This window comes from Pteropus medius, unplaced genomic scaffold, assembly GCF_902729225.1.
Source record: "Pteropus medius unplaced genomic scaffold, Ma_sr-lr_union100, whole genome shotgun sequence".
Classification (NCBI taxonomy): Eukaryota; Metazoa; Chordata; class Mammalia; order Chiroptera; family Pteropodidae; genus Pteropus; species Pteropus medius.
In genome coordinates, this window is record NW_024354875.1 from 17236147 (window position 1) to 17702503 (window position 466357).

The 466357-nt window shown below is 37.5% G+C and overlaps 4 protein-coding genes, 1 long non-coding RNA gene, 1 other non-coding gene and 5 pseudogenes across 13 annotated transcripts in view; 3 read left to right on the forward strand and 8 right to left on the reverse strand.

Moving 5' to 3' along the window:
- Positions 1-6623: 6623 nt before the first annotated feature.
- On the reverse strand, positions 6624-12025 carry LOC120597024 (uncharacterized). Its single transcript, XR_005651310.1, has 2 exons — positions 10680-12025; positions 6624-9714 (listed from the first exon to the last, which is right to left on the reverse strand). It is a non-coding gene; the product is annotated as an uncharacterized LOC120597024 (long non-coding RNA).
- A 4503-nt stretch (positions 12026-16528) lies between these two features.
- ARL5A (ARF like GTPase 5A) lies at positions 16529-41073 on the reverse strand. Of its 2 annotated transcripts, none has more exons than XM_039855933.1 (6): positions 41009-41073; positions 32933-32993; positions 32325-32472; positions 30520-30603; positions 25659-25810; positions 16529-22771 (listed from the first exon to the last, which is right to left on the reverse strand). In XM_039855933.1, the coding sequence occupies exons 3-6, from the start codon at positions 32466-32468 to the stop codon at positions 22723-22725; spliced, it is 429 nt and encodes a 142-aa protein (XP_039711867.1). In that variant the 5' UTR covers positions 32469-32472; positions 32933-32993; positions 41009-41073; the 3' UTR covers positions 16529-22722. The 2 variants fall into 2 exon arrangements, with proteins under 2 accessions (XP_039711867.1, XP_039711866.1); XM_039855932.1 differs by having other exon boundaries at positions 40751-41027.
- Positions 41074-50118: 9045 nt separating this feature from the next.
- CACNB4 (calcium voltage-gated channel auxiliary subunit beta 4) lies at positions 50119-262835 on the reverse strand. 5 transcript variants are annotated; one of them, XM_039855370.1, is made up of 14 exons: positions 262425-262835; positions 261847-261930; positions 97585-97704; positions 95619-95741; positions 88539-88669; positions 86304-86380; positions 84809-84828; positions 84504-84584; positions 83132-83190; positions 75723-75832; positions 70782-70933; positions 68977-69072; positions 56759-56944; positions 50119-54535 (listed from the first exon to the last, which is right to left on the reverse strand). In XM_039855370.1, the coding sequence occupies exons 1-14, from the start codon at positions 262482-262484 to the stop codon at positions 54275-54277; spliced, it is 1560 nt and encodes a 519-aa protein (XP_039711304.1). In that variant the 5' UTR covers positions 262485-262835; the 3' UTR covers positions 50119-54274. The 5 variants fall into 5 exon arrangements, with proteins under 5 accessions (XP_039711304.1, XP_039711305.1, XP_039711307.1 ...); XM_039855371.1 differs by having other exon boundaries at positions 262157-262834; XM_039855373.1 differs by lacking the exons at positions 261847-261930; positions 262425-262835 and adding exons at positions 165609-165768; positions 167716-168032.
- LOC120597491 (uncharacterized) lies at positions 59777-59895 on the reverse strand (annotated as a pseudogene).
- On the reverse strand, positions 109983-110101 carry LOC120597261 (uncharacterized; annotated as a pseudogene).
- LOC120597400 (uncharacterized) lies at positions 158652-158775 on the reverse strand (annotated as a pseudogene).
- On the forward strand, positions 180827-180945 carry LOC120597260 (5S ribosomal RNA). Its single transcript, XR_005651363.1, has one exon. It is a non-coding gene; the product is annotated as a 5S ribosomal RNA (ribosomal RNA).
- On the reverse strand, positions 216966-217084 carry LOC120597355 (uncharacterized; annotated as a pseudogene).
- Positions 262836-276327: 13492 nt separating the features above from the next.
- On the reverse strand, positions 276328-314501 carry STAM2 (signal transducing adaptor molecule 2). 3 transcript variants are annotated; one of them, XM_039856023.1, is made up of 15 exons: positions 314307-314446; positions 303208-303327; positions 299104-299188; positions 298206-298281; positions 297992-298090; positions 296938-297084; positions 295320-295389; positions 294554-294740; positions 288595-288689; positions 286569-286651; positions 286340-286427; positions 285147-285201; positions 282905-283055; positions 280487-280656; positions 276328-279074 (listed from the first exon to the last, which is right to left on the reverse strand). In XM_039856023.1, the coding sequence occupies exons 3-15, from the start codon at positions 299139-299141 to the stop codon at positions 278846-278848; spliced, it is 1488 nt and encodes a 495-aa protein (XP_039711957.1). In that variant the 5' UTR covers positions 299142-299188; positions 303208-303327; positions 314307-314446; the 3' UTR covers positions 276328-278845. The 3 variants fall into 3 exon arrangements, with proteins under 3 accessions (XP_039711957.1, XP_039711956.1, XP_039711955.1); XM_039856022.1 differs by lacking the exon at positions 303208-303327 and having other exon boundaries at positions 286569-286648; positions 314307-314501; XM_039856021.1 differs by lacking the exon at positions 303208-303327 and having other exon boundaries at positions 314307-314501.
- A 96674-nt stretch (positions 314502-411175) lies between these two features.
- The window catches only part of FMNL2 (formin like 2), a 255979-nt gene continuing 200797 nt past the window's right edge, over positions 411176-466357 (forward strand). The window contains 1 exon segment of the mRNA XM_039855892.1: positions 411176-411292. Within this exon segment, the coding sequence (XP_039711826.1) occupies positions 411176-411292 (117 nt within the window).
- On the forward strand, positions 453238-453320 carry LOC120597500 (uncharacterized; annotated as a pseudogene).

The following is a 466357-nucleotide window of genomic DNA, read 5'->3' on the forward strand; positions in this document are numbered from 1 at the left end:
GTGTGTGTGTGTGTTGAGGGGTACCCAACCCCCGAGTCACATGTCTCCAATCTGTTTTATTTCCAGAGGGCCACATGGGTTCAAATTGCAGCCAAGACAGAAGACTCTCCTACAATAAATGCAAGTAACTATAGACCATGCAAGTAACTATAGACCATTCTGAAAGACTCCAAAAAATGACTCCAACTTCCTACCACTTTAAAGTTTACTGAAAAGTGGAAGGAACTCTAATGTCTTCGAACCCAATCTCCCTATCCTCCACACGATATTTCTGTCAGATAAATTTTAGTGCCCACTTGAACCATTCCAAGGTCTGGGATTCCTCAATTTTGTGAAACAGTGTTTTGTTTTTTGTTTTTGTTTTGTTTTTTAGCAATACCTTACATTGGTTCTGTAATTGTCCAATAGGAAATCTTCGAGTGACAAAGGCTAGAGTAAGAAAGAGAAGTAAGAAAGAATCAAATTCTGCAGGGTCTGGTAACTTAAAATACCATAAACAAAGTCAAAAGAAACTAGTGAAAAAAAAAGTTGCAATGCATAGGAGAAAGTGGTTAGTTTCCTAACATACAAAAGCACTTATATAGCAATTTGAAAAAGAAATCCAATTGTAAAAATTGAGAAAAGAAAAAAATAAAGGACTAATAAACAAAAGTTTTTATCTCACACATAAAGAAATGCAAATTCGAACAATAAAATGCCATTTTCACTAATGATTGACTAATGATCAATCATTTGATAATACCGAGAATATGGGAAAACAGACATTCTTGTACTTTTTGAAGAGCAATGTAGTTATACCTATTAAAATTTAAAATGAACACACCCTTTGAAATCTAATTCATAGATATATTTTTATGAGTGCACAGAAATTTCTCCAGCAATATTCGTAGCAGAGGAACACTTGCAATAGGGAAAAGTGAACAACTTAAATGCTCATCATTAAGACACTGAAATAACAAATTAAGGCACATCTAACATGGAATAACTGAATGAGGCAGATCTATATATGTGAATATAAAAAGTTATCTATGATACAGTAAGTGAAAAACAAGGTGTAGAAATGTGCATATAGTACGAGCTTATTTATGTAAAAAAATGCTTGTATATTCATAGAAATTTCTGCAAGAAGACGTAAACTACTAGCAGTGGTTACCATTTATTTAAAGTTTAAAATATGCAAAGACAATACTGTATTTCATTTATGGATATATATATGTATCAAGTAAAAAATATGCATGGAACTAATACGTAATAACATAGTTTAAGTTTAGGGGGAAAGAGACATAAAATTGGCGAAGGGCCCATAAAAATCTTTAAACATATTTTAATGTTTTATTTCATTAAGTATATATCTACAACATTCTTTTCAAATATTCAAAAGGGTAAAAAAGAAATAAAAAAGACTCATTTGACTCTAACACCCTTTAACCTTTATAGAATCTCTTAAAATAATCAGTGATACAATGATGACTCATTTTTTTTTTAATGTGAAAGCCTGGAGTGAGTAGGGATTAACATTTCCTTAGAGAAATTGGATCTACTTGGTAGAACATTCTTGTACTAATCTTTCTTGTTTACCAGATTTTTCTATTAATACAGTCTGAAAGGAACAGTTGTGCTTTCATGGTGAGTTTCTGTTCGTTGTCAAACAGCAGCTGATATTTTATCAAGTTATCAGACTTTGTAGTGCTGGGAAAACTCCCTTATCTTCCTCACCCCAGCCTTGGAAATCAACTGCCAAAATTACTGGACTTTTGGTAAGTCATGGATCTCCAACAAAATATTACTGACAAATTGTCTTTGAAACTTGGTGGCGGGGGCAGGGGAGGTCTTCATTTTCTGGAGAAGTCAAAATGTAAAGCTGGGTTCTCAGATCCGCACAGCAGAATTCTTCTTTAAATACTCTAAACTCTCTCCTGCTTACAGACCCCCACTGACATCTCTGGGGACTCTGCGCTAGATGATTCAGAATCCACTGCCCAGATTGCTCCTCAAGAGCAAAGAGAAGGGCTTGGTGACTTGGCATTAATTACCCTTTGTCCGTCTGATTCAGGAACTCATGGTGACAAGAGATAATGGCATTGAGCAGTGAAATGCAATCAGTAGTCAAGTGTGGTTAGGAGATCGATCTTGCTTTGGATACCAGAGTAAGTGGCTTATCGCTTTGCACTACACAGATGTTACTCACACAGTATTAAAACTGAGTTTTAAATATACACAATGGATTTTTCTTCCAAGCACTGTGTCATGGATATGATGGTGAATATTATCTAGTGAGTGGCTCACATCTAAAAGTCACTTTTTACAAGTCAATTTCCTAAACAGAAACCTGGGTAAAACTCTTTGCTAGACAGCCTAGTTGACTTGTTCCAGCCTCCCAACTGGAAGCATGCTGGCCACAAGTTAGCTGAAGGAAGTTTTATAGAAAGAAAGAAAAAAATCCACATGGCATACTGTGCCACCAACAAACCCCAGTAACAGTATGTTTCTGTAAGAATGCTGATGGTGTCTAGATTGATTCCATTCTGGGATACTCTGCTGGCAGAGGCCTTTCCGGCCTGTCTCTTCCCACTCGTGCAACAAGCCTAGTGATCTTTGGATGTCCTCCACACTCTACTTTCTCTATGGGTATCTGGAAGGCAAGGGTTTTTGCACAGATGTCCACCTCACTCCCGGTCCGATGGCCTTACTTATCCATCCAGGGCACTCGAGGTGTTGCTGCTGTACCAAATCCTAGCAGGTGAATGAAGACTCATCCCGTGGACTTGGCCAGAGAGTATGGCTCTTCCCCACAGCTCTCAAAATAAGCCTTTCTTCCTCTGAAACTTCGCATGATTTTTATTATCTAACAATTAACATATATTGAGCACTAGTATGCTCCAGATCTACACTGTCCAGTACAGGCGCCACTAGCCACATGTGGCACTTGAAATGGGTCTAGTTTAAATTGAGATGTTCTGTAACAAAACGGATTTTAAAGACCTAGTACAAAAGAAAAAGTAACATACCTCATTAAAAATTTAACCCTTCAAATAATTATTTGAGGGCCTACTAGGGTTCGGGCACTAAAGCAGGTGCTAGATGTATGGGGTTTGTGAAATAATTAAGGCCTTTTTCCACAAGGCGACAGATAGTAAATAAGGCAGCAAAAAGATGAATAATCACAAGACTAGACAAGCGCGATAAAGAAACAGCCAGGGTGTTGCAATTAATAATAAGGGCCAGAAGGTGAAACCTATATAACTAGAGTGGCCAGGGAAGGTCCACCAAGAAGGTGGCATTGGCCCTGAGACCTCAAAGTGGGATGAGCCAGACATGTAAAGAACAGGAGGAGGAGGACTTCAGGAGGGGAAAGGGTATGGACAGACCTTGAGGGTCCTGGAGCACTGTCAGTGAGGGGGCTTTGGGGTAGGTACCATGTGAGGTCACTCACGGAAGCAGGGCAGATAGGTCGGGATAAGGAGCTGGAATTTTATTCAAGGCGAAATGGGAAGTCAACGAAGAGATTTGAGAAGGGTGGTGACTGATCCATTTTATGCTTAAAATATGTTCTTCTGGCAATTGTTAAGAATGGATTGGCAGGGACAAATGCAGATGCAGAGAAACTAGTTAAGAAGCAATGTGGTCATCAGGCTAGGAGTATTAGCAGCTTGTTCTAAGGTGGTGGCAGCAGAAAGTGCTCAGTGGAAAGTGTATTTTACTTGTCCCTAAGTCCTCCAGCTTTCAGAGCTCAAAGGAATACAGAGACAATGAAATGCAAATAAATTAATAACTAGGAGAGTCCCCTTCCTCCTTAATATTTCTGAGGAGCGCTCAAGAGGAAGTTGCATTTTCCTGGAGGTTCCTCTCACCACTTGCTCCTGCTCCCTAATCTAGACTCAGTACTTGATCCTCTATCACAGTCCTGTGGGCTGCCCCAGCGAGCTGTGAACACGACTTCCCCTGATTCCCCAAGGCAGTGCTAACACAAGCCCAAGGAAGGTGTAAAGCTTCCCCGAAGACACGGGAAAGGGAAACAAAAACCAGAGCGCCTCAGGAAAAGCAATCTTCACTTTATCATCCAATACGCCTGTTGCAAAACAGCAAACTGGGCTTGTTCCCCCAGCTCTTTTCCCTCTAGTTCCAGGGTCCAAACTCCCATTCTTTGGCCTCAAGGAGAAAATTTAAAAGTCCCAATACTTCATTACTCCAGTTACCTTTACTACCCACTTTATCTCAACCGCTCCCATGCAGATGCATATGGGGCTTTGTTTCTCAGAAGTAGATGGCCCATCAACATCTTTCCCTAAATAAATGGATAATTTTCCTTTGTTGAGACCCTTTCATGTGGAAGTATTGGAAAAGAGATATTTAAAATCACACTTTCTTTCCCATTTGTATGACCTCATTTAATTCTCATATTAAGATGTTATTTATTGCCTTTGAGCAAAGATAAAATAGGTGGCTAAGAGAATACTTTGCTCCAATCATAAAACCAGTAAGGAAAGAGTGGAGAGGCAATTCAAAACTGAATCCAGCTTAAACACTGGCAGGCCACCATCAGCCTATACTACCTCCCCTGCAAAGACCAAACCCAAGGGCAAGGTCTTATTTCTCACAGCACCATTTTCCCCTCCCTTTTGGAAATCCACTTTTTACCTAGATGACTAGAGATTTAAGAACAAATTGTGTAGAATCTCTATGTCCAAAATACATTCTAATTTAGCGCCATTTTTCCTCCTGAGAATAAGCGGTTTTTCTTTTTTTTTCTCTAAAGGAAAAATTCTCTGTGCCTAGGAGCTTGTAAACCATTCAAATTTAGTCCATTTAACTTTAAATACAAATCAATAGTTTCCTATGGAGATCCCAAGTGAAATTATGCCAGATGGCAATTCTTTATATTCTCCTAAGTGAGCTTAAAGGAGAATGGTCAGAATTCAGAATACTTCTTTTAATTAAGCAGAGCTATACTCACATCTTAATGGGAAGTAGAAAGCAAAAATACTAGCAAAGGCTGTGGTAGTATTGATCGTAGTAGTAACAGGAGGACAAGGAGGAGGTGGAGGAGTAGTAGTCAACATTTATTATTACTTTGTAGCATGCACTGGGCCAATCTCTTTATATGCATTGATTCGTTTAATCCTCACACCAACTCTATTAAGCTAATGCTATTATTATCCCCATTTTACTGCTGAAGGAATTGAGCCTCAGAGAAATGATCAAACTTGCCCAAGATTACAGAGTCTGTATTTTCTATTTTGAAAATATGTGGACTTCTGAAGCTTTTTAGTAAGATGAGCTAGACAGAAACCTCTGTGAAAGTCAGTCCCTAAAGCCTCTTCCAGATTCCATTTCACTTGGGATCTCCATCTAGAAAACAAGCATCACTGGATGTTATTAAGGGTTGGCACATGAAGCAGACGCCTGTCACACCTACTAATAAATTAAGGCGAAAATCAAGTTGTATTTGGGTTGCACCATTTAATCATTGAAGCTTTATTCATCACAATTGAATAAATCTGCTTCATTCATTTACTCGTTTATGCATTCATTGATTGGCTGACAGATGTCAAGTATTGCAAGGCATTGAGGATACAAAGATTAATTAAAGTCCTCTGTCTTCAAGTGGCTCAGAGCCTACAATGGGACAATAGGCTTTAAAGGATGGGTCTTCTCCATTCTCCCCTGCCCCGCCCTCTCAAGCCTGGTACCTCTAAGGCTAAGGTAATAGAAGGGGTTCTTCTGTCCTGCGACAGAGACAGACATTCTCAGCACAAAAAAAAGGTTTTGTGTCAGTAGAAGTGTAACTTTCCCAGTTTGTTTTTCAGATTTTCTGTTCTCAAGTCAAACTCATGTGGTAGCTTTCTCTTCCTCCTTTTCCAGTTGTAGGATCAGAAGCTCTCATTTTCCCTTATCTAACAGGAGAGCTCTGGGGAACAGAAAATGACTGGCGACTGATGCCTAAGGCTGAGAAACAAGTAAAGCTGGAGAGTTGTGGGGTGAAGTGGCTGTGAGGATGTAGAAGGGAAAGACCATCCAGGAGGGCAGATAAGACTTGAGGCAAAGTGCATTCTGTGCTAGGTAATGGGGGTGGTTGGGTAGCTCAGAGAAAGATTCTGCACCTACAAATGTTGTTTTCAGCAAAATAACATTGTCTACATCTTGCTGAATTAGTGTTGCTTATTTGAATGGTATTGAATTTGTAGTTTTTAAATTTTGATTTGTAATCGTATTTTGCTTTAAATATATAAGTAATAAACATGATTTATAAATAATATACTTGATTTTATATGTATGCTATTGTGTGGAATTTAAAAAAAACAATACTGATGTTCATAGAATCATTTAATGTTTCTATTTCAAAATTTAAGGCATAATTTATATACAGTAAAATTAACTCTTTAGTGTACAGTCCTATGAATTTTGACAAATGCATATAGTTATATAGCCATCACTACAATCAAAATATAAAACGGTCTATAATTCCAAAAGTGTCCCCCATTCTACTTTATGGCTAACCCTCCTACCATCCCTAGTTAGCTCCTGGAAACCACTGATATGTTTTCTGTCCCTATATATGTGCTTTTGCAAGAACGTCATATTAATGGAATTGAACGATCTGTAGCCTTAAAAAAAAAAAAAATCTTTGGTTGAGATATAATTGACATATAATACATTGCACAAATTTAAGGATACAATTTGTTAAGTTTTGGCTTATGTATATATTCATGAAACCATCATCATTATAAGAGAAAAAATGAGCATATCTATCATCCCAAAATGTTTCCTCATAACACTTTGTAATCCTACCTCCCATGCCTCCCAGTCCATCCCCAAGAAACCACTGATCTGCTGTCACTCTAGATTAGTTTGCATTTTCTAGAATTCTACATAAATGGAATCATACAGTATGCAATCTTCTTCATCTGACTTATAGTCAGCATAATTCTGAGATCCATGCATATTGTTGTGTATAAGTAGTTCATTCCTTTTTATTGCTGAGTAGTATTCCATTGTTTAGTAGTATTCCATTCCAAGTAGTATTCCTTGTTTCAGTCAGTCTTTTAAATGAGAATTGCTTATGGTTTTAATCTGCATTTTTTTTAATGGCCAATGCTGATGAGCATCTTTTCATGTGATTATTTGTCATCTGTCTATCTACTTTGGTGAAATGTCTGTTCAGACCTTTTGCCCATTTTTTTAATCCAGTTGTTTATTTCCTTGTTGTTGGGTTTTGAACTCTTAGTACATTCTGGATATAAATTCTTTATAAGATATGCGATTTGGAAATATTTTGTCCCAATGCATGGCTTATCCTTTTATTCTCTTATCAGTGTCTCCTGAAGTTCTTAATTTTAATAAGCCCAATGTGTCAACTTTTTTCTTTTATGGCTCATATTTTGGTAACATATCCCAAGGTCACAAAGATTTTCTTCCATGTTTTCCAATGAAGTTTTATAGTTTTAAGTTTTATGATTAGGTCTATATCCCATTTAGAGTTTATTTGTGTATAGAGTGCAAGATATTGATCAAGGTTCTTTAAAAATAGTTCATGTGAACTCATTTTAGAAACACTGTAATAGGTTTTCTCTTTTCACAAGGGAAGAGATAAGTAGTATGAAGAAGGGAACATACAGTCGAGACTTTCCATCTTTTTCTATTTTTTTTTAATAGGTAGAGAATTGGATGTGGTTTTAGGTTGTAGAGATAGAGCCACTCAAAAGAGATTGAAAATCCAATAAGGAAGATTCTTTTTGATAGAATGGAAGCTCCACCTTGACCATCTTAATTATCACAGCTATATTCCCAGCATCAAGCCCAATGGCCTGCACATAGTAGGAGCTCAATAAAATGTTTTTGAAGGAAGCAAACAATTAAGGAATTAGTACAAGAGGAAACAGAACCAAGAGTACAGTTATGGAAGGAGACTTGAATCAGCTTCAGTGACTGGAGGGAACTAATTCCCAGAAAACGGTCAGAGGGAAATAAACGTGTAGATAAGAGAGTAGGAAAATCAAGAAGTTCACATCCTATAGCCTTGTTTGTTTGTTTGTTTGTTTGTTTTAATTATGAAGCAATGCCTGCTGAGGATGGGGAAAGGAAAGTAGAGCAGGAGGCCTGAATTGTGGGTAAGGAGGAGGAGCACCTTCTGTGTACAGATGGGACACTTGTCTTTCGGTTTTTAATGCATCTGCCCTATCAGGGTACATGCATTTTCACTGTCCTCTAAGAGATTTAAGTCTTGCCCCAAACATCAGAAAGGACATTTTAGTACCAAGCATTTTGGAAAGTTTCTGGGGTTAGTGATGGGTTATGGGGAGTCATTTTGAATAGGAAACCCTCTCAGAAATGCCTCATATCCCATCCTACAGGAAACTGTGTCAAAGTTTGTTCTGAGACTTTCCCTTTTCCTAAAACCATTCCTTTGGTCGAATGAAGGCATTTTTGAAAAGTACATTTTCAGATTAATATGTACCAGATTCTTATTTAGAAGTAGTTTTCTAATTTACAATTTTCTTGAACTTCTCTTGAATGCTTCCCAGAATCCTCTGCATGGGGTTGTTGGGCCAGCACCTTTCATAGACTCCAAGAGGATCAGGGCACAGCATTCAGGGGAAATGATGCCATTATCTTACTTACATGACAGGAAAACTTTCTGTGGGGACCTCCCCCAACACTGAATCTTGACTCAGCTTTTACAAAACCATACCCCAAATGTTCATTTTTAAAAAACTATGATGAGCAACATTTGGCATTGTTTTTTCCCATTCCTTTCTCTCTCTATACCTGTTGTCTTTCTCTATTCCTGTTGCATATGAACTTGTTTTTCTCACCATGAGACAATTGAGAGTATTAATTCAAATAAACATCTCAATTTCACTCTAAAATAATGAGTTCCATATGAGTACACTACATTGGCATGTACCATTTAGAAAATGTAATATTCAGGGAAGTGGAGTCAGAATATACTTGTTGTGATTGAATAAATCTTATGTGTCCTTAATCTAGTCTTATTGCAGAATGATGTCACTCTCCTGCTTAAAATTGTCTAACTTTCCACTGGACTTAGAATAAAATCCAAAATTTCCACCACAGTTTAAAAGGCCCTGCATGATGAGGCCTCTCACTGCCTCATCTCAGACCTCATCTCCTCCCATAAGCCAAATCTTTTGGCTTATCATGGCTCCAAAATACATTGCACTACTTTTGTCCCCCAACAGACCATATTCTTTCACATTTCCTTCCCTTTTGCATGTTTTCTCTGCCTAAAATCTTGTCCTTTTTCAAAACTTGATTAGCTTACACTCTTCAAGACACAGTTCAAATGCCACCTCTTCCCCAAAGCCTTTCTTGATCTGTCCCTCAGTCTGAGTTAACTGAGTTAAATGTGCTCCTGACTGTGGGGTTGTAATTATTTAACTTGTCCAAACACTTGCTCTACACAGCAGAGCGCAGTTGCCAAGCCCCACTCTTCCCATCAGTTGTGATATGCTCTTGCAGGAATGTAAGCAGAAGTGAGGCATGCCACTTCCAGGGCCGAAGCCTTTAAGAAGCAGACATACCTCCTCCATGCTCTGACCTCTTCTTCAGGCTTGATGCCGAGGACAGCAAGGCCTTGGAATTGGTGGAGCCAGAAGATGGAAGGATCAGGCCATCAAACTGGAATGGCTGCCCTGAACAATTATGGGAGAATTAAACAACTTCAAGGAATCTCCAACTTATTTTGGTGTAAAACTGTTAAGAAGAATATAAAAATAAAAGTATTGGTTTATAGGTAAATAGATAAATCAGTAGAAAGTTAGCCAAATTCAGCAGCATGTGATCCTTTAGGGTATTTTGGTTCTTGTATACTGAAAGATTCAATAGGCTTATTTATATGGTTCCAGTAATTGAATGAAGAAAAAATAAAGGTCTGGACTAGAAAATCTCTACATACATGTCAAAGTTCAAATCAGAGCTGTTTGTATCCACTTATTTTTCAAACAGTACATTAGAATTAATTTTAATATCATTAATGTTGAGTAGACATGGAATTTAAGAAATGTGAATGTGAAACATTGTTAATTTAAATATGTAATTATTAGCAAACATCTGCTTGAAATAATGTTGCTGTTCTGCTAAAACTGTCTTTTAAAAATATTTGGTATATCGGTTTTGTAAAAAAATGTAACTGATTAGTATTAAATAATTTGAGCAGTAATTTTGAAACAGGCTTAAGGAAGAAACAGTTTTGACTTTTAACCAGGAGAACCTTTCAAAGTTTTTTGTTTGAGGTTTGAAAGAAGGAAAGAAACATTGATACTGGTCATAAAGGTGAAAGGGAGAGAGGAAGGGGAAAAAGGAGAGGCCATTCTGTTTTAGGAGATTGTTACTTTGCAGGGCCAAGAAATCAGTGGTACTGACATTTGGGGAACTGAGAAGGAAGCAAGAGGTGGGTAGGGAGGATAAATTCTTTCTGAATACACACCACATTTCAGTCATCATCTAAACAATGACTTGGGCAACATGAATCTGTACATGACATGAACCTGAAAAGAAGAGCAAAAGGTCAGGGATGGAGGAGGTATGGTAAAATTCCAAATGACTTGGAGTAGCAGAGTGATGGTGTCTCTTGAGCAATGCCCACGATACAGGGGTAAAAGAGAAGTCAGTAGAAGCATGAATATAAAAAAAATATCCCAATAAAAAACGAAACTTACAACTGATAAGTAATAAAACGGAGAGATGCTCTGGCATAGATTTACTTCTTACAGCTCTTTGGGCCATTCCAAGAGTAGACAGGTCAGAATGTTATGCCTGAAAGCAGAAATACTTGCATCTGTTATGTTTCTAACACTGCACAATCTATTTGCCCATACATCTTTCCCACCAGATTAAGCAACCTGGGAACATACATGGCTTCATTCTCTACATTCCTGATCTTTTAGCAGTTTCTGAGTATTGGTAAGTACTCGGGTATGTTGAATTTTATTTTGCTGTTGTACATAGGAAGCCAAAGGACATTTTGGGACACTAGAAAAGGGGAGTGAGGAGATACATACAGTATCAAAAAATCATTGATAAAATCAGCAGATAAAATGTTGTCCTAAGAAAACTAAATATGAACTTAGTGGATTCTTGGCCAGCTTACTGGTCCATTGAATGCTACTCACTTTGTGTTTCCTTTGAGCCAAGGAAGGTGGGAATTCTGACTCTGCTTTCATGCCACTGAGATTCGTGTACGTACATGCTTGTCACTGACACTGTGAGGGAACAGATAACTAATAAATATCTCTGAAACACATTTCTTAAATGTTTTAAATGAAATTAGCAATATAGGTTTAAATTCCAGATATATATATATCTATAGATATATATTTTTCCCCGAGGTCTCTTTTCAAAGAACTTTTTCAAAATGCAAAATTCTTAATTAACAGTCACCTTTTCCTGAATTTTTAACAAGCTAAACAAGCTGGTATGGTTGTATTTTGAAGAAACAAAAATATTAAAAGAAAAAAAAAACCCAAAGGTTTCCTTTGACTTTAATGAGCAGACTTCCAGCTCATTTCCTTTAAAATATAGCCCCTGAATTGCAAATTACTTCATGGTCTTTTTTTAAGTGAGCTCTCTTCCTAGACTGACAGAGCCAGCTGCAGCAGTGTACTTACTGTCTATGGAAATGATATCATCAGCACTCTGTCCTTGAATAAGACCACAATCATTACATTTGGCTCCTTTTCACATAGCAGGAACTGAATATATGCTTGTTTACAGCAACTGTATTCAGAAAGTTATCACTTTTATACTCTATCAGCTAGCAACTTAAATCATAAGAAAGTTTAGCATGAATTACTTGAATCCCAGTTTAGAGTAAAAGTTGTTTCAATCTTAATACATTATTAATGTTTAAAGTGTTAGCTTGTTTTCTAATATTCAAACAGCATGTTAACTATGATGATATTCAGTTTGACTAGAAAATAAATTATTTGCTTATATTCATAATTTGATATATACTTCTCTATTTCAATTTAATATCAAAATTTCTACTAACATACTGTTTAATTATAATTATTGATACAATAACAATTTAATAATTAAATAAAATAACAAAAATTTAATAGTTAAAACTAAGTCACTTTTATACCTAGCTTAAAAGTTAGACTCTGCAGTCCCACAATCCCATTCCCTAGAGAAAGCCACCATTAATCATTTAGTATAATTCCCTTTTATTCATATGTCAACTTTGCTTTTTCATGGATGGGCTCATATTTATTTTAAGGGGTAGCAAATTATTTCATCTTAATAAAGTGACTTTCTTATTTAATTAAATAATATAAAAATATTTTACAGCCATATTCACCATAAAAATGTATAAATTTATGTTATATCTTTTATTAAAGTAATGTTCTCATCTGGCAAATATATTAAACTACAAATAATTTTAATTTGGTTCTTATTCATAAAATACAAAACAAGCGGATGACTTTACAACATGAAAAAAGATTTTACTTTTTCTTTAAAAAATGACTATCACTCTAAAAGATCATTGAATTTTTATTAAAATAAAGCTGAAATGTTAACACCATTTAAATGTACAATAAGACCATTAAACATTTAATATTTATCATTTCTATCTAGGTAAATCGATCTTTTCCATTTTTTGTCAATTATTTTCTCACTTTTAAAAAGTGAACACACATTAAATTTAAAAATCAATGTAAAATTTTAATTAAACTTAATTTTAATTAAATTGCCATTGTGTTCACCCAGTAATATTTGGGGAACTTACAGAAAATACTCGAAAATAAAACTTTAATTTTATGTTTTTGTTTTACATACAGGTTCCACAGAACATCACTTAGGAAAAAAGGGGTCAATTGCTAAAAAGATTTTGAAAAATGAAGAAGTTGAGGTACTAAAGCATTGAAAATTTGAACAAAGCCTTGCGTACACTAATGGCAGACCTAAGTTTATAATCCAAGTGGTCTCCTAGCTGGTTTACAGTACCATCTTGCTTATACAAAGCCTTCCTGAATCCCCCGCTGGAAATACCTGTTTTCTAATTCTCACTGCATTTTGTTTATATCTGAATGGAGATTATCTAGAATCAAGAATCCTTCAAAAGTGGCAAAACGTCAAGTAATAAACTAAAAGAGTAGTCAATCTCTAGATCCACAATGACTGGTGGGAATTCTTATCAAAATCGTAAACTTGCACTGAGTTTGCAATGGTTTGCATCAGTGAATTAATTTTTCTAATCATCTAGCTCTCTCTTCATAATGCCCCCAAATGCAGTGTTAGAAGAAACAAACAATAACAACAACAAAAAACACAGCATCTTATTTATTTATAAATTAGAAACTTTTTTGTATTCTTTCCCAACCCCATTAAGGTTTTTTAAAAACAAACAAAAACAATCTAATACTATTCTCTAATTATCAACAGAATGTACTCAATGTAGGATGTTTGAAATATAGAGAAACAGGAAGAATCAGAAAAATATCAACATAATGCTCCTGCTTTACAACAATCTGTAATATATGTTATGACATATTTTATTCTTATTTTTCATTTTGTCAAGTAGAGTTGAGATCATACTAGATGTAAAAGTTTATATCCTTCTCCCCCTTAACATTTCACAATTATCAATCGTTTCCCTGTTATTAAATCTCCTTGTAAAAAAAAAAAATTAATGGTAGCATATTTCGTCTTATAATTTAACAAATTCCTTAATATTGATGATGGACATTGGATATATTTTTTAAATGAATTAACACAGACTTTCAAAATTTTTACTGTTAAACTACACTGAATGTACGGCTTAAGTAGGGTCCTGCGAAAAAGGCAAACTCTTATAAACACTTAAAATGTAGGACATATAATCCAGTAGGTTGAAAAGCCAATCAAGTCCTCTTTATTGATTCTGTCGTGCTAACTGTAAACAATTTATTGAGGGGGGAATAAACAGAAAGTCATTATTATTCACTCAGAGTACAAATAAAAATATCCTACAACCATTAGTTATTTTTCATTTTCTCCATCACAAAAAATTTGAACAAGAGGCACAAACCATAAAAAAAGCCTAATATATCCAACTAAAATTTAAAATTCTGATGAGACCAACTGAAAAGATCATAAAAAGGTAAAAATTTTAATGACACATGGAAGATTAATATTCTTTAAAAGAACTTTAACAAAGCCAGTAGCAAAAATGTACAATAGAGGTAGAAAATTTATACAATGACCAAAAATCTATAGAGATGTTCAAACTAATAAAGAATTGACCAGGATGTGGCTAATCTTTTGGGAAGACAATGGACAACATGTCAATAATTTCTTTTAAAAATCCATTCACTTTGACACCGCAATTCAACTGGTAAACTGAATGAAAAATAAATTCAAGTACTAATGCAGTATTATTTTTAATGGTGAAAAATAAAGAACAACTTAATGCACAGAATCGACAGACTAGTTCAATAAATTATGATAGTCCAAAAAGCAAATACGATACACCCATTAAAATAATGTTTTATATGTAAAAGATGTTTATAATTACAGGGCATTTTAGAATTCTACATTCAAAATATTTACTCAAATATATCCATCCCAAAAGTGTTGGTACTGGTTTACTTAGAATGGTAGGACAATGAACAATCTTAATTTTCTTTTTGCTTATTAAGTCTCTTCTCTGGTTTTCAAAGAATCATGTATTTCTTATGTAATTTTTTACATCAATAAAAACTTGTATATGCTAAAAAGATAATTATAAAAATTAAAAGGCAAACTGGGAAATCTGCAAAAACATAGCTAAGGACTAAATACTATTTAAGGAAATTAATTCATTCATAAGAAAAACGCTAGGATTTTATAAATAAGTGAACAAAGTAAAAAAATAATAAAGAGGAAAATGAAATATATAGAAAAAGTCTCGATCAAATAAGTGTAAAATAAGTCATGTTTATCTTTTCATTAAAGTGGAAAGGCTTCCTTCAAAAAAAAAAAATATATGGAATAGGCATTCTCAAATCCCATCAGACCATTTAATCCAGTAGTTTCACTTCTGGGATTCTAGCCAATTACTCCTAACTATGAAAAAATCTTTCAGTGAAAGATATCCATCAAAATCCTTCTTGACTTATGATGGAATTATGTCCTGATAAACCCAATGTAAATCAAAAATATCGTAAGTCAAAAATACACTTAAAAACATCTAACCTACCCAAAACCATAGGTTAGCCTATCCAGTTTCTACTGAATAGAGATTGCTTTCGCACCATCATAAAGCTGAAAAATTTTAAGTTGAACCACCATAAGTTCAGGACTGTCTGTACAAAAAAATAATGGAAATACAGTAGAATATTATTTGGGGATCTAACTACTAGAAGCATCCAAACATTTGAACTACTTCAACAAGATTTCACCTACTTTGATACAGAATGATTTGCTGAAACGTAAGGCATGTAATAACTGGTCACTCAGGCAGCCAAACTCGTGGAATCTCAAAAGGCTGGTAGCAGTCATAAGGAACACATTTGAAAAGATTACGAGAGGCTATTTTATGTTGTAAAAATATCATTCTTTTCATGGGACAAAGGTTATTTACTAGCAAAAAGAGGATATCCCAGATGTAAAACCTAAAAAAAAAAAAAAGGTCATAAAAGATCAAGAAAAAGATGACACAGATCTTGCCCCAAAAGAGCTGTTGTACCATTTACTATTTCAGGGTCTGCAGATGCTTACAACAAACTCTGGGACCTTCCTGACATTCCAAGATGCAGGTCCATACAGATTTCAAAGAAGTAAAATTTGTATGTATTTGTACTGCATGATGCAAAAACTAATGAGAAAAACATAATCACTTTGTATCCCTTCTGAAGCAAGGCAGAATTAAGTAAGAATTGAGATAAGAATTAAATGAGGTAGTATGCTACAAATACATAGGTAAGGAAAACGTACCTATGGTGGGAAAAGCCCACAAAAATATTAATAGTTCATTCACTCATTCATTAATTCATCAACACATATGAATTGAACACTTGTTACATACTACATACACACTATGCTCAGCACTAAGAGATATAAAATGATAAGCACAACTCATGGTGACTGGTGTTCTCAAGCTTACATTTTAGTGGAGGGAAGAAAAGACTGATATTCAAATAAACATATGCATGGGGGTGACTTCTCTCCCCCAACTTTTACTCATTTTTCTTCTGTTTACTAGCAACCATTCTTATAAATATTCAGTTTTAATAACATTCATTTAAAATGACTCGATTTTCCTCAACATTGTAAGACCAATTAACCACTTAAAACCGGTCACTATTATCAGGTTCATGTCCAATTCAAATATCCGTAAGTAAAAGATAGAATGTTCTCTATTAATTGACTAAGTGCCATAAAAAAGTTCTTAGAGAAGATCAAGACAATCTTTTTTTCCATTTTCATAATGGAAATACCTTTATAATTGCCCTGGCAGATCCCAGCCTTGGACAGTTAATAGAACTACCATCAACAAATCTGCACACATTCAGAGAATAAACCAGAATAAAAACACTGACAACACAGATGGGTGAATAATAATTATAATTAGCCCTTTCAAAAAGAAAAGGTATACGTAAATAGTACATAATAGAGTAACAACTGAAGTCTTTTTTTCTTTTTCTTTGTACTCAGTAAAGCATAAAGCAGAGACAATATTTTATCCCAGGTTAACATGCAACTTTTTTAAAAAGTTAATGTACATATTAAACATAGAAATTCACCAGTAAAATCTCATTTGTCATTTCCCCCCAAACATACTTTAACATTATTCTTTTATTTCAACATAAACAAGGTCCTATTACTGGTCACCTGACCCGATGCCTTACAATTCTGTAGCTTGACACTGTTACAAGCATAATGAAATAACACAACTGCAAAGCAGCTGACTGTACTTCTTTAACCAATGGAGAGGTCCTACCTCAGTTTGCCACTCCCTCTCAACCTGAGCACAAACAAAATTTCTCCCAGCCATCTGTGAAGCTGTCTAATCAGGAAGATCTTGACGCCTGATCTCCCTAGGTACTGAACACATCAGCACTGATGAAATACAAAAGCACCCAAGTGCTCTAACATCATCACTTTTTGGAATATTCCTTGAGTGCAAAATTTTCCTAGTATACAGAGAAACATAAGTTCATAAAACAATAAAGACAAATTTCCTACCTTTTCTTGCATACGAAGCTTGAATCAAACCATTTTATCATATTAGAAATTCGAGTACAACAAACCTAAAAATTTTCAAAAGGTAATCTAGTTTGTTGTTTTAAATGCAGTTTCGATTATGTCAATATACATAGAGCTCAACTGGGGAGAGGGAGTTACACAAAGAGACTAGTTGGAACACATTTTCATCTAGGTTTTTCTAGGAAAATACAATAAGCAAGGAAGATCAATATCTACAAGAAGAATTTGTCATATTTAAAATCGATACAATTAGTAAAATGTATTTTAAGTACAAATTAAAATTAGCATACATTTATCTCATCTCTAGGAACCAAAAAGAGCCCTCATTAGAGCTTCCTCTTCAATGTGGTATCTTGAATATTAACCCAGAAAGTATCTTTAAAAGTGCTCTGCAGATATTATCTCCTCTCAAGGAATCATACAGAGACATAATGTAAGAAAAGGTTATCTGAGTCTAAAGGATTAGTTTCAAGCAAAAATAATTAGAGGAATTCTGTATATCATCAATATATGAAGTTTTGGAAAACAGTATACATTACAATAACTTAAAATCATATACACATTTCATTTTCCATGCAGGATGATTTAAAATGATGAACACAATGTAATTGTAAGCCACTGAAAATACGGTCAAGTCTTTGCCCTAGAGTTTACAGTCACATTTTATGGTTAAAAAAATATATATATGTGAGAAACATAATAGGGTTTATCAAATATTTTGGTTTCTAAGTAGAATCTAGACAAAGAGGAAGGATTTTGGTGGGTACACACACAAAATGGCTCAAGATCTAAATAACATGTATGACTCAAAATTGCTAACCACTAAATATAAGGAAAATTAAGAGGCTATTCTTAACATAACAAACTTTTACTAAGTTTTACAACACGCAATATAATTTTCTGTATGTTAAAATTATTTTTAAAAGAAATAGGGTTCAGTTTTCTAGTCTCTTCATTAACTAACATCAGGGTCACAGAATATTTACATTAGGAAGGAGAAAAAAAATGGTTTCATGTTTCCTTAAACTGCAGTTTGTTGAGGGTTATTGTGGGTATTTTCAATTTCAAGGCTTTTTACTGAAATAAAACATAAATTGTGACCTAGGAAACCTCAGGGCTGTGTCATCAGTAAGCCAAACACAGATAATACAATATAAAACATATAATTTATTAGAGGACTTAAAAATCAACACGAATCAATTTTAGGCACTTCTTGAGTACAGACCATAGGAATTTTCTACCAAAGATCTAGCAGGCAAGACCATAAAGATTGAAGCTTTAGTGTTTAGGATATACAAGGGCTGGACAACTGATAAAAAATACTGCATAATTAACCCAACTGTATCCTGGTACAATTTCTTTACAATTCCACACACAATTTTAGGGTTTCATAGAAGTTACTTTTTAGCATCCAAAGTTTTTAAATTCTTTCTTTCCTTTACCATTATGGTTTTAAAATTATCATACATTATTTGAGGGAGCACAATATTAGAGTTTTGTTTTTATATAAATGCAACTTGAAAGTTCAAGTATTTTCTGTGACAGCAACTACAGAGTCAACATATGACAGTTGATGATTTTTATATCTTTTGAAGCCCATTTCAACAGGTTTATTTTGTAAAGATAGTCTCTTATTACTAATTCTTTTAGACATTTAATGTTTATCTTTTTTAAGTAAACACGAAGAAAAAAATGGAATGTGGCCTATTTTTAAGGATGTAAAGATGTCTCCAGGTTAAACATTATACATAAATCTGGTTTGACATCTTTTTCTCACTGAAATTATTTGTACTGGTATTCTTGAAAATGAAACCCATTTTTGGTAATGGAGAGATAATACTCAAAATTCAATCCTTTCCACATCTAACTTATTATCTCAAAGAGCTGGAAAAGTCAAGGTAGTTCTCTTATCTTTTTGAATCTACTTTCCAGCATGTAAAGCTAAAATTAAGAACCATTAAAATGTTAAATACAAAATAATTTAAGGTTTCTATTATTGCATTTATATGCTGAATACACAGCAAGCCAGTCTTTTGATGTACTCAACAATTCTGACAGTACTCTCTAATGAACAAAGTACAAATCAATGAATCAAGCCAGAGGTGGAAGGATAGCAAAAAACTGGAAAACCTGTTTAGAAACTAGAGGTTTTGGGAACAATAGATATAGACAAAGTTTAGAATACCTCCAGGACCAAGATGACATATCTTCACTGATGGTGAATAAAGATACAAGACAGCAAGGAATTGCTGAGCTACGGGAAAGCTGACCCTCAAGCAAAAAGTTCCGGATTATATTTGGGAGCAGTCAAAGTTAAGTCATGCAAAGAAACCTGGTCTCTACCTAGCCTTGAAAGATGAATTGATGCCAAGATACAACTGTGCAATTGAGAGAAGATGACCCCAAAGTCCACAGATAATCTGTGAAATGCTGCTATCCCTTACATACAAAGTAAAACACACTACAGTTATAGTCTCAAAAATGCCTGCAGAGAAAATTAGAAAATTATCTATAGTTTTTCTATTTACACTAATATAAACAGATTTTGAGGTTGTCTGTACTGTATGTGGTTGCTGTAGTCACAGCAAGAAATGTAAAGTGCCTATCAGAGAAGGTAAAATAGAATCCCATTTCTAGGCATCTTAATACTATACACTCAGACAAAAAAGAAAAGAACATCTCAGGGACTTCCTAATTTTCCTCGCGTGCCCTGCACTTCTCTGTGGTCTCATTGTAACTACCTCCTAGGCACTTCTTAAAGTCCAGAAAACAGAAACTCTCCTATTTCATGACACACTTCTAAAATTACTTTAACTACATGCATTAAAAATGCCAGTCAGTAGTGCTAAAGCACTTTTTTTTTCTTAAGGCAAAATGTCATAGTCCCCACCCACTTCGCCTTGTCCCTCAAATCGCCTGCCTTCATTATATTCTTTGCCCATTGTGAGAGCCAAAGAAGACAGAACTGAAAATTCAAAGAAGAATCTTCAATATAATATGTAAGATATACTTTATAAATACTATTATGTCAAAATTAAACATATTTAAATGCTGATAGCATATATGGTTACTTTTACCAAAATATCAAAAGAAGTCCTATGGCTTTCAAAATTAGTATCAAACACAAGATATTTAAATCCAGCCACATGTACAGAGGTATGAAGCTTTTTTCTTTTTGAAGCTGAGCACAATGACTCTAATGTTTGTTTATATCCAAAAGTAGCATATTTAAAAACCAAAACGATTGCCCTTTGTTTAATTCCACTTAAACTATATATAAATTGTCAATATGACTATTCATGAAGCTCTCCATTTTCTCTGGAAGTAATACTGTTAAAATAATTTTGATGCATTTTTGAATACCAATTAAAATTTTTTTCCCCACTGTAATTTTGGTTTTATGCACAACTATATAGATAACACCTTATTTCTAATGCTTAGCCTAGAAGGGTAGACTGTAACAAAAAAATCATGTTTTACAAATGTGGTATAAGATTTCATGCATTCTCATGATGCCATGTCAATAATCTACTACACTAAACCAACTGTAACAATGTAGTGTATGCGATAAACATCCAATTGAGAATAAGTTTTAGCCAACACCTTGATGACAAGGGATTGTGCTGGTATATATTGTTGAACTGAAATGACAGCAATCCAAGAGACTAAACCGTGATTATTCAAATTAAAAAATAGAAAGGACAACAAGTGTGAATTTGCTGGGCTACAATATAGAATACTTGTCTCTTATGAAACTACAATATTTACAAAATAGATTTGGGTTTTAAGGGAGTTTTTAATGTATAACAATGACTTCCTTATTGTGATTTGAAAAAAGTATGAGAACATATGAACAAATAAAGCTTAGTAATTTAGGATTTACTTTTGTAAAAGCAAACTGACAAGTAATAAAATGTTATACTTGCATTTTGAACATTATAATACAAATATAAAACACAAAACATCCAATGTTAAACACTGATCTCCCATGCATGACTTGGTTTTAGACAGTGAATATTTCAACTTTACAAAAAGGAATTTTCAAAGTTTTGTCAACGCTTATCGTATATACTATTATTCCTCATCAAAATCTTCATGAAATCTAAAAGGCCGGTATTAAAAGTAGTTATTTTTTTCTTGAATATTCTAAAACATGTCAGTTTTAGCCTTCGGAGTTCTGGGCAATGAAAGACATACAGAGTACCCAAGAATACGTTTTAACACATTTAGGATAAGCTTGTTTATAGCAGAAATACCTCTGACTTTCAGATATAAAATAAAAAGGTAGCGTAAGCAAACAAAATATTTTGGGCCAAGTTACTTCTTAGTAAAAATAATACGTCATGTGGATCAATTTTTAAACCAAATTCTTAAAAGTATCAAAAAATTGTATTTTATAATTGTCAAACAATGCATTCACATGGTGTAAAACTAAACTCATAGAAACAAAAAAATCTCAAACTATTTCAACTCAAGATGAATAAAAAATCTTCGAATTAAGAAATTACCTTTGTTGCTTTAATTTTCACCTCAAATTCACTTTAAATGCTTGACATGTAATTTAATACCTAAGAAGAACCTAACTAAATTATTTGATATTTATAAGGCAACACTTCTCTGGGTAGACATTTCAGACAACAGTTTTTAATTAATGCTAAAAAAATTACTCGGTAATTTTCATCACAATTGATCAATGGATTAACAATTTGCTCAGTAATTTAGATGGCATAAGGTCCAATAAAGGAAACAATTAATGTGCAACTGTGCCCATTAGAAATACGAAGCCAAGAATGTGATAGTCTACTCATTAGATTATATGTTTCCATGTGTGTGATTTGATCAACAAAAAAAATAGGTATACAATGTCAAGCTTTTTTCCTTTCTCTCTTTTTTTTAAAGCATCTCAATAATTTGGGGGGTTAGTACAATACAGAGAACACAGGAAAAAAGTACAAATTGGCACTTAACACCAATGTCAGTACTCATCTCATTATGGTTATAATTAACGATATTATTAATTTTTGTTATTCACTTTGCTTTAGAACATAAATCAAAACCATTAACTTGAACTTGAGGTACATATACAATACATACACAACCTTATGCAAAATACTTTTATAAGAAACATTACATTTTAAAATATTGGAAACAATATCCGTACTGATTTGTATTTTGATTTAATGGAACAAGAACATTCAACTAAGGAGGGTTGTACTGATAATAAAGCTCTTAAAGTTAAAAATGTCTTCCTCTCCCTTTGGACTTACCACAGCTTACACAATGTCCTGAGAGGATTCATTATGAGAAAAATGTAAATCACAGCTTTAAAACCTTGCTTTGGAAGAAACTAATGAGAAAGCAGATTGGAAGGTGAGACTTCGTCTTTGTTTTCAAATAAGTGGTCTTAATTTTTCTTCTTATAGAAAAAGTTTAAATCAGTTTATTATAAATATATCTGAACCATTAATTTTTGCAGCTTTCAGGTAAGTCCAGCACTTCGTTTATACAAAGTCTTTGAGAAGAGGTCAGCAGAGATCATCTAATCTTAAGTCGTGACATCATCCATTCAAGTCCTTGGCATAATCTATACAGAAAATAAAACTATTTGATTAAATTCTCAACTAAAAAGCTATGAACAGCAAACTAAAAGAAGGTGTCATTTTTCATTTATTAAACAATAAAGCTTAAAAAATCAGTAACAGTCAATGTTGGTGCTACTGCAGTGAAGCTGTACTCTCATACACAGTACATCTGTGATTTTTTGTTTGTTTCGTCTCTAATGCCTAGAACACTGCTTGATACATAAAAGGAGCTCAGTAATTATATAATGAATGTCCAGAGAAAGTAATTTAGCAATATGTATCGAGTATTTAAAATATCAATACTCTCTACCCCCTTTTTCTACTTCTAGAAGTCTGTCCTAAAAAAAAAAAAATCAGATATGAAAACAGATTTATAAGACTGTTCACTGAAGCATTTGATAGCAAAAAGTAAAATTTAAATGCTAGAAATATAGAAAATATTTAACAAATTATAGAACATTCATATGATAAAATAGTAAAAATTTCCTTTCAAAGACTATTTTACAATATGATAAAATGTTCATGATATAAATGAAGGAAAAATGGCAGGATATTAAACTAAATATAGAGTTGTTAAAACAAACTATGTATATAATATTATATTACATCTATATATTTAAAAATTTGAAGGAAATAAAATTTCATATCACTAACACCAGTTATTGCTGAACAATGGGTAATTGAGCATAATCCAAAATATAAAGAGATGTTCATTGTGGTAAAAGAAACTAAATGTTTCTCAAGAGGGACTGGTTGTACAGATTATGTTACAATAAAATGAAGGGCTGTTATGAAGCATTAACTATTATCTATGAGGAGTTTTTATAGATATGAGAAACTATGCTGCCATATTAAATTAAAAAAAAAAACGCTCAGATTTTTGTGTGAGTCTAATAATACAAAAGATAGAAATAGAGAAAAAAGAAAGAGCCTCTATGAGGTAAATAAATAAATGATTGTTTTGGTGTTGGTCTACACTATTCTGTTACCAGATTCCTTGCTTTTAAATTATTGATAGGAAATGGTACAAAATAATAAGAATAGGTGAATAAATTATTTGACTCCAAACTGTTAAATGATTAGTAGTTACCTAATAGCAAAATAGAAACTGTGCTAACACTTAACATCCATTATTTTAGTATTTCTTCACAACACTAAAACTAGAAACCTTCCCATATTAGAGGGAGCCCAGGCTTAGAGAGGTTAGCAAAGGACACAGATGAGAGTCAAGGGAGTCAAAATGCCAACCAATACTAAAACCAAGAATTTGGACCAAGGTGGCCAGACTACATAAGGGAAACGATATCTCCTCCAAAACCAAACATTTCCACTTGCTGACTGTTGTAAATGAAAGCCCACGTACACCAAAAATTGAAAAGATAACATCACCTATTGATTTCCTCATTTAAAAATGAAACTGCTAGAGTTCATACCTATCCTAATTAATGATATATTTTCCACACAATTTTCAAAGTATGCAAGTTGAATAGTATATCAATCTTAGATGATTTCTTTATTATCAAATTTAGTATAATCAGTGCTTTTGCTTAAAGACCTTTCACAAGGGTAACATGTATATACATATGTCTATATATATCTTGACATATATTAAACTATATGATGAAGAAATATGTAAGTTTTTTTAAATTAACATGAAATGTGGACAATTGGTATTATCTATGATTTTTTTCTTTAAGTAAATAGATTTGATTTTTTGAGGTTCTAATTATACTCTTCCAAATGTCCATAATAAAGTAATAGTGCCTTCTATTTCACTGAGTAAGAGTCAGCTTCATCTCCAATTTAATTCTTTTTTCTCTGCTTTTAAATAGTACATACACAACAGATTCTAAATAGAGGTCTTAATTTTGGGTTGAGGTTCTTCAGGTATTAGGAAAGGGCAGAAACTTGGGGCATAAACAGATGAATTATCTGAAGTGGGAGAAATTCATTTCAAGACCATGGTGAAGGATGAACCAACATAAAGAGTTTTGAAGCTACTGACCCCAAATTTAAGACCTCTAGAATTCTTCATCTCCAATTTAACTTTTCTCTGCTTTTAAACACATACAGATCCACCATATTTTGGAAAAACAACTACAACAAAAATATTATTTAGTTTCTCATCCTTTAGTTTTTAATCTTATTTATAACCTCTTCTATTTCTATCTCTCCTAATAGGACTCTCTCTCCATCCTTCAGGTCCGTGACCTTACATGTAACAATGCTGACCCCTTCCTTCTTGAAATCCTTTCATCTCTGGGCATCAGACTAGGGCAAATTTCTACTGTAGGCACCTATCTTTCTTTCCTGAATCAAGGTCCATCAGACTACACTCTCTCATTCTAACTTTTTTTAAGTGTGACAATTTCCTCCTGACAACACTGGTGGCAAAAGTGAGTACCCCCAAACTAATTTCAAACATGAATCCTTTTATATTTCCGCTTCTTTATGTGTAAAGTGTAAATTAAAAACAAATGATCTACATGATTGTCAGGAATAAATGACACACTGCATGGAAAACACTCAAGACACAATATACGCTCAGCGAGTGTTAATTCCTTTCTTACAGTGTAAGTCCCAACACGGGTAAGAACTGTTTCCTGACTTCGCTAGTTCTCCATGAAATTCCAGTTTTCTCTGAACTCCTACAGCAACTACTATCTATATGCTCACATGTGTTAGTTCAGTATGTTTATGTGTATTATATGTATGCTGTGTATTTTATCCTTTATAGAACGAAGCTAAAAACTTTCTCATTTTAGACATGGACTATGTCTTACATCTCCCCCTTACCACAACATTCTATACATGGTAACTGTAAATTTTGATTTTAAGAATACATGATTCTAAGATGAACATGTGTTATCCACGAGGAAAACTTCTCACCCCTCGCCAGTAAGAGCACAGCATGCCTGGATATGCCACTGGTGATCTTTAATAGAAGTTAGCTTCAAAAACTGGGAGATTTCTGCTACAGTCATGCATTCTTTAACATCTTGTTTATTAGCAAAAATCAGCAATCCAGCTTTCCTTAGGTCCTATAAAAGCAAACAAAATCATAAGGACCAGTGCATTTTTTTCAAAGATTTTCCAACTTAATAAATAGAATATTTTTGATCATCTTTGTAACCCAGAATTTCTCAACTACTTGACATTAAAGCATCTTACAGCTCTTATGCTGATAGAAGGAAACCTCAAACTGAACACATTTTAAATAATTCAGTCTATACTTGTATGGATATATGTATTTCTTACAGACTGAGATTACATTTATAGTCGTAATAGTCCTATACTGCTATATTTAACAAACAGTCATGTCTTCAAATATACATCTACCCATTCTTCCAACCCCAAATTATGCTTCTTTGGCTACTAAGAACTACTCTTTAGCATGGCACTCAAGAGCTTTTAAAAATTCTACTGCAATCTACACCTTAGGTATAGGTAACTACAGGCTACCTTCTAGGTACCTAGGAATAACTAATTCATTGTATACAATGTATGCCTTAGAGCCATAGGGCTTAATTCTTGGTTGAGAGGTGCTAACCTAAAACAATCCTTTTCATCATCTGAGACTTAGCACCTTTATTTTTGTCCAACAATATTTCTTAGATTTGAATATTTGATAAGGCCATTTTGGATTGAATGCATTAAACTTATCAAATTTCCCAATCAGAAAGTAAGTCCTACACTTTTATGCCTTGACTCTGAGGCAAGTTCTTTAGCCTTTCCGAATTTGTTCCTCATTACCAATATCTGAGTATCTAATCTGAGCCAGACACCCATTATACTAACCATTTTCTAAATAAAATCTCTTTAATCTCACAAGACTGCTATAAGGTAGGCTTTACTATTCCCACTTTACAGATGAGGAAACTAAGACTCAGATGTAAGTAACTTATACAAGGTCATATAGCTACTGAATAATAGGATCTGGTTTGAGCTGAGATCTTCTCATTATAGCTACGGTCCTTCATCTGTAAAATGCTGAGACTACTACCTACCTGCCCTTCCGGGGATGAGGTCTGAGTAAATAAATTACTCCATTTAAAGTATTCAGTTTAGTACCTGGCTTTTAGTGACAGCTCAACGAATGTTAGTTCACTTATTGCCCTGAATATAAGAATTACCTTTACCATTGTGCATGCCTCAAAATGGCTGGTATGATGTTTTACTCACAAAGCAGACCAAGTTTTTTAGTCTCCTTTGACTCTACTCCACCCTCCCTTCTCCCAACCATTTTTACAGCCAGGAACTTCCCTGAAGTTCTATTAAAAGTTACAGACCTTTTCCTCATAAAAATGTACTTATGTGCAAAAAAGTTTATGCACAATTTTAAGGTGTTTACAGACACCCTAAAGTCCATTCATGAATCCTGGGCTAAGAATCCATGATGGATGCACTCAGTGGATTAACCTCTCATAAAATTCTGCCTCTATAGAGGCAGAGATACGAGGTTCTGGTACTACATTTGCCAATTTTCTCAACTGATGAATGCCATCTTTCTTTTTATTAGGGATTTTAGTGGGATATTTTGGTTTCAATCATGTGTAAGTATTTGAAGCAGAAAGTCTTCAGTACGTAAAAACTGACATTGCTCCACATTATTTTACTCATTAGGATATAGTTTCATTGACTTCTTTGAATCTTTCAAATGTAAATAAAAAATATAAGTAGTAAATTTCTTATTTGGATAAAAGGCATTATGTAAAATATTTTATGTAACAATGGAGACTGACTTTTAGTACAGTGCCCTCTGCAGGATTGTAGCTATGCTACTATAGTTAATGACAGTCACCTGAATAGCATTGTCAGAAAAGGATACTCTCAAGAATGTTAACTTTTAAGATTTCATATTCAATATGTTTCACCCATGGGATGATGTTTTACTCACAAAGCAGACCAAGTTATTTAGTCTCCTTTGACTCTACTCCACCCTCCCTTCTCCCAACCATTTTTACAGCCAGGAAGTTCCCTGAAGTTCTATTAAAAGTTACAGACCTTTTCCTCATAAAAATGTACAGTTCACCTGTCTAAATAAAAGGGAAAATTTGAATGGATGGACTATGACTAGTGAATATATATTTATTTTCAAGGATACCTTGTTTCCCTCTTATCCTAAATGGAAATGGAACAATTATCAATAGTTGATATGTGGCTGAATCATTGAGTAGATAAATTTTCCATGGGATTTCATTCCTATCTTCCTGTCTTCTAGGTTTCAGTATCTCTTGCTAGTGTCTGTTGGAATCTTTTACATGAGTCAGAATTGCTAATGCTGGCATATTCAAAGAACAAGCACAAATTAGGAAATATCAGTTCATACTATTTTATTTATAAATAATCTATATTCATCACTTTTAGTGAAATTATTTAGAGAAGCCCCTGGACTAAAAATTGGAAAGCACCAAAGCCATTTATTGAAAGGTCTCAAAAAAAAAAAAACCAACCTATAATCTTTCTAGATTTCACAGGCTCTAACTTTTTTATTTGGGGTTCTTGATTTAAACAAACAAACAAACAAACAAACAAACAAACAGCTATTTTACCTGTTTTTAAATATTTAGGAAGAGAGGAAAGAAAATCTTCCTTTACTTTTTATGAAATAACCTCAAACCCAATTATGCATTATGATAATATCAGAAAAGGGTTACACTGGATTAAGGCTGTTCACTAACTCAACAAGAGATCAAATTACAAGGTATACAGTGGTGCTCTTTTATACATCGGCCATTTTAAACACTTTGAAAAACTTTCCGCTACGTATTACAGATTTCTAGTCTTAAGAGTCTAAAAATATATTTTAGTTTATTCAAGATGAATAACAGCACATGCAAGATGTATTTACTTAGTATCTTCTATATGCCCTATGTAGTTGTCAATTTGTTCCTCAGAGCTTCATTTGTGAGGATAATTCCCAGAAGTTGAGTCATTCTGAATAAAATTTCATCTGTCTTTCTGTGTTTGTAACTATTTTAAAATTCATGAGCTTCGAAGTTTTGCACTTCATTTAAAATGAAGCTTTCAGCAATATTTTAAAACATTTTATAGTTTTGTATTTAGTAATACATATAACAAATCATTATCAGTGATAAAATATAGTTGGTTATTGTGGCATGCATGACACATTTGCCTAATCCTATGTCAAAATTCGTCTTTTATTAACACATTCTTGTTCTTTGATCCACTTATCCCCGCTCCAGAACTCTATTTGACTCTTCTTGATCCTATTAAGCGACTTACCAAGTTCTCAACTTCATCTGTAATTCCTTTCTCCCTGGTAATCTCCCCATTCAGTCTTTTCACTTTCCAACTAGGCCCTATTTCTGTCTTTTTTTAACCCCCAGCAAAGAGTGTGAATGATAGGAATTCCTAAATTTAAACCTTGGCTCTTAAAAAGCTGGTCAAGTCACCTACCTCTGGGCCTCAGTAGACTCACCCATAACAGATGAGGTTAAGTGATCTGCCCAAGTTAATGAACCCCACAAGTAAAATTTAGTGGCTCTGACCCCTACTACTGGGCTCTTTGTATACTGATCTTGCTACATGACGGCCAGTTAGAGAAAGAATGCAATAAGGAGGCTACCTGTTAAAAGAGTAAAAACTATAGCCAAGAGACAAGAATATGTCTTATTTTTTTCCTCCAAAGTCTTCATAATACAATAAAACAACATCTTTGGTGTAAATTGAAGAATGCTGCATTTTAGTAAAATACAAAGGGGAAATGAAAAAAATCTTTAGTCTTCTGTCTTTTACAGCTTGTTGTTTGTTTACCAAACTAGAATTGGAATTTGTTAAATGCAAGCACAATGGCAAGATTTGTTTTTGTTTTTGTTTTTAAAAAAACCCAAGTAGTTTATCACAGCTGCCCCAAATCAGTCTAAAACAGGGGAAAGTGCATCTTGGTGTGCAAGATCTCTTTACTAGCTTTCCTTAAGTCTTGAACTGCTGCCAGAAACACACCAAAATTCTTAATGCAAATCTCAAAAGCAAATCGCTGAACCAATATTAAAATTAATAAAAAAAACTGTACTACAAAGATACCTGTTTTCTTGTTTTTATCCACTAAAATAAAAAAGTATATAACATACACCTAAATACTCATTTTTCTATTTCCACCTATAAATGAGTGGAGAAAATAATATCTGCAATCAGAGGCATACAAAAATAATCAATTGCCACTATAGTAAATATTGTATGATTTTTATAGTTACTATTATTACTATTTAGTTTGTTATTTAGTTTATTCAATTTTTAAATTACGCTATCAGTAATATTTCTCAACAACTAAGAAAATATGGATAGTCATATAGTTTTGTTTAGTCAAAGGACAATATCAGATTAACCTAAAAGCAACAATATTTAAATATTAGGCTGATAATGGAGTTACAATCAAAACTTGCTGTGTGTCTATGAGACTTTAAAATTTTATTTCCAGTATTAATCTTATGTATAATTAATCTATTCAAAATGCAAAATGAAAGCCAATTTAGGTTTTTTTGCTCAGGAAAACGTCTAGACCAAATTTATCTAGGATAAATGAAATAAAATTCTATAACTGACTCCACAAGCTTTCTGCTGCTTCCAGACACACTTCCAGTTTGGGAAGTGTCAAAATTATAAAGCAAGTATAACCAGAAGATAACTACATTTCTTAAAGATTTAAAATAGTATCCTCTTAAGACCACAGAACAAATGTGATAGAAATATCCCACCCGCACATATCTAATGCCAAAATCTTACTTACCTCATGGGCTAACATTTTATAGAGTTCTTCTCTAGTTACAGAAATCCTTTCTCTGTCTGTACTGTCCACAACAACTATTACAAACTAAAATAATTACAAAAAAAACATTAGTGATTATATAATTTGGTATTTGAAAACTTATTAAGTGCTTATTTAATTTACAGGTTACAACTATCAATAACTTAGAACTGTATGGTATGGTATTACTGGAAAACTAGAGATACTTACTATACATTGTGAAGCTTAAAGCTCTGATCCATTTCTAATTAGAATAGATTTACTAATTTTTAAAAGAAAATAGAATATGTTAACATTCTATTAGAATATTCTGTTAATATTCTAACCAATATATAACACTTTTGTTTTCTAAATTCATATCTTGAATGACAAAATGATAACTAATTTATACTATCAGTCAGCAAGAAAAAAATACATTATGGTCATAAATTTGAGTTACTTCTAGACAGATATTTATTAATATCAATTTTAAAATATAAAAGGGTAAGTGTACGGGCGTAAAGTAACATGACAGTTAAAGAGATCAGTTTTTTAAAATCAACAAATTGAAAGAATAATCTATACCTAAAGCCATGCTCTCTTCCTTATATAAACAGCACCTGCTACCAACAAGTGCAGCTGTTTCCTGAACTGATGATGAGACTAGTATCAGAAGACAAACGAAAGACTTGTAAAGGAACTGGGCAAACTGCGCTGCACTGCACCTTTTCCTAAATCCATGACCACCAAGAAGTACAAGAGAAATAAGAGCAGATATATAGTCATTTTATGATGGCATCTGTGACACCCAAATTAATTCTGACTGCCTATCATTAACATGCACTATTTACTTTTTAGAACTAGCTTTTCGTTTCCAAATAAACCACTATAATTTTCAAGGTCTTCAAATTTCATCAACTGTAAGACAGGTCAATAAGAGAACTACTATTTTACCTCTTCCCTCACTTGATACCTTACTGATATGTGGCTTTATTACTATAAGACCCATTCTATTTCAAGGCATTTTAATAAAGCTATTTATTTTTTAAGGTGTTGCCATGAATTTGCTACCTGTATCATTATGTACAGGAATAATAACCATATATACCTTTTCTTCTCCAAAAAACATAATCAAATGCATAAGGAAGTGTTACAGGATTAGGTCATTAGAAACACTTAATACTGTCTTAATGATATAATATTCATCTTTACATACATTTGGAGTTTTATTAACTTATAATCACCACTACAGAAAAAACTGTCATAGTCTTTCAGTTTTCAAGATCTAAACAAAGAAGCTCTCAAATGTCATAGGTCTGAAATTTCCTCTTGGGAAATAGCATGTAAATAAAAACATGATTATGTCTAAATAGCTTTATAACAAAAAAAAAAAAAAATCCTTAACGTGCAACTGTGTTAAATAAAACAAAATACACAAGTAAAATTTTGGCCAGGATTCAAACCACCAGAGCTCTGTCATTTAAATAGATTTCCCCTATACAAAAATAAACAGTAAAAATGATATTATAAACTGTGAGATGGGATTTATTATAAAAACAACTACTAAAGACATGTTCTGGGATAAATACACAATTCAACTAATCAATCATGAATTCTCCTTACAGAGGTTCAATGAGAATGGATATACAAAACAATGACTCTGAAACAGGGAATCAAAAATTCCACTATGTTTAAACTCTATTTATATTAACATACTGCGATATTTCAAAAAGATTAAGAGTTCATATCTAGAAGGTGCTTCCTAAGCATTCTGCTCATAGCCGTTTTAGCATATTAAGAAATATTACCTCTGTGTTAGTATAGTAAGTGTTCCAGGAAGAACGAAGAGATTCTTGGCCACCAATATCCCACATTAGAAAACGTGTATTATTAATCACTATCTCTTCTACATTACTTCCTATTGTTGGGGAGGTATGTACAACTTCATTCATAGAACTGAAAAAAAAAAAAAGAGTTCAAATATATTAGCTAGTTAGCAAGGAAGTTATATTGTTTGAATATTTTCCAGTTAAGGGATAAATCAGCATGACTTCCTTTTATATTTTATAATCAAATGTCCCTTTTCCAGTAGTTCATAAGAGTGAGCTAAGGGTTTAAACAGAGGTGGAACTAGGTAGTGGACTATCTGGAATACTCTAGATTCATTCCAGCAAACTATATAAACAAATATTTTTCCACTTTCTACAAGCAAGGCAACTGAACATGCTAAATGCCATATAAATTCCTATCTCTCTAGAAATAGTGGTTTAAGTTTAGCTCCTGTTTTAAGGTCAATCTGACTCTTACAGAATAACTTAGATTCCATGCAATTTTTTAATGCTTTCATTAATCAAATATCATCCAGGCAGAAAAAATAACTATAAACAATTACATTTTTTAAGCAGTTAATACTTACAATTGGTAAAGGATGGTAGTTTTCCCTGCATTATCCAGCCCAACAATGATAACTTTGTGCTCTGGGGGGAAAAAAAAAGTAACATATTAAAAACAAAATTTTAAAATTTCCTATTTCACCCATTCTTTCCAGCTGTGGTATAATTTAGTGCATGGCACTTTACACTTTCTTAGAACTCAAAACAAAAAAACATTCTAGCAAGACCAGCAGAAGTGTGTCTTTAGTCTTACCTTCCCTACCCACTTCTGTGGAGCAGTCTGAGATCTCTTTGGAGGGCATTCCAATGAGGAATCCATGATCCAGAGCAACTTCACCTCTTCATCCCGCCCGAACATCTAAAAGCCACGTTCATTACCAACTTCTATCCACTCCCTCCCAAGACTTGTTTATTTGAGTCCTCATGTGTTTTTACAATAAAGCACCAATGACTATTTTTAACAGCTTCTTAAGTCTAAGGTATAGCATGTGGGTCACAGTGAGAACTATAAAAATTGACATAATTGTGTAATAGGCTCAAAGATAAAGGTGCCAACTCAGTGGTGAAAAGCCAATTTATTCTCAAAAACAGAATTAGATTATTCACTTTCATATAGGCATACCTCAAAGATATTGCAGGTTTGGTTCCAGACCACCACAATAAAGTGAATGTTTTAATAAAGTGAGTCACAATTTTTTTGTTTCCTGGTGCATATAAAAGTTATATTTACACTATGCTATAGTCTATTAAGTGTGCAATAACATTTTATCTAAAAAAACTACATACGTTAATTAAAAAATACTTATTGCTAAAAAATGCTAATCATTATCTGAGCCTTCAGCAAGTGGTCATCTTTTTGCTGATGGAGGGTCTCATCTTGATTTTGATGGCTTCTGACTGATCAGGGTGGTGACTGCTGAAGGTGATGGCTGTGGCAATTTCTTAAAGTGACAACAATGAAGTCTGCCACATCAACTGACTCTTCCTTTCATGAACAATTTCTTTGTAGTATATGATGCTGTTTGATAGCATTTTACCAACAGAACTTCTTTCAAAATTGAAGTCAATCCTATCAAACCCTGCTGCTGCTTTATCAACTAAGTTTATGTAATATTCTAAGTCCTTTGCTGTTATTTCAACAATCTTCACAGCATCTTTACCAGGAGTAAATTCCATCTCAAGAAACTATGTTCTTTGCTCATCCATAAAAAGGAAATCCTCATCCATTAAAGTTTCATCATGAGGCTGCAACAATTCAGTCACGTGTTCAAGCTCCACTTCTAATTCTAATTCTCTTACTATTTCCACACCTGCAATTACTTCCTCCACTAAAATCTTGAACTCCTCAAAGTCATCCATGAAGTTTGGAATCAACATCTTCCAGACTCTACTAATGTTGACATTTTGACCACTTCCCGTGAACCATGAATGTTCTTAATGGTGCCTAGAATGATGAATCCTTTATAGAAAGTTTTCAATTGACTTTGCCCAGATCCATCAGAAAACTTACCATCTCTGGCAGCTATAACCTTACAAAATATATTCCTTAAATAAGACTTGAAAGTCAAGACTACTCCTTGATTTACGGGTTGCAGAACAGAATTTGTGTTAGCAGGCATGAAAACAACATGAATCTTACTGTACATCTCCATAAAGCTCTTGGGTGACCAGGTGCACTGTCAATGAGCAGTAATATTTTGAAAGGAATCTTTTTTTCTGAGCAGTTCTCAACAGTGGGCTTAAAACAGTCAGTAAACCACGCTGTCCAGAGAAAACAGGCAGAGTAGATTTAGCACAATTCTTAAAGGGCTCTAGGATTTTCAGAATGGTAAATAAGCATAGGCTTCAATTGAAAGTTAATTGTTAGGGACTAGTGGCATTAGTCCTTAACAAGAGTCAGCCTGTCCTTTGAAGCTTTAAAGCCAGGCATTGATTTCTCCTCTGTAGCTATGAAAGTCCCAAATGGTATTTTCTTCCAATATAAGGCCACTTTGTCTACATTGAAAACCTGTTGTTTAGTGTAGCATCATTTATTCTCTAACCCAGATCTTCTGGATAACTTGATACAACTTTGACAATAACAGTTGCTGCTTCACCTTGAACTCATGTTATGGAACCAGCTTCTTTCCTTAAACCTCATGAACTAACCTTGTCTAGCTTCAAACTTTAACAGCTTCCTCACCTCTCTCAGCCTTCAAAGAATTCAAGGGAGTTAGGGTTTTGCTCGGGATTAGGCTTTGGCTTAAGAAATTTTGTGGCTGGTTTGAAAATCTAGTCACACCACTAAAACCTTCTCTTTAGCAATAAGACTGTTTCGCTTTCTTATCATTCATATGTTCACCAGAATAGCATTTTTAATTTCCTTTAATAACTTTTCCTTTGCATTCACAATATGGCTAATTGTTTGGTGCGAGAGGCCTACTTAGCTTTCAGCCTATCTTGGCTTTCTACATGTCTTCCTCACTAAGCTTAATCATTTCTAGCTTTTGATTTAAACTGAGAGACATGTGACTCTTCACTTGAACAGTTAAGAGAACATTGTAGGGTTATTAATTGGCCAAATTTCAATATTGTTGTGTCTCAGGGAATAGGGAGACTTGAGGAGAGGAAGTGAGATGGGGAACAGCCAGTTGGTGGAGCAGTGAGAACACACACAACATTTATTAAGTTCACTGTCCTATATGAGCATTGTTCATGGCACACCAAAACAATTAAAATAGTAACATCAAAGATCACTGAACACAGATCACCATAACAAATATAATGATAATGAAAAAATCTGAAATAATGAGAAAATTACTAAAATATAATACAAGAGACACGAAGTGAGCAAATAGTGTTGGAAAAATGGCACCAACAGACTTGCTTGATGTAGGGTTAATACAGTCCTTCAATTTGTAAAAAACATGGTATCTGCTAAGTGTAATAAAATGAGGTATGCTTATACTGAATAAACTTCCTTTGACCATCCTTGAGCTTTTTCACCATCCCAGCCTATTCCTCAGATTGCCAACATGGAAAATCATTCTATGTAAAACATAAATTTGTAGCCAAAAAGTATTAAAATGCGCTTCAAAACGAATACTCCTTAGGGCCTCAAATATAACATCTATACTAAGAGCTAATGTTGTTATGGACAAACGTAATAAAATTTGTGGCTATTCCAATTCTTTGATGTATGTGGTTCATTACATGTTTACTGCTTAGTATGATTTTTCTTTTAGAATATCTATGCCACAGCATTCTTACAGTTACTCAGAAAAGCTGAAACAACTATACACTATTATAATACTTGGATGGAATTCTGAGTTATCATTTAGGCTTTAGTTTTCTAATCAGTACTTTTACTGTTTTGTCATGAAAATGCTTCTAGTTTCTCTTCTTCATTTCCTTTTGATAAACCCCAGCAACCTACCAGTTCCATTTATTGCCAGTTTCTAGGAGTCAGTATCCTTCCAACTGCCAGCCAATAAATTAAGCAAAAAAAAGTTGTCATTTGTCATCCTGGAGGCCTTCTATCTTTGGGAATCATACCAATGTCAGAAAACACAAATACTAAGGCAGATAAATTGAGTCATTCTGATTCTTTATTGTCACCTCATATCCAACTTATCACTGAGCCCTATCAATTTTCTATCTCATATACAGCAAAAAAACCATTTGTCACGTTCACTATAATTCTCTCAGGCCATAGCACAGAACCTGTAATAAAGCATGAGCTTAATAAAGTATGAATAAATAAATAAATCTAGAAGATATAAAGATTAAAGGGGAGACAATTGATGAAGTCGCTGTGTATAAAAATTCCATTTTCAAAATCAAAAAGTATTATCAATAAAAAAACAAAGTTTGAAAATAAACTTGCAATTTATAGCAATGGTAGTGAAGTTTCAGGGAAAAAAACATTTCTTTTGCATTAAGAGGTTGCTGAATAAAAAGCAATGATTACACATGGCAAAAGTAGAAATCCAATCAGGAAACAGAAACTAAACAGAAATTAAAAATAAACGTATGAAGCTTAATATAAAGAAAATAACTAACTATTACATAGGATTGGAGTAATGAGGGATTAGTGAATATTTCTTAGGATTATAGAAATGACAAATATATAGAGTATTAACTACCCCTCGGGCTGACAGAGCTTACTCCAATTCCCCAGGACGGAGCTGCAGACTTTGCTGGAGGGCTGGGCCATGGTTCACTAACTGTCAGAGAGGTAGCTGTGTGAACTTGCCAGTGGATCCTGCTGAAAATCCTCCCCGTCTAGGGTGCTGGGGAAAGCTATTCATTAGGAGATATTTCTCTGGAGAGTCTCCATTCTGAAATCAACTGAAGTGGGTGCTAGAGGAAGCCGATGGCTGCTGCTGACCACTACGCAGTGCAAGAACCACCACTGGAGGTGTTCACACTGCAAGAGCAGGACAGATCCTACTGAGAGCACATTTTATGTAGGAAATTAAAAAACCCTTTCCTACTGCAGTATCCCTCCAATGCTGTCTACTGACAAAACTTAACACTGTGCTAGCTGGCAAAAGAAAAATATTTAAAGGACTCAGCACCATATCCACAGAGCATACACAAAGGGTGAATTTGGAGCTGAAAATTTTAATAACTGACACAGTCCACTCCTTTGGCCATTCCATTTCATTACGTACTCTTCTACACGTCTGAACTCCCATACAATAAAAAACAACAACAGAAGCAGAGGTAGCTTTCCCAGCACAGTAGCTTCTCCAGAACTCATTTATTACTTACTCCTTTTCTAAGAACCAATCAGAATGATACAGGTTATCAATGAGAACTTTCTGAACTATAAAAGAAGTTATGAATAGCTCACATTAGTGTCAGAAAATTCTTCCTTTTATTTGAGTCCTCGTGCAAAGAAAATTTTATTGTTGTTTTAAGAGCACTAACTCTGCTAATTCCCCATGATTTTGGTAAAATCCCAGGTCTATCACTTTTAACTGCAGTGCCTTAAACAAGCAAGTTACCTAATGCTTCTTTGAACTGTAAAATAGGGAGAATATCTACCTCATAGGGTTGTTGTGAAGAGTAAGTCAATTAACTGAAAACTAAATCGATCTGCATAAAGCATTTAGAACCTAACCTTATATGTCAGTAAATGTTAACTGCTATTATTTTATCTATAGAGATGGAGTTAGCTTATTTCCTGTCTCCCCACACAAAAATGAACACTCCATTAGAGGCAGGGGTTTTTTTTGTTTGTTTGTTTTGTTCCCTGCCTTATCCCCACCACCTACAACAGTTCCCGGCACAAAATAGGTGCTCAAAAAGATTCATGTAATAAACAAACCAACCACTGATCACACACCTTTCTGTATTAAAAGATATTGATGGCAACTCTTCAAAGTCCTAAAGACTTATAGTTTAGTAACTGAGAAACAACGGGACAAAAAAAAGAAAAAAAAAAAACGATACTAGTCTCTTCTTTAAGAAGATAAGTATCAGCAACATGTATCTTCAGCGTTTTAATTTGCCAGCGTTTGGCATTTACCAGTTGTACGGCCTAGGAAAATCACTCCATTAGACCCTCAGTTTCTAATTTTTGGTGGAAAAGAATAAATTATTACTTCAAAGGACTGCTGAAAATTTTTAAGTGATGTATACAACAGCATGTAAAACAAAGTTTGTACTCTATTTTATTTAAATATATATCACCTAAATGCAAACTCTGATTTTTCAAGCCTCAGCAGTGAGTGAGCAACTAGCTTTCACTATACATTTAACCTATCTAAGCATAAACTGAAAAAGCTGTTCTACAGGGGTTTCAGAAAAAAAGATACAGCACAGTTTAAGTTTCATCAGCTTGGCAAATTCTGTAATCCCCCCAAGTCTTCCTTCCAAGATTTTATGTGAAAAGATTATAGGACTGTGTTCTGTATCTGCTGAAGTAAAATAAAGCGTCCAAGATATATCTAACTTACACATATCCAATTTAATAGAGAACCAAAAACTCAAATATTTTGAAAAGTGACCCTGATAAAACAACCACATCATTTAGCAGAAGAAAAAGTTTATTCACATGACTGACATCTAAATTTCTAGAACTTCATTAATTCCTATTAATTTCCTAGCACTGAAATAAATGTCTAGTCAAAAATTACAAAATATAGGTAATAAGAACATTACCATTAGTACATTTTTTAGTGGTAACAATGCACACATCCTTATTGTTTATTACTGGCAAGTAGCCATCAGCAAATCTCTAATTCATTCTTAAGTTACGGAGACAAATAATTTAATCATTGACTCAAAATAAGAAGTGGAGATATCTAATTTTCTTGCAGTATTAGACTTAATTTACAAGCAAAGTCTTTCTAAATTTCTAAATACTAGCTTTACTAAAAATAACAAAATTGTGGATGTTAAAACTAGAATAGATCTTATCTACTGTAGGTGCCACCAACTTCACAGCAATTTAAATTTCAATACTTGAGATCTGGAGATTAAGTTTTCAAGACTTGTAGGCTCCACAGTCACATAGCCAACCAAGATCCTTGGTGATTCAGGTGAGAAAACATAGACTCAAAGAGGTTAAGTGACTGGTTCCCACTCTCTCCCAAAAGAAACAGCTAGCCAAAGACAGTGCAAATTAGAAACTGTTTTCTCCAATTTATAAAAAATCCCTGTATCAGAAAAATAACTGAAATTTTGCTCTTCCACTTAATGTCATGTGATCTACATTATTACAAGTTCCAGTTCTGCTACTGTCTCGTCACATTATTATATACGTGCAGCTGAATCATGAAGGAGGAGGCGGGGTAGTGGTTGTACATAATAGATGCCATTATTCAAGTGTTGGAAAACTTTGGGATGTGACACCACCACCGGCTTGCACAAGAGAAAAACAAATTAAGTTATTGACAGCAGGAATGAATTACCCAATTTAAGTTAAAAAGAAACAAAAGTACACCACTAACTATATAGCATCTTAATGATCATGGAGTCTTTATTAAATTGTATCCTCTTTCTCCTTTTATACATTAATTTGGAATAAATTTTAATAAACCTGATGAGCATTTCAAGGCAATATCTGAATTTAGATGAACTTAATTATCTCTATGCGATACTACATTCTGTACGTAACCTGCTAGTCACCTACGGTTAACAAATGTTTCATGTGGTATAGTTTTTTAAATGCTTTCACCGAAATACTTCCAACATTTTTAACCTAAACGAAAGAAAACCACTTAAAAAAGCAACACGAGTAGGAAAATGACCTTAAGCTTCACCTTAAACACAGATGTAAATATGGCAAACGGGGAGAGGTCCGTAAGTACTCAGGATGCAGAAGTGTGTCCCCAAAGTGGGGGGAGGAGGTTAAAGAAAGGCTCATAAACCTGAGGTGTACTGGACAAGTCAAGAACGATTCCTCGTGTTTTCCGCATTCTGCCACCACCGGTCGCTTAGTGGTGCGCTGGGGATAATCTATAACCCTCATCCCAGAGAACCTCAGCATTTCTCCATGATTTGCAAACCTAACTGCAGGAGGAAAAAGGGCTGAAAAGAGAAGCCAGGCTGTGCTACTCAGGGACATCAAATCTTTTCCATTCCCAGCCCAAATCGGAGCAATGGGTGTATTTGCGGAATGAATTTCCTAGGAAAGTCCCTTAAGACAAAGGTCTGCGAGTCGGGAACCATCCCCGAGCTGGGAGTGGGACTGAACCCAGGCCTGGAGCCCCGCAGTCCCGCAGCCCGCACCCCGCGCAGAGACCGCGCGCGACCGCGCCGCAGGCACTCCGGAAGTATTCGGAGTCCCCCACCCACTCAGCCAAGACAGACCCTCTTCGCACCCAAACGCCTCGGCCTGAGCCCCTCACCCTGGTGATTGAACAGTCTCCATATCCTGGTGAAGAGAATTCCCATTCTCGGGCAGCGGACCCCCCTCCAGCCACCCGGGCCGCCTGGCCTCCCCCGGCTCAGGCTGACTAGGAGGAGAGAGACGCGCCGGAGCCTCCGCCTCTGCTGTCGCTGCTCCCGCGCTGGCCGCCGGCCCGCTTCCTAGGAACCGGAGGGAGGCCAAAGCCCAGGCCGCCTTGCCGCGCGCAAGGCCCCGCCGCTGCCGCCGCGGCACTCGCCTGGCTCGCGGACATCGCCGCCGCGTTGTCTGCGACGAGCCTCGCGGGCCACCGTCCTCCCCCAGCTCCTCTAGGGCGGCTGCGGCGGCCGCGACCACTCGGGCGGGAGGGCGCAGGCGCGCGGCCAGAGGGGCGGGGACTGGGAAAGGGCGCCCGCGGGGCCCTGGCGGAGCCAGGCGACCTGTAGGCGGCGGAAGTGAGCCCCGGGAGCCAGGCAACGTGGGCTGCTGGGCTGGGGCGGATGGAGCTCGACTGCGAGTTTTGTTTTTCTCTGCGTTTCTTCCACTGAGACTTAATGTAAACATGTTATTGAGTGCCCAGTGCTCATGCCCAACGCTTCACACACACTACACGAAAAGCCCCACATCCTGGCTCTTAAAAACATGGTGTTTCGGCAGAGTCTTTGAGAGAAGCTAAGCATCTTTCTGGAATCTCTTGTTGCCAAAAGCCAGCGGGGTGGCTTTGCGTAGGCAGTTGCATTACAGCCACCTTTGTACCTCAGGGCTCTTCCTCTCCAATCCCTCCACTTTCAGTTCAGTCTTACTCTAAGTAACAATTTTGATGAAGTCACTCCCATGTTTAAAAATTTTAGTGGCACTAAAATTTGAGCAGGAGTCCAAACACCTTAGATACTCACACTCTATAATATGGCCCCCGCTGTCTCTTTCAGCTGTAACGTCCATTATTTCAAGCTGGTTGAATAGGTGGTCAAATGTTCTCTGCTTTTCCAGTCTTCTTACCTACACACCTTAAACAACTGTGTCCTGTGCTACGCACGTGTCACACTGTTATTTAATCAACCCTCTACTGTGGGATATTTAGTTGAAAACTAGAATATAAGTGAATCATTAGGTAACTTGATATCAGAGGTCTTGTTCTGTGTGTTATTTTCTAGCTAGGCAAATCACTTAACTTCTCTAGGCCTCGATTTTCACATATATAAAATCAGAGGATTTGTCTCTGAGGTCTTTGATTCTAGGTCGTCTGATGACTGTGATAATTAGTCTCTATTCTTGCTAGAGGCAAGAGGTGGGAAAAAAGAAACAAGGTTGTTTACTTCTCTTCCACTAGCAGGAACAATCTCCATTCCTTTCTCTTCTCTTTAACTTTGGTTCAAAGGAAAAGAAAGAAAAGGGCGGGGGTGGGGGGGCGCATTCTTCAAGTGCTGAATGAAATTAAACAAAATCTATAATAAACTACACCCTTATACCTCACCTTTTCTAGCTGTACACTATCTTATCTCAACATATCGAAAAGAACAGCATGTAAATAAGACTGTGAGGCAGTCTACAGTCTTACTTAGTTGTCTAAGCTAGAAAACTTGTAACACAAAGGGCAGCACAGAGGACTAAAATGTGCCTCTTTATAAACAACAGTGCAAGAAAAAGTCGTCTTTGATTTCTTCTGGGGCTTATAGTTAAAAAGCCAAAGTTTAGAGGAGTAATATGAGGGGTAATTTTTATTATGTAAACCCATTGAGGAATAAAGAAATAAAATGGAGTAACTATAGTTGAGGTGCTAAATTGCTCAAATTAAGGAGGCTGAGGTATCAGCAAACAATTCTGTTCTTATTTTCGCTAGCTTAATAACTTAAACTTTCGAACTTTCCAGTCCTATGTCAATGCCTAGTTATACACCAAACCTCCAGATAACCCTCTAATTACCCGCTTGAAGGACTAAGAAAGAGTGTTCAGGTATCCAGACTACCTCGCTTCCATTATCCAGACCACTGGTCATCTAGAGGATATATCTGACTAATCCAAAGGCTGAGAATGCAGGACCGATTCTTCTCAAGAATCGGTCCTGCATTCTTGAGAAGAATGCAGGCAAATCACTTAACTTCTCTAGGCCTCAGCTCTCCTTTCTTCTTCAGAACACTGTGGGTATTACCTAGTTGTGTTTCTAGTTTGTGAACACTAAGATCCTTGAAGAAATCTTAATCATTTATTTCCAGGGGAAGCCTCCAGACTCTTTCTGAGTTCGTTTGACAGATATGGTGTTAACATGGGATCCAAAGAATGTTTCAGTTTCAGTGCTGTTGTTGGCTTCCAGCGAGGTAGCCGCTCAAGCCCTTTGTGCTCTGTTGTCTTCCCAACAGCTGCTGGATTCCAGTTGTGAATCCTCTCAGTTCCAAACCTCCCGCCTTCATTCTTGGGTCCTCTGATACCAGTTTTCATAGAGGGGTGCCCTATTTCCAAGTCTGTTACAGAGGGACAATCCAATTCTGGAATGCCAGCTGGATTTATGGCCCATCTTCTGCAAAGTGTTTGTCCAGATGGACTCCGATTTGAAGGACAATTTGGAATTACAGTGGTCACTCTGGGGATCTTTCAAGATTCTGAAATTAGTATATTTATGTGCACAATTAGAGAATCTTAGAAATGTTAAACAAGCTGAATGAAAAGCATATTTCAATTGGTATTTATAGGCCTCTAAGAAATTAAGATTCAAAGATAGCTTTAACATCTTTTTTGTCTTTTTGTCTGACAGTGACAGCTTTCTCTTTATCTTTAACATGGGACTTTCTAAAATGTTCCCAAGGCCTTTTGAGCCATGCTTCTCTTGCTCAGGCCCGCTTCCACTTCTGGAAGTGTACTTTCCCTTCTAATAAAACTTTTCTTTTTTTTTTTTTTAAACATTTTATTTTTTTATTTTTCCCCTTCCCCCTCCCCTCTCCCTTTGGTAACCACTAGTCCACTGTCCATGTCCATGAGTCTCTGTTTGTTTGTCTTGTTCCTTTGTTGCTTTTAGGTTTATATCCCACATACATGGTATCATGTGATTTTCAACCTTTTCTGTCTGGCTTATTTCACTTAATATGATTATTTCAAGGTCCATCCACGTTGTCGCAAATGGCAGTATTTCATCTCTTCTTATGGCTGAGTAATATTCCATTGTATATATGTACACGACTTCTTTAGCCAATCATCTATCGTAGGACACTTCAGTTGCTTCCATGTCCTGGCCACTGTGAATAATGCTGCTATGAATATCGGTGTGCAAATATCTTTTCGAATATGAGTTTTTAAGTTTTTGTGGTAAATACCCAGTAGAGGAATTGCTGGATCATATAGTAGGTCAATTCTTAGTTTTTTGAGGAACCTCCATACTGCTTTCCATAGTGGCCATACCAATTTGCAGTCCCACCAGCAGTGTATGAGGGTTCCTATTTTTCCGCATCCTCCCCAACATTTGTTATTACTTGTCCTGTTGATTATAGCCATTCTAACAGGTGTGAGATTGTATCTCACTGTGGTTTTGATTTGCATTTCTCTAATAGCTAGCGATGTTGAGCATCTTTTCATATATTTGTTGGCCATTTGTATGTCCTCTAGGGAGAAATGTCTGTTCAGATCCTCTGCCCATTTTTTGATTGGATTGTTTGGGGCTTTTTTGTTGTTGTCATTGAGTCGTATGAGTTCTTTGTATATTTTGGATATTAGGCCCTTATCAGAGGTGTTGCTTGCAAATATATTTTCCCATTCGGATGGTTGTCCCTTTACCTTGTTGACAGTTTCTTTTGCTGAGTAGAAACTTTAATAAAACTTTTCTTTTCTACTGTTAAAAAAAAAAAGTTCCCAAGAAATTTCTTCCCAGCAACTCTAGCTAGTTATATAAATAAACATTTTGGTTCCTCTTCTTGTGCTTTTTTAATAAAGTGGACCAACTTAGACAAAATAACTTAAAACTCTAATGGCTATTAAGGAGAACTTTGTTTTAGGTTCACCTCGAGGGGCCGCCCTTAAAGGGAGAATTCCAGACCTCACGGAGACAACAGAATGCACACTTTGATATACCGAAGCTTCTAAAAGACAAATTGTGTTTAAAATACAGCTCTAAAAGGAATCTAAAAGAAACTTTGGCCATCCAAGTAGATGCTTTAAAATCTCTGTTTCTCCTGAAACCTGAAAAGATACTAAAAGAGTTTAATAACTTTTTGATCAGAAAATTGGCAAAAATGGAAGCTAAAGATTCGGAGCCTGTTAAGAATGTTTTAAAGGCCTCCTTCCCTAAGCCAACGTAAGCCAGAATAGAACTAGGTACCTACAGAGAAAGAAGAAAATTAGGAAAGGAGAGGTAGATCAACCTACAATGTCACTTAAATTATAACCTAATCTGGGCGGGGTGGGGGGATTGAGAATAACTGTCCTTATTTTACTAATCTTTTTGAAACCAGAAATGGAATTCTAGAGGCAGTTCAAATTCCACCTATCTTTACCATCCTCAATTCCTAAGATTAAAGGAAAAACAATATAGGAAAGAAGGGTTTTTTAAAGCACAAACTGCTGCTCTGGCTCCAAGGCTCCTTGCCAAAGAAAAATGCAAATCATAATTGTCTTCACCACATATATTAATATGAAAAAAGCTTAGCCATCTAAACAAATAAACTTAACTTATTCCAACTGTTATAAATTAGTGGGTTTATTAGTGGGTTGGTTTGTTTGTTTGTTTTTTGTTTTACCTTATTGTACTTTTCTCAGGGCTGAAAATTTAAAAGAAAGCTATCAGGTGTCTGGTTGCATCTGTTTGTGTATGTGTATGTGTGTATACCTCTGGAGGATATTGTTGGAATTGGTTTGTAAAAAGCTCTGTTTGATTGGCTTAAAAGAATTAAGCAGTTATATTAAAATTCTCAAAAATATAATAGAAATTAACCCAAACACTCTTCAGGATCATGTGTTCTGAGAAAATATTGGATATTAAAGCTGGTTTGAGTTTGGTTTGGTTAAGTAGGCATGTCTTTAGAGTTATTACCATTAAGTATAATACTTTTATTCTACCCAAGTTTATTAGTCAAATAAGTTCATCTCTGTTGTAAAATCTGACAGTAAGAAAAATAATTTGGTGTGATAAAATTTTCATAAGTAACCTAAACATAATTATTACGAACAAGTAAAATAATTAGATGTTGATGGGATAAAAAGTTTTGGGGTGAATTTTCAGCATTATTTATCTTTTATGGTATGTCTACTTAGTTTTCCAAAATCTTTTTGTAACTTGAAACCTTAGGGTTTTGCCAAATTAAATGAAACAATGAGCGAGGTTAAATTCATTGACTAGATCATTTCTAAATAAAATACTGCAACATTAACTGTTAAATGATTATCTACTTTTGACTTCTTATTACATAGACACTAAAAGATAAATTTGGATCTGTTAATGAATGTTTTGTGCTTTACTGAGGAAAGATGTTTCTACAAATTATAAAAAGAACTTGTTTCTAGAGATTATGAAATGTATTTATAAATTTACCAATCTAAAGAATGCTAATTGCTTACTTTTTAGTTGTCATTAGAAATTGTTTCCTAAGGGTTAAGATTCTTAGTTAATATGAAAGTAAATAATGTGTTTTCAGTAAAAAATAAGGTATGCAAATGTATTTTTGAGGAAATTAAAAGAAAATGGTTTATCCTAGAATAAGTTGGTTATTTCTGAATAAATAAAAAGAGGCAAACTAAGAGGTACAGGAAAGCTGTAGACGCTGTATGAAAAGGAATTGAGGAAAAAAAGTTATGTGTGATCAAGCTGGATAAGATTGAATAAATTTGTTAGAAGCATTTTTAAAAATAAGTTTAATATCAATGGTGTAGTAACTTAAATTTTTCCATCTACTAAAAAAGACAAAGTTTTCTTGGATTATTGATCTGCTCTTGATAATATGTTATGAAAGTTTTCTGCAGAGAAATCAAAGATTCTGTTTTATCAAAATAATTTTCTGTATTTTATGTCATCTTAATCAGATTTTTCATTATTTAAGAAAACAGGAAAATGTGACTCATGACCAAAAGAAAAATCACTCTACAGAAACAGATCCAGGGACAGGGAAGTTAAGTGATTGTCCCAAGCTCATAACTAGTTAGTGCTGGATGTATACTTTGAACCCAGGCAAGGGTTAGAGCCCACAGTCTAACCACTATGCTAACCTGCATGTTGTATGACAGGACAAACAAGATGTTTCTCTCTGCTGTCTATCTCATTAGTGGAGATGTGCTGATGACGGGAGAGGTGGCTTCAGGCACATGGCCAGGTCCACAAAATGATTGCAGTGAACTGCAATTCTCTGTTTGGAGTTTTGGATTGTTGGTTGAAATGCCTTGCTTGATAATTGGGGCAAACTTACATAGTACTTTAAAAACTGGAGTACCATTCAGTCAACCACTTATTGTATTCCAGGCATTGTTTTGTATGCTTCAGATGACTACCAGCTTAAGAGCATTTAATATATGTATTTTTAGATAAAAATACTTTAAAGAGAAAAGTTACAACAAGCTTTAGTTTCCTCATTTGAAATTAGGTCAAATAATCTATGCCCTACCTATTTTCCAGGGCAATCAGATGGATTAAATGTGATAACGCTTGTGAAATAAATTGGCTGCAGTAAATCACTGTATAATTCTAATGCAGTAATAATAATGAACTGAGTACATGTTTCTTTTGAACTTCTTGTACACTGCAAGAGAGAAAAGTAAAATGGCAATCAAGTCATAGCATGGACAACTGAAAATGAGCACATGAAATTCAAGTCATAAACTATATGCCATTCATGAAATTCTTACGGGTACAGAATACCTTCAGAAAGATCTGATAATTGCTACATTAATCACTTAGGGGTTTCCTGTGAACAATGAAGTTTATCTAGTTTTATTTTTCTATATTGCAATCAATCCTATTTCACACATATATTGTAATACATTCTATTTCATGTTTGTTTAACTTACAAGTTCTTTCCTAATACTATAGTACTTCTTTGTGATCACTCATAGCACATAGCAGGGTAGTCAGGAAATAGTCATTTGACTGAATCTGTGTTTTGAGGATAAATGTTAAGCCTTTCTCTTTTCCTCTAAGAGGTATAATAATATACTTATTGATTTCCAGTATTTCTTCAACATATCTCTAGAATAATATAAAAGAGGTATAACGCTGGTTTGTGTTTTTTTTTTTCATTTATTATATAAAAGAAAAAATTAATGCAGTTGATTTGTACACATTGAAATTCCATAAAACAAATCCATAGAAATTAGGATACTATAGGCATGCACTCTGCATTTTCTTTGTTAAATGTTTGGTTCACAAAAATAACAACACATTTTTTTCCTTTAAAGCCACTAAAGCAGAGGGAGAACAAAACATGCAGCACTGTACACATTTGCATAGTATATTTTTACCCAGCATGCCTTGTAGAATGTTACACATTTACCTATATAAGAAAAATAAAAGGGGATAAATTATCAAAATAAATAACTAAAATTTAAAGAAAGGAAAAAATAACTTGACAAAGGTGATATTTTTTTCCCCACTTTGTAGCTGGAGATATAGCAATAGCTTGGGATATCAAAAACCCTCAGGACTGTAGGGGAAATCTTTTTACAGCAATTTGCCATATTTATTTTTAGTATTAGTAAGTTTATGTTTTTCCCTCCCACCACCCCTTCAGAAAAATAGCTAATGGTTTTGACTTATGTTTCAAAATTATATTCTGTACAAAACAAATTGAAGAATTCCTAATACTTTTTTGTTGTTGTTGGGACATTTTTATTTATCATTCTGACCTTAGGCTGTGAAAAATATAAAGCATTTCAAACATGTCCAAAATTCAGAGGAGCCCTAAGAACTCACTTACTGTTACTTTTTTGTAGTTGTGGTTTAAGAAGAAATAAGAACAGTAAATACAATATGAGTCTTATCACAAAATAAAATTTAATAAGTTTTATGGAAGAGAATAAAGTAAAATAAATTACATCCACAGATTGCAAGGATATGAAGCAAATTGCTGGAAAAGTATTAAGCAGCAAGTTAGAAAGATGATAAATGAAATAAATTTGATAAAACTTAGAACTAAAGCTATATACTTTTTAAAAATACAACTGCCAAATTTAACAGTGGATTTGTTGCAAGTTTGTGCTATAACAAATGTGCTTCTCTCTGCTCAATCTATTTTCATATTATTGGCAAAATATATATCTTTTATTATTTTGTACTGTACAATATATGTTTTTGCTACATTATTTTTCTACTGCTAATGCAGATTAGAAGTAACAACACAGATTTATTTTGGCAATAAAATGCTTTCATTTTAATAATGTCCCAGAAAATATTGTAAGGCATATGAAAAATAGTATGCAACAATATAGCATTAATGATCCTGCATCTTTAATACATCCCTTATGCAGACAGAATTCACAATGATTTCAGTTAAAAGTGTGTGAAAGTGGCATGCAAGTAGGGCAAGCGTGGCCCCTACATAAATGTAGACATAGCCATTTGTTGAGAAATTTAAGTGTTCAAAACACAACTAAGAACACTTACAAAGTGTTGAAAAGCTAGAGGCCAGCTTCTTTTGGTTCTTAGATAGTTCTCATTTTAACTCCTTATAATTTTCAAAAAGTAACCATCAGGGTATTCCCTAAACCACTCAAAATTCATTAGAAACATTTTTTGCCATTTTCTGCAAACATTTTACATATATCAAAAAACAAAGGAAAGTTTTGTATATAACTATTACTCCCCCAAACTCATTGCTATTCGCTATTTATACATTTTTTCATGGTAGGTGGGAGTTACAGCCCTTAGTCAAGATTATCTGATGAGATAGTTTCTAGTCTTCTCACAATGTCCCTCAATTATATGAAGTATTTGGGATTAACTCATCCACAGAGTAGACGGAGATCATTGCTATAAGAGGATGTATTTCATTTGGGAATGTTTGTTTTATGAAAAGAAGAAAGCTTTAAAAAATAATTTTCAAATGCTGTAGCTCTGTCTGTCCATATAAACCAATTTTCTTGTTTTGCCTAACTTGAGAGTTTAAGTCAACAATGAAAACGTTATCCTTGTCTGATAGCTGTTCTATTGACTGGTTTGATCATGATTGTCATTTAAAAGAGCAAGACTGTTGTCTGACCTACAGAAACAGCTTGAGTAAGTAATTAATAAGTTATAGTACTAACAATATTTAAAGGTATGAGAACCTGATGAAACAGGTTTTATTATATGGTTTCCTATAATGTTTTCATTCATAGTCATTCAAAGATGAGTTTTATATAATTAAAAAGAAAACAACATGCAACGTTGTCATGAAAGGCAAAGACAGAAATAAGAAAGAAATAATGGGTACATTCCTATTTATTTGAAACATTTTATGAAGTTTTTTCAATGGAATGGAAATTCAAAAGAATGTATATTCTTACTCGGTTCAACAAAATTGAATTTGCAAACCAGCTACACTTAAACATCAAGCCTTTGGATCGACAATCTTTCAGACTTAGAGCTAGATATATTATAACAAATTGCACACAAAGACGATTCCCTTTGCAGTTTGTTTTGTTCCCAATGATGAATGATTTATTAAATTAACCTTCCTCCTAATAAACTGTGAACGAATTCAAAGAAAACTTCACTAACATGGAAGAAATGAAAGGGTGACAAGAGCATTCTGGAAACAGTTTAAAATCTAAAGGTAAGGTATATTTTAATAATTTATGCATTTAGCTTTGCAGCAAGGTTAGCAGTAATAGTAATAAATTTGATGACTACTTATTGAATAGTGATTTTCTCTTTAAAGACAGATTGTCTTCTCTAGAGAAAGAGTAGTATAAATATCAATATATAGGGCAATTTCTATAGTGGCATCACATTTTTATTTTTAGCAAATACCAAAATAAAATTGTAAAACTAAGAAAATACACTAGCATGCAAATTAAGGTTTCCTAGAAACATTCTTAACTGACATCCTGGGTTTCAATAACATTTTATGATATGTTCATTCAAAAAGTTTAAATTTGCAAACCAGCTATTGGCATAATTTTCTTCTCTCCCTCCCTTTCACTGCCCTAGCTTCCTATTATGAATTTTAAGGCCCCCACACAAAAGACAGGTTCAAGTATGCAGGTATGAAAAGAGGTTAACATTCCAAAAATACATTTTGCAAACAACAGCAATAAAAATAAAGTAATTAACAAATTGTTTAAAGGGAACAAATAATTTTCTCAGAATTTGTTTTGTATTTAAAAAGTTCATTTCATTAAGGACTAAGTGCAATGAAACATCATCACATAAGTAATACTCTTATTAGTAAAGACTATCAGCCTAAATTGTTAATTTCAATATTCTTTCTAATAGAACTGTATAAAGATAAGAGAGAATCATCAGTCATTTATAAACATTTCTCAGTGTTGCATTAAACATTGGAGTAAACAAGATCATATTGTTGATTATAATATTGGAGTCACATTATAGCCTTGAGAATTAACATCCATATCGACAAATTGCATTCCTTTTTTTCCAGGACTACATTTCCACATTGTCAACGAGTCTACACTGTTACATGTTCGATGACTGAAATTATAGAATATGTAACTTACATATTCTGAAATTACATATACTGAAATTACAGAATATGTGGTTTATACTACAAGTTAAAACAGCCTCAAAACATTATGACTTGTTTCTCCTGCTTATCAGTTCTTATTTTTAAATGAAATCAGTTGAAAACAAAAGTATCTGTAGAATATGTATTTTCCAAAGGTGTTCGATGTGCTTGGCAAAAATAAAACTTTTCACTTAGTATATATTTGTATTTTAGTATCATTTACACAATAAACTCTAAGGCTTAAAAAAAAGGAAAATGCATATCTTTTATTCATTTGGAGAAGATAAACTTATTACAAAAGGGGAAAGAATATGCATACCAAAGTAAAATTTTAAATATATCCATCAAGAAAATATACATTATACCTTTTCCAAAATTGTTAGCTTTTGAATAAGAATGCAAAGCAAAACATATGGACACTTGATGGTAAATGACATATTGGCTTTGTGCACAGATATTGAATGGACCTCTCTATCAGCATGACATGGAAGACTTAGAAACAAGGCTTTGAGAGGCCTTTAGAAACAAGTGATTTTTAAAAGTTGAAAGAAAATGGTAATCTTGCTGACTAGGAAATATATGTAAATGCTGTTACAGCTACCTGCCATAAAATGTAAATATCTTAAAAGTAGTTAAATGACCAGATTGCTAATGCTACTACAGAAAAAGCTGAACAGCTGTCTAGTCTAAATTTATACACTGTGGTGCGTTCTCTGCAATTAAATACTTTAATGCGCACAAACAAGAAACCAGTAAAGCATCTAGAAAAATGTTTTGGCTAATGTTTTCTTTCTCATGCAAATATGTGCTGTACATGTAATAAATATATTTTTGTTTGCTGGAAAATGCTCTTCTGTGCTCTAACAAAGTATTCAATAATGGCAGGTTATATGTTTATTAAAGTGCCTAATGGATACGGCTCTTTTAAATGTCTTACCTGAAAGTTCTGTAAGCTTCACTAGATGACAAAGAATCTCATAAGCCAGCATCACATGTTAACTTTTAGAATTTACCGAGTCCATATTTTTTAATTGTACCAAATGTTTGAGATAACTTACATAATTATAGGCATCCTCATTATCAGCTAAACAGGTTCATAATGGGGTATATGCACAGTGAATGTAAGGAGAGGAAATGTGAGAGGTCACCATGGGGTTCAAGATATGTATAATTAATCAAGAACATAGAACTTATTTTCATGGTCAGGAAAATTATTTAACTGTTGCATGCTTTGAGACCCTAACTGTTGAAAGGCTTGGGGGTGGGGAGGAGAAATAAGATAATAGAAAATGAATTATTATTGTTTTCAAAAAATAAGTTTTATGACATGTACCAGTACAAAAGGATCTTTATGCATGGTCCTATTGGGGCTTTAGAAAAATGCATGCATTATGGACTTTCAGAAACAAGAGCCTTTTCCTAAAGACATTTGTGTATTGTATAAAAGGATCAATTTCAATTATTTCTTGGATCATAGTGAATCTAAGGCTTCCTTGATAATATAAGACAGAAGGTCACCAATTCCATAATTACAGCCACGGGAAAAACTGTGAAGACTTAATATGTGAAGAGGAGTGTAGATTAGAAATAAGGCAGCTCAATCTCCAAATTCTTTATAATTCTTTGCAATAAAAATGCTATAAGTTTAGTGAACAAATATATTCTGAATCTATGCATTTATTTTTTGTCGCAAGCGTTTAAATCCATCATTTGTTTTCACATTTTCAATTAATTATTTTGTACAAACACATCCTTCAATATTAAAATTGAGTGGGTCCATGTAAAACTAAAATCCTTAGCATGATTATAAAGAATTTGGTGAAGGGCTAGAACATTCAGATATTCAAAGACAGAGACTGAGTGAAACGATAGAAAGATAATTGTGCCTGGTGGGAAATATGGAACCCATGCTTGCGGCAAGTGGGATAGATAAATTCCCACCTGGACATGTTTAGCTTTGCACTAAGGAGGATCCGTGCCACCTTACTGTTTTGGTTTCAGATTCCTGGATGTGTGTAGTTGTGCTCAGATTGACTAAAGGGGAAACAACACCCTATTTTCCATTTCACACAACCAGCTATGCTTGGGCATTGCTTTACTCTTCTCTCTCACTGCTAAAGAAATTTTGAGATTTTTTTGCCAGCTTCAAACGAACTCACAGTAGTGACTAAACAAAAAGCAAAAACACTTTGAAACAACAGCTGTGCCAGGAAAGAAAGAAAAATATTAAAATCTGAGGAGACCATATAATTTCTGCATTAATTCGAGATTTTTTTTTTGGCACTATCGATCCATTTGATAAGTTTGAAAAGCCATTCTGGCAACATTAACATATATTAAAGTGTGTGTACATTCCAACTTTAAATGTAAATTTAGCTTCCAGCAAATAAATACCATAGCTGGTTTTGGCTTCTATTGGTATTGTGATATTCTCATTAATTAGTTTTTTTCTCAGATTTTTAAATTGATTGCAACATGCTTAAGTAGACTTTCTAGTCGATTCACCCAAATTCCAACAGGAATTGGTTTATAAATTGGTTCCAACTGGAACTGGTCATTTGGAATTTCCAGCATGGGAAATTATTTTATATGTGCCTTGATAAGTACCCTAAATTACAAATTGATGTGTCTAAATCTAATGAAGAAAACAAAAGGTACTGTTACGTAAATGTTGCACTTAAAAATATCTATATGATTGGGCATCTAATATCCATCTAGACTTAAGGGCATAATGTACATTTTTTTTTTTTTTTGCCCTTACTTAGCATCAAATGACAGTAGCCCATAAACACAGTAAGTACTGTGCTGTGCTTGCCAAGTTAAGATGATTGGTTTATCCTAGCAGTACTACGGCAAGTTGTCAACAGATGAAATTTTTGTTTGTTTCTGCATACTCAAAGCCTATGTCGGGAGTCATGGCTATATCCCCCAGGTGATCCTCGGTTTCTATGGGGTTTGTAAGTGTCCTGGTATGTGTCAGGGTAATCTTCTTCCACAAGAGGATAATGATCTCGGCTATGCTGGGAACTGGAAGACAAGCGGTTCCTACTCTTCCGAGCCCTTTCATTGTGATAATTTTCATCAGAGGTCATTAGACTTCGTCTTTCAATTGGAGAGTTCTCTGTGGAGTGGTTGCTGTGCCTCATACGCTGACTCTAAAAATATCAGATAGTTTATTGATTAAATGATATCAGCTTCTTCATTTCGAACACGTAAATGTATGTACAACAGTAGGACCTGTACAATAAGATGCTGAATATCTGACTTAAAGCATTTTGATGCACAAACAATCTGCTTAAAATATCTGATCTTATTTATTTGGGACATAACATGCAAAGATGCCAAAGTGCTGATAGCTTATGAATTTAATTACATGATGCTGCATGATTAGGTTTTCTATTAAAAATATGGAATTGAAAGTTAACTGCTGAATGGAACTTAATATATTTAGGAAGGCCTAATAATTCCACCTCCATTGCAAAGATGAGGATTATTTTATTATTAGGAAATAACTTAAAGTTCAGAATAGCATCTATTATTTCTCTCTTAAACTAATAAAGTCTTTCAGTCACACACTTCACCTTTAACTAGCTGAATGTTCCTCATACCTTTTAAAAATATTTTAATGCAATTATAGTTCATGCTGCCCATAAAATAGTGCATTTATATCTGCAGCCTACACAAATGTAAGACTCTCAGCGATATTCTTTCCAAAGGAGTATACAACAATTATGGAGCCAACTAATTGATACATTTGTAAATCTTGCTTCCTCAACCAAATTGCCCTGCAAAAATAATCTTCAAATATAAACTAAATTCTTCTAATACCATTAATTGAAATTAATATCTTCAGGCACTTATTTAATGGCTCAGAAACTGTTATTCAGCATTTTTCTTCAAATCACAGGAAAACACATATTATAGCTGTGTCTACCTGCTTAGGTGGGTCACCTCAGTTAAGAAACAGGATCCTGATAAAACCAAGGACCCAGATACATTTTCTCTAAAGGACACTCACCTTCACACAGAAGGTAACTCATTCAACAGTCACAGCCTGTGCCTTTAACCTCAGCCCAGGGTCTAACTATTAAATTCCATGGTTACTAGGAGAAATAGGCCACGGATAAAGGGCACTACATTGACTCAAATGGAACTAGGAGAACCACTCTAGGCAAATGTCTTCAAGATGATGAGTCAAGAGTGTGGCATTCATAAACAAAGGGCATTTCATTTGTAGGTACATTATGGAATCATATTGCTTCATGCATCCAGTCCTCATCCCACAATGTACAATTCGGAGTCAACCCAATCTAGTCAGTGGAAATTCCACATTCGGATCAGCACACAGGCAGTGAAACAAGGCAAGAAATAGACCTGGTGCATTCACGTATGTTGTATGTTGTATACAGTATATATGTATATTGTACAGTAGCACATTTTCCATGTTCATTTCCAGCCTCAAAAGCTATTCATTTATATGGCAGTTTTTCTGCTTACAAAGACGCAATTTTGTAGCAGAGTAATACAGTTACAATAACATTTCAAAGAGTGCCATTTATCTCAGAGTTAACTCTACATGATCTTCAATTATGACTATTATAACCCACTAATACAAAACTAATCATGATGCAAGAGGGCTCGATTGACTACCTGTTTCTCAGTCAGCTGGGAGTTTGGCCACATTCCAGCAGCTGTTTGATAAGTGGTAAGTAATAATTGATATAGAAAGGCATGAATCACTTTGTATTATAATGCTGCTGGCTCCCCACATCTAGCTCTGAGAACAGCACCAGAACAACAGAAGAGAGAACCTGTATTTGTCCTCAGTTTCCCTAAAGGACACTTGTCGTAGCTGCTGACCAAAATGGGCCTCCACACACACCCAAGAAAACTCAGGTATCTGTCACTTTTTCTGAACAGAGCAGCTCTACTCGTGTGCACATTCTGTATTGGGCAAGCTAGGGGACCCAGCAGCCTGGGGGCAGGATTAGTTAAGGGCAGTCAAAGGTCCATCAATCCCAAACTATCTTACTTAGCTTGCCATGGTGCCTGACACTGCCACCATTGTATAATCCTTAAGAAGTGACATGGATACTTGCACTGTTAAGTTTCCCGGCAGAGTCTACACAGAGAAATTAACTTATCTAAGTAAAAGTCATTGTAAATTAACATAGAGCAAAGTTCTAAGAAAAAGGCCACTCTCTGGATACCTTTGTCTAGGGCAGATCACGATTAAGTAATATTTTAGATTTTAAAAAATATAATGCCCACACATGTTTCCCTCTTCAGATTAAGGGCAATTCCAATCTCTATCCCAAACCAGTTCTCTATGGAATCTTAAAGGAAGGTTACAAAGCACGAGTGGAAAGTGACAATACCTGTAACCCAGAAATTGCCGTGGGATAGGGTGAGAGTGCTGTTGAGCCCAAATTCCTTCCAAGCAGCGGGGTCATGGGGGTGCTACTGGTTGTGTGGGTGGCACGCCAGTATGCCTCGAGATATTCTCCCAGGTGCTCGCATGCATCCTCCAGCTGGTTTTCATCCAATATAACATCAAACATTTCCTGCAGATGACAAGAAAAATCCATTTTATCTATACTTTATGTTTTAGGCAATGAAACCTATAATTCCACTTAATGAAGACAACGGCATTTCTAATGCCTAGCGGCAAACATCAGACCTGTGGGGCTACACTGGCATTTTCTAAAGTCAAGTGAGAGCTGTTGCAGTTAACCACATGCAGACTTGGAACTGACATGAAAATAGAGTGCTCACTCAATAGTTAGATTTTTCATTATGTGGGGAAAAGATAAGGTAAGTACAGAAGTGTTGTAAGTAGAATACAGTGAAAAGACAATGTATTCACACCTTTATCCATATATCCCTATAGAGTTGAACCATACTTACTTCAAAATATGAGAGAAGCAATTAATGATACTAGAAGAGGAGTTCTAAAAATGTTTTGGGCAATGACCGTATCATTGGAATAAGCATTTCATCTCCCCCCAAGCAACTATGTTGAAGGAAATAACATTAACTTAGATATTTTCAGAATGTTTGTGAAAATGATGTTATCCATCTCATGATAAAACAATATAGAAAGGTTTAGGATTCACAATAGAAAACCATATTACAGTGATTTCTGCTAACAGAATATCATTGTGTGAAATGTGTGTAATGGTTTAAAAAGGGCAAGAACCAGGAGTATTTAATTGTGGGAGGGAAAGGGTGTCACGCCAGAAGTATTTGGTGTCCATGTTTCTATCAGTAACAACTTCATTTGGTCTATAATCAGGAAATATTCTTCTGCCCAAAGTGGCTCCTCTCTCTAAACTGTGGTGCAGGAACACAGACAGGATATTCCTAGGACAAAGATTCCCTGAAGGGACAGCCAGAAACCATGGCACCGCACAGAAAAAAGCTATTCCTTAGGTAAGCGAAAACACACCCCCAACTATCAACAGCTGGATCCACACATTCTCTCCTTCACTACATCCACCATCACCCACTTGCTTCTGTAAACTCTTTTTTTACCAAAATAAGAACCTCCCAGTAACGAATCAAATACAGGGTTACTGCCATCAGCACTAACATGGGGGCTGGTTTGTAGGTTAATGGCAACTGGATGATTTTGAGTTTGTGGTGGGTCAGCTGACTCACTCATCAGTGTGAGGTTGTCCTGAAGCAGAAGTCACTATGGAAACAGTCTCTTCCCCAACATTTGCTATTTGAATGTTTTCATCCTATCAGTCATTACTGAGCATTTTGACCCTAATTTGCAAGGCAGTTTGAAAGTCCTTGGAGCAGTGAGAAATGTTTAGCAATTAGGAAAAGAATAAGGTGACTTCAGTCCAAAACTCAGCCAGTTCAACTCATGTAGAAACCTTTCCCCAATAAGAATGTTTATTAGTAGATTTCAGATGGTTTTCTGCATATTTTATTAATTCATTGAATATTTACTCAGTACCTTTTAGGCATTTTGACAAATAAAACAGACATCATCCTTATATTCAAGATGCCCTGCAGTCTAGTAGGAGAGACAAGTATTAAAATCCATACTTATTTACGTCACACTGGGACTTTAATTCAGAACAATAAAGAGACTGAGTCAGTTAATATTGGAGCTATAGCTTAAAGTTCTGGATTTAGAATGAGAGACATGTGAAAGTTGAATTTAGGAGGTATGAGAAATTATGAGTAAGTCAATGAAGAGACCAGATGCTTCATGAGAGATCAGGGAAAACAGCTAATTCCTACAGTTCTGTGAATATATTTCCTTTCAATAAATCCCTTTGTCCACCAAAGTAACTCAAGAGAGTTTCCTGTCTCTTGCAATTCAAAATCTGCCCCTCCCCCACATTAATGTCAAGTTTCAACAGTTACAAATATGGAATCTGAGAATTGTCCATAATGCTCTGATATAAACGTTGCATTCTCTGACAGCACGGCAGTGCTGACTTGAGTGCAACAAGAACAGCCCTATCCCAAAGAGCATCCACAGACTCAGACAGCTGACAGGGGAAGAGGAAAGAGGAAACTGGCCACCACTGAAACAAAGAACCATCTGTCAGCCACTCCAGGCTAAAATTGTTCCCAAATTCTAGACTGTATGTTGTTTGGAGTCAGCTATTTATATAATTTTATTTATATTAACTATATAATTCAATTACATAGGCCTCATTTTATAATACGAGTTCTCACCAATGTGTAGTCTCGACAAGTCATTTTCTTTCTTTCATGAAGTCTTAAATTAAAGAACTCTCCAGGGACACCTGGACAGAGGGTCCTGGCAATCACAGCCAGGATTGCAAAGCCCAGAAAGGGCAAAAACAGATGAACAGCCCCCATTAAGAATGTTATTTGTTGTGGGGTGGGGGGAGAAGAATGTTATTTGAATGAGGTTTATATTTACTTGACTGTCCCACAATTTCTCTGTTATGGCTGCAGACACAATTCAACATACACTTCATTACAAGTAATTTTAATAAAGTACTTATCTTTGCTAATGGATAGATGTATATGTATCAGCATACGGCTGTTTGCTTAAGCTTCAATCATTTCTAGGAAACTACCGCCACTGCTAAAAAGACAGCTACATGATGGAAGATGATTTGAAACTGCTTTTAGGCTTTCGAAAGCACAGGGGAAAGCAAATTTCAGCTTCTGAATGAAATACAGATATACACGACTTATTTTCAACGAAGAATTTCACAGCCAGTATATCTGTGACAATTTTTCTTTTGAACTGTTTAGGAAACAATACAGCTGATTAGACTAGAATATTTTTTGTTTTTGTTTTTGTTTTAGGCGAAGCAACCCTTGGTTGACCTCACAGATTGCAAAGACCTTGTTAGTTTACAATCCCTTATTTTTTATTTATTTATTTTTATTTTTTACGCCTACAGCACCTGGTCTTCCTAGGTGGTCTCCCATCCAAGTAGTAACCAGGCCCAACCCTGCTTAGCTTCCAAGATCAGACGGGATTGGGCTTGTTCAGGGTGGCATGGCATTAGGCATAGAGTGCTGGAAATGAATATAATGGGGAAAACATTTTTTTTAATTATACATGAACTTCAGAGAGAAGCAGCCCAGTAGATTATGTAAACCAGCTTTGCCAATTTTTCACAAATTTAAAGGTTCAAGTCTAGTTAGTTCCATACTGTGCAGTGCATGAGGCGTCTAGCGTGAGATACAGATTTGGAGAACTATCAAATCAGCAGAAGAGGGTGCGGGTAATGGGGCAGTCACAGGCTGTGAACAGTTACCCACTAAGGATATTATGCCCTTGGTGACTGCTGGAGATAAGGGTAACACTGAGCTGTGTTCAAAGCACTGCCACAGTGAATGCCTCTACGTTGAGACACTTTCTTCAGCCGAGGTGGGCAAAAATAATGCAGCTGCTGAAGTACGTTAATGGTGAACAGAGGGGTCAAAACAAACTATAAGGAAACCAACCCCTTTCTGGATAAGCTCTTTCAGGAAAATTAAAGACTAAAGCATTAGAAATATTAAGAGTGGAAAAACATGCCTCTAGCTTATCCAGTGGTTCAGAGCATGAAGATGACAGGGAAGAAAGAAAGGGAAAGAGTGAAGTTGGGGAAAAAAAAAAAATGAAAATGAAGATCTGCAATATCTTTTTAAAAAACCGGAAGTATTTAACAATCTGTCTAGTTCTCCATTCAAAGAGTATCACAAACTTTCCAAGGGAAAGCACCTGAATTAGGGCAACCAACTGGTGTGGTTTGCCCAGGACTGAGTGTTTCTGGGTGCTTGAGACTATCAGTGCCAAAATCTGGTCGGTCACCTTGGTTTTTACAGAAGATAGAGCACTTTTCAGTTCCCACATTGAGGATTGGAGCAGGTTCCGCTTATTAATTTTACATTCTTTTGGAAGGGAAGCTATAGAGAGGTAGTGGGCAAGTCTTTCTTTATGACTATAAAATAATTCTACCATAGAGGGGAAGACTCTCATTAAAATCAACATAAATATGTTTTATCATGGAAGTTGTTATTGAACATTTTAAATAAAAAGTTTATAAAACTTAGAAATTAATTTTGTAGTTTAATTTTAATTTTTTTAAAATTTGGTACATTACTGAATATTAGATAGCCAGGAAATTAAATATATAAAAACTCTCCTACAGTATATACACTGCATTACATTTATTTGTTGTACATAGATAAAATCTCATATGGGGCATCTTTCCTATTTCTAAGTGGAAACAAAGAAATAATGGGGGTGAAAATACCTTTATTTCATTGCTATTGGAAAATAAAGATCCTGAATCTGCCACCATTTAAAAAAATGACTAGCAAACATCATTCAGTTAAAAAAAAAAAAAGGCTGAATGGCAAACATGTAATGTTAATTATAAAATAACCAACCAATGTTTCTTTTATATCAAAACTGCATTCTTTATATTGTTAAAGCTTTTGAAGTCCTGAGTACTTAACTCACTGGCCAACTAGTGATAGGAAACTGGACAATAAATTAAAGAGGTTTTGTAAGATTTAAGAAGTGTTATGGGGATAAAGGAAAGCCAATCAATATTATGGAGCTCTAGCAGTTAGTCTCAGACACATTTTGCACTTTAACGAGCTACAACTGGAAAGACAATCAGAATTCTTGTCACTAATTGGTGGGGGAAAACACGAAGGCAGAGAATATCAGTGACTTTGATCCCTTCTGGTTTCTCTCTTTTAATAATCTGTGACATTCATTCTGAACTCAACCACATTTTCCTCACCACACTCCTCCATCCTGTTCATCCTTATTCCCTCCATCCTTATCCTTTAAAGGTTATAAAAAGATCTAGCAGTGTTGTTGTCTGTAGAAAAGGCACCCAGTTCTTCTAAGTTTATATGAATCAAATGCTGTAAATCAGCATTGGTGGCAGCACATCATCCCTAACTCTGCATATCCAAGTTGGGTGGCTGCAGGCCCTGTGGCAGGAGTCATCTCTTTTAGGCTGAGAAAAACCAGATCTCATGTGGCCTTGTTTCATGAAGGAAGCATCTGAAATCGCTTACTCTCTTTCAAAAGCGATAGTATGAATTCAACTACGAACATCCAGAGGCTCTGTAACAATGAATGCACCAATGGGAGCGGTCCTTCAAGTAGATGGGTGAATCCACATGATTCTAAATAATTTAAATGAAATGACAGTGGAAAAGGGCAGTGGAAAATTTCTACCGTGATAGCAATACGATCAAGGATACTGGGCACTATCATTCACTTCGGAGTTCTTATGTTTAATAGAATAAATCTGAGTCCATCTGGCAATGGAAAATAGAGGGCGATAGAAGAGAACTACTATGGTTACTGTAATGTTAGAGGTTTGCAAGACTCTGTGGAGGAAACGAGTTCCCTTTTGCAGAGAGAGGGATCAATGTCATTTTACACACACACAAGAAAAAAAGACATAGCTCAGAGAGTCTGAGGGTCAGCTTTTAGTAACACTAACCAGCTTGTAACTAAGTAGGATTAAGAATTACATTTCATTTATATATTCAATTGTCTGCCTATCTGCTTTTCTCACCATGCATTATGTAGCTCTCATTACCACAGTACTGGGGCAATCTGAACTCTGGCCTTCTTAAAATGTACTATTTTCAAATTCTCTGAAAAGGAAATGGGTACAAGTACCTGGTAGAAGCCAAATGAAATCTAATAACATAGATGTATATTATAAATACAAATTCAGGCTGGTCATATAAAAAAGCATATGTGAAATGGGCTCATGGCCCTAATCTCACAGACCCTTTTCTGTCTTCATCCCATCTTTTCTTCTGTGAATCCAGAGAGGGCAATGAAGGAAAGTCCTCCCTCTTCCAGAGCAGAGGTATTCAGGAGCCCATCCTCCCAGCTTACTTTTCTGTCTGTGGCAGATTTAAAATGGCCACAGAGTTTTTGACACTTCCTGCGTGGAGATGGAGGGTATGTCCCCCTTCCTTGAATCTGAACAGCCTCTGAGACTCCTTCTACTAGCAGAATTCTGTGGATATGGCTAAGCCCAGTATCTAAGCTCAAGAGATTGAAATACTTGTTCCTGGAACCCTGAGAGCTGTCCTGTAAGAAGCGTTGACCCCTGCTGGAGAGATGCCATGGGAAGACAAAGAGAGGGAGAAGGGCCGGCTGAGCCCAGCCTTCTGGCTCTCCATGCTAAGGGGCCAGGTCAGCCACCAGCTGAATCCCACCAACTGGGCATAGTTTGAAGTCATTAAGTTTTAGGGTAATTTTTTTGCACAGTAATAGATATCTAGAACCTTGTCCTAGAACATGGGTGGCAATTTTGGCAGGCTAGCTTTATCGAGCCTTCCTCCTACTCCAAAAACGAAGTTTGACTAGACCATTCCCATTTATTTACTCATTGGCTATGCTGCTTTTCTGCTACAAAAGCAGTGTTGAGTAGTTTTGTGAAGAAGACCAAACGGCCCACAAAGCCTAAAATATTTACTATCTGGCCCTTCACTGAAAAGTTGAAGGGCCCTCTTTTAGAAGATGCCTTACCTATGAAATTGAAGGAGAGCAGAGTTTGCCACACCAAAGTATGTCTTTTTGGCATACTTATTATTTTAAGCTGATTATTTTTAAGAAACGACAGTCTCAGGAATAACCTATGACCTTCTCCCTAACTGCCTACGAGGATTTAGATAGAGGATCTGCAGCAGGAAGGGAGCTATCATCATAGACAGCGATAGTTTAATATGAATTAGGTGTGCTGGACAAGGAGGCACCTAGCAAAGCATGGGACCCATTGTTAAAGATGGCCCAGCAAACATTTGTTTATAAACCATTGGCTTTTCCGTCTCCACGTGAATTGCCTTCCTATCCTTTGAAGTCCTAAACCACAACCTCTCTTTGTCCTAAGCTTAAAATGGCATAAACTTTAACTGCCAGATTTGTCCTTGGGTCCTATATTCTTAGGGTACCCCTGTATGTACATACATAATTAAATTTGGTTATTTTCTCCTGTGACTCTGTCTCATGTCAATTTGATTATTAGACCAGTCAGAAAAAGTAAGAGGGGAAAAAGAGGAAATTTCTTCTCCCCCACAAAACCCCTAATTCTTTCTCTAGGAGAATACACGATAACCAAACTGTTGCCATTCACTATCTACAGTCTTGCTAAAAGAGAACAGAGATTTTACGCTGGCTTTGGCGAGGGCAAATGACATTTAAAAAGCCAGTTCATCTCTCTTGGTCTCAGTTCCCTCATTTGTAAAATGAGGAGGTTCAACTGGATCAGTCTTTCCCTAGAAGTATTCCATAAAACACTACACCCATAGGATACTCTGTAGAAAAATGATTCTATCGTCAAAATTTAGGGGAAGTACTGCATACTATCTGTCCAAATGGAGATATAAAATGGTCAATATTAAGGCTTCTGCAATAAAGAAACCAGTCTACTCTTGCTTATCCATTTTCACAAACATTTTTGGTATCAGAGCTCTTTCCTTGTCACACCTGTCGACATCATATGGGGCTCGTATTAAGAAGAACATGCTCCAGGAAATACCACACCAGGTGCTCTTAAAGGTCCCTTTTTTGCTTTCACAGTCCCAGAGTCTAGGATTGATTTTTTCTGGCTAGAGAGTTATTTTTTTTTCAGTACTCTTTTAGCTTTCCTTCTCCAAAGAATGCTGCCTTTAATTTCTTAACAATGTGAGACTCTGCCAGTGTAATTTGCTGACTTTTCAGACTGGAGATGCATCGGCCAATCAAGTTGCAAATTCTCCTAGAGAAACTAAAATGACAGTGATCACCCATCTTTGGATGACAATTATAATTACCATCTTGAAATAAAGCAAGGACATATGCAGACACATTTTTAGATTACTACTAGTTTTCATAATCCACAGATTTCTTCACACATGCCAAAATAGAGTATCAAATTCCTTCTTAGCATTACAAAAACTATTCACACAATATCCAATATTTAATAACATGTTTAATATGTAAACGGTGTTTAGAAAATCCTAAATATAAGGTAACCTTGCTTATCCAGACTGTTTGTTTAAATTTCCAGGTTATCTCACCAATTATGTAAAACAAGGAATTGTTTATCCTGCTGAGAGATGATAGGGCAAGGCTGTCTTCCCAGCATGAGGCTGTCTGAAATTCCTGAAATGGGGACAAGTTCGAAGCAGCTCATAGTATTATTTGCATTTAATATATGGACCTATCTTATCTTGGTTTCAGCTATTTCAGATGTAACAAGTTGCATCATATGAACAACTACTCAGTTATCAACCCCCTTAGAAGTAAAATATGTCAATTTTAACAATAATTATTAAATTACTATTTAATAATTAGTAATTATTAACAATACATGTTAATAAAGTTGTTCTCATAAAAGGATCAAATTAACAAGAAACAAGTTCAAGTCACCAAAATGCATCTCAAGGAAATTACTGAGATGTACCAGGCCTAATGCTTAAACGATATATGCTGAATGTATTTTAATTCTTGGCAAGAGAGTTGATTGTAGGTGAACCACATAGAATTGAGACGATTAAATACTTGGAGTTTGTCTGGTATAACCACATGGAGACATAGATACCATGTCCTCAGACAGGCCCATATGTTGACCTGTAGAAGTATCTAATCTTAATGATGTTTTGAAATAATGAAGATATTATCTGACTTGATGTATCTTTTTATTGTCATACCCTCCTCTTCCCTGGGCTCCATAATCTTCATGGATTCCATAATATCTCTATGCTAATCACTTCTAAAATCTAGATAGAATCAGAGTCTTAGAGTGGAGCAGGAATCTTAGATACCATATCCATATTTTAGACAGCATATCACATCTACAGCCTTCACCAGAGGAGATTCCTTTCAAAATATCTCTGACATCTGTTCATAGAGACTGCTCCACGCCCACTTGCCACTGAATGCAGTTAGAGACAAAGAGCTCACTGCTTAGAAAGCCATCCCATTCTTTTTGGTGTTTACGTTTGGGCAGACTTATGAAATGCCTTTCTCCTAGTGGGTCAATCGGATCATTCTGTCCAATGACATTAGACCAGCCTAACTGTTCCTAAGTCCACCCAGATCCATCCCTTGAAACTCCCACTGATCTTAGCGCTACCTCTGGGTGCGCCAGTCACCCTGACAGTGTACACCTTCCTACATTTGTGAAGACAGACATGGCAAAAGCAGTTTGAGATATTAATCTGTGTTTTTCCTTTTGTGTTTTCCCCTGTTCTTGTCTACCGTTTAAGCAGGTGGCGGGGTCTGTGCTCCTTTGTCTCAGGGGCAGTTAGTGGCAGGAAACTGACAACTCTCCATTTCCCCTCCTGGGTTTTGTATCCCAAAAGCCAAAATTGGTTGGAGAGATTTTGCTAACTGCTTCTAGACAAGAAAGAAGGCGGGGATGCTTTTAGTCCAACCAAAGCAGAGAGAAAGCTCCTTTAATAGCAACAGTAGGGGAAAAGGAGATATTTTCCCTCGCTCAGCCAGAGAAGAGAGAGGGCTCCTTGCCAATGTCCCAGAGAGGAGGGGCTTGCCTCTCTGCCTTGCCAAAGATCCCTGTTCCAGATGAAGTTCCAAATGAAGTTGGAGGCAGCAGAACCTCCATTCCTAAGGACCACGTGGTCGTGGTGGATTGTTTTCCAAATTGGAACTCTCCCCTTCGCTCCCTCAACTTCTTCTCTAACCCCATCTCTAGGGCTTGGGGTCTTTGTTCTGCCCTGGATTAGGGTAAAGTCAGCTGCAAGCATGGTAAAATATCCTGCCTGTCCAGTGGGATGGAGGTCAAAGTAGAAAATGAGCTATTTCTTGCATGGCCAAATTGGGGACCAAAGATTCATCTACACTACACAGCTATGTGTAGAGGTGGAATGGCATAGTGGACAGAGGTTTGTCAGAGTCAGACAGATCTAGCATAGAATCTTGGGGTTGATTTACTAATTCCTACCTCCAATAAGTTTCTTAACCAGGAACTTAGCTTTCTCCTCTAGAAAGTAAGGGTAATGTTACCTACTACGGTGGTCACAGAGGAGCATGCTCAGATTTCTCTGAGTGAGAACCTGCTGTGAGGAGTGTAGGCAGCAGACAGCCCTGAGTGGCTGCACCTTCAGGATCCACTGCAGCATTCAAGCTGAGGCCAACGCGCTCCCAGACAATTCCTGAGCACAGCAAGAGGGAAAGAGCCTAGACACTTCTGCCTAACATGGACTCCTCTAATGGGCAATCTTTTCTCTGGGGATCCCCATCTATGTGACTGAGATTTTCTCAAGGCTGCATCATGGTCTGAGGCTCCTCCTACCAGTTTCTCCTTCCTTTCCCCTCTCCTTTCACAGGGTCAGACCTGCAGCAGGTCTGAAGGCTCTCCGTGCCAGTTCTCTTTTATCTCTCACAGGCATTTTCTCCAGGAAATATGTACTCCTACTTCCATTTAGGTCTCTGCTTCCCAGAAGAGCCAAACTGATATCATTATCTTTATTAGACTGTTCTAAAAATTGGAAACAATAACACAGTTCCTGGCTTTGGGAAGTTAGTGTCCATCAACTGAGAAGTGTTATAGAGTTAAGGGCTGGGTAATACATTTTTCTATATTTGCTCAGTGCTTTAATCATACATTCCAATGTGTAAGTGGACTTCATCAGCAGGCACTGTGAAATTAGACTTCTTAACATAGTGCTCCAGACTCCAATCTATCCAAATTATCTGCAGGCAGGTAACCAGGTGTTGGGGAGGAAGGTTGTGAAGGGAGGAAATTGGCTTTGGAGCCAGATAGATCTAAATCTAATCCTAATTTTCTATGTAACTTTAGAGAAATCATTTAACCTCTCTGTCTTCAGTTGCCTCAACTATATAATGGAAATAATATTGCTTATCTTACTAGGTAATTGCAAGGATTAGAGATAGCCTATGTAATACATCTAACACACTGTCTGACGAACTATAAGCATCTAATAAAATAATGCATTATTACTCATTTCCTCTACATCCTTTCATTCATTCACTCATTCAATAAATATTTATCGTGGGCCTACTATGATAAGAATTTGAGATACAACAGTTAACCAGACAGGCACAAATCCTTACAGAACCTGAAAGGTTAGGCGTGGTACAGCGCAAAGTACATCCAGTGATTATAACAGAAACACTTAGATGGTGCTTATTATGTGCCAGACACTGTTCTAAGAGCTCTACCACATATTCCTTCATTGAGTCTTTACACCAACTCACTGAGGTAGGCACTTGCTCAAGATTACAAAACTAGGGATATAATCCCTGGTGTGGATTTGAACCCAGGAAGTCTGGCTCCAGAGTTTATACTTTTAATAGCTATGCTGTGTTGCCTCTCTTAACATCTGAATTAGATTTTATGCTTCCACAGAGCGTAACAGTCCTTACACAAGTATATAAAAAAATCTAGTGAATCAAATCAGTGGGAAAGACAGTTTCCCTTAGAGAAACACAGGCACAGAAATTAGTAAGTTAGCTGGGCCAGTATAGACACTGATCAACCACTGGGGATCCACGTGATAGCAGTTACCACGCCCCCCACCCTCCTCCGCCCTTCACCATTTGCCTGGCTTCCAACTCAGCAGCTGTTTTCTGGAATTGGCTCTGGAAGAAAAGTTGCTATAATATGGCTTTTCATCTTACTTAATTAACTCTGACCTCTTCATCTGCTATAACCACAGTGCTCTTCCAGTTCCAATAAATTCTCAACCTTCAATGTCATAATCGTTTATGCCTATCAGAATTTTCAGGCAGAATAGTTAGGGAAAGTCAAATCAGTATGTTTTCTTTTTCTTTTCTTTTTATAAAAGTGTCCATATGACTGGAGAAAGTAGTTTGCTGAGTGTTTGCAAAGTAATCATGGTAGCGGTAACAACATCAGGCACCGGATACTAAGTTCACTTCCTGTTATATGGCAGACATCACCCAGCTCCGGATACCTGAGTGTAGTCAACACAACAGCATCAGTTTGTTCCAAGAAATTCTTTAGGTTTATTACAACATACCAATATCACCATCATTCTGGAATAAAAATGACAATGCTAATAAGAAAAAAAAAAAACACTCTCTCCTAACTAGTCAAGAATGATTAAGACAAAAAGTGATTGTACTTACTGGGGGGCATTGTGCAAGTTTATCAGCTGCCACCAGTTGCACATTTAAGTGTTTACTTTGGGACTTTCCTCTAGATTTAATCAACCGCTGTAAAACCTGATAGAAGAAGACATGAATCTGAGATACTGTCAATAAGTTGAAAGAAAACCAAATAAACCAAGATCCTTATTTATAGTCTGTTTAGCACTGAGTATTAATAGAGAGACAATACAACGTGATAAATCATATTTATAAACTCCATAATGACATCATCCACTTACACTGGCTTTCAGTTATAGTGGATTTGATATGTTCATCCTATCCTTGCTCCACGTGAGGGTCTTGGTGGGATCTTGAGCTCCCACCCTAGATTTTACCCAGAGATTTCAAAGAGAGCCCTGCAAAAGTGGAGGAACCGATCTGTACCAAGTCATTTATGTCCAAATTCAGCTGAGTAATATTTTGATTCACTATCTCAATGTCAAATAAACATCAGAGTCATTTATATATTTGGTCCTTTTTGTCACCGATAACTATTGAGGCATTCCAGTTTAATTGTACACCAATAAGATGATTTCATGATAGGAATCTAAGCAAAACATTTGTACTGGTATGTTGCCACTATGAACCAGTGATATATCTGTCTTTTAAGTACTGTTATAATTGCATTTTGCCATACACTACCCTTTGCCTTAAAACTTTTTTGTAGCTGAAACAGGGCCCTTCCTGTGAAAACAGTTCTAGTATATGAGGCTCTATGATACCTCAGCACATATGTCTTGAGAACCCTAGTTCCTCCATTTGTGAACCCCAGGATGACTGGGGCAGTGGGGAGAGAAATTGGAATCTATTCCACTGCAGTGAAGGGTGCTTGAATCTCCTTCAGTTTTGGGCAAAAGAGACTTCCAGGTGGTCAAGGCAATTTCAGTCCATCCTAATGATTCCTCAAAGGTCCTGGTTTGGTCAGAAGTCCCAAGTTCATCCTGCACAGAACCAGTGGCAGGGATGGAAGGCTGAGGACTTCGAAAGGGTTAGGGAAGGGCACAGCTTCTTTAGGCATCCACCCATGATGGGAGACATTACTGTTCTGGCTGGAAGTTTAATCAACATTTAGGGACTAGAATCCACAGTTGGAAGCACTGAAAAGCAACTGGTTATTCGTACCTTGCAAGTGTATCTGTTTCATCTTAACCTTTTAGAACATCATCGCTTTTTAAAAATGAAAGAATACCCAAATCAAAAGTGACCAATTTGAGGCTGTCTCACTTTTATTTTTCTCTTCTCTGGTGGCATGAAGTATCCCATTGTGCTTAGTCACAGAATAATTATATTCCTTGAAGAACCCAACCTAAGCACAAATGTAAGAGTCTATATATAATGTTTCCATAAGAGATTTTATACAGCAATGTTTGACTTTATATATGATAAATATAGATACCTTTCTTGAACTATGTATTCTCTCAACTGATGATACAAGAGTCAATATTACCCAAGAAATTTACCAAGATAGAACCTAAAGTCTCTGAAAAACCAGAGTTGACTTTTCCTTACCTTTCTTATATTTTTTTTAATTTCTATTAAACTCTTGCATAATTGTTTGGTGGCGGAAACACAATAGACCATGAGCTTTTGGAAGGAATGGACTGTTTTTTATTAGCTATCTCAGAATTTCTAGAATCTGTACAAACTGTGAGAATTAAAAACTGTACTTATTAAAAAGGGTCTAAAGAAGACATTCTCCTTGCCCACTAACAAAAAAGTACAAAGCACACACACACACACACAAATAGAGCTTCTAATTCTTAAGATAGAAATGAGCTAATTACCTTTGGAGAAGAGACTTTCACATGAACAATAATTGGTGCTAAAGAAGTCTTTATAAGTTGTGCTGGGTGATTGATGGTGTCCGCATCAAGAACAACCAGTTGCAAAGATCTTGCCAACTCAAAGATTCTTTCAATTTCACTTTGTACTTCCGCTAAATGAGAAATAATAAAGAACAGGTCATGGTTACTTTTATTACCTAGTTCGTATATTTTAAAAATAGTACTCCTTTCAGATATGTTTGTCTACGCTGAAAAACAGAACATTTTGAATTTACGTATTCCTATCTAACTTAAGATCTTTTCTAAAGACAGAGGGATGGATTGAGTTTTGCATAAAATCCAACAGTTGGTGAAGAAATTGAGAAAGCAATTTTGATGTGCTTCTTATATTCACCCTAATATTTAACTACGTATATAGTTATTTATTTTTTATTGTTTCTTTGTCTTAAGAATTTTTGTTTTAGCTATAGAAGCTGAAACTACATATAGGAAAAAACTGAAATACATGTGCAGAGCATCGCATGGAAAGCAAATTACATTGAAATATTCCTACCAATCATCCACTTACGTATTAATATTTTAGGGATTTTTTTTTAAATCTCACAAGTCACCTATTTTGACTGATGTGTACATTTTTATACCCATGGTTGAACATTCTGGATCTACCCTTACAACCAGCATATTGCTAAGTCTTAATTCAAATATTAGGGCCAGTGGACTTGTTCTAAGGCATAATTATCTTTAGTATTATTTTTTTATAAAACAAGACCAATTATACTAAAATGCTGCAATGCATCTGGATGCAAATCTACCTGGCTGACCATAATAGCCAAGTTACTCAAATATGCGTGAATCTGATCAAATGAAAAATCTAGTTATTGTCAATGTCTAAAATAATTCAGCTATTTTTTAAAGCAAAAATGAATTATCTATAAAAACATAATATGGCTTTCTGAAATATAAAAACAATTTTTAATATATATTTTATAAATCATCCTAATTAGATTATTTAATTTTCAGAGAGATGATCTTATTTTGTTTTATACTTATTTTTATTTCTGGCTACAGGTATGACCTAACAATGTTGTAATCTCATCCAAATTACACGGAGTAGACAAAGCTACCTAATTTAAATTACTTCAAAGATGACCTTGGAAAAGGTGATGTTGCTCTGAAAAGGGCTTGTACCAGAATCCTAATTATTATAGTGGTGGTTATTACAATAGACTGCCATTAAATTAACTTATATCCAAATTATTTGTTTTGCTTATCCAGTATAAATTCAAGTTCATGTCACCCACTGCAAAGTGCTGCCTTCCATAACCAAACAGATTGATGGGGTGTGTGGGATCATGAATGCTCAAGACTATTGCATAACTCTATTTTCTTGGGCTCTGCATAACAGCATAAAATTCTTCTTTCTCACAAAATCTCTGATGTTTAGTGCACGATCTATATTACACATGTGAATTTTAAGAATCAACATATCTATCATATCATTTTTTCATATTATTTAATCTCAATGGCCTGAAAGATTTCATGTTGCTTTAAAAAGTGACTAGTTTTCAAGATATCAATGTAAAGAATTTGGACGATTAGGCTTATTTGCAAAATTCTTCTAAAATCACATTTCACATTTGTTAGTAATAGTAACATGCCTGTGCCTCTTTTTCTCACTTGTCAAAAACAGTTTAAAAAAGATATTTTTCTTATGAGAGAAGTTTGAAAAATAAAGTTTATTTTCATTGTAGTAAATTTCAGTCTCAGGCTGTTGGGGTATAGTCCATTTGTTGTTTTCATTAAATTGTCACCAGTTTGATGTAACTCCTGGCCAGGACTATAGTAGAACAAGTTTATAATGCTTGAAGCTTCAAATCAGAACACAATATTTTTTGAAGTAGCAAAAAGGCAGTGATGCAAACTGGACTGCTCTGGTACAAAGAACCCTCGAGGCACTCTGAGTCTCTATGTAAATAATTCAGAAATACCTGGGCCATATTTACTCTGCACCAGCAATAAGTGTCGTTTTTGACAAGCCCATGCAGAAGGCACACCTACTGCTTAACCAACACAAAACTCATGGGCAGTGGGCACTCTGACATGAGCAGAGAGGTGTTTGGGCAGAGCTAGCCAGGTGGCTGCAGAGGGCCACACTATATACTAGAGTGGGTCCGATACTTGGAAAATATGTATGTAGAATGAAATATCTAAGTTATATGTATAAGGAAGAGAAATGCATATTTATCTACATAGCTTATTTTCTTAAAGAAAAACTTTAATCAAACTCAACAATCTTGACTACCCTGGCTGATTCTCAGAAGGGTTCCAGTGGAAGTTTCTTCATGATCTTATTCCACACAAATGGAGCTCTGAGAAGTCACAAACTGTGATGTTGGAGAGATCTCAACAAACACTATAACTCAACCATGACTTATCTAGACCCACCTCTCTCTAGCGCCTCCATCACCTGTGATCTCTCTTCTATCTAAATGTTTAAATTACTATTTCATTGGTTCCCTAGGGCTCAAAGCTACATTTCCCAAAGTGAGTATCCTGGAACACCAACCCCTTAATATATCCTATGAGAAGAAGGGGGTTTTCTGCAAGTGAAATGCTACATACTATAGTAGTTTCTCTTGAAATTTCAGACATGCATTATCCTTTGTATCTTAATGGCTCTAAAAAGTCTTGCAGTAAAGAAATCTGCCAATTGTTTAATACATAATATCCAAATTTTATTTGACCATGGAAAAATTCAAGATGTAACAACTATTTCATATCTTGTAAAACTAACATTTCATGGAATCTATTTTGGAGGTCTCCTTAGCAAAGCGTACTAGAGTCCTAACATACTGGTCTCAATCTGCTTTTTCAGTCTCTTTTGTTGCTCTAAACCATGCCACCACTCCCCTTTTCTAAGCATGCTCTGTACAAAATTAGTCGTTTCTCAGCCACTCGATGCTTTTTATATGCTGATGCCTTTGTACATTCCTGTCTGCCTTGAAGAACCAGCTCAAATATAACTTCTGTGATGTCTTCTCAGACACTTCTTACTCTCTACCGTTCTTTCTTTATAGCCTAGCTCTTCACATAAGTCCATTATCAAACAGTATTTTAACCATCTGTTTCTTCTTTCTGTTTGCTCCTGGGTAAAACAATTTGCCTTAGTCATTAAGTCTGGCGTACTGCATGGCACATAAGAGTTCACTAAAGATTTGCTGAAAGAATCTACAAACGTGCATTAACAAACAGGCAAACAGACATAAATGGCTCACATAGTGGTTATTAGAATAGACTGTCATTAAATTTAACTCCGATGGTTGTGGTATATGAATTTACAGAGCAAAAGGAAAAACCAGTGAACTTACATCTACCTTGTTTCCCTCTCAATATTTACACTAACTTTCCCCCACCCACTCCACTGACTGACAATAGACGACTAGACTATACAAATGACTTCAAAGAATATTCATGAACCCCTTGGTTGGTGCAACCTAGCTTATGTTTTTCAGTGTCCTTTAGCATCTCACTGCACATTGAAGGAAGAAGTGGTTAAAAGTCAAAGTCACTGTGAGGAGTGAGAGGACAGTGGAAGACAGGAGAACAGAGCACAGATGCTTGTGTGGAAAATCTTCGATCTAATTTGGCATGCTCTCACCCATGATATTTGACTTTAGTCAGTTACCTAATCTGTTCACTATCATCAACTCTGCCATCATCACTTCCTCAAGGTCAAAATACAGTGCCTTTACAAGTGTTTTACTCTGTATGTAGAAGGCACTAAATACAGGACTTAAAAACAAAACAAAACAACCTCACTGATTTCTGGGATCTTGTCGTTGCAAGTGCTGACTATTCCATTTGGGATGTTTGGCATTATTTCACAAAGCAACTATCCCACAAACATTTATTGAGTAATTCCCATGTACCAATCCCATGCCAGGAATATAAGGTGATATTCTGTAGCCTCTTTCTAACTTGTACAATTCTTGATTCAGGGTCAAGTCACAGCCTTCAGTGAATTCTTGTTGGGATGTTTGGGGGTGCAATCTATCTTGAAATATTTTTTAAGTTTTCAATCATTCGTGGAGCTCATTTCAGTAGTTTAAAAAATGTAGTGGCATAGAAGACCTCTATCTTTCCTACTCTGCCCATGAGGAAGAGGGCAGTAAAACAAGTTGCCTTCAGAATGTGAATGTAAAAGAGACTCCTAGAATGACTACGTCACTCTTGGCAATCATAGAAACCCACAAACAGGCTTTTCAGATAAATGTTGTGATTCGCCAGTAGCGTGGACTTGCTTCTATGGATAGTGATTCCACCCTCCATAGCCCTGCTCATAGATGGCTTGACAGAGCTAACCACATGTAGCATTTTTTTCTTTTCCATCATGGTGAATTTCAGGATGCCTTCTAATTGGTGCTCTGGGAAAGACATGTTTAAACTCCCTTCATGTTATTACTGGTGGTTACTATTTCCACTTAAAGGTGTGACTGTTCTGGGTACTACCAGCTAGCAGCAGAAGCAATACTAAGAACACCATGATCTAGCTTTCTTCTAAAGAGCTGAGAAGGCTGAACATCTCATTTCCTTTCATGTCAGTGTGACTCAGGTATGACACATATCATTAGCCACACTGAGAACCCTGGGCAAAGTGGAGATGAGTGGCTTCACATGGTTAGGCATAAACAGACTAGGAAAGTCCCTTGAGGGTTCTTCCCACCAGACTACTAATTGGCTAATCGACAAGAGTTGAGAGAGAGGAGGCTCTGGCCGCTGCAGGACCTCGCTTCCTTCTTCTCCGTGGGTTGCGTTCTCCCGTTAACCAGCACTGCCCCATTCAGAATGTGGAGCAAACTGGAAAAGCTGTTGACAAACACAACCCGTGCCATCCCAGTCTGAAAGCATAGCTCGGAGAAGTAGCACATTTGAACTTCTTACCTAAGCTGGACCGAGTGTTCGAACGTTCAATTATTGCTCTCTTGCTGGGATTATTTAGGACGGACCTCTTAGCAAGAGAAATGTCAGCTGTCACTCTCGTTATTGATATCCTATGAATAGGAACACAGAACAAAACAAGCCAGTAAAAATATTGTGAGGTTTCCAAGTGATTTATAACCACAGTACTTAATAACCACTTTACATACTACAGTGCAACCATAGTAAAGTAAACATTGGCCACAAGTGTTTTAAACAGACTTTGGCTAGTACTAAAATATGAGCAGAGCAGAATGGAGGAAGGTTTCGGCTATTTAACAAAAAATGATTGCAGTAAAAATGCGGCTCTTCCTCCACTATTGTCGGCCTTGCTGAAATCTCTTTAATGTATACCATACCAGGAGGGAATCAAAATATATGAATAAACCATGCTCTTTCTAGGAAGCAGCAATACAATTTCCCTACAATTCACAGCTGAGTTGCTCTTGAACAAGACCTTCAGGAGCTATTCAAATGCTCTACCCTGGCTTATTAACGCTGCTAGTCAAAGGGGGAAGTCCTCTTCATTTTGATCATCAAAGACAATTAACCAGTGGGTAGCTATGTTGCATTCCCAGTGCTCGACAATTAATTCATGATACATGGAGCATCTCTACACAGGCCCAAAGGGATTTTTTTATTTCTAAGAATATGAAAAATATGATTTCTTTTCTGCCAGCATAAGATTCTTCAGCATATTTGCATATGACTTTGAATGCATATGGTGTGCAGTCAAAAGACACTGTAATTGAGGGCAATGTGAGGATTGTGCCAGGATTTTGTTAGAAAGTATCCTACAGTCATGCAATGGAATAAAGCAGAGACATTGCGAATGAATGGAGAGACGGGTCTATTTGCATATGTTTTATCAAACGAGAATCTCTGGAATTTAGTTTTAAAATTCTTCATTTTAAACTGGGATGAACAACTTCAGATTATTAGCTACCTGTAGAATGCAAAGAATGTTTCTCTAAGCCACTTACTGCCGCCACAGACCTTTCTCCATTCTTATCTTCACAGATTGGCAGAGTTTCAGAAATGAGACAAGGAGAGTAGTGCCCCTTACCCTTTGCACTGAATTAGCTCACCTATTCTCCTCCATTTTCAAATTCCTTTGGAGGTTGGAACAGGGAAGAGGTGGAGTTATTAACAATTATTGAGTTATATGTCATCTGACGCTTGTTTTGGGACAACACTGTCAGCTCTCAGGAGACTTCACTTGACTTCAGTGACCTGAAGCCTTGGGGAGAATTAAAAATGTTCTTTTTCACAAATGGCTAGCAATTGCTTCTTTAAAGTAACAGGCTGTGCAAAAATCCTGATGCCATTTTAAAACAAAGTTACTCCTTGCTTGTATCATTGTATTTATAAGCTGTAGAGGATCAAGAGGTTTAAAATTTTTAGAATTTTGAGGCTCTAATAATTTACTTGAGGCATCTTCAAATTGTCTTCTGCAAAAACGAAGAGTTTTGTGAAATACCTCCAGGGCCACTGACAATGCTAAAGGGAGGCTGAGGGCTCCAGCTTCCCCATCCTCAATGCCAGGTGAACACCTCTGCATTTCCGTCTTCTACGGAGGGGCTTTATATGTGATTTCATTACAAAAAGTTGTTCAACTGCTAAAAGACATTGGGAAACATTGGCCAAGTAAAGTTTCTTCATTCTACGAAGAAGAAAACTGAAATACAGAAAGGAAGTCTCATACATTTAGTTAGAGGCTAAGAAGGTCTACAACACAGGCCCTGAATGCGAGGCCAGTACTTAGTCACCTGACTTATACTTCTCTTACAGTTTCAGTTTTCTTCTCCAGCAACCTCAGAGATCTCCAGAGAGGAGCCAAATTATCAAGCGCAGATGCCCAATCTTGGCCGAGTGCTGATATAGATGGTCAGGATTTATTCAGGTGGAAGTTAGGTGACCCCCATATCTGAGTCTTCATTACTCAGTTGGCTGCTGCAACTTGAGGCATAAAATCTCACAGGCAGCCCTTGCAGGTCGTAGCTCCTTTTATTTACTGAATAGGGTTTGCTTGTTTATTTTTGTTTCTGTTTTCTTTTTATTTATTTGTTTGTTGTTTTAAGAATAAAGCTGCTAGTTAGAAACATACAGTCAGAGCAACTCAGATATCTGACTGGAGGCAAGTGGGTTGGTTTAGGAACAGAATTCAACTTTCTAGAATAATTACTTTTGAAGAGCCCAAAGAGTCTATTCTGCTTAAGTGAAAATCAAAATTTTCTAGTTCCATACAAGCCAAATAGTGGCCCTAGGTTTATAAAATTTTAAGGGACTACAAATAGATGAAAACTTTTATTTTTTCTGGGTTGTAAACACTTTTACAAAGCCATTTCAGGACACGTCTAAACTTTTACCAAACACACACACACACACACACACACACACACAGAACAAGAGAGAGAGAAAAATTGCCTCATATAGTCCAAAAACAGGAAAAGGTTTGGACAATACAGAGTTCTTTTTCTCGTTTTACTTGTTAATAAAATACCAGCTAATCTGTTACTACAAGTTATTTCTTAACTAAAGTACACACATGAAAGAGCTCAAGAAAAGATAGACACAGCCATAGAAACCCTTTAATAAGACAAAGCAAGAGTTTCTAGTTTCTAGGCAAAGATGCTTACTATTGTCAACATCAGACACCAAATCCAAACTTTTTAGAAAAGGTTCCCCAGCAATGTAATTACATTCACATTGAATGCTAACTAGATACTTTTTTTTTTTCCCGAAAGTGATATCCTTTCTACTTTGTTTTCCCTTGCTATACTCACACCCTCTAATGTCTTTCAGCACTTCCACACATCCTGTTTGACATACGTCTCCAAAAAGTTCCCTTGGAAACTTTCCTGTGACATAGCGTCTGTAATTAGTAGTCGGTAGACAGGAGACTAATAGAAGTCCAGTTACTCAGGAGACTGGGTATAGCAGCCAATGTCACTGAAAACTAGCAAAAATCATTCTCTAAATCTAGCAAATCTGAGCCCCAACTGTTGCTTATTTCTGTTTTGGAATTCATCATAATTGCTGCAATACATCATGAGCTATGAGTATTAGTTTTCTGTGATTTTCTATGGAAAGATATTACTTTCAGTTACAACACATTCATTAAAAAATAATTAGTATTTCCATGTTGGTAATAGAACACTTGTAAGATCCTTCTATATGCTATCCTTGCTACAACTAATATACAACCCTGTTAGTATATTAATTTTTTTGAGTCCTAGTATTCATAGAGAAAAATGTTCCAAAGAACAGACTGTCAAGACAACAGGGATGGAAGGCAGACACAGACCTGAGTATTCTTCCTGCATCTTTCTCTTGCTAATTGCATGACCACGGACAAGTCACGCCACACTGTGAGCATCAGTACTATAATCAATATAATCGTCACAGTAGTTTTGCCAAACTATGTCACAGGATTGTCTTTAGGAGCAAACAAGGTAATATATAAAAGTGCTTTCTTAAATCATTGTTCATAGTGTCCTATGTTGATAGGCACATATATCATCTATGTAAGACAATTATTGGAGATTTGCAGACTTGAAAAAGACAGTTTCTTTATATCCTATACTCAAAAGTTAGCAGTCTACCGTGAACTCTCCCATCACCAGAGTCCGTAAAATTGATACATACTTTAAGGGTGGGCGTTCAGGTTGGACATATTGTAATCAAAATCTGCTAATTTAAATATTCATGCTTGTCATTAAAGTGTTCAATTAATTATCTCTACTGTTTGTTCACCGATGAGTCTGCATTTGAATAGAGAATGGGAGGAAGAGGTCATAAGAGAATGATATTGATTATGAAATGGAAGGCACTGTGCTGTTCTTTTTCATTTTTTGACTGCAATTACAAGTTGTTTTCATTCCTCCATGGCTTGGCTGCTTTGTGACAGCATCAATTGTTCTCATTTCCTTTCATAAACAAATACTACTTCGAGTTTACGTAAATTGTATTCTCAGTCTCTTTTCTTCAATTCTTTCTCAAACCCTCTTTTTTCCCTTTAAGTATTCCTTTATCTTCAGATGTTATCTGCATAAGTTATCTGTATAAGTTACACAATGTTAATTTAGGATTTGGGGCCATGATCATATCAGTTACAACGTCTCCAATAACTAACATACAGCTGATCTGATCAAGTTGTCAAAAAGCCTAAAGTAACAACTTTATTGAGATTTGAAATGATTAGCATAGATCAACAAATTGCAAGTAGTTTTGACTACTTGCTCTTCAGTCTATGAATGGCAGAGTCAACCAGCTGAACAAACCTCATCCCAAAGGATGACCCCCCCATATATGTTTGTGGTGTGAAATGAAGAAACTAAAGCTCTGTGCCTTTGTGCATCCACTGTGTCATCACCAGGCTGATGCCACTGTACCAGCTTGTTAGGCTCACTTAGTTTATGATCTGGGCGCAGGAACTGTCATGTCATGTGAATATCCACATCTACAAGGATCCTTCATAAACCACTTTATATTATGCTGTTCATTTTTCTTACATGTATTATAGTTTGACCCTACAAGACTAGTTATAGAAATACTATTGTATAATAAGTAGCCCTAAACTGACTCAAATAATTTCTAAGGTATCAAAAAAAGGCAAGTATATGATTCTGTAATAGTCAAACTGTTGGACTTAAATCCAATTTGTTAGATTATTTTCTAAACAAGATCTGAAAAACGGTATTGAAGAAGAAAGCCTCTTAGCCAATAGATCCTTTTTTTTTCTCTTTTTGAAAAATAATAATACTTTCTACTGACTATTTTGTCTAACCTACTGCATTCATGGACAATGAGACAATGAGTAGGTTTCTAGTAGAAAATATTGTTTATCCTATGTCACTGTGCTAAAGCCTTCTGTGTAATTATTCTCTTGTCTGGTTTCAGTAAGAGACTATTTGTTGTTTTCTCTCCTTTATTAATTGGTAAAACAAAATGTAGCAGATTGTCATAGCTCAAAACGTAAGGATAGGCATGTCAGAGTCATTGTGAAGCTACAAACAAATCTTTTCTTCCTATCAAAGTCTCCACATACACTCAACCAATGGATTTATTTTTGATTCTTCTGCTGCATGGGCCTCTTATGATTCAAAAGCAAGTCTACTCACCTACTCCCATCTTTAGTATCTACCTTTCTCCAACTGTGCTGTATATCAGATCTCTCTGAGGCTCAGTCTCTCTCTTTCTCTAGCTACTGCTTTTGCTATTTTTGGATCCTTCCTCAGATCTCTAGAACCTCTGCTGTGTCATCAGACCCCATGGCATTGATATTGTGATTCTATTTCTACTAACACCATCATCAGTAACGTGTGTAAGTGCTCGATGCAGACAGCTCTACCTAATTCAGAACAAATCTCTGCTGTTACAATTAACAGCATTTCTGGGCCTGAAGATTGAGGTAGAACCACAGATCTTTCATTCTTGAAAATAGTAATTAAATCACTCATTTCTTCTTTGCTAAATTATAATAATTCTTTTCTTTTTTCCCATTGGGCCTACATTTCAAAGATTTAACAATGTTGTTCATAAGGATGTTATGTGGGGATCAAAACAATCTAACACAAATTTTGACTGTGTTATGGGATGAAATTTGTTCAGCTCAAAGGCTTTTATCCAGTTAGAACTTCCTTAAGTAAAGGCATCACAGTTTAAAATCATGTGACTTCAAGCATAGCTGAAGGACGTGTGCATGTGCAACCAAGAACACAGAAGACTGAGCCATGTATGTCAGCTGCCTCCAATACATGGAGACCTGCAGGAGGGTAAAAGTTATGGCCCAGATCATCAGAGGGCAATTCCAAGACTAATAATGTTAAGTCAGAATCAGAGTTCAGCTGTTTCTCAGTAATGTTTCTTAAGAAGAGAATTCCCAATTGCCAAAAGTTTTCAGACAGAAGCAGATTATCCATCTGTTTGTGGTTATTGAAGAAAAGAAATTAGAATAAATTTTATATTTTCCTCCAACTTCAATATTCTGGTATTCAGTGTTATCCACTTATTTCCTTTGTAACTACCTCATTCTCTGCCTATCTTTTTTTTTTTTTTTTTAAAGGGGGGAATAGGATAAACCCATGGCTTTCTTATAGATCTTGGGTCCACTAGATGAAGGTGGTAGACACTGTTATTTGTTCTCCTCACCAGCTGATTGGAGAGACCACCCTTGGGCTGAGGGCCCCAAAAGATGGGCAGAACAAAGTTTTTGCCCAGTCCTTTCTTCCCCTCCTCTATCCCTCCCTTCTGCTCAGCTGAGGCACATCTGCCGCAGACTGTTAAATGAGCAATAATAAGCTTCCATTGTGTTTGAATCATTATACATTTTGGGGTCTATTTATTAAGACATCCTGGGCTCTATTAATGTGCTTAGCAATTCACACAATTGCAGTGAAGTATTCTGCTTTCTTGAACTAAAATCTCAATTTATTTTCTTTGTATATAGACTCAGAAATAATGAATATTTTAACACAATTATCCAGAAGGCTTTTTTTTATGAATATGTACAATTTACATTTAAAGCATTATCATGGTTTTTTTTTCCTTAAAATACCATATTTGTTAAATATTTGGCAAGTAGGATGCATTTAACCATACTTTTTAGTACACACTATTAAAATTTTCTTCATTTCTAATAAGTCTTCAGCTATTTTCAGGTGATTATTTTTACATGGTGTGTACCCTGCATTGTGAAAGAGCTTAGTACTTACTATTGAGTAAATATGAACTTTTTATCATTTCTCTGCACAATACAGAAACTCATTTGAGATATTTTTCACAAAACTTGAATGATAAATTTATCTGATAGCTAAAGACTGAGCCATATTGATAATGGTGTAGGATAAAGTAGACCAATAAAATAACAAGATAATTTCTACTAAAACAAACAGAAACTAGACATCTAAAGAAGTATTATTCCCTACAAAATTGGGAGGCTTATAATGAAAGCATTTCTTGCCCTCTTCTTTTGAGGGAGTTGATATACACATAATATGTAATTCTTCAATGATATTACCCAGCTTGACCAGTGAGCCACCATATTTATCAAAAATATTCTATATTTTAAGTTATAATTTTCATAAAACAAGTTTGGTATGAATTCACTAACAAGTAAGAAAATAAAGACAAACACATACATTTAAATAAAACAAATAATTTCCCTTTTCAAAGCCCCCTTTCCCGTGGGGATTCAATACTATACTTCATAATGTCATAGTTTCAGAGCTCTTTCATTCTATTCTCCCTGGAATATTGAGTTAACTTTTAATTAGAGATCTTTTGCAATCTCTGGAAACAGATGCACAAATCAATCTATTATACATGTTTGGTTAAAGAAAAATAAAAATGCAAAAATATCTACATCTCACCTCCCATCAAACCTGTGCTTCAGGAAATCAAAGAGGGCTTTCTGCATCATGTCTGTTACCTTTGCAGAGGTGAGAGAAAAAAGAATGAGGCAAACACACACAGAGAGAGAAAGAAGACAAAAGTGAGACAGGTGGAAGGGAAAGGCACTATGACTGACCAAAGACAGCCAGTCCTCTTCTGAGGGGTAGGTTACTGTGGAAGGTGTTTTTCATTCTTAGCCACTTGCAGTTACTAAATTCCTCCCCCACCCCACTTTAGTTCTCCTCCAGAGTGTTGAGGAATGAACCAGCAGTGTTCACTAGACCCAAGACAACCCCTCTTCTCTTATTAGGCGTTAGAACTGTCACCCAGAGACCACAATAGGCTGGCTTTGTACCCAGGTGCTGCCTGTCCTTGGCACACTTGAGTGGTGCTCGCCTCCAGTGAGGAGCAGGTAGAACCCCTCGGGCCAGCCCTGGGTTTAGCAGTCCTGCTACTCTGCATGTTGGTGGAAATTCCCTACACCCAGGGCTGGATGTCAGTAGACCACTTTCCTGCTCTTCCTCTGACATTCTCCACTGAGAGAGGGAGGGGAGGGGAGAAGGAGGGGGAAAGGGAAGGGATAAGGAGACAAAATTCTTAGATCTGCCTCAAAAAAGTTTATTGCTTTATCCAACAAATGTATACTGAGCATCTACTATGTGCCAGACATTGTCCTAGTTCAGTGGGAATGGTGGCCTGGAGGTTGCCTGCCTTTAGATTTTAATGTCCTGCAAATTATCTATGCTAGCACAAAGTCACAATGGCAACATCTGAAATGTAGTATATCTAAGTCTTTATTCTTTTCCTTCTTACATAGTTTAATCTGTGAAGATGGTCACTAATAGTTTTAGTGGAGTTTTTCTTTTTCCTTCTATATATCTCTTAAAATAAATAAGCAGAGAAATATTTGGAATATGCCATTAATTTGAGATTTGCTGGTGCTTTTAGGGTTTAGTTTTGCTGGCAGACTGCCTATATGTTCCCTCGTGCTGTTTATACTCTATTATTTCTAATAGTAAAGGCAACTGTTGAGACAGATAAAGTCTTTTTCTTTCAATTTAATGCAGAGCAAACCTTTGACCAGACCTTCCCATTGTAAATGTTTTGAGGGAGATATTTATTCCTAAACAGTGTAATACATAACCAATGAGAAGAGTGACAGAAAGGGGAGAAAGAGCCAAGAGCCACATAAGCCCCTCCCTGCACCACCTGCCTTCACATGCTGAGAGGCAGCTTTCATTGGTACTTAAAAGACCCTACAGGAAAGCAGACCCTGAAGGAGCCAGCTCCAAACTTCTGTCTCTTAGATTCCTGATCAAGAACTGAAGCATAACAAACTGGTATTTGTACCTCATAACCCTTCAGTGACGGCCCCACTAACACCACTGGACGCATGGATGGCACGACATCATAAGGAGGAATGTGCTCCGTCTGAAAGAGACGATGTGACACGTGTTACAAGGTGAGGATAAGTACACCTCCTCAACAGCCACTACGTTCATAATACTCAAGTCAAACGAAAAATGATTACCACAGGTCCCCACCGACGAGGCCCATTCCTTATTTTATAGTCATTTAGGTCACTGAAATGGAGTATCGCAGGCATAGATGGATAGAAACCTTAATGGCAAATTTAAAAAGGAATCACTACTTACCACTTTTTGCTTCTGTTTTGCTAAAAGACAACAATAAGAGCCATATCAAAATATGTAATCTCTGTAAATGATAGTACATGATTTTAAAAGATGGAAGAATGTACCAAATTGTCCTTGTAATTCTCATCATTTCACTATCGCCCACTCTGGAGAACACTGTTCTATTATTTCATTTAGGACAGGCCAATTTTGAAGACATTAAAAACAGACAACTTCCTCCCTGTACGAATGACCTTGTATCCTGATTTCATGTTGGTTGGGGTAGGTGGACTTCATAATATCGGAAGTTCTGGGCCAGCATGGGCCATAGGTTGCTCCCCACTGAACACAACATAAGGTGTGTCTGAAAACAACTTGGACATATAAAATATGATAAAAAGAAACTTAGAATAACAATTTGGGTAAAAATGATCATCGCTTCAATCACTCACTATTTTTGGATTTGTAATTTGATGAACCATGAGAAAATTTTGTGTTCTTAAGTCTTTTTGCTCACTTTCTAGGATATTGACACATTTTTCCTACCAGGCTGCTTTTAATTTCAATTGTTTATAACCAGTTGTTTCTGTTCTTTCTTGTTTGAAATAGCTGCAATACCCTAAATGTCCAACAAATGGGGATGATGCAAAATGTACTGAATATCTCATTAAAGTGGTTTTGTGGTCATCTAAGCAGGTCCAGTCCATGTAGGGGCAAATCCGATACCTGGTTTGGTTCAAAGTCACCCTAAGATAAGGAAGTATTCACAGGAAAAAGAACCCAGATACTCAGAGTTGTTCCAGAACCAGTCCAGTCTCCTGCAGGTATGGTAGGACAGAACAGACCTTGGACTTGTCATTCTGAATTAGTAATACTGGATGCCCTAATGCAGCATCAGTTCTGAGCCAGAATGAAATAAGCCTATAGAAGTCAAGGAACACAGCAGAAGAAAAATTCCTACTTGAATACCTCCACAATTTACAAATGCTCAACATCTCCTGATTGGACCACCACGGTCCCTTCATTACTATTAATTCCAGGGCTCAGCTGTCTGCTGTCTGAATAGAATTGAGGTCATCTGGGCCCAGCTTCATTCTCTGCTTCAACCCTCCCATTCTCCACAGCCTGAGCTGTAACAACGCATTTTAAGTTTCCCACGGAGACTGAAACAGACCATTTTCTTGAGAGTCTACAACTTTTTTAAAAAAATTGGCCCTCACTATCTTAAAGTCTGTTGGGTTCTTGAACAGAATAATGAATTTGCTTCAAATTGGTTTACACAATGGTGGGTAATTTTCAAAATTATATGACAAATATTTGAATTTTTTGTACCACGAGTATCCTTTAAATCAAATCTAATTACTATAGAAAGCAAATGAATAATGAAATATCAAGTAGAAAATATTTAAATTGAGCTTTTAAAATTGTTTCCAAATCAGTAAAAATACCTGCATGTATATTCAAATATTAAGTAAGGAATATATTCCATTAAAAGATTTTTTACTAAAGCCCTCACCTGTTGATGTGGGTGTTGCTCGAAATGTCCCTGATACCATTTCTCCAAGACTTGAAGAAGAATTTCCACTGGATTTCCTAGGATATGCAAAAGGAACTTAAGAGTCATTCCACAGATTCCTTGAAAATAGAACTTGAAAGTACAAAGCTTTTTTTGACCTTAATCTTACTAAATAATTCAAAACACACCAAATCGTGCTATAGAGAACTTCAAAAATCTGTCCAAATGTTTTCTTTGACCTCATTTCTCAGAAAAAGTTGGGGAACTAACTGGGACTTGGAAATATTTTGCAAAAATATCTTAATTATTCAATGCAGAAATCAGGCAGAAGAATCACTGACAGGAAAGTTCTTGTTAATGGCTTGCTTAACTAACACTGGTGACCGGGGCATCAGTGGGATGTCAACACAGTTCAAAACAAGCAGTAAGTCCTGGAAGAAGCATTTCTTCTCAGAAGCGAGTGTGTGTATGTGTGCGCGTGCACGCGCGCGCACGTGTGAGTGTGGAGGGCGGTCAGAATTAATATTATTTGTGACCCGGAACAGAAGATCATTAGCACTGGTCTCCCCATGTGACTCCGGTGGCTTCCCTGGAGCCCACAGTGGCCCTCAGGAGCCCACCTTTCTATTTCTCCAGTGTCCCTCCCTTCCAGTGCTTAAAGTATGGTCTGCAGAGTCAGAGCAATCTGATTTCTTGTGCTGGCTTTGCCACTTAATTTTCATGGCACCCTGGCACATCATATCACATCTACAGAAGGAGAAGCTATACCTCACAGGATTAGTATAAAGATAAAATAAGATCATGTCTATGGCTCTTGGCTTTACTCTTATATCTGCCACAAAGTAAGCTTTTAGTTCAAAAGAAAATAATAATCTCATAGAATAATAATAATAACAATAAACTAACAACTTTGGAAATGATGGCAATAGTTCATTTATTATTTCATTCAACAAATATTGATTGATTGAGCATCCACTGTTCTAAAAGTTAGGAATACAACAGAATGGGGGTGGGAGGCAAAATCCTTTCATATATTGAGACAGATTCTAGTGGGCGATATCAGGATCAAACAGATTTTAAAAAGTAAATATATAATATTTCTGACAGTAATCAATGCAACAGTGAAAACTAAGTCAGAAGAAAGGCAGTAAGTGGGTACAATTTTAAATATGGTGACAGGAAAGGGATCACTGAAAAGGTGATATTTAACAAAGATCTGAGGCAGATGTGGAGTGATCTGGTGGAAATGCGAAGGAAAGGGTTCCCATAAGAGGTAACAGCAAGAGCAAAGGTACTGAGGTGGAAAGATGTGTTCCTGATGTGTTTAAAGAGCAGCAAAAGAGACAGAAAGTCTAGAGAAGTGGGAACATGATGGATTAATAGTTTATAACATAATTGACATGTTATATACTAAACAAGATGGATAACTAAAAGCAGGGCTGACTGTACTTTTGTGATCTCCTATCACTATTTAAGAGGTTCCCACATGACAGAGGCAAAAAGTTCTCTAAAGAGCAAAGGAGTTTTTGAAAAGGATCCAAGAGAAAAACGAGATTGAGAATCAAGACAAAGAACTGCTTCTATTCTAGGACATTCAAAAAATGATAACATCAAATCAATGCTTCAGTGTAGCCTCATAACGTGAGCAGGTTCAGTAGGATTCCGATTTCTTTTAAATTTTGGTGTATTCCTAGGACCTTTAAATATCTGCACTCTGAGATCTATGTGGCTACTTCATTAGCTTGCTAGAGGCTGATGCATTCGAAGCTAGGCAGAGTCTTCACCCCATTACCAAGAGATGGCACATGCCACAGAAAGCCCTGGGTGGAGAAGGTGCTGCTAGTACTGAGACCTGCGTGTACCATCACATTCCATGTCGACTTACGAGAGAGTCTCAGAAAGGAAACCAAGAAGAACCATGATTACAGATCAGGTCAGGCTTCCACTTCCTGTACTGAGAAAGGATGCCCTCCATGACTCTAATGAAGGAAGGCTTAGGTTCCAAGGAGAGTTTTCTGAGGCTATGGAATTCATGTCGATTCTAGCAATGCCAGGAGTCAAGAAGAGTAAACTATCTGAAATGTTCAATTTCAGAAAAACACCTTATACACACAAAAGTATACATTATGGAAAGCATATATGATGAACCTAATGAGCAAACCTGAAAATATCGCCTAATGTTCCTACCCCCACCAAAAAGAAAATGAAAAGTTTATAGAATGGAAGAAATCTTACCCTCCATGAAAACGTCCTCTTTTTTGTTCTTGCTGAATCCGTATGTTCTCCAATCTCAGTGGACTTGGAATAAAGCCAATCTCACAGCCCTCTTTCACCAGCCTTCCTATCCACCAATCATTGTTATATTTCTGGAATGCAGAAATAAAATTGCTATCAATAGTAATTCATTTATCTTCATATTCCATTAATTAATTTCAGGGGGCTAGAAAAATGAAACACTATTCATATTATATAATATTATACTATATTATATATAAACACTATTTATATTATATTATATCTATCGATCTATCTCTATCATCCATCTGTCTATCATCTATCTATCTATCTATCTATCTATCTATCTATCTATCTATCATCTACCTACCTATCTACCTAACTACCTATTTAGGGGGTCCATAGACTAAAGCAGGGGTCTGCAAACTTTTTATGTAAAGACCCTGAGAGTAAATGTTTTAGATTTTACTGTCCATATGGTGTCTGTTGCAACTACTTGAATCTGCTCTCATAGTGAGAAAGCATCCACAGACAATATGGAAACAAGTGACTGTGGCTGTATTTCAATAAACCTTTTCTTTCCAAAAAAACACAGAGGCTAGATTCAGCCTGCGGGCCACAGTTTGCCAATCCCTAAACTAGTCAGGTCTTAACCTTTGGATTCCTTTGGTCCTTAGCAAAAAGCCTCAGCCAGTTCCTAACAAATAGATTTCATAAGGCTAAATATGCATCAGTGTCACTGGAACTCTGGAAGACAAAACAGGCAAGTCTGAAATGAAATACATTCAATAATCCGTTTTTTGTGTTTTTTTTTTTTTGTCAAAAGCTGTCAGGTAAAAATCCATGATACTGTCTGTTATCTACTCTCACTAGGGAAAAATTATAATCCTCCGAGGGGAAGCAGAATTTTCCACCCCGAAATATGCCTTTTGAGATACTGATTACTTTAAGCTGGTTATTTTTAAGAAACAAAAGACTCAGGAAAACCCTTCCCCTCTAACTGCCTAAAAGAATTTAGATGGAGGACCTGCTTCAGGAAGGAAGCTATTGTCATAGGTAACTTATACATATAGTTTAATATGAACTGAGTGTGATAGATAGGGAGAGACCTAGTAAGGCCCATTTGATCAAAATCTTCTCTGTGTCCCATTGTTAAAGACGGCCCAACAAACATTTGTTTATCAAACATCTGATTTTCCATCTCCATGTGAATTGCCTTCCCACCCTTTGAAGTGCCAAACTACAAACACACACACTTTTTCCTTAGTTCCAGACATATAAATCTTAACTGCCCAGTCTGTTCTTGGGTCTCATATTCTTAAGGAACCCCTGTATGTTCATATGTAATAAACTCGGTTATTTTCTCTTGTTAACTTGTCTCATGCCAATTTGATTACCAGACCAGCCAGAAGAATTTAGAAGGGTAGAAGGAAAATTATTTTTCCTCCCCTACACTTCCTAACATAATAATCTCCAAATGGCCTGAAGCCCAACAGGAACACAAGGATTTCCACTTAAATAAAGTTCCATGACAAGTCAACTTGAAAAACTAGCCCACACAAAGGCTTCAGTCAATATGGGGTGAGACTGTCAACGTGGCCTTATTTGATGGGTCAGTGAAACTGCATTTATAATTACAGATTTGCTGAGTCCTAGAGTAGAAGACATATTTAATCCAACCCTCCTGCCTCAAAGGAAGTTTTCAGGTAGGTGACTTCTAGATAGCAGATATCAGTCCTACTGTTTACATCCTCCAGAGATGATTCCAAAAACTTCCTTTGTTATTTTTATCAGTGTTGGGCAAGATAATTCTCTAGCTTTGATCTAATAGTACATATATATATTTTTTCAAAATGTAATAACTTTATGTAGTACACTTGCCTTAGCTCAGAGAAAAGAGGAATTTATACGTATGTAACATTGACACATTGTGATGGAAGAATGGATGGTTTCATTGAATCATCCCAGCATGAAATTCTGTGTAACTTTGAGTAATTCTCAGTATCAGCCTCATACTCAAAAGTAAAAAGATAAAGTTTAGTAATTTGGCTTTTATTATGCACACAACTCCCACACAAGGCATGCATGGGACGTAGAGTGAGTCTGCACTAAAGAAATGTGAGTTGACCCAATATAAAATCGTGAACAATCTAAGTCTCAGTTTCTCCCATCTTCCCAACTTTTATTTTAAGATAGCAAGCCAAAAATACCAGCCCTTTTTATTTTGGAAAGAACAAAAGGCAAAGGGACCCTTTTAGAATCTTTGGTGCACTGGCCTGGTATTTAAATTTTACTGTGGTAAGGACAAAACGGACTCTGAATCACAGTTTCCTAGGGTTTAAGTTATTTCCTGAAATTAAGTTAGTCCACTGGAATACTAATTCATTAAACAGTACCCAAGTGACCTGAAAGGGCTTCCTGAAATGGTTACTGCAACTTCCTAACATGTTTTAACTTAGTTCTAGGAAATAGATGAGACAGCAAGGATCTGATTCAATGTAAATGCAAGTTTTTTGAGCTACTTAGGAGAAAGTCACTACATACACTTAAGAGCTTAATCGTTTGGTGTATGTGATAAGAAGAGCTGTAGCTTTTCTCCCTGTTTAAACTTCAGTAATGAAAAAGTAGTTAAAACAGTGTATAATAGATGACTTAGGGGATGGATGAGAGGAAAAGTTACACCCTAATTATAAAATGTGTTCGTTTGTTTTGACTTTCTGGGAGTGAGTACCAGCTTTCTGGCAAGGTCACCATAGTGTTGTTCGAATCCTTCTCATTTTGATTTCCCTAAAATGATTAGTGCTTTATCTTTCTAAGATGTTTTCTTGTATGATATTTCAAGATCTGAAACAAGTGGCTTTAATCCACATAGGGATTACAAACTCAATACCATGTATCAAACTGCCAGACTGAAGAGAAAGTCACTGATCAAGGAGAATGTAGCTCAAAAAGCAACCAACAGGACAAATTAGGCGTATTGATGCGATGGAGGAAAGCAATAAAATATAGTAAGGCAGGAATGCTGGCGTGAGTGAGTACACGGAATTTATGAGAACATCTCTTACCTTTTAAAATGCTGCTTCTCCTTGGAAATAATGAGTGTTAGCAACTAATGAATATAGCTTGGCCATTTTTGATGGGAACAGTAGACAAAATTAACAACCATTCAGATGCCGAGACACATGCTTCAGGTTGAGGGTCCTTGCCCTGTAGGCAAATGTGTATATCCTAGCCTCATACACCATCGCAAAAGCACACACTGTCAAGCTGATGCTTCCTCAGCTTCCCATTACCGAGGCAGTCTGTGCCTGCACCCATCTTTTTCCTGCATGTTACAATGAATAAGTGTTCCCCTTCCTACCAAAGGGTTGTCCCTCCACTCAGGGTCTGAAGCCCACCCTTCTTGCCTACTCATAAACTTTACTCCTTTACCTCTCTCTCCTTTCCCATTCATCAATCTCTCTTTTTCTCCGTTTGTTAAAATCAGCATGCACAGGTGTTCCAATAGCTCCTGTCTTGAAAGAAAAGCTCTTTGAACTTCACATCCTTCTCAGACTACTGCCTGGTCAGTGTCAACTTCCTTGAAAGCATGGTCTACACTTGCTAAATATACTTCCTGACTCCCCTTCTCTCCTCATCCCATTTCATTTGAAGGCTTCCATCACCACGCTTTCAGACAGTGGTCTCAGTGACCTCCATGCTGCTGACCACCATATCGCTGATCCAACATCTGTTCCTTACTCATCTTAGGTGACATCTCACAACATTTGCCACAGCTCACTGCTTTCTCTTTGTAGATACATTTTTCTCTCTTGATGTCCATGCATTGCTTTACTCTGGTTTTCCTCCTCTATCTCATATTTCTCCTTTGTTAAATCTTTTCATGTACCCTACCTCTGCAGGATGGAATTCCTTTGGGTTTGATCCAGGGCTGCCTTCTTTCCTCCATCTACTCTTTCTTTAGGTGATTTCATTCATTATCATGGCTTTAAATGCCACACATAAACTAATGATCCAAATTTATATCTTTGGCCAAATCCTTTCCTCTGAGCTCCAGATTCTTATACCCGACTTCTTACTTGATATCTCCTTTGAAATGTCCACTCCCCAGCCTCCCTCTCTATCTGTCCTCTCCCCCCAAGGAAATATCCATCCCGGTTGTTCAATCTTAGTTCCTACCCTTGGTCTATCACCTGTGCTCTTCCTGAATTTCTATAATATATCTCAAATATGTCCACTTCCCTCTATCTGACTGCCAGCATGCTGGCTCAATCCCATTACCTCTCACCTAGATTGATTCTAATGGTCTCCCTGATTCCATACTTATCCAACTGTCTGTACAACAATTGGAGAACCTTTAAAAATATAAATTCATCCCACTCCTCTACTTTTAAAGTCTTCAATGGCTTCTCATTACATTTAGAATAAAACCTGAAGCCTCACCATACCTTAAGGTCCTACTTGATGGGTGCCTCGCTCACTTCTACAACTCTGTCTCCTGCTACTAGGACCCTTACTCACTGCATTCCAGTCATATAATCTTCTTCCAGTTAATCGATTGTGCCAGGCTATCTTGCTACCTCAGGGCCTTTGTAGATGCAGATTCCTCTCCATAGAAGCTCCCTCCCTTGCTCTTTTTATGGCTGGCTCCTCTTCATCCTTTGGGTCTCTGCTTAAAGGTCATATTCTCAGAAAAGCCTTCTCTTATCACCCTTATATTTAAAAGTATATAACTTCCTCATTCTTAGATTTAAAAATTTCAGCATCTGTTCATTTTTTCCCCCAAAGCATTCACAATTTGGAATTATTTACTTATTCATTATTCGTCTCCTCACTAGAATTTAAGTTCATGAGGAAAGGGACTCTGCTTTGTTTACAGCTGTTGGACATTTGCCAGGACATACCATGTGTTAAATGCTCAAGAACTATATATTGAATGAGTGAGTAAACAAATGCAGAACCTCACACAGGTCACATGGGCACAATGCAAAGATAGTGAGACATCTGTAGACATCCAGATGTTTGACCTACTTGACATCAAATAACTAAAATGTTGAAACGATGTATATGTCTTGGTGTCACAATGATTTTCAAAACTGTTATATATTTACCATGCGAGTGTCTCAGTGACATTAAGTGATATGTTTATGTTCAACACAATCTTCAGGCTACCTTATTCTCAGGTCGCACTTTATTGTTCCACCTTTACACTCTCCTTTTTCTAAAATCTAATTTCCAATGCCTCCTTCCTAGCAGAGCCAATGGAAACTGTCAAGTAGGCAAGTCCTACAATGTATGCCTCCAAACCCACTGAAAAATTCTGTGCAGAACAGAGATGTTCAAGAAAGGTTAAGACTTTTCCTTCTGATTCAGCCTAATTCTTATGCCCATTTTCCAGATGCCATCTTCTCCTCTCTACTCCAGCCCCTCACTCCATCAGCTATGCCTTTTCCTTTCAATATATTTCACTGGTTTCAATATATCAGCATGGAAAACATGCTTAAATCTTTCCCATCCTTAAAATAAAATCAAAATTCAAAAATAATCCCTCCATTCTATGCCATCTTCTCCTCTCCTGGCTAGAACCCATTCTCCTTTTCAACTTGAAGAAAGTCGAAAGGAAGAAAAAAATTGCAATTCATCTCTTCTGGTTTCCAGGTTATATAGATAAAGGTCTATTAAGTACCTTCACGGAAGTTTCACAGCACTCTAGACACAGCATACCTAAAAGCAAATTTATAACCATTTTCACCCCATAACAAGTCTTCCCCTCTCTGACTTCTTGATTTTGATAGCTGATGCTACCATCTGCCCTTTCACTTAAGCTAGAAAAACTGGCCTCCGCCCTTCATTTCTTTCTATCTCACTTTCTCCAATATCCCTACCCAAGTAAAATCTCCCAATCCTGTCTATTTGCCCCTTAACTCTCTCCCAAGCTGATCCCTTTCTCCATACTCTGCTATAGCCATTGTCCACCGCTACATGTCTCCCCAATCTCTGTAATACTACCTCAACCATCAGAGTTAAAAGGTGGTCATAGCTATCCTTTATTTTAAATTCCTCTGCAGCCCATGGCCTGGTGATGAAGTCCAGGCTTTCGCCATGGCCTAAGCAGTCCTTTTTTTTTTATTAGGCTCCTGCCTCTCTGCCCAGGATGATCCCCTGTACCAGTTTCTACTTACTGTCCTCCAGACATGATGCATTGCTCCTGGCTGTCCCTTCCACTTGATGCTACCCACCCTCACCCTCCACCCCAGCCTGAACTCCTTCAGGCTTCACCACTTCTGTAGAGCTTTTTGGGTCCCTGATTCTCCTCCTCCCAGGCCAAGTGGTCCCTCCTGCTCTTTCTTTGGGTTCCCACAACACCCATTCCATTTTATTGTAATAGAACTTGTCACCCCGTGCTGTGTACTTGTCAGTGAGCCTTCATCTCTGATTCCCCGATGCCCAGCATGATGCCAGACATGAAGTAGGATTTAAATATGCTCAATATACCTAGATGAGTAAATGAAAGTTTTGGATGGTACTATTCCATCTTTTGGGTTGAGAGGCCTCAAGTCCTCCTTGTTCTGCTCGATCTCTTAAGTTTTCTGTTTCTCAAAGTCCTTTGCCCTCTTCTTAGCTTTAACACTATAATTATTGAATTCTCTAGTGTTGGTTCCAAGCTCGAAGTCCACAGGATTATAGCCTAGATGTTTATACTTACGGCATCCCTTATAAATAGTCCTTTATGGGTAGGTGCCATGCCACCAAACTCATATTTCCCTAAGTTGGATCCACAGATCTATGGCTCTGTAGTCATGTAAGGTGATGGAAAGGTGACCAGAGGATCACAGATCTGTCCTGAATCCAGCCTATGTGACCCAAATTCATTCATTCTCATGAGATTTAGAAGCCTGCGAGCAATGCTCTGAGGCTTCTAAATCTCATGAGAATGAATGAATTTGGATGGCTCAGCAAATTAGATGAGGTAACACACTGGCAGCTCCTCAGGGCTCCTCTCCCTGTGGTTTGGCTCAGAGCTGATGTCCAGCCTTGGCTTTGTGGCAGGCTGAGGGACGCAGAGTGCCCTACATTTACCTCTTTAATGTGTAGAAAGTCCTTGGCATCGAAGGAGATGGCCGTGCTTGGAACGGGCACATCCTCATCCAGGGCACCACAGTAGCTCACGTTAGTCTTCACAGCAAAGGCTACAGGTTTGGACTGGGGACAGAATCACAGAATAAAGATGGAGGGAGGAAGACAGAGGAGTATTTTTCATATCAAAACATAGTATTATAATAAGATAATTGATAGTACCAGGCAGTAAGGAAAATCACTCTCCAAAGGGGGATCTCAAATGGGTTTCACATTCTCAGGCAGCACTGAGACATCTGCAGAGATGACGCCGCAATGATTCAGTACTATCAGCCCACACATTTTTCCCCCTCCTGTAGTACTTTCCAACATTGCAAACAAAGAATATACCTTAACATACCGGAAAGAGATGGAAAGGCAGGAGGGGCTGCCTGCTTAGTCCTCTTGTCATAAAACTTATGTTTATTTTAAGTGATAACAGATACCTCTACCTGTTGGATACAGGAAATGTGTGCTGGGTCTTAAATAAAAAGGTTGTTGTGGGGCAGGGGCAGGTGGGGGTGGCGATGTAGCTCAGATCTAAAAAAAACCCGTGCTATCCCAAGGAATACCTTGTCCTGCCAGGGAAAAGAAAGTTCAGGGGTAGACAGGAAGGGCGGAGCTGCTCACACACCGCCCTCTCCCTAGCTAACAAGAGCTAGTTCTGAAACTCTTTTTAGACAAATTCCTTCCCAATAAAGTGCTCTTGGGCTGGTGTGGCCTCACAGAGGTTAAGCAAACCAGCAGCCTACGCTAATGGTGTTGCCACTGACATTTGGGTGACCACAATGGCCACAGAACAGACTTGAAAGAAAACTAAAACAAAAATTAGCCACAAATCAGAACACGAGGTTCCTGCAATCCTGGGCTTCTTCGTCATTGGCTCATTTATTCATGATGACTGGGGAGCAACAACTGAGTTAGAGTCTCACTGATGTCCTTTCACTGGCACTACCCCAAATCCCCTTCTGCCAACCATGCACAGACACCTAGGTATCGAAGCCAACGAAGGTACCTCATTACCTGCATCATTCTTCTCTTATTGCTCTTTTAAAATTTTTACTGGAAAAATAGAAAAGGGAGCTCACTTTATTTGTGCTTCAGTTTTTCTTCTAAAAATTAGAACGACTGGATCAATATGCCTTAGGGGTCTGTCACAGAGAGTAAGGAAGGGAGGCTGGCCACGACCCCTGTTTGATATTTTACTATTGTGTATAAAATTTTATTTGACAAAAGAAGTCTGTGCTAAAAAATTTAAAAAGATAGTTTGAAAGACATAAAATGGGAGATCTATAGTGATTCTCTCGTTCTAACATTCAAAAATGCAATTTATGCCTCTGGCAGGTGCAGAGTACTATGGGTACAGGTTGCCTTTCCCTGTGGAATATCTGAAGATCTGCCTTGGCAATGCTTTTATTGCTCATCTTTGGTAAAATGCTAGTACTTATTCAAGGTTCTTGAACTTTATGATGAATTTGAGGTGGGAAATTGTAACTAAGAGGAAAGAGCAGAGAGATCGACAGGGAGGCCCACAGAGCAATAGTGCATGTGCGGCCTGTAATGAAGGCTGACGTCATAAAGAATAAGAGGGAACAGGTGGAACAAGCTGGTACCTGAGGGCGGGTCTCTGCCAATACTGGGCATGGCTAGCTTGACATTGGCCACAATTGCTAAGTTGGAAGATGACCAAAAATTCACTATCAAACCAAACACAAAAAGGTGAAAGGTAAGTGTCTCAGGCAATGGCTCCTGGGAATGTTATGAACCTCTGTCAGGGGTGAATGGATCAGGGAGCCTTGCAATCTGATATCTTATCGGAATGATCATAAAATGAGTTTTTCAGAGAAATGTGAGGCAGGGGAAGAGCAGTTCAGTTGATACCTGCTGAGCCACATTCCATTTTGAAACCAAAGAGGGGCAAGAAAGTCACCTTTGCTCTCTCAAGCTGGATAGCTGCTTGCTGCTCTCTCTCCTGCCGAATCGCTTCTCTGTCTTCTTCCAAAGAGACATCGGAGTCCGACGGCCTGCTCGTGTAGGAATCTGCTGAACCCTGGAAAGGAAAACCCAGAGTGGTTTACATGAAGTGGCTTCTTAAATTGTCACATCCATAGCAGTATCCTGAAGTGAGTTTTTTCATTTGCATAGAATTTGATGGGTACACTCTGCGCCTTATTGCAGACACAAATTTAGACAGCAGGCTATAGTTAAGCATCTGAGTAATTCCAAAGGTAATAATGTCGTGAAAAAAATATTTTGACTAGATTAAGTGCTAGGAAATAAACTTCAATGAAAATTATGCGATATTCAGCCCCAAATCTTCTTGTTTTGTGCTATCTTTATATTAAGCCCATATTCATTTGTGAAACTGAGATTCCATTCCATTCTATTTTATATAGTCCGCTAAAGGAAAAAAGAGCTTCAGCCTATTATAAGAACTAAATCCTACTAATATCTTGGGATGTCGATGACAAATTTATCTAGGATTTAACACAGCAAAACAGAATCCTGCATTAGTAAAATGATTTTCCAGGTCCAGTGTCAACACCATTGAAACTCTTTTCCTATGAAAACTTCAATCATTGCCCTGTAGTAGCCATACTTAGTCATTATGGCCACCAAGACGTGAACCTTGAGGATGAAAACAATGATGTCCTCAAAAGAAGCCCAAGCCTAGAAGGGCTATTTGAACAACATGGAAATCCAGCTTGACTGATGTGGCCAAGGAATTGAGGGCGCCCAGCATCACTTGGTGCTCATAACATCAGAGGAGATGAAAAACACAGCAGTGGTTAAAAAGTTATCCGCACTCCCCCACCCCCGCCAAAAAAAGAACTCTGGAAGTTCGCCTTCCGGTTACTAAAGGAACATCATCCTTACAATTTATTTTGCTGGCATTACAAGTTGATATTTGCATAGATGATGACATTTACACAGCAGAAGTATTGATAGGATTTGTGTATTTGGTATGTTTCATAAACCATGCACAAATTTTGAAAAATATAAACCTATCTATAGAGCTGAGAATTTGCTAGCCAATGCAAAAATAAAAAAGAATTCTCAGAATGGTTGACTGCTGAAGTGGGCCCACTGAAAGTATTTAGAAATGTTAGGGTTTGTTTGTTTATATATTATTTATGAATTTGCTGTCCATAAGAGCAGCTTTGTCTCCCAGTAAAGGGTGTCATTCTAACTGAGGTGGTTTTTCCCACTATAAAAATCCCAGCACAGGTTTTCTTGGCAGGCTAAAACAATAATTCCTGGTTAGACGTTTTATCACAGTGCCCAGTATAACCCTGGTTCCAAATTCTGCTTCTGCAACCTAATTTTGAAAACTTTATGCAAGTTACTTAGATTACTCCAGATTCGGTCTCCTAATCTAGACAGTGGGGACACTGACTACATCAAAGAATTAAATGAAATACAATATAATGAGCAGCTAATATTTATTAAGTCTCCACTATTATATAGATGCTTTGCACACCTTATGTCACTGAATCCTTGTAGCAATGTGGGATTCGAACTCAGTTTGTTCAACCTTTGAGTCAGCAGTTTCAAACCCTACACTGAGCTGCACTTGATATTTAAATATTTACTTTGGGACTTGGCATATAGTAGGCTCAAAGTAGTCATTTTTGTCCCCTTCCTGATGCTGACAGTTCAATGTTGATTAAAAGAAAGAATTCACAGATTTTCATCAATTTTCATCTCACTTTTATAAGCACAATAGCTCATCTTGCAATGTATCCATTTTTCTTATTCTATTTGCTGCAAAGGAAACACTGTGGTTTTTTCCCAGCTTTATTGAGATATAACTGACATATATCATTGTGTAAGTTTAAGGTGTACAACTTACATATTGTAAAATGATACACTATAAGTTTGATAACTGCAATGTTTCCAAATCCATGCACTTTATACAGCACTTTAAAAAGTTCCCTTTACAGAGGAAATGCATTTGTTAAATTACAGCCAAATTCTTCTGTGCAAATATACTCGGGAGAAAAATCTGGACCTACAAAATGAATAAATTCAGGGTGATTGTTTTATAGATGAGATGCATTCATTGCTTTAAAAAGCACTACCTTGAAATCCTTTAAAACAGAGTTCTCTCAGAATACATCTTTTGTCCAAATTTAGTTACACTTGCACAAAATCCAGAGTAAGAGAGAAAGGAAACAATGTATATATATAAACAATTTCGAGTTAGTTTCAGGTGATTGTGGGGGTCCAAAACGAATCACCCCAAGATGTGCCTCTGTGATATGCAGTTTTGAGCTAAAGGCAACCTTAGCTGCAGGCTCAAGAGAAACTTCTGCCCCTAACCCCTTAACTGCCTAGAAGAATTTGAATTATAGGCTTTGCCCATAAGAGATCAGAGATAATTTCTTTTGACCTATCTATAGGGCAGGGCAAACTTCTATTTACTGAAGGTCTGCTCTTCTTAATCATCCTGCAATGACCATTTGAAGCACCCAAGGTACCTTACCTCATCCCTAGCTCAGGATGTTTTATATATCTATGTTCCCTTTCTATCTCTGGACCTCTCCTCATATGGAGTCTCTGACTCTCTCATGTATGCGGGGTTCCCATACACATGTATGTATTAAATTTGGTTATTTTCTTTTGCTAATCTATCTCATGTTTATTTGATTATTAGACCAGCCAGAAGAACCTTGAGGGGAGAGAAAGTTTGTTCCTCCCTGACATGTTTTGCTGAAGCGCGATGTGTGCGGTAGACCATTTTAAGGTGTTGGACTGATAGCATGAAGATGTCTGGATGATAAAGTGGTTATGATGCAGGCAGTCAGGAAGGAGACACTTGCCTTGTTTTGGAAACATGTGCTGGGGAACGTTAATTACTACAGTTCATAAGAAAGCAGGCTGCCCACTGAAGCAGTGAGGCAAACAGCTAAAATACACAACCTACTGTTGATACTAGGAGATGGCTAATTTCCTGAAACTACCTTAATGACGTTTCAAATCCTGGCATTCAATCATCTCTGAGCATACAAGCAGTGACTCAAGGACTCCAGCAAATTAACTTTATTTTGAAATGTGAACAAGATTGTAAGAATTTAGAAATTACTTAATAAGCTCTATGATTGCCAAATATGTGAAAGCAGAAGCTTCTGTTGGCTTCCTTGTTTCTACAAATATTGGTAGAGGGAAAAAACAAAGCACGTATGATGTCCATTTCCATAATTACACTGTTATATCACTACAACAACTACTGTTTTTTTTTCGATGACATCAACATTTCTTTGAATACTAAAATCATGCTGCTGTCTCTCAAGGTCCTAGGGAAAGCAGAGGGCCAACATCACAAGCCCAAATTTGGCCCATGGGCTCTGTTGCACAATGGATAGTGCATTGGATTTCAAATCTGTCCCATGGACATTCTGATGGCTGGGCATAGCATTAGTCTCCTGTTTTTATTTATTTTGATTTTATTTTGTTTCAAAGGGTTGAAAGAGAGTATAGACATATCCCAGGAGAAAGGAAAGAAAGGAAAAGAAAAAACTCTAGGTTATTACAAAGGCTCAGAAAGAAAAAAAGAGGACCACAGAGAGGCAAGAGGAAACTGCCTGGGCTGGACTAAAGGAAGGACTCAAGAAGGGAAGGGGGCTAAAGCAGGCTTCATAAGTCTGGAGGGTTGGAGGGGCACTGCCCAGAGGTCTGGTTAATCATTTATGATCAGGAACAAGGACAAGGCATAAAGAAAATAATGCTAGATGCTAAGAGGACAGAACTGAAGATGCAAAGGTTACCAGTCCTGTCCAAACCTGGAGAATGCAGCCCCATCGGCTCTCCATTTTTCAGAATTCCATTTTATAAAATGGGCAAAAAGCAAACTATGCAACTTATAGAATGTGCCCCGGGCTGTGAACTCATGTGCAAAAGGCACGACAGAGGAGAGTGCCTCAAAATTCCTAAGCAGACACCACAGCACGTTACATCTTGCATTCTCCAATGAACCATCATCATCAGGGAAGAAATGGAAACAATTGCTGCAAGTCTCTTCACGTATATAATATTAGATATGTATATATTACATACATAAGCATATGTATAATTGAAAAAGCCATAAAATAATGCATCCTAGTGAACATCAAAAGAAACACATATCTTTCCATTAACATACGGCCCAGACTCTTTTTTTCCCTTTTATTCAATACTGAAAACAGATCCCAGAAAAACAGATCATTTTCTTGAGTACAAAATACAAATACCGACAGAAACATTGGAAAATGTTTTTACTTTCATCCTCAAAGACAGAAAGTAATCTCAAGCTGAACAATGGAAATGTTTCTTATTCCCAGAGAGAGGGGACACAATGTAGATGGAAGAGCAGTCGTGGGCTTTGGGGACACACAGAACTGGATTTGATACTTGCCAGTTTGTATTGGCTGCGGATCTTAGCTATTTATTTTAACTTTCTGAGTCTGAATTTCCTCCCACGTCAAATGAAGATAATAATACATATCTTTTAGAGTTTCCCAGAGTTTGCTTTCAGATGGAACATCATTTCTTTTACCATCATTAGAGAAATTCAGGAAATGCCAGCAGTTAATCTTTGACTCACTAATTAAAGTTTTGAAAGCTTTTCGACATTAAATTTTTGGCTGTTTTAGAGTTTTAGAATTTATATCTTGTTCTTTTTTTTTTTAACAGCTTTATTGAGCTATAATCCACATACCATAAAATTCACACATGTTAAATGTACAGTGATTTTTAATAAACTTACAAAACACAATTTATGCCACAATCTAATATTTGAATATTTCTACCACCTCAAAAGGAACCTTGTGCCCCCATCTGTAGTCATTCTCTAATCCCACTCCTAGATCCAGACATCCACTTCCTTACCTTGATCTTTTAAAACTGAAATACACTTTCTCTTTTTATAAGTAATTTTAGTATTTACATATGTCATTAAATTAGAGCAAGGAGAAGGAAGAGTTCACTAATGTTTGATTTCACAACGGATTAATACTGGAATAGAACCTTGTTACTGTTCGAACTTTTGGGCTTCATGGTCAAATAGTCCCGGGCTTCTCACTTCTAGCTTAGCCAAACATTCACTGGACACTGAACATCTGTCCAGTTCTGTAGTGGCTGCTATGTGAGCAGAGAATTGCTTAACTTTTCTGAGATTCTTTCCTCATCTGCAAAATTGAAATGAAACACTTCAGGGTTATTTTGGAAAATTAACACTATAACATAGTACAACATAGTGTACAAGCATAATAATGGCACTTCCTAACATGTGCTGTCCAAGAGAACTTTCTGCAATGATGGATATGGTCTGTATGGGTGCTGTTCAGTATGGTAGCCACCAGCCACATGTGGTGATGGAGCACTTGAAATGTAACTAGTGATACCGAAGACCTGAATTTTTAATTTAATTTTTAAATGTTTAAAATTTTATTTCACTTTAATTAATTTCAATTTAAATATCCACATGAAACTCTTGGCTACCATATTGGGCTGTGCTATAGTAGATAATCCAAATGTCAGTTTCACTTCCAGATCAGACAAGTGAATATTAAACTTGGTGTAGATTTGGTATTTTAATGGTTGTATTAAGTGGACTAAGTGATAGTGGAATGTCCAGAGAAACATATCACTCCCAATGAATGGATTTAAGCTGGTTTCTCTCCACTGAGCTTGCAATGACTTGAGGATGCACTTTTCCACACTGCAGAAGGAACGAAGCCCTTTCTTGATTACTCTGCCAGATTTCCCGGGGTGGATGGGTGAATAGCCTACTCACAAGGCTGCCCTAGGCAAAAAGGTCTCTTAGGCAACCTTTATTTTTACAAGCCAGTTCCTGGTTTTCTTGCACATGTTTTTTTTCTCTTTCACCCTACCTCCCTTCACCAGACATATCCAGAGCTCTTTGCTAGGGCACCCAGCCTAGCCTTGCTAGGCTATGTCTCTAAGCATAGAGGCCTGGGTACTGTCTGGCACACAGCAGGACCTCAAGTTCACTGAAAGAAAGATGCTCTTGCTCCTGCCAAAATCTATCTATTCTTTGTTCTATGATTTTAGTTTTTCTAAAGTGACTGTGACCAAGGTTTATGCTTACTGGGTGTGAGATGAATTGTTAGCAATCCCACCCCCATAACATGAGTTTTTTCTTTGTTTGTTTGTTTGTTTGTTTTAGAATTGTGATTTTCAATACCTTAATCCAGAGCCCTGGATAATGTGTATATTCGCAGCACTTAGGCAGAACAAGAAACTTTTGAAATTATACCTTGGAGGTAACAATTGAACTTTGCTCTGAGGTACCTTGTATTGTTTCCAATCAATAGGTTTTCAAAAATGTTGGTTGAAAGAATAAGGCAAGTTCTTCAGCCCACTTTTATTGGACAGAAGACCTAAAGTTCAACCCCAACCATTTATCAGATTAAGCTTCATTCTTAGGCTTCAAAGAACAGCCAAGGGCAGCAAAGGAGCATATTCAGAAAAGGCCGTAAAAGGAGAAAAGCATGAATGCTTACTCATCCCCTACTTTATGCGAATCACTAACCTACAGACCTTAAATTATCATATCAACGGTATAAAGCAGGTTATGATTATCTCCATTTTACAAATGAGGCATCCGAGGCTCAAGCGGACAACCTAAACTGCCCTCCATGGCACTATCCACTATCATAGGTATCACAGGAGTACAGGTAAAATCTTTTTTTTTAATTTCCTCTAAAAAATTTGATACAAAAACTTACATTAAAATGTCAAACATTTTAGTTGCCTTTGGTAAAACAAAACAACATTCTGCAATATTTTGTTAGCATTGCTCAGACGTCAAAATTTCACTAATTTGTAATGGTGGATGTAGGTCAAGAAATGGCAATCTGAAATCATGGAAAGTGAATCATAGACTGCTTTGCAAAAGACATGTTTCCTGATTCTAAATCCATATCTCCAGATTATCGAGGTTTTGGTTTGTGGATTTCTTTGAATTTCTGCTTTGATGACAGAATTTGACTCAGCATTTCAGTTATTGGTGGGAGATTCTAAGCTAGCCTTGAAAGTTTTCTTGTTCTCTTAAGTGATAAGTCCTCCAATTGTGTTTATACTGGTTACATGCAAATTATTTCTTACAATTAAATTATAATTATAATAAATGTATAGTTAAAAACAAAGTACAGGCTTTGTCTTAATTATCTCATTAGTGGAATCTAAATTAATGGATTCTATTATAACTGTTTTACATAATTTATTTTAAAGGAAATAATTCATTTTGGAATGAATATTTAGAAAACTTAGCCAACCTTACCCTTCTTGTTATGTTGACTAGTTTGGCAATTGCTGTAACTGTTTGATTTTATATAGATTTTTCTTTCCAGTCCAAGGAGACTCTCTATGAAGATACAATAACAGAAGAATTTCAATTGACCTCAAAGTACAAAGAGGGAGTTGACATTTAGATGGTGACAGATGATTGCTAGAAACAGTGAGGTGATCATATTGTAAGCTATAAAATATACCTGAAACTAATATAATTATAATATAATATTATATACCAATTACACTTTTAAAAAAAAAGAGAGAGAGGTGACAAAAAAGTCCAGATGGAGATGGAAAGAAATTTGTATCAGACATGATGATTTAGGCACTTGTGAAAAAGAAGTTGAAATGTAGGCTGACAGCAGATTTGCAAGTCAAATCAATGGTGATGGGGGTAACAGAGGCATAATCCTTTTATATCAGGTGACTATAAGAATTGCAGTTTCATATGATTCAATCTAATACATTGGAGGATGAACAAAAGACAAAGATTACTTTATATAGATGCTACCTGGCGAAAACTGCTTTGATAATCATCGCATAATACTGATGTAAGTAACAAGAATGTAAGAAGTGCTACAGCAATGACTACAATTAGCAATCAATCAAAACCCTTCTGTGAGATTAAAGGGTAACAGAAATCGAAAAAAGTTATGATCATTTTTTGCGTCCAGTAAGAACTTTATCCTAAAGGAAGGGATGGTGAGATTATGGAGCTCTCTCTCCTTCCAGGGAAGGGAAAGTGATCACCTGCTGGGAGAAAGTAGCCTCAAGCAATCAAGCTTTACTGTGTGTAGGCCAAGAAATAACCTCATGGGACACTGAGCAGCCACCCCAGGAACCAGCACTGCCTGGTCAAAATTTAGAGCTTCTGACCAATCCACGTGACACAGGTGAGTGCCTGGGTGGCTACCCCTGGCTGATCCTGACACTGGCACCCGTAAGCATTAGCCACAGCACAAGGTCTTCATTCAAGGATGGCAGCTCAAGCTGCACTAATCCGGTTTCAGCAGAAATGTTAAAAAGGTAATGACAGCATTTGCTCAGGTTATCCTGAATGTGCTGCTGGTAGATGCAGAACTGCATGCTGGAGAGGCAACTAATAGTTTCTTATAAATTGTGGTCTTCTATGACCCTTCTGTTAAAGTGATTGACTGAGAAGTGCTTCCTTCTCACATATCCCAGAGTGACTCACAAAGTAGTTTATAAAACACTACTTTTATGTTGTGGTCTATTTTCTTGAGAATCATATTAGAGATGTAATAATAGTAAATATGTTTCTTCTAAAAGTAGCTTCAGGCAATCACTTGTATCTTAAAAACAAAACAAAACAAAAACACCTTTCCCTTCTGGCATATAAAGAGAGGAATGATACAGGTTGGTTTAGAAAAGAAAAAGAAAGTAGAGAAAGACTGTATCCTGTATCACTTCTGTAGCCTCGAAAACTTTGATAAAAAATTCTCTTTAAGTTTTTGAAAATATTTTCTATTCATAAAGTTTCTCATTAAGGGAGTGAATGTTGACAGCTAAAAAGATCCAGGTGTGTCACCAAAAACAGAAATGCTTCCCCAGAGACTGCTGCAGAGATAATGGGAACCTGAGCAAAGTATTTACTTCATTTCAGGCAGAGATCATGCCTTAACAGGTTCTATTGTCCTCAGAGCACCCAGCACAAAGCTTTGCATCTTATAAGAGCTCAAAACAATTTACTGAATAAAAAAGTGAATGAAAAGGTCTCAGGAGGAAGAGAAATGTAAACAGAGCGCCGGGTAATTCTAGCACTTCTCCCAAAGGGAGTACACACTTCCTGCCTTCAGGTATTGCTGGAAATCATGTTGGAAAGAACAGTGAAAAACAAAACCAATGTTAACTTGACAACATGATATGAAAGTTGATTTGGAAAAATTAATAGTCAAAAATTTCTCAGAAAAAAATGTTTTAAAAAGAATATAGGATAATTAGGCTTTTAACAGATATTATAACATGATAAAAATCACATAAATTAAAAATGTCTGGTGCTGGCACAGATCAATGAAATAACAGAGTTCATAAGTCAACATATATATTGATAATTAGAAGATGATACAGGAAACACTTCAAATCAATGGAAAAAGAGTGACTATACAACAAACAATGTTGGGAAACTTAACTAGTCAATTGGAGAGAGAAGGATGGATCCCTATGTATTTTCTTAAACAAAAATATATGTAATGTAAATAAATATGTACTTTCTTCTAAACAAAGAGCTATATAGCTTGAAATTACCAGCATCAACTAAAATGATGATTTTGACAGGCAACATTAAATGTTAGTAATCATTATAATTTCAAAAATGACAATAACCACTACCATTTATTGAGCACGTACTATGTTCTGTGGTTAGTGTTAAACACTTTTATTAATTGTGGTCTTTGGAGAAGAATATCTTCTGTGAAAGGCCTGGGGGCTCTAACAGAGGCTAGGTTAGTGTGAGTTTTTCTCTTTGGTTTCTAGAAATATCCCATATTTGTAAAGCCTGTAGGTCTTAGGTTAAAAACATGATGACGTAACTTAACATAGTGGTTTAAATTTAGGTATAAATGCTATTTTTGAACTATGAGACAGTGATTTGAGGGTATTGGAGAGGTGTGGTGGGTACTTTACGCACACACAAAATGCTGGTACTCTAGGTAAGAGCCAGGCCTGCCCCAGTTACCCCACGGAAGAAGAAATCCTCCACAGTTTAATGTCACCGAACTTGCCTTCCAGGCCATTGTATCATTGTATTCCTTACACATTTGCTATCCCTCCTTAGCTCTTTCGGGTCTTGATAGCAGCTACATAGTGCCCAGCCCTCCCCTTCTGCGTGGACCAACCCCAATTGGAGTTTGGAGTGGTAAGAGCCCACACCCTTCCCTGTGTAGTGCCCTTCCTCCCCAGTGGGTTCAGAAGTGGAAGGAGATGAAAGCAAGCCTTGTTTTTTGACTCCCATCTGATAATTCTGTGTTAGAGCTCATTAGGATAGAGGAAAAGAACTTATTCTTAGTTCAACCTTTGAAACTAGAAAATGAGACTTTAACTGGAATAAAAGAGCACTTTATAGACATGATCTAATTTAGTCATCATAAAAATTTTAAGAGGTAGAGTTCATTATCAATACTGAAGTAATAAACAAGGCTTAGAGACATCAAATATGTCCAAGGTCATGCAAATGGTGAAATGTGAACTCTGACATAACTGACTCTGAAGCCATTGCTAACAGCTAATAACTAAGCCCAGCAGAGGTGCTGGTAGGCATTGCTGGATGAGCAGATCACTGAGACCGAAGGCATAAAAAAAAGTAGAATTTCTCTCCACCTGCCCTCTCCCCGTGCATGCGCGCGCTCTCTCTCTCTCTCTCTCTCTCTCTCTCTCTCTCTCTCTCTCTCTCTCTCTCTGCATTTAGATTGAACTGCCCATTACTGAGCATGCTATATTCTCTCCAGTATCTTAACTTGATTTCTCTCCAAAGAGCTTTTGAGATCTTACAGATAGGTCAAGCTGCCCGCCATAAGTCACCCAGCCATTAGATAGTGAAGTCAAGACTTGCATTTGAGGCAAGGGCATCATCTCATGAATGATCTTGATGATTTTTCTGAGGTCTGTTCTTAAAGATTTCTTCATAGTGCCAGGAATTAGATCTTCAAGTACTTGGTGATAGGGCATTCATTTGAACTGACATTAAAATACATACAATTGACCATTACTAAAGATGTGACTATCAAACTTGTGGATTTGCTCTCTGGTTCCTTCAGGCCTAGCCATTAAGCTCATTAATATACCCACAGCGATCAGAGAGGAAATCCACACCTGCTCATTTTTTTTTGTTAGAAACTTTTAGACCAAACAAAAAACAATGTTAAGAGATAAAATTATTGATTAGAATGAGTATGGGAGAGATACTAGGATTTAATTTATTCTAATCACCTTTACTTTTCATTAGGAAATGTAAAGAGAAAGAACGATTATTCATATGAGGTCTGGACTAGAGTAAGCAATTCAGAGTTGGACTTTGAAGCTAGATTGCCTGGGTTGCAATCCTAAGGCTGCCACTCACTCGATGTTTGCTTTTGGGCAGATAGTTAAACTTGCTATGCTCAGTTTCCTTTCTGAAAAGGAGCATATTAACTGATTAAACTGCTGTGAAAATTATGTACTCAGAACAAACAGTGTAAGCGCTCAGCAGAGGAATCGCTCAGTACTGGTTAGAAGTACACGTCACTCGATAGATTTATCCTGGCTTTTTGTTTCTTGGGTGAGCCCAATTTGCTGTTTCTAACCTCCCTCTAAAAATTGGATAAGGATATAAAGCTTAAATTAATCAAAATGAGGAAGAATTAAAGGTTTTGGTAAAAACTTTGGTTGGGCAACTAAAGGTATTGGCTAAATGAATTTTAGAAATCAAGCTGGCTTTATTCTTCCATATTTTTTCTGCCCAAAAAAGCTGTGTTTTCTCAGGAGGCATTCCGTCTTTGGGAATAACTTAAAGATGATCAGTTTTGTTTTTTTTATTTTTGTTTTGTTTTTCAGAGAGCAGCATGAATAAGACTAATATCCTTTGCCTGTGGTGCTGATATCCTTGACCCACTCTACACTCAGTTGCGTGGCAGCTCCAAATGACAGATATGGAAGCCCTCCTCTCTAAGACTTCACTGCCCAGATGAAGACGGCCAGGGTTCAGGACAGTCACTAATCACAGACCACAGTCATGCCCTCTACTATACCCCGGGTTTCAAGTCCAGCCCTGTCAACAAAATGAGCCAATCTATCAGAGACTTTTGATTCCCAAATGGGTTCAAAGAGTCACCTTTGAAACAAGACACTCTTTTCCCTTCCAAAAGCAGAATATGAGCTCTCTGGCCACAGGGTATGCCCTTCGATGAGGAAAATAAGGTAGCAGTCACTTTACTCAGCTATATTTTGCTTTTTTAATCTTCTCATTCTTTTTTAACTTCCTTGTCATATATGCTTAAAAAAGTGAAAACACTCCCATTTTATTTTACTTTATTTTTTTAACGCCTACAGCACCTGGTATTCCTAGGTGGTCTCCCATCCAAGTACTAACCAGGCCTGACCCTGTTTAGCTTCCGAGATCAGACAAGATCGGGCATGCTCAGGGTGGCATGACCATAGAAAACACTCCCATTTTAAACCTCTGCTGAATTTATTAAACATATGTCTTTTGTTATCACTCTCACTCTGCATCTTGATAGATAAGGAAAAAAATTCATGAACCCTATACTTCTGTAATTCAAATGACTGGATCTAAAATAAAATAGTAAATGTTTGAATACCATAGTCTCCATTGTTAAGTATAATGATGGTTGTAGAGCAAACGCTAAGTCCAGGTGAAGGCAAGAGCCTGAGAGGAGAAGGGGGAGTTCATATCAACACATAAGAGACATGATATCCATTCAGTGGGAAAGCTTTTTTCTAATGGGACTCATCCTGAAAGCTCTTCTCCTACCTTCAGTATTTCAGGGGATATAAAACTCCTTCCATGCTGCCATGACAAAGCTCAGAGAAACCCACAGTGCAGAAGAGGCCAACCCTGAGAACCGCAGCCAGCACGGGGCAGGCTGACATGGAGGACAGAGGCACGACGAGCTCTCCGGTGCTGCGTGCACCTACGCACCGGGTAGTGGAAATAGGAGAGACGAGTCCGAGAAATTCAGTTCAGGGAGACTCTGTACCTTAATAGGAAACTTAGAGCAAATGCAGACACAAATACTAAAAGTTCTCTGCCAAACAAGAGGCAGAAAATATAAAGCCTTCAGATGAGAAAGGAACATTCCAGTGGAAGTGGCCTGAGAAACAGGACAGCATTGAACCTGTAAATGGTGCTGCATAAGGGTGCTGGAAAGATGGGGGTGCAGAGACATTTTCCTTATGTTCCCCAGGGTGACGGTGCTACCAACACCCAGTGACAAGTGACCAGAAGTCAGTACTCAACAGCCTTGCAGAATCTGTGCAGCTTGCTGCATGCAAGGTAGTGCAATTATGCTTAATTAACTGCTTGGTCCTGACTCCACAGTTTAGTTTTAGTCACTCATACGAAGCATTTTGTTGTCCTTATAAAGGTCCAAATAAAAGTGTTGTTAAAAATATATATGTGAACCAGGTGAATCTAATGGAATCTACCAGGTTCCAGGTGTCCCAAGAGGACTGAGCTGGTAAGTGGCCCTCCATATACAAACCGTACTTATAGATGTCCAGCAATGCTAGGGCATGTCTGGTTGTCTGCCATCTACTATGGGATTCAAACTGACAAACACTTATTGAAAAATTAGTATGTATAAGTTCTGCGCTAAGTGCAACAGTAGGCACAAAAATGAATAAGACATGGCTGGTCCTTGCATAACAAGAGCTCATAATTGGATAGGGCAGGCAGTTATGAAGGAAAGCATGAGACGTGCTATTAGTAAAAATACAAATTCAATTATGAATCGGAGAGAACAGATTAATTCTGTTTGAGGGAGCACAAGATCTCTGGGAGAAAGTGGGGGTGTTGTGCAGGGCTGTCAGGAGTAGGCTGTATAGCAAAAGACATCAAAACAGGGCATTCCAGCAGGGAGGGCAGCAAGAACGATGAAGTTTGCAACTCTGTGGTCAGTGTCGGGGTGGGACTTGTGGTGGACACTAAAAATGTAAAAGTCATGTTTCTTGCCTTTAAATAGTTTACAGTCAAGTTGGGCAGATGAGATATGTGTTCACGAAACAAAGCAATTCAGTACTAGAACTATGTTATTTTTAAAAAGCAATGAGGGCCACTGCTTTTGTAGTTGCAACAAGACAGAGGTCAGTCTGAAATGGCTGAGCCTCGTGGAGAAGGCAGGGCTTGAAGTGCATCTTAAGGACTGAAGTGGGTAAGAAAAATGATAGGAGATATTTCAAGAAAAGGTTGAAGCAGTGGGAGCACAGGCATGAAAGCAGCACCTTGCTTTATGTGTTGGAGAATGAGAAGTTCAGAGGTTCGTGTTGAGCAGTGGCTGGAAATAAAAGTGTAGAGTGGAGTAAATGCAGATCACAGCAGACCAAGAAAGCCAGGGGGACATGTTTGCAGCCCTCTGGTTGTGGGGAGATGGAGGGTGCTGCACTTGAGTGGGAGTTTCAGATAGAAACGGGAGCATTAGGAAGCTCTGGCTAAAAGTGTGAGAGAGCCATCAGAGAGACTGATGGAGACAATGATAGGATAACAGCAGTGGAGAAAAGGAGGCAAAAGTAAACCAGAAACACATTTCAAAGAACATATTCTAAAAATGGTGGACAGATATAGGAGATACATACAATTTATTGACCGTTTAGTACGTGCTAGGCACTGTATGAGATGCTGACTAAAGCTGATAAAGGAGGTGGGAAAAAAATCTTTTAATTTAATCATTTTCAACTTGAAGACCAGTTGTTTTCAGTTTGTTTAGGTTTTTTAAAAAAATGTGTTAAATCTGTCAACAAACTATCAGCACTTATCTATCATCTGTTCAGCAGAGACAAGGAGAAACAGATGTCAGAGTTGATAAAGACAGAAAATGCAGTAAAGGTGGGAAAGTTTTAAAATATATAGAGTCCTTTATCTAACAAGTCCAAACAATCCTCAATATTAACTTCATATTTTATAAAAGGTTCTTCAACTTAAGTTGTGCAGGTTCAAAATGATACTATCTATAATACTGCAAAGTTAAAATTAGTAAATAATCCTCCCCACTAGAAAAGATCACAAAGGATTTAAAAAGGAATGTAGATTGAGTTTTGAACATTGTTATTGAAACATGGTCTGGTACTTGTTCCAGAAGTTGCATAAAAATTGACAATGATGGACGAACAAAATGCCTCACTGGGCAGAGGCTAAGGCTTATATAAATTTTGAGAATAAGAATTTGAGAAACAAGCTTTTCTCATTTTAAGTAATCACTGGTTTACTGAACAAATTCCAGGGAACTTGGTTTGTTTGCAAATTACAAATAGATTGCGAATCTATTACTACATTACAAAATTGGAACTGCAACAGAACCTATCACCATTTAGCACAAAATGCTCTAAAGATGTGGAATGTGAAGGAAAAGTGAAGCTCATTTTGGGAGAACACCCAAACTTTACCAGAGATCCAATTACTGCGCATGTTGTCAAAAAGCAATCCTCATGAGAATAAAGTGAATGCATCTGAAGTTGGCAACGTTCTTCTTAGCAGATAACATTATCACTTGTCTGTTAATGAAATGCCAATTTAAGCTCACATGAAAACTCTGCAGCAAAAATGCCCCCATCGATGCCCCAGCAAAGTACCCCAGTGAAACGCTCCTCAAGACATGGAAGGCTGTCCACAACCAACTTCTACCTCAGATGACTAAATGAAGAAGCGCTCTTCATAAATATTAGAATTTTGTGTTCTATATGGGTGGCTAGCAGGAACCTGAGCATACAGCGAGAGGAACTGAAAAGCCTCCTGTCTGAAAATAGAAACTATTAACAATTATTTTAACCAGACAGCAGCATCCAAAGGCTCAAACGAACTATCTGTATGTTTCTGTATACAGAGTCATCAACCGTCCTGAGATATGTTCTCCTATGGACAATTAGAAGCCTATAATTGATTGTATTTTGTTTTTGTGTTTGTTTTTGTTTTCGTTTTTTGCTCCGGCCATCAGGAAACTCAGAACTAAGTTCTAACTTTCCTCTCGGTACAGATCTCCTATCTTAATTTATATTTCCATGACCCTGATCTGTTGCTTGTTACTATCTCTTTCAGGGTTGTGTTTTGGTTTTGGTTTTGGTTTTGGCTTTATGTAGTTTTTTAAGTCACTTCAAAATCTCTGCTGGATGAAGTACGACTAGAAATAAAACAACAACAACAACAATAATTTTCACCAAACATTATCCTACCACTTGTGATAAATGACACTTTTCTCCATTTTCTTTACAGAAGTTTCTAAATAAGAGATAGAGTGGTTTAGTTGGCCTAGTTCGACCCTTGGATGCTGAGTTTGCGATTCATTCAGTATGGTTCTTTATATTAACTGAGATTGGGTATAAACATGTACTGAACCAACTCAAAATATTTGTCCTGTTACAGTACTCTTTATGGCATCATCAAGCTAGAATAAAAATAAGAAAATATCCATTTTTTTACTTTGAAAAGAACAAAACTAGGAGCAACGTTATCGATATTTTAAATTGTCCCTGCTAACATCCAGGCTGATCTTTCATCTTTCTCCTCCAACATGGTCCAGTCATATTACACATCTCATGTTTTTCCAAACATGCTTCATTCAGTGTGTGGCACATAGCAGGCATTCAGGAAATACTTGTTGAATAGAGAGAAGGAATGCTCTGACACCTCCCTGCCCTTGTATAGGGTGTTGACTCTTATTTGAAAAGCCCCCTTTCTCCTCATCAATCTGGAAAATTCCATTCTATTCATCAACCACTATGTTACAATTGTTTGCATATGTAACTATTTTATCTTTCTGACAATAAGTACTCATGGAAAGTACTGCATCTTTTTTATCTTTGTGCCCCAAACATGAGCTTGGCACATGGTAGGTGTATAATAAATATTTGTAGGTGGATAGGCAGGCAGGCAGGTATGTAGTTATGAAGAGAGGGAGGAAAGGAGAGAAGAAAGGAAGCAGAGAGGAAGGAAGAGACAAACAGTTCTTTGCATTACTCTTTTAAAAAAGAATGTATGGCATTTTACTAGACACTCAGAGTTGCATTCAATAGAGAAAAATGCTTGCCTCCAATTTTTCAAAACCACTCCCACAAAAGCAGATTGAATTTTGTGTCTCACTGAATCCATCCATTCATGATTAATTGGGTAGTTAAGCACTTCCAGTTATATGTGCAGCTGGGAATTCCTCCAGCTGTCATTAATTTTACTAAAGATTCAAATCCTCAGTATTTATCTGCTGAAATGGAGCCACTGTTACTCTTTAGCCAATCAAAACTGAGTAATAAATTGTCCCTTTATTGACAAACAACTGAGTAATTTATAAAAGCTACAAGTATCCTAACTCCAGTTGCCCGGTTGGTTACTGACATAATATGCCATTCAATTTCCTGTTTTCTTCTACTAACCAAATTTAAAAAAAAAAAAAATCCAGATATAGCCTATAAGTCATTGAACTCTGAGACACTCAACATAAAGACAGTAACAACTGGTGACATTTTAATGACTGAAATGAAAGTAAATACATTTCTTTGGCTTTTGGGTTTATTCAGCTGGGTGGGAAGAAAGGAACCACACTCGAAAGTCATGCAGTAAGTATCTGGCAATGGAACATTCTGAAATGTAATACGAACTTTCCCAAAAAGAAGAACTAGAATACTATCATTTCCCCTCATAGCCTGCAATCAAATAATGAAGTGGGAACATGATCCAGCTCATTTTGGCTGTCAGCCTCTCACCACGGTTCGAGTGCATGCCAGGATACTGGGCTATTAAAATGTAATACAGGCCTGCAGATAAACCTCAAATATGCAACCCATTCTCCAAACGAGGAGGAAACAAAAAGCTCAGCCACCATGCCCAGACATTTCCTTCCCCCAGACTGGAGTTTTCACCAATCAGTTGCTTGTCACCCATTGTCACTCCATTTGCTAATATATTATATTATCAGCGAACACTTTCTCATACGCTACAGATAATGTGAACTGAGTATTCCACCTAACACACATCTTCCATATATGCACTCATCCTTCAGGCTAAAAATCCAACTCTATCTGCAGCAGAGAACAATTTATGAGCTTATAAAGTAGATAATTTATCAAAGCCAAGCGTTTGTAGGTATTGGGTAGACAACCTGCTCTCTTTAATTTGGGTCCCTAAAGAAAGTAATAATGTGATAGAATGGCCACAGATATGTGTATTATACCTTGGAGTATAGAATGAGGATCAGGTTCAGTTTGCTCCTTTAAGTAGCAGTTGCCTTATATCAGGTCAAGGTCTTTTGCTAACAAATGGTTGTTCTTCACATCCCAGGGAAACATCACTGGCTTCAGCAAAGGAAAGATGACCAAGTGGGGCTGGGAATCTGAAGAAACCCAACAAGAGAGACCAGAGGAGAGCTAGATGTCAGGAATCATTCACTGACCAGAAATAGAAATGTATCACTTACTGCCCGAAATAATTTCCTAATGAAACTGTTCACAGGCTGAGAGAATGCTCAGCTTCTTATATCAAGTTCATATTCAACTCAGTGGGTGTAAACTCTGATATAGCCAGATCCTCTTTAAGTAAAAAGGGTGTTTGACCAAAACCCTACTTTGGTTTCCTTCCAGCTTTGCACACAGCTACTGTCACACACACACACACACACACACACACACCATGCGATCATCTACTATTTAAAAGCCTCCAGGAATTGTAAAAATTGGCTTTTCTCTACAAAAAGTTTAGGGACCCTGCATCAAAAAGAACTACTCAGGTGCCTTTTCATTCTTAGAAATCCTCAATTTAAATGAGATCAATAGTGTAAAGGCATTTAAAAAGAAGCAACTTAGTTTCTTTAAATAACTTCTCATATTTAATCACATGAGTTTTTAAAATGAGAAGTAATTGAAGATATTGGTTGTCCTATGAATAAAAGCCAAGAATTTATTTTTCACTCTTTTGTAGGGATAAATAGTTATCTTATGTATTATTGTTTGTTTAAGTAGCAATCACTATTGAGCATTAGGACCTATATAAACACTAAAAATAAACCCCTGTTTCCAGCTGCTAGGGCAGAGGGTAAGAACCTAAGAGTAATCATTCCATCTATAAACCAACTCCTCTCATGGTGAGAACTGCTCCTTCAGCCATATTTTCAAGGAATGCCTGTGTCACTGCGATTGATGGGAAGTAAGGGGGAGATAAAATTTTCTGGTCTTTTATCTTTTCCTGTCTTACTATTTCGTCATTTCAACTATAGTCTTGTCCAGGAACAGAAGGCCCTCTTAATTTTGATGGACCTAAGACAGGCTCCTATCTATTTCTCTAGCTTCAGGTCACACCACTCCTTGTTGTCTCTCCACATGCTTTGCTGAAAGCTCATAGCTTCCCAGTTCCCTGAATGCATTGTGTAGACTCCTACTCTGATGTGTCTCTGTAATACATTCATCCTAATTCCTACTCGTCCTGGAAGAAGAGGTGTGTCGCCTTCAGGATGCTTTTCTGAAAAGCCTCTATGGGCTCCTTTAGTTTCCATTAAAATTGCTGTGTGTTTTTTTTTTTAAATCACTGCATTTACATTTTTTATAATTCTCTGTCTACATGTTTATTCTCCACTAGCTTGTGCACTCCTTACAGGCAGAAACCCATGCTTTATTTATCTATATTTTCCCCTCAAGGTTAAGCTCAGTACCTGATTTTATAAATGTTTATTGAATGAGGGAACATGTAAATGAGTAAATAATTTATAGATAAGCCAAGAACAGAAGGTGGGGAAAACAGCATAAGAGAACTAATATATGATCAGATATTTTCACTAGGGATATGGATGAGTTATGTTCTCAACAATCAAACAATTAAAATACAGCATTAAAGCTGTATTTTATGTTAATATTTTTTCCTTGAATCAGGTCCTTAATATACTGACCACCAAAGAAGAGATGTAAACAACTATGTTTTAAAATAAACTTTTTTACAACTTTTTTACCATCTTTCCATTTTTCTATTTTAATTTATGGTCAGCCTCAAAAAAGTAGAAGTGGCCCTGACAGGGAAGGAATGTCAAGGGGCCAAAGGAAACTGTTGCAGTTGCTAGTTCAGTGCAGCAAATCTCCTGCCTCAGTTCACCTGTCTCCACCCAGTGCATAGGAAAATGTCTGCATGGGTGTGAGGGGGCTCTGGGGCAGCTCTGGTCCTCTAAAATAAACTTTTTTATTATGGAATAATTTTAGATTTACAGAAAAGTTGTAAAGATAGTACAGAGTTCTCATATACTCTTTCCCCAGTTTCTGCTACTGTGAACCTCTTACATAACTGTGATCATTTGTCAAAACTGAGAAACTAACATTGTTTCATTCCCATTAACAAAACTCCAGGTATTATCAGATTTTACCAGTTTTCCACTAATGTCCTTTTTCCTGTTCCAGTATCCAATTCAGGATACCGTACTGTATTTAGTATATGCTTTTCTAAATCAAATATTGACTTGATTGTGAATAAGAAAAACTGCTCAAAGACTGATTGAACATCTCAGCCATTCTTCCCATTTCCTCTATCTCGTGTGATGGGCAGGCGAGCAGCCTTCTTTCCCGGTCTCAGGCAGGAAAAGCACAGCAGGTACTGTCCTGCTTCAATTGCCAGGCACAGCTGCTCGCTCATGTGGGCTAAGAATAATTCAATCAGGTCAGCACAGAGTTTCTAAATAAAAGAAACTGAGGTAGAGTAGAGATAATAGCAAAGAAGACATCAGTAATAAATAGCGTCCCGAGTTCGTTTTTCAAAAGGATCACATGTGGATCAAAAGTTCTCAAATATTCTTCAAGAGGCTTTTGCATGGATGCTTAGCTTGGTGAAGTGGATTAGAAAAAAGAGCTGCAGGAGGAGAATACGAAGATAGGATGGGCCTTTGCTACTGTCGAAAAACAGGCAGGGAGGCTGGAGAGAAAGGACACAGTGGGAAAGGAACAAAGGCACCAGGGAGAGCCTGACTTCAGCAAAGGGACCTTTCGAGGTCCACAGGGCATTAAACAGGAGAAAGCAAGGAGCTCATTTGCTGTTAATTTCCGTGTTCCCAGGCCTCATAAGATAGAGCATCATATTTAGGTAGAGGTGGTGAACTTGAGCAGTTTAGAAAGTTTGAAAGCAGGTACCACACAGGGACTATTTTTAAGGCAAAAGGAAGCTAAACTTTTTGCTTGATGACAATAGAGAGGATTCTATGCCAGTTAGAACAGCAGCTTAAGGCCAATCAGGATACCTTAACAGGTCCTCCCAGGGTTCTCCTGGAATCCCGAGCCCTGCCTGATCTCAGCCATCTGCACTGCGAAGGAAAACAAAAATCCTGAAGGAAGCATGTGGAGCATTGCAGATGATGACAGACCATGACAAAGAAATTTGAATCAACTAATCTGGAGAGAGAAAGCCAAGGGAAGATTTTAAATAACATGCTTTAAGAATCTGAATGGCTCAAACACAAGGGCTGGGGAAAAGAAATTTTGCAGTGAGGACAGAGTGAATGAGAACATGCCTCGTTGCAGCATGAGAGATTTAAGTCAAACATAGAAAAATATTATTTTGATCCAAACAGTAAGAATTATTAGGCATAGGACTAGGTTTCTAACACAGGTTATAAACTCTCAAGTTCCCTCATAGTTCTGAGAGTTTACTTAAATGAGTATAAGTTGGTGTTTTAGATATTTTCCCATTTTCTTTAATGAAAAAGCAAAAGTGACAATATAAAGGGTTTATATTCATTTATATTTAAATGAATTTTATTAAGCATAATGTTTTCTTAAAAAAGAAGAATGGGTATTATGCTTGAAAAATGATAACTGGATAAATTTAAGAAGAAAGAAAACTTTAGGCAAGTTTTTACCCTTGATTTATTTATTCCCAGGTCTTTTTTTAAGGTTTTCATGTCTCTTACTATGATTACATTCTCTTATCTCCTTTTAAAGCATGGAAAGCCCCCTTCTTACATGATTCTTGATATAACTTCTCTCTATTCGTCATAAAAACAAATAGAAATACATGAGAGATCAAGAAAGAAATAATTTAACTAGTTTATACTTACATGAATGGTTGGAAGGATGAAAGTGCTTAAAACATAAAATTATTCATGCCTATTTTAAAAGCTTTCCATTGAAAGAAGCCTATCGTGGAATAAAACGTTCAACATAGGAATCTACCACTGGTTTTAAAAGTCAACAAAGAATCTTAAATCTTGAATATAAGTTGTTGAAGAGAAGGAATTATGCATATTTATATTTATCTAGGGAATATAAAGTACTTAATGAATACTCATATCTAACAACAACAACAACAACAAGAAGCCAAATATTGAAACTGTATGCAATCTGCCTGCAGAGCCACAAGAGGAAACAGCAGATTTATGTTCTGGTGCAAGGTCAAGTTTTTTAAATAATGGGCTTAGAACGGTAGTTTCCAATTGGGGGAACTTTGCCCCCCATAGGACATTGAGCAATGTCCAGAGATAATTTTGATTATCGCACTAGTGGGGGGAAGGGGATGCTACTGACATCTAGTGGGTAGAGGCCAGGGATGCTGCAAAACATATTAGTATGCATTGGACAGCCTCCCACAACAACTCTGCAGTCCAAGATGGCAATAGTACTGAGGTTTAGAGGCTCTGGCTTATGTTATGGAAAACGGTATTGCTGTTACTCAGAAAATTAAAAATAGACTACTGTATCATCCAGCAATTCCACTTCTGAGTATATATCCAAAAGAACTGAAATTAGGATCTCAAAGAGATATCTTTACTCCCATCATTGTAGTACTATTCATAATAGTCAAGATATGAAAACAACCCGTGTCCATCAATAGGTGAATGGATAAAGAACATGTGGTGTATACATACACTGGCATATTACTCACCTTTTTTTAAAAAAAAAGAAAATCCTGCTATTTGCGACGACATGGATAAACCTGGAAGATGTAATGCTAAGTGAAATAAGCCAGTCACAGAAGGGCAAATACTGCATGATTCCAGTTACATAAGGTATCTAAAATAGTCAAACTCATAGATGCGAAGTGGAATGGTGATAGCAGGGGCTAGTGAGGAGAGGTAAATGGGAGTTGTTATTCAATGAGTATGTGTCAGTTATGTGAGATGAATAAATTATAGAGATCTGCTGTATTACGTAGTACCTATAGTTAAAAATAATACTGTTTTGTGCACTTAAAATTTTGTTAGGAGGGTAGATCACATATTAAGTGTTTTTACCATGGGGGCGGGGGAACACAAAGAGACACAGGAAACTTCTAGAGGTGATGGATATGTCTACTGCCTTAAGTATGGCGATTGCTTCATGGGTAAATGCTTATGTCCAAATTCATCCAACTGTATACATTAAAAAAAGAAAAGAAACTGGCTTACAATCATCAGCTCTCCTTAATAACTGGCATATTTTTTTAATTAAGTGGTTATATTTAGATGAGTGTTTTCGTTTTTCTGATTAAGGAAAATTATTTAACAGTCAACCAACTATAGCTTCACTTGTAAACAAAAAGTTCAATAACAAGATAACTAGGACATAGGAACATTAATACAATGTTAGCCAATATTTATAAAGCTGGAGTTTTGATCGTACACTCCTTGAATATCTAGAATAGGATGTGGCTTCCCTCCCATGAAAAAATGAAACTCTCATAGATGAAAAGATGACTGCCAACTTGAAAGGCTTTGAGAAGACTCAGCAAAACTTGTTTGACTGGATCTCAGTGGGATCCCTATATATGACAGCTACTCAAGTATAAGGAATGTAACTATAAAACAAACACTTGGAAGGACTCCGAAGTCCGACCTCAGGTCTGGGAATAAGCTCGTAATGGGTTTAATAAAGAGTAACCACAACATAGGATTGGAGTCATTTAAATGACATTGGAGACTAAAAGAGCTCAGTACACTGCAGGACACAGAGCTATAATAAGGAAGATGGTGATGATGATCATTGTTATTATGAGTACCAAATCTACACAAAAGACAATTTTCAATATATCAAAAAAATATTTTAAGAAATATTGTTTACCCCCAGACCTCTTCTCCCCTCATGCATTGTCTACGCACAACTAGAAAAGCATTACAAAGAAAGCTAGCTGTAAACCTCAATGCACTGATAACTAAAAGAGGTCTCTTGTCTTAATTTCTCCTCTCAATATGGCAGAAACAAATGTTATGAAACAAAAGTGAAGAGGGCTGGGGGAGAAAGGGTGCTACCATTTCCACATAAAGAATACACAACAGTTACTCTCAACCATATGTGCTGGTTTGCTCCCTGCCAAAATATGTGGTTTGCCATTGTAGAGACATAGCCCATGTTTTCAGGTTGTATATATTTATTTCTGTAAGACAGCATTCAGTCAGCATTGATTGAAGTCTATTATTTCATTCATTTAATCAACAAGTATGTATTAAGCACTCAAGCACAGGCAGAGCACCATGGGAGCTGCAATGATCCATATGACTTTGTCTCTCCTCTCAAATTGCTCACAATAAGACAAAGAGAACAGTAGACCTATTGTTAGCAAGAGACAAATATGGATGGCTCTTGAGACTCGTTTCCTTCCCTCTTTCACTAGCTGAGCAGAAAGCTGGCTCAGCGCAACAGAAAATAAGCCGATACCAACCACTGGGCTCCAGAGGCCTTCTCTTTCTAATAAGGCCACTTCCCTGACAAGAGAGCTTCCATTGTTGCATAACCACACAGATGTGCCCTGACTGCTCACCCTATAAATACATGAAGAATTCTCTATGAGAGCTGTGGCTATGTATGGTGCATGCAGACATCCATGCCTGTCCGAAGCTAGGGGAAGAGAGTTCAAATGACTGTGTGCACGCTGCTACATGTCTACTTAATTATTCTCCAAATAAAACTCATATTTGCACTATGTGGCATTAGTATTCCACGCAAGTGACCCTTTGCATAAAAGGCAGAATTGGAAATGGCGGCGTGTCCAGAGATGCAAATATAGTTTACCATTCCAACAGACTGTATGAAATTTTAAATGTTTCCATTTGTACAAAATAGATTCAAATAACTGCTGACTGAAGAGTTTTTTGAAATCAAAAAGAATATAGAAGAGTCGACAATTTTTTCCTTGAAGTTCTGTAACACATGGAAGGCATGATTTTAGATCAGGGTCAGCTGTGGAGTCACGCTCTCCCGAGGGCTGAGCCTAGAAACTTGACCAGAGTTACCTCTGAGACAAGCGAGGTGCCACTCATTCTCGAGGTGGTGTAAGTGCCAAGTCAGGATATGCATGACCCTAAGAGTGAGTGCCTCCTTACATGTGTGCCCCGGGCGCCTCTCTCTTACAGAGGCACCACCCTCAGAGTCGTGCAAGTATATGTTGGCATTTGTGGATTCCAGAGAACGAGCACCTTCTTAAATTTTGTACCCTAGGCTCTTCACTTGCCTTGCCATTCACCCCTTCTTCATCCCTCCCATTTGGTGTCCCCCTTAATTTGTACATCAACTCTCTATGCACACTTTGAAGAACCAAGATCTAGCAATGTGTAAAGAAAACATTGAGACCAGATCTACCATAAAAGAGGCACATTTTAGTGAAAGCTTGAAAAAACAACAACTACCCAGACTGATTTATTTTTCCCCACACAACTAAAAACCAGAATATACCTTGGGAAGTTCAGACAAGACAGGACTGAATTCCTAACTAACTCATTTTCTTCCTGTCCATGACAAACACCCCAAAAAATCCAGTTTTAAAGCCATTTTGCAATGTTTGTGATTTCCAAATTAAATGCCTTATAATTAGCTCCTCCTATGTTTGGTAATCCTATTATGGCAACCCATTAAGTGTCACACCAATTTAGAAATTATTAGGTGTCAGAATGTGTTTTTCCTTTGTGAATACTAATTAATGGAACTAGAACAATTGTGAAAAGACTTCATTTTATATTCTCTTTTTACTTTACCAGTCTAGTCTTTGTAGTAACCTCAGACATCAGTATAATATAATTTAATATTTGATTCTATACTTACCAAAGAAGAAATTCCATCTAAACATGTACCTGTTTTATGATCATAATTATAACTGACAAGTGAAACAGTGGTAAGTACATAGTTCTGATGGGTCTTCAAAATTTTGAGACCTGGTCTTGGAATCCTTAGCTTTTGTCTTTTTAAAACGCACTTGATCGGCTTAGGAAGTTGAAAAAAATTCACAAACATCCTTTAGAAACAAGTCACAGTTTCATCATCAAAAAGTGATTGTTGTAAATGCCAAATTATAAATATCAGATAGTGACTCTTGGTTTAAAACAACATGAATTATAATAGATGAGCCACACTGATGTAGTCAGGCCTCATTCACACTTTTTTTAAAATCTAGGAATGTATTAAATTTATATTCTTGCTGTAACAAATGACCACAAACTCAGCTGCTTAAGCCAACACAAATTTATTATCTGATAGTTCTGGAGGTCAGAATTTCAAAATAAACATACATGGCCTAAAACCAAGGTATTGGCAGGAATACAGTGTCTCCGGAGGCTCTGGGGGAGAATCTGTCTCCTTGCCTTTTCCAGCATCGAGAGGTCACTGTATTCCTTGGCTCACAGACTCCTTCAAAGCAAGCAATGTCTAGTTGAGTCCTTCTCCTGCTGCCAGCTCTCCAGTTATCTTTCTTCCGCCTCCCTCTTCCACTTATGAGGACCTTAGTGATTACATTGGTTCGACTGGGATAATCTGGGATAATCTCCTCATCTGAAGGTTAGCTGATAAGCAAACTTAATTCTCTTTTGCCATGTACTTTAACATATTCACAGTTTCTACAGATTGGTAAGTGGACATCTTTGGGAGGCCATTTATATCACAAGGCCGTCTATAATGAAATTTGCCCTTGTGAGGCAGGGGTTTATAAGATTTATGACATTTCGAGTGTCAGATCTATGGCAGGTACAGTCTGAAGTTTCCTGACAATCAGAACTTTCAAATAAAAATATTTTACAAGGCAGTTAAAAATCACAAATGCTATTTCATACAATTATTTTGAGACCTTTGAACTCCGTAAGTCAGTTTCATAAAGGACTGAGTTGATTCCCAAGGACCAGGTCCAGTCGGTAACCAAGATTTGTTGATTTTGCCTTCTGTGAAATAACATTGAGATTTATCCACATTCATAATCGTGGGCCCATGAAGATGGTCAGACTGGGTTAAGGAGTGGTGCTTGCTCCCTCTCCAGCTGTGTAATACCTGGACCCCTGAAGAAATGGGGCTCATTAAGGACCTGTCTGAGTGGGTCATACTTCGAGCATCTGAAACTATTTCTAAGCATTCTTTAAAAATAAGCTCCTAACATTGAGGTACCATGCTTTTAAAAACTGTCTTAATGTGGGTATCAAACCTGTAGAGCTACACTTAAAATCCTACCAGGTTGATGATGTTGCTGCCGAATGAATTCTATAAGTTGCTCATAGGAAAATATCCATCATTTTGGAATCATGAACATTAGCAGTGCCTGGCACTTAGAAGAATTTTGATTATAGTTAGGTGACTGTGAATACTTCTTCTGAAGTCAAAGGAATAGAATGGACGGGTTGCTTATAAGATCTGTGAACTTCCAACTTTCGGGATAGAAAAAAGGAGTAGGGAGTGGTGACGAGACCACAGCATTTCCAGGAGAAAGGCTTTGGAGGCTTGAGTCAGGGTGGTGACAGTGAGGTGGTGGGAAATGGTAACACTCAGAATATACTTTGAGGTTAGATCTGACAAGTTTTGCTGATGGATTGGATGTGGGATGTGAGAGAAAAAAAGTGCTAAGCCTGACTCCAGGGGGTTTGACCAAAGTAACTGAAAGAGTGGAGCTGCCACTTGCTGAGATAAGAAAGACAGCAAGAAAAGCAAGTTTGGGGAGAACATCGGGAACCTAGATTTGGACATGATGAATTTGTTTGCCTATTAGGGAACCAGGTGAAGATACTGAGTAGGCAGTTGGGTGTAGTAGTGTGGAATTCAGTGTATAGGTCAAGGCTGGAGTTATAACAGTTGGGAGGGAACACTACACTACAATGAGTATTTAAAGGCTTAAGGCTGGATAAGATGAACAAAAGAATGTGTATAAACAGAAATAGAAGATGTTAAGGACTGAGTTCTGGGTTACTCCAAGATTCAGCAGGCAGGAGATAAGGAACCAGTAAAGAGACTTGAGACCTTGTGGCCAGAAAGGCAGGAGGAAAACCAAGAGAGTATATATCCTTGAAGCCACGTGAAGAACGTATATCAAGAAGAAAGGATGATCAATTGTCTCAAATACTGCTGAAAAGGCAAGCAAGGTCATTGGCTCTAACTATACAGAAGTCACTGGTGACCTTAATAAGAAAGTTTTAGTGAATTAAGGGGAGAAAAGCCTGACTGGTGTGTACTCATTAGAGAAAGGGGAAAGAGAATACACCAACTCTTAAATGGAATTTTGCTATCAAAATGAGGGCCTCTTAAATCAAGGTCCCCAAAGAAGCTGTGAACAGAATTCAGAGTGCTCATGAATTTAGATGGGGAAAAGATTACATCCTAATTTTCACTGCTCTCTGGCTAATCTAACATTTTAATTATTAATGTAAAATCATCAATGTTTATTTCTTTGTCACCAACAGAAATTGTGGATATTTTCATTATCACAACATTGTTGTTACAGATATCTCAAAACATCATGATCACCACTAGTTCAAATTTTCAATAATTATCAGACCCATCACTAGCTCTCACATGACTGTGATCTTCTGCCATAGAAGTGCTCATACAAACGTGGCTGGCCAACTCTCAGCAAATGTGCCCAGGAGTTGTTCAGCTGCCTTGTGGTGAAGGTACATATTTTCACAGTGGTAACCCAGACATCTTTGCTGCTTTCCAGTATTCCCTTTCTATCCATGATTGCTCGTTAATCAATATATAAAAGGAGATGAGTGATTTTCATTGTTTAAATTTTACAAAAGTTGACAGGTCAAATGAGAATTCTTAACTCTCCTAAGATGGCACAACCTTTTGTAATATGGGTAGGGGCAAGATTTATGATTGGAAAAAACACATGCAACAATATATCTTTAAAAAACAAAATTTAACTTTACCTTGCCTATATTTTCAATGTATTATTTAATTCATTAATGAAGAATAACGTGTGACCATATCATAACAGTTGAAAGTTATTTTGATAATTATATTCCAGTATAATTATTTTTTACAGTCCTACGTTTTACTTTAAGGATTTAAAATATTATTCTGCGGAGTCCATAGTCTTCGCCAGACCATTAAAGGTATTCCATGACACCAGAAAATTAAGAATGCCTGCTGAAAATGGAAGAGGGAAATGCATAATAAGAAAAGGAGGAAGCATCAATAGACAATGTTCTAACGTGGGAGAAATAATAAGATATTCGTATTGCAGATGAGAATGATTCAATAGAGAAGAGGAAATGGTGATGTAGGAATTGGGAGAATGACTAAAGCAACTGTGTTGAGTAGGCAAGAAGAGACTGATCTAATGCACAAGAAGAGGAACTGGCCTAAGATAGGGCCACTTGTGTACAGTTATAGGTATATGTGCAGAGTAGCAAGTAGAAGAGGTGCTGATGAGGCCCTATGGAAATTCTCTCCTGATTACTCACATATTCTCTTGAAAATAAGAAGCAAGGTCATCAACTGAGAGTAGGATAGGGGAGGAGGTGCTAGAGGCTTAAGGAGAGAGCAGAAGGTATAAATGAAATGGTCATCCAGAAGAGTAGGAGAGTGAATGGACTAGTGAAATGTAGCATGACTGGAGAATAGTATCGGGGACTCACTTGAGGTTAATGATCAAGAATTTCAAGTGAGTCAGCACAATTGCACGCTTTACTCTAACCTTACCCAGTTACCGCAGTGCAAGTGCTGAGTAGGTGGAGAGTTGGATATAACTAGGGTTGTTGCAAGTAAAGACAAAATGAGAGAAGGGCCAGATTGCTGAGAGTGACCAATGGTTGGAAAATAAAAAGCTTTTATACAAAAGAGGTGAATGTGACCAATCAGATTCATTTTCTCTTTCTGCTTTTCCATATCTCCTGCTTTCTTGGGAGTCAAACCAGAGAGAAAGCAAAATCATCAGGCCGGTGGCAGCAGGAGCAGAAGCTGAAAGCCTATAGAGTGAAGAAGCATTGGGGGCTATGAGTAAGTACAATTCTTAAGTAACCAGAAACCAGAGTTGAGTATAAGGTAGCAGAAGAAAACTTGGTCAGGTGAACAATTAAGCATTGGAGTGAAGACCTATCAGCTCCTGCTGCTCAGGACATGACCTGCTCAGAACCTAGTCCTTGGAGCTGTTTCAGACTCTGAGTACATACAGGTATCTGGATACAAGGGTATAAAGGCAAATGCGAGCCATTTTTTACCTAATTTTTTAAAAATACCTTTTTATTATTGAATGACTTTCAATTTACAAATAGGAGCTTTCAACCTGCTTGTTGCCCCTTTAACAGCACTTTCTACGTTTTGCGTTAAATTGTAAGATATTTGAATACAGGGCTAAATATAACTATCTGAATGACTGTAACATAACAGAACCAAGAGCAACTCCATGAAGGCAAAGACCATACCTTATTTGTTCCTGTGCCTCTTAGGACATCCCTTTGTGCCTGAGAAGCTGTCCACAAATGCGTAGGCATGATGACATTCAAAGAACTACGCCCTGCTTATATTTCACCTATTTCTGCCTCCTTGAGAAACTGAGTTGCCTAAGTGGTCAGAAAGGTATCTGAAAAATCAAGTGTGGATTTGTACAGCAAATAATTCATAATTTTTCAAAAAAGGTAATACAGATGGACTCACTTTTCTGTCTGAACCCGACACATAGTTCCTTCACCTTTTATATCTTTCTAGCAACCTGGTTCTAGTCTCCGTCTCCTGGATGTTGTGCATTCCAACTCAGAGCTTCTGCTACTCACTGTCATTCCATCAAAAGGCTGAAAAGCTACGACAGTGCTTACATAACTCCACTCAATGCTCCTGTTACTTATGGGGAGGCAAAGGTTGATGGAGCCAAGAGGAGAGGGTATCCTCCAATTGCCAGAGGAAAAGATAAACTACTTGTGAGTTCCAGAAATTAAATCAATTATATAAGTGTATTTCAAATATTTTTATCACAACTTATAGTAAGACATTAATTTTTTCCTGTGATAAAATGAACGTGCACTCATGTGCACACACACAACTGAAACCTAAGATTCATAAGCCTTACTATATGTACTGCTCTCTGATAGTTTCTATTCTATTTAATTTCAGGTTATAAAAACGCTGGTCAAAATGTATTAAATGGATTTAGTACCCACAAATGGGTCATAACCTGCAGTTTGAAAATGTTAAAAAACCTATGTAAATTAGAAAACAAAATATACTATTGTCTTTGTTCTGTAATAGCATACAAATGATTTTTTATCAAGATAAAAGATAAATCTCCATAGTTGAAAAGAAGAGGTAACAATTACATTATTTGCAGGTGACATAATTGTATACCTAGAAACCTCAAGAGAATCAACTAAGAAACTATTATAAACAAGAAAAAAATTGAGTAACTTGTTAGTTACTATATTAACATATTAAAACCAATAGTTTTTCTTTACACAAATAATAACCTTTATACAAATTTTGAAAAAAATTATAGTATTATGCAACTATTAAAAAGAGACACAGCTTTCTATTGACTTGGATGCAAAATGATAAATACGGCATAATACCATTTTCTGTAAAAATAAGCAACCCCGAAAAATGACAAGGTGCATTTGCACATGATTGAACAAAAAGAAATAAATGGAAAGTAGACACTAGGTTATTAACACTGACTTTACCACTAGAGAAGATGAAAATGTAAGAACGCTAAGGAGAGATGGTGAACTTTTGCTTTAATATATCACTGAGTTGTTATAAAAAGCACATATTACTTTTGCAATTTTAAAATCATAAGATAAAGGGGGAAAATGTTCTAAAAAAGTAAAAAAGGCCACTGGACAAGTATACACCCTGAAAGAATCTGTGCCAGAATGACCAATTTCTTTCTTTCTTTTTATTCTTTTTTTTAGAGAATTTTTATAAGAGTTTATTTGAGCCAAACTGATGACATAGGCTAGGGAGCAAGATCTCAAATGCTCCAGAGAATAACAGTTTTGCAGCTTCTTTTATGCATTTGTAATTAAGGAGGGGATGTAAGGAAGATTATATGGAGGTAGGAGAAAGCAAGGCAGAAATTGGATTACAGGATAGTTAACAAGATTATGTATCTCTCTTGAGATGGTTACGGCTTATTTCAAAGGTGTGTTAACCTAGATGCACAGAAACAATGGACAGGGCATGCTTAAGGAAAAGATAAAGCTTGCACTAAAAAGTTACATGCCTGGAGTGTAACTATGTACCATGACCTGCTCAGTTAGGAATTTATGATCAGATCATCCTGTGAGGTTACTTTCCATTGAAACCCTTTTTTCATCCACAGTTCCCCTTTATGGTCGTAATTCAGTCTGAAGGAAATGTTGATGACCAACCTTTTGGTCGGATCATATGGTCTCACAGTGCTAGGAAGGCTCAGTTCTAGGAGGTCTCTGTATCAACGTCACCTTATTGAGCGCTGGATATGGAGCAATACCGTAACCACGGGATCTGAGTTGAGGCTGAATTTTCCCCAAAAAGGGAAGGGCAGGTAAATGGAAAGTAGTCAGGTCTACAGCTTTCATTGGAAAAAACAAAAAACAAACAAACAAACAAAAAAAAACCTTGATCATTTCTATCCTGTAAACTATCATTGATCTGAGTTTTGCCTTCTGTCTCATTTTTCTGTATTTGGCATCTAGTCTAACATATACATAAGCCATAAAAAAGTATTAAAAGTTACCTTATACATGTTCAGTAGCTTGGCAATATTTTAAGATGTATCTTTCGGTAATGTCAGTTCATAATACATCGTCTGTATATTGCATTGTGTTCACCACCCAAAGTTAAATTTCCTTCCATCACCATATATTTGACCCCTTTCACCCTTATCTACCTCCTCTTTCCCCTATCCTCTGGTAATCACTAAACTGTTGTCTATGTCCATGAGTCTCTGTTTGTCCTGTTCATTTGTTGCTTTCAGTTTCATATCCCACATATGAGTGAAATCATATGGTTCTCAACTTTTTCTGTCTGACTTATTTCACTTAGCATGATAATCTTAAAATCCATCCATGTAGTCGCAAATGGCAGTATTTCATCTGTTCTTATGGCTGAGTAATATTCCATTGTATATATGTACCACAACTTCTTCTGTATCCAATCATCTATTGAAGAGCACTTCAGTTGTTTTTACGTTTTGGCCACTGTGAATAATGCTGCTATGAAAATCAGGGTGTATATATCTTTATATAAATATTTTCAAATTTTGAGTAGATACCCAGAAAACGGATTGCTGAGTCATATGGTAAAGCTAAGCAAATTAGTCTTAATTTTTTGAGGAACCTCCATATGGTTTTCCATAGTGGCTGTACCAATTTACATACCCACCAGTAGTGTATGAGGGTTGCTTTTTCCCCATAACATCTCCAACTCTTATTATTTCTAGTCCTATTGATGATAGCCATTCTTACAGGTATGAGGTGGTATCTCATTGTGGTTGTGATTTGTGTTTCCCTAAAGCTAGTGAAGTTGAGCATCTTTTCATATGTCTATATGTCTTCTTGGGAGAAGTATCTGTTCAGGTCCTCTGCTCATTTTTTAATCGGATTGTTCGTTGTTGAGTTACATGAGTTCTTTGTATATTTTTGATATTAGCCCTTTATCAAGAGCATTGTTTGCAAATATCTTCCCCCGTTTTGTTGGTTGCATCTTTGTCTTGTTGATGGGAAAAAACCTCAGTTTCTCTATGCTAGCGTTAGTATATATTTCACACATTTTAGTATGTTATTAAGAGGATTATATTCTCTGATTGTTCTGTGGATACATGCTGTCTATTCAACAGGACTGGAAAGCACCTTGACTACATCTTATTGTATAATAATAGCTAGTACTTTTGGTTACTTACTAAATATTAAACACTAAGCTTTGCATGCATTATTTTATATAAACCCCCACAATCCTTGAGGTTATTAGTTTTATTGTTATTATCATTCCCCTTTTTACAGATAAATGGCAGCTCAAAAAGACTAAGCAACATACGTACTTGAGATGACACAGTCAGACGCCTAGATTCAAATCTGGGTCTGAGTAACTCCAAGTCCATTTTTTGAACCTCTAAATGCCCCTGCCTGTACTCAGGCTTCCCCCACAAAGCATGGCACTGTGGTGAGTAAAGGGTAGGCTTGCAACATTTGGGCTCTTTCCATTAAGTTGTAGTGACACTTGAAATCCAGGTTTATATATATTGAGATTCTTTTTTAATTACAGGGTCATCATTGGGCAGATACCCAGAAAAGGGATTGGAGAAATTGCCACGACAGTTATTCCTAATACATGGCAACCAAACACATGAATTTCCATTATCATACTTGATAAAGTAGAAATATATTTGGAATGTGAAATTCGTGGTCTTACAGCTACAGAATTTGAAGCGAGACCTTTGGCTCTGAGAAAGACAGTGCTCTGAGGGGTGTAGATTCTTCTGCTCCTACTCTAAATATAGTTAGAAGGTTGAGGAGGAAGGAAAAGTTAAACTATATAAATTTTGTAAGATGCAGAGAGGAAAAATGTTTTTTTCCATTTCGGGAAAGAACAGCTGTTTTCTGGGTTGAACAACTGGAACTTGGGGTCACTGCCCTCAACCAGTGTTTTTATAGAGACACGAAGCAAAATAATCTTTCCTATGCGGAACCGACAGCAGTCCCTCGCTTCCTATGTCATGTTAACTTTGTAAATTTGGAGAATGGAAAATGGTCAAAGAAATGAGTGTGGCCACTTGGTTAGATCCAGAAGCCGAAAAGCATTCAGGAAAGACTATGTGTATGCACAGATATACATTCAGTTGGATACAAGGTTTTTGGAAGAATGAAGTGAGCAAAGTGTAGCGAAGTGCTTTGTTTTTTAGTGACCCACATACCACATAGTGTATTAGGTTCTTAACAGGCATTGTCTCATTTGATATGATGCAGGTAGTATCATTTCCACTTTACAAAGGTTCAAAGACATAAGGAACTTAGAGTAGTAGACTTAAGACTCAATCAAAATCCATATCTACTCTTTCTATGATACATTACATATAAGAATTCAATAATATTTCTTGATTGAGTGTTGATTAATATATGATATAACTAAACATACATATCTACCATGAATATGACAAACACATATTTACTCTATGTTTTCAAAGTAAAGGTACCAGTGATACTCTCCTTTGTGAAGCTGAAAGAGATCCTTGTACCTTACCAGAACTTACCTGGAACAGCATGGGTGGGTGAAAAATAAATATTTGTTGACTGGCTGGTTAACTAACATAGAATTCTTAGAACCATTAGAACTTCAAAATATTGTCTTCATTTGCATGGTATTGTACAGTTCGAAACAAGTCTTTCTTGTACAGATGAAAGGGAAGTTCTCAAACCGAAGAGATTGAGAGGTTTTAGAATCAGAGACTTTGGTTTAAATCCTTGGCTCTGCTACATATCAGCTGTGCCCTTGGGAAGATGACTAATTCTCTCATTCTCAATTTCTTCATTTGTAACAAGGCAACTACTATTTTATATTATTTTATATTACATGTATGTATGTATATATGTATGTATGTATGTATGTATCAGGGAAACAAGATGCCTATTATGTATATACATACCCTAGAAGTTTCTGGAGTAAAAGTGAGATGATGCATCAATACACTTAGCATGAGGTTGAATCAATGGAAATTATCATATGGTTTAATGCAACATCTTTGAACATGTGAAATTTATGCTTTGATTTTGGATTTGTATAGACTCCTATTTTAACATCAGAAAGGCTTAAATAAGTCCTCGTTATTGGAATCTAGTGAAACAAGCCATGTTAGTATTAATAAACTTTGGAAACAATCATTATAGTAGTTGTAGCACATCACTATAGACGAATTCAAATGTGGGTGTAAATCCGCTGTACTCGAATGTAGATGCTGAACTCAAGAAAATTCAAATTATTTTGTATTCATAACATTTCATTACAAATTATCAAAATGTGTGATGTCAACATGGACATGAAAGTTGTCTCAATATTTGAAGAAAGAGTATTTATTAAGCTGTTAGGTATTAATTTATTCAACTGAAATAACTTTTCGAAAAGGTTTCCCTTAAAAGAATATGAAATGCCAAGAAAAGGAAGACCTAGATTATTTTCTAAAAGACTCTATTATCCTTTAGCTATAATTTTTTGTCTAAGCAAATCTACCCATTGTTCGAATTCCCAAACTAGCATGAATGGAGTTTACAAGTGCTAATTCAGGTCAGCTCTGAAAAACAAAATGGAAAAACAAAACAAATATGCAAACTATGTCAATTTTATCTTAAGATTCCCAAGATTTGGTCAATTAAGGAATCTGGTCTATAATGAATTTAAGTTGTGGAATAAAGTACAATTCCTGAATTTTTCTGTGCTATTTGAAACAGAAATGTAAACAGTTTTGCAGAGTGCCAGAAAGCCCATGTTAATTTTCCAAGGAGTAAAAGTTCAAACAGCATGTAATTCGTAAGTAATCCTTAACTGAAGAATTCTGGGGAGCAGCCAACTGTTTCTTACACAGAGGATTTTAGCTTTCTTGTAATGAATAGTCACATTTAGGCTCTAGTGGACATTTGAGAATTGTAGTGTATTCTGCTTCTGCCTACCTCTCCAGGGAACCTTAGCCAAAGACCTTGGCCAAAGAAGAAAAAAGTGGTTGTCAGACCTCCAAAGAAATATCGTGCAATAACTACTTAACTGGTTCTCATTCCACAAAGAATAGTAAAAGGCTCTGGGTCCTGTTATGAAAATAATTTTTGAAAATGAATCGTGTTGTTTAATTTCAGCTCTGTGAATTAACATGTTCTGTGTATGGGATGTCCCGTGGTATTTGATTCTGTGGTCGTTTGTGTATCAAACGCCTCCTTCGAGGATGAAAAACAGACTTCCTGAGAGCGAGTCTGACACTGGAAAGTGAAAGTCCCCTCTTCCTTTCACCTTTCTCTCCCAGTGATATGTGGTTGGGAAGGCCACGGGTCCCAGACCACCTCTTGTCAGGGAAACAACATGCCTACTACATCATCAAGTATGAACCAGGTTCTCTTTCTACAGAATTATATTCTTTAGCCTAATATAAACCAGAAGAACTGCCACTAAAAAATCTCTACAAACCCTCCTATATTTCAAGATTATTAATGTTCTCTGAGCTCTAACAGCATAAATCACTGAAGATGCTTCAGTTGATTTATGGAGGTCATTTCATGAGAGTGCATTTGGTATCTTTATATGTCTCATTGAATAAAGTTTTCTTTATAGGGACTGGAGGAGGCCTTGTCAGAGGAGACTAGTGGTCATCATGGGAAAGGCACAGATTACCTTTCGACCCAATGTCAGCAATAAATAAATTTCATTCCACACTCATAGTTTGGAAACCACTAAAATTAACACCTTTCAGAGCAGGACTTGTAAGTAGCTAGGTTAGATCATGACCTATATGCCAGGAAGGTTCTTTTTCCTTCCAATCCCCCACCCCCGCCAAAAACAATCTCCTTCTGCCAGTCCCGAGATCAAGTTCTACCATTACTGAGTTTTTCTTCTAAGTGTTAGACTTCTGTTTTGTTTTGCTTTGATCATCCAGAACTTCCTATCAAACACAAAGACCTCTGGAGGGGTAATACAGTAAGCCCTTTTCAGCTATCAACTCAGAGATTACTTCCGAGCTATCTGAGTGTTAGTTAAAAGCCCAGAGAGGAAAGAAGGGGGTAAAAAGAGGGATCTGAGATTTCAGGGCTCCCCAAAAAGGAAGGAAACCTTTCTCAGTTGATTTCTGTTTTCTATGTACTTTTGCATACTATGTAGAAGATGAACAGTATATTCTGGAATAGTACTAGCTCAGAAGTCAGAGAAAAAAAACTCAAAGGTCTTAGAAACCAATTAATCATATCTGCATATATAGTCTGAGGAATGTTATGCCAGGGATTGTTCATGGTCCCCCTTTCTGTAGACAGCGGATATATTGGGGACTTGCAGAACGGCAATGAACAGTGGAATCTTATGCCATGGTGCCATATTTGATGACTGCTAAATGGTTAAAGTGATGTGATGGTTAAATTCCAAAGTCTGACTTCCTACTGACAAACAGGATCACCACGTTTCAAGGTTGGAGGACATCTTAGAGAGCATGTACTTCATTTGTCAATTGGAAATTTGATTTCCATATAAATAATGCCAAGTGGTCTTTCAATCTCTGCTTGAACATCTACAGGGCTGGAGAACTTGCCCATTCAATTTTCAGAAAGTTCAAAAATTTTATTCTTATGTTTTATGAAAACCTGCCTCTCTGAGACTTCTATCCATGAATTCTAATCCAATACCCCGAGTTCCCACAGAACAAGCTAAACATACATGACAGTTATTCAGATATCTGAAGACAGCTGTTCTGCTCCCTGGGTCTTTTATGTACCAGAAATGAGAGTAATAAACACACTGCCGTTGATTTAAGAAATTCTAGCACGTTCTTGGAAAATGTGAATTAATAAGGAGAGTAAAAGTGTCGTCAGAGTGTCTCTCTCAAAGTATACAAATGTGCTAATATGGCCTCCTGGACAACCACATCAACTTTGTGCAGCAGACACGGATATACAAAATATGCCTGCCTATCCAAATGATACTGGGAGACTACTCAAACCATTCTCAACTGCTTATTTTTTCTTTTATAGCTATATATTTGCATCTTCTTTTTAGAAGGACTATAAGATAGAGCATTTTGAAATCTCAGACCCAACTGACTAGCCTCTGACTGACTGCATAAAACCCTGCCCATTCAGTTTCTGTTTCTCACCTTTCCAGAATGACATCGTGTCTGAGTGCAGAGATGAGGCTAGCAAGGAATGGAACCTGCAACATTGGGTATGGATGGGCACAGAGTATCATTCATTGCTGCTTAGAAATTCATCCATTTATTTCAACCTGATGCTGGGTTTCTGTTAAGTAAGAGCTTTCTGTAAGTAAGACCTTTCTTATCACTTCGGAGTTTTACCTAGATGTCAGAACGTCAGTGAGATAAAAAGATTAAAAAAAAAAAAAAGACATCCGAAGTATGAGTAGGGTTAAAGTTTCACTATTCCTTTCCCACACATAAAAATAAGAATAATTTGGATTTCTTTTTGCATTTGGAGAACCCGGGGGAAGAGACAGTAACAGAGTTATAAACACAGCCTCAGATGTCCAACACTGTTGTAGATTCCACGGAAGGAGTCAAATATTAGAACTGGCAATGATTTCTGATGAAAGGAGAGCTGGATTGGGAGCCCGGAAACTAAGGTTCTTTCTCAGTTTGTTTTGAAATCTTCATTGGATCTCCTTATGTTTCATTTCTTCATCTATAAAGCAGGCATAATATTTTCCCTATGTCCTTTCCACGATTATTACTAAGAGAATTTTTTTAAAAAGCTAGTACACACTGTTGCAAGATATTAACCTTTTTGCTTTTCTTTCTTGCCCTTCCTTGTTGCGATCCCTTCCCCTCAGTCAGCGCCATTAATGTTGCCTCAGAGGGGATCAGGACTGGAATCCAAAGAGCAGGAATGTAGTGAGAAAAATAAGTCTATACTCAGTTTTGACTTCCAAAATAGATTTTAAAAACAAACAAAAACAAAACGCAACAATAAATCCTTATATGAGAAACAACAGCTTTGAAAGTCAAAACGCTTATTTTGAAGTAGTGGGTTTGGTTAAGAGAAGAATGTGCCCTTGACAATCAAAGGAGAGATCTTTGGGGAAAAGGCCAGAAGAAATCACATGGTCATCTGGATTTTGAGGATGGGGGAAGGGATGGGTAGCATGGGGCCTGTCTTTAGAGTAGGTGTGCAGGAGGCCTCAGGCAAGGGGATTAGGTCTGAGGGTCCATTGGAAATAAATGGAAATAGCTCAGGACTTTCTTTGAACAAATGATAAGGAAAGGGAAGCCTCCACACAAAGCATCATCTGTTACCATTTATGTGTTTATCATGGGTCAAACTTAGGCCGAACTTTTCTCTCTGGCAGGTGAAGAACTTCCATCCACAGATATGGGCACCTCACCTGGGAGTTAGCCAACCAGAGTAACAATGCATGACTCAACAATTTGCTGAGCCCCTTTCAAATATCTCCGTCTTCTCAATGACCCAGGGCACTCACCAGCAGCCTCCCTACCAAGAAAATATTGATGAGCCTGGACAACGATGAAACTCATCTTGTCATGATATAAAAATTATTGAGGAAAGAAAAAAAAATTATACAAATGTAATGATTTAAAAAGCAAATAAGAATAAAAAAATTTTTTCACTCATTTCATTCATTTCTTGAAGTAAAGAAGCCTAGCCTCTTAGGATTGGCTGAGAATCACATCAAATTTTATATCAAATAATCTGTCTTACCTCTAAATTATTCTCTTGTTAGTTCTGAAATCGAGCCAACAACAACAAAAAAAATTGTTCCAGCCTAATCAAATCTGCTCAAATAATGATTCTTTAATTTATCTATGGGATTGGCAGCGTTAATGCGAACATATATGCACAAGCAAAAAGCAAATTAATAAGCAATGGAATCCAGTTCTTTTCCTAAGAGGAATGGTTCTTTCTGGTTAATGTGACATTTATAAACAAATATCGTTTTGTGTCCTTACTCTCTGCACAGGAGATGTGAGGCACAAGGTGCGTATCTCAAACCATACAGCATGATACTGGGGTGTTCTAATGTCTCAAGAACCTCTCCAAAAAGAAGCCTCTGAATTTGAGTAGTATTTAGACAGAAAGTGTGTAGACAGAAAGTGGTACCAGAAGAGAGAAACGGCATAAACAAAGGTGAAAAGATAGTGTTGAGCGAATGGAAAGTTTTAGCTAAACTGCTTCTCTAAAACAGGATTCTCGAATAGGAGGTCAGATTTCTGACCACTGACTCCTTTGAGGTTGGGGCAAATCTGAGTGTTGGGAGTGTCTTTGGGGCATCTGAAGACTTGTAAGGTCTAGGCTGGAACTTCAGTCTCTCAGGCTCAGCATTTACTCACTATTGGGCTTCAGGCAAAACATTCATCATAGCTGAGCTTCGATTTCTTCATCTATAGAGTGGACACAATATCATTACCACCTAACACACTGAATCTTTGAGGCAGAAATTCTTTGTCAGCTATAAATTATTAAGGAAGACAAAAGAGGATTATTAACTATTTAAATTGTGGGAAAAAATACCTTTGCCAAATGCTTGTGTTTCTCATGGTGATGGGATTAGAAAAGAGCTTTTACAAGAGATGTGTGAGCGAATTATTTCATTATTGTCCCCAGAGCTGTGGTATTTTTATCTGAGGGAGTCAAAATAGACTAGAAAAACAGCTAGAGCAGTGTCTCTCTTTCCAAATCACCCCTGGTCTGGCTTGGTTCATTTTATATATTTTCTTAGAGGTACTAAACAGAAATCTACTCTCTAAATGCTACTTGCTCATCCAAAAGAATCCCTTGTCTCTTAAATAATAGCATGGGAGAGTCTAATATTTTCAGAATAAAGCTCACTTTAGTCCACAACTTAGAGTTTCCAAAAATAAAACACTGGCTATGTTTATAAATCCATTTCAAAGGATCTGGGTAATTAGTCATTAGTCACAGCATGCTTATGAAGGAAACCGATAGATTATTACATGAGGTTATTGTTAGCAAATGCCTATTTGATATTTCTGTATGCCCAGTTCTGTGCCGTGCATTGTATAGGTTAAAAGAATTGTAAGCACTGAATTGTTCACTTTTAAATATTATATATCTTATGTTATGTGAATTTCATCTCAATAAAAAGTGGGGAGGTTGTAAGACTAGCAGCTCACCTGGTCTGATCAAGATGACAAGACTAACCTTCACTCATGTAACAAATATTTCCTGAGTGTGTGTTTCATTCTGGGCATACGTGTAAAAAGCAATGTAAAAAGCAATGCAAAGAACCTAAAGTTTAGGGGCTAAATTGTGTTACATAGCAAAATGGATGCCTGGAATTAATGGAGACAAGATGAGTGCTGGTTTCTTGGTGGAGGTAACTGCTCTGGCCATGAAAGAGTATTAAGAGTATAAGTAAAAGGTGAAAAAAGTGAACTTTTAAGCAGAAAGAATGAAAAAAAGTAACCTAAAAAGTGACCTTGACCGTGGCATGCAAGAATGGGGAAAGTAAGGTATTCCCCCTAATTTTAATGCTCTTCTTTTCTGATACAGCTACAAGAAATGTTATGTGGAACTCATCAAGCCATTTAACAGAGTTACTCACAAGATGGAAAAATACAGACTGTGAGATAGTGAGATGGATTCACAAGTATCTGAACAATCACAAGATGCCTATCAATATATCAGATACCAGACGGGAGATGGTGTCTGGTACTGGGTTGCTGGTTTCAAAACGTGTCTTGCCCAAAATGTTATTATCATAAACTTGACTAAAGACATAAACAGCACTGATGATCAAATTTACAGTTGAGAGAGAACATTTATACATTGGAAGACAGATGGAAAATCCATAAAGAATTCTTCTAGCTGAAATTATAGCCAGATCGGACATTATGAAATTTAATATAGATAAATATGCTTATTTCAGGGGAGAGAAAGCTACCCAAGTACAGTTATGAGAGGCATGACTTAAAAGTAGTACCAGTAACAATGAAAAGGGCTTGTGGTTTTAGTTGGCTATAAGTTAACATTAACCATGTCAGCACCTCAGTCCCCAAAGCTAATATGAGGTTCGATTCTAGATGCCTCATGTTACAAGGAGTAGTGCCAACCAGGAGGACCTCCAGAAGACAACTAGGAGAGTAAGGGGTTTTTGAGGATCACCTGAAGAAACTGGTTATATATCATTTGAGGATGATAATACATTGTAACCATGTACAAATATTTAAAGGCTAGCAAATGAAAAAAGGGCAAAACTAAGACAAATGGGCAATTATGATCAATACTTTGATTTCACCCGTATTCACAGAGACTTTTCTGACAGTTGAAGTGTGTGAAAAGGGAATGTGCTTCCAGAAGTTGCCTGTCACTAACGCTGTTAAAACTGCTCCTGAGCGATGGCTTGTGTGGGACATTGATCATCAGATAGATACAGGATTAGGCTTTCTAAGGTTTTTTGCAGTGCTGAGTATGATTCAAAGAGATTTAGAGTGTAGTTAAGGTCAAAGTCAGAGTTCTTCAGGTCTGATCTGGAGGATAAAAGAGAATCAATTATTAAGCCAGAGAGAGACCTGATAAAAGTTGTAACCAAAGACAGTTCTAACAGGAGCATATGCAAAAAAAAAAAAAAAAAAAAGACTGAAACCCAAGAAGTTGAAAATGGGGCTGTGGCAATAATCCAGTTATGAGGCAACAGAGTCTAAATTGGGTCAATATTAATAGGAATAAGAAGGAAATGGCATAATACGCTATCAGGATTTAGTCACTAGCTACTTATGGGAGATGGAGTAAAGGCATAAGCTTATTGGGGGTATTGGAACTGAAGTGACATCAAGATACTCAAGTAGAAATGCCTAGCAGTCAATTGGAGGTGTGGTACTAGAGACTAGATGATAAAGCAGAGATAAAGACTTGAGATTTATTGCAATAACAATGATGGCTGAAGCTCTAAAAGAGAGGAGCTTCGAGGAAGAAAATAAAAGGAGAAAAATCAAAGCCTAACATAAATCTTAGGAAAGAGCAAGTGTCAGGAATTCCAAAGTAGAAGAGAAGACAGCAAAGGCGACACAGGAGGGATCGGAGGAGTAGAAAACTCTGGACAACGTGTGTCATGGAAGCCAATACGGGAAAGATATTTAGGACGGAGAGTAGTTACTCCCCAAATACAGTTGTCCTTGGGGTCCAAGGTCTGACATACCAAGATCACCTATAGTAGAAGAAGCAGTTTCTGGTAGAGCAGCCACCCGTTTTGTCACTCTACGATAGCTCTGCTCTCCATAGATTTTTCCTTCACTAGAACCACTTTATGTTATATGGATGGGTGTAAGTTCCAGTTAGACACACACATATGCACTCAACAATAAAAACTCACAGTCTGAGTTATGGATTTGGGGAACCTGAGCCTAAGCAAGATGAGCCCGTTAAACTATACCACCTTCTCCATTGAATGGAACCATGTTACCAGGTTACTGTACAGAATCACCAATTTAAAAAGTTTTAGAATCATTGTTTACTCATGAGGCAAAACAGTAACAGATCCAAGCCCTGAAGCAGGAAGTTCGGCCTTCCAGATTGTTATGGGCTAAATTGTGTCCCCCAAAATTCATATGTTGAAGCCCTAACACCTAGTGTAACTGTATGTGGAGATAAGGCCTACAGGAGGTAATTAAGGTTAAATTAGGTCTTAAGGGTGGAGCCCTAATCCAATAGGACTGGTGTCCCTATAAAAAAAGGAAGAGACACTAGGAATACACATACCCAGAGCAAAGGCCATGTGAGGGACCAGTGAGAAGGCACCCCTGTGAAAGCCAGGAAGAGAGGCCTAACCAGAATCCAAACCTGCTGTCACCTTGATCTTGAACTTCCAGCCTCTGAAACTGTGAGAAAATAAATTTCTGTTGTTTAAGCCACCTAATCTGTGGTATTTTGTTATGGCAGGCCAACCAGACTAATACACAGATCATGGGCTTCTGCTCCATGGTTAGTAACTTGGGCAGTTTAATATCTTCGTCCAGTGTCTCAGTCATTCACTAGGACTAAGTTCAATATTTACTGGAAGTTCAACTAACAGAGAAACCCAGACTGCAAGTACCAAGAAATTTTCCGCAGGTGCCTCAATGTATTTGTTTGTATGAGCAGGACAAACAGAGACTCGTGGACATGGACTATAGGCTAGTGGTTACCAGAGGACTATAGACTAGTGGTTACTAGTGGGGTGGGGGAGGAGGAGGGAGGCAGATGGGGTAAAGGAGGTCAAATATAGGGTTTAAGGGGAGGGCGAACTGGGTAAAGGGGATCAAATATATGGTAGTTGAAGGTAACTGGACTTTGGGTGGTAAACACACAATGGACTATACAGATGTCAAATGATAATGTACATCTGAAAATTAAATAATTGTATTAACCAATGTTACCCCAATAAACTTAATTAAAAAATAAAATAAATAAATAAAAATTAAAAAAAAAAGAAAAAAAATGATCTCCCAACTCTCCCACTAAAATGAAAGTTCATCAGAAGTAAAGCCACATGGGAAAAGGGGAAATATTCAGGTTTCAAAGACAATTTTATCTCAGGACTATCTCTTGCAGGGTGGCCTTACACAGAGGTAGAAGAGACAGGCACATGACTAAATTAAGGAATTCCAGAAAGCCTTTTCTCCTCAATGAACCTGAGCAAGTATGTATGTACCTCAGTTTACCCATCTACAAAATAAGAGTAATGATAGTACATAGCCATAGAGTTGTTGAGAGGAATAAATAAGTTAATATGTGGAAAAAAGTTAGAATAGCATCTAGCACAGAGCGCCATATAACTATTAGCTATTACTATTGCTACTGCTGCTGCTGCTGTGTTGTTGTTGTTGTTGTTGTTGTTGTTGTTGTTATTATTATTATTATTATTATTATTATTATTATTATTATAAAATAGCTCCCCAATATGGCTTCAGTGACCAACCTTTCTAGTGTGTCTGGGACTGAGGCATTTCCCAGGATGCATGGCAGTCCCAGGCAAACCTGGATGGGGTCACCTACATCATTCATTTCACTAAAGGTTGTCACTGAGATGCAAATGTTATGAGTGGTTGTGTTGATTTAAACCATTAGCATTCCTTAATACTTTACAATTAGATCAACTGAGCTAGCAAAATTCTATGAACAGGAACCACAGGATAGATAAGTTCTGATGAGTGAGTAATCAGCAGGCAGGAAAAGATCAGAGCTTCTGTGTGTGTCCTGACCAGCCAAGTGCTCCAGCAAGGAATTTGATAGAATGAGGTGGAAAGGGGGCCAGCATAGCAAACAGGAGGAGAGAAAGAAGGAAAGAAACAACAATCTCAGAGATATGCTGTTTCTCCCACACAATTTTATCAGAAGCCACCCTTAGGTACTTTACCAGAATTATAAGGATCTCTTTTGTAGATCCTTATAAAAGTGACATTTTGACTCTGAAGGACTATGGCGATTGAGTCTTTTAGAAAACAAAATCCAAGTAAATCCTGGTGCCCTACACTACAAATCCTGGTGTGACATGTGCTCGCAGCCTGAGATTTGATTTCAGTTCAATCCCCCAAGGAGACACACTGGATGAAAAACATTCTGTATGCAGCCAATGTGAAGAAAAGAGCAGTCACCAGAAAAAGCAGCCCAGCTGAAAAGAATGAATTAAATCAGATTTTCAGAAGAGGCCTCTATAGGTGAGGCTTTGTTGGTCATGTCATCCTGAACCATGGAGTCACCCAGGTGAGACAACAGGAAAGGAGCTCTACAGATGTGTAAACACAAGATGTCCAGGGCTTGTTTTTCAAGATGCGCTGCTCTGTCAACCTGCAAGACTGTGGTGCTGGTTCTGCAGCAAGCAAAGAATCACCTGGGGTGCTTTTTAAAGACACTGCTCCTTGCTTCTCCTAGTGGTTCTTGAATGGGGTCCAGAAACTGCATGCCCAGCCAGCTTCCCAGGTGATTCTACTGCAGAGTGGCCTGTGCACCATACCTTGAGATTCACTGCTGCAGAGATTCTGGATCACACATAGACCAAAGACTAACAAATTTACAGATGGTTCCTGAGTGACCTGAAAATGTCTATTCACTTTCCAAACCTGCAAACATTTCCTGCAGGGCTCCCTTTGTAAGGAGAAAGGTCTTTGATTTGCGAAAAGCTGTGAGGTCTTCTAGCTCTGGCAGCAGAGGCTTCTAAATGGGAGTGAGTATTACCAGCAACACTTGCCTTCTCTGAGCCTGCCTGGCACTTTCTGGAGACACCTGCCCCAGCAGAGCCCAGCAGCAAGACATATGAGATCAGATTTAATCACTGCTATGAGAATGTCAATTTGTTGGCTGACTAGTCCCTGGTTTACAGAAACAAGCAGCAGTAGCCTTCAAAAGGGAAGAAAAGGCCCCTGAAAGAGTACAAAAGTGGTATATTAAAGAGTCTTTTCTTGGCTGAGGCTGCTATAGTTAGGAGAGGGCATTCCGATGCTCCACTTAGGAGCTCATGCCTCTAGGAGACCAGTGACTCACTCAGAGGCTTTCTTGGGCCTTTGCTTTTTGGCATGCATAAAGCAATGTGGGTTTGAATGATAGTATCATTAGTGCATTTATCGCATTTAAATTGGCTGCTTAAAAACCTCTTACAAGAAACTAGGAATGAACCTAGTGTCACTTCTCTGTAGAGACCTAAACTTAAAAAGCCTTCTAGCTCCACACTAGCACTTCCTAAGTGAGCCTTTCCTGTTTAGCTGCAGAGCCAGAAGATAGTGGCATCACCTAGCAGCTGCTTGCAAAGTGCAAATTATATAATGCATGCTATGTAAGCAAAGGGCAGACGTTTAGGCTGAGCAGAAGACAGCCACTCCCACTGCAATCTTGAATGTCCCTTTTATGCGCTCTCACCCAGAAGTCCCAAAACAGACTAAGAATGATGGGACTAATAGAAGCGGCTACTCCTGCCAAGCATCTTATGCCCTCGGGGATGTGTAAAATACTAGTTCTCCTGTCGCTGGTCACAGTGCAGAATGTATATATAGGAACTGAGGTGGAATGGGATGGGATCAGGAGGCATCATCGGCCTCAGTACTCCCTGAAAGTACACCCTGCCTTCCCCAATTTCATTCATCTCACGCCTCCTTTCTCCACTCTTCTTTTTATCTTTTTTCTCTTGTTTTTGGCCTCTCCTGCTTTTCTTCCTACCTCTTCTATCCTTTTCTCCTTCTCCTATCTCCTTCTCCCTTGTTTGCTCCTTCCCTTCCACCCTCTCTTTCATTCAACTAACATTTACTTGATACCTACTACCTGTCAGATAGGAAAACAAAACGAAAAATGTCAGCCTGACTTAAAAGAGCTGCACCACTCATTGAGTCAACACCTATTTTAAGAGCTCTTTTGTACCAAGTGCTGTTGCAAGTATTTGAGACACATGATAAACTAAACGGGATAATAGTCCCCGTCTTTGTGGAGCCTAGTAAAAGATATAGAGAAGCAATTAAAAGACAGGGAGAGCACCAATAGTTCAGACAGGGGAGTCCTAAGAGACTTCTGGCAGGATATGGTATCTGAGTCAAGCCTTGAAAGAGATGTAACTGTTAGCCTTGTGGGCAAAGGAAGGAACATGTGCAAATGCTGGCAGGTCCCACATGGAGACCTACAAGAGCTGGTGTGGTCCGAGTGTGAGGATGCTTGCGGGAGAGAGGAAGAAGCCTACGCTAAAAACCCCAGCAAGGGCCAGGGCATAATGGTGCTGATGTGCCAAGGAAAGAGAACTGTGATGAATTCTGCAGGCCATGGTGAAACCATTTTAAAATTTTTAAATAGGTGACTAGTAAGACAAAATTTGCATTTTAAAAAGATAATTCTGAGAGCAAAACACTCCAAAGGGAAGGACTGGAAAGGTACATTGGCAAGAGAGCGACCAGTGAAGAGGTTATCTCAATAATCCCAGTGGGAGGCGAACCAGGGGAGGCACAAGAAAATCTCTGCTCCCATACACATACAGCCATATTTTTATTGCTCAATATTGGTCTCTAGAAGACATCTGAATGTACATTTTTATTCTTATTCCAAGATGTATAGAATGTCTGTAGAGACAGAGTCATATGTCCTTTACTGTCTTCATAATGTCTGCCATAAGGTTCTCTATCAAAACTAATGACCTATGCTTCAGCCCCTATAGAATGCAGTTTAGAAGTTTCTCAAAAAGTCAAACATAGAATTACTATGTGTCCCAGTAATTCAATTCCTAGAACTGAATACAGGTACTCAAGTAAACACTGATACAAAAATGTTCCTGGCAGCAAAAGGTAGAAATAGCCAAATGTCCATTAGTGGATGAATGTGGCATATCCATGTAATGGAATATTATTCAGCCATAAAAATGAATGAAACCCTGACACATACTACAATGTGACTGAATCTCAAAAACACTATGCTAAATAAAAGAAGCCACACACAAAAGGGCACATATCGTATGAATCCATTTGTCTGAAATATCCAGAATAGGTAAATCCACAGAAATAGAAAGCAGAATGGTAGAGGCCAAGGGTGGGAGGAGAGGGGACTAAAATAGGGAGTAACTGCATAACAGGTACTGGGTTTTATTCTGGAGTGATGAAAACGCTTTGACGCTAGATAGAGGTGGTGGTTATACAACATTACGAATGTACTAAATGCCACTGAGATGTGCACTTAAACATGGTTAATTTTGTGGTATGAGAATTTTACCTCAATTCAAATTTTTTGTTAAAAAACCTAATGGCTTAATTTCACTCTCGTCTTTTTCCAAATCTCTTCCCTGATAATCCCTTTCCCGATGACTGAAGTGTTACAAGGCTGGACTTGACCAGAGTACAAACTCCAGTGCTGGTAAACGGCCACAGATGACCACAATTTTCCATTTCTCTTAAGATGCTGAGAGTTTAGAGGAGCCAGGGAGAACAGGTTATGGTTTGCTCCTCTGAGTGGTGGAATGAGATATAACAGAAATCAGGGGGGTCCATGCATGGGAAGAAAGCTTAGGTCCTATCGCTGAAACAGGTGCAAAAGTCTTTGAGGAAAGCAGCTTGAGAGATGCTTGCAGACTGCAGTGTTTGGCTTCTGCCACGGCTGTGCCTCTGTTTCTTCCTAATAGAGACTAATGAGGAAGCTGGAGTGCTGTGCACAAGGAAGCTGATTAAACCTCTCTCCCCCAGTCTTCAAGAGGAGGCATTCAGAGAAACCCCGTCTAGTAAACAAAGCAGCAAGCCATTACTTAGACACACTGAAAACTGAGAAAGGACTTTCTAGAGCTTGAAAAGTAGCACTGCACACTAGAAAGGCCTGGAGGTCTGGGTATGAACATAGATTCTGCCACGGACTGTGTGAGCATGGGAGGTTATTTACCCTTTCTATGCTTCAGTTTGTTCATCTGTAAAATAGAGATAATTAACACTCACTTCATCTGCTCTTGTAAGAATTAAATGATATACGTCGTGTAGAATATCTGAAAGTGCAGGGCGATATTCAAATTGTTTAATAACTGGTGTGACACCATCTAATCAAAATAAACACTTAAATAAGCAATCCAATCAGAATGGACTCCAGCCATGACCTGCCTGCGTGCCACACAAATAACATACCAATCAGCCTGAAATAGTCTGTGATTCACACTAAGCCTTCAACAGAGGATCCCTCTTAATTGGAAGGGGCAACTAGAAATAGAATTCCGGGGGGTCATTGTTTCTGTAAAACATGGACCACTCTTGGAGAGCTCTAAATATAAGACAAAGGCAAGAAAAGATCTCTAAATGTCCCCTTGCCAAGGAGTCTCCTCTTTCTCACGTTGCACTTCTGTAGACAGGTGATCTCCACAGAGGGTGGCAAAATGGATTCTATTTTCCAGAAACTTAGAAAGCACAAAGGAAATGTAAATATGAATGAGGTATATTTAACACGAGTTAATAATTTGCCTTAGAAGTCTAGAGGCTCCGATTAGAAGGACCTCGGAAGCGTCTAGTCCAGGACTTGAAGGGCTGCCCCTGAAAGAGACAGGAGCTTGCACCAGAATGCAAATCAATGCCCTGATTCCTTCACTGAAAAAGGATTGCTGTGGGTGGGGGTGGGGTGGTCGAAAATGTCAGCTGAACTAACAGCATGTTTAGTGATGTAGTTGATTCACATTCTGGCACTGTTACTCAAAAATATTTGAATGATTATATTCCTAGGAATGGGGGGTAAATTTAGGGGACTGTATAAGAAAGATGAACAACAGTTTCTGGCTTTGCTCATCCTTTTGCCCACACAGTCTTCAAGGGTTCAGACCTGATTGAATGGATAGCCGGATGAATGAGCGAATGGCTTGTGGAGAAGAGAGGAAAGGGTATGTTTAGAGAAGAAGCTGAACATTAGGTGGAGTATTGAAATGCAATTTCTACCCCCAACTTAAGAAAATTAGGGATGATTCCAATGAGATGAGCGATTTTGCCCTGATACAAGAAATGTACATTTTGAGGATCAGTCATCATCAGTAGGAACTCAGAAAGGGAACAGATGCAGTAATGTGAGACCACCATGCTCCCAGCATTCCTGAAGGTGCAAAGGAAGCTCTACCTCCAAAGGGAGTGGCTCCCTTCTGCCTACAGATCAGTGCAAACACTTTGGCCCCACAGACATGTCAATCACCAGCAGGTCTCCCTCCTTAACAGTCGGCCACTTCTCTGCTTATTCTTTTTTTGTTCTGTTTCTTCATTTGATCTGCCATGCCCTCCTTTCTAGCCACCCAACCCCTTCACGTTCCTGTTTTTGTAAGAGGCTCTGAGTCATACACTTGTATTCCAATCCTAGTTCCACAGTTTACTAGCTACGTGACCTTGGACAAGTTACGTAACATTTTCTATGCCTAGAAAATGAATGATAAAAGTATCTACATCATAAGGTGGTTGTGAAAATTAAGGGAAAGAATCCATTTAGAACCCTTAGAATGATTTTAGCCCACTGCCCATGGTAACTACTAGAGTAGTCTGGTTTAAATATTATTACTTTTATAAAATTACACTGACTAATTCCATGCCTCCAAAGTCTTTTTGTGATTCCCAATTCTTTTGTGCCTATGTTTATACCAAACTTCCCGAATCTGATTTCAGTCACCCAAAACTCTCTTCTAATTATTAATAATAATATCTAAACCTCATTAAACTATCTGTCAGGAACTGTATTTAGCTCCTTATATATGTTATCTAAGTTAATTTCATCAGCACAATGATCGTGTAAGGATATTATTATTCCCATTTTACTAATAAGGAAATAGACTCAGAAAGATAAGTAATTTGTCAAAATCTAAACAGTTAGTAAATGGCAAACACTGTGATGAATCTAATTCTTCTTGCAAAATAAAGCCCACCCCACTATTTTATGCTTCCTCATGATTGTTTCATATGCATGGATCTAGTCCTCTTAATTCTAAGCATTTTCATACTGGAAACATCTTCTATGTCCATTACTCTGCTACCATCTCTCACATGGTGTTGGATATGCCATAGGTACTCGCTGTTTGTTTAAATGCTCAGGGGAAAAAAAAACACTTCCATAAAAAATTCTTTAGTAATATTCTGACTTATTTACTGGCCTTATATAAAGGCTACCAATAGATAGCTCTAGAATTAGTTTACAAAGCTGATGCTTTCACAAAAAACTGTATGTTTGTTGAACTTATATGTCAGTGTATTTTCACAGTACAAAAGTAAAGCAATCGCCAAGATGACTACCGTCTCTACAGGAAGGGCCCTGGGGATGCAAGGACACATTCCTATTGAAGGGGTCTCCCATCATTCCACCTACCTCAGCTGTGTCCTAGTGACTCAGTGTGGCTCTGAAATATTAAGTAACAGACACAGTTTCACAACAATGTACAATCTGCCCCTTTGACCCTCAGCCAGCCCCTCATTTTAAACCAGGGTAGCAATTATCAATGGCTACTGTCTGAGTCCATAGTTCTTCTCAGCATCACACAAAAATTAAGGCTATAAATTAATACAGAAATTTCATGGAATTTTTCATAACTAGCTCAAAGAACTGGAATGATTTGTTTAACAGTCTCATCTTCAGAGAATATCTAAAGAGTAGGTTTTATAGAAGATGGTTGAAATTTTCATTGCCAAGTAACAGAAAGACTAAAATACCTTTATCTGCTTCAAAATATTATCCCTTTCTGTCTGACTTGCTACAATTTTTTGTTGTTTCTATTTGGCTTTAGAGATTAACATGAGACGATCCATTTGTGTGGGACTCGAAGAGCTGACCTTGTTTGTGAAGTCACGGAAATCTTGGATATGTCCATCACAGACATAATGGCTCTGATAATGATAGAGTTGCTAAATTATGATCCAAACTTGGAAATAAAAGAGAGGAAGTTGCAAAGATTCTATTGTCGAGACAATGTCCCTGAACATGTCCTTGCAAATGAGAACAAGTAAGAAGAAATGAAGAGAATATATGATGCTCAGACAGGGTTATTTCTAAACGAAATGTCTTTCAGCATTTTCCGTGACAAGTCAGCAATTCTTTAAATGAGCCCCTTGCAATTTCAGAGCTGCACCTGGTTTAATTGATGACTCGTCATTTCCTCAACGATTGGTGCAAACCAGTCACATTTTACTATGAATTGAGAACACGGATATCACAGAAGCTTTCAGCTGTAGCATCCATTTGCTCATTCAATATTAATTTGTGTGCCATCATGCTCCATGTCTTTCTTATTCACCTATCTTACTCTCGCGTGACTGGGGTTGAGGGAAGGGAGACAGAAAAGAATGGCAGCACCTGATCATTGTCCTTAGCATCTTATATTTGCAGAGATGAGACACAGACATATGAAACAGTTGAAGAAGACATACTAAGTTAACAGGTGGTTAATGCCCAGGTGAGGAGGGTAGATGCTGCTATGTAAATTCAGAAGAGTTTGGAAACACTGGGATGAGCCTCAGAAAAGTAGAATAAGAGTTGGACCTTGTGCAATGTAAAGGCTGTAAAGAGGGGAGGGCAGAGAAGAGCTTTCCAAAAGGGAGGAATACTGTTCACAACTCTCACATTTGAGATCAAGCATTGCCTACTCCCAACTGTGGGAGGACCACATTGATTACAGCAGGGTTATATGGAAATAGCTGAGATATAGGTCACTGGAGTGGGATGCAGAAATACTCTGAATTTTCCATATATCTTTAATATATCTCACATTATCAAAAATTGCTTGCATTTGATGACTGACCAAGAAACTATTAAATTCCATATACACACACAAACTCGTACACAAATGTTCATAGCAGCATTATTAATAGCAGCCAAAAAGTGGAAACAACCCAAATGTCCATCAATGGATGAATAGATAAATGTATTATAGCCATACAATAGAATATTGTTTAGCAGTAAAAATAAATGAAATGTGGATATGTACTGCAACATAGAGAAGCCTGAAAACATTATATTAACTGAAAGAAGCCAGTCACAGAAAGCCACATATAGTATGATTCCATATGTATAAAATGTTGGGAATAGGCAGATCCATAGGGACCGCCTAGGGCTGGGAAAGTCAGAAGGAAATAGGGAGTGACTGTTAATAGGTTCAGAATTTATTTCTGGGGTAATTAAAATGTCCTAAAATAGACTGTGTGATGGCTGCACAACTCTGAATATACTAAAACCACTGAAATGTACACTTTAAATGGGTGAATTGCACGGTATGTGAATTATATCTCGATAAAGCTGTTAGTAAAAAAAAGTAAACTCTTAAGAGAAATGGACTCCTAGAGAGTAGGATCTAGGAGTCTAGAGAAAGAGGAAGACTTACATTGTCACCAATCTATTTACAATCAATATAGCCCAGTTGGAAATATAAGGAGAGAAGACTGAGTTTCCCTTTCCACACTCTGGGACTTTTTAAAATATAAGCCTTTTAATTTTGTAAAACTGCTAACCATCATTTTAAAATTTACTTTAATTTTTCAAAGAAAAAAATACAGTGTAGATGGTTGTGGATACGTGTGTGTGTGTGTTTATCCCTTGGGAGTCCCTGACAAATATATCATGTTCAATCACTTCTGATCATTCCCGAGGTCCCTCCTGATTTCTGGAGGAATTAAGGTTATTGAATTTCAATTCATTCCAGCAACCATTTATTGAGCAGCTGTCTTGGGGCAAGCACACAGGCAAGCAAGGCTATGCAGGGTAGGGAGATGAATAAAAAAGACATTTCTACTTCAAACTGCTTATTGTTCCAGTGGAAGATAGGACAAATAGATAGAGACCTAAAAGAAAAAGGAAACTGTAAGTGCTATGTGCTGTCATAGACTCTCTGGCTGATGAAGACAATAATTTGACCCAGTACTTCCCAGTGCGTACTGGGTCAAATTATTGTCTTCATCAGCCAGAGAGTCTATGACTTGGGAATGTTTGCCAACAATGTCAATCCTAAACTCCACTTCAAACCAACTGAATCCAATTCTTTGAGAAGAAGGCCCCAGAAGCAGATACATCTATCCCATGTTAAGTCCATTCTATCCCACAAATCCAACCAATTTAAGACACCACGACTGTTTGTAGCAAACAAGGCTGGTGTAAATAACTACACCAACATTTCCCCAACTGCATTTTGCAGAATACTAGTTCTTCAAGTAGTTAATAGGCATTCCTTAGGCAAATGAAAGGGGGAATGGGGGAATTCTGAGGTCAAATAAGTTTGGGTTATCTTTGGGTTAAACAAAATTTAATTGGTTTATTTATTACAGTATGCTAAGAGATTTCTGCATCCTACTGTGTGCTCTGAATCTTTGAAAAAGAGGTATAGAATGTGTTCATTGCCAAACTTATTTGGCTAGGGGCCCATTTTCTTTTCGCGTGTATCAACGGGCATGCTAAATTAATGGCTAGAAACTCATCTACCAAAATTAAGAGATAGAAGATACTCTGGAAAAATATGATATTCTTATTCCTTAAAAGAAAAAAGAAACATATATAGGAGAATAAGATTTTTAAAAATAGTTTTCCTCCTGGTTACTATCTGAGCAATATCCCAAATACCATTTTTTGTAGTCTAGTCATCACCTGGAGTAATACTCATTTACTGAGGAAAGGAATGCTTAAAAATCAATTTGAAGATTTCTTTGCTGAGAAGTTCCTCAAGACAGAGGGTAGAGAAGCACAGAACATTTTCCTCTAAGGTTTTCAGACATGGCATAAGAGGGTATATAAGGATGGGTACAGGGCCCAGAAGGGAGACAGCTAGAATGTGATTATTCTGTAGCTAGTTCTTGGTCACTGGGGGTCCTGGCGTTCCAGAACAAAACTATTTCACAACCATGGGGCGAAGCCAGTAATTTTCTTAGTTGGAATCAAGATCAACAGTTGGAGAACTGAGGCCTCCAAAACATGGATCTGCTTCTAACCTGTGCTCCCCCGAGTCAGTTCAAAAGACATCAGAAGAAATGGTCTAATTTCCTGATCTCAGTGGCATCATCATCTAACCAATCAGTTACCCAAACCACAGTAAAGGGGTTTACCCCAGACTCTTCTCTCTTCCTAAGATAATTAGTTATTAAACCTGCTGCATTTATGACTTAAATATTTCTCAGTTCACCTCCTCCTCTCTATTCCCACTGCTACTGCCCTAGTTGAGGTTTCCATCGTCTCAGACCTGTAAGATTTCACTAGCTTTCTAATTGGACTCCCTGCCTGAATTCTCCCTCTCCTCAAATCTAGTTTTCATCCTGACCAACACACATCTGATCATATCACTTTCCAGTTGAAAAATCCTTTGACAGCTCTCAATTACCTACTGCAAATAATTTTCCCCAAAGTATGTTCTGCAGAACACTAATACAACGCATGATCTAAAAAATAAATAAAAATAAAAATAATTAAAAATAAAATTTAAAAAGGCTTCTTTGAAATTAGAGGCTGGGTGTCTTTATGTCTACATACAATGAAGAGGACCACCTATCTGTGTCTGATCTGTCCCCCAATATAGCAAAAAGGTCCAATAATTCCTTGGAGACTCAGGACCCAAAGGAAGGCTCAATCAGTAAACTGGGAAATACTTCCAGTCTATCAATGGCCTTGGCCAGGGGATCTCAGAAGTCATTTAACATAAATGCTCATAGGATAATGGGCACTTTTTACATGAAATTGTATAGTTTATAGCCAGAGGCTATAAATAGCTGATAAAAGTCTGATAAATATCTTTAAGTTTCCTCCAGGAAGGCAATCCGGAACTTTAAAGTATTCATCTTTTATTAAGTACGTGGAGGTGAGGCTTTATGTTCATACCTTTGTAAGCCCTAAGTTAAGCACTGAAAATTCAAATAACTTAAGAAATGAATAGATCACAACTGACAAAATTCTGGCTGAGTTTCCAGTATAAGGTATCTGATATGAGCCCTCCCCATGTTCTCAAGAAATCTTCTTACTAAACTAGTTACTAAGTCAAACAAATCTTCAGTATTTGAATTGGCTGCTGGCTGGCATTTTGAAAGCCAGCTTCTCTATGTAAATGCAACACTCAAATGAAAATCTAACAACTAGCTGCACATCTTACAGCCGGAATATGTTTTAGTTAAAAGGGATATGAATCAAAACATTCATAGAATCTAGGTTATACATTTCCATGTTCTTTTTCTACCTTATTTATATTCTTCTCTCTTTTTCTTTTTCTTAAATTATTTTTTTGGGGTAATTCATCCACACTAAGTATGGAATGTGGCATGTACGACTTTTTTCTTTTTAACTATCTTTATACCGGTGTATATCTCAAAATCAAGATGAAACAATATCATATTTATCAACATACTATTCGGTCCTAATAAAATTCTAATAGTTATAACATCTTGCATAGTTTGCACTGTTCTTTATATATATTATAGCTTTGATCCAAGGAGTTTAACACACACATCTTTCAAAATGCCATAGCTGAAGAAAGCATCTACAATAACAAATGCAAACTGTGTATGTCAATGATAAGATCTACCACACCCTTCTTACAACATTGCACTCTGCAACAGTAATAATTTATTAGAGTTACAAAACTAATATAAGAAACCAATCTCCAAAAACTAACAAATGTTATTTTAAATGTAAATTTTGAAAATGAAAACATTCAAGCAGTGTTCATACAATATGTATGCTAGTTTAGCTTCAATACAGCTCCTTACATAATATTTAAAGACTTACACAGTACTTTTCTATTGAGTATTTGTATCAAGCACACACCCTTCCAAGGGTAAACATTTGAAACTTAGAACTTTTTTCAAATAAACCTCAACCAAGACTCATGGCAATCATCATTTTACGCCTTATCATCAGAACTTGCTCTCTACTGAGGCACTGGCCTGGTTCTGTAAGCATAAGGACCAGATCTCACTACTGAGAACAACTTGGCTCTGACCCTGCAGACAATGCTGGAGGAAGAGAGAACATTCCCTCCACAGAGTCCCCCTTACCTTAAGAAACACAGTTTTCAGAGACGTGAGGCTTCTGCCGTACATGGGCATGTGACCACCACTCTAGTGATGTCCCAGGGAGGGCAGTAAAGCAAAGGCCAAGGTGAACATCAACCAATGAGAGAACCTCCTACTCCAGGCATTGGAAGGATATAATTTTCTCATCTCCCAGTGATGAATCATTTGTCCCATCCTTGGCCAGCTTGTCTGCCAGTCAATAATTAGCACTCATTCTGAACTTAGGACTCTGGCATCTAGTCAGTGTATGAATCTACTCCCTTCTATATTTCACAAGCCCTAACAATGGGAAGCAAGAGCCTTCATTACATACTTCCTAATCTCAACCCCAGCCTTCCAAAATCCCATGAGTTACACTTGTTTTCCCAAAAGAGACTTCCAAAATTTCTAATTAAAGCATGCTATACACACAGAAACTTGCGCATATCATATATATGCAATTCAATGCATTTTCACAAATTTTACACACTGTGTAACCAGCAACCAGTCAAAACTGACTTTTTAATAGACATGCAAAATCTGTTTAGCTTTACTAAAAATGGCAAAGCCTAGACTCCAAGCTACTACCTTCCATGGGCTTCCTATACCTCCCAAAACAAGTTGCACCTTTAACACTGTAAAAAGAGACACTATCAGCATTCCCTCCCCGACTTAGTCAACATATCTTTTAATGAGGAGGCTGTGAAATTTCATGACGCTAATCCTCACTCCCAGCAATCCTCCCACTGTTTTATGTGGTAAAAATCGTGATATGATGGCATTTGGAGAATTCTGGTCTGGTCATGACAGTGGAGCGCAGCTGAGCCACAAGTGGGTCTGATACATGCTTTTTCTATATCTGCTCATTATCTGCAGAGTTCTTTGTGTATTTGAAGGCAGTCATGAAAGCTTACATAGTTTAGCTTCTCAAGCTTCTCCATAAAACTAACATTTAAATCTTTTATTTTCTCCCATTTCAGAACTTGTTAAAGTACTCCAAATCTTAATTTAAAAGAATGGTATAGGAATTAAAATCCAAGTCATCACCTGTAGCGGAAGTATTTTCACATATGAAAGCCAGCGCACATCTCCAGTGGAAAAGGACTAACAGCATCTCCTTCAGAGCTTCAGAAGCCTCTTCAGAGGTGTGTTTAAGGAATGCCTTTGAATTGCATGATTTCATCTACTGACATCAACATACTCAGACAGAGCCCATCAATAATCCAGAGGAAATCAGTATCCATTTGCCTCTCCTGATCACGCTCCATCCTTCCCCACTTTGCTCTTGCACCGTGGGTCTGGCCAATAAGCTCTGATCTTTGGCTTCTGGTTGGGTTTGGCCAATGGAGACCCTCATGGAGATCAGAGTGAGGGACGGGAATGAGATTGGGCTCTTTATCCCTTGGCTTCCTCTCCGCAGGGAAGGATGCTTCCTTCTCAAGGTAGCTTTCTTAACAAGAATCAGCTCTCCCAGGTTCTACAATCATGCCCTTTCTAGACCCCATTGTGCCCTATGAGTGGAAACAGCTCTGCAGGGGGTACTACTGTCCCTTATGGTTTCCTTACACCCTACCAGCACCTTTTCAATTTATTAAACCTTCTCAAATTATCCTACTGCAGGAATGTTATCTGGTTTTCTAGGGATGCTGATTGGTACAAGAACCCTCCACTCAGAACGTATAGTTCTGTTTACCTTTTAAAAATATTGCTGTCCTTTTTACCTTTTAAAAATATCACTACTGAATCACGCAAATGTTTTTCTGAATTGGAAGCTCATGGAGATGAATCAAAAATGAGAAAGAATAAAAATGGAACTTCAGTACTCTTGGCTAAGAGTTCTCTGGAAATTTGGCTAAGGCCAAACGTAGCATCAACGTGCAACTGTCATCAAGATCTGCATACAAATAATGAGAACACATCCCCAAAACACGCCACTTCTTCGTGACATTCTCTAGCATTGAGCTTTGTGGTCATTTAAGTCTTGTGAATGTATTATCATTTTAATCCATCAGTGAATGGAGACTTCAAGCCATATTAGAAAGCAATATCAACCAAGAAAGCTTGAAAGAAAATTGGAATTCTAATCTGGATTCCAAGTAGATAAAGTTCTCACCATTTGGGTCAGAGAGCAATCTGTTCTCTGTTTTGGAGATCTTCCCAACTCCCAACTGCTTTGTAAGCTGTCAAGCAAGCACCATACAAATAATATAATTACACCACCCATCATTGGTTTTTTCCTAGTTTTTTAATATTATTAACTCTTGGATTTGGCATCGTAAAAAGAACATTGTTATAGAAATAGATCTGAGGAGTGTTCTGGGTCCAGTTCCACCACAATTGTCTGGGTCATTCTACACAAGTTGCCTAACCTGTTTGGGCCTTGGTTTTTTCACTTATGAAATGAAGGTGAGTGGATGCAACTTCTCAAGTTTTTGTGGGCTTTTTTTGACCCAATTATTACAACAGAGAGTAAATAAATTCTTCTTGTGGAACCTGGAGGCCACAGCCTAAAGCTGCTTCCCACAATCAAAAACTTCTTTGAAGTTTTTATTTCAGATTCAAACTTTGAACTTGGCTTATTCTCAATGAAAAAAATGTTTATGTTAATGTTAACATAAAAATGTTTTATAATACTTACCAGTATCTATACTCTTTAAAATGAGCTAATCTTTTATTATTATTTCTTTTTATTTTTAAATGAGGCAACCCTTGGTTGACCTCATAGATTGCAAGGACCTTGTCATCTTACAATCCCATATTTTTTTTATTTTTTATGCCTACAGCACCTGGTCTTCCTACAGCACCTGGTCTCCCATCCAAGTACTAACCAGGCCCGACCCTGCTTAGCTTCCAAGACCAGACAGGATCGGGCTTGTTCAGGGTAGCATGGCTGTAAACCAAAAATGAGCTAACCCTTTAATTCAGCAATTTTAGGAAGTTATTTCAGAGAAATGCTCCATGTATACACAAAGATTCAGATATAGCAATGTTAACTGTAGCATTTTTCTGCAGGATTGAAAATGGGAACTATTCTAAATCTATCGGTGGGCTAAATTCATTATGGTAAATCCATACTATATAGTCAATCTGTCATTCAGTTTATTAAAAGGAATAAATTGATATGGAAAAATATCCATGGTACAATTTTAGGTGAAGAAAGCAAGTCACAAAATAATATTTATTTTGATCTTATTTCTATTTTTAAAACTACGAATAAGATATGTGTGTTTTTAAGTATGTTTTTCTAAACATGCATGTCTGTCAATGTATAGAAAAAATGTCTCAGTGGATACCCATTGCATTGTTAAGAACAACTACCTACGGGGAGGGGGAACAGGTTGGGAAGTTGTAAAGGAAGACCAATTTTTCGCACTATACAGTTTTATATTGTTTAGATATTTTTTTCCCAAATACCTCTCCCTCTCTCATTTCACTGAATTTAAGATACCAATTATTTTAAGGCTCAACCTAGATTATGTGCCACTAATGGAAAAAAACTGCCAATAAAACTACGAGATACCACTATTTTTAAGACATAACCTTATTTTAGATATATTAAACTGGGGGTGTAAACCTTACAATCAATAAAATATAGTATATGACTTCATAAGTTTTTGCAATATAGAAAAAACTAACATTGGCACTCTAGGAAGATGCAACATGTTTCATGTAGCAAATTTGTGGTTTTCACTTAACTAATAATTAAACGTTACCATCAGTATTCTTTTCTTTAAAAAATTTAATATCAACCTAGCCTTTTTTGATCTGTGTAGTTTTATTCTTCACTCTGCTCTTCATTATCCTAGCACTTCACGAAGGATCCTGTGCATCGTGATAACCAAGAAATGCTCTGAGCTTCTCTTCCTTATCAACTTCGCCTTAATTCCATTCTTATATTCTAAGCATTAACAACATAATCAAACGTGAGATAATTTGAAAATCTGAAAAACAAATTCTTGATTCTATCCTTTGGATCAATAGAGCCACTGAATCAAATAAGCCCCAGGACATTAATCCCTGGGACAGCACTTGAAATTAAGACGATATCAAGCAATCGATGATGACTCTGAAAGTAAACTGAGAAACTAATTTGTTTACCTGCTAAGTATTTTAGCATGATATTCACCCTATTTTTCTAGCCTGATGATAATATTTGCTTCCAACTTTTACTATATTCAAAAAATATTTAAGGAAATATTTGCAATATTGGGCTAACGCAGAAAGTGCCCCTTTCGTCTTTGGTGGCCTTTCACTTTATCATAGAAGAAAATTAAACAGATCAGCCACAGTTAATCTTTTAAAAAGTAATGAATGTCTCCTATAACTTATTACATTCCTACGTTTTCCAACCAACTGATTATCATTTTTAGCACATCTCAAAAGATAATAATGATGAGCTGAAGAAAATTTTGTAAAGCAAGAAAACACCAAACAATAAACATCCTTGATGATTAAGCATTACAACAATTATAAAACAACTATTTAAACATTTTTTGGTTAACACTCTCCTGGTGTACAGCTAAAACAACTTGTTGCCTTAGCCAAGAAGGAAAGAGGAATATAATTTGAAGCAGAAATACTTCTCCTCAATCATTGAGAAGAATTAGAAGCTTACTTCTCAGAAAGCTTTTGCCTTTAATTTTTTTGTTTGTTTGTTTCCTTAGAGATGAGACTCAAGTGTTTCCAGCTCAAGTGCACTGTGGGTATTGGCAAGCAAATGAGCAATAGACAAAGCATCCTTTTTGGCTTCTAGAATTAAAAATCTTAAATAAAAATTCTCCGTTTTCAAACATCTAACACATCACACACACTTGCCTCCTTCAAAGATTCTGAAAAGGCCAAACATCCACATTCAAGGTCCAAATACTAACACCTTATTCACTATGCACAAGACACCACAGTAATTTATCATTTCAAAAAGCAAATAGCATATGGTAGCATTTGCATCCCAATTGAAGAAATCACCTATCAGCAAATAGAGCAGAATTTTGTATATAAAAAAACCTTAGAAATTATCTAAGTCAAACCTCTTCATTTTATAGGAAGGAAAACTGAGGATTAGAGTGGCTAAATGACTTGCCCAGGATAACTACTAATAAGCAGAGACCAAGACTTCCATCTCCTGGTGTTCTTTAACTTATACTCCACTGTCTCTTTTCTGAAACAAAATTCGACAAACTATTCATTCACCAGGCCTTAGGAAATTAGTGCATTCTTGTACTTGTCAACCTCTATATTTTTGGAAACCACTGTCAAAAACCATGCATGCAAGTGCTCTGAAAATAAACCAAAGGATTTGGTGGGAACATCAAAACTTGCAGAGGAAGGGATGTGTTTAGTTCCCAAAAGTATTTATTATATGTATAATAATAATAGCAGAAAACACATACATTTTAAGGGCTTTACATTTATCAACTAATTTAATCCTCAAAACCACCCAAGATGTAGGTTCTATTATTACTGACACTTTAGAGATGTGGAAACCGAGGTACAGAAAAATTAAGAACTATACCCAGGACCAAAGCTAAGAAGTAGGACTTAATACCTAGCAATCTTGTTCTGAGTCTCCACTTTTAATCACAACACTATTACATTATATTACTGTTTCATAATACAAAGTAGAAAAAATAAACGACATTTTCCTGGTTGATAGACATGCTCAGTAGAAGATAAAATTTTCAAAGTTTTATGGAGATTAAAAAAGATTGAGAAACACCTTTAACTATAACCTTATCGCTTGCTGAACTTTTCAACAAATTTGCTAATAGAGTAATAAAATTGAATGTCAGAATCTTTTTCCTATGTTATGTTCAAGCTAAAAAGAAGAGAGATTAAGGATTAATAGGACCCCCAAAAAGCAAAATAAAAGAACTAAGATATTCACAAACTACACAATCAAGCTCTTGAATAATTGACAGCTGCCAGCATTCATGTTAGGATGTATCCCTTATGTCAATTCCTCTGAACAAAAAGGCTGAAAGCAAATTCGAAATATCCTGTTTTAAATTTAAGCCTTTTGGATAAGTCTGAGAACAGATGCAAAAGCAAAAAAAAAAAAAAAAAAAAAAAAAAAAACAGGATATAGGAAATACTAATACTGTGGCACCATTTAAGAAGAGAGAAAAATATTTATTTCTAAAACTACACATTTATGTTTTAAAAGAATACATAAATGTAGAGCAAGAACAAGTATTGGTCTATTTAGATTTCAAACACAATCACGTGAGCTATCTGGGCTATCTTCCTTTTGGCATACCCATAAGTACTGCAAAAATGGCCACACAGTTTTATCTTAGACTCCTACTTTCCAAAGTCTTAAAAAGTTCAAAGTTCAAGACATAAAAGTCTACAACTCCCAATCTGCTTGCCATTATTTTATATGAACTGTAAACTCCCTGGAGTTTACACACTAAGCAGTGGCCTACTCGTGCCTTGTCCTCAATAAGTGAGATTACATGCATCTACACAACGTGTCCTTGCCAGTGTGGCAATTTATAGAGTTGCTGTTGTTTTTAAAGTTCACATGGCTTGATGCAAATACATTAAAGGAACCTGCATCAGCCTAGTTTAAATCAGAATACAAAGTCTATACCAACAGAGCTTCTTTGGTATAATTTTTAATTTAGTTTCATAGATATCTGAGCTCATAACTTAATGATTATTATAAAAGATGAGTGAGAGAAGGAAGACAGAGAACAAAAAATGATAACCAGTCCAATTATCTCTTCTTGTCCTCCTCAACTAGTTTACTTTATGTAGGTAAAGGATATTACAAGGAGATGGTAAGCAGAATGCTGAGAGCCATCCACATAGAAATAAGACCCAAGCTGACCTCTGATGGAAAAGAAAGGGCTAAGGCAATGGGATGCCCCTCCACCTTCACCCTAAAAGCATTATTTTTTTCAAAGTTATTGCTGACCTTCCTACAGAACATCTTGTACCACAGAATAATGTAATGTTCGCTGAGTACATATGGAGTCACAGGACCATATTCTAAAATCCTGATTGACTTCTCATAATCTCATAGGAAAAAGGGCACTAGCAGGAAAAGAGATACAGAAAACCCCTGAGTAAAGGCAGGGATTGAGCCTAATACTTCCCTCTGTCACTCAAAAATGGAAATTATCAAGAATGTGGCAAGACTGATAACCCTGACAAATACATGGGTTGTGATCAGATTTAAGAACTTTCTCTCTTTAGCTCTATGACAGTTATATTTAGAAATAATTTCAATATATATTTTAGAAAACCATCAGTGCTAAGAATTGATTGACTAAAGAGAAGTTTCTGTTTATCATTTACTTAGACTCTGGACAAATACCAAAATCACTCAGCTGAGTAAAACAAGTTGATTTTCTCAGTCAAATTTCTTACACAAACCACGAGCGGCATCTGCTTTTCCTCTCTGCCCAGTGATGACAACAACCAGGCCTTGGACTCTTTTACAGAACAGGCCTCATTCCCTAGAAACAGGCCAGAAACACTGACCCTAGAAGGGATCCTCTGGTCTTCCCGTTTCCAAAAGGAATCTCATCCTTGATATCCCTAGAGTGTGTTTCCAAAGGTCCCTAAACACACATAGCCTTCCGTTTGAAGTTTATCCTCCTCTGTATCAAACACAAGAACATATCTCCATATTTAAAATAACTTTATTAAATCTTTAAAAGTAGCAATTCTTTGTTTTCTTGTGGATGTTTCATTTCAATTCTCTTGCATATCTTTCTTTATGTCAAAAGCAGTTAATTTTCCTTCTCCAAAAGCTCTATGAAAGAATTCTCCCACTTAGCATTAACCGTCAGTTAGCAAAGCTTGGAGCACGTCCATATACAAACGTGTGTGAGTGTGCCAGGGTATACAGTGTGTAGGTGCCTCTGGGCACACAGACATTTAGGCAAACATACGTAGTTATACAGCTTGTAGAAAATGAATAGTTAAATAATAAATAATTAACATGTAGTTATCTTTGTAATAATGTATAGGTATATGGAAATTTAAATATGTGCTTTTATATATACGCACATTATAGTTTGTAAAATTTACCTTCATTTTAACTTTTGTATCTATAAGATTTCTCACAATATTAATAAATGTATTTTGGCTTCTCTTCCAGGATCGAAAGCACTAAAAATGTATTTTCATCTCTAGTAAATGCCCTGAATTATGACCCAATCCTCTTTTTCACTGAAATAGATTAGGTCTTTCCCTCCACACACTTTATAATTTAAGCATTTGGAAATGGAAGCAATTGTATCAGAGAAATCAACTATTAATTCCATGTACAGATAACCCTGGCTTCACTTTACATTCTTACACTCTAAGAATTGTATTTCATTTAAAATGTCCAAAATTTCAGAAGCTCCATGTAGGAGCTTTAAATTTTGCAAAGCATCTCCTGCACAGGCCAGTCTAGTCCTAGTGTGCTCGATATTTTTTTCAGGTGAAAGCAGCATTTAGAAATGCAATGTGCAGTAGCAGGTTTGGAATCACGTGTGTGTGTGTGTGTGTGTGTGTGTGTGTGTGTGTGTGTCTGTGCATGTGCACATATATCGATAGTCTGAAAGAATACATAGCAATATGTTAACCATGATTATTTCTGGTAGGATTTTAGGTAACTTTTTCTACTTATCTGCTTCTTCCATTTATCCCTACAAGAATATCTCTCCTATAATTTGTGTAATAAACCTACTGAATTAAAAAAGAATCTACTCTTATAATGATTCCACAATGTCAAAATAGACAATAAATTCATTTATAAAATGTGTATAACAAGGAGCAGCTCTATCAAAATCCATTGTGACTCAGACAAAAAATACATAATGAATATTGGGGGTGCAGTCAGTGAAAAGTATCTTGGCCACCAAAAGCTGTATGAAGACCCAGTGGGAGCAGTGAAAGTGGATGGGGCAACCTTACACAGAAGACAACACTGTGAGATTCTGTATGCATGATTGATTGTAACTGGCCTGGTCTAGGTATGAACTCATTCAGGAGCACACACTCCATTATCCATGTCAAGGTAACAAAAGGAGTAATGTGACATGCGTGAAATCTCCCGTTTCTATGCAGAATCTTGCCGTGGGGGCACTGAAGGATTTCTACACTTCCTTGCAATTCTGAGTGATGCTGACACTCAACTGTCCCTCCTAGAAACCAAAGCAGAAGTTAATGGACTTTTCTAAAACGGCTTCAGAGGACTCAAGAATCTAAAATGCCCAGACTCAAGTGTATTCCAGCATGACTCTTGTTCCTCTCTCTTTATATATAAAGTACGTTAAATACAGAGGTTATGAATACAAGTCTAGCATAGTGGGAATATAAAATCTACTTCTGAACCAGACTCTTAAGAAAAACTTCACATTGTGGTACCAAAATCTCTCTCAAACTGCAAGGATGTAAGGTCCTAATAGTGTATAATAATACTTTATTCTTCCTCAGAATAAAATAGTTCCTAAGCAAGATGATCTTATTACAGGCTTACCTGTGAATACATTGAATGTAATCACTTATCACATGTTAAACCCCACACACCCATAAAAACATTTTCAACAGAACAGAATGGTAAGACATACTTGAATGGCTCCCCAACTCCCCCAAAAAGAAGTGCCATACTCAGCTTTTAGTGCCTGTATATTCTAGGACTGCAGCTGGCCATTTGAGAAAAGCCTCTCCTCGCCTATCCGCCAGACCTGTTCTGAGAGCTTTGCTTCAATCTGGGCAAACCCCACACTTACAGCCATAAATGCATTGGCACTGAGAAAGACAGCTGAGGATGTGGCACTCCAGGTGTGGCTTTATTTTTCACTTCACCGGGTCAGCTATTTAGGCCTAGTCTTCTCCATTGGCTTGAAGCTTTGTTCACACCATCTTGGGTAACACATCACATTATTCTTCCTTATAAAAACAAATAAACTCAAATAAGCATTCAGAGTCAGTTCACCCCTCCGAACACCTCTGCCTTCCCCTCTGATTTATGTGACACGCCTTCAATCCCACCCTTCTGAAAGCCTCCCATACTTTCAGCTGAGGGTTGGCCAGATGCCTTTCCTCATTCCCTGGGTTTCCCACCTTTCTCGCCTCCGCAGATGTGCCCAGCCCCGAGGATCTCAGCCTGCCGGCCACCACTGAGTCACCAGAAGCACAGCACTGCAGTACCTAGCACTACCCGCCATCAACTGCCACCACCAAGTCAAGTCACTGCACTCTTCGTTTCCCACCCTACAGAAAAACCTGGCCGTCCTGTGAGGCTGGACCAAAAGGAAAAATACATATACTTTTTTCATACTTGTAATGGCTCCCCTCTGAACCAGTGCATCGGAAATTTATACAGTTCTGGAGAACAAGGTGATGAATACATTAGTTCCTAGCCGACTCTGTTCATAGCAGCTGGTCTTCAAAATAATCGAGTTTTTCTAAAATAACTCCACCAAGACACTTACGTGCAATACAGTGCCCAGTGGTCGAAAATAAAAAGTTACAATTCTATAAGTCATCACATGTTTCATAACTGAGTGTGGAAAGAAGGGGTATAAGAAATAATCAGGCGCCCTGAAGAACCCAGCCAGGGCAGCTGGTTTACTGAACTCCTAGAGGTGCATTTTCAACATTCTCCCACCCGCTCACAAGTGTGGACCTTCTCTATTTCAACCACCACTATTTCTGAGTACAGCCCCTTGCAGTAAACTGACAGTCTGATAATTTACGAGCACGTTGGGCGACATGCAGAGAGACTTTGTGGAAACAGAGTTAGAGTTAGAACTAACACACAGACAGAGAGAAAAAATGAAATGCCTTTTCAGAACCAAGGATTTCTCTCTTTCACGGATAGCACATCATTTGATACATACGTCTGCATTGACGTATATCATAGAGTTTTTTTGTTATAATCTGTTTATTTGGTGAGTTAGCCAGAGAACCTTATATAACACATTCCTGTTTCAAATGTAGCAACATGTATGGCATTGCACTCATATACATACAATTCGAACTCCCCACAGCAGGTCCCAGTAGCTACCCTGAATCATTTTACCTTGCAAGGTTTCTACATAATTGATTAAAAATAAAAAAAACTACCACTAGCAATAGTAAAAGAAAATTCAGTAATCAGCTTTACCCTCTCTTCGAAAGCTAGCATTCTGATGGCATGATTTTAGGGATTTCAGAAAAACATTTTCAATCTGATTTTAATAGATTACGTGAGCCTGACCTGTGGAGGGAAAGGAGTCCAGTTTTCTAAGCCAGAACACACGTGAGCCTACTTCGGTCTTCCAGGGTAGAGTGTAGGAACACTACCCTCTGCATCTGCACTGGGCTGTTGTATGACCACGATCTTTGCATCTGATTTCCTTAACAAAGAAGCGGTAGATTTGCTCTGCTTGTTTGGCCAGAAAGCACATAATACAGCTACAGATGAGGAACTTCCATTCATGCTAGCTCACTAAACAATGTGTATTATATAATGAATGAGCCTTTTCTATGAACCTGCTATTGGAAAACATAGGCACTTTCTGCATAGTTTAAACCAGTCTACAAGGAGCTGTTACCCCTGGTGAGATCAAACGTGGACCGAGTAATGTACAAATCCAAACAGTTGACACTCCTAGATGCCTTTGCTATCATCCTAGTTTCTTTTTTGCTTGACAAGAAATTATATAATAAAGAATTATTTCAGTTAACTCTAAACTATATAGAGAACACTGACATAGCAGCCAGCAAGCACCCAAAAGATGTTAGCTTTCAGCTCCATGTTCCCTGCATTGCCTAAGAAAATGAAGGGGGGGCAGTTTAGTGGGAGGAGGAAGAGGAGGGGAGAAGAAATCAGCTATCCATGAAAATACTTACAGCCTCCGAGTCTTCAATTCCATGCAGGTACAAATTGTCATACATGGAGGTCTGATAATCCAGAGCACCTCTTTCAAGGCAAAAACAAAACTGCTACAGAAGCCACAGCTAGAGCTAAAAGAAAAGGCCTGTCTGGAAGAACTGCGCCTGTCTTATCAATTCCTGTGGATTTACTAGGCAAGATGCTATTCATTCACATCACAGAGGGTGAGGTTATCCCCAGAAGCGGTTTAGACCTGGCATTTTATCTGCCTTCCCAATACAGAGCATAAGAAAGCAAAACCCTTCCTCAACCACAGACTGGTGACTGAGCTAGGAAAGCGGCCTCTGATTGGCTCGGCTTCCCTGCTTCAGTCAGCTGAAGAGCGTTCCCTGGGAGAGTGGAGGGCGGCTGGAGCATCCTACCCAGCAAAGAGCTGCTTCCTGTTTCGCCTATACTATGTAGTTCTGCAATAAACACTTATCAATATCTAAAAGGCTGCTTGGAATGTTTGGAAAGGCAGACTATTAAATGTTCTAAACACCACTGCTCATCTTCTTAAATTCACAACTGGAGGGAAGTAGGGGAGCAAAGGAGAAATTTTATTTTCAGAGAATGTTGTGTAAAGGCAGGCAAACAGATACTAATTCCTGTCCAACATCTGTATTCCACAGATGCAATTTCAGTCAAACTGGCAATAAGTCATTAGAATTTTTTTTTTTAAAAAAAGGTAAAAAAGAATGGATAGAATAAACAGATGGTAAGATTTCTTGTGGAAATTTCTACTGAAAAAAGTTTTCAATGTTCTCACTGAAGTCTCTCTGCCTCACTGGCAAGAAAACATCTCTATAACCCAAGCAGTGAAGTTTGAAAAAGAAGCCAAAAGCTCTCAAAAGCCTTTATTTAGATGCAAAATTTTTAATGTCTCTTTAATTTTTTTTAACCACCTTTAAGCAACAATCATTGTTTTAGCTTAAATCCTTCATCTTCTTTCCAATGTTTAGATCTTTAATATTCCTAAAACAGCACTGATCTATTCCCAAAAACCCAAACAGGAAAGTCCTAACCCCTTCCTCTGTTCCCACCACACCAGAACACAGTTTGACCTAAGACAGGTCTCACATTGGAGCTTGCCTAGATACTTAACGACTTTCTGGTCAACCAATAAGGTACTGCAGCTTTGAAACAGCTCTATAGCTCATTCAGAAAGAAGCCAGCTATATTTGGAAAAAAAGAAGTTAGTGAGGGGCAAAGAACATAATCTAGAGAAGCTGAATGACTCATTGGGGTAAACAATGACCCAGAAACTCAGAGGCTCTGAGTCCAGTATCAGCTTCACCATTTACTGGTCACATGACTCTGGACCAATTGCTACTCTATGGGCTTCAGTTTCTTCACCTGCCAAATTGAAGTAAGAACTCAGAGAAATAACTTTGCAAATTTTAAGTGCAACATAAACACTTACCAATGACAACCCTGCTTTGTCAGCTGGAAGGCACTGGCTGCAGTTCATGGGAGCTCAGCAGAGGAGTAACTCACTGGCCCTGGACCTAGGAAGTGAGGCCTGCCTTTCCAGCCAGTATCTCTGAAAAGTGTACCCTTAAATGAATAAACTCGAGTCACAAAAAGCAACACCGGAGCTACAACTGCTGAGCAGAGCACAGTTCTTCCAGATTGGCAATGACCCATTAATGTCTTTCAATCACAATTACACACTTTGGGAAAAGCACTAGCCTTGGTCGCTTTCAAATATGGCATGGGGACTCATCTGTAGGGTTCATACAGAATGTCATCTGTGCATCTACAGAGGGAGAATGGCAGAAGAGAATGAGTGCACTCGGCAGGATTCTGTAGAAAGAAATCCAATGCCAGCTCTACCTGTTGACAACTGTGTGTCCTGGAGCAAGTCACATCCCAGGCTGAACCTCAGCTCTCCCCTCCAAAATGCAAGAGGACTGGATCAAAGAACCTGCAAGCTCAAATCCCTGTATCAAGTTCTAATCACCAATTTATTTAACTCTATAACTATATAATTATGTGATATTTTAGGCAGAGAAAATTGAGGCAAGAGAGTCTTATTTCTCCTTAAAATTTCCACATCTTCCTTACTTTATCACTTCAATTGAGAGTATAGATACTTTTTGAGTATCTTTAAATAGAAATCTAGATTATGGGGGGAAAAGAGGCAGTCCACTTTCACAATTCACCAAGATGAGAGAAAACTGCTCCCTACTAGGAAAACTGTACATGGCTCAATTCTTCTCTTGCATTTCCCTGCCTCGGAGTGGTCCCTACAGTTAATGTGAGGGACTAAAGGAAGTTTTTAAAGAATTCGGGCTCATTTTGTGATAGCCTAATGCATGCAGTAAGCAAGTCTGACTCCAGGTGGGCTGTCAGGAGGAAAGCACTGGATCAAGCACAGCAGCCCCTGGTTACTCCCTGCAACCCTACTCCCGAGCCCTTAAAGACGAAGAACAGATGTGAAGCTGGCTCTGCCTACTCCCCAGGAGGTTAGAAAAATGCTGGACTCAGAATCACAAGTTGATTGAGGTGGGAGAACCCCAGAGGTCACCTAACCCAGTCTTCATTTTAATACTCAGAATGGCGAAATTGCTGTATTCAAAGCCATAATTTTCTATAGTTGAGTGTTCCTTCCCCACTCCCTTCTTATGGGGTTTTCAAGATAAGGGATGAAGAGAAATCTGGTAAAATAGGAGGTCACTTTGGTAGGGAGGTGGGGAACCTATTTTTTCCAACTCTTTTCATTCTAAAAATTGTCAAATCACAAGTCATCTGGTCACTCACAAGCTGAATCAACTAATAGGTTGTGGAGTCTGCCCCTAGTGTTTGGATCTACACAGAATGAGCAGTGCACCTGCAAGTCACCTAAAGGTTTCAACTCCATGCTCAGGCTGATCCCAGAGTTACAGAGGAAGAATCTTAGTGACAGACTCAGTCCGACCTCCCCCAAAGGAACTCTGAGGAGTTCCCAGAAAAATGAACTCAGAACTCCAAAAGGATCTTGGAACTGACCATCTCTGTTCCATGATTCTCTGAACTGATGGTCGGCTGAGTAGTGAGAAGCCCCTGGGAGCTTTCTGGGACTTTTCAGATCGCAAGTCACCAGCTTTTGATCAAAGGGCCTCGGGATACCACCACGTCTAAGTTCCAAGGGTCAAATTTCAAGGATATTATACTTCACTGCAGCAAGAGGTGAAAAGTAACTAAGGGATTTGCAGCCTCTTACTTGTGACTTTAAGAGTTATCCAGTTGAGCGATTGGTTGAGAGGACAAAAAAGAAACTACCCTGTGCCCTGGTCCACTTCTCCTGCCGAAAGTTACAAAGTTACGATGAGAACAAGTCTGAAATCCTTGTGGCTCATCTTGCGTTGGTGCTTCCCACCTACCTCTCTCATCACTGAGTAGCCTCCAAAACCACAGAGCCCCAAAAAGGCTGCCTTCCGTTTTGAGGTTTCTCTGCAGACTGTGTTTCTGACCCACTTCCTTTCAAGTCATCTCTCATTATAATCAACAGTTCAAAGTCAAATGATCCCATGAAAAGTCATTGCCTGTATGATTCTGTTAAAAATTCCACATGATTCTCGGTGGGGAGGTTGTTGTTGCAATTTGACAAATGCCTCAACTCAGTTCAATTCAGCAGAGGAAATGGTATGGTCCTCAACTAATCGGGAAAGTTCTCTCATGTACCTCACGGAAATATTACTCTCAGTTACTTTTTGTTGGCTTCAAATAGAGGGATATGGAGTTCCTTTCCGCTACCTAAACTGGGCTTCGCAGTACAGGAAACCCACGGAATTGACAGCAAATACAAAGGACTAGCATTTCATTACTCCATTTGTTTGGAAAGGGAGGAAAGGAGAAAGAGAAAAGCCAAGAGTGAGCAGATCAGCTCAGAGTTTCAGACAGCCATGATCAAAACAATGGTGTAGATTTGGAAGCTAAAGAAAATTTTGCTATCCAATTTTCCACCCAGGTTTGTCCGGAATTTAACTTTTCTAAGCCGGTATAGTTATGTGTTCTGCAGCAAGACCCTGAGAGGTCAGGGAAGAAACAGAGGGACAGAGTTTGGACTCCTCATTGGTGCTCCGAATTATAATACAAACCCAAGGCCTTTGCTCGACAATTCAGCTACGGGCATTACTTTGCCCTTTGTTTGTGTTTAAATTTTGCTAAATGACCACAGTGTGCTAGATCATTTTCTCCCCCTTCTGCTTTGCAAGAGCTAATCCACTCACTCATTTGCCTCTAGAAATCTTCATGACATGGCAAGCATTAATATTGTAACTTGTTCCCTCCCTAACAGGTTTCAGACAGGTGGTGCCGGCAGGGCAGACAAAGAAATTAAAACAAAATAAAATACTACAATCAGTTTCCTGAGTCCTCTGAGTTTGAATTTAGACCTCACTACCTAAGCAAGCATGTCCTTGAATCTCTCTGGGCCTCATCCACAACCTGGAGATAATAGTTTTAGACTTAATGAGTTAATATATGAATGGTACATAGAAAGTTCTTGGCACATAGAAGGCAGAGGAAAGAATTGGCTTCTTTTTTTTTCAAAGGTAAGTAGTATGAAATCAGGGCTGCCTATGTAGGCCAGCTCCAAGGGACCCCACACACTGCAATTTGTGTGACTGGTACTCCTGGAGCAATGTAGTAGGAATACTATGCAGCAGGGTGGCTAAGAGCAGGGGCTCTGGAACCAGACGGCCCTCGTATCCCTGCTGTGCCACTTCCCAGAAGAACAACACTCGGCAAGCTACTCTGCCTTTCTGTGCCTCCATTTCCTTATTTATAAAATGAGGACTATCCCAAGATTATTGTGCAGATTAAAAGCCTTGACAGAAGAAAGTGCTCAGAATGAGGTGCCTGGCACACACTCAATGCTCCACAAGCATCAGCTGCTTCTTATCTTTGGGTCTGGCCCGAAGCCCTGGTACCCTTTGCCTCTGGGATGGGATTCCTAATACTTGCCCATGATGCTGCCCTGGTCTTGTCAACCGGGTCTCAGCCAACAGAGCTGAGATCAGCATCCTGCCTCCTGTTGCCCTACTTAGGTTCATGCCAGCCTCCTCCCGGCTGCCTACCTGCTTCATCTGGCGAGGCCGATTGCTCCTTATGCTAAAGCTGGGTGCAAGCCCAGGCCACCACAGCCTGACAACAAACCTCTCAACCCTTCAGCCAATCTACCGAACTCTGCATCTTTTCTGTGTGTCCTGGGTACCCACTGCTCTCACACTGACCTTCCCAATGTCCTGGCCTTTTGTCAAACTAGAATTCTGACCTCCATCACGCCCACCAGCTACTGCACTGCCCTAACCTAACCTGTCACAAGCCAAGAAAATGTCCCCATGAAAATCCTGTAACACATACTACTACAGGTTCTTACCAAGGAGGAAAGAGGAGAGTGAGAAAGACAGAGAGAAACAGAGAGAGACGAGGATAAAGAGGAAGACGGAAAACCCTAGAGACACTCAGGGGAAGAACGAATATATGGACTAGTTCCCCTCCTCCCTGCCATTCTTGATGGCTCCAGGAAAAAATAATACTTCATAATTCATAAAAGAGTGAGCGTAGGTAAGGTAAAAAATTCCCATGGCCTATTCAACTTGCCAGAAAATGACAGATCCCTTCCCATGATTGACGTATTACTCAGAAATCTCTCGCTTTCTAAAATTTCTGTTAAAAAAAAATGCCAATCTCTTGGCAAAAACATTCCATACAGCTGCAATTTTCATTAACGCTACACAACTTTATTCTCTACTCTCCTCCTAAATGAACTGAGGAGACTGGTCCAGCTGATCTTCTTCCTGTTGCCTATACATTGGTCAGCTAGTATTATCATTGCTAATTTAACAATTACAGTCTCCAATTGCCAACTGCTCCGCACTATTTTAGAGGCTGGGAACTCGAAGGTCAACAATACGCGACTGCATCCTCCTGAAAGCAACCCGAGGGATGGCGTTGCATCAATAATGGATATCCTTGAGACAGAAACTGAACCAAGGAGATGGTTGCAATCGAGCTCTCGATTTTGAGAAGCTCCAGTGAGAGCTGGAGAATAATTTGATTCTTTTTCTGCAAAGCTTCAGCAGGAGTGAGAAGCAGGAAAGGGGGATGGAAAGGACCAATTTCACTCATGAACAGGGCAGAAATGAGTCAGCCACCAACTTACTACATGGCCTTCGGCAAACCACGTCCCATGATTCCAAAGCTGGTACACAGCGTAAACAGTTCAGTTTCTTTTTTATGTAAAATTTGTAAAATTTTGTTTTCTATTTCGTTACTGCTTTTCGGTAGAAATTCATGTTTTTCTCTCCTAGCGGGAGTTTTTCTCTTTGATATGATAACACAGTTTACGTACAGATTCATTCAATTACCTAATAAATACCCATAAATGCTTATTGAGTACCTACTAACTCCTCCAAACAAAAATCAGATGGTGTCAGCTCCTATTTGAAATCTTTCAAAGCTTCTAATTGCTCTTAAGATAAAGACCCAAATTTCTATCATGGCCTCAATGTTTTTCTTCTCGCATTTCTTATTTTGCACTCTGTCCCCTTCACTCTCTCCTCTACAGCCAGCCTGGCCTTCTTGTACACATCATATTCCCTCCCACCACCAGACTCTGACTATAATGAGCCCTTTGCCTAAACCCCACACGTGCCCCCACCACACCTCCACGCACACATATTAGTGAGATTGATGAGTTAACATTTGTCTTTAGAATGTGAGTTCTACGGAAAGAGGAATCAGATAGCTTCCTACTCACCATTATATCCTCACTGCCTAGCATAGTGCTTTGCGCATATACAACTTCAATAAATACGTAAATAATTCACGATGGCCCTGAACTCCTTGGCTACTTCTGCACTGTGGCTGTCAAAATAGGGCAATAACTTAGAACAACAATGAAATACTCCCAAAATGAAATGTGTATGTTTTTTATACATTTCATGAACATCCCTAGAGGGTCCTCACCAAGTTGTCTTCATGCCCTGACTGAGGGAGAATGGTCCTGTCTAGAATCAGATTCTTACAAATTAAATAATCTACATGTGATATAGAGGTGTTTTAACAATGTCTCTATTTCAAAGAAAACATAATTTATAATGTGTTGATAGATTTTTTTTTCTTTTTGGTGATAGAGAAAAAGCCCCATGATGTTTCATACCTCATACCTTTGCACACGATGTTTCCTCTGTGTGGGAGGCCACTTCCACTCTGCCAAGCCCCATCCTTGATTTTTCATTTTTCGTGAATTCATTCCTTCTTTATATCCAATGTAAATGTCACTCAGACCTTCCCCAAATCCCTCAGACATTAGACAGTCTTACTATACTCCCATGGCACTCTATTCTCCTTCCTACACGTCTTTCTACTCATGGACCCACCACATGATAGTGTGGTATTAGTAATTCATCCAGTAGACTTGTTTCTTCCACTATAAAATGAACGACTCAAGCAAGAACCAGGTCTTACTCAGCTTTGTACCCCAAATGCTTCATTCCATAGAAGAGCCTCAGTAAATATTGGCTGCAGGAACTGAACATGAAAAGAATACCCAGATTTTGAGCCCCAATGACACTGCCTCCATCATAATTCATGCAGCCTAGTCTAGAAGATGTTTGAGATCTTATAAGGAATCAACAGAGAAGGGAATGAGTCAGAAATTGTGAGGCCAATTTTATGGCTGCTGTGGATTTAGGAAACAAACCACAAAATGAAAAGGAGTGTCAGGAACTGAGGTGTAAGCTGGATTCAGGTTAGTGACAGAGGCTTCTCATGGGTGGAATCTATGGGCAGAGGGGATATTGGTGGATAATGAGCAATGGTAGTTAGGGTCCTCAGGTGTTTCCCAAAACTTTTTTGCCTCAGAATGTATTTTTGGAGATACATCTATTTCCTTTCGTAAAAGAGTTCCAGACTATGTACCCCTCCAGGGCAGGTACTATGTCTTATTTGTCTTGTTAATGTACTCCTTTCTAACCAGAATCTATCACAATAACTGGAAAATAGCAGTTCAATAAATACACAGGGAAAGCTGAATAAGCTAGTATGATACTGATGACCTCAATAATAAAACATAGCACTGAGTGGACCACGTGTCTCAAGTTCTATCATATCTCATGCAGCCTTAGGCACCAGATGTGCTAGAACCTCAACAGGGGAGTAGGGAAACTGACTTACTAAAAAATACTGAGCTTAAAGTAGCAATACTCATTCTAGGTTCCACCTACAAGTAGACCTAGAGCTTTTTAAAGTACTTCTAGATTTGAGTAGGGCTGTCTCAGGTCAACTTCGGATTGACAGTTTTTAGTTTCTGAAACTCACTGAGCGGTTATGAGAGAACAGTGGGTTTTGGTACATGCTGCTGAACTTTGACTTCTGTATTATTCTAGATGACTAAAAGCCCTAGTATCTATTCTCCATTTCCCCCTTTTAGCAATAAACCCCATTACACCCCCAATTTTGGCAAGGGATATGGCTCTTGAACTAGGAAATATATTCCACAGCCTCCCTTGCAGCTAGATATGACCTTGTTCTTGGTAATGGAATGCGAGAGAAAGTAATGTGTCCAACTTACATATCACATCCTTGAAAGGATACTGATTTCCCACCACATCCTCTTACTCATTCCTTTGGACATGGTGCTAATGAACCAATTTCTGCCATACCGGTGAATGATGAAGAGTAATTAGGCTAGAGAAACTTGAGTCATTAAATTACCTGTAGAAAGAGCTACTCTGCTATCCTGGTCTGCTCTCCTGTACTGTTAGGTGAAAAGAAAGACACCTCCATCTTATTTAGGCACTTTACTTGAAGATCTCTTTTGTGAAGTAGCTTATGCTTTTAAATACCAGCTGAAAAAGTAACTAAAATATATACAGCTCATTATAGCAGGAACAAGGCAATCAGAAAAATATGCCCAGAAGGTAGGCACTGGACTCAGAAAAGGGCACCTTCTTGGTTGTGTCATTTATTCTAACTCTTCTTTCACAAAATGCTCACAAAACCAAGATAATGGTCAGTTATAGCAAATCCCCACCCACCCCTCATCCTTAATAAGATCAGAACATTGTTATGTAAATATTAAACCACAATAAGTCTGTTTATTTTCTGAAACTAAAGATTAGAGACAAAAATAAAATGTTAATAAGCTAAAAACATATAAATTGCCATTTTTTATACTGCTCTTACAAAGCCCAAATGAATTCAAAGAAAATCTTGAACTCTACTGAGTTTTTGAAGTGAAGCAGACCACTACAAAGGGAAAAAATATTCACCACCTTTTAGCAAAGTCCATAAAGATTTCCTCATGAAGATTTGGATTTTCAATATAGTCGCTCTTAGTTCCCAATCTGTTTGGTCATTTCCTTTGCAGTACTGGATAGAGAATTAGTTGGAGCACTAAGTCCAAAGCCTTTCCCCAAGAGGCACAAACAGAAACAGGCTGAGTTACTTGATCTAAATTCTAATTCTCAGAAGTGATTCTTAAATCAAATACTCAAGGAAAATAGCAATCATCCTCATAAAGAAAAGGATAAATTTGGGGACAAATAATAAACTACTGCACATTTATACTGATTGAAAATAGAGGAGAATGTAAAAAAATAATAATCCCTTATATCTGTAAATATGTCTCATAAATCCAAAAGCATAAACAAATTCAGTATAGAGACTTTGGTAACACACACACACACACACACAACACACACACACACACACACACACACACACACACTGGGCTTTGCGAAGTTGTTTAGCAATGTATTTTTCCTAGTAACAGAAAGTGACTTCTTAAATATTTAAGAAAGATAAATTGGAAATTAAATGTACCGATATTCAAATAAATACTTAGGTGCCATGTACTTTACAGCATCCAAATTCACTGCATTTCTGAACCTTGTGTGGGAGAGTAAGCCATAAGTACTACTTGACCCTCAGGTCTTGTGTACCTTAGAAATCTATTTTCTTTTAAACTGAGAAAGGCAATAGCATCATAATTTTTAAAAACAGTAGTTTAAAACAAATTATTTCTAATATTCTAAGTTATTATTCGAACATCAAATTAGCTCTAAATAAGTATAAAATACCACAAGATAGTAAACTAATAATTAGTGAGTATGGAAATAATGTCAAATTACAATGTTCCCTAGGTTTCTTGGGCTCCTCTAACCATCCATTTAAACCCATGGATCACAGGAACAAGGAGTAACTGTCTTAACATAACCTGGATATGTGTACACACAATGAAATAGATGTAACAGACACTAGTGGTCAATTGCAGAAAGCAAGGAAAAAATTCATAAACACATTGCTTTCAGAGTACTATCGGCAAGCATTAGGAAAAGGAATATTATTAGCAAATGTTCAGATTATCTTAACTTAATGAGAAATTATGAGCTTTTCCCTTCCGGGTACCTTTAAAGCTTTCCATCAAAGCCTTGAACTAAAAGACAATGTCAGGCAGATGACCTGTGGGCCTCAACTAATATAGGCTTAATTAAAAAAAAAAAAGATTATCTACTAGAATAGCAAGGCATTAACCAACACGGCAACTTTGGAAATCATTACCTGACCTTCAATCAAGGAAATCAACTAAAAGTTTGGCGAGAATAAAAGGCCCAGCAGGCAAAGGGATGACAGAGCTAACTTTATAACTGGAAAGGCATTCTTTTCCTTTCCCATTTGGTTCTTTTTGGTCGTGTTTACCTCATTTAACGATATACTTGATGAACATACAACAACCAGAAAGATCTGAAGGGTTAGTTAGCAATCATGGGAAAGTTTCCTAACATCACACAACTCTGAAACAATAAGAGAATAAAATGTATTTTTCATTTTATTCATCCTCCATCTAGTTGTCTACTGTCATCTCTACTTTACATCTTTCTCACTTTATCCTTACTTCATCCATTCATTACACTTTCCCCCAAACCTGTATGTGTTTACAATCCAGCCTCCTGCTGCTTCTTATGCTTGAAACCGACTTAAGCATTTTTTTAATCTATTGAAATTTTCCACAAGTCTTCTCTTCATAAATCAATTCTCTATAAAGAAATCTTCTACTGCCAGTTCTTTCACCAAATTTTTGTTGTTAAAGCATTTCCAATGAGTATATTTATTTCTCTAATCATAAATAAAGTTTTTTAAAGTGGCATTGTAGAAAACATGCAAAATTCAGAAAAGTACAAAGTCAAGAATAAAAAGCTACTGAAATATGATTACTATTAATACTTTGGTGTCTTTCTCTGTATGCATTTTGTTTCACATTTAGAACATGCTATATGTAAACTTTTGTATTCTCTTAACAATAACAACTCAAGCATTTTTTCACACTGCTAAAAACTCATAAACATGATTTATTAGAATTATATAATACTGCAGCATATAAATATAATGTACAGTTCCCATTATAAATAATGCTAAAATTTTATTAGTCTGCAATTCTTGGGCTAGACTCCCAGATATTCTTGGGTCAAATGTATAAACATTGTAAGCCTCTTGATTACATTGCCAAATGTTGTACAGAAAGATTCTACCAATTTACATACCTATCAGTTTGATGTGAAGTTCTAATTCTTAGCCCTATCACCAGTAATGGGGCAAGGGGGAACCTAAGGGTCTAATTTTATAATCTGTTCACTGAATATGCAAAATGTGGCATCTCACTGCTGCTTTACTTTGCATTTTTTGCTAATGAACATATATATGTGAAAAAATATATATACTGCATTTTTTCATAAGCATGGCAAATCTACCATCTCTGAGTGAGTAGTTTCCACATCTGAATAACAGACTGTGATGTTCTTGTCTCTCTTGGGATAAGGTCTTATGAAGATGGCATCTGAGGCAATGGCTCTCGATAATGGCAGAAGATCAGAATCATCTGAGGAGATTTTTTACAACACTCTTACACTCTGGAAACTTAAACTGAGTAGAAGGTCTGCCACCTATATTTTCTAAAAATCCCACTGCCATTTTGGTAGGCAACTGAATAAGAAGACCACTGGGCTAAGACTGCAACAGTTAAATATCACACTTGTCAGGTGAACAAATGACTGCATGCAATTCTTTACATATGACAAAGACCCTTATATCCTAAACTATCATTTTATTCTATGTGCTGACCTTACATCCATAAAGCAACTTATTCATCCTGTGAGATCTACTTTTACCAGGTGACATAACATTGCCCATCTAAGAATGATCTTGTTTCACATGAAAAGAAAGTAATCTAAATACTTATGTACCTTTTGTTTATATACCAAGCAATTGGCAGTATTTACAAAGTAGGAAGGATAAGCATCTAGTGTGAATTTCCAAAATGCACCTCTTCCAGCTCAAGGAGAGCTTCTGCCTGTATTCTATGGGCAGAATGGGCAAGGATAAGTATTCATATCACTTACTGATTTATGGTGATGTTTACCAAAATATGAAGTCCCAGCTAACCCTTGGACTCACACCCAATCCCACTCCCATTTCTAAGCCATCAATTACACTACTAAGCATTGTATTGGAACAGTTAATCACTACTGATATTGGTGTCACATGTCTTAACATACTTATCAACCTGACGTAACCTGGGCTTAAGAAATGCCCTCATCTCACTCTAGAGCTAGGTTAGCTAACACTATAATGGGGAAAAATGTGAGGGGGAAAAGAAGATCTGATGTTAGAAAAGTTTCTCCCATATCAACTCTGGTAAATCCCATCCAGCTGGAATAAACTAGCATAAGAGTAGCCTGGGCCCAATCAGACTAGCATAAAAGTAGCATTGCCTGGACCTGAGTGCTACCTTTAGCTTAATCTCCTACTGGGGATTACAAATTGAACAGTTATAAATCATCAGCACGAGAAGGTCTGAAAGACTTTTTTAGAGATTGTTTCTTTCCCTCTCAGGCACTAAAAGTGGTCATCCCTTACCACCATAGAGGGGCCATTCTAGAAAGAAGAGAGGAAGGAGGGCACCAACCTAAGCACTTACATCAGTAAGTACTGAGCATGAATACTTATGCTGTCAGGTCAGAATGAAATGAGTAAACTTATGTCCTTGACAAATCCAAGAGTGAAAAACTCACTCCAATTTTCCAACAAGAAAAGCAAGGGGTCTACGGCCATGCCACCCTGAACAAGCCCGATTCCATCCGATCTCGGAAGCTAAGCAGGGTCGGGCCCTGTTAGTACTTGGATGGGAGACCACCTAGGAAAACCAGGTGCTGTAGGCATAAAAAATAAAAAATATGGGATTGTAAGCTGACAAGGTCCTTGCAATCTGTGAGGTCAACCAAGGGTTGCCTCGCCTAAAAAAAAAAGAAAGAAAAGAAAAGGAAAGGAAAGAAAAGAAAAGAAAACAAAAGAAAAGCAAGGGACAGATTTTCAAAATTAGGTAAAATATGAATCCAAATGAATTATTTTATTTGTTCTGCAGATAAATTCTCTCCAAAGTATCAGCATTACCATGCCAACCACCTTGTGCACTCGGCATAAATTGACAATGATGGATACGCTATTTGAATTTCAAAAATTAAATATTTATATGGCAATGAACATTCTTTATGGTTTACTACTACAGCTCAGAGCCAGTGCTTCAATCTCTGGGCTTGGCTGAGTTCAGAGAGAAGCGAAGTGAACATTGTGTTTCATTCTGTTCATCTCTCCAGGGGCTATCTGCCTGCCTTCGGATTGTTTCTGCCATGGACTTCATCCCCAAAAAAAGCCTCAGGACAGAAAAGCTTGGATGCCACTGAGCATAATAAGCTGTGGTGATGCATCCAAAAAAAAAAGAGGCGGGGACTTTGTTGATGTTTTGAACTAAGTGAAAGAATAAAAGCATTAACAAGTGTACCAAACTTGGTGATTGGAATTAACAAACCAGGACACATATGCAAAAGTGTAATCACAAGGTCACACGTTCGCACTTAGGCATTTAGCTGTGTGTCACTGTAAATCATCAAGCTAGCACTTTCCCTCCCCTTCATTTTTTTTATTTTTCTATATTTAGTGCCATTATAAATGCTGTTAACTCAGATTACTTAGTACCTAGGCACAAGGAGAGTGAATCATAATTTTGATGAGATCTACCAATTTAAACGTCTTCCCTTTTGTGTATTTCCATTTCCAATGACAGTATCTCAGTCACTATGTAACATTTTCTAGTGTTCATTCTTGACGATTTACATATCTGCATAAATTTGCCTGAAAAATGTCTCCATATATATTCATTAGAAATTGTACCCCTCCTTTTGAAAATTTGATTCTATGAAATAATTTTTGTATTCTCTTTTTATTACCAAATAAAATACAATTTTTTTAAAAGCTCTTAAGTTTTAGATGGAGGATACACTAATCTAGAAATCAAAGTAAAATCTTAACGTTTTTTTCAAGTCATTGGCTATAAATTAATGTTATCATTTTTTTTTTTTCAAAGAAAAGTCAAAGTGGACAACAGCAAGAGGTGGACAAACCAGGCTCCTACCCAACACGACTTCTCCTATGTATTCTTCTAACTGTCTCTCATTAACTAACGTCCACTTGCTTTCTGGCCCCATGAGCTCTCCAGATCTTAAACACCTCCAATTTTTCTAATACATCAGCCATTCCTATGTCCACTTCACCCAAACCTTGGTGTAATCTTAAAAATTTCTCCTCTATCCTATACCAGAGTGGATAAACAGTCTGATTTTAAAAAATCAAAATTATTCTAGAGACTGAGAAGTCCAATATCAGGGTATCAGCACATTTGGGGTCTGGTGTGAGCCCTCTCCGTGGTATGCATAGGCCCTCCTTGACATATGCTTACATGGAGGAGAGAGCAAGCTCTGGTGTCTCTTACTCCTCTTATAAAGGCACTAATCCTATCATGACCTCATCTAAACCTAATTATTTCCCAAAAGCCCCACCTTCAAATACCATCACCCTGAGAATTAGGGCTTCGACATACTAATTGGGGAGGGGTGTGACACAAACATTCAGCCCACAACAACTGCCCAGCTCTCCTTCTGTATCTATCATCGGTTTTCTCCTCGGTCCACACAAATTGTCATCAACCTGAAACTCCTACCTCATCCCTCTTCTTTTACCATGAACAGATTATCTCTCTTCCTCTTCCCAGGAATTCTATCTCACAAATTAGACCTCCTTCCATTCCATTTCAGTGGAAGAGGTGTCCTTCTTCCTTCTAAGGTTGATCTCTTCACCTATGCTCAGAATTCCAATTTCTCTGCCCTCATTTGTTCTCTGCTGTCAGTCTAACCCATGTCTCTCTTATGGCTGTTACCCATTCATTTTCAAAAACCACCACCCTTCCCAAGGCTTGCCTCTCCCCATTATAAACTATAAACCTATTTCTATCTTTGCTTCATAGTCAACCTTACTTTCTCATTCAAAAGTTTGCTTAGGCATCTCCTGACTTGGAAGCCTTGTAAAAGCACAGCCCTCTCCAGTCAGAGATTACATATTCTCGCTGCAGGGTCTCCCAGGTCCAGGTGCCACCACAACATAGCGCTTATCACACTTTGTCCTCCACACCCACTGCCACACCTGTTACACAAAACGTGCTCTCTGATTTTTTTTTAATAGTTGAAAGAGTTCTACAAATTATGGGATTAACCTCATTCTCCGTAAAGGAATTCCATGAAGCACACTGTGATTCTTTTTACTCTCTGACACACGAATGTCACGACACTGATCCTGAGGAAGCCACAGTTTCAACGGAGCGAGCAAAGAGAACAAAGGAGCAGTAAGTCGACTGCATCAGAAAGAGATTACCATGTGCAGAGACACAGAATAAGAGATGTGAGAATTTTCAAAAATTAGTTTCAGAAAATGACAAATCTATTTACAATCTTGCTAATAATTTGTTTAAAATGTCACCTTAGAATGTTATTTTCCAGTCAGGAGTTGGTTAATTGTATAGCAATGTAAAGTGACATAATTTAGTGGGAATACATTTACAATGAATTACATATGGATTACAAATTACACTGAAGTTCTTTCAAAAACTGCATGTCTAAATCCTATTTATCTTGCGACCTTTGTTTACATTAGAAAACATCTGATAGAAGCCTGCTCATGATGAAACTCAGCTTATCTCTAACATGCTCCCATCGAAATAGCATTTACTGAATCTCTTAGAAAGAAGGCTTGGCTATTGCTCAAAACAATGGAATTGGGCAGCTCATCACCTTCTAACTTGGAGCACAGCTCCAGATTAGCATTAGGACTCTGAGCACAGGAGTTCCACTTCAGCGACTCAAGTTAGCTATCAACCCATAACATTTAAGACCAAAATTTCAGATTAGATGGAGCCTGGCCTGGGGAACCAGTGTTCCCAGAAATTGGCTTTCACAGTTTTTAAACTCACTGTGGAATATCTCTTCATGTTGTTCCCTAAAGAGACAACTGGGTTTAATTCCTTCCTTGTCTCCAGGTAAAGGAATTGACCACATGATTTTTCCTTTTCTCATCTTACAATCCTACATATGTGGTTTGGAATTGGGAGTGGCCATTAGGTGCCAAACTCTGAAAATGTGCCAAATACCATGCCCATAATTGAAAATGGGACGTGAAGGATGTGTCTCTAACTTCCTGAAGCCATAATAACCATCTGAATGCAAGGCTTCTGAAAGTCTTTCTTTGGCATGAGCTTAAGAAACAAATAATCCTTTTCTTCATTTTTCCATTTTTCTGGCTTCCAAATTAAAAAAACAAAACAAAACTTTATCTACAGGGGTTAAAAAGAGATGCTGAAAGAGATATTTCTAATGATCTCTTGATCATTCCAAATGGCAGTTGTCTTAATGTGGCTTCCCCCACAGCGGAACCTAAAATAAAGGACTTTAGGAAGTGATCTCAGGGAGAAAGGACAGTGAACTAGCCAAGAAGGAAAAGCCAATGAAAAATGAATTCTCGATTTGCCTTTTCAGGTAACGGCCTCAATCCCACTGAGGACTTCTGAGCAACAGTAATATGCCCTTTGAATTGCCTCTCTGGAGGATGACAGGTTAGCATATTTATCATCAACTCTCCTGACCCATTGGTTGAGAGAGTGTTAACTCTTTTGCATTTGGAACAGGCTTTAGCAAAGACTGAGTAAACTCCAGAGGCTTCAGAAGTAAAAGCCCTGAGGCAAAAAGAAAGAAGGTAAGCAGGCTTCATGCATGAGAATTGGCCACCGCAGCTGCAGCTGAAATCAGAGGCGCCCAAGGTCCAAGACATGGCATGGGGCCCAAGGAGTAACAGCTATAGGTATATGTGGCTATAAGATTCTCTATGCAGTGTGGCCAGCTATGCTTACTATTTTTAAAAAAGCACTCTTCTCTTCAGTTTGCCCTAAATTCCTGGGGATTTTAATTAATAACAGTGTGCATTTGCTCCCTGTATTATTAGTTTATCTTTCAAGTAATTAAGAATGAAATGTAAGGGCAACTATAGCTTTGGGAGGTTGTTAAGTACATAATGATGGAAGGAAAAGAAATACGATAACCGTTGGCAGGAGCCACTAAGTGGATACCAACTCTGGAGGGCTTTTACTTACCAACACAAAGTTCCAGCCTTTTCTGTAAACAGCATAGCTGTTTCCCGTGTCACTATGATAGTTCTTGACAGGTGTGAAATCAAACTAACCCCTTGGGGAGCAAATTTAAGTGTCTGGGAAGGCACCAACCAGGCCCTAGCCACTGTGTCAATCAAAACATGTAACTCTTAGCACCATTTCTTCCTTTATTCGAACTGGGACCCATCCTGTCACCCCAAGAAAGAGTTGATCCTGTGAGCACTTAGTCAATGCAAGCTGAACATTTCACATCTTTTAATTGACCTTTACTCCTGTAAAATCAAGGTCAAGCCATGTCACTAAAGAAGCTTTGGAAATATTCTACTTCCTAAATTGCAAATGGTTTTGTAAGTACTACAAACAGAAAACTTCAGTTCTCAGTACTGTCAAAATGACACTTTTATAGGCTTCCAAATTCAGTATTATTGTTTTCCTCACACCCACTGACAAGGCTGAAATTGAGTGTATCTCACGAGGTTCTCGACTCTGGTGCCCTTTTTTTTTTTTGGTAGGTGTGGGAAGAAAGGACAAGAAAACATCTTGGGTAAGGTCAGGGTCAGAGATGTTGAACCATGTTTTCTTAACACATTTTTGATCACTAACTATATCTAGAAACACTCTTTGAGACAAAGTAATTTGTAGATACTATTTTTGTTTGACCCAGGAAGCCCAGGCCCAGGGACAGGAACTAAATACCTGGGGCCCAGGAGAGATGATATTCATGGGAGCCAATGAAAGTTGAGTTAGACTAGAAGGAGCATAGGGCAAAAGTGACAAAGCAAGGATGAAACAACACAGCAGTGAGAAATCTGTAGGCCGGGGGAGGCGAACAAGTTACATGAGGTGCCAGGTAAGGAGTCAGAAAAGTAGGGTACTTCCAGAGGCTACTTCTCTGAACAAAGTAGCATGGGCCACTTTTAAAGGTGAAATGAATTAACCCAAAGGAACACATTTCAAGAAAATCAGTCTAATGTGCCAAAAAGGTTTAAATTTTTCTACCTGCAATCTGGAAAAGGGTCTCTTTTCTGTAGCATGTCTCTTGGGTTCCTCAAGCAAACATTATTGCCTGCCTAGCCTACATCTAGCAGATACCATCACTGAGGCCAGGTTCATTTTAGTCCACTGATTTCTACTAGCCTTGCAGATTCTTACAGTGACTTTGTGTCTAAGCAAAATTAGAAAACACACTTGAGGCCCATATGCAGATCAAATCGGGAATTTGCTAAATTTGTAGAAACTTTGGTTTTTAAGCTTTCAGAAGTTTATTTTGAACAAGACATACTCCAAGTTATTACTGGCCCACTGAGTTGGCAAGCTTAAATGCCAACATAACTACCAACATGACTATCCCCTTAGATACACACCAAGAGTGTTTTTAAGTAACTTTAGATGACAAAAGTAAAAAAAATGTACCTTGAAAACTCCCCCAGGCAGTGGCAATGAACCACAAGGCCAACGCAGTTATGAGGTCAAATGAAAAAGATATCATATGTAAACTTTTTGAGTGTAAGATTTATGGGTTGTTAAATTATGTGACTACCACAAAAGAGAGCTTTAGTACATTAAATTTGATAAGCATTAGCAAAAAAGTAAGGCACTAAATTTATAGATAAAACGATTCAAAACGTAACACCACAAACAGACACGCTTCATGAAAGTCTGTTTGTCATTTAGAAGTCCTGGGAACCTGACGATAATGCCTGGCACCCAGGCCTTATGTTGTAACACAACCTACCAGTACCTGTTAGAGCTATCAATTGCTCCTGAGATGAAGCAAAGTTTTCTTTGGCCCAGTTTACTTAAACATTTACTACAGCTTCCCAAATAGCTTTGATTCTACTGAAGTCTTGGAGGGCTGACCTTGCAAAAAAGTTCAAAGCAGTTCAAAGTCTGCAAAGGGAAAAGTCTGCTCTTAGATGAATAGCTGGAGCAAGTCCTTATTAAGAAGACAGGCTGTCTTCTGTTTTGTTGTTGTTTTTCTCATATCACCATATAAACAATGACTCCAGCCATGGTAATCCTACAGACAATTTAGTTGGATTCAAGAAAGGCATTGCCAATGGTAGATATTAGGATAGAATTTTTTAAAAATCCATTTGCTTGCTGACACCATCCCACTAGCCAGCTTAGAGAGCCTGCACAATATAATCACAGCATTCGTTTTCTATACATCTACTGAATGAGGCTCAAACACAACCAATTCAAGGCTTAACTTTCCCCTTTGTGTTCATTTGACTGTGAGTGTCAAGACCCTCGTGTATTTCCAGGACAACCAAAGATTAATGGAGTAAGAACCCTTGAGATGCACTATAATTCAGGGGATTGGAGCAGAGAACTCAGAAACTCCAACCATTAATGCTGGGTCAGCCTACAACTTGCCAAGTGACCTTATATAAGCCTTCTGGCTTTCTGTGTTTTCCATCTGCAAACTGAAGAATGTGAGTGACTCAAATAAATAGCCCAGTACCCACTCCCTTCCTAAGAGTTTTATCTTTCTTTCCCATCTGGAGCTGAGTAAACCTGCCACTCCTTTCCACTGCTAAAGCATACAGAAACCACAGACCAGTTTTCGGATTTTCTTTTGCTTGATTGCCTCTCTTCTGAATAGCAGTTTCCAAAACTGAAAATCCAAATATCTTGCTTAGGAAGCTAAAGAAAAGGAGGGAGAGACTAAGTCGTAGGAAATGTCGTCACACAGGCACAGGAAAGGCTCAAGAAAAGCTCTGGTTTTCCAACTAACAGCTCTTACCTGGTGGTGTTTAAGGAAAAATAACACAGATCTAGTCCCTAAAGATGAGGTGTGCTGATGGTTGTATAAATACACATCACAGGGTATAAGGGCCGGGGGTTTTTTATTTCACTGTGAAAAAAAAAATTAGTAAAATACTTACACTCTGTGGTGGGGTGAATGCTGTACCCTCAAAAAAGATATGTCCATATGCAGATCCTTGGACCCTTTAGGTGTGGCCTTACTTGGAAAAGGGGTCTTTGCTGATGCAATTAAGTTATGAATACTGAGATAAGATCACCCTAGATTATCCGGGTAGGCCCCAAATCCAATGACAAGTACCCTTAGAAGAGAGAGAAGAGGGGAAGACACAAAGACACTGAGGAGAAGGTGACATGAAGAGGGAAGCAGAAATTGGAGCGAGATAGCCCCAAGCCAAGAAGTCAAAGAATGACAACCGCCCCCAGAATCAGGAATCAGCAAGGAAAGGTACCTCCCCTAGAGTCTTCAGAGGGAGATGACCCTGCTGACTCCTTGATTTTGAACTTCTGTCCTTCAGAACTATGGGAAAATAAATATCTATCGATTTATGGCACCAATTTGTGGTAATTTGTTATGGCAGCTTCAGAAAACTAATAGATACTCTATCCACCTACAATCAAATCCCTAAATTAACCCCTTTTTAATCAATTAAGCCATCTTTTTCACTACTACCATCTCACTTACATAGCAGACATCATCTGAGAATATGTCTTAATATTTTGCAACTCTATTAGTCTATTACGTTCGCATGTATGACAAAAGCCACCCGAAGATCTCCAAGTCAGTTCTATCTTCTGGAAACAAATGTTTAACAAGTAGTTGAAATTAAGTTAGAAACTATGTGGTAAATGGAAAGGGAACATAATCTGACGTCCCCAAAACTAGTTTTGTATCCTAACTCTGCCACATACTACCTGTATAAACTTGAATAAGTCCTTTAATTTCTCTGACCTTCAGCTGCCTTATTGGTAAAGTGGAAATAAAAGTACTAATACCCCACAGAGTTATTATAAGGCTCAGATCGCAGATGTGAAAATGATTGGGGACCGTACCAATATCAACCGTGCTTGTTATCCTTGCTGTTTGACCTCTCCTCTACAAATAGGCAAAGAGAGCACTGAGTGATCCATTTAGGCGAATCGACAATGATTTTGGCTAATAAATGGCTACTCATGCCAAATCTGGATCAGGATGTTGTTTTATTCAACACATACTCCAGAAGGTCTATTTGTACAGGTGGCCTCTTCCCTGAATTCAGCACTGTCTAGTTGAATCTGTGAGAATCAGCACATAAGTGGGCAGACAGACCGACTGGCAGTCGTGTGTGTGTGTGTGTGTGTGTGTGTGTGCGCGCGCAGGGTCATAAGCAAGTGACCAACCCACCACCACCACCACCATCAACAAAGTAGGACAAGTGTGTTTAGCCTCACTCACTTCAAAGTCCAAAATTACCTTCTGCTTTTCTCTCTCACCTCAGTGCCAATGCTGGGAACTCTCACCACAAGAGAGCCCGACTTTTATTTAAAGAACTGTTCTTGCAGCTTTCGCGTGGTGACAAACGCTGCCACCAGCTGCTCAGCACGAGGAAGCAGGTGGGAACAGGGAGGGTATCTTTTAATTAATTACTCTGATAATCAACCACTCCGAGGCTTACCCCTGATATCCATTAGATGGCGCCATGGCGTTTCTTCTCAGCTCCAGCACGAAGAACAACAGCATTCACTTCAAGCAAGTCAGGCCAGATCCTTTTGCGTTTTCTACTCTCTTTAAATCCGATCTCATCTACTGGTATCTTCCAGAAAAGGCTCAAAATTTTTTTTAAAGTGATTGTATCCTTTCCTGTTTGCCAGCTCGGTTATGGATTTTTTTTTTTTTTTTTTTTTGGTCTTATATCTTTCGAGGAAATCATTTGGATGAGATTGTGGTATGAAAAGGAAATAAATACTATGTCATTCCATCATCTTGACAAAAAGCATACCTATTTATTAAAAAAAAAAGAAAAAGCCCTGGTCTGCTCCTCTACCCCCATCCTAATTTACTGAACCAAAATCCGCAGGGTAGGACCTACGTGTGCAGTTTTCCAAGGCTCCTGAGGTAGTTGTGATTCTGCTGGGAACATTAAACCAGAGCTGAGAGCATTAAACCTCTTGGTATAATTAAGGCCGCGGGTAGTGTACAAAATAAATCATTAGCAGCCACTTCATTTTGTTTAGGTACCAGGCCATGCTACCTAAAAGTTAATTGAAAATTATTAACCCAACTCCAGGACATAACTAGTACTTTGCAACCTAAACCCTCTTTCAGTGGTGCTTCGTGAAATAAATGCTTGGCGGGGAGCATCCAACTAGCTTTCTATTCCCATATTCATTTCTTCCTTGTACTCTCAATAGTAACACTACCTACTCATCTCACAAGAATGTTAATTTATGGAATTTGAAAGCAAGCAATCTTGTTGACTGAAATGGGTGACATAAGTGTTGTGTCAAATCAAGCCCATAACCTTTTCTTAGAGATTTTAAGAGTATTGTATTAGTCAGCTTGGGCTGCTATGACAAAATATCACAAACCCGGTGGCTTAAAACATAGCATTTATTTCTCATAGCTCTGAAGGCCGAAAGTCAGAATCACGGTGCCAGCATGGTCCGGTTCTGGTTACGACCTTCTTCCTGGCTTACACACACAGCCACCTTCCTGCTGTATCCTCACACGGCTGAGAGAAATCTCTCTCCAGTCTCTACTAATAAAGGGACTAATCCCATCATAAGGGCTCCATCTTCATGGCCTAATTACTTCCCAAAGGCTACACCTTCAAATACTTTCGCATTGGGGATTAAGACTTCAACATATAGACTTGGGGAATGGGGACACAAAAATTCGATCCATAGAAAGTTTTATCTACTTACTTGACCTTTGCTCCTAGTCATACCTTATGTTGAACCTATATCTTCCATGATGATGTTCACTTACACCAGCAAATGAGTTTCTTTCATCCAACACCCACCTCACTCTGCAGTCTCTCTTAGAGCAGGAGCATCATTACCGTGGCTCCACCACATCCACATGGCCAGACCCACCTCCCTCTAAAACCGCAGTAACAGAGTCTGCACAGAGTGGGGCTAAACATGGGCTCTCCGAGACCGGACCGCCTGCTCCCAATCTGTGCACCATCCCTTATTAGCAGTGTGGCCTTACACAAATGACTTAACCACTCTGCACCTGGTTTTCCCATCAATCTTCTTCACTGGGTGGTTGTGAGACTAAGTGGATTAGAACCAGTGAAGGGCTTGGAATGGTGACAGGACTTGATATTCTTTCAGTAAAGTTATCTGTTGTCATTACTACTGGGTGGCTCCATCTGGATGCATCCCAGACACTGCAAACTCGACACGTCTATAACTGAACTCATTACTTGCCCCTCTAGCCAGTTCCACTCTTGGATCCCTTTCTCAGTGAACAGTGTGTCACTGTGGACCTCGTTGTCCAAGCTGGAAGAAATCCATAACTCCACATGTACTTCCTCTACATCCACCCGACAAGCATCAAATCCTGTCCACTCCACTTCAGAACGGCAGTCTGCATCTACCCTCCACTCATAGTGAGCACATGTGCTGGTAAAGGAGCCTAAGCTGCTGTAGGGACTGGTGCCTGTGGCCTCCAGGCAGAGTATGGAGAAAGGTACATGGGGCCCTGAGCCAGCTCTTCCACTCTCACTGTCCCAGAGGCCTCTTCACAGGCCTCCAGCCTCTCACCTACAGATAGTTACTGAAGAATAACAATAGCTAAGGCTTCTATCAGGTACGGAATCTCACTAAATCTTTTCAACACCAATAATCCAGCAGTACCTATGAGATAGGTACTGCTATGATTTCCATTTTACAGATTAAGAGGGCAGGATGCTAAAGGTCATGGTCGGTAACTAGCAGCCAAGATGAAAACCCAGGAAATCGGGCCCAGAGTACAGGTTCTTAATCCACAGCCACTGCTTCTCAGCACACTGGGCCTGGCCCAGGGCTGGGTGCCGAGGGGAGGTAGGAAAGTGGGTAGCCAGAATGGGGCATGAGACCCAGCTCCTGCCCTCCTAAAGTTTACACCCAGCTAGGGGAGATGAAACATATATGTTCCTGACAAAACTATCATCAGAAAAGGCAATGTCCATTCGGTTAAAAAAAAAAAAAAATGAGCTGTACCCGGTACAAACATTTTGGGAGGATGAAGTTGACCTCGAGCCAAGATTTCAGGGAAGGAATGTGGGAAATGTGATTCTGATGGGCTGCTGAGGAGAATGTGAGTCAAAAGGGTCAGTGAGAGCTTTTCAAATCAAGTGAGATGGCAATGTAAAAGATACAAGGGAAATTTGTGAGAGGTAGTTTCAAAAATTGTCTTCTGCCACTCTGCCAGGCAAAGATGCTGACAATGACCAGCTCTCCAAGGAGCGGTCTGTGGCACACCAAAGCCTTCACGAACCATGCGCCACTGCTAGAGGGCTGTGGCTCTCTTCCTTCCCTTGCTTGCTGCAGACGTGATCACAGACGTGCCTGCCCCTTCACTATCTGCAAGTACCAAGAATCTTTTTAAACAAAACTTTCAGAGTCTCACAACTGCTTGATTTGCAATGTAACAATGTTTTTACAGTGAAGGTTTTTGGGGGGAGGGGGGTTCCTCCCTCACCCCTCTATCTCTTACTTAAAAAAATCAAAAATCAAAACGAAACAACCATGATGGCACTATTTTATTCAGCAAATTAGGAATATGATTTTTTTCAGGAAGATGATTTTTTTTAAATATTAAATAATATGGAGCTAATAGAAATCAAAGATGTCTGCTTGGCTTTTTCTTTACACATACATACAAGGAATGCTACCAAGGTTATACAATGACTATACTGTAAATTTCTGCAGTGGAAGATTTTGCAGATACTTCCCTAGAGCAAAATGTTTATTAATGAGATCTAATTAATTTTAATAAGAATTCTTCCACGATCAAATATGCAACTTATGCAACTAACTAGTTGTGGCCTTGGGCAAGTTAACCTCTCTGAGCCTTGGTTTGTTCATCTATCTGTCATCTATCAAATATAATTAACAATGTATAACTTACACCACACAGGGCTGCTGTGAAAATTAAATGTAATCACATACTATAAAGTAGGATTCAAATGTGTGCTATGGCTATTATTATTCTTATCAAATAAATTATAGCAGCATCAAAATGAGCTTGCTGCCATTCTATGTGGTGCTGGTGATGACACACGACTCAAACGGAAGAAGCATTTTTAGTTATGGACAGTAAAGAGGTTAATGTCAATAGCACTCCTATTTGAAATAAATTAGTGTTTGTATTTTGTGTCGCAGAAAGTCTCTATTTAAATTAATGAGTGGAAAGTTTCTTGAAAGCACCAATTATTATATTCCAAATTTTTAAAACACATCTTATCAGTGAACATAACACAAAATATGCATTCCACTTCTGTGTAAATGAATTTCAATCTCCAGGGCCCACATAAAATATGAAGTTCTGCCTGATACTGACATTTCCTTCCTATAATTTAAAGACATTCACCTGTACCATTTGCTTTATTGTCCAGATTTTTTAAAAAAAATCTCTGCAGCCATTCTCATAACTTAGCCCCATTTTACAAAATAGCTCCTGATGTGTTTATTATATGCTGACCTCCTCTCCAAAAGAAAGGTGATACACTGCAGTAAAAACTTCACTTTTTTCCCAGAAGTTTTTCCCTCTTCTCCGCCCTACTTCTGTATGAGCACCATGTTTTAGAGAATCTCACTTCATTTTTCTGCCTCACGTGAACCATAATAAAAAATGTCATTCTTTTGACTATGTTTAGATGTGTTTCAGAACTCTTGAGAAGTTTACAGTAGAGAAGGAAGATTTCAAAATTAATTGGAGGATGCTGGAATCAAGAAAGAAAAAAAATTAATCTTATGTTTCATTTGCTCATTTTTGAAACATCTTTGTACACATTTGAAGCAGAACATGTACATTCTGTAGTTATATCCTGAATCAGTGTTGCTTGAGGACCTTGCCCTAGTCCTTTATTTCCCTCTGATGAGTCCCTGGCATATTCTCCTCCTTTCCTGCATTACCCACTGCCCCTGAGAGGCCCAGAACCCTCCCCAGATCCTCCTCTCGTTTACCGGCACACTGTGCACAAGCCCCAGTCCTGACTTTCTGTGCAATTTGAAAGCAGAAGTGTTTGTTGCACTTCTACTCTGTGCAAGCACCGTGCTGGAAAAGGTCCTAGTTGAAAGCACCAGTTCAGTCTGCAAGAACATGTTCCAGGTTATTCGAACTTGGAAAAAAATAAAACTAACTCTCTCTGTCTCTCTGTCTCTCTGTCTGTCTCTCTGTCTGTCTCAATACTCTCTCTCGGTCTCTGTCTTTCTCTCTGTCTCTCTCTCTCTGTCTCTCTGTCTCTCTCTGTCTCTGTCTCCTCTCTGTCTCTCTCTCCTCTCTCTCTCTCTCTCTCTCTTTCTCTCTCTCTGTCTCACACTCACACTCACACACAGATCCTCACGAAGCTGGCCCCCTGCCTTCAGTTAAGCCCAGCAGTCAATGTAGGAGGGATCTGATTTATGAAGTGACAGAGTCCCTTCTGTTTTCCTGAAATTACAAAATCTACCAGCAGAGTGAGAAGTCCGACAGCACCCAGATAGCTAGGCTGGAGGGAGAGTGGGAACGAAGGAGATAGAGGTGCTGTAGCAACCAGGTCACGTTGGCATTTTCCAGCAGGAAGACCGTAAATACCAGTGGTTATGCGGGGTTTTATTGTTTTCTTCAAGGTGGAATCACTGTGTTCCTCGGCTTTTTTAGGGAGCACCAAGTAGCGACATCTAGTGGTTCCTATTTAAATTACTCTTAGACTACAGTCATGAAAAAAGACATGGAACTCAAGAGTTAATTGAGTGCAAATGCGGCAACCATCCTATCCTAGATTCCTGCCACAATCACCTGGGGCCAGTGACTTCCCTTCTTCCATCTCCATCTCCTCATCTGTAAATAGGATGATAACAGTGCTGAGCACTTTAGCTGTGAGGAGGGCTGAAGGAGATAATATATGCAAAGTGCTCAGAGTGGCGCCTGGCGCATGAGTGTTCCATTGGTATTAGCTCTGCATTGTTTCCACTGATAGAATGTATTCTTTAAATTGGTGCAAACAGTATTAGTGCTAACAGTTGGTTAGCTACATTAGTATTCTACTTCACTTGTCTTTGTCATAACATAAAAATAACATTTTTAAGTACATCTTCTAGTACAGTTGACAACAGCCAGGTAGAAGTGCTTCATGTGTCTTGTGGTGTTACAAGCCCTCGGCATTACTCGGTACACCTTCAGGGTCGTGGGGACCTTCCTTGGAGAAGCTCACCATTATCCGATGCCTGCCTGAAAGCCCAACAGCGGGCCCGCTGTGAGGTCTGGATGTCTCAGGTGGCATGTGCACTATTCAGTTTGCCAGCATCCACACCACTCCCTGTTGCCTTGCACTAAGTCACTTCTCCCATTTATGTTGCCTGCTGGCTCTGAAAACACTTAAGTTTGATACTCCCTGTTCGGACACTGAAAGATAGTATCTTTTATTCTGGAATTGGAGGCCTTTCATGGTCTGCCCTTCTAGTCATGCTTTATTCATATGAACCTTCACGAGAGGCACAAGCATGCAGCTGAAGAGTTGTGCCCATCCAGTCTCTGTACCTTTCCTTGGCCAGTTCCCATTATTTAGAATGCCTCCCAATGTCCTTCCACCAAAATCCTGTCTCTTCTCCAAGGCCTACCTTAAATTCCATCTTTGACACGTCCCCTTAACTGTTACAGCCTTCAGTAATCTCTTCTCTTCTTTGGTTTTGTCAATGATAAACAGGGCTAATAAGATTCCTAGGGTAGTTGTTGGTGGCTAAATGAGTTAGTAAGCACTTTGTGCTGGCTGTATCACATATGGTTCATGAATGAATGTATCCTTCTCATCTGACAACTCTACCACCTATTGTACTCCTTTTGCATGTGTCATTTTTAAAAACCATTTTTAAAATATGGTAAAATATGAATGACACAAAATTTACCATTTTAAACATTGTAAAGTGCTCAATGGCGTTCATCACATTCACACTGTTGTGCAACCATCACCACCATCCGTGTGTAGAACTTCCAAAACTGAAACTCTGTACCCACTAAACCCTAATTCCCATTCCCTCCTCCCCCTCGGCCCTGGCAACCACCATTCTACTTTGTCTCTGAATTTGACTACTCCAGGTACCTCATATAAATGGAGTCATACACTATTTGTCCTTTCGTGACTGGCGTGTCTCACTTAGCATGATGTCTTCAAGGTCCATTCACGTTGAAGCATATATCAGAATTTCCTTCCTTTATAGGCAGAATAATATTGCATTGTGTGTATATTCTGCATTTTGTTTATCTATTCATCCNTAACAGTGTCACAAACTTCTTAATAGCAGAGATAGTCATTAACTATTTATGTAACCCTCCCTCTGTTTCCACCCCAGGTCTCTAGGCCCCACTGGCACCTAATACGGAGCTCTGCACAAGTTTGGGGAAGTTGTTGGTCCTCAAAGTGTAGTCCCCTGCAGCACAGGCACACCTGCGAGCTTGTTAAAAATGCAGACTCTCAGGCCCCGCCCTGGAACTACTGATGCAAAATTTGCACTTTAACTAGATCTCTAGGAGGCACATTAGTGTGCAAGCACATTAAGAGCTGAGTGGCACTAGGATGGGGAAAAGCAATTTACCTTCATTCTGTCCTTAGGTTCCATCACCTCATCTTGTAGCTGTGCTCTGTAAATGTTTGCTGATTGAAAATTAACAGCCCTGTTAACACCCACTATAAGGCATTTATCAAAAATGTGAAAAAGNAAGATTAGAAAATGATACATGGGTCACACAGCCAGCAAGTGGCAGGGCTGGATTCTGAGTCCAGGTGCATCTGATGGCCAACTTGTGCCCCCTTCCATTAGGGTCATTCTGCTCAGGCCAAGATAGCACTGGCCCAGTCACAGCTGGAGTCCTGCATTTATTTCAGGTCCAGCACTATCAAAGATGGGCCCAAGGATCCAAGGAGATGCCGCCCAGTGACAGCAACCAGAAGGAGGGGAAATTAAAACCTCTTCCTTTGAGAAACAGTTAGAGAAGAAACTTGGCCCTAAAAGAAGGCACGGTAGGGTGACATAATTGTTCCTCCACACATTTGAAAGGCTCGCATGTAGGAAAAGTGACAGACATTCTGGTGACTGAAGAAAGCAGAAATGGGGCTAAAGGAGGCCAGAACTACACTTAGGTTCCATACAATAAAAACAAGGAAGAAAAATAATTCCGAAAGAGTCATTGTTTCAAGGGGCAGTGAGTTCTGCTTCCCTCCCAGTGAGAGGTCGCAAATGATCTAGAGGAGTAGTGATCTAGAATTCTAGATAAGCTTTGAGATCCCTTCTAATCCTGAAACTCAAGATTCAGATATCCTAATACAGAGTTTTACCACACAGCCCACTTACATAGAATATACATGGGCCATATAAGGATCACAAATTTTTGAGAGATCAAATTATAAAATATGTCTAATTCACACCAAATATATTAAAGTCTTTGTCAGCATGTCAAGAACATCATTATTAATATCAAATGTCATAAGGCAGTAGGTACACAGAAATGTCAGTGAGAGAGAATACTAGGTCGCAAAGCATGAGCATCCAAGAAGTGTCTTCAAGCCCAGGAGGACTTATTAGCACAGGCCCTGATGAGCCACCTCAATGAATACCTGGGGCTTCACATAGCAGAGAGGCCCTGAAGAGGGGACAAACAGGAGGTCGAACCAAGCACCAGGCCTCTCACAAAAGTATGCTTGAGTACAAGACCCTTCCCCTAGCATATGAAGAAATCCTCTCTGAATCTCCACGCAACCATTATGAAGGATTGGCAAGAATGTGGGAGATGCTGAGTTATAATCAAGGCCCTGGTAAGGAGGCTGACCCTCCTATTACTCTTTATGGTACAGGCTGGTCGTGAAGGATGGAATCTTTACAGCATACCTTTGGCTGATTTGCCAACTTCACTCTATACGATCGAATGTTTCTAGTACCCTGAACCAAAATGCCTCTTCCGTTTGTCTCCCCATCTGTTCTGAAGGTAAGTTGACTGGCTAAGCAAGTCGGGCCTTCCATAACTAGTAGGGAAAACAATGACACTACCCAGTGAAGCAGTGGGATGGCAAGCATCATCAACTCTTTCATGTAGATAGTGACCCTAAAGCATCAATCAAAATCGATATACCCAAAGAAGCAGGCAGGCCAATGATAGGCCACTTAAGTTTTCTCCTTCATGTAGTATTGCCACATGAAGGAAATGGCTCAGGCATAAATTTACATATAATTAGTGATGTGCCTCCACCTACCCTCATGATTCACAAGGTGCCCCTTGGTTGCTCAGTATTGATCATGGATAGCTCATGTTTGCCAATGAACAACACCTTATGATTCAAAAAAGTACTTCTTGGCCCAGTAAGTGTCTTTTTCTAGAACTTTCTTCTTTCTGATGATTTGAGTGCAATCTAAAGAACCATAATTCCAAATCGATATAGAAAAACTACCATTGGAAAAATGTCTTGTTGGGCCATTTGCATTTCTTGGATGTCCTGTGCCTCAGAGGACCAATTATAAAAACATTTATGCAGTCACTGTATTCCACTATCAGAAAGGACAATGTTTAATTTAATTATCCAAAGTAATGTTAATCAAAAGGACAAAAACAAATGGAAAAGAAAGCACTTTAATCCAAGGCTGAATATTCTGTTATCTTGTACAAAGAGCACATCTGTCGAAACCATGAGACCAAGTCCCCTAATTCTAGAGAGGAAAAAAAAAAGGCTACACTTGGTGCTAACATACCTGGTTTTAGTGCCACTCTGCCACTAAATGGCCGCAAGAATTTTAGTAAGTTATAAAACCCTCATGGACCATTTCTCCAAGCTCAAATATTCTGTGATTTTACCATTACTAACCACTGCCAACACCCCTGTTAAAAAAAATCGTTTATCTCCAAGCTCTGCTGGCCCTACTGTGGTAGACTTTATTATCACAGGGGGTACCATATTTACTGTTTAACCCATCCTCATCTCTATACTAGCAATTGCCATGTCACTATCAGCAAAAGACTTGGTCTTCGTGATCACAAGCTCCAATTTGGGAATAGTTTCAGACAGATACGTGCTAAAATATGTCTTTTACACAAATTAGGCATTTACTCAAAAGCTTTTCATTTAAGTTCCCACTAAAAATAGGTTGACTTACTAACCTGGGAATTCTGTAACAGTTGCTCTCTCCTCTTACTAATTACTATACTATTAGTCAGAAAAGTCAAAAATACATAGTGCATCTGTTATGAGCAACAAAGTGAAACATTAGCTATTCATAGCAAAATGAGCACTTTAGGGAGGCTTAAGATTCCCATTCAGAGCTACAGAAAAAAATTAGGAATGTAGTACTACAACGTTAAAATTATTAATGGCAAGATAAGTAAAATGACAAAAGTTCCATTTAGAAAATGCTTTGCATAAACTACATATTCCATAACTATAGGAGGAATAAAACTTTCCTTTTCTACTCTGAAGAGGTTTCTAAGATCCTATTATGAATTCAGGTTGCCATAGAAACCAACGGAATTCTGGATGAGATTCCATCATAATTGCTGCATAATTTGGTGCACACAGAAGAACCCTATCTCACTGTCTCGACTTAAAACAAAGCCCCAACTCTGGTTTGAACCCTTTATGAATCTCACAGTTTGAGACTTAAACATCTATCAAAAAAAAATTAAGGCTCATGACAGTGATACTACTTTAAACTTAGATATCTGGCTTTCAAAGATGTGGAAATAACTGTCGACATGACCGTGACCTACAGTTGTGCTATTTGAAGCCAGGTCATGATATGTCACCCATGGTACCCGCTATGCATGTCTATGTATGCATACTTAGGCATGAGAGTGGTTAAGGATAGCAGCAATTACTGTGCTTTGGATAAACCACAAAAGCTGTGATACAGCCACTATACAAAAATATGATTGTAATAATAGCTAACATTTATGGTGTGCTTATTGTTTTTAATCATTTCTATATTAATGCAAAACTTTATGAGGTAGGTCCTATTATCATTTCCATTTTAAAGATGGGAAAATTGAGGCACAATGAGTTTACACAGGTAGCTCAATGTCATATAGTATTTAGAGGGAGAACTGGGCTTTGAATGCAGGCAGACTGGCTCCAGAGCCCGCACTTTTAACCACTAGGATTTTCTGCCTCTCTGAGCATCTCAGAAATTTGCAACTACAAATATACGACAAGCTTAGCTCAGATTAAGAATACAGGCATCGTACCCATTCCAATAGTTCTCAGGCTCTAGGGCATACAAATAGCTGAGGCTGCTTTATAAAAATGCATCTTCTTAGGCTCTCCACTCAATAATTCTGATTCAACATGTTGGGGGTAGGACTCATGCACTTGCATTTTGACAGTACCCCTAGAGATTCTGACACAGGTGTTCCATGTGCCACACGTTGAAAAATACTGGCCTACCCAAAATCAGCTGACGAACAGTTGCAGATAGATGAAGCAATTTCACCTATCCAGAAGAAAGCTGAGACACAGAAGATAGCTTTTAAAAAACCTCAGAGGAGAGAACAGCAAAAAATAAGTTTTTTAAAACAATAAATCTCTTGTTCTTTATTCCTTACAATTCTCCTTGGACCTTTGATCGAAGTCTATTTCTTCTAATTTTGCACACAATTCTAAGAAGTACAGTGATCTAGTTTTCAAAACCACAGAAGATTAGAAGCAAAAATAAAAGAGGAAATAAGGAACCTCAGGCAGAAACACCGACAGCAATGGATGAGGGCAGGTAGAAAGTGAAAAAGGTGGCAGGAGAAAAAAGTTTAAAAATATAAACATTCAAAGAAGCACTGAGATCCTAACCCCTTCACTCATCTGGAGGAAGGACTATTTTTCAAAATATGGTAAAAAAAATAACATTTTTTTTATGTTGAGCCACCCAAAAACAAATAGGAGGGGGAGTTAATGATTTATTATATTCTGTATACTATTTTCAAAGGACAATGATATCAACTATTTGAGGAAACTTTCCATTTAAAATAGCTGAAACTATAAATACATGGTGCTTAAAAGCTGGTATGTGACTGTTCTCTCTATTGGGCAAGAGAGATGCAAGGCAAGTTATTGGTGGAGGTGGGTGTGGTCAAGGGAAAGGTGTTGACTAGTGGTTAGGACCTAGGTCGGAAGAGGGGCGTACACCCACCGTAATGTGGTTTGTCCTCTGCCACCTGGAAAATGTATGTTGTTGCATTGACAATGGCACATTGACCAGACTTTCATGTTGGAAAAAGATCAGTATTGCATTAGTGCTCGAGCTTGGGGAGTGTTTTTTGACTACAGTGCAGGCTTTTCTAGACACTCACCCAGATGTAATTTAAACCAGACTCCTCTTACTTCAGCAAAATTGGATTATAGAAGTTAGTTCAGATGATTTCTGGTTACCTCTATGCCTTGGGAATATCATTTTATATATGAGCATCTTTTCAACCCTTCTCCTAATGGTCAATTAGAACTGATTCAAAAAGTTAGATGTATATATATGTAAAACAAGAGAGATAGTAAAATAAAGGGAAATTATTCTCAGATTTCGAGTCCCTATATTTAACAGTGATGGCACAACACAGTTCCTCAGTACATGTTTAACAGGTGGAAGGATGGATGGATGGATGGATGGATGGATGGATGGATGATGGATGATTTGGTTGGATGGATGGATGGATGGATAAATGAATAGGTGAGTAGCTGAAAGGATGAATGATAGATAAGTGAATTAAAGGATTTAATGATAATATAGAAGATAGTATCTCTCAAGCAAAAGAAAATGATAATTAATATATGCTAAAATGACAAACGGACTGAGTATAGTCAGATGACCACCAAGTATATACATATGTGCGCATGTGCACACATGTATATGTATTTATGCAAAGGACTAAGAATGGAATTAGTTTTCTTTCTCTTTTCTCTTACTATTCTGGTAAGGTCAAACAACTCACACAGCTGCTGTGTACGGGGAGGAAGATCCTGCCATAGAAATATGGGCCAAGTCAGTAGTATATGTGTCTGGCCAAAGGATCAAGAGGGATTTTTAGAATAAGAGGCAGTTGGGATGGGAGCTGAGTGGGTAAAGAGGGCCCAGGCAGTGGACAAAGCCCTAAAAAACTCAGGAGAAAAATCGCTATGCTTCTATTTGTCTCCAACTCAAGGTTTTTAACCTTGCAGCCAACAGTACCTACTTGTGTGTATCTCCAAGTCAAAGTCTCTAGAGCTTAAATGTCCTGGTCCTATTTATTATGACCTCTACCCTTTTGGGAAAAGGAGAGGCTTCTCAGACTAACAGGTACCCAAGAGTGTCAATGTGAGATGCCGGGGCCATGATAATTTAACTGAGAGAAGGTATCAGGCATTTCTATGTCCATTTTGGTTGTAGTAAGATCAAGGTGGTAGGTGGCACTCTTCTCCTTACCCTCCTAGGGTGTCTCCTATCTGGGACTCCTGGGTAAGAACTCACAGGACTCAGGAGCAAAGAGAGAGAAGGCTATATCCCTACTGCTTTGACAAGTTAATAGAAACAGAGACCACAAATGGCCCCAGAAATTGTCCTTGTGACTGTAACCTTCTAATATTGTAATTATTCTGGTTGCCTCTGGTGACTATATTCCTCTCGAGTCCAAAGGCAAGGAGAAAACAGAGTGCCTCCCTTAATATATAATCATAAAGAAATAGGTTAAGCCATGATACATACCTGTACTACAGAAAACAGAGGCTTGTACAACAGGTTTAACCAAGCAGCAATAATGAAAAAACCATTCAATAATTCATTATACAAATGGAATTCTAAATTTCATCCAGGAATAAGGGTGGCAAAGTAAGAATATCAGTTAAAAGAAAAAATATTTGGACATGACATGAAAAGAGAAGCAAGGTAAAAAGATGAACTCTAGTCAATGAAACATCTTAGCAACACCCAATGTCACAAGTCTGAGCCACTATGATGTCTACCATATAGCAACAATGTTTGGACATCATACACTCTTGTCTGTTGAACAAGAGCCTTTCAAAGAGGGGAATGATTTTGTTTGGAAGGATATTTCCAAGTGACCGATGAGATGTGATTACTTGGATGGTGGAATCAACAGATCGTTTTGTCTTTGGCTGTCAAAGACAATCTAGGAGTATTCAGCATATAAATGGATAAGTCTGTCCAATGCAATGAAGGATGAGAATTTGATCAGGTCAGAACTGTGAGAGTTTTAACTACTAAAAGCCGAGTATCAAAGAGGAGCCAGCTAAGGAAAGAAAACAAGCAGAAAGAACTGTCTTGCAATACAGTCAAGACAGAGAAATGTCTCAGAAGTCAAGGGTGAGGAGAGTTTTCAGAAAGATGAAATGCTCTGGAGAGGATAAGAAGCATTCTGTGAAGGCTTAGAAATTGGCAGTGAAGTCATGATGGCTTTTCAGAGAGCATTTCAGTACAGGGTGATGAGGGCAAGAAGCCAAATGCTCCTGTCTGAGAAGTAAATTAGACCCAAGGAAATAAAGGTAGTGAATAAAATGTTGCTCTTCCAAGACATCTGACAGCGGAGGAAAGAGATTCGGCAGTAGCTTGGGGAAACTGTAGGGATTTGTTGGGTTTTGGTTTTATTCATGCTTTGATTTCAGGATGGGGTATACACTTAAGTATCATTGTAGCCAAAGGAGGAGTTCGCAGAGGGCAGGGGGAGACTGAAGTTCAGGAGCACAGCCAATGGTGATAATTAACAAGCGACTACACAGGTGACGGGGTTAGAGGGTCGAGAATACACCTGGAGGAGGATGACCTGGAAAGGAAAGCACAGGGCATTTCTTCTCTGAACCAATCCAGGAAAAAGGCGAATGCTCAAACTGGGGCACCTCGAATGTGTTTTATATAAATGCAAATATTTAATCTGCCACCTGCATCTATGACTTGCCCACAAAATGCACAAAATAATTGAGACACTAAAACAAATTTTTTTTAAATTACGTTCTGTACTTTCTGTTAAAGTAAGCAGAAAAATACATAATCCATTTTAGAATGACTTCAAATAAAGTAAAATTATAGATTGGCATCTAGAAGGTTAAAACTTCAAGTAAAGAAAAATGTTACCCTTCAGACAGACAAAGTTTGACTTAACAAAACAAGGATATTAATTACATAACCCATCCTCCCTTACCATTTGATTCACCTCAAAATGTCAGCAGGCTATCAGAAAAAGCAAGTTGAAGTGTCTCTTAATATGAAAATATCTTCCTTTTGAGAATATTGTCAAAACTTAGGAGAATATTTGACACTCTTTCTAAATATTAAAACAGTGCCTATGTTCCCTTCTTGGACTTTTATTTGTGAATCGGTGATGTTTTATCAAGTATAAGAAGTATATGTTTTATCAAGTATAAAAATATTCAATTTAAAGACACCATAGACAACACACATGGAACAATATACTGAATCTTAAAAAAAGAAAACTATAAACCTGAAAGTAACCTGGCTTTTTTTTTTTTTTTTTTTACTTCCTTTCTTCAATTCTCACCTTTTAAGAAGGGATATAGCTTATTCTTCACCTTACTGAACATAGGATTTTTACATTTTGTCTTCTCCCTGAAAAGATTTTCTCTAGTAGAATACATATGTAAAGTTAAGGCTGTCTACATTCAAGAAGTATAAGCTCCCTATCTTCAAATATGTCATCTTGATCCGAAGTTACAGACAAGTTCCCAACTGGAGTGACTACACATGCACCGTCACATAAAACTCAAGAGAGGCAAAGGACATTCGGCTCCTCTCTTCAGCAATCTGCTGATTACTTGCATCCTCTCCCCTCCAACCGCTTCTGCATCATCTTCGTCCAAATATACTCCACTCAAGCCACTACACTTCTTTTAACTTCTGCAAATAAAACCCATTTTGTTTAGTTTTCACTATTCATTATATTCTGAGTGAAGGACAGAGATGAATCACACAGTCCATAACCATTAAAGAGAAATGGCAGAGAAAATGTCAAAGCAGTAAGTTGTTTACAAAGAACACAATCAGTGCCTCAGATCATACAAAAGCAAGATGCTTCATAGCTCAAAAGCAATAAATTCAGTTCAGGTACAATATAAAAACATGAAGAGTAATCAAAAATTATATCTATTGCTGCAATTTTCCCCAAATCTCCTGGTTTTATTAAGTTGGACAAGAAGTGCAATATTCCTTCCCAAAGAAAGGCCAGCATGCCATAGATTTCCATTTCTTTAATTTGCTTAATTTGTGTATACGAAAGTATGGACTTTTTAAAATCTGCAATCTCCACATTTGTTTCAATCCTCCTTGCAAAGTTACATAATTAGACTTTTGGTATGAAATGAAATAACATAAAGTTAAAGAATTATAGGAAACTTAATGTGCTACCAGGATTCATGGCACCCCCACACCTATAATGTTGCTGCTACGACTCACCTATTACGTCACATACAGGCCTTACAACTGCATTCATTAGGATCCAGGAGATCAGGGGGAAGGAATTTGGGGCTGTTTTGAAGTTTCATGAGTTGCTATTTCTTGACAATGTTTGCACTTGGAAAATTGAGGTCCAAGAAAAGCAAAACTGAAATAAGTTTGGATGAAAAAATTAAAGAAAATGAACTCTGGATGAAGGTCATTTGGGGATGGGATAGGCACAGTACTAATGTTTAATATTAACTCCTGGGATTAACTTTTAAGTAGCTTTCCCCACCTGAGTAGTTGACTATCTGTTTTGAAAAACTACTTGAGTACAACTCAGAGAATTGAAAGCATTTCTGTTATCACAAAGCCAGAAAAAGAACCTCTAAAAGTACAGATAAGTTTCAACTGTGTCCTAGAGATATACAGCTGTTTACCATGGTGACAACTGATATTTAAAATGAAGAAGCACAATAAATGGATCATGATAGTGGTACATAAAATGTCAGGAAGACCCTAACATGTCTAGTTTAAGGACCAACTGTTTTACAAGTTCAAGTTCAATTGACAAAAATACAAAGCAGCTAAAAATGAATATCTATAGACACTAGTTTTGTAATTATTTAGCTTATGATAGCTACTCTTCACCATTTTCGCTTGTTTATTTCTTTTATATTTAAGCAGTTTCCATAAAGCCATTATATAGGGGACATTGTAATATTCTTTTTGGATAGCCCTAAAAATGGCACTAAAAGATCATATGCTATTTTAGCTTTGAACTATGAAGAGGTTCCACTTGCCTCAGTCATTGCTTATTAATTTACCATACCGACTATGACACGCATCACTGTATCTTTCCCCACAAGCATATCATTATACAATCAAAGGGTGCTGCATCTTCAGTGACCTGTCGTTGTAACAATATGGTAGGCAGCATTCATTTGAAAATTGCAAAACCAGAAATCTAAAACCCAGTATTAACTTTCAACCACTTTGCCATTTTGGCTAAATCATCTGCAACACTATCTTCTATATTGCTAAACCGGTAAGCAAATTCTGAATTTTATTGTTCTTCTCCCAATCCTACTCTGCCTCCAAAACCTTTACTTTCAGTTGTATAAGTTAGGTGTGGGGATTTTACTGAAAACAGGAAATGGTTCAAAAGAACTTCCTTTTTCTCACCATAAAAAGTGCAACAGTGCAAGCGAGCCTGGGAATAGGGGAGTGGGAACCAAGACAGACAAGGATATTTTCTCCAAATACCCCAAATTGTCTACATCAATCTATCTTATTCCAGATATGAGCACAAACTAGATTCATTGCTAGCTCTCAGTCTGTATTGTAAGCATGTGAAAAAGTAAAAGAAAAATAAGCATTGTGCCTTCAGTACAAAGGAAGTGGCTGTAAAATAAAAGAATAATTGCTCAAGGGCCAGGTTAAATTAAAAATCCAGATCTCTGGAACATTTCAAATGTTCTGTGAGATGCAGAAAATACTTTATTATTGTGACACAAGAGCTTCTCGTTTTATGGGAAAATAAACTTCAGGAAAGTGAACTTCAAGGAAGCCATTGCTTTAATCATCAAAATGCGATGAACCGTAGTTTTAAAGGAATAGTGACCCCGTGTGGTTTTTAACAAGATTTCAGAAAATGTTCAGCGCTGTCTCACAAGTCAACATTTGTTATACCATAAAACAGTGCATTTTTCTTGTGTGCATTTTTGTTTGTATTTGTTTTTAAATGTGATTGTAGTTGTGCCTAGAGCATTGCAGAAAAAGATAAGTGTACACAAAGAGCTGCGTTTAAAGCAGGAATTGTTGCTCCATCTATCTCTATGCTTAGTAAAGAGGCAGATATGGGGATGCAGCATGCAAAGGGCACGAGCTACAGTACTAATGCAGCTGGAGCCTCTGGACGGCGCAGGGCCAGGGCAGCCCGAGTCTCTGCAAGAGTGACCAGAAGAGATAGCTGGGAGCTATCACAAGCAATCTTCCACATCTACCCCTCTCCCCTCACCCCACCTGCGACAAACCCAAGCACAATGCCTCTGCTCCTATTGTTATGAGCAAACTGCCCAGGCTCGCTACAAGACCAGCTCCTCCAGCCATGCACTGGGCTCAAGGACTGGGCTCCAGCAACACCCTCTTTTCCGTCCTACATCCTTTCCATTGGATGATTCCTACCAGCCTCAACACAAAGACACACTATCATATAAACCCTCTTGACCCCACTTCTCCCTTCAGTTAGCTCCCCATTTCTCCTTGAAAACACTGCCAACATTTACGGACTCCAATTTTAATTTTCCCATCCTCTCCTGAACACATTCCAATAAAGCTTTTCGGTCCACCACACCACCAAAATTGGACTTACTGAGGTCACCAGAGGCCTCCATGTGGTTAAATCAATTGGTGGATCTCAGGCTCATCTAACTTGACCCACTGACAACTTAAGACACAATTATCATTCTTTCTTCCCTGACCCTTCTTTCCATTGGTCTCCAGGCATCTCCTCATACTTTTCTGACCACTCAGTTTCCTTTGCTGGATCCTCATCTTCCCAACCTTTAAACAAGTATCCTCAACCCTACTTGTGTATTAGAATCACCCAGAAAACTTTTAAAGGCTAGAGATGGCCAATGATTCTGATTTAATTCATAAGGGAAGGGCCCCAGGTATGGAGGACTACTAGATTCCCCCAAGTGATTCTGATGTTCCTCCAGGATTAAGCATCACTGCTCTAGATGCTGGAACACTCCCATGGCTCAGTGCCCAGACCGCTTCTCTTTCTGTCTACACTTACTCTCTGGGAGATCTCAGCAGCCACTCTCATGGCCATAAGTACCTTTTAAAAACTGACTTCGTAGTTTAGATTCACCTGAACGCAAAGCCTGAGTCAAGGACTTGGGTGCAGGCGGTTTATTTGGAACATGTTCCCATTGACCAGAAGTGAGGGAGTGGGGAGAACAAGAGAGAATATGAGGAAAAGTCGATGTAAACGTGTGTTTTCAGGGTCACTGTATGGGCAACAGGGGTTGGACTCTGCTGGGCCTCCTGAAAAGTATTAGTAACCCTCCCTAGCCCTACCCCAGGATGCTGAAGCATTTACCTACTTGCTTCATCTCCCTTGATGGAGGATTTCCCTAGAGGCATTGACTCCCTTGCACTTCTAGGCTGCAGTAAGCTTCAGAGAAGGCCAGGCAGCAGAAAGTGAAAAGATACATAGTTTGCACTTGAGGTGAGTCTGAGCTCACAGCAATCTGCCTAATTCAGATGTGGCAGATATGAAAGGTGGGCCAACTGGTACCCAAGGTAGGTGGCATATCCGATGCCTCCAAACTGTATATATTTAGCTCTAACCATCTTCCTAAACTCCAGACTCATGTATCCAACTCGGATTTTTAATAGGCATCTCAAACTTAACATGTCCAAAACAATGTTCCTGATCCACTACTCCCTTCTCCCACCAAACTTACTCCTCTCCTGATCTTCAAAAATGGCAACCCATTCTTCCAAAATCTTTCCTCAGTCTAAAACCCTTGAAAGTCATCCTTGTCTTCTTACTTTTCCCACTCCCCACATTCAATAGCAAACTCTATTTATTCTACCTTCAAAATATATCCAGAATATGGCTTCTCATCAACTCTACTTCCCTAGTCCAAGGCATCATTATCTCTCGTCTGAATTATTGCTATATCCTCCTGACTAGTGTCTCTGCTTCTACGCTTTCTTTTCCCCTTAAATCTAGTCTCAACTGAGCAGCCAGAGAGATCCTGTTAAAATGTAAGAAAGAAAACATAACTCCTCCGCTCCACACTTCCAAAAGTCTTCCCTTCTCTTCTGGAGTAAAAGTCAGGGCACGACATAACTTGGTCCCTTAGATAGCTCAGATCGCATCTTCTACTTGCCTTTTTTGCTCCTCAGACACACCAGGCATGATTCTGTCTCAGGGCCTTTGCACTTGCGGTGACCGCTGCTTGGAACACTCTTTTCTCACTTAACCATTCGCCTCCCTCTCTCATCTCCTTCAGGTCTTTACTTAAATGTCATCTTATTGAGATCGTTTCCTGCCTACCCTGTTTAAAACTGCAACTCCTTTCTGATCTTACTTTTATTTTTCTAATTGACTTAGCACACTCTAACATAGTATGTGTTTTTCTTATTTATCTTGTTTATTTTCAGTTTCTCCTACTGGAATTTAAACTCCATGAGAGCAGGAATTCTGGTCCATTTTGCTCACTGACTGCTAATCCCCAGTACTTCGAATAGTGCCTGGCTTATAGTAGGCACTCAATAAACAGGAGTTGAAAGGATGAATGAGAAGACCAATAACTATAATAATAATTAATATTTATTGAGTATTTTCCATATGCCAGGCACTAGAATGCACTTCCATGTATTAACTCATTTAAGTTTCACCTCCAGCTTAAGAGCGTAGTTCTATTATTATCTTCATGTTACATATGAGAAAATATATGCAGAGAATTGTTGAGTAAATTGTCAAAGCAATACAATTATTAAGCAGCCCATATGTAAACTCAAGTATATCACATCCCAAAGTGTAGACTCTCAACCACTAGAAACTATTGAGGTTAACTGCTAATCCCCAAGATTAATCACTTTTCCAAATTTTAGGGGAATAAATGTCACTCTGACCATGATGCCAATGTAGATGAACTCGCATTGAGAAAGAAGAGTCTACTCAGTGACTTAGGAGCCACAGGTGAGAAGGAACAGAGAAGCATACCACAGGAGGAAGGGGCACAGACACGGTCATCAGGAAGTGGAACAGACCCATGCCACAGCATTCTTATAGTGAATACCTATTAAGAGCCTCCACCACACAGTTCTGGACCCTAAGAATTAGGTGGTGAACAAGTCAGACAAAATTCTTATAATCTAGTAGGGGAACAGCAATCACAGAAATAAGCTTTTAATATAATATCAGGTAGTGCCAACTGGTGATCAGAGAAAGTGTCTCTAAGGAAGGCTGTATTAAGGGGCTACCTCCATTTTTGATGCTGGACTGCTGACAGCTTGCAAACCCCATGCCTCCTTCTCCTCATCTTGACCCATGTCGGGTGAAGCTGAGAGGTAAGCCATGTGCTACCTGTTTTGGCTCTAGTGAGAAATTCAAGCTACATAAGTCCTACCGCAGCCCAAATCCCCTCCCACCAGGGAAGCCAAAGCCAATGCCCAAACCCGCTCTCTCAAGCCATTTTCAGTCTAGCTTGGGATCCCGCCCTGTTCTCCATGAAGAGCCTCAATTTGGGAGTAATAAATCTTTTCATGCCCCCCTCTTTGTGCATGTATAGCATCATCAATCTTGACATCAAAACCAAATTTGGGGTAAGAGGTTGACCTGTTCCACCCTAATGAGGCAAACACAAGAGAAGGGCCATCTAAGCCTAGACCTAAATGAAGTGAAGAATGAGGGAAAAGCAAAGAAGGGGTAGCCCTTAATACCCTTTAAATGAAGAGAAATCAGTTAGGACCAGGAATTCCATGGATTCTGCTAGTTGATGCTAATCCACTGGAAGGATTACTCATTTGTTGGCTGTTGCCGTAACCTCCAGACCAGCAAAGGGCACAATTGGGAAATGTTGCATTATAAAATTAAAGCTACCCTAAACATATAAATAAAACATGAACAAGCACGTCATTGTGGCCCAGATTCATAAATGCTCTGCATGAGTCAATGCACATTCTCCTGACGCCCAATGACACCTCTCGTTTTATAACAAAGAACAGCCCAAGCCTCCTCACTGCCCTCACTTACCTAACCGCTTCTGCTGTAACCTACAAGCCACTCTTTTACTACACCTCTGAATACTTAACCCACGTGTTTTCCAGATAATTATGCAATCATTTCATCATCATGATATAATCTGTACGATCACATTACTTATATCTGCCTTGCTGTGAAAGAAGCAGAAGAGAGTATTATTTTAATTTGTTCTCCTTGGTGTCTGATCAAGACTGAGCCCAAATGAGCAATCTGTTGGTCAAAGATATTCATGTGTCTCCACATGGTAAACGACTTGCAGTGAGCTTTAGAGGAGTCATGGGAAAGGAGAAGTAGATCCTTGCATTTAATGCTTAAAATCTCATAAGCAACAGGGAACTCATACAAGTAAATATCATATGAGTGGATATCAGCAAGAAAAGGGTAAACACACAAAAAAGCACCAACAAGTGCTAGGAATGGGAAACGAAGGACAGGGGTTGTTCAAGGAGGCTTCATAGAGGATGGCACTAAGCAGCTTTGAGGAGAAAAATCCAAGTGGTTTGGGACAATAGGTAAGGGACAACTCATAGGCAGGAAAAATAGATTAAGGCCAAGAAGATAGACTGTATGGGCTACATAGAGGCAGAGGCATGTATCATGATAATAAGTAAACAGGAATCACACAAAAGGGTGAACTGAGTAAAGAACCTTGAAGCCCCAGTTCATGATGCCTCATTTTCTTTCAGAGGCAGCTCTGAGCACACTCTCTTTCTGAGATTGAGAATGATGTCAAACAAGGTGTGAGGAAAACGTCTTATTCGCTGCACAGCCTCTGACCTGGATGCAAGACGAGGAAGACACAGCAAAGTGGGTATAACAGTCCTGAGGAAAGGACATTTGGGGTCGACGAAAAGCATTGCTGTGGGATAACAAGATATTTTATAGATGAAGTAATAACAATATACTGAGAAACTCCCTGCCATAAAGAAAAGGAAGACCTAACAGAAGACTGACCAACCATCCTGGCTGGCCTAGAACTTTCTTGGTTTTAGCACCTAACATCCCTCCTGCATCCTGGAAAACCCCTCAGTCCCCAGGATGGTTGGTCACCATACAAAAGACACTTTACAAATTATTACATCGGAGAAAGTAATGAGTATGAGATATTACGATAGTGAAACACAAGAATGGGATAAAAGTGAGAGTGAATCATGATTCACATGTGACATGGAGTTTGGCTTCGTAGGAGGACATTCCAAAACCTGGAAATACAGGAGACTGAGGATGAGAGGGAGAGCACAGGTGAGTGATTTCTTCCCTCTTGATCTTCAATGGCTGGCAGGTGCTGCCATCTGTGCTGCGGATTCCACAGTAGCCTCCTGGGCCACGCAACTTGAAGAACATGACCAGGGGCTTGCCCAGAGGAATTAGGCAGGGGACAACTCACAGTCAAACCTGGGACTCCATCCTTAACCCTGGCTTTCTCACCTCCCTGATAGCACCTCCTGGTGGCTCCATACCCTCAGGTGTCAGAGTCCTCAGACCTTCCAGGGAGCAAAAGGAGTGTCAGTGGAAATCCTGGAAAACCCCGAAAAGAGACATGGGGTCAATGGTAAACGACTAGATCATAGGCAAAGAAAAGAGGAGAATCCTTTAATAGTCATCCATTCTAGAAAATGGATCTTTCCCTCCATACTAAAAAGTCTGCCTTCTCTATAGGCATCCAGTTCTCTAAAAGGCAAACACGGTGAGGATGGTCTCACAAAGCCAGGGGCTTAAAGCTTCAGCTAAGGTTCAGTTAGGGAAGAGCAAACTCCCTCATTTCATATTCAGGCAAGAGCAGAGTGCCACACAGCCTTGATGATTCAAGAGTCCGCATCCTTCAAAGTGGGAAAAATGTGGCAAAGAAGGGAGAAGAAAAAAGGAACTGGAGGCACATCACCAAGTCTGATTTTCAGACCTTCTGTTAAAACTGCCCTGCAGATGGTTTCAAAATATAGATCCAAAGACTGTGAGAGCTGGAAGGAATCCTCTTCTCACTAGCCCAGTACTTCTGTTCCACAGATAAGAAACAGGTCTACAGACAGAAAGGATTAATGGAGGCCACACATACAGTGGGGCAAAAGCCAGGTCTCCTGATATTCGGCTTAACCTTTTATTCCTTAAAGCACATTGGACCAAATATATTTTGCGGCCCACAGAAATCAGCAATTTGCTAACTTATTAACTTGTTGACTAATTTTATCTATCAACTATTGAAGATTGCTCATGGTACATCTAACTTAGTGCGTCACAGTTTTAAGAATGCTATAATGAATTACAAATTCCTTAAGGACAGCAAAGACTATAGTTTAACCATATATTACCGAATGCTTTAATAAAATTTAATTTTTAATAATAGGCAATTCAGAAATCTAAATCCTTTTTTAATTAATGCATTTCCTCTTGCCAAAGATGTCGATGTACTTTATAACTTTCTACCTTAAAAAGTTCTTGCTGTTTTTGCTGGAAGATGAATAAGCAGGTCAAATAATAACAGACAAAACTGAACTCATTGGTTTACATGTATTAACTCATTTAATGCTTACAATGCTTGCGAGGTCAGGCCATTATTACCAGTCTTTACAGATGAGAAAACTAAGTCAGCAAAATCTGACCAAGGCACACAGCGAGTTGACAGCACCAGGATTTGGACACCGAAGTCTGAGTCTGGAGCTATTACACTACATACACAACTTCTCTAAATCCCATCTCAACAAGCTTTAAGGGCACGGCCTACCCCTTTTGTCATACTGGAATCTTGCTGAATAAACCACCATTTGGACAAAACTAGTTTAGACATCTTCCAGGTAGTAACTGTCAATTTTTCTTCACTGGAATCTGTCCCACAGTTTTGTTTTCCTTGTATAACTGGGGCACTATCTACTGTATGAGTAACTACTCCTGGTGCTAAACCAGGCTATATGACCTTTGTTCCCATAAGCTCCCTAGAAAAATAAATAAATACGATGTCCTCATTTTTAAAAGTCCCCTTGTGTACACAGACTTAATTTATATATATAGTCATTTAATCTCTAAATGGCCTTAAGCCTTTTCTTTTTCCACATATATGATAAGACTATAAACTGGGTGAAGGAAAGATTATGTCTCCTATTTATTTTATATTTGGTCTTCTTCATCCTTCCTTCTTCCCACTTCCCCTACTTCCCACCATAGTACAGTCTATGGTTCAAAAACTGCTACTGGCCAAGATTGCAGCTATGTAAAGCTCTATTACTTCCGCTAAATACCAAGAGGGTTTTTGATCCAAAAAAAACTTTTAAGGGATTGATTCCATGCACTTACTAAATAGTCCAGTTGCCACTGTCATTAAGTATGTGATATCGAGACATTCAAAAGACAGAAAAACCAATGATCCTCTGAAAATTTGAAATCTGGCTAATTTTAAAGGAAGAATAGAAATTTACACTACACAATGTACTTATTAGGCTGTAAACTGTACCTTTAAACTGATTAATTTCAGGTAAAAATATTCACTAGCTAAGTATATTAACATTTTTAAATCTTAAATCTGTACCCCCGCCCCCAGAAAATATGTTCTTAGTGTTATAAGCAACCTTGAAACCTGTTCTATTTCCTCATCGATGGATTTATGTTAAGCCCCAAAGAGAATTTTTTTTTCCTAAAAACATGCTTTTAGCTTTATTTTATTTTTTCCAAGTTGTCAGGCAGTCTGCATAAATGAAAAGTTTGATTAAGACCTTGGAAAACTTAAGTAATTTAAGAAAAATTTTTTACTAAATTGAAAATTAGAAAATTTAAAACCCATAAAGTTGATAAACTAGTATTTATTTAGAGTATTAAAATTATTCTTACTTTTTAAACATTGATTCAATTAATATTTATTTAAAATTAATAACTGATTTTGAACTTTTACAATAATAAAACTTGACACATGCAATTAATGTTTATTGAACTGAATTTTATTATGGAATAGAGTTTCTGGTTATCTGACAGCCAGTTTAAAAATATATGTATATATGGTGCTTCTATGGAGCTGGCATTGTTCTAGAACCTGAGAATGCAGCACAAAGACAGAGCTCCTGCCCCCAAAGAGCCTGCATTCTAGCAGGGTCAAAGGAAGCAATACATGGGTCAACAAGCATATGTAATAATAATAATAACAACAACAACAACAACAAAATAGCAAATGGCTACACAGTACTTACCATGTGCCAGACACCCTGCTGAGCATTTCGCAAGTAATAACTCATTTAATCCCACAACAACTCTAGGAAGATGGTTCTATTATGTGTGCTTCACAGATGGGGCAACTGAGGCACAAAGAAGTTAATTAACTACCTCTAGCTCTTAAGTTATATTCCCCTGTGAGAAATAAACGACACTGTCAAACAGTGATTAGAGGAGTTTTACAAAGGTGTGGGAAGCATTTAAGGACACCAACAAAGAGTAGTACAGAACCCCAGAATAAATAGAGGGGAACCATGTACACAGAAGTGCAAACGGTCCAGGTGAGGGAGTAGGTGTGAAACCAGAGAGGGTGGCTGAACAGACAGGTCACTCATTGATGGTGTGGCCTTGCCTAGAAAGGTTCAGGCACCTGGACTGGTTGGCACTGACCTCAGCTCTCCATCAGCCTCCCCAACTGGCTGAGCCTAACCAGAAAGAAACAGAAGCGGAAGCCCACGGTAAGAAGCCCAGGGATGCGTTGGGCATAGGAGGTGGAGGAGGGTAGAAGCTGGATCTGGAAGGACAAAGAGAAGACATCCAACACAAGGAGTGGGGCTGAGATATACCTAAGGGATCTGAGGCCACAGTCTGCTTTTAACAGGCATCTAAGGTCATTTCTGACACTGAAAATGCTATGAAGACAGAAAACAGAAAAATGATAGACTAGGTTGGCGCAGAAAAGCTCCTCTCCAGAGGTCACACTTCGGTTAACGCCTGAGTGAGGGGTAAGGAGCCAGGAAAAGACCTAGAGAACACCACACCAAGCAGGGAAAAGGCCCTAGGTGAGGATGAGCTGGGCATATCTGAGGGCCAGAAAGAAGGCCCACATGGCTGGTTAAATAACCAAGGAGAACAGATAAGGATGAAGACCTATGCTGATAAGTGTTTTTGCAAAAGGGCAGATATCTACTTGCTGATGCAAATTTAACTCTTAGGTTAGCACTCCCTTGCGTGTTGTGGACGGACTGCTGCCCCTTTAAAGTTACTGAAAACAGCAGCGAGGGCACTGGGCGGCTAGGCTCAGCATCCTGGAGGAGCAGCCACAGCCTCTCCTCACAGCTGCCGGGATACCCTTGCAGTTCAGGTCTCCTGTGGTCTCAGCATGGCCTCCGGGGTCTGTCTGGCACGAGAAGATTCTATCTAGGGTGAGAGGCAGAATCAATGTGATCTGGGTAAGTACCATTTTAAAAAGTAACAGGAACCCCAAACTTCCATCTTTTATGAATTCTCCTCCACAGACTGTATATTTTCAAAAGACAGAAGAGCCAAACCTGGAAGAATTTTTTTTTTTTTTAGGAGAGGCAAGCCTTGGTTGACCTCACAGATTGCAAGGACCTTGTCAGTTTACAATCCCTTATTTTTTATTTTTTACACCTACACAGCACCTGGTATTCCTAGATGGTCTCCCATCCTAGTAATAACCAGGACCAACCCTGCTTAGCTTCCGAGATCACACAGGATCGGGCTTGTTCAGGGTGGCATGGCCATAGACTGGAAGAATCTTTTTTCTCTCCTATTTAAAAACTTCTAAATAATCTGACCCAACATTTAGCTGGGAGAGGTGGGAGGAGGTAGGGAGAGAGGCTTTAAGGCAAAGGGCACATGGTCACATGGAAAAGAAAAAAATGAAAAATGGAAGCTTTTGCCCTTTTGCAAGAACCCCTCTAATTCCTCTGATATTTCAAATTTCCCTGAATAGAATTACTCACGCCTTCAGTTTTTAGGTAACAGATCTTTCTCTTCCTCATTAACAAGAGGCAGGTAATCGGCAACATGAGAGAAGAAAAGACTTCTTTTTGTGCAGTGTGTCTGGGTCACCTGCTATTTTTAATCCCCTTTTCCTAACACCTGGGGGGTAGGGGAAATAAAGTTCAACAGCTCCTGAGGCAGGGAAAAAAATTAGCATTTCTCCCTCACTAACAGGCAGCTCTTTCAAATAAAACCTGTCAGGCTTAAGAGCAAGATGGACTCGGAGCAACTTCCTCCTCATTATTTGTCTCCCAACAGGGATGTTAAATTATCAGAATGCACAGGGTCAGTGCATTTAAATTTCATTTCAAATTAAAAGCCCATCAGAAGTCATGTCTTGCAAAGTAGGTCTTAATACATCCATGCAGGGCAGCAAAAAGAAGTAGGAAAAGAGATTGGGATTCGAATGGCAACCCTTAATGGACTGAATGCTCCTGAAGTCTCCATTAGGGGGGTCACCAAGGGCTCCAGTGACAGGTGATGACAATGAAGGGACAAGGTCACACTGCAGGGGAATTAAGAGTGAGGACAACACATATCATGCAAGAAAAGCAAGCTGACCTCGCCGCCTGCTCTGGCCTTTCCTCTTTATTTTAAGCCGTTACCAAAAAAATCGGGACACGGCAGGCAGCTTCCCTCCAGAAAAAGCCTCCTGTAATGAAAAGCATCACATAAATGCCAATTTTAACTTAATGCTTTGCATGTGAATTAGGAGGATATGACTTTTTCGCTCTGCAGGCCTATGCAGCCTGGCTTGAAAGGACCAGGGGATGGCATCATACAGAATTGCTGCCTCCTACAGTGATGCTCCTCACAACGCACTTCCAAAATGGCTCACCTTTGGGGTAAGGAGAAAACACTGTGGGGAAAGGAGCTGCCCTGTGGGCTCTTTTCTTCTTTACTAAGCACCGTGTGGTGCTGCTTAAATGGGACTAACTGGTTTTGCATTTCCATCTTAAGTGGAATTGACAGCAGGCTTGAGGCAGAGAAGACAACCAAAGGAACCACTTGGGTGGCTGGGAGTCCTGGAGATGCAGTGGCAAAGTATTGTCGGTGGTCAACAAATGGGCCCTGTTGTTGAATAAACAAATTTCCAATGCCCTAACCTAATCACAAAATGGCTGGTCTAGTTTATAATCCAGTGCCCTTCAAAATCACAAACCTCTGGGCAGGAGATGGAAAGTTTGACATTCTAATGAGAGAGAAATGTCTGACACTGTCTCCACCACATTACACGCAATACCCAAATGCCTCCCAGGAGGCAAGAATTTTCCTAAATGAACTATTTGTTTTGTATATTTATTCTCTCCTTTGCTCCAAAAATTATTTAAGATGATTTTCAAAAATATTAGAATACTAAAATGTATTAATGGGGATTAAACTGTCTTTGTTGACAAACCGCAAGATTACCTCGGATTAATCAATAAAAATTTCCCTCAAGTTTGTTCCCTTAAGCATTTCTGAGTTTAAAATTTCAAAAATAAATTTAAATCTCTACAAGATTTTAAAACCCCATCACATCAATGAGAATAAAAGTATTAAATGTAATGAAGAATAGATTTCAATGAGGACATCAACCTGTAAAAGTGGAGTTTCCAGGGCATGGAAAGTGATACTCCCAGCACTCCTTAGACTGCCCCGACTAGATTTAGAGTATCCTGTCTTACTATGAACCCCATGGCCTGTAGACTACGGTTGAAAGACAAAATGTCAAACAAAGTCTTGGCTATGCCTTCTAGCATAACATAGAACAAGTATCCTCTCATAGACCAAGTAACGTGAGAGCCCTTCAAAAAGTTTAACTTGACAAATATTAACTCAGTAAGCCAGGAACTTCACTAGTCCTTGAAAAGCAGCTAGTGTGAACTTGAGCTGCAAAAAGGCATTGAACCTGAGCAGAATCCTCATTTGGATATTTCTATCTCAAAATATTTATGATGATTTTAGCCACAAGATGGCAGTCTTAGATCATATCGCACACCTGCTAATCCTGCCACAGTTCATTTTGGGGAGCAAATAGGAGGTTCTCAGGTGCTTACTTAGGGTCTTCTCAATGAGTCATATCTGAGAATCTTGGTTTAGGCAGAATTAATGATAATACTCTATTTATTCCCCTGTGATGAGTGCTCTAAGGTGGATGTTGAAATAACACACTTACTATACCTAATAATGTATCATGACTCCCTCCGTTGAGTAAGAATCCAAGAAGGTGCTTGTGTAACATTCTGCATTCCCCTGATTTACGAACTAAGTCATTCCGAGAACAACAAATCCTGCTTGGGCCCAAATCTTAGTCTTTGCTAAAGAAACATATCTGCAGACATTACAGAGGAATCATGCTATTCTTGAGTCCATATAAGCCCTAGTTCTACAAACATTTACATATCTATTTGTTTTAGGTATGTCGAAGCTAAAAAAAAAAAGAAGGAGGAGGAGGAGGAGAAGAAGTAAAGAATACGTGCTAAGGCAAAAAATATATGCTAACATATTTTGAAGTATGTGACCTTCTGACTCCTGGTGAAGCTATATTTTTCTCATTCTTCTTGCTTTTGATAAAAGCACCTAACCCCTCCCACTGTGAGGGCACAGCATTTAGGATGACACTCTTCTTTTCCTAGAGATGGAAGGGAGAGAAAGGACTGCAGCCATAGCTTCCCTTTGAGACCTAAAGAGAGGAGGTGCTTTGCTGGACAGAGTTTTTCTTCTCCCAGTTGGTTGAAAGTCAGCCAGGGTGGCCATCCTGCTGCCAAGACATCAGCAGGCCTGCAATGCTGTTGCTTGCCCCTCATCCTCAGAGCTGCCTGCCAAATGCTACAGCAGGGAGCTGGCAGTGCCCCAACCTGCAGGGAAGGTAGAACCAGGCTCCAGCAGCTGGATGAGAAAGCCAAGGACCCCCCAAAAGGCTGTGACAAAATGCAAGGCCCGGGGAATCTGTTCAAGGTTTATGCTGGCAGGGAAAACTGAGGAGATCAGAGGGGTCCCCAAAGAAATGCATGTCGGGAACCTGTGATCCACCAAGCTATGTTTGGGGGCAGGAGGTGGGAGTGCTGGTTGCTTTCATAAATCCTGCTGATGGCAAAGTTCCTAAATTCTTTAAAGCATCGGGGATGCTCGTCTGCAATGGGAACACAGAACAAATAGCCTTGTAAGGCAAGAAGTTGGTGAGCTTGTAATCCTGGGATTTGCTAATTTCTACACCAGAGTGTGCTCAAGTTGCTGGGAATCGTGAAACAGCTCTCCCCAGACCCTTTCCTAGTTCTGCTGTCTGCCTTTGGCCTAATGAGCTGAATTCAGATCACATATCCCCCCAGCTTCTACTAAAGGTTTGGCTAATGGCAGGCCAGAAGCTGGAGTGCGGCCTGGCTGCAGATAATGAGTGTGCTCAGCAGAGATGATACGTACTTAGGACTTTCACCTCGGACCCTGAAACTGACTTAAGTGGACAGATGTGAGGGAGCAACAGGAGACACAGCAAAGGAAAGGCCGTCCTTGTCTCCCGCTAGGCCCCTTACCATAGCCCAGCATCTCCTACAGCAATTAATAGCAGAGGCTGAGGCTTCTCTTTCTTCTCGAATCTCTCTCCATGCAAGACACAGGCAATAAAAGGCAGGACCGGCTGCAAATTCAGTCATTTTAAAAGACTCCTAGAAAGTGAGATTGGGAGGTTGCTGCTGCACAGATGCGCAGAGGCCCTGAGAGGAGCTGTGACAACACAGTCAGATATGAAGTAAGCACTGAACCTGGACAGATATATAATAGCATCTACTCTATTTTAATAGGGAAAAAAAGCAGGTATTTATGACAATATGTATCTTGTGCACACTTTGGGCATAATTCATTGACAAAGATTAAAGTTTCTTAATTGTATTAGGGACATGAATATACTTTATATCCAAACAGAATATGAATTCTAATTTCACATTCTATTTCTACAAAAATAATGATAAATGGCTGATAAATGGTGGCCCCCTATTTTCTTTGCAGTTAAATGAGAATGTGTCGTTTATGGGTTATTCTGAATAAATTATCTGGGATTTTTTTTTAAGTATCAAAAATACAAAGAAGTCTAATCCATATACTAGTTAAAAGTAGAATTTTAAATATCTGCTATATCAGAAAGTTCGTGGTCTTCCTATCTCATGATATCTAGCTCCTACATTTTAAAAAGAATTCAGTAACAGCTAGTACCTTCAAATTTAGAAATTCCTATTACAAATCTGGCCCAGATAAGAATTGAACCAAAGCATCTGATGCCATGTCTATCCGAGGTCTCATATTTCACTAATATTTCCTTCAGCTAATTAAATTCAGAAAGAATTTTTCAAGATCAGAGAAATATCTAGGCCTTCCCTAAAAATCTGGCCTTTTGTTCACCTAAATATGCATTTTGCCAGTGCCAAGTGATGGATATTTTCTGTGAAATAAATTGGTATTTTCGAGACAATTTCCTAGTGGAAAATGTCTACATAAACAAAGTTGCGTTATGATCACACATCCCTGTTGAGCATCTCAGCAAAGCCCTCAGTGGCCATGGCAAAAGATCAACGATTGTGACCCCTGGCCTTGGCCTTTTAGGGCGGAGACCCTCTGACCAGCTGGAGCAGAATCTGTGAACTCCATGGAGGGAATATGAGGATTTCAATCAACATCAGATAAAGCCCTTCCGGTTTCTCTCAAACTCTTGGCATTCAACATAATGATTCTGAGACACTAAGAAAGATGATTTTTCCCTTTCCTATTAGCTAGTCCCAAAGTATTTCCCCCTCCCTTTGGAATTTTTCACTGCAGAATCCTTTGTGCATAGAAAGGTCTGTATTCTGAGGTTCAAGAATATGTCTAATAAACCATGAAGTTTTAAGTCATCATCGTTTTTTAGCTGCATAACCGAGTACTCAGGGGAAAAATTTCCAGAATACTGCAAAGGGCAATCTGTAACGGAGACTATAAATTTCTGTTTAGATTTACCACAAATGATTAAATCCAGTAAAAAAAAAGAATTAAAATGACAGTGGGGAAAAAATACAGAAAGTAGGCAATTGGCCATGGGGGGCAGGGGCTGGAGGAACGTTATTGCTTGTTATGAGAGCGTTTACTAAAATCACTACATGAAAGGTTTGATTTTTGATAGGAGGCTGGGGCGTGGAGATTTTGCAGGAAGAAAGAAGAATCTGGGCCAATCAGTCCACATCCAAAAGACTTGAGGATTATACCACTAAAAACACCTGCCTTCAGTAATCTTCTGATTATTCGAAAAAGACTGAACCAAGAAACAGCTTTGAGTATGATCTCTCTTTGTTTCCCCAAATCCATCGAAGAGAAGAAATTTAGCAAGTAATTAAAAGACTGTGTTATTTCCAGCATTACTGGAAGGATATACACCTGAAAGTCAGGAGAAATGTTAGCACTAATTCTCCCATTAATTCCATCAGACAGATGAATAAGTTCTGGGGACCTAACATACAAGATGGTGACCATAATTAATCATACTGTATTATATACTTGACAGTTGCTAAGAGAATAGCTCTTAAATGTTCTCAGTACAAAAGAAAGTTCGAATTATGTGCGGTGATGGGTGTGGTAACTAACCTCACTGTGGTAATCATTTCACCATATATACGTGTATCAAATTTTAAAATATTCCATCAGAACATAAAGTCCATACGGGGCCTTTGTCTTGCTTATTTTATCATCACCAGCACTTGGAATAATGCCTGGCACATAATAAATGCTCAATAAATATTAGTGGAATGTGTGAATAAATGAGTAAACTATATAATCCGTTCGGTCCACCACTCTTCTAGCCAAACCTCCCCCCAATGCAGGGCTGGAACTGCCCAAGTCCTGTTTCAGAAGCAATGCTTTATCTCCCCAACACCCAGGGCCAGTTCAATGACTTTATAAGGGACAAGCTCCCAGAAGCTCCAAACTATTTGCTGCTGGGATGGGAAGGCTAGAATGCCTTTCTGGGTTCTCTTAATCTGAGGTCACCAGCACAATCTCAAGCGGCATCCTGCATCCTGCAACCCCAGGAATGCTGTCCAATTCCATTTCCTTTCCTCCATCTGCTCCATCCCCAGGCCCTGTTCTCATATGTTTGTGATTTTCTAGGGTGTTGGATTATATTTCTTAGGCCCCTGCTTAAGAAAAAGCCTGGACCTCTCAGGCCACTAAGGTTCCCCAAGTGAGTGCTACACAGCAGGAGACTTACTCTTTGAAAGCAGACTGAGCTCTAAGGAGCTAGACTGGCAGTGCCATTGACCAGAAACACCAGCTAAATTTACTACATTATTTACTGCTCATATTGTGTGGCCATCTGCTAATCATTAGAAGATGCTCAAGAAAAAAAAAATGGTATTTTAAATCTTAGGTTGTCCCTTCTGGCTGAAAGCCTTGTTAATTTTTTTACCTTCACACTTAGAAATAAAAGAGAGAGTGTGTGTGTATGTGCATATATACATACATGTAGATACATTCATAAAAATATACACATACTCGAGTTTTTTACATATTTGTGGGAAAATATCTAGAATTCACTTGTTTCTGTGGTTAAATAAACCAACACAAATGTCTTCATTCTCCAAATATTAATCTATTCAGTTGAGCAACATCCATTCTTCAAATCTGAAATTAAATTGAGAAGGCTTCTGTTTTTTCTAGGCTTCACAAACATTTGATCCAATCAGATTTATTTAATCAAAAAACCAATAGAATTATGTGGGAAAAAATCAAAATAAATTACTGATGTAAAATACACTAAAAACATCACCCTCTCCTCCCTTTGAACCAAGGAGATATCTGTTAAGATGACATCAAACAAAAGCACTTCTTTTAAAACAAAATTATTAAAGAGTAACTTCTTATATAAAATATACCATGTAGAATTTAGAAATCACTATCGCTCCCAGGTAGTGGACTGACTTATCAAGCACAACATAGTCATGGAAAACATTCGAAGACCACACAGAAATAAAATCAACTTAAAATGAAACATTCCAGTATTTGCCATCCCATGTCCTTCGCTCGGGTCGTTTTCTCTGGCTGGATGGAACACGTCTGCCCTCATCTCCACCAACCCCTGGAAAACCTGGCCACCACTGCAGGGTCATGGTCGGTATCATGGGTCTAGTCTCCAATAAGAGACCATGAGCAATCCAAGGGTGGTTTCAGTCTTCAAAATTTCCAGAACATATTGCACCCAAAAAGTTTCAATAATAAGTTTGCTAATTTGAACAGAACTAAGGGAAAGAAGAGATACAGAAAGAAGGTGGTGGAGAGAAGGAGAGAGAGGGAGAGAGAGATTGGGTGGAAAGAAGAGAGGATATCAAACAAGTATATGAAAGGATATTGTTCCGGCTCAGGACTTCAGGCCAGAAAAATCATTTCTACTGTGTAACTATTCCCAGCGCATATAACTAGATAAACACATAAATATATGTGCATATGTATGGATATGGAAAGGTATCATTTGCCAACTTCTTTTCAGGGCATTAACAAAGCAGATGAGCTTTTTATATGCTTTAGAAGGATTGTAAAATGGTGTGGTCACTGTGGAAACAGTTTGCTGGATCCTCAAAAAGTTAAACATAAAATTGCCATATGAGCCAGCAATTCTACTTCTATGTACGTACCTAAAAGAATTGAAAAAAAAGTTTAAAACAGATACTTGAATGCCAGTGTTCATAGCGGCATTATTCACAGTAGCCAAAAGGTGGAAACAGACCAAATGTCCATCCACAGATGAATGGATAAACAAAATGTGGTCTGTACATACAATGGAATATTGCTCAGCCTTAAAAAGGAATGAAATTCTGATGTATGTTAAAACAGGGATGAACCTTGAATATGTTATGCTAAGTAAAATAAGCCAAACACAAAAGGACAAATATTGTATAATTCCACCTACATGTGTTACCTAAAATTGTCAAATTCACAGAAACAGAGAGTAAATAGTGGTTACTCGGGGCTGGAGGGAGGAGGTTATGGGGAGTTATTGTTTAATGGGCACAGAGTTTCTGTTTGGGGTGATGAAAGAGTTCTAGAGATAGGCAGTGATGACGGTCGCACAACAATGTCAATGTCTTTATTTGTACACTTTACTGTACACTTTGAAATGGTTAAAATGATAAATTGGGTCACAATTAAAAAGAGATAAGGATTTGGAAAGAAGGTACACGTATACAGTCTCACAGGTTTACAAGTAACCTCCCCTCCCTCTCCACGCATACTGGGAACTTCCCGTCCCCTGAATTCCCTCTCCTGGTTTCAAAAGAGTTAAGATGACACTTTATCCATAACTATAGATTCCACACTCTAAATACAGAGATTTGCAGCAATAGCAAGGTTTTGTTAAACATTTGCAGATTTGCTGAAAAGGAAAAAAAAAAACAAAACACAGAGATAATGAACAGTTGGAAGGATTCTTTTTCTTTTTTTGGAACAGAGACTAGAATTAAGGCAATAAAAAGTTCTGATAAACAAACTAGAATGTAGGCAGATGACAAATCATCAAGTCTTGGTCTTCAAAGTAGCTGAGAACCAATGAAAGAATGAAAAAATTTTCTGTAGTAACTTCTATTATAATAGGGGAGAGGAGGAAGAAAGCAAGTCACATATAAGAACAACTTGAGTTAGTTTTTTTTAATAAAATGGGAAGAGAAATAAATTATCAAGAAGGAAATGGCAACTTTTTAGCTGGTAACTCTCATTACATAACAGTATATTCTTATGTCCTATGGACCGTCCATTCAGCAATAACTAGAACATACCAGAACACGGGCACTCGTTTTCTCAGAGTAACCACAGGGAAAAAAAAACACAACTTTTTCATAGAAAAAGAAAGTATATTAGGAACACAAACACACTTTGAGGCTCAACAAGATAAAAATAGGTTAAGTTATAAAAATTCAAGCAAACACCTTTGGCCTAGAGCAATTTTATGGAACAATCTCTAAGATGATTATCTTCCATAATTTCTTCCCTACAGCCGTGGCTGGTTTCAACTTGACTGCAGCAAACAGGACAATCTCTTTTGCCCTTTTGAAAATCCGCCCCCGTCCTTCAGTCTCACGATCACTTCTTTTCTCATTTAATTCTCCACAACTGCCAGTTAACTCTATTTAGCACCACACTTTGACTACTGGAGGCTACATCTAAGAGAGCACTTATTTCTGCCTTTTTAAGATGTCACCCTGGGCAAAGGCCTCTGATGACAGCAGTTAAGATATGCCTGCCGGGCTGTAAGCAACTCAAAAGATGAGAATTCTGCCTGCTTTTCATCAAACTTTGGTTTTTTTAATTAAGTTAATTAACCCAGAAATTCTAGTCAGTTATCATCTCAGACAGCTTGCCCCAGCCCCCAGTATCTGGACTAAACTGTCCCCAGGTGCTTCCACCCAGTTAGGAAAAAGGGTCTTTTTCCTAGGCTGTGGGTACAGAGCTTCCGTTAAGAAGAGATTAGGTCAAGTGGGGTTTCTCAGCCTTGGCACTATTAACATTGTGGGCCAGATAACACTTTGTTGTGGGGGGCTGTGTGTTGTAGGATGTTTAGCAGCATCCCTGGCCTCTTACCCTCTAGATGCCAGTAGCAACCCCTAGGGGTGACAATGAAAAATGTCTTCAGGCATTGCTGAAAATCCTCATGGGGGCAAAATCAGCCCAGCTGAGAACCACTGGGGTAAAATGAGATTCTATCCTGCTGTTCCCCACTATCAGAAACGTCAATCTGAAGGATCCTCCCCACTCTTACCCCTCACCCCTCCAGAGACCATGTGTTAGGTCCAGGATAGCCCATCAGCAGGTAGCCCAGCTGGACCCAGGTTAGAAAGAGTAAGAATTTGTCCAAGTGGAAACCAAATGGCCTCCACTAAAATCCCCAAGCTAAATGAAGGAAAGGAGAGAATAAGAAGTACCCAACCACCCTCCCTTCCAACTGTGAAAGAAGCTAACAAGACTAGCACTTCATTGGCCGACCTTCTCTCCCAGCCTCCCCTTCGCCAACGAGGAGATCTACCCAGAACATCTCTCCGGGACATGAGCTACGTGGAGGCAGCTCTCTGCAGAGAGAGATGGGCCCATGTGAATCTGACAGGTGCCCGTGGGATAGAAGCTCTACATTCTAGTTCAGCTTTGCAATCTGCTGGTTATAATGACCTTGGGCAAGTCACTTAATTTTTCTGGATTTCTTTTTCCTCAGCTGTAAAGCGAAAGAGCCAAATCTTTTAGAACTTCTTTGGGGTTACTTCTAGATCTAATGTGCTACTATTTTAGTGGCCAGGAGCTGGGGAGGAGTAGGGAGAAGACAGAGGCAGAGGAACCAAGGAAAAAATGGAATACTCTCAGGTGGCTGCATGCTATGCACGAGAGAGGGCACGAGCTAGGTTTTTAAGAAAAGTCAGGGGGGCTTAAGGCCAGCAACAATCAAATGTCTTTTCTAGAACATAAAGAGGGAAGGATTAATATGCAGCATTTTATGTTTTTCAGCATTCCCCGCATCTTTACCGATCTGATTTCTTCGGTTCATACCTTGATACCACGCTCCTCTACATTTGTATTCTCTTTCCCTCTTATTACACAAGCCTATTTCTCCGTCTTTCTACCTGTTTTTTTTACTCAGATCCCTTCATATCTTTTCATTCTTTATGATTCTTTCTCTGTGGCTCTCTTGCTAGCTCTCTCTCTCTTTCCCTCCCTCCCTCCTTTCCTTCCACTCCCTCCCTCTTTCACTCTTTTTTCCCTCTCTCTCCCTGACCTTCTTCATCATAAGAAGGAAGTAGGTTACCGGCCACAGCCCTAGATTCCATCTCCTCAAAAGATTCAAATCTATAGAAAGAAAGTTAAACTCTGCCCTAAAGGATGAAGCTTCCACATGCTAAGTTCCTGCTTTATCATGTGAATGATAAACAGGGAGTCATTTTATTACTTTTAGAGGATTCGAGTTATGGCTGTTTGCAAATGACCATCATTAATCCCAGGTGAGGAACAACTAGAGAAGGCCAAATGTACCAACTGTTTTGCAAGGCAGTTGTGCCTGAAACACCCAGGCCACAATAGAGAGGTGGGGTGCCTGGATGTCTTACTTTGGCCTGCAGAACCCCATTATGAGCCTGCCTGTGCTGTGGACGTAGCCTGACTGAGCTGGCACTGTTCCAGGATATAGCAAGTTGGGTGAGAGCCGTGGGTTCCTTAGTGAAATACAGCTCATCACAGCTGAGCCAGAAGAATGACTTTCCAAAGTAACACACTGTGCTGAGCCTACCGCTTGTCATTTAGAGACCAGGTTAGAAAGTTTCAGGGCTCTCCCACACCCAGTTCCAACCTTCACTTTCCCCTCAATCCTAATCTCACACTGGTTGATCAGAAATATCTTCACTTGCTATTTATGAAAAGAACACAGCCTCTAAATAAAGGCTTTGGGGAATATTGGACGATGGGAGGAGGGCAAATCACAAACTAGATTTACTCTAAGTGAACCAAATCAGCACAAATGAAATATGAACAAAATGTCTAATCAGTCACAATCAAATAAAAAAAGACTTCCTGGAGAGTAACTGCCAGATGGAAAGTGAATATAGTTCAGACCATTAGCATTCCATCAATGCTCACTGCTTTTTTAACAAGCAAATTGGTCCTGGTCTAGTAGAGCAGGCAAAGAAAAATGTAGGCATATCTACTTTTTCTTAAAAAAACAAAAACACATAGAATAACATAATGTAAAGACAGATGACTGCTAAGAAGTTTACTTAATAAAATCCTTTTCCTTGACCATTCCCCATCCCTACTCAGCAGCCCAGCTTTCTCTCTGCCTTTCTACTATCGAGATTTTTTCGTTTGTTTTTTGTAATAGCTTTAGTCAGATATAATTCACATACCATTCAAGTCACCCCTTTAAATTGTACAATTCAGTTGTGTTAGTATAATCACAGAGTTATGCAACCATCACCACAGTTTTAGAATATGTCCATCACCCCAAAAAGAAACCCTGTTCCCTTTAGCGGTCACTATCTAAACCCCTACCCCTCTTATCCCTAGGCAACTACTAATCTACTATCTGTCTCTATAGATTTGTTTGTTCTGGACTTTTCATATAAGCAGAATAATAGAATATGGGAGGGGCAAGGTTTCTGGCTTCTTTCACTTAGCACAGTTTTCAAAGTTCATTTATATTGTAGCACATATCAGTACTTAATTTCTTTTCATTGTCCAATAATATTCCACTGAATGGATATACCATATTTTACTTGTACATTCACCCAACCTCTCCCTCTTCTCTGATGGACATTTGGGTTGTTTCCACTTTGGAACTATTATGAATAATGCTGCAACAAACATTCTCGTGTAGATTTTTATGTGGACATATTCTTTCATTTCTCTTGGCTATATACCTAGGAATGGAACTGCCAGGTTATAAGGTAACTAATTATATTTAACTTTTTGAAGAACTACCAAACTATTTTCCAAGGCAGCTTGGCCTTTTTACATTCCTAACGGCATTCTCCACTTTACATTATTCTCCACATTCTTGCCAAAATTATCTGTCTCTTTGATTATAGCCATAGTGGCTGTAAAGTAGTATCTCATTGCTGTTTTGATTTGGGATTTCTTGATGATTAATGATATTGAACATCCTTTCATGTGATCGTTGGCCACTGGTCTATCTTCTTTGGAGAAATGTCTCATCAGATCCCTTGCCTATTTTTTATTTGGGTTATCTGTCTTTATATTTTTAGTTGTAAGAGTTTTGTATTATGAGCCCCTTATCAGATATATTATTTGCAAATATTTTCTCCCATCCTCTGGGTTGTCTTCTCACTTTCCTGTTAGTGTCCTTCGAAGCGCAATTTTTTTAGTTTTAATGAAGTCTAAATTATCCGATTTGTTCTTTAGTTACTTGTGTTTTAGTGTCATGTCAAGATCAACTTCCTTTTACAAGCTGATTTCAGCTTGCGTTTCTTGGTCTCAGGCATTGATTCCATTCCATTTTAGTAGCAGGGCCTCTTCTTGGCCTGACTCCCTCCTTTATGCAGAAATAGCAGCCCACACAGCCCACAGGTGATGCAAGACATGAATGGATTTTCATACCCACTGAGTCCTGCTGCTTTCTGATTATGACTATAATTATTATTGAATGCTCACGAGTCTGTGTAAGGCTTTTAAGCTTCTGGCGGCTTTCAGAATTACTAATTAGTACTTAAAATAGCTGTGACAGATAGGAAGGAAAGTGACCCCCCATTCTGAGATAAGACAATTAAGAAGTTGTTACAAAGACAAATACCTTTCTTCAGAGGAACTCTAACCTCCTGAAATTCTCTAACTTTGTCTAGACAAAAAGAAGGAAACATAACTTGGGCAGAATGTGACAGAGAAGTCAAGGCACACAGCAAGCGAGGGGCACTTGAAGCTTCACATTCTTATATCATCACTCATCCTCATCACCACCCGCTATGACCACTCTCAACACCAAAGCCAGAGGAAGCTTATTCAAACTCTGGTTTTAACAATTGGCTTATCAACATATGCGAGATTTTTCTGAAATCAGAAATTTTCAGAAACTAAAATTTAAAGTCCCCAAATGCTTCTGCAGTTCATTTGCTACAATTATCTCCCATGTTTACCCATGTTTTCCACACTAAGCCTATTCAAATTTCTCTTGGTTTACCAAAACTCCTGGACCCCCAACACTTCCTTTGTTCTCACAGAACAGACTCCTACAGACACGTGAAGACCCAGACGGTGTTGCCAACTTCACCGGGCAATTAATAGACTCTACCTTTGTAATATCTTCAGCATTTTCTTCATAGTTCTATTATTGTTATAATGCAGATGGCAACTGGAATCACCCTGTCTTTTATGCTCTAGTTACCATTGGCCCTCAATACAAGTCTATCCTGTGGAAAATTCAACACCCAACCAAGATTTCTGAAGTTCTTAGAGGACGAGGGGAGAGTGGTATTCCATCCTTGTGGGTACTGTTGTCTCTGAATTTCTACTTCCATGGAGGTCTTCTTTGCTCTGCGCCTTGTGGCTATCTCTTGCTTCCACAAACATGGACTTTACGCTGATTTCCACTGAAAACTGTGGTAAGCAGCCAGTAAGGTGGCCCCTGATGATTATCACCACCTAGCGTTCCCTACCCATGAGTCCCTTGCTTCTAACCAACAGAATCTGGCAACACTGAGATGTTACTTTCATGATAAGACGACAAAAGATAATAACTTTTGCCTTGCTAGAAGACTCCTTTTCATTGACTGGAGAGACCCACGTGGCAAGGAAGTGAGGGTGGTCTCCGGTCAAGAGCTAGCAAAGCACTGAGACCCTCAGTCCAACAGGCCTTAAGGAACTGAATCCTGCCACTATCCATGTGGGTGAGTTTAGAAGCAGATTCTTACCCACACAAGTCTTCAGAAGATGAGAGTCCAGCCCTGGCTGACACTTTGATTGCAGTCTTGGGATCACAGTGAAGCAGAGGCCCCACTGAAGCCATGCTCAGATTCCTGACTGACAGAAACCGTGAGATAATAAATGTCTGTTGTTCATGCGACAATGGATAACTAATACAAAAACTTAAGAAATAAACAAACAGCCCTATTCACTTGAGACTTCTGTGTATACAGAAGACTTTATTCATGGTTCAGGAGACAGAGAGGCTTTACATAACAAAAATCTTAAAAACATAAAGCTGAATATTGAATACTGGACATTTAGTTTATAAGAATCCTTTGGACACTCCAGTGTTATTCAGCCTCTCTCTTCCTCCCCTCCCTCCTCCTCCTCCACGACACCTATCTCAGGTTTAAAAATAATAATAATAACATATATATACATATATACATATGTGCGTATACATACATACATATATATATATATATATATATAGAGAGAGAGAGAGAGAGAGAGAGAGAAATAGAGAGAGAGAGAGAGATGGAGGGATCATTCTCTCTAATCTGTGTCTAGTGCAGACAATAGAAAGAAGAACTTTTATTTTTCCAAGGATATAGTATAATACAATAAATGTAATACAACTTATCATGATGTTTTATAATTATTTGTTTACATGTCTGTCTCTCCCATTAGACTGAGTTTTTCATGAAAAGTGACTGAGTTTTATTCAGCTTTATAGTCCCAGTGTGTGGTAAAAAGTTAATTAAACAGTCAGAACTCAGTAAATGTTTGCTAAATGTATACTCATTACATACCATTACACAAAAAGATCTACATTTAAAATTAATTATTAACATTATTAATGCACAGGAGAACTACTGTGCTGGGCCACAAGTTAAACTATACTATAATTAGGTCCTCAGATATTTCAAATAACTATAACTCCTTTAAATATGTTCAAGAAAAACTATTGCTCTGATAAATCCAATACTATAACATGCTAAGAGACTCAAAATGTATTAATTAAATACTCTTTTAAAAAGCATATGTTCCATGTTACTAGATATTCTATAACTAATGGTGGGAGTATGTTAGATTTTTCAGCTTAGAAAACAATAGCTCTGGAATTCTAGTTCTGGGAATTTATTGTAAGAAAATAAAACTTCAGCATTGTTTTTTAAAGTAAAAAATTGGAAAACCAAATATCCAGCAATAAGGGCAAGTTAAATAAATCATGGTATATCCATACATTAGAATGTAAGTGATAAACTAGATCTTATTAACTGAGAAAAATGTCTACAGTACAGTCTTATATGAAAAGTAAGTAACAAAATGATATATAAATTTTTGTAAAAAATGCATTTGCCTATCTCCATGTACACATGCATAGAAAAATGAGGAAGGATATTCACCAAAATGTCAACAGACAGCAGTTACCACATTATAGGTGACCTTTATACTTTTCTGTACTTCTCAGATGTTTTTCAATGAGCATGTACTTCCTTTTAATCAAAAATATTTAAAGCTGTTTAAAATAGAGAAAAGAATTAATTAATATTATACTAATTTAGCAAACATGGACTGCCAGTTGAATATGTACTAAGTTAATATTCCAGAATGTAAAAGCACCTAACATAATCTATAACATTTTATTTTTAAAAGCAATTTTATTTATTTTTTAAAATTAAGTTTATCGGGGTAACATTGGTTAATACAATTATATAATTTTCAGGTGTACATTGTAATTTGACATCTGTATATTCTATTGTGTGTTTAACCACCCAAAGTCCAGTTTCCTTCAGCTACCTTTACTCACTTCACTCTCCTCCTACCCCCCTATATTTGACCTTCATTGCCCCATCTACCTCCCCCTACTTCCCCCACCCCTTATCCTCTGGTAACCATTAGTCTATAGTCCATGTCCATGAGTCCCTTTTTGTTTGTCCTGTTCCTTTGTTGCTTTTAGGTTTATATCCCACATTTAAGTGATATCATGTGATTTTCAACTTTTTCTATCTGGCTTATGTGCTTAGCAGGATTATCTAGAGGTCCATCCACGTTGTCGCAAATGGCAGTATTTCATCTCTTCTTATGGTAATACTCCATTGAATATACATACCACAGCTTCTTTAGCCAATCATCTATCATAGGACACTTTGGTTGCTTCCATGTCCTGGCCACAGTGAATAATGCTGCTATGAACATTGATGTGCAAATATCTTTATGGATATGAGTTTTCAAGTCGTTGGGGTAAATACCCAGTAGAGGGATTGCTGGATCATATGGTAGATCAATTCTTAGTTTTTTGAGAAACCTCCATACTGTTTTCCATAGTGGCTGTACCAATTTGCAGTCCCACCAGCAGTGTATGAGAGTTCCTATTTCTCCACACCCTCTCCAGCATTTGTTTAAAAGCAATTTTAAATAAGTAGGTTTATTTGAGCCTCTCAAAACTTCGTGAAGTAGAAAGAGCTTATTAAGTACTTTTTACTTTATAGGTAAATTACTTGCTCAAGCCAAATACCCAGTAAGTAAAAAAAAAAAAATAGATATAGACTATATGGTTTCTGGCTCCCAAAGCAAAGAAGAAAAAGATTATAAATGGTTCCACATGCAGCGGGTCATCTCAAACAGCAAGATAAAGAATGATCCTAAAAATAATGATTAAGAATGTTTTGTGGATATTCTGATATCCTAATTCTTTTTCAGTAAATACTGAAGATTACTGGATAAATTCATTTTCCATGTTGTCTTATTTGGAAAAATTTCTGAAAATTTTGGTTACCTAATCTTTTCATTGGTTCTACAAATAAACACAGGCCCATATATGGAACTCCTACTGCATCAAGACAAGGAGAAGGAAAAAAACAGGCAGAGAGTTTAAGAAAAACAGTATTCAGGGAGTTGAGATGCTGTGAAGAACACAGAAAAGTCCCTCCCCACCAGCCAGAGGTGTTGGCAACTCAGGCAAAATTGAGATCAACACTGACCAAACACTTCATTGACCACTCTTTTAAGTCATTTTATTTTAGTTTTGATTCAGTTCCTTTTATGCCTGTGTCAGTTATATAGGGAAGTTTGCTTTAAACCACCACAAAAAAGAAATACTCAGGAAAACAGCATTTCTGACAGATACATGCATTCCTAAAGCAAACAAAGGTGGTACGCACCCAGAATGGGCATGAAATATAAACAGGAAACCCTTGTGGCTAATCCAGACTGGAAATGCCATAGAAGCAATCATCTCCTCATCTCTGGACAGTGAAGAAGGCTGGCTAGGGAGCCCTGAACTTGAAGCAGCATGGCAAGACAGACTGCAGACATTTGGCAGAGGACCCAGGAGAGGAGAGGGAACTTCTTAAAGTCTGGCTTTGCTCAGATCTGTGTATGACAAATTAGGAAGGAAACAGTGCAGAAGGCAGGATGTGAGGTATGAACTGTGAGCAATTTTAGACCGAAAGGCTGGCACTTCTCTGAAATTAGCATATCTGCTTTGGGACAAGGAAGTACCCCTTTGGACTGAGATCAGCATTAGGGTATGGGCCAGCCAGCCACATGGGAGAGGATCAGTAGATAAGCTGAGAAGCATCCAGATGGACCAGGACAGAGACAATGCCTGTAGCTGCTCTACACTAAGGAACATTGGATTTAATATCAGAGACACAAGAACGCTATTGGGAATTTATTGCGCACATATTTATGTTCAAGAAAATGCATAAAGATCATTCTACATTGTGAGTTTAGTTATTCTCAAACAGTTTAGACATTGTGAAACAGCTACAACCCTCTTCATAATCATTATTAAATGCCTAATTAAAGAAATTGGTAAATTAAAGATAATATAACAGCCAACACTTGCTTACTACATGCTAAGCAATGTTATTAGCCAGTTATTTTACATCTATCCATTTGTTATCATTTCTTCTTTATAGATGAGGAAACTGAGGCAGGAAATGGTTAAGTCACATGCCTGATGTTCCAATTTAGGAAATAGCAGATAGAACCTGAACTCAGGCAATCTCACTCCAGAGGCTGTAACCACTAGACTATAATAAACCACAGTATACCAAGCCAACTAACTCTAACCGGCACACGTAATCTAGATTCCGGGTCTCTGAGTGAATAAACCAGGTAAACAGCACTCCTTGCAGAATGAGGCTTGAAGAGATTTTCTGCGCACTATATAATTTCAAGAAAGCTTTGTTAACATTCATTATTTGCAAAATTTAGACCAAAGGAAATAACTTAAATTCCATAGAAGACAGATAGCATAACTGAGTGAAGCATGCTGGGTATGAGACAATGGGAAGTGGCAATAGGAATGAGTTAGTGAAGCCCCAGAGAGGAAATGTCTATTCAAAGGAGTATCTCCAGCAACTGCCTCCCTTGAAGAATGCAGAACTAGTTTTCTCACTTTTTTAAAAAGACGAGTTAAAAATTCAGCATCTTGTGCAAAATCCCCTTAAATTTTAAATCTTGGCCCTCGTTTAAAATGATTTTTCTCTGAACGATGAATCAAACAAAACCTATCTGCAAATATAGGCTGCCACCTCTGTTTTAGATTCATTGCAATGCTCAACAGACAATGCAATATGGCCTTCTGAATGGCAGAGTACTGGAAATCACTAGAAGTTCTAAAGCGTTAAGAAGACAGTCTTTAATACATAAGTATGAACAGAAGTTGGTTTAAGGCTGGTGGTGTTTAATGGCAAGTGCATGAATCCAAACGTCTCTCAAGGTTCACCCTGTTGTAATATATCAATGTAGCCATATTTCTATTCTTTTATTTCTTTAACATTTCATTTTTTATATGCACATCATAATGTCCACAATATACTTCCAAGTAGTACATATATATATTCTTCAAATAATAGATATACATAAAAAAAATCTTATTCAAAATAAAGCTACAATAGTTACATCAACGCTGTATCAAAATGTTCTCAGGCAAAGAAACTAGACCATAAAATCCAAGAATTCAATCTACATAGTCATGAAACTCAAGAAATCCTGTCCACACAAGTTATATAGGGAATTAACCTGTCAGCTGCTACAGAGCAGTGCAAATCAGGACAAGCAAAAGGAAGTGCTCCTAAGGACAAGGGCTGATTCTTATGTACCTTTCTGTGCCAGCTGCCTAGCATAGAGTAGGCACTTAATGTATACTTTTGCTTGCGTAGTAAATGTTATTTACTTGCATATCTGTCTTCCAACCCACAGGATAGTGCCAATTTTAAGAGGGGGACTATACTTGCTCCTGGCAAGTTCCCTGGATGATAATATCTATTTTGAAGTTTTGGTCAGATCTGTTAAAAAACACACACGCGCGCACACACAGATAATCCTTCTGAGTAAAAGGGAAAGGAAGCGCTAGGAAGAGGAGTTCTTAGCAATGACCTGTTCTGACCAGGTTTTCAAGGGCTTCTTCATACAGTGCAAATTCAGGCTATTCGCTATGATGTTTAACTTCCCTACATCCCACTTGGAAAGTAACAGTGAGCGGTAATTTAATTCATAATTTATTCCCTTCTCTACACTCTTCACTTGTCCTTTCCCCCAAGCAGTCCTACATATCCTCACTTTAAGACTACTCCCCTTTTTAAGAAGGGGGTAATATTTCTAATAACATTATTCTTGATTATGAAAGTTAAATGTATTCATAGTAGAAAAACAGAAAAGAGAAAATAAGTACCTTTAATGAGCATAATAAAGGAATCCATTTAGTCAATGAATCAGAGGGACAAAGCCTGACTTAGACATCACTCACCACCACTTCACCACCTCTCAGCCCACATCCCACTCCCACCCTGCTGAGGCAATGAGGTCCATGCAGGCTTTGACCACAGTCAGCCAGTGTAATCCCACAGCACCCACCTCTGCCTCTCTCCCCTCTATATATCCTTCACCTCCTGCTCCAGAGCCTTCTAATGCCAATTAGAGCTTAGGGCCACACTCATGCATTTGCATCCCAGAAGCGCAGGGGTGCCATCACCTATAGGTCACTCTTGACCAATAGGGACAGAAACCAGTGGATACCTGCGTCTTCATTTCAGGCACCAGGCAGACAATTCTGAGGTGCATTTTATAAGGCTCCTCGAAAGCACCCACTGCCCTCAGCAGTGGTCAATTTGATAATGTATACTTGTTCTGGCTTTCCTTCCTTTCCTTTTCTCTTCCTAGGTCCTCTACCCCAATTGGGATCACATCCCAAATAAAATACCTGCACATGGGCATTTATCTCAGAGACCCAAGCTAAGAGAATTAGTAAGAATGCGGACTTGGAAAGCAGACTCTTTGGATTATGGAGCTGGATCACTCACTCCATTGCTGGTGACAATCCCTGGCACACTGCAGCATTACTTTTATTAATACTCTTACCTGTGGTGGATTGGGATGAGGTGCAGATGGAATGTGAATCACTGAATTAAATAGTAGTTGTGGTACTTGAATAATTTAGGGGTCAATGATAATTATAAGAATCATGAAGTTGTCTTGCTTTTGTTAACTGCTTTGTAAGCTTCGAAAAGGTAACATTAAAATTACACATCCAGGTCAGTCAACTATTAACACAAGGCACACTATGAAAGGCTTCTTCGATGGCATTTAGGTTCACCTTTGTCTCCTGCAGCCAAAAGGCAGACAGTGCTGGAAATCAGGCTCAAAAACTAATTGTTAAGCCTGCAAAGAAGATGAATGCAGTCTCAATATGTCTCCCATGTTGAAGTCAGGGCCCTAATAGGAAAATAGGTGACTCTATCACCTGGAATCTGGACATTCGGGTGGATGAGCCAAAGACTCTTAAATCTCTGAATCGTCCCAGCCATTAACAGAAGCTCTCTTCCTTGCCGGAAGAGAGCAAGTCTTTCCTAGAGACGATGAAGTCCTCACACAAGGTAGGGGCCTAACGAGGTAATTCTTGTCCTTTTTAAAATCTGCTGCCACCCCATCTCATTGTCTCTGAGCTGATAACTTGAGTCAAATCTTAGCACAGCCCAAGCAGGGAAATATAGTTCCTGCTGCAGAAGTAAACTGCTTATTCATCAAAGGAATATCTACCAGCAAGAACCAAAAGATTATTTGGAGTGGATCCTGAGGATCTTAGAACAGGAGGTGCAAAATATAAAGCTGGATAAAGAATGACTTATTAACCTGGGAGCACTCTAGTTTCGAAGTCATGTCAAGGACACCTAAAACTGGTTTAATATCCAGCTGGATGGCTCCATGAAGCCTGGATAGGATGATGGCTTCTTATTAATGAGGTAAAGATGCGAGGCCAAAGAATAGATCAGAAGTATCAGGCAGGTGAGATAGTAAATATGATTACATGAGACTAAAGAACCCACCACCTATGTTTCCTGGAAGGATGCAGAGAAGGATTCTCCTTTTACCAAGGTAATGAGAAATAAACTCATGAGGGAGGCACTGGTGTCTTTGAGATGCACACTTGTACCTTTCAGGAACCAATTCACATCTTCTAGGTTCTACCTGTTACTCCTGTCACTGCTGCAGCAATCAGTTCCACACAAGCTTCAACCAGCTTCACATCTGTGTGATCAGAGATATTGAAAGTGGCCTCACCCCTTCCACAGGCCTTTGGCTTCCTGGCCCTGGGTTCTCTGACAGTGAGGTGCAAGATACTCAGCACTCATGCATGTGCAACTGGTTTGTGTGAGGGAGCCAACTTCTATGGAGCCACCCTTGATCAATGAGGGGCAGAAGCCAAAGGAAAAATGCTTCTCCCTTTTGTTGTTCAGAGTGGACAGTTCTGACATGAATTTCATAAGGCTCCCTGGGGAGGCATGGTGTCATCAGTGATTAGTTGTTCCCAGCCCTGGCCAACTTGTTAACACATACCGGTATTGGCTTTTCACTCTCTCCACTCCTGCTCCCTAGAATCACTTCCCAAATAAACTACCTGCACAAAAGCTTTCAGAGGAACCTTATCTAAGATGAAGCCCAATAGTTTAGGGAGGTGGGGGGAACTGAGGAGGAATTGCTTTACTATGGGTCAAGGAAACTGGTCCACGAGCAGAAGTCACAGTGATGACAAGAACTTCATCAGCAGACACCCACCCCCAACCAACCTCCCACTAAGTTTCTATCACAAGGATATAAGTGACACCTGCTTTTTTTTTTTTTTCTGTAGAATCAAATGCTATTTTCACACATACCCTCCAAACTGGGTCTTTTACAGCTCAGCCTGATCGGGTGACAGCAAAGAAAGTCAATATAGAGATATGACAAGGAGGAAAAGTTTTAGTAGCTTTTTAAATGAAATTTTCAAACAATCTTGTAATAGGATTTTAGCTCCAACAACATATTTTTAAAAGCCCATCACTAGGCCAAGCATTCCAGATATGCTTAATAAATTTCTGCTGTTTTGGAGAAAAATGTATTCTTTATTCCAGATCTTTGATAGAATAACAATCTATGTCAATTTTTACAGCTAAACAAACAAGAATGTGTTATGACTTCTCAAAAATAAACATTTAGAAGTAGGCCCAAAAATAAGAATCGGTTTTTCTTTGTGATGCTCAACCATGCTATATCAAAAATGAGCACTTCTCAGGAAAAAGCCAGAATTTCAGCAAACCAAATACACTCCTTTTAAAATATCTATACATTTTTTCATGCTTTGCTAGTGTATTAGTCTTAGAGAATCATCAAGCCGGATTTGTCAGTCAGAGATACCAGAACCCAATCAAGTCAACAGGGTCTGCAGCTCCAAGAAATCATCCTTGCTTTTTCCTTATTTAGCACAAACACCACATTTATGCTAACATAAATGGGTGTCCATAGAAACTTCACAGCAATAAAAGAGCCCTGGTTTTGTCTTTCATACAGATATTAAAATAATTTAATGTATTATTACAGTACCTCATCTGATTTGGCCAGCAAAACAAAGTTGGGAAGTAGAGGCTAATTTAAACCGGTTGTCTAACAGTTAATTATTTCAGCAAACCAAAAGCCACATTCTAGTCTGCACGAGAATTAAAATTATATGCATATATGCTTAGTCATAGTTGCTATATATCATAAGTGCTTCTGGATCAAGAAACAAGTAATCAAAAGCTGCATATTTAATAACTGTTGTTCACACTGAAATTTCTTATGCTATTAATATCTAAGTTCCCTTCTGTGACTTTAGGCTATTTTTAAAAGGGTGGGGGATACAGAAACCTTGTTACCATGGAGACTATAAGCCGGTCAGCCCATCTGCTGAAGGGGATATAAAATTTTGTAAGTAGAATTCTAAAAATCTTACTATGAGAAGGACTTCCTCAAACACAGTACAGGCAGGGGGAGTTACAGAAAATCTGGCAAATGGCCATTTGCAAAAATCTGGGCTATCATTATTTTGATACTACCCATGAATTTGCATTAATTCTGATTAAGATAAAACTACTAATATCGATACATTAGGATACCAGAGATTAAAACATATTTTGGCATGTTCTATGCTAACGATGTTTACACTATTTTTTAGGAAAAAAAAAAATAAGGATTTTTATTAAAAACTACTCCAGGGAAGCCTATGATTTGGTTTGTTTGGTTTTAAAAGCTACTCCAGATGTTTATCACAGATTCTTATAAAAATAGCAATAGGGTCTTTGGTAACCTAAAAACAAAATAAAAATCATGCACTTTAAACAATTACAGTGTGAAAGTACAATGACATCATTAGCACCTTATAATATTTAGCCTTTCTCATCTACTTTTTAGATATGAGTTCCTAATCCTGAAATTTATTCATTCAACAATCATGTGAACCTAGTAAGCACCAAGCCCTGACCAAGATGAAGGCAAAAGAAACATCGATATAAACCAGTCTGCACCCTTAAGAAACGGAGGGAGCTGACTTAACTGCTTCATTCATTCACCCATTCATTCATTCAGTTAGTCAGTCAGTTAAGGTTTGCTGAGCACCCATTATGTGCCGGGAATGTTTCTAGGCCCTGGGAATTACACAGCAATCAAAAGCAACAAAAATCCCCACCCTCCTGGAGCTTATATATTCAGGTGTAATCTACAATTAGATGACAATAACTGAGAGGGGCAGTTTAGGGATGTGAACAAGGAGCTGTAAGATGACAGAAATTACTCCTTCTGCCTGAAAGGAACAGCTGGATAATAGAAGAGGTGACTTTTGAGCTGGGGCTTGACAGACAAGTAAAAATACAATAGGCAAGAATGGCAACAATTATTCCAGGCCAAGAGAGCACAGTGTGGGGGCAAAAACCTGGAGAATGTCTGCCATTGATGTGGCTTTTATTTCACAACTCAAGACAACTGGAGAAATTCAGTGTGGCTAGAATAGCTTAATAAGTATTAAATTTTAGGGAAATTTTTGTATGCAAAGTTTTTTAAAAGCATAATGATTTTCACAAATAGCTGTGACATTTGTATTAATTTTCCTAAGCAGCAAAATTCCTAAAAAGCGTTCATGTCTCAAGATAAGTATTGTAAGTCAAATATAAAATAGCAGTAGTAAACTTTTAACATTATAAACCTTTTCTACAGATATTATCTCAGTCAAGGCTTATAAAAAACCTTATAATAAGGCACAGCAGTTATTATCTCCATGTTATAGAGGTGGAAACTAAAACTCAAAGTAGTGACTTACTCCAGGTGTAGTAAATAGTTAAGCTAGACCTTGAACTTGAGCTTTTGCTGTAAATAATGTGCTCTTTCTATTAGACCAGAATTTAGAGCCAATTTAAGGGTTTTTACAAAACAACAGGGAAATGCTCCCACAGAGCAATATATCACAAATGCTACTGGTCTTTGGGAGAAATCTATACATACTTCCTTTATGCACATGGCAGAGAACGAGTAAGATCCAAAGAGCTGAGGACAGGCAGCCATCAGAAAATACAAATGTCACAGTATCAGTACAATGATTTCCTTAAAGAGGTGACCTTCTTCCTTGTTACCAAAGGCCCCAAAAAAGTCTCTTATCCCACTCTCCACCCCTAACCCTTGCACCCAATTCAGCAAACCTGAAAGTGTCCTCCCCTTCAAAGTGGCTGCTTTTTAGTTCAATGCTGTTTTCCCCGTGTAGTAAGCTGGCAATCATGTTTTCACTATGTTTGCATGAGAAGTTAGCCACCACCTTCAGATTCTAGTACCATCACCAAGTCTGGCATAAGTTAGCAGAAGAATGAAATTATTATGAATTTTGAACAAGCTGAGATAGAAATTAAACACATGAATTGCTAAATGTATAAATAAACAAACAGCAAAGTTATGTTAAGAGAATGGAATACAGTTGCTAGATAATAAACACCCTTGTGAAAATAAAAATACATTTTGAGGATGGTAAAAAAAATAATAATTGTTGATAGATTTGTCAATCTGCAGTCATTGCTTAAAGGAAAGTCCGTTCACTGCCAGCTGTGTTCTTCAAGAAGGGGACTCTCGAAACTTGGAGCATTCCCTTCAATAAGAAATGTGTCCTCTAGCATTAAAATCTCTCACTTGACAAGGAACTCAAAGGACAAGTCTACTGGGGATGTGTCCCTGCCTCCCGGGTGAAGAGCGTGGCTCTAGGACCAGAAGAAACAAGACCGTATGGAGCAGAGGATGATCACAGGTAGGATAGCATTTCTATGCTAGATCCAAGAAACTGCCCCCAAAGCCAGCATCCTGATAAAGTCAAGGGCTGGGAGCCAAGTGAAGAGCCCCCACGTAAGCCCATGTGAGGGGAATGAGTTCAGAATAAGGCAGCCTGGCAGGGGACATAAGAAAACAAAGCTGTGTGGTCATCACTCCAAGAGCTGGGACCCATGAATCTCAAATGGCAGGTTGAGCAACAGGCGAGGAACCCAGAGTAAGTGCCAGAGACCAGCTTGTTCCCAAAGCCTTCAGAGCTACCAATGCTACCACCATCACCAGCATCACTATCGCATCATCACCACCACCGCCGCCGCCGCCACCGCTGCCTCATCACATCCATCACCATCAGTGACATCACTACATCATCTCCACCTCCACCCACCCTTACCATCACACCATCACACTCCCACCCACACCCCCACCTCCACCCCCTCCAGCACCAATGTGACCACCATCCCTCTAGAAAGTCCCCTTCGCAAGCACAGTGGAACTGGCAGAGGCTTTGAAATGTCAGTATTCCCTGCCCACCCTGCCAATCTCTACAAATGGAAGGCAGCAGTACTGATACAAATTATGACCACTATCCTGTTTAAAAAGCAGAATAGCTACAGCAGGTTGTGATTTTAAATAAAATAATTTTTATCCAGGATGTCCACATATTATCTCATTTCTTAAAATTCTCATAACACCTTGTGAAGCAGGTATTGTTAACCCCATTTTATAACAGGAAAGTAAGCCTCTGGGACGGTCTCACTCGCCCAAGGTCACACAAGTAGAGAGTGATGAAGCCTTGATTCACACTCCATTCCACCTGATTCCACAACAGATTCCATTAACAGCTCTGCTGCGCTGCCTCTCTGAAGAAAATTAAGAGACAGCCAAGTCCTTGAGGTGTTCGCTGGCAATGGGAGAGGCCTGTAAACATATCATTTCAAAACAATGTGAGAAGTGCTCTGAATATACTAAGGGAGGAAGAAACTAATTCTGCCCGGGGGTGTTGGAGAAGACTTTACAGAGGATATGACATTTATGCAATCGTGAAGAAAAGGAGTAGGAGTTCACCAGAAAAAGCAGTGGAGGGGAGACTGTTCCAGGTGGAGCGTGAGCACAGCAGATGAGAAGGACACAGGCAGTGTTTACTTACTCCCACTGGCTCTGCTGGTTTTGCCACATTGACCCCTGGCCTGACTGAGAGCCTCCCCTGTGGTCTGGTCTGCAGGAACTCAGGCGTCCAACACCGGGCACCAGACCAAAGCATCAGCCATAAGGAGATTAAGAGCTGAGGCCAAGTGTTGTTCCGCCGGTGATGACCAAGAGGCTTCTTAGATGCCCTCTATTCAGGCAGAAATTGTCCTGAAAGAAATCCAGGATAGAGCACCCAAATGAAACAAAGAGCAAAGGAATTGCTCGCCTGCATTTTATCAAACTATAGCTAATATCCCTGACATCAAGTCACACAATTCAGTGCCTGGGGTATACAGTTTATCATGAGTTCTTTTTGGAAAGTGGATTAAGAAGAGAATTGCTCAAAGCTAGTGTGCCACAACTGCTTTAATTTTTTTCCAAGCCAAAAACATTGCAGCTATGTCTTTGGGCCTGAAACTATGGGTCCATGAACATCTATTTGCGTGTTTTTGAGTCAACTCCAGACTGCTTTCTGAGAAGACCCTCAGGGCTTGGATCTTTTCTAAGCCTTCTTTTCAGGAACATGTTCTTCTTAGATACCTCAATTTTCAAAGGAAAACATCAAGTCTATCCTTAGCATGATGTCTCACGTAAGCAACAACAAAGATTAGGTCTACCCAGCCCCTTAGCCAGCTACTCAATCTCAAAATCACTGTCATACTATTCACTTACCAGTCAATATTTATTAAACACTTATTATGTGTGAGATGCCTATTCTATTCACCTGGAATGTGCAATGACAAGGATAGCCAGTTCTTCCCTTTTTGAAGCTTACATTCCAGCGAGGACTGATAGGAATGAATAAGTAAAAAGAAAACTACATAGATAAGGTGATTTCTGATAGTAGTGGGATGCGATAGCAAGGAAGCATGGGAGGAGGGAGGGTCTACCTTAGATAGGCAGCCAGAAGAGGTCTCTCTAAGAAGGAGACGTTTGGGTTAAGATGAGACAAATGAGAAAGAGCACAGCCACGTAAAGAGCTGGGGAAAGAGCATTCCAGGACAAGAGAACAGAAGTACAAAGGCCCAGAAACAGGATTAATTCTGGCTTATTCAAAGAACATAAAGGCCAGGGACTGGAGGATGGGGCGAGAGACGGAGTGCAAAGTAGTAAACAGGAGAGTTTTGAAGATGAAATAGAGTTTGGCAGTAGTTCAATCATTACAGAGCCTTGTAGACCACAATAAGAAACTAAGATTATATTTTAACACAGTTGAAATCCATAGGAAGGTTTTAAACAGGGAAATGACATGATTCGATTTCCTTTGAAAAAGATAACTTCTGAAGTCGTGTGGGGACTGGAGCTGGTGGTGAATGGAAGCAGGAAGACTCTTTCAGTAGACCGGAAGAGAGATGATGGTGGCTCAAAGTAGGAACCAGGGTGGCGAAAGGATAGATGGAGAGAAATGGTTGGATTTAATGTAGCTTTTTGAGATAAAACTGACTGGAAGGATTATTCAGACTCATCACATCAGTATCATTCTGAAGTTCCACTGTGAAAAACAATATTTGGAGAGAATTTCCTACAGCATGTGCAAACCATCAGTTCATCTACGTCACTGATTTTCATGGATCCTTAAGATGCTTCTAGGACTGCTGCAGAGAGCATGAGGGGAAACTGCGAGGGGACCAGATATAGCACTCCCCCCACCACCACCACCAATCGAAGCATCGCCAAGTATGTTAATTATCAAGAATGATATCAGAAATTTCATTTGAAGAAAGGGTTTCCATGCTAAAGCCAAACTTTGAAAACCACTATTGTGATAAGGCAGAATCTGCCTTACTGGCCCCAATATCTATTCTCTCCTTCCTTCCAGAAATAGAGTCATCACAGTTTTCAGCCTTCACATGGCTACCCTGCTAGAGACTACATCTCTCATCTTTCTTTGGAGCTAGATGTAGCCTCATGACAAAGTTCACGCCAATGGGTTGTGAGGAGAAGAACTATGTTTAACTTCTGGGTCATCCCTTTAAAAGTGAAGCTAGTTATTCTCCTCTTTCCCCCTTTGAGCCTGAGAAATAGTGACAACTGAAACAGCCACATTGGACCCGAAAATGGAATCAAAATATTGAGAATGGTAGAACCTACCCACCTTGGACCACTGAACATCAACCCACTTTGAACTGTCCACCTACCTCTGGACTGTCAAGTGACAAAGAAATATACATTGTATCTTTTGGTTTCAGGGTTACATCAGCTTAGCATATACCCATCCAGAGTTTCAATAGCTAATGTATGATCCACCGTGGCTTTCATTATCTTTTCTGCACCAAACAGAAATGTTCCAGACAGTGGCTGCTCCATTAGAGGAAGAACAACAGTGGACAAGCCCCCACCTAATCCAGGAGATACAAGGAGGGTGAGTGCAAAACAAGCCATCGTTGTTGTTGATGTTCTTGTTTAGGGGAAGTTTCTATTATTATAGCATCACCTAACCTATCTTGACTATAGATCCTCGTTGAAAACAGCTGCTCTAAAATCTTCCCCTGGATTGCATGAGACCAGAGAACCACATCCATCACCTAAGGAGTTTTGGAAAATAATGATGCTTGAGTCCCAACTCCCAGAAATCCTGATTTAATTAGGCTGCAATGTGGTCTGGGCATGGGGATTTTTATATATTTCCCTGGTGATTATAATATGCAGCCGAGGTTAAGAATCATAGACATTTGTGGACCATATGCAATGGCTCCCAATAATTGCTTTTATTGTACTGGACTCTAGCATGATGAGGGACATTATCTATATATTGAATATTACAAGAAACAACTCCAGAATTATGATAAGGTGTCACTTCAGGTCTTAATGTACTATCTTACACAGTATTAACTCTATGAGAACAAGGGAGAAATTTCTCTATAGTCTCAGTGTAGGAAGTATTTCTGCTTTTCCTTAACAAGTTCACTTTTTCCCTTAGGCATTGTAAATGATGTAAATGCTCTTGCTTTCCTCTCTGGGTCGTTCCTGGAAGGTTCAGAGTCAAACTTGAGGCCCCCAACAAACAAGTGACTAGAATCTCACAGCACACATTTTGTATACTCGGTACACTGTCTTTCTCTTATCTTCTTCTGGTTCATTTTATTCATTTGTGATAACAGACAAGGTACCTTAAGTCCTTTGCAGAACAAAGCAATATAGATAGATGATAGATAGATAGATAGATAGATAGATAGATAGATAGATAGATAGATTTATTTTATTTTTTTTTTAATAATAAGTAAGGAGCATGCGCCACTGATTGGAAGTGGGATGAAAAGGAAAACAGTCAAGTGCACCAGCTTACCCAGGCAACTTGAACACACGAGGTCTGTTACTATAAAAATATCCCCCAGAGCCTACTAGTTAATGTCACTTAAGACAGAAATTCCTGCCTTGCTTGTCGGCATATAGGAAGCCATGTAAAGTACCATGCCCCTGAGAGACTAGGGACAAGCAGGAAAGTCAGTATTGAAGGCTCCTAATACAGTGTTTTCAAGTGATATGAATCAATCATGTGGTTCCATTTACCTGCAGGAAAGTTGCAATCTGGCAACTTTTGTTATTCTTACTATAAATTTAAAGCCCCATTAGCTCCTTGCTCTTCCTGGTGGTTTTAATAATCATAATAGCAGGAGCTACACTACTCCTCAGCTGACTTCCTCTTAATAGCTTTCAGGATGCATATCTGAGAACCATCTTACCACATTTCACAAATACTTCATTCTTGACAACCCACTCCATTCTCTGCATATCCTTTCATTCTGCATACATATGCTCGAAAGAGTTATAAATTCTGCTCTATCCCAAATTATCTTTCCTCTTGTAAACTGCTCCACATCATCTCTTTGCTACACTCTAAAAAGAATATCTTCATTTATTACTCTCGACGATATTTGATAGCGAATGATCTTATGTTTTATGAGTTCATCTCAGCAGCTAATTGTCACAGAACTTCCACAAAAACTATAGAATATAATGTTTTCTACCAAGACAAATGAGTTTACCACACACATCTGTGGACACAGGCATTAAGTTCTATAATACTAGAGCTTGAAGAAACCTCAGAGGTCACCTAGCCCACCTCACTCAAGCCCCCATTTTGCAGACAGGAAAACAGAGGCCCTGAGAAATATTAATTCAGGTAGTTACTCCTGTATTAACACTTGGTTAGTGTCCCAGAAGTTCATTGTTTAGTCAATAATTTGAAACTTCGTACATATTTTCTCATTAAGAAACAATGTCACAATAGAAAGTTAGACTCCCAGATCAGCCTACAAAGTTATAATTAGGATAGATGGCGGTGATGGTAGGACAACAAACTAATGTACTTCATGTCACTGAACTGTTTACTGAAAAATGGTAAATTTTATATTTATTATATGTATTTTACCAAAATTTTTGAAAATTCCTATTTAATCCATGAAGGTGTTGAAACATGTGGTATAAGAGGAAAGAAGAGCAAGAGAAGGAAGAAATTCCCAGCATCTTGCCTAGATCTGGCTAATTGCTTCTACAACACCTGTATACCCCTCCATCTACCTCTAGTTCCCAAATTCCCTTAGGGAACTTCCCATTCTCAGCCATAGCAGGGCTGACCCCAATCTCATCTCTAGGAGTGGCCACCTACTGGCTTCAGGCAGTCTCCTGGCCACAGCATTGGTTAATGAGTTGTTTCAGGCCAATAAGACTCAAGAAATTGTGTGTGTGTGTGTGTGTGTGTGTGTGTGTGTGTGTGTGTGTGTGTGTGTGTGTGTGTGTGTTTGCAGGAGAGGAGGACACGTCCACAAAGCAAAAACAAAAACCTTTTTCATTCTGCTGGAGCCGCCATTGAGAGGCTATCTCTTCCTGTGGACAGGACAGTAGATGATTGGGAGATTCTGAACCACTGTGGCCATTGCTGCCACCATGACAGGTTCTAAACAGCACATAGAACTAAGCATGGAAGAACATGCAGTGTTGAAAGAATTACAGAGAAAGAGAGCAGCAGCCCTGATGAAATCATGAACTTCTGGAACAAGCCATACCTACTCCCGGCTTTTCATTTGCATGAATCAATAATTCGATATTTTTGCCTTAGCCAATTTGTGCTGTTTCCATTTATTTGCAACTGAAAGATTCCTAAAAGATACAGTTCCAGAACAAAGTTTGAAATAGACGAAGTCTGATCCTCATTCATTTCTTTTTTTGAAACCATCTCCCACCAGCCACTGTCTTTCACCCAAGGCACCCAGTGCTCTCCTTCTGTCCCAAGGTCTCCATTCTGATACCCCACCCAGGCCTGTACTAACTCCCAAAGTGCTTCAGCCCCCAACATTACCTTCCCCTTTCTTCTTACTTCTTCTATTCCATGTCCCAACAATGTAAATTCATAAAAACAAAAATGAAAAATACATAAATTATTATGAGTATGTTGCAGCTTAGCCTAAAGGGGAGTCAAAGTTTGCTTGTGTCTACATCAATTTATGCAGATCAACAGGTATTAGAGTCACTGCTAAAAGTAAGTCTTGTGTATGCTCCTGGGATAAAGGCAGAATGATGTCTGTGAGCACAGAAGCTAGCTTTATAAAGGAATCTGCAAGATGCAGGGCACAGGTAGTGCCACCTGAGAGTTGAGGAAGTCTAGAACACAGCTTGAACAGAGAAGCTGAAGAATATGGATGGTGCTGTTTGTCACTTTCTAGGTTTTGCCTGAGAAACAGCATCTTAGAAGGAAGCGGTGTTTTCACAAAGGCAGAGCAACTGCACGGGGAGAAGCCTCCTTGAAAGGCTTGTGGCAGCAGATATCAATGAGGGACAGAGTAATGAGCAACCCCATCCTGGACTCACAGTAACAATGGGCAAGATACTAGGAGGCAAGGTGTTGAGGTCCTATGTCTATAAGTAAAAAAGGTGAACAAACAAAATATGGGTTATTAATGTCGATACCTTACAACTTCTGCTCCTCCCTCGTCTTTAGAGACAGTGTCCATGTAGACCCACGGTCCAGTGGGGCATGGGGACCTACAGGTTACACAAAGGAGAATTTAATAGGTGAACGGTCAAAACAGAATGTCAAAGAGAGCCAAAGAGGGAGATTTCGGAGCGTCGTGGAGGAGATGGTTCTAAAGGCAGTTGACAGATAGAAAAATCACCAACAAGTAGAAATAGTGAGACCTTCTTCAAAGAGAAGGAATGGCATGAATGAAGGAGTGGAGGGGAGAAAGCGGGGGTTGGGTCCAAGTCTGTGCATCTGTGCTTGTAGCAGGAGAAGCACCATATTATTCAGCTACTCTGTTCAAGCTGCATTGCAGACCTCCTCAACAAGCTTTCTGGTGGGGAAAGGAAGGATACTGTGTGAAAGGATAAACAGCCCCAGGGACACTGGGGTCTTTGTCAGGGAACATGTCTGCTTTGCTGTGGTGGGCTTTGTAAGATGGTAAGATGAGCATATTTGTAAGCAGTAAGTCAAATTACAATAATGTATGAATGACTAGAGCCCTTAAGATTCCTGGGAACGCTCGTTTTTAAAATAGTCTGCTCGGTAACCCAAATCATCTTGAAATGGTTTGGATTTCAAACAGTGGAGGAAAAAGAAAAGCATTCAGGTGTGTGAAAAAAAGAACAGGTATTCTGGGGCAGAGCACCACTCTGTGCAGGGTCCCTGTCCCACCCTAATTTCCCTGAGGGTCTGGTCAGTTTCCACAGTGCTTCTTGGTTCTTCCCTTGGGGACTCATAGCTTGGCAAACACTCCAAGGTCTGTTTTCCATTGCTTTAAACAAGGCCACAGTTGTGGCGAGAGCCCTGGATGATGGTGGACGTTTTTAGTGTATTTATAACTTGGATATATTTAAGTTTGTCTCCTTTGTACTTTTTAAATAACCTACCACACTCATTTAAAAAATGATACTAGTGAATATATTTAATGGCACAGAATTATACACTTAAAAATGGTTAAAATGGGAAAGTTAATATTCTGTACATTTTACCACAACAAACATATTTAAAAAAAACACTGTCCTTTCTTTTTGTTTTACAAGTAACACTTTTTACTCTTTGTATGTAGAACTATATGACATATCAAATTTGCATTTTATTGGGTTACTTTAAACCCTGAGCATCTTTATTCATGTAGAAATAGCAATAATAATAATAATAATAATAATAATAATAATAATAATACCACCCATGGTACACATTGCTCTTACAATGTATATTTGACAGTTTAAAAAAATATATTATTTGATTTGATTTTCATTTTATGGAATCAAAAGAAATATTTACATTATAAATGAGTATAACAACCAATACCAAATGAAAACCTGAGCCTTTGCTACCAGGACTCCCTACAATACAGAGACCAAAAGAATAAAAAATATCCCCCAAATTAAATCTCCCCTCAAGCTTTCTGAAATTAGCAGAGGATGTTTGCAGCTGACCTATTTCTCTCCAACACGACTGTGTTGATAATTGACTTTTGTCCCCCAGGGAAGTGCTCAGATATAATTGAGAAGCACCTGCCACATAGAGAGTACAGCTTTATGTACTCAGTAATTCCCATAAATATTGTACTTACCTTGGGACTCAAACACTCTGCTTTCTTCTTAATTGTTATCTCTCAAGGAAGAAATATTATAATCACCAAAGCTGAGTTATGAACATCTTGATAAAATAAAATAAGTATTTTGAATTGTAAATACTCGAGGTATTTCTATTACTAAAAATTATGATGGCAATAACCAGTTATAATGCTAGAACACTTTTCTTTAATCCTGTCAATCTTATCTCATTACATAAATCCTCTTCTATACATGAGAACAACTTAGTTTTGTTCACTCTTGAGGGCAAGGAGGACAAGGTCAGAGGTTTGATTTCCATGTAGGTCAAATAGCTTTTCTCCCCCAAAAAATCAGCTTTATAATCTGAGACTGCATCTCCAAAATAAGCATAAATATGATTCATCCCATTCAACACTACCACTTGAAAAGCTGTCTGGGACATAAGTGCCTTTCTACACACAGGATATCTGCATGTTTAGACCAGGGGCTACACCTGGGACCCCTCGGGCTGGTGGAGAGAATATGTTAATGAAAAAAATTTGAAGCGTATCACAAAAGATCACATATTATTGTATGATTCCAGTTACATGAAATGTCCAGAATAGGCAAATCTATAGACACAGAGAGTAAATTAAGCATTGCCTAGGGTTGGGAGTGGGGAGAAGGATGGAGAGCGACTGCTAATGGGTACAAGGTTTCCTTTGGGGGTGAAGAAAGTGTTCTAAAATTAGATTATGGTCATAACAGAATAAAGCCTCTGAATTCCCAAAAGAATGACTTCCTCCTTTCTGTCACACACACACACACACACACACACGCACGCACACACATACCCCACTGAGACCAAATAAGAAAGTTGTGCCTATAGGGCACTCTAACCTTAACAGTGATCATTCTATCCACTTGTTTGATTTAGAAACGTGATTAGCATTTGAGTTGTTAACACTGGCACAAGGCCATTCAAGAAGTAGGAGGGTAGGATAAATAAATCTACAAAAATTACTATGCATTTCTATTACTGCTGGTCTTTCTTGTATTACAAGAGAAATTTCAAAGAAAAAAAAATTCTCAATTTTGAGACACAGTGAACACCACAAAAATTTACCATTTCTAGCGATTCTAACAACCTAGAAAAATGCAGATTCTTTTCCAATTTGTATATACAAAATATTTCCTCTCAAAATAAAGGCTACTGCTACAGTAATTAAATTGCAAACCTGGAGATCAATACCTCCAACAACAGACAAGAACATAAAATGAAAAATAAAATAGGCATGGTTTGTCATCCAAATGATTGCAGTAAAATGATCAGAAAGATCCAGTATATACAGCATAAGTTTTACGGTCCCTCTCTAATAATGTTTTCAGTACCTGAAGTACAAATGCTGAATGTCATCCTTTCAGATTCAAGTAATTACCTCAGCCCTGTTTACCTGTGTAATAAGAAAGGATACATTAAAGAAAATGGGAAAGTTTGCAGAGGGGCACGTTTACTCTAGTTAAAACGAGAATTACTTTCAAAGAATTTCAAAGCACGGTCTATATTCAGGCCAGGTGTTGATACTACATCAATCTTATCTATTTCAGAAAGCAGGCTGCCATATCACACAACTTATTACTATTGTTACTTGAAAGCAGTAAAATAACTCCCTGTAATTTAGCCTTTTCATTAACTCAGGCTTCTAATTCTAATCCTACCTTTTCTCCTAGCCCCAGTTCACATGGTTAATTCCGTGCAAAATTCCCAATGTGCTGCTCTGTAGTCTGTAACTTACACTCATTCTGGGATAAGGAGTGCAGAATTCTACCTCAACATTTTCCAGGTTCATGAAGTGCCAGGGCGTGTAATTGTGTGAAGGCGGGACAACACTGGCTGCTTAGGTTAATACATGTGTTTATGGGGGCTCTTTGGAGATAATAGCCTAGCTCCTCTTGAGATATCAATTTGACATGTTCTAATCTAAAGAGGTATTCTAAAGAGAGTGTGTGGTTGGTTGGTAATAGTTAAGGAAGTGCTCTGCAAAGCCCATAGACGGAATATCGGTGCAACACCTGGGTTCAAAGGAAGTGAAAAGTGTCCAGGGGCTCTGCCTATACCAGGCATACACCCTGATGAAGACAAGACGGCTCAGAGCATCTTTGTTTCTGAGGCCTGTAACCCATTCTTAGCAAACACTTCCCTGCTGAGAAGGAAGTTGCAGCAAAGTGGGAGCTAGCGGAGTGGCATTGCTCATGGTTCTAGGAAGCACTCTGCTCCAAAATGTTGCTTAAAAAGCATTCAGAGGTCAAACATTGAGTGCTACAGAATGAAATGGGGCCTCATGCCTGTTCCACATATGTCTGTGGATGGTTCCTGGAGTCTTCAGTGAATCTGGGTGACTTGCAAGCTGCTGGCCCTGGTTAGGGCTATGCTTTCCTCTGAGCCTGAGCTGCAGAAATGAGACCAAGAATGGGCCAAACTCGGAGAAGGCTGGTGAGCATGGACAATGCCAGGACCTCAGCCAGAAAAGATGGGTCAGAACTAGATTCGCTGGGCCCAGCCAACCCCACTGAGTTAGCAGACTCACCAGGATCACCAGGAGTAGAGAGGCTGGTTTCTACAACTAGCTACACCATGTGGTTTGTCTAAACTACATTTTCTCAGCTCCACCCTTTCTTCTTCCTTAATAAGGAGCAGTCTCTGTTCTTTGATACCTAGGGACCACACTGACTGGGGTAGCACATGGACTAATTAAGGGGAGAAGTCACAGGAAAGTCAAGGTCATTGTCAGCTTATGTGTCCAGACAACGTCCTGTAATTTTCTAGAAAGATTAATATTTGAATCAGAATTTATCTAAGTTTCAATAGAATCTTACCATTCAAAACTAGAGGATAAATAGTTCTTTCTTCTACAAAAATGACATTTAGGGTACTCTGTGTAACAAAAACAGAGTCTTGGGGAAAGAGTAATTAGAGCTCTCAATCAGGAGCTTTGTCAATTCAGTTCTGTTTATTCAAGCCCAAGAGCAAATAAAAAGAGAGTTTGCCTGATTGGCATAATTCTTTCCTGCTCTATCACATCTCAATTTGGGAAGGTGAAATCCAGAGAAACTTCACAAAGGAAACAGGTGTAAACTCTTCTTGAAAGTTACCATTTAGCAAGGAAGTTCTACTTAGAGAACAAGTAAAAACTTCCATATTTGGTGATGAAAAATGATTTATTATTGTCTTTCATACAACTAAACTATAATAATGGTTGTGCCAGTCCTGGCCTGTGTCCCTCAGATTTATTCCTCCCTTTTCCCTGCTGTGTTTTCTACCTTAGGGAGGCCAAGGCCTGCAGGCTGCTTCCCAGGCTCCCATGTCAGCTAGCTCCCAGCTAGGCTCAGCCAATGAATGGAAGGCACTCCAGGGGACTGAGGGTGTGGGTTGGGGGCAGAAACAAGTTGAAGCCAAGGTATTTCCCCCCATTCCCTCCACCTCAGGTGGCTTCTTCAGCAGAGGCTGCATCTCCTCTGTGTGTCACTTTTTAATTGAGATACAACTGACATAACATTATATTCAAATGTACAACATAAGGATTTGATATTTGCATATGTTGTAAAATGATCACCACAAATCTAGTTAACATCCATCACCATATAGTTATATTTTTTTTCTTGTGATAAGAACTTTCAGATCAACTGTCTTAGCAACTTTCAAATATTCAACATAGTTTTGTTAACTATAGTCATCATGCTATATATTACATCCCCAGGACTTATTTATTTTATAACTGGCTGAAAGTTTGTACCTTTTGACCCTCTTCACCCATTTCATCCACTCCCTATCTCTGGTCACCATCAATCAAATCTCTGTGCCTATGAGCTTGGGGTTATTTGGTGGGGGGGAGGAGGGGTGTTGTTTGTTTTTAGTTTTTAGAGTCCACATAAAGATGAGATCATACAGTGTCTTTGATTTATTATACTTAGCATAATTTCCTCAAAGGCCATCCATATTGTCACACAGGGTGGGATTTCTTTTTATGGTTGTATAATATTCTATCATATATATACCACAATTTCTTCATTCATTCATCGATAGACACTTAGGTTGTTTCCTTATCTTGGCTACTGTAAATAATGAACACGAGGGCGCATATATCTTTTCGAGTTAGTGTTTTTGTTTTCTTTGGATAAATACCCAGAAGTGGGATTGCTGGATTACATCATAGTTCTATTTTTAATTTCTTGAGGCACCACCATTCTATTTTCCATAGTGGCTGCAACAATTTACAATTGTTGCATAGTGGCTGCAACAATTCCCACCAACAGTGTACAAAGGTTCCCTTCCCCACCATCCTTGCCAACACCTGTTATTTCTTGCCTTTTTGATAACAACCCTTATGACAGGTATGAGGCGATATCCTCTATGTCTCTTGCTCCTACAAAACTAGTCCAGTGGTTCCAGCATCTACCAGGTGATTCTGGTCCCTGGGCTCTAGTAATAGTTTCCTCTTTTTGTCCTTCTAGCCTGGAGGTGATAGTGGCTTCCTGCTGTTGCTAACCTCTAGGTTTAGCTTCTAATCTCTCCCATTACCTATTTAACCATGTCTCTACAATTCAAGTCTCTCAGTTGCAAAAATTCAAGTAGTTTTTTTCCTGGTTAGATTCTGGGTAATTTAGTGATTAGTAAATAAACAAACAGAAACGAACAAACAAACCTCCATGAAACATGCAAACAAAAATTCCATCCCATGATAAAACTGGGGATAAAAACTATAGTCTCCAGATTGCCCAGTTGTTGCTTTGTTCTTCATAGTAATCATATAGACTAAGAGTATTTCTAGGATCTAAGAATAAGCTTCATATGTCCTTTCATGTATCAACATCTATGTGTGTTTGTACGTCTGTCTTGATTATTCAGGGATGAAAAGTGGTGTGGTGGAAAAACTGTAGCATCCGCGACTGTCTCAGCTCTACCAACAATTGATGTGACCTTGGTAAGGCCTTTATGTCCTTTGGCCTCTGTTTTATTCATCTGAAAATGGGGAATTGAAGTACTTTCCCTCTACAATCTCTTCTTGTTCTAAAATTCTATGATTCTAAGTTTATGGATAAATTTTGCATATATATAGGCCTCTAGGCATATGATTATTCTTAGAGCTAAGCACAAAGCATATACACCTTCTGTTGATGAATTTGCATTTCATTGGAGAAAAATTTGCATTTCATCAGAAAAACATGTCTATAATCAGTGCTCAAATTATAACCCAAAGAAATTTTTTTTGCCAACTCGTTTTATTATAGTATCAACTTAGTATCTCAATACGTTTTGGTCTCTAAATATAGTATGTGTTCATTGCATTAGTATAATGATCATTTGATTAGCATACCTAAAAATACACAGAGTTCCTTGTGCTAAGGTAGATGGTTTGAGACAGCTGCAGCAATGTATTCTGTTCCACATGCTTTTTGTTAGGTGACCTTGACACATCCCATCAAAAGACAGAGTCTGTTTCCCCTCCCTTTGAAACTGGGCTGGTCTTTTGGTCTGTTTTGACTTAGAGGCTGGAACAGAATTAGTGTCAGGTAGCTTTTGAAAATGGTCTTACCAAATCTGCAGCTTCAGTCTCTACTTCTGGGGATGCTCCTTTTTGGAACTCAGCCACCACGTTGTGAGGAAGTTCAAGAAACCACACTGAGAGGCCCAGGTAGAGGAAAACTAAGCCCCCTGCCAAAAGCTCTAGTTCAGTTCTCAGCTAGCAACCAGCACCAAATGCCAACCACGTGTGAGGTTATTTTAGACCTTTCAGCCAAGCCAGAGCCCAAATAACATCACACAAAACAGAACTGTCTGGTCAGCACATAGAGGAAAAAAAAAAAAGGGTGTTGTTGCTTTAAGCCACTAAATTTTGTGGAGGTTTGTTAGGAAACAATTTCTCCCCATTAAACAAAAATTTTAATGTTGAAATGGAACTCCATGACAAAAATATATCAAGCTGGTCCTCTAACCATCCATTCTTTCATTCATTCAAATTAATATTTATTGAACATTTACTATGCTTAATGCTGAGAATGCAAAGGAGACCAAATGCAGACATGTCCCTGCCCTAGTGAAACTTATTATCTGGATGAGGAGAAAGACAGTAACAGAGAAATCTAATTACATGTTAAATTATAATAGTGATGATACTGAGAATTGGCACAGAGCACTCTGGGATGAGGTGTACAGTTAAGGAGCTGACCTCATCAGGGAGGTTAGAAAAAGAAATGATGACTAAAGTTAGGAGGTTAGAAAAAGAAATGATGACTTAGAAGGAAGATTAAAAGTTAACTGGGCGAAGGGGAAAGTAATAGCCCTCTAGAGAGGCTTAGCATGTGCAAAGGGCTTATGGCAGAAGGGAAGGTGATGTGTTCAATACATGTGTCCAGAACTAAGAGATCTGGGCTCAAGATGATGCTGGAAACTGGTAAGGGCTACTAGCCCTTCTAAGATTTTGTAGTCCTCATAAGGGCAGACTTAACAAGGAGAGGTCAGTTAATCCCACCCTGATAATATTTTCTCTTGGAACCCCAGTGGGAGAAAACTGGGAGTAACCCCAGTGAGAATAACCTGGAGTACTGCACCATACAAACTGCATATGCAGTGATATCCACTGGTATGTCAGTACTCAATGCACATGAGTGTTTTGCCCACACCCCCATTCCTCGGTGTACTGCTACACATCTATGCTATGCATAGATTGTTCCTTTCTATGCGTCTGTGTCTCCATCACTAGATTATAAAATCCTTTTAGTACAGGGGCTGTGTCTCATTCATCTTTTCATTCCTCCTTCATAGCATCTAGCAGAGTACTGGGCACATAGCGAATGTTTAATAAGTGTTTCCTAAAACTTTAAAACATGAATAAAATAATCTATTCATAAATAGCTGGTCAGCCATTCCAATGATAGCAACACTCTTAGGAAAGTCTTGCTGTAAAAAAGCGTTCCTTTCTAATTGTTATCAATTTTTGAATTTCATACTCAAAAAAAAAACACTGACAACAGTCCATATTTCCAAAGACTGTCTTTGCGTACACTTTGAACATCATTACTAGGTCACCCCTAGCTCTCTCTCCTTTCAGTGGCAAAAGACTTCATCTTCTCACCTTTCCTCAAAAAAACCATTTAGTTGCTCCCTGGATTCATTCCAAAACCTCCATCCCTCCTAAATTGTGGAGGCCAGCAATCTAGTAAACCAGGAAACAAGGTCAAGGATGCCTGAGGGACTTTGTGCACAGCCCTCAGAGTAGAAGCAGGCTCTCTTTCTCAGTCCACTTGTTTTCAGGCCAACTCACATGCGTGCATGTGTATGTGTGCACGCATGTGCACACAAAACACTGAAATTTATCAGCACAAAGAATAAACATTGTTTTATTAGGTGAGTTTGCCAACTGTCCTCTATTCTTCACCACCAGCTCAGTGTTACCCATCTGATTTGACACATCAATTTTTCTTTTAGTGAAAACTTTCTTCCTACATATTTTAAATAATAGGACAAAGTAATAAGCAGTACTATTTTTATTGGTATTTCCTACCATCTTTATGTGCAAAAGCATTACACAGACTGGGAAATATCAACCAAGACATTCCATCACTCCAGTGTACCAAGAACTCAAAAACAATAAATCACTGGTCATCCAACAAACAATGAGGCTCTGATAACATAAACAGATGTGCTTTTTTTAAAAAAAAAAATTTTCCACATTTGGGTGAAAACTGTTCAATTTTATTTCAAAAAATATACTGTTAAATTCCATTTGCAATCATTTTTCATCTTTCACAGAATTAAAAAAATATCCCTTGGTTATTTTTCCTGTAGCCATTATAAACGTCTGTATTATGTCATTTAAACTAGACCATGTGTAGGGTACTTCCTGAACTGTAAGTGCTCATAAAAACTAAGTTGTTTTTTTTTTTTCAGGAAAAAAAAAAAGGAAGATTGTGTATACAATACAATCACAACTAACTCCTGAATTTAAATTAGACCATTTTTATTAAACTAACAAATACCAGTTCCAGAAAGACTAATAAAATATATTTGTTCTAAAAATCTGCATTGGCTTAACTTACTCCCAAAATTATTTAGCAAGCAATGCTTTTTACATTTTTAAGGCAACATATAGAAGCACTTAACTAGGATGTATTATACATGTTATCTCACTCAATAATTTATTGGAACAAATTGAAGAAAGAACATCAGAAAGAATATTGATTGTTTTGTGTTGGAAAAGTAAAGCATTAGTGAAGTGGTGGTGTAGATGAATTCAAAAGTTTTAGTCAAACAGTTCATGGAATACACTGCTGTATAATTAGTATTTCTAAGAATTTTGCAACAATAAAACACTACCCAAAATAGTCACCTATTTTTCAGTCATATAACTCAAAATTTTTTAAAGATGAAGAATGTCTCTGCCTTATCAAACAAGTAAATAATCTAAGCACTGCAAAGAGAACAGAATGCACTTTAGGAATGAATTCAGAATCCAAAATGTATTTATTTTAATAATGCACATGCTTACTACTCACTGATTAAAGAAAAATAGTAATAATGTTTCTGTAGAAAATAAATCTGCATAATAAATATCGTATACATATGCTTTACGGACTCTATTTAGGAGAAGTTTGAGTCCAATTTTTTAGTCTAATGCCCATTTGTCATGGATAACCTGTTTAAACTGATGAGATAATCTCTAAAGGAACACAGCAAAGCTGCCATCATGGGTTAAAAACACATTACACAATGCTCTAAGTGACCTAACGGGGAAAAGAACTTCCCAAGGTCACTCCAGCCGCCCACAGTGGAGCCTGGAATAAGAGCGTCTTGGTGAGAGGACCAAAGTCCTCCCAGGTCCCCCCAAACGCACATACCTAGACAGTTCCTATTCCAAAAAAAAGAGAGAGAGAGAGAGAGAGAGAGAGAGAGAGAGTGAGAGAGAGAGAGAAAGATCAAGGTGACTCATTTTTGCGTGATCTCTCTACCACCCAGAAGCTATGTAGATATGGTTTCATTTACAACACATGGACAGGACGAAAATTAACCAATTTCCTGGATCAAGATGAAAAGCACCTAAGCATTCAGCATAACCTGAGATCTTTCCCCCACACAACGCATAGGAGAATCACGCAAAAGAAAATCACTAAGAAGCAAACACTAAGCGTAGTACCACCCAGACCCTGGGAACTGAATGCTGGCCTTCCCTTATTTCGATTTAACCAGATTCGGCAGTCTTTCCCTAATTAAGAGAACCAAGGAACTGATCCCAAAGGAACTGAGGAACTGAGACCAAACTTTCTGCACAAAGTGTCTTTCTTTTGACCGGAACCCGGAGATCTTCCCCACGACCCAAACAGAGAAGAGTATTCGAAATAGGGCTAAATAGAGGAGATCCCTAACTTTCAGCCAAATCAAATCAGGTGCGCGGCCCCAGGGGCTTTGGTTACTCAGAAGCCAAGTTACGCATCTTAAAGACGTTTCCCCACGCACCGAAGATGCAACCAGAAATATTCCAGTCTTAAATTCAATGTCCCTGCCCTAAACCAGGTCTCTGCCGACGTGCGTCCACACGCACTACTAACTTCCCAGGGCGGTGCGGAGACGCCTGGACCCGAAGACTTCGCGAGCAGGGAGCGGAGGCAGAAGGACGCAGTCGGAGCGCCTGTCCCGCGCGGGAAAGAGGCGCGCGCGGAGACCAGACGCGCCGCTCTGGCGGGCGGGGTCTGCGCTCGGTCCCCAGACCCCCGCGCCGGGCGCTCGGCCTCCTGCCCAACCTGCTCCCGCTCCTCCGCCCCGCGCCAACCTCCTACCTGTCTGAGGATGAAGCTGGTCGAAGTGGTGCTGCCATCGGATCTTTTCAACCTGCTTCTCCGGGTCGTGGTGCCTCGGGCCACCTGGACTCGACACACAGGGCCAGAGAGAAGCGGGTGAGGACCGCAGCGTAGAGCCGGGCGACCATCCCCGGCTAGAGTCCGCCTCCAGACCAGCTCCCCAGGGTCTCCCAGAGCCCGCACCCAAGTCTCCTCCGCGGTCCCCAAATCCAGCCCCCACCCCCACCCACCCACCGCTAGCCTCGACAGCTGAAAAGATGCCCGAGAAGAGCAGCGCGCGAGCACCCACCACATCCATTAACAAAGACTCTCAGGGTGCGGGGTCCGAGTCCCCGGCATCCGCTGGGGAAGGCTGCGGGCTCCGGAGCGGGAGCGCAGAGACCGGACGAGGTGAGGAGGAGGCGGAGAAGGAGGAGCAGCGGGAGGAGAGACGGACGCGGAGGAGGGGTAGGGGAGAGAGGCCGCCGACTCTCGGGACTGGGGGCCCCGCACGCCGGGCAAGAAGGCGGGGCGCTCTCGGGCCCTGGGGAGGGGGGAGGCGGAGGAGGGGGCGGTACCTGCGAGGTGGGCGAGTGCGGCCCGTCCGCAGTCCCGTTCTTGGCGTAGGAGGAGGACATGGTTCACGGCCGCATGGCCCGCCCGAGAGCGGTGGGCGGAGGGCGGACGGGCCCCCGGGGTCTCGGAAGCGGGGAAAGGGAGGGGAAGGCGGCAGGACTTCCCCACCCGGCTACCAGACCGCGCCAGCTCCAGGCTCCCCTCCCGCACTTCTGAGAGCGCTTCCCCCGCGCCCGCAGCGGGGTCCCGGGCAGCGGCCCCCGCAGGGGAAGTTCCCGCCCAGGGGCTTCTCGGGATCTCGCCCACCGGAGTGGATGGGGAGAAGCGCTCTCCCACCTCGCGAGCGCCTTACATCAGAGCTCTCCAGAGGATGAAGGGAGGGGGAAATCGGCGGTGGGGGTGGGAGGATTAAAATAGTCTGCACAGTTTAAAATGAGACAAAGGTGGCACGGTCCAGAATCAGGGCTTGGGGAGGGACGCTGGCTGAAACATGGCAGAATGGGAAGAGCCGATGGGAAGGGGGTGCGATGTGTGTGGCCAAATGTGTGTGTGTGTGTGTGTGTGTGTGTGTGTGTGTATGTGTGTGTGTGTGCGCGTGCTCTCCTTGATGCTGCACTGGAATTTTAAAAGGGCAAGAGCTGAACCTTCCGCGACTTCACTTATCAGCCCACTGTGATAAGGCATAGGGTTTTGTGGTTTGTTTTTTATCCGTGTTTTTAATTGTTTTGCCAACTCTCGCCTCACAATCGCGAGCCATAGACATCCAGGCAGCCCCGGACACTCTGCCAGCCTGAGTCTGACAGGCAATGCAGCCCCACCGAAGAGCAGCTTGTCCTAAGGAGTTTTGAAGGTCATGTGAGACCTGCTAAAAAGCAAGAGTTTGGCCACGTGCCTCCTATTTCTATGCGGTTAGCTATTTTCAAAGGAGGAAAGCCATCCATGAAACCATATACAATCTTTGCCATTGTTGCAACCCTGGGCTTCCTCCTGCAGATACAGACAAGGGATTAATTTGAGATCAAATCAAGCGAATTGTGGAGAGGAGCAATTCGAAGTAATAAGAGGAAAGAAAAATACATGCGAATTCAAAAACAAAAAGACCCCGTTTAGTTATAGTTACTGTATGAGAAATCTATCTTTAAAACATGCGTAGTGTCTTAAATCACTAAATCAGACCATGTCACCTTGCATTTTAAGATTTTTTTTTAATGGAAACTGCCATGTTTCTTTTATAAACTGGTTGGCCTTATTGAAGGCCTCATTATATCTTACTAGTCACCAGACATTCACTGCCATTCCTATCCCCTTCACTTAATCCAGACCTTCATTTCTTTTTAACAGTCTAATAACTGGTCTCCTTGCACCCAGGCTCCCTACTGTATGTACGTGCGCACACACACACACACACACACACACACATTCACACACACACACATTTCATTCTATCTACACACTACATTTTCCTAAAATCTCTTTGCCCAAGTCACTCTTCTCTCAAAAGCAGCCCCCCGGATAGGGACCAAACTCCATGGTCCAACAATCGATCCCTCCTGCTCTCCCCTGCTTTTCTGGTCATCACCTCTTTTCTCCATACAGACCTACCAGCAAGCAGGCAGGTCTGCACATTATTGCTTCAGCATACCAAATGCAATCTCACTTCGGCAACTATGCCTTGGAATGCCCTCCTCCAACACACAAACACACACACACACGTGCACACACACACGCACACATGCACACGCACACACACAGTTTAATCTTACTCTTCCTCCAAACCTAGCTGAGCTCACTTCTCTCCCACAGAAATCTTCCCTGACCACTCCAGTTCTGGATAGTTTCTCATACCCCTGAAAAACGGGAGCATTTATTCTCTGGGCATTTAGTATAGGCTGCCTTAGTTTATTAGTTCTCTCTTTATGAAAATCTCCTAATTTCTAAAATAGATTTTTAGCTTTTTAGCCTTTATTCTTGTACCTCACATACAAGAGATGTTCAATAAAGTTTATGGGTAATGGTGTGTCTGCCAGTACAGAACTCCCTGCTTTGGTTACCATCATCGACTCAATCCATTTTTAGTTCTGAGCCATTTTCTTAGTTGATACTTAATCAATACAGAATGAATTATTATGTGGGCACCAGAATTTGAGTTTTCTGGTTTTCCGCTGCCCATATTCTCACTGAGTTATCAAAAAAGAATCTATAGCAGCATGACAATGAGGAGCTCTGTGCACCCATCCCACAGCAAAACTGGTGAAAATTATTATTTTTTTAAATCTCTGGAAATGGTCTTATGGGCACACAGCAAGAAAATTCACTAAAGCTCAGTAAGAAAAGTGAGTCTATGGTATTTGAACCAAGACCCCAGTCCCTCCCTCCTTGCTTCCGGTTAGCTCAGCAAGAGGGGAACTCCCCTCCACACTGGTGCAGCTTAGAACACAGGGCTCCCTCTCCCCTCAGTTCCCAGTGAGAGGTTTATCTTCTTTGGAGGACGGTATATCAGCATTTATCATCCTGACCTCAGATCCCTATTGTTGAGATTAAGGTCTCATCAAATACAGAGAGAGGCAGAGGCTCCCTTCCTTGGCCCAGCCCCCAACTGTGAGATGGAAGCTCTACCGTGGTCACAGCACTCTGAAAATATTGGGGAATGCCAGAAGACCTGAGATTGCTGCCCCTTCCTACCAAGCACTCAGCTTCTAAAGTGGGGGTGTCACTCAGAGAGAAAGGTACAAGGCTGTCCCTGCCTCTAGCACCAGAACTCAAAGAATGAAGTTAGGCCCTTTCCCATACCACATACAAAAATAAACTCAAAATGGACCACAGACCTAAATGAACAAGCTAAAAATATAAAACTATTAGAAGAAAACATTAAGGTAAATCTTCACAACAGAAATAGCAATGAATTCTTAAATGTGACACCAAAAGCACAAGCAACAAAAGAAAAATTAAATAAATTGGATTTTATCAAGATTAAAAACTTTCGTACTTCAAAGGGCACTTTCAAGAAAGTAAAAACAATGCATGGAATGGGAGAAAATATTTGCAAAGCATATATCTGATAAGGGACTCCTAGCTGCAATATATATAAAGAAATCTTAGAACTCATTAATAAGAAGACAATGCAATTTTTAAATTGGGCAAAGAATCTGAATAGACGTTTTTCCAAAAAAAGTTACACAAATGGCCGATAAGCACATGAAGAAGAAGCTTGACATCATTAGTCATCTGGGGAAATGCAAATCAAAAGCACTTTACATCTACCAGGATAGCTATAATCAAAAAGTCAGATAATAAGTGCTGATGAGGATATGGAAAACTTGGAACCATAATACACTGCTGAGGGGATTGTAAACGGTACAGCCACTGTACAACAGTACAATGAAAAACATTTTGGCAGTTCCTCAAAAAGTTAAACATAGAGTTACAATATAACCCAGAAATTCCACTCCTAGGTATATGCCAAGATAAATGAAAGCATACGTCCACGCAAAACCTTGTACAAGAATGCTCATAGCAATATTCCTAGTAGCCAAAAGTGGAAGCAACGCAAATGTCCACTAACTGAAGAATGGGTAAGTACAATGTGGTATATCTATAAAATGGAATATCCTTCTGCATTAAAAGTGACCGAGGTACTGACACATGCTACAGCACGGATGAACCTTGAAAATATGTTAAGTGAAAAAAGCAATCACAAAAAGTCACGTATTATATGATTCCATTCGCATGAAATGTTCAGCATAGAGGAATTTATAGAGACTAAAAATAGATTAGTGGTTGCTTATTGCTGGGGAGGATGGGGTGTTGAGGTGGTAGCTAGAGGTACAGGGCTTCTTTTTGAGGTGAAGAAATGTTCTAAAATTGATTGCAGTGATGGTTGTATATACCTGTGAACATAGTAAAAACTGCTAAATTGTATACTTTAAATGGGTAAACTGTATGGTATGTGAATTATCTCAATAGAACTGTCATTTTTTTAAAATCTTCAGACCTAATAAAAATTAACTCAAAATGGATTATAGATCATAGTGTAAAATGCAAAACTATAAAACTTCTAAGAGAAAAATAGGAGGAAATCCAAAGGACTTTGGGTTTGTTGATGAGGTTTTAGGTAAATACCACCACCAAGCCTGTTCCAAGAAAGTAAAATTAATATGTTGGGCTTTATTAAAATTAAAATCTTCTGCTCTATGAAAGAATGTTAAGTGAATGAAAAGAGAAGTCATAAACTGGGGATAATATTTGCGAGACACAAATCTGATAAAGAACTTGTAAATGAAATGTATAAATAAGTCTCAAAACACAACAATAAGAAAACAAACAATGAAATTTTTAAATTTTTAAAAATGAACAAAAGATTTGAACAGACACCTTACCAAAGAAGATACATAGATAGCAAATTAGCATATGAAAAGATACTCAACATCATTTGTCATTAGGGAGATACCATGATACCATTATAAACCTATCAGAATGGCTAAAATTTTTTTATGACCGACACTACCAGTTGTTAGTGAAGATTAGGAACAACAAGAATTATTATTCATTAGTGATGGAAATGCTAAATGGTACAGCCACTTTGAGAGAGAGTTGGTTAGTTTCTTAATAAGTTAAACATAGTCTTACCATACAATCCAGCAATCACGCTCCTAGGTATTTACACGATTGGTTCGAATACTTATGTCTACACAAGAACCAGCACACAAATGTTTATAGCAGCTTTATTCATAATTGCCCCAAATTGGAAGCAACCAAGATGGTCTTCAATAGGTGAATGGATAAACAAACCGTGGTAAAATCATACAATGGAATACTATTCAGTGATAAAAAGGAATGAGCTAACAAGCCATGGATAAACCTTAAATGCATGTTGCCAAGTGAAGGAAGCCAGTCTGAGGCTATATTCTGTATGGTTACATTTATATAAGATTCTAGAAAAGGCAAAGTTATAAAGACAGTAAATAAGTCGGTGGTTTGGGAGGAGGAGAGCTGAATATGTGAACCACGGGGGATTTTTTTAGGGTGGTCAAATCCTAAAGCAAACCATTCTGTTTGATACTGTAATAGTGGCTACATGACGCTCTGCATCTGTCAAAACCTATAGAAATTTACAGCACAAAAGAGAACCTTAATGTGTACAAATTTTTAAAAAATAATTTAGGAAGTTGGGAGATTTCAGGATAGAATGTGACAAAAGAATATAACTGTATTACAAATATTTAAAACAACTTCACCGAAGGGCATAGAGGCAAAGGGTGCTGGCCTAAGTAACTTTGGAAATGAGCGGAGTCTGTAAACTAAAGGCAAAAGGAACTGTGAATAAGCAACTGTTCATCAAGTTGTTCCCGGAGAGATATGGGTCAACAATTCTGAAACCACTATACATAGATACTGGAACTGAACAATTAAGAATATGGATGGCAGATGATAGGAGCCAGGTTTTCTACTGTTGGAGTAGAAGGTTACAGAGAAGACTAGGATGATTCCATAGTAATGGATTCAAGTCAGAGACATCGGTATGAATCCAATATAGATATAGATAGCTATATAGAGAAATATTTATAGATATGTATATATACACAAGTTAGTCTACATATTTTCTTACTTTCAACTGAGGGCCTAGAAATAACATTCGGTGGCAGCAGACACATCTGGTACCCAAGTCTTGGTTTCTAAAAACTGCCCTCTAATAAAAGAAACCCGAGCTTCCTGAAGAAATGGTTGATTCTAGGACTGGTCCAGGAAATAAATGAGATGAGCCTGGAGCATCTTATAGTGTCAGAAAGTAAGGAAGTGCTTTAAAAAAAAATAAAAATAAAAGAACAATGATCAGTGATATGTCAAAAGGACACAGGAGCAAATGGAAAAAGCTCCCAGTGGCCAAAATTGAAACTATTCAAGCAATAACATAAAATAATATTGGAATATATCCCAAAATATGAAATAAGTGTCCATGAGTCCATAGTGATAAAAATAAGTGATTAAATAAGAAATGGAAGAGAAGAAACAAAACTCCTATGTGGAATTCCAAATAATTTATGTAGATACTTTCCCTCCTTAAGTATGGGCTGTACATTAGTGACTTCCTTCCAAAGAGTGCAATGTAGAAAGAGTGAAGTGGAGAAACTTGACAAAAGCTACCTCAGCCAGGTAATCAAGATCAATATCAACAGTGATGTCAGGGTGGTAACTTACTCTTAATGTTACCTGAGGAGGGCACCCATGTGGCCTTCTTCCTTGAAACTCGTAACTTCAATCATAAGAGAAATGTCAAACAATTCCCACTTGAGGGACAGTCTAGAAACAGTGGTGACTGGTAATCCTCATAACTGTCAAAATCATCAAAAACAAGTAAAGTCTGAGAAACTGTTACAGCCAAAAGAAGCCTAATGGGTCATGACGACTAAATGTCATGTGGTAGCCTGGATGGGGTCCTGCAACAGAATGAATTGCCCAAGAGCAAGTAATCGCTATTGTACTCTTTCTTTCCTAAAACATTAAACACTGCTGAATCACTTTGTTAGCTGCAAATACTCTCTTCATAAACTTCATTCTGCCATTTAAAAAATATTTTGTTAAGTGCTTCTTACAGTTGAAGTCCTGTCTAAGGTGCTGTTAAAAAAAAAAAAAGATACGATTTGCAGAACTCACAGAGTTCAGAATCATTAGACAGTGTGTTTCATATTTAAAAATTAAATCATAGGATGTGGTTCCATACTGTAGCAGTTAGCACGTCTGCTTTACACACAGAAGGTCCTGGTTCACACCCCAGGGGAGCCATGGTCCATGGTCTACAGCCATGCCACCCTGAACAAGCCTGAAGTCTGATCTCGGAAGCTAAGCAGGGTCGGGCCTGGTTAGTACTTTGCTAGGGAGACCACCTAGAAAGACCAGGTGCTGTAGGCATAAATAATAATTAATTAATTAATTAATTAATTATTAATTAATCATAATACATTTTGGCTAGAGTCCATGCATCTAGGAGAATATCGTTTGTATTTTTAAGCTAAGAGTGTACACACATCACAATAGTAGCACATGTGCTTAATTACATATTATGGGTTTGTGGAATTAACCGTCTACATTTATGTCCAAACAACCCCAATGTAAATTTTCTGGGTTTTTGTCCTGGAGGATCTACTTTCTCTTGCCCTAAAGAATTTCTCCAGAATTAGCTTTCTCCCTTCCCCTATCCCCCAATGCTCTGATTCAAACATTGAAAATCTGTTCAAAAGGCATATAAGCCACGGACCTTCAGGATGTTAAAGACTATTATATTTTCAGAACTCAGATCCAAAAAAAAGTTCACTTTTTTAACCCTAAAAAACTTAAACGCTATAAAACCCAGTGAAAATGCTTTTCTCTGTGTACAATTTTAAAGGGTACAAATGAATCAGATAATAATGGAACTAATTTTTTAAAATCGAAATTTTAAGTGTAATTACTATGAAGATGACTCACACACATATTATAAAAGGGGAATTATATTGAGATGCTACCTATTAGCTAATTTAAATTGTTTATTCTTTCACTGGGCATATTTGTCATCTTTGCTTTGGAAATAAATAACCGTAAAAATCTTTTTTTTTTTTCTTAGGCGAGGCAACCCTTGATTGACCTCACAGATTGCAAGGACCTTGTCAGCTTACAATCCCTTATTTTTTAATTTTTTACGCCTACAGCACCTGGTCTTCCTGGGTGGCAGCAAACACATCTCCCAAGTACTAACCAGGCCTGACCCTGTTTAGCTTCTGAGATCAGACGGGATTGGGCTTGTTCAGGGTAGCATGGCCGTAGACCCCCTAAAATCTTAATGTATTACAGCGCTATGTAGCCCATGGTTTTGGTCCAGACTGTTACTCAGTTCTCCTTATCTTCCCATTCCCAGCTCTAGGCTGAAGAAGCAGCCCTGATATGGGACTTAACTAGCTCTAAAGAGAACGGAAACCAGAGAGCTGCAGGAATTTCATGTCTCTTTAAGCTTCTGCTTAGACTTGAGCATCGGTTGCATCTGCTCATATCCCGTTGGCCAACACATGACATGCAACACTACTCCAGGAGTAAAGAGCATGGGCAGACATATATGATCCTCTTAGAGAAAAGGAAAAGGGTAAAAAACTACAAACAATACAACCCTCCACATGAAGACTAACTAAACTACACAATTATAAATTTTGGTCACCTCTATCTTTCATCATCGTCATTCTACCATTTGTCGTGGTCGTCATAAATTATGCTAATTCTTTCTATAACATGAAAGGAAGTATTCTAAAAGTTCAAATTAAGGTGCTGAATTATGTCACTTAAATTCCAAATATATTCAAATTTGTTTTTCTACATTTCTGTCCCCAGTGAAGAACATAAGCTTATAGAGATTCAAAGTTGGAACTTGAATGAATCTGTACTGATTGACAACCAGTATAAACATGTAAGTGTGGAACATGGAAGTTGTGATATCCAGTATTATCGGGACCATTACATCGAATTTGCTTTTTTCTTAATCCCCATATTCTCTTGCTAATGTCAACTGCCCGAGTATCTGACTATGACTTTTCAACCTTCTAGGTTATTTATTGTTTTTCATAAATAACAATGGGACATGCCCCCTCCTCCAGCCCATAGCAAGAGTCTGTGATGTATAGTTTCCCACCACAAATAAGAAAGAAATGTTCACTGTGCTTCTGCCTTTGCTGCAATCTCTGGGCTCAGAGCAGAAAAATGAGCATCTTGTTCTGGAAAGCATCCATAAGTATTATTTGACGAGCACTGAAGACACGAAGATATTTATTTTAAAAAGAGCCACTGATCTTCTTGAAACTTAGATGGAACCCTAGCCCCCTTCTCTCTCGATAGTTAATATAATGCTATATTCCCTAGATTCTAAAACAACTTAGAATTTAAGATGCATCATTGACTGAATAGCTTTAAAGGAATAAAATGAAATCCTACAATACATGCTCATCAACTGTAATACATCCTGATTTCACACGTGTTAAAATGGAATGATAATGATAAGTAACAATCCCAAGGATAAGAAAGAGTCAAAGAAATTCATATTTTTTGAATGCTAGGCTGTGCAACTCTCTGCTAAATGTTTTTATTCTTCCAAAAACATTTCATGTGCCTATGCTAGGCCTTGGGGATACATCAATGAATAAAACACAGCTCTGAATTCTGAAGGAGTTTATAGACCTAGGGGATAGGAATGATTTTAGATACAAATAGCAAAATCCTACCAACAGTAGTCCAGACAAATAGGGGTGACAGATAAAGGGGTTTATTTAATTTTTTACATGTGAATAAGTCCAGAGGAAGATAGTCTAGAGTTGGTATAGGCATTTGCAAGTATCGTCAAGGAGCCAGGTACCTTTAATCTTCCTGAGCCATCATAACTTTCTTCCTCATGGTCACAATTTTTATCTCCTGACACTGCATCTGCCTGCTAAGCCAGGAGGACAGAAAAGAGCCAAAAGCCTTTCCCTTCAAAGTTTTTTCTTGCATCCTAGGAAGCCCTCCTCAAGAACTTTGACCTACATCTCATTGACCAAAACATGTCATGTGTACAGATAGTATGCGCATTATAGTATCTGACACAGAGGCAGATCATTCCAGTGCAACATGGCAACCACTGTAACAGTCACAAGATGCTACAGAAATCAGTGGTCTGGGGGCCAGAATCAGTGAAATTTGGGCTGACACTTGAAAAGACTGTTAGATAAACAAAAGAATTTCAGGCAGAGAAAAGTAACAAGGCCAAACACAGGTGTGAAAAAGCAAAATTGGAATCTGAGGAATTTTGAGTTGGGGGGTGGTGGGGTTGGAATCAAGCGTGTATGCAGGAAAGTGGAAGAGGTTAGGAGGGCTGCCAAGGGTGAGATGAAATGAAGACTACCTAATATGTGATTCTAAAGTTTGGCCCTTATCCAGAATGTAACAGAACCCTGAGTTCCAGTTAGATTTTTCTCAGCATCTTTGATTCTTGGAGAAGCCAGGCTACATGTGTATAGGCCCTGGGTCCCTAAGCTTCAATTCAGAACTACCCTCCTAGTTCTAATCAGCCTCAACTAGTTGTCACCTGCCATTTCTCCTCAGAACAGCTCCTTGAAATTTTGCTCTTTTCTATTCACAAAACACAGAACTCTGTGAGCTTCCTTAAGCTTCTGCTTTCTTTGATGTTTGACCCCTCCTCCTCACAGATTCTTAGAAGAGCCAGTCTGTTTACAGTAAGCTCTGGTCTCATCAGCCCAACTGTGTGACAGAGCTAATTGTACTACAACATACACATTAAATATATCCAGTGACTCTTACACTCTTCCTACATGAGTATTCTCACATCGGAAGGCATTTTATATCCAGATGAGCCCGTGGAGACCTCGTCAATCTCAGCGTTTTGTGGGAAAGGAAGCAGTTACAGGATATTACCTGATAACCTTAATACACAAGTATTTCTAGGTAATATTGTACTAATATAGGAGGGAAAAGCACATACTTGGGCTTCAGACAGAGCCTGGTTTCGAATCCCAGCTTCGCCACTTACTAGCTTGTGAAGATAACTTAATCTCTTCCTCTACCTCTCTCCCTAACAAGTGTTAAGAAAATTCAATGATAATGTATATGAAAATGGTTTTCAATCAAGTCAAATTAATGAATGCAAATGATGAATCAATTAATGAATGCAAATAAGTATTTTTTTCATCTGTCTCAAAAGTCAGACGAGACAAGAGCAGTTTGAAGCTTTTATCCCCATCTCTACTTGCAGGGCCTTTTCTGTCCCTCCTGAAGTGGCTTTAAAAAAATGTCCCAGTTTTAACAATCAGGTCAGATGTAAATATTTTCATTCTAGCCTTTATTGACTAGAAACTATAGTATGCTTATATTAGAGAATCTGAACAAGAGCATGCTTATTTGACCATGGAATAGCAATAGACTAATTTGACTTTGAATTTATTTACCACGGTTAAAAGCACACTTGGACAGGTTTGTCTCTGTGGCACCTACTATAGAATGGCACACTCTACATTCATTCCCAATCATCTTCTCCCCTGCCTTCTCTATATTTAGAGGCTGAAAAGCAAAATACTCATTTTCCCAGATTCGCTTGCCGCTAAGGATAGCCTTTTGACACAGTTTTGACTAATGACATGTAGGTGAAAATCTCTAGTGGGTTTCTCAGGAAGAAATATGATAATTATTTTTGGCTGGGGTTTTTAAGTCCCATTTTTCTTTTTAAACTGCACTTTTCACAACACTTGTCTGAAGTTACTTGGAAAGTAAAAAATCTGTGGCAGATAAAAACCATCTCTATGTTGACACTTAACACATCTGTTCATGGGTATCTATTCACCGCTGGGAGCTATAGATAGCACTGACTCCCCTTTAGGCGCATGATAGAAGTGATGAGGGAAAACAAGGCTGTCTCCTCTTCGAATGACCAACTATACAGATAAGGGGTTGATGCATCACTGTTGTACAACTTAGGTCCGAGAACTGACTACCATTAAGGTATGTTATCGCAGTGTCAAAAAGTGGCTGGTGAAAAAACAGTCTCTTCAACAAATGGTGTTGAGATAAACTACCTCATGCGAAAGAATAAAGTTGGAGTCCTACCTCGCACCATGTACAAAAATTAATTCAAAATGGATCACAACCTAGTTATAAGAGCTAAAACCATAAAACTCATAAGAAAACAGGAGAAAATCTTCATGATCTTGAATTTGGCAACGGACTCTTAGATATGGTATCAAAAGCATGAGCAGCAAAAGAAAAAATAAACTGAACTTCATCAAAATTTAAAAAATTTTGTGTATCAAAGAATATCAAGACAAAGAAAACCTACAGAATAGGAGAAAATATTTGCAAATCATGAATCTACTAAGGGTCTAGTATCCAGAATATATAAAGAACTCTTACAATTCAACAATAAAAAGACAACCCAATTAAAAAATGGGCAAAAGGCTTACATAGACATTTCTCCAAAGAAGATATATATACGAATGACCAACAAGCATGTGAAGAGATGCTCAACATAATTAGTCATTAGGGAAATGCAAATAAAAAAAACACAATGACATACCACTTACCATCTACTAGGATGGCTGTAATTTTTAAAAATAGGAAATGACAAGTGTTGGTGAGGATGTAGAGAAACCAAAACCCTCGTCATTGCTGGTGGGGATGTAAAATGGTTCAGCTGTGCAAGTTTGGCATTTCCTCAAAAAAGTTAAACATAGAATTACCATATGGCCCAGTAATTCCACTCCTAGGTATATATATCCAAAAGAATTGAAAATTGGTACTCAAATACAAATACACACACATTCATAGCAGCACTATTTACAATAGCCAAAAGGTGGAAACAACCCAAGTACCCATCAATAGTTGAATGGATAAACAAACTGTAGAACAGGAACCTCATATACTGTAGTGTATGTGGGGATGAACCTCAAAAACATTATCCTAAGTGAAAGAAGACAGACACAAAGGTCTAATTTTGGAACTAGAGGTGGTGATTGCACATTTTGAATGCACTAAATGCCACTGAAACATGTTCACTTTGAAACAGAAAGTTTTATATGATTTCACCTCATTTTTTTAAAAAAGATAGCGGGCTCCCTTGACCCAAATGTAATCAGTAGAGGTCACTAACTTGCTGTAAACACATTGGAAAACTTTTATTTTTCTCTTTAGGATATTAGTGTAAAATAAAAAGAACATGAAACTCCACTCTTCAATAGGTTTTGTGAGGAATATCCATCTAGTTTTTTTGTTTCTCTTGTTCCTCTGCTTGCCTTTAACATATCCCTTCAATACCCACACTCAAGATGATCAGAAGAGTGGATAGCAAATGTATTGTTATAATCTTGTGAACACCTCTGGCATAAAGAAATCAATTATCGAAATGTAGATGTGATAGTAAAATCAATAAAAATGGGAATAACTGGCATTTTAGTTTCATCCACACTTCATTATTGTTGAGAAAAGATAATAAAAGACTGCTCCTGTACTACAGACATTTGTCTCAGAAGTCATGTGACAATTTTAACCAATCATATAAAAGTTTGGAATGCCTGGTACTCAGATTTTGCTGTATAGTTTTGTCTACGTATATTAGTTACTTAGGGCTGCTGTAACAAAGCACCTCAAACTCAGTGGTTTAAAAACATAAATTGCTTCTCTCAGTTCTAGAGGCTAGAAATTTGAAATGAAGGTATCAGACGGGCTATGTTCCCTCTAAAGCCTCTAAGGAAGAATTCTTCTTGCTTCCTCCAACTTCTGGTGGCCCCAGACAGTCCTTGATTTGTGGCAGTTACTCCAATCTCTGCCTCCATCTTCACACGCCTTACTGTGTGTCTGTCTTCTCTTACAAGCACATCAGTCGTTGAATTTAACTTGGTAAAATTAGAATAATTCTTCTGGGAAAACTTTCAAAATAAATCTCTAATCTTCAAAAGAAACTAAATCAAACTAGTGAAAAATATCAAATCCCAAAATTGAGTCCTCCCTTTCTTTATTGACTAAAACTGTTGTTAAGTATGTTATATAAGAAAAATGTCTTTTGACAGAAACAAAGCATGATAGATTGGTGCTATCTTCTTTATAATTTCTTACTTACAAAAATAACTTCAGCTTTGCCATCAAAACAATTCAATAAATCCTCTATTAGAAGCCAGGAATCTTGACACTTACAATTTTTACTATGAAAAACTTTTTTTAGACTCCCTAAGCCATAATTTGTGAAACATTTAAAATCAATTTTTTAAAAATCTGAAAGGTGAAAGTTTATAACCAGATTCAAAATGCATAGTGAAATTTGTTATGTAGCCAAGAATCACCTACTTGAAACAGTATATGATGACAATGTATCTGCAAATAATTTCAAATCCTAATTGATAAATACTACAATTATTTCATTTTCAGGTAATTTTATAAATAAATCACCAAATTACAAGACAATGTTTAGTAGAATGTACATTTTCCAAACTATAAGAACATATCCCACTTCATATATTTTAACACCCATGAGAAATTTTTCTATATTAATGAAAATGTTACTATAAATTTTCAGGAATTCTTTCTCATGTACCGAGATTTCATATGAAAAAGCAGAAGTTATTTTTATTTTTAATATAAAACAGTAAGTATGAACCCAATGTAGAAATCTGATGTTAGACAATTTCTTTGGCAGAAAACATTTAATTATAAACAGGTCTTAAAATAAATACAATCCATAAGATCATGGAGAAGAAAGCAAAATTACAACCCTGTATTTCTTATTAACACCAAAATATCTCAGTACACAGATTTAATAACATTTTTATACTATCAACAGCCTGCAACATAAAATTATAGTATGGCAAAAATAAAATTATTTTTAATTTAAAGGGAAGAAGAAACTTCTGGATGTATAAAATTTCACAAATGCCAATATACATTATTTATATACATGTCGAATGTTATATTATTCCAAAACTACATAAGGTAAATTTAATTGGCCAATCCTAATTTAGTGGGTGTGTAGTATTTAGTTCAAAGACTTAGGCAGGATTAAGTCTTTTACAATTCCAATCCAACCATGCATGAGATATTTACACAAACATTAAAATGTTTTTATTAAATATTGTTTGCAAGAAAAAAAGGCTTTCCATGTATATGCAAACATTAACTATCAAGAGCAGCATTGTAAATTTTGTTTTGTTTTCTTTAAAGAAGATTCATTTCCAAAAAGTAAGTTGACTTTGTAAGTATATAATTAACAAGGAAGGAAAATACTGGGTGAAAAACAGAACATGAAATATTAAAGGTTAAAACTTTCTTTCCAGTTACTTGTATCTAAAATAAGATAAAGACAAAAACTGGGCTTTCAAATATTGCTTGTTTTCCCCTTTAAATGTAGACCAAGTAATATATAGGCTATTTTGTTCTAGGATAGTTCCTTTGAAAAAGGAACACTTGGAATCAAATTTCTTTAAACAGTAAATGACAAAAATTTCCAGGGCACTGGCTTCATATGGATTATTAGTAGAAAGATTAAGGGCTTTCTTTAAAAAACAATATAGAAATCTTGCTTCCATACAATTAACTTTTTATAAACTAAACTCTGCCCATTATTTTTTCCCAGTCTAAATATCATGTATCTGTAAGCATATGTATTTGCATTTTCTATTTTGTGTTATCTAAAAAATTGGTAGATGATGTAATAGTATGCAAATTTTTAGGTGAGAAAACAATCCCTATTGGTTTACTACCTAACTCTTACAGTATGTGCAATCGATGAGCACTATAAACTATTTTAAAATGTAGGCTTCCAAAAACCTGTCTTGATAGCTTTGCTATCAGTCCACTGCCTGCTTTTATCCCACAGGCTCAGAATTACTTCTGAAAGGAATGGCCAAATTTTTCAACAGTCTGGTATAGCAATGGTACTAGAAGCACCTCTTTAAAAAAAACAACGTACCAGTAAAAACACATTATCATCCATTCTTGGCATACACTGCATCAAATTATTAGGAATGCCTCATGTCTCAAGTTCCTATGTGATCTGTAAAAAGGAAATGCAGCATCTCTGCACACTGCACTGCAGGAAGGAAAACAAATGGACCGTACCTTCATTCCGGAATGGCAATGTCATTTGAAAAGGTCAGTATAGTGGCAATTCTAAATCCCAGGGACCCTTGTAAGAAAAGAAATGTTGTTCTCCAGGGAATGGAAATGTTTTGTAGGGCTTTCCTTAGCCTACTGCTGGCAAGGGGGGACTAGCTAATGCTTTATCACACATCGGCACTGACATGGTCTTCACTATTAATAACAGAAGACATTTTTGTTCCCTCCGATTGTTCTTGCTTCTGTAGACAATTATATGCTAATTATTACTCAACATAACACTGAGAGCAAAACTGACAGCACTGCAAACACAACTGCAATTTGAAGAGCCAAAAGGAAATATGTTGGCAAGCTAAATGCCTGCGCAAAAGATGTTTACCTTTTAAAATAATGGTGTGGGAAACTGAAAAAATATGCAGATAAAAAATATTTAAAGGTTTCAGTGCTCTCTCAATAAATGTGGCATTTTAAAGGTAAAGAGCCGTTTCTTTACAGTAAAATGTTAACGCTCCCATCTCATGCTGCTTAGTGTCATAAGTCTACTTATTGGGTGTCCAGATTTGTGTAGAGAAATTTGAAACAAACACAAAACTAACTAGAAGCAACTTAAAGCTGCCCCTCTTCAAAAGTTTGACTTCAAACAAACTGGATTTAAAAAACCCTTTTATGGCCTAGTACAGTAAGAGAAGTTTTTGTGCTTTATTTATTCATGGTCTTTTTGAGGTCAGAAAAAAAAAATTTTCTTTTAATAGCTTCAGATTAGAATCATAAAGGTTGAGTAATACACTTATGAAGGCTTTCAAGAAAAAAGCTTGGTTTGTTTCTAAAGGAGAGGCTGCTGATGGTAATTTGTTTGCTGCTGTGCAACTGAATGAGCTGGAACTGCCACTGGAAAGCCTGCCAATTGCGGCAAATTGGAAGTAGTGTTCTGGTAAGAGGACATATCCACAGACATCCCCATCTGATGTGTGTAAGCAGCTGCACCAGTAGCTGATTGAAGATTAGAGTTCTGGTTCATATAAGTAGGATTGGAAACAGTGTCTTGTCCAGGGCTACAAACAAAATTTAGAAAAAAAAAAAAATGTTTACTTTGCATTATCTAGGTTATGGTCAAAGATCAATCATCATGAGAAAATAAAAACGCCTTTTCCATCTTTTTAAATTTACTAGCTCTTTTATTTTAATTATAACTTAATCACTCCACCTATCCAACACTGTTAATGTAATTTTTCTATCTGGTAAGAAGAAAATACGCAAAAAGAAAATATAAATTATAAGGCCTATTTAATTCCGTTTTCTCCAAAATCTCTCACCCAAATCATTTAAAAATCTTTTGCAATGCAGACTATTTCTTACAGTGGTACCCTTGGCCAGCTTCAATGAAAATGAAATCCCACCTCAAGTACACCTTCAGCCATATTCTCCCTTCCCCCATCTTTCGATCCAGCACAGAGGAGACCCCTCTTTTCCTCACACATTCTTTACACTTTCAAAGCTGCCCCTGATAGTCCCCAACGTGAATCCCTACATAAAATTCAAGAAGGTAAGGAGAATGGTGTAATCTACGCAGGACCCTGAATCTACTGTGAAGGTAGTTCTGACCTATAGTTTACTTATTAACACTATTAAAAAAAAAAAAAAACCAAGTTGAAAATCACACCAAATTGCAGGACTTCTGTTTGTTCCTGTAATTAGTATAGCATACATTTATTTTAAAAGATATATAATTTTAAATTACACCAAATACACTGCTTACAATATAGGAGGATTAACATCTATACTACTCCAGTTTTTTCTCTGTACTTAAGTGTCACCCAGGATAACAAAATTTTACATTTTAATAGAATTAAATATGAACATCAATATGAACAGGTTTATTTTTCAGATAATATTTAAGATTTATACTCAAGTAATTTAAGATTGGGGAGAGACATTAGAGATCATATACGCATGACTATATTAAACGATCATTCTGTGTGGCTAAGTCAAGATAATAGAAGGCAAGATTTAAACGTGATTTTCAGAATAAAAGTGTTGGTATAAAAAAAATCAGACTACAAATTCCACAACTCAAACACACTTTTTTTTAGAGTCAAAAATCAGTTTTCTGATTTTTAAAAGTATATGCAGATAAATATGTCTGGGATTACTTTTGTTAGGCTGATTACAGCACCATGCTAAATATATTATTATGGGCTTGGTCCCTGTAAAGGACAGTTAGCTTTATTTTGTCCCAGGGACCCAGACTATATGCTATGTGCAACCATTTCTCACTATGGGTGGCAAAGCTAAGAGCAGCATCATTAAGACTTCGGGGGATTATGAATGGGCAGTTCTACAGTTTCATCTCAGTTGTAAAGATAGCATTATTATAAAGAGAAGGCTCAATTTATTCTCATTCTGAAAGTCTGTGAAATTTTAACATATATAATTACAAAATGAACCACAGCTCCCAAAAACTTACCTTAAATATGGAGCTTGAGCAGGCTGTGCTGTCACTGAGGAATTCACATTTGGAGGCAGAGATCTCAGTGAACCAATCTGATCTGGTCCTAAACTGTAGCTTTGGGCAACAGCGACTTGGTGAATGCCTTGACCCATGTAATTTCCACCATGCGCCTGAATTGGGTATGTCTATTAACCAAAGAGAAAAAGCTGACCCACTGATTTCCCAAACATCTGCCTAACAATTTAAAATTTTTAAAGATTTAAATGAAATAAAATGTTATAGTTCTTTGGGGAGCCATCTTGTTTCACCAATCTATCTACTCTAGTATAAAAAGTAAAGAGCTTCCAAATCTATGAAAATCTATGATTTACTTGGTTGGTCTTTTATTTTGCTGGGGGTTGATAGGAAGGGAGGTGGTGTACTTTTAAGTAGCACGCTGAAATTCATCCAGGTTGCCTATTACTCAGTAACCTGTCTTGCTGTAGAGCCACAGAAAACTAAATACTCCCTTGAAAGGCAACCCATCATCACTTCAAATTACCACCAGAATGATAACCTTCTTTACCCTCACCCCAGGATGATTTTTCAACTCCTTCCTAAGAATGGAACTTAGGAGAATAAGTTGAAGAATAAATGGTACCAGGGCAGGATGCAGGCCTCTCTGGCCATGTCTCCTTTATTTCCTGCCTTTAGGGCAGATAAAAATAAAGAATTTTGTGGGTAAAGGAGAAGATGTATTCTCAAGAAATAGCAAAAGAGTCTAAATCCCTGATATTTATATGTGCCCTAATTTTCAGGTAACATCTCCTTAAGGACAGGATCTACCATCTGCCTACCAAATATAGCATTCAAAACAATGCGCAAGTTAAATATATATCATATAGTAACTATCATCACTCCAATTTTAAACTAAGCTATTTCTAAAGCAAAAACCATTGACATGAAAATTTAGAATGCTACATTGCCAAATCAATTACATTAAGTGCAATCATATCACTTCCTTAAGCAGACAAGTAACAACCCACTGACAACAGGCTGAAGCTGTGGGAATGGACCTCTTCTGCAGCTTAGGGTTCCTTCACAGATACAACTGTGTTATTCCAACTTTTTCTAGTACAGGTATTTTTTTAGAATTAGAATAGAAACTTAGAATAGTTCAAATGCTGTTATGAATGAATAGTGTAGATAGAAGTTACGTGAGGAATCAAACTGATAGAAAGCTAACTTTTTAAATAAGTTGTGCTTAGAAAAATACAGATTGTAAATAGCATGCAACTTAACACACAAACCTATCATAAGAATGACAACCATTTATAGACATGCAAAGAAGCAAATAAAACATATAATTCTATGATATAATAGTACAAGCATTTCTTTTTTGTTCCATTTTCACGGCAGCATCAAATAACTCTTTGAAAACGGAAGCAACACTGAATAAACTCTAGCTGTCTTCTGCACCCAGAAATCCTTTCTACCCTCATTTGTAATGACTTTCACCACTTTCAAAAGTTCAGAGCATGGCATATTTGATAAATGCATCTTGTCTGATGTGACAGTTACCATAGTAACTATTCTTTTTCTTCTTAACAATTATGTCAAGTCATCTAGGTTATGCACCCACATTTGATCTTCTCTCCTTGGTATCTCCTTCACATGCTCCTTGACATACCAGTTTTCATAAATTAACATGAATTTTGTTCATCTGAGCTCATTCTAAATTCGACTGCTAATTGGCTGAAATTTGAAAAAGGATTCAGAATACTGGAAACTGACAAATGTAAGTATTCACTTCAGCTGGGAAGCACAGATAAGGTGTAAAGTCCTAGGAAAAGATGATCTTTTAGAACCTGCATCAATAGGCCTACATCATATCCTCATGATGCATGAATTTTTAACAATTTAAGTCATGAATCTAAGATAAGAAATTATAAAGCATAATCTGAGAACAAAAGAGGTTCATTAATGAAGCCTTTTAATAATCCATGTAAATGAAAGAAATCTTGACAGAAATGTCAAATCTTGCTTGTTGAGCAACAAGAACAGCATCAGCACCTCATCTGGAGGACTTCGATATATCAATGTCCTAAATCAAAGAATTTATATTCTATATTTACAGAAAGAATTTATACTTACTTAAAGGATTTATGCTCCATATTTACAAAAGCATATGAAGAACCAGAAGTCCCCTCATATATTTAATGATCTCTTCATTCATGTTAAAAATGAACTAAAATGTATTTGTGAAATATCAGTATCTAATCTACCCTGGTGAGCACTAATTGTTTAGCAAATAATTTTTGACTATCGAAAATGAGTTTTATAATTTTACTCATGACCCATATAAATTTTAATACTATGCTTTAAAACCTTTTTTCTAATTAAAATAATTTTCTTTTTTTAATTTTGAAGAATGTTCTAAAAAAACATGCTCACCTGCATTGGAACCGCAGCTGAAGGTGGGTAATGAGCTGGAGGATGGAGCTTTGAATAGACTGAATACACTGGTGCTTCGTTCACCAATCTGTTATATAGTTCCAGAGCTTCCAAGACTTTTACGTTCAATTCAGACAATTCTGAATGCTTCCTGATATAGAAGAAAAGCGCTTTCATATTCTTCAAAGTTTTTAAGCATGCATTTAGCAACATAAATTATTTTTTAAATTTAGCACATTTTCTATTCATATTTTAATCGTTCGTTATATACGATGAAAGAATATTCACAAAGGGAAAATGGGAGGAGGAATTATTCAATTCTTATTATAACTAGCTAATATGACTTCATAAAATTAGGGAAAGTCCTTCCCATACCTCATAAAATACAACCAATTCATAATTTTAGTGCTAGGAAAATTCTGTTCCATAAGTTATAGGCTTCTGCTGAAAATTCAACTACAAATTAGAAAAAGTTCTCAATTTAGGAAGAGTCCAGGCCTTAATTAAAATCCTATAAGAATAAAGTACGCAGGAAAGGCCCAGAGCATGCTATTGAGCACAATATGACTAAAATAAAAACACGTTCACAAACAAAATCACACACATTTTGATTTGCTTATATTCATGAAAGGATCAACTGAAAAAGAATTTAATAATTATCCTTGAAAATGCAAATGAAAATAATGTATATATAAACTAGTCTCTATTGCTCATTTGTTGATTTCCCTTGAGAAAGTGAGTGAAATCAGATACCCTATGGGGCAAAAAAATCTGAAGAACAACATTTTCAAATCTGCCCAAGGAACTCCAGACACATCCTTCTGACTTGGTACAATTTTGTTTGTTCTCCTGGGAGTAATAAAGAACTCCCTTTACAACTGCCAAGTTCATAAAAGATAAATGGCTACTTTATTTGGCATAAGCCACCCACAAGCCTGTTTACTGAATGTAGCTCTTTTTATATATATACAAGAGGCTCAAAAGACAAGAAGCTAAGGCAAGCAACCAAACATGGGGCTGTCAAGTAAAAGACCTGGAGCAACCTATCAGGACTTGTCACTTTTCCTCTATTAAAATATCATGTGTGAAACAAACAAACAAACAAAATTGTGTTGTTTCCTCTCTTGCACTTGTGACTATATAAAGCAGATCAAACTCTATTTTCAGAAATTAAGTTGTAAACCACACAAGAAGCTTCAGAAATTAGTGTCCATGATAACAAAAGTGTGATTAAGAATTAACCATAAGCTTCTTTTCCAGTTTGATTATTCACTTGACTATTAACATCCCTGCACTGAAACCAAAGTAGTAGATGTGTAAGTGGATAGTAAATGCATTCTCCAAAATAAGAATAAAAGAATATGATGAGACTACCATCATTTCATTAAGTGCAACAGGGATTATTTTTTTCATTTCTGCAGATAATACAAAGTATTTATTAAAACTACCCATGGAACAAAGATTATAATCTTCATTGACTAGAAAATATCTTGCTGCTACTACCCTTCTCTGGCAAAGGCAGATAAGAAGTAAAGCAGTTTCTGTTCTTGTGCTGTTTTATACAACAGTCGATAGAATCTAGAAAGGTATGACAATGGAATGTTGCTAAAGCCTTATTCCTCGTCTTCTATTCTCCATGGCTTCTCCCTCTGACTTCAGATAGAAAGTGCTGAGGAAGAAGAGAGGGAGAGAACTAAGTTAAAAGCTCAAAACCTGATAGTCTATACTTCAGTGCTGCTGCTATTTCTAAGGATGAGTACGATTAGTGGAATAATGAAATTCAAAGGACAGCAGAAACCCAGGAATAAAAGAAAAAAAAAAAACAAGAGAGGGTGTGTGCATTGGATTTAGTTTCACAAATAAAAATAAAAGGAAAATTTCATTTGAAAGTTTTACCAATACTATTTCTCATCACATAACAAGACAATGCTTGCCTACGATCCCTGTTCTCATTGCACACTCTAATCAACCTTATTCTTCATTACTCATTATCCCTCAGTTCTAGCCCAAGTAAGAAAACGAAGAATGGCGCTGCAAGAGCAAGGGTCCACGGTTTTATGTATACTCCTGTCATGAAAAAAATTTGCTACCAAAATAAAAAGTACCACTTTGCATATTTGGGAAACTGAGAAAGTTTCAAAAGACTGAAGTTTCATAAAAACTCCCTAGTTAAAAGTTCTGCCCAAAACAAGTAACCATGTAAGAAAACTATACTTGTTATTCCCTGCATTAAGAATCTTACCTATCAATCTCTTCAAGTTTTTCATCTATCATTGGACCCATCTGTTGGCAGATATCTGTAAATACAAAAATATTTTAAAATCTTTAAATTTAAACCAGGTTAGGTCAATTTTGACAATTTTTAACAACAGGGCACATCATGCATTATACAAAGAGAATTAAGTTTATGCTCAAGAAAGGATTATAAAAGACCTAATTTTAATACTATTCAGCACCAACCAATATTAATATCACATGACCACAGGCAAAGTCAAAAAAAGTAATAGGATACTTTAATTTCAATACTTAATTTCAATGAATACAGAAATTACTCTTTCCAAAACAGAAATCTCACTGTGTTCTCTGAAAGTACTAAGTTTATAGACTGAAATTTGGAGTTATCTCAAAATCTTAAGAATATCTAGAAAACTAGTATTAGCTAAGTAAAATAAACTTGAGTCAGTATGTAAGATATGTAATTATGTACAGATGAGTTATGAACACTTTTCAGTTATTTAAGTAATTTCAAAATTAAACATGTTGTATATTTCCAAATGTAAACATCAATACAATGACCACAATATTCCATATGCATAACCAGACTTTCTTATACTAAAAGATTCAAGAAGACTTATCATTTATCAGAGATTTTTCTCGCAAAGGATTTTTTTTAAAAAGGCATAAAAGCATTTGGGTTTTTGTTGTTGTTGTTGTTGTTTGTTTTTTAGGTTTTATTTTTATTTTTCAATAAAAACATTTAATTGTTTTAAATTTCTTGGAAATTAAAAAAGACACATCGGCATGCATCAAATGACTGCATTACAAAGTTAACATGGATCATGTATAATTTTGACCTTTAAAATCATGATACAAGAGAATTAAAGAGAATTAAAACAGGAATAAGGATTTCTAACATTTTGACTCATTTAATTTAATAGCGTTATTTCTAATTCTGTCCTTTTTTGGACTGCATATCTCCTCAGCCAATTTCATTAGTGGGCTTACAAAAATACAAAGACTTCTTTTTTGAACAAGATAGGTAGGTTTATAATCATACCTTCCAAGTAATATGTTTACTATATAACTATACTAATTTGTTTCCCATCAGAGATTTCTAATCTCTACAAGCAAACACGAGGCAGAAGAAATTTAAGATATTATAAATAGCTAAAATATTAAATGACATTAAAGTAATTCCTAATATTCACTAAGTACCTTCTAAGTCCAAGAGGTCTTGGGAGTCTGGTTTTGCATCAGTTGGATCTATACTCTGGAGTACCTGCAGGGCTCTATCCATCTTATCCTAAAAAAGTAATAGGATACTTTAAAAACTCACTAGTCTTAATTTCAATGAATATAGAAATTACTCTTTCCAAGCATTTTCAAGTATAATACATTTTAAAAGTCTTGATAGCTTAACTATTAAACAAAAGAAGGACTCTACCTCATCTATATAAACAGGCTCAGGCTCCGATTTCTTAATTTCCTCCTCCTCATCATCAATTACATTCAATTTGTCCACAGCTGCTACAGAAACACAGCAAATTTTAAGTTCTTCAGCATTTACTTTGGCAACTGAGTCATTAATTTATAAGTAAGTGATTATCCACAAAAAAAAAAGAAACTCCTTACACAGTACAGTCATCACATTTCATAATCAAAATGTTATTACATATGTTCATTTATTCATGCCACAAATATTTATTTTGCCCTATGTTCCAGGCATTGTTCTAGGCACTAGAAACACACCGATGAGTAAAACAGACAATCCCTACCATGACGTAACTTACATTCTAGTGGAACAAGCAAGCAATATAATGGGAACTGTTATTACAGGCATTTTCTGGAAAACTGAGTGTTACCACGAGGGTGAATAAATAAACAGAAGAGTAGGGTATTATCTAGTGTTATCCAGTTAGCTAATTTCAGAGTTCTATGAATTCTTTCCTTACCATAAAGAGTATTTCCTATATATTAAAAAAAAAGACTTAATTGCAATCATCTTTAATAATACTTAAAGCAAAACGAAACAAAAAATCATAAAGAGAAGGTTGAAAAATAATTTACGAATATACATGCCCCCAAACTATTTAAATTTTCACTGGAATATTGCTATAGTGTACTATACTTTAATAAAGTAAATTCTGGTAAAAATAAAATTATAATAATCTATACCATGAAAGGATCTTTAAGTCCCAACAGTTAGCCACGTATTTCAAATATCTGGCTAATTTTTAAATACGTCCTAAGCAGCAGAGCTCAGCATAACATGAAGATATACTGAAAACCCAAAATATTTTTTACTTTTAAAACTTCAGCTTAATATCTCCAGCCTATGCCAAAGAGAAATTATGATATTGGATCCCTTGAGCAGTGTCTATAAAGGTATTAAAAATGGTGTCTCCAATTTTCATATCAATTTAGAGAGTTAGCCCAGAGAAATAAAAAGTATAAATAGTAGCAAAGCAGTTAGTATTCAAATGAGTATTCATCTCCCTCAACTTTATTTTAACCAAATGCGTCACTCCACCATACAAGGAGGATGTTACACACAATACATAGGGCTTTCAATTGAAGTTCTTTCTCTAGAACTGGTAAGGGATTAGCATCCACATGTCCTGCAGGGAGTTACCAGAAGTACCATCTAAGGGCAGACTGGCTAACTTAGAATCTCGACTCTATCGCCTACTAGCCACAGAACCCTTCAGCTTCAGTTTCCTTATCTGTAAAATGGGGTAACAAAAGTACCTATCTCACAGACTTGTACAGATTAAATGAAATAGTGCAAGCAAAGGACTTAGCACAATGCCTGATATATGAGTGCTGAAACACCACTGAACTATTTTATTTCTGGTCATCACCAACATTGGTATTACTAGCTGTTCTTTACACTCAGTTCCCCTCATCTCCTGGCCTGCAAAGCAAATGGAAGCTTTCTCTGCATGACTGACAGCAGCTGAAGGGTACTGTCTGTGGCTACAAGACTTAGTAAAGTTCAGAAGATCTGAACTAGGAACCTACTATCTTAATTACATTATTTTATATTCTTTATACTGAAGAGACACAAATTGCCTCTTAAACCAATTAGGTTGGTTTAAATATTTGCGTGGTCATAGATTATTTTATGCCTTATATGTAACTATGTTAACTCTCAAAAGATTTAAAATATAATGACAAGAAAATAATTCTTGGAATTGACCTGGGTTAAACTAACCCCCTAGTTTGCTAAGAAGTAGGTCAAATTCTATTGCCTATAAATAATGTTTTCAAACAAGAGTTAGAGAGCATGTGCGATCTTGCTCCCTGGCATTTGTCATCAGTTTAGCTCAATAAACTCATAAAAAATTTTTTAAAAACCACACAGAAAAATACAAGAATTAAATGCCAATCTACTTTATGTTCAAACTGAACCATTAAATTCAAGTGTAAAAAACTTCAACAGATTGAACCTTCTCTAAGATTTAACTTACCTGCCTCAGACTCTATGTTTAAATTAGTTGTTACAAAATTAGATGGGAAGAGTCCTATTCCTCTGTGATTTTCTCCTTTCCACCAATTGGCATCACTGAAAATACAGTGTAAAAATGTCATTTGTTCCTCTACATTTTAGTGCATTAGATTCAAGAGGGATTAAAATAAAAAGTAAATTTAGCCTACTATGAAAAATATTAGTTCACATCCGACTATATTTAATAGTTCTTAAATTTAATAAAAGATATACAAAAGCACAAATAAAACAAATATTCATATTCCCATACTTAAATGTTGAGCCAATTAGCAACCAGTAATATTTGATTCTGGGCTTTTAAAATATTAAATATTACAGATAATACTGAAGTCCCGTTTATCAACAATCCCACATCCATTCTACCACACCAGCACCATAAAGCTGGTAGGTAGTCTTCCTGCCATCGTATTTTTTATTTGTTTAAAAATATCTATAGCCAACTCTATATAGGTGTTATTATCAATCTTTTTAATTTTATCTGTTAATACTCTCAGATATTTTTATTCAGATGTTTATCCTTTTAAAATTAAAGTTCCATCACATAAATACGGCATATATACATGACTTAGCCATTCCTATTCAGATGTACATTTGGTAATTTTCAGTCTTTTACCATTATAAAGACTGGAATAATGATCATTCTAGATTCTGGCGGCACATATACAACAATTACACATGCCCAAACAGACTTGCTGGGCCACAGGATATAAGCATTTTCCATTCTACTAAGTACTGCTAAATGTTCCCTAAATGGTTGTGACAATTCACTATCTTCCTTCCCTCAGCAGCACGTCACAATGCCACTTCCCCTCATTAATCGTCCAAGCAGCACTTGGTATCAGACAGTAAAGAAATTCTATCTCACTGCTGTGCTCGTTTGCAATTCTCGAGCATCCACGTGTTTGCTGGCCTTTCAGATTACTTCTGTAAACTGCTAGTTCGTATCTTCAGCCTATTTTTCTTTATCCACTGGGTCCTTTGTCTTTTTTCGTGGATCTGTAGGCATTCTTTATGTATTCTGGAGAGCAATTGTTTGTCTGAACTATGAAAATACCTACTCCCAAAGAGTCTCTTGTCTTTTAACATGTTTATGATTTCTTTTATTTCACAGTGGTTTTTTTTCCCCATGTTATCAAATTTGGCAATGTTTTCTTTTATGTCTTATGCATTTTTTTTTTTTTAAGAAATCTTTCTCTAACCCTGAACTCCTAAACCTCTTCTCCTATATACTTATATTTAAGTTTTAGGTTTCTTTTTTATCTTTCTCTCATGTTTAGGTCCTTAATTCATCTGAAATGAAATTCTGTGTGCTATGTGAAGCCGAATCAAATTTTATTTTATTTGTATTGTATAAAGAGCCATTCGCCCCACCAAAATTTACTAATACACTTTTTCCTACTGATTTATGATATCCTATCTTTCAAACAGCAAGCTGCTATCTGTTCATGAGCCTATTTCTGGATTCCATTCTGTTGCAATAGTCTATATATTTATTTACTACAGCTTATTAATATGCCTTGATACTTGGCAGAGAAAAGACCCTCTATGTTACTGTATATCTTTGCATTTCTCTACTAATATTAAAATTTTTCAGGTTCTCTGAGAAAAGTCCTGTTGGGATTTTAATTGGAAATGCACTAATTTATGCATTCTGATAGGAAAAATTAAATCTTTATAATATTAAAGTTTCTTTACCATAACATGGTATCCCTCTTCATTCGCATTTATATAAATAAATGTATTTTATATATTTATATTTCTTGATATTTTTCAAAGAACTTATATAATTTTCTCCATAAAGGCCTTACACATCTTTGTTAGATTTATTATTAGATCACTTATAATTTTTGTTACTATTAGGAACGGCATTTTTTTTCTATTACATTTGCTAAATAGGTATGATTAGAGTAATGCATACCACTGACTGTATGTTGAGCTTGTATCCAACAAGCTTGATGAACTCTTACCAAGCTTGTTGGATAGTTGGTCCATTGATTCTCTTGATAGGGACAATTACAGAATCCAGAAATAACAGTTAATCTACTCCTTTCCAAAAATTTGACTTATTGACCAGGCATTCTTAAAGATGGAACTTAAGGATAAATCAACTTCTATGATTCTGACACATTGTTTTATTTAAAAAGTACCAGAAAGATATAAAAGAGCTGTATATCATCCAAATTCTTAAAACCAGAAAATAACTGATATACTAACAGTCCTCAGGTATCGTATCTGTTGATTTCTACATAGGATGAGAAATTCTTTCTCTCACACACATATTCTCTTAAGTTGAACTTTCCATTAAAAAGGAAAACTGAACTTAGAGGAATTTTGACATAAAACCAGAGAACACAAACATGTGAAGTGCAAGCATGGATTTTACTTGAACTATCAACAATTTTGTATAGCCTTCCTTAATGGTTCTACTAATGTAAAGATATAATTTCACTTTCAACTACAACTGCAAAGACCTTGATGAAGAATAAAAGTAGGCAAAATGACCAAATGTCATGTCAAAGTACGATGACTCCTTCCTAGCCCTAATTCAGCTCTATATTCTCTCCATTGGCAACTAGTTGATTCCATGGAAAGTTATTGTTCAATTCTATATTCCTAAATTAAGGTAGTTTGGCACTGCAGTTTTACATAAACCATTTGCTAATTAAGGAAAATTTTATTGCAGCCATTTATATTTACAATTTTATATGTTAAGAAAGAGTAAGTCACAGCTGAGTCAGAAATGATGTAAGTGTAAGAGACATAAACTTTACCTTCAACACATTCATTATTTATCTAACATTTATGAAAGCCCACCAGGGAAGGGATAGTGACATTGGGCTAAGCGCTAATGTTACAAAGATAATTAAGAAACAGTTTCTGTCTTTAAGAAATTTAAAACCCAGTGCAATATTCTCAACCCTCCATTTCCAACTAAGAACATGTTAACTTTACCTTCTGGAGTTTTTCTCCTTCCTCTTTCTCCCATCCCTGGAAGTGCTGACCTTTTTCAGAATCAACTCATTTAGCAGAAGAGACAATATGTAAAGAAGTAATTGCAATACAAAACGAGAAACCAATATAAGGAATGCTATCACTTCCATTCAGGAGGCTATGGCAAAACCAAGATGGAACTCCTAACTCCACTGGGAACTAGAGGCAGAGAAGGGTTTAAAGGCTTCTCAGACCATATAAAATCTGACATGAGTTTTGAAGGTTAAGTAGGCACTCACCAGGAAAAAAAAGGACATTAGGGCTATGAAAATAAAAATGTTTTGTTGCCATTATGGAGAAGCAAGAAAATAAAAGTACAAGAAACCAAATACCTTGTACACTGAGATAAACAAAAAACAAAGCTATCTTGTCTCGTTTTAGCTCTCAAAATAAATGAAAACCTAACCTCTCCTTTAACCTACTGACTTCTTAACTAAAACATCTTACTTGCTGTCTTTTAAATGACAATGGCTGAACAATGGCTGAAGATAAGTGATGCCCTTTATGGAGGAGATATTATGTGAGAATACTGCTATTTCTACCACAAATACATAAATAGTAAACCTGGAATCCTTGGTATCCCGTGGGGGTCATTGCCTTAAAGTACCTGTTTTGTTTCTTAATGTGGGGGAGCCAAACATTCTAAATCCTGGACTCCCTTGCAAACCTTCCTTGCAAGTAAAACTCCTTTTCTAAATGTGTTTGCTTCTTTTGACTGGGCTTTCCAGGCAAAAAGAACCAATGTACAATGCCACAGAAGTCTATTCACAACATGGCATTTTTGGAACTGCAAGAATTCCACTTGATTATTTGAAATGGTACATACAGAACAAATATGGAGTGGTGAGATAAAGCTAAAGATGGGAAAAGTAAAAAACTTTTTTGGTATACTGTTAATAAGAAAGGTGCGCCTTTTCTATCGGCTCAGTGTTTCTTAAATTGAAATCCAAGAATGATGTATTTTCAAGGGACTTCAAAGTCTGCACGTGAAATTTTTAATTTTGTGCTTTCATTGCCACAGCAATTTAAATACAATGAATACAGTCATATTCTGAGTTATCTAGATGACCTCCTTTTAACCTAAGATTGTTACTTAACCTTAGTACCCAAATTTACATTTTTGTTTAAAATCTTTCTAATGATAACCAGTCACCCAGAATGACAACATTTAACCTATACATGTTGATGAGCATGTCTATGGCAATTTTAAGATTGGGATATCCTATCTTCAAAATGACAGCAATCAACCTACATATTCCATCATATTCAGTATTCATATTGAATTCTTAGCAGTTACAAAGAAAAAAGTTATCTTTTGCAGTGGTAAGTCTCAAATGAAAGTAGTTTTGTATGAGTCTGTTATTTAAAGAATTGTGCTTTAATTAGCCATCACTGAAAATAACACACGCAGCACAATAATATGACCTTTACTCATTGCAAACCTACAGACTATAACAGGTATATAAATGCCACGCCAACACCGAATGACATCTAAGTATGTAGGTATGTATGAAGGGTTCTCAAAGTTATAAAAGAAACTCAGAGAACTGAGTTATCGCAGCACAGGGTAGTACAGACCTGCTGGAGATAAGTGAGGAAGTACCTGTGCCACTGATCAGTAGTATATTTAACTTGTGAGCAGCCATTTATTTTAGAAAATTTTCTTATTACATAAAAATAATGCTCAAAATTTGAATCTCAGAGCAAAACTTACTCCTTTTTAGTTCTGTTTCTATTTTAGAAATGTCTTTAGTTTTATAGTATCAGAAGTATAAACCCAAGTTCTTTTGTAAATATTCTAACTAAAACTACACTCAGAAGCCTGACATTCCAGACTGTCAATGTTCAGAGCTCGCACTACCTTTTCACCTTCATATCTATTTACTCTTCTTCAGTGATCATGTGATCCAATCCAAATGACCATTTTTTAAAAAGTAAAACACTTTCATGAACATAGTATGTCTTGACTGTCTAAGAAATCTTTGTTTTCCTGTTCTCAATTATTGCAAAATTTTTCCTGCCCTGCCAAAATCAACCAAAGTTCACCTGAAATAGACCATGATTAAGCCTTCTGATACCACATGTGAATCTGCTCTCTTCTGGACCCCGACAGTACCTCTCTTATGGTCATATTCTTCATTCCATACAATTACTTGTACACTAATTTTAACTCCCTTATTTTATTCTAGGTTTTAGGAAGACAAAACTGTGTCCTCATTCATTTTTTATTACAAACAGAGCCTATCACATAACATTTTCTCAATAAATATTTACTGCAGCAAAGTAAAACCATTTTTGTGTATTTACCCATTTAAAAATACTCTATACTAATGTACCCTTACTAAGCTATTGATAATGGATATCAAATAAATTTGCAATCTCTGTTCATAGCAACAAGCTGTTAAGTATCACTATTGTTATATTTCATCAACTACTTTTAAAAGCAAAGACTAGAATTAGGCCCAATATAGATAAGATCTATTCTTTATTACAACTTTAAATAACAGAAGTTGTGAGGGAGAGTGGAGTAGCAGATTAAGAACATGGGAGGAGCCAAGCATAGATTAAGGTAATATAGTTATATTTCTTCCTAAAGTTTATTTGCCAGTAATTTTGGGATACACAGTTCCCAATATAAATAAAATGCATTCAGATGACTGAACATTTAAATTTCCCAATTATGAACATGAACAATATCATTTAATAATCTTTTAACCAAGATATAAAGTAAAAATAAATTTAACAAAAAAATAAGAAACTCACATTACCTATTACCTGTCTTTTATTTTAGAAAAAAATAATTAAGGAATAAAGAGGTTCTATGATGATTTAAATACATCAAAGTTAAAGAGCTAAATATTCAGGATTCTACATTAAAGCTATTCTAAATTAACTTCAAAATATTCCAGAAATAAAGATTTAAAACATACCTGTCATCCAAAACAATAATAATTTCACCATGTTTAAAGGTGAGTTCATTGTCCTCGACAGCTTCAAAATCATATAAAGCTCTCACTTTCCTTGCAACTTTATTATTTAATGGAACTTCTGCAGGTGGATATAAGGATTTTGTTTCTGTGTGCTGCTGCTTCTGCTCTTGCAACGATAATTCGATAGCTAGTTTAAAAAGTTTAAATGCAAAAACAAGATACCCAGAATTAATTCTGATTTTTTAAAAGTTTAAAAAGAAATATTAGATAAAATAATATTTAATAAGAAGAAATCAAGTGAATATTTTATTTGTACAATTAAATGCTAAGCAGTTAACTTTCTGAGGGGCAGAGAATCATGACATTTTTTAAAATAAAGTTTTGCTCATTCCTGATTATAACAGTCTGTCATATACAGCAGCTATTATTTTTATAGCAAACAGATTGTGACATTATAATATGGGTAGCTTTCCATATAGGACAAGCCGTGAACATATTTCTGCACTTGACTCATAACTTTGGCATTAAAGAAAAGGTGAAATGTAATCTCTTCAAAGGTAGGACATTAAATACATGTTATTGACAAAGATAATAAATTAAATTAATGTTATATCAATTGTTTACCTTACTTTTAGATTCTACTAGTTTTCAGATTTGTGGTAAAATACTAAAAGTATATCCAGTTTTATTATACTTTTTATTTCAATAAATTGTTCTGGCAAGGAAGTTTTATGCTACACTAAATTGCACGTGTTTAACCATTTACCTTTAGCTATGTCTTCATCTTCTTTGTTTTTGTTCGATGACGTACCATTCTTGGCAGCAGCTACAACAGTCTGTAAATGTACAAGTAAAATAAACACAATTACCCTTTTAAAGAAAATACAAGCTCTATAATTAATCATACATGCTAATTTAATATAAAACTGATATAACTAAGTTTCGTTTAAAAGTGAAGTTCTTTATGATAATTTTAACACAAAATAAAACATCAGAATTTTCAAGAAAACATTATAAACTCAAAAAGGACATGAACTGGCTTATGTTTTGCATAAATCTTGTATCTGACACACAACCTGGCATACAGAAAGTACTTAAATATGAATCTTTCCTGATTGCACTTCTTGATCTCAACTATCCAAGGTCTCTTATTCAGTAAGTGGTCCTATATTGCTACAAGCAGCTACAAGAGAAGTAGCAGCAAGAAGCCATGATAACTAACAAAGAGAAGAAGAAGGAGGACAAAGACAACAGGTGCAGTTCTAGGAATACATATTAAGCCCTCTTTTATTACTCATTGTGTATGAATGGTGGATTGGCTCTTTAGTCATAGCAGAGGACTAAGGAAGGTCACATTTAAATTTAAAAGCATGGATGACAGAGATGTTCAGGATTCTGAACCATCAAACCAGTTCTTTAACACAGATTTTTGCGAATTACATACAGAAAGAATAGAGCAGGAAAATGCTTGCTTTTTATTAGTTATAAGAATTTTGTCCCAAAATTCAACCTTGAACCGTAGGCCTATTCAGCTATAAAGATTTTTTTTCTCTTTTTAGTCTACAGTCTACGATTTAAAAATATGTAGTACTCTTCTTAGTCTTTTTCCCTAGCCCATATCCTAATATTAAGTGAAGGGTCAGAGGTATGAAAGCCAAGGTATGAATGGTAAAAGGTACTGAAACCCAAGATATGTTTTTTCCCACAGACCTAAATAAACAGTCCTCTCCCATGACTTATGATCCCTACTTCCGCCCCTGCCTACTACATCTATCACCCAGCTCCCTAAATAAATTTCTAGTCTTATAGTTTCACCCATCTTACATGCAAACCATTCACTCCAAGCATGTTCACTCTTCAACAGGTCTTGAGCTTTCTCAGTTCCATCAATTTGTTCATGCCATTCCTCCCCCAATATGATCTCTTCACTCCTCACTACCTATTGAAATACATTCCAGTCTAAAAATTCTACCTCTTCACCTTCCTCATCATCCCATCTATAGTTACCTCTCTCTCCTGGCATCTACTCTCTGTACCCATCCATATTTGTCACTTATAATTTTGTTATTTTTCACATATATATACCATTCAAATTTACTATAAATTTCTTGAACATAAGGCCCTCTCATACTTTTATGCCTTCGCATGACTCTAGAGAAGCATTAAACAGATTATTTATGGCTAAGTCACTTCTCAAAGTTTTGATATGTAGAAGAAATTCACTCAACAATTAGAATACCCTCTAAATATAAGATATAATGCTAGATAGTCGCTTGGAGAGTGGTAGTGGGTGATGATTAAAACAGACCTTGCCCAACTTTTACATAAGATACATACCTTCAAAATAGCATAGGGTCAACCATGGGTTTGAACGAATCTCTTACCTGAGAACCTGCTGGAGGAAAAGTAATTCCTTCTTCTTTCATAGATTTAATAGTTGCAGATATTAGACTAAACTGAGGGTCCTTTTGAAATTCTTCTGACCACTCCACCATTAAAGATTTCAGTTTATCACATACTTTAGGATGAGCCTTTTAAAGAAAAGACAAAGAAAAAAAACAAAACTAGTTAAAGTAAGTACTTGAATTATTTAACAATTAATTGCCACCAAAATTTTCTTTAATCACATGAACATCAACAAAAAAAGTACAGCAATCCTTAGACTAGATGAGTACTTGAAAAATGCCTATTTACATTTTAAGATATAGGTGTTTCTTACAAAATTATCCTTTTTGAACATTAATTTCTAAATCTTACTTTAATGACAAATCTTTTATAGTCAGAAGTTATTCTATGTTTTCTTAATATTCTCAGTAAATTAAACTTTGTATGTTAACTAAACTAACATTCTGGGATTTTTGCCATTACTAGCATGGGAATGATGCTTCAAAGTTTCCATTCCAAACAACAACTCTAAAGTGAAGACTCTCCCCTCAACTCTCCTCCAAAATAAAAGCCCCCTTTACTTGCCATCTCTAATAGGAATCAGTACAGAATCTTGGTTAGTTTGGACTCTGGAGTCAGAGAAACCTGGATCTGAACCTTAGCTATGCCACTTACTAGCTGCATGACCTTGGACAAGCTACTTAACTTCTAAGCCTCAGTTTCTGCATCTATAAAATAATGACAAGAGAATCTAACTTCTAAGTGTTATTAAGAGCATTAAAAAAGATAGCATATGTAAAATGCTTAAAGCAGTGACTGCTAACTAACCCTCAATAAAGATTAGCTATTATCACTAGCATATATGCTTTTTTAGGGAGAAAACAGGTTTTGGTGCTACAAATGAAAACATCACATTTTAGAACAGGAAGTTTATTTTATTTCAAATTTACCTCAAAATGATTTCATTTATAATACAACTTTATTAATGGTATATAGTTAAAATGACATAGAATACATGTATTTTTTAATGACATAAATTTCTTTTAAATTTACCTTATTTTTTATCACAGCACGTACTTCCGTTGCAAAATCACGGGAACATATTTCTAAATGAAATATCTTTCCACAGTTTGCCACACAAGCCCCAAGAAGCTATTAAATCAAAATAAAAATCAATATACAAATGTTGAGATATTATCTTACTTAATTTACTAAAATAAATATACATTTAAAATCTGGGTCAAATAATAACATGACTTTTACTCACGGTTAATGCCTGCAGAGCAACATGAGGAACCTTATGATTTACCCTTTTCATTATGGCTTTTAGGCAATCTTTTGCTCTAAGAAAAAAATGAAGAAGTTAGTATTCAGAATTTCAAATCAAACATTAAAAATATAAGGTATTCTACCAAATAACTTTAAATTTAAAACTAAAATCCTGTAAACTCCACTTCATTAAAGAAATAACGTTACACAATCTTTTGCTCATATAGTTGTAGAACTTAAAAAAAAGCTTGTTGCAAAGGTTGTATATTCCAAAACCAAGAGCCAAGTCATTTTTAAAAATGTTAGTCAATATAAGAGAACTATATCATCATTTTTTTTGTTCAAACAAATTCTTATCTTAAAAAAAAAGCAAGATACAGTCTTAAAAGGTTTTAAGTACCAAACACGAATTTACTTTTAAAAGCTATGACTTTAAAACAAATGCTTTCATCAGTCTTCTAAACTTCTCATCAGTTCAGTTTAATTGCTACATTCTCCCCCCAAAGCATCCTTTTTTATATTCACCTTTTTTCATTATGATGTTATTATATTTACCCATACATTATAGAAAGGCTTCTTCAGTATATTACCTATTATATTATTATTATCTATTTCATTATTAAATGGCTCCCATACATTTCTAAGTCACAAGGGAATTCCCTAAACAATTAGTCTATTCACTGTTAACATGTGGTTCTATTTTGTCAAAGCTTTAAATTATTTTCCATTTGTTCAGGGTATGGTTAATCCCATAAATCCTGCCACCATAATCTCTTTATTTTTATTCCCCCAAAAGTTAACAGTAAAATCCCATTTTCCTTTCAAAGCTACATCAAGAAAACAGACACAGGCTCCAAAGCCCCTAGACAGTCACTGGGCATGACTGAGCATCTTACCCATTAGGTGTGCTTCCAACTTTGTCACATATGTCCATAATAAGACTCCAATCTTCTGTAGTGTTATACTCATTTGTGGCTTTTTCTATAAGAAATTAACATATGCAGAAATTAAGACATGTCTTATGTAACACTAAAATACCAAGAAAGGCACAGTAGTTAAGAAGCCCTGTCTTTTCTTTTGCCAAATATAAAAGAACTATAAAAGAACTATAAAACTAAAAAAACTTCAGCAGGTAGAATACTTTTTAAAATCAATTTTATATTGTATAATTAAGTGTTCTAAGGTACACCAATAAAATGTCTTCTAAATATAGTTAAATAATACTAAATAAATTACAAATTATCGATAATCCTATCAAATTCTAATGTGGAAGAAAGTGTTAAAATGTATCATCATATAAAAAAATATAAATTAAACTGTTAGCTGAATCATTTCTAGAACAAAAAAATTGGATTAATAAAATACAGTAAATTCATACAACGGAATGTGAATATGAGTTATAAAGAACTAAATGTACAAAAATGTGTACATCTCAAAATATAATAATTTGTTTTGGCTTATGGAGAGTTTAAAAAGCTAATAGTAGAATATATAAAATTCACGAACTTTTTAAACAGCTTTATTGAAATATAATTTACATCGCAATACAATTCACTCATTTAAGGTGTACAATCCGTCTTTAGTATAATTACAGAGTTGTGCAACTATCACTGCTATCTAACTTCAGAACATTTTCATCACCCTAAAAAGAAATGCATATCCACTGGCAATCACAACTCATTCTTTTCCCATACTCTCGACCCCAGACAACCACTAATTTACTTTCTGTCCCTCTAGGTTCCCATCTGGACATGTCATATAAAGAGAATCATGCAACATATAGCCTCTTGTGACTGGCTTCTTTAATTTAGTATACTGTTTTCAAAGTTCATCCACGTTAAAGCATGTACCAGTACTTCACTGCTTTTTATTGCTGAATGTTATTCCATTATATAGTTATACCTCATTTTAATTTATCCATTCACCAGTTGATGAACATTTGGAGGTCTTTTGCAACTTTTGGGTAATACGAATAATGCAATAGTGATATGAACATCTGTGTATAAATTTTTGTGTGGACATGTGTTCTCTTATCTCTTTAGCATATCCACCTAGGAGAATTGCTGAGTCTCCCAGTAACTCTATTTAATATTTTTAGGATCTGGCTGTTTTCCAAAGCATCTGTATCATTTTACATTCTCACTAGCAATATACGACTATTTCACATGAAGTTTTAAAACATTCAAAAATACACTATTTTTTTGATATACACACAGGTAGTAAAAATATTAATATATGCATGAGAATGATAAACATCAAAGCTGGAGGTTGGTGGAGGATCAAAATGGGTACACAGGTGCTTAATTGTACTTATAAAGTTTTGTTTATTTATTTCTAAAGTATCCAGAAATTATTTTATTTGCAGTATCTTTTCGTGATCTGAAATAATTATGATCAAAATTTAAAATTTAAAATAATTTTTTAAAAGCATGATCAAAATATAATGACCGAATTATGTAGCATTTTCACTCTTTTACGAAATTTCAATATCAAGAGATATAAAATTTTTTCTGCTAGTATAGGGGGTAAAGATATAAAAATTACTACTTTAGAAAACTTTTCTTTTCCCCTTTATATCCTATAACTTTAAATATAGCCAAACCTGGATATCCTATACATATAAACTTATCATAGTGATAAGCAGGAAGGATGGTAAGAATCTAAAGTAGCTCTTTTTTTTAATGGCAATGAATAATTAAAGAAGCCAAAAAATAAACAGGCTTAGCAGACAGCTATACTTTGCAAGTAGGAAAGAGAAACACAGAATCCAATTAACCTCAGTTAAATGCTGGAACTCACTTTTAAAAGCCATGCAAATTGCCCAACACTATGGATAGATAGCACATTTTGACATACATGATGAAATGACAAGCCAGAAGTTTTAGGAAAGTAATATATTTTTGCCTTGAATAAGTTCTAGACTCAAGCACCAAGCTATGTAGGTGGAAGCATATCTACTCAGGTCCAGCTTCTTCCCTTGTACAAAGATGACTAATTCTTCTACATGGGAAGTAAGACCTAATGTATTTTTTCAGAAATTTAAAAATGTTTAACTATTTCTTAATAATTTATCTAGTAAATTCAGTGAATTCAAAAGTAACAGACAAAAAAAAGGAAAAAATCCTCTAGTTCTACCAATGTCTTTTAAAACTATGATGCATATTTTTTCCATACTTTCTTTTATACATGAATATGGAAAATTAATAAAAATATGTATAAAACTAAATAAAATAGGATCAGAGGTATGAAGTGTCCAAAGACTGATAATCCCTTCCCTGCCGAAGTTATCAATAGTACAGAAACAAAACAAAGAATAAAATATGACTTATTACTAGTACAAGCTCTACATATACTAGACAAATGGGCATGCTAATAGTGAACTCCAAAGGTGGGCATGCCTCAGCACTACGTGGGGGCAGACCTGTCCTTACATAGGGGAAGCCCCCACACAACTTATTCCATCGAGAAGATGAGAAATCACTCAATGGCTGTGAAAAGACTGGCTGGGTCCTGCATGGACAAAGGGCAGCAATAGGGCCAGTTATCTGCAAATTTACCAATCAGATAAGTCATTACACCATAGATAGAGTGAATAAAGGAGCAGGAGCAGACTCAGAGTGATACTAACAGGACTCTCTACTCAGGAAGGAAACCTCAGGGGTAGAGAAAAAGTATTTCTCATTAATATTAAATGTATCATTTCTTAACCTGCATTTCCACTTATGAACAACTATCCATGTTCATAAATATACATCAATACCAATATTTTTAATAGCTGCATGATGTACAATTATATACAGTGGCCACAAAGTGCTTATCCAAGCTAGTGAGACGTTATCAGCCAACTGTGGTTTTAAATCCATCAAGTACCCAGCTTCCCCTCTTTGTTACATTCACTGGTATCATTCATATTGATGTTCCACATAGAACAAATACAAAAAAATTAAAAGATGTCAGGATTCACACATAAGCCTTTCTATAGATGTTTCATAGCATAAATACTTATCTTGTCTATCATCGATCTCTGCCACCACTTCCTTCACTCCTCCCAACCCTCAGAATGAATGTAGGCTCTAGTAATAGTAGAAAATTCGTTTTGTTTTGTTCACTATTATGATTTCAATTGGATAAAACAGTATTTGGGCACACAGTAGGTACTGAGTATTTGTTCAATGAATGAATGAATGATGCTGGCTGCTCCTCCATGTCCAATCACCCTGGCACAAAGGTGAGAAACAACAGCAGAGCTTCCAAGTATATGAACTATATAGTGTTTGTGATGCCCAATGTAGCCCTGGTGAAGTCTATGAGAAGTTCTGGACCAGCAACAGCTTCATCACTGAGCAAACATCCAAGGGGCAGCACAGGATCAAGCTTCAATAGCAATACCACGTGATGACAAAAGGCAGCAGCACTAGTGGGCTTACAAGGTTCCAATTCTCTGCTTGTTTACTAAAGAGGAATGGCAATACCTTTGGGAGTCTCAACAAGGGGGAAGGAAATGTCTCAAAAGGGAGGCAAAGCAAGACATAGAAACAACCCAAGTGTCCTCTGGTGGATGAATGGACAAATAAGATGTAGTATATATATACAACAGAATACTACTCAGCCATAAAAAGATAAAATATTGCCATTTGGGACAACATGCATGATCTAAAGAGTATTATGCTAAGTGAAATAAGTCAGATGGAAAAGGATAAGAACTGCATGATTTCACTCATATGTGGGAGATAAAACAAAAAGCAACAAGTGAACGAACAAACTCACAGACGAATGATGGTTACCAGAGGGGAAGGGTGGTGAGGGGAGGACAAAAGGTTAAAGGAAGTCAAATACAAGGTGATAGAAGGAGACTAGACTGTGGGTGGTGAGAGCACAACAGAGTATATAGATGTTGTATTATAAAGTTGTAAAACCTGAAACTGGCATAATGTTATTAACAAATGCTACCCCCAATAAACTTAATTTAAAAAAAAAAGAGAGAAACTCCAGAGAGCTACCTCAGAGCCACTTCAGCCATGAGAGAACACAGGAAGAAGATGACCATCTATGAATTGGAAAGCTGGCTCTCACCAAACATCAAATCTGCCAGCACTTTATCTTGGAATTCTGTCTCCAGACTGTGAGAAATAAATTTGTTGATTAAAAAAAAGGTATGGGTGGGGGTGGGGGGGAGGCAAGGACTTCTTGTACAGGGATATCCAGGTAACTAACTTTATATCTTGAGTCTGAAGAGCAAATCATATATATTTCATATGACTTGCCAGCTTCATGTTCATCTTCTCTCTTTGCTCATGATGGAGTTTAGTTTTTGTTGTTCAGATCATTTGGCATGGTGTTTAGAACTACCTGAAGATTAAATATTTACCCATCTTCCTCTTTGAATATATATTATTTCTTTTTTATGGGTAAATCTTTAGTCATCTCTGGAATTAATTTAGCACAAGGAGTAAGGAAGGGATAGAAAAAAATTTTTTTATTATTTGCAGTAGTTCCGACACCTAAGAATCTATCATTTCCTCTTTGATCTAAGAAGCCAGAATCATCAATTACCAAATTTTGTCAGTACACATGTTGTATGAGTACAAATATACACACGTGCACACAATTTTGGCCATGTGATATACAATTAAATGTGAAGTCTATTCAATACCCGCCGAAGCCCTCCCAATAATTTCAAAAATATCTAAACAGATTATTTTTACTTGATTTAATTTGATAGAAAATGGAAAAATCCTGATATGAATACTCTATCCTGCAGAGTTTACTCTCTACAACTATAAGGCTCCCAATTACTCTTTTTAAAAAGTATAAAATCTGAAGACTTTATAATGGCCTGCCAAAAAAGATTTCATTTTTCAAGTGAACTAAGTAACAGTTAAATTATGTATGTTGGAGTATTTTAAACTCCTGAAAAAATTTTAAATATTATAATTAAGGAACCATTCTTTTATAGCATGTCACATTGCCCAGTGTTGGAACCATATCTCACATTATACTGTATCAAATGTATAGAGAATGAGAGAGTTAAAAGAGCCCTCCTGGGGCCCACATGCTAAATTTCCAAGGTTTAGTGGGTGTTAAGTCATAACATTTCACCGCCAGGTTTTGATTACTGCATACAGAGAGCCTTAAATACCCAATGAAATACTTCAGAAAGATTCAAACAATATCATAAAGATACAGTCCATCAATACCAATAAGAAACAAAAAGACACCCCCTCCAAATAGTCCATTAAGTTGAACATACAGCTTTAAAAAGAATTCAAGTCTACCCATAAAACTTTTAATAAAAAAAGCTCTATAAGTAATAAAAAAAATTATATAAAACAAGAATGCCCACAAGAGACCTTTAAACCTCCTCCTACCATGTTTGGAAATAAAAACTCATGACTGATCTGCTTCCAACCATGACAGAGTATCTGGTACCAGATTTGCTATTCTACTAAAACCAAATATAAAACAGGCCAAAAATATATGAGGCAACTCTGTTCAAGAAATGAACAATAGGCAGTGCAGGTCTGAGATCTTTAAGGGAAGAGAAATATGAAGTCAGCCTCACGATAGCCTCAGCTTTATTGCTGGGAACACTTTCCTATCCCAACACAAGAAGGACCAGCCCAGGTAGAACAGGTGGGAGATAAGAGACTAGATTTCTGTGCTCAAGGTCCTTGCTGGGCAAGGGCTGGGCTACATACAAACACGCACAGGGTGAGGCTCTATGAGGTCTAGCATAAATCACCTACTAGAGGGCTGAAAGGCTGTGCAGTGCTGGGAGTCTTTGGAATTCCTGCCTGTTATGGACTGAATATCTGCATCCCCACAAAATTCATTAGTTGAAGTCCTAACCCGCAGTGTGGTCGTCTCTAAAGACTGGGCCTCCACAGGAGTAATTAAGTTAAACTGAGAGCATAAGGATGGGGCCTTGATCCAACAGGATTAACTGTCATTAGAAGAGACACCAAAAGGCTCTCTCTCTCCTCATATGCACAAAGAGGTCATTTGAGCACACAGTGAGAAGGCAGCCATCTACAACCTAAAGGAAGAGTCCTCACCAGATACCAACCCTGCTGGGACCTTGATCTTGGACTTCCAGTCTCCTGAACTATGAGAAAATAAATTTTTGTTGTTTAAGACATCTATTCTACAGTATTTAGTTATGGCTGGCCAAGGTGAATAATACTCCATCCAACTAGAGTAAAGAGAACATTTCAGGCATTCAGTTGAAACTCCAAAATGACCACACCTTGGGAGTAGAGGCCCCCTAGAATTCAGATCAATATCAAGTAGGCCTCCCTCAGGGAAAAAAAAAAAGCCTGGCAAAAACCTAAAAGATCCTCCTACATGACAGAAAAAAACTCAACACTCTTTAAAGGAAGACAACATAATCTAGCCTTCTTACAAAGAATAACTACAATGACCAATATAACATAAAAAATTACTAGGTATGCAAAAAATGCCCCACGATCAAGATAAAATTGATAAAAACAATTAACTGCATAACCCAAATGTTAGAATTAGCAAAAAAAAGTACTTTAAAGCAGGTATTATATACTTTTTCAAGAACTTAAAGCAAAAGATGGTCATAATAAGTGAGCAGATGGTGAGTGTTCAGCAGAGAAATGGAAACTATAAAAATAGAATTTATAGAACTGAAAAGTACATCTTAATTAAAAATATTCACTGGATGAGCCTAAAAGCATATAGAAGATTACAGAAACAATGAAATGAAGAAAAGTCAATAAAAGTAATCAAATTTGAAGAACAGAGAAAAAAGATTTAAAAACCGAACACGGTCTCAGTCTATTAGTTTTTTAAACTTACTCTGTAACAAATTACTGTGAATTAAGTGGTTTAAAATACCACCTGTTATTAGCTCACATTTCTGTAGTTCAAAATCTAAGCAGGCTTGCCAGGGTTCTATGCTCAAAGTACTACAAGGCTTGTTGTTGGAGGATTGGCATTATTTAACTAAAACATGGTAAGTATATTCATGTATATTGGAATTATGTAAAGTGAAGAATTCCTGTACATTAAAGCAGAGTTTAAATCTTTCTTCAAATGTGCATGGAACTACCAAAAACTAGAAATAATCTAAGATGATATACACAGTGTATTCTCTGAATACGATGTATTTTTATTAGACCAAATATAAACTCAATCACATGGAAAATTAACGATCAGGACATATAGAAATTAAGACTATAATAGAAAGCAATATAAAAACATTACAATTAAGATACTACATATTATTATCTTGGGATGTGACTAAAGCAATGCTTAGATTTTAAAGGAAAAAATTGCTTTTTATGTACTAATGAGAAAAAAAACAATTATTTTTATATCTTAAAATTATACTAGAAGAACAGGAAAAACTGGCAAAAAAATTTTTTTCAAGAGAAGACATAAACTAGAAAATAGAAAGTAAGTAAATGAGTAGAATTGATTTTGGTATCTAACAGGAAACCACAGCTGACAGCTTTTACTAAAGATGTAAAAATGTTCTTTCTTTGGACTAATTCATTATAAGCTAAATAATTATCTGAAGATGTAGGAGAGCCTATTTTTTCTAGTTTATAAATAATTCATACATTTTTACACTATTAAAACAATGATATACACTTGTTATTAAATTCCTAGACCATACAAATCTTGTGTAGTTAAATTGAGATTAAAATATTTAAATACCCAATACCTCAACCTGATGGATTATAAATATCTGACCTGCTTCTCTGACTCCAATGACAACATCCATACTTAACATTCTAAGGTACTTGGGTTTAACATACATTTTCTCATTTAATCTTCCTCCTCATTTAATGTTTTGATTTGTTTGGGTAAATTGTTATTGATGCAAATCTTCAGTTTACTCTAGTGAAAGCAGTAATATAAATTCTACTTTAAAACACACTATTCATTATCTCCTAAAATGAAAACCTACTTACAGCTCTGAATACTGAATGATAGGTAACAACTTAATTAAAACAACAATAACAAGTAATAGCTTCAAAGGATTTTACATATGCTAAACCACTTACACTTCAATACAAGGAAACTGAGACACTGAACAGTAACTAATGCAGTCATACAGCTAGTTAAGTCATAAACAGGTATTTCGATATGAGCAGTCTACCTCAATGTATGTCTTCTAAGTTTAAATACTATATTAAACATTCTTTTGAGGGCAATTTTTTCAAAACTGCTAAATTAACTGTCCCCAACAAGTTAGTTTTCCATTTCCGTATGAATGAATATTTTAAACATACTGAATGGGACAAATGCAAGTTCAACTCTTATTTACAAGGAAAGGATCAGCCAGAATACCATGATTAACTCCATTTACTACATCATCTAATAATACATATATTTAGGAGCCTCTTGCTCTGGTTGATTACAGAAGACTGACTGCCACTCTTTTCATTTCACATGTCACCATCAACATTTTGCAGGGGACTAGGAAGAGTTGGGAGAGTTGGGTACATAGGGCACCGTGGGTGCATAGGGCAGATAGGAAGGAAGGAAAAAAACACATCGAAATCATCTTTTACTTCCTTTTAATACTATAAAGCATCTATTAAAAAGGCAAAAGGTCTAGATCCAGCTTTATATTCCTGCACGTTCACTTCCTTCTTGTCTAATATTTCCAAGATGCCAGAGCCGTGCCTCCTTCCAATTCCAAAAAATGGGATGTTCATTTCCATAGCACTATTAGGAAACAAGGCAGAAGCATAAATGCAGTTTATAATTTTTACATAATAGATCTATCAGGAAGCTTCACGTACAAGACATCTATAGATGGTGTGGAAAAGAAAAATGAGTCTCCAAAACAGCAACTATCATGCCAAAATGTCACGGATAGAGAATCAAAAGCAATTAGCCTAGGAAGGTGATCACATGACCTCTGCAGACTTGAGGAAATCATTATGTACACTGTACACACATGTAGAGTACACACGTCACCCATTAAACAGTGAAGACCTCAAGCATAGGCAGTTATAGGTCCAGTAAAAAAATAATATTAAGGGTTGTCTGGAAGATGGGAGCAATATTTATTACTCCAAAGATGATCTGAAGATGCCAATAAGCCAGTGTTAAACTCAGTTCTAAAAAGGAAAGGATAAGTGAAAAAGAAGTTTAGACAATACCCAAATGTCGCAGGTTTCCAAAAACAATACTCTTACTACGGAAGTTTGATAAATATTGCTGACTGGTTGTTTGAAACAGGAAAAAGACTGTAAGCAAAACATTTTTAAAAATTTGTAACTTAAAGTGAAAAGCCAAGATGGGGAAGGGAGAAGGTGAGATCTGGGGATACGAGGCAACCAAAGAGGAAAAAAATAACAGGAGATAAAGAAATGATATATTCTTAAGTTCTGTTTTGATACCTGGGTGTTAGTTATACGATTGGAACGCTCAGTTCATGTTAAAAGGTCTACTCTTTTAACATGAAAAACACCTGTGAGGTCCTTTCATTTAAACAAAAATAAGCAGCAAAAGCAAATCCACCTACGTAAACTACTATAGTACTATGTTGTATATTCACCTGTAGAAAAATCATCCTTTCGCCCTCTCGCCTTACTTTCAAACTATACTCTAAATAAGCTTAGAGCTAAATATTATTATCAAGGAATAAAAATGTATATTTTTAAATATCAACATCAACAGTTCATATGAAACACAAATATAAATTACAATGTCTTTTCTCTTAAATCCTAAAAGAGCCTAAACAAAATTCCTTTTTATGATTTTATCAATCTTATCATAAACCCACATGAAAGAATAAAGGTCAAAAACAGCTAAGACTGTCAAAATGAAGAAAAACAAGATGGGGGAATTGTCCTACTATCTATAAAGGTCACTGAGATTAGAATGTGGTATTGGTGCAGGACGGCTAAAGTGAAGAGTGTGGAAGAACAGAAAGCATAGATACAGGCCTCATAAAAGGAAATGTACCATTTAGAGAGTTTTCCAAAACAGGAGGGAAGGGATAGACAATTCAACACATAGTGATTAGACAAATTGATTATTTCTACTGTCAATTGCCTATCCAATCAAATCCTCCCTTAGACCCTACACAAAGATCAAGTCCAGGTGGATTAAACAACTGTGAAAATCAAAATTTTCATAAAACTTTCAGAAGAAAATATGACAAAATCTGTATTAACTCAGGGTAGAGAAAGCTTTCTTAAACAAGAAAAATAAAATCATGGGAGAAAGATGGTATCAGTAAATTAAAATTTTCTTAACAAGAAAAGACATCAGAAACAAGTAAAAAGAAACAACAAACTGTGATACATATTTGCAATTCTCATAACCAACTAAATTAGTAGAAAATGTATATGAAACTCTAAAAATCAATAAGAAAAAATAATCCAATAGAATAAGTAAAAGTAATGAGCATGCAACTTATAGAAAATGGAATGACCAAGAAATATATGAAAAAATGCTCAACTTCATTAGCAATGAAATTGAAATTAAATGAAAACAATGCCCTATTTCACACCCATCAAACTGGTATAAATTTAAAAACCTGAAAATACCTAGTGTTGCTGAAAATGTGGAACAGGGTCTTCACTTCCTCTGCTGGTGGGAGTAAAATCTCCCACAAACAGAAGGGCAAGTCTGCACTATCTACAGTTTTAATAACGAATTCCTCTTCAATATATATGATCCCTAGAGAATCACTTGTGAAGAAAATATGGATGAGAACTTTCACCTCAGTGTTGTCTGTAATGGCAAAAAAACTGGAAAAAACTTTATGTTCATTAATGGGAGCATGGATAAAAAAATGTGGTATATTCATACAGTGGAATACCACATAGCTCTTAAAATTCAGGAACTAGAGCTACAAATACCAAAAAGATGATGAACAACCAGTTACAAACGACATGCAAAGAATGACACTACTTTTATGAAGTTTAAAAACAAGCAATACGTATAGTATACCCATATATATAGTATATACAGTTGACTCTTGAACAAAATGGATTTGAACTATATGGGTCCACTTAAATGCAAATTTTTTTCCCACCAACAATTTGAAAAAACTTGGAGCGAACTATAGCCTAAAACAGACGACATAAATTTATGGTACCGATAAACATAACATAGTACTATAAATGTATTTTCTCTTCCTCATGATTTTTATAACAATTTCTTTTCTCTAGCTTACTTTACTGTAAGAATACAGTATGTAATACACATCATATACAAAACACGTGTTAATCGACTGTTTACGTTATCAGTAAGCTATCAGTAGTAAAGTTCTGGGGGAGTTATATGAGGATTTCTGACTGTGCGGTGGGTCAGTGTCCCCAACCTCACATGGATCAAGGATCAACTGTATATTATAAAACAGTTTACAACTTTTTGGAGAGTGTTTAACTCTGAGAAGGGAGAAAAAAGATAAGATCAGATAGCTACTAAATATACCAGATAATTTCAACTGTATCTTGAATGCTTTCTTAAAAAAAAGAAAAAAAAGAAGCGTGGCAAAATTTTAGAACTTGACAGAGTTGGCTGAAAGGAATAGGATGTTATAAACCATATGTTAAAAATATTTCATAGTTTAAAAAAATAAAAAATACATTAATTAAAATTTGTATCTATCCAAAGATATTAGGATTTTTGGTACCATGTAAGCAAAATATAAGGAAAAAATGGCTCTTAAGGCTAACATTCTCATCTACAACCAGGATTTTTGGTACCATGTAAGCAAAATATAAGGAAAAAATGGCTCTTAAGGCTAACATTCTCACCTACAACCAAAAATTTTTTTCATTTTAATTTTTTATAAAGGTTATAAGAACCTCATTGTGTCTAACAACTGACCTAATAAGTATGTGAACATTATAAATATGAACATAAAAAGTAAACTTATATTATCAAAGCAATATCAATATCTATTTTTATACTAAGGTTTCTTGTAAACTAAAATAAAAGCCCTAAGCTACCTTATTGTTAAGTTCTTTGAACACAACACAAGCCAAAGACACACCAATACAGGCCTAATTTCACTTGGAAAGTCTTTTTAAGAAAAAGTTCACACTTCAATCCACTGTCAGTTTCATAGAGGTATAATTTGAGCTCAGCTTTGTGGGCATAAGTAAGTGTATTTTTATGGAAAGAAATATCAAGGTTGTTGATAAAAGCAACAGTCTATCAGTGAATAGTAATTGGTAGAAGCAGAACCTGGCAAGAAAGACTGCCTCAACTGAGTAAAGAGAAAAAAGATATGCAAATAAGAACTGGAGCTAGGGAGCAGAACAGACAGTCATGAGTCAGGAGCCAATGTAATAAGACTGGAAAAAGTGGTATAGAATATAAGGAAATTATATTCATTTTAACAATAACCACTTAATCTTCCTACTAGGCTCTGTCCTCATGTTTCACTTTTGCCTTGGAATCACCTAAGAGGCTGCACCAACCAGACTCCACATCAGGAACCCCAGAGTCCTCCTTTAAGACATGGGGCTGAGGCTAGGGGGAGCGGTGTGTATGTGTATTTTCTCTCTTTCTCTCAGGACAGCTTCAAAAAAAAATTTATTGAACAAAAAATAAATCCAGGTTTTAAGGAATCCAATATTTAAAGAGCTCTGATGTTACCATACCTAGCATATCAATCAGGGTTTGTGGGTTCCACTTCTGAAAAAAGTAGGTACTTGTCAGAGTTTCTTAACTCCTAGCTTTTGGCTTGCTTCCATTTGACGAGTTGTATACTGTCAACTTATAAGTGCCTTTCTAGACACCTTGACCCACTACAGCTTTTTCTCAAGCTTGAGAAAAGGGTTTCTCCTCCACATGAATGATGTCAGGAAGATTTCTCAGGCTCTGGTGAGACTGCACTCACCAAAAAAAGAGGTAGTTTCATCTTTAAAGGCTCTTAATTATAAAATGATCATTGCACACATATAGTAATAGATAAGGTTCTTTCCTGCAGATAGAAGGGATGTCAAAAAGTGGGAAAGAGAGAGATAGAACAGTGTCAACACCTTTACAAGAAAGTTTCTGCCTGAAGGTCTTTGTCTTCTCTTGAGGGAAGAAGACCATTTTAAGTAAAGGAAAAATATAAAACATCTCGTGTATTTCTAGTACTATATTTATCTCACTATAGGACAACCATCTTTTTATATGTGTATGTATCCTCCATTAGAATGAGTTCCTTAAGGGCAGGAATTTAGTATACTTCTTAAAATTTTGTGTCCCCACAACTTAACGCAATGTCTGAGACACATTCAATGCATGTTTGTTGAATGAGAGGTGAACCAAGGTGTGACAAAAAAGAAACAACGGTAAAAATCTGACTGCGGCAAAGAGAGTAGGTGAAAAAGACAATGACACGGCAAAGGAACATTACTGTAGACATCTCAAGTTAAATGACTTGCTTGCATTACTTGACTATTTCAAATTAAAAGGAGCTTTAAGTTCTGAAAAATGCAATATATAATTTTTCTTCTATGGTAAAGGTTTAAGGCCAATTTGAACACCTTAGTGTTTCATTCTCCTTTTTCTATTAATTCCATTCACTTGTCTAAAAAACTTTACAGACAGGCTTCAATCAAACTTGCTCTTTTACCATTAAACTGCCTTTTGAATACTGACTTCAGTCATACTTGAATTAAATAAGTACTTGAAGCTTTGGTGAATGGCAATGGCCATGAAGTAACCTACACACAGTAAAATTTTTTGTCTGAACAGCAGCAGCTCTTTTACTACAGTGATACCAAACTGTGATCCACTAAATCAAGCAGGGACCTCAGGAGTCACTGAAAATTTAGAAAGGCAAAACAGGCAGAGCAACTCCGCCTACTTCTAGAAGTTTTCAATGAGAAAACGGTGGGCTTCTGGGAAAACCTTTCCCTTGAAGAAAGAGTTCCATAGTTTTTTAAGTTTGGAAATAATGTCTTATTCTATGTTGCCCTGTTTTATTTCACTAAGACAAAATTAAAGTCTTCATACTAGCAATAAAAAGTACAGGTCTCATTGCCACAAAACAAGACACCATAAGGTATTCCAAAAACAGAAGCTGTGGGCCTCAATGTGAAGCTTCCTAGATTTATGACAGTCACCTGTGTTAAACTATCAAGGAAAAAAGTTGAATAAAATTATGAAAATACATATTTGAAGGCTATCTAGGGTCAAGATATAATTATAAAAATTTTTAGCTCTCTAGGAATAGAAGGTATCATATCATATTTAACTTTTAAACATGCTTTTGGGATCACATGTCAAAATAGGGCACTTTCTAGAATCTTCTCATAATTAGAATATTGTAACTATGAAACAGATGGCTCACTACTATGATATGCGTACCGTGTGTGACTCTGGTAATTTTCAGCCATTCATTTTTTCATTCCACTAAGTCCTAAAACTCTGTCTAGGGTTCTGTTAACTACTACTACAAAAATATGTACTTAGTCATTTAGGTTTACTGTTATTCAAATGCCCAAAATAAGTTCTCTCATCCTATCCACGTTTTTCTCACTCCATAGTCTGAGACACTGGCGCCCTTACAACCCCAACAAATAAAATATTAATTGTTCTGAACTGTTTTGAGATCTTAGGGTTTTCCTTTTTACACTCTAAGCCAGAACATCTTGTAGCACTTGCACCATTCGCGGATAGAGAGTAAAACTTCCAACCTGAAGCTCTGCTATCAGGGCTTGGATAACAGTGAAATAGGTTCCTCCTATTGAATGAGGCAAGTCAAGGTCTCTAGTGTTGGGCTGCCCTAGACAGCAGGGTCTCTACCGCTACATTTACCAAAGGGGTAAGGGGTGCTTAACCAGCTCCAGAGGGAGCAGGAAGTTTGTATCATCAACCCTGCAATTGCTTAATTAGTCCAGTCTCCAGCAAGCCCCAGGTTCTTCTACCCCATTCCTGCGCTTAGCAAGTGGAATGGCTTTCTTTCGGTGTCCTCAACCTCAGGTGGGCAGGGAGCATTCTCCAGGCCGCTAGCGATGAGCCTAGGTTACCCACCCGCTGGAGAGGCAGCGGCGCCGCCCCCTTTCTCTCTCTTTGGCTTTCCAGTCTCCGGAGTCGCCACCGCCCACTTTCTAGCACGACGAACAGCAACTTGGGCCCCGGAACCAGCACTTACCCACGTCTTGCTCGAAGGGGTTGGCGGTGAACAGAGGCATCTTACCGACGCCCGAGCCCCAGTCGCTGCGGTCTGGCTGAGGATGGGCGGCTGCTCTGGGTTTGGTGACCCGCGGCCGCGGCTTCCTAGACGGCTCGGCTCCGACCGCGTCCTGGCACTTCCGCCACCGCACTTGCCCGATTCCTGCCTGACGGGCCAGCTCCGGGCCCGCGCTCCGCCCCCGCGCTCCGCGGGCGATTCACCTCCAAGGCTGAGGTCCTAGCAGCCGTAGGCATCCTGTCAGCGCCCCTGTCGCCGCTGTTCGTGGGGAGGAGGCGACAGCCCTGGTCCCAGGCCCCCTATGGGTCAGGCGACTGCCGCTGCCACCTTTCCATCGATAGGACCCCAGCAAGTCGGAACGGGGACCTTCCAGGCCGGAAGTTGTCGCGCCCAGAACTGGGCGACGCCAGAACCCCGGAAACAAGGCCGGTGGTAGCATTGAAGGGCCTTGGTCTTCTGGGATTTCTGCGTGGGGCTGCCGGTGCAGGCGGCTAAGTTCTTGCTCATTTAATTGGTTTCTAATCTGCAGGCTGGTCCTTTGAGGTGGCCGTGGATCCGCGACTATGGTCACGTCACAGTTCTGTTGCCCTGGATACAGATGGAACCTCCGCCCAGAGGTGGCTTTGAGAGTGTGTAGAGGGTTTAGCTCTTTTCTTGAGCGCTTATGGTGTTGCATTGCCCTTGGTGCCTAAACACCACAAAAATGACCACAGTAACTTTGGCTCTATGGGGAGTAACTTTGCTTCCTATCCTGTGGTGGACCTGAAAACACTGCTGGACTCTGAGAGCCGGAAGAGGAATTAGACACACTTCCTGCCTTGATGTCGCTGACAGTTTTATAGGGGCAGCGTATAGCATATACATGACACACACCCCCCCTTATCCTTATGGGGGGGGGGGAATGTGGTCTAAGACTGCCCCCCAATACCTGAAACCTTGGCTAGTATTTATGTTTTTAACTATATACACACCTATGATAAAGTTTAACTTAGGATAGTAAGAGAATAATAAAATTGAACAATTATAATAATATACTGTAATAAAAGTTAAGTGAATTGATTTGGGCCATTAAGTAAAATAAGGGTTACTTGAACACAAGCACTGTGGTAGCACAAGTCTGTCTAATAACCCAGGGCTACAAAGTGCCTAACCGGGCGGAGGAGTCGGAGTGGAAGTTAGTTCATACAGATTGGGTGTGCTGGAAAAAGGGATAATTCAAATTTCAGCTGCTTGGAGCAGGGTGACTTGACTCAGAATGGCTAGCAATTTAAAACTTATGAATTGTTTATTTCTGGAATTTTCTATTAATATTTTTGGACCATGATTAACCCAGTATTATTGAAACCACAGAAAGTGAAACCACAAATAAGGGCGGACTACTGTATAGGCAGGAGTCACAACTCGAATTCCATTGGATCCAGCCAAGTATCTGAATGTAAAAGGGCAAGGACACTTTCTACCCACACACTCCCTATCCCTCATAGCCCTGCTTTATTTTTCCATAGCATTTATTACTTCCTAATATATAACGTACTTATTATGTTTTCTGTCCTCTTTCAAATATAGATTTCATGGTCAGTTTCGTTCACTACTGTAGCCCCAGCACCCAAAACAGTGTCCAGCAAGTAGTAGGTGCTCAAAAAAATACTTTTCAAATGTAGCCTAACTGGAAGGTGTGTCTCTAAGGATTATAGCTACTAGTAAACTTTAGCCATTTATTGAAGTGTGGGCCCTACTAGAGCTTCCAATTTTAAAATGATTTTTAAATGTTAAGAATTACTTCAACTAACAGTGGGCCAAACAAAAACATTTTACAGCCACTGGTACAAAGACATGCTACATAGAAGAGAGAGTCCTTACACGATGCATAATTCAGGAAAATGGTTTCATTTTATGCTAGAATGATAGGTGCACAAATAAGACAAACATTTGCAGATGAAAGGAGCTGGTTTTCAAAAAAAGAAAACATTGAACCTGGGATGTTCAAAATATGTTTGGAGACTTTCAAGATGGATTTGTCTAGGATTAAAGCTTAGTGTTGGAATGGAAAACAAGGCCAGCTAGAGATAAGAGGAAACAATGACAAGAGCCCTAAGAGCAAGCTAAGTTTTTTAAAAAAATTTTAGCATATAAGACACTAATCGTTTAAAGATTTCGAGCAGCAGAACAGTTTGCTAAAAAGGGTTTCCGGATATCAATCTGATCCAGGCAGAACAGTTTAGGAGGCTATCGCACTTGAAAGCCATAAGAAAAGATATTGTGTAAGGAGCTTGTATTGAGATAAGAGCAATAAGAGCTTGTATTGAGATTAGAGCAAAGAGTTGAGGATTAGCCTTTGGAAATCACTTACATTTTAAAGAGACTCCTTTAGCTCCTCCTCATCTTTAATGGCAAACACACTCAAGAATCTATAGGTATTTTGCTTTCTGTGTGTGTGCTCAGTCTCTTGGTGAGTTCTTCCCATTAACAAAATTTTTAATAGTAAGAACCAAATCGTGTGTTAGTAACAAGGATTGCTCATTGTTACTTCACCTAATGAGATTTTAAAAATTAAAAGATATGTCAGTGGCAGCCCACAAATTCTAGTATGCAAAGAAATGCAAATTTTTCATTTTTCTGTAATACAACCTCTTCTGAGCTTCTGTCTACCTGATAACAGAAAATAATCTCAAATTTAGTTAAATTCAGTTTCTTTGGGATATTCTTGGTTATTTTGGGTTTACATTCAACAAATCTATGATATACTTACCTCAGACCACTTTCCCCGAACATACTCCAAGAATTGTTCTTTCAATTCTGCCTGTACATATTTGGTGAACAATCCTTTTTATTCCAAAACAGGGACAGTGCTTCCCTAGTCAGGCCATGATGGAATGACCCTAGTTATTGGTCTGAAAACATTGAAGTTGGTTGTGGCAAATCTTGAGAAAGAAGCACCTGGGAAGGCATCTTCCTCCAGTGAGACTTCTGCATGGTCTTCAGGCAAGGGGAGGTCGCTATCCTCTAGCAAGAGCAAGAGGATTGAGATTAATCTATCAACTCAGAGCTCTCGAGAGGATCCACCCAGATATCCCCATCCTAAGTCTCAGGGACTCATTCTTTCCTTTTCAGGGCCCTGAGTTTAGTATAGGAGACATATTATGGGTTATGAATTCAACCTTATATTAAATGCTGCTACTCACAGTCAGGTCCTGAGTCTAATTTTTGTTTAAAACCACAATCTCCCTCTGGCTACAGTAAATAAAGTGTGTTCCTCCCCACCCCGCTTCATTTTTCTCTTTGTCTTTCACTTTGGATAATTTCTCTTAGAATAAGTTATGTTATTTTTCATGAATTTCTAAAGCATTTGGTTTGAGTGTTTTTTTTTTAATGTTTTATTTTGGAATTTAGATTTACTAAAAAGTTACAAAGATAGTATATAGAGTTCTTATTTACCCCTCGCCCTGTTTCTCCCATTGTTAACATCTTGCATTTCCATGGTACATTTGTCTAAACTAAGAAACAAACATAAATTCAGTATTATTAACTAAACTCAAGACTTTATTTTAATTTTACCAATGTTTATATTAATGTTCTCTTTTTTTTCCAGGAACCAATCTAGGTGTGTCGGGAATCCTCAAGACCACTCCCAGATTCAATGATTTACTAGGAATCAGAATTCAGCATATAGTCATCCTCATGACTATGATTTATTATATGAAAGGAAACAAAAAAAAAATCAGCAAAGGGAAATGGCACATGGGGTGAAATCTGGAGGCGCATGCTTCCAAGAGTTCTCTCAGTGGAGTCACATAGGACATGCTTAATTCCTCCAGCAATGAGTTGTGACAACACGTGTGAAATATCTACCAGGTAAGCTTATTGCAGATTCAATGTCTAAGGTTTTTTATTGGGTGCTGGTCATACAGGCACCTCTACCTAACATGCACCCAAATTTGCAGACTCTCAGAAAGAAACAGGTGTTTAGCATAAACTGCATACCTTATACAGCTTAGGTACCATGAGCCATTCTTATTGGGGAATTGTGAGAACTCTTAAAATCTAGATTCCCAGATGCCAGTCAAGGGCCAAACTTGCAAGGCTTTTACAAAGATAGCAGCCTCAGGCCTGCTATGTTGAATCTTTTCTGCATACCAGGGTACCATATTTCATTTAGTTGTCATGTCTCCCTAATCTCCTCTGATTTGTGTCAGCTTCTTAGTCTTTCCTTGTTTTTCATGACCTTGACATCTTGAGGAGTACTGAGCAGATTTCCCGTAGACTGTTCCTGAATCTAGGTTTGTCTGATGGTTTTTTCATGCTTAGATGGGGTTATGGGATTTTGGAAAGAAAACCAGAGGTGAAGTGTACTCATCACATCATGGCAGGGTACATGATATCCACATTATATCTGATGAGGGTAACTTTCAGCACTTGGCAAATGTAGCAGGTTCCTTCACTTTAAAGTTAATATTTTTCCCTTTTCCTACTTTATTCTTATAAGGCAGGTCATCGTGTCTAGCCTACCCTCAAGGAGAAGAGACAGAATTAAGCTTCACCTTCTATGGGGTAGGGGATATCTAAATATATTATTGGAATTCTTCTACAAGGAAAATTTGTCCCATCTCTCCTATTTACATATTTATTAAATTGTTTATTTATATCAGTATGAATTCATGCATATTTATTTTATACTTTTATACATTTGTTGTTTGTTTATGTTCAAATTGTTTCAGTTTGGGCCTCTGGGACCAAAAGTCAGCTCTTTTGGTTGACTTCTGTGTCCCTTTGATGTGTCCCTATCCCCGCGCCCTTTTTTTGAACATTTCTTTACTTTCCGTTACTACAAGATGCTCCACTCTCATCTTGTATATTCTCTGTCCCAGTCTTAGAATCGAAAGAACCCTGATTCTGAAGGTCTTTTTAAAGGCTGCCATAGAAGATTTCTAACTTTCATGATGTACCTTGAGTAAATAGCTGGCTAATCTGATCTCATCATTTCTTTCCTGCAGTACATTAATAGTAATTAACAAGAACTAACTGATTCCACAATCCTTACGATTGTCTTTATCTCTCTCAAATACTAGAACTATCAATACTAGTCCATGCCTTTCTACCTGTACCCAACCCCAATTTATCATGGTGTTAATAATTGCAATGCTACAGAAGTAGTTTTCAAAATTTGTCATCCTCCACAAGTGTTTCCCAGATTTACCCCTTCCCCTCTTAGGTGAGACAGGAAGGCTAGAGGGGGCTAGAGTTGGGTATTTTCCTTTCCCCAGGTTAGTAAGGCTCAGGCACAACCCTAGTTGGTTAGGCTCTGGTAAAGTAATTTCTCTTGAGATCAGGCCTCATTAAGAACAGATGCTCTGGGCTTATTTCAAAATGGCTACTTTCCCCCACCCCCTCCCTGCCAGAAGCACAAGAGGATTTCTTTGATCTTCACTGTGAGGAACCCAATAGGGCTCCTGAGGATTAAGCTTACAAAGATGTGGGGGCCTCCCTATTACTGGGTACCCCTGAAGTTTTTAACTCTCAGGTTTGTCTTCACTGAGCCTCCAGTAATTCATCAATTACTGTTTAGGTTTTCCTACCCCAGCACTGGTTCTTGTGAGGATTCCTGCTCCAGTAAGTTGTGATTCTCAACGTCTGCTTCTCGGTCTTTTCAGTTTTATGGGCCACTGTTTGCCCTGTGACCTCAGTTCTTTGATGGATCTTAGAAGAGTTGTTAATTTGCAGTTCAGCTTTTATTTCTTGTGTGAATGGGAGTAACAACTTCTAAGCTCCTTAGATGCTGGACCAGAAACCGGAAGTTGGCTCTCTCTCTTTTCTATCGCAGGTACCATATTTTGGACCAATGTACTAGAAACCTGAGAATGACCTCTAACTCTGCTCCTATTTTTCTAATTTTTTTAAACCTAATTTTTTCACTTCTTCCTTCAAAGTCTTTTTGCTGTTCAGTCCTCCTCCCTTCCCCTTGGCATTATCTCCATTATATTCCAGACTCATTTCTTCTCCGACTTCCAATTCTTTCCTTTGAGAAGGAGTACTCAGTGTAGGAGATAAAAAGGGGTTGGACCTACTTCGTGCTCTGTTGACTGACTCATGAGTTTATAAGGCTGCGTCTGTCCCAGAGAAGGAAACTTTTTCTTCTAAAGACATGGTATGGGCTAGTCTAACCCTACACTTAAAACTAACTTAATGATTCTGAAACACCACCTTTATGGTTTTGTTGCCTTACTCGAGAACCTATTGGCTTTTGCCTGCCCCCCAAAAGTTCAATTTGCAATGTCACTGCCTCTAGAAAATAACTCATTTTTCCCTACCCAGTAACCTTATTTTCCATGGCTTAAAGCATTGGTTTTGATGTCATATGAAATTCCAAATCACAGCCCTGCCACTGACTATATGACCTCTGGAAAATACTTAAGTTCTTGGAACCTCAGTTTTCTTGTCTGTAAGTATATACTTCATAAGTTCATTATGAAGATTAAATGGGATAATGAGAGCTTTTCATATAGTAAGTGCTTAGTAGCGCTTATAGCACTTACAAAAGAACTCGTGATGACAGATGCGTTTTATATTTGCACTGTTCAATACAGTAGTCACTAGCCACCTGTGGCTATTGATCACTTGAAACGTGGCTAGTACAACTGAAGAACTGAATTTTTAATTTTATTTTAATTAAATTTAAATAGCCACATGTGATTAGCAGCTAGCGAATTAGAGCAGTACTAGATAACATTATAAAAGTCAGCTGAAGGAGAAATAGAAGTGTCTTGTTTGTATTACTTGTGCCTTTATGATATTTCACTTTCCAAACATGCATGCTTTCTTTTTCCACCTATCTTTATCTTTTACCTCTTTTTATTTTTACTTCTGGAAATTTAAGATCCAACTCTACACCTCTCTTTTCCAGAAACATTCCTCAGTTGGTCTCAATCCTATCTTGGTTATAGCAGTGCAAACTAAGTCACCCTGAACATCCCTATTTTTGTTTGATTACTTGTCCCTTACCTCTCTAATTCATTCCTCTTGCCTTCCAATCTCCATCACCATTCTCCAGATGTTGGCTAAAAATAACAAAGTGACCAAATAACAAATAAAATAAATATTACCTTTCTTTCTTTTCTGCTTTTGTGTTACTTTATCTTCCCCACTCCTACACAATGAATGAAAGCATTGTTCAGATACATTACACTTTTCACATTTCATTTGGGAAACATTGGGTGCCTACTACTTGCCGAATATTAGTGGTGGGGGCTAGGGTTGATGATGAGGGTCATGAAAATGATATAATAGCTGACCTCAAATCAGTCATATTCAGATTGGGGGAGTAATTTAAGAAAATGTTTGCTTACTGGATGATTAGGAAGAAGGGGAAATACTAAGTTCTGGCTGAATATAGACCAATGGTATTTTGATATATACTCATTTAAAATATTTTAGTTGCCTAGCTGAGGGTAGTTAGCCTAACAGATTTGGTGTTGGGAATGCTGATTGTCATTGAGAAATCTTGTCTTGAACTAAACTCTGACAAATTGGATAGATTGAATCCTTAGCAAAATGAAACAAGAAACTGGATAGTCTAGAAAAAAAATCATTTTGGAAATCAGCTTTTGAAAAAGATAACGGAGAGTAAAGGGTAAACATAAGTGATAATAACATTGAAAGGTCAATATTAGGAGATTTGGAGAAGAAAAAAGATGTACAAATTCAGGAAGTTTTGTGTGTGCACACGTATGTGTTTTAAAGAAAAATACTGAAATGAAGGTTATTTTAAAAGCCCATGGCCACAGAGGTCTAGTTTCACAGGACTCCAAGCAGAATTGGCTGATTCTATTTAGTAACTTTACTTACTGCCAATACAAATGAAAAGTGGTATTATGTAATTATGCTAAAAATTAGCTTAATTTTTATAATTTATTTAAAACTAGAATTATTCATCTTTCCCTTTATCATCATCATTACCACGCTCCTTACAGTAGGTGGCGACATTGTTTCACTCCTGGAATCAATTGGACTGGCCTTCACTGAAACATAGAGGCGAACTTTTTTAAATTCTGTATTAGTTTCAGATATACAGCACAATGATTAGACATTTATATAATTTATGAAGTGATTCCCCCAATTACTCTAGTACTCATCTGGCGCTATACATAGCCATTACAATATTATTGACTATATTCCTTATGCTGTGCTCCACATCCCAGTGACTGTTTTGTAACTACCAGATTGTACTTCTTAATCCCTTCACCTTTTTCACCCAGCTCCCCAACTCCCTTCCCATCCCAGCGATCACTGGTTTGTTCTCTGTATCTGTGAGTCTGTTTTCATTTTGTTTGTTTGCTTCCTTTGTTCCTTAGATTCCGCATATAAGTGAAATCATATGACATTTGTCTTCTCTGTCTGACTTATTTCATTCAGCATAGTACCCTCTGAGTTCATCCATGTCATTACAAATGGTAAAGTTTTTTTTACGGCCGAGTAGTATTCCATTATATATATGTACCATAACTTCTTTATCCAATCGTCTGTCGATGGACACTTAGGTTGCTTTGTATCTAGGCTATTGTAAATAACGCTGCAGTGAACATAGGAGAGCATAAATCTTTACAAATTACTATTTTAGTTTCCTTGGGATAAATAGCAAGAAGTGTAATTGCTGGGTCTGAAAGTAGTTCTATTTTTATTTTTTATTTTATTTTTTTCCCCCTTCTTTAATTCCCCCCGACACACACTTCCACCCCCAACCTACAGATGTTGCCATTTTTCCTTAAGAACTGGATTTCTGAAGGCGAGGCATCTCCTCCCACATGTTAGCGGCATGCACCGGGGCCTGGCACCTCCGGCGCACTCGCAGGCCTGGCACACCCAGGGTATGGTCCATGGCTCCACCTGGGTCACAAACACAGGACCTTCTGCATGTAAAGCAGACGTGCTAACCACTACACTATGGAGCCACCCTGGTAGTTCTATTTTTTAATTTTTTGAGAAACCTCTAAACTGTTTTCCATAGTGGCCCTACCAATTTGCAATGCCACCAACAGTATATGAAGGTTCCCTTTTCTCCACATCCTCGCCAACACTTGTTTTTTGATTTATTGATGATAGCCATTCTGGCAGGTATGAAGTGATATGACATTGTGGCTTTAATTTGCATTTCTCTAACGATTAGTGACCTTGAGCATCTTTTCATTTGTCTATTGGCCATCTGTATTTCCTCTTTGGAGAAATACCTATTCAGGTCTTCTGCCCATTTTTTAATTGGATTATTTGTTTTTTGATGTTGAGTTGTATGAGTTCTTTATAAATTTTGGATATTAACCCCTTATCAGATGTATTATATGCGAATATCTTCTCCCATTCAGTATGTTGTCTTTCCCTTTTGTTGATGATTTCCTTTTCTGGGCAAACCTTTTTAGTTTGATGTAGTCCCATGTGTTTATTTTTTCCTTTCGTTTCCCTTGCCCAAGGAGATATATCAGAAAAAAAATTACTAAGCAACGTCAGAGAGTTTACTGCCTATGTTTTCTTCTAGGATTTTTATGGTTTTGGGTCTTACATTTAAGTCTTTAGTTCATTTTGAGTTTATTCTTGCATATAGTGTAAGAGGTGGTCCAGTTTTACAGAGGCAAACTTTTGAAACAAATTTCAGGGACCTCATTTGGCCAAGTTAAAAACATTGTCCTTTCTATCTATCTTAGAAAGTCATATGATTATAATATAGCACATTTTTATATATCCTACATTAAAAATTTAAGAAAAAGTATTTGTTGACTAATTCATTTTGCCAATGAATGTCAATAAACCAAGATGTGCTATTTTTTAAATTAAAATTCACTTAATCTTTATTATGAGAATTTAACAAATTGTCTCCTTTTTAGTTTTAATGTAGAGATAGTATTTGTGATTAATTTCATGTGTGTTGGTCATCAACAATGTTTATTATGTCCACAATGATCGGAACGCCATGAATCTCTGCAAAAGTACAGTCAGAGGATCAGTTATCTGGGCAGGGCACTAAAGACAGGTAAAATCTGAACACGCATTTGAGTTTTAAAACATCACTTTAAGGCAATACATAGCCAGATTTACATATGCTATCAAGTAGTCATTTTTAGTTATTCTAAAATTTACCTTATTTAGCTCTAAAGCGTACAGTCTAATTTGATTATTTAGAATTTATTCAATATTTATACTATATCCTCCTAAGATCTTATCTGTTAAAATTTTTTTCTAAACTTCAGAAGATTTATTTTTTAAAAAGTTACTGTCTATAGATGTCAAATTATAATGTACACCTGAAAATTATATAATTGAATTAACCAATGTTACCCCAATAAACTTTTAAATATCAAAAAAATAAATAAAAACAAAAAATAAAAATAAATAAATAAATAAAAATTAAATAAAAAATTAAAAAATAACTATCTTTACTTCTTGTCCAGTTTGCATTCCCTTTTTTGATCCTTTCCATAGTCAGTGCAGTCTTACTTGAAGGGAAACATTTCAAGTAGAGATGTAATGTGGTTTTATATCAGGTAGTATTATTTTTCCACTTTTGGTTTCCAATAATTTCTTGAGGATACTGAACATGAACGAATACCTTTAGGAAACTAACTTAAAAATTCTAAGATCCTCTTCTTGGGTATAATTAATACAAGCCTTCTAACTTAGCATCCATACAGCTCAGGTTGGTTTTTCCCAAATGTCTTACTGTATTCTTACTTTAGCAGAAGTTTATCTTTTTTTTTCTAGTTAAGGGCACGTGTCAACTTAAGAAACATTTCAAAGAGTTATATAAAGAACAAGAAACCACATTTGTTGTAGGGATTCACCATATTTCCCACAAGTGTATTCACATTTTTAATAAGATATTTTATAGGTCTCAGAGTAAACATGAAGACAAGATATCCTAAAAAAAAACTTTAAGTTTTGTTTGAAATTATGACAGTATTCCTGTGTTGCTGCACCTGGCTTAGTGGATGAGCAACCAACTGTTGGTTGAACAGATGCACCTGAACAGTGTCCATGTCCTGAACCACTCCAATTCCCATAGGCAGGGCTTCAGGTGCCTTATTGGAAGCCCAAGGCTATCCTCAAGCCCCATGAGGAGTCTTTCTAAGTGTCTCCCTCCTGCTTTCTCTTATTAATGTACTTGTTCCATTCAGTGTGTCTGATTCCCAGACTGCGCCTCATTCCTAGCATCCTCCTCTCTGTTGTGCTTCTGCTAACTGCTGCTTTGGTTAGCAAAAAAACAAATTCAACATTTATACCAATTTGACTCTCCGCCAGGCTTTTTCCATCTTTGCTGTCAGGTCTGTGTTTCATATCTTCTTGGACATCAAATTCTGTTACCTTCACACATTAACTCAGCCCTGGCTCAGCAAGCTCTCACTTGGAGAATTCAGAGAACTTCAAGGAAAATGTGTAAATGTGAGAATGAACTAGTATATGGTAAACAATGTAGATTATTAATGACTTCAGTAGCTGAAGTAATTTGACTAGAATTAGAAAGGGAAATCTGTAAAGATGATGGGTCTAATTTTTAAAAAAAGAAAATAGAAGAGAAGAGTTGGAATTATCATAGAGTCAATATAATAAAGGAGGGCACATCCAAGCTTACTGTTGGTCTCCCTACTAGAGGTAACAGTTCAGTCACTATAGGAAAAGATCAGGGGCAAAAATTACAAGTAGTTTGTTAAGGAGGGAGGGAGATATTTTACTATATATCTATTCTATTTATCACCATACCAGGTTAAATTGCTTTATTCAATAAGTTGAAGAATAAATAAATTTAAACATGATTGTATACTAAAGTAGAAGTACCATGAATAGAAATGACATTGTTGAAATACAGGACAAGCAAATATTGAGGTGGATCATTCTCCACACTTTAAAGAATTTAAGATTTTTTTAAATAGAGAAGACATTCAGAAATAATGCAGAAAATATTAACTTACTTTTCTATAAAATCATACTCTAAAAACAATGGAAATATTTTTTATGGTTATAGTTACATGGTACCTCAAGAAGGCTATAATTACCCATGAAAAAATACAGAAAGTCATCATCAGAGTGATAAACTGTATTGAGACCTACTATCTAAAAATCAGCCAAATGATTGAGCCTATAACTTAAGAAAGGTAGATGCTAAGAAAGAATATCAGTTTATAAGCTGTAGCTCACACATATGTAGCACTATTTTTAAAAAAACTATCATGCATTATTTCATTTGCATATAAAAATTTAGTAAAAGTCATGCATTATCTTCATTTTAAAAAGAAATAGCTTGTAAAACCTTGAAAGGAATTGATAAAATGATAATGTACTTCTTAACTAAATGCATTATCAGTGGGGGAGATTTCTTTGTAGTTTGTAAGAGGTACATTTAAGATAATGAGCATAACTTGACAATTAAATGTTATACGGTGGACAATAAACTTGAGACACTTTTTAAAAAAAAACTCTGTCTAGTAAAGTCCTCAAAATCAAGTGGTTTCAAAAAAGATTAAGATCAAATTATAGATGATATATCCAAAATGAGTTGTTAGTAGAAAATAGAAAATATTCTTCTGCACAATATCCCCATGGTCTAAGAGTCAATTCTTAGATGCTGAAAACAAATATCACATGAAATCAAATAAATTGCTGTATTCTTCTAAATACCCTGTATTGGAGTCTTAATTCACTACCAAATTACTATTTTAGGACTAACCTTTAGTCCAAGGTTAACATCTTCCACATTCCACTTAAAATGAAATAATCTTTGCTTCCCAAATTCATTAGCAAACTAGCAGAATCCAGGAGTAGCAGATATTACAGAAATGGCAAAATGAAACCCTAAGTGTAACTAATGAATGATTTTTAGTATTTCTACACCCAATACATGTGTTCTCTATTCTTACTCCCTCTAGAAAATAAAATATTCATGCTCTTTGTATCCATGAAGAGATCTGGAGTTTTAAACAAAGACATGAAAAATACATCTCTTTCTTTAGCTAGTCTCCAAATACCTATCAATTTTTTTGTTTATTGACTACATCTGGTCTAACAGTAGTACAAATAAAGCTGTGATAGTGAGTCAAAGCTAAAAAAAAGGAAAATACAGTTCTTAAATACTCTGCCATGATCTTGTGGTTTACATTGTTCTTGGTTATATGACATTTATAAGGTGTTAATATTTGTTTCATAATAATCTTTCAAATAGGACTCATTTAGCTAAATCAAAGAAGGTTGGGATGGCTTTCCAGTTACTTTAAGCCAAGATTTTACATGACATACAAGACAATGAAAAAGTGTTTAGATGCTTTTCACAAATTGTCTTAAAGTTCTTAAAAAAACCAGGAGAGAATACAAAAGAGTCTCTTTAAAATGTTGATTGTTTTGTTGACACAAATCATGTATAAAAGATTTCAAATCACTGGAAACAATGTGACTCGAAGGCTTAAAGCCATAGTTCCACACACATCTTCACAAGGCCTTGTGTCTGTTTCACACTAAAACTCAAAGTCGAGGAGATGTAGAGCCAGAATGACCAGAAGCAAATGTGATCTGAGAAACAAGTGCAGACCTAGCTGAGAAGTAGAGGCAAGGGAGACCAAAGGAGCAATAATAGACATTCATCTGGTCCAAAGGTAAGGACCATAGAAGGGAGACTGGACAAGAAGTCAGGAGCGGAGGAGATGAGATGCTGGCAAGCCAGTATGTAACAGGGCAGAGCAAGGATGCTAGAGGCTCATTCCTGTGTGATGGCTGCAGGTTTATATGCAGAGACTAAAGGTAGACACTCTGGAGGATATAAACAATATTAAATAGTACAAAATGAGGTTGCTGATCTCAAGAAATTAACAATCTAGTTGAAGAGATTTAGCTTATACCCATTAAAAGTTAAAAAAACAACATAGGACAACAAGTGGCATTGCAAAGGAATGTATGATTGATTAAATACGGAATTATTAGGGAAGACTTTGAAAGAGAGTGGACTTTTGAGCTCAGTCGTGGTGGATGAGAAGAGTACAAATGAGTAAAATAAATATAGGGATTAACAGAATTGATAAAAAAAAAAAGATCACATCAGGAATGTATCTGATATACTATGGGAAAGTAAGCAAACCAACCTAAGACGTGTATTAATCATGTTTTTCATTTTTTATATTTCATGATATTTTGACATCTTGGGACCTTGCAGATTCAATGAGGGACTGTCCCTCTAAGGGGTAGTTAATTCTTAGAGATAGCAAACAACCTGCTTGGGAGCACAAGCATACCTTTGATATGCAAACTAAACAATCTTGTGTCTGTATACCCACCTGCATCTTTTAATCTGGCTCCTTTAGTCCAGGACACTATTCCCTTGCTCTAAATCACCTCAGGGCCAGGTATCAGACAACTAGAAACAACACCTGTAGTCCTGAGCCCACAGAAATTATTCAAACTATTTGATCCTAAACCTGCACAGCTGCTTACCCTGTTTCATCCATTTTTTTCCCCCATGAAAACCACAATAAGGGCCTTTGCCCACACATTCTCCTCACTCATTCTGCCTCCTGACCAACCCTGGTACTTCCTGATGCCCCGCGTGGCATTGTGTGCCCTTCCTCTTGGGAACTGTAAGTAAGGAACTGTCTTTTTAATGACAATTGTCTTCCGATCTGTTGACCTCATCATACCTGAATAAGAACAAAATCCTGGGTACATTTTAAAAACAAGATGCAGAATGCGAAGCATTTATGAAGAAGTTGGTCTCAATGCAGTCTGAGGAATTCAGTGCCTGAGACCCTTCAGGGAGTCTGAAAGATCAAAATCATGCATAAGTAAAAGATCTTCCCAGAATGCAATAGCCCAGTGGATTTTAATGTAACAGAGTGTGAAAAGACCATCGGTATAGTGTCAAACTGCTTGTTGTAGCTAACCTTTGAGAAGCTACCACTTCGTATATATTGGTATTGTGTCATAGAAGAATATCACCAGTAATCTGTAAACCCTCTAAAATACATTTCCCTCTTCCAACTACCTATCTGCATGAGGCCAGGTTTTCTTCATATACTTAAAGCAAAACAACATGTTGGTGCAGAAAGATATTGGTTAGGCCAGATAGTAAAGAGATTTTAAAAAACGAGAGTGATATTCTTTTCACTAAATTTGTTTAATTTGGAAAACACATTTATTTTTTATAAAACTTATTTATGGTAACATGTAATATGTTCATTATTATTTGTAAATTGATTGGTAATTTTTCAACATTTCTGTTTTAATTTTAAGCATGGCAAATATCAATAGATATAGCCTCCTCTTAAGAGCAAAAAGGGGTCATGAGACCAAAATTTCAAGAATCTCTGGTGTGAAAGTATAGCAACAGACAATACTGGAAGGGCAGGAAGATTCACACAGTGAAACAACTTGGAAGTGCAGGCTAACATAGGGATGTTTATCAAAGAGGTAATGAAGTTTTGAGCTGAGAGATAACATGACGAGAGGAAATTCGGGGGAAAAGAACCCTGGACTATGTGCTTATGTTTGTAGGACAGTTTGAAAAGGCTATATGTATCTGTTTAGTGTGTTTTGGTGGAGGGGGAGATGGTGGTGAAGGCAGAGAAACCAGGCAGGAAACTGATGGAAAATCCTAGACAGAGTAATCAATGTCTTGATGAGGAGCATAGTAAGGGAATGAAAAAGCTAGTATTTGCTAATATGTATTGAGTGCTTACTATATGCCAAGGGCTGTGCAAAACGCTTGGTGTGGATTATCCAATTATCTTCTCAACAGTTTTCTAATAGTTAACTTTATAAATTACATTTTAAAGATGAGGATATTGAAGCACAAAGCCTAAGGCTAATTAATGTAAGACAGCAAATGATGGGTGAAGCTGATGTTTGAATCCAGGCACTCTGACTACAGAGCCAGAGTGAAAGAGTCAGTACAGCATAAAGAACTATTTCAGGCATTTGGTGAGTGTGACAGATGCCTTCGGTGTCCTCTCTGATCCCCTTACTGGGCAGCGTACTCATCCCCAGCCACCACGAATATTGGCAGCTACTGGATCACAGCTACATCCTTTGGGGCAGGAATGCCTTTAGCTGACAGGAGATGATTAGGAGGCCTGGGACACTGCTGGAGGTGGCTTGTGGTCAGTCAGTCTCTGTGCGGTGTGCAGAAAACCTCTGTGGCAAGTGTTCCACTCTTGCTCCCTGACTCGCATGCTCCCTGTAGGGTCAGGCAGGGTTGAGGCTAGACCTCTCCTGAAACTACACCTTTGTCTGCCTTCTATCCCTGCCCTCTCACTGCTTTTTAGTGTCTTGAGAAAGCACTCTCTCAGTAAACCGATTGCACACAAAACTCTGAGGCTCTGCCTCTAGGAACCTGACTGAGACACCGAGGAAATTAATTTAAAAATACCTTTTGGAATTCTTTTTGCACATCTCAGACATTATAGCTGTCTCTCAGATGGATCTGCAGTGTGGTCTCCCATTAACCTGACTTTTTTTTGACATCTAACTACCTCAAGAAACTCATTAACATTAGGACCTGAGACATAGTCGTTCCAAATCACAACTCCAATTAGAACCTTCAGTGCTTTTTTTCTAATCCAGTTATTCTGGGCACTCAACTCTCCCTTTAGCCCAGTCACCTCAAGGACTGGAATCTCCATGCTTTACTCATCTTTATATCCCACCAGCTCCTATCATGGTGTTCTGTACTTCAGAGAGATACAGTAGATGTATTAAATAAAGAGAAAAAATTCAGAATTAAGTTATTTTACTGCCATCTTTATGCTGAAGAATATCTATTTGATAATCTAATACAGGCATACCTCAGAGATACTGTGAGTTCAGTTCCAGATCACCCTAATAGAGTATGGCGATAAAGCAAGTTGTCATCTTTTTGCTGATGGAGGGTCTTTGTAAACAACTCAACACCTGTGATGTGCTGAAGTGCAGTAAAATGAAGTATGCCTGAATGGTTCTTTCATGAACTTGAGACTCACCTGGGGGAGCTTGACAAAAATGCAAATTGAAGGGTTCTACTTTTCTACCCTCCCTGTTTTTTATTTTATTCTCTAGGGCTGAGATAAGGTTAGAATTTGCATTTTTAGCAGCACCACAGAAGATTTCAAAATATGTCATTGGGCATATTTTGAAAAACTTGCTTTAAAATATTTAAACATACATTAAACTGCCTATTAAAACACACATGCACACACACACATACACACACAATTTGAGAACTAAAGCGTACAATGTCTCACAATCATGAACATTATCTCTTACCCAAAACTATCATTGTTAGCAGAACAAGCCATTTTAAGGATCTTGGAACGTTTTTAGACTTGCCAAGTTTTATTGAGATTACTTCCTTAATAAACATGGGAACAATGAAAAAATAATGTTTCTAACAAGTTTGGTATTTATATATGTCCAACATCCTATGCAGTGTATCATTAGATGCCTTCTAACATGCTATTAGTATTCCTAGGGGCCTTGGTTATCCCATAACACATTAACCACAGTGATTTGTACAGCCTTCAGGCAATTTGCCCTTCCATCCTTCAAAACAAAAATACAGTAATGAATGCTTTTGAAGTGTCTCTGAGGTAAATGACCTCTGCCACCTAGAAAGCACTATTAAAGTGATGTCTGCTCTGGGAAATTGTTGCTGCAACATTATTAATCTGTCAGTGACTGTGATGACCACTAAAAAGCCAGAGGTTCTGAGCTGTCTCAGAGGGGTCAGTTCTCCACACTGAAAGTCAGTGATTTACAATAAACCATGCTGTGAGGGACAGCTAAAAGGCTTATGACAGACTCATCTCCAGCTTATTCACAGTCTTCTTGCCCTTAGGAACAACCCTAAAAAGACTGTGAGTTGGTTGGCCCCTGTGGCATTGCTACCAGAATGGGCAAAAGTACTTTTACGCTCTCAACAATAAATGGCACTAGATAATGATTGCAGTAATATGTACACATGATGATGCACTAAGACCTTATAAAAGAGCTTCTGTTCAGGTCCCTTGAGATTATTTCTGATTGATCAAAGAATCCTGATTATACCCTCCAAACCCCTGCACAGCCTGGCCTTCTGTCCCTTAAAGCAACTTACTTTCTTCGTATACACTTATGTTCTCCATGTGAAAGGTGAATGGATTTCCATTTTACAGTTTTCATTTAAAATAGTAAACCTACATCACACAGTTGGTTGTGAAAAATCAGATCACAATCTTATAAAAAGTACTCCTGAAGTGCCATATTTATGTCAAAAAACACAGCAATGAATCAATGTTAAACCATCTGTCATTTTCAAAGAAGTAGTCAAGTCTATTTTTATATTGCATTCAAGACAAAAAAATACAAGGCTTACAATTTGACCTATCCATAGTAAGTCAGTATTGAACACATAGGTTTCAGTATTTTATGCTAAAGTTTCAGTATTTTGTGCTAGCTTTATAGCTATTTTGGAATGAAGTCTGAATGCATTAAGGAGAGGATTTCTCTCAGTATTCATACCTATGTCAAGCTGGTTCCGACCCACGTCATTAGAGGGATGTGGTATATCGCAGAGATATGCAACCATCATCACAATCAATTTTAGAACATTTTCATTGCCCTAGAAAGAAGCCTCTGGAAATATCTTATTTTCTGGGTTAATATTTGCATATTTTCAGCTAGACTAACTGTAAACAGCAAAAATAACTAAAACATTTTCTGTTGCCAAAGTATAGGACAATTAAGTTAAGGCTCCTTTTTACTGAAATTATGTGTGCAGTAGGTCTTCAGATAATGTTGTTTGTTCAATGTTGTTTTACTATAAAAGTGATGAAATGCTGTAATAACTTGTTTATATCAATGATAAAACTTGGTTTCAATATACTTTGTTTTGCTTTAAGTCGCAGACCCCATTGACAATGTTAAATACTTACTGTATTCTCTTAAGTGCAATCTCAAGTAAATACAGATTCCCCTCACCTTATTTTTCCAGATTTTGCATTATATAGACTAACTTTCAAGACATTTACCATTATTTCTTTCTGTATGGAAGTTATTGATCTGGTATGTCTACCTTTTAACATCTAAAATTTTCTGGTACTGCTTTATTAAGAGGTATTCACATACAATTCACCTATTTAAAGTATACAATTTAATAATTTTTAGTATATCACAGAGGTATGCAACCATCATCACAATCAATTTTAGAACATTTCATTGCCCTTAAAAGAAGGCTCTGTCTCTGTTAGCTATCATCCTTCAATCTCCCCACCTCCAACCCCTACCCTAGGCAACTACCCATCTACTTTCTGCCTCTATAGATTTGACTATTCAGGACATTTCATATAAATGCAATCATATAATATGTGGTCCTTTGCAACTGGCTTCTTTTACTTAGCATTATATTTTCTAGGTTTATTTATGTTGTAACATTTGTCAGTATTTATTTTTATGGCCAAATAGTATTCCACTGCATGCCTATAGTACAATTTGTTTATCCATTCATTATTTGATGGACATTTGGGTTGTTTCCACCTTTTGGGTATTATGAATAATGCTGTTATAAATATTCATGTACAAGCTTTTGTGTGGACATAGGTTTTCTTTCTTTCTTTTTTTTTTTTTTGTAGTTACACCTAGAAGTGGAATTGTTCCATGTTTAACTTTTGAAGAATTGGCAGACTCCTTTCCAAAGTAACTAACTGCATGATTTTGTATTCTTATCAACAATATGAGGGTTCTGATTTCTCCACATTTTTACCAACACATTTCATTATCTGTCTTTTTGATTATAGCCATTCTAATGGATGTGAAGTGATATCACATGTAGTTTTGATTTGCATTTCTCTGATGACTAATGATGTTGATCATCTTTTTATGTGCTTATTGGCCATTTGTATATCTTCTTTGGAGTCATGTTTATTCAGATCCTTCACCCACTTTTTAATTCGGTTGTCTTTTTATTATTTATTCTAGTTCTTGTCCTTGTCCAAATAGGAATTGCTAGTATTATCTCCCATTCTGTGAGTTGTTTTTTCATGTTTTTGATAGTGTGGTTTGATACATCAATGTTTTTAATTTTGATGAAATTCAGTTTATCTGTTTTGTTATTACTTGCGCTTTTGGTGTCATATCTAAGACAACATTGCTGAATCAAAGGTCATGAAAATTTACTTCTATCTACACTTCTAAGATTTTATTATTTTAGCTATTATATTTAGGTGTTTGATCCATTTCAAATTCATTGATTTATATGGTATGAGGTAAGGGTCAAAAATAATTCTTTTGCATGTGCCTATCCAATGTCTCAGCACTATTTGTTGAAAAGACTGTTCTTTCCCGATTGAATTGTTTTGGCAACCTTGCAGGAAATCAATGAACTATAAATCTGAAAGTTTATTTCTGAATTCTCAATTCTATTCTATTGATCTGTATGTCCATCACATGTCAGCACCACATTGTCTTCATTACTGTTGCTTACAGTATGTTTTAAAATTGGGAAGTGAGTCCTTCAACTTTGTTGTTCTTTTTAAAGATAGTTTTAGCTATTTCTGGATCCCTTGAGTTTCCACATGAATTTTGGGATCAGCTTGTCAATTTCTACAAAGAAGTAATTTTGGATTCTGAATAGTAATTGCATCAAATCTATGCATCAATTTGAGGATTATTGCCATCTTAACAATATTGTTTCTGATACATGAACATGAGTTGTCTTTTCATTTATCTAAATTTTTAATTTCTTTCAACAAATTTTATAGTTTTCAGAGTATGTTTTTCACTTCTTTTGTTAAATATTCCTGAGTATTTATTTTGTGATGCTATTGTAAATGGAATTGGTTTCTTAATTTAGTTTCTGATTGTTTATTGCAAGTATATAGAAGTACAATTGATTTTTGTATAATAATCTTGTATTCCACAACCTTGCTGAATTCATATATCAGATCTAAGTTTTTTAATGGATTCCTTAGAACTTTCTTGCTATATCTTGTGATCTGAAAATAAAGTTAGTTTTATATCTTTTCGAATCTTCCTGACTAGAATCTCCAGTACAATGTTGAATAAAAGTGGCAAGAGTAAACATTCTTGCTTTGTTCCTGATCATATGGGGAAAATGTCTAGTCTTTCACCATTAAATATTTCATTAGCTGTGGTTTTTTTACAGATGCCCTTTGAGATGTTAAGGAAGTCCCCTTCTATGTTTAGTTTGTTTGGTGTTTTTATCATAAAACTATGTTAGATTTTGTCAAATGCTTTTTCTTTGTTTATCGAATTGATCACATGTTTTTATCCTTTATTCTATCCATAAAGTATATTAGACTGGCTAATTTTCGTATGTTCAAACAACTTTGCATTCCTGAGACAAATTCCACTTGGACATGGTAAACAATCCTTTTTATATGCTGCTAGATTGAGTTTTCTAGTATTTTATTGAGAAGAATTTTTTCTCAATAGTCAAACCAAACCAAAGTAAATAAACTCCAAAAAATAGATATTTGCTCGAAGACATCAAAGATAGAATAAAGACTTTCAGAGCACTGTCTGAGAGAAGCTAAAATCCCCAAAGATAAGCTTTTCATTTATGGTGACTTTTCCCTTGGCAACATTTGCCAATTAAAGGAATGAAACCAAGAATCTGATTAGTACTTTTAATAGCCTCATGGAGCTGGGATGATAAAAGTTGGGATACAATTTCTGCAAGGATCCACAATGGAGGAGTAGCTATGGGAAACTACTCTCCATGTTTGGGTTGGAATCTCAAAGGGCTGAACCCTGGGAAAACTAGTGAACAGAAAATAGATCAATACTCACAGGAGCTAGGCTTCACATCATCTTAATTTCTAGAATTTGATTAAGTTTGTACAGGATTGCTAGTGTCCCAGAACTTAGAAAAGGGAAATAAATTCACTATGTTGTATGATAATGTTATCATAGGCAGCAAATTATTATTACAAGCATTTTCAAGTACAGTGCCTAGCACATTATAAAAACTAAACAGGTACCCAAGGAGACATGATTGAGAACCAACAGAAACAATAGACAACAGAAACACGCCTTCCAGGTCCATTAGAGTTATTAGAAATAGACTTTAAGTATTTTTACCATGTTCAAGAAAGTTGAAAGTTTTTGGAGATACGCAACATAAAAGAGTTGAAAATGTTACCAAATAGAATCCTATAAAGGAAAAATTAATGGCTAAAATTAAAACTCAGACACATTTGAACAACAACAACAAAAAACTAGAATGAAGCCCAGCGAGTCAAAAGAATGGAAATTGTAGGTGCAAGGGTATGAGTCATAGAGGATGAATTGTAAAACCAAATGTAGATATAACTGAGTCCCAGAAGAAAAGGAAAGAAACTAAGAAGAGAGATATCTAAAGAGATAGTAGCTGAGAATTATCCTAAAACTGATAGAAGTTATAAATTCAAGAATCTCTACAAAGTCTGAAGAGAATAAACTAAAATCTAGACCTAGGTCCATCACAGAAAAAAATTATGAAATGGAAAAAGATAAAGAAAAAAAGAAAAAGTCATCCAGGGGTGTGGAGGAAGCACCTAGAGGAGGAGGAACAATAATTAGACTCAGAGCTAACAACTAACTTTTTAATGAAACAGTGGAAGCCAGAAGACAATAGTATTACTTCAAGGCATTGAAAGAAAATAACCAAACTAGAAATTTATATGCAGTGAAAATGTTCTTCAATAACGAGTAAATAAACATACTTTCAGACAAAACTAAGCAAATTAGTCATGTTCACATCTACACTAAAGGAAATACTATAGAGTATTCTTTAGGTAGAAAGAGAAATCCCAATTGGAGGTATAGATAGAAGTGAAAGCATGAGATTTAGATATTTGGATAAATCTAAATGAGTATTTACTGCATAAACAGTAATAATAATGATTTTTGGTCTTCAGAATATGGAGAAAAAGACACAATGATAAAAACTATTAAAGTGTTCTAAGATTCTAGCATTTTCTGGAAAAAGGGTAAAAGTACCAGTAAATATCAGATTTTGATAAATCACAAATGTAATACTTAAGATAACCACTGAAAGTCTAATAAAATAGTAAATAATCTCCCAGTTCATCATGGGTTAAGAATAGGGAGATTGCATTCATCTAATAATTGGAAATTTGACTAAGCAAGTTAAGTTTTAATGAAACATATACTTCAGAAGACATTACCCCATTTTAGGTAACCAAAATTATAATAATAGGCACATATTTAGGATTCTATCTTTTATTTATAACTATTTTTACCTTTTCATCATAATTTATAAAAAGCCAATTGTTCCCTAAAAGATTTGTTTTAAAATGTTAAATTTTATGCATTTTATTCTTAACCAAAAATAAAATGGAACTAAACATGTGCAAAATAACTGAATGTCAAGTAACTAGTTATACAGCCAGCTCATTTACACTGAATTAGTAATTTGCTCAGTCTACAATTTATGTTAATTAAAGAAAGATTAGCTTATGTTATACATTTACATAATGACATAAATGTCTCATTCGTTTCTCTGTAAATGTTATTATCATCTTAAGTTTTAGTTCTTTTCCACTATTAGCCTCTAAGAGTAATTCCACATAAGGTTGTCATTTTCATTATACTTTTGCTACACTGTAATAGAGAGAATCTTCAATTTAAAAGTTAAACAAGTATTAAAAACACATAGGATTCTCTAGGCTTCAATGAGCTGTGTAATACTCTGCAGAAAATGATATGACAACCACTATGATATATTTATTTTTAAACATAAATAGGCTCTTATGCTTTATAAATGTTTATATATTTTAATGTAATTATGCCTTTATGAAATATTTTAATAAAAATCTTAATAACAAAATATTTATGAAATATATATTTTTCAATATTGTAGAGATTAAACAGTGGTGTGCTTGTATGCATTTGTTCTGAATCTTTGTCTAGCCAATTAATTTTATATGCATAGTTTAAGGCCCCAATCACTGGTCACGATTATCTGGGAGAAAAGGAACATTTTATGGTTTGTCTACATTTCTTACACTCATCAAATAATTGTCAACTCTCTGAAATAAGTAAAGACCTAAATTTCAGTTCCATCTTGGCCACTGACTTGCTTCATCAAGTCAACTTCTCTAAGCTTTTCAATTTTCTTCTTAGTAACCTGTCCTTGTCTAGAATGTGTATTTGAGTAATTTGATCTCTTGGGAGAAAAGAATTTCTGCAAATTCAAAATATTTCTATTATCCTTCACTGGAATACTCATATCTAAAGTTTTCAGCTGAAAAACACCCCAAGTGTTTCCTTGTGCATAGTAAAGGCCTCACCACAAATGGAGGCTAAACATAAAGCATGTGCAGAATCCAGCAGGCTCTCCAAGTACAGTGAGGCTGTGATGTTCACCATCTTATTGTTCATTGTTTCCTGAACTTGTTGCATATAAGAGGCTGCTTTTCCGGTATTCCCCACTAACATTTGTTTCTACTGTCATGGCATCTTTCCACCCAACATTTTGTTGTTTACTGTTAGAAAAGCATCTACAATAGAGAACTTAGCTTTATTGCACTTAGGACTTCAAGCCCAGCAGAACCAAGGAAATTCTGGAAGGAGCGAACTCTAGACATGAGTAGCCACTAACAGACTTCAAAGTGTTTGTTCTATTTTGCCAAAAAACTTGGAGGACAGTTACTGCAACAATAAACTGAGCCAACCTCTGCATAAGGGCTAAACTTCTAGTAATAGGAGGTAAACTAAATGTTAAAAATAGGTTAATTCAAATAATACCACTAAATTAAGAGTATATGCAAATCACTAAAATATGAGTTTTACGGTCACTGTCAAAAATCTTTGAGTAAAAACTGAATTTTTCTCAAGGAAAAAGAGGATGTTTGAGGGTCAGATCAATAAAGTGACAGAAACAGGACTATAAATGATAGAGATAAAGAGAAAAACAATATAGGCATTAGGTCCAGGAATAGGTCAAATATGTACCCTATGAGTATATATGACATGAAAAAAATCCTAAAAGTGAGACTTTAACTTTAATATTTAAGTTAGAAAGTATCAGGATAAGAAATATTCTATGTACAATCAACAGATCAAACCTGGAAAGGTATTTTGATAATGAGAATACAGAGGAAAGGAGGCTTGGGGAAATAGAAAACAGAATCAGAAAGAGAAAATATCAAAAGAGACAGGAACGAAGGACAGAAAAGAGAATTAAACATAGGTATACTGACGAGACATGTGCATTCGTCTTAGTGATATTGCGTTGTTATTGCTGCTGGTTTACAAGATGCTTTGAGCAAGGATTAAGTCGTAGAGTTTCACCTTCTATAATGTCTGTTTATGAAAGAAGGAGTGTGCTAAGTAAGCACGCAGGACGGGCTTGAAGCAGACAAAGATATCATGATTCCTCAAAGTTAGAGTCCTCTCAAGATTAAGCCATAGCCGGGAGACACTTCTGTCTGAGAGAAAACAAAGATGATGGGCTCCCCTGCTGGGATTACTATCCTAATTATCAGAGAACCATTGTTTCTTTCCATTCCTGAGCATCAAATAGGCTGACCTCCTCAACTTCAAACAACCTCCCACCAGTACTGAGAGCATTCTCTGGCTCGTGCTCGCCTTCTCTAAAACCAAAGGCACTTGGCAGAGAGCCAGTTCTTAGTATTACAGTCCTTGGCACATTTCCATCTGCACTGAACTTGAACACACACACACACACACTTTAAAACCTTGGTTCACATTTGTTTTAGAATTAATAAAAAAAGTTCTAGTATTTCTTTTAATGTTAACTTCAATCTCTTTATTATAGGAAAAGCCTCTTTATGATGAATTTTTTTTTAATGGAAATTCTAAAGTAGTATCTTTAGGGATAAAGAATCAAAAATAAACTCACCTTCAAGCTAATTGTATTATTACAGAAGACAACAATATAAGATCTATTTCCTCTAAAATAGACCTTTATCTTAAAATTCTATCAAATTTTAAATTTAATAAATTTGTATGAAGCGTACATATATTTTTTTTCCCTTGGCTTTAAATGGGACCTACCTCCTCCTTTCAAGCAAAATTAACTTCCTTTATAAGAAAGAGTTAACAATTCTAGATATTTGCCTCCTGGGAATAGAATTGTATCCACTATTGGGATATTTTATACTTTCGACAATTTATTTACCACCCACTTTGTTCTTCCTCCTCTTAGTACAGCTGTGTTCCCTCCACACCCAAATATGGCCTGAGTCCTGATCCACAAGAGTAAACTAGCTGTATTACAGCCATTGTCTGGCCAACTCTTTCCTCCTCCACCAGGCTCCACCCTTCTCAGGGGCCTTGGGTCACATTGAAGCAGCAAGGAGTAGCAAAGAGCTGGAAATCTGGAGCCTCATATTCTAGTCTACTAATGAGACTGTCCCTGTTATCTAATTAAGGCCAGTTGCATTTGTAGGCCTTGTAAAATAACAAGACCAGACTATTGGTCATCTAACATTCCTTCTCCTTCTAAGTTCTACGATTTTAATAATGCTTTCTGGTTCCACTGTTTCTAGAAGGGGTACTAGTCCGAAAATCTGAAAGACATCTTTCTGAAAAGAGACGATGTAGCAAGAGAACTCTAATCTTTTATTCACTCATCACTCAACAAATGTTTATTGAACACCAACTATCATCCAGGCACTGACTTGGCATTGAGTGTTAATTACAATTATATTTGTTCGTTCTCGAAGTGTTTTATTGAGGCAAAATTCACACAACATAAAATTAACCATTTTAAAGCAACCAATTTAGTGTATTTAGAATATTCACAATGTCGTACAACTACTACTTCCTAGTTCCAAAACATCTTCACTCCAGAAGGGAACCTCAGACCTGTTAAGCCATTAGTCCCCTTTGTTCCCTCTCCCTATCCCTGTTAACGATGTAGCGGCTTTAATTGAATCCAGTTCAGGAAGACAGTTAACTGCTTCCAAAAATATTTTTAAGAGCTCTGGCCACCAATCTGCTTTCCGTGTTTGTGAATTTACCTATTCTGGATGTTTCATATAAATAGAATAATACAATATGTGACCTTTATTGCCTGGTTTCTTTCATTTAACATAACGCTTTTGAGGTTTATCCATGTTGCAGCATGTATCAGTATTTCATTCCTTTTTCTGGCTGAATAATAATACTATTTTACACACACACACACACACACCACAATTTGTTTATCCATTTATCTATTGATGGACATTTGGATTGTTTCCATCTTTTGGCTATTGTAAATAGTGCCGTTATGAACATGTGTGTACATCAAACAGCTTTTAATATCTAGTCAAATATGGCTCAAATATACAATTTATGGCCAGAACTCTTACAAATACTTTTGGAAGCAGTTAACTGTCTTCCTGAACTGTATTCAGTCAAAATCACTACATTGTCATCCGATCTATGACTTCTCTCATTTCTTTGTTCCTGGTTTTACTACTCAATAAATTGAGAAAATATATAGAGTATCTCCTAATCCTTGCTGTGTTCCTATAAATGTATAAAACTAGAATCCAACAAATGTTTTTATAATCAATGCCACATACAGTCATATAAACAAGGAGCCATTAACATCAGAAAAAGAAAAGATCATGTTTTGTAAAATGTTTCCAACTGATCAATTACTGGGAAGGAGAGTAGGATGAAAGTGCCAGCCTACCGCTATTCAGATCAATTAGGGGAGCAAAGAAGTATATTTTTTTCTATAAATTACGACTTATAGGAACCATTTCTTTTCTTAGCTATATGATAATTTAATAAGAACTAGAGGTTTTTTTTTTTACTTTTTTTTTGTTTTCCTGTCCGGAGGCCAAATTGCAAAAATCACTCAAATTGACGGTATAATTTTTAGATACAGCTTAATAAATGCTTCATCCAACTCCTGTTCACATATCCAAGACATCTGTGGTTCTCTTCCAGTTTCTCTGCTTACAAGTCCTTAATGATCCATGTACTGTTTTTATTCTTCGATTCATTGGCTCAATGTAAATTTGTCAGAACTACAGTGCTTAGCAAAAACCAGTTTTCACATTAACACACACACACACACACGCACACACACGCACACGCACACGCACATTCAGTGTTCTCCTTCGTATTCTCTTCAAATGAAAGATTCTGGCTTCACATGATTTATCAGTTTAGAACTATTTATTTTTAATATCTCACCATAATTTCTGGCTTGGCTTAGGTATAGGCTTAAAAATGATGTAAAATTTTGCAAACTGATAGTGCCTTTGTGATTCACTAAAATCTTATTTTTCTAAAATAATAGACTTCGTTATTTCTAGGGTGGTCCACTTACTGCTCTGGCCAGTGTTAATTGTTTTAGTCCGATAATAAATCCATATTCTCTTCACATACATAAAGTGCTGTAGCTGCCATTCATCTGCTCAGTGGGTAAAAATAGTCAAATTAGTTATTTGAATTGAGTTCTATTAACGCTTTAGATCAGATAGATAGAAACCGAATTATCATCTGGATATTAAATAGAATCTGACTGCAGATATCACTTAAATTTATGGTAAATTATTGGCAAAACTATTTATGAAATAGCTGTGCTCATGGGAAGCCATGCATAAAATATAATTTTTTAATGTTGACTACATTAAGGGATCTCAATAATTTTTTAAAAATCATTGTGACATCTCTTATAAAGCAAAGAATCATCAAGAAAATTAAATTATTTCTTAATTATTGATCTATTTTGCAAAGTTTGATTTTCACATTGGGTTAGTTTCAAAAGCAAGGTGCTAAAATATCTTAAGTAATAAAACTTCCCATTTACATAGGTTTTTAATTTCCAAACTTTTTTTCTGAAATATGTGGTGACAGAAAGGAATCTAACTATGGGTGGTGAACACACAACGCAATATAAATAAAAGTAACAGGAATTAAACACTAAGCCAGAGTTTAAAAAAGGATAAAATATGCACCAACTTTACCAAACAGCTCTTCGTATACACAGCATACTAGCATTTTCCATGGACAGATTAATGCTTTTTACAGAGGTAATGCTTTCTTTCCTTACTTTCTCATTGCCTCAAGTAAACTATTAATGAGACCCCTCCACTCCCACTTCTGAACAAAAGTTACCAGGGTATTTTTATGATAAGATTTTTGTCTGAAGAAAGTTTGTTTTAAAATGCAAATATAAAAGAGTTGATATATGAATATGATAATAAATGCTAATTTGGTCTGCTGGGGTTTGTTTATCTGATAGGTATAGAACAGGCCCTCTAGAAATGATCCTCAATTCCAGGGGTTTGTAAATGTACATCGGGTAGTCTGGAAGGAGTCACGCAGAGAGGAGAGATGAAAGGTTGGGGGCATACCTGGGGATGGTAATAAACAAGAAAGATATTAAAATTCTACACTGCTCTACACTTGCAGGGTATTCTCCCTTGTTTGTTTCTTATGGTAATGAGATCTCTGGGTTCATAGTGAAGATAGGGGAGACCATAAGAGGGCAGATGCTTGAACCCAGCCAAGGGAGATGCTGCAAACTTGGAGCTATCTTACCTTGGGATTCCATCCAGGATAGCTCTTCAAGAGTACTGCATCGCTCAAGAGCAACCGTGAAGCCAAGTTGGCATTCACAGTGAAGGCACCCTCTCTGCAGTGCAGTCCTGTAAGACTTTAATCTTGCCCAAACCAACTCTCTCTTAATTGACTTAGGACAGTGAAATTCCCCAAGAGAATATTTTTTTTTTTGAAAAAGAGGAATGAATATTTTAAAGTCCTTTCAGTCCTCTTTTACTGTTTCCTCCCAGTTTACCCTAGAAAAAAAATTACTAAGAAAAGGAATTTTAAATTCTGAAGTGAATTATAAGAGAGATTGTGAAATTGTCATAACTCAGATATTTAAAAATAAAATAGCATCTAAGTTTTTTGGGGAGATTAGATAGACACTGTCTAAAGGCAGGATGATAGACCAAAAATTTTTTTAGTTACTTCGGTTCAGTAACTCAGAGACATGTAATGTTTATGTTTAAAATTAGGCTTTAGTGTTGAGTTCCTAAATATATCTAAATTTCACAATAGTATGTTTGAGTTTTGAGCTTGAAATAGTAATTTGGCTTGCAAGAGCTACACTGTAAGGACATCTAACAGAATAATTATATTCATATTCAGGATGATTCATGAGTGTTATGTATTATTAGAAATCAGTATTTGTTTTTGTGTTTTTAAAAATCTTTATGTGTGCTTCTATGGTACTTCATAAATATGATTGTGAATTATATTTATATCCAAAGTATAATTGTCATTTGACAAAAAAAGGATGGAATCTTAGTGAATTATACAAAAAAAGGATGGAATCTTAGTGAATAGAGATGAGAAAAAATATTTTTAAACTTCTCTGACCTTAAAGTCCTTTCTTAATCCTGTTTGTTTCAGAAGGTAGATGCTTTAACTATGGAAAGGACTCAATAAGTTACTCTTAAATTACAAAGTATGCAAATCTAGCAGACTTTAATCAAGGCTATTTTATGCATTTTATAAACAATCTATTTATGAGACTAAGTGCAAAGTATTATGGAAAACATTTTAAAATATCTTTAAAATGTCTACAGCATTAAAGAACATTCTATAATTTGTTCATCCTGATTTTTGAATTATATTAAAACAGTAAACAATAATATAGTATTAGTGACATTCCTTTTTATTAAAATTAAACTTAAGGTGCTTAAATGTTAAAAGAACTTCTTAAAATATCTTATATATCATATCTGCTTCAATGTTGTGATTTGTATTTGATGACATGTTTGGAAAGTTATATGAATTTCAGTGACTAAAAATATTAGAATGAGTGAATGATTCCATCTTTATATGAATAAGTAAATACTGAAAATTCTTCTGTTTGGGAATAATATATAAACTAATCAATTTATAGTTCTATATACAACTATGTAGATATATGTATATAAAGATTTTTTTAAGTAGTCTCAGTTTGTGTATGATGTTTGCATACTGCAATCCCCAATAGGGAAGAATAAATGTTATGTATGTATGTGTGTGTGTGTGTGTATATATATATATATATATATATATATATATATATATATATATATACACAGTGTAAATAGATATATAATGTACCTTTGTGGTGTGTATCCATTTCCCCAAAACACACAGATATACACACACCACACCTATACCAAAGAAAAGGAAAAGTAATAAGTCCACAAATCCTGGCCTATAGTCCATCATTACTTTCTTTAAAATCGAATCTATTCATTAACTTAAAAATAAACTAATCTAATCTAAAAAGTGCTTGTGAGCATAGATCTCTGTTAAGTCTGTATAAAATATGGGAATTCAAATATTTACTAAGGAAAGCTATTACTTTGAGTATGTCTAGCATTTGACTTAAAATCATAAAATGTTTGTTCCATACTTCAAAAGAGTTTTCAATTAGTGAATGTGCCAATTGAACTTTATTGGCCCGTTGTGACATTATCCATTTGCCTGACATACTTCTGGAAGCAGTTATTTTATACATGCAGCTTTTCTATTGGGTTAGGATTTTGTACAATATCTTTTTACATCACAAAGTGAAAAAGAGGTTTAGCATATGATTAGCTTTTTAAAAATCTGAAATACACAAAAAGTTAAAGTATCTATAATCCCACCATTCAAGTTTCTTTCCATTCCTATTCTCCTGCTCCTACTGTTTAGCTACACTCTCAAAAATAGTTCACTGTTGACAATTTAGTGCTACCAATCTTTAAAAATGTTCCCCTTTCACAATTATGTCTATCTACAAAGATTTTACAAAAAAACGGATCAGGCCAACCATATTGATCCATAATGTGCTTTTTGCCCCTTACTTATATATCAAGATACCTCTCCATATCATCATACATAGATATTCTTACTTTCAGTGAGTTCTTGCATCCCAGTATATGGTTATATCATAGTCTATGTAGGTATTCCCCATTGATATTTAAATTGTTTTCAGGTAGATGTTTTCATTTATGCTACTGAAAATACTATTTCGGGGAACATCATGCAGCTTTATGTGCTTGTGTAGCATTTATGTAAGATAGATCCTTCCACAGACCATTTCTTGCTAAGGTCACCATTACCAGCCTGGTGTTAGAGTCAATGGACATTTCTTTTCCTTCGCATACTCCTGACCCTAGAACATCCTCTCTGTTCCCTAGAAGACTCTCTGCTTTTCTTCCTACCTCTTGTACTGCTCCTTCTCATTCTACTTTGCCACCACCTCCTCCTCAATGCAACCTCCTCACGCTCAGTCTGGCCATCCTTCTCTTTGCATATTACATTCTGTCTCTAAACAACTCCATCAATGACCAAGGCTTTAATTACCATGTGTCCAGGAATGGCACCTATATTTACATTTCTCTTAGACCTCTCTGGATTCCAGAACCACATAGATTGCAACATATCTGTTACTTTTTCGATTACTTTTTATATATTTTTCCACTCCATACCTCTTCATGACCCTGGACCCAAAAATCCTACAGCCACAAACTCATTTTATTTAAAACCAAACTCCTAATTCCATCAAAATCAATCCTCCCCAGTATGTTCTATCTTAGTGAATGTACTGCCATCCAAATAGTTGCAGAGTAGAAATAACTACCCTTACATAATTCATCACCAGCACAGTTTTACTTTCTAAATATTTCTTCAATCTATCCACTTCTCCCTATCTCCACTGCTATTCCCCTAATTCATGCTACTACCATCTCTCATCACTGTAATTTCTTCCTAATTGAGTTCTGCCCCCTATTCTTCCCCTCCTCTAATCAAGTTTCCATCTACAGTCAGATTCTGACCTCCTTCCTCACTTGATCCGTTTAAGCCACACCAGAATTCCTTCAGTTCCTCCAGTGTTCTCCCATGCTACCTCCACCTGCAGAACATTTTTATTTTGAGACTCTGGGGTTGTATCAGTGAGAAATCAGGCAAGGTTTCTGCTTCTAGTGGAGCCTGCGTTCTAGAGAGGAGTAGAGTGGGAAATGGCATACAAAAAGCAAACACAAAAATAAACAAGACAAATATCAGATAGTGATAACTGTTCATTGCTATGCTAAAAATAAGTTGAAGCCGATATAAGAGAGGATGACTGACTGGCTCCTGAAGGGGCATTTCTTGTAGTTGGGACTTGAATGAAAAGGTAGTCAACCTGCAGAGATTATGGGGAAGAGCTTTCCAGGTGAAGAGAACAGAGAATGCAAAGACCCATAACATGAAAATGAGCTTGGTTTGTTGGGCCAGGATGGTAGGGGGGGATGTGGTGAAAAATGAACATATTGAGAAAACGCTCATACATGCCGTTCTCTCTGTCTGGAATATTTTCCCTGCTTTTTACTCATTGTATTCCTACTATTCTTTGATCTCACTTCTTGGTGAGGCCTTTCCTGACACAGCAGATGTGATCAGGTCCCCCGTGTATGTGCATCATGCACCTTTTCTTTATAGCATACATCACAGTTGTAGTTTGGTTACATTAATATCCTTGGTGATTTGATTAATTTGTCTGTCTCTTTTGTGAATACTTGCTCCATGAGGGTCAGGATCTACCTGCTTTGCATAATATGGTTTTTCTAGTTCCTAACACAGATGAGGCAATCAAATATTTGTTAAAGTGTGATTAGTGGATCTAAGGTATACACCTTTGAAAAATTAAATTTATTGGAGTGACATTGGTTAATAACATTACATAAGTTTCAAGTGTACAGTTCTTTAACACATCATTTATATATTGCATTGTGTGCTCACCACCCGAAATCTAGTCTTCCTCTGTCATCATATATTTGAACCCCCTTACCCTCTTCAAACTCCCCCCATCACCCCTTCCTTTCTGGTACCCACAATACTGTTGTCAGTGTCTACAAGTTTATCTGTTTGTCCTGCTTGTTCACTTGTTGCTATCTGTTTTACATCCCACATATGAGCAAAATCATATGGCTCTTGTCCTTCCTGTCTGACCCATTTCACTCTCAAGAACCATCCATGTTGTCGCAAATGGCAGTATTTCATCCTTTCTTATGGCTGAGCAGTATTCCACTACGTATATGACCCCATCTTCTTCATCCAATTATTCATCAAAGGACACCCAGGTTGTTTTCATTTGTTGGCCACTGTGCACAATGCTGTGATGAACATAGGGGTACATATAGCTTTATGAATGTCTTCAAATATGGGGGGTAGAGACCCAGGAGAGGGACCACTGGGTCATATGGTAGCTCTATTCTTAACTTTTTGAGGAACCTCCATACTGTTTTCCATAGTGGCTGTACCAATTTGCAGTCCCACCAGCAGTATATGAGGATTCTCTTTTCCCTACATCCTCTCCAAAGCTTATTATTTCTTGTCTTATTGATAATAGCCATTCTAACTGGTGTGAGGTGGTATCTCATTGTGGTTTTGATTTTAATTTCAAAGGTATGTACTTTTTAAATTTCAATGTACTTTTTAAATTACAAAAAAAAAGTAATTATTAAATTACTTTTTTTGAAATTCATACTGCTTTTTATTTCCATTAAGCGTACCTGAAAGCATTCGTTTCCCCTCATCCCCATCAGTCCTGCACGTTAGCATTCTGCTTCATTTCAGCACTCCAATAAATGGCTATTTGCATTTTTCTTTTTGAGCACCTACATTTGAGATAAATCCAATTGTATTAAACTCAGACCCATACTAGACTTTTTAGGCCTGAATTAAATTTATTTTGAGAATGCCTTCCTCCCATCTAACTCTCCAGTTTGAGTGTGACATACTGTGTATCCCATACTCTTGTTTGAAATTTTCAGTGCTTACATATGCTATTTTGGCAGTCATACGCTACACTGCCAGAAGAGATTGGGTACCAGTGAAAGATAGGTGGGTTATAGGCCTCAAAGTGAGGAGATATCAAATTAACAGGAGAATTAGAGAAAGAAATGAGAGACTTAGAAATGAGAAGAGTTTTGTAAAAAGATTAGAGTCAAGGTAGACTCTGATGGTGTAAAAGATCTTGGGTAAAGAGTACCTGAGGTCTTGACAGATTCTTAAGAACTTGGTAGAGCCCCTATTTCTTCAGTGGCCAAGTGAGCTTAAGCAGAAACATAAAATTAGGATGAGAAGACAGATTTGTTGGTAGCAAACTACGACATGGTCTAGGTCTGAAAAGGCTTGGACTAAAAAGATTGAGTAATTGTATCTAAAACCAAGAACCACTAAGATCCTACTCATTTGGACAAATTCGGACCTAGATTTTGGAAACTCACTCTAATAGACTCAGCCTCATAGTAAGGTGGTGTTCTTGCAGAGAAACAGTACATTGTTTTTTTTAAAAAGGGCCGTGGGAGACACTGAGGAATGGGCTTAGCACCTTAGCCCATAAGTAGAAGGCCCTGGGGCCATAGATAATGACAGTAGGAAGTACTAGCAAAAGTCATTGTCCTTACTTAGGATCAGGCATCAGGCCTACATGATCATGGTTATCCACTTATGGGAACAGTGGATTATGAGGAGGGATCCAAGATTCTGGACAGAGAACCCATGGGTGCAACAGTAGTCACTGAGTCTCTAGAGCTGTAGCCTAAATGTGGACTTAATATTAAGTCCTCTCAGACTGGGGGCAGGGGAAGGAGTGAGAGGGCAAGGTATTTTAATTAGCTTGAAGACTTAGACAAGGCTGAAAGGCATTGTGGACCAAGCTATGGAAAGCTGCGGGGAGAAGGCAGAGGGAAATGAGGTGGAGTCTAACAATGGCAAAGCCCGGTGATTCATTATGGGCTGCCTATTGAGCCTAAATTACTCGGATGTTTTCTGTCACCTCCACTTTCACTATATACCATAGCAAAATTAATTTCTGTAGATTTTTGGATTTAATAGTATCTTGTACTGACATGTGTGTGGGAAGAAATTATTTCCTTCAGAACATTAGGTCCTAGAATACTGAAATGAGGTGAATGTGATGGAGCACTGAGGGTGTATTAAATTTGGTTAGTCCATTCGTTTCCTCTTTGTCTGGGAAGGATTTCATGGTACATTTTCTAGTGTATTGTCCAGGCTGGTTTTCAATGCTTCATTTGATATGGACTTTTTTTTTTTTGGCACATACCCTCACCATTAAATAAATCTCACTAGTAGGAAGTCAGATAGTAGGAGATATATCTGTATCCCTAGTGTCCCTAGTACTAGTAGGAAGTCAGATATATCTTCCCATTTTATTTCACCTCATTTCACTTGTAACTCATGATAATAAATAATTCCTTTCCCGGTATGGCACTTTGAAATAAGCACCACTGTATTTTCACAAAGCTCTGTAAGATTTTCTATTGTGTTCCAGTCCAATATTTTACCTACAAGCTCTCCTGGTTCCAATTATTACAACTGATTTGAGTCAGCACAATGCACTTGATTGCTCATTGTCTGTTCCACTTAAATAAATGTTTGTAAATGTAGCACCTTTAGAATAGAATAAAAAGCCCTTTGGATATCTATGAAGTTATTGGTATTATAAATGAGGAGAAAAATCTGTATTTCATGTTTTTATACATTCTCAAATGAGATTGTTCTAATGAATTTTGGCCCTTTAAAAAATGCTAGTATCAATGCAACAGCAACAATAACAACAATAAATCTTAACAATAATAAATCACAAGTGGCTTCACCTATCCTACTTTTAGTCATAAAGACAAATATAATCTTCCTATAATACCTTTTATTCAAATTAAGCCAGTGTAATTCTCAGGGTATTTTGGTAGCAACAAGAATATTTCACATATAATAGTTAATTTTTAGAGAATTAAGAGACAGTATCTTACTATAGGGATAAAAATCAGATCTCTAAAAATGATAGTTCATTGTCAAGGCAGAAAAGCTGGCCAATTGCTGAACAAAAGCTTGCTGCTTTAAAAACAATCGAGTTAACAATCCTATCTATCACTGTCTGCTATGTGAGTTTGTGTCCAGATGGCCAAAATGCCAAGCAAATCCTTGAATCACATGTGGTGTTGAGATGCTGATTTTGCATGGGAGATTGTAAGTGGGCACCACCTACCCCAGCAGGTAGGCTCTCTAAGTGAACCCTGGCAAGAAATAGAATCATTGCTATGCCTATAGGTGATACTGATGATACTGAGTTGGGGGAGTCCTGTCGTGGAACAAGGCAGCTGGGTGAATGAACATTTTCCCTTCCCTGATCATGTTTCTCAAGGTGTGGTCTGAGGATTACCTAAATTAAGATCATTTGGGTGTCTTTTAAAACTGTTTAGTGGGCCCCACCCTGGCTTATTCAATCAATCCCCAGAGATACAGTTTAGGAGTCTGCATTTTTTTTTTTTTTAAGATGCATTTTTGAAAAACAAAGTCCCTGGATGATTCTTCTAAGCACTAAATTTGAGAACCAATGGTACAATAATAGTGAGGTGATTCTCAACACCTGCGAACACATTGCTTTACAGAATTTAAGGAGAACACAAAGGCCCATCTGCCCACTGGCACAGCTACTTCCTGGCAGTAATTGGGTGGCTAACTATGTAGCTTTCTCTGACCCCTGGTAGACTTCCCCAAACAGTGAATTCCCTCGGTATTAACATTTGTCCAATGCAACTTATTTCATTATTTTCAATACAAGTAGCCTATTTAAATGAATATTTTATATTTCTACAGCAGAAAAATGTTTTTATATTAAAGCATGTATTTGAAAAATAATCTCACTTACCTTTGCCCTTTCTGCAGCATTCGAGCAGCACCAAGAGCACTCTATGTGTACTCTCCTCCACATAGGGGTGACACAGAGAAAAAGCAATTAGTAAAATTTCTGGCTTTAAGCTATTAAGAACACTTTAAAAATACATAACAGAATCTATAAGAGAGAGAAGAGGGGACATGTTCTTAAATCAGTTGGAGGGCTGAAAGTTACATGATCTAGAATATCTGGAGAACAATTCTAAGAAAATATGAAGTAGAATAGCTTGATATAAATATGATGATAATATTTTCCAGGCCAAGAAATCAGAACACTGAGTTTCAAACTAGACGTCACTGTGGCATGTAGTCAGTGAAAAATCAAATTCAGTACACCTTTGTGAGACTTCATATGAACAAATTCACAAATCAATTTAAAAAATCCTTTGTCAAGCCACATGTTCTGATTTCTTGGCCCTCTTCTCTCTCTTATAGATTCTATACCTCTGGATGTATGGAAGGTACACAATGAATGAATAAATAAATAGTATACTAAAATATGCATGAGGTCTCAATTCCAATAAATTAGTTGCTGAGGAAGCATACTAATAAATAAAACAAGAAGAAAAATAGAGTTGGGTGGCCCTTATCTTGGGAATTTGTACAATGATTAAGATACCTGAAGAGAAAGAAATCTTGTTTAAACAACTGTCTTTTAAAAGTATCACTTGCCTCTTTTTTCCTGCTCTTAGCACCAGAATCTTGATAGTGATAGCTAAGGAAAACAAATCTACATCTTAATCTAGAGGATTATTTACATTGGAAATAAAAATCTTAGGATTAGTAGAAAATGACTGAATACCCACCAGGGGGAAAAAGTATACATTTTGTCATAGAATATAGTCTCTTTTTTTGGTTCAATCCCTTATTTGTCATTTTGTTTCTAAACTTTATGAGGCAGAGACTGCTGTCTTGACTACCAAATTTCCTAGGTTCTTAGCTAGACTACTAAATCCCTTGCAGTTAGGTTTGGCCGTGTGTCTAATTTCTAGTGGATGGAATGTGATTGAAAGTGATGTCAGCCTTTCCTGCTTGGTTCATAGAAGACTTCCATATGTAATAATATTCAATAAACTTTCCCTATCTGGTTCAATTTAAGTGAATATGGAAGTCACATGTCGAAGATGGCAAAATGACAAAGCATAATGAGCTTGGGGTCTGCATTGCCACTTGGAGAAAAGTTGCCTACCAAGAAGTCCCCATTTTGGATGCTAAGTGAATGAGAAATAAACTATTACATTAACTCACCGAAACTTCAGGGATTTCTTATTTCAGTAGCAGTAACTAATGTTCTTATAATTTCATATGGTGATCCACAAATATTATACCGTGAGATGTAAACTTTCAATAATAAAAAATTGGTGAAAACTCTTAGGTGAATAGGTTCTTAAATTATTCAAGCAAAAATGCACAAAATTACTTAAATCATTCAAGTAATAATACAATCACTACTTTATATTAAGGACATACTATATTCTAGGCATGATAATTTTGCATTTATCATCTCATTTAATACTCATTTATAGTTCTATATTTAGGCTACTACGATTACCCATAATAAACTCAAGGAGGTTAAGTTACTAGACCAAGATCGCACTGCTGGTAAGTGGCAGTGACAAGATTCAAACCCAGATTTGTGATTCCAAACCTTAATCTCTGGAACTCAGTGGTATGTCTTTCATCTCTTTTTTGCTTGCTTTCTATTCCAGTGTGGTCTGTGCTAGGGTCTTTTATATCAGAACCTTCTATTTTTTGCATGGCTTTCAGTTTCCATCGGTAATTATGCCATTTTGTGTATAAAATTTAAATATATATATAATTTTTTAATTTTTCAATTACTGTTGGCATACAATATTATCTTAATTTCAGGTGTGCAACATAGTGATTAGGAATTTATATAACTTATGAAGTGATCACCTTGAAAAATCTAGTACCCATCTGATACCATACAATATTACAATATTATTACAATATTATTGACTATATTCCTTATGCTATACTTTACATCCCTATGACTATTTTGTAACTACCAATTTGTACTTCTTAATCGCTTCCCCTTTTTCACTCACTCCCCAAACCCTCCTCCCATCTGGCAACCATCAAAATGTTCTCTGAATCTATGAGTTTGTTTCTGTTTTGTTTGTTTATTTTGTTATTTGAATTTCACATGTAAGTGAAATCATATGGCATTTGCTTTCTCTGACTAACTCTACTCATTGCAATACTTACTAGGTCCATCCATGTTGTTGCAGATGGCAACATTTCATTCCTTTTTATAGCTGAAGAATATTTCATTCCATATATGTACTACCTCTTCTTTATCTATTCATCCATCGATGGCCACCCAGGTTGCCTCTATATCTTGGCAATTGTAAATAATGCTGCAATAAATAAATGAATTCACATGTCCCCTCAAAGTAGTGCTTTGGGTTTCTTCGGATAAATACTCAGAAGTGGGATCACTGGGTCCTCCTTTGTCTCTTGTTATAGCCTTTGTTTTAAAGTCTGTTTTGTCTGGTATAAGTATTTCCACCCCAGCTTTTTTTTGGTTTCCATTTTCACGAAATATCTTTTTTTATCCTTTTACTTTCAATCTGTGTGTGTCTTTTGATCTGAAGTTGGTCTCTTGTAGGCAGCATATGAAAGGATCTTATTCTCTTATCCATTCAGCCACCCTATATTTTGATTGCTACGTTTAATCCATTTACATTTAAAGTAATTGTTGCTGTATGTAGTTATTGCCATTTTATTATTCATTTTTTTATCTTTTTTTCTTCTTCTTAAAGAAGTCTCTCTAACATTTCTTGTAATATTGGTTTTGTGTTGATTAACTCCTTTAGCTTTTTTCTTACCTGGGAAGCTCTCTATATGTCCTTCTAAATGGTAGCTTTGCTATATAAAATAATCTTGGTTGTAGGTCCTTGCTTTTCATCATTTTGAATATTTCATGCCAATTCCTTCTAGCTTGCAAAGTTTCTGCTGAGAAATCAGCTGATAGTCTTATGGGAACTACCTTATAGGTAGCTAACTACTTTTCTCTTGCTGTTTTTAAGATTTTTCTCCTTGTCTTTAACCTTTAGCATTTTAATTATGACGTGTCTTGGTGTGGGCCTGTTTGGGTTCATCTTGTTTGGGACTCTCTACACTTCCTGGGCTTGTATGTCTATTTCCTTTGCCAAGTTAGGGCAAGTTTCTGTCATTCTTTCTTCAAATAGGTTTTCAATTCATTGCTGTCTCTCCTCATTCTGATGTGAATGTTGGTACACTTGATGTTGTCTCAGAGGCCCCTTAAACCAGGAGCTCCTAACCCCAGGGCTACGGACCAGTATTGTTCAGTGGCCTATGATGGACCTGGCCACACAGCAGGAGGTGAGCATCGGATGTGAGTAAAGCTTCATCTATATTTAAAGCTGCTCCCCAGCGCTACCTTCACCACTCAGCTCCACCTCAGATCATCTAGCATTAGATTCTCATAGGAGCACTGGTCCCTGATATCAAAAAGTTGGGGACTGCTGCCTTAAACTACCCTCATTTTTTAGATTCTTTTTTCTTCTCGCTGTTCTGATTGGGTGTTTTCTGCTACCTTATCTTCTAAGTTGCTTATTCAGTTCTCTACTTCAATCTACTGTTGATTCCCTCTGTTGTATTCTTCATTTCAGTTATTGTATTCTTCATTTCTGACTGGTTCTTTTTTATGGCTTCCATCTCCATTTTTATGTTTCTTATCTCTTTATTAAAGTCCTCACTGACTTCATCTACTCTTCCCCTAAGTTTTTTGGGCATCTTTATAACCAGTGGTTTGAACTCTGTATCTGGTACATTGCCTATTCCATTTTGTTTAGTTCTTTTTCTGGAGCTTTGTTCTGTTCTTTCATGTGGGACATGTTTCTTTGTCTCCCCATTTTGGCTGCCTTCCTGTGTTTGTTTCTACGTGTTAGGTAGGGTTGCTATGTCTTCTAGTCTTAGTAGAATGGTCTTACATATTAAGTGTCTTGTGGGGCCCAGTGGCACAGTCTCACCGGTCACCTGAGTTGGGTGCTCCAGGTGTGTAACTTGTACGCGTTGTATTTACTTTTCTGTTGTAGTTGAGCTTTGGTTGCTGTTTGCACATCAGTGGGAGAGATTGACCCTCGGGCTGACTGGTTGTCAGGTCTGGCTGGTGACTACAATGGAGTTGCTGTTGGGCAGGGGCTGAACTTAAGGAGCAGGATTTGCTTTAGCAGGGCTCTGAAGCCTGCCCAGCCTGCCCTTTGGGTCTATTGTTCTTGAATGCATCCCTGTGTGGTGTTCTGACTTGGTCTGAAGCCAGCCACTGGGTGTACTGACCAAGGACTCCCTAAGGGACTTGGGCCAAGTTCAGCCAAAGTCTATGCCCTTCCCAGGGCCACCTTGCATGAGCCACCAAGCAATCCATAGATGGCCACCACCCATGCTGGGCTTGGAGGTGCATCAAGAGGCCAAGCCGTGAACTGAGGCCGACTGCTGATCATGATAAACTTGAGGCTACTCAACAAGAGGTATGGGGCATGCCGAGGCCAGACATTGCTTGTTTTGGGTTTTGTGAACCTTTGAGAGATTTTAGAAAAGTTCACAGTATAGCCCAAGCCAGGCCATTTGTATGGAAGAGCATTTTGGGTGGGCCTACAAGTTGGATGGGGGTGGATCTCAGGCCATTTATATATATGTTTAAGAGGTTTAAACTCTCAAAGATTTCCTGAAAATATCTTCTACAAGTTACGTATTCTCCCAGGATTTATTATTTTTGCTGGTCAATAATGAGGGCCTTTGGTTTTCTGACCAACAGATGAGAAAGGTGATTTTTTTGGGGGGTTTGTTTGTTGGTTTTGTTTTTGCTTTTTTTAGGAGAGAAATTTCATGATTGGAATTCAAACTGAAAGTGAATCCCCACATTGGGCAAAACATTATTGCAATCTTCCCTGGAAATTTCTCTGTCTGTAGCCTTCAGGGATATTACTATAAACAGTTTTATACCCCATGTTGTGAAGCTATTCCAATTATCTGCTGCTGCAGATGACAACCCACACAACTCATAACTTTAAAAAATAACTTATTCTTATCACTCCTAAATCCGTGTTTGCTGGGCTCAGCTGGGTGATTCTAATTTGGAGTCTCTAATGTAGTTGAAGTTATCTTTTGGCTGGGGCTGGAGTCATCTTAGGACTCTACTGGATATCTAAGAGCTTTTTCTCTCATATCTGGTGCCTAGGCTGAGATGGCTTGACTACCCAAGGGCTTCTTGGGCATATCAATCCACATCGCCCCTCCATGTGGCTAGCTTGAGCTTCATTATAACATAAAAGTCTCAGGGTAGTAAGAGTTCTTATATGGTAGCTCTTTTTCTCTAGAGAAAATGTTCTAAGTGGCCAAGGTGCAAGCCGCAAGCCTTCTTGACCTTGCCTTGGAAGCCATGGAGCATCACTTTCACAGCATCTTATTGATTCTGTGAGAACCAATAGAATTCAAGAGGAGGGAGTATACATGGGCATCAGTACTGGGAGGCATTGTTTATTGGGAGACCAGTTTTGGAGAATAGGTACCACAGAGGTTAAATATAACTGTGTTCCCTTCAGCAAACCCCAGCTGAAGGAAAAGACAACAAGGATGTGGCTAAGATTTCTAATGCTAACAGAAGTAGCTTTTCAAGTTCTCTTCCATCCTTTGGCTGGTTCCCAGAAGATACTCAAGTTTTCCTGCTTCGACTATCGCTGCTTTCTGCCATCTGGTAACTTTAATTAGCAATTGCTTCTGCTGCTCTTATCTCAGAATATGACCTTATCATATTGCTGAGGGTTGACCTTATTATTGCAATGATGAGAGACTTACTGCTTCTCCTTAAGGTATGAGTAGACCTCTGATTTACTTGGGAGAGTCTTTCCATCAGCATCTGTTACAAATTTTTTATTAGCCTCCCAAAAGTGTAGTTTCGTTTCCTCAAAATCTTATAGATCTTTCCATCGCTGTATGTTGGTCAAGTTCCTCTAGGTCAAAGAGAATTTGAGTGGCATCACTCAGAGACACACCCCAAATTATCTCTCTACTTTCCACCATGAACCAGTGGCCTTCTCTTTCCTGAGATTCCTATATTGGTTGTATATTCTCTTTACTGCTTAACCCAAAAGCTCTTTGATCAGAGGTGCTATGTGACAGAATTATTGGGGAGTGAGGAAGTCAGCAAATATACAACTTTCATGATTCTAACTCATCGTTCTACAATGTTGGACATTTTAGGGGTCTAAACTGAGATTGCTGATTTCAAACTATGTAAGAATGAAGGCACAGAGATAAACAGATGAAGATTAAAATGTCAGCTTTATTACTAAATGTCAGCTTTATTACTGATTTGCAGCTGTAGCTTTAGATCCATGGCCAAAGAGATTGCTAACAATCCCACGCCTCACCTTCCCCAGAGGTTAAACTTCCCCCTGAAGAAATGTGCCTGCTAACATTATCGCATCAAGAAAAACAAACCAGAATGTGAGAGTCACATGGCCAGGCTGACTCCTCAAGAAATCCTAGAAGGGGCAAGCCCAGCCAGGCCAACATGTCTTTCAAAACTTAGACAAGTCATATCTCTCAGGAGTTAGAAAAGGGGAGGGGTGGGGAAGAAGCTGAAGGCATTTGTTGTCTATTCACCTCTCCATGTTCCATGGGAAACATGAGAATAGGGGAATATGTGTTTTTCCTTATTGAGTACTGGGACATCCCCCAACCCCCAGGGATGTTGGGGAGGAAGCACAGAGCACTCTGACATTCTCAACATTCATGCCTATCATTGCAGGGAGGGCTGTTGGTGACCTGCAGTGGCATGCCAGAGTTCCTGAAATACATGCATATGTAAGTATCCTCGCCCACCTCAACTTTCTTCATACTGTTTCAAAAATACCATTGTAATTACCAAACAAAATCACATCTGCATAAATGAAGTAGGAAGTAAGGATAAATACAACTTGGAATTTAGAGAATTGATCTTGAGCCTGATTATACTCCAACTATGACCTAGTAATTCCACAATTTTTTTTCCTGGGTTGTTTCATTTCAAGGGCTATTTGTCATTGTGCGATACCAACAAAGCAAGAATAAATATCATAGGTTTTATATACAGATATATGTGTGTGTGGCTGTGTGTATAAATTGCCAGCTCATGATAGAATATACATCTCTAAATGTGATGTCTATGACTTCCTAAAATAAATAATTCCTTGGTTTCTACTGTAAATTTTGAAACTAGAGGTTTGGACTCCTGTATTTTGCCTTTGAGCTACCTCTCATGTGTAATTTACACATTAAACATGTATGTGTCCTTCTTTATAGCTCTATAGATGTCACATCTACATAATATATGTGCTGAATAGACAAAGCTTATTTTCCTTTTGAATTAAAATTTCAGATATAATATAATTCATCTTTAGAAGCAAGAACACTGATCAAAGGATGCAATGATACTATTAACACTGAGTGATGAAAAGCCTATTTTAAGTATGGTGAGCAATAAGTTCCAGTGGTGGGCATGGGGAATTATGCAATGAGCTTTACAATTCCACCACAGTACTGTCTGACAAGCAGCCAGATCCTGCCCTGGGTCTCCTGTAGTTACCCAACAACCTAAGAATGTTGTGCAAATTAGTTTCTAAGAAACATTTTTTTAAGATCATGTGAGTAGATAAGGAGCAAAATAGAAGCTCTTTACCATTCCATTGCATTTTATCTTTAATAAGCACTTACATAGTGCATATCAGGAATTGTTCTAGGTACTTAACACACATTCTCACAGCAAAACTGCAAGTGAAAAACTCCGACTAGCCTTGTTTTCGAGGGGGGAAATGGAGGCATAGAGAAGTTAAGTAGGTTGCCTAAGGTTGGCCTGCTGAGACTTGAACCCAGGTAAGGCTGGTGCTAAAGCCCGTGCATTTAGTTACTCCACCTTGCTCCATTCAGCCTCAGCATGCGGCACCTGGTAATCATCCTTCTGCTCATCTAACCTACAGCAAATTATTTCATATTGCTCGGCCTTAAAGCCACCTTCTTTAAAACATGACAGATTCATAGTTATTCTTTACTAAACATCCTAATGGTAGGGTGAGAACAAACAAAATGGACTATGAATTCCTCAAAGTTTTTACCCCGATTCCAGGTATAGAATTTTAAATGTCTGTGAGGTTTTTTTTTTCTTTTTCAGTGTTTTTAAGATAAATTTATCACTTGTTGAAAATTTATAAACAAATGTCTGGCCTTGTTATGTTATTCCAATTGTAGCACATACGATTTGAGGCAAATTGAATGAGTTGATGGATGTAACAAGTCGATGAATGTAACGAAAAGGCTTTGATAAAGAAAGTTTCCAAACTTGAAGCTCTAACTCCCCAAGCTATTATTTAGCCTCACGAATTGCTTCCTCCACGTTCTATCAGATGCCTTCTTAGTCTTCTAGCTCCTGAAATGAATCCATCTTAGTTGCGTTCCCATGTCCAGACCTTAAACTCTGGCCACAGTCATTAACACTAATTGGTAGGCTCGGCAGAGATGTTGAGGGCTGAATGAGCACCGGGCACAAAAGTAGGTTCTCGCCTTAGAACTGTGTGAATGAAAAGGGTGGGAAAGGTCAGCTTGCTGCTGCCTGCATTGAATCTGCTTCGGAAGAAAGGACTTTAGTCTGGCGTACCTCCCAGCAAACATAATTTAAAAGAAATCCGACTAGGCAAAATTTTATCTTTGGATTTTATCAGATTTATATATATTCTAGTTATAGAGAAACACACAAAAAAGAAATCCATCCATTCTATACTCTCTGGGCCAAAATGAGTTGTGTTTACTCAGTGACTTTAACTCCTGCGAACTTATCCTGAGTGGCTTTGCTCTGCTTGGAGCTTCCATTATTGCTGAACCCAGCCAGTGACTCACTCCAGGATGCTAGGGAGGTCCAGTGGTCATGGTTCTAAGGGCATTCTGTACTCACAGTACCAAAGAAATAAAGACAGGGCAGGAGCAGGACTCTCTACATTTTAATAAACAGAGGAGAGGCTCTTGACTGCTGCAATGAGAAAAACATTACACACAACTTTCCTTTTGTTGTGGCAGTGAAATTATACAATGGATAGGTTTTTTATTAGAGTACAAAGATAGGAAAAATTTCCATGGGGAAATTTCTGCTCGGGTTTTGGCCAACAGTAATGCATAGTGTAGATTTAGGTGGAAGTAGAAAAGTAAATACCTAATGGATTACAAAACTATGCGTTTAGCTGGTGATCATCAACTTCAAAATCTGGATAATTTCTGAAAATTTCTGAATGAAAACCACAAATGATTTCTCCATCTGTCCAGAAGAGAGCTAGGTGTAAGAAATTTGATAATATGTGGCCCATGGCACAATACTTTAATATAGTCCAAAGCCTTTCATCAAATGACCTGATCAAGTGATCAAATTGAGAACAGGGTCATTCAACTCAATCATAATATTCAGGTACACAGAAAACACTTTGAAGATATACCTCTATCAGTAATCAAGAAATCACCAGTTCATAATTGTTTTATTTTTTTATTTTATTTTTTTTAACCAAGCTCATCAAATACTTGCAACAAACATGATTCAAAGGCTCATTAGGTGTTGAAGCAAACTTGAATAGGACAATAAACTCAATGAACATTCATGAACACTTTTTAATACTAAAAATGGAATTCTCCAGGGGTAATGATATAAATTTACAGATGATGTATTAGAAAATTGTGTGTCTGAAACTTATATAATGTTATTAACCAATATTACCCCAGTAAATTTAACTTAAAAAATTGTCAAATCTTTTCTAAACCTAGACTCCCCTTTTCCTTTGTAATTTATTTGGCTGGTCATTCTTTATGCTTGGGTGGATTTATCAGCTTCTTCCCTACGCAGACTCCCTCCATCCCTGCAATGACTGGGAAACTCAAGAAAGAAGAGTTGTATCTTGATTTATACTCCTAAAACCCTGGCATGTTGACTCACTGCCGCTGCTGAAAATAGAAAGTCTCAGGCAAACTAAGATCTGTGATGAATGTCACAAGTTTGGGATTCTTCTAAAATATGTTTTATTCTTTGTAACATGTAATACAGAAATCATTGTAGTGCATACCTTTTAATTGACTTTTATGCTTGTATATAAAGTGTGACATAATTAGCAATACAAAAAAATATATTTCTTTACTCTAGTTCCTTTAGTTCTTGGATACAAAGTTTACATAAATATAGCATAAAGGAATTTTCTGAAGTGTTGGCGGCTAAGCAGCTAGACCAGTGATTTTTTTGCCTCCAAAACTTTCTTTTCATGTAAGAATTTTATAGATCTCATGGATGTTGCCAGAACCTTTATTCAGCAAACTGATATTAGAACTCCAATAAATTAAAGAAAAGGGAAACATGTTTTCTAAAGCCAGGCAATGAGACCAACGTCCTAAAACATTGTTGATTGTAGCAGATGTGCTTCACCTGTCAAAATGATAAAATCTAGAAAGCTTTTACTTCTCCTGAAGATTACAACAATTTGGCTTTCAGACATATCATGGAGAATGTATTTATCAGATGAGCAAAAAAGAATATTAGCCTAGTGAGTGCTGGCACATTTTTTGAGGTATACTAGCAGTGCTTTCCTTTTCTGGAAAAAGCAGCCTGAACCACCCCCTTGCTGCTGCCATCTTGGTGGAACTCATGCTCTTGGAGCCCTGCTGTAACAACTTTTTAACAGTTGTCTAAGACTTCTTACTCTACTATGGCTGGGACGAACAGAGCAGACAAATGAGCAAGAGTCCTGGTCATCTGACTTCAATTGTGGGGTGGCAAGTCCCACGGATACTTCATCCTTTTCCTAGATGAGTGCAACAAGAATAACCACAATAAAGAGAGTAGGTGATCCAAGGGCCAGTAAGCAAGATTCACTTCTCAGAGGCATTCCACCCCACTGAACTTGCTGAGGATGGCATCATCATCCGGCCCAGTGCAAGCTCCCTGAGCATATTCACAGCGTTGATTCCAGGTTGTTGCAGGCAGAAGGCTGACTCAGAGTGAGGGTCCCAGAGTACCAAGAGGACATCTGGATCCAGATCGGTGCTGGTCAATAGAAAAGATCTAGGTTGGTATTGGTTAATAGAAATTGATTAATAGAGAGAACCACATCAGTACTTTAAAATTTTCTAGTAATCACTTTAGAAAGGTAAAAAAGAAACAGGTAAAATTGAAAATTTTATTGAGGTAAAATTGATACATAACATTGTATAAAGTTCAGGTGTACAACATTATACTTCAATATTGTATCTAGTACAAAGTGACCACCATTGTAATTCTAGTTACCAGCCATCTCTATACAATTGATCCTCTTCACCCATTTTGCCCTCCCCACAATCCTCTTCTTCTCTGGTAACCACCAGTCTGTTCTCTATATCTAATAGCTTGTTTTTGTTTAGTTTCTTTGTTTCGCTTTTTTTTTTTTTAAGATTCCACATATAAGTGAAATCATATGGTATTTGCCTTTCTCTGTTTGACTTATTTCACTTAGCATAAAACCCTCAAGATCCAAATAGCTGAGTAATATTCCATTGTATATATCCACGTCTTTATCCATGTATTCATCTATGGACACTTAGGTTATTTCCATGTCTTGGCTATTGTGAATAATGCTTTAATGAACATGGGGATGCATATATCTTTACAGATAAATGTTTTCAAATTTGGGGGGTAGATACGCAGAAGTGGAATTGCTGAGTCATATGGTAATTCTATTCTTAATTTTTTGAGGAATATCCATATTGTTTTCTGTAGTGACTGTACCAATTTACATTACTACCAATATGTACGAGAGTTCCCTTTTCTCCACATCCTCTCCAACATTTATTTCTTGTCTTTTTGATAATAGACATTCTAACAGGTATGAGGTGATATCTCATTGTGGTTCAACTTGCATTTTCCTAATGATTAGTGATATCGACCATCTTTTCATGTACCTGTTGGCTATCCGTATGTCTGCTTTGAAAAAATGTCTATTCAGATCGTCTGTCCATTTTTTAATTGGGTCATTTGTTTTTTGTTTTTGTTGAGTTATGTGCATTCTTTATATATTTTGGATATTAACTCTTTTCAGATATATGATTTGCTAATATCTTCTCCAATTCTGTAGGTTGCCTTTTCATTTTGTTGATGGTTACCTTTACTGTCCAGAAGCTTTTTAGTTTGATGTGGTCTCACTTATGTTTGCTTTTGTTTCCTTTGCCTTTGTAGTCATATTCAAAAAAACATTGCTAAAACTGATGTCAAGGAGTTTACTGCCTATGTTTTCTTTTAGGAATTTTATGGTTTCAGGTCTTACATCAAGTTTTTTATCCACCAAATGTTAATTTTTGTATATGGTGTAAGATAATGGTCTAGTTTCATTATTTTGCATGTGGCTCTCCAGTTTATTGAGGAAACTATCTTTTCCCATTGTATGTCCATTTATTGAGGAAACTATCTTTTCTCATTGTATGTCCTTGGCTCCCTTCTTGTAAATTAATTGTCCATTTTTGTGTGGGTTTATGTCTAGGCTCTCTATTTTGTTCCATTGATCGGTCATACTGTCTTGACTATTGTAGTTTTCTGGTACAATTTGAAGTCAGGAAGCTTAATACCTCCAGCTTTGTTCTTTTTTCTCAAGATTGCTTTGTCTCTTCAGGGTCTTTTGTGGTTCTATACAAATTTTGGAATTATTTGTTATAGTTCTGTGAAAAATGCCATTGGTATTTTGGTGTTACACTGAATCTGTAGATTGCTATGGGTAATATGGATATTTTAACAATATTAATTCTTCTAATCCATTTATTTGTATCTTCAATTTCTTTCATTAATGCCTTATAGTTTTCATAGTCAACATTATAATAAGTATATATAGTGCCGGGTGGGTACTAGACTAATTGAAGGGATCGCTTCATAAACTATATAAATGTCTGACTACTATGCTGTACACCTGAAACTAATATAAAATAATAGTGCCTTTTAACTCTAATTGAAAAAAAAACATTTTATAGTTTTCAGTGAACTTTTGTTTGCTGATTTTTTATTATCATTATTATTATTATTATTACTTATTCAATCTTCTTACTAGTGATTGGTCTATTCAGATTTTCTACTACTCGATTGCTCAGTCTTGGAAGATTGTATATTTTTCAGAATTTATCTGAGGTCTAATTTGTTGGCATATGATTGTTCATAGTAATCTATTATGATCTTTTGTATTTCTGTGTTATCACTTATAACTTCTCTTTTATTTTTGATCTTATTTACTTAACCTCTCATTTTTTCTTGGCAAGTCTACCTAAAGGTTTGTCAATTTTGTTTACCTTCTCAAATAGCTCTTTGTTTCATTGACTTTTTTCTTTTTTTTTCTCCTTTTTTTAGTATCTATTTTGTTTATTTCTGATCTGATATTTATTATTTCCTACCTCTACTCACTTTGGGCTGTGTTCTTCTTTTTCTACTTCCTTTAGGTTTAATTTTAGAATGTTATCACTGCTTTTGTTACATATTGTATTTCCATTTTTGTTTATCCCTTTTAATTTTATTTTATTTCATGTTCATTTAATGTGTTTTTCGGCCTAGCACATGAACTATCGTGAAGAATGTTCCATGAGCACTTGAGAAGGAAGTGTATTGTTCATTTCATGTGTTTTGTGGCCTAACATATGAACTATCCTGGAGAATGTTCCATGAGCATTTGAGAAGAAAGTGTATTGTGCTGCTTTGGGATGAAATGTTCTGTATATATCTATTAATCCATCTGGTCTTATGTGTCCCTTTAAGGCTGATATTTCCTTATTGATTTTCTATTTGGATGATTTATCCACTAATGGAGGTGGGGTATTAAATTCTGCTACTATTATTGCATTGCTGTAGATTTCTCCTTTTAGGTCTGTTAATATTCACGTTATATATTTAGGCACTCCTATACTGGGTGCATATATATTTACAAACATTATATTTTCCTGTTGGATTGCCCCTTTTGTCATTATGTAATGCCCATCTTAGTCTTTTATTATAGTTTTTGTTTTAAAATCTATTTTGTCAGATATAAGTATAGCTACTCCAGATTTCTTTTGGTTTCCATTTGCATGACACGTCTTTTTCCATCCCTTCACTTTCAGTTTGTGTGTTCCTAATGTCTAAAGGAGTCTCTTATAGGTAGCATATATATGGGTCGTGTTTTTTTTTAAATCCATTCAGCCACTTTGTCTTTTGATTGGAGAATTTAGCATATTTACATTTAAGTAATTGTAGATAGGTATGTACTTATTCCCATTTTGTTAATTGATTTCTGGCTGTTTTGTAGTTCCTTTCTGTTTCTTCCTTCTCTTATTCTCTTTTCTTGTGGTTTGATGACTTTCTTTAGTGTTATGTTTAGTACATTCTCATTATCTTTTGTGTAATTACTGTAGGTTTTTGCTTTGTGGTTACCATGAGGCTTACTCACACATGCAGACACGCAGACACACAGACACACACACACACACACACACACACAGCATCAATAAATAATACACACACACTACCACAGAGGTCTATTTTAAGTTAATAGAAAGTTAAGTTTGAACACGTTTTAAAACTCTACATTTTTACTCCCCCACCCCCATGTTTCATGTTTTTGGTGTCACATTTTATATCTTTCTAGTCTGTTTATCCCGTTATCATTATAGTTACTATCTTTGTCTTTTAACCTTCATTTTAGCTTAAAATTAATTTTAATAATAGATCTTACTTAATATACTCATAATAACTCATAGAACTTATTTAAATTTTACCAGTTGTCCCACTGAAATTTTACCAGTTGTCCCAATGAAATATTCTTGTCCAAGATTCAGTCTAGAGTCCTCTAATCTAAAACAGTTTTATATTTTTTGACTTTCTTGACCTTGACATTTCTGAGGAGTCTTGCCTCATATTTTTGCAGATATTGTTTAATTTGAGTTTATATAATATTTTCTCATATTAAATTTAGGTTATATATTTTGAGCCAAAGTACTACAGAAGTGATGCAGTGTCTTTCCTGGTGCTTCATATCAGGGCTGCATGATGTCAATTTGTCCCATTATTAATTTTAACTTTAATCACTTGATTCAGGTGGTATCTGCCAGATTATTTCCCCGTGACATTACTAAATAATTAACTTGAAGAGAGATACTTTGAGACTATGCAAGTAAAAGATTTATTATACTTTTTCCCTCTAATTTTAGCATCTATTGACTCTTGCCTGAAACAATTATTACTGAAATGTTTGTTAAATGGTAATTTTTCTATTTTCACCATTCTTTCCCCATTTATTGGTTGGAATTCCATTGAAGAGGAGAACTTTCTTTTCTTCTTTCTTTGTTTATTTATATTATTATACACTCAAATTTTTATTTTATTCAATGGGTTATATAAATTCTTTGTGAAGATATTTATTTTGTTGCTCAAATTATCCCAGGTTGGCCACTTGGAACCCCTTAATATTGGTTTCTGAGTCCCTTCAAGGTGCCCTCATCCTTTTTTGAGCACTTTCTTACATTTTGGCATTACAAGATATCCCAGGCTCATCTTGTACTTTCCTTTCCCAGATGCAACATCAGCCATTAATAAGAAACCTTCGATTCCTTTTACCATAGAATAGTATTTAGAAGATAACATCTGAGCATTAGGTTTGTTCTCTGCCATTAGGTATTACTGTTGGCATTTGGTATTACTGTTGGCAGGCCCTCTCCATGAACAGAGCTGGGTGTATACATGTATACATATATGTATCAATATCTATATTTATATATAAGTTTAAATGCATGAATTCACAACAATACCTTTGATTCCACTCCAATACCTTAGGGTTCACTACTTTTCTCCTTTTCCATATCTGTAACTCCTCCAACAGTGAGAAACCTGGCTCCAATTATTTGTAATGTATTACTTCTTTGATCTATTCCCCTATATGTAACCCATCTTCCATAAGCCATCACCATTTCTTTCCTTGCATGAATACTTGCCTCACTACACTTGGGCTCTGACATACTGGCAATATTGTTATGTAAACAGAATGCTTTCTTTATCCTGCTTAGACTCTGACATTTTGTGCCTGGCCACACTTACTCCCACCCCTTACCCGAAGGCCACAGCCTCATGGAGGGGAGCAAATACCTAAACATAATCAGTTAGCAGAGAAAAAGAAGAAAGTGGATTTTAGATAGACTGCTTGCTACAGTACCCACTGCCATTTGATACTAGTAACCTGACTTTCCTTTGAGGAGCCATGCATCTTCTCAAACTATCCTTGTGATTTGAGTGGGTCTGGACCCTCCTTTGGCTCCAGTGAGAGCAGATTAACCATATTACAAACTGTTGATTTCTGTGGTTGGTTCAAGGATGGACACATGACCTAAGTCAGGTCAATAAGAGCTTTGTCTGAATTGCTAAAAGGATTATATAGAATCTCTTTCTACTGGTGTTGCCAATTCCAGGACTGTTGATAGTCATTTTTCTACCACATTTAACAAAAAGCAGATCTATGACTTGGAGAGAGAGAAAGATTCCATACATTATTGTTTAAGCATCTTGATCCAGTCATGCCTGAAGCTAGTATACTCTTAGGCTTATCAGTTTTATGAGCCAATAAATTCTCCTTTTTGCTTCAAGCAATTTGAGATAAATTTCTGTCACCTGCAACAAAAAGAGTTCTGATACAGATTCACCTTAGATGGCTTTTATATTCTCCCAACAGCTGCGGAAGGCTTATGTATCATAATTCTTAGCTTTACCTAGTGAAATAAAGCAAAGACAACATTAGACTTTAGGTGAGAACTCTATGGAAGAATCAAAGGGTCAATAATGATTTTTAAAAAATCTCTATGGACCCTAATATATTTTTAAAGATTAAGCCAGTGTTACTTAACTAGTCTGTTTCCTTTCTAAGTGTAAAAAATAATGGCAAAGATACTAAAAATTTCAAGTTACTCCACCCAAAGATCAAGCAAGGAATTAAGAGTACACATTTTAAAGCAGCTTCAATTCCTCAAAAAGTACAGCTAAGGGTGTTTTTTAATCTGCTTTTCCTGTGCTGCACTTCTATTTATCATGTAGCTGCGGCCAATAAAAAGTGCTGTTTCTAGACTCTTAAACATATGGCATATATCAGTTTTTAAAAAACAAACTCATACAAGAAAGAGACTTCGAAGGCCACATCTGGACATTTCAAGAAAGTGCTTCCAGAAGGAAGTCAGAAGCCTCAGATGGACAAAATGGGCGTTTCTGTCCAAAGACAATGGTTTTTTTTTTTTATGTTTATTTTAGTCATCCATTTGGCATTGGGGCTGAGGTCACTCTCCCAGTCATGCACTGCAGCGTCTTGCCTGGGGTTAGCAAAGAAAGGCGAGACAAAGAGAAGCTGAATCGCTGAATCGGCAGGACTGAACTGGCAGCTGTGACAAGAGAAGTGTGACATGAAGCAGCTTTCCTCACAGCTGTATATCTCACACTGTCTCTTTAAACCTAAAAGTTGAAATCTGAGGAGTTTTGCTCTTTTTTTTCTTTAAGATTACAAACTTTTCTTTTTCTTTGTCTCTAGTGATTTCTGGTTCCCAGTCTGTGTCAGCTCCGCCCCTGGTTTGAGGTGGTGGTGGTGTGACCCAGTCCTGTGGCGGAACCAGATAGTCCCTGCTAAACTGCCACAGAGTTCCTGGTGGAAAAGACTTAACAGCTATAATCCTGTAATCTCTTCTTCAAACAATGACTCCATTTCACTTGAAGTAGTTGAAATGAATGGCTTTTGTCATTTGGAATCTGAACACATATGGATAAATCTTTAGTTAAAAAAAAAAATCAAACCATAAAAATGCCAACAATAGTCCCCATTTTGAGGACACATGTGATTTCATCATATCAAACACATGTTAGAAAGCTGTGCTTATTCTTATTTCCTTATTCTGCCGAAGCCAACAAAGATAGCTGAGCTACTACTCTGCCTCCCATTAATCAGATAAGGAAGGTATTATGGACTTGAGATATAGGTAGCATAGTTCTGACCACACCGCATTTTAAAAGCCTGACAAACAGAAAGCAAATAAAGCTATATAAGATTGTTGGCCATTTATTTTTAATTATCATTAAAAGAATAACTTTAACAAATAAATTTAGATTTTCTTTTTAAAGACAGTATATCCAAATTTTCTTCCAGAGACTACAAACCCAAAGCCCAAATCCAGGGAAATTCACCCTCCCCTGGATAAAAGAGAAGCTTCATAACTCAACTATTTACTTGAGTTTAACTCTTCTAGAGTGATCTGTCTAAGGAATAAATTAATTTTGTACCCTAGTGAGCCCTTTGGAAGATAGGAAACATAACTGGGTTCCTCTTCTCCATTAGCTCTTAAATAATCAGTCACCAGCCTAACAGACTCTACTTCCTAAGTGAGTATGGTTTTGGTTTGCTCCATCCACCACATCCCCATTTATTCAGAGCCTTAACATTTCTCACCCGAATGACTGCAAAAGTCTCTTAACTAATTTCCTTGCCCCAGTCTCCTGCTTGCCATAAGAATATTTCTATTCTATAGTCTGTAGTGTCTCTCCTTGGCTTAATTTTTATCAATGAACCCAAGTGGCCCCCATTGCAGAACGCATGTAGTCTTTTGGATCTGGCCCTGTTAATTTCTCCTGCCTCAAGTTCCTTCCTATCCCCACTTGATGTTCCAAGATGCTGGATTACTTGAGCGCTCTCTTACTCTCTCATGAGCATTTCTCTCATTTGGGCCTTTGCATTTGCTGCTTCATCCACCAGAAATGCACTCTGCCACTTTGAAGCTGGTTAAATAACTGCTGCTAAGACTTCAAAACTTAGTTCAGATGCCAATGCCTCTCAGATATCGTTCCTGGATTGCCATCTGCTTCCAGGTAAGGAACCTTGCCTGTTTGCCTCCTGGGTTTATCTTCATTGTAGCACTACTGCTACTATCATCATCAATCATCATCATCATCATCATCATCATCATCATCATTTTTACTTGTTTGTCTTGCACACTAGCCTGTGAAGGACTGTTTCTTTCATTTCTTTTTTCCTATTACCTACTGTGGTTCTTGGCTTAAAGTTGGTGTTCGAATGCCGAATGAATAAATGAATGATGTGGAACATGGAGAATTGGTCTTGGTTATATAAAATTTAGTCATTTGTGTTTGGTTATTTTTAATTGTCAATGGCAATGACCATCTCTAGCTCATTGTATTAATCTATGCACTTGGACATTTTTTTATTACATTTTTAGAAGCTTTGAAATGTGTATTGAATCTCTACTTCGGTCAACTGAACGAAATTATTCAACACAAAACACAGTAAGGCAAACACATAAATTCACCATATGGAGCCAATAAAAGGTGTTAAAAACAGGAGGGAAAGTTACCGATAAAATGTGAGAAGGTTTTCAAACAGGGGCAATATTGTCAATTTAAATTACAGAGACTTTATTCAGAATCACCAGCGAACAAAAGAATAAAGATTACAGATTTGTTTTGGGATATTTGGAAAATGCAAATAGTTCTTGTACTCTCTGTACCTGAGTCATCATCTAGAGACAATTATTATCAAAATTTATACCAGACCACTCCCCACTCTGAACTTTATATCTTCTGAAGGCTGATTTTCTTACTATTTCCTAAATCCATTATCTATAGTGTGGGTTTTATGTCCTTGCTCGTATATGTCCCCAATTTGGAATACAGTCATGTGCCATTTAAAAACAGGGACATGGTCTGAGAAATGTGTTAAGTGATTTTGTCATTGTGGGAACATCACAGAGTGCACTTACACAAACCTAAATAGTATAGCCTACTGCTCACCTAGACTATATGATATAGCTTATTGTTTCTAGGCTACAAACCTGCACAGCATGCTACTGTACAAAACAACGCAAGACTAAATCAAGCACTAGAGAAAATAATACAATCAAGAGATGCAATAAACATAAGATGTATGAGGCTGCTGTCGGTGTAACATGACATATTGTTTTAGAGGAAATTTTTTTAGAAATAAAAGGAGTACACTCTAAAATAATGATAAAGTATAGTAGAGTAAATGCATAAACCGGTAACAGTCATTTATTATCATTATCAACTGTTATGCACTGTACATAATTGTATGTGCTATACTTTTATAAAGACTGGCTGCACCATAGGTTTCTTTACACCAGCATCACAACAAACGCGTGAGTAAGGCATTGCACTGCAATGTCAGTAGGCGAGAGGAATTTTTCAGCTCCATTATAATTTTATGGGACCAGTGTTGTATGTGCAATTCACCATTTACCAAAATGTCATTATGAAGCAAATGACTGTATTCTATCTTCTGTCATTTGTCTAAGCAACTTAAGTTCTCTGTCTTTTACTCTCAGCCTAAATCCTACCATCTTCAAGGGAACCTCTCCCAACTTTTTTGACCCACGTGAATTGTACCTTTTCTGATTTTCTACACCACTCATTTCTGTGGCACTCATGTTGCCCCTCTCCTACCCTGACTCCAACAATCCTCATACCCATTGGGATCTACAGATCATTGACACCTTTTCGCTGTCTCCATGACCCTCATGTCTTTCCCTCTATACCTGGTGTAAGTTACTTCCATGGTCAGTCATTATAATCACCCTCTTAAATGTATTTTCAACTTTTATGATATGTGCTTAGTAAAACCCCAATTCAGGTATAGCTCCAGTGCTCTGCCTATGGTGCCACTGCATTCACATAGCTGTGCCTGACTAGAAAAATGTCACCATGACAACTGGTTTCATTTTGAATACATCATCACTAACCTCAAATGGGTTCTTAATGCTGCCTGGCAATCTTTTTATATTTCCCTATTACATCCACTCTCCCATTCTCCTAAACAACTATATTATGTTGTCGTTTGATTATATATTGGCTTGTCCTCCAGTTATTTGAGGAGCCTTGTTTTTGCAGGGCTGTATATAACTTGAGAGCAGGATCTCATTGTCAGAGATCCTTTTTATATTCTTAATAATGCTAAGTACATAAACAGTGCCCTGTAAATGGGTCAAAGTCCTTGAATAGTTCCTCTATTCCATCCTCAGGATATGGCAAGGATTTCTGAAAAGCTAGAAAGTTCAACTAACTGTAGAAGGCCCAAAGCCATTTAAAATTGCCCCTTATAGAAAATACCAATAAGATGACTGGAGAGAGAAAAATGAGAGTCCTTTATATTTGCTAGAGATAGCCATTAAAGAAGGCAAAAAACCTGATTATTATGAGAACCAGACATAGAGTCAGAGTGCCTGGGTTTGAATTCATTTTTATCATTAACCAGCCTTGTGCCCCTGGGAATATTGTTAATTGATCTTTGCATATATTTCTTCTTTGGTAAATGAAACTAAAAGTAATTTCTAATACATAAAGCTTAGAAAGTTTTAATGAGATATACATGTCAAGTACTATCATGCATATCCTAAAATTTAGCTATTATTTTTAGGAATTAGAGAGATGCTAAACAGGTTAGCCTGAGCTTCTCTAGCTTGAAAGGCAATGTCAATCCTTTAATTCTGTTTATAACGAGCTTTAGAAGATTATATGGCATTAAGTTTTTGACCCTGAGACCTTAGACACTTTGTTAAGCTCTCCAGAGCTGGCTTCCTCTTGGACCTTTCAGTTAAGGAGGTCTGCTGGACCACATTTGAGCTGACTCAACTCCTCATGGTCAGACCTGGCTCTCTCAATTGGCAACTCCGGTGGCCGGCCCAGGTGATAATACATTTTGTTGAAATGAATTGCATTCTGAAAAAGGATATCTGCAGTTGGCCCCACTCTAGTAGTGTTGGAAATTTATAGAATTACCTTCATTTTACCTTATGATAATTTGTATTACAAACATAAATACAACTTCTGGGGAGCAATGACTTCTACAGTGGGCCAGTCAAACCCCTGGGAAGATGATATAGCTGCTAACCTGAGCCAAGAAAGGCTCTAGTGTTGTTTGGATTCGGCCTAAAACAGTCACCTCTGTTCACCTGATATGTCTTCCTCTTAGCACCGATCAATCTCCTGTTGAGTTTTGTGCTAGGCACAAAGGAGGATAGAAGCCAAATGTAAGATGTTATCCTGCCTTCAAAAATCTTGCAAATGCTAGACTAACTCATTACATGCCCCAAGGAAATCATACAGGATAATGTTGTCATATATTTAAGGGTAAACTCAAGCTGCAACTCTATAAGAAAATACACAGAGAACAGTTGGGTCAGATGAGAGAAATCAACGAGTTGGCGCAGATGACCCAAGGACACAGCCACCAATGTATACATTTCCTTTTGCTACTCTCTCTGCTGTGGCTCTTGGAGCTGGCTTGGATGGAGGTGAATAGTGTTCTGATATGGCAACGTCTTGGAAATTCCTGCCTGTGAAAAAAGTGAGGGAATAAGTTGTAGCTCAGGGAGTAACCAAGTTTAAGAATCTCTTTATTTAATTAATTCATTCGTTCTTTTATTTAGTCACTGACTCTCTTGCCTCTTTAATGTTTAGACGTTATGTTTGTTTGGGCAGAAAGGGAAGGAAAGAGTGACATCAATAATTAAAAATAAACTGTAGGGAGAGGCAGTAACGAGACACATTGTCCTTATAACGGCATTCTTAGAAAAACATGCCTGGGCTGTAGCTTCTGACTGAAGTCACTTACTTCAGAAGTTTTTTCCTCCCTATTAACTCTGCCAGGATCTGATGTAAACCAGTCCACACTAGATTTTATGAGATTTCTTAAAAAAAAAAAAAAATCATCAAAAAACCTTTCTCTGTTCAATCAAAACTTTTCTAACCCTTAATACTGGGTGAGGGAAAAGCCAATGACCCAATTACCAACGTCATATTTTGGTAGGAATCTGAGATCTGCATCTGGTTTGAATTAATTTGGGGTGGTTAATAATTGTCATTTGACACTTATTTGTCAAAGCCAAGTCCCAGCAGTTACTAGTCTAAGTTTACATCAAATGTAGATAATACTAATATGAGGTAAAGCTTTAAGCTCTTATTATACTCCAGTCATTTGCTGAGCAAGAAACTCTAATTGGTATTGCTGTTAATGTAAGTGAATGGCAGCTTTTAGCTGCAGTCCAATTGGGACTGATTGTGAATTGGTCACTCAAAGAGAATTGATTAAATTGGAGAATCACCAGAAATGATGCATGTATACCTTAAAACATTTTGTTTTAACTTTAAACATAAATTTATATTTATCTGCCAATCTTTTGATGTTTTGATCTTTTAGTATATGTCTGTTAAATGGAGTTCTGGGGTTTTCATTTGTTTGTTTTTTGTTTTGTTTCTTTGTTTTTCAAAAACAATACCCGTAATTAATAGTCTGTAATTTCCACATTTAGTTTCTTTAAAAAGCAGCAGGAATTTCAATATACTTGGGATGTACTTTAAATGCAGAATTTGTCTAGATTTTTAAGCTTGTTACCCTAATCTTTTAGTCATCTAATTCACACAATTACTTTTCAATGATTTGCCTTTTCTGAGATTTTTCAAAAGCAATCAACTTGATTTTTATCAGTTTGCATGCACTTTCATCTCTTTAATTAAATTAACTAATTATAACAAGTATAAGATGCATAAACAGGTTTGGGAATAAACACAATGACTTACAATCAAGAATTACAATTTAATTGGTGGGAGTAAAAGTGTATGCATATAACAAGAGATTACTAGTCTCAAGCAGTCAGTAATTCTGCAATTTTCCTAAGAACATTAAGAATGGCAGTTATTTAATCTTTCTAAGCCTGAATTTCTTCATCTTTGAAATGAGGAAAATAGTCCCTACTTGCAGGATTGCTATTGGATCAAGTGAAATAATTTATGAAGGAATTGGCACATAGAAGAAGCTCAATAAATAGTACTTTAGAAGAAAATAAGAGCCAATGAATTTCTCCCTTTTGTTCACTATTCTAATTATAATAGAGTTTTTTTTTTGTTTTTTTGGTTTTTTTTTGCCCGATATGCCTTCTCTCCCTCATAGTTCAACTTATTCCTAACTCCTACCTAATTCTTCATCTGGCTGTGTTATTCTGTACTGATTCTTCCTTTCTAATAACTTACCATATATACCACACTTTTAGTAACTCAATTCAATGTTCCAAGAATTGCTGAGAATATGGAACTACTAAGTACTAACCTCTCCTCCCCTGTTGGTCAGAGTATAAACTGATACAATCACTTTGGAAAACTGTGTGGCAATATCTGCTACACCTGAACAAAAACATACCCTGTTACTCATTGATTCTACTCCAGGTATATACTTCCTCTCTCCAAATAGGAAATACACGCACCAAAACACACGTACAAGAATGCTCATAGCAGCATTATTTATAATATCCGCAAACTAGAAACCACCCAAATACCCATTGACAGAAATATAGATAAATATTTTGATGTATTCATATAATAAAATGCTATACATCAACAAGAATTAACAAACTATTGCTACACATAGAAAGATAGATGAATTTCACAAATGTAATATTGAGTGAAAGAGACCAGAAACAAAAGAATCCAAACTGTATGATTCCATTATATGAGGTATAAAAGCAGATAAAATCAATCTGTGGTGATAGAAGTCAGAATAATTGTTACCTTTGGTAGTAATGACAAAAAGGAGAATGAAAAGAAGCCTCTGGGTTGCTATGGGGTTGATCCACATGGTTGTAGTATAGGTGTATTTAGTTTGTAAAAGAATCATCAGCCTATTCACTTATGAGTTGTTCTCTTTTCTGTGTATATGTTATATATCAATAAGAATCTTTACTGAAAGAGAAAAAGAATTTGCTTTTCAAGAGAAAAAAGATGAGCACAAGTCAAAATGTGAGAAGTGTCACAAAAAGATTCTAAGTGAAATGCTGTAGAGTTAGAGAGGCTATATCAGGATGGAAGAAATCATGGAAGGTAGACATTTTTAGTTTGCTTGGGAAGGACAAGGGTAAGGTTGGAGAGGGCAAGAGAAGGCCATTTCTGCAGGAAGGGAATAGCAGGCACGAAGATACAGTTTCTGCCCAAGGAACAGCAAATATTCCAAAGTTGGCTGGAGTATCAGGCATGAGAAGGACAACAATGAGAAAATGCCTGGAGAAGTAGGTAATAATTCTATTATGTAAAGCTTTGACAGTCAGGTTGAAGAATATGTACTCCATTCAGCAGGAAATAGGGAGCCATTGAAGATTTTTGAGTAGATTACACTTTTGCAAGATCAAACGAATGGTAGTGGGAGGGAAATGTAGAAGCAGAGGAACTAGAACCCAGGCAATCAGTTAAGAGTCTGTCTCAAGTGGACTTTATGGACTTGAACTAAGTTGGAGGCCTATAGCATGGAAAGGAGAAATTGAGTGCAGGTGTCAACATACAAAGGGACTTCATACAACTTGAAAACCAACTGAACATGAGACCAAGGGAGCAGTCAAAGAGAGAGAATGAGACAGGCTGTCCAGAAGTATAATGCTACATTCACTGTGAGACAACTTTAAACCATTAAATCTTTTTATTTCCCTATGTTCTATCTCAATTAAACTATATTTTCTAAGAGCTGAGTGTATGTCATAATTTCTTGCATTCCCAGTTCTTAACCTGATGCCTTGAACATAAAAATATTTGTAAAGATATTTGTTTTTAATTGTTATTATGATAAGTATAGCATGTGGCCAAGATTTTCCCTCAGTGCTTCCAGATAGGCCAGGAGTTTGACTCTGCTTTAAGTTTTAGAGTTGCCAAGTTCAATAGTGCTCTGGCCCTACAAACTCATTGAGCAGGAAAGAATTTCCAAAGATAATCCAAGAGTCATCACATGTCCAACCTCCTTGTGTTTAATCCCAAGAGACATCCGGATATAGGAGTCAGGATTGTTCACCCCGCAAAGTTCTTCACTCAACTAACATGTATTTAAGTCTCTTCTATGTGTCGAACACTTTAAGGGAGCCACAAGATTTACAGAACATTTCTTAAGTAAATTTATGGGATTTCAAATTTTAGACATCAATAACAAAGATATAGTTTGGTGCCATTAATGACACTTGGTTGGCAGAGTATGCTTAAGTGACTAAGTCCCCAGGCCCCAAGGACAATTTAAATTTGTCCCACAATCATCTTGGTCCAGTGATATAAACATAATACTTAGGCTTTTTATTGTTTTCTAAATTAACTTTTTTAAATTAACTTTCTAAATTAACTTCAGCACCTGGGCTGTTCATGAAGCCAGAAAACAACTTTCTGTGTTAGGTATTAGGTCTACAAAACAATTTGAATTGTTTCCTAAATAATTACAGAAAGGTTGCAGTTTTTATTTTCTTTGGATCTTATGGGCTAGACCAGTGCTGCCCCAAAACATTCTGCACTGATGGAAATGTTCATTCTGAGCTGTCTGTACAATATCCACTAGCCACTGCTAAACACTTGAAAGGTAGCTGGGGTGACTTAGAAACTAAATTTTAATTTCAATTTAATTATTTTAATTTAAATTTGAAATAGCCACATGTGACCAGTGACTACCATGTTGGACAACACAGCCCAAGGTGTAAGTAATTACCTCTCTCAGGAGTACCCAACCATCCTACCAACAACACAGTTTAATGCTGAATAAATATTTGTGTAGAGAATGCTGAGCTTTTATGCTGCATATTTTGTTGAAGATTCTCAGGAATTTGGTGGGGGTAATAAGGACTAGATTAGTTAATTCGATTGGACTCCACCTAATACCTACTGGCCACTTCCTAAGTACCAGACTGCGCCAGTGCGGAGATACATTCATGAAAATGCTATTTGTTTGGGTGCAGCCCACAGACTAGCTGAAGGGAAACAAATAAGCAAGCAATGTCAGCTCAACATGGGGAGGCGGTAGAGGGAACACAGGGGAAGAGCACTCCACCAAGGCTTCCTTGTTAATCTTCAGCTGGGTCTTGAAGGCTCAGCTTTAGTAACTGGTAAGTGATGGAGGTGAAAAAAGAAAGTTATTTACAGCAAAGGTTGCAGCACAGTCAAAGCCAGGACTGAGAAATACACATTTTGTTACAGCAAGGAAAAGTACAAGGCAAGCAATGGCAGGAAAAGAGGCTGGGAAGATAGACAGAGGCCCAGATCGAAGGAGCCAATTCATTCAGCAAGTATTAATTGCAAACCTACTATTTGAGGCTAAGTTCTGGGAACATCAAAGTGAACCTATGACTCATCCTCATAGAATTCAATATCCAGAAACAACCAGCTATGAAACTTTGACAGGTACTAGGATAGAGTAAGAACAAGATGCTTTGGGGACATACAAGAGGGGAACAAATCCAACACTGTTGTCAGGAAAATCTTCCTCAAATATCCCCAACAGTTAACAAAGTGTCAAAATCAAAAAGCAGATGTTGTAACTCTCATTTAAAAGAGTTGGACAGTGTCCTCAAAGGCCAGATTGACAAGTACAGAACAGAAGGGTACACCCAAAATGGCACCTCACTTAATTTTTACTCAGACATATATATGATGTATAAAAACTGCACAACCCATTAATTCTTCTGGGACTGTGGATATTTCAATATCTCTGTGATAGACTGTGGAAAAAGAATGGGATCTGGCAACTCAAAGGTAATTGGGACTCTTGAAATAGGGTTCCCTTTAGAAATTGTCTCTTTATTCTCCTTTCCCCTCCACCTCAAAGTACTCTAATTCATAATTATGTTTGAAAATTAAACCACTAGGTACTCTTTCATTTGCATGTTGCTTCAACTAACATTCATTGAAAGCTCTTTTTGATTGAGCTCCTTGAGGGAAGGATCCATATTTTTCATCTTTCTCCCCAAACATGGAATACAGCATACAAAGGGATTCAAATAATATTTGTTGAAAAAAAATGAATGAATAAGTGAAAGAAAGCCGGGCAAGTGCTAGATGTGTTATAAATACAAGTTTAATGGCATGGCTTCCATTGACGAGCCCATTACTTAACCAGAAAATCAGACACATACTTTCCACCTAATATCAAGTTGCATTTCCTAGAGTGTGCTCCACGGAACTCTGGTCTTGTGAGATTATCTAAGAAAAGATAAGTCCATGTTCAAATAAGTGCGTGAAGAGTCACATACAACATATCTCTTCTCTTCTATATTTGTATAAGGATATTATCACTCCAGAATATTAAAACCCCTGAGAAGTCTTGTGGTAAAGAAACCTATTGAGCTTACCATTTGCCAAACTAATTTGACCTGTTCTTTTTGCATAATATCTGTTAACATGCCACAGAGCTAATGTTCTAAAGAGCACGTTTTGGGTATTTCTGATAAAATGCGATAAACACTTTTTCTCCTTAGAGATATCATAAATATATTATGATGTTTTATGTTATTATGAATGCAATATACATTTAACATTCAAAATACAATTGGTGTTATTTACCATAGTAACAGACTAAAAAAAACCCCATATGGTCATCTCAATAAATGCAAAATAAGCATTTGACAAAATCCAACACAGTATTCACGGTAAAATCTCTCAGCAAACGAAAGAACCCGATAAAGGAGATCTAAGAAAAACCTGCAGCTAACATCATACTCATTGATGAAAAACTAAGTGCTGGTCTTGGGAATCATTCCACAGCATATATGTATATTAGATCATCACATCGTACATGTTAAATATGTACAATTATATTTGTCAATTATTCCTCAATAGAGTTGGAGGGAAAAAAGACTAAGTGCCTTTCCACTAAGATCGAGAACGAGGCAAGGATGTCTGATCTCATCACTTCTATTCACCGTACTAGGGGTTCTAGCTAGTGTAATAGGAACATAAAAATAAATAAAAGGTTTCCATTGGAAAGGAAGAAGTAAAACTCTTCATAGATGCCATAATCTTCTATGTAGAAAATCTGATGTCATCTAAAAAAAGAACCACCCAAACTATTAGAACTAATAAATGAGTTTTGCAAGATTGCAGAATGTGAGATCAATAGATAAAGATTATATTTCTGTATAATAACAATGAGAAATTAAAAATTCAAATAAAACAATGTTACAATAGCAGCAAAATATAAAATACAGATGAAAAAATCTGATGAAGATGTATAAATTATAAAACATTCCTAAAATTAAAGAAGACATAATAAATTAAAAAATATATTATGCTTATGGGTCAAAGAGTCAACATTGTAAAAGTATCAATTCTCTCCAGGCAATCTCAATTAAAATACTCACAGAATTATTTTTTTTGTAGAAATTGACACATTTATTTTAAAATTCAAAAGGAAATGCAAAAGACTAAGAATAGTACCCTTTCCCTTCCCCAAAAAAAGCTTTGAAGAAGAGCAACAAAATTGGTGGACTTATAATACCTCACTGCAAGTGTTATTCTAAAGCTACAGTAGTAACCAAGACAGTGTCGTACTGACATAAAGATACATGAATAGCTCTATGGAACATGGTCTAGTGTATAAAAATAGACCAATGTATATGGTCAATTGACTTTTGACCATAGATGACTTTTGACAAAAGATGCAAAGACAATTCGAAGGAGAAACAAAGCGTTTTCAACAAATGGTGCTGGGACAACTAGATATCCATAGCCAAAACAATGAATTTTAATTCATACTTCACATCATATAAAAATTCAAAATGAATCATAAGCTTAAGTATAAAACCTAAAACTGTAAAATTTCTAAACAAATACATAAAAGAAAACCTTTATGATCTTGGGTTAGGCAACGATTTCCTAGATATAACACCAAAAGCATAATCCATAAAGGAAAAAATGATGAATGAGATTTTATCAGAATCCAGAATTTCTGCTCTTTGAAAGACCCTGTTGGGAGAATAGAAAGACAAGCTACTAGAAAATATTTACAAGTCACAAATCTGATAAATGGCTTGGATCCAGAATATATAAAAATATCTTAAACCTCTATAATGAGAAAACAACTCAAATTTTTTAATGATTAAATGATTTGAAAAGACACTTCATCAGAGGAAATGTATGGGTAGTAAATAAGCACATGAAAGCTGCCCAACATAATTTTTCACAAGGTTAATATAAATCAAAACCACAATGACATACTACTATATACCTTTTAAAATAACCATAATTAAAAAGCTGATCATAGCAAGTGTTATGATGTTTTAGAGTGACTAGAACTTTCATATAGTCCTGGTAAGAACTCTCATCCACTACTTTGGAAAACAGTTTGGCAGTTTCTTTAAAAGCCCATCTAGTCCAGAGAGGTGAAGTCAACATACTTCTCCCTTTTCCTTCCACTAAGTATAGCTAACATATCTGGACATTACATGTAAAACAAACAGGAGAGTTTAAAAGGTAGAAAGAAGACAGACAGACTAGGAATCTTGGACCTAATGTGGCAGTGAATTCCCTGGATTTTGTTATTGCTGTTGTTTTGCCCTAATTAGTTGCTAGAGCAACTTGTAACTTAGAAATGCCAATAGATAGGGGGAAAAAAGCCTCTAGAAAGGTCTGCTTTCTCTAGTCAAAGAAGTAGGAAAGGGGCATCCTGGCAAGACAGAAATTTTTTAGGTAATAATTGCTCTATTGAAGCCAAACACCACAGAAAAAAAAAGAACTCTGACCTTAGCCACACCCATGCCAAGCAAAGGCTGCGTAGGGCACGCAGACTTATACCCTTGCCAGGCTGTATAAGGTACTCAATGCCCTTGTTGGGATGGTGTTAGAAGACCAAATATGGAATTGAATTTTCATCTCCACTGGTTGATAACAAAGTCCTTCTTCCCCTATAACATCAGTGAAGACCAGTTGGAGAGCCTGGACTCATACTTCCATAAAATAATAACAAGATATCCCTCTCTCTCTCCACTAGGGTGATACCAGAGGAAGTCTATGGGAAAGTAAGGACTTTCACCATAGCCCAGTGCTAATTGTCAGTAGAGGCCACCGTGGTCAGCCAAAACTACCACCCCCACCCAGCAGTAATGAGGCCAAGTGGGGAACCTGGACTTCTACATTCATCTGCCAGTAATAAAGCATTGCCCTTCCCCCTTCCCCTGCTGGATTAGTATCAGAGAAAGTCAGCTAAAACAGAATATTTAAATAAGATCTGGGGTCTCATAATAAAATATTTCCAAAATCCATATTTCAATTGAAAATCACTTGTCATACCAAGAACCAGGAAGATCTAAAGCTGAATGAAAAAAAATTAGTAGATGCCAACAATGAAACAACAGAGATGTTAGAATTATCTGACAAGAATTTTAAAGTAACCATCATAAAAATGCTTCAACAAGTAATTATAAACCTCCTTAAAACAAATGAAAATGTAGCATTTCAGCAAAGAATTAGAAAGGCTCAGCAAAGAAATAGAAAATATAAAGAAGAACCACATGAAAAATTTAGAACTAAAAAATACAATAAACAAAATTAAAAACTCAGTGGATGAGCTCAACGGCAAAATAGAGGGACAGAAGAATCAATTAACTTGAAGATAGAACAATAGAAGTCATCCAAATTGAGCAACAGAAAAAAAATACCCTGGAAAATAAAAAAAGAGCTTCAGGAACCTATGGGACTATAACAAAAATCTATGTCAATGGTGTCTCCGAGAGAGAGGATAATGAGGACAGGCTGAAAAATACTCAAAAAAAAAAATAATAATAATAATGGTTAAAAACTTCCCAAATTTATCAAAAGACATAAATCTATAGATTTAAGAGATTAAGTGAATTCCAAATAGGATAAATCCAAGGACAACCATACTAAAACAAAGTAAAGTCAACTGCTGAAAACTAAAGAGCAAGCAAAACAAAATCTTGTGGTATCTGGGGTATAGGACTACAAGAGAATTTTGATATTCTTCTAACCCAGGAGGAAAAATATAAAAGAACAATGCTTTGGGAACCTTTATATAAATCTCCATATTCTCTTTTCAAGCTTTTGCTATTGCTTCCAGGTACGCAATAGACATTGAATCAGTGTTAGTCATGACAATAGAACTGCTCATCATAGGTGAGAGATTGTTTAGAAGTGGAGGTCTGTCTAAATGGAACAAATTCTCAAGATCTCTTTGAATAAACTGTGCCTACCAGGGAAGGGATCAAAGACTGTGGAACAGAACTGAACCTGTTGTATTACATAACCCAGTATATATGAAACATCTTCCAAAACAGACCTTCTTCCTAGTAATATTAGCATCATATTTCAGGCCACATAAATTTCTGCTATTGAAATATGAGCCAGAAAAGCGTTTAGAAACTGCAGTGACACCACCATGGTATACATGCTAGAGGCTATAATTACCAATTGCTTAACATTTATTGTTTAGGCAGAATTGCTTTAAAAAAAAAAAAAAGCATTATAAATGCTGATTTTTTTTTTTTTTTTAAATCCCACTTTTAGTATTATTGACAACAGGCAGGTAATTTAATTCCCCACGGGGAAAAATTCTTGTTCTGTTACATGTTCTGGCTTTGTCAAATTGAAGAAGTCAAAGGCTTTCCATTCCTGTGGTTTTGGGCTGGGGTTCCTCTAGCTCTGAGAAGATGCTTAATCATGAATGATTATGTCCAAATCCCATCATTAATTCTGTGATTTTGCTGTGAACAAAGATGTGACTTCGTTTATCTGTAAAACATGAACTATGTCCATGACCTCCCATGTTACATAGCTTGTGATGATAATAGTAGTATCATGTATTTCATGTAGAGCATTTATACATAGAATATTTATTATCTCCTCCATACCCTTTAGAGATTTTAAAATTTGTCCAAAGTAACACATTAAGTCAATGGAAGTCAAAATATGAGCTAGAATTTCTTCAATTTCACTGTTTTGTTCTCATGACAACCTTAATTTTGAAGACAATGCAGCTAGAAATAAGGGAGAAAAAAATAAGGTAGCTTAGTGGACTGTGGTAATGTTTTTCTAGCGACAAAGAAACTTCTGCTGATAAGGAAATACAAGGTCCTGTCCACTCTCCAGCTTTCTCTCATGCATTCTCTTCAGTTGCTTTCTCTACTCCAGCCTTGCTGGTTTTTTAATACCTGGACTAGATCAAGCTCTTTCCCACTTCAGGACTTTCACACAGCAATTCCCTAACTTGGACCCCTCCTTTATTCCCCTGGTCTCCCTCATCTGATCTTTCAGTTTTTTTGTTTACATGTCTCTAATTCCAATCTAAGTAAGATCCATGTCTTATTTAGCTCAGGTTTTCCCCAAAGCAGAGCCTGAGACAAAGGCTTTTGTGTGAGTGCCTAGCAGGATTGAGAACAGGGAGCGAAAGAAGGAAAAAGGATGAGCCAACATAAGGACATATTATTAAGTTGACCACTCCTATGGGCTACTAGTTGCTTGATCACACAGGACTTTCTGGGAATCTTATAAAATGCATCTCGGAACCTTTTGGTCATTTATCCATTGGCTCCTGTAAAGCATTTGGTTGGAAGAGATTTGTCTGTCAACTCAATGCTATATGAGGCTTAAATGTCTCTAAACAACATTTTATGTTTAATATAGTGCAACCTTGAAAGCAGATGATGCTGCTGGTCACTGGGATCTCCTACATCTTTGGGCCCCTGAGATATAACTAAAGCTCTAGCAAATGGGTAGAACCAAGATCAGCAATTCTGTAATTCTTATAATTACGCCAGCAGCATGAGTCTGGCCATACTGCTCAAGTGTTACATTTACCACATAACCCAATGCTTTATCTTCTACTCACATTTCATCCCAATCACCACAAGCAACAGTCTTAGTAATTGTGATGCTAATGAATGCCAAAGTTTATCAACACACTTCTAGCAACAGGATTCTTATTGCTATCTTATTGGTGAGTGATCTAATTCCAAGTTCCCATTCTGAGGGGCTGTTTTCTAGAGCCATACCAGATCACTATGTCTTATCCTTTGTTCCTCCCGAAGCAGAGACTAAAATAGAGACATTCATATGATCAAGGAGCTATGGGGTGCTGATGATGGTTTAACAACCAGCTCACCAGGAAAAATGTATGCAATATACATATACATTTACAAAAGTTTATTATAAATTTTTACCAACATAAATAATGTATAGCACACAATTTCCAAATTATAATAAAATATGCAATGCTCTTTATGGTAAATTCTACATAGCTGATTGATTTTCACAGAAGGTTCTAATTGATTTTTTCTGGTCATATAGCCAACCAGTGTTTATGATTGTCAGAAAAGTACAGTTGCAATATGAACGTTGATTCATTTATACTAATGAGTAGGACTAAAGTGAAACTAGGAGATGTGTATCAACTTCACTCATTTATAAAGGGTATGAGTGACTTTTTTCCTGAATTGAATAATAGTCTGGAACATAATTTTTTATGCCATTTACAATGTAACTGTTAGAGACATGACATGCTTCTAAGTTTAATTTACATTTTTAATATTTTCTTAAGTCTAGACAATCAAAACAATTGATCAAATCCTATTTTGTAACATTTGCCTATTTCTGTAATGTAGATTCTTTCAACATGGCTGATAGCAAGCTACTAACATATCACAGAATATGCGCTAGGGAAGAGATGCAACATAGCACACCATTACATAGTATTTTCACCAAACATATATATGATGTAAATAACCTCAGGAACACAAATAATAATAAAATGAAGTAAAATGATTAGGAAGTAATAAATCTTTTATTCTTTTAAAATATAATTTAATCTTATATAATTTAATTTTAAATAATGCCTGGCTTTATCCACCAAATGGCAAAATTCCTGAAATTTAACAGTCAGCTCTTGCCACCCTGAGTGAACCAGTTTAGCACACAACTGGGAGGAAGTGAATCATGGAATGAGGGAGAGACAATATAAGGATGCATTAGTGAGTCCATCTATCTGCTATCGACAACTGGGAGCTCAACCTCACAGGACCTTCTGAGAAGCATTAAAAAAAGTCTCAAACCATCCTGCCAGCGGACATCAGAAAGATAGAAGCACTTATGCAGTGGCCCCCACATTGCATTAATATTTCCACACTCTGGCTTGCACATGTGTGAGTGTTGGGTGGATTCCCAAAGTCACGTCATACTGTGAAGTCAGAGAATCTCTGGGGCAGAAGCCTGGACTCTAGCAGCAAGAGTCTGGTAGAAGTGCAGATTTACACTTGCATGAAACTGGTCGAAGCCTGCTTTGCAACTGGTTACCAGGCAGTCACTGGAATTGGAAGTGAGTAAGGCCAGACAGATTCGAAGTGGCAAGCAGGCAGTACTTGATAAAGGCCTCTTACACTGTCTCATACCACCCAGTTTTTTTTCCCCCATGACATTTATTTATGTCAGTAATTTTTTAATGGTCATTCCTGTACTCAGCTGTAAATTCTGTGATGTCATGACTCTGTCTTTTTACTCCGTACTGTCCCCAGTGCCTGGCCCTTGTGCTCTGTGCCTAATAAGTGATCGATACATTTGTTGACCAAATAAATACATAAATAGGACATGACAGGCATTCTGCAATTATCCTCGAACCTCCTGTCCCTCCCACAACTACCCTCCATCCTGATAAACAACAGCAAAAACCACAAAGTATTTGTATGTGGTAAACATTATCGAAGTTGAGGGTAATGGAAAGACACATCCACATTCTTTTCCTCTTCTTTGTCTATTTTCTGGGGCTCCTACCACCAGGCTCATCCCACTAATTAGTGGAGGAAAGCAATTAATCTCTTTTCCTCTAGTTGGTTCCTTCTCCAGTTTCATATCCACAGCCCCTAACATGCTCTGCCCAGAAGTGGTGGATTTACTCCCTGTCTCTCTGTCTAGAAACACAAAAATAATACTAGAGGATTAAAATTCCCTCTCTTCACTTTCTTCTCTCTCTCATCAATCTCTGCTTGTGGAAACGAGCAACACAAAGATTTATTTCCCCATTAAAGTGAATTATGATACCTCCCTCAGTAAAAATTTTCCAGAAGGAAAAAGCACCTATGATTAGTTTGGGTTTTAATTGTCAAGTTTTCCCATCTTCATTACAAATGTCTAAGGCTTGGGAGAATACTCGATGCATAACAGAAATTAATATCAATTCCATTTACTTTTGCCAGTGTTTCTCAAACTTTAGCCACTCCCTTTCAATTTTCACATATTTGACAAATTTATATACCACCAGAACTATTATTTCCTTTGGAGTTTTCTTTAAATCACTTCATATTTTTATTTAAATAAGTTTATTTAAACGATAAATTGTATATACTCATCATAAATAGAACTTTTTGAATCACCTGTTATAAATAGAAAGTAACTATAGAACGTATTGTTATGGACTGAATGTTTGTGTCCCCTCAAAATTCATGCTGAACCCTAACCCCCAATGTGATGATACTTGGAGGTGGGGCCTTTGGGAGGTAATTAGATTTAGATTAAGGTCTTGAAGGTGGAGTTCCCACAATGGGATTAGTGTTCTAAGAAGAGGGAGAAATCAGAGCTCCCACTCTCTTTCTGCCACGTGAGGATACAACTAGAAGGTAGCCATATGCAAATCAGGAAGAAGGCCCTCACCAAAAACTGAATCTGTCACACCTTGATCTTGGACTTCTCAGCCTCCAGAACTCTGAGAAATAAATGCCTATCTTCTAAGCCACCCATTCTGTGGTATTTTGTTACAGCAGCCTGAACAATTCATTAATTAAATACTAGCTTGATAAATCCCTGATAGATGCTTTGAGTATGATGTCTGTTCTCTCTTTACTTAAAAAAAAAAAAAAAAAGATAAGCATGAGTTAGAAAAGTTTTTAAAACCATGAGAGATTTTTTTTCATGACATAATCAGAAAGATGAAAATAGAATTTAAAAGCGAGTGGCTTCCTCTGTATGGTTGTCTATGCTTTTCAAAGTTGTGTTTGTATATCTCCCCCAAATCTCCTTGTGGATATGTCCTAGACTTTAGGATACACTGGCCTACATTCTTGCTGTCCATAAGAGTAGACATTTGAAGGCACTGCTCAGTTTTTGTATGTTGATGCTCATGTGCAAGAGAACATTCCAACTTTATGTCTTTATCTCCTGCTCCCTTTAATGTCCATGAATCTATTGTTTGATGATCTCAGTTTGAAGGTTGGAGACGTCCTGTAGAAAACTAGAGTCCTGGCATGGAAGTGGTAAGGCTAGGCAGGGCGGGGGCTGCATAAATTAGGCAGATACCTAATTTCCCTAAGTTCAGTTGCTTTGTCTATAAATGAGGTGTCAGAATCAGTGGGAGAAAATGAGGTGAAATGACAGGTAGTAGATGTAGAGATTGGGTCTCACCCATATTCTGCCTGATCTATGTCAAAGCCTTTAAAATGGCTACAAATGACCATTGGAAAATGAAATGAAACACCATCCACCAGTTGTAATGCAGCAAAAAAAAAAAAAAAAAATGCTGGGAATGCTGAACCAAATCATTATTCCCAAATCATGACAGGCAGACTTCTAGGAATTGATTTGAGATAGTAGATATCTCAAAATTTATTCAGAATTGTAATAGTTCTGCATCGATTTTTAGAATTGCCTTTTTAATTATGGAATAGACAAAGTTTCATTTTAAGATGAATGCATTTAAGTAAAAAAGGTGAATCAGTTGAAAGACAAGACAAACACTAATAAAGTAGGCATGGCTTATGGATATCACTGAATCTGTGATGTGGGACTTGAGTGGCTGAGGTTTAGGAAACATAACTCAATCTTTAAGATACGTTTGGCCTAAAGTAGTAAAATTCTGTGCATTATCAAGGTTAGGAGGCCCATCTATTTTCTAATGATGCTGTGAAAATAATAAAAAAGGTTAGCGTATGTGGGTCAAGGACTATATGGAAACTATACTTTGTGCTCAATTTTGCTGTGCACCTAAACCTAATCTAAAAAATAGTCTATTTAAAAACAAAAGAAAACAAAACAAAATAATGAATAGTAAAGCATTTTATGTTACAGGCATAGAAAACTTACCTGCTGCAAAGGGTTATGGAAATAGCCCTTTGTTATATAAACTAGTATGTGCTTTGACCTCTAAATATGCAATCTTAATGACTCACTCTTTACAATTGAAAAAGTTATTCCTCTGAGGTCACATAAGGTAAGTAATTTATTTATGAGGAATTTTGTTCGGTATTAAACTATTATCTGGTATACTTCATATACCTATTCCTGTCATTATGGCCTATGTTAGACTGTGAACCCTTGGGTAAAGAAGACTAAGCTACTTAAGATGCCCTTTTCTGCACAGAACAAAATATTATGGTGTAAATGATGATTATAATAACGTGGTATTTTGGAGGGATTATAGTGAACCAAGATCATGAACATATATAGGTGGTTAGACACAGACTGAATATAGACTGGCCTTTTCTTATACACAGTACCAGCTTCATGGGCCCTGCACTTGGTTTGCTATTCTGCTGGTATCGTGAAAGTCTTAAGGATTTCATCTTGAAATTTGTGTTTTATAAGTGAAGTCCGATGGGATAATTGAGCATGCACATGAGCAGAGGAGATAAGCATAACACACATGTTCACTCCCCATTTTTATATCGCATTTGCAATGCCACATGAGCACAGAATTCTAGTGAACCCACAGTGAGACACAAAACAAATGGGAAATAAGAGTTACATCCACAACTGAATAAGTAGAGGTCCTGACAGCCCGGAGAGGCTATGCTTTCCATTTGAATCAGAATTTGTTTCAAATGCAGAAATAAGGTGAAGGCATTTTAAGAAGCATTGAAACCAAGGAAATCTATCATATCTTTTCTCATAATACTTCCCTTTATTAGTGAGCCACTAATACTGAAAATGACAACATAGAAGGAAAGGGAAAGATAGGGCAACATATAGATCCTTTTCCTTTCTGTTCTTCCTTACTCATTCTGTTGGCAGAATGTTTCCATGTCAAGAAGTGAAATAAAAACAGTTGAGTTAATTTTGTGCAGCTTTTCTAGTGTTCTGGTAAGAATGAAATGTATATGCCTGTACAAGATATGAAAATAAGAATTGTGTAATTTTAGCAATTTCACATACAAGTTAATACTCTTCTGTTTAAAACTGGCACTGAAAAATATAAGGATAAGTAATAAAATTCAAGCTAATAATTAAAAAATTTTTTTTACTTAGAAGAATATTGAGTAGCAAATAAAAAATACAAGTCAAAATAGAGAACACAGGAGAAAGGGAAAATATTTATATTTTAGTACATGTAACACCACTATTTTTCCTGCATTTCGAACAAAAGTTTCCACAAATTATATAGAGTGCTTTGTTTAGAGAGGATGGTTTATAAATGTAGTTTTGGCTAAATGCAGAGAAATGGACACCTTTCAGCCCAATATTCTCCAATTCCATGTACCTTAGATAACCTCATGGATTCCTGAAAGATCTGCTAGGCTTGCGCTACTGAATGAGACATTGTAGGCCTTCCCTGAACTTCTCTGCCCCAAGAGAAAGTTAGTCACTATCCTTTTTGATACTCCTGTACCCTCCACTCAGTTTTACTGCTGTACTTAGAACAGTATGTTATAATTAACATTTATAGATGTGTCTCCCTTTTGGGGCTGGGGATTTCTTGAGAAAGAGACATAATTTACTTATCTCTATGACCTAAGAAACCTGGCTCAGAATAGACATTCAATATATGTTTCTTAATAATTCATTAAAATTATTTTTTAATTACTTGTATATAGAATAGATTCAGGAAGATCCCTAGAGTAGATTATTTCTCCCCTGAATTATCTGTCAATTTGTTTCAGAGGAGCTCTGGAGAGACACAATACCAAAGGAAGTGTTGGAGTTTGTGGTGTGGTGTCTCCAAAACCTATGTTTTTCTCGTGGTATGGTACTATTTGCGGTCAGAGGAGAGCTGAGTAGAAAAGCAGGCTTGCAGATCATGGTTCTATCCACTTGCTAGAGTTTTAGTTATGGCTCAAGAACCCAGAGGTGAAAGAGATCCCAGCAACCAGCAGCCTCATCTGTTGTCAGGGTTGTGTGTTATATATATATAAATAAATAAATATAAATAGAAGGTCATGTAAAAGACCTTTAAACCCCATGCAATATTTTTAAAAAATTTTAATTTTTCAATTAGAGTTGACATTCAATATTATTTTATATTAGTTTCAGGTATACAGCATAGTAGTTACATTTATATAATTTATGAAGCAATCCTCCCGATTAGTACGCACCTAGCACTATACACGGTTATTACAATATTATTGACTGTATTCCCTATGCGGTACTAAATCCCCATAGCTATTTTGTAACTACCAATTTGTACTTAATCCCTTCACCTTTTTTTACCCAGCCCCTCAACTCCCTACCCATCTGGCAATCACCAGTTTATTCTCCATATCTATGAGTTTGTTTTCATTTTGCTTATTTTGTTCTTCAGATTCTAAATATAAAGTGAAATCATATGACATTTGTTTTTCTCTCTCTGACTTATTTCTGTTATCATAATACCCTCTAGGTCTATCCATGTCATTGCAAACGGTAAGATTTCTTTTTCATGGCTAAGTAATATTCCATTGTATATACGTACCACCTCTTCTTTATCTAATCATCTATTTATGGGCACTTAGGTTGCTTCTGTGTTTTGGCTATTGTAAATAGTGCTGCAGTGAACATAGGGGTGCATATATCTTTTCAAATTAGTGGGGTTTTTTTGGGGAGGGGGTAAATACCTAGAACTTCAGTTGCTGGATCATAGGTAGTTCTATTGTTAACTTTTTGAGTAACTTCCAAACTGTTTTCCATAGTGGCTGTACCAATTTGCAATCCCACCAACAGTGCACAAGGATTCCCTTTCCTCCACAACCCATGTGATACTGAGTTAGTTGAGAGCCTAATTTACTTCAACCAAATGCCTTACATTTGGAAAAGACGCTCATTTATCAAAGATTTGTTAGCTATTAGAAACTTAGCTGAATCATGCAGACAGTGTGACCTGAAAGGAAAAAATGCAAATGGCAGTAGAGACAAAGTCAACTCAGCAGTCAAAGGACTGCGGAGAGTAGTTATGTGGCCTCACATTTTAGGGAGACTTCAGAACTTTTAGACTTAAGCTAGCAATGGTTGATGAGATATTTCTCCAATGTCTTGTCATAAAGATGATATGCTTTCCTGTTAGCCTAAACCCCCGGGGGCAGGAATAAGAGCTGAGTGAGTTCCCAGTGAGAATGTGAGGGAAGGGAAGGGATTAGGAAGACCATTAAGTCCACATCTAAGCGAACATAAAGTGAAGAGATCATGTTATTATCCAAGTCAGTTAAAAAACCAAATTATTAAATCTAATGATTTTTGGTTTGACACTTTGAAATAATTAACTCATTCTCCCATCTATAAATGGTAGAAGTGGTAAATCCTAACTTTGCAGAGAGCTCTCTATGATTCCTGTGAGTACCTGTTTGCATGAAACATAAATCATAACACCTTGGAACTCTGTAACCCCTAGTACGTATGTACAGTCGCTCTTCCATCGCTCCCTTTTCCTTGTTCCCGCCTATCTCATTGTTGCTCTCATTCATATATAGCCTAAATGTATTTAGATAGATGCTATAACCCAGGTTTTTATAAAGTCATTGTATGACAAGATATTTGGTTCTGACCATCTTAAAATGAAACATCACTGAACTTGATAAATAATCAAACATTCATTGCACCAACAATAACTTTTATTCTCAACGCTTCTTTCAAGGTAGCAGCCTTGGACATACTAATAGGCTAAAGTCAAGCAAAGCCCAGAAAGTTCCATCGACATAGCAGATAATTATCCCCTGGCAAAATCCCAGGCCTGAGACCAGTGTCGACTTGGCAAATCAGTCTATATTTTTCAAGTGCCTCATTAACTGTAAGTCTTTTAAAAATTGCTTGCCTAGTATATTTTAGCTCATAACCTCAGATATAGGCTTAAGGGCACAGTAAGAGAAATGGTGACCATTATTAATGATAACACCTGAATCATCTTACACCCAAGGGGTGTGTGTGTGTGTGTGAGAGAGAGAGAGAGAGAGAGCAGGAGAGAAGGAGGGAGGGGGAGAGAAAGAGGCAGTCAGTGTTCCATTGTTCACAAATAGACCAGCTGCCTTCACAGTAGGAGTACAGCCAAGAGAAACCACCAGGCTTGCTCTCAGGAGACTTGGCTCTAATGCTACTTCTGCCAAAAAATGTCAGTGACCCTGTCAAATTCTGCCACTTCTCTAGGCCTCTGATGTAATACAGAGTTTGAATGAAATATATGAATTACTACTAGCATATAATATTATAGTATTTAATTCCAGGATTATCAAAGAGACATAGAATTTCCTTCTATTTTTCCCTAGTTCATCCTACTCCAGTAGGAGGTTCAGATTTATATCAAGGGACTCCCTTCATCATTATTTCTACTGCCTGAGCTCACTCCTGCACTCCAAACTAGAACTTCTCATTAAAATGCAGACTACATCATAATCTAGTTTATTTCTGAGCTAAGAAGCAAGTTGCTAAAGCCTCTCTTTCCCAGTTCAGCCAGACTTAGTGTAGTATAATATATTTCTAGGAGGCAGGATGTGGTGCCCCAATGCTAGCCAGTGTAAGCTGACACTCCAAGTCGCAAGTCTCCAGCATTCTCACGTCCTGATAGTAGGTTCTTGGTTTCTTCTCCAGACTCCTCCTCTCTAGGCCACACCACTAGGTTTCAGGCCTCTTTCTGTTCCATTTCTTATAAAAGTTCTACATGCTTACCAAAAGAAATTTGAAAAATGAAAGAAATAGCGAAGCAACCATAAACTATAATCTCATTACCCAGACAGCCACCCTCAACTCTTTTGGTGTATACCCATAGTAAATTGTTGCAGCAAGGCCCCCAAATTTGTTCGTGCCTTCCTGTAACCACACCTGTGGGTATTCCTCTTTCACCCCTGACTCTGGGTTTGGCCTATGTGGTAATAGCAAATGTACCTCAAGCAGAGACTTGAAAATCTTATGATAGTACTTGCCCTCTCTTGCCGCTTGTGGAATGTACTGCCACCTTCTAAGCAAGCCTATAGTAGCCTTCTGAATGAAAAGAGATATGTGCCTGGTTGCCCTTATCACATCAGCCAATACTCAGCAAATTCCCAGAAGCAGAGTTGCCCAGCTGAATGGCAGCTGAACACAGATGTGTCAGTGAATGGGATCAAGACCAGCAAAAGAACTACCAGCTAAGCCCAGGCCAGAGTGCAAGCCCACTGAATCCAGAGCTAAATAAGAGGTCGCTCTTCAGAACATTAAGTTTGGGGGTAGTCTGCAGTAAAAGCTAACTGATAAAATAATCCTTCAGCCTTTTTACATAGAACAAAATTGAGATTCTACTATGTATATTATTCTAAAACAAGCTTTTTTCACATGTCATTTTTCTAAGTCTTTAATATTATATCCCTCCTCATAATAAATTCTACCAGGGTGAGGATTTACATCTGTTTTGTTCAATGCTATATTTCCATCACATAGAACACTACTACAAACATGGTAGGAACTCAATAAATATTTGTTGAATTAGTGATTAGAAGACATAATTTTTTTGAATGGTTGGATAGTGTTATATCGTATGGAGCTACCACTTCTGTTCTGAGTTTTTGTTTCTCTAATAGGTTTGACATCTCAGCTTCCCACTAGAACTGAACTCAAGTGAGGTCTTACCACCACCTGGGAATCAGATCTCTGATTCAAAATCCCAGACAGGAGGAGGGCTTTGCTAAGAAACCTTCAAAATTTAGTTGAAATAACATGTCCTGTGAGGGCATACTTGGCCTCCGTTGGGGTTTACATACTGTGTTATGTAACTCTCTGTCATGTCAGGAATACTGTGTCACAGTATTTAATTTACAAGTCTATTTCTTTTGCCTTGTGAACTTCTGAGGATAAGAGTTCAGCTCTCACAGTGCCCAGGACATAATAAGCACTCAATCAATGCCTGAGGGATAAATGAACAAATTAATTCACACTCTGCAAAGGACTCCCCTGACAGCAACATATATGTAATCTTACTCCTTAGTTTTTTTAGAAATGCATTTTTATTACAAACAATAAATACATTAAGGATTACAATAACATTGTGAGATAGCATATTTATATCTCAAAAAAATCTTACTTAGGAAATATCATGAAGGAGGACATTTCTTAAAGGACTTTAATTCCATTTGAATCTTTTTAAAAGCACGAAGAAATGAAGAAACTAGGAAAATAGGAAACAGAAGTGTAATATAGAGTATAATATTCTAGTTTGCAGTTTGCAATGGTCCATTATCTGCCATGGACAAGGAGGAAAACAATATCAGTTTATATATGTTTAGACATAATAAAACCTAGAGGTTAAAGCCTGAACTAAGGCTAATGTCAAATAAAAAGATATATTAGGTCTGTCTTTGATTAGAGTTCCATTTGGGATTTTTTACTGAAGAAAAAATGCTGTAGTTTTCTGAAAACTGCCATTCCGTAAAAGTACTACTTAGGAATAAGACCCTGCCTGCTAAGGAATGTTAAGACTTGATTATTCACGCACACATACACACATAGAGTTCCAACACATTACTCTGATTGCTGTAATAAACTTAAAAGACTTCGGTTTAGACAAGCAGCCAGGCTTTGTTATAATAAGGGTGTAAACATAAACTCTGATTAATTAATGTGCTGCAGTTCTTTCTTTATAAAGGATATCAGCTTAAGTTTGGGCTTCAGCAGAACAGAATTTACACACATGAACTTTTTAATGTAAGCACCATACATAAGTCTATTCCAACAACATTGCCGGTCTTTTAGTACCAGAGAGCAGAGGTAACATCCTTTTTAACTCTCTCAGGCCATGGGAGCAGCATTTACTAAAAACTGTTAGGCCTGTAGTTTCAGTTGAGGGTTTTAACCATTCTAGAAGAGTTTAGGGGAACGGCTCCTCCCCTCATCCTAGATTCCGGCAAGCAGCTGTGATGGCATGTAATTCACGTGTTTACACTTCCTTATAGGATTTCATTCAAACAAAGATGAAAACAGGTTTTTATGCCCCAGTGCTATTAAGGACAAAGCCTTTGATTGAATACCCAGAGCTGCAACTCTGGCTTGCAGCTGCAGTCCCACAACCACAGCCTGCTCCTGGAACTCTGGCTGTCCATTTGATAAACAAGATGTACCAGAAAGTGAAGCAGAAGTCGCGCAGTTACCTACATATTATTTAAATGTATTTAACTGTTAAATGCACTACTCATCAGTAATGAAATAGACCTTTATGGAAACTGAAAAAAAAAAAAGAAGAAGCAGAGAGAGAGGCTGGGTCATAGCAAGTGTCAGCGAAGCCAGTCTGGAGTCCCTTGACTGTTATTTCAGTACCAAGAATTGGAAATCATGGAGAAGCACCTGTATGGTAGACGCGGTTAGTTACAAACCCCCATCTAGTGAATACAACAGGAATTACCAGAACGTTGTAAGGAAACATATTTATATCCAGAAAAAAATCTTAATTAGGAAATACTATCAAGGAGGAAATTTCTCCACTTCTTTGCTAACAAAACTTCAGTTTAGTTCAGGGCATCGCTGTTCCCAGTCTTGGGTAAAATAATAATGATTGATTTAAGTCAATAATGGTAATCCTATTTCCTCTTTTCTCTGCCTTTTTAAAAAAATAGACTATTTTTTCAAGGAAGCTTTAGGTTCACAGCAAAATTGAGCAGAAGGTACAGAGACTTGCCATGTACCCCCCACCCGCCCACACACACAACCTCCTCAACTACTGACATCCTTGCACCACAGTGGTTCATTTGGAACAGTTGATAAACCTATGTTGATACAGCATCACCCAAAGTCCATAGTTTATATTAGGTTTCTTGCTTGGTGTGGTACATTCTATGAGTTTGGACAAATGTATAATGACATGTAACCACCATTGTAGTATCATACAGAGTAGTTTTTCTACTCTAAAAATTCTCTGTGCTCTGCCTATTCATCTTTCTGCCTCTCTCCCTTTACCCCTGGCAACCATTGATTTTTTTAATATCTCCATAGTTTTGCCTTTTCTAGAATGTCATATAGTTAGAATCATACTATGTGGCCTTTTCAGATTGGCTCATTTCACTTAGTAAAATGCATTTAAGTTTCCTCCATGTCTTTTCATGGCTTGATAGCTCATTTCTTTTAAATACTGAATAATATTAGTTTTGTAAGAAACTGCCAAACTGTCTTCCAAAGTGGCTGTACCATTTTGCATTCCCAGCAGCAACGAAAGAGAGTTCCCGTTGCTCTACTTTCTTGCTAGCATTTGGTATTGTCAGTATTTGGGGGTTTGGCCATTCTGATAGGTGTTTAGTGGTATCTCATCATTGTTTGAATTTGCAATTCCCTAATGACACAAGATGTGGAGAATCATTTCGTATGTTTATTTATCTTTTGTATATCTAATTTGGTGAGGTGTCTAGTAAGGTCTTTTGCCCAGTTTTTAACCAGGTAGTTTGTTTTCTTATTGTTAAGTTTTAAGAGTTCTTTGTATATTTTGGATAACAGTCCTTTATCAGATGTGTCTTCTGCAAGTATTTTCTCCCAATCTGTGGATTGTCCTCTCATTTTATTGACAGTGTCTTTTGCAAGGCAGGAGTTTTTAATTTTAATGAAGTCCAGTTTATCAATTCTCTCATGGATCATGCCTTTGTTGTTGTATTTAAAAAGTATTGCTATATCCAAAGTCATCTGGATTTTCTCCTATGTTATTTTCTAGAAGTTTTATAGTTTTGTATTTCACATTTAAGTTAATAATCCATTTTGCGTTCATTTTTGTGAAGGGTATAGAGTCTGTGTCTAGAGTCTTTTCTTTTTTCCTTTTTGCATGTAGATGTAGAGTTGCCCCAGCACTATTTTTTGAAAAGACTATTTTTGCTTTGTTATATTGCCTTTGTTCAATTATCAAAGATCAGTCGACTATATTTTTGTGGATATAGTTCTGTTCCATTGATTTATTCATCTGTTCTTCTACCAATATTACACTGTCTTGATCATCGTAGCTTTATCATAAATTTTGAAGTCAGGTAATGTCAGTTCTTCAACTTTGTTCTTCTTAAACACTGTGGTGGCTATTCTGGTTCTTTTGCCTCTCCATAAAAACTTTGGAATCAGTTTGTTGCTATCCATAAAATAACTTTCTGGGATTTTGATTGAGATTGCATTGAGTCTATAGCTCAAGTTGGAAAGAACTGACATCTTGACAATATTGAGCCATCTTATTCATGAACATGAAATATCCTCACATTTATTTAGTTCTTTGAATTTGTTCATCAGAGTTTTGTAGTTTTCCTTATATAGATCTTGTATTAAAACTCTAATAAAATAATAATATTTTATTAGAGTTATACCTAAATACTTCACTTTGGGGAGTGCTGATATAAATGATATTTGTCTTTACTTTCAAATTTCACTTATTCATTGCTGATATATATGAAAATGATTGCCTTTTGTAGATCAACCTAGTAATCAGAACCTTATTATAATCTCTTATTAGTTCCAGGAGTTTTTGGTTGTTGTTGATTCTTTCAGATTTTCTACATAGACAATTATGTCATCTGCAAACAAAGACAGATTTATTTCTTCCTTCCCAATCTGTATACCTTTTATTTATTTTTTTTCATCTTATTGAACTAGCTAGGACTCAAAAAAAACTTTTTTTATTTAAATATAGTTGGTATACAATATTATATTAGTTTTAGGTCTATAATGCAGTCATTTGACATTTATATACTTTACATGGTGATTACGACACTAAGTCTAGTAATCATCTGTCACTGTGCAAACGTATCACAATATTATTGACTACATTCCCTTTCACCTTTTTCACCCATGCTCCCCATTTCACTCTGCTCTGGCAACCATCAGTTTGATGTCTATTGCTATGAATTTGTTTTTGTTTTGTTTATTTTTTGTTTATATTCAACATATTTATGAAGCTATATGGTATGTCTTTCTCTGTCTGACTTATTTTACTTAGTATAATACCCTATAGGTCTATCTATGTTTTTGCAAATGGTAAGATTACATTCTTTTTTATTGTTGAGTAATATTCCATTGCATATATCCATTCATCTATGCTTCTATATCTTGGCTATTATAAATAATGCTGCAATGAACATAGGGGTTCATATATCTTTTCAAACTAATGTTTTTGTTTTCTTCACATAAATACCCAGAAGTGGAATTGCTGGGTTGTATAGTAGATCTATTTTTATTTTTTTGAGGAATGTTCATACTGTTTTCCATAGGAGCAAAACCAATTTGCAGTCCTACCAACAGTGCACAAGGATTCTCTTTTCTTCACATCCTCACCAACACAAGTTATTTGTTGAATTTTTGATAACAGCATTCTGACCAGTTTGAGGTGTTATCTCATTGTGATTTCAATTTGCGTTTCCTTGATGATTAGTGATGTTGAGCATCTTTTCATGTGTCTGCTGGCCATCTATACGTCTTCTTTAGAGAAATGTCTTTTCACGTCTTCTGCCTGTTTTTTGATCAATTTATTTATTTATTTGTTTGTTGAGTTGTATAGGTTCCTTTTATATTTTAGATATCAACCCTTTATCAGATATATCATTAGGCAAAGTCTGCTGGATATGTGTAGGGGGATATGTTCTGGGAAAGAGATGTGGCTTTCTTGATTGACAAAGAAGAAAACAACTGACACTGTCCTGCCCTCTTTATTTGATTTTGAATATGGATGCAGTAGCTGGAGATATAGCAGCCATCTGGCCATCTCGATGGAGGGAGAGTTCAGTAGAAGTATAGGGACAGTAGCTGTGAAATCATTACAGTGCCTTGTGCAAACACCTGTCTCTGAACTTCTTGCTGTATAAGAAAAATAGACCACTTTTTGTTTAGCCACCATAGCTGTACGTTATTCACCCAAACCTGTTTTCAACTGATACTCGTGTCATGTCCATAACAAGATGCATGGAAGTCATCAAAGAAGACTTCACTATTGCTTTGTTTCTGCAAGTGGTGCTCCGGTGTCTAAGCTTGAGAAGACAAGCTATGAAGGGGAAGCCGACAGAGGGTAAAAAGGAGAGAAGCTGAATGAAAAGAAATCAACAAAGCATTTGATTGCTAGGGAACTCCTTGGTGAGACCAGATTAGTGTAGGAAGACCAACACATGGCCAAGGGCAAGACCCACGTCCCAGGGGGAGGGCAGAAAGGTGTTCAAGAAGTGGCAAGATAAAGCAATGTTGCAACGTGGTTTAGTAGAAGTAGATGAGCCTAGGGACTAAGGAAATGGGAAATTGAGTCCTGGCTGTGCTATTTCTTAATTAAATGCCTTGGTCCAACTATATAACCACTATTAGTATTAACCGTCTCTTCTGTGGCATGAAAATCATTGCCTGCCTCAGAATTATAAAGATTAAAAGTGATAACACATTTAGAGCTCATAGTTATATCACCTTTGTTTCACTTTCCTTTTCACTGTTCAAAGTCAGAGTGAAGTTATCAAAGAGATCAAGGCAACATCTGTAAGAAAGACATAGACTGGAGAGAAGCTCGTGTGTTAATGAGTTATGCTGATACAAGTTCTGTGAATAAGAGGTCTCTTAAAGTCAGTAATCCAAAACATCTTCTTGGAGTCACCCAGCCTTAAATGGGCTGCAGCTAGGAAGCAAGAATAGCTTCCAAACCTAATTGAATAAATAAATCAAAAATGTTAATATTTCCAGGGAGCAATAGGAAATCATTGGCTTTCATGTATGTACTGCATGTATAATAATCTGAATATTTAAGTATAGTAAATATTTGTTGAATTAACAATACGTTAGAATGTTTAAAAATTTTTAGTAGTCCCTATAACAATATTTGCCTGGCTTACAAAATCATTTTGGTATTTTCTCTCAGTAATAATTGGAGGAAACTTTTCTAGCTTCTAACTGGGAAGAGATCTAAATTAACTAGAAGACACCTAGAGAGCTGGGAACAAATTCAATATGATGTTTCATCACAACCAAAGTAAATTAAAATTACATTATTTTAGAAAGAAGGAAAATCCAAAGGAGATTTAAGCAGTTTAACTTGTGAGAGAATGAGGATTATACTAATTGAAGGTGCTATTACAGGCACGTTTAGTGAAAATTGCAAATATATCCTGTGAGTAGGGAAGATTTCCCATGACTGGATTTCCTTCTGAAGTTAGATTTATTCATTCCCTAATCCAACAAGTGATTAGTGAGAATCTTCCAGGTGCTAAGCAGAAGTGCCTGGAGGGTTTTTTTTTTTTTAATAGTCTGTGATAATAGTATCTGTTCTTTCAATGTAATGAGTCCTAAGCTCTGTGTGCATAAGAATCACTTGGGTAGCTTGTTAAAAATGCTTACTTCTTGGGCTTACCACAGAAATGCTGATTCATGAGGATGGGACTAAAAATTTTCATTTTCATTTTCATAAAGCATTTCAGATGATTCCAGTGCAGGTGGATGGAGAATCACACTGTGAAGCATATTATTCTATATTATAAGCTAGTTGGAAAATAAAAAATACATATTTCAGGAGGTCAAAAATATAGGATGACAGATCAGATTGAAGGGTGCCAAGGCAGAGGTGGTAAATCAGAATATGCTAGTTTAGGGAACAGATGGACCTGATATTTTCTGGGAACTGTGATCATGGGTAACTAGAGCTAGACAAATTAATGGTCCTAATTAGAACATATAATAACCCCACAAGTCAGAATAAAGCAATGATTGAGACTAAGCAGGGGCCACAGGAACCAAGGCAGTCAAGAATTACAGATTTAAAAAAAGACACATACATATACGCACACAACTAAAAATAAAGAGACCCTGATTTGAGTGGAAATTCAGTCTTATCCAAAAGTTCCTTATAGCTTTCCCATTGGGAAACAACGCAGTTCTAGAGAGGCTTGCCGGCAGAATCAGGGGAGTGGGGCAGAGAGGAGAGTGAAGAACTGAAATGGAACCACAGTTGGAGAGCAAGAAGGAGAGCCATTGGGAAAGTAAAATATGCTTCTCCTGATTTTAAATTCATTTAGTGTGGTAATGGCCGCTTCACTGACTTAGCAACTAACCAATAACCAAGGCAGGCTGATGGACAGGGGTAACAGAGAAAAGTGAGAAAAAGCCCTTTTAAATACACTGGCCAACCACCCCTGAGGCACTGGGAGCACTAGGATCTCAGTGAATCGTCTTCTTGACGGCAGATTTCAATATTATGCATTAGTTTGCTCATCAGCAAAATAGGAATAAGAATAATATCTAACTCATATAGTGGTAGTAAGTACTAAAGGTATTAAATGTAAAGCTGTTAGCTTCCTGCTTGGCCCACCGTTAGCACTCAGAGTAAATGATACTATGATTTTATTATTATCATTATTAACCCTGTTCTGGGGTTTTCTTTAGGACCTGAGCAACCATAGGTCACTATATGCCATGCTTAGGTTTTTTTCTGACTCATCTGTTAAAATTTTAGTTCAGTCAATATTTTGAGGGTATTTTTCTATTAATTAAACAATGCCAGAAATCTTGTCACATCATATCTTCTGAGTATGGGTCCCACCGTTGCAGTTTATTAGCCCCATGCCTGGAGGTGTTTAACTGCTGACATTTATTAAGCTCTTTCCATGTGTTGGGTCCAGTATTTAGTGATTTATATGAATTACCACAATTATTCCTCACAAAAACCACTTGAAGTAAATACTGCTATTGCTCTTATAGAACAGACAAACTGGGACTTAGAGAGTTTTAAAAACTGTCTTCAATTTACCAACTGCTTTCTTCTTACATAAGTAAGATTTTCAGGCAGATCTTATTCACCATCTCCTATCTCTGCACCTCATTTTACATCTGTTTTTCTCTCTGCTTATCAGTCACCACTGTCATCAACCATATTTAAACTTTATAGACTACGGCTTCAGCCACCTGAGATAATGTAACCTGATACTTTTAGTCTAAAATCCAAAAATCAGAGGGGAGAGGGAGAGATCACTGCCAAGCCTGAGTTACAGTCATACCCTTTGACAGGTCAGCTGGAGCCAAGAGAGCTAAGGAAATATGTCAGCTCTTTTGCTGATAATAGGATGGAATGGAAGGAAAAGCCGTTCCTAGAAGAGAGCGCTCTTTTGAGAAGGGGTGTCGGACAGATAAAAAAAAAAAAAAGATATTCATGGCATCTGTCTAGAGCTATGTATTCCCCACAACCTCATTGCATTGTTAATATTTCGAATTCCCATTTTTAATCATTGTCAGTACAACAGAGATTTAAGAATATGTAGATACATAATACTTTGGGGGCTTGCTTCTTTTTCATAGATTTCCATTCAATATTTTGAATTGTTTCTTTAAGAATTTTAATGAACACCTCTCACCCCCTCAAATTGACAAAACAGAGCAACAGGCAGTGAGAATTGGACCTGAGACAGGCTTGTCTGGCTCCTGTTGTATGCACTTTTTTAGTATAGTTGGATAAGGTTAGCAGAGTTCAGTTCTCCAGAGAGGGTGAGCTCTGCAGGTGTTTGTAACTGGTGATTACAGAGCAGGCAAGTGGCTTGATCCTTTGAGTGGGATCTTTTGGTTCTACTAATTAGTTGTCCAGCCCTCTTTCCATTCCTTCCAAGAGTGAACTTTTCTTTGATCTTAATCGTGTATGGAAAATGATTGCAACTAGAATGATGAAATACAATAAACATATTTGTAAAATTAATTTGATAAAATGAAAATATTGTCAGTAGCATTCAGTAGCTCTGGACAGTTTTATTTCTTCTATGTCTAATATAATTTTTGGCATCCATTAGGTCTATTTTTGTATATAAATGTGAGTTTAGGGTAGGACGAAAGCTACATAACCTAAATTCCACCTCTAAATTTGGACACGTGACAAATCTGTCCCTAAATTAGGTGTAAACAGCTTATACAATAGAACCAGCTCTTCAAAACCTAAAAAGCACAAACGAATGCAAGTATGAAAGAACTGATGACTTTGCTTATAACTTTAAAAATTTGCGTAAATGTACTTTAAAAGGAATAATTTCTCTAATTAAAATAATAGCTAATTCAATTTTAAAGCAGCATATATAATTATTCAATGGCTTGAAAATAATTTGGTTTTGTTCCTTAAGTAGGGGCATTATTGCTTAATTGCAGATGAGTCACTTCCCCAGTCCCAAGCAATTAATCACTGCTTCCTAAACTTGCCTAAAATAGGAATCATCTGGGGTTTTTGTCAAACATACAGATTCCTGGGCCCATCCCAGGCCTATTGAATTAGACTTTCTAGAGAAGACCTGTGGAAATCTATATGTTTATTAAGAATCCCAGATGGATCTTATTATCAAGCGGTTTTGGGAAATACTGTTTGGATTCCTTGGACAGTGGCATTAACTTTTTGAATTACTATTTTATTTAGTGACCAGAAAGAGCTTTATCACTGGAAGAACTGGGACGTTAGGAAGCATTCACTGACTCTAAACCAAAGCATGTTCTATTTTATGTAGATTTGTCTTCCTGTTATCTGAAACAAATACTATGTATTTACATATTTTCCCTTTATGCATTAAGGTACAGCAGAAATTTTTATTCTTTCAATTAAAAGCCCAAGATTAAAACCACTACCACCTTGGAAAAAAGAACATAAGGAGGAAGATATTTCTTACTGGCCATCTCACCATGTATCAGGCATGATAGTTGGTTTATGTAGTTATTTCCCTTAATCTTAAATAATCCTCTCGTGGCATGAGTATTTTATTTTTATTTATAGATACAGCAACAGAAGTTTGAATAGATTAATGAATTTTCCCATGGTCACTCAGAGCACATTCTAGAGCCCAATCCACCAAGTGCATGCTTTTACCACGATACTAGCCTTTAGAGTTTAAATTGCAAGTCAAGGAATTCAAATTCACTGGACATTACAATCATGTGTTTGGGAAAATTTCTTCTCTGTATGCAAAAAAGAGATAATTTGTCATATATTTGGGCTGAGTCGGAGGGAGAAGAAAGGATAGGAGATTTCAAAAAGTCTGACTGCCTCTTATAAAATAAGCCACTTTTCTCCTTGCGATCCCTTAAAAATGAACTCTCCCAGAGAACAAATGAGAAAAGTAAATAAAATTGTAAATCTAGAAGTGCAATATGTGTAGAAACAGATTTTACTCCAACTCATTCTCTTTTTTATTCTCTCCTTGCTGTTTATTTTGGTCGAAGTAGTTTGTAGCCAGAAACAAAAATGCCCCCTTTGGGATTTCTTTTTTTTAAAAACCCTTTTTTCAAAAGGTTTGTTTTCTTAGACTTGGAAGCTGTTGAAAGGTGCCAGATGGATAGCCTTGGAAGCTGTTTATCTGCAGAGGAGGGTGTGGATGGGGGCATCCTGGGCTTCCCACGCAACACAGCTGAGGTACTCTTGCCCTCCTGGGTGACAGTTAATATTAAGTTAAGAGGACTCCCTGAAATAAAAGCAGACACTACAAGTCAGCAGCACATTCCTTTGTTGTTGCCATTGATATCGCAGGCTAAGACCTAACCATCCAATCATTTTTACTGCAGGCTGTTAATGATTTTGGAGAAGGCAATATAGTACAGGAATGCAGGATAAAGGGAGGGAATAGGTGACACAGTGGGTAGGATGGTGAAAATAGTCCGAACTTGACTTTTCCTACAATGCTATTTGCATTTTATGTTGTCCTCCCTCCCTTCCTCCCTCACTTCCTTCCTTCATCTCTCTCTCCCTCTTTTTCTCTCTTTTCTTTCACGCAAGAGTTGCATCCAGCGTGTCTCAAATGACTTCTAGTAGGTAACTAATTAGTATTCACTCGATTCAGCTACCTTTAAACTGACCAATTGGTGAAGCAAAGCAGTGGTGGAGCAGGGGTACCAGTATTTGCGAGCCCATTCGAAAAGAATTTTCACCAATTTTTTCTTCTTTATCACTGACTATATTTTTTAATGCGTCCTATAGAGACATACCTGTTTAGTATATTAATTACTTCAAGAGAAGTTTCAGTGTGTTCTATATATACATATTCATGTATTTCAAATATATATTACCTTACATAAATAAAATTAAGTTTCTGTGTTACTATTTTCATATTACTCAAACATGATTTTTGCTAAATTTGAAGTATGTTTATGTGACGTGGTATACATTGTCAGGCCTAAAAATGATGATATCCCAGAGGCAAGATAAGAGCTGGAATTTTAAATCTTACAAATAGTTAATTCTCTGGAACAATGTTGGAGAAGCTAGGATCTACTAAAACTTTTTGACATTATTTAGCTAAAATATAGGGAAATTCCTAATGCCTGTTAAAACAAGCAGACAAAAGAGCGGATAATGGGTTTCCATCAAGATGGTGAACAGAATATATGCCTATCTTTTCTTTCTTCCAAAAATCTCGAGATGATGGAATAGGACAGTATTTGAAAGAGAACAGGCAAACTTGACAGAGAACTGGAACTTGTACTAGAAGTTCTTCAACTAGAACTTCTACTATGAAGTTATCAGTGAAATTTAAATCTCAATGAATAAGGAAAACAGTAGATTTGATAAGACTAAAGACTACTGGAAGTTCTAAGAAAATCAGCTACAATTCAGCAAAGAGATAAAGATATGAAAAAAAAATCAAAGAGTAGTTAAGAGACTATAGATAGACCAATATATATATACATATATATATATATGTTTCAGGAGGAGAAAAAGAGAGAAGGGAGAGAGACAATATTTTAAAAGATAATGGCTGAGAATTTTTCCAGAACTTAGAAAACAAAAAACCCAGGAGTCTTCAGACTGAGGAAGCAAACCAAATCCTGAGCAGGATAAACAGATTCATTAGCACATAGACTCACTGTAGTAAAAATACAGACAGTCAAAGACAAAGAAAAAATGTTAAAAGAGACCACAGAGAAAAAGATGTAATACCTATTTTTTAAAAAGTGACAAGTACAGTTACGGTAGATTTATTTTTTTATTTGCTTGTTTATTTTGTTTTTTAGATTCCACATAGATTTCTCATCACCAACAATGAGGAGAGATAATGGAATAATATCTTCAAAATGGGGAGGGAGAAAAACTTTCAATCTAGCATTCTATAACCAAATAAACTATTTCCAAGACTAGGGGAAAAAAGACATTGCCAGATAATTTTGCCTTTCACAGTCTCTCATTGAAAGAAGCACTAAAGAATATACTTCTGAAAAACGAAAAATAAATCCAGAAGTAAAAAGTAATATAAATCTATATATTCTCAGCCTATTATCAACTGAAAGCCAGCCAAACCACAACTGGATAAAAGAGAAATAAATGCTTACTTTAAAAAAAAAAAGTGGCATAAAAAAAGTAAATCAATTGGTAAGCGTATCCATAAGTCTAAATAAGGATTGGCTGTGCTAGGAACACTACTAGTACTAAATAAACACTAATGTAAAAAAATAAAAAAGAATTAAAATAATATATAATGCTAACATGGAAGATAGGAGGTGAGTTCAAATATTCTAAGTTCCTTGAAGGAAGAGGAGAGAGAAAACAATTCAATTAACATTTACTTTTTGTAACAACTTTATTGGGCTAATTAGCCAACAGTACTGTACATAGTTATAGTTTATAATTTGATAGATTTAGCATATGTACATACCCATGAAAACAGCACCATAATCAAATTAATGAACATATCTAACCCCCAAGTGTTTTCACTTTCATTCAGTTCAAAATATGTTATAATTTTCTCTTTAATTTTAAAAACTGATTTGTGGTTTTTTAGAAGTGCATTATTTAATTTCCAAATATACGAGGATTTTCCAGATACTTTTGCATTCTCAATTTCTAGTTCTATTGCGGTAAGAAAATATAGTTTGCGATATTGGAATCTTTTAAAATCTACTGAGAGTTGTTTCATAGCTCAGAATATGGTCAATCTTGGTAAATGTCCCTGTGCACTTGAAAAGTTACGTATTCTGCTGTTATTGGATGGGGTAGTCTATAAAATCAATTAGATCAAGTTGCTTATAGTATTTTTAAATGATTTTTATTATTTTTTATTTTTAAATTTAAATATATTTAAATTTATTTGGGTCAATCAGACCCAAAATATAGGTTTAGAGATTACAAAGAAAATAAATACATTTGTGGGTAAGAAATGTCCCACCTGGTTTGAACTGCTTTTCTTCCTCATTCATTTTCACTTGTTGGGGTCTGTGTGTGTGTGTGTATCTATGTCCCTGTTTTTCTTTCTTTGATTAGTAACACACCATTAACTTTGATGAATTAATTTTAGATATACAGATTGCATTTATTCAGACTTTTGAGTTGAATATATTATATTCCTTTAAAAAGACTAGAAATGGTTTAGTAAATAGAGCATACACACACATGATGTATTTGTGTGTGTATTTGCTTCACATAGGCTTATGGTAAAAGTCACTTGTCAATTCAACAAATAGTCCTTGCACATCTACTATGCTCAAGGTATCTTGGGGTTCAATAAAGCTGAATGAAATGTGGTCCTTATGCTTGAGTCTTGGTGTGTTACTTTGTCCAGAAGCAGCTGCTTTTTAACAACAGGGTAACAACCCTGGCTTCATATCAGATTCACCGCCCGGAACTTGTTAAAAATACACCTGCCCAGGCCCCAGCTCTCAGCTTAGGGAAAATCTGGTAATAGGCAGGGCCTAAGGTGTGTGCAGTTTTAATAACAAGCTCCCTAGGTGAATCTGATCACAAATCAGGATTGAGAAACACTGCTTTCAGCTAAGAAAGGACTAATTGCCGTTCAGCCACAAGTCACCCAGGTGGATGCCCTTGAAATCTACAACATGAGCAGCTGGCTGAAGTCGTTTATAAGGCTGTTTCTATTTCCGCTGCTTCATAGTGGATAGTTACAGTCTGAAAAGTACCCCAGAAGAAGAGGTTGGACCCAATCTTCTCTATAAAACACAAACTTGGAACTAGACTTATGGAGGAGTAAGATTGCTACAGCCAAAGATCATCTCCAAAACCTCCCCAAACAGTCTGTTCTTATTTCCAAATGTGGTTGTTTGTGTAAATTTTCTCCTTCACTAGATTGTGAAGTATTCCAGAGAGGGAGCAATCCTCTTTCTTCTACTAAGGAACTAGGTAACCCAAACATAATAACTATTGACAGGTGTTTGTTTTGAATTGAATCTTTCTCATTCAACTCCTGGGGTCTGACCATACACGTATGCACATATTCATAGTGCATATTTAGAAATATCCATAAAAGTATATTTGTTTACAAAACATTTCAATCACACAAACGAATACGTAACATAGATAAGAAAGAACAATAAAACAAGCACCCATGGTTCCACACTCCAGTTTATAAAAAAAGACGCTGCCAATACCTTTGAGGGTCCGGGTTCAACTAGATTTTTTTTTTTTTAAACTGTAACAAGCCCCTACAATTTAAATCTGAATGCGTATATTCATTGATTGACTGGATCATTCATTCGTCAGATGTGCCTACTAGGCGTCAGAATCGACATAGACGAGATGGTTATTTCTCTTGTTGGAGTGAAGTGGGTCAAAAGTGACATCGCTGTCTCTAGAGGTGTACAGATTGCCTTCGCTGCTTGCGGTCCCAACCCTGCCGGGCCCTCCGCACCCGGCGTGGTTTCGGCTTGCGGATACTTTGGGCCGAAACTACGCGTCCCGGCAGTCCGCGGGGCGAGTGGGCGGAGCTGGGCCCGGAGCGGGGGCCGGGCGAGAGGGGGCATTGTGTCGGGAGCGCGGAGCAGCATTTGTCTGCTCGAGGTGCTCGCGGAGCGAGCGTGGTGCTCGGCGGCCGTGGGCTGGAAGTGTCAGCGGTGGCCGCGGCCCCCGGGGAGACCGAGTCAGAGGAGCCACGCGCCGGCTGTCCGCGATCGCTGGCAGGGAACGGCGTGCTAGCGGAGCAACATGCAGATAGGCGCCCGGCGCCCTGACGACCCCTCCCGAGGAAAAGAGGCCGGAGCTGCGCTGGGGCGGCGGGGAGCATGAGGGAGGCCGGGGGGCGGCTCGGCTCGGAGCGCTGCTAGGGAGCGGTGCGCGCTGCACAGTCGCCGGGGCGCAGCGGAGGGCGGGGAGCCGCGCAGGTCGCGCCAGCGGGCGGGAGCCGGCCGCCCGGAGCTGTTCTGATTTCCGACGCGGACGCGAGGGGCCCGGAGCAGCCCCCAGCCCCAGCGTGCAGCCAACATGGGCAACGCGGGGAGCATGGATTCGCAACAGACAGATTTCAGGGCGCACAACGTGCCTTTGAAGCTGCCTATGCCTGAGCCAGGTGAACTGGAGGAGCGATTTGCCATCGTGCTGGTGAGTGTGCGGCGGCCGACGGTCGGGCACCGGGCTTCGGGCTGGGAATCGCTTCTGACCCCCTCCCCGCGCCGAGAGCGAGCCTCCCGTCCCGAGGGGGAGGCGCCCACCTTCCCCTTTGTGGCCTCCCCCGCCTCCTCTCCGCTCTCCTTTCCAGTTCCTCCGCTCTCAGACCCTTAGGAGTCCCTGGATGGGGCCGCGGGCTCGGGGCGGGCTGCCTAGCTAGCCCGGAACCCATTGTCTGGCGGGAGAGGCACCTCGCAGCGTGTGTGCCCAGGAGGTGCGGCGTGGGAGTGAAGGGGAGGCGGCGCGGGCCCAGGAGGAGCGGGTGGCGAACCGCTAACGCTTAAAGGAAAAAAAAAAAAATCACCGCAAACCTCGAGCCTCTGTGGACCGTCGGGCGGGCACCCAGCCCCGGGGCTGCGGAGTCCGGGGCGGCGCGCTGAGCGGTGCGCGAGAGCGAACTTGGACGCGGACGATGCGGCTTGGTGGAGGGGAGTGCCCCCGAAAGGGAAGGAGAAGACACCCGCGGCAGTGCGGCGCCCCGGTACCTAAGCGAGGAGAGAGGCATCTGAAACCCAGGCGAGAGAGAATCTTCGCCTCAGTGCGTTCCTTTTGGTCTTAAATCTTAAACCACAAAAATGTGCTCTTTCGTGGGGACGTGTTGCGAGCTGTTCTGACTCCAGGGGCGACCCCTCCCCTCCGACACCTAGCCAAGTCCCGGGCTCCCTCCCGAAATCCGCTTTTGCCCGGTTTTACAGCTTCTCAAATCCAAGACTCCGAAGATTCTCTTCTTTCTCTCTTTCCTTATGGGACTTAAGTTTCTGGGCCCTTCCTTGCCAGAGCTTGTCAGTGCTGTGAGCTCAAGAGGGTGTGGCGGTTCCCCCACTCCCCCTCCCGCAGCGCCCTAGCCAGTCTGTGCTACAGTTGGTCCTCAGACTTCAATTTTTAGTGTCCCAGCCCCTTTTAAGGGATGTTGGGAGGGAACCAGACAAGATCAGACACTTGTAAGTTTCCCTTTTCCTAGTAAGTTACCTCAACTCTACAAGGCTAAGCAGCAAGAGAAACTCGTGCTCGGGGCAGCCAAATTTTGCGTCTGCCTGAGAGTTTTCGGCATGTAACCTCACAACCTTGGGAAAGGACCAGACTCTGAACACTAACTTGGACATTTAAATTGCCTTTTTTCAGGCCTTTAAAAAGGGGTGGTTTGATATGGGGAATAATGTTCTGAATGGTAGGTTTGCTTTGTACTCTGTGGGAGAATGGTGGCCACGAGCTTTTTCACACCACTGGGAAACACTGGTGTGGCAGTTGGGAGACAGATGAGGCTGCCTGTCTTGCTTTTTTGCATCCTCTGTGATCTCCCACAGCTGCTCCCACCTTGTGCAAGATGGGACACTCTGAAATGAAAGCATAGGCTTAATTACTTCTCAAGGCAACCTGGGTGCATACTTAACTTGCCTTTCCAGAGACAAACGTTTTTATTCTAAATCCCCTTCCTACCGGACACATGATCCTTACCCCCCAGCTCTGGGTTTACTGTCTTTCCATCTATGCTATGGTGCTCTGTTTTTGTGTACTTGAAGGGCCAATGACATAGGAAGACCAGATAACAATAATGCAATTAAGTTTGCTCAACTGGGAGAGCATGTTTTGCATGAGCTCTCAGTTACCCTGCTGATTAATAACACATGGTATGAATTAATCTTGAGGAAAATAATGTCTCGTCATTACCATTTGTGTTACTATTAAGTCTAGCAGTCACAAACTTAGTATATAGACATTTGTGATTCTGCATCGTAAGCTCCTTGGGGCAATGGTTTGTTGTGGCTACTTACACTCTACTGTGTCACACAATTACTGGATGCAGTTCCTTTTATAACTGTTGACAGTATTCTAAGCCTATGAAACAAACAACACCAGGCTGACCATTTTTGAATAGAGACAGCTTTTGGAAAAGTCACAGCTTGGGGGCCCTCTTGTTAGGGATGCACTTGACCCATTGGTTTAATGTAACTCCTTAGCTCCAGCTGCTCTTTGAAAACCTACAAAAGGAATTAAAAGGAATCTTGATGGAAGTTCAGAGTTATGGCGATTTCTCTTGTGGTCAGTTTTGTTTTTTTTTTTCCTGAAATTGTACATGTGATGCTCTCAACTTTGTTTTACTTCTGAATTGCTTAAGAAATCAGCTCAAACCATTTATTTCTGGAGATCAAGCTTGGACCTATTTTAGGTTGGCAAGTTTTTAAGTATGTCGAGAAATTCTTTTCTCTGAGACAATAGGAATCATTTTGGCATTATTGATCCTAGTTTTATTTTCCTATATGAGAAAGATCATATGTGTTTTGGGAGGAAAACCAGATAGTAATACTGTACAGAACATCATACAAGCACCTCATTGTAAGTATGGCTTACATCAATAATTAATGAGCCATTTCAGGCATGGAAAACAATTCCGCCTACCCCCAAGCTCTAGAATATTGAAAGCATTGGGGAAGAGTAAATAAAAGTAAAAATGACAGAAGTCCATCTATTTCTGGAAAATCTCGAGAGAAAAAACCTATTCAATGACTATTTCCCAGCCCCTTCAGTCTATATGAATTAAATTGTATAAATCTAAAAATGGATATGAATGGAAAGGTGAGAGAATAAAAGATTGCTGAATTAAGATCAGTGGAGGGGTAAACTTTAAAAGAATAACAGTTTTAAAAAAAACTTTTAAAATGAGATTTTTAAATAGAGATTTGTGTGAACTTCCCGTAATTAATGATTAGTAAAAAATGGATCCAAATCTTAGGAGCTTAATCCTCCTAAGGACTTGTCTTCAGCATTATTATCGTAATAGTTATAAAACTTTAAGGGAAAAGATTGCTGACTCCTTATATACATTTAACTATTTGCATCTTTGTACCTCCCTTTCAGATAGAGCTATAAGTGATATGCCTTTGTGTGCACACAATTGTGATGTTTCTGTTCCACCCTTCAATATGTTTCGTAAGTTATAAAATTATAAATTCAGTCATCTACTTCAACTTTTGTTCCTTCGGTATATATGTTTTATATATTTTGTGGGTAACATTGGCCTATGTTCGTTGGGTTCCATACATTTATAATTAAATATCCATGTGGCTCTCCATTATTAAACACTGTCTAATTGTTGAGGACACAGATATGTTTCCCATGTCCTTCATTTTCAAAGATGACACTATGAAGGTGATTTTGGGTGTGGTGAACAAATGATGGTCTTTGTCCAAGAATACTTCTTTCTACATTAGGCACTCCATAATATTCAATAATTTTTGGCTTGTACACTGTCCCCAGAGCCTTTATCAAAGAGCTATCCTAAACCTTCTTTGAGTTTCAGAGGAAAAGATAATTTTAAGCTCTCTATCCTAGCTGCTCTGTCTCTGTATGATATCAGATAGCTGGCTGCTCAGAAAACAGATTCAAAAAGACAGATTAGGAAATGATGGCTTAGGGCAATATTATCTCATGTTTGATACTGGGAACTGCTTTGGTATGGGATTACTTTGAGTCAGTTTTTTTTTTTTTTTGCCCTGGGGTTGAATGTGGTCATTTTGCTTTAGAGGAAGTGAGAATATTTTTTGAGTACCTACTATGAGTATGCTCTGTGCTTACATGTTCTCATTTAATTCTCATAATAATTCCAGCTATCAGGAACATTATAGATAAAGAAATAAAGATTACCTAAATTGCTTGAAGTCATACAGTTATTGAATAGCAAACCTAGGATTTTAACCCAGATTTGGATCTCCTCTCTGCCCCCCCATTATATTATACTTCCTTGGGCCTAGGACTGAGGAGGAAAACAAAGGACGGGGCGGGGGGGGGGAGGCGGGCTGGAACTATCAGTAAAACTGTAAAAAAAAACCCAGAAAACCCAAAACCTAAATCTGATAAATGCAGATTTGGATCTTCACCGTGCTGTTGTTTTTGGCATGGAGTTAAATACTGATTTGATCTGAAAGGCACTCTTCAGTTTTTCCTAACCAGACAGACTTGAACTACTTTGATTTTAGATTTTCCAAACCGGAGGGAGGAGACAATCTGTCAGTGTAGTGCATACACTCAAAATGTAATTGTGAAAGGGACAGGGAAGGCCAAGTTTTAACATTTAAGTTTATTTCCCTCAGCAAGGTGTCATTCCCTTTTCACCACCTCCAAGGAGAGCTCTTGCCATGAAGTCTGCTGAGCAGATGGATGGGTAGGAGTATAAGTGAGGCCATCGTCAGATGCGTGCTCATTTGTTTTCTCACATCTTTCTCCTGCCGGGAGGGAAAGGAGGTAGAGAAATGGGGTAGAGTGTTGCCACTTTGAGCCATTGCAGTCTCATCCTAAGCAGAAACTCCTCGAGCTGTTATATTCTCAAAAGTAGGAATATATGCTCAGGACTGTGCTTGTCATCATTATCTGGGTGCATTTCCCCCATCTCTCTAATAATGCCGATACAATAAATTTAGGTATCTAGGATAGAAGTTGATAAAGGCTATCCTCTGAATGCAAATGTTTGGCTCCAGTGAGAGACTGGCCGCACTTTAAGCGGATGAAATCTGGGGAGAAAAGGTACGCATGCTCTTAAATCCTTAAGTGATAAGAAGTACTTTTACTTGTAGCCTCTCATTTAGCAAATAGCTTTGGCCTGGGAGGCAGGAGATGTAGTTTCCAGAATTATATTTGCTGCACCAGCTTGAACAAATTAAACTCTCTGGTCTTCGATTTTCCTCCTCAATAAATAGGAACAAAATTTGACACAATTGTTAGGATAGTCGAGATTTTAAAAAATCATAGCACTTGAAAGCGTAAAATTTCCAGAACATAATGTATTGTAATCCATTAGCCGACTTCATATTTTGAAGAACTTTCGTGTAGAAAAGTGTGTAGCTGTATTCTGTGTGGTCTAGAGAAGAGAATCCAGGGTTGGTGACTGAAAGTTACACAAGCCTAAGGAAAAGTATTCTGATATTTAGAGTTGTCAAAGAGTGAATGGTGAGCCCTGCATTAGATTTGCTCAGACTGACATCCTGTGGAAAATGCTGACGATTAGGAGGTCTTTCCGAACCCAAGAAGTAGCTAGTGTATTACTGGCTTGAACTGTGCCTCACCTGCAGGTTCTAGACATAGAATGAAAGCACCTGAAAGTGGGGAAGGATCTTGTAGGTTCCTCCTGGGCTTAAAGAAGAAGTATAGACTCATGTTTGGGAAATTCATTCAACTTTATAAAAACTGTTGCCTGAAGGGCTTGGTCTTAATGAAATGTGCTCTTCTTTTCATGCTAGGGCTTGGGAAATAAGGACAAGGTGAAGCGGGCTCTCTGGCCCTCATATTTAAGCCAGTAATAGATGTTGTAAAAGTGGCCAGTAAAAGAAGCACTGATTCCAGATGATTGTCTTTTGCAAGAGGGTGCTGGTACCAAGAATCCTCTTAGGAACAAAACAGTGAATTCTTATAAAAGAACAGACTGGAGTTACTTAGAAGAGAGGGTGAGTTACAAGCTGTGCAGCTGTTCGGCAGCTAAACTCTTGTAGAGTGGCTCTTCCGCTCCAAAATGGGTGACACGTGCCCCTTCCTCCATCACAAGGAGTATGTTTCCAGGCTTATGGGTCATGGTGTCTGTAGAGAGGCTTCCTGCGCCTTTTTAACTCCCACCTACTTAAACAGTGGGGGCAGAGATAACTTGCCTCTTCCCTTGAAGATGATGTCTTTATCTTACGGGGTGATCTTCTTCCCCAGTCACCCATCCTCTTCTCCAGAACCCTCTCTTTCAGCCTAACACCAGGGACTATGTGGTTTCCAGCAAATATAATTTGGAAGTAATGTCTAGGGAAGAGCTGGTAGGCCAGAGAGCTATCATGGGCTATGATTCAACTAAGGCCCACAGGTGTGGGCTAAGATGGCTGGGAATCTCTTACTTGGGAAATGCTAAGTTCCTACTTCAGGGAACTTAATGTAACACCAGCAACAGAAAAACGACCATTGGCATCAACTCCAGGTAGGCACCTTATCACAAACTCTGTAGTTTCTAGGACATACCAGAGGTGTTCCCCTCATCACATCTTCATTGGTCTTGTGTGGTATGAAACTGACTTTAGTGACTCTTATTTCACATGTAACCTTAGACTACTGTCTTTGCTGAAGAAGCTTTATCATAAGCCCTTGTATCCGTTGCTACAGAAACTAAAAGATATGAGGTGTTTAGACCCTCCTGTCTCCAGGGATAATCTGCCCCGACTGACTGCTGTATGATACGCTGTGCCCATGGCCTGGTTGATACTAAAAACTTATTGGCTTGGGAAAGGTGTCAAATAGTTCACATTTTTTGGCCCTGTGCCTGGTGCTGGGCACTAAGGTGTGACTAGTGTTTGAAGGTAACAGATCTACCTATCTCTGGTTCTGCCTTGAGTTGAGAGGATTTGCTCAGGAACCTGATTTTTTTCCCCCTTGTCCCTCCCACTCCCCCATGGAGGTTCGGCCAGACACTTTGTTTGAGGTAGGATAATGAAGGGATTGACAAGCTAAAGGTGGTGGCTTTCATGTGGCTGCATGTCGACAGTACCTGGGAGCCTCAAACAATACAGATGTCTAGGTCCCACTCCCAGAGATTCTGATAAATTTGTCTGGAGTTTGACCTGAGCATCAGGACTTTTCAAAGCTCCTTAGGAGATTTGAATGTGCAGCCTTGGCTGAGAGCCGCTGTGCTACAGAAGTGGGTTTCCCCCCTTTTCTGCCTTCCTCGAAACACCAAAAATAAGAATTAAAACGATAGATAAAAGCAGATGAGCGTAGTAGGAAAGGAATTTTTTTTAAGAGGTCCCAGAAAGTCCGGGGAAATTAGGCACAGTGGAGAAGGGTTAAACAAAACAAAACTACTCAAGATGTTTGATTCAACCAAAAGCACCAAGATGAGAAATACAGAGAAATGGATCAAATCCTGTTGAATGTTCAAGGGACTTATTTAACTACTTAAGAAATGACCATCAAATAATCATACCGTAAATTTGCAGAGGAAGTTCTGTGTGTTATAGCTACAGAGAAAACAGTGACTCTAAGGTGTACTTCTGGACTAGAAGACTCAATAAATCAATTGTATTTTTGCTTGGGTCTCTATTCTTCAGCCTAATTGTTGGTTCAATGCAGGCCTTTTGCTTTGATCTCCGGTTTTACCACTTACAAAGACTTGACGAGCTTGGCTTCCTGGAGTGAAATTCAAATACACGCGTGAAATGTAAACAACATTCATTTATTAAGAATTCTATAATCAAGGCAAATTGGCATGCTTATATAAGCAATTATCTTTGAGAATAGAAAGATAAATGGGATGCTAGGTCAAGAATGAGCTGACTGTTCCCCATGCTAGACTCTAGTTATTCCTTTTATAGTTATAACATAAGCAAATAGACATTCCTCTCATTCATTATCTTTAGCATTTGTGGTTTGGGGTTTGAGGACAGTGTATGTGGTTTTCTGAGCTGAGAGGGTAGAAGCAATTATTGTCTCATTTTCGTCTAGAAGTATAAATAAATCTTTCAGGGAAATGTAGGTAGTTGGTTTATGACCAGACAAAACTTTCTAGTATTTGGAAACAGGGTGGGAGAAGGTATGGATTTAGATAGGAATAGTAAAGAAGAAGAATGTAGTTTTATTTTGGTGGGGATGGTAAAGAAGACAATTGTTTTACAAAGGCAGAAAGATTGAAAATAACATCATCTGTCTTAGGTGAATATCATTATTATTTTGTACAGAGGAAGTGTTAGGGTAACTAATAGCAGGAGAGGCTGAATAGAACATGATTCGATTTGTACCATGGTGACACTCAATTTGCACAGTGAGTTCACTGCCAAATGTCTTATTTGTGAAAGCTGGGGAACCTAAATGCAAAGGCCATGAGTCAGGGGAATAGTTTTATGGGTTAGTTTCAGTTCTGGCTTTTTCAGTCTCCGATATGGTCAGCCTTGAGGGTCTTTCAAGGAACCTTTGCCTTTTCAGTGATAATGGAGTATCTTTTCTAATCGGGATTCTTTATCTCCAAGAATTTCTGCCCGGTGAACCTAGGAAGCCAGTGCAGTCCAAATGTCTTAGGACCAGGATGCTATAAATTTGGAATTGGTGATTCCCCGGGCCTTATCGCAGAATCATTATTTTATTGCCAACTAATCAGGCCATCCAAATGCAAACCTGGAGAGGCCATTTAGAACCGTGCAGCTTCCTGGGATTGTGGAACATTCAGCTTGCCAGTGTTCAGCCACTCCAATGTCCTTTCACAGAAAAAGTTTTGAGTCTCAGCGCCGGCTTTTTGGAAAGCATTTGTTTGATTTAGAAAACTTCAGATCATCTGAATTTACCAGGTCCCAATCATTTAATGGAGTAATACTTTAAAATTAGACAACTATATTTTTGTCATTTTGCCAGTAATTATCAGAAATTCCAGGGTTGGTTTTTCTGTGATTTTTCTGTCGATAATGGAGAATTTTAAAAATTCTTTCTTTATTGTTCTTTGAGATGATAAAGAATCATCTTTTAATCATCCTTTAAATGAATCTTTTTAATGAAGAATAACATACAAACAGAATTGGGCCCATGTCATTAAATGTACAGCTTGGTGGGATTTCACAAACTGAACACACTGTTGTAAACAGCTCCTCCTTCAGGAACCAGAATGGTTCCCTGTTTTTCTTTCAACGTGGTTCTACTTGGCTCCTTGCCTCCCTAGCCACAGTCACTCACCTGAACTTACTTTCCAAGTGGCTTGACTTACGTGGAGAAAAGTAGACCACAGGATTGTGCCTTGCGGTCTGACCGTGAATGACTGTCACCGTGAGCTTTCCACCACTTCCTTTGAGAAATTTCCTCAGCCCAAGTAGGCCTGACTGTTAGGAGACATTGACATTGCAGCATCCTCCTGTTTTTAGTTCCATCATCATCGATAACCCTAATGGTATTTCTTTTGCATGTGTATGGTATCTCTGTTTTTCATAATACTGAGATGAGGACATTTTGATTTGTGCTCCTAGAGTAAAGCATGAATGGGGAGGGTTTCCACAGTGAAAATGAGCATTCGCAGTTGGGGTGTCAATATGTGGAATTATGTACTTGCAGATACCCGTTTTATTTATTCACTCTCAAGCCTGAGTTCCAGCCTTTGGTTTTTGCCATTTTTCTTGATGCTTCTTTTAAAATATTAAAAGGTATATGATTGTGAATTTCATTTTCTGATTCAATTTTCCCAGTAAAACCCTGTTATTCCAGACATCAATCCAACTCGAGAGGTTCTTTGGCCATGTTTGTTAATGGTTTGCTTCCATAATCTTCCCTGTAACTTGTGTCCCTCTTGGCCTTCCCCTCGAAGCTTCCACCATGTGGCCAGATCCAATTCTCTTCTTTTTCCTTCCTCAGGCCTGAGTTGGAGTTTGCTTTATCCCTGCCCACAGAACAGTCCTGCACTTTGCCTCTGTATGCCTTTTCTCATGGTGATTCTCTTATGTATTTTATGTTCCCTTTGCTTCTCTGTTTATTGAAAACATATCCAGCCTTTAAGGTGTTCTACAGTCTCACCTCTTCCAAATGTCCTTGCAGACCGACATCTGCTTGGGAGAGGTGGGAAAAACAACTCTCCTCTCTTTGATCTCTTGATAGGATGAATAGTATGAAATGTTTCTCTTACTCATGAGGCCCTCGATTAAATATCACCTTGTGTGAGGTGTGACTGTAAAATAAGAGGATGCTTTTATGTGTAGCTTTGTAGTCACTCATTACACTCTTAGCCATGTGTTTATGTCCCTGTTTTATTTGCTAGTTCACATTGTGGGCTCCTGGAAGGCAAGGATCATCATATCTTACAGGTCCTTAAACATTCCACAAATGAAGGGAACAGCACATGGGATATATTCAGCCCACTTTTCTTAAACATTCCAGCATAGTGCTTGGTCCGGGGAAGGGTCTTAGAAGGAAATTACTGACTTGATTAGAGAATGGTGTCCACAGAAGCAGTGCCAGAAATTGAGCAGCTCTCAGAGAACCTATTTAATTGACCACAGTGGGCTGTTGATTGCACAAAATTGGTCTTTGTGTTGAAATGAAACTTTGTCACAAACTCTTACTCATCTTGGTATTCCCCACATCATGTGATTGTAGTAGGTGCCCCAAAATACTAAGTATTCAGAGGTAATAAGATGACATCATGCTTTACCTGACTCCTTATGGAAAACTGGTGAATTAGGAGAAGAGGAGTAGGGTAGTTGAAATGGCCAAAGAAACTCAGTTTTTCACTGTCACTAAGCCAGATTGGTGTGTCATGATGTACTGTCACCAGTGAGTAGTAGCACAGTAGTATAGGGCTTTCTTTTAACAGAACGTCCTTCGTGATACTTTTTAAATTTGGACTGAGGCAGGTTTAAGTGAGCAACATTCCTTATTTTGGCAGTTTAGTGCTTTGCTGTTTGCATTGTTTTTAAATTCTATGAGTTTAAGGGTTCTTAGTAAATGAGGCAAATAGAGCGTGAGGGTGTGTGGCTTGAAGTTATATAGGAAGATGGTGAAGTTTGTGATTTAGTCCTAGATTTTTTGCACTAAAACTCTGGGGGACATTCTACTGTAAAATAATATGTTTATGTGCTCACTCATATTCTGTTCTGTCCTTTATGGGCATTATTTCTGATATTCCTGGCAACCCTTGGGGGGAGATATTATCTTCCTTTTACTAATGAGACAGTGAGGCTCTGTGTTACAGTGGCCACTACCAAGTGACAGAGGCAGGATTTGAATCTAGGCCCGTCTGCTGAGAGAACCTGCTGCTTCTGTACTACGCTATGTATATTTTCTGAGTTAGTTATGTCATATGTATGCTTCTTGTTGTTTGTTCTTCATATTCAATTTAACCCTTTGGACTAAATTCATTAATTCACACAATAACTGTACTTTGTGTACATGAGTCCAAATTGATGTGATTGTAGGTACACTAAGTTCTCAGGGTTCAGAAGGGAAGTGCCATTTCTATATTATAAGTATTCAGAAAAAACTTCCTTGGAATAGGAAGTGGGAAGATGCTAGCTTGATCCCAACCAGTACCTAGACTAAAGTTTTTATACTACATTGTGCAGTTTTGCTCTTTTGTCACCACTTTAAAAGAGTTTCTATTTTAATCTGACAGTCCTAGGATATTTACTGAGCACTTACTATGTGCCAAGCAGTGTTGTAGGCACTGGGGGATGCAGTGCTGCACAAGGCTGACCAATCATCTGCCTTTGAGGAGTTACAGTTTAGGGGTGGGAGCGAGCAGTGGGGGAGCCAGACATGAAAGGGGTACACAGGTACATAAATGGTCTGTTCTGATGCTGCAAAGTGCTAAGAGGAGAATAAACCAGGATGATGTGAGGTGGTGCCCTCTTGGTTAAGATCTGAATGATGGGTTGCAGGTAGTCAGTGTGGGGGGCAGATAAGAGCCCTCGGGCAGGAGTAGCCAGGGCTCCATTTGTTTCTCCCCTGCTGGCTCAGGGTAGAGTTCCACCAAATCTGAAGTAAATGAAGGGAACAGCACATGGGTTATATTCAGCCCACTTGACTTCAGACCTTACCTGTGGGGAATCCTCAGGGTGGAGGTGCAGGATTCTGTTTTCTTTGACTGTCATAACAGCAGTTTCTTGCAAGTGGCTTTGAGCAGTCACAGTTCTGCCCCTTGTTAAATTCAAATGATTTCTAACACATGATCATTGCAGTCTTGTCACTTCTAGGCCCATGGGATGTACAGTTTGAGAATGGAGTATTTGGTTAGTGTGAATATTTGCATTTGCAAGTAAAGGCACTTTGAAGGCTGGTATTTGAAATGGCCCATTTTTGGTGCATGGGTTAACCTGGGTCAGGCAAGGAAGGAAGAAATTCCTTTTTTGCTGTAACTTGCTACTAGCTTGTTGCTCAGGTTTTTTTCCTTTTCTTTTTTTAAAAGATTTTTTTTTTTTAAATTTTAAGCGCATGCAAGAGGTTTTCATTCTGAAATTAAAAATAAAAGTTGTGTGTAGTTAAAATGATCCCCAAATTTCCTTAAGTTGTCCATAAAGGTACAGTAAGCACAGTTCTAGATCTACAACCCTAGAAAGTAATTCTAATGTAGGTTACAGTTTGAGATCCTCTGAGCTTGATTAAAGGAAAAGCGCCGACAGAAAGGCCTGCAGGCAGCCGTCTTGGGAGTTCAGACCATTCTGCTTTTAACTCTCAGACCTCTAGCAGTGACTGGAAAATGAGAGGAGAATTCTGATATCTTGCTTGCCTATCAATTCACTCTGTTCAGTATCACAGTAAGTCTTTTCGTTCATGGGAGTAGACTTATTTCTTATGAGGACTTTAGGGCAGCCCTCAAGTTAAATGTGGGTTTGATGCAAGTACAGCAATAATATCACCTATTGTGCATTTCTTTAATCACTTCAGTGAACGTGAAAGGTAGCTCACAATACTGTATCATCTCTGTTTCATATATGAGAACTGAGGGTTAGAGGAGTTAAAGGACTGGCCTGAGGACACATTTCTAGGCATTGGAGCTGAGAATCAACTTTGTTGACTCTGAAGCTGTGCTCCTAACATGCTGTTTTGACTCCCAATTGCAAAAATATAAGCATGATAAATATATATGTAGTGTTTTGAGGTAAATTGAAAGCCCTCTGAGGTTAAGCGCAATATCTTTTCATCCTGTATTAATTTTGTCGGTATATGCCCAGAACCAACAACCAACAGCAGTTATATATTCATAAAAAAAAAAAAAAAAGATAAGAACTGGATGAATAAGCTGTTGTACACTGTTGAAATAGTAAAGGCCAAATAAGCTTGTGATCAATTGGCTATTTTATAGTAACTTTTGTCCTCTGAAGGCTCTCTTTCAGACAACTGTCTCTGAATGTTTGTTTTTAAAATGTGTAATCTCATTCATTCCTGCAACAAATGTTTTGTTTGGGTGTTTTCTTCAAGCCAGACATTGTTAAGATGCTGGAACACAAAGGTGAATAAAGCAGCATCTCTATCTTTGAGGAGTTAACTGCCTAGTGGAAGAGATAGGCATGAAAATGAGATTTTAAAAGGCATTTATCATATGTATGTGCTGTGTATATAATGTGCTATGGAAGTGCGAAGTATTGTAACATTTTAGGTTAACCTACTAAATCTAGATGAGTCAGTAAATTTGGGTGAAAGTTGTAATAAAGCCCAGATGAAATGAATTCTGCTCAGTCTGAGTACTTAAAGATTCAGGTGTGTGTGTAAATGTACCTGTGCAAACCTCTTGGAAGAATCTGGTAAAAAGTGCTAATTATCACAGACAGCCTTTTAGGTGGTAGAGCATTCTGCTCTGAAGAGTAACAGACTATGAGGCTTACTCCTAGGTTGCAGGCAACAGAAACTAAATGTCTGCTGTACTCACTTTGCTAGAAAGCCTACAGTTTTCTCTGCAGAGCTTATTGTAGGGAGTAATGGCATTGGACTATTAGGACCCAGAGTGAGCATTTACACTGAACTATTAAACAAGGCTTAGTTTTTTAAAAAAATACTTGTTTATGAGCACAGTCTTTGCAGTTAGACCTGAGTCTGAATCAGGATTTTGCTGCTTACTGGTTGAGCGATCTCTCTAAGCCCAGTTGGCCATGGCTGTCATATGAGTTCGAGAGCTACCTATTTGGGTTGTTGGGAATATTAAATGCTGTTGCTTAGCATAGTCACGTTGTGCAACTTGGGTAAGCACTTCACAAGAAGTGGTGATTCTGATTATTTTGCACTCTTTTTATTTGCCTTTATTAAAACATTAATTTTAGAAGCTAGGCTGTGGACTCTCATAGAACTTGAGTTAAATTAACATCAACCTCAGTGTAAAGAGTGCCCAGAATCGAAATGAAGGTGGCTTATGCTTGCTGCTCTCATCTTCAGGTTGTATTTACTGACCTTCTTTCATATATGAGTGTTTCCAAAGGCCTGGTCCACTGTATGTAGCCTCTACTTGGATATTTCATCTTGACCCCTGTGTATTTTGTGCTGTCTAGAAAAAAGAGCCACGCGTTTCAGGGCATTGGATTATTCCGTTTCGGAGCCTAATAGAAGAGTTAGCATTTTCAAAATTGGAGCAGACCGCCACCATGCAGTGTACAACAATGTGACTGTGACTTCTAAGCATCTAGTTCACATAAGAAAATACATTCAAGTAGTGACCATTAAAGAAACTGCTGTTGAAGTTTTATTTGGCTCCAGCTGCATTCTGGGATGGATGGAGTCTTCGGGACTTCATTCTAAAATCCAGCAGTGGCAGAAAAAGGATTTATGTAACTTGGGTGTAGATGGCCTTCTGTTTGATTTGATTGAGATGACAGCATTGTTAAATAAAAGCTTCATCCTTGTTTCAAATCAAAAATACAATGCCATCCGACTTGATCTAGGAAAGAAAGTAATGTCATTTACAGGTTGCATTCCCTCAGTAAGCCCTTGCTGTATTTTTTTTCTAGAAAGTTCTTTATTAGTGTATTTGGGTTACATCCTACATAGTCTGTCTTGCTGAATCAGAGCTAAGCTTATGAAACAAACCAGTCCCAAATCAAATCAATACACTACCACCATCCAGAAATGAGAGCCTCGAATTTTCTGAAGATGCTTTTTACACCCTCTTCTCTCTTACTCACCAGTGAGGTTAATTTCTGTTTCTCTCAGCTGATGAATGTCATTTTTGCCCTACCTTTTATAGTGGCACTCTACTGTTTAAAGTTACTGAGATAAAAGAATATTTGACAGAACTTTCAGACTAGTATTAAATAAAATTCTGTATTCTCAGACCTTTGAGGGTCCATAAATCTTGTGGGCTGCAGCTGTGTGCATGTTTTCCTTGGTGCCCTATTTTCATATTAAATAGTTTTAATTTTTGGATTTTAGTAATGAAGGTATGAACCCAATCTGTCAAGCTTCTAGTGGCATTTATGGTAGCCTTGAGCTTAGAATTGCATGAAAGGATGTAATAAGCCAACTCTAAGACCGTCCAGATGAAAAGGATTATAACTTGGTACAAAAATATTAACATGCCCGGCCCGGCGTGTGACTCATTCCTTTTAGAGTATCCATTTTGACACCTTTTTTGAATCACACATAAATCACAATGTGGGTATTTTTGGCAGGGCGCTAGACTTTACCCTGATACTGGCAACGGTGACCGCCAAAAGTGAACAAAGAGAATTAGAAATGAAATATAACAGTGTTGCAAATGGGTTTTTTTTTCTCCTGGAGCAGAAACAAAATCGGGAGCCTGATGATGTCTTTTTCATTGTCCCAAGAAAACTGTTGCTTTATTGCAATGAAAATAAAGCTCTGATGGGTCGTCCCATTCTTTGGCTCTAGGAACTATTCTTATGTTTCCATTCAAGAGTTTTCCTTCCGGAATGCTCTCCCCTACCCTAGGAATAATTTTTTTAGGGCTTAAGGTTTTTCTCATGATGTCCTGGTGACTAAGCCTGTTTTGGGATCACTCCACCCTGAGCTGCATGTAGTCCTTCTGGGAAGAAACTCCCATGCACTGCAAAAGAGCAGCGGAGACACAGGGTGTATCTAGAAATGAAAATTTGACCTTTTGTCTCTCTTTTTCATCTTTCTCTCAAACAGGCCTCCTTTCCGTCTGTGTAAACAGACCCTTGAAATTGTTGTAGTCTATCATGCTGTTAAATGGTTTGAATCACTGCTCCAAATATGTGCTGCCACATTACGCAGAAATCTCCTTTCATACAATTTAATGCTGAAAAGTGTGTGTACTTGCAGCATGTGTTCTTCAATGAGAAATAGTTCTAATGGATATGTTCTTAATGAAATCGTCCCATCATTTCAGACTAGTCAGATAAAATATCCACCTACCTAAAGAGATAAAATGTTACAGATAGAGTCCAAGCTTCTCTGCCTCATTTCCTCCCTTCCCTGTATATGTCATTTCTGTGCACATTTGGCAGAAATTATTTATAATTGTTCGAGTTTATAGAACTAGTCTCATAACTCACGTGTGCTTTTGACTCTGCGCATTTGGTTTGAGAAGTATTCATGTTAATGCATGTAGCTTCAGGTCATTTAACTTGTGAATTATATTCACTGAATGAATGTACCATAAATTATTTACAGTTGGTCTTCATCCTTCCTGGAGTCTGAATTTGCAAATTTGCCTATTCAGTAAATTTACTTATCCCCAAATTAATGCTTACAGTGTTTTTGTGGTCATTCATGAATCACAGAGTGGTGAAAAATTTGAGTCACCTGATGAGCAGTTTCCCAAGCAAGGCTACTCCAAGTGTAGTGCTGAAGTGCTGTTCAGTGTTCCTAAGCGGGAGAAGACTGCAATGTGCCTCATGGAGAAAATACGGGCGCTTTGTTAGAGCATGATTTAGAGAGATGTTGGCTTTGAGTTCAGAGTTAATCAACAACATATATTAGATAAGGTGTCTTTGAACAAACACACACATAACAATTTTACGTGTTGTGACCAGAGGCTTGCAGAAACCTAACCCTGTATTTCCCCTAGGAGCATTGGTTCAGTATTTGCTAAATCAGTGTTTGCTGTCACTTTCTAGAACATGACCACTGTGAATAATGAGAATCGACTATCTCTTACCTTATTGATGGGCGTTTAAGATTATTTACAATTGCTTATTACACATAATGTTACAGTCATCCTTGTCTGTGTCACCTGATGCATAGGTGTAAGTTTCTTAAGGTTGTATACATAGAGGTTCAATTGCTGGGTCCTGGGTATGCCTATCTTCAATTTGATTATTGTTGTTGAAATGCTCTGTAGAGTAGTTATTTCCCTTGGTGTAGTTGATGTTAGTGGGGTTTGTTCCCCTCGTCTACTCAGATTGTACCTACTACTCAGAGAATTAACAAATATTTTTCAGCACCTACCAGGTGCTAGAGATTATGAATAATAGCAGTGAGCTGTCATCCAGGAGTTCGTTTCCAGTGATAAGATTTAGAAAGAAAGAAAAAGTAGTTGCCATCTATTTAAACTATCTTTGAGATGAGTATGGACTGAGATTGTTTGGACAATGCTTAATGTTATAATAGCAGCTAATATTAATTGTCTTTTGTGCTGGACTGGACATCTTTTATTGCATTTAATCTTGATAACAACCCAAGGGGGTAAGTGCTGTTATTCATTTTTACTGAAGAGGAAACTGAGGTGCGAAGAGATTGAGCAGTTTGTCCAAAGTCACACAATAAGTGACAGAGTCAGGGTTTAAACTCAGGCCCCCTGATGCCTGAGCTCCCAATCTTAACCGTTGCGCTCTATATGCCTCAGTTTTCCACTTGATTTCTTACATGTTGCCATGACCTAAAAGGTAGTCTGTCTTTATATAACAGATTAAAAACAATTCAGGGGAGTTGGAGAATCATGAAGCAGGACGTAAGTGTGGAGTTTTCTTAAACCAGAGGCAGTGGTGAGGTAGGACGTATAGGGGACCATCATGGCTTTATTATGGATTACCCAATCTGTCTTTGATCTTGGTGGGAGGAATTCTTAATATCTAGAAATTTTTATCACTATTTATAAGCCACTGAGTAGTTTTGGGAAGAGGAAAATTTGTGAATTCTGTCTGTCCAGTTTATTTGCTCAAGTGAGGATTTCGCTATTTGTACAACAGTTGCATTAATAATCTTAAATACTTTTGAGGCTTTCTAAGGGCCAAGTACTGTTTGAGTGCTCTATTTGAATTTCTCAGAACAATTATATGGAATTTTGATTAATAAATGGCTGAGCAGGATTTGAATGAGGCGTTCTGACTGCATAATAATACACATTCAACTACTCTACTCTACACTCCCTTGGTGAAGATGGAGTGGCCTGAAGTAGATATCACTTAGGAAGGTGACATCCTCCGGTAATAAGCCACAGGCTGTAAACCCAAAGGCCTGATTATTGAAACAGAACACACTATTTGTGTTAATTTGTCATTATCAGAAAGGAGAAACAACAACAGCAGCATTATTAAGGGGTGGTCTGTAAGCCACCAATAGCACCATCGTTCTCAGAGGCATCTTACTTGTTCCTAGTCAAGTGAATGGGCTGTCTGAGATATTCATAGTAAGGCGAATGAGAAAATTGCTGCCTCATTTCTTAGAATCAGTGACTTTGTTCTTATTAACAAATGATCTATATCTCCTGAAAGGAAATAGTCACGGCTTACTCTGAAAGAATTAAGATTGTTCTTGGAATCAGCATCTTTCAAACTCCTGTAACCTATGCTAAAACGTTTTACATTCATAGCCCAATATATATATATATATATATATATATATATATATATATATGTATATATGTATATACAGATTCTGTCAATCTGAATAAAAACCAAAGCGAGTTTTCATAAAACAGTACTTATACTAAGTGAATTGTACTCCATTTTCTATACCATTCTATTCTTTTAAAATGTGGTCACCTTATTTCAGATGGAAAAGATGCACTATATGATAAAATTCCAGAAATTGTTCATAATTCCTATTGAAGCAACCTGGTCAGTTTTCCTTCAAACTCCTTAGCTCATAAAGCCCACACAGAAGAAATTGTTTACTCTTTAGATTTGATCATACGACTATTCCTTCGGTCTTTGATGAGTTGCCAATGTCTCTGTTCCCTATGGTTATGCGAAGATTGGAAACATTTGCTTTATAAAGTTTTTGACTGCATAATGATCGGTGGAGAAGAATTAAGAGTCGAGAGGATATTGAGAAGAGGGCTTACTTGTAGCAGGTATGTTAATATATTTGGATTGGTACCCTTATTTTTTTTCTAGAAAAACATTTATCTGGAAAATACTACACTTACAAAGTAAGGGAAACTTTTTTGATTCTTTAGATCTCTTGAGTTTTGCATATGTGGTGGCAATCTGGATAATAACAGTTTTGTAAATTTTTTGAAATTTAGCTTGATATTTTCAACTTAATTTTTACTCAATGAAATGTTTCCACTAGAATAAAAGCGAGAAACCAAAATCACAGGGTAGCCATTTGGGGTGTCCGTTCTACGTTGTTTATGGGTGATTTCTAGGCTTTTTGCTTTGTTTCAAATATACTTTAACTTTCTGATAACTTCATAGGTAATGGTCCTTATTTATTATGTCTGTTTTAATCCACATCCATTCTGCTTGACTTCAGTAATAAAATACTATCACATCGGAAGGTGATATGATGTTTTGCTTCTATGTGCCTAAATTTTACTGTATATGTGAGGTCTGTAGACTTCACAGAGTAGCACCGTTCTCAAAAAATCATTCATTTTCCTGGGTTTATGTTTCTGATTTATAGTTTAACCATGAGGGCTGGAATGACTTAAACCAGAGGCTTTAATCCCATCTGTGTCAGCTACATCCTTAAGGTCTCCTGTATTTTAACTTCACCATCTGCAAATGGAATAAATAAATAAAGATGTTCTTACCATCTCAGAGCATTGATGTGGAATAAATCCTGCAAAGAGCTTTGGTAGAGGGAAATTGTTTTATATATAATAATGCAGAAAGAGGAATTACAAAGTCTTGTTACTGTAATGTTATCAAATAGAATATAACCATTTACACTAAATGCTAATGTTAAGCATATTTAAAAGTAATTTTTTCTACTAATGCCAACAATATATTTTCATTATGAAAGATTAGAAAACACAGTTTAGAGACAAAATATAAATACTTTTAATTCCATTGCCCAGAGATAAGCACTGTTAACTATTTTGGTGTGTATAGTCTTCTAGTATGGTTTCATTTTCTTGTGTGGATCCATGTCATGAATATCTTTTAACATCGATGTGCATTTTACAGTTTATTTAACTAGTTCCTATTGTTTGAGTCTCATTACTGTCTGACTCTTAAGTTTTGCCAAGATGAATATCCTTGTAGCTGAGCATTGACACATTCTGAATCTTTCCTTAGAATAATGTTGAATACAGTTTAAAAGGCAGTTCAGAGTGGTGAATTAAATGGGTAGTAGGAGAATTAGAGTTGACTTTTAACGTTGCTATTAACTGTTGCTCTAACCTTTACGTCACTTTCTTTCCTGGGCTTCATTTTCCTCCTCAGTAACAGAGGTAAAATGAACCAACTCCTGAAGGGGATTTAATTCTGACCGCAATCACTTGCGGGTATTTTACAGACAAAACTAGGACTGAAAGGGACTCTAGTGTTGCTTCTTCTAATGAATTCTGTGTTTGGAGGTTTACTGTTTTTTTTTTTTTTGTTCCTGATGCCAAAGGTATTGAGCATGCTGTGGTACTTTAGAGTCGTAGTTATAATCATTTATAATCAGTAATTGTGATTAATGGTGTCTGAAGCTGAGCCTGTTCTGACTTTAGGAAATAGTTTTATTGACAAAATCCCACTTAGGAAATTATTGAGTTTAACATTGTTTTCTTTAAAAGTCAGAGACTCATCAATGGGTAAACAAAATGTGGCATATCCACACAATGGGATACTATTTGGCCATAGAAAGGAATAAAGCACTGATACGTGCTAAGACATAGATGAACTTAGAGAACATTAACTCCAAGAAGCTCATCACAGAAGACCACATATTATTACATGATTCCATTTATATGAAATGCTCCTAACAGGCAAATCTATAGAGACAGAGTGGATTAGTGGCTGCTTAAGACTTGGGGAGGGGGTGAACCTGGGTGGGATTTGGGTGGGTAATAGCTAAAGTGTACAGGGTTTCTTGTTGAGGTGATAGAAATGTTCTAAAATTGATTGTGGTGATGGCTGTACAACCCTCGAATGTAGTAAAACCTGTCGTATACTTTAAATGGGTGAATTGTATGGTGTGAATTATATCAGTAAAGCTGTTACCAAAAAAAGTCAGATTCTAAAAGCCTTTGTTTCACGTTTAGATGTTTGAATTATAGCTAAATGGAAATTGATTATATTAAACTCCTTATATGTTGCTTCATTTCCTGAGAATCTGTTTGAATCTCAATATGGGAGGATGACTGAATTGCTAGCCTCTTCTTCCCCATGTGGAGTTTGTTTTGAGGGCTTTACTAAGATACTTGTTAATTTCAGCACTTTATGATCTATTTCCCTTGTCCCTCGGGGTTTCTGAAGTGTTTGTATGATACTCATTCTGGATGCTTCTGAAAAATCAGAATTTTAATAGCCTCATTGGTGGGCTGAGTTTTATAATGGGTAGTGTCTGAGTTAGTCTCCTCCAGCTTGAAAAAAAAATCCAGCTTTATTCAAGAAAGTTTTTTGCTGGACAGTTTTCTGTGTTTTTACTGAGAGTTCAGAATTGTCTCTCATAATAAGTGAAATTTATTTATAGGTTCTTGAGAGATTGAGAGGTCTTTTCCTCCTGATAGGCAGTGCGGTCCATTAATTAATGTTGCCATAGCAGATCCCAGGTAGCTTGGAGTTGATATTTGTTGTTCTTGATGTTGTTGGCATTGGAATTCATAGCATTGAGTTTTCTTGGTTATTCGCCTGAGTGTATTAAGGAGTTGCTCATGAGGTAGTTGCCTGAGGAGCCTCAGGTACCAGGCACTTCTCTTTTGGGACATTTCTTCCCCTTAGGTATAGTAATTATGGAAAAGTGAATTCAGCTAGGGAAAGCAGAAGTAGGAGTAAGAATTGGTCTGAATTTACAAGCGACCCATGTTTGATCATTTTCACTCAACTTTCCTCATCCTTTGGGAATTTCTACCAAATTCATAAACATTAAGGCTAAAATTCAGTCAAACATTTTGTTTTTCCTTACAAAGACCTATAGAATATGTATGGAGTTACTGTTATGTAATTTTGTCTTCAGCCTCTCTTTTGCCATTGCATGCTGTCGTGATATCAGCCAAAAAGCCAGACTTTTAAACAAAAACACTAATAAACCATAGAACATATCTTAGACAATCTTAATGCAGCAAAAGCATATTTGGCAGAATTTCTGAAGCAATTCCATGACTGGTATTTCTAATAAATTAATCTGTTTAGATATGCTTTGGGTACTTTTCCTGGCAAAGTAGTATATTATGTAACTGGAGGAGACTAACTCAGACCTTGGAATTAGCCTATGACTTTGATCTTACATAAATGATTTTCTTCAACAATGTTTCTGTTTAGTATCTGAAAAAAAATCCAGCTTTATTCAAGAAAGTTTTTTGCTGGACAGTTTTCTGTGTTTTTACTGAGAGTTCAGAATTGTCTCTCATAATAGGTGAAATTTATTTATAGGTTCTTGAGAGATTGAGAGGTCTTTTCCTCCCATCTAGAACATCCCTCTGCAAACACTAAATTATAATGTTTAATTAAACTGTGAGGATTCAGAGAATTGAGATATAAAATAAAGTACAAGTATTTATGGACACTTTTCAATCCATATATGGTATTATGCACCTACTATGTTGGTGCATAATCCATATATGGTATTATGCACCTACTATGTTGGTGCCTAGCACATAACATGTAGTTTATTCATTCAGTGAGGATTTATTGGGTGGCTCTGGTTTGCCTGGGCACTATATTAGAGTATACATGTACTTACATATAGTAAATGCTGTAATAGAAATATGTATTAAATGGCAGTATAAGGTGATATATGTTCTTTGGAGGCAGAGATGGACAAGGAATTAGAAAAGAAACTGAAGAAAAGTTGACTCTTGAATTGGAGAGTGGAAGATGAATAGGATGGCTTGGGGTTGGGGAGAGGTGAGGAGCACTTTTGGGAGAAGACATTCTAAGAAATGAATGGAAGTACGGTGCATTTTGAGGGACTGCATGTAGCTGATATTAGAACATAGGGTGCCTGTAGAAATGACCAGAGAAGTTGTGATAAAAGCTATGTTTTAAGAATATTATCTGGAAGGAATCTGTTTCTTTTTTTTCCCTTACACCTACAGTACCTGATCTTCCTAGGTGGTCTCCCATCCAAGTACTAATCAGGCCCGACCCTGAGATCAGACGGGATCGGGCATGTTCAGGGCGGCATGGCCATAGACTTGGAAACAATCTTCGGATGGTTTAGACTGGACAAAGTTGGAGCTGGAAAGCCCATTCAAAAGTCTGCTGCTGTAATCAGGCTGTGAATGACGGGATAGACAAAATAGGTGTGCATGTGAATGAAGAAGGGAAAACCTGAGCATTGGTACCTAAGAAGAAAAGGCAGGACTGGGATTTAAATTGGTTCTTATTTGGATCAGGGACCACTTTGAGATTCTTATGAAAACTGTGGATTGTTATTCCAAGAGAAGTCCATATGTATATCCATATGTATATAAACAAGAACAGGCAGTTCCAGAAACCCATTCACAGATTGTCAGCTCCGTGGATCCCTGGTTCAGAATCCCTTGGTCAGTAGAATGATGGAGAGAAAAGAATAACTCTCATGTTTACTAGAGCCTGGGAATTTAGTAGCTTATTGGTGCAGCCAACAGACTAGGCTAATTGGGTAGAGTATCTTGTGTCATAGAAGGATATATTGAGATTTTGGGGGTGTATTGAGATTTCCCTATAAGAATAAGAACAGTGCATTTACTGCTGGTGTTAATTGTACATGCACTCTGCTTGAGACTGCCTGAAGTAGGATAAAGCATAACAAAGCATACTACTTGACTGGATGCAGGCTCTAGATTAATCCTAGTAGAGCTGCAGTTTCAAATGTAGTGTGCCCTGGTTTAAAATGCTCTGACCAATGATTTGATTTTGCTTGCTTTGTCTAAGAGGCTACAGTCTTATTTTATATCGTTAGTCTTGACTTTAGGCATTTAGTGGGCATTTATGTTCTTAATCTTTGATGAAAATGTGACTACTGGCTGGAGGCCAAGAATGATGCTGAGAAAAAAAAAATGTGGATTATTATATCTAAGCAGGTCCTATGTCTATACATTTAATGCCTTTACACTCATATGTTTCATATTTTTTTTTGACAGAAGTCTTAAGCAATAATTTTGGCATCTGAGGAGTCACTTGGAGAATTTCTTGGATTCCCAAGAGCACTGATAATTTGTAAAACAGGTTGGAAGGGGATTGTGAAATCAGAGTCTGTCTTCTAGGTGTGTGAGGTCATATTGTCTTGCTTCCCGTCTACTAGATTAAAACCACACCTCAGGCTCCAGGAAGCCGACTATGCACCTGGTTCGAAGAGATTTTGTATCCTGGTATTTAAGTTATTTTTGTGTGTGTGTGTGATTTCCATCTGAAAGCTCATTGGTGAGGAAGGTTTACGGGAACTTGTTAGAAATGCAGTGTCTCAGTTCCTGCTCCTAAATTACTGAGTCTTCGTTTTAACAAGATCCCACAAGTGATTAACATATGTGTTAAAGCTCCAGACTTACTGGACGAGTTCACTCACCTACTGTACAGGACCCTGGGCTCTCAGAGCTCAAATGCTTAAGTCAAGGCTTTTCCCATTTGTTTTCTACTTAGAGGTGATGGGGAACATCTGGTCACCATCTTTCATATACAAATTTTTGTGGAATTAAAGATGATTTAGGTGCCTCTTAGCCTTTTCTTTTTAAGCCTAATAATTGAAGTTTGTATAATCTCTTTCCTCATAGAGAAGATTGTCTTTTAGCTTTTCATCCTGTAATGCCTCTGGTCTCTTGTTTCCTAGATGATTTTTAAAAATATTTCTAAAATGAGCAAAATATTCTTATTAAGGTCTGTTGTTAAAACCAAATAACTCCCAATCTATGTATTTTATGTTCTTACTCTTAAGATCTAAAGACATTTGGTTTTGGTTCCGTTTGAAAGGTTATTTTTTAAGCAGTAAAAATAGCAACTAATTCTTCCTTGAAGGAACTTCAAACCCAAAAAGTACTGACCTCTCCTGTTTCTGAAGGATGGAACGAGTTGACAGGTGATCTTTGACATCTCTTTGCATTGGGACTTCGGGCTTATTTTAAGAGAAAGAATGAAAGAAAAGGAATCAATAAAATTAATAAAGGGAGCCAAGAAGACAGGGAAGGGAACTAGATGAATAATCTAAAGCAGAACTATTAAAAGTCAGTCAAATGGGAAATAAGTTTAATGTTGGTGATTGTTTTATGAATCTTTTGGGGACTCAGAATTCCTTGAAGAATTAACTTTTTTCCTCTTGATTTTGGTGAAAAAAAAAAAAGCCATAAAATATGTCTTCCTCAGTTATTTTACTTTTTAAGCATCATGGATTTTTTTAAGGCATTGTTTTACCTTTTGGGTGGTTTTAGTCCACACATATTTGAATTTAAGTTGTAGCTCTAAATGAGATGCGCTTTAGTTTTCTGCAATAAAGTATCCTGTTGAGAAAGGGACTGTAGTCAAGGTAGTATCTTTTAAAATGATTCTTAAAATCATGCCTCTTTAGAAAAAAGATGTTATTTGTGTAGTTTCAGACAGGTATTAGAGCTGGAGAGACTTGGCATATTCAGGATTTATATAACATCTTGTCACAAAGGGAGGAGACAATAGTAGTTAATTCATTAATTATTTCCAATCATATATACATAAGGTCATAGGTTCAGCATTACTTTGCTGGGTTGTAATTTAATGAACCTGAAAGTCCAAATTAGTATCTACAAAAGCCATGTGGCTGATTGGCAAATAAGACTTGGACAAACACACGTTATACAATTAAATTATAGTCTGCTCACCTTTAAGTATGGCTTTCTTTGTATAGTGATGTCTGTATACTTGGTGTCCTGCCATCGCTATTTCATTTAATTGCATCACTGTTAATCCACAAAATTTGTAGGTGTGATAAGGCTGATAGGTGAAGGAGGTAGAGGTTCATTTGTGCAAACACTGCATGCCAATTATCTAAGCCACTAAGACATGCAATTTAGCTTTCCGTGACTGGACATGTATATAGTTAACAAGAAAGCATTTCTCTCTTTCCCTAGGCAGGCACATGGGGTCTGAGTTAGTGTGAAAGAATGCAGGGATATGGAACCTCAAGGTTGCTCTTACTGCAACTGTGTTCCTTGGAAAACAGCCATCAACCTCTCCCCTCCTTTTTTTTAAGATGAGGAAGAAGCTTATTTTCTAGGGGTATTATAAAATCAGTAATAAATACTTCATGATAAGGCATTTGTATCAAATGATAAAACTGTTCTTTGGTTATTTATATGCATCTCCTTGGGACTTCTTGATTTTTGTAGTTTTGTTGGCTGCTGCTTTGCTCTATATTATGAGTGGGCAGTAGAAGATGAAGCCTTAGGGGAAGATGAGTGGATGGAGAGGCAAATCAAATAAGTGATTTGACTTAGTTTAACAAAGAAAAAGTTCAGATGCCTAAAGACAGTTCGTGAACACTAGTTATGGCCTTATATCCCTTCAAATAATATGAGTTTTTATTAGCATTAGGGTTGCTGATATTGAGTTGATTGAAGTGAATTTTCAAAAATAAATTCCAGCATCTATAGATACTGTAAAGAAGATGGTAAATGATAGGACCTGGGTTGGTCACTTAGGAATAATGCAGTCTTTGCAGAGAAGAGTTGATCAAGAAGTGAGGCAAGTCACTTGAACCATTGGAAGAAGGAAATTAAAAGTCATTCAAAAACAGAAGATGCTGCACTTTCATTTCAAAGTTGAGTTAATCAGGAAGCATATTAGTAACCTATTGCTGTGCAACAAATAACTTCAAGTCCTAGAGGCTTAAAACAATAGTAAACATTTATTATCTCCATTTCTGTGGGTCAGGACTTTGGGTGGTTCTGGCTCAGGATGTCTCATGAGGTTGCAGTCATATGAAGGGGCTGAAGGATTTGCTTCAGAGGTGTCTCATTGACATGATTGCTAAATTACTGCTGGCTGTTGCCAGGAAGCCTCAGTGTCTCTCAGGGAGTTTCCATAGAGGGCTTGCATGTCCCCACAACGTGGCAGTTGGATTTCCCCAGAGTGAGCAAGCAATCTGAGAGGCAGTAAGATGGAAACTGATATTTTTTATTACCTGGCCTTGGAAGCCCTACATATTCATGTCTGCGATGTCTAGTTGGTAACACAAGTCAGCCCTGTTCCTGTGGGTGGTAACTGCACAGGGCATGAATACTAAGAGGCTAGGATCATTGGGGGCTGTCTTGGAGGCTGGCTACCATAGAAGGACACCCGATTTAAAAAAAAAAAAAATCTTAGATGCTTTTATCTTTCTAATGGTAAGTCAGATAATGCTAATTTCCAGCTTCTTTAAGCTCACACTTGGTGTGGAGTATATGGGAGACAAGAGATCTCAATGCAGTGGGGAGATACCATATATACCTTAGGGTAAGGATTTTTATGTGACTAATGAAAGTATTTTAATTAATACAAATATATGTACTAATTGGCATGTATTACTAGCTTATTAAATTTTGTAACCCTAAGATTATTCTGTAGGGAGACAAACTATAGTTAGAGTTCTACCAACAGAGTCTAATTTATTTAGTATGTGAGGCAGATTTATGGTTCATAATGTATTCATTATATGAAAGATTCTGTTAGAAGTTTGGTCAGTTGCCTGCCCTAGGATAGCTTAAATAAACTCTGTACAGCATCCATTATGAATTGATAGTTATTCTCTTTATAGTTGGAGCTTTTGGTTTATTTTTACATTTCTAGTTTGGCATAGGGCCCAGGGGACGAAAGCTCATTACTACATCTGACAAATGACCCATCTCACCTATATATTTTTGGGATGCCTTCTCCATGTTACTGGAGAGTTTTCATTCTGTGCTCACTCACCTTGGTAAAGACCTTGACCACTCCCATTGTACTTTAACCTTGGCAAGGTCTTTATGGCCGACTTTGCACTACTTTTGAGAACTTCTTTGCCGTTTCCTCTGGGCAGCCTTTAACTTTTTACCAGTTAAAGGCAAGAGCCATTTCTCTCAACAAATTGTGGTTAATTACAGCCCATATTCCAGTCATCTGAGATGGAGCTGCGTTCTCTAGTTTCATTGAAGACTGTTTAGCTCCTTTTTTTGCTGTTGTTGGCTGATAAAATCTGAGGAAGAGGCAAATGCTCATTTGAGGATAGGAAGAGTCCTTTGTCGTCAAGGAGAGTTGTCTGGGAATCAGAAGACATGAACACTATTCTCACTGTATTATTTGAGCTAGGTTGGGTCTATGAGGGAATATGGCGAAGTCAGACAGCCATGGACCACTCAGTGATCAGGTTCTAAGTTCCAGCCTTAACACTAACTGGTTGTGTGACTTGGAACAAGTCAGTCAATCTCTTTGCACCAGTTTTCTGGTCCATAAAATAAAGGTTTAAACGAAGTTATCTTTACTACCTCTCTGCCTCTAAAATTCTGTTAAAAGTTGGCTGTTCTCCTTGTAGAGAATATGCATGTGCAAAGTTATGAGACTAATTATGTTTAATTCTTCAATTTGAGTTTTTGAGAATCTTTGTAAAGAAGTTTTTTGGGCATTTAGTGATAATAGGAGAAGTCTGGTCCCTCATGACACATACAATAATTGGAAGATTTTTTTCCATAAACAATTTAGGAGAATTTGACTTTATGTCAGAAAGTGGATAGAGGAGTAGAATTGGGTTTGGTGTTTCTGAAGCACTTGGCTCAGTGTTATTTTAAAGGAAATCCTTAGGTGGAGAGTATTGTTTTTAATTCTGGAATTAAAAATGGGAGTCCAGTCTCATTTGAAGGATGTCTCTACTTCATAGTATTATTTTGCACTAAAAATCAGGGCACATGATTGGATGAAGATGTTCTGGGTTTGAGAAAGTAGTCTGGGTGATGTTCTTTGCATTCAAAAGAATAGAATTTCCTAGATGTTGTGATTGGTTATGTCGATGTAAGAAATGTCCAAACCTGCGGAGAATTTTTATGAGTTTGTTCTAGCCAAAGTGATGACAATTGCTGGAAAGCAAAATCTCAACAGATGAAGAAAATACTCCGGAGGATGGCAGTTTTGCAGCTTATTTTAATTATATTAGAATAAAAGGACATGTAGGGAGGGTTCCATGAAGTCCATTGGTGTTAGGTTAAGGCAATGGGAAAAAGCAAAGTGAGCTATCTCCGGGATTGGATAAGAAGGCACAATGGAGAAACACAGAGTCCTTTTTTATTGGTGGGTATAGGATAGTTAATAATTAACATTTACAGTACAGAGAGTTGATATGCGGGGAACAAGATAACATGAGGGGTTCTGTGGTCTCCTGCTCTGGTGCCAGTGGATGTGCCCTGAAGGGTCTGGAAAAGAAGATTACTCTGACATTTCAAAGATATGTTATCTTAGATGCAGAAAGACAATGGACAGGTTCACTTGAGGTAAAGCTTGACCTTTGTCAAGGAAGCTACAGGCCTAGGATGTGGCTATCTGCTATGACCTTTTTTTAGTTAGGAGTTTTTATGTTCAGACCATCCTATGTAATTACTTTCAGTCTCTGAGTTTGTAAGGCCTGCCACGCAGGCCTCCCCTGAGCTTGCCAGCTTTAGTAAGTGGCCCCTTTTTTGTCCACAGTTCTGTGGACAGTGGGAAAGGATATTTGAAGCTATGGCTGATCCGCATGATTCTGGGCATATAGAAAGAAGCTTTGCTTCTAGGTACTTTCCCTCTTTGTGTTGATGTTCAAGGTAGAAATATCTCAGTTATGTTCATTACATTAATTGTTCTCTGTTAATGAATGGAGATACAGGTTTAGCGCTAAGAGAAAGAGGCTGTTGCTATTGAACTGGAACTATAGTTTTCCATTGGTGGATTTGAGATACTGTTATTACAACTTTGTGTAGATATATATAATCACACACGAATATATACATATATGTGTGTGTGTATATATATATATATTTATATTACGTCTCCAGTGGGTGAAGTTCTTGGCTGAGTTTTATTACTTTTTGGTGCCCGAGAATGGTTATTACCTATTCTTGTTATAGAACCTTTAAATGGAGGAAGACCTTTGAGATATTCTCAGTTTGCAAATTAATGGAGATGTAGTAATCTATATCTAGAGCACTGACCAGATGTTGCAGGCCAGATAATTTGAGTCCTGTCCACCACTCACTGCAGACCAGCTTCTCCATCAACAATAGCTCTCCAGCCTCTGAAGGAATGGGCATTTTAATTAACAGTTTAACTACACCTGGGCTGGGTTATATCTCTCTTGGGCTCCTGCCATTGCTTTGTTATGATTATCTTAGGATTTTAAAAAAAGTATAATTTGCATACCATAAAGTTCACCTTTTTCAAACCTACAATTGAGTGGTTTTAGTATATTTACAGAGTTGTGCAACCATTACCAATATTTAATTTTAGAGCATTTTTATTACTCCATTGTGAAACCCCTTACCTGTTAGCAGTCACTCCCCACTGCCCTCTCCTCCTAGCTCCTAGCAACCTCTTTCTGTCTTTATAGGTTTTACTTATCTTGGATATTTCATACAAATGGAGTTATAATATGTAGCCTTTTGTGACTTGGTGTCTTGCACTTAGCATGATGTTTTTAAGGTTCATGAATGTTGTAGCATGTGTGAGTACTTCATCCCCTTTTAATGGCCGAATAGTATTCCATTGTGTAGATATACTCCAGTTTTTAATCCACTTATCAGTTGATAGACATTTGAGTTGTTTTTACTTTTTGGCTGTTATGAATAGTGCTGCTGTGAATATTCATGCACAAGTTTTTGTGTGGACATATTTTTTTGAGTGTAGCTGTTCTTGCTTTGTTTTTAGCAGAAGTTTCCAGGACTGGGAACCTTTGAACTCTGTATACATCTCTGGCCCTGTGGAGAGGAGAGTTCCTGTGTAGTCAGATCTGCCCTGATGATTCTACAAGGGGTCAGATGGACTGCTGGGAACTGAGGAAGGAACTTTGAGCCAGTGATGTCTGAGGAATGGAGAGCACAGGCATAGTGTGATGTGGCCTTGAGTGTTCACCTGTCAGATGCCTTACCTGTAGGGGAAGAGTGACATTACCACTGAAAGCAGTGACCCTCTCCAGACATGAGGTATGGAAGAGCTGTGCTAAGCTATTCCTTTGACGGCTCACTGCCTCAGAGGCAGCTCTGCTATAGTGCTGAAAGTAGGAAGATCTGTGAGACAGCTGGAGAAATGCAGTTGTCATCGCTTTCTTGGGAATGGGGGGTTATAGTTGCATGATTAGGACACCAGTGAATTTCCAGCATTCTAGGTGAAAAGTACCAGATGTTGGAAACTTGGGGGCATATGGTCTACCACTTCAATGAAAGTCTGAGGAGCAGAGGGGTGATAGACACATTGAAAAGAGGCAGTTTGGTAGTGAGGAAATAACCTGCTCTCTGAAGTTGCATAGATCTGAGTTGGAATCCTGCTTTTGCCAGTCTCTCTAGAGTTAATAGGAATGATGATGGCTACTTGTCAGAATTGTGGTGAAGATAAAATAAGACCACAATTGCAAAGTACCTGTCATAGTGGCTGACACATAATAGATTATTTGTAAATATTAGTCATTTCTCTTTTCATCTGGTTCATAGCTGAGTGAGCTTCTAGATAAAACTCTCATCTTGGAAAGAGATTGAGATGGAAGACAAGCCAGCTTGTAACTGTTAGAATTTATTTAACCATGCACCAAGCTGTCCCTTCACTAGATCTTGAAGGTTTGTGTCAATATTAAAATTCTTAGGTTTCTGGTCTTATATTTAGACTTGTAGGAATGAATCTATCTTTTAAAGAGTTCTCGATGAAATTTAATGAACTTCCTTACCGTCTATAGCTGTTTTTCTCCAACATGGTAGCCACCAGTACCACACGTGGCTATTTAAATGTAAATTAATTAAACTTAAAACAATAAAACCAAAAATTAAATTTCTCAACTGCACTAGCCACCTTGCAAGTGCACGAGAGCTATAAATGACTAGTAGCTGCCTGGACAGTGCAGATATAGAATATTTCTGTCATCACAGAAAGTTTAGTTGCCCACTGCTGTTCTTATTCTATAGAATAAGAAGTAGGAACTTCAGTAGAAGCTGAAGTTCCTTACATTCATTTTATGAATCTATTTGTGGCTAGAACTATCTCATCCCTTCACTTTGGATTGCCAACATGATTTATATCTAAAGTAATGACTCATAATAGTTTCTTTGTTCAGACATTTGTTTCTCAGGTCTCCTTAAAATTTCATACTTAAAGATACAAGATAAATTTAGCCTGTATTCACCCTATACACAATCTCATCAGCTCTCCAGACCTCTACCAAGTCATAGGGATCTATTTGCTTTTGGGTGAAAGTTTATAATGTTGCAATCATCTTTTCAAATAGGGTCATTTAAAAAGAATACATTTGAATCGAATTTGCTCTGAATTGTATTTAACGCTTTAATAACCATTTCCATTTATGAAAACTTCTAAACTAGCAGGATTTAGACATTGTTTTCAGAATTCCAGTATTTTTCTTAATTCTGAAATGACTGTATCCAAATGCTGGTGTGGACTTACAATCTGTTAGGTTGGTCACATTTGCATGTAAGTAACTAGACATCTGTCATGTGTATTTGATTTCATGTTTAACCTACTCTTTTGTTTTTCTTTGTATTTTCTTTTCAGCATTGGGTTAGCAGTCAGAATACCTAATGTTTATTCTATCACCCCAAATCCCTCTCTTGCTACCTTATTTATTAAGCATTGTCTGTGAGTTGCTGAGGATGCAGAAATGATCACAATGTGGTTTCTGTTCTGGAGGGGCTCCCAGTTCCCTCATGTGTGAAGTTGGGGATATTAATACACGGCCTGTCTGCCTTATTGCTTTGTTAGTGGATTTACTGAAAGCTTAGATATGAGACACTGTGTGGACTGCTCATTGTTACACAAACAATGAATTATTAGCATCCTTTTTAGTAGGATAGGTGGAAATGTGGGCTATTAGATTCTTCATGGAATGAGTTTTCTAGAGAGATTTTCAAGAATGAGGAGAGATGTGCCTTGGAGCCAGTAAGGTAGGAGGATATATTGCAGATGTTGAGAGGAATGATGAGGGAAGGGCTGAATGGTACAGCTATGAAACAAGCCTAGGAAACGGAATGGAGGTGAAACCCAGCTGTCTGTATCTTTGTTTTCTTACGCTCTCACGTAGGAGAAATAGGAACTTGAGATCTGCAGAGTGATGTTGAGGAAGGAGATTGGTTTAGAGACTGATGATGGCATTTTAAAGATCTGTATGCTGGGCATGAGCCATTTAAGTCAGAAGGTACTCTCCTACTTTAGGACAGGTGCTGGGATATGGAAGCTCGGGATACAGTTACAGCACCATGTTGGTTTCTTGGGCAACCCATTATTAGTTCTTATAGGTTGGTAGTAAACTCTGCTGTGACTGTTGGATAGTCTGTTTGCAGTAACTTAAAACGCTGATGGTTTGTGGTGAGGCAATTGTATTGTTACGTTTTACTGATCTCAGAGTTGGGTATCTGGGCCATCTTGATATGTATAGATCAGTGCTGAAGTGTGTGAAGTGTAATATCAGAATATGATTAATACTCCATCATTTGTATGCTTAGCTCTTAATCCTTTAATTTTGCTTTTAAACTTATATCTCATATTTTTAAGGATGTTAGCATATAATGTTTTAGTTTTCCTTTTAAAACAAATATTTTAACAACTTGCTGAAAATGCAGTAGTCATAGAAGGGAATGTTTTGCATCAGGTTTAAAAAATTATACTCTGTTCCTGAGACCAGATGGGTGCCACGTTCCTAGCTTTGCTGTGGTACATGGAGTGCTAGGAAAACTTACTGGAAATGGATGTCTAAAACATTTGGGAGGATGGTGATATTATTGTGCATTTTGACTTGAGTCTCAAATAGATAATAGGGCACAAGGACATGGAAATGATACAGAAGTGATAGAAAGATTTTTATTTGAAGGGCTGTCCCATACTCTATCTAGTTGATTATTTCTCTTAGATGTTATAGTGATAGACAAAAAATAATGAAATCTGTGAAAATGGAGAGGTGAGTGAGAATTCAGTAGCTTTATGAAAATATCTACAGATATATAAATTAGAAATAGATGCAGCCATATCAGAGGTAGGCCTAGATGTGGACAGAAAGGTGAGTTAAAAAATGTTTCTGCTGCTACCCTTTGAATATGGACCTAGTTAATTGATAATAGTCACTCCCTGTTTGCTACTTGTATAGCACTCATTGCCTTTTAATTATTGTGGCTGTCTCCTCCTGGGCTTTGAGCAGCCAAGAATAAGGTCAGTTCATCTTTGTATCCCTAGCATCTAGCATGGTGCCTGGCACCTAGGAGTTATTCAGCAACTATGAGTTGAATGAATGAACCGTTTATATGTGCAAAATCTGATCCCTGTGTTTGAGCCAAAGGAGCCCATTGTCAACCTTGGCGAGCACACTGCTGGGAAAGCTTTCTGCTTGTGTAGCCATCTAGCAGCTGAAGTCTTTCCTAAAAAGTGAAAACAAACACTTTCAGATGAGTCATCTTTCTGATCTTTATTAAGGCAGCAGTATTGTATCCACACTCTCCTAATTGTATATGGTAACTTCTCAGAAGTTTATGAGATACTTTCTTGTAATCTTATAATATTTCACACTCCTGAGAGAACTGGGAATAAAGTTGAAGGGACTGCCCTTTCTTTCCTCCATATCCTGGGCTCTCGCACCTCTGCTCAGTTTTTCCCCTTCACTTGGAATGCCTGTCCTCTGTGGTCTGTCTGCCCTTCGGCTGTCTTCTAATAGATTGCTTTTGAGGTCATCTCCATCCTTCTAGGCTGAGCTTATATCTAACTTGTCTAAAAAGACTATCTTTCGAATCACTGGGGAAAAAAATATTTTTTTCTCCTGCCCCATGTACCCAATACAGTTGGTTTGCAGATGAATGTGTAGTTTTGCATAGCATCTATTGTACTGTACTGTGTCTGTGAAACCATACCAGTTTGAGAACATGGAGGATAGCAACAATGATATAATATTGGCATTAGTAGTTACTAGTGGTTTATGGCAGATTACTTAAACTGAACCTTAGTTTTCCCTTAAGCAAAATGGGAACTTGGCATGACTAAGTGGGAGAATGTGTGTGATGCTTAGGAATACCTCTTCTAAGGTAAGTGCCTAATAAGTAGAGGTTCCTTCCCTTTTCTTTGTTTCAAATGGTATAAATGAACCTTGTTTTGAAATCAAGAGTTGCTGATCTCACCAAGCCTGGTCAAATGATATTGATTGCTACATATTTGTCCTCAAGAGGAACCTGACTTTTTTTCTGAATTGCTGTGGGTTTTATTTAAGCACACGGGATTGGTATTACTTAAGATTATAGTTCAAGAAAGACTCGTACATAGCCTGAGAAGTAGAAATGATCATGAGAGCAAGGCACATTGAAGACCTCAGCCATGGTGTATTTCATAAAGCTTGGCTCGGTGTCCAAGGCTTCCCTAAGAAGAGGAATTTCGTGATCTTTGAGTCACACACACCCTTTGCCTTGAGGCCCCTCAGAAGGGGAAGCCAGATCTCCAGGGATGCTCACTGCCGGGGAAGCAAGGAGAAGAGCTTCTTGTTTGAATGTCTTTGTTCACAGCGGAGATCTTATTTGAAGTTCTTCTCTTCATAGAAAAGAGCAGAATGGAAACTCGTTTAATATTCCTGCCCTTGGGGTTCCCACTCGGCATGCGGTGACAAGAGTCATAGCTTTTATTCTGGATTCTGAAGCGACAGTTGTTTTATTTTTAAAAATGCATCTCACGGTGTTGAGAAAGTGAGAACTGTTTCTGTGAACTTCCCAAAGGCGGGTACTCAACTCACTTGCTGTGGCATTTAAAAAAAAAAGTTAAAATGTAGTAATGTTTCAAATGGACTACTTCTAGAAGCCATATAACTCCTGATTAATTAGCATAACAAATAGCAAAACAGGTCTTTACACACATTTTAACTATTTTGTCCTACCTTTTGAAGCGCTTAATAGAAGGTAAATGTACTTATGGAAATGACATGCTTAGTGGAAACACATACACACGAATGGTTCCCAGATAGCTGACTTACCCTTCAGATAGTGCTCAATTTTGTATGGAGGTTTTCATGCCGGGCAATCGCGTTTACTTCTGTGCAGTAGACTTGCCTTGATCAGGATCATAGGGGAGATTGCCAGTCATGAAAGTGTGTGTGTGTGTGTGCGCGCGCACCTTCACGTCCTCTGGATGTCCTGAAGTGAATTAGCCTGGATTCTCCACTAGGAGCTCCTGGGAGGCTTCTGTTGTCATGTGTGGGAGACCTTTTCTGACCCTCCTCAGTGCTTTCTGGGTCCTTCTGTGAAAAGTGGACTTTAACAGAGGCTAGAAAAAAGGGAGTCCACCCACCTCCACAGAGAGCCTGATGCCAACAGAGGCTGGCCAAAGAGGCGCTTTCGGCTTCGACTCTGATTGCATTATTAAGGCTCTTAGAAATAGGAGTGTAATGAGGGAGGACCAAGAGGGCAGAGCGAGGTAATTGTCTTAATTTCTCGGAGGAGAGATGCTAATGTTAATTTACTTCCCTTCAGAACTCTGGGAAAGGGCAAAGCAAGAGGGACCAGGAAATCTAGACGGAACCTTTTAGATGTAGACCTTTGAGAGGTAATACTTTTTTTTTTTCTTTTATAGTTTTGGAGGCAATACTGGGTTAGGCTCTAAATTTGGGTTTTATAACTTTCTTTTATAAAATGAATTTTATTTTCCATTTTGGAATTTGTTTCATGCAGGGATAATCATCTGTTCTTCATGCAGAATGTTAATAAGCTTACCTATATAAAACTCTGAATGTAGTAAATACTTCATAAGAGATAGCTGGTATTAATAATAGTGTAATTATAATAATGTTACTATTATTAAATGTCCAGAATGGTTATAACAGACCTGGTGCTCTTTTTCCTTTGAAAATTACTGTAACAGTTAACCTTAGAAAGCCAAGAAAGTCATTGAAGAACTCCTAGCCATCCCCAAACTTGGAGAAAGTAAACTAGGACATTTCTTTCATCTTTGAGGATCTTGATTATTTATGGTGAAGAAATGAGCAAGAGTCATCATGCAGTTTGATCATTAGCATCTGTTTTGTTTAGAGAATTTTGACATCATACACTAGGAATTTGTAGAACAGTTCGTGTGTATGTTTGTTTTTTTTCTGCATCAGGATAGCAAGCATATGTTAAACAGATATAATCCTTTACGTTTGTAGAGTTACATATATTGTCAGAATTTTGTCTAGTAAAAGCTCACTCTTGGCTGGTATGCATTTGGCATTGCCCTTTGAGTTAATAAAGATATAGGAATATTAATTACCACTTACTGAATGTCTACTTTCTACTTATTTAATTTTCATAGCAGCTCTGTAATGTAGGCATCGTCTTTTACAGATGAGGAAACTGAGATTCTGAGGAGTAAAATAATTTGCTCAAAATCTTGTGGTAGATTAATAAGTAATAGCACTCAGGTTGGAACCAGGAATTCCAAAGCCCGTTTTCTCTTTTGTTACTTAACTGGTTGAACGTACACATTTTCCTATATTTCTTTTCATGCTGCCTATCCTCACTCTAGAGTCTGGATTACCAGTGTGGATCCAGTAGAAGTTGGGAATGTTGAAGTGGGGCTTGGGCCTTGGGCTATAGCATAGGCATCAGTGTTGCTGACCAGGCTAGGCCACGGGATGATTATGGGTAGAAGTCAGCTGGTGGGAAGTATGGTCTTATAGATGGCTGACATTATCAAAAGGTCAGCAGAGTCCTCTTGATCACTAACTGGTCCCCCAGGACAGAAGCACAGCAGGAAACTCCAAAGGCCATGCTCTAACACTCCTTGGTGACTCAAACAATGAGAATTTGAATCCAGAGGCTTCACAAAGGGCGGGGTTGCTCCTGTATTCTGCTGGTGCCTATTTGCTGAAAGAGTTAACAGTGGCCCTGTGAACAATGAAGCATCTGTTTTTGGTGCTAGCGTCTAAATTGAAATTGAAGTGATTTGCTCTTGATGTTAGTTGGCAGGTATATTCTCTTCCTGAGAGTAAGGATGAAATAGAATCCCATCCAGAGAAGGCAGAAGGGAGGGAGGGAGACTGGGGGTGAGAAAATGAGCTCGACGGGTTTGCAGAGCACTTGTGGCTTTGAAGCTCAGGCTGAGGCCTTTTACTTCTTAGTGTTCTCACAAATATGCTTCCAATAAAAACAATTCGAAAGGCACAATATAAAATTCTTCCATTTAAGAGTACCTTGCTGAGATCTGCGGGAGTTGTTTAAACTGTGCTGTGATTAGAACCATACCCTGCGAATGTGTAATATGTTGTCAGACCAGATGGTCATATAATGTTCACTGTCCTGGTGAGTTTGAATTAAGGACCTCCTCATCTCTCCTGCGAAAGGGGATGGGGGTGGGGGTGGAGGTGGAGCCTTGGCTGGGAAAGGTAGAGTGAGGCAAAATATATCTTTGAGGGGCAAAATTGAGTTCAGCTGATTCGATCTCTGCAGTAGTTTTCCCTAGCAGTCTTGTCATTATTTGTTGCTTTTTACTATTAATTGGGGTTTTAGTCACATGCTTTGTGGTTTGTTTATGAAGTTTTTATTTAAATGACTTATGAGAACTATCAAAATAGTTGCTCTGAAGGACTAAATTATGTTCTTTTGTGGATTTTCTTCAGATGACCAACTTAACCATGTGAAAATGCTTCAATAGGCTGACTGCCAAATCGTGCTGGAAGGCTTTTGGGCGTGTCTTGATTTATCTTTCTTTCACCCCTCCTGGATGCACTCAGTCTAAGTGGCATACACTCAGTGCTGTAGACAACAGTCTGTGCTTCAGCATCTCAAAGGTAGAAGTGAAGTCCCCTACTTCTCTTGAGTGGAAGATGCTTGCTTGTTAATAGATCAGAGAAGAAATTAGAATATCAGGAAAGGTTCCATCATTGGTGACAATAGAAGGGAGAACAATTTTAGGGAGACAAGAAAATGAGATGAACTTATCTTTGTACTAGCATACCTTGCTGAGATTTATTATTAGCATCGTCGGGGTGGTTATCTTGGAATTTGTTCACCAGTGGTCTCAACGAAAGGGAAGAAGTAATGAACGGAGTTCTACCTCTGAACTCTGATCCTGGTTGCATGCTTTCATCCTTGATCTGTAAGTAGGAGTGTGCATGGACTTCACTGAATGTAAACCTCTGCTTAGAACCTCTCTTAGCTCACTTGTGTGATGCTTCCTTATTAAAGGATCTCTGCTGTTGCTACTCATGTCTTCGCCTTCTCCCTGAGAATGTTATACCTTGGTAGTTAAATTATGTGATTTAAAAAATACTTCAATTTGGTAGGGTCACTGCATGTGGTAAGTAGTTTGACCATTCATTAATTCATTCAACAAACTTAGGGCTTCAGTTGATCACCTTTTAATTATTGGTCTCCTTTGCTAATTATCTTTGATTTTCAAGCTGTTGACCTTAAATATGCCTGTCATCCTTCTCTATAGGACTTTGGTGACCCTACTTTTCAGCAGTTCATTGTCTGTCTGATGATATTGCTTTGAGGCCTGAGGTGGTTTTCATTGACTTAGATAGACTCAGAAGCAAGTTACAATAAATCACTGACTTTTGACTTCCCCCCGCTCCCCATTTCTGTATTAAATATTTACCATAGTCTAATTAAATACATTAAGTAGTAATACAGAATGAAGTGGTTTCTATTTCCAGAGTGTATTTAATTCCTCTCAACAATAGGTGGAGATAAATTTCGTTGGGCAGTGGTCCCCAACCTTTTTGGCACCAGGGACCGGTGCTCCTATGAAGATCTAATGCCTGATGATCTGAGGCGCAGCTGAGGCAGTGATGCTAGCGCTGGGGAACAGCTGCAAATACAGATGAATCTTCACTCCCTTGCCTGTCACTCACCTCCTGCTGTGCGGCCTGGTTCCTAACAGGCCCAGACCAGGTAGCCTGGGGGCTGGGGACACCTGTTTCTGGGCACAGTTTGCCGTTCTTTCTTCCTGCATCTTCCTCCCTCTTCACCATTTGTCCAAGAAGCTTGGATGATGGGTAAAAAAAAAAAAAGTCATGAGGGAGGACTAGTTCCCAGATATTTCATGAAAAAGTGTGGCTTGTCCTGGGGTTAAGCCCTTCCTGTGAAATAGGAATGAGCTTTACATTGCTTTGTAGGTGACCACACTATGTACCTGCCTTACGAGGTCTGGATCACATAGTAAAGCCCAAGCCGTTATCTATAAAGTCTGTGCTGTTGCTAAGCTCCTGTAAAGTTGTAGTTGGACGGACCACACTGCAGTTGCAAATGATGATTTTGTGTCATCTCTGTTCGATGAGTGGCTAGACTAAGTTTCTACCCTAGACAGATACTTTTTTTACTGACAGCACCAGCCTAAGGCCTTACTCTTGTAGTAGGCCTTTGATAAATGTTTAAATTTAATCGCTTGCTGACTTGTTGAATACTGAAGCGTTATTAGTTTAAGGCTAATATGTTGTAGTTGAGAACTGTTATTCAGTCACAAAATAAAAAATTCTTTTAGTCTAAAAAGATGTGAAGTATAAAACAAGTTATAAAATAAGCCTAATGGAGGAAGATTGTGACTCGGGAAACCTGGATGTCCTGTTAATACTGCATTTAATAGCGGAGGTTCAGTTATTTTATTGAGTTGGAACTCCATGCACAATTGTTTTTAAACATTTTTTTTGTTGAATTGTCAAGTGAAGGTCTGATTAACAGGGCAGAATGCACCATGTGAAATATGTTTCTCTCAAATATAGTGCACGGAAGACAATGTTTCTCTCAAATATAGTGCACAGAAGACAAAATTCCTTGTTGGCCAGTCCCCCTTCTCATGGAATGAGAAGAACAGTCAGTCATCTGAAGACAGTATTGTCTTGTGCTTGGCAGGTTTGGCCTTAATGAGTCAATCTCTTTGGACCTGTCGAAAACCCAGCTTGGTGTTCGTATATCTGTGTTCCCCTGGGTTTTCCTCCTTTTCTGATATGTTTGGGGAGTACTATCTGCTAGGAAGTTTGAACTTCGGGTTCTAGGTGGGCCATGGACTGATTCTGGAAATCACCCAATGCAATTAAAACAGTTTATTACCAAACACATATTTTAGTTGTAATTAAGACAATATTTAATCTTTAATCATTAAATGTGTGCTTTCATTTATGTTGTTTGTTCCTCACATTTGTCTTTTGAGCTAGGTACCGTAAACCTAGAGATCCATGATTTCCAGGATAAATGTTGTGACTATTACTGTCCATAGATGCAAGAGCTATTTTTGGATTCTAGAACCTCCACCAACACCTTATTGAGATGCTCAAGGTAATGATCTCTGATTTTAAACTAAGACATTCTCCACCTTCCCTTCAAAGTTGTTCCAGTGTTAACCATCAAGGAGTCCTTTTTCATATCTGCCCTGAATGCCTATAACTTTGCACATTTTCATCAAAATTTCTTTTTTTTTTTGGCTCTTTATTGAAAAGCTTTATTGTCCTGGTAATTAGGTAATATTTTAAGAATTAGGAAGCCTCTGCTTTAACAGCTTTTCTTAGAAGACAAAGATTTATAAAAATTCTAGTGGCATTTATTTTGCACTTCCTAGTAATGCCACTTAGAGCTGAAAAGCCGTAATTGAGATGAGCTCTCACAGAGGAAGAAAATGCTTGTGCACTAAGGATCAGTTAAAATGACTCAAGATAAGTGATCAAAGAAGTATTATCTTCACCTCTCTTCTGCCTGAACTAGAAAGCTATCTATAGCAGCTGAATAACTCAAGTGCCTAATGTCACCACAGGTTTTGTTAATTGCTGATTTTCTAATGCCATTGCAGGACTTTCTGATAGTTTGTGCACAAGTCTGCAAAACAAAGGAAGCTAGTGTCACTTTCTAAGAGAGATTTACGAACTAAAGTGCCATTAGAACCAATGAACCAGATATTGAAAATTACTGAGGTTGTCACATTGGTGGATGACTGTGCCTGTCTGCTTTTCATTTACAGAGCTCATGACTGTTTTTAAGTGAAAATGATTCCCTCGGTCTTCACTAAAAATGAGTGTTAAAAATATCCAAGTTAGTTATACTCTGGTTTCTCTTCAGATCCTATAAATCTTTCACCTTTTACTAAAGATTTTTGTGGAGAGGAAAAATATCAAAGTTAGGGTGGCCAGCAGTGTCCGAGGCAATAAATACTAAAGAAACTGAGTCATGAGTAAAATAAAAATATTAACGTTCATGGCTTCTTTGGTTAGGGTCTAAAATGCTGTTTCCCGATTCAGACTGTACTGGGAGGTGGTACGAATGAACGGAACATTTTTAATTTCCCAAAATGTTCACAGTGTATGAGAGAGATACTTACTTTGTCTGAAGACACTTAAGTATTTAACTCAGAATTCTTACATACCTCTTGGAAATTAGAATTGCTTTATTTCCTAGTTGTGATGCTAAATTATAATGATTAAAGTAATTGTTCAGCTAAGGCATGAAAACATGTGACTTTTAGGAGACAAAAGTAGTTAGAATATCAACAACTTTCACACCCTGGTTTGAAAGGATTGTTACTGTGCTTTCTTGGCTAAGCCGAAGCATGAATAAGTACAGTAGCAATGGTAACCACGCCCTTGTTGTGTCATATTTTTTCAGTTACCATCTGTTCTTGCAGCTTTAGATAAAGCACAGATTCCTGACTTAAAACCTGAATTACGGCACTGGGTCTTGGTGAATTGTTCCCAAAAGTGGAAGTCAGTGTCTAAATTTGATTTAGCCACTGGTGTCTTTTGGGCAACTTCACTTTGAATCCTAAAAGTTTGACTTAGATAATGCCAAGTGAACACCTTAGAAACTAGTAATGACCTTCTGGGAGATTCCGATTGAACGTTCAGAACAAACAGGGTTAAAAGAGACTTAATATTTTAGAAAGCAATTACCGAGGAACCAAGTGAGTACAAAATCACTGAAGGCAGTGGAGATGATTGAAAGGAAATGCATAAAGGGAGAACTGGGAGGAGCGGAGTTCACCAGGGAATGTTTTTTGGGTACCAGGTTGAGAAGCTTTGTTGAGATGGAGAAGGCATGGAGCATACAGGAAGACATGACGGTGGGAGTAAAACTGAGTACTGGGAATAGCAGGTTGACTCTCTTTGGTTGGCACCATGAGCATTTTAGATTAGCTGAAAATAAAGTTAATTTTATTCTAAATGAGATGTCTGCTTTACTTATTTTCTAATAGGGCTTGTGAGTGTAGTGACTTTGAAGCAAGGATAGTTAGCAGCACTATCTATGGTACCAAATCTTTGAGGGTCACATTATTGATTCAGTGATCATTTCGCTGTTTGACCTTTTAAAATTGGCGTTTTCCTGCTACAAGCCTTTATATGTTTTAAAATAAATCAGAGTAGAGCCCTTGCCAAAATCTTTTCGGAAATAGTGAACTTAGAAGATAAAAAAGAGTGGGAGCTAGAAACTGATTCTTTTGAGCTCCATGGAGTCTGGAAAGCACAAGTCTCCTCTCTTTCACCTCCTTGCTTTCATTTGCTAATTACCAACCTCACTGCTCTTTGAAATAACTCATTCTTTAATATGGTTTAAATGAGATTCCCTACCTAAAACGACAGCTATTTGCATAACATATTAGTTGTACCTAAACATTGTGGAAATTGTTTTCTTTTATAACCTTGCCTTGTAAAAAAAAGTTTGACTTTTCGAATCCTGTTTCCTCATCTTTTGTCAGAATTCTTTTTGAAGTGATCAGAGCCACTCAGGTCCTAATTTGTTGGGTGATTTAGGGTAAAATCGTTTAAGCCTTTGAGATATACTTCTCTCTCTTGCCAGTCATCAGTTGTGGGAAATCCCTTTTCACCTTCCTTGTTGGGTGATGGGGAGAATGACTGAGATAGTTATACCTTTTATCCCCCTCTCCAGATCTGTTCTCTGCTCTCCTTTTGGGTGGGCAGTGGTGTTGACTATGTCCCCCAGGCTTCCTGGCTCTCTGGCTTCCAGTTGGATCGGCCAGTTGGAAGACGTCAGGATTGCTGAGGTGGGGAGGAGAGAGATACCAGGCATCATGATCCCGCACTCTCCTTGTATCTCTGCAGAAGCGGCAGTAGGTGTGTCATACCAGGGAACCACTCTGCCTGGTGCACACTCTTCCAGGGCACGCTTTTCTCCTCTTGTGTCGTCAGCTTGCTTTCTGCCTGAACATCCCTTGGTGGGCTCCTTCACCCTCCCCACATCTTTGTAATTAAATCCTTCAATCAAGTGTGTTCTTTGTAACTATATGAGTTGCCTGTATGTAGCTCTCACTCACATAAAACACCATTGATTAAAGGTGTTTTAATAACAAGAAACAAATAGTGCATTGAATCTATGTGATTATAAGATACATCTTGATTTTAGATATATTTCAATTTGAAAAAATTGACTTAAAGTTGATGGAAGTTTGTTACTGGTTTTCACGTATTAATGATACTATAACATATCTTTGTATGCAAACTTGCCCATCCATATACCAGGTTATGTGTTCCCATAGATGAGAAGTATGTTACGGATATTTTTTGAGACTTGTTTCTTTTTGAACATTTCTTTCTAAAAGAGTTGAACCTCTTTAGCATGCTACCAGCAATGTGTTAGTTTTGTTTCACTGTAACCATGATAGACAGCATTGTGTGTTGACTTTTCTAAAGATCTTTCCTAATTTGATAGGTCAAGAGATTCTTTTAATTTGAAGGCAAAAACGAACAATTTCTGCATTATTGACGAGTTATATTTTTAAAAATCTCCACCTATTTATTGTGCCTCATTATTTTTCTTATGCGTAAAATAGGTCAGAGGGCAGCTAACTTTTTCTGCAAAGGACCAGAGAATAAATACTTCAGGCTTTGTGGGCGATGTAGTTTCTGTCCCAGCTACTTCAACAATATATTGGCAGATGGATGAGTGTGGCTGTTCTCTACTATGGACACTGAAATGTGAATTTCAGATAGTTTTTACATGTCCTGAAATAATCTTCTTCTTGATTTTTTTTTTAATCATTTAAAAATGTAAAAATCATTCTTAGTTTATGCACTGTGCAAAAATGGGCAGAGGGCTGGCTTAGGCCTATGGACCATCGTTTGCTGATTCCTATAATAATTCATTTAATTTCAGACTATTTGTCACTTCCCTTTTTAGATCAACATTTTAGGCCTACAGAAGTTAAACTTTTTTACGTAATCAAAATAAGTTTCCGATCATTTTTGTCATTATTTTGAAAGTTAATATGTCCTTGCTAAAGATTGAACCCCAAAATACACATGATTTAATTTTAGTATTAGAAACTTATTTTTTTTAGAGAATTTTATTCATCTGGAATTTATTTAACTTTTTCTAAGTAAGAAAAGCAATTGTGGATTGATTTTGAATACTCATAGTATGGAGTTTCCAGCTCTGCTTTGGATGCTTTTGACCTCAGCCTTGCATTATGATACTGTCCCTACTTTTCACTTATATGTAAGAAGTTTCCATCCATCCAACCCTCCATCCATCACAGGTTACCCTGTATGGTTTGGCAAGAATGATCTTTTATTTAGTTATTGGAGCTGTGCTGAAGTGACTTAAAAATATAATTTGACAAAAAGCAAAAACCTGTTGTATTGAAAATTACAGAACTAAAATTGTGGGAGTGGTTTCTTTACCCTTGAGACTTAAAACGTGTCTGTTCCCAATTCAGTTTATGAAGAATAGTTGCTTTTATTTTCTGATAACACCAAAAGTTATTCCTCTTGAAACAAAATACTGTCAGAGATGGATTTGCCTTAACTTATTTTCACACAACACTGTACTTTTTACAAATTGTGTTAAAATTCCCTTCTAATTCTTTGATTTGCAGAAGAAAAAGCCTGCTGAGAAGCCCCCTCTGATCAGCCTGTATATGCAGTTAGAATGTTCTCTCAGACTCAGGGTTGTCTGTATGTTCAGGCTGGGTTGCCATGGTGTTGTGTGACATGAGGTGGCAAACCTGACACAAGAGTTAAAGAGATGAGTAGTACTTGGGATGCAGATGATGGAAAGTACAACTTGCCAACAAATTCTAGGCGAGAGGTTGAACGAACTGTCTTAATCCAAAGAGGAGGAACTCCAGTCCAAGGTGTCTTGGGTTGAAATGAGATTCAGTGCTTGATTATGCCCCAGATGGGCTGTGAGCTTTGCTTAGGGAACTCCTTCCAATTTTGTGTCTCCACAATGGTCCTCAGCTAACCATCTGGACTGATCTCTTAAAATTAAATTAGATGCGATCTTTTGATTTGAAATTTGAAACCCATGTTTGTGTTTAGACTACAGTGATATACTTAGAATTTTTGTTCAACATCCCCTACCCTGTATGTATTTGGAGAAAAGTAGGAAAGAGTGAAAAATCAATAGACTCATATGAAATGAGAGGACATTATAGAAATCGCCTTGAACTCCTGTTTGTAAGCCAAATTTATTTTTATAAGCTTTTAACGGAAGACAGCTTGTTCTTCTTTGGATAATTGGCCCAGGCTTTGTCGTCCTCTTTCAAATATGCTTCGACCAAGACCCAACTGTGAGGTGAATAGGAAAAATGAATTTGGGAAGTAAAAGAAAAAAGTTTTGTTTTCTTAACGTGAAAGCAAAATAGTCACGTGGAATCTTCTCTTTTTATTTTTTTAATAGTTCTTATGAGCCTCTGTCTTTTGACAGCATCAGAAAGTCGTTGCTTAAGCACATTTGTCACTACAGAGAGTAAGTGGGATTCTGAAGTCTTTAATGTGGTTCTATAAATATAAGCCTTGTTGTTTAATCATAGCATTTCTGCAAAAATGAACTCTCCTGTGCCTGCATCTCTCCCTCTCATTTATTTTAGTTTCTTAGATCTAGACTAAGCACTTGAACAGCCATTGCTAAGTATTTCCACATTGGAAAACTAGAAGAATTTGGCTGAATATAGTTCTGATTTTCACGGGAGGGAATTATTTTTCCCTCTTCTGTTTTAGAAGTCATGTACTATATACTTGCTCTTTGGGCTGAACGAGCTTGAGGAGTTGAACAGGAATGAATCTAGCTTCTAAATTTAGAAAACTGATTCATAATTTCTTGATCTTATACAGTGGGCGGTATGGTCATTGACCATTTCATTGTTTTAGTGCTTGCCAAATCTAGAATGAAATCCCAAGCTTGCTGTTTAACCCTCTGAGGCTCTGATAATTCACTTCTACTTATCCTGCTCATTCCTGAAGATAACGTGTAACCAAGGGCCCATAGGTCCTGGCATAGGTGGATCTTGATGTGGGCAAATTTCCATGCCTCTGCAAGTATTTCAGAAGTCATTGTCTTTACTGCCCCCCGCCCCCCCCACCAGTTAACCAGTATATTTCTGTTTAAGTCAAGCTTTAACTCTCCTGTCTCACTGACATTTTCAAAGTCCCCTTTCAAGTATAGTTAAAGTGAGATTTAAAATAACTGAGAAATTATTTTGTGTAGATGTTCTTTTGTCTTAAATTCTCTTAAATTTGCCATTTGGAGTAACGGTTATTCAAAGAGTACTGCCTAAATTCTATCATTAAAAAAAGTGTGGCTCTGTGTGTGTACCACCGCCATCATTTCTGAGGCTCTCTAAAAGCCTGTCTCACTTAAAGACTCATAAGATTATGAAGGAGAAATGCACTTGGCACATTGTTCAGTATCCCACAGATTTGTAGACGAAATATATTTTTTCTGTGGCTCATCCAGAAGACATCGTCATCTTTTAAAATTGCAATTAGCGCTGTTGTAAAATTGGCTGATGGAAGGTGATATATTAAGGTTGTGTGTGTTTTGGATTTAACATTGTTTTACTTAAGGAAGTTAGAGGTGACCTAATCCTGCTTCACCTGGGATATACAGGAAGGGAAATTGAGAATATATATATTTTTTTAATTAATAAACTACAAATGGAAGAACTTGATGACTGGGTTTGAACAGTTAAAAAGTTATAAGCACAGATGGTTCACCTGGATAATTTACAGGGGAACCAGATGAGCAGAATGTAGGCGACTGAGAGAAATTATCTGGATTATTCAGCTCCTTTCTCTTAAACTATCTGAGCCTTTGAGAATAAATTGGGTTTTTGGATGTCAGAATTACCTGCCGGAATTGTATGTGAACTTAACCAGGAAAAAAACAACGAAAGGGAGAAGTTCAATTTTCCAGTATGATATAAGCAAACTAAACTGAGGCATGCTGGGGAGAGTGCTACAACGCTTCCAGGCTGTGAACCTCAGGTAATTACCTGGTCAAGCCATGCGGTTTGTAGTTTCCCTTCTCTCCCTCTCTTCCTTCTGTTAGTCCTTCCATCCATCCGGGTCAAGTCTTTGGAGAAAAGTGGCCACAATATAACATCTGTAGACTTCTGAGCCCCTTGTCATTCTTCTCTGAGAGCTGGCATTGATGAAAAGCCTCGCCTATTTGTTCTCTGGCCTGTGATTTGCCCGGAGTGGGGAACTCCTCAAAATTGAGGCAGTGGGCTGAGTGGCAAGAACATGGCATTTGTAGTTAGACTAGTTACATGACTTTAGGCGAGATACTCAATTTCTCTGATCCTTATCGGTAAAATAGAAATAATGTCTAGCTCAAAGAGATGTGAGAACTGTAAGCTACATAGGAGGTAAAGTACTTAATACGATGCCTGGTACACACGGTAGATTGTCCTCAAGGAATGCTATTTTCTTTCCTGCTAGGCCTTAATAATTGTAATTTTGGATGACTAAATTAACATTCAAGTGATATTTTTTGAGCAATTAAAATGTGAAACTTTTTTATGCCCTGAGAGGAATAAGACATGAATGATAGGAAACATTTGCATGCACAGACATTATTTTAAGCCATGTGCTCATTTTATCAAGTTTAATCTTCTCTATGTTGACTGTGAGGTGTGCATCATTATTATCCCCAGTTTCTAGGTGAAGAAAGAGTATAGAACATTAATTTACCTGAGGTCACACAACTGATAAGTGATGGAGTTGGCTGGGGCAACAGATAAACTGATGAATGTAATACAGGCACAATATGGTACTTATTCTAAAAGAGAGCGAACCATCAACAAAATGAAAAGGCAGCCTACCAAATAGGAGGAAATATTTGCATATTTGCAAATCATAAATCTGACAAGAGTTATATCCAAAATATGAAATGAACTCATACAACTCATAGCAAAAAAAAAAAAAAAGAAAAGAAAAAGAAAAATCCTGTTAAAAAAATAGGCAGAAGATCTGAATAGACATCTTTCCAAAGAAGACATGTAAATGGCTACCAGGCACATGAGAAAGTGTTCAACATAACTAATCATCAGGGAGATACAAATTAAAGCCACAGTGAGCTATCACTTCACACCTGTTGGAATGACTATTATCAAAAAGACAATAAATAAGTGTTGGTGAGGATGTGAAGAAAAGGGAACCCTTGTGTCTCGTTGGTGAGAATGTAAATTGGTGCAGTCACTGTGGAAAACGGTATGGAGGTTCCTCAAAGAATTAAAAATAGAACTACCATATAATCCAGCAATCCTACTTCTGGGTGTTTATCCAAAGAAAATGAAAGCATTAACTTGACAGGATAGCTGCACCCTGGTGTTTTCATTGCAGTGTTACCACAATAGCAAAGACATGGAAACAACCTAAGTGTCCATTGATGGATGAATGGATAAAGAATATTAGTCAGCCATAAAAAAGGAAATCTTTTCATTTTCAGCAACATTGATAGAACCTGAGGACTTTATGCTAAGTGATATAAATCAGACAAATACTGATTTCATAGGTGGAATTTAGAACAAAACGGAGTTCATGGATGCAGAAAATAGATCAGTGGTTGACAGAGGTGGAGGTGGGGAGAGTGGGGCATGATCAGAATTGGTGAAAGTGGTCAAAAGGTACAAACTTCTAGTTACAAAATAAGTCAGTCATGGACACATATATTGCATGGTGATTATAGTTAATACTGTATTGTATATTTGAAAGTTGCTGAGAGAGTAGATCTTAAAGATTCTCATCACAAGAGAAAAATTTGTGCCTATTTGTGGTGATTGATGTTAACTAGACTTATGTGATCATTTCACAAAATATACTAATATCAAATCATTATGTCAAAATTCCTATGTCAGTTATGTCTCAATTTAAAAAAGTGAAAATGACCAGGTAATTTAGAAAAGAAGGCAATTCTGTTTGGTTTTGGTGGGAAAACTAGGAAAGGCTTCAGGAAGAAGGTGTTGTTTAAGCTGGATATAGAAGGAATGGGTACACTGTGGCGAGTCAGAGGTGGAGCCACATAGAGAAGACTGTGATGGTCACAGAGATAGAAAAGGTTGGTGGTGCCCAGGAGCAGCAGACAGCTTAGCTGGCTTTGTGAAGAATACTGGGTGTGTGATAACCAACTCAGAAGCAGCCCCTGGACACTGGTGCTGGGATCCCAGACTTAAGATGGGGTTTGGGGACAGGGCTTTCACTGCCTAAGGTTGTGGTGTGGCAATATGGGAGGTTGAATATTGACAGAAGTCAAATCATAAGCCAGGTGACTAAACGCGTGGATCTGAAGGGTAGAGGAGTAGAAAGTGGCAAAACAGGACTTGTGAGAATGTTTGAAGTGGTTGTAAGGGAAGCCTAGATGGTGATTCTGGACATGGGTGCAAGCAACTTATCAAATGTTCTCTTTGTGGTGTTGACAACAAGTAGGAGAGAAAAGAACTTGACAGGTAACTCGAAGTGGTGGCGTTGGAATCCTAAGTGCCAATGTCAAGTTTGGACTGGAAGAATTTGATAGGCTGTTGAAAGTTCTTTGGAGGGGTGGGGCAGGGGGAGTAGTGATGAAATGGGGATTATGTTTAAGAAAGATGGATCTGGCATTTGCATGGCGATGATGTGTTGGATGTTTGAGATTGTTTTGACTTTGTAGGCAGGACATTTGAGTTGGTGCCTTTTCATCTGGAGGTGGAATTCTGAAGGCTTTGCAACTGATTTGAGTTGGAGGGAAATGAGGAAGGAGTAAGAAAAATACCCTTCATGTTTTTAATGATGTGATTATTCTTTTAATAGATATTTGTAGGACTTCTATGTGATATGCAAAGTGCTAAGTACAGTGTGTAGATAGCTGGGGAGGAATAGAGTGAAAAGTGTGGTTCTCTGAAATTCTGAACCTCTGTCATGGGGAAAGTGTGATATTTACTGAGACAGGGCAGGCAGGAGTTGGCTTGGAGACCCTGATGATGAACTTGTTGTGATGAATTGAGTTTGAGGTCAGTGATGGCAAGTAATCAATTATCAAATTAGATGTCTTGGGCAGAGGTTGGAGATGTCAGTAGATGGAAAGTGGATCAGAAAACAAATGTCATGTAAATATTCAAGGAAAGAGGGCGGAACACAGGACTTTGAGCAAAGCTTAAAGTTTCAGGGGCCAGGAGTAAGATACTGCAAAGAGGATTGAAAATTGAATTTGAAAGTGTAACTTACATTTTTCTACATACATGTTTCTTTGGCAGTTTTCAAGCCCTTTTCTTTCTTTCTTTTTTTTTTTATGGCTTTAGAATAAGGTTTCTTAACCTTGGTTCTAGTTTGGCATTTTGGGCTAAATAACTGTTACTCTGTGGGGAGTGTCCTGTGCACTGTAGGATATTTAGCAGTATTCCTGGGCTCTACTCAATAGATGACAGTGGGTAGCACTCTCTCCTCCCAGTTGTGACAATCAAAAATGTCTGCAGACGGTGCCACATATGCCCTGGGGGGAGCAAATCTCCCATGGTTGACAACTACTGCTTCAGAAGTTATGATTTTTGTCATTTTCTTTTTTTGTGGGTATGTCCCTCCCAAACCACAGTCAGGGAGTAATTATGGGGCAGACAATGCCAGCAAAAGGCTTGAACCTTTATTTGGCTTCAAGCGTTTTGTGACTCAGTTCTCAATAAAGTTAACAGATAGGAAAACATTGGTGATTATCCTCTGAAGAGGTTTCCTGTGCTCAAGGAGGCGTGGGCTTGCAGGACCATTCCATTTCAGCTCTTCAGCAGGCCTGGGCCTGTGATAGAACTGCACTTGTGGACATCCGTGTGGAATGGAATAGGGGAACTTCAGCTCTGGAAATTTGGGGAATTTATCCATTTCAAAAAGAGTATTATTTTACAGAAGTCCCTGTGCAGTTCTTCGTTCATTTAAATGTGTCACATCAAAGAAATAGATGTGTTCTAATAGAGTTCTTTAAAAGTTTATATTGAATACCTCCCTTCACCAAATCAATCAATGTAAGAGGCGTGCATGGTTTCAGTAGTTTCTGCATACCCAGCGTAGTACTTTTTCACCTAGTAGATGAATTATTTGAGTTGAATTGAAATCTTGGCTGTCCGTTATGCTTGAGGAATCCTTCTCTTTTGATCTTGAAAGAGGAAGAAGTGATGCTGGGAGGCAAAAAGCATTAGCTTAAATCTGTGCAAGATATCAAAGACAAGTTAGTGATAATGAGGAGTGTACACAGTTTCATTTGAAACCTGTATTTTCAGGTTGGCTGTATTTGGGTTTGCTTGTTTGGTCAGCAGAGGGATGATATTGATTCAGGATGTCCCTCCTCTCTGGAGCTCTCCAGGTGCTCCCCTCTTGCCTTTGAACCCCAAGTTGATTTCTGACAGGTGCTTGATGAAGATGTGGTTCCTGTGATTAGTTTGGCCTACTAAGCTGTTCATAGGGCTGGAGAAATTGTCAGAAAAGAGAAGCACTGAGGAAAAAGGCAACTTTCTAAGTAGTTTCAGTTGTTGTGTTTGATCCCTTAAAACCTTGCAATGCTAGAGTTGTTCTCATTTATAATTAGTGGTGAAACAAAAGCAAAGAGATGGGAAAGAATGTATGGTTTTAGTCAGAGGCCGTGTGGAGGCGGGTCTAAGCGGGCTAGGCAGATTCCCTTAATTCCAAGTGGGGTGTTCGGCTAGCGGGCTCTGGGATCCTCTCTCTCTTTGAAAGAGGAGAAAGTGCCTATTATACCTCTGGCCACTGAATAAGATCTGGACTTTTCTGAGTGTGGTCCAACTCATAATAGATGCAAATTTAGACCCCAGTCGAGTTCTGACGTCAGCAACTTGGCTGACGTTTTACTAGTCCTTGAAGATAGGATAGTGAGTAGAAGGGAATAAGGATGAGTATTTGCTGCCAAAGTGAATTTGGCCAAGTTCATCCATCTGTTCTCCATCGCACACTGCTACTCGTTCCCTCCTCTTTGACTTTTTTTTTTTTTTTAAATAAACTTGTTATTGTAGAACAGTTTTAGATTTATAGAAAAATTGAGATGATAGTATAGGGAATTCCCATATGCTCTGCACCTGGTTTCCCCTATTAACATCTTAGTATGGCACATTTGTCACAATTAATGAACCAATATTGATATATTATTAACTAAAGTCCATACTTTATTCAGATTTCCTTAGTCTTCACCTAATGTTCTTTTCACGTTCCAGAATCCCCCCAGGGTACCACATTACATTTAGTCATCATGTATCCGTATGCTCCTTTCGAGTCACAGTTTCTCGGAATTTCCTTGTTTTTGATGGCATTTGCAGTTTTGAGGAGTACTGGTTAGATATTTTGTACGATGCCCCTCAGTTAGGATTTGTCTTTTGTTTTTCTCTGATGATTAGACTGGGGTTATTGAGAGGAAGGCTAGAGAGATAAAGTGCCATTTTCATCACATTGGGTCAAGGGTACATACTATTAATATGAGTAATCACTGTTGATGTTGACCTGGATCACCTGGCTGAAAAAGTGTTTGCCAGGTCTCTCCTTAGTAAACTAAGCACATACACAGCCCTCCCATCCCCCCTTTGCCTGCCTCCTGCTCTCATCGGGAGTCACCATGTGCAGCCCACACCTAAGGAATGAGGAGTTAGGCTCCACTGCTTTAGGGTAGAGTAGCTACATAAATTATTTGGAATTCTGCATAGGAGATTTCCCTCTTTCCCCCATTTATTTATTTGTTCTAAATTTCTTGATATCAGTACGGACTCATGGGTGTTTATTCTTTGGGCTATAATTCGACACTATTTTGTTCAAATTATTACATTTTTGGCTATTGGAAGCTCTTCAGTTGGCCCCCTGAGTCCCTTAGGCTCTTTCTTACTTTCTGGTACCACAGGTTCCTGTTAGGTTTTGTATATGCCTTTGTAATGCTTCCTGCCCAGTGTGGAGTAATGATAGATCATATGCTTGTTGGCGTGAGAGCTAATAAGGCTTTGGTCTCACCTCACCAATTCACCTCACCTTTGTGATTCTGTTTGCTCTAAAATAAATATACCCCAAGTCTTTAGCTAAGAGTTGTAAAAATCCAAAAAGTATAAAAGGGCTTTACACATACTATCAAATACATACTGTTTTTTGACATTGAAGCACGTCTTCCAGACTTTCATTTCTAGGCCTTCCCACAACTCCTGTCCATGTTTACTAAATAATCCAATGCTCATTCAAGAAATGTAACTCCTACACTACATTTCGCCTGCTCTTCGAGCAGTTTAATGTATATCAGTTGACAAGCTTTTCCTTTCCTACATAAACATTTTGTTTTTTCAGTTAAATTATCTTGTATCTCCTCACTACACAGCACTCGCAGGTACTTACAACTGCTAACTGAGAAGCAAATGAGAAAGTGTACACAAACTGAATTTAAATAGAAAAAAACAATGATGGAGTATAAATAAACTCTGGCGATAATATCATTTCTTCTTTCTTCCTGTTGACTCAAACTTTGAAATGATCTTTTACTTGTAATCAGGTGCTTGTGTTGTCATTAGATTGCCAGTGATGGATGAATAAATGAGCGAATGCACGCTGGGAACTATACAGAATGCTGATTTGGGGAAGGGATTCAGAAGAATTATCTTTTGAATAATTCATCTGTGAGTTCTAGACTCTCAATGGTAACGAAGTGGTTGCATTAAATACAGCAAAGTTGGAATGGAAACCTTATTTATATTGTTAAATCCAGTGGAGATTTAGGGTGTGGTCAGCCACTGTCCTAGAGGAGGTGCAGGAATAGATATTTTTAAACATATGAAAATATAAATATATATATCATATACACATTAAAAATGTTTTTGAGAAACAGAGGAGAAAGTGACATGTGACATTTTATAACATATGTCCCAAAGTAACACGAGATGGAGACCATTCCATGTTGAAGTTTCTCTAACAATTGGGTTTTGGAAT

Coding starts and splice junctions, on each gene's coding strand:
- ARL5A (XM_039855932.1), bottom strand. CDS start 40,796: ATGGGAATTCTCTTCACCAGGATATGGAGACTGTTCAATCACCAGG. Junction 25,811..30,519: donor ATAAAATGTTAGCCCATGAG/GTAAGTAAGATT, acceptor TTGCTTTTATAG/GACCTAAGGAAAGCTGGATT. Junction 22,772..25,658: donor TGTGCTCTTACTGGCGAGGG/GTGAGAAGTTTT, acceptor TTTTCTGTATAG/ATTATGCCAAGGACTTGAAT.
- CACNB4 (XM_039855370.1), bottom strand. CDS start 262,484: ATGTCCTCCTCCTACGCCAAGAACGGGACTGCGGACGGGCCGCACTCG. Junction 83,191..84,503: donor CGTCACTGAAGGGTTATGAG/GTACAAATACCA, acceptor ACCTCTGCAAAG/GTAACAGACATGATGCAGAA. Junction 56,945..68,976: donor AACTTGCACAATGCCCCCCA/GTAAGTACAATC, acceptor TGTCATCTGCAG/GAAATGTTTGATGTTATATT.
- STAM2 (XM_039856021.1), bottom strand. CDS start 314,346: ATGCCTCTGTTCACCGCCAACCCCTTCGAGCAAGACGTGG. Junction 286,652..288,594: donor AAACATAGAGTCTGAGGCAG/GTAAGTTAAATC, acceptor GTGTTTCTGTAG/CAGCTGTGGACAAATTGAAT. Junction 283,056..285,146: donor AAACTTGAAGAGATTGATAG/GTAAGATTCTTA, acceptor CTTCTATATCAG/GAAGCATTCAGAATTGTCTG.